The sequence below is a fragment of the Aotus nancymaae genome, unplaced genomic scaffold, assembly GCF_030222135.1.
Source record: "Aotus nancymaae isolate 86718 unplaced genomic scaffold, 86718_ANA_hifiasm-v0.15.2.pri h1tg000059l, whole genome shotgun sequence".
Lineage (NCBI taxonomy): Eukaryota > Metazoa > Chordata > Mammalia > Primates > Aotidae > Aotus > Aotus nancymaae.
This window is the reverse complement of record NW_026988473.1, coordinates 76,415,573-76,910,003: the sequence shown is the minus strand read 5'-3', so window position 1 is coordinate 76,910,003 and position 494,431 is coordinate 76,415,573. Positions and strand designations below refer to the sequence as shown.

At 40.1% G+C, this 494,431-nt stretch overlaps 3 protein-coding genes across 20 annotated transcripts; 2 read left to right on the top strand and 1 right to left on the bottom strand.

The window, feature by feature from the left end:
- The first annotated feature begins 123,218 nt into the window (after nucleotides 1-123,218).
- Nucleotides 123,219-259,976, top strand: SMCO4 (single-pass membrane protein with coiled-coil domains 4). 6 transcript variants are annotated; one of them, XM_064365400.1, is made up of 4 exons: nucleotides 124,278-124,702; nucleotides 166,027-166,100; nucleotides 257,214-257,351; nucleotides 258,990-259,976. In XM_064365400.1, the coding sequence occupies exons 1-4, from the start codon at nucleotides 124,615-124,617 to the stop codon at nucleotides 259,008-259,010; spliced, it is 321 nt and encodes a 106-aa protein (XP_064221470.1). In that variant the 5' UTR covers nucleotides 124,278-124,614; the 3' UTR covers nucleotides 259,011-259,976. The 6 variants fall into 6 exon arrangements, with proteins under 6 accessions (XP_064221471.1, XP_064221470.1, XP_064221474.1 ...); XM_064365401.1 differs by lacking the exons at nucleotides 124,278-124,702; nucleotides 257,214-257,351; nucleotides 258,990-259,976 and adding exons at nucleotides 123,219-123,327; nucleotides 188,746-189,559; XM_064365404.1 differs by lacking the exons at nucleotides 124,278-124,702; nucleotides 257,214-257,351; nucleotides 258,990-259,976 and adding exons at nucleotides 126,063-126,081; nucleotides 188,746-189,559.
- On the bottom strand, nucleotides 216,951-337,966 carry DEUP1 (deuterosome assembly protein 1). 8 transcript variants are annotated; one of them, XM_012444829.2, is made up of 13 exons: nucleotides 337,897-337,966; nucleotides 336,340-336,412; nucleotides 301,934-302,105; nucleotides 300,449-300,544; nucleotides 292,343-292,477; nucleotides 280,241-280,354; nucleotides 279,135-279,377; nucleotides 257,707-257,852; nucleotides 254,197-254,302; nucleotides 249,341-249,538; nucleotides 244,669-244,865; nucleotides 233,848-233,962; nucleotides 216,951-218,252 (listed from the first exon to the last, which is right to left on the bottom strand). In XM_012444829.2, the coding sequence occupies exons 2-13, from the start codon at nucleotides 336,366-336,368 to the stop codon at nucleotides 218,076-218,078; spliced, it is 1,728 nt and encodes a 575-aa protein (XP_012300252.1). In that variant the 5' UTR covers nucleotides 336,369-336,412; nucleotides 337,897-337,966; the 3' UTR covers nucleotides 216,951-218,075. The 8 variants fall into 8 exon arrangements, with proteins under 8 accessions (XP_012300252.1, XP_012300251.1, XP_021521307.1 ...); XM_012444828.3 differs by lacking the exon at nucleotides 337,897-337,966 and adding an exon at nucleotides 337,381-337,436; XM_064365393.1 differs by lacking the exons at nucleotides 216,951-218,252; nucleotides 337,897-337,966 and adding exons at nucleotides 233,072-233,461; nucleotides 337,381-337,436.
- A 720-nt stretch (nucleotides 337,967-338,686) lies between these two features.
- On the top strand, nucleotides 338,687-494,136 carry SLC36A4 (solute carrier family 36 member 4). 6 transcript variants are annotated; one of them, XM_064365395.1, is made up of 11 exons: nucleotides 338,687-338,768; nucleotides 455,826-455,949; nucleotides 457,441-457,531; nucleotides 458,678-458,766; nucleotides 459,801-459,896; nucleotides 460,695-460,779; nucleotides 469,097-469,324; nucleotides 470,535-470,633; nucleotides 473,807-473,976; nucleotides 482,584-482,753; nucleotides 489,531-491,018. In XM_064365395.1, exons 1-11 carry the CDS (start codon nucleotides 338,702-338,704, stop codon nucleotides 489,836-489,838), a joined length of 1,527 nt encoding a protein of 508 aa, XP_064221465.1. In that variant the 5' UTR covers nucleotides 338,687-338,701; the 3' UTR covers nucleotides 489,839-491,018. The 6 variants fall into 6 exon arrangements, with proteins under 6 accessions (XP_064221465.1, XP_064221466.1, XP_064221464.1 ...); XM_064365396.1 differs by lacking the exon at nucleotides 338,687-338,768 and adding an exon at nucleotides 442,851-442,864; XM_064365394.1 differs by lacking the exon at nucleotides 338,687-338,768 and adding an exon at nucleotides 443,625-443,834 and having other exon boundaries at nucleotides 489,531-494,136.
- Nucleotides 494,137-494,431: the final 295 nt, after the last annotated feature.

Below are 494,431 nucleotides of genomic sequence, written 5' to 3'. Positions count from 1 at the left end.
TTAAATTTATATTTTGGGATTATTTGAATGTTTTTCTCTATATATTTCTTGACCATTTGTATATATATATCATTTGTGTGAATTCCTAGATTATATTATTTGTCCACTTTCCTATTACAATTATTTCTTGTACTAACTTGTTCTTTCTGTATTAAATCTTTGCTGAAATTGTCGTTTTTTTCTTCAGTTTAACGTTTGTCTTTTTATCTTATTTTTGGTGTTTTTGCCAAAAAGAAGGTGAATTTTTAATGCAAAGATATTAATCATTTTTCCCCTGCAGTTTTTGATTTCTTCAAAAAGAACATAGTTATGGGAATGAATATTTAAATATGGAGCCTGCTCAGGCTGTCTTGGTAATGTTTATTAAGCATATTCTTTCCTTGGAGATAAATGTCTTGATAAAGTTTTATATCATGAGTCCAGGTAGAAGGCAGTAGTACAGCATTACCTGCTCCATCAAACATATAGTCCCATGAATCTGGGGAGTAAGAGTGCTATACCAAGGCAAAGTGACATGAAGCCAATTACTTGGGGTGTTCAGGGAAGGGTGAGCTGACACGGTTGTTAAACGTCTATGTGGAAAGCAGGTGCCAGAGGGAAAACGTTGTGTAGCTCCTGGAAACTGTGCATTCACAAGGTTCTGCTCCAAGGAGAGGCACATAAATGAACAGCACTACACAGCTCTGGAAAAACAGAAAAGTCTACACTGGCAGGCTTCTCAGGCTGCAGAACCATAGATCCAACAGCTATTTCCCTTCTTTCCTCAGCAGTATTGGCTGACATATGTCACCACTAAGGCAGCTGTCTCTCCCTCATCTCCGTATGTATCAGGCACTAAAGATGTCCTCAGGTGCAGAAACAACACTTTCTGGTCCCAGTATAAATGGGATGAGTTAGGGTGGTGCTTTCCATCCATTGTCCCACAGATGCGTTAAGATATACTGACATATTTATTCCTGGTAAATATGGCTGCTGGTATGGGCCCTGGGTGGCCTGAATCCCCAACTCTCAATCCTCAAAGTACTATTTGTGGACTAGCAGCATGGACATCTTCTGGGAGTTTGTTAGAAATGCAGAATCTCAGCCCTTATCTCAGAATCTGCATTGTCACCAACGCCCAGGTGATTTGCCAGGAAGTTCAGAAGCTGTGCCCAAAACAATTGACTCTGGTTTTGAACAATGACATCCTTTAATTCCACTTCAATGTATACGTATTATCATTCTTTATTTGTTTCTTAATTGTGAGAACATTTGGAGAGCACTGATGATTATAATCAGACCTAGGAAGATGATCAAATAATGTGGTTGCTGCTATTGTTAAATTGCTCTGCTTTCTGGAAACGTGTGGACACTGTTTAGCACTTGATTCTGTGGGCTCTGTAGCCCTCTCTAATTTTTCACATGCGATGTAAAGCTTGCTCCTTTTTAATGAGACTCTGAGACCTTAAAGAACAAGGACTAGTTTATCTTATAATCCTTCCTCATATTTTTTAATACCACAAAGCGGTGTTTTGCAAACTTTGCATAGGACTCACTGTGGGGAGAGTGTCTTATTAAAATGCAGATTCATATTCAGTGGATCTGACATTTGGCGCATCAAGCAAGCTCTCAGGCAATGTGGATGCTGATGGTCCACAGACCGCCCTTGGAGCAGCAAGGCTATATGATGTTCATTTTGCTCTCACAATGTGTTTATGAGGTAGGTGAGTTCGATATTGTTCCCATTTTATAGATGAGGTACCTGAGGAACAGGAAGTTAAATTCATGCCCAAGATCCCATAGCTAGTAAGTGATGGAGCTGGATCTCCCATGATGCTTATCTCTTATACTCTGTTCTTTCTTTGCACAGTAAAGGATAGGAGGACAATGGAGACGGGCCCCAGAATTGCCAGAGGCTCCAGAGCAGCCTGGGGTCTAAGGCCAAAATTTTTTATCTCCTCTTTGGATGGCCATGACTCAAATAGTGTGTTTTAAACTGGCATCATGGTGAATAAGAGTTTGTGCCAGGGGGACATTTGGACACTCTCTCAGTGGCTACAAAATAAGTTTTACCCAAGATACTTATTATTTAGATCTATTGGTTCACCATCCTGGATCACTTGTAGCACTTTAAAAACATAGGTTCCTGGGCTCCACTGTGAAGATACCAAATCAGCATCTTCAGAGACAGGCGTCCAGGCATCTGCATTTTTTAAATTTAATTTTTTTTAAGAGATGGGGTCTTGCTATGTTGCCCAGCCTGGTCTTGAGCTTCTGGGTTTAAGTGATCCTCTCACCTCAGATGTACCCTCACATCTGAGTTGGCATTTGCATTTTTCAAAGCACCACATGTAATTCTAATGGTGATGAAGGTTTTATAAAAATCACTGTACTCTCTTTCCATCCTCACCAAGCTGAATAGTGGAAGAGCTAGTAATTATGAAAAACTTACTGAAGGCCTGCTAATTACTCAAAGTGTGGACAGAGGACCAGCAGCATTGGCTTGACTAGGGAGCTGGCTACAAGAAGACTCTCAGGCCCCAACTCACACCCACTGCATCCGAATGTGCATTTTACCAAGACCCCCAGGTGATTTCCATGCACACAGAGTTGGAGAAGCACTGCTTTACATGCATAATCACATTTCACTTTTTCTTTCCAACACTTTACAAAGTAATTTTTCAGATGCCTGGGTGTTGAGGTCTAGGGAAGTTAAGTAATCTGCTAGTAAGAATTCAAACTTGGCTCCACCTGATTCTAGAACCCGTGTTCTTAACAAATATACTAGTGATTCTCAAAATCTACTATAAAGAAGATTTACCTAGGGAGCCTATTAACAATATTGATTCCTAAACTTTCCCCCTGAAATTCTGATCTAACCTATCTGAGGCAGAACCCAGAAATCAGCATTTTAACCCCTCCATCTCAGGGACTCTGAGTGAGGTAACCACAGAACACAATTTGCAAAGCACTGGCACTTTGTTATATTTACCAAAAGTGCTTTTGGGGAGAGAACTACCCTATATTTTAAGCACTTCAAAATGAGAGCTTGACTGATAGTAATAAGACTTTTTTTTGCCAAGTTATGGAATGAGATCCCCTAGGCACCTCTGGAGCCAATCTCAGGCTTTGGAAGAAAGTGTGGAGGAGACCAGGTAAGGTAAAGACCCAGGATCTGTCCAAGAATAAACCCAAAAGCTTGTTATTATTCACACTTTCCAAAACTCAACACAGGCAGGGATGTTGGTTACCTTTTAAAATTTTTATTAGATTTCATGTATAATTTAAATCACTGGGTGGCTATAACTCCTGCTAATAAATTGTGTACACGCTGAACACAATAAAAATCAGCCTGCACAGCAGAATGGGTCTGTTCAGGGCTGAACCCCTCAGGGCATGACAGAGTTAAAAAGGCATGAACGATAACTAGCCACGGAGGTGCAGGATCTCTCCTCTTCAATTTTATTTCAACAAAATACATTTTAAAAACATGTTTTGTTTGACATAATACTCTTCTTCTGAAGACCTCAAGGTGCTCTGTACACACACACACACACACACACGCACATGCACACACATGCATGCACACACATACACACATTCCCGTTCCCTTCATCTGATGCTTGCCACGAGGACGTACAAACAGGAGAAGAACTAAAGTGAACGAGGTAGAATGACGGCTAGGTGCGGTGGTTCACACCTGTAATCCCAGCACTTTGGTAGGCCAAGATGGGCAGATCACTTGACATCAGGAGTTCCAGACCAGCCTGGCCAACATGGTGAAACCCCATCTGTGCTGCAAATATAAAAACTAGCCGGGCATGGTGGCACGTGCCTGTAATCCCAGTTACTCAGGAGGCTGAAGCATGAGAATCACTTAAACTCAGGAGGTGAAGGTTGCAGTAAGCCGAGATTGCACCACTGCACTCCAGCCTGGGGGCAAAGACTGAGATTCTGTCTCAAAAAAAAAAAAAGTGGAAAGGATCGATAGTGGTAAATTACTTGCTAAGACTCACCATTTTGAGTCCACTCATTTGTGTATATATATATCCATATATATGTGTGTGTGTGTATATATAACATTTATTACACTCCAGGCCATTTGGTAGCTACCTAAGTGGCAAATGGGAGTATATCACAATCTCCACCCTCAAGATACCATGTTCATCCTGGAGCACTAGGGTAGGAGCAGGAGGAAAAACACACATGTACACAATTTTAACACATTAGCTTAATGAGGGCAGTGACGCCTGAAAATAGAATCTCCCTGGAATTTATCTGTTAGCGATAAGGAGGAAATCCGGGGCTTGAAATATGTGATATAGTGAGCAGCCAGCAGTTTTGGAATGCCTACTTACTCTCTGCCAGGCACTCCCCACAGCACCTGGCAGTCTCTGAGTAGCCATCCCAGACTTGCAGATGAGGAGAGGGAGCCTCAAGAGGGTTAAAAACATGCCCACGATTACAATGGGGAAATGTGGCATAATTAAACCTACCTTGTCAGACTCTAGAGCAGCATTCTTCCGACCTCACAACCGTATTTCCATGGTTGAGAAGGCAATAAAAAGAAGAAATGAAAGTCCATACATGAAAAAAACTTGACATAGAAAAGTAACACTGCTAATGATTACAGCTGGGTTTTTGGAAATTCAATTTTGTAGTATTGGATCGAGTATGGTAATTTACTATACGAGTCGATGGATGGCCTGGGTAAGGCCAAGTGGTTGATTTCCTTTTATAAGGTCTGAAAGAGATCCCTGTAGTGAGAGTCCACCCCAGCTTCACCTATGATAAGGCTTAGTTTACTCAAAGATGACCCCAGTATCACGTAGGATTACAGATTCTGAGATGGGATTTTGTTAAAGGTTTTAACTCAGAAAGATGAAATCAAAGGTCTTAGAACATGACATACCACTACCCAGGTGCTGAAATCATCAAAAATTACAAAGCTTTTCCCTGGCTGATGGGCCTGTCCTTCCTCTCTGAAGATTCAGGTGTGTTGGGGCTGGCGTCAAACCTGGCAGTCTGTGTGTCTGAAGCTGCTGTATGTGGTAGGAATTCGAGGATGTGTGAATCAGTTATGCTACAATAACTCCTAAATCTCAATGTTTATAACAACAAATGTTTATTTCTCACTCCTGTTTCCAGCATGGACCAGCTGCAACTGCGTTCCACATCTCTGTGCTGAGTCCACGCTGATGGGCCAGTCTCTTCCTGAAGAATTCCCTGTCATTGAGACCTGGGAAAAGAGATAGCAAACCGTGCTCTGGTTCCTAGTGGCACTTCTCACTTTTAATTGGCCATATGACCCTTAGCTGTTCTGGAGTTCAACAAGGAAGGCTTCTATAATCCTCACAGAAAAGAGAATCAGAATATTTGGTGGCAAGTAAACCCAACTTGCTGCAATCATTCAAGGGTTTTGAGGAACGCATTTGGGATCTAAATTTAGGGGTCAAGTACAATGCACGAGAGCAGGGCTGGAAATGAAAGGGAAGACGAGTAAGGCTAGAATCCTCTAGAACTGGGGAGAACAGGGATTCAGAGCAAGGGTGGGATCAAGTGGGACGGCATGGGCACCCTGGCATGCCAGTTTATGTCCCCTGATCAGTGCTAGCTGGGACATGGATGAGCTGGCTGGCTTAAAGGTTCACAAATGTGCAGACTTTGGGAACAGAACTTGTTAGGGTCCATCTGAGTAGTGAGCTGTCCATCTGGTGTTTGCTGAACCTCACTGCCTTGTTTCTGCTCTCCACCCTGATCACTGATCGCCCTGGGGAAGTTGAGGCAGCATGTTATGCCAGTGAGGGTTCTAGAACATTTCCCAGGTCTATAGCCTTAAGAAGATCATTTCTGGACCTCAAGTACTTCTTTCTTAAAATAGGTAATTTATATTGGACAAAAGCCTTCCAACTCACTTTGAAGGACTTTTGATTTAAAAAATAGTACAGTTAGGAGAGCCCTGCAGATGGCTACTCGTCTGGGATAAATGATGATAAATGAGGAGAACTAATCAAGAATGTTAAATTAGCTTTGTTTTTCTGTTACTTGGAGCAATATCAAGCAAACTCTGCTACCTAGAGGAAAAGACAAAGAATCAGGGCAAACAGGAACTTGGATTAGGCAAAGGTGCACAAGTTCTAATTCTTTCCCCTTTTAGACCTTGAGAAGACGTATGGGTGAGTTTGCTTCAGCAGTCTCTACCACTCCCTTATTTAGTGTTCATCTCACAAGTTTGGAAATTGTACCTCCTTTGCCCTCTTGCATTCCACTGCAACACGCTACCCAGATTTGCCTCTCAGGGCCTGTCTCAGTCTCCCAAATCTTCTTTTTCCATTATTGAAATTACCATTTAATTTCCTTGTTTAAGAGCACTATCTGAGGCATCTGTGAGTAGACTAACTCGAAATATAGTATAAATGACTGGTAACCAGTCAATATGTTACTTTTCCTAGGAAACTTTGCATTTAAAATCTTTCTAAGGACAATGCTTCAACTAAGCAAATCCCGCCATAATGGTGGGACATGAGGCAATGCATCTCGCCGGTAGGGAGCTGCTTTGTTAGGGGGCCTTCCCTGCTTTATTCCTTGTCTCTTCTAAATAACCTGTATTTGTGAGCACCCAGATTGACAAACAAATCATCAGCCCAGCTGCTGATGGCTTCTGCATAGGACTGTACCTCTTTCCCTTCCTTTTCTTTCTTACTGTTTCTTTTTTCCTTTTTGTTTTTTTGTTTTGTTTTTTTTTTTGAGACAGTGTCATGCAATATCCCCCAGGCTAGAGTGCAGCGGCACAATCTTGGCTCACTGCAACCTCGGCTTCCCAAGTTCAAGCTATTCTCATACGTCAGCCTCCTGAGTAGCTGGGATTACAGGCACCTGCCACCACGCCCGGCTAATTTTTTTTATTTTAGTAGAGACTAGATTTTGCCACGTTGACCAGGCTGGTCTCAAACTCCTGACCTCAAGTGATCTGCCCGCCTCGGCCTCCCAAAGTGCTGGGATTACAGGTGTGAGCCACCGTGCCCAGCCCCTTTACCACTTTTCAGCAAGATAGTTGTGAATCTAGGTCTCGGGTGTCTATGCTTGCACAGTCAGGAAAAAACTAGTCATTGTGACACTAGTTATAATTTATCATCAGCCTTCATGATTTCCCAAGCACTTTCGCATGGATTAACCTAGTTAATACTCAAAAAGTCTATGATGGAGACAGTGCAGGTTTATTATTTTCCATTTTATGGATGTGGAAACGGACAGATTAAGTGATTTACCTAAGGTCACACACAGCTAATTAGTTTCTCCACACCCAATCCAGTGATTTTTTTTATGTAGTGCTGATCCTTCAGCCTCGGGCACAGCCTGGACCACTGGTGCTTAGAATTTGGATCGGTCAGGCAAAAGTGCAAGATGGCGGGTCCACACCATCAGTCAGAGCCACTGATGTTGGGTAGACCTGGGACATGGACACAGTGTTCTGCCACAGGGCGTCACCTGGTGGGGGAAGGTTCCTATATTGATATTCTGCATCTGTGTGAGTATTGATTTACTTCTCAAAGGGTTCTGCCTGCCTTCTATCCAATTATGTTACTAATCTTCATCCCAGTGCTACAGAGGTGCCGGTTTCCAGGGTTACCAGAAATCCATAGATTACAGCTTTTCTCCAGCTTTCTTGTGAAGGTCCTTATCAGTAGAATTTTTTTCATCATCTTCATTTTCTGGATGATGTGTCTCTTACGACTTTTCCCTTTTACTTCTATTTGCAGTTAATCTGTCAAGAATAATCCCCGAGAAGCTGCTTTGTGCAGAAGATGTAAGATAAATTATAGATGCTGTGTCCTCAATGATCGTTTAAACAAAACCCAAACAAGCCTACATCAGGGCCAGTGTTGTGAGGTAGAAAGTGCTCTGCTCTCGGAACCAGCAGATCTGGGGCCTGTGGGACCCATCAGTGTGTCAGTAACTAACTGTGTGGTCCTGGCCTAGTTCTGTAATGGCTCCTGGCTGAGTCTCAGTTAAAGGAACTGCTATATTGGTTTGGGAGGCTTTGATGAGATGATTTTGTCAACAGGGCATCTCAAACTTTAATGGGCTTTGGAATTACCTCTGAGAAATCCAGGTTAAAATTCAGATTCTAGGCCACGCACTGTGGCTCACACCTGTAATCTCAGCACTTTCGGAGGCCGAGGCGGGTGGATCACTTGAGGTCAGGGTTTCCAGACCAGCCTGGCCAACATGGCAAAATGCTGTCTCTACTAAACATACAAAAATATTTAGCAGGGTGTGGTGGTGCATGCCTGTAATCCCAGCTACTTGGGAGGCTGAGGCATGAGAATTGCTAGAATCCAATAGGCGGAGGTTGCAGTGAGCCGAGATAGTGCCACTGTACTCCAGTCTGGGCAACAGAGTGAGACTCTGTCTCAAAAAAAAAGAAAAAAGAAAAAGAAAAATGAAGAACAAAATGCAGATTCTAAATCGGCAAATCTGAGGTGCGGCCTGAGATTCTGATTTCTCCTAGATTCCCAAATGATGCGACAAACGTTGAGAACCACTGTGTAAAGAAATCCTGGAATGACACCTGGCTACAGCCTGCAGTGAGGATCTGAACACTGAGGGAGAGGGAGAAATCATAGCAGCTTTTAGAAAACTTCCCCAATTCATCCTTCTTCATATTTAAGACCTGCCAAAAAGTAGGGTTTGAATACAACATTTATTTTTTTTTCTCCTTATTATAGAAATAAGGAGTGGTATTTGTAGACACAAGGCTAACTCACATCTCAATACTTTTCTTGGCTGACATTCACACTGATTTACAGTGCCAGAGGCTAAAGGTTTGAAAATATCCCAGCATCCTACTGCACAGGTAGCTAAATTAAACCTGATGCCCAGGACCTGTGTGATTAGAATAATGTACTATTCCAGTCTACCTCAAAAACCTGTCAGTGGGGGAGTATTGGAGGATCAGGAGGAAGCCAAATTTGGGAAATAGAAACTGTATTGCAAAAATAGAGTCTCAGCAACTATTTACCCATCAAATAAATTGTTTGGGATGGTAAGAAATTTTCTGTTTCAATTTGCCTTGAAGTTCAATGAATTCTTGACCCAGAGAAAAACCTTCTTTTTTGCCATTTGGAGAAAGTGGTCAAAGTCTTGTGACAGTTAACAAGTCCTTATGTATTCCCATATCCAAACCCTCCTTCCTAGCCCCAGGTACTGGACAATCTCGAAAGGGTTGTGGACTAATCAGGCAGCTAACCCGAGACATCATCATCTCCAGAATGATAAGAGCTAGAATTGTGCAGTGCTTTGTGGTTTAAAAAGCACTTTCGGAGATCGATCCAAGATGGCCACTTAGGAGGAACTCGGGAATGCAGCGCCGAGAGAAAGCACAGAGGGTGAGTGGACGCCGTATTTCCAGACTGATTTTTACTGCCCACAGACCAGGAGATTCACACGCAGAGAAGCCACACGGGTCGCCAGCGCCGCTGGTTTGAACGGCGCAGCCGCTGGGCCGGCACCCTGAGGCAACGGCTCACTGTACAGAGTGAGAGAGTCTGAGTCCCCTATAAGCCAGCAAGGGGAGCTGAAACGGGGAGCCAGGCCAGCGCCACGAATCTCAGAGCTGCGGCTTTAGCCAACGCAGCGGCTCCGGAGGCAGATCAGATGAGACGGTGTCCCCTCTTACCCAGGAAGAAGACCTGAAACAGGGAGTGAAGACAGGAGATTCCCGAGCAAAAAAAAAAAAAAAAAAGCACCACTGCAAACACAACTGAAACCGGGACGGTGCAGCTCTGTGGAGGAGGGGCGTTCTCCATAGGCACCCTGCTGTTCCCAGGGCAATCTACCAAGGCAACCCGCCACTACAGAGACTCCGTCACTACAGGGGCGGGCCAACATCGCGGAAGCAGTTCTAACTACACCCAGAAGTTGACACGGAAGCTGGGTGGAGCCCACAGCAGCTTAGCGAAGCCTCTGCAGCCTGAGTGTGACTAGGCTGCCACCTTGTGGGCAGGGAAAACAGCAACCGCACAGGGGAACATCATAAAACCGTAACTCCCTGGGACAGAACACCTGGGGGGAAGAGCAGGGGGTTTATGAATTCTGCCACAGCAGACTTAAAATTACCAAAATCAGAAAGACAACAACTACAAAGTCAACAGGTGGATAAATCCACAAAGATGGGAAGAAACCAGCGCAAAAAGGATGAAAACACCCAAAACCAGAACACTTCTCCTCCTACAAGGGATCACAACTCCTCACCAGCAAGGGAACAAGACTGGATGGAGAATGAGTGTGATGAAATGACAGAATCAGCTTTCAGAAAGTGGATAATAAGAAACTTCCGTGAGCTAAAAGAACATGTTCTAACCCAATGCAAAGAAACTAAGAACCTTGAAAAAAGACTTGACGAAATGCTGACAAGAATGGACAACTTAGAGAGGAATATGAACGAATTGATGGAGCTGAAAAACACAACACGAGAACTTCGTGAAGCATGCACAAGTTTCAACAGCCGAATTGACCAAGCAGAAGAAAGGATATCAGAGGTCGAAGATCAACTCAATGAAATAAAACGAGAAGGCAAGATTAGAGAAAGCAGGGTAAAAAGGAATGAACAAAGTCAACAAGAATTATGGGACTATGTGAAAAGACCTAATGTACGTTTGATAGGTGAACCTGAATGTGACGAAGAGAATGCATACAAGCTGGAAAATACTCTTCAGGATATTATCCAGGAAAACTTCCCCAACCTAACAAGGCAGGCCAAGATTCAAGTCCAGGAAATACAGAGAACACCACAAAGATATCCCTCTAGAAGAGCAACCCCAAGACACATAATCATCAGATTCACTAGGGTTGAAATGAAGGAGAAAATACTAAGGGCAGCCAGAGAGAAAGGTCGGGTTACCCACAAAGGGAAGCCCATCAGACTCACTGCAGATCTCTCAGCAGAAACCCTACAGGCCAGAAGAGAGTGGGAGCCGATATTCAACATCCTTAAGGAAAAGAACTTTCAACCCAGAATTTCGTATCCAGTCAAACTAAGCTTCATAAGTGAAGGAAAAATAAAATCCTTTGTGAACGAGCAAGAACTCAGAGAGTTCATCACCACCAGACCAGCTCTACAAGAGCTCCTGAAGGAGGCACTACACATAGAAAAGAACAACCAGTACCAGACACTCCAAAAACACACGAAAAGGTAAAGAGCATCAACACCATGAAGAATCTGCATCAACCAAAGGGCAAAACAGCCACCTAGCACCAAAATGACAGGCTCGAATTCACACATAACAATATTAACCCTAAACGTAAATAGACTAAATGCCCCTATCAAAAGACACAGACTGGCAAATTGGATAAAAAGCCAAAACCCATCAGTGTGCTGTATCCAGGAAACCCATCTCGCATGCAAGGATACACAAAGGCTCAAAATAAAGGGATGGAGGAAGATCTACCAAGCAAATGGAGAGCAAAAAAAAGCAGGAGTTGCAATCCTCATCTCTGATAAAATAGACTTTAAAGCAACAAAGATCAAAAGAGACACAGAAGGGCATTACATAATGGTAAAAGGATCAATGCAGCAAGAAGAGCTAACGATCCTAAATATATATGCACCTAATACAGGAGCACCTAGATACATAAGGCAAGTTCTTAAAGACTTACAAAGAGACCTAGACTCCCACACAATAATAGTGGGAGACTTCAACACCCCATTGTCAATATTAGACAGATCAACGAGATAGAAAATTAACAAGGATATCCAGGACTTGAACTCAGACCTGGAACAAGCAAACCTAATAGACATTTACAGAACTCTCCACCCCAAATCCACAGAATATACATTCTTCTCAGCACCGCATCGCACCTACTCTAAAATTGACCACATAATTGGAAGTAAATCACTCCTCAGCAAATGCAAAAGAACGGAAACCATAACAAACAGTCTCTCAGACCACAGTGCAATCAAGTTAGAACTCAGAATTCAGAAACCAACCCAGAACCGCACAGCCTCAGGGAAAATGAACAACTTTCTCCTGAATGTTGACTGGATAAACAATGAAATGAAGGCAGAAATAAAGACGTTCTTCGAAACCAACGAGAATGAAGACACCACATACCAGAATCTCTGGGACACATTTAAAGCAGTCTCTAGAGGAAAATATATAGGAATAAGTGCCCACATGAGAAGAAAGGAGAGATCTAAAATTGACACCCTATCATCAAAATTGAAAGAGCTAGAGGAGCAAGATCAAAAAAACTCAAAACCTAGCAGAAGACAAGAAATAACTAAGATCAAAGCAGAATTGAAGGAGATAGAGACACGAAAAAACCTTGAAATAATCAATAAATCCAGGAGCTGGTTTTTTGAAAAGATCAACAAAATAGACAGACCACTAGCCAGACTAATAAAAAAGAAAAGAGAGAATAACCAAATAGATGCAATAAAAAATGACAAAGGGGATATCACCACAGATGCCACAGAAATTCTAACCATCATCAGAGATTATTACAAACAACTCTATGCACATAAACTAGAAAACCTGGAGGAAATGGATAAATTCCTGGACAGCTGCCTCCTCCCAAGCCTAAACCAGGAAGAAGTCGAAACCCTGAATAGACCAATAACAAGGTCTGAAGTCGAGGCAGCAATTAAGAGCCTACCACCCAAAAAAAGCCCAGGTCCAGATGGGTTCACAGCAGAATTCTACCAGACGTACAAAGAGGAACTGATACCATTCCTACTGAAACTATTCCAAATAATCCAAAAAGAGGGAATCCTTCCCAAATCATTTTATGAGACCAACATCATCCTAATACCAAAACCTGGCAGAGACTCAACAAGAAAAGAAAACTACAGGCCAATATCCATGATGAACATAGATGCAAAAATCTTCAATAAAATACTGGCAAGTCGATTACAACAGCACATCAAAAAGCTTATCCACCATGATCAAGTAGGATTCATCCCGGGGATGCAAGGCTGGTTCAATATACGCAAGTCTATAAATGTAATTCACCACATAAACAGAACCAAAGACAAAAACCACATGATTATCTCAATCGATGCAGAGAAGGCCTTCGACAAAATTCAACAGCCCTTTATGCTAAAAACCCTCAATAAACTAGGTATCGACGGAACGTATCTCAAAATAATAAAAGCTATTTACGACAAACGGACAGCCAATATCATACTGAACGGGCAAAAACTGGAAGCATTCCCTTTGAAATCTGGCACTAGACAAGGATGCCCTCTCTCACCACTCCTATTCAATATAGTACTGGAAGTTCTAGCCAGAGCAATCAGGCAAGAAAAAGAAATAAAGGATATTCAATTAGGAAAGGAGGAAGTCAAATTGTCTCTATTTGCAGACGACATGATTGTATATCTAGAAGACCCCATCATCTCAGCCCAAAATCTCCTGAAACTGATAAGCAACTTCAGCAAAGTCTCAGGATACAAAATCAATGTGCAAAAATCACAAGCATTCCTATACACCAATAACAGACTTAAAGAGAGCCAAATCAAGAACGAACTGCCATTCACAATTGCTACAAAGAGAATAAAATACCTAGGAATACAACTAACAAGGAATATAAAGGACCTCTTCAAGGAGAATACAAACCACTGCTCAATGAAATAAGAGAGGACACAAACAGATGGAGAAACATTCCATGTTCATGGTTAGGAAGAATTAATATCGTGAAAATGGCCATACTGCCCAAAGTAATTTACAGATTCAATGCTATCCCCATCAAGCTACCAATGACCTTCTTCACAGAACTGGAAAAAACCACCTTAAACTTCATATGGAACCAAAAGAGAGCCCGCATAGCCAAGTCAATTCTAAGCAAAAAGAACAAAGCGGGAGGCATCACACTACCAGACATCAAACTCTACTACAAGGCTACAGTAATCAAAACAGCATGGTACTGGTACCAAAACAGAGATATAGACCAATGGAACAGAACAGAGGCCTCAGAGGCAACACAACATATCTACAACCATCCGATCTTTGACAAACCTGATAAAAACAAGCAATGGGGAAAGGATTCCCTGTTCAATAAGTGGTGTTGGGAAAACTGGCTAGCCATATGCAGAAAGCAGAAACTGGACCCCTTCCTGACACCTTACACTAAAATTGACTCCAGATGGATTAAAGACTTAAACATAAGACCTAAAACCATAAAATCACTAGAAGGAAACCTAGGCAAAACCATTCAGGACATACGCGTAGGCAAGGACTTCATGACCAAAACACCAAAAGCATTGGCAACAAAAGCCAAAATAGACAAATGGGACCTAATCAAACTCCACAGCTTCTGCACAGCAAAAGAAACAGTCACTAGAGTGAATCGGCAACCAACAGAATGGGAAAAAATTTTTGCAGCCTATCCATCTGACAAAGGGCTGATATCCAGAATTTACAACGAGCTAAAAAAGATTTACAAGAAAAAAACAAACAAGCCCATTCAAAAGTGGGCGAAGGATATGAACAGATACTTTACAAAAGAAGACATACATGAGGCCAACAAGCATATGAAAAAATGCTCATCATCACTGGCCATTAGAGAAATGCAAATCAAAACTACATTGAGATACCATCTCATACCAGTTAGAATGGCGATCATTAAAAAATCTGGAGACAACAGATGCTGGAGAGGATGTGGAGAAATAGGAACACTTTTACACTGTTGGTGGGAGTGTAAATTAGTTCAACCATTGTGGAAAATAGTGTGGCGATTCCTCAAGGACCTAGAAATAGAAATTCCATTTGACCCAGCAATCCCATTACTGGGCATATATCCAAAGGATTATAAATTGTTCTACTATAAGGACACATGCACATGAATGTTCATAGCAGCACAGTTTACAATAGCAAAGACCTGGAACCAACCCAAATGCCCATCGATGATAGACTGGACAGGAAAAATGTGGCACATATACACCATGGAATATTATGCAGCCATTAAAAACGAGGAGTTCGCGTCCTTTGTAGGGACATGGATGAACCTGGAAACCATCATTCTCAGCAAACTGACACAAGAACACAAAATCAAACACCACGTGTTCTCACTCATAGGCGGGTGTTGAACAAGGAGAACACATGGACACAGGGAGGGGAGCACTATACATGGGGGTCTGTTGTGAGGGAGTTGGGGGGACAGCGGAGGGGTGGGGAGTTAGGGAGGGATGGCATGGGGAGAAATGCCAGATATGGGTGAAGGGGAGGAAGGCAGCAAATCACACTGCCACGTATGCACCTATGCAACAACCTTGCATGTTTTTCACATGTACCCCAAAACCTAAAATGCAATAAAAATAAATAAATTAATTAAAAAAACAAAACAAAAAATAAACACTTTCACTTACGTTATCTCTTTTCAACCTTACGACTATTCTTTAAGCCAAACACTATTATCTCCATTTTCAATTCTGGAGAATTTATATGTCTAAGGTCATACTGTCAGTGGCGGAGCTGGAGGCAAACCCATCTTTTGACCACTTATTTGTTTTTTTTTTTCCACAGCAGTGTGTATATCCTTGATCTAGAATAGTATCTTTTCAATCCTGGACTCACATTAGAAGCTTTTTAAAATATTGATGCCCAGGTCCTATTTCAGGTCAATTAAAACAGAATGTTTGGGGTGGAGCCAATATCCATCTGGATTGTTTCTTTTTCTTTCTTTCTTTCTTTTTTTTTTTTTAACTAGGAGAGTGATTCTGATGCATATCCAGAGGTGAGAAACTACTCCGGAAGAAGTTTTAGGGAACATTTTTTGTTTGTTTAAAAGTAAGTATCGAGAGAGATCCAAGATGGCTGATTACTAGCAGCTCAGGCTCGTAGTTCCCAGTGAAAGCACAGAGAACGAGAGGACGCCACACTTTCAGACAAATATTTGTTGCTCACGGACCAAGAGATTCCCAGCGGAGGAGCCCCACGGGTCGCCAGGGCGACTCTTGTGGCCAGCGTGGCAGTTTTGCTGGTGCCTCAGCACAGCAGTTCTTGGTGCAGAGTCTGGAGATTCCTGGGCAGAAAAGCACCATCAATCTTAAAACTGCTGTTTTGGCCAGCGCAGTGAACTGCTCAGATTTTGGCGCTGGGAATCAACAAGTTGGACGTCCGCTGAGAGACCTAGTTAGAAAGTCGGTAATTACAAAGACGACAAAGGGATAAATATATAATGAAGGGAAGAAACCAGCCTAAAAAGGCAGAGAATACTCAAAATCAGAATGCCTCTCCCTCTACAGGGGATCACAATTCCTCATCAGTAACAGAACAAGGCTTAATAGAGAATGAGTGTGTTCCAATAACAGAAGCAGGTTTCAAAAGGTGGGTGATAAGAAACTTCTATGAATTAAAAGAACTTGTTCTAACCCAATGCAAAGAAACTAAGAAACTTGAAAAAAGTTTGACGAAATGTTAACGAGAATGGACAATTTAGAGAGGAATATAAGTGAATTGATGGAGCTGAAAAACACAACACGAGAACTTTGTGAAGTATGCACAAGTTTAAACAGTCGAATTGATCAAACAGAAGAAAGGATACCAGAAGTCGAGGACCAGCTCAGCGAAATGAAACGAGAAGACAAGATTGGAGAAAAAAGGATGAAAAGGAATGAGCAAAGTCTCCAGGAAATATGGGACTATGTGAAAAGACCTAATTTACGTTTGATAGGTGTACCTGAATGTGATGAAGAGAATGAAACCAAGTTGGAAAATACTCTTCAGGATATCATTCAGGAAAACTTTCCCAACCTGGCAAGGCAGGGTAATATTCAACTCCAGGTAATACAGAGAACACCACAAAGATATTCTTCAAGAAGACCAACCCCAAGGCACATAAATTTATTAGGGTTGAAATGAAGGAGAAAATACTAAGGGCAGCCAGAGAGAAAGGTCAGGTTACCCATAAAGGGAAACCTATCAGACTTACAGCAGCTCTCTCAGCAGAAACCGTACAAGCCAGAAAAGAGTGGGGACCAATATTTAACATCCTTAAAGAAAAGAACTTTCAACCCAGAATTTCCTATCCAGCCAAACTAAGCTTTATAATCGAAGGAAAAAGTAAATCTTTTGCGAACAAACAAGTACTTAGAGAGTTCACCACCACCAGGCCTGCTTTACAAGAGCTTCTGAAAGAAGCACTATACATATAAAGGAACAACCAATATCAGCCTTTCCAAAAATATATCAAAAAGCAAAGAGCATTAATACAATGAAAATTTTACACTAACTAATGGGCAAAACAGCCAGCTAGCATCAAATGGCAGTATTAAACTTATATATATTCTAATTGGATAAAAAGCCAAAACCCATTGGTATGCTGCATCCAGACCCATCTCACATGCAACGATACACAAAGACTCAAAACAAAGAGAAGGAGGAACATTTATCAACCAAACAGAGAGTAAAAATAAACAAATAAACAAAAAGCAGGAGATGCAATTCTCTCCTCTGATAAAGTACACTTTAAAGTAACAAAGAGCAAAAGAGGCAAAGAAGGACATTACATAATGGCAAAAGGATCAATGTAACAAGAAGAGCTAACAATTTTATAGATCAACAAGACAGAAAATTAACAAGGACATCCAGGACTTGAACTCAGACCCGGAACAAGTAAACTTAATAAACATTTATAGAACTCTCCACTTCAAATACACAAAACATACATTACCACCTCACACCTATTCCATAAGTGACTACATAATTGGAAGTAAATCACTCCTCAGTAATCGCATAGCATTTCATAGGTTTAAATGAAATATTGGTTGGCTGCTCGTTTGTTATTTTCTTCCCTTATTCCTTCCCGTCTACATCAAGTATAATTATTGGTATAAAAGAGGTTTTCAATACCCATTTCTAAACTGCATTCCAGCCTGGGCAAGAAAGCAATACTCCCATTCTCTCTCTCTCTTTCTCTTCCTTTTTCTTCCTCTTCTTCATTCTTCTTTTTCTTTCTTTCTTCCTTTCAAAAAAAAAAAAAAGTAAATATCTGTTTATAGGGCCAGATATTGACACGGTGCTTGGTTTTTTGTGTGAGTAATTTCTGGCACCCAGCGCAAATGTCTGACAGACTGGGGAAAAGGAACCAAAATTACTGAGCCTCTGCTATGAGAAATGTGCCCTGCTGATCATTTTACTGCTCTACGCTGCAGTGCAATTAGTGTCACCATCTCGTTTGTGCCATTTGTAAATATCAGGGCTAAGATTTGAACCCACATCTGCTAATGCCAACACTCAGGTATGTTCCATTGTGCTAGTGGTTCTAAACGTTGGCTAAGAGTCTGGTTACCTGGGCTGGAGTAAGGCCCAGGCATTGGTATGTTTCAAAAGCCTCCCCGGTGATCCTGATGCATAGTGAAGGTTGGAGGTCACTGCCCTATACCGTTTTATCTTTGCAAAGTGCCTAGAATATACTTGTTGAGCTTGAAGGGTACGAGACAAGGGCTTTCTTAGCCATGTAAACGTGCATATATACATGTACACACAACCTACACACATCTCTTTCCATCCCTGCACTCCAAGTTAGAGAGAACAAAGACTTTCATTCCACAGGAACACATTTTAGAACAGAAAATTCAATCATGTGAACTCACATGTCGAGCTTTTCCTGAAAGCAGAGAGAAGGGAAGAACTATCTTCTGTGGGCCTAGGGTTTCTGAAGAGTGACTCGGCCTCGGGACATGGCACAGAGTGGGTAGGGGAAGATGCAGAACATCGAACTGGCCACGAACACAAACACATCTTTCCAGTTCCACCCCGAGCCAGTCTGCGCTAGGAAGCAGCCACGTCTTAGCAAGACGATGTGATAATTTAGACCAAACAGTGTAGAGAGTAGCCTTGTGACTGGGAGATCATTAAGAGGTTTAGAAAACACCTTATTAACTCCCTGGGAGTTATGCGTTAGTATAACTCTGGGAGAATGCATTAGTATTTTGAGGAAAATAGAACAGATTTCCCATTGGATTGGGTCCTGGCTCCACTAATCTTCAGTAGATCCCCTGCGCATGTGCACAACTGTCTGAGGTTTGTGGATGCATTTCAGGGTCAGGTGAAGCAATTCCTAGGCACTGTCTCTGTTCCAAAAGCCATATCCAAGTCATCATTGTTATTCAAGATTCCAATTAAGTGCTTCAGAATTACTCCTGAGAGAGAGAGAGAGATGCTTGCATCTTCTTTTCCATTAGTATTCCTTCCATGTTTGAAGAAAACACCATATAATTTTTACATGAATGTTTGAAATTTGTCCAAATGAAAGATTATTAGTCAATTCCATTCACTGGATTGCTCTGAACCTTAGTTGAACCTGAGACTCCAACTTCAAAATGCCAGACTAATCTCTGAAGGTCGCAGTTCAATGACACCAACCTTAAGAAAGGAATCCTTACAATCTAAGTTAGGTTGGATCTGAATTAATTTTTTTCCCCCAAAGATTATGTGCTGCCTACAGAGAAGGAGTCTTGGTACTTTAATTAAAAATTTTGGGTCTCCTAAGCCAACATTTCAGAAAACACCCCCTAATCTCTATTAATAACTGAATTCAATTCAAGAAGTTTTAACTGAAAGAATATTTAATTGGTAGATTCAAAATGGAGTGAAACACAGACCTATTCATTTGTTCACTAAGCATTAATCATTGTCTGTAGGTGCCAGACGCTGACCTAAGCATAGGGGTATAGAGATAAGCAAGTTGCCACCTCCACCCTAGGGGCTTCTAGTGCAGTGGGGAGACCCACAGTATTTCCTCAACACCCGATTGCAAAGTAGAAGCAGTGTTTTCACATCTGGTGTACAGATTGGGAGAAAGACAGAGAAGGCCGTTGGTATGGCTCTCCTCCTGGTGAGCTCTCCCTTGCTCCTTCCTCATGTGGACTTGAGCCACACAAGGAACCAGACCTTAGTATACCCAGTCCATCACCATTTCCTGAACAGTTAAAAGGTTTAGCTGCCGTACTTTTTGGAGCTCTTGAAGGTAGTGATAATACTTGCTGACTTCCCCTGTGGAGTTAATTCATTTTATAACTAAGAGGAGGAAGAGGACCACTCTGATATGGTGGTGACCACTTGGTTGGTCTCTTAAGGCTATAGAGACCTCTTTCTAGATTCCAAACCTTACAAAGTGTATTCGTCCATTTTCATGCTGCTAATAAAGACATACCCAAGACTGGGTAATTTATAAAGGCAAAGAGGTTTAACGGACTCACAGTTCCATGTGGCTGGGGAGGCCTCACGATCATGGTGGAAGGCAAAAGGCATGTCTTACATGGCCGAAGACAAGAGAAAATGAAAGCCAGGAGAAAGGGAAAACCCCTTATAAAAGCATCAGATCTTGTGAGACTTATTCTCCACTGTGTGAGAACAGTATGGGGAAACTGCCCCATGATTCAGTTATCTCCCACTGGGTCCCTTCCACAGCACATGGGAATCATGGGAGCTACAATTCAAGATGAGATTTGGGTGGGCACACAGAGCCAAAGCACATCACAGGGACCGATTGGGTAATTTTACCTAGACAAGGATGACAAGTCATAGCAAGAGGAAATTCTTCCAGTTTCCATCCTTTTATTATTGTAATGTAACTCACTTAGCTGGGGCGAGAATACTGGGTCTTCACCTTCCACCTGACAAGATATAGATTAGGACTCTACCAGGCCAAGGAGAGGGATGGGAAAGTAGGAAGCATTGGGGTCCGGGCATGAGGCAGATTACCAGATGTGGGGACGCCAAAGACCTGTGAGAGTGAGATATCAGTGGACAGGAACAGACAGAAGTCAGGTGTCCAAAAGTCTAGGTAAGGGCTAAGGTGCGAACGGGCATTTCTGGTCTGAAATAGCTAGAAGTGAGGAGCACGGGGAACTACAAAGGGCTACTGGCTACCAGGGTCAGTGGCAGACTGGGCGTTCTCAGAGGTGAAGACTCTCTGTGACGAGGCTGTCTTGGCAGGAGTCATGTCAGCACTTGGGTGGGCCCAGGGCCACAGAAGGGAGCCGAGAGGTGAGAAGAGAATGCAGCTGGTTAGGGCAGAATAAAGTGTAGGAGGCTACAGGGTGCTAGCTCTCTAGGTTTCTGCTCATCAAAGAAGGGTATATTCTTTCATACATATTCTCAATTTTATTGTTGCATTTATCCCAGTGTATTGTTTTTTTTCTTTACTAAAAGTAAAGATAAAATCTCATCAGCTGACTTCAAAGCTTCCAGGGCAGAATCTGCAAGCTTGCTCAGCACAGGTGTGGCACACAGTAGGTGTGGTCTGTTAGGGTTCTTTACCATCCCCCTGGGGTTTCCATTTGGATGCTCAAACTCTTAGAAAGGACATCTCTAAAACTTATTCGAGTGCTTGTTACTCCGACAAAAGGGTTCACGGTGGCTTGGGAGCCAGTGACATCATGCTTTAGCTCCTGCTTTTATGTTCTGCCAAAATATGCTGATGAGATAATATTTACTGGGAACTGCTGTGCAGGCTTGGCCCCATGCTCATGGTGCAGATGTCAGTGAAAGTATTTGAATACCTGTTACTATCAACCCAGCTAATTAAGTAAAACCATCCCCCGAAGAGGCAGCTCTTCTCATCTCCCTGATAATGAGCTGAGAGATTCAGAACTCAGAACCATGAGAAATGAATGTTTATTGCTTAAGCCACCCCATCTCTGGCATCTCCCTATGAGCCGAGAGCTCCCTGAGAACTCCAGATCTTCTGCTCCCATGCCTCTCACTTGGATTTTCTTTCCTAGGCTAACCGTCTTCTAACGAGGTATGGCGTTTAGTTTTTCTAATTCCCCAAACACTGTGATACAGTCAGAACAACATTTTTCGGCTGTCCTGTCTAATCACATTTGTGAAGAAGGAAAAAAGGAGGAGTAGAAAAAGGAGATGATCAGAGTATTAAGAAGGGAGAAAAAAGAGAAATAGAAAGAAAGCTGAGAGAAAATAAGAAAAGTAAAACGAAGCTTCTTGACAGTTTGAGTTTTGCCTTGTTCAGAAAACTGTTTAAATCAGTCCCCTGTCAGAACTTGAAACATCTTTTCTGCTCAGGACACGTGCTGTAGGAAACTTAAGAGATACAAAGATGTCTACTTACCTAGATAATTTTCCCGCTTTTATGTGTGTGTGCGTGTCTGTGTGTGACTGTGTGAGCGCTCGCCCATGTCCCTTAGTAAGGGTATGGCAGGCACTTTCGAGCTAAAACTAAACACGAGCTCTCTACTTATTTGTTCCCAGTACACAAGCTCTGGCTGTAGTTTGGTGGTTTTTTCCCACTGTAGGATGGCTTATTGGGATGGCTGAGAGGAGGATAATAATTGTTATTAATTTTCAGGCCATAGATTAGCCAGAGAGTAGGGGAAGACTGATAATTAACTTTTTTATTTCTAGAATTGCTTTGTAAATTTTGCATTAAAAAGAAGTCTTACTGGGCATGGAGGCTCACGCCTGTAATCCCAGCACTTTGGGAGGCCTAGACAGGCAGATCACTTGAGGTCAGGAGTTTGAGGACAGCTTGGCCAACATGGTGAAACCCCATCTTTACTAAAGTACAAAAACTAGCCGGGTGTGGTGGCACATACCTGTAGTCCCAGATACTTGGGAAACTGAGGCAGGAGAATGGCTTGAATTCAGGAAGCAGACGTTGCAGTGAGCTGAGATCGCACCACTGCACTCCAGCCTGGGCAACAGAGCAGACTTTGTCTCCAGAAAAAAAAGTCCTGCTATGGACTGAATGTTTGTGTCTCCCCTCTCCCCTCCAAATGTATATCTTGAAATCCTAACTCCCAGTGTGATAGTATTGGAAGATAGGGCCTTTGGGGGTTAATTAGGGTTAGATAAAATCATGAAGGTAGAGCTCTCGTGAGTTAGGTTAATGCCCTTGGAACAAGAGACACCAGGAAACTTCCTTCCTCTCTCTGCTCTCTGCTATGTGAACACAGAGTGAGAAGGCCACCATCCACAAACCGAGAAGCAGGTTCTCAACAGATACCCAAAATGCTGGTGCCTTATCTTTGACATCCCAGCCTTCAGGACTGTGAGGAGTGTGTATTGCTTAAGCCACCCAGTCTATGGCAACTTTTTATGGCAGCCCAAGAGGACTAGACATGTCTCTTTCTCCCTCTGTCCTCCTGAGCTTCCCCGATCCCAGTGAAATCAACTTTGCAAAATTATGACAGACAGTGAAAGAGATTGACAGTGACTCAATCTTGCTTTTAACCTTTAAGCTGTCCTTGTTTATTCCTGGGCATAGGCTGAACTAACTGTAGGAGGAACTTTGCTTATACTTCATAGTTCAAACAAAGACAGTAACAGCTCTTTCCCAAAGCAGACTTCCTTCTTGCCTGGGGACTAGATTGCCTTTGTAGGACTAACATTAGCCACAAGATTAGAACTTATGGTTTAGGAAGCCAGCCAAATGGTGAAACCCCGTCTCTACTAAAAATACAAATATTAACCAGCATGGTGGCAGGTGCCTGTAATCCCAGCTACTAGGGAGGCTGAGGCAGGAGAATTGCTTGAACCTTAGAGGCAGAGGTTGCAGTGAGCTGAGACTGCGCCACTGCACTCTAGCCTGGACAAAGAAGTGAGACTCCATCTCAAAAAAAAAAAAAAAAAAAAGATGAAATGAAAAGCCAAAGTACAAGGTTCTAGGAAAAAGAGAAGAAGAGAAGCAGAATCCTCTACAATGGAATCAACAGTTGTCAGGGCTTTACTCTGTGTGAGTGTGTGTGTGAGAGAGAGAGAGAGCGTGTGTATGTGTGTGTGTGTGTGTGTGTGTGTGTGTTGGGGGAGGAGGTGATTATGGAGAGTAAGAAAGAGGTAATGTTTGGATGCTCCTGATGGTTATGTTTTTCCTGATAGCTTTAATTCTGCTTCCTCTACCTTTCCTACCTGCCCTTCTTTAGCATCCTTTCAGAGTTTCCGTGTGAATTCTCAAACTCATAGAAAGGACTCCTCTAAAAGTTATCCAGGTGCGGTTGCATTTTCTTATTTTCCCTCAGCCTTCTTTCTATTTCTCTTTTCTCCCTTGCTACACACTCCTATTGTCTCCTTTTTCCACTCTTCCTTTTTTCCTTCTTTTTTTCTTCACAAAAACGATTAGACAGGATAGCCTAATCATTTCCCTAACCCAAGGATGACGGTGAGGTAAGGAGAGGATACAAATTTCATGTCCAGAGGAAAGCTCTTCAGTGGGCATGGGGTGACAGGAGGTGATAGAAGGAAGCAACAGAGAGTGGAAGGAAAGGTAGTATTGTGTTGGCTTTAAGAATGCAGGTTTTGGACACACCTGGATTTGAATCTTAGGGTTAGGATACAGCAGCCATTGAATCACTTAACTTCTCTTAGTGTCAGCTTTCACATCTATGAATGGGAATAAATTAGACTATGTATTTAGAGCATTTAGCAATGCTATATATTTAGTTAAAACCCAATAAATGTAGATACTATTAAGTGTGGAATACTGGAGGGCAAAAGCATTGAAGGAGTGGTTTTTATATGAAGGTGCGTGAGAAATGAGTTGGACACAGCATGAAGGGTACGAGTCCCACCTGCCGCCCATCCCTGTGCCAATTCTCTGGGCAAACACGGGGACTGGGTGAATGGGTTGCCTGCATCTGAGAGGACTTCAGGGAGATCTGGCGAAAGGCAGAGGGAGCAGTTATCAGGGATTCTGTTTTTTAAAAAATCATGCCTTACATCTCAGTGTCAACTAGATGACCCCCAATGTCTATTGAAGCCTAATTAAAAAAACATACACATGATACAAAATCCAAAACCTGCAAAAGGATTAAGTACGATTAAAAAGAAGCCATCCTTCCACTCTGTCCTAATTTTCGGGTCCCTCTCCCAAGAAGCAACCACTATCTAGTTTCTTATATTTTTAACTGTATTTTAAATGTTCTAGTCTCTAAAACCTCTTTTCAGAATATCCCATTGTCCTTTATGCATGCATTAAAATCTAACTTTAAATGTTCCCTTTTATACTACTTGAGAACTTCTGTGACTGTGATAGCTGGTCTGATGATGATCCTGCCAGCCGTTCACAGGGGGGTATACTCAGCACTGGGAGCATCCAGAACGGGAACATGGATAGGCAGGAACACACAGCATGTGCAGGTGGGGGCTGGCAGCAGCCAAGCTCTCTTGGTTTCCGGTGGGAGAGCCCTGTCCACCTGCTCTCCCACCAGAGACATTGCCTGTCTCCTCTTGTGGCCCAGATCATAATGAAGCAAGAGAATGCTGAAATAGACAGATGCAGTGTGGTGAGGAGAAAGAAGGAGGAGAGAAGTGCATCCATCCCCAGAGGTTAGTGGGCAGAGGAATAGAAGGGATGTTTCATTCTGTTCAAAGAGCCTGGAGAACAGTCCTATAGGGCCAAGAGGAGGAAAAGTTAAACTAGAAAGAAAAAGGAATACAGAGGACACTGTTAGCAAATCTGTCCGCAGAGTGGGTGACTGCAAAACAGAAGATGTAAATGCTTTTTCCTTTCCTGTTGCTCCAAAACTACCTAATTTTATATTCTTGCCAATGGTGACTTCATTTCTTCTGCCATTCTACACGGCACTGTCCCTTTCTGATAACACAGTGTATGTTCACTGTTGATTTTGCTCAGAAGCCCACACGGGGCTGCTCGGCCCCTGCTTTTACAACACGGTCTGATTTCAGTAATTTTATAAGGCAAACTCATTAGAAACAAGTTAGGGGCCCGCAGAACAGATAAATGAATAGTCTGCTAAGCTATCCATTTAAAATGGCTATAATAAAAATGTTAATAAACATCAATATTTGTATCATGGTTTAGGATCACGTTTAACAAGCAATTCTGTGTGTTCGTTGAATGATTTTCTTTAATAGATGACTTCTCTGTTGCCAAATTTGATCTTGACTCAATGCGATTATGCCATCCCACTACATCTGTGCTTGAGTTAAAAAGCCTCTTGGCTGAATTCCACAGTTGAACTCACGAGTTGAAGAGTTGGACTCCTTAGTGACTTTTATAAGTGGTTGTCACCTTTATGCATGATTTGGGGTGGAGATTGTTGCTACTCTAAATTGTAGATTCCATAGAGACACCCCCAATTCTAAAACTTGCAGAATTAACACCTGCTTGGATGAATGACTAATTTGGACCCTCCAGAATCCATTTATGAGCCAGAACTATCTGAGTTGGGTGTCTGGACAACTAATGAATGTTAATTTACTTTCAACTTTATATTTGGGTCTTTAGACATTGACTTATTAGGCCACCAGAAATTTCTTAAAAACAGATAGGGTCATGTAAACCAAAGGCTTTATTCACTCATTGACTCGGTTTCCTCATCTATAAAGTGGGAGTGATGATAATCTCTACGTTTCAGAATTACAAGCAAGACACATACATACATATGTGTGTATATATATATGTATAGACATATATATGTATTTGTGTCTTATTTAAATAAATTACTATATATTAAGTGCCTAACAGGGGTGCCTGCTGTGTTAACTATCATTATAATTACTCTGCAGTGGCCCCTCTAGGATTTTCCTAAGGTTCCTCACTCAGATGTGTAAAAATAGTAGACTTAGTTTTGTGTTTCCCTTAGTTTTGTGTTTGACATGTCTTTTGCAAAGTTTTGCAGGTGCATGCAGATCATGTAAGCCAGAAATTATCAGATCGTCTACCACCAAATGATACTTCTCCAGGGTTGTTTGTTTTCTCTCTGATCTCTTTTTACTTATCAACTCTCACCAACACAAATTATTTACAGTAAGGGCTTTAATGGGGAATGGAGTGTTCTGTTTACCGAAAGATAAAGATTAACTTAAAATTAGCTATGAGGCCTCTTTTGTCCATATCTTGTTGAAAATATTCCCAAATAAGCAAGTCTATTTTCCTGTCCTCAGACAGTTCCAGAAACATGTAAGTTCATGTGTCAGTGGTGATGGAAGCTCTTGGAGTGTCTGGGTCGTTGCTCTTAACACTGGCTCTCGTCACACAGGCCTGAGAATCTAAAAGTTGAAGAGTAGGTGTTGTCAACTTGAGCCGAAGTTGACACTGAGGCTAAAGTTTCTTTGGGCTTACTGTATTATAATCGTGTCTTACATAGTTTTGTGTTGTAGGTACTCGAGAAATGTTTGTTTGGTAATTGGATCCTTGCTCCCTGAGATCCCTAGCCTCTCCTGCCACCTCCTCCCTCTCTCCCATCTTTTTCCAGAAACGTTTAAGACAGCTTACAAGGACTCCTAAAATATAGAGAATGTGGGAGACATTACTTAAGGATAAATCAGTATCAGCCACGTCTTCCCTTTCTCCCTGCTGTGTGGCCACATTTCCACTGTGGTGAGGCCATTTCTGCTGTCAACGTAGATTGCACCAGGAATCGGGGGCATGGGGTAGGCAAAGCAGTGGCTGAACATAGCAAATCAGATTCTCTCTCCTGAAAGAGAGACAGTTCTCAGTGTTGGGTGATGCTATTTCTTCCAGAAACTTCCTTTTTGGTGTAGTTAGAAGTAAATCTTGTTATGTCCATTTTAGGGTACTGGACTCAGAGAAGTGAGGTCATGCAGAGTTGGGATTTGAATTCAAGTTTGCCTGACTTGATCATCTAGAACCCTGTGCTAACCAATATGGCAGCCACTAACTACATGTGGTTATTTAAATTTAAATTTAAAGTAATAAACATTAAGTTGAAAAATTTGGTTTCTCAGTCATACTAGCCACATTTTAAGTGCTCCATATCCACATACGGCTAGTGGCTACTTCTGATAAGAAACATACTCAAACTCAAAGTGTTTTCCTCTGCTCTCACACTGCCATTAACAATCAATACAGAAGACCTCTGTGACCAAATGTATGGGGGTTTTTCCTCACATACTTAAACAAGAAATTAATTTTGCAATGGATACCAGCTGAGTATCCTCCAGCTCAATGCTGATGTAATCTACCTGGGAGACAGCCTTGAAAACCATATGTTAAGGGCTTAGTCCCATAGGACTGCCGCCCCACTTCCCACAAATCACAACTCCAGGCCTTGGGAACCTTCTGACCAAAGGTCTTCAAGTTGGGGTTCCCAGGACTCCCTCTTTAGGTTAGATTAATTTGCTAGAGTGGCCTTAGTCTGGCTTGGTGAAATAGGGCAAAGGTAGCAATCAGAGATAAATTTGTCTCACATGAGCACAAGGATGACTCTCAGTTCTGCCTGTCCTTTGTCCACAAGTCATTTCCTCGTAGGCAAATTGTGATGGAGGGGTGTAGCTTTTTAATCTTCGTAGCTATCTTATTTAAGAATAGAATGTGAGGTAGGTTTGCCCGCCGTTCCCAGCTTGACTTTTCCCTTTGGCTGAGTGATTTTGGGGTCCCAAGATTTATTTCTTTTCCCAGACTCAAACTCTACTTCAGTATCGTATGAATAGCACAGATTTCCAAAACCCAGGAGTCACTAATAGCATTGTTTCTTTTTCCTATGCCATCAACAAATTTTCAATGTAGACGAAACACCCTTCCATTGAAAGAAGATGCCATCTAGAACTTTCTTAGCTAGAGAGGATGTCAGTGCCTCTCAAAGGACAGGCTGACTCTCTTGCTAGGGGCTAATGTACCTGGTGACTCTAAGTCGAAGCCAGTGCTCATTTATTATTCTAGAAATCCTAGGGCCCTTAAGAATTATGCTAAATTGACTGCCTGTGCTCTATAAATGGAACAACAGAGCCTGATGTCAACATATTTGTGTACAGCATGGTTTACTGAATATTTTAAGTCCACTGTTGATGATACCTACTGCTCAGAGAGAAAGATTCTTTTCAAAATATTAGTGCTTATTGATAATGCACCCAGTCACCCAAGAGCTCTAATGAAGATGTACGAGAAGATTAATGTTGTTTTCATGCTTGCTAGCACAATATCCGTGGATCAAAGAGTAATCTGAACATTTAAGTTTATCATTTCAGAAACGCATTTGAAAGCCTCTATAGCTGCCATAGATAGTGACTCCTCTGATGGATTGGGGCAAAATAGATTGAAAACTTTCTGGAAAGGATTCGCCATTCAGAACATTCATGATTCATAGGAGGAGGTCGAAATGTTAACATTAATAGGAGTTAGGAAAAAGTTGATTCCAATCTTCATAGATGACTTTTTACAAATTATCTTACTGGTGGTGCATGGTGGCTCACTCCTGTAATCCCCACACTTTTGGAGGCTGAGACAGGAGGATTGCTTTAGCTCAGGAGCTCATGACCAGCCTGAGCAACACGGTGAGACCCTGTCTCTAGAAAAAAAAAATACAAAAATTAGCCAGGTGTGTGATGTTGCAACTGTAGTCCCAACTACTCAGGAGGCTGAGGTGAAAGGATCACTTGAGTTTGAAAGCTCAGCACTGCAGTGAGCCATTACTGCACCATGGCACTCCAGCCTGGGCAACAGAATGAGACCCTGTCCCTAAAAAGGAATACAATAAATAAATGAGTAAAATTAGTTTGCTGATAACCCAGATCCTCATGAATGACTTGGAGGGGCTCAAGACTTTACTGGAGGAAGTAACTGCAGATGTGATGGAAATAGCAAGAAAACCAGAGTTAAAAGTGGAGCCTGAAGATGTGACTGGTTTGCGGCACTCTCATGATGAAACTTGACCTGATGAAGAATTGCTTCTTTTTTTTTTTTTTTTTTTTTTTTTGAGATGGAGTCTCGCTCTGTCATCAGGCTAGAGTGCAGTGGCACAATCTGAGCTCACTGCCACCTCTGCCTCCCCAGTTCAAGCGATTCTCTTGCCTCAGCCTCCTGACAAGCTGGGACTACAGGCACGTACCACCACGCCCCGCTAATTTTTGTATTTTTAGTAGAGACGGAGTTTCACCACGTTGGCCAGAATGGTCTTGATCTCTTGATGTCATGATGTGCCTGCCTTGGTCTCCCAAAGTGCTGGGATTACAGATGTGAGCCACCTCACCTGGCCAAAAATTGTTTTTTATAGATAAAGAAAGTGGTTTATTGAGATAGAATCTATCCTCGGTGAAGATGCTGTGAACACTGTTGAAATGACAACAAAGGATTTAGAATATTACATAAACTTAGTTGCTAAAGCAGTGGTAGGATTTGAGAGAATTCACTGAATTTTGAAAGCACTGCCACTGTGGGTACAATGCTATCTAACAGCATCACATGTTACAGAGAAATCTTTCATGAAAGGAAGAGTCAATTGATGTGGCAAATATAATTGTATGTTAAGAAATTGCCACAACCTCCCCAACCTTCAGCAACTACCACCCTGATCAGTCAGCAACCAGCAACATCCAGGCAAGACCCTCCACCAGAAAGAAGATTACAACTCACTGAAGGCTCAGATGATCCTTAGCACTTTTTAGCAATAAAGTATTTTAAAATTAAGGTATGCACATTGTTTTTATAGACATAATGATATTACACAATTGCACAATTAATAAGAGTACGTATAAACAGCGTAGTATAAACACACCTTCTATATATACTGGGAAACAAAAAATCCATCTGACTCACTTTATCATGATGATTGCTTTTTTGCAATGGTCTGGACCTGAACATGCAATATTTATCAGGTATGCCTGTATACACTGCAGTCCAGATTTTAGCAGAATAGTGTAGGATGGGCTTTAACTATTTCCTTCATGATCTTTTAGCTGGGATGAAGTGCATATAGGCCTCCTCACTCTTCTTGGTGATCTTCTGTATAGCTATTAGTTCATTTGAACACCCTCACAATACACCACACACACACACACACACACACACACACACTATAGTCTAAATCCATATTGATGAAATGAAACATTTTTATGATTACAATATGGCCCACTAAAATGCTCTTGCCCATGATGGTAGTAGAATATTATATATTATTATTCAGAGTTTTGTCAATCTCTTTAAAATGTTTCTTTTCCAGTTCTGCCTTAGTGAAAAAAAAAAAAAGGTGTCAATTTTGGCCATCTATCAATTAAAGGCTACCAGTTGGATACTTGGAATACCTTGCCAAAGCCTGAAAATTAAAGTTATTTGTTTAGTTTTTACTTTGGGGGACAAAACTAAATTCTTCAGCTGGGTATTCTTCCAGATACTCTGAAGTCATACTCTGAGGAAAGGCAGTGGAAGATGCTATTATCCTCTGCTCCTAGTGACCCCGTGGGTCACAGAAGGATTGGAAAGGGGACAGAATTACTCTAGTATTTACAAACAACTAACATATTCTACATAGTGCTGAAGCACTAACCTTCCTGCTTATCAGCAACATATCAGTCAACGTCTTTTCTTGGAGAATGCCAGGAGATTCCCCTTGACCTCTAACATCAATTTAAACTTGGAAAATGAATTTTCTTCTCTCCCGCCTCCCTTTTTTTTCCTGAAACAATGTTCCTGAATACTATGTCTACTTAATAAAAAGTCTTGAATAAAAGCTTTGGTGATAAGGCTTTGTAGCCAAACAGACCTAATGGAAACGGGAGCTAACTGTATACCCGTGGGCAGTTTACTCAGTTCCTTCCACACACGTTAACTAAGCACAGAACGCACGCCAGGCACTGTGCTAAGTCTGAGAGACGTGAAAATGAGTAAGATGAAATTTCTCGCTCTTGGAGTCGGGGAGGCTGTCAGAAAAGTAAACAACTAATCACCGCACAGCTGTCATCGCAGGCGGCTGTGGGAGCCGGGGCCCAAGGGAGGGTAAGGGAGGAAACGGGTAATGACTGAATGAGTCCTAAAGGGGTGAACCCGAAATGTCTGCGACAGGTCTCAATTGATTCAGAAAGTTTATTTTGCCAAGGTCGAGGACACGCTCCCGTGACCCAGCCTCGGCAGGTCCTGATGACATGTGCCCAAGGTGGTCAGACCACAGTTTGGTTTTATACATTTTAGGGAGACTTGAGACATCAATCGACATATATGCAAGATGTACAATGGTTTGGTCTAACAGGTGGAACAACTCGAAGCGGGGGAGGGGGCTTCCAGGTCATAGGTAGATAAGAGACAAACGGTTACATTCTGTTGAGTTTCTGATTAGCCTCTCCAAAGGAGGCAATCAGATGTGCATTGATCTCAGCGAGCAGAGGGGTGACTCTGAATGGAAGGAGAGGCAGGTTTGCTCTAAGCAGTTTCCAGCTTGACTTTTCCCCTCAGCTTAGTGATTCTGGAGTCCCAAGATTTATTTTCCTTTCACGAGGGTTAGTGGGAGGTAACGAGAGGGCGAGAACCAGGGCTGGTTAGGAGGAGAGCGCTTGAGCCGGAGGAGAAGTAACCGTCAATAACAGGGGATAGGAATAACACAAGGAGCTGGTGGGAGAATTAATGGAGAAAACGTGAATGTCTAACGTTCTAGCCCAGTCCAACGACAGGTGCTGAACCAACGCAGGAGGCCCACGCTCTCCCTCTCAGCCATGGTATTCTCTCCCCTAGTTTCCTCTTCGTGGTAAAACTGAGCTCTGGCCTTCGCTGGCCTCCCCGTGGTCAGTGCGCGTTTAGGGTCTGCCAAAGATCATATACTCTCCACTATGTCAAAACTGCCTATATTTTGTGCAAGTTAATTGCAGAGGTTACAAGGGCATTTGGCCACCTTCTTTTTTTTTTTTGAGACGGAGTTTCGCTCTTGTTACCCAGGCTGGAGTGCAATGGCGCGATCTCGGCTCACCGCAACCTCCGCCTCCTGGGTTCAGGCAATTCTCCTGCCTCAGCCTCCTGAGTAGCTGGGATTACAGGCACGCGCCACCATGCCCAGCTAATTTTTTGTATTTTTAGTAGAGACGGGGTTTCACCGTGTTGACCAGGATGGTCTCGATCTCTTGACCTCGTGATCCGCCTGCCTCGGCCTCCCAAAGTGCTGGGATTACAGGCGTGAGCCACCGCGCCCGGCGCCACCTTCTTAACTTTTCCCCACAGCACGTGGCAAGCACAAGTGAATCCAGGAATGCAAATAAAAGCACAATGCAAAGGTTTGAGTGTGCTGGTACCTACACTAAATTATTCTCTGCGTGATCATTTCAATCACTGTTATTAGGCTCTGTAATTAAAAATCACTAATGTTTCAAGACAGCCCCTCAACTGGATTTGGGGCACAAGGGAAAAGATTGGGGTGAATTGGTGGGGGTGGGCACAGTGAACACAGAGATGTCTGCTTGCGAAATGGTGTCATCCTTCAGGGCCGTTCACTAATACAAAATCTTCTCATTTATATTCAGAAATAATGAGGCAAAGGAGCAGCTTAAGAAAAAAAGAGAGAAGATAAGCAAAAATACTACAGATCACTTAGAAAGCCACAGTCATTTACCTGTCTGCTTTTCTTTTCTGGGAAGATTTTTATCTGTCCACATTGTCGTAAATTACTTAGGAACAGCGGAGTTAAAATTGGTTTTCAGTTTGTTCCACCTCCATTTGACCCCAGTGTAAACAAGAAGCTACACTGAATTTCCTGATACTCTGAGCTGTATAACAGCCCCAAGAAACCAGGATTTCAGTTTCCAATTGACTACAATTCTGGGGCTAACAGATCAGCCATGGCAGGGAATCCCAAGCAAGTTCCTGGCCCTGATGCTGACGGATTCTCCACACTTTCTGCCTCTCCACCTGCTGAGTTAAGCAGCCTGTCCTTGGTGCTTCTGACACGTGCAAAGTAGCCAGAGGGAAGGAAACCTTGGAGGAAATGTAAGTTCCATTCTCACCCTTGTCAGAAAGGAATTTTTCCTCCGGCCTTTGAGAAGGTCTGTGAAAGTAAATTAGGTAGAAAATTACTTTTTGACAAACTTGACTGAAGCTGTGAAAGTCGTTCTGCTTAAGTTTGAAAAGTGATTGGAACTGAAGGGTTTTTTTTCTTTTTAAAAATGATACTTTCTTTTTAAAAAAACTAGATTGCCCCAGGGTAAAGAATAAGAATTCAGGTAGACTGTGAGCACTTTTCTAGTTTGTCAGATTCTGATGCTGAAGTCTTGTCTTCATTTGCATGTCATTACCCAGGCCCTCTTGGATTTTCTAAGCATTCTTCATCAGTATGTAGAATTTTCTATTATTTCTCATTGCAAATGTATCATGCTTATGGATTAAACAGGCATTCCTGCTAGTATTAGAACAATAAAATCATTTTGAGCTGTCGCATCTATGATCATTTCTGTTATTTGCTTCTGGGTAACACAGCACCCCAAAATTTAGCGTCTTGAAACAATAGCAATTCACTATCTTCCTAAATTCTGTAGGTTGGCCAGGGAGTTCCTCAGCCCGATATGGCGCTGTCTGGGCTCTCTCTTGCAGCTTCATTCAGCTGGCAGATGGACTGAGCTAGAGGGTCCCTGAAGGCCTCTCTCACATGTCTGGGACCTGGTGCTGACCGACCACAGGTGTCCCTGTTTTCCTCCATGTAGTCTGTCTTACCACAAGGTCTCATCCTCCAGGGCCTCCCATCTCCAGAGAATAGTCCAGACTTCCTTACGGCGTGGTTGCTCAGTTCTAAGAGGAAAAATAATTGCCAGGCTTCTTGAACTCTTAAGGGGCGGACCAGGAGTGGCATAGGATCACTTTACCCGTATTTTGTTGGCCAATGCAAGTGACAAATTCAGCCCAGATTCAAAGGAAAGAGAAGCCAACTTCACCTCTCGGTGGCAGGAGCGGCATGCACAATGAGGTGGGGGCGGAATTGATGGCAGCCTGATACGGTTCGGCTCTGTGTCCCCACCCAAACTGTTACAAGAAAGTGGTCCAGATCCAGACTCCAAGAGAGGGTTCTTGGATCTTGCACAAGAAAGAATTCAGGGTGAGTTCGTACAGTAAAGTGAAAGCAGGTTTACTAGGAAAGTAAAGGAATAAAAGTATGGCTACTCCATAGAGCAGCTCCGAGGGCTGCTGGTTGCCCATTTTAATGGCTATTTCTTGATGATATGCTAAACAAGGGATGGGTTATTGATGCCTCCCCTTTTTAGAGCACATAGGGTAAGTTCCCGACATTGCCATGGCGTCTGTAAACTGTTGTGGTGCTGGTGGGAGTGTACCAGGGAGGACGACCAGAGGTCACTGCCAACTTGGTTTTGGTGGGTTTAGACCTGCTTCTTTAATGTAACCTGTTTTATCAGTAAGGTCTTTATGATCTGTATCTTGTGCCAACCTCCTATCTCATCCTGTGACTTAGAATGCTTAACCATCTGGGAATGTAGCCCAGTAAATCTCAGCCCCATTTTACTCAGCTCCCATTCAAGATGGAATTGCTCTGGTTGACATGCCTCTGGCAAAATCTCATCTGGAATTGTAATCCCCATGTGTCAAGGGTGGAACTTGGTGAGAGGTGATTGGATCATGGGGGTGGATTTCCCCCTTGCTGTTCTCGGGATAGTGAGTGAGATCTTATTGTTTGATAAGTGTCTGGCACTTCCCCATTCTCTCCCTCTCTTTTCTGCTGCCATGTAAGACATGCCTCGTGTCACCTTCTGCCATGATTGTAAGTTTCCTGAGGCCTCCCCAGCTATGCAGAATTATGAGTCAATTAAATCTCTTTACTTTCTAAATTACCCAGTCTCAGGTATTTCTTTATAGCAGTGTGAAAATACACTAATACACAGTTCTTTTTGGAGACATCCACCACAATGGTAAAATGCATTTGAACCGATGTTTAAAAGTTTATTCCAGGAAACTGAGGATTGCTAGCATTATTGAACGAATCTGGATAAACTGATGATAATTGATAATGACCACAAGTAGAGCTACTCTTCATTAAGTGCTCCCTTAACGTGTGTTAGGCGTGATGTTAGGCACATCATTTCTATCTTCCAGAAACCAGTATGGGAAGGATGGTATGGTTATACCCATTTTACGTATTAGGAATCTGAGGCTTAGAGACCCAGTAGTGCAGGGATTCCCTGCAGCAAGCTGTGAACGATGCTGAATGGGGCTTGCTGCCTCCATTTCCCTCCAGTGTCCAGCCCTTCAGTGTCCCACCTGAGCTCTTCCCTGACCTGGGCCACACCAGTCAGACCCGCTGCTTCCTTTCCCTATCTGAAGATCTCCTATGTTCAGACTCTTTCTAAGTCTGCTCTCTGCTCACCAACAAAAGGTATTAACAGGTTTTTAGTTGAGCTTCTTCCATAAAATATGTTCCTCCTTTAAGTTGACAGCCTTGACTCACCCAATTAAAATTCTTCTTAAGAAGGCACTTAGCTGAGAATAGGCAGGAGAGAATTTGGAAAAATTTAGAAGAGTACAAAGAGCTCAGGATTAGCCTCTGCCATTAGGAAGAATGGCTATACCAGCAGGATGGGTTATGAATAAATGCAGAAGGGGAACAGACCGTTTGAAGAATAGTTCTGAACAACCAGCCATACTTATGAAAAAGCACAAAATTAGATTCCTACTTCATACCATACACAAAAATAACTTCCAGGTGAATTAAAGGCCTAAATGTAAACAAGTGAAGAGGATATGATATTATTTCTAGGACTTTAAGTGTAGACAAGTATTTCTTAAATTAGTCACCAAAGCTTAACCCATATTGAATAAACTGATTAATTCAAATGACATTAAAGCTTAAAACTTAAGTGAGGTTGAAGATGTGAGTACCCTACAGCCCAGTACTTGTATGGTTATTGGTTATGGATAGATCTAGAGAAACTCTCATACATAGGCATGAGGAGGAATGCAAAAGTTTGTTCACTGAAGCATTGGTTATAATATTAAAAAATTAGAAACAGTCTAATTGTTCCACAGTAGGGGAATGGAAAAATGAACTGTGGTTTATTCATATAATGTAATAACATTTAGCAGTTAAAATGAACAAACTAGATTTATATGTAGCAACAGGGAAAAACCTCAAAGTCATGCTGAGTAAAAAAAGCAAGCGCAGAGTGTACATACAGAATGATGCTTTTGTGAAAACTTTGAAATGCAGGCAATGACATTAAATATTTTTAATATGGCTATGTGCAAATGCAGAGACACATCAAAAGCACAGGGGGATACACACCAACTTCAAAACAATGGGAACGGGGCAGGGAACTGACATTATAAAGGGAGGACTTCATTGTATCTTATGCTTTGTTTCTTAAAAAGGATTTGGATTAAATGTGGCAAAATATTATCCTATGTTAAATCTGAGTAGGAATAACAAGTGCTTTTGTTACATTGCTTACAATTTTTTTTAATGTTTTAAACAGTTTGTGTTTTTAGAGCCCCTAAAGAATGATAGCAAGGCTGTGAGGTCCCAGTCAATATGAAAGACAAAATCTGGAGGATGTAGATTGTCTTTGAAGTTGCAGCTTGTGAAGTGCCTGGTGGTCCAGCAGCCTGCCAGTTCAGGACCATTTCCTTTGAGCCCAGCCTGATCCAGCTGATAATGCTCCAGCCTCTCTCCTGCTTCCCCCTGACCCGCCTTTGGGGTACCCTCTGCAAGCAGAAACAGGTTGAACCCTCACTTGTCTCTACTTACTGTTCCCAGCTACCCAAGCTCATTCCTATTTTCCTTTTCATGCTTAAAAATTCGAAAATCAGAGGTGAACAATGAGGATTCTGTTGAAGGAAAGGAAGTCCAAAAGGCCTCGCTTCTTAAAAAAGCTTTATGTTTTTCAAGGCTGTGTCATCTACATTATTTCAGTGGCATTGCACATCAACCTTGTAGACAGAGCAAGTATTTTTATTTCCATATAACTGATGAAGAAACTGAGTTATTGCAGACCTAAAAAAAAGCATTAAAATAATTAGTGAGATGGCCGAAACAAGAAGCTGGTATGAAGTCCCATTATGTAGGCTCTTCACGGTGTAATGAATTGAGTGTGGTGTGTGAGTAATATGGTGAGCACAGGTCTCCAAGGGGGCATTGGGTTGAATTGTGTCCCTACAAATGATATGTTTAAGTCCTAACCCCAGTACTGTCAATGTGACCTTATTTGGAAATAGGGTCTTTGCAGATGTAATCAAGTTAAGATGAGGTCAGAGTGAGTTAGAGAGGGCCCTAAATCAAATGACTGGCATCTTTTTAAGGTAAACACACACACACACACACACACACACACACACACACACACACAGAGGAAAGAAGGGCATATGAAGACTGAGGCAGAGATTGGAGTAATGTAGCTATAGCCAAGGAACACCAAGAATTGCTGGGATCTGCTAGAAGCCAGAGAGCAGCTTGGAGACGATTTATCTTTCAGAGCCTCCAGAAGGAGCTAACCCTATGGCCACCTTGATTTAGGACTTCTGGCCTCTTGGACTGTGAGAGAATAAATTCATGTTGTTTTAAGGCACTGAATTTGTGGCAATCTGTTACAGCAGCTTTAGGAAGCTAATAAAGTCACCCAGGCTTGGGGTGATCTCAGACAAGTAATGCCTCAGCTGAGAACTGAAGGGGTAGCAGTAGGGGTGGGTTTGGGAATGTGTTCAGCCACAGACTATGGAAAACCACCCAAAGCAGCTTAGACAAACAGGGATTGTTTCTTTCCCATAACAAGAAGTTCAGAGATAAGCAGTACAGGGGTCTGCTTAATGCCATAGGGACCGGGACCTTCCCACATTTCCACTTTACTATCTCTAGCTTGTTGGTGTCTTTTTTTTTTTTGGAACAGGGTCTCTGTTGCTCGGCTAGAGGGCAGTGGTGAGATCATGGGTCACTGCAGCCTTGAACTTACGGGTTCAAGCAATCTTCCTGCCTCTGCCTCCCAAGTAGCTGGCACTACAGGTGTGCACTACCATACCCCGGCTAATTTTTAAATTTTTTTTAGAGAGGGGGGGGTCTCACTATGTTGCTCAGGCTGGTCTCAAACTCCTGGGCTCAAGTGACTCTCCAGCCTCGGCCTCCCAAAGTGCTGGGATTACAGGCATGATCCTGGTGCTCGGCTGTTTGTTGGTGTCCTTGTCCTCAGGCCTGTTGTCTCATGATCGAAAGATGGCTGTGGAGCCACCCAGCCATGCACGTGTATTCCAGGCAGAGGCTGGGCGCAGTGGCTCACGTCTGTAATCCCCAGCACTTTGGGAGGCCAAGGCGGGTGGATCATGAGGTCAAGAGATCGAGACCATCCTGGCCAACATGGTGAAACCCCCATCTCTACTAAAATACAAAAAATTAGCTGGGCATGGTGGCGCGTGCCTGTAGTCCCAGCTACTCAGGAGGCTGAGGCAGGAGAATTGCCTGAACCCAGGAGGCGGAGGTTGCGGGTGAGCCGAGATCGCGCCATTGCACTCAAGCCTGGGTAAAAAGAGCGAAACTCCGTCTCAAAAAAAAAAAAAAAAATGAAGAAGAAAGAAAATGAAAGAGCCTTTTTCAGAAATCCCAAGCAAACTTCTGCTTGCATTCAATGGCCAAAACTGGCTTACATTTCATATGGCTGCCCCAGCTGCAAGGAAGGAAAACCAGGAATTTGTATTTTTAGCTTTTCCAGCCTCTATAATAGAGGAATACAGCCAGAAGCTGATGTTGAGTAAGCCATTTTGCAATAATTGTCATAGGTGCTGTGTCAATAAATTTTAGGTCTGGCAGCATATAACAAGAAACCCCCAAATGATAATAGTTCAAACCCATGAGTCTGGCTGTAGGCAATCTAGGGCTGGCATGGAGGCTCCACAATCATCAAGAAAGCATATTTTTTCTACCTGTCTTTTCCTTCATCCTCAGCGTTAGCATCCATCCTCATCATGGACTCATAATCCAAAATGGCTACTGGAATTCCAGTCATCACTGTTTCATCCCAGAAAGCAGAGTGGATGAAAAGGGCACATAAGGTTGCATGCAATTGTCGATTGTCCTTTTGAGGAGGTCTTCTAGTCAGCATCTTCCATTATATTTCATTGACCAGTATTAAAGAAAAGGTGAGAAATGCTGCTTTTACCTTCAATAAAAACAGGCTGTCTCAGTAAGGAAGAAGAAAATAGATATTAGGAAAGAAATATGGAGCTTCTGCTCATAGGGCACATACGTTTCATCTCAAGTGGGAAATCTGGCCTCATTTATAGTGATTCCTAGAGCACTGAATTGAAAGGATTCTGAGGCAGTAATACAGGCTCAGTGAGTACAGTTCAATGGTTGATTTGGATCTTGATCCTGGTCATGAGTGTTGGGGTCACTGTGTACATACATGTGCCTTAAATTTGCTATTCCTGGATATGGTTATGTTAGCCAGTTAATGTTGAGGTTAAAAAAAAAAGCAAAGAAACACATGGTCCTTGGTTGGGCATGGTGGCTCTCATCTGTAATCCCAGCACTTTGGGAAGTCAAGGTGGGCAGATTGCCTGAGAGCAGGAGTTCAAGACCAGCCTGGCCAACATGGTGAAACCCCCATCTCTACTAAAAATACAAAAAATTAGCCAGGCATGGTGGCACGCACCTGTAATCCCAGCTACTCAGGAGGCTGAGGCAGGAGAATCGCTTGAACCCAGGTGGTAGAGGTTGCAGTTAGCAGAGATTGCGCCATTGCACTCCAGCCTGGACGACAGAGCAAGACTCTGTATCGAGAAAAAAGAAAGAAAGAAAGAAAGAAAGAAAGAAAGAAAGAAAGAAAGAAAGAAAGAAAGAAAGAAAGAAAGAAAGAAGAAGAAAGAAAGAAAGAAAGAAAGAAAGAAAGAAAGAAAGAAAGAAAGAAAGAAAGAAAGAAAGAAAAGAAAGAAAAGAAAGAAAGAAAGAAAGAAAGAAAGAAAGAAAGAAAGAAAGAAAGAAAGAAAGAAAGAAAGAAAGAAAGAAAGAAAGAAAGAAAGAAAGAAAGAAAGAAAGAAAGAAAGAAAGGAATACATGCCCTGACATCCCTTCCTTACTCACCTTGTAGCTCTTGTGCATAAACACAATGCCTGACACCTTACTGGTCACTGTGAAACAAGTAGCTGTTGATGGATTTCCCCTTCCTTTGGAAAGTGTAGGGGAAGCTCATTTGCTGGTGATGAGGGTGACTGTGGGAACATGTATTGATTTGGTAGGACTACTGTAATAAAGTCCCACGGAGTCAGTGGATTAGTAGAAATTTCCTTTCTCATGGTTCTAGAGACTAGAAGTCTAAGATCAAGGTGTCAGCGGAGTTGGTTTCTTGTGAGGGTCAGGAGAGAAGAATTTGTTCTAGGCCTTTCTCCTTAGCTTATAGATGGCCATCTTATCCCTGTGCCTTCACATCATCTTCCTTCTGTCCAGGTCTGTTTCCAAATCTTCTCCTTCTTTTTTATTTTTTTGAGAAATGGTCTTACTCTATCTCAAAAAGGTTGGAGTGCAGTGGCACAATCATGGCTCACTGCAGCCTCAACCTCCCCAGGCCCAAGTAGTGTTCCCACCTCAGCCTCCTGAGTAGTTGGGACTGCAGGCATGCATCACCACACCCAGCTAATTTTTGTATTTTTTTTTTTGGTAGAGACAGGGTCTTGCTATGTTGCCCAGGGTGGCCTCAAACTCCTAGGCTCAAGGAATTCACCTGCTTCAGCTTCCCAAATTGTTGGGATTACAGGTGTGCATCACTGTGCTCGGTCTGCCAATCTTCTTCTTATAAGAACATCAGTCATATTGGATTAGGACCCACCACAATGACTTCATTTTAATTTACTTACTTCTGCAAAGACTTTATTTTTTTTATTTTTATTTTTTTTGAGATTGAGTCTCGCTTTGTCACCCAGGCTGAAGTGCAATGGCACGATCTCAGCTCACTGTAACCTCCGCCTCCAGGGCTTAAGCAATTCTCCTGCCTCAGCATCCCAAGTAGCTGGGATTACAGGCTCCGATCACCACACCTGGCTAATTGTTTTAGTAGAGATGGGCTTTCACCATGTTGGCCAGGCTGGTCTTGAACTCCTGACCTCAAGTGATCTGCCTGCCTCAGCCTCCCAAAGTTCTGGGCTTACAGGTGTGAACCACAGCACCTGGCTGCAAAGACCTTATCTCTAAATACAATCACATTCTGAGGCACCTTCAACATATGAATTCAGGGGAGGGACAGGCAAAAGACAGCCCATGAGAGAAGATGTTGTTTTCTTTTCTGTCCAAACAAAAATGCATTCCTCAGATGGAAGGAGAATTTTGAGCTTCTCAATGGCTATCCCAAAGAATTCTCCTTTATACTAAAAAACTGATTTGAAGACTGGAAAAAATTCAGTCTCATCTGTTGGGTGACGTTGGTTGGCAGGAAACACTTTCAGCTTCTTAAGTTCATGCAGCATTATGGGTAGTAGCAGAATTGTGCTGTGGGGACCAGGATTGGGAGGTTTTGTCAGTTAAGAAAGGGCTGGGAGGCCAGGCATGGTGGCTCACGCCTATAATGCCAGTACTTTGGGAGGCCGAGGCAGGTGGATCACGAGGCCAAGAGATCGAGACCATCTTGGTCAACAAGGTGAAACCCTGTCTCTACTAAAAATACAAAACTTAGCTGGGCATGGTGGCGCGTGCCTGTAGTACCACCTACTCAGGAGGCTGAGGCAGGAGAATTGCTTGAACCCAGGAGGCGGAGGTTGCAGTGAGCCGAGATCAAGCCATTGTACTCCAGCCTGGGTAACAAGAGCGAAACTCTCTGTCTCAAAAAAAAAAAAAAAAAAAAGAAAGAAAAAGAAAGGGCTGGAGTGGTAAGCCCGGGAGGCAGAAAGCAGGTCATGGGAAGTGAGCTATCTCCAAGAGGAGTGGCCAGACACCCCAAGCTAAAATAGGGAAAGTTTGGAGCCTGTGAGACCAGGCTGTGAGTGTTTGAGGGTGTGGGCTCTAGAATCAGACAGACTTGGGTTTGAACTCTGACTCCACTTCCTGCTGCTTTCAGTAACTGGCCAAATCATGTAATTTCTCTTAGCTTCCATTTTCTTATTTCTAAAATGGGGACAACCTTCTAGGGTTGTGTGGAGGAAGATAATGTATATAAAGTATTATCATAGTAACCTTTGTGTATAGTAACTGTTCACTAAGTGGTGAGAGGTCAGAGGTTTGGAGTGAGGAGCAGAGAGAACACCCTAGACCAAAGTCTGGGCAGCCAAGGCCAGGTTCCAGTCCAGGGGTGTGGCTAAGGTCCAAACAAGTCACATGTAATTTGAAATTACAAGAAGTTTTTGCAGGTTCACAGCTATCTAAGGTCTTGCTGTCCCGAACCAGAAGTGATTTAGATTAGGTTCCTTGAGGGCAGGAACAGTGTCTGGGTCTTTTGGGGGGTGTGTGTGTGTGTGTGTGTGTGTGTGTGTGTGTGAATGCCGTTAACTCCTAGTGCCTGGTCCTGGCCTGACACTCATTTAGTCAACAAATAGCTTTGTTTTACATATGTTATTTAATTTAATCACCACATGCTATACATCAGGTATTATAATCCCCCCCATATTTTTTTTTTTTGAGATGGAGTCTTGCTCTGTCACTCAGGCTGGAGGGCAGTGGCACCACCTCGGCTCACTGCAACCTCCGCCTGCTGGCTTCAAACAATTCTTCTGCTCAGCCTCCCGAGTAGCTAGGACTACAGGCACATGCCACCACCAAGCCCGGCTAATTTTTGTATTTCTAGTAGAAATGGAGTTTCATCATATTGGCCAGGCTGGTCACGAACTCCTGACCTCATGATACACCCATCTCGACCTCCCAAAGTGCTGGTACAGGCATGAGCCACAGCACCTGGCCAATTCCCGTTTTCAATATGAGAAAACTAAGGGTTACAATGGAAGGTAATGCAACAAATTAGGGTCAGTGGTATGATTCAAACTCTGTTCTATCTGACATCAAAGACCATGCCCTTTGTACTGCAAACTAGGAATGTCTTCCTGAAGGGGCCATTCTGTGTGTGCACAGAGAATGCAGTAGATACCAGCTGGGGGAGGGGGCAGGGAGGTGACAGAACACTTTCCTTAGTGGTGGAGGCTATGCCCTCACTTTTCTTAGTAACTGTGCTATCCCTCTGCTATGGTCTGAATGTTCATGTCCCTCCAAAATTCAGGTTGAAATCTAATCCCCATTGTGATGACATTAAGTGGTAGGGCCTTTAGGCTTTGCCCTCATCAATAAGATTAGTGATCTCATAAAAGAGACTTGAGAGAGCCATTGGCCCCTTTCACCATGTGCAGTCACAGTGAGAAAGTGCCATTTTTTAAGCAGAGTGTGATCCTTCACCAGGCACCAAATCTGCTGGTGTCTTGATCTTGGACTTCCCAGTCACCAGAGCTGTAAACAATGCATTTCTGTTGTTTATAAATTACCTGGTCTAAGGTATCTTGTTATAGCTTCTAATTATTCATTTATAAATTAACAAATTTATTAACTAATACAGCTTCTTCTTATTTATTTATAAATAGCCCCTTGCCCTACTAATCACAGGTGTCTTATAGGCACATTCCTCAGGCTAGGCCAGTTATATTATTAATAATATATCATTTCCATGTCCTCAGGGATTGATCTATGTATAATCATGTGATTCAAGTAAGACAAGAGCCAGGGGGAGAGAGATCCAAGATGGCTGATCACTAGCAGCTCGGGATTATAGCTCTCAGTGAAAGTGCAGAGAACGAGAGGACGCCACACATTCAGACGAATTTTTGTTGCTCACGGATCAGGAGATTCCCAGCAGAGGAGCCCCCACGGGTCACCAGCGCAACTCTTGTGGCTGGCACAGCGGTTTTGCCGGCGCCTTGGCGCGGCAGTTCTTGGTGCAGAGTGAGCGGGACTGGCTCCCCTTTTGGCCGATGTTGTTTGGAGCTCTGGGAAGACAGAGTCACCTATTCAACTGATTGAAGGACGGACTCAAGAAGGGAGCTAGACCAGAGATTCCCGGGCAGAAAAGCACCATCAATCTTAACACCACTGTTTTGGCTGGCGCAGTGGATTGCTCAGATTTCGGTGCTGGGAATCAACAAGTTGGATGTCTGCTCAGAGACCTAATTTGAAAGTCAGTAATCACAAAGACGACAGGTGGATAAATTTACAATGATGGGAAGAAACCAGTGTAAAAAGGCTGAGAATACCCAAAAACAGAATGCCTCTCCCTCTACAGGGGATCACAGTTCCTCATCAGCAACGGAACAAGGCCTGATGGAGAATGAGTGCGTTAACAGAAGTAGGCTTCAGAAGGTGGATGATAAGAAACTTCTGTGAATTAAAAGAATTTGTTCTAACCCAATGCAAAGAAACTAAGAACTTTGAAAAAAGGTTTGATGAAATCCTAATGAGAATAGACAATTTAGAGAGGAATGTAAGTGAATTAATGGAGCTGAAAAACACAACACAAGAACTTCGTGAAGTATGCACAAGTTTTAACAGTCAAATTGATCAAGCAGAAGAAAGGATATCAGAGGTCGAAGACCAGCTTAATGAAATAAAACAAGAAGTCAAGATTAGAGAAGAAAGGATAAAAAGGAATGAGCAAAGTCTCCAAGAAATATGGGACTATGTGAAAAGACCTAATCTACGTTTGATAGGTGTACCTGAATGTGATGAAGAGAATGAATCCAAGTTGGAAAATACTCTTCAGGAGATTATTCAGGAAAACTTTCCCAACCTAGTAAGGCAGGACAATATTCAACTCCAGGTAATACAGAGAACACTACAAAGATATTCCTCAAGAAGACCAACCCCAAGGCACATAATCGTCAGATTCACTAGGGTTGAAATGAAGGAGAAAATACTAAGGGCAGCCAGAGAGAAAGGTCGGGTTACCCACAAAGGGAAGCCTATCAGACTTACAGCAGATCTCTCAGCAGAAACCCTACAAGCCAGAAGAGAGTGGGGGCCAATATTCAACATCCTTAAAGAAAAGAATTTTCAACCCAGAATTTCATATCCAGCCAAACTAAGCTTCACAAGTGAAGGAAAAATAAAATCTTTTGCAAACAAACTAGTACTTAGAGAGTTCACCACCACCAGGCCTGCTTTATAAGAGCTTCTGAAAGAAGCACTACACATATAAAGGAACAACCAGTAACAGCCTTTCCAAAAATATATCAAAAAGTAAAGAACATTAACATAATGAAGAATTTACATCAACTAATGGGCAAAACAGCCAGCTAGCATCAAATGGCAGTATTAAACTCATCTATATTATTAACTGGATAAAAAGTCAAAACCCATTGGTATGCTGTATCCAGACCCATCTCACATGCAACGATACACAAAGACTCAAAACAAAGGGATGGAGGAAGATTTACCAACCAAACGGAGAGCAAAAATAAATAAATAAAAAGCAGGAGTTGCAATTCTCACCTCTGATAAAATAGACTTTAAAGCAACAAAGATCAAAAGAGGCAAAGAAGGACATTACATAATGGTAAAAGGATCAATGCAACAAGAAGAGCTAACGATCCTATATATACATGCACCCAATACAGGAGCACCCAGATACATAAGACAAGTTCTTAATGACTTATAAAGAGACTTAGCCTCCCACACAATAATAGTGGGAGAGTGTAACATCACGTTGTCAATATTAGACTGATCAACAAGATAGAAAATTAATAAGGATATCCAGGACTTGAACTCAGACCCAGAACAAGTAAACTTAATAAACATTTATAGAACTCTCCACTTCAAATACACAAAACACACATTCTTATCAGTACCATATCACACCTATTCCAAAAGTGACTACATAATTGGAAGTAAATCACTCCTCAATAATTGCATAGTATTTCATAGGTTTAAATGAAATATTGGTTGGTTGCTTGTTTGTTATTTTCTTCCCTTATTCCTTCCTGTCTCCATTGTTAAGCACAACTATTGGCATAAAAGAGGTTTTCAATTCCCATTTTTAGACTGCATTCTAGCCTGGGCAGTAAAGCAATACTTCCATTCTCTCTCCCTCTTTTTCTTTCTTTTTCTTCCTCTTCTTTTTTTTTTTCCTAAAAAAAAAAAAAAAAAAAAAAAAAAAAAGACAAGAGCCCTTCCCTGGAATTTTTCAACTACATCTGGGAGAGAGAAGTTCTCCTTCCTTTAGGATCACTAAGCTAGGAGGTTGCAAGCCCAGAAGAGTCTATGCCATGTACCTTGCTATGTGAAGAAATTCTACTTGTAATAAACTGAATGACAGAAAGCACCAGAGACAGGCTGGACAGACAAAGTCCCCAAAGCACTTGAATCCCTGGATATACATATCGCTAAGACCATCTCCATCCTTTCTTTTTCCATGGCTATATAAGCCAATATATTACCTACTTTAGGATGGCCAAGTCGGATATCTGTCACTCGCAAGCAAAGCATCTAGATAGTTTCCCAATAGATGAAATATAGGTAAAAACACTTTCAGGCCGGGCGCGGTGGCTCAAGCCTGTAATCCCAGCACTTTGGGAGGCCGAGGCGGGTGGATCACGAGGTCAAGAGATCGAGACCATCCTGGTCAACATTGTGAAACCCCGTCTCTACTAATACAAAAAAATTAGCTGGGCATGGTGGCGCGTGCCTGTAATCCCAGCTACTCAGGAAGCTGAGGCAGGAGAATTGCCTGAACCCAGGAGGCGGAGGTTGCGGTGAGCCGAGATAGCACCATTGCACTCCAGCCTGGGTAACGAGAGCGAAACTCCGTCTCAAAAAAAAAAAAAAAAAAAAAAAAAAAAAAAAAACACTTTCAGTAAAATTTTTATCTGATTAATGGGATAACTAATCACAGACCCAACACTTGATTTCTAGATTTATTTCTTAGGATGCTTTTCAATCTATGGGTTCCCCATTCTTAAAGAGGTTTTTCAGAATATTAGCTAATAGCTATAGGCCAATGATTCCCAAAGAAAGACATCAGACTTCTCACTGAGAAAATATTTTAGGACCAGAAAACAATATAGTGTCAGTATCAATTCATATAGGGAAGATTATTTTGTAAGTTCCATTTAAATATTTCTTTTTAAAGCAATCTTATAGCTTTGAACCTTTTTTTCTATGATGTGGAGTTCCTTTGATGGGTTTCTAACAATGTCAAATTCATGACTTCCCTTCTACTTTTAAGTCTGTGATATTTAAGATACTTAAAAAGCATTTACATTTGAATCCAGTTATTAGACATGATGGCCAAATTATATTTCAGATGAAACATTCCCTAAATTAGCTTCTCCCAACTACATTTATAGGAAAACTTTATATTGTGACAATATATGCAAATTCCATTCCTGGTGAGTAGATGACATTGCTAATGGCAGAAAACAGTGGCCTGACAAGTCTATTTTCTCACAGGAAATATCAAGAAACACTTGCAGTTGAGGTTTTGTTTGACCTTAAAGTTAATAAATTGCATGATCTAATAATAAATAATTGTACTTTCCCTCCATCATAAAGCTCTTAAAGCATTTCACAATCAATTACCAGCTCAGGGCCATTATTATTACTGGCCGTTTTGCAATATGAACGTGTTCCGAGTGACTCCAGAGCAGACTTTACTGCTGAGCAGCTCAGGGTGGGCCTAGGTCGCGAGCTGAGCAACCACGCTTTGAAGTTTATAAGGACAGCTTTCACTGTCTCACCAGCTTACTGGCAAGGTTTCTTGGTCCCCTGCGTTTATTTTTTGCATATTGCTCTTCTCATTACTTACGTGTTGCCCATTAAATCCAGTGCTGCAGCTGAGGTGTTGTTTTTCTACATTTCCGAGTTGCAGAATTTGCTGTCTTTGATAAGATAAGCTAAATGTATATGCCCAACCAATGCAAAGTCCAACACTGCATAATTATCCAGTATATTCGGTTGACACTGAAATACTGGATTTAGGTCAGAATGTATTGTAGATTAAGGTCATGCTGGAAACCTACCAAGACTTATGGGCCAGTTTGAAATACTCAAACGCCACAAATTTCTGATCTGGCCCACTGAGAGGTTGTTGAAGCCCTACACAATTAACTATTTGCTCATAGCAATGGGTGACCAAAAAAGTGGTGAAATGATGTGGTGTAGTTTCCCCAGCACTTTTTTTTTTTGAGACTGAGTTTCGCTCTTGTTACCCAGGCTGGAGTGCAATGGCGCGATCTCGGCTCACCGCAACCTCCGCCTCCTGGGTTCAGGCAATTCTCCTGCCTCAGCCTCCTGAGTAGCTGGGATTACAGGCACGCGCCACCATGCCCAGCTAATTTTTTGTATTTTTAGTAGAGACGGGGTTTCACCATGTTGACCAGGATGGTCTCGATCTCTTGACCTCGTGATCCACCCGCCTCGGCCTCCCAAAGTGCTGGGATTACTGGCGTGAGCCACTGCGCCAGGGCCCCCAGCACCTTTATGTGTAGACTCTGACAAAATAGCTCATGAGTTCTTTGGTTTATACGGTATTTAATTCACATGGTATGTTGAATCAAACACAAGTGTCTTTGTGGATCCTCCAAAAGGGAGTTTTAAGGTTGCTTGAAAGGCCTTCCATAACTTACTCGATTATCGAGGCTCGAAGATTACTCAAGGCTCTAGACCTGATTAGAATTCCGTTTTATATTTGGTAGTTTAAATAAAGGAAGGTCCCAGGATCCTGGGATGCCCTATGAGGCCAAACTGAGACATACTCCTCGGCTCTCTTCTCTTAGCTTCTACCTTCAGGTGACAGAAAGGCCATGTCTTAGCAATCAGGAACAGTATGATAGGCTGAGTAATGTGCACCCTCCCCAAAGATGTCCATGTTCTAATCCTTGGAGCCACTGCATGGTACCTTACACGGCACAGAAGTACTTTGCAGATGAAATGAAATTACAGATCTTGAGATGGGGAGATTATCCTGGGTTATCCAAGTGGGCACTAACTGCAGTCACCGTATCCTTTAAGAGGGAAGTGAGGGAGATTCGACACAGACAAAAAAGCAGGCAAGGTGGCGGCGGAGGCAGAGACTACAGAGTTCTGCAGCCACAAGTCGAGGAATGCCGGCAGCCACCACGGCTGGAGCAGCAAGAAACAGGTTCTCCCCGGAGCCTCTGCAGGGAGCCTGGCCCAGCCAACACCTTGATCTACAACTTCTTTCCAGCCTCCAGAACGATGAGAGTTCTATTGTTCTAAACCATCAACTTGCGGTGATTTGGTACAGCAGCCATAGGAAACCCAAGCAAACAGTGAAGTATAAGCGGGGAGAGAGGAAGATCCTCGGTCATGCCAGGACCTGCCTCAAGTTAGACAGTGTAGAGAATATACTGTGGTCCAGGACTGGGCTCCAAAAGAGCCCCAGACTGACTGTTTGGGTCCAACACAAATACAAAATTTTTTAGTGGATTAAAGAAAATACAGGCTGGGCACAGTGACTCACTCACTCCTGTAATCCCAGCACTTTGGGAAGCTAAGGTGAGTGAATCACCTGAGGTTGGGAGTTTGAGACCAGCCTGACCAACATGGAGAAACCCTGTCTCTACTAAGAATACAAAATCAGCCGGGCATGGTGGCATATGCCTGTAATCCCAGCTACTCGGGAGGCTGAGACAGGAGAACTGCTTGAACCCGGGAGGAGGAGGTTGCAGTGAGCAGAGATGGCACCATTATACTTCAGGCTGGGCAACAGGGGCAAAACTCTGTCTCACACACACACACACACACACACATGCGTGTGCGCGCACACACACACACACAATGTGAGTCTGAGACTGATGGTAGGAGTTTGAGGACTTCCCAAACCTTGGATTACACCCGAAACTACAGATTGTCCATTCACTCAAATCTGGAGGTGCAGGTGTATAAATTGCTAGATGCTAATGGTCTGTGGAGGGATGTATTTATCCGGGTTTCCTTTATCTCAGCTTTGCTTTTATCTGACAGAATTTCACTGTGAGAGTTATTTTACCTATTTCCCTTACTCTGTTTTTGGTAGGAGACTTTTTTACAGCATGGTTCTTGAAATTGCATAACTGAATACTGAAAATCTTCACAAAACCCAGCATCTTGCTAGGCCTTTTGGGCAAAAAGCAAAGCCTGGCCTTCTGGTTGCCTGCCTGGTTGGAGTGGGTCTCCTCCCTGAGCCGTGCTGGGAAGTGGTGTGCCCCTGGGGCAGCAGGGCAAGTGATCCTGGAGCATCGTGAAGAACTCCCTGGCTATCCCCGGGCTATGCGGAGTCTGGATATTAAATAACCCGTCCATTGTGCAGGGGCTCTAACTTCTGACAAGAAGCAGCTAGGGACGCATCCGTGTGCTGCTCACAGTTAGGGGCTGGTGGAAACCCAGCTGAAAGGAACAAAGTGATTCTGAGGACAAAATAGCTCAATCAAGTGAAAAGTGATTTCAAACCTGACATCAGCCTGACAGTAGCAACTGGGTTCTTATTATTATCTGCTTTTGAACCTCAGTAGGAGAACTTGCCTACCTTTGATACTGTAAGCAGCATCCTTCATGTTTAAAGATTAAAGCAGCTTTCTGGCTTGTTAGAAAGAAATCGCATGGGAATGGGTTTCACAGCCAGAACTGGGCTCTCTCAAAAGGATGCCACTCTGCAGCAAGATTATCTCCCCGTTCCATGAATATCAAAAAAGCCCCTGATTAATTCTTTCCATTAGAAGCCCCATGTCCCACTACCGTTAGATTTAGGGTTGAAACAATATAGTCTGATTACCACTGTGCCCTGTGCAGTTTAGATTGTAAGTGTGAGACGTGAAATACAAGAATTTTTTTTTTTTTTTTACATCTTGTCACTTCAGATTAGCATACACTTTGGAAGTGAAATTAGAAACAGTGAAATTGTGATTAAGGACTAGGACTCTCACACAGCCCACCGTAACAAGATTTTGATTGGCATTATGTAATTAAAGGGTACTTTAAACGGTTACCAAACATAACCAGCTACGAAAAGGTAAGAGAAGAATAATTTTAATATAGGAAGTTTTAAAAAGTTATGTTCATTCAGAATATGTATAAAACACCTGATCAAACATTTAAAATTAAATCTGTAGCTGAAAGGGTTATATACCACAGTTTCGGCTTTTTTGTTTATATAAAGCATTTTTTTTTTTTTTGAGACAGAGTTTCGCTCTTGTTGCCAAAGCTGGAGTGCAATGGTGCGACCTTAGCTCACTGCAACTTCCACCTCCTGGGTTCAAGCCATTTCTCTGACTCAGCCTTCCGAGTAGCTGGGATTACAGGTGTCTGCCACCACGCCCGGCTAATTTTTTGTGTTTTTAGTAGAGACAGGATTTCACCGTGTTGGTCAGGCTGTTCTCGAACTCCCGACATCAGGTGATGCACCTGCCTTGGCCTCCCAAAGTGCTGGGATAACAGATGTGAGCCATCATGCCCAGCCTTACATAAAGCAATAATCTAAGGCACACTGTATTTGCAAGAAATTACTAGTTAATGTATATAAATCATTAGGGAAAAGGGAAGTTTTGGGATATAAAACAATGGTATTTTAGAGGATAAATACCCATATGCCTCGATTTATCCCTCCTGCAATAGTATTTACTAAATATAATTTTTAATTGTTTTACTGTCCATAAATTATCCTCAATCAAAATTTTTAATTGTTGGCTAATTTGAACACACTCCTATGGTTAGGGGGAGGTTGGGTCTCGGGGGGGGGGGGACAGAAACAGCCCCAAATGCTTCCTCCTGCTCCCTAAGCAATACTTACAAATCCGAAGGCCCTTTTGCAAAAGCACCTTGTTTGCAGTGTCACTAGAGAGTTACCAAAATGCAGAGAAAAGTGTGTTCTAAAGATTGAAAAAAATTAAGTTGATTTAAAATTTTTTCTTTTGTTTTTCCTAATCCCCAATATGATAGCATGATTTAATATCTAGAGTTAACAATAGCTGACACACAATTCATTAGCGTGAGTTTTATGTGTTTTTGCTGGAAAGGCCTCCTCTGACGGTCACGCCCAAGGCTACTACTGGTCCATGCGCAGGCCCACAGGCTGGGAGAAAGCTGCTGGAATCAGTGAGCGTGCATCGTCCTAGGCGGCTCCTCCCAGGCATTCTTAGGTGACTGGTGGTTCCTTTGCAAATCCATTTACAGAGCAGCAGCTCATGTTAATTATTCATGTAACCAACCCAGAACTTTCTCCTTTGTCTCTTTTTGCTAAATGGGGTCACAGCAAGCACTTCACATTCCTACTTCCTCCTATAAATTGCTTTGCCACAACGGGAGAGGTGAAGAAGACCTTTATTCCCATCAGATCGCTGGGCTCTTTGTCAGGACTTAGTTCCATCCTGACTCTCTGATTAACTATGGTGACAATTCAGATTATTGTCCCCAAGGGGCTTACTGGCTTTTTCAGCATTAGTGGCAATCTCTGTTGTCTCATTCAGCAACCCAGTCACCCATGTAAAAGACTGCAGGTAGGTGTAGTGGGAGACAAAAGCAGTGTAAGCCTCAGGGAGTACTGAATCTGCTTGAGAAGATTAAATATACACACAGTGCTTATTTACCACTGGACAGGGGCAGGGAAGGAAAGAGGAAGGAGGGAGGGAGAGAGAGAAAGAAGAGAGGAAGGAGGAAGGGAGGGAAGTAAGGAAGGGAGGGAAGGAAGGAGGGAGGGAGGGAAGAAAGGGAGGAAGGGAGGGAGGGAGGGAAGGAAAGGAGGGAGGAAGGAAGAAGGGAGGGAAGGAAGGGAGGAAGAAAGGAGGGAGAGAGGGAAGGAGGGAGGGAGGGAAAGAAGGAAGGGAGGAAGGAAGGAGGGAGGGAGGGAAGGAGGGAGGGAGGGAAAGAAGGAAGGGAGGAAGGAAGGAGGGAGGGAAGGGAGGAAGGGAGGAAGGAGGGAAAAAGGGAAGGAAGGAGTGAAGGAAGGAGGGAGGGAGGGAAGGAGGGAGGGAGGGAAAGAAGGAAGGGAGGAAGGAAGGAGGGAGGGAAGAAGGGAGGAAGGAGGGAAGAAGAGAGGAAGGAAGGAGGGAGAGAGGGAAGGAAGGAAGAGAGGAAGGGAGGAAGGAAGGCGGGAGGGAAGGAAGGGAGGAAGGAAGGAGAGAGAGAGGGAACGAAGGAAGGGAGGAAGAGAGGAAGGAGGGAGAGAGGGAAGGAAGGGAGGGAGGGAGGGAAAAATTTTTGGAAAAAACCCTGCTCTCCTTTTAATCTCTGTTCATTAAATTGCATTAAGAATTTATTAGTTCAACTTTTATTTTTTTAAACTAGTGAATTATTAGCATTTTAAGAAATAACATCTACTAATGAGGGTTCAGAATGTTAAATATCTTCGTATCTATTAAGCCAAACCAGACCAAACCAAACCAAAACAGCAAAGTGTTTCTAACGAGGGGGACAGCAGCCCAGCAGAGATGGCATTTAGTTACACGCTCCTGCCAACGAGTACTTCTGAGAGTCACTGTCTCCTCCTTTGGCATTTCTCTAACTTTGTTGAATGAGAAAGGGGCTGAGCTTCCAGCAGAAAAGGAAGAGAGCCACAGACTGGCTTAGAAGCATTTGACTGAAATATAATTCCTTAATAATTTTTTTGAAATAATTTTAAATTTGTAGAAAAGATGCACTAATAGTAAAATGAACTCTCATATACCCTTTCTTTCTTTCCTAATCCCCAATTCCCTACGTGATATTAATATTTTACCACCTTTGCCTTTCATTCTTTCTCTAAATGTATTTACACATTTAGGGTTTGTTTTGTTTTGTTTTGTTTTTGCTTTAGGTTTAAGAGCCAGGGGCCTTGCTATGTTGCCCCTGCCTCTTAAAACAAAATCCCAGCACTTTGGGAGGCCGAGGCGGGTGGACCACGAGGTCAAGAGATCGAGACCATCCCGGTCAACATGGTGAAACCCCGTCTCTACTAAAAATACAAAAAATTAGCTGGGCACGGTGGCGCGTGCCTGTAATCCCAGCTACTCAGGAGGCTGAGGCAGGAGAATTGCCTGAACCCAGGAGGCGGAGGTTGCGGTGAGCCGAGATCGCGCCATTGCACTCCAGCCTGGGTAACAAGAGCGAAACTCCGTCTCAAAAAAAAAAAAAGAGCCACCTTACCATGTTGAGGCTGGACTCAAAACCCACGGACTATAGGGAACTTTCACCTCAGCCTCCCAAGTAGCTGGGACTACAGCTAAGCACCACTGCACCTGGATCGTTTTTTTTTTAAACCTTTGAGAATAAGTTGCAGGTATATCTCTTACTCCTTAACACATCAATGTGTATGTCCTAAAAACAAGGACAGCCTTCTATCTCACCAGAGCACAGCCATCAAAATCAGGAAAGGAACATTAGTACAATACTACCATGTAATTTATATTATTGTATTAATTGGTATACGTGTAATTACTACCTCAGAGCCCATTCACATGTCTCTGATAATCCCAATAATGTCCTTCATTAAGTGTTCCAGGATCCTGTGTTGCATTTAGCTGTCATGAGTCCTCAGCCTCTTCATCTGGGAACTCTTCCTGTGGTGCGCTGCTAAACTGCGTATGTGGCGGGGCAGGGGGCTCTGATTTGCAGTGGCTGCCAATTTTTATGGTGTGAATATTCCCGTCCCGGCTGATTTCTGATCACCAGCTTTGTGGCACTGAACTGCACAGGTGGGAAGAGATGCACAGCGTCAGTTTCCCAGCGTGGGGCTGAGCCAGTACCGGCTCCAACGCCCCGCTGACCATTCCTCATTCCTCAGGCTTGCTTTGTATTTCACGACCATTATCTGTTTTGTTTGTTTGTTTTACGAGTGCAGAACAGTTCCTTTGTAGCATGGCCTTCAGTGTGGGTTTCTCTGCTATTTCTTCACATTTATTTTCAGTGTATGCCCGCGGTGGCGAGGGTTTCATGGCAGTGGTACCGTGCTCTTTGAGGTGCTTTGTCTCAGGAGCACGTGATGAGGATGACTGGCTCCACTACTAGAGATGCTTTCTCTTTCTCTCTCTCTTTCTTTCTTACTTGAAATTCACTTAGGTGTTAACTTTTATCGCTTGATAAGATGGTGTCTAGCCAGGTTTCTCCGCTGTCAAGATACAGAATATTTTCTATCTTACTTAATAATTAATAAGCATATTATAGACAGACCACGCCGAGACTATCTAAATACCCAATCCTCCTTAAACTTTTACCTACTGGTGTTAGTATCCATTGGTGATTCTCGCCTGAGCCAATTATTTGTATTATGGTTGCCAAAGAGCGATTTTAAAATTTTCACTACCTCTTCTAATATTATTTGTTGCCATCTAATGTAAGGTAGATACTTCCCTTTCCCCCGATTTCTTTATTTATATTACTATGGACTCATGGATTTCTATTTTATTCAGTGGGTTATAATATACTATCATTATTTGTTTCGATGCCAAAATATTGTGGATTTGGCTAAGTTGAGCGTCTTCGGGATGCTGCCTCTGTCCTTTTGAGAGGTCCTCATCATTCTTGGATCAATTCCTTACTTTCTGGCACAAGATATTCCAGTCATTGACTACTTTCCCGGTGTCAGCCTTGGAATGAGCTATGTTCCAAGGAGCCTTGGTTTCTTTGAGTGGAGAATGATATTTAGCAAACCAGAGCTGGGCAGTAGATGTGCTCATTCTACTGTAGTTTCATTGCTTCTAGGCCTTCTCAGAGCTAGTACACACACACACACACACACACACTCATACACACACGCATTGTGGTGGACACAATCATGTACCTCTCAGAGACTCCTTTAACAGAAGACTTGTTGCAAAGAATTGCCTTGTCCAGTGTCACACCTTACCTGGGACAGTCCACATCTTATACTGATTAAGAAAAGGTTATAAAGTCTAGTCATTTCGGCCCAGTGAGGAACAACTCGGACAGGCCACACACGCGCAAGAAGGGGTTGGCCAAGGCTCTGTTGAGCCTGCATTGCAGTTCACATTCTTCTCTGCTCGATCCATTTCCTTCCACATGTTTCGATCCCTAATAATACATTACACATCAAACTTTAGCTCAGCGTTTGCTTCCAGAGAGCCCAATCTGCAATACATACACATGCACACAGACACACATCTATTTCTATATTTACAAACCTGTGAATTCACACCAACACCTCTAATTCTATTCACTATAGGTTTGTTCTCGTCTGCCTCTCTCCAATAATCATCAATAAATTTGCTTGTTTTTTCCACCCCTCTGTATGTCTGTGATCTCCTGACCACGCAGGATGTCTCTTCATTCCCATCTCCACCAGTCTGTCCACATACATCCTTGGCCCTGGGCCTGCTGACCTCACTGGCTATGTTAGCTGAATCTTCAGCACTGATCCTGGGGAAGGAGAGTTCAGTTCATTTTATAAGACAGGAGTTTATAACATTTCATATAAGTAATATAAGTTTGAAAATGTATTTCAGCATTAAATAGTGATTGTTTCCTTTTTAGTGGTGACTGAGGTCTACTAAAATTGAAATTCTGTATTATCGTTTCATCTTGTATCAAATGGAAAAAGTGTTTTTAGAATCAGCATTTTGGCACATAGAATAGAAAAGACATGTCAAAAGATTTAGGAAGTTGCTTCATAAACATGACAATCAGTTCTACCTGAGACAGAAAAGTCTTTGCAGAGGAGGTGGGGTTTGAACTGGCATCTCCAGGATGTATTGGCTTTGAATAAATGAATCGGAAGTATATCGGGAAAGGAGGAAGATGGTAAGTGAAGTCAAGGAATAGACAGAGAGGATAAGAACAAGGAGTATCAGGTGACAATCAGTAGTAGATCAATTTGGTAGAAAAGATTCATGTAAGAATGTGGGAGATAAACCTGGAAAGTTAAGATCCTGACCATGCTTCAGATTTTATTTTGCAGGCAATGGATAGATACCCTTCATCTTTTGAATATCATGATAAAGATGAGGCTGACAGCATTAGTCAAGATGGGAGAGGGAGTAGTTAGCTGTTACTGTAACGGTTTGAGTGCTGAAGATAAAGGCACTGGTGGGGCGGGTGTAGCAGACAGGGTCCAATCAGGGAAGCAGACCCACTGTGAATACTATGGAATAGGGATTTATTTTAGGCATAGACCGTATACTATTGTGAAAGAATAAATGAAAGACTTTCAAGCTGAGGCAGATAGGCTGAAGGGGAAGAGCCAGTAGAAAAAGGAGAGACTGATGATATGTTAAAAAAGAACTAACTCCAGAGCCTGGAAAAGGTGAAAACCAAGAGCTCAGGACGAATGGTTACTCTCAGAAAGGAAGCACGTATACTCCTTTCATGCAGACACTGTCCCCCTACCACTCCCAGCAGAGGAAATCCCAGCCCCCTCTATAGAACTCCTGCCCATTATCTTCAGTAAAAAATGCACCATGCATTTTTACTTCTAGCAATACTTCATAAGGCAATCATATATTCTCAGATTAAAAATATAAGTCACTTGGCTTTTTACACAGCTTTTGCTTATTAAACTTAACTGCACTGGAGCAATTAAATAAAGAGAAATATCTTACAATTCACTAGAAAAGGATCATCTGTAGATGTCAGGGTTCTGGTATTTTTATTCCCACATTAAATGTAAAGATATGGGAGCTTGTTAAACTTGTTAAACTGGCTTTTTTTTTTTTTATTTGGAGATTTGTGGAGTTAGCAAATTCTGAATGTCTTCAGTAAGATGATTTAGTAAGAAAGTTTCTGTATATCTTTCAGTGCAGGTGACAACATTCCAGTGAAGTATTTCCCAGAGTGCAGAACACAGTCATTAATAAAGCAACATCCTCAACAGTCATGCATACTTCTTTTTTATAACAAGCATCTTGTTTGGTAATGGCAGGACCGCAGAGTGAAGATCCTGCCACATTGAAATTCATGAAGTACAATCCATTTTATGAAATGCACTTTTTGCTATGCTTTTTCTAAATTGCTATCTCTATCCTTGTGACTTAGGGATTTGGGAAATACTCACCTGGTAATAACACTTTAAAATGCATCTCCCCTGCAGTATACCCATTATGCTGATTGAACTCAGAAATTCTTAAAATATAACCTGCCTTATCTATATAAGAATAATTGTCTGTGGAGGATGCCATGCTTCAAAGCTGTAGGGGGAAAGGAATAATGGATCCAGTGGAGAACTGCCCGGGGATTCTGCATCTGTATATGAGCCGCTAGGAGTACATGCTGCCAAAATACATCAGGCAAATCCAAAGATTAGCATCCCTCTCCTTTGTAGAATGAAAGAAAAAAATGAATAAAGTGCATACCTGGCTTTGCTTTGGTTCAATTCCTTTCTCTGAGATGCTCTGCTAAACCTTGCTTATTGAAACTATCCAGAGAGAAGAAATGTCTGAACTATGGAATGTTTTCAAAGAAATGGCATTTTTATACTCTTCAATATAAATAGCAACTCAAGCCAGGTGAAAATTTAGCCAGGTGGGTGTGTGTTCTGGGAGGGCCAGTTTGTGACTAGCAGTGACAAGGGCTTGTGATTAGCGTAACGACTATGTGTGCAGGAGGCTGATCCTTCTAAAGTGCTGTCTTTTAAGAGCATGTTTTAGTTTCCAGCATTCAATGTTCCTGTAACTTTCTTTACCTTAGTAACCTTTCAGAAATACACTTCAGGCCTGTTTCTGTTTCGTGAATTCAAAGTTAATGGACTTCAATTAAGGAGGGTGTGTGTGTGTGTGTGTGTGTGTGTGTGTGTGTGTGTGTGTGTGTGTGTGGAGCCATTTTATTTTTAACCAAAAGGAGAAAAGGAAGACACAAGTTATAGGCCAAGATGTCATATAAGTTCTGAAGATGGCGATAAGAGCATGGTCTTAGGGGACATAAATTGATATTTTTCTAGTGTATAGCATGTTTCAGATACTGAATTGGGGGATTTTGTATTAGAAGCCAGGAATTCTGAATCTAAAGATTCTTACAATTGAATCTTCTACTCAACTAATTCTTGAAATGCCAAATATTCTCCCTCAAAAGTGTGTAGGGGCCAAGAGTTCCCCTTGGCCCTCTGAAGTTTCGCTGAAAAATCAACCTGCAAAGGCAGATTAATTGGAGATGAGAAAAACAAATTTATTTAACATGTATACATGGGGGCCTTCAGAATGAAGACCCAAAGATACAGGGGAAATTGGAAATTGTCCATTTTTTATGCTTAGATTCAATGAAGTATGAATAGATGTGTATAACTATGATTAGACAGAAAGAGTGTGATCTAATGCTAACAGAGTAAGTGGGGACACCCAGCAAGTCCTATATATACAGATTCTTCTTGACCTCTCTAAGCATGCATTCCTTCCTTCTGGGTATGGGGCAGAACTCTCTCCGGAATGGAGGTCTTATTTCTACAGTCAAACAGAGTAGTCAGATAATTTCTTTGTGTCCACTTTTTACATAAAAAGGTGGAGAAAGGCTGGGTGCAGTGGCTCACACCTATAATCCCAGCACTTTGGGAGGCCAAGGTGGGAGGATCACTTGAGGCCAGGAGTTCGAGACTAGCCTGGGCAACATGGTGAAAATCTGTCTCTAATAAAAACATGAAAATCAGCTAGGCATGGAGGTACATGCCTATAGTCCCAGCTACTCGGGAGGCTGAGGCATGAAAATCTCTTGAACCCGGGAGATGGAGTTTGCAGTGAGTCAAGATGACACCACTGCACTATAGCCTGGGCAACAGAGTGAGACTCTTAAAAAAAAAAAAGAAAGAAAGAAAGGTGGAGAGAAAGTTAGTTTATGGCTGGCTTCAGGAAGAAGAAGTTCTGGTTTTGGTGACCTGGGGAAGAAGGGCTTTAGTTTCTATGGCTACCCCTGGGGGAGAATTGGAGACAGGAGGGCAAAAGGTCAAAGAAAGTCTTCTGTTTCCTAGACCTTCATTTTGGAGTATTGTTTTCTGAGCCCCAACAAAAGACACAAAGAGTCTTGGGACTAGCTCCTGAGATCAAAGAACAATCAGGAATCATTTAGGTAGCAATCTTAACTATTGGAAACAAGTAGATAACATAGAAGAAAGCCAAAAAATAAAATAAAATCTGCTCCACCCCATCAAACAAAAAAATCAGCAAAAAGCCTCCAAGGCAAAATCAAGTACTGAGCAAATAAAACAGATGGCCTCACATCATGTGCACTTTTCTTCTACTAGAGCTTCACGACTTTTCACTCAGAATGGATTTACTCTTATTTTAGACATAATTTTAACTGGACTGAATGGCTGGTTTCTTAGCCAGCTGGTGATTAGAAGCAACCTGTGCCGGCAGGGGCAGCTGTGGTTGCTGATAATTTAAGACGGAAGGAGGAGACATAATCTAATACATGTGACAGACATCCAAACTCAGTGCCTGTCAGTGCAGAGCCTTTGACGTAGGGAATCAACTGCTTCAGAAATCCCTAAACATAGTTCTACGTTATGGAACAGAAAAATATGACTGGGTAATTAAGCAAGGATTAAGTTATGTAAAATGGACTCACATTAAGGTGGGAAAATATTTACAATATTAAATTGTTTTAGGAGTAGAGTTTCCACTACATTTAAATTTCAGTGATAAGCAATATTTTATTTGTGGCAATGTGACCAAAACACTTTTCTTCTATTCACCATTTTCCTTAATTATTTACTTGCTGATTATTTTTACCCATCCTCCAACATTTGACGTGGCTGAGGTGTTACTGTATTAGGACACTGAGGAAATATTGCAGTTTTAGATGCCTAATTTCCAACTTGATCTTAAATCACTTATACAGGTCTAGCAATACAGGTCAGGATCAGAATGCAACCTGAAGAAATGCTTCTCTGATAAAAGAAAATTGAAGAAACTTGGAGTGTCCATGAGAAATGAACCATAACCAAAGGCAGTTCCTTTGAGAAAAGTTTCCTTGTAAGTGAATGCTTCTTGTCATTAAGACACATCTTGTGGGTATAAACAGGAAAATCATTGTGGCAATGTTATAGATTCAAAAGAATAAAAGGAAAAGGAAACACGAGAGAAACAAAGGAGAAAGAAAAGGAAGGAAACAGATTAAAACAAGGGACAGATCATGATCCAACATGGCTGAATAGGAACAACTCAGAGCGCAGTTCCCAGCGAGAACAGCGCAGAGGGTGAGTGCCCACTGCATTTCCAAACAAGTTTTCACTGCCCACAGACCAGGAGATTCCCCAGACGAAAAGCGCCACGAGTTTTCAGCACTGCAGTTTCAGCCGGTGCCGCGTCGGCGCACAGAAACTCACACAAGTCTGGGTGGCCATTTTGACTGGTGCCTGGAATGCCTGGGAGACAGAACTGCCCATTCAACTGAAAGGAAGAGGACTGAGACAGAGAGCCAGGAGATCTGTCTTGGTGGGTACCACCCCCACAAAACAAGCAATCTGAAATGCTCCAGATTGAGAGTTTCCCAGCAAGTGCAGCTGGACCCAGGAGGGTCCAGCTTAGTGGGGGGAAGGGTGTCCCCCACTACCGAGGCAGTCTGCACTACCAAGGCAGTTCACACAGCAGCTGGGCAGAGCCTGCGGCAGCTCAGCAATACCTCTGCTGGAAGACTGTGATTAGACTACTCCATGCAGGGCACGGCATCTATGAAAAAAGGCAGCAGCACGACAGGAACTTATAAATAAAGCTGACCTTCCTAGGACAGAGCACCTGGGAAAAGAGGCGGTTATGAGTTTAGCTGCAGCAGACTTAAAGGTACCTGCCCAGCAGCTCTGCACAGAACAACGGAGATCCCAGTACAGCACTTGCACTTCTATAAGGGACAGACTGTCTCCTCAAGCAACCCCCTGACCCCCGTATACCCAAAGAGACACTTCATAAAGGAGAGCTCAGGCCGACATCTGACAGGTACCCTTCTGAGACAAGGATAGCAGAGGAAGAAACTGGCGGCAACCCTTGCTGTTCTGCAACCCCCGTGAGCAATCCCTAGGCAAGTGGGGTCTGGAGTGCACCTCTAGCAGTCCTGCAGCAGAGGGGCCTGACTGTTAGAAGGAAAACTAAGAAGCAGAAAGAAATGGCTTCAACATCAACGAAAAGGACGTCCACTCAGAGACCCCATCCAAAAGTCACCAACTACAAAGACGACAGGTAGATAAAGACACTAAGATGGGATGTAACCAGCGCAAAAAGGATGAAAACACCAAAAACCAGAATGCCTCTCCTCCTCCAAAGGATCACAACTCCTCACCAGCTAGGGATCAAAGATGGATGAAGAATGAATCTAATAAATTGACAGAAACAGGCTTCAGAAGGTGGGTAATAACAAATTTCTCAGAGCTAAAAGAACATGTGCTAACCCAATACAAAGAAACTAAGAACTGAGAAAAAAGGATAGATGAGATGCTGACTAGAATAAACAGCTTAGAGAAGAATATAAACTACTTGATGGAGCTGAAAAACACAGCACGAGAACTTTGCGAAGTATACACAGGTTTCAATGGCAGAATTGACCAAGCAGAAGAAAGGATATTAGAGATTGAAGGTCAACTAAATGAAATAAAATGAGAAGGCAAGAATACAGAAAAATGAGTGAAAAGCAATGAACAGAGCCTCCAAGAAATATGGGATTATGTGAAGAGACCTAATCTATGTTTGATACGTGTACCTGAATATGACAGAGAGAATGAATCCAAGCTGGCAAACACTCTTCAGGATATTATCCAGGAGAACTTCCCCAACCTATCAAGGCAGGCCAACCTTCAAGTCCAGGAAATACAGAGAACACCACAAAGATATTCCTCAAGAAGAGCAACCCCAAGGCACATAATCGTCAGATTCACCAGGGTTGAAATGAAGGAAAAAATGCTAAGGGCAGCAAGAGAGAAAGGTCGGGTTACCCACAAAGGGAAGCCCATCAGACTCACAGTGGATCTCTCGGTAGAAACCCTACAAGCCAGAAGAGAGTGGGGGCCAATATTCAACATCCTTAAAGAAAAGAAGTTTCAATCTAGAATTTCATATCCAGCCAAACTAAGCTTCATAAGCGAAGGAAAAAGAAAATCCTTTATGGACAAGCAATTGCTGAGCAATTTCGTCACCACCAGGCCTGCCTTCCAAGAGTTCCTGAAAGAAGCACTAAACAAGGAAAGGAACAACCAGTACCAGCCACTCCAAAAACGTGCCAAATGGTAAAGACTGTCAACACAATGAAGACAATGTTCAACTAATGGGCTAAATAACCAGCTACCATCAAAATGGGAGGATCAAAATCACACATAACAATATTAACCTTAAATGTAAATGGACCAAATGCTCCAATCAAAAGACACAGACTGGAGAATTGGATATAAAGTCAAAACCCATGGGTGTGCTGTATTCAGGAAATCCATCTCACATGCAAGGACACACATAGGCTAAAAGTAAAGGGATGGAGAAAGATTTATCAAGCAAATGGAGAGAAAAAAAAAAAGCAGGAGTTGTAATCCTAGTCTCTGATAAAATGGACTTTAAACCAACAAAGATCAAAATAGACAAAGAAGGGCATTACATAATGGTAAAAGGATCAATGCATCAAGAAGAGCTAACAATCCTAAATATATATGCACCCAATCCAGGAGCACCCAGGTACATAAAACAAGTTCTTAATGACCTACAAAGAGACTTAGACTCCCACACAATAATAGTGGGAGACTTTAACACTCCACTGTCAATATTAGACAGATCAATGAGACAGAAACTTAACAAGGATATCCAGGACTTGAACTCAGATCTGGACCAAGCAGACCTAATAGACATCTACAGAAATCTCCACCCCAAATCCACACAATATACATTCTTCTCAGCACTGCATGGCACCTACTCTAAAATTGACCACATAATTGGAAGTAAATCACTCCTCAGCAAATGCAAAAGAATAGAAATCATAACAAACAGTCTCTCAGACCACAGTGCAATCAAATTAGAACTCCAAATTAAGAAACTAACTCAGAACTGCACAACTTCATGGAAACTGAACAACTGGCTCCTGAATGTCGACTGGATAAACAATAAATTGAAGGCAGAAATAAAGATGTTCTTTGACACCAACGAGAATGAAGACACAACGTACCAGAATCTCTGGGACACATTTAAAGCAATATCTAGAGGGAAATTTATAGCAACAAATGCCCACCAGAGAAGTGAGGAAAGATCTAAAATCGACACCCTGTCATCAAAATTGAAAGAGCTAGAGGAGCAAGATCAAAAACACTCAAAAGCTAGCAGAAGACAAGAAATAACTAAGATCAGAGCAGAACTGAAGGAGATAGAGACACAAAAAATCCTTCAGAAAATCAATAAATCCAGGAGCTGGTTTTTTGAAAAGATCAACAAAATAGTCAGACCACTAGCCAGATTAATAAAAAAGAAAAGAGAGAAGAATCAAATAGATGCAATAAAAAATGATAAAGGGGATATCACCACTGACTCCACAGAAATACAAATTACAATCAGAGATTACTACAAACAACTCTATGCACATAAACCAGTAAACCTGGAAGAAATGGATAAATTCCTGGACACTTGCACTCTCCCAAGCCTAAACGAGGAAGAAGTCGAAACCTTGAACAGACCAATAACAAGGGCTGAAGTTGAGGCAGCAATTAATAGCCTACCAACCAAAAAAAGTCCCAGGCCAGGCAGGTTCACAGCTGAATTCTACCAGACATACAAACAAGAGCTGGTACCATTCCTTCTGAAACTATTCCAAACAATCCAAAAAGAGGGAATCCTTCCCAAATCATTTTATGAGACCAAAATCATCCTGATATCAAAACCCGGCAGAGACTCAACAAAAAAAGAAAACTTCAGGCCAATATCCATGATAAACATAGAGGTAAAAATATTCAATAAAATACTGGCAAACTGATTGCAACAGCACATGAAAAAGCTTATCCATCACGATCGAATAGGCTTCATTCCAGGGATGCAACGCTGGTTCAACATACTCAAGTCTATAAATGTAATCCACCACATAAACAGAACCAAAGACAAAAGCCACATGATTCTCTCAATAGATGCAGAGAAGGCCTTCGACAAAATTCAAGAGCCCTTTATGCTAAAAACTCAATAAACTAGGTATTGAAGGAATATATCTCAAAATAATAAAAGCTATTTATGACAGACCTACAGCCAATATCATACTGAATGGGCAAAAACTGGAAGCATTCCCTTTGAAATCTGGCACTAGACAAGGATGCCCTCCCTCACCACTCCTATTTAGTATAGTATTGGAAGTTCTAGCCAGAGCAATTAGGCAAGAAAAGAAAAGCGTATTCAATTAGGAAAGGAGGAAGTCAGATTGTCTCTACTTGCAGACGACATTATTGTATATTTAGAAGACCCCATCATCTCAGCCCAAAATCTCCTTAAACTGATAAGCAACTTCAGCAAAGTCTGAGGATACAAAATCAGTCGGCAGAAATCACAAGCATTTCTATACACCAATAACAGACTAACAGAGAGCCAAATCATGAGCAAACTCTCATTCACAATTGCTACAAATGAAGAAAATATCTAGGAATACAACTAACAAAGGATGTAAAGGACCTCTTCAAGGAGAACTACAAACCACTGCTCAAGAAAATAAAAGAGGACACAAACAAATGGAGAAACATCCCATGCTCATGGTTAGGAGAATCAATATTGTGAAGATGGTCATACTGCCCAAAGTAATTTATAGATTAAATGCTATCCCCATCAAGCTACCAATGACCTTCTTCACTGAACTGGAAAAAACCCCGTTAATCTATGGAACCGAAAGAGAGCCCGCATAGCCAAGACAATCCTAAGCAAAAAGAACAAAGCAGGAGGCACCATGCTACCTGATTTCAAACTATACTACAAAGCTACAGTAATCAAAACAGCATGGCACTGGTACCAAAACAGAGATCTAGACCAATGGAACAGAACAGAGGCCTTGGAGGCAATGCCACACATCTACAACCATCTGATTTTTGACAAACCTGACAAAAACAAGCAATAGAGAAAGGATTCCCTGTTTAATAAATGGTGTTGGGAAAACTGGCTAGCCATGTGCAGAAAGCAGAAACTGAACCCCTTTCCTGACACCTTACACTAAAATTTACTCCAGATGGATTAAAGACTTAAACATAAGTCCTAACACCATAAAAACCCTAGAAGAAAATCTAGGCAAAACCATTCAGGACGTAGGCATAGGCAAGGACTTCATGACCAAAACACCAAAAGCATTGGCAACAAAAGCCAAAATAGACAAAGGAGACCTAATTAAACTCCAGAGCTTCTGTACAGCAAAAGAAACAATCATTAGACTGAACCAGCAACCAACAGAATGGGAAAAAACTTTTGCAATCTACCCATCTGACAAAGGGCTGATATCCAGAAACTACAAAGAACTAAAACAGATTTACAAGAAAAAAACAAACAAGCCCATTCAAAAGTGGGCGAAGGAAATGAACAGACATTTTACAAACGAAGACATATATGAGGCCAACAAACATATGAAAAAATGTTTATCATCCCTGATTTTAGAGAAATGCAGTCAAAACCACATCAAGATACCACCTCATGCCAGTAAGAATGGTGATCATTAAAAAATCTGGAGGCAACAGATGCTGGAGAGGATGTGGAGAAATAGGAACACTTTTACACTGTTGGTGGGAGTGTAAATTAGTTCAGTCATTGTGGAAGACAGTGTGGTGCTTCCTCAAGGACCTAGAAATAGAAATTCCATTTGACCCAGATATCCCATTACTGGGTATATATCCAAAGGATTATAAATCGTTCTACTATAAGGACACATGCACACGAATGTTCACTGCAGCACTGTTTACAATAGCAAAGACCTGGAACCAACCCAAATGCCCATCGATGATAGACTGGACAAGGAAAATGCGACACGTATGCACCACGGAATACCATGCAGCCATAAAGACGATGAGTTCGCGTCCTTTGTAGGGACATGAATGAGTCTGGAAACCATCATTCTCAGCAAACTGACACAAGAACAGAAAATCAAACACCGCATGTTCTCACTCATAGGCAGGTATTGAACAATAAGAACACATGGACACAGGGAGGGGAGCATCACACACTGGGGTGTGTTGGGAGGGGCAAGGGAGGGACAGCAGGGTGGTGGGGAGGTCAGGGAGGGATAACATGGGGAGAAATGCCAGATGTAGGTGATGCGGGGATGGAGACAGCAAAACACATTGCCATGTGTGTACCTATGCAACAATCCTGTATTATCTGCTCATGTAGCCCAGAACCTAAAGTACAATAAAAAAAAATTGAAAAAAAAAACAAGGGATCAGGGCCCCAAATAGAGCATTCCAAATACTTATCAATCTGCTTCTCAACTTGGACTAAAGTAAATTCTTCCACTGCACCAAAATAATGCACCAGTCTAAAGGTTGTTGACCAGCCTGAACGATGTCCTAAGGCAAAGTTTACCTTTGCTTGAAAATTCTCTTTTAAAGTTCAGTTCCTTATGTAGGTATAGATATATATTAAATACATATATGTAAATACACACATATATGTTTATTTAGAACTGTTCAGCTAATATGTCAGATATTTATTAAGCCCCACAATATGCCAGGCCTATTTGATCTACATAATCTGTTAAAACTGTTCTTTATTAATTAGTTCTGGAAATCTTTGCTGATACATGTACATATATGCACCCGCAAACACACATGCCATACCTATGTTTTCATTCCTTTTTTTTTTGAGTCGGAGTCTCACTCTGTTTGCTGCCAAGGCTGGAGTGGAGTGGTGCGATCACAGCTCATTGCAACCTCAACCTCTGGGGCTCAAGCGATCCTCCTGCCTCAGCCTCCCAAGTAGTAGCTGGGATTATGGTGTGCACCACATGCCCAGCTAGCGTTTTCATTCCTTTAAAATAATATTAATCAAGTATACCATTTCCTTCTGATCAATCTCTTTTCTTTTCCTACAAAATTGCAAACCTGAGATATCAAGTCTTACACAAACAGCAAAGAACAATTATAACAAAATTGGTTCAACAAAATTGCAAAATTGGCCGATTGATCTCCTTTGCCTTCATAAGGTGCTCTTTCTGTAATAATATCATTTAATTTCCACATTTATTGAGCACTTAGTGTCAGACACTAGAAAACCTGTTCTCAGGTTGGGTGAGATGACGCATGCCTATAATCCCAGCACTTTGGGAGGCTGAGGCAGGTGGATCACCTGAAGTCAGGAGTTCGAGACCAGTTTGGCCAAAATGGCTAACCCCTGTCTCTATTAAAAATGCAAAAATTAGATGGATGTGGTGGTGGGTGCCTATAATCCTAGCTACTCAGGAGGCTGAGCCAGGAAAATTGCTTGAACCTGGGAGGCGGAGGCTGCAGTGAGCCAAGATTGCACCACTGCACTCCAGTCTGGCCAACAGAGTGAGACTGCCTCAAAAAAAAAAAAAAAAGAAAGAAAAAGAAAAGAAAACCTGTTCTCAGACAATATTTTTGTATCCACCTTATTTATTTGTTTATTTACATCTACATATATACACACACACACAGTTGATTTTTAGTTTTTTTTTTTTTTTTTTTTTTGGAGACTAAGTCTCATTCTGTCTCCCAGGCTGGAGTGCAATGGCATGATCTCAGCTCACTGAAACCTCTGCCTCCCAGGTTCAGGTGCTCTTCCTGCCTCAGCCTCCTGAGTAGCTGGGATTACAGGCATGAGCCACCATGCCTGGCTAATTTTTATATTGTTAGTAGAGACTGGGTTTTGCTATGTTGGCCAGTCTTGTCTCGAACTCCTGACCTCAGGTGATCTGCCCGCCTTGGCCTCCTAAAGTGCTGGGATTACAGGCATGAGCCACCACATCCGGTCTACACACAGTCTTTTTTCAAGGGTGAAGCTAGGGGCTGGTGTTTCACCAGTAGATACTGATATACTAACAGTCTAATAGTATAGTCTTCAAACAACTTTCCACAGTGGCTGAACTAATTTATATTCTTACCAACAGCATATAAACGCTCCCTTTTCTCAGCAGTCTTGCCAGCTTCTGTTCTTTTTTGACTTTTTAATAATAGCCATTCTGACTAGTGTGAAATGCTCTCATAGTGGTTTTGTTTGCATTTCTCTGACGATTAGTGATGATGAGCATTTTTTCATGTTTCTTGACCACTTACTTGTATGTCTTTATTTGAAAAGTGTCGGCTCATGTCCTTTGCCCATTTTATGTATTTATTTTTTGATGCAGGGTCTTACTCCGTTGCTTAGGCTGGAGTGCAGTGATGCAGTCATGAGTCGCTGCAGCCTTGACCTCCTGGGCTGAACCGATCCTCCCACCTGAGCCTCTCGGGTAGCAGGGACCACAGGTGTGTGCCACCATGCCCTGGTGTTTTGTAGAGACAAGGTCTCCTTATGTTGCCCAGGGTGGCCTCAAACTTCTTGCCTCAAGTGATCCTCCTGCCTTGGCCTCCCAAAGTGTTCGGATTAAAGGCATGAGTCATTGCACTCAGCCCTTTGCCCATTTCCAAATGGAGTTGTTTTTTGCTTGTTTATTTGCTTAAGTTCCTTATAAATTCTGGACATTACACCTTCATCAGATGCATAGTTTGTGAATATTTTCTTCCATCTGCAGATTGTCTGTTTATTCAGTTGATAGTTTCCTTTTTCTATGCAGAAGCTTTTTAGTTTAATTAAATCCCACATACCAAGTTTTGCTGTTGTTTCAATTGCTTTTGGGGACTCTGCCAAGCATTCTTTGCCAAGGCTAATGTCAAGAAGGGTATTTCCCAGGCTTTCTTTTAGGATTTTTATAGTTTGAGATTTTTTTTTTTTTTTTTTGAGATGGAGTTTTGCTCTTGTTGCCCAGGCTGGAGTGCACTGGTGCAATCTTGGCTCACTGCAACCTCTGCCTCCCAGGTTCAAGCAATTCTCCTGCCTCAGCCTCCCCAGTAGCTGGGATTACAGGCACGTGCCACCATGTCCAGCTAATTTTGTATTTTTAAAGACGAGGTTTCTCCACATTGATCTGGCTGGTCTCAAACTCCTGACCTCAGGTGATCTGCTGGCCTTGGCCTCCCAAAGTGCTGGGATCACAGGTAGGGGCCACTGCACCCGGCAGTTTGAGGTATTACATTTAAATCTTTAATCCATTTTGAGATAATTTTGGTATATAGTGAAAGGCAGGAGTCTAGTTTCATTCTTCTGTATATGACTAGCACCACTTAGAGAACCTAAGACAGAGCTACCATTTCATCCAGCAATCCCATCGCTGGGTATATACCCAAAGGAAAATAAATGATCCTACCAAAAAGACACAGGGACTTACATGTTTATTGAAGCACTATTCACAATAGGAAACACATGAGCTCAACCTAGGTGCCCATCAACAGTGGATTGGATAAAGAAAATATGGTACATATATACCGTGGAATACTATGCAGCCATAAAAAAACAAATCACATCCTTTGCATTAACATGGATGGAGCTGGAGGCCATAATCCTAAGTGAATTAATGCAGAAAAGAAAACCAAATACAGCCTATTCTCACTTATAAGTGGGAGCTAAACATTGAACACATACAGACATAAAGATGGGAACAGTAGCCACTGGGGACTACTAGAGTGAGGAGGAAGGGAGGTGTGGGCGGAAAAAACTACCTGTTTGGTGCCGGGCGCGGTGGCTCACGCCTGTAATCCCAGCACTTTGGGAGGCCGAGGCGGGTGGATCACGAGGTCAAGAGATCGAGACCATCCTGGCCAACATGGTGAAACCCTGTCTCTACTAAAAATACAAAAAATTAGCTGGGCATGGTGGCGCGTGCCTGTAATCCCAGCTACTCAGGAGGCTGAGGCAGGAGAATTGCCTGAACCCAGGAGGCGGAGGTTGCGGTGAGCCGAGATCGCGCCATTGCACTCCAGCCTGGGTAACAAGAGCGAAACTCCGTCTCAAAAAAAAAAAAAAAAAAAAAAAACTACCTGTTTGTACTATCCTTACTACTTGAGTGACAGTTATTCATACCCTCGACACTGGCACCATGCAATGCATCTATTCAGACCTGCGCATGTACTCCTCGGATCTAAAATAAAAGTTGAAATTTAAAAAAAAGAGCATAGTCTTAAAGTCAATGTGCTGCTTTCCCCACAGTATCTGCTTTTTAAGCAGATCTGCTTTACGGTTTTCTCCGATTGCAGAATAAATGGTTCTTTACCTTATCAAAGGACTCTTGGACAGCAGGTACTATAAATGGGGGTGTGGGCATTTGGGGGATGGAGACTGAATTGACGTGGACTACTTCCCTGCCTGGATTAAGAAGTTAGGAAAGTGGAGGCTTTGGAGGGCTTTCTTCCTGGAACAAGCTACTGGCCATCTGCACAGCATACTCTGCAAGAAACCTTTTTTGATAGTTTCAACCAGGCCGATGAACTTCACGCCTTCCTCCCACCTCCCACTCCCTGGCTTGCACAGAGTTCTTTTAATCACGCTTTATTCTGGTCTTCTATTCTTTGCATGTCCTGGTTCCACCCTGGCGCTATGCTGTTTCCTATTTATCTCTCCTGTCTTTTCCACACACGCCCCTCTGTACCAGGTGGGGCTGATTTCCCTGGGCTGTGAGCTTTCTTGTTTGTTACTGGAGTAGGTGAAAAGAGGACCTCAGAGACATCAAATTTTCATTCCTCAGTCTATAACTTGGTGACCCTGGGCAAGTTAGTTAATTTTCTAAACCTCAGTTTCTTCATTTATGAAATGAGGTTACAGCTAGGTGCAGTGGCACACTCCTATACATCCAGCACTTTAGGAGGCCTAGACAGGAGGATTGCTTGAGGCCAGGAGTTTGAGATCAGCCTGGGCAACATAGTGAGACAGGTCTACACAAGAAATTATTTAAAAATTAGCTGGATATGGGGCACATGTCTGTGGTCCTAGCTACTTGGGAGGCTGAGGCAGGAGGACTGCTTGAGTTCAGGAGTTGGAGGCTACAGTGCGCTATGATTATACCACTGCACTTCAACCTGGGCAGCATAGTGAGACCTTTTCTCTTAAAAAAAAGAAAAAAGGGCTAATCCCAGCACTTTGGGAAGTCAAGGCAGGTGGATAGCTTGAGGCCAGGAGTTGCGACCAGCCTGGGCAACATGGTGAAACCTCATCTCTACAAAAAAATACAAAAAATTAGCCAGATGTGATGGCATGTGCCTGCAGTCACAGCTACTTGGGAGGCCAAGGTGGGAGGATCGCTTGAGCGTGGGAGGTTGAAGCTGCAATGAGCTGTGATCAAACCACTGCACTCCAGCCTGGGCAACAAAACAAGACCCTTTTTTTTTTAAAGTAGGGTTAGTGACATCTGCTCCAAATGTCTCTGTAAGGATTATATATGGGAAATTTTCAAATAGTAATAACTGATATTAAATCATTAAAAACAGCTCCACAGAATAGATATTATTATTATCATCCTCCTTATATAGAGGAAGAAAAGGTGTGGAGAAGGGAGGAAGAAGCGTTAAGTAACTTGTCCCAGGTCACCTGGTTATTCAAGTGCTAGAGCTGAGTTTGGGACCCCGTCTGTCAGTCTCCAGAGCGCGGGTTTGTAAATACTGTCTTATTGGCAGGGGGGCACAGGCTCATTTTCTCTTTTCTCTTTGCATGTTGGCTGATGCTTGCTTCTTGGCTGCTGCCTCACTCAGTCAGCAGTTCTCTCTGTTGACCCCATCGGACATCAACATCACAGCACCTGTAGTCCCTGGTGCAGCCTGAGGGCTCCCTTTAATTAAAGTTTGTGGCACTGGCAGAAGGAAATCTGGCAGAAACCACCTTCTCAAGGATTCTCCCCCAGCCCCACTTGCTCCATTGCACCACAGCAACAATTGCCCGTCCCTGCTCATAGGTCTGCCTGTCTGCAGAATGGTCTCCGAGCATCTGGAAAGCAAAAACCAAAGTGCACGGTGGTCTGGCAGCAGATTCTCTCTTCCAGTTTTGACCCAACCCACAGATTTGTCACTTAAAAGGAAGAAAATGGTTTGGTGAGTGATTTCCAGGCTTCGGGTTTGTTATCTCTCCTGACAGCTGTTCTCCAGTGTTTTATAGGCCTGTGGAGTGGAAAAGCATGAAACTTATTCTGTGTAGTCCAAGGAGAAATCATTGGAGGCAAATTTCAGCTCAGTGTAAAGAAGGCTTTTTGCCTTTTTCAAACAGTTGTGCTTGTTTCCATATGTAGGGAAAATGCTGGATGAGGGGGCATTTTCAGGGGCCCTGAGCTGTATGGGACTTTAGGGGTACACCCATCTAAACGCCTGGTCCTTAGGATCAGGACAGCTGTGCTAGAGAGAGGATTAAATGATATGACTGTGAGTACAGCACCTTGACTAGCGCCCACAGTTGGCAGGGGCTCAGCAAACAGTGTTTATTTAACTGAGCTCACAAGGGTCTTATTATGCATCAAACACTATTGCAAGTATTCAGCAAATATTAACCCATTTCATTCTCATGACAGCCTTATGAGGTGGTGCTGTTACTGTGTCTGCACTGGTTTCTGGATCTCTGTCCAACTTTGAAATTCTATGACCAGGCTCTTGTGATTGGCACTGCTGATAACAGACCCAGCCAGGCAGCTGGACTAAACTGATGTTTGATGGACGGTTGGATTATATTAGCCACTAGCTGTCCCAACCCTAAGGGCCAGGCATTTACATAGGTGCACCCCTGAAGTCCTGTACAGCTCCGACAGAGAAAGAGTCTGTCTCAAAAAAAAAAAAAAGAAAAGAAAAGAAAAGAAAGAAAATGCCCCGTCATCAAGCATTTTCCCCATACAGACGTGTCCATTAACAAATTCTTCCATTGTCCTTGAAAGCATGCTCTGGCTGCTTGGAAAATCATCTCTTCTGCCCCCGCTTCTCATAATTAATTGCTACCAATTGCTATGCCGAAATCCATGTTAAGATGTACATGTATATGTGTACCTGTACACACATATATGTACATACACACATATTTGAGCAGGAGTGTGACAGGATCTGTTTATGTCTTGGTAAGTTATTAAAACATAAGTCCAGCCTGATCTCATTCGGACCCTTCCTTTTTCACATAGCTACTTTAATGTGCCTGAGATTTATTCATGTTCCCAAAGATCCCTTACGCCTTCTCTGTGAGCCCCTGGTACAGCTAAGTAAATAGCTGAACTGAGGTTTTCCATGAAAACAACTCATTATTATTATTTTTTAATCGCTTTATAATAAAAGGTGATAAAAAGATTTAGCTAAAAGACAAGGTAATCAGAACACAGAAAATGAACACAATATCCAAAGAACCAGGTCAGTACAAGCTGGTAATTACATTAAAATTGACACAACGTATCTGTTTTCTCACAAGCTAACATTTTGTATGACTGATTTTCCGTAAGTAAAGGCAGGAGTTCTTTGTTTGTTCTTACATGCATATTTTTTAAAACCACAGAAACTCATAGCCTAGAAGGAACGAGAGAACAAAAGGAGAACCATTCCTTCTCTTATTCATTTAATTATTCAATAATAATGTATTAAATGTAAATTATGGCTAGTTTGGGGTTCCAAAATGTGGAAAGCATTTGAAAAACTTGAAAACAACAAAATTGATAAAAAGGTCAAGAAATGGGTGTTGCTAAAAGCCTGCAGGAAGTGGTTGTCTCTGCTCAAGGGGAAAACTGAATTTTCATCAGTCAATGCCTGTAATTATATGAAGAGTTATTGACCACATTAGTGGTCAATTATTTTTCTTTCCCACTCGGAGAAAATAAGAAGAAATAGGCTTCCCCTACTGCAAGAAGAGTTTAGACGCTGTAATGTGACCTCATTATGGAATCCTTGAGTCCGTGAGACTGGACTGTATTAGCAAAAGGCATAGGCTCGGCGTCGTCGAGTGATCGGGAGCTCCATGCCCCGCTTTCTGTAGATCTGCATCACCCACCCTGCCCACACACCCTCAATCTCAGTTCCAGCGAGACAGATTACTGGAGCTACTACAGCCAATTGCCTCATCAGCATTGCTGGGCAGTCTCTGCTCTGAGTCCAGCTCCGACTCAACAGCACACTTGCCAGGCCTATTGGGGCAGTGGGAAGAGCAGCAAGCTCTGTGTTAGGAAGCCTGGCTTGCAGGTCCTACTCCACGTGTTGTTTTTCTTCTTTGGGCCCCAGTTTTCTCACCCATACAATGAACAAGTAGATCATTTTTTTTCTTTATTTGTTCTTTCTTTTTGAGACAGGGTCTCGCTCTGTCGCCCAGGCTGGAGTGTAGTGACACAATCTTGGCTCACTGCAACCTCTGCCTCCCAGGGTCAGATGATCTTCCCACCAGCCTCCCGAATAGCTGGGGCTACAGCCGCACCACTATGCCCAGATAATTTCTGTATTTTTTTTTTTTTTTTGAGACAGAGTCTCTCTCTGTCGCCCAGGCTGGAGTGCAGTGGCACAATCTCAGCTCGCTGCAACCTCTGCCTCCTGGGTTCAAGCAATTCTGGTGCCTCAGTCTCCCAAGTAGCTGGAATTACAGGCAAGCTCCATCACACCTGGCTAATTTTTGTATTTTTAGTAGAGACGGGGTTTCACTATGTTGGCCTGACTGGTCTTAAACTCCTGACCTCAAGTGATCCAGCCACCGTGGCCTCCCAAAGTGCTGGGATTACAGGGATGAGTCACCTTGCCTGGCCTAATTTTTGTATTTTTAGAAGTGATGGGGTTTTGCCGTGTTACCCAGGCTGGTCCTGAACTCCTGGGCTCAAGCGATCCACCCACCTCGTCCTCCCAAAGTGCTGGGATTATAGGCGTGACCCACTATGCTTGACCCAAGTTGGTCTTAATGCCAGTAGTTCTCAAACTACTAAAATTGAAGTGTAGTGAGAATCTATACTTATTTTATTTGGAGGGGGGTACTTATTGAAAAAACAGATTTTTATCCCTTTTCCACATATATTTTTGTTTATTTAGTCACAATGGGGCACAGGACATGAGATTCTGCATATTAAAAAGTATCTGATGATGTAAGATGGATGAAGGTAAAACTTAAAATTAAAAAAAAGAATAAAGAAGTATCTGATACAAGTGATCCTGGGCTATTACGTTAGTTTGCTAGGGCTGCCATAACATAATACCATAATAGGCTGGGTGGTTTAAGCAACAGACGTTACTTTTCTGTAGTTCTGGAGACTGAAAACCCAAGATCAATGTGTTAGAGGATTTAGTTGCTTCTGAGGCCTCTCTCCTTGGCTTATAGATGGGCGTCTTCTCACTACGTCCTCACGTGGTCAGCTCTCTGTGCATGGGTACTCCTGGCGTCTCTTTGTGTGTCTTAATCTCTTCTTATAAGGACACAAGTCAGATTAGATTAAGGTCTATCTTAATGGCCTCGTTTTAACTTAACCAACTCTTTAAAGGCCCTATCTCAAATTCTGAGTTGCCAGGGGTTAGTAACATATGAATTTTGGGGAACAAAATTCAGCCTCTTATAGCCAAATGATCTCTACATTTCATGCCCAGTGAAAGCCAGATCAAACCTCTCTGGAGACTCAGCCTTGTTTTGGGTCTTGTTATAGAACGCTTGTGTTACAGCCAAACTCTTAGTTTTACATTTTTTCCATTTCTCTAGCTAAGGCTTCCAGCCCTAATTTGGTGACATCTGGCCTTAGTCTCCCGGTTCTAATTGGTATTACCACCCTATCTAAGGTGCCTCCCACCTCACTCATTCATGTGCACCGCATCCTCCCCCTCTACCTTCTCATTTCTGCATTGATTCTGATCTGTTATTGCCTCATTTATTGGTTTACTTGTTTCATGTCTTTCTCCCCTACTAGACTATAAATTCCATGGATCAGCCAAACTATATAATATGTTTTGTTCTTAGCGCCACGAACAGTGCCTGGCATACAGTAGGCACTCATTAAATATTGATGTATGAATAAATGAATGAATAAGTGATGAGCTGAGATGACCTTTGAGGTCTGTTCCAGCCCTAGAATTCAATTACCTTTTCCTTCTTTACTCTTACACAGGGATGGTATTTAAGAGACTTCCCTCCAGCCAGAAGGAATAAGATATGTGGAATATTAAAGCACAATGATACCTATCTAGAGGCCTGGGAGAGGTAAAAATTCTGCTCATTTATTGTCCTACCAATGTCTTAATCACCAATGTGTTAACGGTGCCCTGGACCTAAAGTGCCTGGACTATACTGTAGAGACAGGTTGATTACAGAGAGAGGCAGTAAATGAACCAAGACCAAATGCCACACACCACAGTGACATTGACGGTCCTGCAGATGATCTGCTCTGGCCCACAGCTGAAGTCTGGGTGTGACCATCAGTCTTCTTGCAGATGGTCAGAAACCCCTATTTATGAACTTTGGCCTGAGACACTTGCTAGCACAGCATAAGCAGTTAGGCTTTTTCAGCTATGTAATTCCTTTAGGTTGATGAAAAGATGCCAGCATGTATCAATAAAAGTGCAATAATATTGCAATAAAAGTAATAGTAACAAAGGAAAATATTAATAATAGTTTAAACAGGTAAAGTCTGAGGTGCACTAAAAATAGGTAAATTATAGTCTTTGATTGGGTTGGATCTACATACATAACTAATATATCTTGGAAGTCCTAACCAAGGAAATTAGATAAGAGAAATAAATAAAAGTCATTGAATAGGAAAAGAAGAAGTCAAAATATCTCTCTTCACTGATAATATGATTGTCTACCTAGAAAACTCTGAAGACTCTGACAGTGGCTTCTGGAACTGACTTCAGTAAAGTTTCAGGATACAAAATCAATGTACAAAACTCAGGAGCATTTCTATACAGCAATAATGTTCAAGCTCAGAGCCAAATCAAGAACATAACTCCATTTACAATAGCCATACACATTCACAAATACCTGGGAGTACATCTAACCAAGGAGGTGAAAGATCTCTACAAAGAGAATCACAAAACACTGCTGAAAGAACTTGTAGATAATATAAACAAATGAAAAAACATTTCATGCTAATGGATTGGAAGAATTGACATTATTAAAATGGCCATACTGTCCAAAGCAATCTGTAGATTCAATATCACTCCTATCAAACTGTCAATGTCATTTTTGACAGAACTAGAAAAAAGTATTCTAAAACTCCTATGGAACAACAACAACAAAAAGAGCCCAAATAGCCAAAGCAATCCTAAGCAAGAAGAACAAATCCAGAAACATCAAATTACCTAACTTCAAACTATACTATAAGGCTATAGCAACTAAAACAGCATGGTACTGTTAAAAAAACAGACGCATACAACACTGGAACAGGATAGAGAACCCAGAAATAAAGCCGTACATCTACTGTCACATGACCTTCATTAAAGTTGACAAAAATAGGCAATGAGGAAGGGAATCCCCATTCAATAAATAATGCTAGGATAGCTGGCTAGATGTATGTAGAAGGATGAAACTGAACCCCTAGCTTTTATCATATACAAAAGATTAATCAAAAGTTTAAATATAAGACCTCAAACTTTAAGGATCCTAGAAGAAAACCTAAGAAACACCCTGTGGAAATTGGCCTTGGGTAAGAACTTATGATGAAATCCTCAAAAGCAATTGCAATGAAAGCAAAAATTGACAAGTGGGATTTAATTAAACCAAAGGGTTTCTGCACAGCAAAATAAACTGTCAACAGAGGAAAAAAGCAACCTAAAGAATAGGAGAAAATATTTACACACTACACATCTGTCAAAGATCTAATATATAGAGAGATCCAAGATGACTGATCACTAGCAGCTCAGGCTCGTAGTTCCCAGTGAAAGTGCAGAGAACAAGAGGACGCCACACTTTCAGACAAATATTTGTTGCTCAGGGACCAGGAGATTCCCAGCAGAGGAGCCCCACGGGTGGCCAGGGCAACTCTTGTGGCTGGCACAGTGGTTTTGCTGGCGCCTCAGCGCAGCAGTTTTTGGTGCAGAGTCCGGAGATTCCCGGGCAGAAAAGCACCATCAATCTTAACACCGCTGTTTTGGCCGGCGCAGTGGATTGCTCAGATTTTGGCGCTGGGAATCAAGAAGTTGGACGTCAGAGACCTAGTTAGAGGGTCGGTAATTACAAAGACGACAGACGGATAAATATATAATGAAGGGAAGAAATCAGCATAAAAAGGCAGAGAATACTCAAAATCAGAATGCCTCTCCCTCTACAGGGGATTGCAATTCCTCATCAGTAACGGAACAAGACTTAATAGATTATGAGTGTGTTCCAATAACAGAAGCAGGTTTCAAAACGTGGGTGATAAGAAACTTCTGTGAATTAAAAGAACTTGTTCTAACCCAATGCAAAGAAACTAAGAACCTTGAAAAAAGGTTTGACAAAATGTTAACGAGAATGGACAATTTAGAGAGGAATATAAGTGAATTGATGGAGCTGAAAAACACAACACGAGAACTTCGCGAAGCATGCACAAGTTTAAACAGTCGAATTGATCAAGTAGAAGAAAGGATATCAGAAGTCGAGAACCAGCTCAGTGAAATGAAACGAGAAGACAAGTTTGGAGAAAAAAGGATGAAAAGGAATGAGCAAAATCTCCAGGAAATATGGGACTATGTGAAAAGACCTAATTTACGTTTGATAGGTGTACCTCAATGTGATGAAGAGAATCCAAGTTGGAAAATACTCTTCAGGATATCATTCAGGAAAACTTTCCCAACCTGGCAAGGCAGGGTAATATTCAACTCCAGGTAATACAGAGAACACCACAAAGATATTCTTCAAGAAGACCAACCCCAAGGCACATAATTGCCAGATTTATTAGGGTTGAAATGAAGGAGAAAATACTAAGGGCAGCCAGAGAGAAAGGTCAGGTTACCCAGAAAGAGAAACCTATCAGACTTACAGCAGATCTCTCAGCAGAAACCCTACAGGCCAGAAAAGAGTGGGGACCAATATTTAACATCCTTAAAGAAAAGAACTTTCAACCCAGAATTTCCTATCCAGCCAAACTAAGCTTTATAATCGAAGGAAAAAGTAAATCTTTTGCGAACAAACAAGTATTTAGAGACTTCACCACCACCAGGCCTGCTTTACAAGAGCTTCTGAAAGAAGCACTATACATATAAAGGAACAACCAATATCAGCCTTTCCAAAAATATATCAAAAAGAAAAGAACATTAACACAACGAAAAATTTACACTAACTAATGGGCAAAACAGCCAGCTAGCATCAAATGCCAGTATTAAAGTTATATATATTCTAATCGGATAAAAAGCCAAAACCCATTGGTATGCTGCATCCAGACCTATCTCACATGCAACGATACACAAAGACTCAAAACAAAGAGAAGGAGGAACATTTATCAACCAATCAGAGAGTAAAAATAAACAAATAAATAAAAAGCAGGAGATGCAATTCTCGCCTCTGATAAAGTAGACTTTAAAGCAACAAAGAGCAAAAGAGGCAAAGAAGGACATTACACAATGGCAAAAGGATCAATGTAACAAGAAGAGCTAACGATTTTATAGATCAACGAGACAGAAAATTAACAAGGACATCCAGGACTTGAACTCAGACCCGGAACAAGTAAACTTAATAAACATTTATAGAACTCTCCACTTCAAATACACAAAACATACATTACCACCTCACACCTATTCCATAAGTGACTACATAATTGGAAGTAAATCACTCCTCAGTAATCGCATAGCATTTCATAGGTTTAAATGAAATATTGGTTGGCTGCTTGTTTGTTATTTTCTTCCCTTATTCCTTCCTGTCTACAACAAGTATAATTATTGGTATAAAAGAGGTTTTCAATACCCATTACTAAACTGCATTCTAGCCTGGGCAAGAAAGCAATACTCCCATTCTCTCTCTCTCTTTCTCTTCCTTTTTCTTCCTCTTCTTTATTCTTTTTCTTTCTTTCTTTCAAAAAAAAACAAAAAACAAAAAACAAACAAAAAAAGATCTAATATTCAGAATTTATAAGGAACTTAAGCAATTCAACAAGCATAAAAAAATTACCCCTTTAAAAAGTGGGCATAAGACATGAACTTCTCAAAAGAAGACAAACAGGCAGATAACAAACATGAAAAAATGTTCAACATCACTGATCATCAGAGAAATGCAAATCAAAACCGCAATGAGATACGATCTCACACCAGTCAGAATGGCCATTATTAAAATTTCAAAAACGACAAGCTGGTGAAGCTGTAGATAAAAGAGAACACTTATACACTGTAGAGAAATGTAAATTAATCCAGCCAATGTGGAAAGCAGTTTGGCGATTTCTCAATGTACTTAAAGCAGAATTACCATTCAACACAGAAATCCCATTACTAGGTATATACCTAAGGAAAACAAATCATTCTACCAACAAGACACATGCACTTGTATGTTCATTGCAGTATTATTCACAATAGTAAACACATGGAATCAACCTAGGTGTCTATCAAAGGTGGATTGGATACAGAAAATGTGGTACAAATACACCATAGAATACTATACAGCCATAAAAAGAAAGAACAAACTGGATGCCATTATCCAAAGGAACAGAAAACCAAATACTGCATGTTCTCACTTATAAGTGGGTGCTAAACACTGGGTACTCACAGGCATAAAAAGGGCAACAATAGGCATTGAAGACTAAAAGAGGGGAGAGAGAGGAGCGTACGGGTTGAAAAACTACCTATTGGGTACTATGCTCACTACATGGGGGATGGGATCATTCATACCCCAAACTTCAGTATCACAAAATATATCTACATAACAAACCTGCACATGTAACCCCTGAATCTAAAACAAAAGTTGAAATTATATGAAATAAAAAATAAACAAATATACTTAAGTGGAAAAAATAAAATATTTTATAGCTACAGAAGAGGCAGTATTTTTAGAGAGCGCTCACATACAGCCTCATTGGAGGCCTTGATTCCAGGCTGAGTGCTTTTTCCTGATGTTTATTAAATTTGAGAGGAAAGATTTGTTTCTCCATCTGTTTCCTCTACTAGAGCAGTGGTTCCTTGAGAGCAATGATCTTGTTTTATTTATTTCTGTATCTTCTGGACCTGCTGCATGGCCTTCAAAATTTGTTTATTGGATGAATGACTAATAAGGAGAATTAAATGTTATTGACTAGTAAATATTGCCCAAATGTTTTAAGGCAAATTAGACTGAGATTCATTAATTACTGCTACCATCATTATAATATATCTTGCTTTCAATTATATTATTTATAGAATTTTTAAGAATTAGCTTTTAGGGCCGGGCGCGGTGGCTCATGCCTGTAATCCCAGCACTTTGGGAGGCCGAGGCGGGTGGATCACGAGGTCAAGAGATCGAGACCATCCCGATCAACATGGTGAAACCCCGTCTCTACTAAAAATACAACAAATTAGCTGGGCATGGTGGCGTGTGCCTGTAATCCCAGCTACTCAGGAGGCTGAGGCAGGAGAATTGCCTGAACCCAGGAGGCGGAGGTTGCGGTGAGCCGAGATTGCGCCATTGCACTCCAGCCTGGGTAACAAGAGCGAAACTCCGTCTCAAAAAAGAAAAAAAAAAAAAAAAAAAAAAAGAATTAGCTTTTAGTTTAAGGCCAGCATTTATTAGAATGGGGAGAGCTAGGCATGTTTGCAGGGAGGAAAGGAGCCAGGAGAATGACACTTGCGTGGCCCTCGTCTGGGAATGCAAAGTGACTTTCAAATGATCCCAAGTCAGACATAATCAAGAGAGTAAACATATTGAAGGAGAGTCAAATACCTGTGACACAATGCAAAGCATTTAAAAAATCATTCTGTGCTGCAGATGACACACACTGTTGCTCCACTCAGTAGTGTATGTAATAGTAAATTGGTTCTAATTATTAATACCACGAATACTATTCACTGAGAAATCAGTTTATAATAGAGAATTATCCAGCGACCAAGCTCCTGGGGCTATAACTAAGCACCTGCCAGAGAGGCAGTCATGAGGGGTTATTATTATTAATTATCTCTGCAGTTATTTCTCCCTTAGAAACAGCAACAGTATACATGCCACATCTAGTGAGAGGAGGAGGAGCCCACCTGTGCTCACCCCACTCCTTCAGGGTCTTTCTAACAAAGAGATTGTGCTGGGGTGGCTCCCAGAACCTTCCAGCACGTAGCACAGGTCCTTAAGAGGCCTTCAGAGCTGCATGGGAGTGCAGCAGGGGAGACTACTGTGTGGTGCTCCCCTCTTCCTCTGTCGCTTTCCCTTCTCCCGGATCCCTCCCTTCCAAACCTGCTCTCTTCTGCCCATTCTCAGGAAAACCTTCCCTCAGCTTTACCACTCTCTTGAGCTAATCTTTTCCATTGTGCTCCCAAGCAAACTTTTGTCTTTGAGATAGCTTGGGAAAATGATAAAAGGGCGTGGTGAAGCATCCTTAAGTTGAATGGGGCTTTTTTAAAAAGTTGTAAAATACACATACAATTTACCATTGAAGCCAGTTTAAAGTGTGCAATTTAGTGGCATTTAGTACATTCACAGTGTTGTAAAACCATCACCACTATGCAGCTTCAGAACGTTTCCATCGACCCAAAAAGAAACCTGTATCCATTAAGCAGTCGCTCCCCTTCCCTCCCCCAACTCGGTCCCTAGCAATGACTAAGCGCTTGTTGTCTCTATGGATTTGCCTATTCTGAATATTTTATATTCAGTATGTGACCTGTTGTGACTAGCTTCTTTCACTTAGATAGGTTTATCCACTTTGTAGCACACATCAGTTCTTCATTCTTCTTTATGGTTGAATAATATTCCATTATATGGATATACCATATTTTGTTGATCACTTAATGGACACTTAGGTTGTTTCCACCAAATTTAGATTGTTTTAAGGGTGGATTTGTGGATTCTATGCAATATCTCTATATTCTTAATTTATTGGGATCTGGCTTCTTCTCTAACAAGGATAACAACCAGTAATGATGATAGCCCATGGTTATAGGAGAGCGTGCCCTGTTCTAGACATCACAGAGAATATTTTGCGAGCATCATCCCATTTAATCCTGATGGGGGCAGAAACTTGAGCAGTTTGGTTTTACACCAGGCATCCCAGCAGAGGGGCCAGGGCTAAAATCGAATCCAGACTTCACTGGTTCAGCGGAGCCCCTTGTTCAGGTCGTGTCTGTCCTGAGAGGGAGGCACTGGGCTCCAATGTGCCCAGAAGCTGCTCCGTTAACAGCTCTTTGAGGTAAATATTGTCATTCTTCACAACTTGTATTTAAGGAAAGTGAAAATGAGAATCAGAGTTTCCGTAACTTATTCAAGATCACACATCTAACAAAGGGGCAGAAGCTTGGGCTTGAAGCCAGATCTGAGTCCAGACTCTTAGCCACTGTGCTATTCCAGGGTAATGTTGGCGTGGACATCTGTGGCCTCCTTTCTTCTTCTAAGATTTTCTTTTACCATAATCCAAAGTTAAAGATGTATCTTACTCTGTGACCCAGAACATAATGCACACATGTAACAGAGAAAAAATTTCACTGAACTACACTTAACCTTAGTACCTGCAATAGGCTTTTCTATTCTATTTAATTTTTTAAAAGAAATACCGGTCAGGCTCTACTAAATTGGTTTCTAAAAGGTTGTTGCCCAGTTTAAAAACCACTGCTGAAGTCTATTTTTTTTCAGTCTTTATTTTACTTGACCTTTTTGTGGCATTTGACACTTAGATAAGCTTCTGTATCTTGAAATGCAATCTATTTGCAGCAAATCACCCTTTCATGGGCTTCAGAACACATTTCCAGCTTTCTTCCTGCATGTTGACCAAAATGTCTTGTACGGCTTGGTGCGGTGGCTCATGCTTGTAATCCCAGCACTTTGGGAGGCCGAGGTGGGTGGATCACCTGAGGTCAGGAGTTCGAGACCAGCCTGGCCAACATGGCGAAACCCCATCTCTATTGAAAATACAAAAATTAGCCAGGTGTGGTGGTGGGCGCCTGTAATCCCAGCTAATCAGGAGCTGACGCAGGAGAATCGCATGAGCCCAGAGGCAGAAGTTGCAGTGAGTTGAGATTGGGACATTGTACTCCAGCCTGGGCAACACAAGCGAAACTCCATCTCAAAAAAAAAAAAAAGTCTTGTACTTCAGACATAAGGGGTTCAAAACTGAACTCATTGTTCCTGCCTCCTTCCCTATCCTTTTAAAACTGCTTTCTCCACACCTCCCCAGCTCACTTTAATGCCTTCTCTACCTTCCCAGTCTCCTGAAATATATAAAGAACTCTTCCAACCAAGAGTTGAATAGAGTTCAACCAAGATTAAATAGACATTTTTTTCTTTTTTAGAGACAGGGTCTCACTTTGTCACCCAGACTGGAGTGCAGACGCATGATCATAGCACATTGCAGCCTCAAACTCCTAGGCCCAAGTGATCTTCCCTTCTCAGCCTCCCATCCACGAAGCTGGGATTACAGGCATGTCCCACCACATTCAGATAATTTTTTTTTTTTTTTTTTTGGTAGAGACAGGGTGTTGTTATGTTGCCCAGGCTGATCTCGAACTCCTGGGTGCAAGCAGTCTGCCCACATTTGCCTCCCAAAACACAGGAATTACAGGCATGAGCCACTGTGCCCACGCTGAATAGACAATTTTTGAAAGAATATATACAAATGGACAAGCACATGAATAAATGCTCAGCACCATTAGTCATCAGACAAATAAAAATTTAATTCACAATGAGGGCCGGGTGCAGTGGCTCCCACCTGGTAATCCCAGCACTTGGGGAGGCCGAGGTGGGCAGATCACCTGAGATCAGGAGTTTGAGACCAGCCTGACAAACATGGAGCAACCCTGTCTCTACGAAAAACACAAAATTAGCTGGGCGTGGTGACGCATGCCTGTAATCTCAGCTACTCGGGAGGCTGAGGCGGGAGAATCACTTGAACCTGGGAGGCGGAGGTTGTGGTGAGCTGAGATCACACCATTGCACTCTAGCCTGGGCAACAAGAGGGAAACTCAATCTCAAAAATAAATAAATAAATAAATAAACATTAAAAATTCACAATGAGACACCATTATACACCCCAAGAACGTCTAAAATTTAAAAGACTGACAAAGTAAGTGTTGGCAAGGATATGGAGCAACTGAAACTTGGATGCATTGCTCATGAGAATATAGAACGGTACAGCCACTTTGCAGACTGACTGACGGTCTTGTACAGTTCACTTCTGACTTACCGTGTGCTTTAGCAATTTCACTCCTAGCTATTTTCCTTATGAGAAATAAAAACACATGTCCACACAAAGACTTGCTCATGAATGTTCATGGCAGCTTTATGTATTTATTTATTTTGAGACAGAGTCTTGCTCCGTCTCCCAGGCTGGAGTACAGTGGTGTGATCTCAGCTCACTTCAACCCCAGGTTCAAGCGACTCATGACTCAGCCTCCTGAGTAGCTGGGATTACAGGTGAGCAGCACCACTTCTGGCTAATTTTTCTATTTTTGATAGAGATGGGGTTTCACCATGTTGGCCAGGCTGGTCTCCAACTCCTGGCCTCAAGTGATCTGCCTGCCTCAGCCTCCCAAAGTGCTGGGATTACAGGCATGAGCCACCATACCTGGCTTAGTAGCAGCTTTATTTGTAATAGCCCAATATTGGAACCAACTGAAACATCCATCAGCAGGTGAGCGAGTAAGTTAAGCATGGTATATCCACAAAATGGAACATTACTTGGTAATACAAACAAACTGCTGATATAAACCAAAAAATGGATGAATTTCAAAAATATTATGCTGAGTGAAGGAAGGCAGATAAAAAGGGTTCATACTGTACAATTCTATTTATATGAAATTTCAGAAAAGAAAAAAACTAATTTATAATGACAGAAAGCACATTAGTGGTTATCTGGATTTGGCAAAGTCAGGAAGTGGTTTACTGACTATAGAAGTCCTAAGAGAACTTTTTGGATGATGGAAATATTCTATATCTTGGTTGTGCTTACATAAGTATATACATTCTCCCAAACTTATTGAACCGTATACTTAAAATAGGTGCATTTTTATTTTATGTGAAGTACATCTTTATAAAATTGACTTAGCTGGCCAACTGGGATTTTAAAATGTGTTCAACTTCCTTCTTTTTGTCACTCTCTACAACTAATCACTTATGAAATCTGCTTACTCAGCTTCGAAGACTTATCTCCAATGAGTCTCTCTTGTCACCCTCTCAACTGCCCAGTCTTAGTTTAGGTCCCCAGCCCCTCTCCACTGCACCAGTCTGAGAACCTCTGGTCTTGTTCCCCTCCCACACTCAACTCCAGCCAACATCTTCCTTCTCACCACTTCTATTCATATTCCCTTAATGAAATACTTCCATTGGTGCCTTTTGTCCATAGGTAGAGATAAGATTTCTTCCTTCAGTAAATACTTATTGGAAAGAGGCAGGCATTTAGCACATCTTAAAGAACGGTTTCATAAATCGGTCCCTTTCAAGGCTCATCGTTAGTTACTTTGAATTTTCACAACTCCTCATCTCTAATACACTGTCCCCGTCACCGGTTTTACCTTTCGGTCTCTCTCTCCCCATTTATTTCTTCCTTCTCTGTGAAGATTTTACCAAAGACCCAGGCAAACATGGGGATCTCAGAACCATTTATGGAACCCTAACATAGCATTGGTTGGTAATTGCTTCACTGTGTCTGTGAAGTCTGTTTCCTCTGTAGACTGGGTATGATTTGATGTTATGGACTCTGCCAGAGTCATACCTGTGCTTCTAACAACTAATATGTTGGGGCTTCAAAAATCTTTATTGAATTAAAAGAACAAGACACATACGTTGGCCATATGTCTATTGACAATGAAGTTAGCAATATAAATTCTCCTGTTAGAATTGTCTTCCTCTCCTATACTCCCATAATCTTTTATCAATGCCTCTCTTGTATCACTTATTATTCTTCCACTAGATTGTGAACTTAATTTTTTAAAAAATATTTTAAGCACCCAGAAAAGTCGTGTATAAGGAATAATAAAAAGAACTCCCAATTACTCTCATTCTCGTCAAATCTTAGCATTTTTGCTTTATTTGTTATAGATGTTTTAAAAAAGTAAATGTAGCATTTGTGCATATAGCGGAAGCCTCCTGACACCCTTTCCCAATGCCACTCCCTTCCTCCCTTTGAAGGCAATCACTCTCCTAAATTTGGTGTTTCTCATTTATTTGCATATTTTTATACCATGTATGTATGAATTCATAAACAATTTATAGTATAGCTTTACGTATTTTAAAACTTTATACACATAAAATAACGCTGCCGATATTCTGCAATTTGGTTTTTGTTTTGGCTCCACATTGTATTTTTAGATTTATCCACGTTGATACTTGTAACTATAATTTTCTTTAAATTTCAAGTTCCGGGGTATCTGCGCAGGATGTGCAGGATTGTTACGTGGGTAAACGTGTGCCATGGTGGTTTGCTGCACCTGTCAATCGATCACCTAGGTATTAAGCCCAGCATGAATTAGCTATCTTTCCTGATGCTCTTCCTACCTATATTCCCCTGCCAACAGGCCACAGTGTGTGTTGTTCCCGTTGTTCCCCTCCCTGTGTCTGTGTGTTCACATTGACTTGTAACTATAATTTAATGAGACAGTTACAGCATGTATGCATGCATGAATATTCAACTAGATGTAGTCTGACTCTGTAAGCAGAGAACATGTTATATAATGCAGTCAAGATGCTTATCATTTGCCTGTCGTAATACATGACATTCCTTTTTTTGGCTACTGTGCAGGAGACCATGCCACAATACAGTACAGATGTCCTTGAAGTGTCAATTCACTAAGATTCAGAGCTGGAGGGCCGGGAGCGGTGGCTCAAGCCTATAATCCCAGCACTTTGGGAGGCCAAGGCAGGCAGATCACAAGGTCAGGAGTTAGAGAACAGCCTGGCCAATATAGTGAAACCCCTGCTAAAAATACAAAAATTAGCCAGACATGGTGGTGGGCATCTGTAGTCCTAGCTACTCAGGAGGAGTAGGAGGCAGGATAATCACTTGAATCTGGGAGGTGGAGGTTGCAATAAGCTGAGATCACTCCACTGCACTCCAGCCTAGGCGACAGAGCAAGACTCCATCTCAAAAAAAAAAAGAAAAGAATCAGAGCTGGAAAACATCTTTAATAAGATAGAGAGATGGACTAAATCTACGAATTTGAAATTTAACACGAACAAACGTAAAACATGGCATTTGGGTACAAAAAAGTTCAATGGTATAAATATAGGATGGGGGAGATGTGGCTTGGGAGCAGAACGTGGGCTGGCCTCGGTGGCTCATTCCTAAATCTCAGCACTTTGGGAGACCGAGGCAGAAGGCTTGTGTGAGGCCAGGAATTTGAGCCTGCAGTGAGCCATGATTGCCCCACTGCTCTCCAGCCTGAGTGACGGAGTGACACTCTGTCTCTAAAATAAAATAAAGAAGAAGCAGAAGGTGAACAGAAAGTGGGGTGGTTCTGTTCACAAGTTGGCAAGGCTGGGAAAGGAAGCCCCCGTGGAGAGTTACTGGGATAGCGTCTCTAGGACCAAGATGTTGGGCTGCAGAGTGCGCTCCTCTGGGCTGTTTAAACTACATCTGGGAGAGAGCCTTCAGTTTCTGAGTGTGGAGCCTGTTCAGAGAAAAGAAAAGAGAGTGGTAGAAGGAAAAGGTCACTTCAAGAAGGGAGGTTGAGGCCTGTGGAATCATGATTGTTGATTTCTGTGACTGGAAGGGAATTCTCTGTTGCCCCAAGAGATTCTGGGCCAATCTTGATCCTCTTCCCAAATTCCTCCCTCAGCAGCACACCCACTCTGTCCCACAAGCTGGAAGCCTCGGAGGGTTCCTCAACACTCACTCACGTCCTTCCCTCCTACCTACCTGATGGTTTTTAAGTCCTATGAGATCCACATTCTAAACATCATCTTACTTCACTCAGCAGCCTTTCTGCAGTTCCTCCTACTATGAAAACTCTTCTGTTGATTTTGTGTGTTGCACGTTTCCTTAAATTTCCCCCAGCATCTAAGGATGCCAGGGCACAATCAGATTTTGGGGGCTTGAAGCATTTTTATTTTGGGGGCCTGTCTTTACAGGAATACAAAATTATAAATAAAAGGACTTGGATGGTGTTCACACAAGGTAGAGAATTATTTCGCAGCAAATCCACCTCGGGTATTTTTTTCTTCCTTTTTTTTTTTGATGACTATTTTCTTTTCCAATGCCGTAAGGTGGCATTCCTAAAGACACATCAAAGCCCTTTTCTCTTTTAATGCTATATACTCCCCTGTCTTTGAAGATTTCCTTCCCATCTTACACGACCGTGACTGACTGATGACTCCCACGTCTATATCTCTAGCACTGTCCTCTCTGTCTTGTGCTTAGACAGTCATCTCCACTTGGGTATCTCAAAGCACTGCAAACTTCCTGTGGCTTAGGCTGAATTACTATCTTTCCCCTTACCCTCAAGTTCCTTTTTAGGGCTCTCATCTCACTAAATGACACCAGCATCTACCCAGTTCCAAAAGCTGGGCACCTGGGCACCATCCTTAATACCTCCTCTCCCCCATGCTTATATCCAACTTATCTTGAGCCTTGTCACCTTTACTTTAAATATCCCTTCTCACCATCTTCATTGTTACCATTCCTGGCCAAGGTATTGTCACATCTTGGCTGGACCACCACAATCATCTTTTTCCTTTTTTCTTTCTTTTCCCCTTCAAGATATTGCTGTGAAGACGTAATCTTTTAGTGACACTTTGGGTTCACAACTAAATTGAGAGGACGGTACAGGGAATTCCCATACGCCCCTAGTCCTTACACATGCACGTCCTCCCCATTAACAGCATCCCTCACCAGCATGGTACATTTGTTATAACTGAAGAACCTACAACTGACTCATAATCGCCCAAAGCACATATTTACATTAGGATTCGTCCTTGCTGTGGTACATTATATGGTTTGAGCGATACGTATCTGCCCTTATAGTATTATACTGTGTATTTTTACTGCCCTAAAAGCCTTTTATGCTCTGCCTATTCATCCCTTCCCTCTCACCTCAACCCCTGATCTGTTTACTTTCTCCATAGTTTTGCCTTCTTCAGAATGTTATATAGCTGTAACCATTCAGTATGTAGCCCTTCTCGACTGGCTTCTTTTGCTTAGTAATTTGCATTTAAGGTCCCTCCATGTCTTTTTTTGGCTCATAGCTTATTTTCATTTAGTGCTGAATAATGTTCCCTCATCCAGCTGTACCATAATTTGTTTATCCATTCACCTACCATAAGACAACTTGGTTACTGCCAAGTTTTGGCAATTGTGAATAGAGTTGCTATAGATATCTGCAGACTGGTTTTTGTGTGGACATACAAATCCAACTCCTTTAGGTAGATATACTAGAGAGCACAATTGCTGCATTGTGTGATAAGAGGGTGTTTAGTTTTATGAACAACTACCAAACTGTCTTCCAAAGTGGCTGCACCATTTTGCATTCTCACCAGCAGTGAATGAGTTCTTGTTGCTCCACTTCCTTTCCAGCCTTTGGTGTGGTCAGTCCCAATAATCTCCTAATTGGTCTTCTTACCAATATTTTCTGACAGCCTCCCCTATCCATTCTGTTCTCTACATTGCTGTCAGACCATCTTTCCAAAAGGCGTATCTGATCACATCATGCCCTGCTTAGGACCCTCTAAAGGGCCCTATCATTCTTAAGACAAGGATCAGATCCTTAACTAGACCTTTAAGGTCCTGGCTGGTGTGGCCTGCCTGGCTCTCAACTGCCCTCTTACCATGCTGCCTCTGCTCCCCAGCCACACCAACTCTCTCTCCGTTCCCTTAGCCCACCCTTGGCCTAGAAATCTCTTCCTCACCTGCCTCACTCCTGAGTCCTCATTGTAGGTCAGGTTTCTTTATTATTCACTATTAAAGAACCTTATTTCCCTCCTAAATCTATTTATCCCTATTCAGTATGACACATTCACTAGTGTTATTGATTTGATGGATTAATGTCTGGCTCTCAACTTGACTCTGAGTTTCACACAGGTTTGAACCATGCATGTGTGTCTGTGCTTGCTTTTCCATGTATCTGGACCTTGCTCATAGCAAGTCCTCAATAAATATTTGTTAAAGAGTAAATGGACCCTTAGGAAATGGATTAATAAAAAAAAATCTATAGAACGATGCAAGCCTAGTCTGTAAGTCTTGGGTCAGAGAATCATTTACTTTGAATGAATGAGATTCAAGGACACTATAAATTGCAGAGGCATTTGCCCTGTTAGGCCAGGAAACATATCTCTCTCCAAAGCTTTTGACTTGCCAATACCCGATACCCTATGTTGAAAGCCAGCTGGCTGCCCACACTTTTGAAAACACAGTGAGACATTAACCCTCAAAGGCAAAGTCCAAGGGCACGATTTTGCTGCAAGGGCTGCCTGCCTGACTGCAGCTTTAATAGCTGATTCTCCAAATATGCACTGACGTCAGTGAGAGTTCCCTGTGCTCAGCGTGTCTCACTCAGCCTCCACAGTGCAATTTGAAGGGAAGACTTTGGCCTGAAGACATTTCACCTGCTACCCATTTTGGGGTTTAAAGTGAAATGCAGCCTTTATGCCACCCCTCCAGCCTGCCATGGTATGATTTAACTTTCATTTGCTAGTACGTTCATATTTTCTTGCATTTTATTAGTTAAGAACTATTAGCAAATCAAAACTACACTGAGATACCATCTCATGCCAGTTAGAATGGCAATCATTAAAAAATCTGGAGACAACAGATGCTGGAGAGGATGTGGAGAAATAGGAACACTTTTACACTGTTGGTGGGAGTGTAAATTAGTTCAACCATAGTGGAAGACAGTGTGGCACTTCCTCAGGGACCTAGAAATAGAAATTCCATTTGACCCAGCTATCCCATTACGGGGTATATATCCAAAGGATTATAAATCGTTCTATTATAAGGACACATGCACACGAATGTTCACTGCAGCACTATTTACAATAGCAAAGACTTGGAACCAACCCAAATGCCCATCGATGATAGACCAGACAGGGAGAATGTGGCACATATACACCATGGAATACTATGCAGCCATCAAAAACGATGAGTTTGTGTCCTTTGTAGGGACATAGATGAACCTGAAAACCATTGTTCTCAGCAAACTGACAAGAACAGAAAATCAAACACCACATGTTCTCACTCATAGGCAGGTGTTGAACAATGGGAACACATGGACACAGGGAGGGGAGCATTACACACTGGGGTCTGTGGGGGGAAATAGGGGAGGGACAGTAGGGGATGGGGAGTTGGGGAGGGATAACATGGGGAGAAATGCCAGATATAGGTGATGGGAAGGAAGGCAGAAAACCACATTGCCATGTGTGTACCTATGCAACAATCCTGCATGTTCTTCACATGTACCCTAAAACCTAAAATGCAATTATATATATATATAAAAGAACTGTTAGATAAAAATCAAAATGCAGAGCTGAGGCTAGATTAGTTGAAAGATTAAGCTGAATCAAGTTCTTTTTACTGTTTAACCAAAGCTAAAGACACAAGGAGAAATGTTTTGTTACTTTAGGATAAAACAGAAGCTGGAGTATTTAGTGTTTTACCTTTTTTTGTTATTAAAAATTATTTCAAACTTTAAAAATAAAATGTGAGGCTGAGCATGGTTGCTCATGCCTATAATGCCAGCACCTTGAGAGGCTGAGGTGGGAGGACCGCTTGAGACCAGAAGTTCGAGACCAGCCTGGGCAATGTAGCAAGACCCTGTCTCTACTAAAAAATAATGCATTAGTCTACAAGATGCCAGAAAATTCTCACCAAGTTAACTAATCGAGCATCATGTTTTTGCATGTCCCATGCAAAAACACGTTAATGGGAAAGATTTTCCTGCCAACTGTTCATAAAAAGCAGTCAAATGAAATCTAAAGTTTCACATGGGATTCTTCAAATACGATATAGCAAGATGTTATGATATTGTCAGAAATGTTTGCAAAAGCCTCAGAATTAATTTTTCCTTCCAGAGTGGTCTCAAAGTGCCTTAGACACACCTCACTATAGCACTTATTGGGGCCATGACAATACATTGTTGAGAGTCTCTGCTGAGACCGCGAACCTTTGAGGACACAGCACATTTTTAGCTATCTGTGATAGGTCTAGCTTTATCGTGTGTGGCACGTGGTAGGTACAAAAAGAAAGGGAGCTGGAATCAGAGCTCTGTGCTCCAATCCTGCACTCATATTTTCAAAACATGGAACTGTGGCAAATACTCAACCTCTGGAAGTTCCACTGTCCTGTAAAATGGGGAATCACACTTCCTCACAGGGCTGCTGAGGTAGTGAAATGAGGTATGTGTCCTGGATGTACTAGGTACTAATAAGTGTGATTGTCAAGGAATTAAGAGCTAGACCTTGAGATTGCACCCGGGTTCCTTTTGCTAGCTGTGTGATCTTGGGCAAGTCACCTAACCTCTCTGAGCCTTAGCTTCTTATCTGTATAATAGGGAGAATAACATCTACATCGCAGAGTTGTGAGAAACAGATGTTAAACTTTTCTATTTAATGCACCTAAACAAAAGTCTAACACCAACCTTTTATTTTTTCAAGTAAAAATGTTCCACAAAAGAAACTATCATCTACCATCACCATAAAAGAAAGAGTAACACCAAAAAGTGAGAAAGATAAATTTCCTTAAATAGAAATATCTTTAAAAAGAAAAATACTTTCCAATGTCCTTATTTTAGGCTGGTGAAAACTTGAGTCTTACACCAGCACCATCTGTGTGAAGCCTCTTAAATCCATTAATTATGAAGATTAAGTAAGATAATATGTATAAATAGCTGAGCGTAGAGCCTGGCACACAGAAAACACTAAATAAATATTAACTGCTATTATTTAATATTATTTTTGTCACGACTCTGTTGGTTAATTTTATGTGTCAGCTTGTCTGGGCTAAGAGATGCCCAGACAGCTGGTAAAACATTATTTCTGAGTGTGTCTGATATGGTGTTTCTGGAGGAGAATAATATTTGAATTGGTAGACTGAGTAAAGAAGATCGACCTTATCAATACAGAAGGGCATCCTCTGATCTGCTGAGGGCCTGAAGAGAACATAAAAGTGGAGGAAGGACAGATTTGTTTTCTCTGCTTAGGTTGGGACATCCACCTTCTCCTGCCCTGGACACTGGCATTTCTGGGTCTCTGGCCTTTGGACTGGAATTGACACCATTACCCCCTCCATCTCAGTCCAAGGGCTGAAGTGCTGATGTACACTGAATTACACCACTGGCTTTCTTGGTTCTCCAGCTTATAGATGGTGGACTGTGGGACTACTCAACCTCCATAGTCACATAAGTCAATTCCTATAATAAATTTCCTATATATATCCTATATATAGGATAGCTCTCTCTATATATCCTAGTCTCTGGAGAATCCTGAATAATACAATCATCATAAGTTAAAACACTTAACTTTTCTTTTCAAAAGTTTGATAAATGAATGAATGAAATGCCTGTTGTATTTGTATTCAGTAAAGTTAAGAATGAAAAGAGGTAATGATATGAATAACTGATCAGAGGTTTTGGGAATAAAAATGTTACTGGCAAATATTCAAAACCAAATACAAATATTCACTGAAAGTTTCCTGTGTTTCAGGTGCTCCTCTTAGTATTTTGCATGAATAATCTCATTTGTGCTTCATAAAAACTCCATTTATCCCATTTTTACAGATGAGGCAACTGAGGCACAGAGAGGTTACATAACTTGCTCCAGGTTACCCGTTAGTAAGTGTTGTGGCTGGGATTCCAACCCAGGCAATCAGACTCTGTCACTTGGGCTTTAATACCATGATATTCTGCCACCTTATAGTAAAGCTAAAATATATAATACATTCTAATTTAAGTGATATATTATATAAATAGAAAGAAGAATCAATAGGCAATTGAGAGGAAGAGTAACAGGTTGCATCATTGAACTAGATTTGGGGCAACCTTAGAAAGGAGTCCCATAATCATATTCATTCGTATGTAAAAATGGCATGCTTTAGAAATGTGTCAGATAGCATTTGAGTGCAGTTGAAGAATTTGGTGTGTCAAGGGCTGAGCACCTTGGCACATCACCTTTATTTTCTGCTGGGCTTCTCTGGCTCGGGTTTCTGAAGTGTGATATACTTTTGATAGTTTGGAAAGGGTGAGGGATGGGACTGAAGGGAAGAATGATGGTTTGGCTCTGAGCCTCGTTTTCAGCATTTTAAATTCACGCTATTGCAAAGACAGCAAGGGAAAAGTGCTGGGAGGGTACCATATTCCAGCTGGAGTAGGGGTGAGAGGCCAGGTGGGCAGCATTACCCTGCTTGACACTAACTCACTGGGGTGGAGCCTGGGCTAATGAATCACTCGCTCCGTAAAGCAGCCACTGCTTCCTTGCTCTGCACCAGCTCCATGGTGCAGGCCAAAACCCAGCTCTGGCAATGAGCCTGTGCAGAATATAGTGAAATAAGAGGTCACATTTTCCCAGAGCTTCACCGCCAAAACGTGGCAAGCGCCCAGCTGAATTTGGCAGTAGTGACCACCCAAAAAATCAGAGAAGCTGGCTTCTTGGAGATGGTTCAACCACAGCCATGCCTTGGATCCTTCCCAAGTCAACAATTCACAGCAGGGTCCCAGGAGTACTCGCCAAGGTCCTGGTGTTGTGGCAAGGGCTGCCAATGTGAGTTGCTCTTTTGAAGACCAGAGACCTCTCTGCTGGGTTGAGGTTAAGCCTCCAAGATTCACACAGAATGCCAAATCACACAGGTCCTCCATCATCTCATTATGAATCTTGTCTCTTATTAACCCAAACAAATATTTTGGCCTCGTCTCCAGTGTTATTCAGGACAAAAATGATATCCTTTTCTTTGTTTTAGATGCTGTCCACAAGCTCTCTTTTGTCAATTATCTGTCTCTCACAACCACCCTTTGCGAGAAAGAACATGAAAGTGAAGGGAGGTGAAGTAACTCGCTGAAGAGCACACAGTGAGCACACGCATTGAGAGCGCAGGTTAACTCTAAAGTCTAAGAGCTTTAACCACGTATGGGTACCATTCTCGTGAGAATTGTGAAAAGAATTATCAAGTGTTCATTTCTCTATTTTCTTCCCAAATGATTTCTATTAGGTTGGTGCAAAAAAAGTGTGGTTTTTGCCATTAAAAGTAATGGCAAAATCGTTACTTTTGCACCAACCCTATAGCTTCTTGAGGGAAAGAACCTAGCTCTAAAATAAATTAATGCCAGACTGGCTCTAAAATAAATAAATGAATAAATAGAGTCACCCAGGCTGGAGTGCAGTGTTGTGGGACCATTTCTACTGTGGTGTTTCCGTAGTATTCATTCATGCATTTGGGAAACATTTATTGAGCACTTATTACGTCCCAGGGACTATGCCAAGCATTTGTCAATAAAAAGGCAAAAAATCATTGAGCATGCTCTTTGGGAGCTAATAATCCTATGAGGGTAATACCCAGGGAAGTCAGTAAGTTATTACAGAATAACAAGGTCGACCCCGCATAGGGTATGCCATTCTAGCAGATCTTAGCAGTTATTTATAGACTACTCATGTATTTTATGTATTTATCTTGTATTTTATTCTAAATACAATTAATAAAAATGTTCTCATAAAATATAGTTAAATTAATCCAATGCTGGTGTAGCATAATAAGAAATATGTATTCGGTCTTTGGCTATGGTTTCTGACACACAGCTCCTATATCCTTTGGAATCTCTGGAGTAATAGGAAAATCTCCTGTTCTTTTTTTTTTTTTTTTTTTTTGAGACGGAGTTTCGCTCTTGTTACCCAGACTGGAGTGCAATGGTGCGATCTCGGCTCACCGCAACCTCCGCCTCCTGGGTTCAGGCAATTCTCCTGCCTCAGCCTCCTGAGTAGCTGGGACTACAGGCATGCGCCACCATGCCCAGATAATTTTTTGTATTTTTAGTAGAGACGGGGTTTCACCATGTTGACCAGGATGGTCTCGATCTCTTGACCTCGTGATCCACCCGCCTCGGCCTCCCAAAGTGCTGGGATTACAGGCGTGAGCCACCGCGCCCGGCCCAAAAATCTCCTGTTCTAACGAAGTAACTCTTGGTGGGCTCCTGGATGGGGGTAGTCACCAGAAATATCAAACCTTGATTAGCAGCCTGAAACTTTCAGCACCAAACCCTAACCTCCTGGAAGGGGAGAGAGGTTGAAGATTGAGTTAATCACCCCTATATGATGAAACCTCCATAAAAACTCCTAAACTTTTGGATTTGGAGAGCTTCCATGTTGGTGACCACGTTGAGGCGCTGGGAGGGTGGTGTTCCTGGAGAGGGTATAGAAACCCTACGTGCTACCCTCCTTTTTTGCTCCTCTGCATCTCCCGTTTGGCTGCTCCTCAGCTGTATCCTGTATAGTAAACTGATGAAAGTAAGATGCCTTCCTGAGTTCTGTGAGCCATCCTAGCAAATTATCAAACCTGAGGAGGAGTCACGGGGACTCCTGATCTATAGCCGGCCAGTCAGAAGTACAGGTGCCGTGGGACCTGTGACTGGCGTCTGCAGTGAGGGCAGTACTGTGAGACTGAGCCTCTACCCTGTGGGATCTGACACTAACTCTGAATACTACTGGAATTTAGTTGAATCATAGGACACTCCGTTGCTGCTCAGAAAATTAGATAATTGGTCACTGGAATTGGAAAACACCACAATGGACTTCTTGAGAGGGCACTATAAATGTGTTCATAACTAAACATGGGCATCAGAAAATACAAACATCTTATGTCAAAATTGTGAAAATTGTGTAGCTGACTCAAAAGCACATAGACTACATCTCTATGAACTATATCAAGGACAAAATAAGAGATGGATGCGTAAACACTTTATGTTGTTAAGTTCCCGTCCAGATTATTACAGAGGCCTCCTATCTCCCCTTTTCTTTCTGTACCCTGCTGTAATCCCCCTGCACAGAGCAGCCAGGGGATCATTTAAAACCATAGGTCAGACCATGTCCCTTACCAGCTAAAAGCCATTAATAATTCAGACTTGTTATACTAAAACCCAAACTCTGTGATCTATTTCCTATCTGTCCAAACTGATATGATGATGATGATGAAAAATAGACTACATTTATTAAGCATCCACTAACTACTTTACATGCTTTCTCTCATTTAATTTAAAAAAAAATACCAACAAGAATACGCTAGTCTCATTCAATCTTTACGACAACCTTGTCTCTCCTCCTCTCTAATTTATATGGCAGCCTTACTTTGCTCCTTTCTGTTCCAAATGCTCACAGAGCTCTTTCCCACGCCCTGGGCCTTTGTACTCACCGTCCCCTTGGGCTTGGACGTGCGAGCTCCAGCTCTTCTCCCAGTTGGCTCGTGTGCACCCACCAGGTGTCAGCTCAAACATCGCCTCTTTGGAGAGGTTGCCCTTGACTACCCGATCTAAGCAGCTTTCTCCAGTTATGGTGTTGTTTTCTGCTGATGGGTTCTTGCTGATAATTTACTGGAGCCTTTCATGGTCATGCTTATGTCTTTTATTGTGCTTGTCTATTTCTCCACCTGGAATGTTCTGTAAGCTCTGTCATGGAATCTTCCTCACCACTGTCTTGTTTACTACACCAGTGCCTGGTACGTGCAAGGAACAGAGGCTCAATATGTATTTGGCAAATGAATCCATAAATGTATCTTATGAATATTAAGTAATAAATGCTAAAAAAAATACATTTCTTCCAAGTCATGACCATCTACTCAGGTCAGTATTTAATAATTTAGCAGGCCTAGATTTCATATGGTCACTAGATGTGTATTTGTTGGCTGAGTGCTTATAAGCAAAAAAGGTCCAGGTGAACCTTAGGGAAACCTACTCAGGTGTTTTAGATATGGCTGGATAGAAGGTGAGTACTAGCACGTTGTTAAAACAGAGAGCTGTGGGAGGAGGGAGTGATGAGCTGTTTGGGGCTGTGAGTAAGGCCGACGATTCAGGCAGCAGGTGAATCCTTTTTGGGAGGGAAGTGGCTTGGTGTGAGCTGGAGCTTGGGATAGATGGGATAAGGATGGAGGGGTGAGGAGTGGCAGAAGATGAGGCTGAAGGTTAGACTGCAAACAATGGAGAAAGCAGGTGAGCGCTATGCTAAGGAGGACAGATTTTGTGCTGGAAGCAATGGCCTTGGAAATGGGGAAGGGCTTGGGAAATCATGATTAGGTTAATGTCATATAGAAGAGGGGACTTGGAGGGTTAAATCAAATACTGCAGGCAAGACATGAGGCACTCCCTCCACGAAGGGGGTCAGTCAGAATGAAGAGGATGCTGTGCACGGAGTTAACGCTCAGTGTGTTTGTTCAATAACATCAGGTATTTAAAATATGCACGTTTAAATATACAGCACATTATACAGACTGGTTAAATTGATGTCGGTAACAGGATAGAGAGGGTAATGCCTTCTTAAACCCCATCATGATTAATGCATAGACAAGCATTGCATGTCCTTAAACAAAGGATTGTAGATGCAATTTTTACGTATGTCACAGGATTGAGAGCTAAAAGGAGCTTCAGAGGAGACCTGTATCCTTATTCTTTCTTTTTACCTGCCTGGCCTTTCTCTTTCCATCAGGGGCTTCTTCAAGGTCCCTGACTCTGCCACATCTCCAGTCATTTGCTCTTGCGGGTCCCTCGGTTCTTCATTTTTCTCTCCCATCCCCGCTGCGTGAAAGCATTTTTCTTGGCTGAGATACAGAGTCTGTCTGGTGCCTTCCTCAACTTCGTTCAGGTAAAATTAATTGCTGTGCTGTATGCACCTGTGTTATTCACATCAAGGTCTATTGTGTGGAACACGTGAGGCTTACTCACGTGATGATTCATGGTGTGGACCTTACAGAGCCAGGCTGCCAAGGTTTATTTTTGACCAGGTTTGTTTTGGGTTAAGTCACTGAACTGCTCTGTGGTTTAATTTCCTCGTCTGTAAGATGAAGATAATAATGGTATCTATGCTAATGGTGTCTTAGTCCGATCTAGCTGCTACAGTGAAATATTTTAGACTGGTGGCTTATAAACAACAGAATTCTATTTCTTACGGTTCTAAAGGCTGGGAAATCCAAGATCAAAGTGCCGGCAGATTTGATGTTTGACGGGGAGTTGCTTCCTCACAGATAGTGAGAGATAACTTTTGCCTTCTCAAAAGCAGGAGGGGTGAGTGTCTCTCTTGGGCCTCTTTTATAAGGGCACTAATTCCACTCCTGAGCCTTCATGACCTGATCATCTTCCCAAAGCCCCTCTCCTAAAGCCATAAGCTTGCCGGGCAGAATTTCCACATATGACTGCGAGTGGGGGACACAAAGAGTCAAGTCATAGAAAATACTGTTCATTTCAGAGGGTGGTTGGAAGAACCTGATGAGCTAATATATGGAAAATTGAAGAACAATCCCTGGTACACAATAATCATTAAGTTTGTTCGCTGCTTTTTTGCTAGACTACGGGTTTCTGAGAATGGGGATGCAGGTCTTAGTGATCTCTGTAACTCTACAGCCTGACCTGGCCCAGTGCAGTCCTCAGGGATTACTGCTGAATGAGGGAATTGCACAGATGAGGAAACTGAGGACTATGTGTAGGGTCCCACTGGAGCATGCACCAAGCGACTCCCTGGCCTGTGTTCCTGGGTCAGCTATTGAATTGTTCACCCCTAAATGTGGAGTAAGAAATTCTGCTTATGTGCCTTTAGCAAGGAAGACTCAGTGCATTTAAACTCACTTGTTTATGTTGCCTTTTATGACACCTAGGAGAGGGACATTTATGGTTACAGAACATTAAAGGAAAAATGAATGCAAGTGTAAACTTCTGAAATTACTGTGATTTGGGGAATGATAGGTGTTATTTTTTCACAAGTTTTATATAATATGAGTGCATGCTATGGAATCATCTGAACAAAAGTCGTAAATAAACCTGAAGAGTGCTCATTTTTAAGATAGGATATGATAGAGGTATATGTCTGTCTTTCAAATATTTGTGAAATGTGTGGTATTTCTAACAGTTTAAACCTGAGATATTTCCATACAATATTTATTGCCTAAAACTTTGTGAAACAGAGGCATAGCCATGGTTTAGGGCCCTCATTTAGAACCCCTGAATCTCCAAGCATGCATGGTGGGAAGAGGCAGGAAGGCAAGGAAGGGTCCAGTTTCTTCCCTTAGAATTAAGATCTCTTTTTCCTCTACCCGCAGGTATCTACCCTGCCCTGGCTCTGGGTCCAGTTCTGATCTGGGGGAAAATAAAGATCCTTGATCTATTGCAAGTTATTGCTGCTGCTGGGCCCACTCATCTAAGTCCCAACTTAGTTGAGGGAACCAATTTTTGATTGCTTGCTAATTATCCTCTCTATGTCAGGCTTTTTTTTTTTTTTTTTTTTGAGATGGAGTTTTGCTGGTTACCCAGGCTGGAGTGCAATGGCACGATCTCGGCTCACTGCAACCTCCGCCTCCTGGGTTCAGGCAATTCTCCTGCCTCAGCCTCCTGAGTAGCTGGGACTACAGGCACGCGCCACCGTGCCCAGCTAATTTTTTGTATTAGTAGAGACGGGGTTTCACCATGTTGACCAAGATGGTCTCGATCTCTTGACCTCATGATCCACCCGCCTCGGCCTCCCAAAGTGCTGGGATTACAGGCGTGAGCCACCGCGCCCAGCCTATGTCAGGCTTTTACATGCTTCATTTCATTTAAGCCTCCTAATAATTTAACATGTGATAAACAGATGCCCAGAGAGGGTAAATGATTTGACCAAGCCAACCTGCAATGTAAATGGGGACCCAGGATTTTAAAACTTTGGTGCACAATGGAAACAACCCAAATGCTGATAAGCTGATGAATGGATAAACAAAACGTGGTATATCCAGACAATGAAATATTATGCAGCCATTAAAGAAATAAAGTACTAATACATGCTGTGTGTTAGGATTCTCAAAAAAAAAAAAAAAAAAATAGGATTTATGTATGTGTGTATGTATATATGCGTGTATATACACACACATATAGAGATTGATTATAAATATTGGAGGCTCATGCCTATAATCCCAGCACTTGAGACGCTGAGGTGGACGGATCACTTGAGGTCAGGAGTTTGACACCAGCCTGGCCAATATGGTGAAATCCCGTCTCTATAAAAAAAATTACAAAATCAGCCAGGTGTGGTGGTGGGTACCTGTAACCCCAGCTACTCAGGAGGCTGAGGCAGGAAAATTGCTTGAGCCTGGAAGACAGAGGTTGCAGTGAGCCAAGATTGTGCCACTTCACTCCAACCTGGGCAACAGAGCCAGACCCTGTCTCAAAAAAAAAAAAAAAAAAAAAATTGATTCATGCAATTATGGAGGCTGAGAAATACCACAATCTTCAGTTGACAAGCTGGAGACCCAGGAAAGTTGATGGTATAGTTTCAGTCCTCATCAAAAGACCTGAGAACCAGGACAGATGATGGTGTAAGTTCTATTCTGAGTCCATGGAGAGAGAGAACAATCCTTTGTTACACAGTCTTTTTGTTCTATTCAAGCCTTTACTTGATTGCCTGGGGCCCACCCACCCTGTGGAGGGCAATCTGCTTTCTCAGTCCACCAATTCAAATGTTAATTTCCTCCAGAGACACCCTCACAGGTACACCCAGAAAAACATTTAACCAAATACCAAATACCTGGCACTCTGTGACCCGGTCAAATTGGCACATAAAATTGACCGTCATATGAATAGACCTACCACATGGATAAACCTCAGAAATATGCCAAGAGAAAGATGCCAGATACAAAAGTCACATATTATATGATTCTCTATATATAGAATATTCAGGGTAGGCAAATCCATAGAAACAGGGAGCAGAGTGGTTGCCAGGGACTGGTGGAGAGCAGGGAATGGAAAGTGACTGCTTGATGGGTGTGGAGTTTGCCTTTGTGGTGGTGAAAATGTTCTGGACCTAGATAGTGGTAATAGTGGCACAGTACTATGAGTGTACTTAACTCCACTGAGTTATACACTTTATATTGGTTAACATGGCAATTTTTATTGGCTACAATAAGTTCTAAATTTCTCTTCAAAGAATCAGTATGTCATTATGTTCAGTTATTTGTCCTCCATTTTAAAGTTTAACTTTCTTGTACTTCCAGTAAACAACCTTCTCCATTGGTTCTAATCAGTAGTTCACATCCGTTCCCCCAGCCCCTGGCTCCATCCTGACTTATCCTGGTCACCTGCCCCAGTCACCTGCTCCAGTCGCCTGTTTTGCCCTAGGTCACCCCTGGCTACCTGCTCTGACCTGCCCATAACCGTCCTTCCTGCCAAACCACTCACCCTGCCACCCCAGCTCGGACCCCTGCTCTCTTTAAAATAGTTTAACCCTAGCCAATAGGGGAATGACATAGCAGTAGGGGTGACCCCTGTCAGGAATAAGTACCCCTTTTTCTCCCTTGTCCAAATGTGCAGTCACCATTGCTCCCTCTATAAGCCAAACCCTTCTACAGAAGTAAACTGCCTTGCTGAGAGGATTTATCTTTGAGTGCTATTTCTTTTGTGGCATTGAAATTTTACTTGTAACAGTTTTATGTTACACATGCTTTACCACAATAAAAACAGTCAAATGGAAACCTTTGAAGGCCTTGATTTTTCCTGTACAACAGGATCTGCTTCTGCCTTGTTTCTGATTCTCAGTTCCTACCTGGGAACTGGATCTCACAGTGAAAAACCGTCTCTTGGCTGCAGGGTTGCTGCTTTTTCAGAGCACTCGTCTGCTTTCCTTCCCTGCTGGCTTGGAGCTCTGTCCTGCAGGAAGAACCTGTGGTGAGCACCGCTCATCCCCACTTCCTGCCCACTGGCAGCTCCTGGCTGCTGCCCCTCCGTCTCTCGTGTGGCTCTGCTGATAGCAGTCTAAACTCTAAACTCTCACTTTCAGCATGGCATTGTAGTGGCTGGATCTCTATGGCCTGGTGCTGGGCCTCACCTGGGTTTGCCCCAACTCAGGGAGATGGTCAGGCTGACCTGTGTCAACACGTTCTCGTCTGCTTCCCCACTCATCTTCAGTCTTTTCTCCTGTAGACAATTTCCTACTATCCTACCCTACTCCTGCCTTGAAGCTGTCCTGCCATGCTGACTCCTTGGACCTGTCAAAGTGTCCCCAGAGTGACAGTGAGTTCTCTGCAGAAGTGGAAGGAAGGCTACTCATTGAGGCCTTTCTTGACTTCTCCAACTGGGTCAGTCTTCTCAGAAAACATGTGGGTATCACCCATCCAACTCCTAATTTATCTTCCCAATATGTGCTCAGACTATGTTTACTCTCCTTCTCAAAAACTTTACTGGCAACTGTAGTGACATTTTCTATGTTTCACTGCTACTTAGCATCTTCTGAAAGCCTTTGAACATTTAGGGAAATGTGCACATTAGGAGTCCTGCCTTCCCAAGGCAGACGCTGGAAACCCTTACACAGCCTCCCTTGCAGCTGGAGCACAGGCTCAGGACCTTTGCTCTGCTCATGGACTCCTCTTAGCAGATGTAGGTTCAGAGAAGAGCACCACCAATAAGCCACATAGAGTGGGATCCATTTTCTGGGGGCGGATATGAGGTCTAGTGTCCAGTGCCCGGTGGTAGGAAATGTAGGCTTCTGTGGAATTGGCACAGAGGGTAGATTAGATGCTCGGTTTTCAAGTTTTGTTTTTTGCCCTCCCAGAGGTCCTGTAAATTACCCAATATCTCAATAATTTTACTCAAATTACCCCATGTTTTTCAGCTTTATTGAGGTATAATTGACAGATAACAATAGTATATATTCCAGGTATACAACGTGATGTTTTGCTATATGTGCATATTGTGACATGGTTACTGCCATCAGGCTGGTTAACCCATCTGTCACATCACATAGTTCCTTTTGTTGGTCATGAGACTACTTAAGACCTACTCTCTTAGCAAATCGCAAATACATAGTACATTATTATCAACTGAAGTCACTATGCTGTACATTGGGTCTGTAGAATTTATTCTTCTTACAAGTCTGTAATGTCTTTTAATTAACTTATTTTATATTCAAACTCCCCAGAATTGTTGTTTGTAACTAAGAAGTCTCAAAGTACACAGTCCCTTTTGTCCTCTGATTATGACCAAATGTCATCCCTTGCAACTGAAGCTTTGCCTGTTGTGATGTCAGCTGTTTCTCCGGGCTTTGCTCTTTTCACGTCTCTACGATACTGCCAGAGGGCGTAGCTCCATCTCGCCTGACTGAAGGGGTGTCCCATGTCTATGCCGTGGTTCCTGCTGTCTACTCCACTTGGAGCACTCTCCCAGCTACACTTTTGTCACTAATATTCTATTCATCCAGTGTTTCTTTAGAGAAACACTCTAAATTTCTTTTACGACACATCATGCTTAAGCTCCTCCACCATAAAAATGTGCCAGCTGCTGGGTGCGGTGGCTCACGCCTGTAATCCCAGCACTTTGAGAGGCTGAGGCAGGCAGATCACCTGAGGTCAGGAGTTCGAGACCAGCCTGACCAACATGGTGAACCCCGTCTCTACTAAAAATACAAAAATTAGCTGGGCATGGTGGCATGTGCCTGTAATCTCAGCTACTTGAGAGGCTGAGTCAGGAGAATCGCTTGAACCCAGGAGGCAGAGGTTGCAGTGAGCCGAGGTCGTGCCATTGCACACCAGTCTGGGCAACAAGAGTGAAACTCTACCTCAAAAAAAAAAATGTGCCCACTTTCTCTGGAGGGCAGAGGCTCTGTCTTAGTCATCCCCCAGAATTCAGCCATGTCTGACCGAGGAACCTACCAGCTGGCTTAACAAGATAACACTCTGCGATCCCTCAAGGTGAGCAACTGTGGAAGGATCCCTGTAATGTCTTCACACTTGTTCCTCCAGTATCACGTTCTTCTTGGGAATGTCTTTAATTCCGGCTTCCACCACTGTCACGACCTTGGGTGGCATCAAAGTCCTTATCTTTCTAGCCTAAAGATGGGCCAATTCTCTTCTTTCAATATTGTTCAGAACAGCTGTGCTTAAGTCAAACCTTTGTGCTGATAGCACAGACTGATTCATAAAACTCTCAGGTGAATAAATAGTTGTTCTCATCACCTGCACCTGCGCATCCTTGGGGAGCCCCTCTGGATCTGCCTCCCCATCAGCTTCAAATGGCAAGAGTCATTTTTCATCCCCTACACCAGGTAGGACATTCAAATCTTGCTAAACTTGTAGGAGCTTGAGGTCAAGAAAGCCACATCAGAGAAAGGAAGTCATTCTTTCCTTACCCCGGTCTAAGTCCTGTCTTCTAATCCCTCACTTCTTTCAAGTTCCACTGTTTCTCAGGACCACCAACACCAGAAGTGTCCGTTACTCTATATGTGACCCCATCTTTTGAACACAAGGGTGTGGCTTTATTTTATTCCAAGACTCAAATGGGACTGATCCGTTACAGCACAACTCAATTCAGTATCTATGTAAGAGACACATATACACACAGCAGAGATATATAGGCAGTGAGTACTAGACGTACGGAGAATTGAATCAACCCAAACACGTCCTTCCATGTTTGTAGTTATAGGAATTTCAACTTTATACACAAATATTGTACCTTTAAAATACTTTTATAAATTACCCTAATTTCTCCCATCCCATTGGGCTGGTAGCTGGGGAAGGACTTAACCTAAGCCGTTCATGGACTTTCTCTGCCCTCTCCAAGCCCAGAAATGAGATCACAGTTACAGGATCATTCTCATTTTCCAGGCATCTGATGTGGGGAGATGTCTCCCTTGTTACCAGGTCATCAGTTCACACTTTTCTGCTGTCTACAGGGCTTGATTAGAACGAGTGTCTCTCTGTATCATTGTTTTTTTCTTTTTAGAGATAGGGTCTTTCCATGTTGTCCAGACTGGCAGTGGCTATTCACAGATGTGATCCCATTGCTGATCAGCGTGGAAGTTTTGTCCTGTTCTATTTCTGGCCCAGGCTGGATCACCCCTCCTTAGGCAACCTGCTGGTCCCCTGCTCCTGGGAGGTCACCATATTGATGTTGAATTTAGTGCAGACATCCTATTGGCATAGTGCATTACAGCCCAGATGCTCTGGGCTCAAGCAGTCCTCCTGCTCGGCCTCCTGAGTAGCCAAGTCTACAGGTGCACAGCACTATGACTGGCTCTATAGATTTTATTTGGTGCTTGAGGCACAAAAATCTTTTACAAGGCTATCACAACTAGCTGGATTCAGAGATTGCCAGTGGGTAGAATGAAGTGCTAGATGTGTTTTTTTTTCACCAGCATAGTGTACATTTTTTAAATAAAATTACTACACTTAGGAATAAAACCCCAGACATAGTCTTTACCACTCCCACTTGTCTCTCCACCAGCTTGATGCATTTATTTGTCGGTAATACCTTTCTGATCCTTTGAAGGCATTTGAACATCTGAGCTAGCAACTGTTCCGCGCTGGAGTCATCATACAGCCTCCTTCTTTTCTGCTTTGGCCTGGGGTTGCTGTGTGGTCTTGGGAGGATCCTCTATTCTTCCCAATGCCTTGATGCAAATGCTCGAGTTACTCTATGAATTGCCTCTTTCTTTCATCTCCTTCATGAATCCTCTGAGGTCTTCAAAAGATAGAGGACTTTGGAAAACAAAGTCCTAGAGATATTACGATTAATCCCTGTTTTCTTCCCTGCCACATCATTGAAAAAAATAAGGCGTTTTTGGAAGTCGTGGGAGAAGACGATGGGGTAGAAAAAAGAGAACACAAATGTTGTTGCAAAATCTTAGCTAACCACATCATCTAAAACAGGAAAACTAAAACGTGAGGAATTTTGAACACAGAAGGAAAGAAGAAAACATTAAAAGCTCAGAGGGACATGGTTGGGAACCTCTGGAGTCTTACAGCCTCTGTCAAATTACATGAGACGGGCAACAGTGCTTTTCATCCCAAAGCCCCTGTCCTTTTCTGTGAGTGCTTAATGCCACCAAACGCCCTTTTCCTGCCAAAACAATCCACGTACTACCCCCTCGGCAGCTGTCACACACCTGGAGACAGGACACGACATGCTCATTCTCTGAATAAGCTCCATCCTTCATTGCCATGACATTTCCCAAAGTCCCTCTCTGAAAAGAATGATGTCTTTAGACATGTAAAAGGAAAAAAAAAAAAAAAAGAGCCTTCTTCATCTTCTAGCTACAAAGGAAGCAGGCTGCATCTCAGGGAGATGGTGCAGCAGGGAAGGAGCCTTGTGCTAGGTGGGGCTCTGCTGTGCAGGGCAGCCTGGAGAGGACAGCTGGGAACCCTGTGAGACCTGTCCAGGGAATGTGGCAGGAGACGGGGAAGACAGAAACTGGGAAAAAGAATCAATGCTTTGGCCTGAAAAAAAAATCTCTTGCTGATTGAGAGAATCAAGCAGTTTTGATCTCTCAATCCAATGGGGTACTTGTAGCAAATACAAAAGGAATAAGACACAATTCTTGTCCTCAGGGAGTTTACTTTTTAATGGAGGAGGCCACACCAGGCAATACCTGGATATGTTCAAGGAGTAGTCGTGTAATAAGGGGAAACTCAGAGGACGGGGAGAGAACCGGGGTCTGGGAAAGCTTTTTGGAGAAAAAGAGACTTGAGCCAAACTTCGAGGAATGGGTGGGATTTGGAATGTGGAGAGTGGAGGTCCCTAGGTGGAGGGGCCCTGTGGACAAGGTGTGACAGTCAGGGGACAGTGAGTAGTAGGGTGGCCTGCCTGGCTGACGCAAAGGAGTGAGTGGCAGAGAAAAGGTTGGAAAGGAAGGAGGAAGGGAAACGTGGTGAAAGCTTGACCAGTCGTGTGACGTTACACGATCTTTTGCCTTAGTATCTTCATCCCTAAATGGTCATAATAAGCCTGGTTGTGCTTTTCACGAAGTTAAATGTGGTGCTTGAGACAAAAGCCTTCTATTGTGCGAGGCTTCAAAAAATGTCAGTTCTCCCTTTCCAGACTGAGGCACTTGGACACTGTCCTATAGGCTGTGTGGTGCCAACAGGGTTCGTGAGTAGGAAAAGGAACTTCAAAACCCTGGCAGAGAGGGAACGATGGGGGAGGCTGTGAGACAGGCCTGTGGACAGTCAATCCATGCCTGCTATGATGGAGGCTGGCAAGCTCTAATGGGATACCCTGAGGTCCTGGGTGGGGCCTATTACCAGAATGGGAAGCCCTTCAGTGATCTTTCAGATCCAAGTTGAGGCCATGCTTGAAATCTTTTCCTAAAAGCTCCACAGAGCCAGCAGGCAGTAGGGGGCTGCCCATTCCCAGACCTGCAGGTGGGAGCGGACTCGGGGATAGAAAGTGAGAGACTCTACCCTCCCTTACAAATCATCATTGCCAGCCAGTCTTCAGGCCGGCTGAAATTTAGTGGGTAGATTAAAAATGCATCCAGGCACAATAAAGCCTAGTTTGAGGTTTAAAATATAGCTTGTCAGATGAGTATTTAGTGATGTGTTTTAATATGCATAAGTGCAAACCAGAATTTAATGTGTAGGCTAAAGTACACATTAACAATTTCATAAGTGATCTCAAATTGCAGTATACACAAGCAACTTGAAGGGAGGGTGGGTTCAGGGGGAAAAACGGGAAATAAAATACCATTAAACTTTGGGTTTATTTTTTTCTTATTCCCCTAAGTAGGACTTTGTATAATTCCCAGGTGAAATTGTTATGGAGTTGCCTTTTATTTATTTATTTATTTATTATTTGATTTTCTGTTTTATTGAGCGAATGAATGCTAATTCCTAGAATATAAAATTAGCTTTTTTGCAGCATACAATTCATTGGCATTTAGTACCTTAACAGCGCTCTTCCTTCATCATGTTTATCCATTTCCAAAACACTTTCATCACCCCGAAAGGAAATCCTGTACCCATTAAGGGGTCAATCCCCCCGTTAAGCCATCACTCCCTGTTTCCCCCTTTCTGTGGACCGTGCAACCACTAATCTGCTTTCTGCCTCTCTGGATCTACCTATTCTAGATTTCTTTTTGTCTCTCTTTTTGCTGTTGTTTTTCTGGACTTAGGTAATGCCTGCTTCTTTGTAAGTATTCAGAGGTTACAATGCTGGGAACCAAGATGCCAGTTTATTGAAAGGAGAGGAACTACCATATGGAACTAGCTTTGTAGAGCAAATAAAAGTAAGCCTAGGAGGCTTGGTTCTACCAAGATTTTCCTAAGAGGGCCAGTGACTTTTTTGTATTATAGGCTCCTTGGCAATCTGATGAAGAATTTGGACTTCTCAGAATAATGTTTTGAAAAAACTAAAGCATACAGATTATCAAGGAAACCAATTATGTTGAGATGCAGCTTTAAAATATTAAAGTATCTGGTGATCAAGTAATATATATGCTTCTTTATTAACACATTGAATAACAAGATCTAGCTTGGGTCTACTTACACTGTAATTTTAAAGCAGTGAAAAGTGTAAATTATATTTTGAGATCTGCAACACTGTAATGTGATATGAAAATATCTGATTTCTACTGGTAGCAAAGTCATGGGAATTGCTAATAATACTGTGGTCTGTTACCAACATTCATAAATAAGAAAACATGAATGGAAGTTAGTGAAAACAAAGATGTAACTTTTCCCCATCTGAGTTTATCCACAGATTTCTTAAGAACTCCTGCTCTGGGATCAATGGTTTCTAACCCATTTTCAGCCATAGACCCCTTTGAGAATCTGATAAAAGCTGCCTGTAGACCATCTCACTGGGAAAATACACTCATCAGCAGATATAAAAATTATACCTTGAGTATTGAGCCCTGACACCAACCCAGGGACCATGTCCAAGACTCTGGACCTCAGATTAAGAACTTCAGTTTTCGATGTACCATCAGCCAAGGCACTGTCTCATCTAGAAATCTTTGCCTGTGAATAACAGCAATGGACTTTGAAACCACGTTGGTTTTAGAGGCTGTTTGTAGGAGAAGCTCTGGAAAGTCTTGTCTACATCTTATGTCTGGAATGAGTAAGCTCCATCTGTGGCCAGGCCTTTGATGTTCTGGTCACTGTTGATATGTCTGAATAGTCTAGCTTGGGTAGGGTGCCCCTCCATCCCTTCACTAGGGGAAAGCAGCACATATAGATGAAATAGCCCAGCAGGCTATGTCTACTAAGGGAGAATGATTTCTAAAATGAATTCGAGGTGCTGTTACCAAAAAGAATTAAATTGATGTGGACATGAGGTAGGCGAAAGAGAAAACAAAATTCTGTTGAAAGTAATAATGTGGACTGGGCACGGTGGCTCACTCCTGTAATTCCAGCACTTTGAGAGGCCAAGGTGGGTGGATCACCCGAGGTCAGGACTTCGAGACCAGCCTGAGCAACACTGTGAAACCTGTAAAAATATAAAAATTAGCCAGGCTTGGTGGCGGGTACCTGTAATCCCAGCTACTCTGGAGGCTGAGGCAGGAGAATCACTTGAACCCAAGAGGCAGAGGTTGCAGTGAGCCGAGATCGCACCACTGCACTGCAGCCTGGGGAACAGATCAAGACTCCATCTCAAAATAATAATAATAATAATATTAATAATAACGTGGCTGGGTGCAGTGGCCTACGCCTGTCATCCCAGCACTTTGGGAGGCTGAGGTGGGCGAATCACCTGAGGTTGGGAGTTTGAAACCAGCCTGGCCAACATGGTGAAGTCCCATCTCTACTAATAATACAAAAATTAGCCAGGTGTGGTGGTGTATACCTGTAATCCCAGATACTTGGAAGATTGAACCCCAGAAGGGGAGGTTGCAGGGAGCTAAGATCGTGCCATTGCACTTCAGCCTGAGCAACAGAGTGAAACTGTGTCTCAAAAAAAAAAAAAGTAGTGATGAGTATTGATTTTTTTAAATTATAAAGCATACTTTTTGGAAATAAAGTCAGGATATGCCTCTATGGCTCTCAATACAGGTATACATTGAAAGGAGCCATTTTTCACCCCTTGAAAAGTAAACCGTTGTCCAATCAATGACTGTTCCATCTTGGAGTTGAGGAGTCTCAGAACCTAGGAACTGTGTCCTTAACAAAGTCAATCAAAATGATCCCAGAGGGAGTACTTAGAGTTTCAGGAAGCACTTCTACACCAGCGCTCTTCACTGCCATTTTCTTCCCATCTCTGCACTTGTGACGCATGTTTACTTTGTCTAATCTGGCTCCTATTTCACATCAGATGTTTGGCACGCTACTAATGCTGAGATAAAATTCAATCCCGTTAAACAGGTGTTTGTTGAACTGTGGCCATAAATCAAGTTCTCTTATAGATACCATGAGCATTATAAAAGGAGGATGAGATAGAGCCATCCACTCTCCAGGCACTTACAGTTTAGGTGTAGAGACTGCACATGCACAGGAACTAGTAAAATACTCACCTGGAGTGCTCACCTAAGTGCTCAGCTGAGGGGAGTCAGGAATTCAGAGAGCAGAGTGTGGGTGGATGGATTAGGAAGCAGAAGCTGGGGACTCCCTGTCTTGCCTTTGTACCTGTGGGGAGACAGGGCCCCAGGACTCCTCTCTGAAATCAATGATGCATTGAGAAGTTGCACTTCTTGTCCTGGTCATTGTCCAGGACATAGAGAAGCCTTGGGTGAGGAGGTCTGTGTCCCTAGGAGGTTCCTCACTGGGCTAATACCTATCTATCTCTTGGTCAAACTTTCAGATCACTTCCAGAAAGGTCTTCCCTGACCTCTCAATATAAAACTCGTTCTCTTTATGAAACTTTCTCATAGAACCTTCCTCTTTTCCTTCAGCACACTTAACATAATTTGTAAAATATGTAATTATATATATTTTTTCTCTCCACTGGTCTGTGAGTTTCTCTAGGGAATGAAAGGACTATATGTCTTTTATGCCTTTATATGCACAAAACTCAATAAATTGCCTGCATGTACTGGGTGTCCCATAAATACATGTGAAGTGATTGAAGAGTTAAGTATAGACTAGAAACATGATCATTGCTTTCCAGTAAAGAGGAAGCTTTCTTGGGGAAAAAGACATAGTTGATAGGAAACACCTGTGATGTTAAAAAAATGTGCCAGACCAAAAGGGACAGCTGGTATATGAGTCACTGATGAAGATCTTGTGGTTACGGATCTGAAAGTTAAGGTAATTAAGCATTGTTTTTCAATTTGGAATTTAAAAATGATAATGGGCTATTTACAACCTATGGAATAAAAGTGGAGCTCCCTGCTCCCTTCTAAGTATAGCAACAGTTCCACTTTTGTTTTTTCTTCTCTGCCACATACTGTCCCTGAAAAATAAAATAAAAATAAAAATAAGTAAAAAAAAAAATGCAAGATCTCACTTTGTCACCAAGGCTGGAGTGCAATGGTGCGATCACGGCTCACTGTAGCCTCAAATTTCTGGGCTCAAGTGATCCTCCTGCCTCAGCCCCCTAAGTAGCTGAGACTATAGGGGTGCGCCACCATGTCTAGCTAATTTTTTTTTTTTGAGACAGTCTCGCTCTGTCGCCAGGCTGGAGTGCAGTGGCGAAATCTCGGCTCACTGCAACCTCTGCCTCCCAGGTTCAAGCTGTTCTCTTGCCTCAGCCTCCCAAGTAGCTGGTACTACAGGCACACGCCACCACACCCAGCTAATTTTTGTATTTTTAGTAGAGACGGGGTTTCACCATGTTGGCCAACATGGTCTCGATCTCTTGACCTCATGATCTGTCCGCCTCGGCCTCCCAAATAGTTGGGATTACAGGTGTGAGGCATCGTGCCCGGCTGAGTTCCACTTTTAATGGTACCCTGGGGAGTTGTGATTTTAGTGTGGTCTTACTTTCTCAAGCAAAACCCCCCAAAATTCTGAAAGGAGTTAGAAGAGCCTGAAGCCAGGCATGTTAATGACACTCTTATTTCTATTGAAACAGAAACTTGAGATTTGCCAGCAGGGAGAAAGTTGTGGAGAAATTTAAAGCGTTCACTGGTGTTCTTGGCTCGAGAGCGTGCTCTGGTTGCTGGCAGCAGGGGTGGAGTAGGGATTCCTTCCCATTGTTCAGCTACAGACTTCAATTTCAGAAAGCGAGGCAGTAAGCATGAAGATGTGGGTTGAGCTTTCCAGCAGCGCTTCGGTGCTTTTGTACCAACGAGAGCAGAGCTCTTAAAACTTTTCCTTATATGGGATTTCCAAGCTTTATGAAAATGGGCATGCTTACGTACTGTCCAAGAGTAGGTATGATTTTGTTTGAAGTCGTTAAAAAAATTACTACCAGTGAAAGAAAAGAAATTTTGATTATAACCCTTGATACTTATGTAAACCGACAGCACTTAAAGCTCTACTGCTTCTGACAGCCAAGAAGCTGGGTAGTTTTCCCTCTTAACTTAGGGGGGTAAGTTCTCCTCCTGTCTGAACACGATGGTCCATGTCTGTAATCCCAGCAGTTTGGGAGACTGAGGTGAGAGAATCAATTGAGCCCAGGAGTTCCAGACCAGCCTGGGCAATATAGGGAGACCTTGTTTCAACATTATAAAAATTAACAAATTAGTTGAGCATGGTGGTGTGTACCTGTGGTCTGAGCTACTCAGGAGGCTGAGGCAGGAGGATCATTTGAGCCCAGGAGGTTGAAGCTGTAGTGAGTTGTGATTGTGCCACTGCACTCCAGGCTGGGTGAGACCCTGACTCAAAAAAATTTTTTCAACCTCTTTTTTAGTTCTAGAAAAGTCTTTCCATAATGTTGGCTTCTGGGAATTCATATCAGATTTAACTTAAGGTAACACCAATTAATCACCTGAACTATGGACCAAATTGGTCAAGCTTAATGATTTGAACTTTGCATTTAACCAGGCTTAGGGTGAATTGCTTAAATGTTCTAAGTCTCAGTTTCCTTCTTTGTAAAACAGGGATTAATAATAATATATCCTCTTAGGGTTAAGTAGTTCCCCTATGGTGGAACAGTGTCGGACACCCACGAAGGACTCTCCCTGCCATAAGTTTACACACATGCATGTGAGTGTTCACACACACACACTCACTCATGGCCACTGACCATGAAGCAGGAGAATAGGGTCTCAGGGCAGGGAAACTAAGGACTTCCTAGAACTGAATCAAATGGAAAAACCCCAACTTTTTACAACAGGAAATATCCTCTTGATATGCAAAGCGTGTACACCAAGTAAATAACTTTGCAACTTCACTTCCGCCTCTTTATCTATATAGGGCATACACCAAGTAACCAGGGGGAAACCTCTAGAAGGTATTTAAGCCCCAGAAAATTCTGTAACCAGGGCCCTTGAGCTGCTTGCCTGGGCCTGTTCCCACCCAGTGGGGTCTGCTTTCATTTTCAATAAATTTCTCCTTTTGCTGCTTCATTCTTTCTTTGCTTTGCGCGTTTTGTCCAGTTCTTTGTTCAAAACACCAAGAACCTGGGCCCTCCACTGGTAACAATCAGACCTCAAGTCCAGATCTCTTTGTGGACAGGACAGAACCAAGGCCCACCTCCCTGCTGACCCGTGGCCACAGATGTGATTCTGGCAGTGAAGCCTCCTTAACCCCATGTTTTAACCACTGGAATTATATGACTGCTAAGTAGGGATGAGGCAGAAAAGGAAACAAGCTACACGATTAAAACACGAGAAACAACGAAACAGTAACAGTTGATTTTCTGATGGGTCTAAAGCCTTTGCATGGATCACTCAGGTCTCTGAGATTATTAAGTGGGGATTTCTATGGCTTTCAGATTTCATAGCCGAAAACCATTACAAAACCATTTTGGGAATGGGAATAGAAATTGAGGTTGTCTACTTTTTATTTTGCCAAAAAAATAACCAAAACAAAAACCTATATGCAAATGATTACAAAGGTAATAATCATTGATACAAGAATTGCATCCCTTTAGCTTTGCATTGCTCTGATTACTCTCATTTTGTCTGAGGTGTGAAAAACCTGTCCGTGGATCTGCAGCCGTCGGCAGATGACTCTGGGACCTCTGCTACAGAGAATGCACAACCGGCGTGAGCCAGGGCCAAGGGAGCAGTTGTATGAACATACATTGCTGAGCTCAGCTCCTGGCAGCTGCAGTCAGGCAGCAGTTTTGAGGGTTCCTACTTCTGCAAGCATTCTGAGACATGCAGACCGCCATTCTAGGCCTCCCCGTCTTACTTCATTACTTATATAATTTATCCCTCAAGAACAGTACAGCATAGCACAGCGTGTCTTATCTCTGATGCACAAGGTCGTGTTTCTTCATTTATCCTGTGCATGAGTCTTTGTCCTCTCCACAGCATCACAAAGGGACCCAGCAGAGAGAATCTTCCACAAACCTGCCCTCATTATATTCTCTTCGTCTTTTCTCATTCTTCCTGCAAAGTTGGTATCACATGGATTAAGTCAGAAGAATCACAAGGTTTATATTAGTCATTCATTTGTTTGCTCATTTATAGATTGATTTAATAAGTATTTATTGAGTGCCTATATGCACCAGGCTCCGTGCTAGGTGTTGAAGGTATAGTAGTGGGCTAACAGGAGCAGTCCCTTTTCTCATGGAGGGAGAGTTTGAGAGACACAGACAAACACATGACAATATGTAACTATAAAAATGTGATGAGAACAGTGAAAAAATACGGAGTGTCATGAAAGCATGCAACAGATGGAGTGGTTAAGAAAAGCTTCTTGGCCAGGCGCGGTGGCTCACGCCTGTAATCCCAGCACTTTGGGAGGCCGAGGCGGGTGGATCACGAGGTCAAGAGATCGAGACAATCCTGGTCAACATGGTGAAACCCCGTCTCTACTAAAAATACAAAAAATTAGCTGGGCATGGTGGCGCGTGCCTGTAATCCCAGCTACTCAGGAGGCTGAGGCAGGAGAATTGCCTGAACCCAGGAGGCGGAGGTTGCGGTGAGCTGAGATCGCGCCATTGCACTCCAGCCTGGGTAACAAGAGCGAAACTCCGTCTCAAAAAAAAAAAAAAAAGAAAAGTTTTTCTGAGAAGATGACATTTAAGGCAAGGCCCGAGAGATTATGTAGTGGACATTCACTGTTTTTGTCATCCTCGATCAACTTTCCCTTCTTTGGTAACAACAGCTCCTAAATGGGGGCTTTCATTCAAGGTGTCTTGTTCTTCTCTGGCTGAGGGTAGGCATGTGACTAGGTAAGCCTGACTTTCTTCTAGGGCTTGGAATCTTGAGCAGAGTGATGTAAAAACAGAAAAACCAGAGTGGTTTGTTCAGCTGGTTGAGCCTCAACAAGGTTTCTGTTAGTCAGGAATCAAATCTCCGTAAGATTCCTGAGCTGTCTTGTCCTTGAGCTTTCCAAAAGTTGGCTGAAAAGACGGAGCTACCTGTGAGGTCTTTTAGGCTGACACAGTGCCATGGCCCACGCATGCACCTCTGGAGGGCCTTCTGGAATTAGAAAACCTGAAGTAGCTGGAAGATAATGAAAAACGGAAAAACGATCAACCCCTGCGGCGCCTAACTAACTGGAGACATTCTTCTGTGATTTCTTATCCTGGCCTCAATTGACAAGGACGTGGGACTTTGTAACCGACCTTGGTCAGCCTTGTGACTCCAGATCCTATGACCCCCTCCCAGCTTGCAAAAAATCCCTAACCTGTAACTTCTGTAACTTTCCACTGCTTACCCCAAAGCTATAAAACCAAATCGTATCCCACCACCCTCCACTGACTCTCTTTTCAGACTCAGCCCACCTGCACCTGGATGAATAAACAGCCGTGTTGCTCACGCAAAGCCAGTTTGGGCGGTCTCTTCATTTGGAGTGGGTGTTTTAACACTACCTCTATGTGCACCAAGTTTTTTTGTTTACATTATTCCCCAAATTCCTTTCTGTTGCTTATAACCACAGAACTCTAATGGGTTCGGGAAAGCAGAACTTAGAGAAGTGAAGAGTTTGGGAAAGAGCATGTCAGTGGAAGGAACAGCATATGCAAAGGGCTTTGAAGTGGAGAAGAGCTTGCTTTTATCTACACCACCCCAACACTTAGTGATTTGAAACAACCACCATTTTATTTCTCACAATTCCCAGGTTGGCCGGATTATTTTTGGCTGGCTTTCCCTGGAGCTCACTCATGTGGCTGAAAGTTGGTGGGTTTGGGGAATTGAAAGAAAGCCAGTTGGGTAGAGTGTGCTCAGCAAGAGGCAGAGCAATACCAACATCTCTGGAGGGGCAAGCTGCACCAGACCTCGTGGGGCCATATATGAGAGTTCAGATTTTATCATAAGTGCAAAGGAAAGTTACAGACATAGTTCAAGCATGGGGAGAATATTTTAAATAGCAACAAATGTCACAAAGGAAAAACAGAAAAGTTCAACTAACAGTGTAAGGAACTGTGAATTCATTATCTCAGTTCTGCTCTGAGGCAGCCCCAGGACCTTGGGTGTTTGTAAGGCTCTGAGGATTTCTCTTGGCCCGTTTTCTCATCTATAAAATGAGTTGGTGGATTAGATGATCTCTAACGCCTTCTCTGACGTTTTGTGATCTATGATAAAACCATGCCAATAAACGTAGGCCAGGAGTGGTGGCTCACGCCTGAAATCCCAGCACTTTGGGAGGCCGAGACAGGTGGATCACGAGGTCAGGAGTTCAAGACCAGCCTGACCAATATGGTGAAACCAGTCTCTACTAAAAATACAAAAATTAGCTGAGCATGGTGGCACGTGCCTGTAGTCCCAGCTACTTGGGAGACTGAGGCAGGAGAATCGCTTGAGCCTGGGAGGCAGAGGTTGCAGTGAGCCGAGGTCGTGCCTCTGCACTCTAGCCTGGGCAACAGAGTGAGACTCTGTCTCAAAAAAAAAAAAAAAGAAAGAAAGAAAGAAAAGAAAGAAAGAAAATAAATGTAATGAGCTTATAATAAAGTGGGAGAGATAAACACACCCAACCTCTATGATACCTGCTCTTGATGTTCCAGGGAATTCTAATGTTTAAAGCTTTTGGTAGCTTACAAGCTGATTTTGCCTGCCCATTGTTATGTTGACTGCAGAAGGATTTTAAACAGTACTAGGCTCAGTAATCCATTCAATGAAGAACCTCTAAAGAGGGTATTTACATGAAATGTGATGCTCTGCTAAGCTTAGATTTAGTAACTTCAACTGAATGCTTCGTAATAGAAAACACTAGCGGGAGTACTGATTCTTGAGTGAATTTCCTCTAGAACTTCTAACTGTAGGAGTGCCTATGAGTGATCTGTGTGTCAGTTACCTATTACTGTATAGCAAAACACCCCAAGACTTAGTGATTTGAAACAACCACCATTTTATTTCTCACAATTCCTAGGTTGGCTGGATTATTTTTGGCTGGCTTTCCCTGGAGCTCACTCATGTGGCTGAGAGTTGGTGGGTTGCATAGCTGGATGGCAAGGCTTTCTCTTCTCGGGATCTTTCCTCTTCAAGGAGGTTGGACCAGGTTTCTTCATGGCAGTGTCAGGTAGCATTCCAAGAGAACAAGGAGCAAGGCACAAATGCACATCGAAAGCCCCTGCTTGTGTCATATTTGTGTCCCAATGGCTAAAGCAAGTCGCAAGGCCAACTCCAGAGTCAATGAGGGAGGGAGCTGCAGAAGGACACCTCAGGGGGGTGATTCATTAGAAGCCATTAGTGTAACAATGTGTAAACTTTTCCTCTGAGACTTGCATTGCGAGACATGCAACTCTAACATATAAAGGATGGCACTTTTTCTTGTTGCTGTTCGAGATGGAGTTTCACTCTTGTTCCACAGGCTGCAGTGCCGTGGTGCGATCTCAGCTCACTGCAACCTCCACCTCCAGGGTTCAAGTGATTCTCCTGCCTCAGGCCTCCTGAGTAGCTGGGATTATAGGGAGCTGTCACCACACCCAATGTTGTGTATTTTTAGTAGAGACCGGGTTTATCACGTTGGCCAAGTTGATCTCGAACTCCTGAGTTCAGGTGATCCACTGGCCTCGGCCTCCCAAAGTGCAGGGATTACAGGCATGAGCCACCGCGCCCAGCCAAGGATGGCACTTTCACAAAGACACAATATCTATGGTATTACTAGTATAAGGGAACATGTGGAGTCACCTTATTAAGGGACTGAGTCCTACATCAGTGGCTCTGCTTGCCTCATAAAATTATTCATTAATTTTTAGCAGTGGCCTTGGGAAGTTATGTACACACTATTTAGAGGAAAATGGCATTTACAATGATAATGAATTAAAGCAATTCACATGGCAATACCACTGCCCCAATTTAGACCTGAGCCTTGCTAATTTCATATTTAGCCACATCCCACATACTCCCAATCCCTCTCTCCTAGTGTGGAGCTACAGCTTAAAGTCCCCTGAAGACAGGAAACTTACCTCACACACGCGTGTTCCTCTCACTGTGTCAGCGCATAGAACACTAAATAGATGCTCCTTGGATACTTGCTAAATAAACTGATCAGTAGTTGCCTTTTATTAAATATACTTGGGAGAGAATTCTCTCCCAAGGTGACAAGGTCTAATTCTCCAAGGTTTACCATTGAGGGGACTGAGGTGCAGAAAGCCCAAAGCGTATGCAGAGCAGTCCCCTCTGATCTCACTCCACTGCACTGCTGTCTTTTGTATGCAGCAGGAAGGAAACTTCCTGTAAAAATGAAAAGAAAGCCTCAGGTTGTTTGAGAGAGGGTTAGGAAGAAAGCCGGAGGAGCCAGTAGACTGCAGGTGCTTTCAAGGAGCTCGCTGTTTTTGACATCCATAAAAGAAAAACTTGTTAATTAAGCGATCGGCCACAGAAATCGAGGTGGAAAACCTGCAGAAGAGTGGGTTCTAGAATTCTTCAAAACAGAACAAAAAACCCCAAGATGTGTTCATTTTCACCGGTGGAGGGAGTGGCCTTGCTCCCAGGGCTGGCCTTGCTGAGCAGGTGACAGTACCACACATACAAAGGTTTCAGGGTTTGTCCTCAGGTGAAAAGGTAGTCAATATTTTACATTTTGAAGATGGTTTTTAAAATCACCTACTGCGTCAGTAGTAATACAACAATACCATTTACACATCGCTGCACACATGGGGCTGTGAAAGGTGCTTTACAGAGCACCATCGCAATTAATCCTCACAACAACTCTATGAAGTAGGTTTTATTATTCTTAATTTATAGACGTGTTAACTGTGGCCCAGGGAGATGAGCTTTCCCGCGATTGCCCAGCTTTTAAGTGGTAGTTCTAAAACCTAAGTGTGTTTGACCAAAAGCCCTGAGTAACATTTAGCTGTGGGCCTCGTGAGGCTTCGGAGCTGGTCTGAGGTGGGGAGTTGTGAATCCCATTTATTTATGCTGAGCTGCGCACATGTATGCACGTGTAATTTACAAAAAACAAATCCAGGTCAAGATCTCTGTCTGCTTGAAGTTTAAAAGCCTACTTGGGTAGACAGCGGCAAAAATCAACTCATTCATTTCCTCGTTTGCTTTCGCCACAAGTATTTATTGCGCACTTCAGTATTCCAGACCGGGCGCTAACCTAGCCCTGCAGGAGAGAATGCTGAGCACGACAGATATGACGTTTGCTTTCAACGATCCCCTTCCCGATTCTGGTTTCTCACGAGCGAGGCATTCAAAGAAGCAGGAAATCTATCAACAAGGGGGCGGCTTAAGCACCAGCTGCGCGGGAGCCCGAGAAAGCGCGCAGAGCCTGCAGAGGTGGTCACGACGGACTTCCCGGAGGCGGCAGCAGCCGCAGGCGGGGCGGGAACCCAGGTCGCTGGGAAGCGAGAGTCGGGGCCGGGGGCGGGGAAGAGGGGGCGGGGGCCGAGGCCCGGGCGGGGGCGGCCGGCGATTAGGGTTAGGGCGGGAGGATTCGGCTTCCCGGCGGCAGAGGGCGCCTGGCGCTGCGGTCCGGCGCGCCGGAGCCACCCGCGCGGGCGCCGAGAGGAGAGGCGAGGCGGGGAGCGCGAGCGGCGGCGGCCACTGCCACGTCTTCCCGGCAGTGGTGGCGGCGGCGGCGCCCGCGGGCAGGTGGGCTGGGAGCGGCGCTGCGGCGGCGGCGGCGGCGGGGCGGGCGAGCCGGCGGGAGGGCGCGGGGCACCGGGCACCGGGCGGGGCTGCGGCGCCGGGACAGCGCGGTTCCCGCCACGCCGGCTCCGCCTCCGTGCAGTGCTGCCGACTCAGGCCTGGGCGCCCGGCAGGTCCCGAGCGCAACTCGCGCGGGCGGGGTGGGGGCCGAGGGACGCGAGCTCGCCTGCCCTTCGCGGCTCGGGACGCTGCCTCCCGGTTGCTGCGGGGCCGGGGCCGGGAAAAGTTGGGGCGGACCGCGAGCCCGCAGGGCCGGGCTGGAAGTGCGGGTGCGGGGCGGACTCAGGGGTCGGGGGACGCGGTGCAAAGGGCTCGGGCCGGGGCGGCCGGGAGGGCCGGGCGTGGGAAGGCGGGAGACGCGGGCCCTCGGAGGACGCCGAGAATGGGGTGCGCTCAGGATTTCTGGGAGTGGACAAGCGTCCGGCCGGGGGCCCTGCGGGTGAGAAGGGTGGGAGCCTGGGGGTCGGGGAGTAGAGGTGAGGCGGGGCGGGATAGTGCCTTTTTTCTCCTCCCGCGCTCTGTCGGGGCAGACCCTGAGACCCGGGACAGGCTCAGAGCTGGTTGCGACGCCTATGGCTTCTGAAGACCCAATGGGGAGTTCCTGTACGGGGTGGGTGGAGGAGGGAGCTGAGCATTGCTTCCTCTGTCGCCGGGGCGACTACCGTCCCTCCCCAGCGGCCAGATTCACCTCACACTGCAGTGCTTTTGCCCTGGGTGAGTTGAGGAACAGCTGAGCAGATGAGATGTTTGGGGTGTTCCAAGATGAGTGGGATTAGGCTATATTATATCGTAACTATCAACGGGAGCTGTCTGAAAACACTCTCATCTCCTCATACACCCAGCTATCCATTCATCCAGTCAGTACTGCTTACTGCTAAGCTCCAGCTCCCCTTACTCCTTAAGAGACACCTCTAGGTCACCAGAGCCCAACAGCGCATCTGCTTACAGCTTCGAGGGTGACAAGAGTGGCCTGCTCTGTGTCTGCGTAGGTTGGTGCTTTCAGAAACAAGTGGTTCTGGAGGTACTGGATGCTTTATTAGAACAACCTGTGTGGTGCCCCTTTGCCAGTGGAGATGACTCATGTTGGCTTTTTTTTCTCCCCAGATAAACTTTGTATTCAAGACACCAGTATGCCTGGTCATTTGCAGCAGTAATACAGCAAGAGACCCATGTGGGTTTCTTGAGCCTGTGTTGTCGTCCCAGACGTGTTAGCAAGAAGTTTGACCTTGGATGAGTCACTTGCCCTCTCTGAACTTGCGTTTTCTTATCTGTCACATGGGGTATAAAGAGAGAGCTGCACAGACTGATGAAGACAGGAGTAGGTTTCTGAGGGACACAGTGAAATCTTTTTCCTTGTAAGGCCAAATTTGCCACTGAAAATAAGCCTCTGCTTGTTCTTAGAAAGAAATTAGGATAGATTTAAAAGAAAACATGAGAAGCAAGAAAGGTTGCACAAAGCAAAACAACAGAAAACTAATAGTAGTTGGTATTAGACTTACAGCATGAATACTGTTTTATGCTTGCAGTTAGGGTACTTGGTTGTCCCGCTGTCTTTACTATAAAGTTGCTCATTGTGCTTAGCAAATACGTATTTCACCTGTGGACCCGAATTTTTTCTTATTTTTTAACCTTCAAGCTTGGAGTGGACGCTCAGTTGGATTGGTCTTGCTGGAGTTTGCCTGAAGAACATCCTCAGGGTCTCTCACTGCTGTAATCTTACAGGTTTCCTTCTGTCTGACTGAGGCTGGGGTCCTTGTACAACTATGCTTCTGCCATCTTTTCCATTCTGGCTTGAGAAATGGTGAGCCGGTTCCTCTCGCCTCTGACATGTCCAGACTTCCCAGGTGTCTTTTCAAATGAGTGTAGTCAACGGCAAGCAGAGCCTTAGATGCAGCACATTACAATTGCCCCAGACAGTCGTGTGCGTCCTCTCCACCCCACGCCTGTTCCTTAGATCCTCTGGGCAACTTCTCACTAGAACTTCCTGGCCTTAAGCTGGCCTTGACATTTAGGATGCTGAGGGCCATCACAGAGTTGAAATGACTTGGCCAGGGTCAAACCGCACATGGATGATCAAGCCATGGTTCTGGAAGAAGAGGATTTTATTTCTGTTTTTATTTTTTTAAGGATTTTTTTGTACTTTATCATAACCTAATGTTCCTATACTTGTCCATTAGTAGCTTTCAAAATCCATCATGGGTTTGATCACATCATTTTCAGTAATCCTTTTTTTGTCAGCTTTTTGGAAGTTGCAGTTAGTGGTTGTCTCTTGAGTTTGAGGTAGTGGTATTTTATTATTAAACATTTTTTTTCAAAATTTTTTAAAAACTACTTTCCTTTTCAGACCAGATGAGGTAGTGGTAAAAACGTTACCTTCTCCAACAAGTAAAGGCTTGACTAATTGGGTTAAGTCTTTAAAATATCTAGTGTGTATAAATTTTAAAATATCTGTGGGTACAAATTTTACTTTAATTGAGAAGTATGAATAAAAATCATAATCGTCCCCATTGGAGCCCCTGCCGTTGACCAGGGATTGTGAGGTGGGAGTGAGCTTTATTTTACAGGAGAGAAAACAAACCAGAGAGACGGCACAACTCTGGCACAGCTGTCATGGATAAGTTACTGATGATCTTTCAATGCATATACCATTTTAACAGTGGAAAAGGAATTCTCAGCTATCCTACAGGGTTGTACTAGGTAAATGAGATACTGTGTGTCTAGCAACAAGTAAACTGTAACGGGCTCCCTAGCCCAGCACATTTTAACATAAGCAGTTGTGGACTCTGGAAGCAGTGTGGTGAAGTGGTGAGTTCAAGCACCTTGGTAGTCTCTCAGGCCTGGTGTAAATACTGAACCTGCTGCCTGACCTCTGTGAGCCTGATTTCCACATGTGTGAAGTCAGGGTAATACTGTCTGCCTTATATTCAATGAAATGTACCCACTAATTGCAGTGGGTGCTGAGTAAAGGTTGGCGTCCACTCCTTTCTCTCCCTTGCACACACGTACTTGGGATAACGGGCTTGATAAAGTCTTTCAGCAATTATCCTCAAGGGGAAAAGGCTTAAAGTACTTTTTTGTACTTATCAATAATTCTTCTAGCCTTTTTGCCTTCCCAGCCCAATCCCCAGCATGCGCAATGAATATTCCAGGGCCTGTAATTGTCTGTCTTGTCTAAGAGGGAACTGAAAAAAATTGTAAGCCAGAAAGGACAGGTCTTTGATAGAACGTTGAAAATGGATGTAGGTTGGTCTCCCTTTGACCATTTTGTGGCTTTCTTCCCTTTTTTATTAATTTTGCTGGACAGGAAAAAGATACAGAATTCAGGGGGTTCTAGCTGGAGGGGGGCCTGGAAGAAGGGGTGCCCTGTGGTGAAGGGCAGCTAGAGGGAAGAGTTCGATCTGGCTGACGGTCAAAGCTAGAATTTGGTGTGGGGGAAATTTCTGTTAGATGCAGGATTTGGCTGAATATGGGGCCAGTTTCCATCTAGTCCTTTAAGGCCCTCTTTTGGGACTTTGAAGTTTTTGTGCTCCAGGCAGATTTGGACTGGTTGTGGTGGCATCATAAATGAGTTTCCATAGTAAATTGTATGCTGAAAGGAAATTAAATTCCAAAAGGGTGTTTGTTGTGACTGATGCCAGAATTTCTCTGAGAATTTTATTAAGATTCAGTCTATAAAAGTACTTCTTAATACTCTGAAGATATTAATTAGAAAATAGTTTTTAAAAAGTAGAAGTGTTATCTTTGTGAGCTTTTGAAATGTCATCTTCCTAAATCTTTGGAGCAAATGAGGCTCAAAACATCATAGAGGCTTATATTTTAAAAGCATTTCTTCCTAAATATAATGTTTTCCTTCTCTTCCTGTTCCTTGCCTCCTCTCACATTATTTTGATAATGAGTTAATTTTGCTTTCTTTCACATTGTGGTGGCCTAATTTCTAAATTTATGACCCTTCCTTTCTAGATCTTACATGTATGTTTTTTTCCCTTAAGTCAATTCTCATTCATTATGAAGAGCTGGTATAGCAAGGTGGGAAAGAGAGAGGACTGTGGAGCTAGGTTGGCAAGAGCTAGGCTCTTTAGAACTTGGATTCAGTCCTCACAGTAGCTCTGGGAGGCTGATCATGCTATTCCCTACACACAGTTGTGGGAATGGGTGCAGAAACACATGTGTGTTCACACAGCCAGCAAGAGGTTAATCTGAGTGTCAGCTGCAATGATCTGTAGGACTCCAAAGCCCATGCTTCCAACTAGAAAGGCAGGCAGGGGCCTTGCATGCTGTGCCAGGGTTGGGACTTAGTCCTATAGGCAGAGAGGGTCAGGTCTGTATTCTAGAAAGGTAGCTCGGTGACTGTCTGGAGTTTTGAAGTGAAGCAAGTAGAAATTAGGAGTAGAGGAATGAGTCCATTAAAGTAATTGTCTTGAGAGATGACAAGGGCCTGAACGGAAGACATTAAGAGTGGCAGTGGTGGCGGAGAAGAGGGGACTTGTTGGAATCCATAGAGCTCAGTGCCTTTGGATACTAGAATTGAGGGAGGAATCAAATCTGAGCCTTGCCTTTCCTTGCCTCATCCCTTCCCATTTCAGGTCTGATGCCCCAGGGATGGGTGTTGAAGATGCTATGTGCGGGCTAAAAATCTCCGCAGAAACCAAAAGTACGTCCTTTGGTCTCTGCCGACAGCTAGAGAAAGGTGGCTGAGCACAGTCGGAAAGGGCCTTCCCTTCCCTGTGCCACCCCAGCCTTATCATTCCTAACTTTCCAGGAGCATCGCAGAGGGTGGAAGTTGGATTCTTGACTGCCTTTTGGGAAATGCTAGTTTGAGCCATCACACTTAAAGTGAGAAGTGTGGAAGGGAAGATGGCTTCCTGGGGTGTTGTCTGCACACCTCTCTTCCCTGGTGACACAGGGGACCCACCAGGGTTTGGCCTTCAGTTCTGTAAGAGTTGATCTGTTCTAGATGGGGTTGACTTGTGGTCACCAAATTTGCAGGGGTTGACTGGGAAGCAGGAGTGACTATGAACATAATGGCCAGCCCCTAGAGGAGTCGAAGCCAGCCTCCTCTGATGGGTGAAGTCTCTGCGGGGCGCCAAGCCATGCTCAGGGGAGCGGGCATCAGAGCACAGAGAGATGGTTGACTGGGGTCTCTGTGTCCTGTCATTGGTAGGACGCACTGTTGCCACATCAGGAATATGCTGGTCTTGTGCCCTATCCCCTAGTCAGTGCCAGATGTGATAATAAACTTGCTTTTGGGCTTCTGTTTTTCCAAGTTGTGCAACATCCCTGCCCTTCTGAGAGTTTGTGCTGGCTCTGGTCAGGCCGGAGGTCAGGTGGTCAGATTCTGGCTTTATTTGGGCTGTGTTCTCGCTGTGAGGAGGCAGCCAGGTTACCTCTGTTGGACCTGCCTGCTCCCAGCATCTTCAGCCACAAGCTGTTTCTGCGGTGAGTCACTCCATGCAAGAGTCTGCTCACCCACTTTCTGCTTGATGTTTACACCTTTCCCTCAAAGAGGGAACCTCTTCTCCTCGTTCCGAGGGCACTTCTTGGCAGTCCCCTAAAGTGTCCAGTGAGTTTCTTTTGTGGGGTTAGAGTCCGTGCCAGACAGGTGTATGCCTTAATGGGAGAAGAGCATTTCTTCCTGTGGATATAACTATCGTGCCTACCTCTTGAACATTATGTCCTGAGCAAAGTCCTTTTCTTGTTCTTTTTGGTGCGTGTTTGGGTGTGTTTGCTTTAATTATTGCTGGGAAGCAAAAAAGATATTTATCAAATGTTTAAATCTACAGCAGCGTCTCTGCTTAGGCAGCAGAAGGAATAACTGTTTAGCCAGGATATCATTGATTTATCGCTCTTTTCTCCGTGGTGTTGCTGTTTTGTTCGCAGAACCCTCTGATTTGTATACTGGTTCAGCTTGGAGTTCAGTAGTAAGTGTGAAAAGATTCCTGGGCTGTTTGCCCAAGTGGAGGGCCTCGAGTAAGTGGGCTTCAGGGCTGCCAGTCTTGGCTGTCCCTGCAATCCCAGGAGCCGGCATATGGTGCCTTTGTCAGGAAGGTGGAGTTTGGCCGGGTTGTTTCTCTTTGGCTTTGCCTGGGAGCAGCTCTATTGGTGATAGTGGAGAATCCCTCTTCTATGGGGAAGGGCGTTCTCTCCTAATTCTGATTTCGGCTTATTTCTCATCGTGTGGGGATGAGCTTTGTTTGCAGCTTCCACAGACCTTTTACAGATGTCTTCCTTGCATCCCACATTGCCCTTCTTCCCTGTTGGTTCCAATTCACTCTGTCATCAGTACCGCAGAAACTGGTTTGAACTTTGTCAGTCTTGGGAAGACCTGGGATTGCAGCATAGAAACCCGTTCAAATTGGTGCAGCAATTTCACATCAGCATAAGAAGCCTGATTTGGTGGTGGTGTTCTTTTAAAAATCAGTTTACTTGCTTTTCACATATCATATAAGTAATATGCAAATGTATTCTACTCCTGCAGTCTGCCCTCCCATTTAAACAGCGCAGAAGGACACAGCAGATATGTCACATTCCCCTTCTCCCAGCACCCTTCCCCAGGTGCCACCTCCTCCAGGTCCTCAGAAATAAGCAGTGTTAGCAGTTGGATCCATGTCCTGAAACTGTCAGTCTGTATACACAAATACACTGTGTGTTTCCTTCTTTTCAAAGCATGAATCTGATTGCATCATATTGCTTTTTTCACATGGTATATCTTTGAGACCTTTTCATGCATGTAGCTCTTCTCTCTTCTTTTAATTTGTCTTTTATTTGCCTATAAAATATTTTCTAGTATGTCATAATTTATGAATTGGTCCCCTATTGATGGACATATTAACTAACTCGTTAGTTTTGCTATTGTACCTTCATACATACATATTAGTATGTACATGTTCCTCTAGGAGTGGAATTGGCATGTCAAATGTTAAATTTATTTAAAATGTTACAGCAGTACCCATACTAGGCTCTCAAGAGATGTACTAGTTCCTATTACCAGTAGCGTATGGGCTGCCATTCTCCTGGGTGAAATAAATGGATCGTTGTTTAGTAGGTATTTCATTTATTATTGATGAGGTTGTGAAACTCTTCATTTGGCTTCCTGATTCTTAGTGCTGAGATTGTAGACATTCAGAGTGGTGGGTCCGTAGAAGTGGTAGTAACCTTAGAAGAGGGGGAACCAAACTCTCAGGGATCATGGCTGAGCTCAGGGTGGTGTGAGCATCATGCTACCAGTGGTGGCATTGTGGCACCTGGACACAAGAGCTCCTGGTTTCACACTGTCTTTCTCCCAGATGCTAGGGATGGTAATAGGACACTTTAATTTTGGTGTAACTTGCCACAGTATTTCTCCAAACCTTTCGTCTGAGGAACCAAGGGTATGTAGATACTGATTAAGATCAGTCTGTCCTGCACTGCCGAGGCATGGATTGGAGACTGGGGAGCGGCACTGGGAGGACACTTAAAGATTGTGTGCTGGAAAATCAGGTGCTGTTGCTTCTGGAAAAGCCTCGGGGAACGTGGTAAAGCAGATCTTTTCTTCTAGTTGCCTGTGATTGTTCTCCCTCTCCTGGCTTGCTGTGGGAATATTGTGGTGCTTTAACCCTTAGCAGGGTGCTTTCTGGAGAAGCAGTGATTTCTTAGAAGGTGTTTGAGGGGGCGTGGCACAATGGGCTGGTGGAGGAGGCATCTTGTGGCCTCCATGAACAGGCTGATCCCAGGGCCCTCCCTGAAGGCTGGGCTACACAGTGGGCTTCAGGAAGCCCTGGCCTACTGGACCAGAGTCCTTTACCTATCACTCAGAGGGGCAGAGGGCAGGAGTGGGGGAGGGGGAACCCTTGGGGGACAAAGGGACTGCAGAGTCGAGCCACGCTGGACCCAGCTCCCATTTGGCCCGTTATGGCCGTGTGACTTGAGCAGCTATTTTATCTCCCTGGGCCTCAGCTTTTTCCTGTAAATTGGGAGTTATAATTAATACCTGCCTCACAGGGTTGTTATGAAGATTAAAAAAATAATGTTCATAAATCTCAGCATATTACCTAATTAGTACTTGGTAATTTTAAGTAACTCTACCTATTTGTGTTCCCCATATATGTGTGTGTGTGTGTGTGTGTGTGTGTGTGTGTGTGTGTATATATGTATATATATAAATTTTTTTTTTTTTTTTTGGTTACAGAGTCTCATCCTGTCACCCAGACTGGAGTGTAGTGGTGTGATCTTAGCTCACTGCAACCTCAGCCTCCCAAGTTCAAGCAATTCTCCTGCCTCAGCCTTCCTAGTAGCTGGGATTTACAGGCGTGTGCCACCATGCCAGGCTAATTTTTATATTTTTAGTAGAAATGGGGTTTCACTCTGTTGGCCAAGCTGGTCTTGAATTCCTGATCCCAGGTGATCTGCCTGCCTTGGCCTCCCAAAGTGCTGGGATTAGAGGCGTGAGCTACCGCACAAGGCCAATAATTGTTTTAAAATGGGTGACTACATATTACGTTTGCCAAACATGAAAGTAGACATAATCTGGTAACCTTAAAGAGAGGTCAGGAGATTAGCAGCTGCCTAGGGCAGATGAGGGTGGGGGCTATGGGAACTAAAAGGGATGAAGGTGAGAGGCTTGGACGGAGGCCTTAGGTGGGCAGGGGAGCTGAGTTGAGATGTTATCTTCCAACACCATTTCTCCTGCAGAAATCCCTGCTTTGTGCACACCAGAGCCCCACACGCAGAGGCCTTTTCCTCTTTTTTCAGATAGACTGAGGGCTAGGGACTTGCTAGTGCAACCTCTGCTATTTATTTCAAGGAGGCTGAGTGAGGCCCTGAAAGTCAGAGTGTCTGCCTCAAGCCACACAGCTGGCCAGGAGAGAGCGCGAATAGGCCCAGCTCTCTGCTCCCTTCTCCACACCGCCATGTGCTGCTCATAGCCAGATGCAGGAAAGAGACATGGTGTTAAGCACTTTGCAAAGATCTGCCATTTACTGCTCCCAAGGTTCTTGTGAGATGAGGTTGAGATACGCATGTTCTTCTGTTCCTACAGTACCAGCCACAGGTTGATGTCTACATTCCCCTGGTCATCTGGAATTGAGGGGAGGACCAAGACTGGATCCTGCTCCCTCTTTCCCATCATACCACCTATGTCGTTAGCTTTTACTGCGTGGAGCAGCTCTCCTGGGTACTGGTGTGGCACTCAGTCAGATACGTGAGTAAGATCCAATTCCCAATTCAGTCTTTCCCTGGCTCTTGTGTCTCTGAAGTGAGGGTATTTGCCTCCCTGTTTTGCCCTCTGGGATTAATACAGCACCCCTACCTGCCTTCTAGGCTTATCCTCCACTCAGAATTCATTCAGGAAATACACTGTTCTAGGTGTTGGGGATTTTGCACCAAACAGAACCAAAATCCTGTTCTCATGGGACTTATTTTCTAGTGAGGATGACAGACAATAGTGATTAAAATACACGGCATGTTAATTAGGTTCCCAGGGCTGCTATAACGAAGTGCCAGAAACTGAACGGCTTCAACAACAGGAGGATATTTTCCCGTGGTTCTGGGGGCTCTGAGAGTCGTCTGTTCCATGCCTCCCTTCCAGCCTCTGGTGGTTGCTGGCTGGCCTTGGTGTTCTTGGCTTGTGGCAGCGTAGCTTCAGTCTCTGCCTCTGCTGTCCCATGGCGTTCCCTTGTGTATGTGTGTGTGTGTGTGTGTGTGTGTGTGTGTGTGAGAGTCAGAGTGCTCCAGAGAGACAGAACCAATAGGACATAGATAGATGAGAGGGGATTTTTTTTTTTTTTGAGACAGATTTTTGCTCTTGTTGCCCAGTCTGGAGTGCAGTGGTGTGATCTCGGCTCACCGCAACCTCCGCTCCTGAGTTCAAGCGATTCTCCTATCTCAGCATCCCGAGTAGCTGAGATTACAGGCATGCACCACCACGCCTGGCTAGTTTTGTATTTTTAGTAAGACGGGGTTTCTCCATGTTGGTCAAGCTGGTCTCGAACTCCCGACCTCAGGTGATCCACCTGCCTCGGCCTCCCAAAGTGCTGGGGTTACAAGCATGAGCCCTCATGCCTGGCTGAGAGGGGGTTTTTTAGGGGAATTGGCTCACATGATTATGGAGGCTGAGAAGTCCCATGACAGGCGGTCTGCAGGCTGGAGAACAAGGAAGCCTGGTAGTGGGACTCCATCCAAGTCCAAAAGCCTCAGAACTAGGAAAGCTGATGGTGTAAGTCTCAGTTTGAAGCTGAAAACCTGAGAACCTAGGGGTTTGGGGGCAGGATGTGCTGGTGCAAGTCTTTCTTACTCAGTCCATTGATTCAAATGACAGTCTTTTCTGGAAACACCCAGATGATGTAGTACTTTACTAGTTATCTGGATATCTTTTAGTCCAGTCAAGTTGACGTCTAAAATTAACCATTACAATCTGTGTTTCTGTTTTCTTATAAGGACACTAGTCATTGGATTAGGGTCCACCCTATTCTAGTATGACTGTGTGAGACAGGTCTCAATCAGTTTAGGAAGGTTTTTTTGCCAAAGTTAAGGACACATGCCCGTGACACAGCCTCAGGAGGTCCTGACGACATGTGCCCAAGGGGGTCTGAGCACAGCTTGGTTTTATACATTTTAGGGAGACATGAGACATTAATCAATATATGTAAGAGGAACATTGGTTTGGTCCAGAAAAGTGGGACAACTCAAATGTGGAGAGGGCTTCCAGGTCATAGGTAGATAAGAGACAGATGGTTTGAGTTTCTGATTAGCCTTTGCAAAGGAAGAAAGCAGATAGGCATTTATCTCAGTGAGCAGAGGGATGACTTTGAATAGAAAGGGAGACAGGCTTACCCTAAGCAGTTCCCAGCCTGAGTTTTCCCTTTAGCTTAGTGATTTTGGGGCCCCAAGATTTATTTTCCTTTCACAACTGCCTTTTTTCTTAACTGTGGCAAAAAACCCTTAAAAGTTACCATCTTAACCATTTTTAAACGTACAATATATTAGTGTTACCTGTCTGCACATTACTGTGCATCAGTATGACCTCATTGTGTTAGCGTTCTCCAGAGAAACAGACCCAATACGGTCATGTGTATGTGTATAAAGAGATTTGTTATTATAAGTGTTGGCTTACGTGGTTATGAAGGTTAAGAAGTTGTAAGAGCTGTGGTCAGCAAGCTTGAGACCCGGGTGAGCCAGTGGTGTAAGTTCAAATCCAAGTACTGAGGCCTTCAGACCCAGCAGAGCCAAGGGTGTAAGTTCTAGTCCAAAAGACAGCAGGCTCGACACCCAAGAAGAGCTGATGTCTCAGTTCAGTTCTGTCCAAAGGCAGAAAAGACCAGTCCCAGTTCAAGCAGTCAACCAAAAGGAGTTCCCTCTTACTCAGGCTTTTCTGTTCAGGTCTACATTTGATTGAATGAAGTCCACTCAGATGAGGGAAGGCAATCTGCTTTACTCAGTCTACCCATTCAAATGTTAATCGTATCCAAAAAACACCCTCACAGACATACCAAGAATAATCTTTGGCCTGCAGTCTGGGCACCCATGGCCTTGTCAAGGTGACACATGAAATTAGCTATCACACTCATCTTAAAAGATTCTATCTGCAAAGTCCCTATTTCCAAATAAGCTCATATTCTGAGGTTCCAGGTGGACATGAGTTTTTTGGGACTCTGTTCTGCCCAGGTAGTATGTGAGATGTTGGTGACTGCTGAAAAGCAGAAGAGTCCCGCAGCAGAGGAGAAGGTGAGGTGATCAGGGAGGACCCTGCTGAGAAGGAATGCATGCACTTGGGACTGGAGGAGGGGGAGAGAGGGAGGAGCTGCTGTGTGGAAGAAGAGCATCCTGGGTAAAGGGGACAGCACACGCAGAAGCCCTGAAGTGTAGGGATACTGCAATTTTAGTCCATTGTATCAGGGGAGGAAAGGGAGAAGTTGAGAGTATGGAAGAGGGTGAGGATCAAGAGGTCCTTCATTGCATGGACTGTGACCTTTGCTCTAGTAAGATGGAAGCCACTGTTGTCCCTGTGAGCATGAATAAAAGCAGGTAGTGTGGGCCAGCTCATTGAGGACTTTTCCAAGTTCAGATGGATGTAGCTGAGCTCTGTGTGTGCCTAGATATTTTGCAGCAACTGTTTCTAGGCAGATTTTTAAAAAATGTTAGTGCTATACTGACCCTTGATCCACCACCCTTTCCTTTCAGTATGCCTTTTACCTACCTACCCACCCACACATAAACCATAGACATGAAGAAGAGAGAGCAAACAGACGAGGCTAGGGTGGCAGGAATCGCTGGGAAACTCCATGTGCATAGCTGCCTTGCTGTGAACTGCAGGGCCTCATACATGTGAACTGATGGGCTTTTCCCCTCATGAACCCTCAAGCCCTGGGCCTGCCTGGTGAACGCCGTGTCTGCCATTAGGTGGCCTTTTACTTGGTAGATTTAGAAAATGCTGAGGTCAGTGTGCAAGCTGTGTAAACTCTTCTGTGCTTCCAGGATTTTTCTGTGTATAAAATCACTACGCTGTGAAAAGAGTTGAGTCAGCTTGCCTGGTCAGCGGGCCACATTTGGCCTTGGAAATATAGGACAGGGAGGAACATCCAAGAGGCCCTTTGGAGAGAGCGAGTAGATGACTGTGTGGTCTTGGTATGCGGGCCCAGGGGCCTCTGCTGCCAGCCTTGTAACTGGCCTGCAAAGTGTTCACACGTTGTTCTTATTTGTCATAAAAACACTTCAGCCTGCAATCTGAGTATTGGTTATTAAAAACAGGAAGGAACTCCAGGCAGAGGCTGGCCCTCAGTGGGCCTGGCCTTCTGGTCTGAGAGGCCTGTGCTAGTTCAGTTAGCCTGGTTACTGGGGAATCACAACTTCAGATTTCTTGGTGTTGGAGTTGAAGGGAAATATTCTTATCTGGTTGACATTTAATTTCCTCTTTGGCCTCCAAAGGAAGGGGCCTGGCCCTTATGTAATGAGGGCTCTGGGGAAGTGGGCTGTGGGTGGGACCTGATTTCAGGCTCCCTCTCCTGCCTCCACTTACTGAGATAGTGCCAGAAGCAGCCTGCTTGGGGAGGTTATCTGGGAGGCTGATGTGGCTGTGACCCCTCTGGGGAGCATCGCTTTAGAAGATAATTATGTGTAAGTGGAGATGGAAATAGAATTCTCCAGTGCCAGGAGCAGCTGCTCTTCTGTAGTATTTCAGGAGTTGCCTTTGGGGCCCCTCCTTCCTCCCAAACAAAATACACCCATCCAAAATGGAAGTTGTGAAGACAATTCCTAGCTAGAAAAGTGAGTGTTACAAATGTGTTCTGTGAGTGTGTAGTTCCTTTTCCAGAGTTATTTTTAGGGTCCTTCCCTTAGCACATCAAAAGAGCTTCCTTAGAGGAGCTGCCTTTTAAATTGCACAGCCTTTCTCTGCCAGAGTGCTACAGGAAATTTTGACTCAGGTAGTGTTCGCTCAGAACCTGCAGAGGCTGGCTTTGCTTCCATGTTATCGTTAGAATAGAGAGGCCTTGCCCAGGAGTGGGAGCCAGACAGGGCTCCAAGTGTTCCCGTAAGACAGCCTCCTTGTCCTATGCCCAAGGGTGGCTTTTGTCTCCGCCGACATGCCCCCAGCACCTAGTAAATACATACTTGTTGATGGACCGGATGTATTGGATGTAGGCCCTGACATCTTTGCTGGTCCCTGAGCAGGCAGCAGGCTGCAATTTCGCTTAGAACCCTGAGAAGTTGGTCTTCTGGTATCCAGATTGGGACTGGAACATTAAGTTCTGACTTCATCACTGCTGCTTTCCATAAGTTACTTGCCTCCCCAGGCCTCATTTGTCTCATATTTAATCTGCAGAGTTGGATGAAATGATTGGCATGAGGGTCTCCCTTCCCCCCTGTACCCACTCTGGGCAGCCCCTTGCACCAGTCTCCCTGGTCACAGTGGGAGCTCCTGGAGGGCAGAACCAGTCTAGGCACAGGGCATATGAACTTTTTGTCCCAGCCAGCCTGATAAATACAGAGCTTCCCCCAAACTCAACGCGCTTCAGCCCTGGTGCTCCCTGATGGCCTGTCTGGCCAGACCCCCAGAGTTCTTGCTTTCTGGGTCAACTTGGAGGCAGTGAGGAGGAGCAGGTGGTGGAGGATTTGGCTAAATCTCCTCTGGCTCTGGAGGCGGGTGTCTCCAGTTGCTCAACCTGATCTCCTTGTTCTTTTCTCAAGTTTCACACAACTTTTATCCTTTCCTTGAACAAAGCCTTTTTATTTCTGGATGATGTTGTGAGAAGTTTTTGCATTAACAAGTAAGGCAGAAAAGTGGATCATAGCTACAGAATTTTATATCGATTACGTTCCAAATTTGTTAAGAAATATCTATGTGTAGGAAAAATACTATAAAAAATTTTATTTTAGTGGTCATCTCTAGATTTTGATATTATAGGAGACTTATTTTTAAGCATTTTTTTACATTGAGCATGTACTGTCTTTATAATTATTAAAATTATGATTAATAATAAACAGCTATTTATTAGGATTTAGTATGTGCCAGACAATGTAAGAACTTGCCATTACAATATCTTATTTAATTCTCACTGTGAACCTATGACATTCCTATTTAAAAAAAGCCAGATATGCTGGGCGTGGTGACCTGTGTCTATAGGCCCAGCTACTTAGGAGGCTGAGTTGGGAATATCACCTGAACCGAGGAGTTTGAGACCAGCCTGGGGTACATTAGCAAAACACACCCTGTTTCTTAAAAGCAAACAAATATTAACCTAATTTTTGTTGTTGTGGAAAAATATACATAAAAATTTCTTTTTTAGGCTGGGTGTAGTGACTCATGCGTGTAATTCCAGCACTTCGGGAGACTGAGGCAGTACTTGAGCCTAGGAGTTGGAGACTAGCCTGGACAGTATAGTGAGACCGCATCGCTCCAAAAACACTTTTTTTAATGTAGCTAGGCGTGGTGCTGTGTGCCTATAGTCCCAGCTACTTAAGAGGCTGAGTTGGGAAGATCTCTTGAGCCCGAGAGGCTGAGGTTGCAGTGAGCTGTGGTCATGTCACTGCACTCCAGCCTGGGCAACAGTAAGACCACGTCTCAAGAAAAAAAAAATTGCCTTTCCAACCGTTTTTAAGTGTACAGTTTTGTGACCTTAACTACATCCCCTGAGAGATCTTTTTTTTTGAACCCCTTATGTTATAAATGAGGACGCTGAAACTTAGAGAAACAAAGCTACTTTCCCAAGGTCACAGAGCTAGTCAGCTTTAGAGGTGGGATTTGCACCCAGAACTGACATGCCCAGAAAGGTCACAGGTTCCTGGGATCTGTGGCGTGTGGCAGTTGGAGTCCATGATTGCTTTCCTGCCCCTGCCCACCATTTGACTGTAGAAAGCCATTTGCTAAATATATGTCTCTTTTTTAAAACTCTAAGGGTTGGATTGTGTGTGTTTGCCAGTGAGGTGGTGGTCAGCCTGACTTGGGATGCGTGGCTGACGCAGGTGCTGCCTGCGGCGGATGCCAAGGTTGGTTTGTGCGCTCTGTCGTCTCTGGAGGAGGTTGAAGAGTGGGCTGTGGTGCTGAGAGGGTTGTGTGTTGGAATTTGTCTCTACAAAGGTCCTCAGGAGTGCAGTGGAAAGGGCAGTGGCCTAGAGCTCAGATACGTGGCTTTGTCAGGTCTGGGTTATTTTGGAGGACGCACATTGAACTTGGGGGTTAGTCTATACTTTAGTCCTGATTTTGCCATGTGGTAGACATACTTCGGCCTCAATTTCCTCATTTCTTAGTGGGTGATAAAAATGCCTGTTCCACCTGCATCCCAGGATGGTGATGATGACTGAATGTCATAATGTGGGGGAAGAGTGCTAAGGAAACTACAGGGCTCTCAAGGAGGTTTCTGTGATGGGCGCTGTGAGTGTGCAGTGGTGTGGGAGAGGAGTGCCAGGAGGTTTCTGTGATGGGCACTGTGAGTGTGCAGTGGTGTGGGAGAGGAGTGCAAGGAGGTTTCTGTGATGGGCGCTGTGAGTGTGCAGTGGTGTGGGAGAGGAGTGCCAGGAGGTTTCTGTGATGGGCACTGTGAGTGTGCAGTGGTGTGGGAGAGGAGTGCCAGGAGGTTTCTGTGATGGGCACTGTGAGTGTGCAGTGGTGTGGGAGAGGAGTGCCAGGAGGTTTCTGTGATGGGCGCTGTGAGTGTGCAGTGCTGTGGGAGAGGAGTGTAAGGAGGTTTCTGTGATGGGCGCTGTGAGTGTGCAGTGGTGTGGGAGAGGAGTGCAAGGAGGTTTCTGTGATGGGCGCTGTGAGTGTGCAGTGGTGTGGGAGAGGAGTGCCAGGAGGTTTCTGTGATGGGCGCTGTGAGTGTGCAGTGGTGTGGGAGAGGAGTGTAAGGAGGTTTCTGTGATGGGCGCTGTGAGTGTGCAGTGGTGTGGGAGAGGAGTGCAAGGAGATTTCTGTGATGGGCGCTGTGAATGTGCAGTGGTGTGGGAGAGGAGTGCCAGGAGGTTTCTGTGATGGGCACTGTGAGTGTGCAGTGGTGTGGGAGAGGAGTGGGGCTGACCTCACAGATGTGAGGAGGAAGGGTGTGGATGTGAAGAGCAGCACGTCTGCTTTATTTTGTTTTCTTTTTGGCACCAGCTTGTTTCCTCCACCATCGCCTCACTGGTGAAGTATAACGTTCCGCTGTCTACCTAGTATTGTACTGCCTAATGCTGAGTGCTCTAGGATTTCCCTGGAATTTGTCCCTGCCAAGTTGCTTCGATTCACTCTCCTCCTGAAAACTCACATCTCACTGGTGAAATGAGTTGTGATTTAGGAGATCATTCTGTAACTCTGGTGGTTGAAAGCACTCAGCAACTTTGCCTGGTCTTGTCTGTCTTCCTCATTTTATCAGCAAATGTTTGTCTGTTTCTGTTCTCTTACCTTGAGCAGCCAGCCATGTGAATGGTCTGGAGCCTGGAGATATGCCCCTGTGGAGGGGAAGGGTCCCTTTGTGTGGTGCTTGCTCCTCATTGGACCCTTTCTATGCATGATGCTTTGTAGAACATCAAGGTACAGTAGACAGAACCCCTTGTTTTATGGGGAAGATATGTATACTCAAACCATGATGAGTGTTAGGGATAGACAGCTTGAGAAGTCCCTGTCATGAGAGGTATAACCCTCAGTCCAAGTGGATGAAGATACATTACTGGGGATAGTCAGAGGGGATAAACTATCGAGGGGACTTCTGTGACTTTTTGCTTGTTTACAACGATTTGAATCAGCTCTTTCCAAGCTGGGGTTTCTGTCCAGCTACACTGAGATGGTATCTTGAGCCATCACTGCTGCAGTGCACGTTTCATCTGACGGGAAAGCCAGGGTCTGTGCAGGGCTCTGCTGAAGTCAGCGGCCCTGTCTTGTTTTTTGGCTTTGAGAATGGTATTTGAAGACTAAGTAGGTCACAGATACCTATTTTGAACTGAGTGTGGCTGGGCTGCATGGACATTTAATTTCCGGATCCAATCCTGTTGGACTTGTTTGCCCAGGAGGTTGGCAGCATGCACTCTCCGGCTGGTTGTGGGGTGTATTTATAAAGTGTGAAGAGTCTGGAGGTGATGAGACACTGCAGTTCTCTATTCCTGCAGGAGGGCCAGGAGTGGGTGGGCTTTAAAACCCTTTAGGAATGGGGGGAGTGTACTTTTTTTTTTTTTTAACCTCACTTGCTTAAATTTTCTGAAAATTGTTGATCCTCTCTAACTTTATGGAACTTTTTTCTCTCAAGGAATCAAATTTAATTTTTGCCCATTATTAGCGGGCCTCTGCTTCAAGTTGAATAATAGCTTCAGTTGCTGTGTGCCTTGCCTTTTATGCAGATTATCTCGTTTAATCTTCACAACAAGCTCAGAAAGTAGTTACTATTTTCCCTATTTTACAGAGGAAAAAACCTGAGAATCAAAGTGGTGCAGTAATTTGCTGACAGACCCAGTCAGTGTGTAAGTTAGCAAGGCTTGAGATTCAAACCTAAGATCTTCTGATCAGAGTGTGGCCTTTTGCTCCACAGCACAGTGGTCTTAGGAGCCCTGGGAGAAGGTGTTCTGGCCAGCTGTGAGTGACAGTGCAATAGTGGCTTCTTGGCCATTCTGAGTTGAGTGCAACCTTCCTCTGAGTAGAGGCTGTGGGTGTCGGGAATATGGGCCTCCTGGCCCAGGGAAGCATCTGTCTTTGTGGAACTGGAGTTATGTTTTACGATGTCACCCTGATGTGACTGGATCGCAGAATTCTGAGTTTTTACCCTTTGTTGGACTTCTTCCTGATTCGCTGTTTTTCTGTGGGTCCTTGCTCAAGACCTTGGATGAGTGCAGTGAGAGGGCAAGATCTGTGAGTTAACGTAGGTGGTGACTACATTGGATGCACCACCCCTCTGTGTGCACCAGCTGATGACCCGCCATTCCTCATCTTCAGTATTCATGCCTTCCCTGCATTTTGGAGGACTAAACACAAGTTTGTAGTGGGGAGTGTGTGTTTTGCCTTTCTCCTCAGTTTGTCCCCATAAGCTCCTTCCAGGGGATGGCATTAATGCTGCTGCTTCAGGTCATTTGTATTTGTTGAGTGTCAGAGTTTTCAGGACTTTACTCAGAAAGTCTTGTCCGGTGCTCCTAGGGAGTCATCGTCATCTCCATTTTACAGATGGGGATTCTTAAGGGAAGTCACAGATGTGACACTCTTAAGTAGCATACTTCTATACCATGGCTCCCCTTGTAAATTTCATAAAACACAGCCGAGGAGGTGTCTGTTTAAAATCAGCTTGTATTCTGAAGGTGAAAGAATGCCCTTTTCAAATGCCCTGGGGCTCGTGTGCACAGTGGGGTTCTCTTCTCGGTCAGGAATGCGTGGGCCCATCCTCGGTTCCCTCCTAGCCGTTTCCTGGCTTTGTGAGATTCAGCTGGTTACTGAACCTTTCTGAGTCTGTGTCCTGTAAATTGGTGATAATAGTACTATCTAAAAGAGGCTGTGGTAAGATACAAATGAGATAGTGTATGTGAGATCACCCAGGGCTCAATGTGTTGTTATTGTTTGTCTTTATTGTTCGACCAGGATGGGTTGAAGAAAGCACAGATCTCGGCTACAGAGGCTGAGGCCTGAGAAACTCCCCTCCCCTGAAGGGCATCACTAACTGATCTCCCCTGCACCCTTCCTCCCTCAAAACGAGAGGGACGGGATGAAGCTTTAAAACCCTATTTCAGCTAGACTCTTTCCAAGATTTTCCCTTCCTTTTGGTTTTGGAATGGGGTGCTGATATTTGCTTCATTTACTGGAAACGAAAGCTAAGGAAGTCTATGTTAACCACTCAGCTTCTCAGTAATGCCCAGTATCTTAAAATGAGGAAATGCCAAAACACGATCTTAGAAAGCAGGGTGTTTTAAATGTACATATTGGACATATCAGCACTTTTAGTACACACACTTTCACTGATTGTATAATTATCTTGAAAAGACTTAAAAAATTTGAATTTGAGGTTTTCTGATCTCCTTTCCTGCGGGGTCTTGCTCCATCACCCAGGCTGGAGTGAAGTGGCATGATCTCAGTTCACTGCAACCTTGGCCTCCCAGGCTCAAGCGATTCTCCCAGCTCTGCCTCTCAAATAGCTGGGACTACAGTCATGTTGCCACCATGTCCAGCTAATTTTTTATATTCTTGGTAGAGATGGGATTTCGCCATGTTGCCCACCCTGGTCTTGAACTCCTGAGCTCAGGTGATCCATCTGCCTTGGCCTCCCAGAGTGCTGGGATTACAGGCATGAGCCACTATGCCCGACGTGTTCACCTCTTAAACGATCTACTCAAGGTCTAGTGGTTGAGTCTTACTTTTTTTTTGAGACAAGGTCTCACTTTGTAACCCAGGCTGGAGTGCAGTGGCATGATCACAGCTCATCTCTTGGGTTCAGGAGATTCTCCTGAGTAGCTGGGACTGCATACAGGCACAGGCAGTTCTCCTACCTCGGCCTCCCAAAGTGCTGGGATTACAGGCCTGAGCTACCATGCTTGCCCAGCTCTTACGTTTTTGGTCACTTAATGACAGACCTTTTTTCCCTTCCCCTCTCTCTCCTTTCCACATTAGTTTTTATGTTTGAGCCTAGATAAGTATAGGGGAAGTTCCAGAGGAAACAGCAAAGTGACCTGCAATTTTTGATCTTTGGGGTTTCCAATTTTGTGTATTTGCTGTGTGATCTTGAACAATTCTCTTACTTCAGGTCTCAAAGAACTTAGCGTCTCATAGGGGAGATAGACCTAGAATTGATAGCCCTCTTATTGCTGTGGCTACAGACAAGGATTCATTTCCTTAGTGTGGTGGTGGTGGTGGTTTTTAAGTCTTAATATTATAAACTAGAAATTTGCAAGGTGTGGATTTTCATGCTAAAGGAATTGCAAGTGGGATCAAGGACTAGACTTCCCTGCATGAGACACTCTCTCATCAGGCTCTCAGACTTCTGTTACCCCACCTGGTACAGTCAGTTACAGATACCTGTTTACCTGGCCACCTGCCCAGCGTGACAGCAAGCTCTGCAATGGCAGAGACTTGGCCTATGCCCTGTTGTATCTTAGGCATCTTATGTATTATACTTTCATGTGGAACACAACAGACACCTACATAAAAGATGAAGGATTTCTAATCACTTAGCATGGTAGCAGGCCGAGGGGCAGAATTGGCTGCCTCAGGTCCTCTGTTGCATAAACTGGTCGTGTTACACGACCAGACTTGTCTCCCTTCCCCCAATGCCCCTGGCGTCTCTGCTGAGAAAGACAGAACCAGTACCAGGTAGGTCCCTTGAAATAAGCCAGAGGGGTGAGTGGTATTATCTTCTGTTTTATAGACCAAGATCTGAAGAAGTCACATGGCTAATATGCCTGAGAGTCAGCATTTGAACGTGGGCCTGCAGGAGTCTGCTTTTTACATCCTTCACAGATCGGATATGCTGGTGCATCTGCCCCTGAGGACATACCCAGCGATACAAATCTAATTAACCCGATAGTCCAAGAAACTTAAACTAGGTCTGACGAAGAACCTCCTGACATTTTGTTTTTGTTTTAAGAGTTGGGGCTTTTCAAACTGTTAATCAGTCACACAATTGATTTAGTGGGTTGATACATTTTTAAATGAAATAGAGCCGTAAAAAATAACAGTGTGTCACACACAGTGAGGCTGTGTGTAGACGCATCCCTCCCAGGTCATAATAGAAATACACTTCTGACTGTGGATCAGTGGTCAGAATATCTTTATAGTTTCGATCAGTATTGGCTAGATTGCAAAGTCCTTGGCGGCAGGGATGTTTTCTCTTTTATGTTCCCTTCACCCTTAGTCCAGTGCTGAGTACTTAACTGATTGGTTGGTCTGTCTGGGAGAACTTGTAACAGTTCACTCTTCAGACTGGAAGAATAGTCAGAATGGTGTTAAGGACAATTTGCACAATACTCTCTCTACAAGGATATGACAGGTACTCTTGCCTTTGCTTTATGAATGAGGAAAGCAGAAAGACACACAGTGTGATAGTTAAGAGCTTGGGCTCTGAAGTCTGAGAAACCTGCATTTGAATTCTGTGTGTGCAGTGTTGTGGTTGTGTGACTTTGGGTAACTTCCTTAAGCCTCACTTTGTCCATCTTTAGGCAGGGTATAATAAGGGCACCTACCTGAGAGGTATTGTGACAACCAGATGAGATAGCTCAAGTTAAGTGGCTTCAGCACAGTGCCTGGCATCTGACAGACAGTTAGTAAGCATTATCTGCTGCCCTTCCTTTCATGATTAAGAGAGATTAAGTGACTCATGCTGGGTCCCAGGGCACCGCCTGGAGCCAGGCCTGCTGCAGGAGGCCCCTTCTAGAGTTGCAGTTCTGTGCTGGTTGTTGATCTTGAGCTAAACTTGTAGCTCTAATCTGTGGTTTGGTTGTGAAAGGAAGTGAATGTTGCAACAGAATAGGTGTGTGCATACAAAAATATGCCCTGGTTTTGCTAGTTAGAGAAAACAGCATCTTCCAGAGATGTGGCTGCGTGGTGGAATCTGAGACTATAAATGACATTTCTTAGGAAAGGCAGGTGCTTTGTGTTTTCATCAAAAACAACAGTTTCCTAAAACTGAATATAGCAATATGTATGCTTAAACTAGTGGTTTTGTGTCTGGCATCGTGAGAATTTTAGTGGAAACTCCAAGGTTTGATAAATCCTGATTTCTGAAATGATTCATCGAGCCTAGCAGCACCAAGTGCACTTAGAATGAACTCCATGAACATGTGTGACATGCTGAAGCGGCAAGGCACTCCCAGGGTGGGATGGAAATCCTACGGAGCCTTGGTTTTGGCTTTAGCCCCTAATTTGCAAGTCTGGATCTCTGTTCAGTTCTCTTTTCCAGGCTGGACAGTCTTGAGCCTTCTTTCTCCTCAAAGTCAAAATAATTTTGTTCTTTTTATCCCGAAGTGCTGATTGTCTTTGTATCTTGGTAGGGAAAGGTAGTAGACAAGAAAAATTATCTAATGGTAGATACTGGTTTATACTTTGGTTGAAAATAGGCTTTCTCTCTTGTTTGGAAGCAGTGTAGTTTAGGGACAGTTAAATATAATGGTTAAGAGCACAAACTTTTGGCTGGATTTAGGTTCCTGTCCTACCTGTGCTTCCAACAAGGTGTTTGACTTTGGTACCTTAACCTGTCTGCAAACTGTCTATGAAATGGGTTAGTAAGAGAACTGCTACCTTCTAAGTTGTTGAGAGGATTAAACAGCGTAACACGTAAAACCCTCAATGCAGTGTCTGCTCCTAAACTTTAGTAAATGAGAGCTGTTACCATCATCATCATTATTATTAGTGAAAGATCTTTCCGGGAGCCCAGAATTATAGACCTGGCTTTGCTGTTGCTAATAGTTGCTCTGATATGTTGCTGAACCCCTCTGAACTTCAGGATTCTTTTCTCTCAAACAAGGGAGTTTCCCAGATGCTTTAGTGCAAACGTTTTGCTCTGCCTGAAGCATGTTTTGTTTCTCATCAGTCCTGCATGATGCCATGTGAGCTGCCAGGGTTGTTTTCCAGTAAGATCCTGCAGTGGGTCTGCCAGATGTTGGCCCTGCTAACCTTTGCTTTCCTTACCTTGACTTTATTTTCCTAATGTAGCTTTCTTTTTCTGGCTCTGCCAAATGATTTCTCATGGTTTTATATTTTTTTTCTAGTGTGCTCAGACTGTAGGTCTGGCATTAGAGTTAAGCCTCAGCTTGGGAGAGCCTCACACATAGGGGATATTACAAGTAAGTGTGAGCCCATCACTTTGCTGTTGATTTTTTTTTTTCTTTGAGCCAGAGTTTTGCGCTGTTGCCCAGGCTGGAGTGCAATGGCACAGTCTTGGCTCACTGCAACCTCCGCCTCCCGACTTAAGCAATTCTCTTGCCTTAGCCTCCCGAGTAGCTGGGACTACAGGCATCCACCACCATGCCTGGCTAATTTTTTTTTTTTTTTTGTAATTTTAGTAGAGAGAGGGTTTTACCATGTTGGCCAGGCTGGTCTCGAACTCCTGATCTTGTGATTCACCCATCTTGGCTTCCCAAAGTGCTGGGATTACAGGTTTGAGCCACTGTGGCTGGCCACTGTTGATTTTTAAAATATGTTTGTATTTTACCTGTCACGCTCTCCAACTCAAGCACTGAGGTTTCGTGTGTCTGAGGCTGGCCATTGCGAGCCACTCATGAGAAAGGAATGGCTTTTCTGAATCCATAATAAGCTACCTTCTTGCTTTGTTTCCTTACTTGCCTTGTTTTTAGTTAGAACTTTTAAAGAGCTTACCAGAGCTCATCTTGGTGTAATTTTATATTTTCCACACGCATCTTTGTTAGCCCCTACTTTTGCAAAAGGTGGAGCCGTGGAGTTAATCTCTGGTTGGCCATTGATGTTTCAGGTTTATCTTGTTCTCATGGACAGGCATGCACAATGAATTAATTGAGTTGTTTTCAGCCCCCTTCCTGCCTAATTGAACACCTGCCCAGTGAATGCTGCCAACTCACCTGCCTGTTACCTGATTTGCCAGCCATCCCTGTCATGTCACTGTCTTGCTTGTATCTGAAGACTCAGTCTTGTCATTTGTAGTTAGCTTTCTGTGTTCTTGAGATAACTTTTTGTTTCATGTAATTTAAAAGCACTCATGCATCGTCTTTTGTTACAGTCCCTCCGCATTCCCATCTTGCCACTGTCCTCTCAGTTAAGATCATTGCTCACTAGGTCTCATAAAAACTGCTGGAAGACCAGATGCAGGACGAGGGCATATGTGCACCCTGGGTTGCTTCTGTTGCTTGTGTATCTTTCCCTTGGTCCCAGACTAAGTTTCCAGCAAGCCATTCTTAAAGTAGCACTGACGGTTTAGAACTTATTAGAAATAGTCTTTTAAGGGATGGGACACAAGATGGTTTTTAAAAGAGTGCTGGCATTTTTTGACATTAGGGACTTGTATCTTTCCAAAGAGAAGAATGGTCTTACTAAAAATGAGAGCCAGGGTAGGGAATTCGGTCTTCTCTGATCACAGAAAGCTGCCCCTGTTTATGGCCCATGCTTGTCCTCTTGACTGTTTTCTTTGGTTGCAAAGTCTTGTAACCAGCCACAGGGCTCCTAGTGGAACCCTGACTTAGGTGTGATTTTGTTTTTAAAAATATCCTGGAGATACAGCAACCCCTTCTTAGTTATTTGGTAGGATTACATATCTTAATTTTCTCTTTGTGGTGTTCTTAGCCTTTCAAAAACAGATGTGTACTGTTTGGGTTTCTTTGGCCTAGATTTGAACTTATTCAAATGACATGAGACTGGAAAAATAATATGCTTTATCTCCTTTGATTTCATTGTGGTTTGCATTTTGTTATCAGTTTCCTTTTGACTTTTCTTTGCAGAATTTCAAATTTTAAAAATATTTTAAAGGGAATGGCTCCTCAAAAAGTTAAACATAGAATTATCATAAGACCCAGCAATTCCGTCCTAGGTATATACTCAAAAGAATTGAGTCGGGGACATAAATCCTTGAACTCAAATATTCATGGCAGCACTGTTAGCAACAGCCAAAGGTAGAAGTAATTCATCCAGGTGTCCATCAGTGGATACATGGATAGACGAAATGTGGTATCTCCGTATCTGTACAATGGAATGTTGTTTGGCAATAAAAGGGAATGATGTACAGATGTGTGCCACAGCCTGCATAAACCTTCAGAACATGTTATTGGTAAGAGAAGACAACACCAAAGGCCACATATTATATAATTCCATTTCCATGAATTATCCAGAATAGGTAAATCCACAGACAACAGAAAGCAAAGCAAAGTAGTGGTTGCAGGGGCTGGAGGGAAGAGGGTGTGCAGACTGACTGCCAGGTGGATACTGATTTTCTTTTGGGGTGATGGAAAGGTTTTGGAACTAGTTAGAGGTGGTAGTTGCACAACATTGTGAATGTCTGCATGCCGTGAGTTATGTACTTTACGGTGTCTGATGTATGCTATATGCATTTCACTTCAATTAAAAGCAGTTTGGAGAGGCAGCATATGTGTTCTTGTGAAAGATGGCTTTTCCAGAGACACCATACAAGAGTTGCTCTCTAACAAAGTACTTGAGTGCGGGTAGGAGAAGGGATGTGGAGTCAGCCTGCTGGGGCTGGGTTGTCCCTCGGCCTGGAGGCAAGTTAGCCTGGTGAGTTGCCTTCCCTTTCAGCCTGTTTTCTCTTCTGTAAAGAGCTTAAAAGCATTATTTTCTAGGGTTGCTATGAGAATCAGCGGAGATAATGGATATAAAGTGCTTGGTACACTGTAAGTGCTTAATAAATATTAACCTTTACCTCTGTTCTGTGGAAGGAGAAGAATAAAGTGGACTCAAGGAGAGAAGCGAAGTGCTAGAACAAGAGAAATTGGGGTTGGTTTCAGCCATCTAGGTTTAGGTTAGGCTTTTGAGAAGAATTTTAAAAATCTTGTTCTCTAGATTTCTTTTCAGTAGTTGCTTTTCAGTAGTTGGGAGCTGATTTCTACCAACTAAAACAAAGAATATTTATAAAGCACTTAGAATAGTGCCTGCCAGACAGCAAGGGGTCAATTAAGAGCTTGATTAAATTAAAGAAGAAAAAAACCAATTGGATTATGGCAGTCTTAAGGCAGCAGTAGGGTAAGGACCCCTGCCCACTTCCCTTCCTGAGCTCTCTGCTTCGTGCTTGGGTGGTCTCATTCTGGAGCTGGTTTTGTGAGAGAGTATTGAGCACACATCGATGGAGACGTGCCAGCATCTTTTGTTAGCCCTCCGGTATTTGTAGGGAAACTGAGTGAGCTACTGGCGTCACCTTTGTAAATGTATTTTGTTTCTGATTCCTGCTTTCTTCTTTGGAAGAAAGGTCTTTATCATCACCTGGGCCCAGATGAACCTTCTAGCTGAGTAGAGGACAAAGAAACCCTGGACCTAAGGAGAAGCTCCCATCTTCCAGCTTTAAGGGAAGATGGAAGGCAGAGGGCTGTGAGGCAGGGAAGGCTAGTTTGACTTTCACTGGTAAAGAAGTAGTTTTTGTTTCTTCTTAACACACAATTGTAGAGATTTCTAGTATCAGGATACTACTCGAATGTAAATGGGTATGTAGATATCTCTCTTTTCTTTTCTTTTTTTTTCGAGACAGAGTCTTGCTCTGTTGTCCAGGCTGGAGTGCGATCTCAGCTCACTGCAACTTCCACCTCCCAGGTCCAAGTGATTCTCCTGTCTCAGCCTACCGAGTAGCTGGGACTACAGGCACCCACCACCATGCCCGGCTAATTTTTGCATTTTTAGTAGAGATGGGGTTTTACCATGTTGGCCAGGCCGATCTTGAACTCCTGACCTCAAGTGATCCACTCGCCCCCAGCCTCCTAAAGTGCCGGGATTACAGTAGTGAGCCACTGCACCTGGCTGATCTCTCTCTTTTCTAATTCTGTTTGCAGTAAATGTTGTTATGCACAATTAGCATCTTTTATCTATTGGCAGTTCTTTACTGTTGGTACTTCACAATTTAGTGACCAAATAATGTAAACTGCGGTCTAGAAAGAAGCAAGTTTATTGGACTTGGGATCGGAAGAGCAGAGCTTTGTATATACAGGATTTCTACTTATTTTATCTGCTTCATTCCCCTTCCTTCTTTTGGGACCGGTATCCTCCCTTCTTCAGGGGTGTTACTTCTCCCTTATCCATTCTTGGGACCTGCCAAGCTTGGTTCTGGGTCTCCTGTGCTCTTGGTTTTGGTATAATTTTAATTATAATTTTTTTTTTTTTTTGTAAAAAGAAGAATGTATTATGAGAACCTGAATGCCTCAGGAAAATCCAAGACAGTAATTGCAGCCAGGTAATAGGATGTTAAGCCTGTCCAAAATGAATGTGAAGCAGCCTCCTGTGTAGAAATTACAAAGGAAAAACAGGGCCAGTTTTACCACATTTGGACCCCTTGCCAGGTCAAAGCTACTAAAAGGGGGTCAGACTGGAGAGGGGAGAGGATTTGATGGGTAGGTGTCTTTGGAGAGAGCTGCTGTGTGTTGCTGCCATTCTGCCCATAGGGTTGGGGAGAGGTACAGCAGCGTGGTGCACAATTGTTCAAAGTCATCTCCCTGGAATTTTGAACTTGAGGCCCAAGAGCCTTTTTTTCTGGGGTGGTGGAGCCAGAGAAGTGGGAGTTTGAAGCTCCAGTGACCCTGGTTTCCTGTCTGGAAGAGAAAGCTGCTTGCTCCAGCTGGCTTGGAGTAGGAGGAAGTTGTAGGAAGAGAGAAGCAGAGAAGGGAAGTGTTCGCCTGGGAACCCCCACCTGTCTGCTCCTCCTTATTGCAAAGTTTTCTTTTGCCAAAGTGTTTTGTTATTTACAACCAAGGGTCCTGAGTAACAGACATGACCTTCTTTAACTCATTGAACTTTTACTGAAAAAAATTACGGTAATTTTTTTCCTCATGTATACCATGGTATACAAATAATTACCTCACATTCACAGAGATGATCCAATAAAATAATGAACATCGAAGCTTGGGGGACTATAACGTAGGAGATATGGAGGCTTTAGCATTTTATGGTTATTTTACTAACTACCTGTCACTAATGATCTGATTGTTACGAACATCACTGGTTTTCTTACCATATCTTTCAGAAACAAATGATGCCATTAACATGCTCCACTTTTTGAAATCACAGAGTTGCTTGACCTGACCTGTGTATTTGTAGGAAATGAATGAATGGCTCTTGATAAGTTGTGGCCTTTTCAAGCCTAAAAAAAGCTTTCTCTGAGTTGAGTTTTAATTATATTTGGGGAGCAGAGAGTACTGCCTCCAGGTCAGATGCAGCTTTTCTTCATGTTTCTGTGCCAGGGATAATAGTGCTAAAATTTTAGAGTAATGATACATTTATTTGGCTTTGGAGTTAAGTAGCCATGGGTTTGAATGTCAGCATTGCTACTTAGTTAACTGTGTTGTCTTTTTGAGCCTCAATCTTGAAGTCTGTAAAATGGCAATAATTACCCCAATCCTGCAGATGGAAGATTATAGGAGAGGATGTGTTTAAAGTCCTTAACTATGTCTGGTACGTGGTAGGTGCTGAACAAATGCAGCTGTTACTGGAAGAAATGATACCTTCAGTAAGCCACTTGCAACTAAAGGGAATGAGGCTCGATGTGCATGCCAAAATCAGTTAATCAGCTGTTAATTGAATATACTATTGAGTGCCTTGTCTGTGCAAGGGGTGGCAGTGGAGTGGATAAGAAGTTTGGTAGCACGATTCCTGTTTGTTAGGGAAATAAATCATGTACATATAGAAAAAAGCAGTATGTGAAGCAGCCGGGCTTTGGAGGGTGGCAGAGGATTGGAAATGAGGAGGCTCCTTAGAGTCGTAGAGCTGATGGACAAATGTAGCAAGGGAATTGATATCAGGAATTAAACACTTAGGGTGATCTTTGGTAGAAACCAAATTTTATTTATTTATGTTTATATATAACCTCATTTTTCCTGTTTTATTTTTCTTTTGTCTTCCTGATTCCTTCCCAGACCTGCTTAATATTTCTGATCATTATATTGATGACTCATGCCCATTGCCCATTCCAGAGTTTAGCATTTTCTTTGCAGACTCATTTTTACCATGAACTGTTAGAGCCCTCAATGACAAGAATTCTCCTAACAGATTCTGCATCCCTTCTCCCATTTGTTCCACCCTAATTTTCTGCACTGGAAATGGCCTTCTCATGAGTTCCGTCATGTGGAGTCATGGCCTTTCATTCAGCAGATGCTTGTTGAGCACCTACTACAGGCAGTATGTGGGGCAGTATTCAAAGGAGGTCTGGGGAATAGAGAGATTGATGAAACCAGGCGGTCTCTGCCCTGAAGCAGCTTGGTTAGAAGAGGAAACAGATGGGCAATTGGACTCTAATTAAATGTGATTAGTGCTTTTATTGGTCAGATAAGGAAAGACATTTGGCGGGAGCCCCAAATCCCAGAGTCCTCCCTCAGTCACTTACCGCTGTGCTTGATTCAGAAAGGCTGTCCACCTCATGGAGCAGTCTGGGAAAATGCCTTCTTTATTAATAACTACGATTCTCATGTGAAGCCTCTCTGTATAGTGCCTTGCTTGGGAAAGTGTGTAAGTGAAGGTTCCTTTTGTCACCTCCACCCAAATCCTCTTCCACTGAAGAGTGCAGTCTTCCTTCCTCTCACGGATAAACCTGCTCTTCCTCCTGGGCTCCCCAGCTCAAAATTGTCACTGTCATCAACCTAGAGGCTTGAGAGCATCTTTGATACCTCCCTTTCCCTCATCACCTGTATCAGATTAGCCACCAAGTCCTGGCAACTCTATTGCCCTCTCTTCCATTTCTGTCACCCAAGTCTAACCCGTCTCCGACTGCAGGTCATGACTCATTGCATTCTGATATTAATTTAGAAGTTTCTTCCACCCATCATTTAAGAAAATAAAAAATAGTAGAATGGAAGACATTAAATTGCATATAGCAAGTTTGAGTTTTATTTTGTGAAACTTTTTTTGTATGTAATAGACACACACGCACACACATGCACACACACACACCTGCAAAAGGTTAACATTGCTAAGATCTTCACATATATTGACTTACTTATTTCCCACAACAACCTATATAGTAGGTACCATTATTATTATTCTTATTTTACAAATGAGGGAACTGAAGCTCAGAGAATTTGAGAAGCCGGCCCAGGGTCACAGAGAATGCTAGTGTACTAGCCCAAGCTGGTGGCCTCCTTCATAGACTGTGTGTGTGTGTGTGTGTGTGTGTGTGTCTCTACAGGGTTGCATAGTAAAGTGTCTTTTTTTACCCCTGCATTATGGTTAAAAAAAAGTTCAAGTTTCTGTTTCACAGACCTCTATACATCTACTCTTATCTTCCCCAGACTTCTATACTGCAGCCACAATAGGCTTATAAAATGCAAATTGGATGATTCTTCACTATTGATGGGTCACATGCTCTTAGGAGAGTGTATAGTCTGATCATAAGTCTCTGTGTAATCCGGCTTCCCCACTCCTCTCAGGGGCCTGCTTACCATCCTCCTGCCCCACTACCTTTCAGCTTCTAGATGTGCCAGGCTTTGAAAGACCTTGGGGACTTTGCCTTTGGCCTTTCAGACTTAGTTAGGCCCCTTCATGACCTGCCCCCATTGTACCCTGTATTGCAAGTTCATAGCACTTAACCGCAGCCACCAAGATATATGGTCACTGCCTCACTTAACGACAGGGATACATCCTGAGAAAATGCGTCATTAGGCGATTTTGTTGTGTGAATCTTGTAGAGTGTGCTTACATAGACCTAGATGGTATGGCCTGCTCACACCTGGACAATGTGGTATGGCCTGTTACTCATAGGCTACAAACTATATAGCATGGTGCTATACTGGACACTGTAGGCGCTTATAACACAATGGTAAGCATTTGTGTATCTAAACATATAAAAGGTACAATGAAAATACAGTATAAAAGATTTGAAAAATGTGTCCCTGCATAGGGCACTTGGCATGAATGGAGCTTGCAGGACTGGAGACTGCTTTGGGTGAGTCAGTGGCTGAGTGGTGAGTGAAGGTGAAGGCCTGGGACATCATTGCACGCTCTCGTGTGGCAGTGCAGTAGGTATGCTTATGCCAGCATCACTGCAAACATGGAGTAATGCTTTGTGGTATGGTTTTGTGATGGCTGTGACGTCATTAGACAATAGGAAATTTTCAGCTCCATTGTAATCTTAGAGGACCACTGTCGTGATACAGTCTTTTGTTGACCAAAACGTCATTGCATGGAACATAACTGTACAGTAAGTCCTCATTTAACCTCATACGTGGGTTCTCAGAAACCGTGTCTTGAAGTGAAACCGTGTATAATGAAAACAGTTTTACTGTAGGCTAATTGATATAAATAAGAGTTAAAAACCCACACAGACATGGAGAAAATGGGCAAACTCCACACAGACGGTGGCTTCAGCTGGGAACTGATTTTTTTTTTTCTTTTTATCAACATTATAACGCAATGATGCTATTTGAGAACCTGCTGTAGTTCCTTGCTGACTTTAGGGGCACAAAGGCTGGCTCGCATCCTCAGTCTCTAGGGCAGCGTCTGGCGTTCCAATCAGGGAGACAGTAACTGGGCGTTTGATTAGCTGTGGGAGGTGAAGGAAGAAAGGGGTCTCATTTTTTGGCTGAATTGTCTATCTCTGTCAAAATAGTCCTTTCTTCTTCCTGTCTTACCTTTCCAGGAAGCATTTTTTTTTTAATTGGACATGTCTATTTCTGTGGGTGGGTCCAAATCTTTTGAGTGGGTTTTTTGTTTTTGTCTTTTTTTTGCGACAGAGTCTTGCTCTGTTGCCCAGGCTGGAGTGCGGTGGCGCAGTCTTGGCTCACTGCATTCTTTGTCTCCTGGGTTCAAGTGGTTCTCCTGCCTCAGTCTCACCAGCAGCTGAGATTACAGGTGGCCATCAACACACCCGGCTAATTTTTTTTATTTTTAGTACAGATACGGTTTCACCATCTTGGCCAGGCTAGTCTCAAACTCCTGACCTCAGGTGATCTGTCCACTTCAGCCTCCCAGTGTTGGGATTACAGGTGTGAGCCACTGCACTGGCCTGTTTTTGTCTTTTAATCTGTGGATCTCCAGTGTACTGCTCTAACTAGATGAAGAGATGCTGGCTTACATCTGTTGGGCAGGCCCTCAGTCCCTGTGGGGTGGGCATTCTGGTCTAATGAAGGAGTCTTGGGCCCCAGATCAAGAGGTGGAGGTCCTGACTACACCAATTCATGCAATTCAGCTATGAGACAGCTTCCTGGCCCATAAAAAGAAGGTGGGGTGCAGTGGGGTCAGGGGGTGGTAACAGCATGCAAGCCTACATCTGGGCTGATTTTGACAATTGGGAGGTAATAGTATGTGAAAGGTCCCTGGCATGGCAGTGTTGGCTGTTAAGGAAAAGGGGCTGTTTGTGTTTTTAAATCTCTTCATACTTGGGTCTCCTTGTGCTTGGCAGTGTGCCTTTCCACTTAGATGCAGACCTTGGTTGGTCAAGGGCAGTTTATTCATCAGCAGAGCAACTGTAGCCCTAGGCCAGAGCCATTTTTTTTTTTCTTTTTTTTGAGACGCAGTTTCACTCTTGTTACCCAGGCTGGAGTGCAATGGCGCGATCTCGGCTCACCGCAACCTCCGCCTCCTGGGTTCAGGCAATTCTCCTGCCTCAGCCTCCTGAGTAGCTGGGATTACAGGCACGTGCCACCACGCCCGGCTAATTTTTTGTATTTTTAGTAGAGACGGGGTTTCACCATGTTGACCAGGATGGTCTCCATCTCTTGACCTCATGATCCACCCGCCTCGGCCTCCCAAAGTGCTGGGATTACAGGCGTGAGCCACCGCGGCCGGCCTTTTGGCCAGAGCCATTTAAAGTACTTCTTATGTTCACACATTGGTGATTGTTAAAACCTTGATATTTGACCTTGGAGAGGTTTCTGGCCTAGGCTAGTGCAGTGACAACTATTAGTCCCACTTTGGCCCTGAGGTCGTAACTAGAGTGATAATAATTGCAGCTTTCACTTGTTGAGCGTCTGCTCTTTGCCAGACCTGTGCTCACAGAGTCCATGTTGCTCACACCAACCTTGTCAAGTAGGTGGTGGACTCCCCATTTTATGGAAGACGACACTGTGGTCCAGAGAGTTTGAGAAACTTGCCAAGGTCTCTTGTTTGGCGTTCTCTATAGGACCTCCTTCTCATTTAGTTATTACTACTCTTTTAATTGTTTTTTTGGTTTCATTTCAGTAGGTTTTTGGGGAAGAGGTAGTGTTTGGTTACGTGAATAAGTTCTTTAGTGGTGATGACTGAGATTTTGGTGCACTGATCATCTGAGCAGTGTACACTGTACCCAGTGTGTAATCTTTTATCCTTCCCTCTGCTCCTGTCCTTTCCCCACCAAGTCCCCAAAGTCCTCTTATGCCTTTGCATCCTCATAGCTTAGCATTCACTTATGAGTGAGAACATAGGACGTTTGGTTTTCCATTCCTGAGTTACTTCACTTGGAATAATGATCTCCGGTTCCATCCAGGTTGCTATAAATGCCATTATTTCATTCTTTTTTATGACTGAGTAGTATTTCATGGTATATGTGTAGCCCAGGTTCTTTCTCCACTCATTGATTGATGGGTATTTGGGCTGGTTCCATATTTTTACAGTTGCAAATTGTGCTGCTCTAAGCATGCATGTGCAAGTATCTTTTTCATGTAATGACTTCTTTTCCTCTGGGTAGATACCGGGGTTGTAGGGTTGCTGGATAAAATGGTAGTCCTACTTTTAGTTCTTTAAGGAATTTCCACACTGTTTTCTATAGTGGTTGTACTAGTTTACATTCCCATAATTGCTTTAATTGCTTTTTTTGACTTAGAACATGATGGCTGTTTGTAAGCTCCTTGTGAGCAATTTTTGTTTTTCATTTTTGAGTCAGCATCTCACTCTGTTAACTAGGCTGAAGTACAGCAATACAGTCATACTCACTGCAGTCTTGATCTTCTGGGCTCAAGCGATCCTTCTGCCTTGGCCTCCTGAGTAGCTGGGACTATATGCACATGCCACCATGCCCAGCTAACTTTTTTTATTTTGGTAGAGACAGAGTTTCACTATGTTGCCCAGACTGGTCTCAGACTCCTGGGCTGAAGTGAATCACCTGCCTTGACCTCTCAAAGTGTTGGATTTACAGGCATGAGCCACCACACCCAGCCTTGAGCAATTTTTAATAGTTGTCTTTTGTCTCTTCTGTGTGGCCTCTGTTCTTGATTGGCATAACCCAGTTTTACCTAGGTGAGGTCATTGCTCAGTGGGTCTGCTCGTCCAGGCTCTGCAGAGGTCTGCTTTGCTTTGGAGGTGTTTCCTGCTCCATCTCTTCCCACCTACGGCAGTGGAGTGAGTGATGATTGGATAGAGTCCATGCTCTGGAAATAGGAACTGGTTTCCTCCTCTCGCTGCTTCTTTTTATTTCTAAATACTTCTGTTCGTCTTTCCTGGGCTGCATTCGTTTTCCCCCTTTACTGCTGTAGTTTATTGCTCTTGGCTGAGTCCTTTATTTTTATTTTCCGGACTTGCCTGAAATGCATCTTGATTCTGGCATCTTTAGAAGTTTAAAGCCCTGCAGTTTGTTACTGATGATTTTCCTCATTTTGCAGAATTCCATTTGGTTGCAATTCTATTTGACAAGACCCTGCTTTTCTTCCTTCTTAAATCATTAAATTTTAATATTCTTCTGTTCCTGCTCTTTTATAGAAATTTTATTTCATTTTTTTAGTTTGTAATAAAGGACCTTCAATGCCCTACAGTTTGACTTCTCATACTTACTTGTTTTCGGAATTATACGTTCATGGAGCAGAGACACTTTTATGCTGTTCTTGCTTTTTCTAAAAGGCAAATCTGTCCATACCATTTTGGTACTCAGCACCCTTGATAGGCTCTTGAACATCAGCTCTGAATGCCCCATCCCAGTGCTGGAGACCAATGGTGTCCCCCTTTCTTTGCCTGCCTCCCTGTGACCTAGATCAGCAGTTCTCAAACTTTAATTCAGGACCCCTTTACATAACTCTTCAAAATTAGTAAGATTCCTCAAAGAACTTTTGTTTATGTAGATTGTATCTAGCAATATTTACTGTATTAGAAATTGAAATTAAAGAAATTTAAAAATATTTATTAAATTTGCTTAAATATAACAATAAACCCATTATATATGATAAAATAAAGTAACATTTTTACTGAAAAATATTTCCAAAGCACAAACATTTAGTGAGAAGAGTAACATTGTTTTACTTTTTCCCAAATCTCTTTAATAAGTCTGTCTTAATGGAAGACAGCTGGAGTCTCCTAAATGCTTTTGCATTCGTTTTGTTGCAATATGTTGTGTTGGTTGAACTATATGGAGAAAATCCAGCCTTACACAGACATGTGGTTAGAAAAGGGAGGAGTGTTTTGATAGCCCTTTCGGTTAATTGTGGATAGTCTTTGAACTATATCAGAACTTGACTGGCTGTAAAGGTTTGTTGCAACATAGAATCTGATGCCAATCAATGAACTTTTCATAATGCTGTTACATTGAAGTCCATTGTCCTATCACATACATTAAAAGGATTTTTTCACCCATCATTTTGTAACATCATGCATCATTTGTCATTTGGAAAATATCAAAATATCACATTTAATATCACCATTTGGAAAAATATCAACATGTCACATTTGTTAATGTCACTGCCATTCTCATCTGAAAAGTCTTTAAGTATTGGGATACTCTAAAGCTCAAAATACTGGATACAAGTCTCCCAAAGTTTGGTTTGTTTGTTTGTTTTGAAACAAGAGTCTCACTCTGTCCCCCAGGCTGGAGTGCAGTGGCACAATCTCGGCTCACTGCAACCTCTGCCTCCTGGGTTCAAGCAGTTGGCTCAGCCTTCTGAATAGTTGGGATTACAGGCACCCGCCACCATACTCAGCTAATTTTTGTGTTTTTTTTTTTTTGAGACGGAGTTTCGCTCTTGTTACCCGGGCTGGAGTGCAATGGCGCGATCTCGGCTCACCGCAACCTCCGCCTCCTGGGTTCAGGCAATTCTCCTGCCTCAGCCTCCTGTGTATCTGGGATTACAGGCACGCGCCACCATGCCCAGCTAATTTTTTGTATTTTTAGTAGAGACGGGGTTTCACCATGTTGACCAGGATGGTCTCGATCTCTTGACCTCATGATCCACCTGCCTCGGCCTCCCAAAGTGCTGGGATTACAGGCGTGAGCCACCGCGCCCGGCCAATTTTTGTGTTTTTAGTAGAGACAGGGTTTCGCCATGTTGACCAGGCTGGTCTCGAACTCCTAACCTCAGGTGATCTGTCCTCCTTAGCCTCCCAATGTGCTGGGATTACAGGTGTGAGCCACTGCACCCAGCCCCAAAGTTTTAATTTTTGCTTGGAAGCCCAAACCTTGTCTTTAGTAACAAATACCATCAGTTTTCCTTGAAATAACAGACTCACTGTATTTATTTTTAACCAAGTGTCTATAAATACCCAAATCTGAATAATCATAGTTTTTCTCATTCTTTCAAGTAAAGATGATGTTCTGTGAAAAACAGTGACTAAGCTTGCAGCTTAGTCACGCAAGTCCTTTTTCTTCCCAAAGACAACCGCGGTACTCTGGCCTGCAGTGGAAGTGCTGAATGAGAGTGCTTCACATTTTGTTACGTGGGATGTTAACAAGATGTGTACTCAAGAATCAATATTTAATAAAATTAGTAATTTTACTGCTTCATCAAGGACGCACTTAGGTAAAATCGACTTAAAAAAAATAGCTGGGGTGGGGGCGGATCATAGCTGTGTGTACGGCAGTGGAGAATATAATGACTACTGATACACTAAGATGCCACTGCCTTGATTTATGCTAAGCCACCAGTAGTTTTACCTGCCTTTGCTTTTGCACCAGCAATGTAAGTGTCAACACAGTTGAAGATAGTTTTGACCTTGCAGGACTCCCAGAAGGGGTCTTGGGCCACACTTCAAAAACCAGTGGGTAAGACTAAACTGCTCACCATTTAGCTGTGTGCTCTAGATTCTCTTGCTTTCCGTATCTTGGCTCCATGCCTCCTCTGCCCAGAACATTCGTCTTCACTACCACCTCTCCCTCCCCTTGCATGTGCATATTCACACATATGTGTACATCTGCACATGTATAGGTGTGTATGTGTGTATTAACGCACATGTGTGTATATTCAGCTAGGACTGGTTATAATAATCGTGTGCAGTGATCTCATCCTGTGGACGTGGGCCAGGTTTCATATTTATCTTGGTGGGCAGGAGCACCAAGTACCATGTTTGGCACAGCTAATCACTCGTTAAATGTTAGCCATCATCATCATTGCAAGGGCTTAATACATTTTTTTTTTTTTGACAAGTGAAGGGTTTGGGTTAGTATTTCCCATGGTTTCCTTAGAACATAGGTTCTCTGTGATACCTACCAGTAAGTGTTGATGAAAGAGCGTCTGTGGTCAGCTAGATTTGAGAATGCTCAAATACATTTTTCATTGAAGGATTTTCAGGATCCTTTACTGTATAAAGTGTATATTGTGAATCTTTAAGGGGAATGGGAAGCTGTAGAATCTAGCATTTCCCAAGCTGAATAACCTGTGAACCTTCTTTTCTTGGCATAACTTGTAGGACTAGGTTTCTTGGACTTTTCTTTGGGAAATAATCACATAGTCTGGCCTTTTCATTTTTACAGATGAGGAAATTGATGACCTATATTCATTCTTCTGCATTAATTTATACCTCAGCTATTTAACGAATACTTCTTAAAGTCAGACACTGCGAGGTTGGGTAATAGAATAATAGCAAGTAAAAAAAAGAGACTTGGGGAAAGTGTTACTATACTCTTTATATTGAGTAGATGATAAGTGGGAGGTACAAACATTAATGAAATAGTTACTGAAATTATGACTGTTACGTAAATGGTATGTAGGAAGGTACATGGTGCTAAATCATTTGTTTTTTTGTTGTCGTTTTGCTGATTTTCAAAGCTCTGCCAGGCCTATTTAGGTCTTCCTCTCAGCATTTTGCCACTGCTGGCAGCTCTGGGATCCAGACTGCTGAAGATCAGTAAAGATGTTGTCCGTTTGCCCAGCTGCATCATCTGAGAGTGTAGCATGTTGAAGACATGATCTGTTACAGCGTGAAACAACTTTCTCTTAGTGCCTGATGTTTAGAAGGTACTTGTATATATCGACAGACTGCATGAAGAATGCATAAATATGCTTAGAAAAGCCTGGACTGAAGGACAAATCCTACACTGTGGTTTCCTCACCCACTGCCCTAATTCACTGTGCTGTACAGGAGAACTCAATAAAATGATTTAACATGCATTTCCTGCACCCCGGCTCTGACCTGGCCCCATTTTGGAGGGATACAATGACTCTTCCCTTCCCCACCATGCAAAACAGAAAAACACATCTTTCTGTTTTGATCCAGTACTGCCCACACATTGGGGAAAATGTTAATATACTATTTGTGTGAATATATTTAATCAAAGGACATGATGTTGATACAGTACAATTGGCCTGTGGTCTGGTGACTGCCTGGGCAGATGATAGCAGGAGGGTTTTGCAACAGAACAGCCTTGGAGTCAGGACTTTTGTAAGAAGATTAGGTCAGTGTTTGATTTGATGTTTCATTCTGTGAAGTCACCTACAGAGAAATCAAACATTTACATGTTTAGTAACTGGTGTTTTTGGTTTTGGCATGTGGCCACAGGCTTTGGGCTTGATGAGCTCTGGGAATGCATAAAAATCTCTCATTCCCCCTCTTGTATGGGTAGATAAGCAGGAAAACATTTACCTTCTCAGGTTATCTTACTTCAAAGAAGCCATCATGTTCCTGCCAGAGTCTGAAAACCAACAGGCTTTCAAGAGGCCAAGAGTTGTGTACAGTCATTTAGGGAATGGCGTGTATCCAGGTTGCTAAATGTTTTATTGTTGCTCTGAGATTGAATTAGGAAAATTCCCGTTGAGTTTTGGACCTCTTGATTTCTAATCTTCTTTGATTAAGTTAGAGTTGCAGAAATATCATGGATTCCTCCTTTAAAAATAACTTTCTTTTCTTTGTAAAAAATAATTCAGACTAATTGTAGAAATTTGGATAAATAGCAGAAGGCATAATGCTGAAAATTACCCATAATCCTTCTTCAGAGATAATCACTATAAACATTTTGTTGTATTTGCATGTATTTTTATATACATAATTAAGATCATTATGTATAAATTTTGATTTCTTCCTATTCCATTTAACATATGAATACTTTTTCTTGTGTTGAGAGCAACATGGACTTGTGTTAGTTTCCTGTTGCTGCTGTAATACTTCTCCACAAATGAAGTGGCTTAAAATAACAAATTTATTCTCATAGTTTTGGAGGCCAGACGTCTGAAATCAAGGTATAAGCAGGACCATGCTCCATGTGCGCAGACTCTAGGGGAGAATCTGTTCCGCTCTTTGCTCTTCCAGCCTCTGGTGCTGCCAGCATTCCTTGGCATGTGGTCTTGTCATTCGTTTATCTGTCTCAGTTTTTACTGTGTGTGTGCGTGCGTGTGTGTGTGTGTGTGTGTGTGTATGTGTGTGTATGTGAAATCTACCTTTCCTATAAGGACATATCAATCCAGATAATCAAGAATATGGCTTTATCTCATAATTCTTGACTTAATCACATCTACAAAGACCATTTTTCCTTATAACATTTCCAGGTTTCAGGGTTGGGACCTGATAAGGTTTGGCTGCGTCCCTACCCACTCACCTTGAACTGTAGCTCTCACAATTCCCATGGGTTCTGGGAGGGCTCTGGTGGGAGATAATTGAATGATGGGGGCAATTTTCCCCACACTGTTCTCGTGGTGGTGAATAAGTCTCACAAGAGCTGACGGTTTTATAAGGGGAAACCCCTGTCACTGGGCTCTCATTCTTTGTTGTCTGCCACCATGTGAGGTGTGACTTTTGCCTTCCACCATGGTTGGGGAGGCCTCACAATGGAACTGTGAGTCCATTAAACCTCTCTTTGTTTATAAATTACCCAATCTCAGGTATTCTTTATCAGCAGCATGAAAATGGACTAATATAGGACCTGACATCTCTGGGGCCATTATTTAGCCTTCCAGAGGGTTTAAGACAATGGGCTCTGCAGCCAGACTGTATGGGATCTAATCCTACTGCCATCTCTTACTAGCAGGATGACCTTGAGCAAGTTCTTTAACTCTTGGTACCTCTGTTTTCTGATCTGTAAAACGGGAATAATAGTACTTACCTCCTTGAGTTGGTATACAAATTACAAAGACTATACAAAACACTTAAAAAAATATATACAAAATATATACAAAATACTTAAAAAGCTCAGATTAGTGGCTGGCCTGTGTAAGGCGTAGCTGTTATTATTATAGTTATTATTTTTCTTAACAGTTCTTTGTCATGTCATTTTAATGGCCGCATAACAGTTTTTAAATGAATCTGCCATAATTTGTCTAATCTATCCTTTTGTTGGATAAGTTTCTTTTTCATTTTTTATCTCAGGTATGATGCTGCCCTGTAGCATTAAGTTTTCTTCCACTTTATTCCTTAGTGTAGAGTTCTGGAAATGGAATTCCAATGTCAAAGGGTGTGTACAGTTTTAAGCCACTTAATAAGAATTTGTTAACTTGCGTTCCAGAAAGTTGAATGGTGAGCATACCTGCTTTACTACGGCCATACCTGTTATCACATGTTATCGTTTCAGTACCGTCAGGTGCTTTGACATAGTCTGCCCTTTAAGGCTGAAATGTAACAGTGTAGGGACTCTGCATGTTGTGGTTCATTCGGTAAGGAGTATTCTGACCGTGCAAGAAAACTTCTAACGCAAAATGAAATGCTTGCTTTGTGAAGTCACCAAGTGCCTTCTCCATTCTGTTATGAAGCCTGGAAACTTGCTGGGTGTTTTTGGGGTTAGGGGGAGGAGTGTTGGGGGAAAAGATATTAGTACCAGGGTAATGCTAGGTTTATAGGGCCTTCAATACCATAGTTTTGCTTCTGTTCTCAAATGTGGACATTTAAAACTGAGCATTTGATGGGGTGAGGGAGGTACACGTGAACAGAATACAGATTAATGACTTTGCAACTAAGGCCATATGAGGGACAGGAGTATGGGGTGGGAAGGGGTAGCTCCTGCACCGTTCGCCAGATTATCTGGGAGATCAACCCTGGGAAAAGCTGGGGGAACAGTCTGCATCTGCACTTTGTCCCCCAGGTCACCTGCTGCCTGCTCTCCTTTCCTAGCGGGTGCCCATTGCAGTCTGGGCTATAGAGGCATAGCAGGGGTTCCAAGTGTGTGTGCTCAGGAGAATCTGCTGCATTAGAGGTCATCTGGTCCCTGCTGTTCAGGCTATTCAGAAACATAAGCTGGCTATGTTTCCCTAGTGGAAATGTACAGTACACACCATGTGCAGCCAGTCACGCACAAGTTCAACAGTACCCAAACCTGTTCTAGTTGGCTAAATGGTGGCCTCAAAGATGTGCTTAGATTAGAACGTCCCTGGAACTTATGAATGTTACCTTAATTGGAAAAAGGAGTTTTGCAGATGTGACTGAGTAAGGATCTTGAGATGAGATCATCCTGGATTATTTGATAGGCCCTAAGTGCCATCACAAATATTCTTATAAGAGAGAAACAGAGGGAGATTTGACAGAGAGGAGAAGGCAGTGTGCCAAGAGGAGAAGGCGTCTGCCAAGATGGAGGCAGAGGTCAGAACGATGTGGCCACAAGCCAGGGAATGCCAAGCCACTAGAACCTGGAAGTGGCAACAAACTAGTTCTCCCCTACAGCACTGATTGCTGTATCTGCCACAACCACACCTTGAGTAGATGAAATGTTTGTCTGAAACAAAACAAAACAAAAACCACAGTAAACCAAGATTTATCTTTGAGTGACTGTACATATTTTAATAATGATAGGCATTGTACCATTACTCAGTTATGTCTGGCTTATTATAGACAACTTTTCAGAGTCTCCCACCTTTTTATTTTCAGTGAAACTCTTATTATTTTGCTTTATGGGTAATACCCATATTAAAAGCCCCCTTCCGCCAGTATCTGGGCTTCCATCTTAACATTTAATGAGTTAATTTGTTGGCTGTCCTTTGTGGCTCTTACACATCTCTCTTCCTTTCCTCTCTGATAGTATGGGACAGTAGTTCAGATGCCTGGGTCACTTTCTCATCATCTTTTATTTTTCTCAAGGCTTTGGTTCAAAAGCCTTTGTTCCTTCACCTTCTACTTTCATTTCTTTTTCTAGTTCCAAACCTGTATCCCTCATTAAAATCAGTCATTTTTGATTGCAGGGAACAGACATGCTCTCATGGCAGCTTCAGTTAGCAGAGAGTTTGCTGTAGGAATCCCAGGAATACAGGGAGCAAAGCTTGACTGCCTGTTTGGGACAGGACTGGGAAGGCCCCTCTAACTCAGGGGCTATGTGGTCCTGCCCATCCGACACATGCATGTGTGTGCCAGGGTATCTGTGTATCTGTCTGCCCCTCTGGAGCAGGGTGGTGACAAGCGTCCATCCCTAAGCCAGTTGTGAGAGGGGAACCATGTGACTCTCTCTCAGCATGGGCTGAGGGGCCGGGGGGTTGGGGGGCTCAAAAAAGAAGTCTGTGGAGGGGTTCCCCCCATCACCTATTATACCCTTTCTTCTAATTTCTCAACAGGAATAACTCAAGTCACCTGTACTGGAAATCAGTTTGCTGAAATTCAAGCAACGATTCTTGAAGTTGAAGAAAAGGTAAAAATGCTCTTACAAGGGAAACTCATGTCTGAGGAGAGGTCACCATCCCTGTCATTCCTCCTATATGCCCAGTTTTGTGTGTAATATTTTACCCCTTCTCTCTGCCTGGCCAAGTTCCTCCTCATCCCTCAAGTTCTTTATCAAATGCCACCTGTCTCCTTTGCGGAGCATCTCCTCCGGGCTGGTGGTGATTTCTCCTGCTGTTGAACACCCTTGCACTTTCTCCTTCCTGTGACGTTTATGTTCTCGTTTGCCCTTCCTCTGATGGCCTCACCCTTCCTCTCTCCTGGCCGGTTGGGTAGAGGTTCATGATACCACCCCCCATCATGGTACTTACTTCCACACTTTATTCTCGTGGCCTGTTGTGTTTTCCCCAGTAAGCTCCTCAAGGGCACATCTGAATTGTGCCTGGGTCATGGTCGGTTCTCCATAAACATTTGTCTAATGACTCATGAAGGAGACTCACCACGAGAGCCCTGCTCCTGTGTGGACCCACATCTTATCCCCAGCATGACTCCCTTACTGGGTCTGTACTAGAAAGCATTTTAAATACATTCTCATCTTTGAGCATTGATCCGAGATTCCTGATCTTCGCTACTTGTCTTTTGGCTATTGGTGAAAAGCTAATAGCAAAACTTTTGTATCTCTTTTTTTTTGCCCATGTTAAGAGCTGGAATCCAGAAGTGGGGAGGGAGGTGACAGGCTGAGCTGGACGCCAGTGGTCACCAGAGCAGGGCTCCCCACCCGCTTCCGCCCCCTTGTGGAGGGTGTGAGTGGGGGTTGTGGCCCCTCCTATCTGCTGCTGGTGGATTACCTTCTCCATCTGTGTCAAGCTCTCAACTGCTTCACTCAGTGACCTTATGTCCTAACCCACCTCCCTGCCCCCAACCTTTGTCCTTTAAATGAACAATCAGCAGGTTCCTTTTCTCAAACGGTTTACTGTACCTGCTGAAGTTCCCAGAGGAGTTTCTTATTAATTTTATCAGTTTATACATCACAGCCAGAGGGACAAAGCATAGACTGTGGGTGATCCTGGAGACGCACATTTTCAGAGATTGTTTTGCATATTCATTTGCACATTGTTGTCTTGGTTGGATGTGTGATTTGGGCTTCAGTGTGAGGCTTTTAATATGTATATCTTGTTATCAATAAAAAAATTATCCAAGTGGTTGAATCCTGTGAGACTTGGCAAGTGTGTGCAAATCAAGTACACCTGACAAAATAAAGAATCAATTGACAGCTCTCAAAAAAAAATCAGTTTAGTTGGTCGCCGCCATCTTGGAAGACTTGACTCACCCTTTCTGCCTAACAGTAACCAGCAGTCGTCTCACACTGGTAGAGTGATTTCTCTTTTGCAAGCTGCTTTGATACACATCAGCAGATTTTCTTCTCCTGCTAGTCCTGGGAAGCAGGCAGAGGCAAGTGGTAACTTCGCATTTCAAAGTCGGGAAATAAGCTCAGAAGTTGAATGTCTTGCGTAAGGTCAGGAGCTGATGTGAATGGGGTTCAGTTTTTCCCACCCCATCCCAGCTTGGTCCTTCCCTTTGGAAGCCATGGCAAACTACCAGACTCACAAAACAGCCTCTTCCCTCTCCTCCCCACCCTCGGTGTTCCTTTGAAGGAGGGGAGTCTTGATCTGTCGAGAGTCTGACCCTGGTGCTGTCTCGACCCCCAGCCAGGCAACTTTCTGGAAAAAGCAGATACATTCCTCTTGAGACCTTCCAGTCAGTCTTGAAAGTTTTGTTTTTGTTAAGGCTAATTTATATACAAGAAATTTAATTAGTTTATATGAATGCTGCATTGTCTTACTCTGAGTAAACTGGAAGACACTAATGGGTTTGATCAGCTTAATTCAGCTGTATTTGATGATGTTCTTTCCCTTCCTTCTCTTTTAAATAATTGCAAATGGTTTCTATCAATCAAGGAAGTGGAGCACAGTGCTTTATTGCCATGTGGAATTGTTTAGTTAAATGTGTTTTTTGTTTTTTGTTTTTTGAGACGGAGTTTCGCTCTTGTTACCCAGGCTGGAGTGCAATGGCACGATCTCGGCTCACCGCAACCTCCGCCTCCTGGGTTCAAGCAATTCTCCTGCCTCAGCCTCCCGAGTAGCTGGGACTACAGGCATGCACCACCATGCCCAGCTAATTTTTTGTATTTTTAGTAGAGACGGGGTTTCACCATGTTGACCAGGATGGTCTCGATCTCTTGAACTCGTGATCCACCCGCCTCGGCCTCCCAAAGTGCTGGGATTACAGGCGTGAGCCACCGCGCCCGGCTAAATGTGGTTTTTAAAAAATGGCTCAACTTTTAATGAAAGAGCGGATTGTCAAGTGACATTTTGATTTGTCCTTTGATGGGGAAATAGGAAAATAGAACCATCATAGTAAAAAACCATCTTCTATTCTAGAAGGGGGGCTGTTAACTTAAGAGCAGGATATGATTTCAGTGAATTGTTGTTTTCCTGAAACAGGCCATCCTGTGTGGTCTTTTTCCATTGAGAAACCTTCCTCTGATACTCCCTTGATTAACATTTTCCTATGGGAAACTCTAACCTGGAATCCCCCAAACAGGTTGATCCTCCCCATAGTGTAAGCACTGGGGCTTAAGACCAGATGCCAACAACCTTTTGCTGGGAATCTGAAACATCAGTATCGAGAAGTCTGCAAGCCTATTGTGATGCTTTTAATTGAAGGAAACATCAGGCTGCACATTTTACTTCCAGCTGTGGCATGACGCAAGCACTATTTTACTGTTAAGCTTATTGTTTTCTTAACCCCAAAGCTGGATCTACATTAGTGAGGATCCTTATAGAGGCTACCCACAGGTGTCCTGGCCCAGTGTGGTCCCAGGTGCTCCTCAGTGGTTGTGCCCACCTTGAACTGGCACAGTGGCAGGACCTCTGAGCACCATGAGAGGATGGGCAGGGGTCACCTCTGAGGCTGGCCCCAGTACTCCTCTGTGTTCTATAGCATTCTTACACCCTTTGTAGCAGTTAGCAAACTTGGTATCTCGTGGGTACCTCAAGCTTACTGTGTCCAGATTTTAACTCTTGGTCTGCTTCTACCATAGTCCCTCTCTAGGTCTCCTCCCTTCCCCCATCTTATTAAGGTGTGTAGTTGTTAACTCACTTTGTCAAGCCAGAAACTGGGAAGTCATCTGTTAATATTCACCTTTCTCTTCCTCCAAAGCACCAAGTCTTAATGATACCTCTCCTTAAGTAGATCTTGAGTTCATCCATGGCCCTCCCACGTCCACCCTCAAGTCCAAGCCAACGTTATCTTTTGCCAAGGTGACTGACTGCCAAAGCCTTTAACGGGCTACCCTGACTGCTTCCCCTTTTCTTCTGTTCCTCGCATCACTTTGGACCCACAGCAATCTTTAGACATTCTTGTCAAACATTTGTCTCCCTTGCTTGAAACCTGTTGGTGACCTCATCCTGCACTCGATGAAATACATAAGCCCAGTGCAGCCCATGGAGAGGACTGCACTGACTGGGCCCTAGGCCTGGCTACAGAGGCACAGCATTGCTGGCACCATGACCATGTTGTAGTTTGTGAGACACTCTCCCCTTCACTCTTGACTTCCCTGGAAGATTACAGTGACTTCAATTTTCCAAACGCAATAAAATAACTCAGGCTCTCAAAGGTGTACTTAGAATGAATACTGTGTTATGGGAAATGGAACAAGGAGTGATTTGTTCCTCCAAACACCAGAATAACACCTCCTAGAACACAGACGTGGACTACTATTTCATTTGGAAGCTTAATATGTTAATAGCCAATATGTAATCAACTGAAATTGCAATGCCCCTTGGTACTCCCCAAGCAACCTCCCCACCCCCCACACACATTTTAGACATAAAAATGTGCAACAGCATTTTAGCTCAGGAAACCTGGTTCTAGGTTGGTACAAGGAAAGACTGACATTCTATTATACAAGGGAGAAAAAACAAAGCTAAATATTAGCATGCAGATTTCCGTTTTAAATATGTTTCTCCTATCTTGAAGCCTATTTCTTTTCCTTAGCCTTGAGCTTGACTCCTCTCTGTGTGTGTTTGCGCGTGTGTGCGTACATGTCGCCATGCACACACCTGAAAAGCACATACCTGAATTTCATCTTAGGCATGATACTCTCCATTCTGAGGCCTTCCCCAAGGTACTTATTGGAAATACTGAAATTCCAGCCGGATGTTTGGTGCACTGTGGCCTAAAATTAAGACAGCTTTTCTATGATATTGAAGTTGAAGTGTTTTAAATACTTGGTTGGTGGGTCCTCGATGAGTTACAGCAAAGATTGTGATGGGAATGCCAGCAAAGGTGATTTTATAGTGTGATGAGTATTGTGATAGGGTTTATTACCTAGTGTCATGGGAGTATAGAGAGATGGCCCCTCACTCACCTTCGGGAATGGAAAGTCATGTGACCCTTGAGATGGGTCTTAAAAGAGACCCCAAGTACCAAATGCTTGTTACTTTTTTTTGCTAAGCAGAAGGAATGCTTGGGAGAAAAGGGGTGCAAAGGGCATTTCAGACAGCTGCATGGATAAAAGCCTGGGAGGTCAGCAAGGGTGTGGCATGCCAGAGAACCCTGAGGAGGGTCGCTGCTGCAGTGGAGGGCATGGTGGGTGGGAGTTGAGAGCTAAAAGGTGGGCAGGAGCCACATTGCGCAGGTCCTTCCTTGGGGACCAGGTTAAGCAAGGGATTTGGATCTTACTCTAAAGGCAGTAGAATCCCACTGTGGAATTTTATACTGGGAAGTTACTGGATTGGGTTTGTCTTTTAGAATAGGGATTCTGTAGGCATGGACTGTACTCCTAAGACTTCTACTGAAAGTCAGTGATCTGATTCAGATATGAAAGTCCTTTTGTTATTTCTTTTTTATTTATATATTTTTTTATCGCATTTTAGGTTTTGGGGTACATGTGAAGAACATGCAAGATTGTTGCATAGGTACACACATGGCCGTGTGATTTGCTGCCTTCCTCCCCTTCACCTATATCTGGCATTTCTCCCCATGCTATCTCTCCCCAACTCCCCACCCCCTGCTGTCCCTCCCCTATTTCCCCCCAACAGACCCTGGTGTGTGATGCTCCCCTCCCTGTGTCCATGTGTTCTCATTGTTCAACACCCACCTATGAGTGAGAACATGCGGTGTTTGATTTTCTGTTCTTGTGTCAGTTTGCTGAGAATGATGGTTTCCAGGTTCATCCATGTCCCTACAAAGGACACGAGCTCATCGTTTTTGATGGCTGCATAATATTCCATGGTATATATGTGCCACATTTTCCCTGTCCAGTCTATCATCGATGGGCATTTGGGTTGGTTCCAGGTCTTTGCTATTGTAAACAGTGCTGCAGTGAACATTCGCGTGCATGTGTCCTTATAGTAGAACGATTTATAATCCTTTGGATATATACCCAGTAATGGGATATCTGGGTCAAATGGAATTTCTATTTCTAGGTCCTTGAGAAATCACCACACTGTCTTCCACAATGGTTGAACTAATTTACACTTCCAACAGTGTAAAAGTGTTCCTACTTCTCCACATCCTCTCCAGCATCTGTTGTCTACAGATTTTTTAATGATCGCCATTCTAACTGGCATGAGATCGTATCTTAATGTACTTTTGATTTGCATTTCTCTAATGACCAGTGATGATGAGCATTTTTTCATATGTTTGTTGGCCTCATATATATTTTCTTTTGTAAAGTATCTTTTCATATCCTATGTCCACTTTTGAATGGGCTTGTTTGTTTTTTTCTTGTAAATCTGTTTTCGTTCTTTGTAGATTCTGGATATCAGCCCTTTGTCAGATGGATAGATTGCAAAAATTTTTTCCCATTCTGTTGGTTGCTGATTCACTCTAATGACTGTTTCTTTTGCTGTGCAGGAGCTGTGGAGTTTGATTAGGTCTCATTTGTCTATTTTGGCTTTTGTTGCCAATGCTTTTGGTGTTTTGGTCATAAAGTCCTTGCCTACGCCTATGTCCTTAATGGTTTTGCCTAGGTTTTCTTCTAGGGTTTTTATGGTGTTAGGTCTTATGTTTAAGTCTTTAATCCATCTGGAGTTAATTTTAGTGTAAGGTGTCAGGAAGGGGTCCAGTTTCTGCTTTCTGCACATGGCTAGCCAGTTTTCCCAGCACCATTTATTAAACAGGGAATCCTTTCCTCATTGCTTGTTTTTGTCAGGTTTGTCAAAGATCGGATGGTTGTAGATGTGTGGTGTTGCCTCCGAGGCCTCTGTTCTGTTCCATTGGTCTATATCTCTGTTTTGGTACCAGTACCATGCTGTTTTGATTACTGTAGCCTTGTAGTATAGTTTGGAGTCCAGTAGTTTGATGCCTCCAGCTTTGTTCTTTTTGCCTAGAATTGACTTGGCTATGCAGGCTCTCTTTTGGTTCCATATGAAGTTTAAGGTGGTTTTTTCCAGTTCTGTGAAGAAGGTCATTGGTAGCTTGATGGAGATAGCGTTGAATCTGTAGATTACTTTGGGCAGTATGATCATTTTCACGATATTGATTCTTCCTAACCATGAACATGGAATGTATCTCCATCTGTTTGTGTCCTCTCTTATTTCGTTGAGCAGTGGTTTGTAGCTCTCCTTGAAGAGGTCCTTTATATCCTTTGTTAATTGTATTCCCAGGTATTTTATTCTCTTTGTAGCAATTGTGAATGGCAGTTTCTTCTTGATTTGGCTCTCTTTAAGTCTGTTATTGGTGTATAGGAATGCTTGTGATTTTTGCACATTGATTTTGTATCCTGAGACTTTGCTGAAGTTGCTTATCAGGTTCAGGAGATTTTGGGCTGAGATGATGGGGTCCTCTAGATATACAATCATGTCATCTGCAAATAGAGACAATTTGACTTCCTCCTTTCCTATTTGAATACCCTTTATTTCTTTTTCTTGCCTGCCTGATTGCTCTGGCAGTCCTTTTGTTATTTCTAATGGGTGTGAGACTTAAAATTCCACAGACTTGCACATTTTAGATATAACTATAGGCTGGATGTTGTCAAGTGATTGACATGTGATTGGTGTTAAGTTAGTGCCCTGCTGGAGTTTCTGGACAGTTGTACTCCCCTGTGTAGCCATGCTCAGCAGTGGTGCGTTCCAAGTGCCTCCTGAGCGTGGACGTAGGCAGTTGGATTCCTGCTAGTTTTGGAAATGGCACTCTGACAGTGCAGCATCAGTGAGGTCCTGAATTTGTGACAGCAACTAAAGTTCTGGGAATCTAGAAGTATAATTACACTGTTAACTTGGCTTTCTCAGTATTTGGTTAACATGATTTGGTTGGTTGTTAACCCTGAACTATGAAGTGATGCCTATTTATGCCAGGAATGTGTTTGGCTTCAAAGTTTACGATAACTAGACTTTAAAACAGGTATGAGGTTTAGATGTGTCATCTGTATCCCTTTGCAAAAGATGTCTCTGTCTCCCACGTTTGCTTCTCTGGTGATTCTTCAGTGTTATTACCACGTTATTTTTTGCTGCTAAGGGGGAAATGTGTGGGATGAGCAAGGGTAGCATGCTTTGCCCTGCCTCCATGGGCAGTGAGTGTTTGCATTACTTAAGGCTCGAGAAGGCAGCAAGATGAAGGCAGAGAAACGCTGGAGGAGGCTATCACAGAATTCCACATCAACAAAGATGAGGGCTGTGGGGAAAGGAGAGAGGGGTATGTTTGAGGGATGTTTAGGATAATTGAGAACAGTGTGATGTAGGGAATTACAGGGTGGTGTCTAGCAGATCCCCAACTTCTGGCTTGGGCATCCTTGGCGAGAGGAACAGTCTTGTATCATCCAGCAAGCACGTAAAGCAGGCCACGATGAGGAGGCCTGGAAGTGGACATGAGTGCCGCTTGTTCTCCCACTGTGTGCGGACAGAGCATCTGCGCATGATGCCACGGCAGAGGTCAGGGTTGGATTCAGCACAGAGGCTTTGAAAGCCAGCTCCTGTCTGTACCCTGTTTTGTTGACAGCGGGGAACCCACGAAAACATTCTAGTTAGAGAACTAAGATCAGACATGTGTTTCTGTGAAATCATTCCCTGGAGACTGAGGAATCAGGAGGCTGGAGGCAGGGAGGCATCTGGGTGGAGTTGCTGAGGACTCAGCGGTGGCAGGGAGAACACACAGGCGTGGGTGTGCGTGCGGTGTCTGTGCAGCCTCTGTTTTATTCGGTGATGGGATACAGATTCTAGAGTCAGCACAGAGGAGAATGAGCAGCCCTTAGGAAGCTTTTAACTAGGAGCCGGCGGGGGCAGCAAGAGGAAGGTGGAGTGGAAGGTGACTGGGAGAGCTTTCCTCTGTTCCCGCGCCCAGGCGTGTCTTAGTTAACAGTGGCCCCATGGTGGTCTGAGTGACCTAAGGCTGGAGCTGGTCTGACCCTTGTTGACCTGGAGGCTTCTGTGCAGTCTGCAGTTGGGCCATTGGCAAGATCAATAAACCTTGTCTTCAGTGCCCAAAAGCCTTCTCGTTCTGTGTCATTTACCCAAACCAATCTCATTGGCTGGTAAATCAACTTAAAGTTCAGCAAAAAGGAGGACATTTAAATTAAAGATCAAATATTTATCACTTTGTTAGTGACAGTGCAACTTCAACAGCTCAAGTTCATTTTCTGATGGGGTCATTCCCTTTCTCCTACACTAAAATAGACTCTTAAGAGATCTGGAGAACATTGACACACTGCTGTGTAAATATTTGATAGCGGCTTAGCTTACTGCCTGTCTTTTGCAAAATATTTGAATTTTTTTCAGGCATCAGAGGTCTGCAGGGAAGCACATACGGTAAGCATTGAGACTAGCATGGTGCGTTCGCAGAGTCCCTTTTGAACTGGCTGTCTCAGCTCCTCGGCTCTTCCCCTTGCTTGCTACATACATCAGCCCCCTCTGCTCTGGTCGCCCTGGCCCCTTGCTACTCCTTAAAACTTTCAGGATGCTCCCGCCTTGTGGACCTTGCCCTCCATGCCCTTCCCTGGCACCCTCTTCTTCGAGGTCTCCTTGGGGCTTCCTCCAGCCTTTCCTGTGGGCCTCTGCTCTCTAATCAGTGGGGCAGTCCCTTGTAACACTCTCCGTATTGCAGCACGTCCCCTACCTGGTCACCATATACTGCTTTTGTCTTTCTTCATAGTAGTTTGTTCCTTGACATATTACACATTTATTTGTTTATTGTTGATCTCTCTCAATTGGAATGTGAGTTCCGTGAGACCAGGAACTTTGTTTTCATTATTCTATCCTGCCACCAGGTACTTAGCACATTGAGGCTGCCTTGTATCTGGTGAATCAGTAAATGATCATAGGGACCAGTGAGTCAACCCGTTTGTACATTTACAACAGTTATTCAGCCTGTGGCATGGGGTAGGTGCTCAGGAAGTGTTTGAATGAGTGAAGTGGTGAGTGAGTGAATGTATCTGTGCGTGGTAAGCCAGTTGCCAACACTGGTGCTCAGCAACTGTTAGCTGGATAGATGAATTGATGCTGGAGCTTACTTGCCTGTCTTTGGGGCGAGGCCCTAGCTTCTTTATTGGGGGAAGGTTGGATGCACAACCTTTGGCGTGGGCTCTCGTTGTTCCTGTTTGATAAATTCAGTTAGTCCCTTGGTCTTTCCGTTTGTCTGCCATCAGCCAGGCTCTGTAATTAACTTACTGTAATTTAGCTCAGAGATGAATTTTTCATTTTAAAGATATTATAAACAGCTGGCGCTTGTGGCATCTTGGTTGTTGATGAAGTGAGTGCCTAAAAGAACTTGAGGGCTGTGTTAGGTGTCTAGGAGAGAGGGGGCTGTTAGCCCATGCCTGGTCACAAAAACATGGGGACAGGCTGGCAAGTTGTGGCAAAGTTGTGTTTCTCTAGTTCCAGTGCACCAGTGTGCCAGCATGGTGGCCGAGCTACAGGGTCAGTGTGGTCATCTTCCTCGAGGGTCACATTTAACCCAAATATTTGGGAGAAATAACATTTAAAATTTTTACAGTAAAAACTGATATTTGTTAGAGGAGAATTCGGTATCGCTTTGTAGTTAAGAGCAGGCTGTGGAACCAGACTGCCTAGGTTTGACTCTGTCTCACCACTTACTTGCCTGGTGGTCTTGAGCAAGTTACTTAATCTCAAAACTCATTTCTCACTTCTAAGGTGGGAGCCTGTGATGCAGCAGAGCCGACAGCATGGGGATGTCAGGGATCAGTGAGAGCCACAGAAGGCTTTATCACTGTGTGTGCACATCGTAAGTAAACAACCAGGCGGATGTTACATGTGATCAGTGGACGTTTTAAGGTAACAGAGGAGCCAAATGAAATTTTATTCTTTCCCTGGCCGTGCCCTAGACATGGCCTCCAGAGGTGGGCATTCATTTCCTTCCGCATATTTCAGATGGACAAGTTAGGAGAAGCACTGCCTTAACAAAACCCAGTGCACACTGCTGGCTGGCTTGCGTGCTTTCTCAGGAATTCTTCCCCAGCCTTGCCTTAGAGTTGAGCCGCCATAAAGGAAGTGATGAATTAGCCATGCTTACTTTTAGTACCTGCTGTTTTAGAGTACCTAACTGAATAGCAAATGAAGTTGAGGGAACCTACAGGTTTGAATAAAGAATTGCCATTTAAGGATGATGGTATTAGAGGAGCTTGTAACTTCTCTGAGCATTTTCACACACGTTGCTTCCATTTCATTCTTACAGCCACCTATTCATCAAGGTGGAGAAGACTGTCAGAATGGAAAGAGACTTCGGTAGCTCTTGGGTCCATCTCTTTGATCTGATTTCTGAAGTCCCTTCTTCAGCATCCCATTCATCTTTCAGACTCTGCTTGGTTTCTCTAGGAGATAGAGAGCTCCCCACCCCAAAGGCAATTCAGTCTCGCTCCCTGTAACTTCTACGCATAAGTTCAGGCTCTGTCTTTTAGAGCCACAGCTAAATCTAGCACTTCTTCAATCTGCAATTTATGCCCTTTGAATATATAGACCCCTGGAGCTAGTGTTTCCACAGCCTCACCTGGGCCATTTAACCATTGGGACTTAACCGTCAAATACATGAAGTCTATGAGAGACTTCACTGGTAGGTCAGCCTAGTCCAGTGTATTTCAACTGCCGGTCTCAACTCCTTGCCTGATTGTGAAATCTGTTTTGTGAATCGCGACCAGCATTTTTTAAATGAGATGAAATATCAGAGTGTATAAACATACATTTTTCTAAAACTCTGATTTCAGTTGTGTCGCGTGTGCTGCTGTTATATTCTTTCTGCACAGCATAAGCATTTCAAAAGCCATTGTTTTGGATCCTCTTCGAGGAATTTCAAGTAATTTCTTTTTTATTTAGTTGTCATTTTTGTCCTTTCAATGGTTGAATTTACTTCAGGTCAACCAGTTAAAGACAAAGTTGCTGTGTTTTGGGTTGCTGATGGCTATTAATTCAACTCTGATCCCAGGGTTCAGGGTTAAATAACAAGTTCTGTTCAAAAACTCTGCTTCCTCCTTGTTCCTGACCACCTTCCGTGAGAGGAGCTGGCTCTGAGGACCTGGAGGATTTCCGGCAGTCTTAGGGCCTGTCCTTAAAAGGCAGCCTTTCCTCAAGGCAGGAGGAGCCTCCTTTGCTGCTGGCTCTTGGAAGGAGCTTATGAGGACCAGCCTGCATTTACATGGGCTGCTTTGGTCTCTAGATGGCCCCGAGCCTGAAAGTACTCTCAGAGACAGGAGAGGCACCTTGTCACAACTTGGCCTGAGGGGTGTGACAACACCTCCCACTGGAAAGGGAGGGATGTGGTTTTGTTGAAAGAGCAGAGTTGAGAGTCCAGCATTGCTGTCTGGTCCTGAACTCTGCACTGGGGATGGAAGGGGAGAAGGGTGTCGGGGGACAGGCGAGGGACAGGTGTGGAGAGAGGGGGCTCCTTGGACACAGGACTTAAGCTCTTTGAACAGGGGTCGGATTTCAGGTGCAGTGCCTATGCCAGACACTTTTCTTTTGTAATCTCATGTCATCCTTACGTCGTCCTTCTCTTACTTTGTTGTACCGGCCTGATAAAACCCCACCCCTGGTTAAATTGAACCCTCTACTTTTTCTGTGCCTACACCTGGGTGGTTGGTGCCATCCTGACTTGCCTGCTTCAAGCTGTGTGGCCCCCACTGCAGTGGGCCCCGAGCCACTGGCGTGCGCGTGCCACTCCTCCCATTCATTCATTGCCTCCTGGACAGCTGTTTGTGGCTTCTCTCTCTCGAGACTTCCAACATCTCCCTCCTCTCCGTGCCTCCTTAGTGGTTGCTCTTCTTCCAGGAATTATTTTTCATACATAATTACTTTGTCGTTATTCCTTATGATGATGATGATGATGACAGCCAATACTTATGCCTAACATGTACCAGTGACTGTTCTTGTGTATCAGTTTGCTAGGTCCACTTGTTAGCCCCAGTGAGAAATCTGAGGCACAGAAAGATTAAGTGACCTGCCTGAGGTCGCAGGTCCTATAAGTGGCAGAACTAGGATTTCAGCCCAGCACTGCCCCGGAGCCCTCCCTGTGCTCTTGTTTACTGCAGTCTGGAGAAGAGTTGTCCTCACCACCTCCCATCTGCCTGCTCCCACCCTCCCTCAGACTTACTCCAATCTTGCCTCTGACCCCTCTCCACCAAAACTGCTCTGCAAGTCATGGAGGACCCGCGTGTGGCCAAACCAAATGGCCAGCTCCCCGTTCCTCAGGACGCCTTCTTCATTTGCCTTCCAAGCCACCGTCTCCTTCTGGTTTTCTTCTTGACTCCCTTTTCAGTCTTTTGCTGCTTCCTCTTCAACTCCCCGAAGTTGGATTGCTCCAGGGCTCAGTCCTCTGCTCTGCGCACACTCAGCCTCCTGGCTTTAAGCGTCCACAGCTCCCAAGGTCCTGTCTCCAGCTCATTCTCCCTGCACTGCAGGCCCTCGCCTCCAGCTGCCTTTTGGTGTCTCCACTCGGGATGGCTCATAGGTTGTCAGACTCCAGCTCTCCCCACCCACCATACATCCCCCTTACAACTTCCCACCTCCCTCAATGGCAACGCCATTCTTCCAGTCGCTCAGGCCAGAGAGCCTTCGGTCCTTTTTCTTTTTTTCACACTCCATTTCCAATCTCGGTAAATTGTGTGGCTGTGCCTTCAAAGTGTACTTGGTATGAGACCACTTTGCACCGCATTTGCCCCTATCCTGGGCCATCAGGTTTCACCTGAATAATTCATTACCATCTTCACTGATTTCCCTGTGCGGCCCTTTCATAGCTTCAGTCAGTTGTCCACACAGAGTTCTTTTAAAATGTAAGCAGCACCCTCCCGTGGCCCATCTCACCCTCTGCTCTCCTCCTCTGACCCCTCAGCACTCCCTTTGCTTTCTCCGGACTTGCCGGTCCCTGTGTGCTTCTCAGGCGTGCAAGGATGTCCTGCCTGAGGGCCTGAGCCCGGGTCCTGCCCTGCCTGGAAGATCTTCCCAGGAATCTGCACAGGTCCCTTCATCTGGTCCACTGTGACTTTCTCATGAAGCCTTCCCTGATCAGTTACTCTAAATTTGCAGCCTCTGTGCCTCCAGCAGCACATAGCATCCTCTGACACATGCTCTATCCATCTGTTAGTTGTCTGTCTCTCCACATTCCCCGTGAATGAAGACCGCTTCATTACCTGAAGGCAACATTTTTGCCTGTTTTGTTCATAGCTGCATCCTTAACATTGTCCCCTGACATAGAGGGGATGCTTAAAAAATATTTGAATGATAGATACTTTTATCTTTGTTTGACAATAGAGTAATTGAGGGTCTTAAGAGGTTAAGTTACTTGCCCAGGATCACAGACCCTAGAATTGCCAAGATGGGACTGGTACCCTGACATGCACTTAGCTTACCTAATGTGCTGCTTTTCCTTGTTAAGTAAGGAGAGTAATACATAATACAGTTACTTTGAGGACGAAATGAATAATGCACAGAAAAGCACTTTGTAAATCCAAGTGTGCCCCCAAAAATGTGTCTTACCTAATTTATTGAGAACCCTAGCTTTTCATGTCTCTGTCATTCGGCAGCCCGCTCCAAAGTTCTTTTGTGTTCCTGGATTTTTATTTGGGAGTAGCTGATACTGCTGCCACTGCCACCAAATAACATTTTCTTCTTTTTTCTGCCCTCGGTGAGGAGTGTGTGTGTGTGTGTGTGTGTATCTTTTATCTGTCTGTAGCTGTGATCCCTTCTCCCCCCCCACACACACTGGCCTTCAGGTTGAGAGCTTTCCTGACCCCTGTGGCCTGTCGGTAGCAGGGAGCAGTGGAGCTGGCACCTGTGTGGCTGTCACTGTTGATGTATATGTTCCAGGGGAAGACACTTACGCTATCAGCAGGTGCTTCTCGGGTGTCAGGAGTCCTATCTTGCACAATCCTCCTGGCAGCCTGCCTGCCCCCTGCCCCCACTCTGCAGCAGACCGGAGTGAAGTGATCACAGACCCATTATGACTAAATACTAGGGACATAAAATGAAGCAAGCACACTTGATGAACCGCAGAGCTGCTGCTCTCAAGTGCAGAATTTATGTCTCCCTGAATCCAGGGCAGCGTCCCTGGGCTTATGGCATAAAGCATAGAGCAGTTTGGCCCTTCTAATGCTTCGTGTTGTAACAACGACACAGCTACAGGAAGGGATGGTGGAGCTTTCCCCATATATACCCTTCTTGTTTGTCAATTTGTCTTCCTGATTTTGAAGTGGGAGAAGCATGCAGCCACTTAGAGAGCACCTGAAGCTGTTTTTTTTTTTTTTTTTCTGAAGACAGGAGAGCTTTGACACTTCAGAAAAGGAGAACAGCACTGAGAATAGGCTAGTGGTTGGCTGTCTGGGCCTAGTTACTGTTCTCGCATGGGTTGTACTGTGGGATGTAATTGACACGTGCAGGGACTTAGCATGGACTCCAGGTCTGGTCATGCTGTTCTCAGCAGGCACCCCTTCAACAGCCTGTGACACCCTTGGCTGTCTCCGTGCTGTTGGCCCTGGGCAGCGTAGGGGTGGGTGGAGAGAGTTGCACTTTTCCTGGGGGCCTTCAGAGCAGCCTGGCCCACACTGAGAACTCAAGCAGGATGTGATGCATCTTTTAACCTAGAACGACTGCCCAGCCAACCTGCAGCAGCACCTTCCAAGCATCAGGGCTAGCCTGATTGTAAGCAGCAGACTTTACTTGCTGCCAAATGAGACACACCCAGAGGGCCTGTGTTCCTCTCACACCCCTCCCTGTGTCCTCAGCTTCCAGAGCTGACAGCCAGGAACCAGGCATGGACTCTTGATCTGCATCCCATTGGTCCACATGCCTTGTAGGAAATAGCCTGGGCTCCCAGAAGCAACTGCCTGGAGTGGGAGGAACACAGTTTCTGAGCCAGACAGAGCTTGATTGGAATCCCAGCTGCACTATTGGCTTTCTGACCACCTGAGGCCTGCTCTAAGCCTCTGTTCCCTTTTCTGCAAAATGGGGATGAAGGCTGCTGTGAGGCTTGCATGTTGTGGAGGGCTTCAGTGCAGTCGCCTGACAGGTACTGAGCTTTCAGGAAGTGCTAGCCGCTGTTCTTATTTGTGGGTGGTTGGGAGGCACTGTGGGGTCACACAGAGAGGATAGGTGGGCTTTGAAATGAGGTCTAAGTTAAAATCCTCATTCAGTTGGTCATTAATTAAACATTTAATGAGTGCTCATTGCAGGTTTTATAGTGGAGTTGAGATTGTGCTTGTTCCCAGCAGTCCTTGATCTTGGGCAACAGTGTACTTTACTGAATCCCAGTTTCATCATTTAAATGGGGGTAAAAATACCAATCTTGTATGATTGTCGTGGGAATGAAATAAGTGTTTATAAATGGCAGCTAGCTAGTTTATTATTACGTAATTTTCTATTCTAACCCAATGGTTAGTTGCCTAAGATGAACTGTTTGTCTTAAAATATTCCATCTTTGATATTCAGTCCAGCAGATGTTTGTTGAGCACCTGTTACATAAAAGGCATCATGCCAGCCCAGGAGAATATTATTACCAGCAAGGCACATTTGCAGTCCCTGAGAAGTGGAGACGTCAGAGACCCCAGCCAGCTAGGCAGTAGCTGCCAGTCAGTGCTGCTGTCAAGGTATAAACTAAGTGCTGAGATGGCACCAACGAGGTGGCTGTTGCTTCTGCCTGGAGGAGGTGGCGAAGGCCACGTGTGCTGGTTATCCAGGGATGAGAGACTGCGCCTGTGGATGACGACGTAAGGAAAAGGGCACTCCAGCAGAGATGCTCCATCAGCAAAGGCAGGGAGGTGCGAGCCCACGGGGATGCTCGGATGTGGTGGCAGTAGTGGGTCATTTGGGTGTAGTGATGCTGGAAAGAGTGAATGGGGCTGGGCTGTGAAGGTTTAGGGAGTTCTCAGCATTGTGGGCTGAGCTTATGATGTGGAAAGCTAACAGGAGGGCAGGGTGAGCCCCTGACTGTATGGCGCAGGCTGTCCAGTAAAAGTATAATGCCAGCTATTCATGTAATTTAGAACTTTTCTAGTAGCCACATTAAAACAGAAAAAAGAAATTGATTTTAATAATAGATTTTATTTAACCCAGTATGTTCAGGATATTATTTCTACGTCATCAGCATGAATAACTTTGAATGAGATATTTGTCATTCTTTCTTGTATTTTATACCATAGCACAGCTGATTTTGGACCACAGCCACATTACAAGTGCTCAGTACGTGGCTGGTGGCGCTGCCTTGGGCCGCACAGGGGTAGCGGGTCTGGGGTGATGGGAGTTGAAGTGATCTTCGTTGTCCTGAACCTTCCCCTGAGAGCCTGAACCAGGCTCCTCCCATCAAACCTTTGAACAGACACACCCAACAGCTGATTGGTAACTCAGGGAAAAGAGAAAAAATGGGGATTTTGTCATCCATGGGTCATATGATGAAAACAGTAGAATTCCCTGGTGCTTCCCAGATTCACGTACATCTCCATGGGACAGACCTCCCTGAACAGCAGGTCACTGTGTACCATTGCTTGAGCCTCTGCTATGGCCTGTCATCCACTACATCTTCAGATAATACATTGTTTCTAATTTTTCGATAGCTCTACAAAACAGTTTCTTACCCATTTTACAGAGGAGGAGAGTTGGGACATGAGAGATTTAGTACCTTGTCCAAGGTGGTTTAACCAGATGGGGCAGAGCTGAGGCACAAACCCGATTTCAAACCTGTGTTCCTACCTTTCCCTACTAGGATCTAACACTGTGTACATTATAATCTCCAAATCAGAAAAAAGTACCTATAAGAAGTTAGCATGTTTGCATACATGCATATCTTTATACACAGAAGTAGGAAAAGATGGGAAAGTTATAATCACAGAAACAAATCACAAACACTTCTGTGCTGAAGAATGTGTCCCGCTTTCCTCCTCTCTGCTTCTGGTCTCCTGCCCACACATGCTGGAGACCATTTGGAATGTTCCCATGCTGACCGGTTGCCGTGGGTGTGTGCTGGTGGGGGGTAGGGGCGTAGGAGTTTCATTAGAATCATTAGAACTCAGGCATTTGTGAAGTTTCCGTTTCCCTGGCTAGGGAAGCTAGAGGCCGTGGGGCAGTGGCATTTGAGAAGCTGGAGGCTGCAGCTTCCATCCTGCCTGAGTTCCTTGCAAGGTAGAAGCCAGGCTGAGCGTGTGAGCTTCATTTATTTCTCTCTGCAAGGGGCTGCTGAACCGTGATGGGGGCACAAAGTGGATGAGGGATGGGAAGATAAGTGGGGTGTACCCAGGAAGGTGGAGACTGTCCAGGCTTCAGAGTCACAGATGTGGGTTTGACCTATGACTCTGCCAGTCCTTTCTTTTGTGTCAGTGGCAGGATTCCTCATTGTCAAACTGGAGCAGTCATTTTAGGCAGAGCTCTTTCCAGTAGAAGAGACAGAGACACCCTGGAGCCAGCTGAAGTTGAAAGAGGTGTTCATCTTAGACAGAGACACGTCAGCGTACCCTGAGGACAGGAGCCTGTGTAGAGCTGGGCCTCACAGGGGACTGGACTAGAAGGAGGAGAGTGTGGAGGAGGCTTCTTTCGCAGCCTCGCAGGGGTGCTGCTTCTGCCCCCAGGGCTCTCTCCCACCTGGCTTTCCTGGTGACTACATCTGTGTGATTGTCCAACTTCAGTGTCCTTTCATGTCTCTTGGATTCTTGAAGTAGAGGCCAATTGGCCCAGCTTCTCCTCTAGGCAACCCCACATTTCAGGGGTCCTAGCAGATGTGCTTGAGCCAGCCCTGGCCAGGAGGCGGCCCTGTGTAGTCCCTGGGCCCAGAGCCATGGAGAGGCAGTCCCTGGCCCAGAGGGAGGCGGACACGGACAGTGCGCTGTGAAGGCTGCCTTTCCACCCTCCAAAGGTGACTGCATCTTGGTTTCTCTTTCCCCAGCCTGCCTCCGAACCTCCCAGACTTTAAGCTGAAGCCCTCTCCTATTTCACTGAAAAAAACAGAAGCCTCTAGTCCCCCAACCCACACAGTACAGAGCCACCCTGCCGCCCCAGTGCCAACTTCCTGCCCTCCTCCTGTTGAGTTTGAAGGGTACTTTGCCTCTGAAAGGCAGGTCTGTCCCCTGGGCTTCTTGTCTTGCTCCTACAGAGACCTCTTCTTTTTTCAGCATCAGGGTTTTCTCCCATTCTCTTAGCCCCCTCAAACATCATTCTCTGGCTTCTCTTATTATTTAAAGAAAAAGAAAGTAAAACCCTTTTGGCCACACACACTCTTCACACAGAACTTCGAAACAGTTGTCTGCCCTGGTGATGTTTGGCACGTTGGCATGCAGACACCCGTCATCACAAGCTACCGGAAGATGGAGGGGTTACAGCAGAGTGTCAGCCAGCTCTGCACTGAGCACGTGCCACGGACAGGTTTTCCCTGGCCAGATGTTCTCGAGGAAGGAAGCAGTGTGTTCGCTTATGTTCTGGCACGAGTGCCTCTCTCTTCTGACAGTTGAGCTTCTTCACTGTCTTCGTCCCCACTACGGCACATTCTCTTTTTCCTCACTCCTCTCCTCTGAGTACGCCCTGCTTGCTCCTCCCCTTCCTGCCCTATAGCTGTCAGAGTGCCTCGGGGCTCAGTCCAGGGCCCTTTCTCTGCCTGCCTTGGCCATGATCTCTCTTAATCCAATAGTTGGTGACTTCTAAATATAGATCTTCAGCCCACGCCCAGCTCCTGACTCATTTATCCAATCGCCTTCTTGATATTTCCATGACATCGTCTAAGGCATTCTCACATGCAGAGAGGTATACCCAGAGCACTCAGTGCACTTCTTCATTCCCTTCCCCAGTGCCCACTCCTCCCCATGCCCCTTCTTGCCCCTCAGGAGATGGAATCACCACCCACGTGGTGGCTCAAGCTCCAGACCTTGGATTTGTTCTTGCGTCCCCCTTTCCCTCACTTGCCATGTCCAGTCAGTCACTGGGGCCTGTCCCTTATACCTTCAGAACATAACTCCATCCTCCTCTTCATCACCACTGACCCTCCCCATGTCCAAGCTACCACCAGCACCCCCGCTCCCAGACTGCTCCAGAGCCTCCCTTTGCGTTCCCTCTCCATCCACTCCCCACTGACCAGCCAGAGGGAGTTTTTGGCACCTGCACCTCCCTTCAGAAAGCCCTTCGGTGCCTACTACTGTTGTTGAAAGAATCTTGCCATGGCTTGCAGTGCCTCTGCTCCCCGCTCTCCTCCCCTCCCCAGAATCCGCCTCCTTCCTCTCACTCCTTGGTAAGCCCTTCCCTGCCTGGTTCAGGCCACTCTGCCCAGCTCAGGCCACTGTGCCCTCTGCCTGGTGCTCTTCCCAGCTTTTTTCCTGGCTCTTCCCTTTTCACCATAGGGTCCCCTCTCCAGTTGTTATCTTAGAGATGCTTTCCCTTGCTGCCCCAGGTCACAGGTGAGTGAGAGCAGAGAGGCTGCCTCCTGAAGTCTGATGAAGCACCCAGGATTCACATGGGCATGTTTGCCCTTTAAATCCTGACCAGACTGCCCCAGCTCCAGCAGCTTGAGGCTTTTTCCCATGTCTCCGGGAACTTCTGAATGCATCTTACAAACGTTGAGAACTGGTCATCACAGAGGCTGGTGCCTTTGAATGTCAACTGCACGTATGTGGGCGGATGCAGACAGCAGCTTGAAGTGCAGGAGGGAAGTCAGGCCCAGCACTGCTAGCCAGACAGCCGGGGCATGGCTAGCCCCAGGCCCGGGATATCACCTGCCAGTCCTGTGAGGGATTTGGGAGAGACAGCAGTGGGCTCTGACTGGCCATTAGCTCCACAAGGAAATGGCCATGAATCAGAGTGCTGCTAATGGCTTCTTTTTAAACGATTTTTTGTGTCTGTGTCAGAGAGAATGGGCTGCTGTTTGCAGCCTTGAACAGGAATGCTGTCCATTGCTCTGTTAGGAGTGTTTACAAACTGGGTGACTGTTGGCAAGACATTTTTCCTCTTTGCGCCTTGGTTTCCTCCCTTCTGTGATGGACATAATAAATCCTGTCTGTTCAACTCACAGGGCCGTTGGGGTGCGTTCTGGGTGTTGGGATGTCAGCTAGCATGAAGTCAGCATCCGCTCTGTGCCCAGCCTTGAGTTATACAGCTTCCTGTTCCATCCTCACCATGGTCCCGCGAAGGTGGGCAGTCAGGCTTAGAGGAGCTCAGTGCTCCTGTCCCCGGCTGCCCGGAGATGTCTCAGCCTGTCTGTACCGCATCCCTGCAGGTGGGCAGAGCTATGCGTACAGATGCATTTGCTTTCCAGATTCTACAGTCATCCTTTAAGACAAGCTGTTCTCATTGTTCAGATGATGGCGTGGTGGAGTTAAGTGACTTGCCCACAGCCATTTAGCTTGTAAGTGATGTCCTGAATTTGAAGGCAAGTCTGTCCGGAAGTCCTTTGGAAGACTTGAAAAGGAGAATTGGTAAAGCCTGGGGTTCTTACACCTTTCAGGACTTAAGAAAGTAATAATAGGGTTTTTTTTTTTCCTCTTTGTTCCTGATTCATGAAGGAAATTATACTTTTGCCCAATGGTGCTTCCCTTAATATTTGCTCTTGATTGGCGTTAATGCCATCCTGGCCCTATCATGTTTGTCATCTCATAGCTTAGGAAACTCTGCCTGATTGTGAATGATCCAAAAAGGTTTTGGGGTCAAAATGGAATGAGAGGAATGGTAAGAGATCCCTCATAAAAAACAGGATGGTATCAATAAGACCTTTCTCAACTCAGAATCCACATTCTGCCACCTACCACGGTCACTTAGGTGTAAATGTCACCTTCTTCCTCAAGAAGATGACAGGCAGACAGTATACGACATTGGTATATAGTGCTCTTCTGCTTCCAAGAACCGCTAACTCTGCGCTGGTCTCCCAGGATATTACAATGGACATCTGCCTTTGATATATCCCTGCCTGATACCCAACCCCACTCCTTCACTGTGTTTGGAAAGTACTCGTCCTGAGGTACAAATTGGAAGGGGAGGCTGTGGGCATATGGGCCTGGGCTTGGCCAGTCGCACATGCATGAGAGCCGGTGATGCAGAAAGCCGGGTGGTGATGAGTTCACGTGGAGAGTGTGCCAGCAGCCACATCTAGTTTTTAGGGGCAGTCACGGTGGCTTGGCACCTCCCGCTCCAGGTCACCGTGGCTTGGCACCTCCCGCTCCAGTGCCCATGTCCAGTGCTGACCGGTGGTGACACAGGCTCTGGCATCCTCACACGGGGAGTGTGAGAGTTGGGTTCCAGTTATGGCAGCACAGCATTGTGTCCTGCCCGTTTTCTGAGCTTCCTTCTTTGGCTTTTCTGGGAATCAGTGAGAGGCCAAAGGCCTTTAAGTAAACTCAATTTAAATCAGCTGAAGTCGGTTTCATTTGCTTAAAGCTAACAAGCCAACTTTAATAGAGATGTTTCTCTGTAGTTTTCCAAAGGTTTTTATTCATTCCTCAGGCCCCTGAAAGTTCTAATTCACCTCTTGGGCACCTCGGCGAGCCACAGAATTCACAAGAGAATCCCAGGTTGAGCAGGTAGCAGGACTGTGGGCTTAGCCGTCTCCCTTCAGTGTTATTGTGACTCAGGACTCCATCATTCCCCCTAGACTGTGACCTCTGTGGGGACACAACTGAGTTCTTCATCTCTATCCTCGGCTCCTTGAGCAATGCCTGGCACATGGTGGGTGCTTGGGAAGGTGAGGATGAATGGGCCAAGGAGAACCAACAAAGAGATTAGAGAGGTTAATGCCCTGGGCTCTCTGCAGCCTTAATGAGGCTGGCCTGGCTTGGGCAGGAGGGGCGCCGTGTGCCTGTAGACTGCAGGCTGCCTTCAGTTCCATGCTGGAGATTGGCTGGGGAGATCATGGAACTTAGATCAAGCGGCTTGAGCCGTGAAAGGGAGAGCCACTCCTCTGAGTGGAGGCGGCGTAGTTGGTGCTTCCCAATCCTTCCGCCTCGTGGCATGCACAGAACACAGTATTGTTTGTCTGGTATCTAGGACCTTGTCCAGCTGCCCCTGGAGCAGAGGCCCCTCTCACAGCATACCGGCGACCCAGTGCCCACTACTTAGGGGGCTAATCCCAAGGGAACTTAGAGCCTGGTGTGGCCTCTGTTCTTAGCCCCTTGTCATGTAAGTTGCAGATATTTCCTAGTTTTTGCCTTTAACTTTATGATTTCTTTTTTCTTCCACTTGGTTTATTCTTGACCTTCATGGTTGTTCCCCCTACAGGAGGTTCCAGCCTTGACAAGAGGAGTGTGGCCCTTCCGGGAATCCCTCTGGACACACCCTCCTAGCATCCTCTAGGAAAGATGCGGCAGCTCAAAGGGAAGCCCAAGAAGGAGACCTCCAAGGACAAGAAAGAGCGGAAGCAAGCCATGCAGGAGGCCCGGCAGCAGATCACCACGGTGGTGCTGCCCACGCTGGCCGTGGTCGTGCTCTTGATCGTGGTGTTTGTGTACGTGGCCACACGCCCCACCGTCACCGAGTGAGCCCTGCAGCTGGCCCACAGACCCCGTCGGCAGGGAGAGGAGGCGCGGGAGGGGGAAGCAAATTAAAAATGGCTTTCGTATTCAGAGATGTTCACGCTGCTGAGCTATGAGCAGGAGCACCCTGTCTTCTCTGATCTTTGACTTGATTAAAGTATCTCTGCTTTTCTTGGGAGGGAATAGGGGATGTTTTATCAGTGAATGTGCCATACACCTTATGGTCCACTTCATGTGCCTTTCAGACTTCAAAGTGTGTGTGTGTGTGTGTGTGTGTGTGTGTGTGTGTGTGTGTGTGTGTGTGTATGTTTGTGTGTTTCTTTTTCTCTCCTAAAAATAGTTAAGTAATTCCACCTGAACAGAGGGGAGGAACCTCTGGGTCAGGAAGCAGCTGGAATCCGCACTCACCTCATTCCCCTTGTTTGGATCATGCCTCTTTCCAGCACGTGTTCACAATCTCCAAAGGGACTGTATTTCTTCTCTGTGCTTAATGTGATTTGAAATATGTTGACTCAAAGTGAAATATTTATTTTTTGAATAAAGGAGATAATAGCCTTAAACTGGATGCTTATCATGTTTTGCAGGCGGTGCTGTCTGTGGGACTCCCCCTGCCCCTGGGTCTGCCCCTCTTCCCTCTCCTTCCCTTTCTCCTGTGGCTCTCTCCACCTTCCCCAGCGCTCCCTCTGCTCATCATTTTCGAGTAAAATTATGCTTTTTGACTGATAATTTTAAGATGGAGAGGGACAGAAAGGATGGATTAATTGGCCTGCTTTATGAAGTGAGAGTTCTAGTTGGAATATGACCACGGGTGATTGTTACCCCAGTTAGTTTTTCCTGCTTTAATTCCATATGTTTGTGCAAACAGCAATACAGAATGGTCCTGGAAGTAAAGGTCAGGCTTGATTTTGTTCTTAGCTGAAAGAATGCAAATTGTTGGCATTCCAGCTGAGTTTTCAATGCAAATTGGCTGGAATGGTTGCCTCATTTTATTCTAACAGCACTGCTCATGCGGTCCTGCTTCCTGATGGAGCAGCCCCTTTTTGGAAGTCAGATTCATGGTTACTGTTCTCAGGATGTCTGTTCTCCTGTCGTTGCTGATTATGGAGATTTGTGGGGAGAGAAGCGCTCTTCTAATCCTGGTGGCTGCGCAGCTCGCTCACCGATGGCAGAGGCTGTTAGTGGAGATTTGGGGCTTCTTGGAGTGAGTCTCTCAGAAAGGACAAAGCAGCTATTGAAAGGAAGGACTTCTCTGGCTGATGCCTGGAGAGCCTGGACTCGGCAGGCTGACAGAGGTCTGCAGCCCGCTCCGTGAGCTGGTCTCAGAGAGACCTGGTACCTCATGCTCGCTCAAGGGCCCTTGGCCCTGGAAAGAGATTCGCTAAAATACCAAATTCAGAGGCTGCTAGCATCAAGTTCCTCTAAGGTTTCTATTTTCCTCCCTTTTATTTGATTCTGTTATGAGCTTCAGTGCTTGCTGGTCTGAGAAAGACTGCAGGCCACTACCCCAAGGACTTGCTCATTCAGGGGCTGGAGGGAGGAGGAAGGCATCTGTGGCCATCCCTGCTCTTTGCAGTGGCTGCTGTGCGGCTGGCGAGTCCCCTTCCCAGGGCAGATGCTGTGAGAATGGAGCAAGGACAGCCCGTCCGCTCCAGCAGAAAGAGCCCAGTCTGCGTGTCTTGGAATGAGCCGATCTGCATTTAGTTCCCAGGCTACCACTCAGCGTTGTGGATTACTTAACCCCATGGAATCTGTTTCCCTGTCTGTAAAGAACTGGTAAAGTCACTTTTAGGAAGGTGAGCCCTCTAGTAGAAAATAAGGCTTTTAGAACAAACGTGGGTTCTGATGCAGATTTTGCTGCTGGAACCCCTTTGAGTCCACTTAGAGATTATCTTGCCTCATAGGATTGTAGGGAGGGCTAAGTTGGAACAGTGTATTTGTGAAGCCAAATCGAGTTACTCATAGTTACTATATAAACAACAGTAGCTTGATATTTCACATGTATTTACGTCTCACACAGCATCATGAGATATGTACGATTAGCACTCAGTCTTACAAGTGAGGAAGCTGAGGCAGACCAGGAAACCTGCCCATGTCACACGGCTAGTGAGTGGAGGAGCCCTGGTTGGTTTATTCTTCAGCTTTTGTTATGGCGCGTTTTAAACAAACACAAAAACAGACGCAGCATGCCTCAGCAAACCCCGCTACCTGGCCGCTCCTGCCCGTCCATCTGCACTGCCCCCACATCCAGACACCCTCATGTGCACACACGCCTTGGACTGTTTTGGAGCAAAGCAGGAGATGAGATTTCAAGCCCAGGCAGCCTGGCTCCAGAGTCCATGCTCTTCTTCATTAAAATCTTGTTGACTTTCAGTAAGTAAGTTTCTGCGCTCTCCTGGTCTAAGGAAGCCTTGCCTGCCCAGGGTATTTGAACAGTCCTCACCCGGCCATGGTGAACAGCCTTTGATGCCGTCTTCAGACAAATGGGCTGTGAGTTTGGCCTGCCCTGTGGGCGCTAACTCCACTCAGCCTCTGGTCTGTTGCTTAGTTAAAGAGGAGCCTCACCTGGTAGTCATAAGAGAAATACCTCTTCCGTCGGCTCTTTACTTAAAACATGTCAGTGTTCTTGCTTAGGCGATTTGGCATATGACGTGAAAAGAATTTGATCTTTGGGAAACCGATATATTTGAATTCTGCTTACGCTGCTTTCTAGCTGAATGACCTTACTCAGGCCCCATGACCGGAGCCTCACTCGCCTCACATCTGTGAAGTAAGATTTATTATCTAGGGGATGTTGGGAGGATATATTGAAATATGAAAACGGCATACATTGTGCCTAGTACATTATGGAGGCCCCGTAAATGGCCATTCCCTTTTCGTCAGTGTGTTCAAAAACTCAGAATATAAATGAAAACCTGTTCCCCAATGCTTTACTGGCCAAACGGCCACGCCACACCCTGTAAAAGATCCTTCAGGTGCTTGTGACTATTTTCACCAGTTTTCCTCTTTGTTGTCCATCAGGGGGCCTACTGGGTTTGAACTGGACCTTCAGAAGGCAACTACTAGACGGGCTTGGAGAAGGCAGGCTGAAAACGGACTTTTAAAAGATAACAATTTTGATGTGAGTTACCTGGCAGGGACCAGATGCCAATTTACTGTGGACTTGCTGGGTGGAACTTTAACAATTCTCGTGGGAAATAGTACTCTCATGTGGGTGTACTTGGTAATGATTTGAGACACCAGCTTCCAAATTATTTCCAGTTACTCAGTGGCTTCAAGGCAATACTGAATTATTTATTAGGAGTTTCACAGAAAGTCATGCTGGTGTTTCTGCAGTAGAATGTGGGACTCTTGGCTTTCAGAGTCCTCATTACCAAGCCTAATGTTTCTTGAGGAGCATGTTATGAAAGAGGAATCGAGTTGGAAACAGGAATAGAAACCATTGTCATTGGTTTAAAAGGTGTCATTTGATGTATTTGTTTTGAGTCCTGATACCAAGATGTGTTTGTGTATTCATTTTCTGACCAATGAAAATCTTGGTGATGATCATTGTCATTGTGGAGTGTATGAGACTGAGAGAAGGATCCAGACCCAGTCTGCCACTCGAGTGTGACATTGGCCAGGTGCCTCATATAGATATGTTGGACCATAGAATCTCCTGAGAGCTCTTGTATCCCAGAGATTCTGTGAACGTAGAGTTAGCAAAATACCTATGTGAATGAACAGATTTACTTGGAGCTCAGAGAACAAGTAAATCTATTCATTCACATAGGTATTTTGAAACAATAGATTTACTTGGAGCACCAGCGGCACCTGGTATGAGAGGTCTGAGGATAGAAGCTGCAAGGGAGCCTGTGTCTCTCCTTGCGATCCTCCCAGTGCTCTATAAATGCAGCGGTTGCTACCAACTGGTCGTGAGTCTAAACCTGTAAAGGTTAAGTTCAGTTTGATTGGTTCTGAGGCCGCCAGCTGTATTTTTCCGGTCAGCTCAAAGACATAGCAGGTATGCACCCTTTTGTCCTTCATGTGTCCTTCATGACGTAAGATGGGGAAACCTGCAGCCAGGTCATCTGTGGACTGGAGATGGTTAAGACATTGCCACTGGTTGCTAGGAAAATTCAAGAGATGATTGTCCTTCCCTCTTCCCCAAAAGGGTCTCACACCATTATTTACTTGTCAGAGGTAGAAAAATCAGGAAATCTTTGGAAATGAGGGCTCTTATTCTAGAAGTCTACCATCACATTTCCTACAGCTCTGCCTTGAAAATATCCCATATAGGATGTTTTTCGAAGACGTCTGCTTTATTTTGAATGTATTTGAAACTGCCTAATTCTGTGTTCTGCACCATATTTGCCACAGACTTTTGCTTAAACGTTAGAAATGAGATACAGCATTTTGGGATCAATAAAATATATGAATAGCTTCATCTGAATCTTTTGAGAGCATCTGTACTAGAATTGTGAAGGGTTTGTACATCCTCTGGACCCGTTTCCCCTTTCTCCATGCTCCAAATATCAGGCAGGGCAACTGTGCACGTACGGTTTGCCTCTACCCGGCAAACCTAGTATGGTTCGCTTCTACCGGCAAAATTAGTCTTTCAGGCCTAATTTTTCTTATGAATCTTCATGTACTTCAGCAGGCAGTCATCTTCTGAGTACTTTCTCATTACAAGGCAAATGTCCCTGACTTCAGTGTATTTCAGTCAGGTCATGTGTATTATCTCCCTGCCTGCCAGTTCTTTGGAAAGGAGCCAGTCTTTTCAAAAAGCTGTTAGTCCCTTGAACTGTTGAGTAATAACATAACGAATGCAGAGCTAAGAGAGCATTTGGCTGCTCAGTAATGTCCTGGGTAAGGGTCTGTCTTTCCTTCCCTTGTTGTTTACTTCCCCATTGTTTCATAAAGCTCGTCTCTTTCGAATTTCTCACGAGGAAACTTTCATCCAACCTTTGAATATTCCTTTTCCAATGGAAACAGGCACAGCTGGACACATGCGGATCACCCCAGCTTTTTCAGGAAGCATATTAAGCCATTTGTGATCAGACTTAACTTCAAAGGCACCAACAAGTTTGGGCTGGAATAAATTAAAGCCCATTATGAACTCCTTTTGCAGACTCCTCCACCTTGAAATTCCTCTGTCTCCACCTGGTTCTGTCGAAGGTCTGCCCATCTATTTCATCCCCCGTATTTCTCCAGAGACACTGAAATTGCCCTGTCTCACAGAGTCCTCCCACATTGGATTTTAAAAGCTGTAACAATATCTGCAAAGACATATTTAAAGCAAAAATGCCTAAAACATTGAAAAAAAGGAAACAATATAAGGAAGACAAATACGAACAAAAGTTGTGGCAACAGTTTTCACATCAGTGAAAGAAATATCAAGCGGACATGCCGTAAGGGGCAAAGGACGAGTACCAGTCCTTCAGTACTCTAATAAAAAAGATACTATGATCATGAATGTGTATGTTAATATAGCTTCAAAATATATAAAGCAAGTGACGTGGCCATGAGGAGAAATACATCACAATTTTAGTTGTTTTTAAGGAAGCACTTTTAGAAGTTTGTACATCAAGCAGCTGAAAGGAGCAAAAATGTAGAAGATATGAATAATAACAATAAGCTTGATATATATAAAAATAGATCCTTTCACTCAGAGGAGAATATAGATTTTTTTAAAGAGTGCACATGAAAAATGTTAATAAAAATTGGCATAATTTTGAACTTTGATGGAAAATAACCCCCAGATTCAAGAAATTCAATAAGCTCTAAGTAGAATAAACAAAGAAAACCACACCTAGGCATGTCAGAGTGAAATTGCTAAAAACCAAAAATAAATTGTGGCGGGCATGGGAATCTAGCCCAAAACTTCTCTACCATTTAGCACGTGATGAGCAGTGCCTACAAAGTTCTCGGGGGGAAAAGACCAACCCAAGAGCTCTTTTGTATTTTTCCTTCGTATAATATATTGCTCATTTAACAGCTATTTACAGTGTAACAACTATGGACCAGGCACTGTTCTTGGTACTGGGGGATACATCATTCGAGCAAAATACAAAATATTCCTCTATTAAATAGAGTACATTCTATTAAGGGAACACATCAAACTAACATGTATAACTGCAATACATAAGCATTTCTAAACACTGAAAAATTAGAAACTATTTCTCATGAGTATTTTATGAAGAAACTGTAAGAGGTTAATGTCCAAACAAGAGAAATGGAGAAGCTACAGCAAAGTAATTTGCTATAGGATTAAGATACAATCAACTGTGCAAACCATGGTTTCAGAAATATTATAACAAGTTGGAAGTGAGAAGATAGAAGGTGGCACATGTATTCTTTCTTGCTCTTTTAATGTTAGGACTTTATTTAAAACTGATAATATACTTTGAGGTGTAAGGTAAGTACTGAAAGAATAAATAGAAATAATAACCAGCTTATTTGGTGTAAGAGCAGTTTGAAGTGAAACACCCTATTTTATTGTTGCTTATGTATGGTGTCAGTAGATAGAAGTTAAGGAAATAAGAGTATTAATGAATAAAGGTGCTAGAAGAAAACATGGGGGAGAACTCTATCACTGGTCTGGGCAGTGATTTTTTGGATATGAACCCAAAAGCACAGACAACAAAGGCAAAAATAGATAAATGGGATTACATCAAATGAAAAAGCTTCTGACCCAAGGAAACAATCAACAGAGTGAAGAGACATCCTACAGAATGGTTAAAAAAAAAGTACAGCTGAAAGGAGCAAAGATGTAGGAAATTTGAATAATATTAATAAGCTTGATGTGATACATAAAACTAGATCCTTTCACTCAATGGAGAATGTGTGTGTGTGTATATATGTATTTTTTTGTTTTTGTTTTTGTCTTACATGTCACCCAGGCTGGAGTGCAACGGCATGGTGGCTCACTGCAACCTCCGCCTCCTGAGTTCAAGTGATTCTCCTGCCTCAGCCTTATGAGTAGCTGGGATCACAGATGCCCGCCACCACACCTGGCTAATTTTTTGAATTTTTAGTAGAGATGGGGTTTCACTATGTTGGCCAGCCTGGTCTTGAATTCCTGACCTCGTGATTCGCCCGCCTTGGCCTCCCAAAGTTTTGGGATTACAGGTGTGAGCCACCACACCCAGCCGAGAATATACATTTTTTAAGAGTGCACATGAAAAACATTAATTGTCTTAATTTTCAACTTAATAAGGGGTTAATATTGAAATATATATGGGGTGATGGTTAATGGATACCAAAAATACATAGAATGAATAAGATCTGCTATTTGATAGCACAATAGGGTGACTATAGTCAATAATGTATATTAAAATAATGAATGTAGTTGGATTGTTTGTAATTCAAAGGATAAATGCTTGAGGGGGAATGGATACCCCATTCTGCATGATGTTCTTATTTCACATTGCATGCCTTTATCAAAACATCTCATGTACCCCATAAATATATACACATACTATATACTCACATAAACTTTTAAATAATTTTAAACCCCAAACCCCAAATATATATAAATATATATGGAACTCAATAGTAATAAAACAACTGAAATTAGAAAATGGGCAAAAGATCTTAATAGACAATTCTCAAAAGACATACAAATGAGCAACAGGTATAAGAAAAAATGTTCAACCTCACTAATCAGGGAAATGCAAATTAAAACCACAATATCACCTTGTACCTGTCAGAATGGCTATTATTAAAATGATGAAAATGTGTTGGAGAGGATGTGGAGAAGGGAACACTTGCATACTGCTTGTGGGAATGTAAATTAGTACAGTCATTATGGAAAACATGGAGGTTCCCCAAGATGTTAAAAGTGGAACTACCACGTGACCTGCCAATCCCACTGCTGGGTACCTAGTCAAAGGAAATGAAATCAGCGTGTCAAAGACGTATCTGCACTTCTATATACATTGCAGCACTATTCATGATAGCCAAGATATGGAACCAACCTAAGTGTCCATCAGTGGACAGATGGATAAAGAAAAAGGTATACACGCAATGGAATACAGTTCAGCCTTTAAAAAGATGAAGTTCTGTTATCGGTGACAATATGAATCAACCTGGAAGGCTTTATGTTAAGTGAAATAAGCCAGGCACAGAAAGATAAATACTGCATGATCTCACTTATATGTGCAATCCGAAAAGGTTGAACTCAAAGAAGAGTTACAGGGGCTGGACGGAAAGGGCTTTGAGAGGTATTGGTCAACAATACAAAATTTCAGTTAGGAGGATTAAGTTCAAGAGATCATCATTTAATACAGCATGATGACTACAGTTAATGTATTCTTGAAAATTACTAGGACTTTAAGTATTCTCACCACAAAATGACAACTGTGTGAGGTAATCCTTACGTTAGTAAGCTCCATTACCCATTCCACAATGTATACATATTTCAAAACAACATATACATGATAATATATGATTTTTATCAATTAAGTCAAAAACCAACAGATTCTGGAGAGGCCATGGAGAAATGGGAACGCTTTACATTATTGGTGGGAATGTAAGTTAGTTCAGCCACTGTGGAAAGCAGTTAGGAGATTTCTCAAAGAATTTAAAACAGAGTTAGCATTTGACCCAGCATTCTATTACTGGGTATATACCCAAAGGAAAATAGACCATTATACCAAAAAGACACATGCACGCACGTTCATTGCCGTGCCATTCACAATAGCAAAGATGGGAAATCAACGTAGATGTCCATCAGTGTGAACTGGATAAAGAGGATGTGATAGATGGAATACTTCAGCCTAAAGAATGAAATCATGTCTTTTGCAGCAACATTGATGGAGTTGGAGGCCATAATCCTAACTGATGCAGGAACAGAAGACCAAGTACCGCATGTTGTCACTTAGAAGTGAGAGCTAAACATTGAACACCCATGGATGTATACATGGGAACGACGGATACCGTGGGCTACTAGAGAGGGGAAGGAGGGAGAGGAGTGTAGGTTGAAAAACTTACTTGGTACTCTGCTCACTACCTGGGTGCAATATCCCCGGGTAACAAACCTGCATAGGTACTCACTCTATCTAAAATAAAAGCTGAAATTAAAAAGAAAAATCAGTAAATTGTATGAAATATACAACAATCATTTGAAAAACAAATGAAAAACCTTTCCTGACAAAAGACAGAAAAAAATAATGAAGTAGCCATTGGGAACAACTAAGACAAAATAAAAACTTATAAAATCATGACAGCGCCCATGAGTGAAGGGAACACAAGCTGTACGGCTTCTGTATACTTTGGAAGTTATAAATATTGGAGGTTATATATACATTGGAAGTTATTTTGAACCATTGATGGAAATAGTGTCATGTCACATATGATGACAGAAGCAAGACCAAACATAGCTAGCTAGCTGTGAAAATGGCCTGAATATACTTACTTAAAGAAAAAAGACTTAAATTGGAATATAAAGGAAAACCCAGTGTACATCTTATAAAAAAGATACACCTTAAAGTGATTCAAAGCAGTTGAAAGTAAAAAGATGGAGAAAAGTATATCAGTGATGCAGCTAGAAAAAAGCAATACCATTAGAGGAGAGCTCAAAGGAAAATTCATAGCTTTAAACATGTATCTACAAACAGGAAATTGTCAGGGAAACAGAGGAATCAGTGGTTACAACCTTACTATTAGATAGAGTTGAATGGGAGCAAAAAGCATTAGAAAAAGCTTGCTATCGGAGCAAGTAAATAAAAGATAAGGATTTAGAAGGCCAAAAAAATATATCTGACTCATACATATTAAACTCTGTTCCTAAAAACAGAGGCTATGTATTTTTATTTTCAAGTCTCAGAAACATTTACAAAAATTATTTACTTAATGTGTGTTTGCTTCCTCTAAATCCTGAGCTCCTTGAGATACAAAAAGAACTTGTCTGTCTGGTTAACCCCATTTTCCTAGGAGCTAAAAGAGGATATCAATAAATATTTTTGAAAAAGTGAAAGAACAGATAATTCACAAAAGAAAAATGCAAATGACCAGCAAACTCATGGGAAAAAAAAAACCAGCACAACTCTGTAAACAAAAATTTTTGTTCAAGTAACAATAGAATATCGTTTTACCTATCAAATTGGCAAAGCTTTTAAAAAGCAGCATGCTCTAAATCCTTTGCTTTATACATAAATGCATATGAAGATAATTTGTCAACTTTCAAAATGTTGAGCTAAATAAATGTGAAGAGTTCTTCCCAATTCCCATTACCCTCATGCAAACTTCAAGTAAGCCATGGTCTGTGAGGAAATGTATTACGTTGTGTTATGTCCCATCCTAACTTCACCTGGATTTGTGAGTGGCCTGTACCTAGGCAGGGTGACATGTCCTCCAGATAGACCCACCACAAGGGCCTACCCCTGCTGAACTGCGTCCCAGGAGCTCTGCTTAGCTGCTCTTGCCCATCACTGCCCATCGGCTCCACTGCACGGCTGTACCTTGAGGGAGTATCTCCCTGAGGCTGGTATTTAGTCTACTGCTGATACGTAAATTTGCTGCATGGAGCCCAGACCATATTTACATAGCAATTAAGGTCTATATTTCATGGTTAGATTTTCAGACTGTCTTTATATATATATGGTTTCACGCTAGTTGCCCAGGCTGGAGTGAAATGGCACAATCTCGGCTCACTGCAACCTTCACCTCCCGGGTTCAAGCGATTCTCCTGCCTCAGCCCTGAGTAACTGGGATTACAGGCATGTGCCATCACACCTGGCTAATTTTGTATTTTTAGTAGAGATGGGATTTCCCCACGTGGGTCAGGTTGGTGTCGAACTCCCGACCTCAGGTGATCCACCTGTCTTGGCCTCCAAAGTGCTGCTGGAATTATAGGTGTGAGCCACGGCACCCGGCCATAATTTTCAGACTCCCTTAAAAAACTTATTTGAATTTTAGAACATTAGAGATGAAAAGGTCCTTAGGGTTTACTGGATCAATCTCCTGCCTCTTCCTGGAGCATCCTGATAGATTCTGATTAAATATCTAGCATTAGGAGAGCCTAGAACTGGAGAAGATGGGCCCCAAATACTAGTGTTAAAAAATAAAATAACAAAATAACAGGAGAAAATGAATTTTGAAGAAGATTTCATATCCATTAAGGATATCTTATCACTGTACTTTCTCCTTCAAGTTAGGTTTGGGATTTGACCCCTGCCTTAGTCATTACCTATAGTAATGATAAATAATCCTAGCTACAATCAGAATAACTCGAGTCCATGTGCATGAAGTAGGCATGGGAGAGGAGCCTATGTCCCAGCTCTTAACTGGAAAAGAATGATGACAAACCCAGGGAGGCTGAGGCAGGATTGCGTGAACTCAGGAGGTGGAGGTTACAGTGGGCCAAGATTGCACCACTGTACTCCAGTCTGGGCAACAGGGTGAGACTCTGTCTCAAAAAAAAAAAAATGCTAACAAACTTAGATGTCATGTTAAACCCTTACAACCACAATTCCTATGTGTTGGCCCAGGCTGTGATTATTTGAGATAAAGGCTGAATGAAGACTTCTGGTTAATGATGGTGAGTTGAATACATGCTCCCTCCTAAAGGTAAAACCATAGTAAAGTAAAAAGAAAAAGAGACATATATTCCTAGTGAAGCAGGATATTTCCCTGACCCCTTTGCAAGATTTGTGACGGGGGTACCTCGTTTACCCAGCCTGCCACTGCCAACTCCTTGCAGGAGGGAGTACGTGAGCAAACGAGGTGGGAACTGGAGTGTGTGAGTGCAGGAACTGGTTGGCTGCTTTGGTGCTGGCTGGAGCAAACTCCATGCAGGCCCTGTGGCAGTGTCCAGATTGAGGTGCCTGTGACCCCCAGAGCCCCACAGGGAATGTTACAGTGTTCTTTTAGCTCTGCCATCTGCAGATGGTTTAAGTGTTAACAGCTCAGTGGGTCCTTTGCCTCATCACATGAGGCAGCAAGGGCAAAGGGCCAGCGTGACAGCCTTTTGTATCTGCACTTGTGGCTCCTGAGCTCTTGTGTGGTGTCCAGGAAAAATGAGGTTGCATGAGCGAATTGAAGGATGGCAAATGTGGGGAATTTTATTGCTGATGAAAGTGGCTCTCAGTGGGAAGGGAAGCCGAAATGGGGTGGGAAGGTAATCTTCCTCTGAAGTCTGGCCATCTCCGGCTGGATTCTTCTCTGAAGTTGTGCCATTAAGCTGTCGGTCTAAAGTCAATCTGCTTCCCTCCAACATCCAGCTGTAGTCCTGACATCCAGCTGCTTCTCCTTCCTGTTGGCTGAGTCTGGGGTCTTTGCAGGCACAGCATGGGGAGGGGCGGGGCCAGGGATAGAAGTTCTCACTTTGGGCCACAGTTTCAGGCTTTTCAGCTTGAGGGTGAGGCTTTTGCCAGGGACCCACCCTCTCTTGCCTACAATTTCTCTGCTTCCTGTCTCTATGACTAGCGTGAAGAGAAAGGGGGCAGAGGTAAGAACAGCTCCACTTGGAAAGATGAAAAACAAATGCATGAATGGTAGCTGCCTTTGTAGGCCTGAGAACAGTGAGTTACAGTTGGCAGTGAGAGCAAACTGTCACTGCACATCCTCTTAAAGCTCAGGAATGGCTATAACCAGGTTCTTACGGAAGTGACTGCGAAGGTAAAGCTAGAAGATAGATTGGTAGAAAGCCAGTCTAAGAACTCATTAAACTACCAGATTCTTTCCCCAGCCATGGCAGAAGGCAGGTGATTCATTCTCAAGAGAGAGTAGAGCACAGAATCTCTTGGCTTAAGGCACCAGGTACAGTTGAAGGAAGAGGTCTTGTACTACAAATATGGGCTCAAGTAATATACATATGGAATGCTAAAGTCCTCAACCTTTTTTTCCACCTGGCCGCCCCAGAATGTGGCAAGGAAGAGTATACCCTTCAGACGGAAAAGTAGAGGCAGCTTCTCTGAGAAATGTAACAGATCCAAGAGAAAAGACCTAAGGACACTAACATTGAGGGCTACTCAAAGAAATCTATTTGGATTCTCCTGCAGTAAAGTTCTGAGTTAGTAAATTCCACTGAGCCCACCTATGGACACAGAGCTTTTTAGTGTCCCCCCTTAAATACAAGCAGATGGCTAAGGATCATGATACATTTTTAGAAAGACAGAAGCCAACGTAAGGGAACGTTAAATAGTGATGCAAAGGAAACAGAGGCCATACTGAATGACTGAATAATGATTGCTGTTTGGATCAAAATAAATTTCCTAATGTGAGTGTGAATGTAGATGTTTTAAATATGGTTTAAAATTTGTTTTTCTGCTGCACAGTGGCCAAAACAGATTGTGAATGGAAGGGCTGAGAAAGTTAAAACCAATATATACAATTCAAACAGATCTGTTCAAAGAACAATCGTTATTTACCTGGCCTGCAACACGTTTGAATAAAACACACACCAGCTTCCATGATATAGTGAGGATCCAGGATGTAGTATATGGAAGAATATAACCAGAGATGAACTCACGGTGGTGATATTAAGACAAAGAGGATTTTGAAGCTTCCAAATCTAGAGGTTACATACTCACTGTTCCTATCCCTTTCCAATTAGGATTGGGATGGACGTCGTCCCTGTAGCAAAACCACTATGGCAATTATAAGAACCAAATGACTGAAAACAGATTTTAGGACCTCTCAGTTTGGATCTCTGTAGTGTTAGCATTTAAAATACCACTGAATGAACATACAGTGTTTCTTGGTGTTTGCATTAAACTCTATAAACTACTACAGCCTGTGGGCCAAATCCAGCCTGCCACCTGCTTTAGAACAGATGGAAAACTAAGAATAGTTATTTTAAAAAATTAAACTTTTTGAAATAACTGTAGATTCACATGCAGTTGTAGGAAATAATACAGAGAGATCCTGTATACCCTTTACCTAGTCCCCTCAATGTTAACTTCAAACCTACAGTACAGTATCTTAGTACGATCAGCACGTTGACGTTGATGCAGTCAGGATACAGAACAGATTGTCGCAGGGACCTCTTAGCTTCTCTTTTTATAGCCACATCCCCTGCCCTCATGCTCCCACCCGCTCCGTAGCCCCTGGTAACCACTAATCTGGTCTCTGTTTCCATAATTTTGTCATTTCAAGAATGTCATATAAATGGTAGAGTACAGAATGGACCCTTTTGGGATTGACCTCTTTTTGCTCAGCCTAATGCTCTGCGGAGTCTTCTAGGTTTTGCATGAAGCAGTCGGTCTTTGTTTTTTTCTATTGCTGAGTAGTATTCCTTGGGATGGAGGTATCACTTTTTAAAAAATCATTCACCAGTTGAAGGATATCTATGCTGTTTCCAGTTTTTGGCTATTATGAATAAAGCTGTTCTGAACATTCACATATATATTTTTTGGTGAACGTAAGTCTTTACTTCTCTGGGGTAAATTTTGAAGAGTACAGATGCTGGGTTGTATGGTAGTTGCATGTGTAGTTTTTAAAGAAACTCTCCCACTGTTTTCCAGAGGAGTGGTACCACTCTGCATTTTACCAGCAATGTGATCAGTTTCTCTGTGTTCTTGTCAGTATTTAGGGTTGTCATTATTTTTTATTTTTAGCTACTCTGATAAGTGTATAGTGATACCTTACTGTGGCTTAATTTGCATTTCCCTAATGGCTACTACTGTTGCACACTTTTCTGTGAGCTTATTGGCCACCTGTCTATTCTCTTCAGGAAAACGCATCTTCACGTCTTTTACCCATATTCTAATTGGAGGCTTCATTTTTTTCTGTTCAGTTTTAAGATATTTTTATACATTCTAGGTGTTAGTCCTTTGTTAGATATGTGGTTTGCAAATATTTTTTCCTATTAGCTTTTCTTTTCATCCTCTTAACAGTCTTTTTTTTTTTTTTTTTTTTTTTGAGATGGAGTCTTGCACTGTCGCCCAGGCTGGAGTGCACTGGCACAATCTCAGCTCACTGCAACCTCTGCCTCCTGGGTTAATGTGATTCTCCTGCCTCAGCCTCCCGAGTCGCTGGGACACCACCACACCTGGCTAACTTTTTGCATTTTTAGTAGAGACAGGGGTTTCACTATGTTGGCCAGACTGGTCTCGAACTCCTAACCTCGTGATCCACCCTCCTCAGCCTCCCAAAGTGTTGAGATTATAGGCGTGAGCGGTGGTGCCCAGACTTAACAGGCTTATCAGAGCAAAAGTGGTTTTTATGACTTTCAATAATTTTTCCTTTCACGAGTTGTGCTTTTCCTGTCACATCTAAGGACTCTTTGCCTAGCTCTAGGTCCCACAGCTTTTATCCTATCTCTTCGCCCTAAAAATTTCATAGTTTTACATTTAAGTTCATGATCCATTTTTGTATAATTAATAATTTGTTAATTACCAAAAATGATAATTTTTATGGAAAGTGTGAGATGTAAGTTTCATATTTTTGCTTTTGGATGTCCAATTGCTTCAGCACGGTTTATTGAATGGCTATCATTCCTCCATTGAATTCTTTTTTTTTGAGACGGAGTATCGCTCTTGTTACCCAGGCTGGAGTGCAATGGCACGATCTCGGCTCACCGCAACCCCGCCTCCTGGGTTCAGGCAACTCTCCTGCCTCAGCCTCCTGAGTAGCTGGGATTACAGGCACACGCCACTGTGCCCAGCTAATTTTTTGTATTAGTAGAGACGGGGTTTCACCATGTTGACCAGGATGGTCTCGATCTCTTGACCTCGTGATCCACCTGCCTCGGCCTCCCATCCTCCATTGAATTCTTTTTGTACTTTTGTTAGAAATCAGGCATACTTGTGTGGGTCTCCTTCTGAGCTCTTCATTGATACCACATAGTCTTCATTACTTTCCCTTTATATTGTCTCAAAATTGAGGAGACTGAATCCTCTTTATTCTTTTTCAAAATCGTTTTAGCTATTCTAGTTTGTTTACCATATAAAATTTAGAATAATCTTGTCTGTGTCTAACAAAAAGTCTTGGGATTTAATAGGCATTGCATTAAATCTGTATATCATTTTCTGAACCTGTATATCTGAGACCTTTACTATGTTGAGTGTTCTAATTGATGTGTGTCTTTCATTTGTCTTTGATTTCTTCCCTCAGCATTTAGCAGTTTTCAGCATACAAATTCTGCATGTGTTTGTTAGATTTACAACTGCGTGTTTATTTAGTGATTGTAAATGTTACCAGATTTTAAATTTCAGTGTCCATGTGTTCATTGCTGGTATGTATACAATTGGTTTTTGTGTGTTTATCTTGTGTCCTGTGAGCTTGCTGGACTCACTTATTAGTTTTAGGAGTTTTTTTGTAGATTCCTCAGGACCTTCTACTAGATAATCATTTTACTAGAAAATAGGGACGTTTTATGTCTTCCTTTCTAATCTATGTACCTTTTATTTTTTGTCACTTATCATATTAGCTAGAACTTCTAGCACTGTGTTAAATAAAAAGGGGGAGAATGGACCTCTGTGCCTTGTTCCTGATCTTAAGGGGAAAGCATTATTTTACCATTAAGTAAAATATTATCTATAGGTTTTTGTAAATATTCTTTATCAAGTTACCTTTTGTTCTTATTTTTCTGAAAGTTTTTTTTAATCATGAAAGAGTTTAATTTTGTCAAATGTTTTTTTCTGCATTAATTCATATGATCATGTGAATTTTCTTTTTTAGTCTTCTCATGACTTTAGGTGGATGACATTGTTTGATTTCTGAACCAGCCTTGTATCTCTGGAATAAATCTTGCTTATTCCTGGTATATGTATTTTGTTAAGGATTTTTGCATATCTATTCCTGAGAAGTTTTTGTTTGTAGTTTGCTCTGTTTTTACACTGTCCTTGTCTCATTTTGCTGTTATTACTTGCAAATGAATTGGGAAATGTTTTCTTTCCTATTTTCTAGAACAGATTTGTGAAATTTGTGTGTTTTTTTTTTTTAACTTTTGCTAGAATTTTCTGATGACACCATTTGGGCATGGAGATTTCTTTTTTGGTAATTTAAAAATTATGAATTCAACTTCCTCAGTAGTTTAGGGCTATTTAAATTTACTAGTTTCAAATTGAATGAGTTGTAATAATTTGTGTTTTTTGAGAACTAGGCCCATTTCCACTAAGTTGTCAAATAAATATTTGTGTTCATAGCAGTCTTTTGTTTTCTGCAGGGTCTGCAGTGAGATCCTCTATTTCATTCCTGATGTTGGTGATTTATATTTTCTTCCTTTTTTTGTCAGTCTTGCTAGAGATTTTTCTGTTTTATTTTTTTCAAAGAGCCAGCTCTTCATTGATTTTCTCAATTTTTCTGATTTCCATTTCATTGATTTTTGCTCTTTATTATCTCTTCCTTTTGCTTGCTTTGGTTTATTTTGGTCTTTTTTATCCCCTAGGTTTTTGAGATGGGAACTTAGATGATTTGAGACTTTTCCCCTTTTCTAGTGTATGCATTTAGTGCTGTTAATTTCCCTTCTAGCACTGCTTTAGCTGGGAACCAGAAGGGTCCTTTTTTTTTTTTGGTGATTTAATAATTTTATTTATTTTATTGATTCTCTTCCAGGATCTTCATTTTATTTTATTCAATTTTCTGGATTTTGATAATACAATGAGGTATAAATTATTGTTCCCCCAAACACAAAAGATAACAAAAAATGCTAATGAGTATTCTACTCCTTTAGTTCTTTCTTTTTTTCTTTTTTTTAAATTATACTTTAAGTTCTGGGATACATGTGCAGAATGTGCAGGTTTGTTACATAGGTATACACATGACATCGTGGTTGGCTGCACCCATCAACCCATCATATATATTAGGTATTTCTCCTAGTGCTATCCACCCCCATGCCCCCACCCTCCGACGGGCCCCAGTATGTGATGTTCCCATCCCTGTGTCCATTCTCATTGTTCAATTCCCACTTACGAGTGAGAACATGCAGTGTTTGGTTTTCTGTTCCTGTGTTAGCTTGCTGAGAATGAGGGTTTCCAGCTTCATCCATGTCCCTTCAAAGGACATGAACTCATCCTTTTTTATGGCTGCATAGTATTCCAGGGTGTATATGTGCCACATTTTCTTTATCCAGTCTATCATTAATGGGCATTTGGGTTGATTCCAAGTCTTTGCTATTGTGAACAGTGCTGCAGTAAACATATGTGTGCATGTGTCTTTATAGCAGAATGATTTATAATCCTTTGGGTGTATATCCAATAATGGGATTGCTGGGTCAAATGGTATTTCTGGTTCTAGATCCTTGAGGAATGGCCACACTGTCTTCCACAATGATTGACCTAATTTACACTCCCACCAACAGTGTAAAAGCATTCCTAGTTCTCCACATCCTCTCCAGCATCTGTTGTTTCCTGACTTTTTAATGATCACCATTCTAACTGGTGTGAGATGGTATCTCGCTGTGGTTTTGATTTGCATTTTTCTAATGACCAGTGATGATGAGCTTTTTGTCATATGTTTGTTGGCCGCATAAATGTCTTCTTTTGAGAAGTGTCTGTTCATGTCCTTCACCCACTTTTTGATGGGGTTGTTTTTTTCTTGTAAATTTGTTTAAGTTCTTTGTAGATTCTGGATATTAGCCCTTTGTCACATGGGTAGATTGCAAAAATTTTCTCCCATTCTATTGCCTGTTCACTCTGATGATAGTTTCTTTTGCTGTGCAGAAACTCTTTAGTTTAATTAGATCCCATGTGTCAATTTTGGCTTTTGTTGCCATTGCTTTTGGTGTTTTAGTCATGAAGTCCTTGTCCATGCCTATGTCCTGCATGGCATTGCCTAGGGTTTCTTCTAGGGTTTTTCTGGTTTTAGGTCTTACGTTTAAGTCTTTAATCCATCTGGAGTTGATTTTTGTATAACGTGTAAGGAAGGGGTCCAATTTCAGTTTCTGCAGAAGGGTCCTTTTTACCACTAAGCTCAGGTGAATATCCTGAGTCTCCACCAGGCCTCCTCTGCCCCACCCTAGTGGCAAGGTATAGGGTTGCCTGTCCCTGCCTTCTGGGAGATTCCCACATGATCTGCACTGATGCTGTCACCTGCTGGCATGGATGAAAGTTCTGTTACCGTACTCAGCCCTTTCCGATGCCACTTTGCTGTGTCCTTGAAGAGAGGGCAGAAGTCTAGGCTCTCCCTCTGCCTTTGCTGGTGTGGGTGTCAATACGGCCAATAGCTTTTTTTGTGGTGTTTGGCTAGATTTTAGTGGTTCTTATCTGAAGGTTTTCTGTCTGCCCCTTTCCCGGTCCTTGCCAAGAGAGAGCAGGCTTTTGATGGGGCCTTTTCTGTCTGTGCCTGTTGCCAGCTTTTTCAGCTCCAAGTCTGGGATATATGAGTGTAGTAGCTTCCTAGGACACTGTAACAAAGTGCTACACATTGGATGGCTCAAACAACAGAAATGCATTGCCTTGCAGTTCTGGAGGCTGGAAGTCCAAAGTCAAGGTGTCAGTAGATTAGTTCCTCTTGAGTGCTGTGAGGGAGAATCTGTTCCAGACCTCTCTCCCAGCTGCTCGTGGTTGGCTGGTGATCTTTGGTGCTTCTTGGCCTTTGGAAGCGTCACGGTGATTTTTGCCTTTACATTCACATGGTGTTCTCCCTGGGTGCATCTGTGTCTAAATTTTCCCCTTTTATAAGGACACCAATCAGACTGGACTAAAGGTCCACCGTACTCCAAAATGACCTCATCTTAGTAACTAATACATCTGCAGTGACCCTATTTCCACATAAGGTCACATTCTAAGGCACTAGGGTTTAAGATGGCAACGTATGAATTTTGGGAGAATACAATTCAACCCATAATTATGAGGCGAAAAAGAAAATCCAGGAAACTCACCAGCTTGTTTTTGGGCTCCTGAGGGCTCTAGCCAGTCTGCCTTCTCTACCTTTCAGTCATCTAGGTTCTATTGTATATGTAAGTCCAGAGATTTTAGTTGTACTTAGCAGGAAGAATAAGAGTGTATGTGGTGGGGGTGGGGGGACAAATACAACTTGAGAAAATGTGGCCTAAGGTGGAAGAGAAAACGTAAAACAAAGACACTGGTATCATGAATTCCGTGCCACAGTTTTGATTATGTTTGTCCCATAGCCTGTACATGGCTTTATGAAGCCGTGGGACAAATATAATCAAAAGCACTGCCTGCTTTCCATCCTCATCCTGTCTTCAGGAGCAGGTACACTATTTTCAGGATACATGAAATAGGATGTATCCTGAAGATACATCTTATCTTCAGGAACAGGGCCCAGGGCAAAGTAAAAATGCAGGGCCCTGATTTTGAAATTAAGTTAAAGATGTCAAGAGCAGAGCATTAAACCAAGCCCTTCTGAGCACAAGACCGTGTGTCACATGCCTGCGAAGTCAGCCCCTCACGCCTGTCCCTTGATGCTAACTGCTGTTGAGCTTCTAAAACTCAGCCAGACACCACTTCCTTGGGGAGCCTTTTTAGGGTGACGCCTATTTTCCACCCTCTCCTAATATACACGCTGCCTCCTGTCCCCCCAAGTTGCGCTAGGTATCTTCCTTTGAGCTTCCATAATGCTGTGCACGTGTCTTTAATATTGCATGTTGCTTTTTAATGATCTGTATAGGTGTCTGATACTCATTTGAGAGCTTTTTGAGAGCAGGAATTGTGTCTTACTCAACTTCATACCTCTAAAACCTAGCACAGACTGGCTTGCAATTAGACAGTCAACAAATGCTTTTTTGACCTGACTGCTGAACTGAGTGAAAGCAATGGCAAACTAATGAGGTGAACCTGTTCCCGCTTCCTTCATCTCCTCCACCTCCATCCAGCATGAGAAGTGTTGCTACAAACTCTGTAAAGCTGACAACTTAAGACCGCCTTTAAAATTATTTCAAATGTATTTGTGAATATCTAAGTAGAAAACAGCTATGTTGACTGGTAAACTAACCAATGAACATAACATTGAAAAATACTATCCAAGTATATTCAGGATTGTGGGCTATCATCTAGCATCTGGGCCAATGCCTGACCCTGGGTGGGTTCTCAATGAAGTCTGTGGAATGAATGATGAGCCAGGTAGCAAGCACATGAGAGCATCTGTTTACTTACCTTCTCCTTCCTTCACTTCTTTTTCAACTCATCCTTTATGGTCCAACTCAAAAACCAGATTCTGGGTTAATCTCACCGTCATCTGAGAATTTTTAAATCTTTATATATCTAAAGTTTTATTCTCCCCCAAACTTTGGGTGCCTTATGCATTTAGCATACTATCTTTAATAAAATAAATGCATTTTATCCAAAATAAAGCTATTATGTTTGGCCATTAAATACTATCTATTCTTAAGTACTCATATTTTCAATATTAGAAATGACTGAATGATATATGTTTGTTTTCCGAGCTCTGGGACTGTTCTTGATTCATGTTTTATTGATTATTTTCAGGGTTTTGTGTATATATACATTTATTTATTTACATATGTGTATATATGTACATATGTGAATACACACACATACGGATATATATTCCCTTGGGTGCAACTATTGTTAATATAAATACTTTGGTTACAAAGTAAACTTCGTATATAGCAAACATTTTTCTCTGAAGCCAAAGAACTGTTTTAGTTTGATTACTCATGATTTTATCTATCAAAATTGCTTGGTAATGATTCATAAAATAATTTATCATGACCAAGATATATGTTTAGGATTGGAAAATGTTTCAGCTCAATCAGCACTGACTTTTGGAAGATTTTCCTCCAGATGATGAAAAGGAAGTATTTCCAAGCTGCAATGTTGTTTTTATAAACAAACAAACAAACAAAAACCAAAAGAAATCATACCAAATGAGAAGAATGATAGCTCAGTTCTTTTCTATTTTATCAATTTAGCGTATACAATTTTTTAATGAAGAGAGATCTGTTGTGCATACCTCAAGTACAAAAAAGCCTGTTGGTCCTACGTTATATAACAGTTTTTTTAGGCCAGCACTGTGGTCTGAGTATTTGTGTTGCCCCAAAGTTCATATGTTGCAATGTAATCTCCAGTGCAGCAGTATTAAGAGGTGAAGGCTTTAGGAGGTGTCTAGATGATGAGGACAGATTAGCGCCCCTATAAAAAGAGGCCTGAGGGAGCTTGTTTGTCCCTTCTGTCATGAGGACATAGCTAGAAGATGTCATCTATGAAGAAGGGGGCCTTAATCAGACTCCAGATCTGCTGGTGCCTTGACCTTGGACTTCCCAGTGTCAATTTTCTGTTCGTAAATTACCCACTCTAATGTATTTTGTTAAAGCAGCCTTAACAGACTGAGGCAGCAGATCCCCACACCTGATAAAAGACACATTGACCAGATATGTGAAAAAGCTTAATTCTTCATTTTATTTATTTATTTTTGAGATGGAGTCTCGCTCTGACACCAGGCTGGAGTGCAGTAGCAGGATCTCAGCTCACTGCAACCTCTGCCCTCTGGGTTCAAGTGATTCTCCTGCCTCAGCCTCCCGAGTAGCTGGGACTACAGGCACATGCCACCACACACAGCTAATTTTTGTATTTTTAGTAGAGATGGGGTTTCACCATGTTGGCCAGGATGGTCTCGATCTCTTGACCTCGTGATCCACCCACCTTGGCCCTCCAAAGTGCTGGGAGCCACTGCGCCCGGCCTAATTCTTCATCTTATGCAAAACCCACAGAGCCCGTAAGTTTGATCTCGGATGGGTTCCTCTTGTTAGGAGAGCAGCCGTTTCATTTCTGTGTGAGTAAACAACATTCGGGAAACCATGTATCTGAGCTTCTCGTATGTAGCAGAGATCTTCATTATCAGTTGTCAACTGTCAATATTGAAACAAGTGTAGTTCATTGCAAACCACACCTTGGTCCTTTGATGTTTTGTTTTTCTTTTTTTGGCAGGCAAGGGAGAAAAGCATGACCATTTGAATTAAGTACAGCCCTTATCATTGGGTGCTTTCCCAGGAGATGGGGGCTCCCAAGGCAACAATTCTCAAGGGGGCTTTCAAGTGACGAGAACCCTGGTCTTTAGGCAGAAGCAGGCTTGGGCTTTGTTACCTTCCCTGGTGCCAGCATTTTGAACTCCCAGGAGGCACAAGTCATTGATGAAAAAAAAAAGCTTGAACTAGGACACCCACAAAAGAAGATTGTTTTTGGTGTTAGCCTTGGTGGTGCAGGAAGGAGTCACCTTTTCCTTCAAGAAGCCCTATGTCTGCTAGAGGCAGTGTGGCCTGGTGGAAGTGGTATGGATGTTAGTGCTTTACAGACTGGCCATTTTCCAGATAGTCGACCTTGAAATACTATCAGTTAGTCTTTTAAGTCTCAAAATAAAATAGGCCTAAATTCTTACTTTCAAGGTTATATAAAGATTAAATCAAGTTTAAAAGACACAGATCACCAAAATGGACTCAAGAAGAAACAGAAAATCTGAGCAGACCTATAACAAGGAACGATGTTAAGTAATTAAAATTTTCCCACAAAGAAAAGCGTGGACTAGATAGCTTCACTGGTGAATTTCATTGGCATTTAAAGAAATAATACAAACTCTTCTAGAAAACAGAGGAGTAGAAAACAACTTCCCTATTCACTCTATCAGGCAAGAATTACCCTGATACCAAAGCCAGACAAAGACATGACAAAAAAACTGGAGACCAATATCCCTCATGACAAAATTCTCAACAAAATATTAGCAGACCAAATCCAGCAATATATAAAAAAAATCATACATCATGATCAAGTACGATTTATCCCAGAAATACAAGCTTGGTTTATCCTTTTTAAAAGTTAATATTGTATACTATATTAATAAAAGACAAAAACCTCATGATCATCTCAGCAGACACAGAAAACACATTTACTAAAATCTAACGGCCAATCATAAAAACTTATCAATTAACTAGGACTATGTGAGAACTTCTGCAACCTGATAAAAAGCATCTACAAAAAACCTATAGCTAACATCATACTTAATTATGAAAGACTAAGAGGTTTCTCTTAAGATCAGGAACAAGGCAAACGTGTCTGCTCTTACCACTTTCATTTCACATTGTATTGGAGTTTCTAGCTAGTGCAGTCAGGTAAGAAACAGAAAGAAAATGCACCCAGAATGGAAAGGAAGAAGTGAAAAAGCTGTCTTTATGTAAAGACAACACGATCCTGTAGGCATAAAATTCTGAGGCACACACACACACACACACACCCCTACTAGAATAACTGAGCTCAGCAGGGTCCCAGAATACAAGACTAGTATACAAAAATCTATTGTATTTCTATATACTAACCATGAACAATCCAATAATGAAATTAAGAAAACAATTCACTTGTAATAGCATCAAATTAAATAAAATAGTTAGGAATAAATTTAACAAAAACATAATATTAATATTGAAAACGATAAAACATTTCCAAGAGAAATTAAAGAATATCTAAATAGATGAAATAAATGTGAAATTTCATGTTTACAAATTGGAGGACTAAATAATATTAAGATGGCAATACTGCCTAAACTGATATTCAGTATAGGTCAATTTGGAGAGAACTGCTGTCTTAATCTCCATAGACATCTCAGAAGGCCTACTTCTCTTTTTTTTTTTTTTTACAAAAATTGACAAGCTGACCCTAAAACTTACATGGAAATTCAAAGGACCCCAAATAGCCAAAGTCATTCTGAAAGTTAGAGGATTTACACTTCCCGCTATCAAAACTTCCGGCAAAGCTACAATACTTGAGATTGTGTGGCACTGGCGTAAGGAGTAACATATAGGTCAATGGAACAGAATTAGGAGTCCAGAAATAAACCCTTATGTTTACAGCCAATTGATTTTTCAACAAAAATGCCAAGACAATTCAGAGAAGAAAAAGAATAGCTTTTTTAAACATATGGTGCTGGGACAATTAGATATCCGCATTTAAAAAGATGAATCTAGACCCTACCACCATACAAAAATGTTAACTCAGAATGGATTGTAGATCTAATGTAAAACTTAAAACCGTAACACTTTTAGAATAAAATATAAAGGAAAACTTTGTGACTTGGATTGGGCAAGTATTTCTTAGATATGATGCAAAAAGCATGATTCATAAAACTAATGAACAGTACTTTATCAAGATTTATAACTTACTTGCTTCAAAAGACACTATTAAGAAAATGAAAAGACAAGTCACAGACTGGGAGAAAATATATGCAAATCTTATATCTGATAAAGGACTTATATCTAATATAGAATTTTTATAACCCAACAAGAGAAATAACCTAATTATAAAATTGGCAAAAGATTTAAATAGACATTTTACTGAAGAATAGATGTGGATGGTCAGTAAGCACACAAAACGATGATCAGCATCATTAGCCACTAGAGAAATGACAATTAAAACCAGGATGAAATAACTCTTTTATACACACTGATATGCACTGAATATTTCTTTTCAAAGTTAAACATAAATATACCATGTAACTTAGAAATTCTACTCCTAAAAATGATTCAATAGATATGAAAACATATGTCCCCACGGAGACTTGTGTATTCTTTATTCATAATAGCCCCAAACTGGAAGCAACTCAGATGTCCATCAACTGGTGAAATGGATAAATGAAACGTGGTTTATTCATACAACAGAATACTACTGAGCAATAAAAGAAAAGCAGAATACCAATATATGCTACGATACAAATCTTGAAAACATTATGCTAAGATAAAAAACCCACATATGAATTTATTTATGTAAAATGTTCAGGTAAATCTGTAAAGACAGAAAGTAGTTTAGCAGCTGCCTGGGGTTGGGCTTAGGAATGGAATGACTAAAAACAGGCATTAGGGATTTTTTTGGAGTGCAGGAAATGTTCTAAAGTTGGGTTGTGGCAACGGCTACACAACTCTGTAAACTTAGTAAAAATTATTGAAATATACCTTTTAAATGGGTGAATTTTATGATGTGTAATTATTTTTAAGAAACTGTTAATGATTTAACTTATGTATGGTGGCTGTTACATGGTCCTCAAAAAATGATAGTATTATTCTGTGAGGATGTGCTCTGTCTTCTGAGTTCAGACCCAATGCCTCAGAGGGCAAGGATGGCAAATGCCAACAGCTAGCATGTACTGAGTACTTACTGTGCCAAGCTGTGTGCTGTCCACGTGATGTATATTACATCCTGTAACCTCACGAGAGTCCTCTGACACAGGTAGTGTGGCTAAGCGTGTTCTACACATAAGGAAATGGAAGCTATGTTAAGGTCACAGGGCCAAGGCATGAAGAACCTTGTCTCCAACAGGTCTAACTTGTCCTGTTGTATGGAGCACCTTTAAGACCTAAAAGTTTCTAGTCTGTTGGAGTGAGCGAGGTAGCTCTGAGGATCTCCTTAGTTCTATGCTTGGCCCTGCTGAAGGCTTCCCTGTTTGAAACCCTGCTTTTGATGTGGAGGTTATAACCAGTATCCATGAAATGGTTTCTGCAGGAAAATGTATTCTGTGCCGAGGTAGTAACCGAGCAAATCTGCCTCTCCTTCAGGCCCCCTCCACAACATCTAGGGCAGCTGTTCCATGGCCATCTTTTTGGCCTATGGAGAACAGAAGGGTAAGAGAAGGGAGTGGAGAGGGCAGGCTGGCCCCACTACCTCCTTCCAGCATTCAACCAGTACTGCTTGCCTTTTATCTTGATTACAGTATATCGATGTTGGACTTCAGCACGTGATTCCTTTTGAACACTGAATCCTGTTGTTAAGCAAAACATTGAAAACCACCATTCTAAGAAAGTTAATATCAAGTGGAATACTGAGCTCATAATTTAAAAGAAGTCTGTGTGTGGACTTGAAGTATTAGTAGTACATAGGGGCAAATTCACCATTAGTTCTGGACATAGTCCAAATTCATGCTGTCTTGACTCTGCTAAGTTCTGAGACCTATTGTAGCCTAGATCTTTATTTCAACAAAGAACTTTCAATTGTATCTTTACCCTGAGAGAACGAAATGTTATTTTGACATAGGGGATTATAAAGGTATGTATATTTAATCTTTTTCATAGTTTGTATTAGGGATATGAAGGTTTTCAAATTTATGGAACGCCCTTTTCCTAAACATACTTCTTCTTCCTATCTTCTAAAAATAACACTGAAAAATATTTTCCTCATGTCTAGGCTAGCAATTACTAAATAATTTGAACGTATCATAACTTTTTCCACATGGAGTTTTTGTGAGTGCACTGATGGCTGTGGATCTTCTGATGTTTTGTCATCAAACCTGGCTTCTGTGGATGCAGCTTTGTTCACCATCTGCTCGCTCACAAGAAGTGATACTGGGAAGTAATAGGAGCTAGAGCCAGGAATCAGAAGGCCGGGGGTTTCCTTTCTGACTCTCTCGCTTACCGTGATTCTGAGTAAGTTTCTTAACAACTCTGATTCCCAGGGACAAGGATATTAGGCTTGCTGACCTCACAGGCTCATTTTGAGTTTAAATGAATAATACTATGGGAAGGTGCTGTGGACAGAATGTGCCTACCCAAAATTTATAGAGCCATGCACGGTATAATAATATTTCAGTGGACCTAATATATGACGGTGTTCCCATAACATTAAAATTCCATATTTCACTCAACGTTTTCTATATTTAGATACACAAATACTTATGAGTGTATTACAACTACCTACAGCATTCAGTACAGTAACATGCCATACGGGTTTGTAGCCTAGGAGCGACAGGCCATGCCGTGTAGCCTAGGTGTGTAGCAGTTGTGCCGTCTAGGTTTGTATAAGTGCGCTCTATGATATTTGCACAACGTGATTGCCTAGCAATACATTTCTCAGAATATATCCCTGTCGTTAAGTGATGCATGACTGTATTGAAATATTAACCTTCAATGTGATGCTATTAGGAAATTGGGGCCTTAGGAGATAATTATGTCATGAAGGTAGAACCTTCATGAATGGGATTACTGCCTTATAAAGAAGAAACGAGAGATAGTTCCTCTCTGCCATGTGAAGATACAGCAAGGCGGTGGCTGTCCACAAGCCTGGAATCTTGGACTTCTCACCCTTCTGAACTGTGAGAGATAAATGTTTGTTGTTTAAGTCACCCAGTCTACGGTATTTTTGTTGTAACAGACTGAACTAAGACAAACATCAAGAGCTGTACAAATACATGTGGTCATGTTACCTGAAGTCTACAATGCTCTGCATTTTTCACATGAAAATGACACCTGTTATCTAATGACATTTTGGTTTATCTTTCAGTATGTTGACATTGTATCTTTAAAGGGAAACAGGAAACCATAAAAGTATAGTAGGACTTACCGTTTTTCATAATTTCTCTTCATATATATATATATGGAGAGAGACACACACACATACATATATATACACAGACACACACACACATAAAACTTTTAAAGAAAGTATATTATATTCTTGTATATTTGTAAATTCTATTTTTATTGTTCATAGCCATGCTACTACTGTTCTATACAGATTTGGCATTTATGCTTCAAGTCCATTGAATTTTATATTCCTTTTTTGTATTTTAAACAAAGGTGATTACAAAGGAAAATGTAGCAACAGTAATGCTTTATATTTCCTTTTTCTTGTTCATGTCCATGAAGTAATTAGTACTAACAAAAAAGCATATATTTTAAATTTGTAAATTGCACATCCCATCAACCTTCAATGTATTGAAACAGAAAGACATTATAAAGGTGAATGTAAAAATAGTAAAGCTATATCTTTTTTTCCAAAAATAAATTTTAGAGTGTTTACATAACTGGAAATAAGTATTTTTATTTAGAAAATCCTTGAGTTTTCAAACCGAGTACAGCTGAGCTGCCTTTGAGTCGTTTGTATCTGGAATACAGCACGCACTTCCCTTTCCCTTATTTTCTATAGTTGCCGGGGAGATGGGTTTTCAGTATACATGATTCAAGTGGGGAAAAAACTGCATATTTAATTCCAAAATAGTCCTTAGACTGGAAAAAATATCTCTTTTGGGATAGTCATGTTTATTTTATAGTAACTCTACAGCAGAACAATTTAGCATGTTAATGCAGAAATGCAAACAGCTTTATCGAGCAAAATACTTACTATTTTCTAGCTGCCTTACAGAAATTATTTACTCAAGGAAACAGAATAGAATTTCTCAGTTTCATTAATCAGCTTTGTAAATATTTTGCCAGAGCTTTTTTTCTTGGGGTGGGGGAAGCAAATAAAAAAGTTTAAAAGCTCATATGTGTCTATTTTGTTTTAGCTTGGAGTATTTATTAAGAGTAAATTCTGTGTATCTTTGCAGTTCGTCAATATGTGTATTTAGAAGATTTTCAAGTTCTTTTGCTCGTTTCTCTTCTTCTAGAAGGAAATGCTGTGCAGCTAAAGATGCTGGGAAGGACATATCTGGGGGAGACTAAAGAGAGAAAGAAAGAAAAGTGAATGAGGAATACAGAACTTTAAAAAGTCTTCATTGTTCCAGGCTTGCTTCATCCCTGATGTACTGTCAAACACTGCAGCTCTTAATGAAAGAATGCATCTTGGGCCGAATTCCCATAACTAGTGTAATGCAGTCACCACTAATGAAATCCTCAAGGAACTAAGGAAATCATCACAGCACCATTACATTCAAAAGCTCTAGAAATGAGTGTCATATTGTTCAACCGCAAATGCAGGGACAATGCGCTCACCATGGAACCTGCCTAAAACATGCTGCAATCATTTGCAAAGCCAGTGATTTTCATTGGAAATGAAAATCCGAAAATGCAACTCCGAAAAGCTAAAGTAAAGATTATAGTGGAATTGCCCAAAGAAGGTTCATATAGAGAAACATAAAATAAGGATTGGTTTTGACAGGGCAAATCAATGCTTGGCGTTAGCCAGGTGAGAGGGCTGGCTGCATAATGTGTCTCGGGGTGGAGACGGCTCCCTAGTAGGGAGGGCTGTGATGCTGTCATGTATCTTGTTTGTCTTATCATAGTGGAGAAAGTGTCAGTGATGAGTGCCCCAATTCCACCCTTCATGGTGACATGAAAATGCTGTTTAACTGTGACCTGTTTAGTGCTTATTTACAACAAATAAAAATCTGTGGCTAAGGAATAAAGGACATCAGATGATTTTACGATTCTTCATTTTAAAAAGCCACATACAAAAATTAAGTACTTTTTTTTCATTGGGGAGATTTGTACTTTAATTTTCCAGTTCTTTGGTTACTGTATTCTTCTTTGATTTTCATTTTGGTAGGAAGAATGGACCTTCAGGGAGTCAACAATCTGTATAAATGCAAACCTTGTTATAGGTGGATTTTGTTCACCAATCTGGCCTGGGCCAAAACTAGGGATCATGCAAATGATGGAGTACTGAAGACTTTCCAACTGGTAGCCCCAACTGTAGCTGTTGTGTCAGGGACAGTATTTCGACTAGAGAAGACTGTCACAGCCTGGGGTAGACGTATGCTACAATTGATCTGGCAAATGCATTCTTTTTACTATCTAATAAAAGGGATTATAGGAAGCAGTTAGCATTCACATAGGGTAGCCAACGATATACATCCATGGTTTTGCCCCAATGTTATGTTCATGAAGCTGTCACAATAAATTCTGAAGGGGCATTGCCCATCTGGACATTCCAAAGACTATCACATGGAACATCATATATTAACACATCATGTTAATGAAACCTGATGAGCAGGAAGTAGCAAGTATGTTAAAGGCATGGAAAGAGCATGTACTCCAGAGAGTTGTTTTTAGGTGTCCATTGCTGTGGGGCATTCAGAACATCTCAGTAAAGCAAAAATTTATGCACTTTGAAAATGTTCCACCCCTGAATCAAATAATTGAATAATCTGATTCATTTATTTGGTGACACAGAAAAAAACTCTTTTCAGCAAGCCCAGAACTCTGGAAAGAAAGAGCTGTATAGTAGGTTCAGGATAGGGTACAAGCAGTCCTGCTACTTTGGTCAAATGACTTGGCAGATCCCATACTAGAAGAATCTCTGGTAGAGAGAAATGCCTTGTGGAGCCTCTGGCAAGTTTCAGTGGGAAAGTTGTGTTGCAGACCCTTAAGATTCTGGCACAAGGCTATGCCATCTGTAGCAAAAAACCTGTATACTATTTGCAAGACAATTCCTATCATGCTGTTGAGTCTTGGTTGAGACAGAGCATCTAGCAAGTGGACAGGATGATTTGATCCAGCCTCTGTCTTTGGCTACCCCAGTAGGAATTATGCATTGACTCAATACCATGGTTTCCCCTTTAACCAAGGGTAATCCAGCTACTGTTGCTGTTAAATATCTGACCTGCTTACAATAGAAACCAAAGCTGAGCTCCTGATATGCCATCATCCCTCAAGGAGACCAACCGGCCTCTTGGTGGCAGTTTGACTGCATTAGGTCCCTTGTACCTTGGAAAGGGCAATGCTGTATCCTTACCAGAATGGATATGCATTCTACGTGTTTGCCTTTCCTGCCTGCACCACTATCTTAGGGCTCACAGAATCACTGATCTGCAGACATGAGATCCCGCTTAATAGTAAAGGTACCTACTTTATAGCAGAAGAGTATGGCAGTGGGGCCATGACCATGGTATCCACTGGTCCTAACCACACACAGCACTATCCAGAGGATGCTAGCATGATAGAGCTCTTGATGGCACAGCTGAGGCACCAGCTTGGAGATTATATCCTGTGAGGTTGGGGTGCCTTTCCTCAGGATGTGGTATAGACTTTAAACCAATGGCTGTTTTATGGTGCTGTGTTTCCAATGGGTAGAATACACTGGTCTGGGAACAAAAGGGAGGAAGTAGCAATGGCTCCACTCTCTATCACTTCTGTTAACCCACTTGGAGAATTTGTGCTTTCTGTTTATGTGCCTTTAGGTTCTGTTGGACTATAGGTCCTGGTTCTTAAGAGGTGGAATTCTACCAAGAGACCTGTAAGAGTTCCACTAAACTTAGAGCTTTGGCTCCATGTGGTCACTTTGGGCACCTCATGCCAACAGATCAGACACACAGAATGGAGTTCCTATACTGGCAGAGGTAGCTGACCCTAAGTCACCCTGAAGAGGTAAGAACGCTACTGCATAACAGGGGCAGTGAGGAATGTGTTTGGTACTCAGATGATCCTCTGAGGCATCTTTTGGTACTCTCATGCCCAGTTTTAATTTTAATTGGCAAATACAGAAACCATATCCTAATAAGGGCATGGAAATTAGGGGCTCACCCCAAAAGAAAAGCCACCTGGATCAACAGAAGTGTTGGCTGATGGGGAGAGGAATCTAGAATGGGTGAGGCCATGATAGGTGTCAGGGACCAATTGCAGTATTAGGGGCTGTGGCTTATCTCACCAACTTTCCTCTAATCAGTTTTCCCAGAAATTATTGCCCACAATAATTGTGAAAAGCTATACCTGGATGGAAGCTATGGAAGAAGGTAGTTCTGAGTGGTGCAAGAGGTGGACCATGGTCATTGGTCCACTACCGGGATCCCCTTCCCCAGGCTGATGCATCTCTCCTCCAGCTGGGTGGGTGTTGGCTACTAACAGCTCACAGCTGACTCCTTTGGAGAACTGCCCTCCACTGAACTGGAGGCTCCTGCCTCACCTGGGAAGCTGCAGTCCTTCCTCTGCCCATTTGCTAACCTCTCTGAGGCAATGACTGATTGATGGACAGAAGGGCATAAAATACCAGACTTCTTGTTTGGTGGGAACCAATGCTGTGGTGTAATTCATGTGGCAAGCTCCCTGGGACACCAGGCTATACTAGTTTGTAGCTGAGACAACATCTTTGCTTAGTTTTCCTCCCCTCCCCTCCCCTGCCTCCTTCTCTCTCCTCCTGAACATACTAAAATACTCCCTCAGTAACTTGCTTCCACAAGAATCTCATCTTAGGCTCTAGGAAACCTGATCTCAGACAGATGACTTCCTAGATTCTGGCCTGAGTGATTAGTGACACTCATGCCATTTACTGAGAAGGAGAAAAAGGTAAAATAAGTCATTAAGAGTTCTTTTTTCCTTAAAAAAAATTTTTTTTGAGACAGTGTCTTGCTCTGTTGCCCAGGCTGGTGTGCGGTGGTGCAACCACAGCTAACCTCTAACTCCTAGGCTCGAGTGATCCTCCTATGTCAGCCTCCTGAGTAGGTGGGACTGTAGGCACACACCACCACACCTGGCTATTTTTTTAAAAAGCTTTTTTAGAAACAGAGCCTCGATAGTTGCCCAGGCTGGCCTCGAACTCTTGAGCTCAAGGGATCCTCCTGCCTTGGCCTCTCAAAGTGCTGAGATTATAGATGTGAGTCACAGCCGCTGGTCTCTTATTTATTTCTGATTCATCAGATTCTAGCACAGATTCTGGGCCATTGTGTTTTCAGTAAAAATTTTTAGTTAGCTTATGAATGAAGAAAATGCATTTCATTTTGAATAATACTGAGTTTGAGGTGACCTGAGACTTAAACAGACTCCAGTAAACTGTGAGATGTATCAATCTAGGACTCAGAAGACAGGTCTGAATCAGAGATAGATTTGGAAGTTATAGATGACAAGGCCATGAGCTTAACTGAAATTATCCAAGAAAGGCATGTAAAAGAAAAAGAAGTTAAAAGATGGAGCCCTGGGGAATCCTTCATCTCAGGCATCCACCCACTAGCATGTCCTTGACACTATCATCAATGAGAACTGGATTATTTACTAATTGAGAAGCAACCTATCCAGCCTCCTTCCAGCCTGCTTAATCTAGTACTCCCACACCAGCATTTCTTTGACCCCATTCAGACTCTTTCCTTTTCACTGTCCATCATCTTCCTCATACTCTCTCTTCCCTTCTAACTCTTTTTATTCCACATCCATCTTTATAACCATTCAACAACTTGTTGCTCCCTGTATCTTGTCTCTATCCTCATCACCTGCTAAAACCCTCCCCTAATTAAGCTGACCCATTTGCCTGGGTCATGTCTACACCGGAGTAGCTGAATGCTGGAGCCGACAGGTTGGGGGTAAATTACTGCATGGACTAGTTTCACTGACCATAAATATCAAGTGGTCAGTGAATACTGCTAGGCGATTCTATTCTACTTTCCTAGTATGTTCACTTTCTTACTCATTACCTTGTGACCTGGCCTCCTAGGGGCCAGAGGGGAACTCCCTCATTATTCCACATCCGTTTTTATCTAAAACTGAATTTTAGGCCATCTTCCTGTTCCAGAAACTCATCCTTCCTCCTATACTGTGGATCCTATTTCTTCTTACCTCTCATTATCAGACTTTCCTCCTTTCTTTGAGGATTCCCATTAGGGCACTAAATATTATGACCCAAGGCTTTGTAATGGGAAAATTTCTTTTTTTACTTAAGTATTTTCATCCAGTTCTATAGACTTAAATACCAACCATATGCAGATGATTCCCATATTTATATTTCCAGCTTACTGCAAGGAATTTATTTCTAGTGAGTCTCAATAGAGTGTTAACTGGTTGGAATGAGAATGCTTACTGTGACTTATTTTTTTTTTAATTGCATTTTAGGTTGTGGGGTACATGTGAACAACATGCAAGGTTGTTGCATAGGTGCATACGTGGCAGTGTGATTTGCTGCCTTCTTCCCCTTCACCTATATGTGGCATTTCTCCCCATGCTATCTCTCCCCAATTCCCCACCCCCCGCTGTCCCTCCCCTATTTCCCCCCAACAGACCCCAGTGTGTAGTGCTCCCCTCCCTGTGTCCATGTGTTCCCATTGTTCAACACCTGTCTATGAGTGAGAACATGCGGTGTTTGATTTTGTGTTCTTGTGTCAGTTTGCTGAGAATGATGGTTTCCAGGTTCATCCATGTCCCTACAAAGGACGCAAACTCATCGTTTTTGATGGCTGCATAATATTCCATGGTGTATATGTGCCACATTTTCCCTGTCCAGTCTATCATCGATGGGCATTTGGGTTGGTTCCAGGTCTTTGCTATTGTAAACGGTGCTGCAATGAACATTCGTGTGCATGTGTCCTTATAGTAGAACGATTTATAATCCTTTGGCTATATACCCAGTAATGGGATTGCTGGGTCAAATGGAATTTCTATTTCTAGGTCCTTGAGGAATCGCCACACTGTCTTCCACAATGGTTGAACTAATTTACACTCCCACCAACAGTGTAAAAGTGTTCCTATTTCTCCACATCCTCTCCAGCATCTGTTGTCTCCAGATTTTTTAATGATTGCCATTCTAACTGGCGTGAGATGGTATCTCAATGTAGTTTTGATTTGCATTTCTCTAATGACCAGTGATGATGAGCATTTTTTCATATGTTTGTTGGCCTCATGTATGTCTTCTTTTGTAAAGTATCTGCTCATATCCTTTGCCCACTTTTGAATGGGCTTGTTTGTTTTTTTCTTGTAAATCTGTTTTAGTTCATTGTAAATTCTGGATATCAGCCCTTTGTCAGATGGGTAAGCTGCAAAATTTTTTTCCCTTTCTGTTGGTTGCCGATTCAGTCTAATGACTGTTTCGTTTCCCATGCAGAAGCTGTGAAGTTTGATTAGGTCCCATTTGTCTATTTTGGCTTTTGTTGCCAATGCTTTTGGTGTTTTCGTCATGAAGTCCTTGCCTACGCCTATGTCCTGAATGGTTTTCCCTAGGTTTTCTTCTAGGGTTTTTATGGTGTTAGGTCTTATGTTCAAGTCTTTAATCCATCTGGAGTCAATTTTAGTGTAAGGTGTCAGGAAGGGGTCCAGTTTCTGCTTTCTGCATATGGCTAGCCAGTTTTCCCAACACCACTTATTAAACAGGGAATCCTTTCCCCATTGCTTGTTTTTGTCAGGTTTGTCAAAGATCGAATGGTTGTAGATATGTTGTGTTGCCTCCGAGGCCTCTGTTCTGTTCCGTTGGTCTATATCTCTGTTTTGGTACCAGTACCATGCTGTTTTGATTACTGTAGCCTTGTAGTATAGTTTGATGTCCAGTAGTGTGATGCCTCTCGCTTTGTTCTTTTTGCTTAGGATTGACTTGGCTATGCGGGCTCTCTTTTGGTTCCATATGAAGTTTAAGGTGGTTTTTTCCAGTTCTATGAAGAAAGTCATTGGTAGCCTGATGGGGATAGTGTTGAATCTGTAAATTACTTTGGGCAGTATGGCCATTTTCACGATATTGATTCTTCCTAACCATGAACATGGAATGTTTCTCCATCTGTTTGTGTCCTCTCTTATTTCATTGAGCAGTGGTTTGTATTCTCCTTGAAGAGGTCCTTTATATTCCTTGTTAGTTGTATTCCTAGGTATTTTATTCTCTTTGTAGCAATTGTGAATGGCAGTTCGTTCTTGATTTGGCTCTCTTTAAGTCTGTTATTGGTGTATAGGAATGCTTGTGATTTTTGCACATTGATTTTGTATTCTGAGACTTTGCTGATGTTGCTTATCAGTTTCAGGAGATTTTGGGCTGAGACGATGGAGTCTTCTAGATATACAATCATGTCATCTGCAAATAAGAGACAATTTGACTTCCTCTTTTCCTAATTGAATACCCTTTATTTCTTTTTCTTGCCTGATTGCTCTGGCTAGAACTTCCAGTTCTATATTGAATAGGAGTGGTGAGAGAGGGCATCCTTGTCTAGTGCCAGATTTCAAAGGGAATGCTTCCAGTTTTTGCTCATTCAGTATGATATTGGCTGTTGGTTTGTCGTAAATAGCTTTTATTATTTTGAGATATGTTCCGTCAATACCTAGTTTATTGAAGGTTTTTAGCATAAAGGGCTGTTGAATTTTGTCGAAGGCCTTCTCTGCATCAATTGAGACAATCATGTGGTTTTTGTCTTTGATTCTGTTTATGTGGTGAATTGCATTTATAGACTTGCATATGTTGAACCAGCCTTGCATCCCCGGGATGAATCCTACTTGATCATGGTGGATAAGTTTTTTTGATGTGCTCTTGCAATCGGCTTGCCAGTATTTTATTGAAGATTTTTGCATCTATGTTCATCATGGATATTGGCCTGTAGTTTTCTTTTCTTGTTGAGTCTCTGCCGGGTTTTGATATCAGGATGATGTTGGTCTCATAAAATGATTTGGGAAGGATTCCCTCTTTTTGGATTATTTGGAATTGTTTCAGAAGGAATGGTACCAGCTCCTCTTTGTGTCTGGTAGAATTCGGCTGTGAACCCATCTGGACCTGGGCTTTTTTTGGGTGGTAGGCTCTTAATTGCTGCCTCGACTTCAGGCCTTGTTATTGGTCTATTCAGGGTTTCGACTTCTTTCTGGTTTAGGCTTGGGAGGAGGCAACTGTCCAGGAATTTATCCATCTCTTCCAGATTTTCTAGTTTATGTGCATAGAGTTGTTGGTAATAATCTCTGATGATGGTGTGAATTTCTGTGGAATCTGTGGTGATATCCCCTTTCTCATTTTTTATTGCATCTATTTGGTTATTCTCTCTCTTTTTTTTTTTTATTAATCTGGCTAGTGGTCTGTCTATTTTGTTGATCTTTTCAAAAAACCAGATCCTGGATTTATTGATTTTTTGAAGGGTTTTTCATGTCCCTATCTCCTTCAGTTGTGCTCTGATCTTAGTTATTTCTCATCTTCTGCTAGGTTTTGAGTTTTTTTGATCTTGATCCTCTAGCTCTTTCAATTTTGATGATAGGGTGTCAATTTTAGATCTCTCCTTTCTTCTCATGTGGGCACTTATTGCCGTATATTTTCCTCTAGACACTGCTTTAAATATGTCCCAGAGATTTTGGTATGTGGTGTCTTCGTTCTCGTTGGTTTCAAAGAACATCTTTATTTCTGCCTTCATTTCATTGTTTATCCAGTCAACATTCAAGAGAAAGTTATTCAGTTTCCATGAAGCTGTGCGGTTCTGGGTTGGTTTCTGAATTCTGAGTTCTAACTTGATTGCACTGCGGTCTGAGAGACTGTTACGGTTTCCGTTCTTTTGCATTTGCTTAGGAGTGATTTACTTCCAATTATGTGGTCAATTTTAGCGTAGGTGTGATGCATTGCTGAGAACAATGTATATTCTGTGGATTTGGTGTGGAGAGTTCTGTAAATGTCTATTAGGTTTGCTTGTTCCAGGTCTGAGTTCATGTCCTGGATATCCTTATTAATTTTCTGTCTCGTTGATCTGTCTAATATTGACAATGGTGTGTTGAAGTCTCCCACTATTATTGTGTGGGAGTCTAAGTCTCTTTGCAAGTCTTTAAGAACTTGCCTTATGTATCTGGGTGCTCCTGTATTAGGTGCATATATATTTAGGTTCGTTAGCTCTTCTTGTTGCATTGATCCTTTTACCATTATGTAATGTCCTTCTTTGTCTCTTTTGATCTTTGTTGCTTTAAAGTCTATTTTATCAGAGATGAGAATTGCAACTCTTCCTTTTTTTTGCTCTCCATTTTCTTGGTAAATCTTCCTCCATTCCTTTATTTTGAGCCTTTATGTATCCTTGCATGTGAGATGGGTTTCCTGGATACAGCACACTGATAGGTTTTGGCTTTTTATCCAATTTGCCAGTCTGTGTCTTTTGATTGGGGCATTTAGTCTATTTACGTTTAGGGTTAATATTGTTATGTGTGAATTTGATACTGCCATTTTGATGCTAGCCAGCTGTTTTGCCCATTGGTTGATGCAGATTTTTCATTGTGTTGATGCTCTTTACCATTTGCTATGTTTTTGGAGTGGCTGGTACTGGTTGTTCTTTTCTATGTGTAGTGTCTCTTTCAGGAGCTCTTGTAAAGCAGGCCTGGTGGTGATGAAATCTCTGAGTACTTACTTGTTCACAAAGGATTTTATTTTTCCTTCACTTATGAAGCTTAGTTTGGCTGGATATGAAATTCTGGGTTGAAAGTTCTTTTCTTTAAGGATGTTGAATATCGGCCCCCACTCTCTTCTGGCTTGTAGAGTTTCTGCTGAGAGATCTGCTGTGAGTCTGATGGGCTTCCCTTTGTGGGTAACCAGACCTTTCTCTCTGGCTCCCTCCTACAAGGGATCACAACTCCTCACCAGCAAGGGAACAAGACTGGATGGAGAATGAGTGTGATGAAATGACAGAATCAACCTTCAGAAAGTGGGTAATAAGAAACTTCCGTGAGCTAAAAGAACATGTTCTAACCCAATGCAAAGAAACTAAGAACCTTGAAAAGAGATTTGACAAAATGCTAACGAGAATGAACAACTTAGAGAGGAATATGAGTGAATTGATGGAGCTGAAAAATACAACACGAGAACTTCGTGAAGCATGCACAAGTTTCAACAGCCGAATTGACCAAGCAGAAGAAAGGATATCAGAGGTCGAAGATCAACTCAATGAAATAAAACGAGAAGGGAAGATTAGAGAAAACAGGGTAAAAAGAAATGAACAAAGTCAAGAAGAAATATGGGACTATGTGAAAAGACCTAATCTACGTTTGATAGGTGTACCTGAATGTGACGAAGAGAATGAATCCAAGGTGGAACATACTCTTCAGGATATTATCCAGGAAAACTTCCCCAACCTAGCAAGGCAGGCCAGTATTCAACTCCAGGAAATACAGAGAACACCACAAAGATATTCCTCAAGAAGAGCAACCCCAAGGCGCATAATCCTCAGATTCACCAGGGTTGAAATGAAGGAGAAAATGCTAAGGGCAGCCAGAGAGAAAGGTCGGGTTACCCACAAAGGGAAACCCATCAGACTCACAGCAGATCTCTCAGCAGATCTGTTCCTTTAATATCAGATTCACATATCCTATTGCCTATTTAATGTCTACATTTGGGTGTCCAGTAAACATTTTAAACTTATATGTCCAACCTAGAAATCATGATTTCTCCTCTAACCCTATTTTTTCCTTAGTCTTCCCATGTCAGAAAGTGGTATTAGCATCTACTCAGTGCTCAGGTTGAAATCCTAGGAGTCATCTTTGATCACTCTTTCTCCCACTTCCCATATACAATTCATTGTCAAGTCTGGTCTACCCACCAGAATATTTCCTGGATCTAATATGTTGCTCTACCTCCATTGCTACCAAGCCAGCATCATCTCTTGTCTAGACTACTGAAATAGCCTTAGAATAGTTGTCTCCACTTCAACCCTTGCCCCTCTATAATTTATTCTTTATTTAGTAGTTAAAGTGATCATTTGGAAAATTTAAACATATTTGTTTATTATTAAACAGAGTAATTTTAAATGGAGTAAACAGATCAGTATTTTCCTAATTAAAACTTAACAATGGCTTCCCATTGTTTTAAAATAAATTCCAAACTCCTTCCTGTGACCTACTGTCCTCATATACTGGACTTCCCCTGATGACTTCTCTGTCTCCTTTTGTTCCAGTCTCCATCTTCCCTTCTAAGCTCCAGAAGGCCCCCTAAACCTTGCTGGTTCTCATACCTGCCAAACTCATTCCTGCCTTATAGTTCCCTTACTTGAAACTCTCTTCCACCAGATCTTTGCAAGGCTGGATTCGTTGTCGTTTAGGTTTCACCTTAAATTTCCCTTTCTCAATGATAATTTTCTTGGCTACTCAACCTAAAATAATCTCCATACATACATCAATTCCTATCACATTACCTGCTTTTCTTTTCTTCGCAGTATTTATCACTATTTTCGGTTTTTTTTTTTTTTTTTTTTTTTTTGAGACAGTGTTTTCCTCTGTTGCCCAGGCTGGAGTGTTTTGATGCTATCTTGGCTCACTGCAACCTGTGCTTCCTGGGTTGAAGAGATTCTCTTGCCTAAGCTTCCTGAGTAGGTGGGATTACAGGCATGCACCACCATGCCCAGCCAATTTTTATATTTTTAGTAGAGATGGGGCTTCACCATGTTGGCCAGGGTGGTCTCGAACTTCTGACCTCAGGTGATCTGCCCACCTCGGCTTCCGAAAGTGCTGGGATTATAGGTGTGAACCACCATGCCTGGCCTTAATATTTTCTTATTTGTTCATTTATTTCCAATCATTAATGTTTCTCCTTGTTTGTTTTTGAGATAAAATTGACATAAACAAACATATGAAAAAATGCTCATCATCACTGGTCATTAGAGAAATGCAAATCAAAACTACATTAAGATACCATCTCACGCCAGTTAGAATGGCGATCATTAAAAAATCTGGAGACAACAGATGCTGGAGAGGATGTGGAGAAATAGAAACACTTTTACACTGTTGGTGGGAGTGTAAATTAGTTCAACCACTGTGGAAAACAGTGTGGCGATTCCTCAAGGACCTAGAAATAGAAATTCCATTTGACCCAGCAATCCCATTACTGGGCATATATCCAAAGGATTATAAATCGTCCTACTATAAGGACACATGCACACAAATGTTCATTGCAGCACCGTTTACAATAGCAAAGACCTGGAACCAGCCCAAATGCCCATCGATGATAGACTGGACAGGGAAAATGTGGCACATATACACCATGGAATATTATGCAGCCGTTAAAAACGAGGAGTTCACATCCTTCGTAGGGACATGGATGAACCTGGAAAACATCATTCTCAGCAAACTGACACAAGAACACAAAATCAAACACCACATGTTCTCACTCATAGGTGGGTGTTGAACAAGGAGAACACATGGACACAGGGAGGGGAGCACTATACATGGGGGGTCTGTTGAGGGGGAGGGGGGACAGCGCAGGGGTGGGGAGTTGGGGAGGGATAGCATGGGGAGAAATGCCAGATATAAGTGAAGGGGAGGGAGGCAGCAAATCATACTGCCACGTATGCACCTATGCAACAACCTTGCATGTTTTTCACATGTACCCCAAAACCTAAAATGCAATAAAAAAAAAAAATTGACATAAAAGAAAATTAACCATTTTAAAATGAACAGTTCAATGGCGTTTAGTGCATTCACAATGTTTTGCAACCACCATCTCTATCTAGTTCCAAAATAGTTTCATTATCCATAATGAAACTCTGTACCCCTTAATCCACTTTTCCTTGTTTCTTCCTCCCCACTACCCCTGGTAACCACCAATTTTCATTGTTTCTATGGATTTCATTTGCCTATTCTGGCTATTTCATATAAATAGAATCATATAATATATGGCCTTTTGTGTCTGGCTTCTTTTGCTTAGCATGTTTTTGAGGTTCATCTACACTGTTGTATTTTTTTGGCCCCTTTGGGGCACAGTTGCTTTTTATGGCTGAAAAATATTCCATTGTATGTATCTATCACAATCTGATTATCCATTCATCCATTGAAAAAGTTCCTCTTTTTTTCACCATACTACATACATGTCTCTCTTCTTCAAAGACATGTTTAGAACAGGAGTTGCCATACAGTTGGTGTTCAATACATGTTTATTTTATGAATGAAGAACACTAATATTTAAGGGACAGAAATAGGAGGGAGAACCCTGGAAACAGACTGGGAAATAGTAGCCAGAGGGTGGCAGAAGAATCAGTGGATTATAGTGTCATAGAAGCCAGAGAACATAAGGATTTCAAGACAAAAAGATTCAGAACAATGAATACTTCAAAATGGGCATTTAATTAGGAACTAGAAGATCGGTAGTGGTTTTGACAGGAACGGTACTGATGTGGATGTCAAAATGTAGTCGTGGATGGAAATCACTAGACCTAGAACAGTGGATTACCATAGAATTTTTAAGGTCTCCATCACAGATTAAGTTCCCCATGCCCAGTTCCTAGAAGAGTTGAGAATTTTCTTTCCTGGTTACTCTGGAGATTAGGAATTCTTCAAAAGAGTAACGTAGAATTTTAGAGGTAGAAGGAAGCCCCATGTTATTAAATTAAATCAACAGATACTTCTCCGTGTCTTTTTATGTGCCTACTAGTGCTGACACTATTTTACGTGTTGGGTTAGCATGAAAACAACCCCTGCTTTCATGGAGCATACATTCTAAAGGAGGGAGGCCAAACAACAAAACATCTCATAGTGAAGTGCCATGAAAAAAGGCAAGATGAGGGGCAGGGAGTGAAGAGGAGGGTGCAATTGCAGACTGGTTTCTTAGGTATCTCTGATAAGGTGATATTTGAGCTGACACTAATTGTGATCCTAAAAATCCTAAAACCATGTGATATTAGCACAATTGAGTTTTTTGCAACTTTTTCTATTGCTTGAATGAAATGTGTGCTTACTTTAACTCTTTAATGATCAAAGTTTTATTGATGCAGAATTTGCAAAGTCCCCTTATAATTTCTCATAACTTAAATGAGGAATTTTATTTAGTTTACATTATTGGTATGGATTTTAGTCTGTTCAAATAACGTTGGCATTTTATGTTGAGATGATCACAAAAGAGCATTTCAGGGCTTTAGAGATCTCTAAAACGTTAGAAGTTAATATTTTTAAGCATTCTTCCACCACAATAGCTTAACTTTTACTTCCAGTTTCTATTATTACAAGGCTAAACCAACATATAAGCAAAAAAGGGCTTATATCAGGAATAGAAAGAATACCCACAAATCAGTAACAATAAAGATAATCAACAGAAAATTAAGTGAGAAAATTGAACAGATATTTTACAAAGGATATCACAATGGCCAATAAACATATGAATGGTGTTTAAGCTCATTATTCACCAGAGAAACATGAATTAAAACCACGTACTAGGACCTTAGTACATACTGACCATAATGGGTAAATTTAAAAAGACTTATAATACCATGTGTTAGACTGTAGAGCAAGGACAACTCGTATACACTACTTGTTGGAGTATTCATTGGCCTATCCAGGAAAACAGTTTGGCAGTACCTACTAAAGCTGACCATATTCATATCCCATGACCTAAGTATTCCATTTTAGGTATATATGTATATATACCTAATATATATATGTATATATACACCTAAAATGTAATAACTAATATATATGTATATATACCTAATATATATATGTATATATACACCTAAAATGTAATACCTAATATATATGTATATATACCTAATATATATATGTATATATACACCTAAAATGTAATACCTAATATATATGTATATATACCTAATATATATATGTATATATATACCTAAAATGTAATACCTAATATATATGTATATATACCTAATATATATATGTATATATACACCTAAAATGTAATACCTAATATATATGTATATATACCTAATATATATATGTATATATACACCTAAAATGTAATACCTAATATATATGTATATATACCTAATATATATATGTATATATATATACCTAAAATGGAATACCTAGGTCATAGGATGTGTATTCACATGCACCAAAACACTCATACAAGAATAGTTTTGGCAGCATTCTTTGTAATAGCCCCAAACTGGAAATGACTCAAATGTCCATCAGTAGTAGAATGAATGAATGAATTTTATTGTCATTGAATGTAGTATTTATATCCAATAGATTACTATAGAGAAACAAACAAACAAACAAAAACTATAGCTATATAGAACAATATGGATGATGATGAATCTAAAAAAACAATGTTGAGAAAAAGAAGCCAGAAACAAAATAACATATATCATTTATATAAAATTTGCAAGTTGGCAAAATGAATTGATAATACTGAAAATCAGGATAGCGGTTATGTTGGGAGCAAGCAGAAGTAGAGACTGGAAGGGAACACGAGTGGGGCTTCTGGAGTGCTGAGGATGTTCTGTTCATTACTTGGGTGGTAGTTACATTCCCTTTGTGATAACTCATCAAGCTGTCCATTTATGATTTGTATATGTGTCTGCACATATGGCAAAGTGAATAGAAAAGAGGTTTTAAACCAGTCCAAAAGATCACTGTAGCTCTTTACAATATACAGATCCTTGAGGACTCATGGAATATCCAAGGGTGAGTCCCAAGCATATGCATTAAAAAAAAAATCCCTACTAATTCTGGCCTGTATTAGAGACTAATAACCATTGACTGAAATACTTTATGAAACATAATCGATATATTTTCTTTCTATAGATAGGTATGGCCAAATGACTCATAGACCCATCTTGGAGTCCTATTCAAGGAGTGAGATTAAAAACAAACGAACTGCTATGTACATCAGTGTACTGACATCAGTTTAAGAGTAAAGCAATAACCCATTAAAGAAAAAAAAGGCTACAACCAGTAACTCACCAGTGGGAATACTTCATCATCACTAATCAGAGGACTTGTCATTTCTTTGATTTGAAATGTCAAAGGTGGCAAGGGAGGCGTCGTACTTGTATTTGGCTCACAATCTTGAGTAAGTCTAAAAGAGAAGAAATGGTTGTTGCTGTTGCTACCAAGGACACATGTTTATTTATGTAGCTAAGGAGTTTAATTTCTCAGATGTCTGACTAGGGGAAAACACAACAAAATGTTTGGGCTTGTTACCTGGGCATTTCTTTGAATATGACTTTCCTGATGAATAATTTCTATTTCATTTAAAGGACTTAGAATGATTAAAAATGAAGAAGAAAACTTAATAACTGTTAAAAATATTTTGCTATCCTTATTGCCTATATGGCTTCCCTTTCTGTATTATACTTTTGTATGTCTTTGTCATTTATTTAAATAATATAAAGCAGTTTGAGAAAAATCTCCAAACCGCTAACACTGCTGCCCTAGACAGTTCTAAATAGATACTCTTTTTCTATTCTCTTTTACACTTAACCTCACTGGCTTTCTTAACCGAATTATACTATTTTTTTTATGCAAAACAAGTCTTTGAATAACTCTCATTTCTATAGATTTTGATAATTTTTAACGTGCTTTCAATTTACATCATCTAAACTCCTTCCATTACTAGTTGTGTGACTTTGAGCAGGTAAATTTATTTCTCTGTGACTTTAATTTTCTTATTTAAAAAAGTGATGTTATGAGAGTTGAATGATTAATACATGTAAAACACTTAGAAAACGATGCCTGGCACATAGTAAATGTTTAGTAAAAATTAGGTATTTTTTTAAAACTAATTTGATCTTCAAAATAACCCTAATATGGTAGATACTATCCACAGATGAGGAGCCTAAGGTTTAAAAATTCAATTATTCATTGAATTGTTTACTTTTTAAATCAGAATAAATTTGTAGGAAGTGATGTCTTTAGATTTTGGACACAAAGCCAGATTTTCTTGACTTAAAACCCCTACTTTTTCAATGAAAGTCATATAAGCATGGAATGTTTGTGCTAAAATGAGACTGAAAAAACTAACATTGAGATTTTGAATTTTGGTTTGTTGACTAAACAAATGGATAATAAAACAAATAACAAACCAATTTATCTTACAGTTTTACAAAAAGGGTCCTAACGATATGGGCTGTTTGGGATTAAATAAATATCTTTCATGAAACTGGGGTTTAGCTGTAATAAAATTATCAAAGACCATCAAAACTAAAATCCCATTAAAACAAAAAATAATAAATGAAATGATTTATTTTTACTAATGGTTCAAATTCTCCACAGGTATTATTTTTACTAATGGTTCAAATTCTCCACAGGTATTGATTAACCATTTTGAAAGACTTCATAGTTTAATTTAACAGAGTTAAAAAAATTTCACATTATTTTTCTCTGGTCTTATCCAAAGACTATCTAATTTATAGAGACTTGTCTCATATTATGTAAACATTTTCAAAGCTATGCATACAAATAACAATGAAAGTTAAGTGAGGCATCTGTAAATTAGTACACAAAAACAAACACAATATGTTTTCCATTTTTGCTTATCTTGAAATATATCTTTTTTTTTACCCATTTTCCCAAACTATAATTACCATGGAAACAGAACAGCAAATTAAACTGAAATAACATGGTTTATGATGTGCACAATAAGATGAAACATGTCACAATTCAAGTAGAATTATAACATTTGCATAGTACATCTGCACATAATCTTTAGCTGAACCTTTTGAGTGAGGTTACTGTCTATACTTCAAAGCGCAGTGAAAAAAAATCAGATAGTAGTGATTCAAGAAATATATATCTGTTATCTCTTTCACAGAGATTTCAGGCAAAGTATTTTTTGTGCTAAATTAATCTAAATAATATCTTAATTATCCATTTTGCTTTGGATGTACAGATACAGTGTTATGGTGTTAATTACTAACATATAGGAACATTCTTTTTATTGAAAGATCAATAAAATGTACAGATTCAAAGGGAAGATGACATTATGAAGTACTTTTATTTTAAATCATTTTTATATCTGACAAGTTCTCCTTCAAGAATACAGCTAGTCAAATACTTCATAAAACCACCTTGCATAAAGTGCTATGCATATCAATTTAAAAGCTATCTTAAAAATGATTTCAAAAGGCTTTTAATATCCTCTCACAAGCTGATCTGTTCAATTATCTTTTCTACAGGCCTATTCCAAGGCTGCTGTGTGGTTTTGCCAGGACAGCAGGCCTCAGTTTTTTTGCTGGGAAGCAGAACTCGGTCCTCTTAAGACCTGAGTCAACTCTTCAAAATTTTCAGGATTGTTGGACATGTACATCCAGTCCTGTCCCTCCATTAATATTCCCCTTGGCTGAAGAATAATGTCCTTAACATGGAGCAAGATTCCTTCACAAACTATGCTAATTTACCTTTTTCTAGCCTTACCTTCCAGCACTCCACTAAACTCCCTATTCCATGAACTACCCAGTTTCCTGGTCTAGAACTGTCAACCTATGTTTTGCTCCTTTATTGAGCAAAACCACAGTACAAACATTCTCAACTTACTTTAGGCTTCCAGATGGCTATTCATTCCTTGCCAAGAGATCTTGTGAGTGGTTATTGCAAACCTGCTGACTATGGTTTTTTAGTATTAGAAACTCTTAATTTATTATCTAGACTTGAAGCTGTTTTAATGATTGTTTCTGACTGCTAAAATCTGTCTAGGACATGATACAACTCTTAAAACCATAAATTCATTTTTAAGTATGTGTCTTATATAGAGATAAAACTCCATTTATTACAAAATTGATTTGTCATTAAAATTAGGTACATATTAATAGCTCTGGATACCACTACTTCAAATTAGCTTGTAAGTTATCCTGAAAATTCAAAACTTGAACTTTTAAAAACAATATTTAAAATATCCACACCAAATTCAATCACCTCTCACTCTCTCTCTCTCTCTCTCTCTCTATATATATATATATATATATCTATATATATCTATACACACTTTTTTTTTTAATTGAGTTTTAGGTTTTAGGGTACATGTGAAGAGCATTCAAGATTGTTGCATAGGTACATACATGGCAATGTGGCTTGCTGCCTTCCTCCCCATCACCTGTATCTGGCATTTCTCCCCATGTTATCCCTGCCCAACTCCCCACCCCCGACAGTCCCTCCCCTAGTTCCCCCACACAGACCTCAGTGTGTGATGCCGCCTTCCCTGTGTCCATGTGTTCTCATTGTTGAACACCTGCCTATGAGAACATGTGGTGTTCGATTTTCTGTTCTTGTGTCACTTTGCTGAGAATGATGGTTTCCAGGTTCATCCATGTCCCTACAAAGGACACGAACTCATCCTTTTTTATGGCTACATAGTATTCCATGGTGTATATGTGCCACATTTTCCCTGTCCAGTCTATCATCGATGGACATTAGGGTTGGTTCCAAGTCTTTGCTATTGTAAACAGTGCTGCAGTGAACATTCGTGTGCATGTGTCCTTATAATAGAATGATTTATAATCCTTTGGATATATACCCCGTAATGGGATAGCTGGGTCAAATGGAATTTCTATTTCTAGGTCCCTGAGGAAGTGCCACACTGTCTTCCACAATGGTTGAACTAATTTACACTCCCACCAACAGTGTAAAAGTGTTCCTATTTCTCCACATCCTCTCCAGCATCTGTTGTCTCTAGATTTTTTAATGATCACCATTCTAACTGGCATGAGATCATATCTCAGTGTAATTTTGATTTGCATTTCGCTAATGACCAGTGATCATGAGCATTTTTTCATATGTTTGTTGGCTTCATGTATGTCTTCTTTTGTGAAGTATCTGTTCATATCCTTCGCCCACTTTTGAATGGGCTTGTTTGTTTTTTTTCTTGTAAATCTGTTTTAGTTCTTTGTAGATTCTGGATATCAGCCCTTTGTGAGATGGGTAGAAAATTTTTTTTTTTTCCCCATTCTGTTGGTTGCTGATTCACTCTAATGATTGTTTCTTTTGCTGTGCAGAAGCTCTGGAGTTTAATTAGGTCCGATTTGTCTATTTTGGCTTTTGTTGCCAATGCTTTTGGTGTTTTAGTCATGAAGTCCTTGCCTATGCCTATGTCCTGAATGGATTTTCCTAGGTTTTCTTCTAGGGTTTTGATGGTGTTAGGTCTTATGTTTAAGTCTTTAATCCATCTGGAGTTAATTTTAGTGTAAGGTGTCAGGAAGGGGTCCAGTTTCTGCTTTCTGCACATGGCTAGCCAGTTTTCCCAACACCATTTATTAAACAGGGAATCCTTTCCCCATTGCTTGTTTTTGTGACGTTTGTCAAAGACCAAATGCTTGTAGATATGTGGTGTTGCCTCCGAGGCCTCTGTTCTGTTCCATTGGTCTATATCTCAGTTTTGGTACCAGTACCATGCTGTTTTGATTACTGTAGCCTTGTAGTATAGTTCGAAGTCAGGTAGCATGATGCCTCCAGCTTTGTTCTTTTTGCTTAGAATTGATTTGGCTATGCAGGCTCTCTTTTGGTTCCATATGAAGTTTAAGGTGGTTTTTTCCAGTTCTGTTAAGAAGGTCATTGGTAGCTTGATGGAGATAGCATTGAATCTATAAATTACTTTGGGCAGTATGGCCATTTTCCCAATATTGCTTCTTCCTAACCATGAGCATGGAATGTTTCTCCATCTGTTTGTGTCCTCTCTCATTTGGTTGAGCAGTGGTTTGTAGTTCTCCTTGAAGAGGTCCTTCATGTCCTTTATTAGTTGTATTCCTAGATATTTTATTCTCTTTGTAGCAATTGTGAATGGCAGTTCGCTGATGACTTGGCTCTCTGTTTATCTGTTATTGGTGTATAGGAATGCCTGTGATTTCTGCACATTGATTTCTTATCCTGAGACTTTGCTCAAGTTACTTATCATCTTAAGGAGATTTTGGGCTGAGACGATGGAGTCTTCTAAATATACAATCATGTCATCTGCAAATAAGAGACAATTTGACTTCCTCTTTTCCTAATTGAATACTCTTTCTTTTTCTTTCCTGAATGCCCTGGATAGAACTTCCAATACTATGCTGAATAGGAGTGGTGAGAGAGGGCATCTTTGTCTAGTGCCAGTTTTCAAAAGGAATGCTTCCAGCTTTTGCCCATTCAGTATGATATTGACTGTAGATTTGTCATAAATAGCTTTTATTATTTTGAGATACATTCCATCAATACCTAGTTTATTGAGGGTTTTTAGCATAAAGGGCTGTTGAATTTTGTCAAAGGCCTTCTCTGCATCTGTTGAGATAATCATGTGGTTTTTGTCTTTGGTTCTGTTTATGTGATGAATTACCTTTATAGACTTGTGTATGTTGAACCAGCCTTGCATCCCCGGGATGAAGCCTAGTTGATCGTGATGGATAAGCTTTTTGATGTGCTGTTGCAATCAGTTTGCCAGTATTTTATTGAAGATTTTTGCATCTATGTTCATCATGGATATTGGCCTGAAGTTTTCTTTTCTTGTTGAGTCTCTGCCAGATTTTGGTATCAGGATGATGTTGATCCCATAAAATGATTTGGGAAGGATTCCCTCTTTTTGGATTATTTGGAATAGTTTCAGAAGGAGTGGTACCAGCTCCTCTTTGTATGTCTGGTAGAATTCGGCTGTGAACCCATCTGGACCTGGGCTTTTTTTGGGTGGTAGGCTCTTAATTGCTGCCTCGACTTGAGCCCTTGTTATTGGTCTATTCAGGGTTTCGACTTCTTCCTGGTTTAGGCTTGGGAGGGTGCAAGTGTCCAGGAATTTATCCATTTCTTCCAGGTTTACTGGTTTATGTGCATAGAGTTGTTTGTAGTAATCTCTGATGGTGGTTTGTATTTCTGTGTAATGTGTGGTGATATCCCCTTTCTCGTTTTTTATTGCATCTATTTGATTCTTCTCTCTTTTCTTTTTTATTAATCTGGCTAGTGATCTATTTTGTTGATCTTTTTCGAAAAACCAGCTCCTGGATTTATTGATTTTTTGAAGGGTTTTTTTGTGTCTCTATCTCCTTCAGTTCTGCTCTGATCTTAGTTATTTCTTGTCTTCTGCTAGCTTTTGAGTTTTTTTGCTCTTGCTCCTCTAGCTCTTTCAATTTTGATGATAGGGTGTCGATTTTAGATATTTCCTTGCTTCTCATGTAGGCATTTATTGCTATTTAGTTTCCTCTAGACACTGCTTTAAATGTGTCCCAGAGATTCTGGTATGTTGTATCTTCATTCTTGTTGGTTTTGAATAACATCCTTATTTCTGCCTTCATTTCATTGTTTATCCAGTCAACATTCAAGAACCAGTTGTTCAGTTTCCATGAAACTGTGCGGTTCTGATTTAGTTTCTGAATTCTGATCTAACTTAATTGCACTGTGGTCTGAGAGACTGTTTGCTATGATTTCCATTGTTTTGCATTTGCTGAGGAGTGATTTACTTCCAATTATGTGGTCAGTTTTAGAGTAGGTGTGATGTAGTACTGAGAAGAATGTATATTCTGTGGATTTGGTGTGGAGAGTTCTGTAAATGTCTATTAGGTTCACTTGGTCCAGATCTGAGTTCAAGTCCTGGATAGCCTTGTTAATTTTCTGTCTTATTGATCTGTCTAATATTGACAGTGGAGTGTTAATGTCTCCCACTATTATTGTGTGGGAGTCTAAGTCTCTTTGTAAGTCATTAAGAACTTGCTTTATGTATCTGGGTGCTGCTGTATTGGATGCATATATATTTAGGATCGTCACCTCTTCTTGTTGCATTGATCCTTTTACCATTATGTAATGTCCTTCTTTGTCTCTTTTGATCTTTGTTGGTTTAAAGTCTATTTTATCTGGGACTAGGATTGCAACTCCTCTTTTTTTTTTTTTTTTTTTGTTCTCGATTTGCTTAGTATATCTTCCTCTATCCCTTTATTTTGAGCCTATGTATATCCTTGCATGTGAGATGGGTTTCCTGGATACAGCACACTGATGAGTTTTGACTTTTTATCCAATTTGCCAGTCTGTGTCTTTTGGTTGGGGCATTTAGCCCATTTACATTTAGGGTTAATATTGTTATGTGTGAATTTGATCCTGCCTTTTTTATGCTAGCTGGTTGTTTTTGCCTGTTAGTTGATGCAGTTTCTTCATTGTGTTGATGTTCTTTACCATTTGGTATGTTTTTGGAGTGGCTGGTACTGGTTGTTCCTTTCTATGTTTAGTGCTTCTTTCAGGAGCTCTTCTAAAGCAAGCCTAGTGGTGATGAAATTCTGAGTAATCCTTTATGAACAAGCAATTACTCTCACTCATATTTTTTAAAGAAAGTGCTAAGTAACTGTCTTATTGGAAAGCAAATGCTTTGGAATATCCTAAAATGCTTCACATTTTGAGTGAGCATTAAAAACGTATGACTTTGAACAGGAGTGAAAAACAACAACAAAACTGAGTTGCTTCTGTGAATAAAAGGTTATATTAAGAATGTATTATACAGGCCGGGCGCGGTGGCTCAAGCCTGTAATCCCAGCACTTTGGGAGGCCGAGGCGGGTGGATCATGAGGTCAAGAGATCGAGACCATCCTGGTCAACATGGTGAAACCCCGTCTCTACTAATACAAAAAAAAAATTAGCTGGGCATGGTGGCGCGTGCCTGTAATCCCAGCTACTCAGGAGGCTGAGGCAGGAGAATTGCCTGAACCCAGGAGGCGGAGGTTGCGGTGAGCCGAGATCGCGCCATTGCACTCCAGCCTGGGTATCAAGAGCGAAACTCCGTCTCAAAAAAAAAAAAAAAAAAAAAAAAAAGAATGTATTATACAAATGTTCCTTAGTTAAAAGCAAGAATTGCCTTGAAATTATACTATGGATCTTCAAATTCTGTGGAACATTTTGTTCATATACTTTTACCTAAAAGCTTTTTCCTTCCTAAAACACTTTAATAAGACCTTAATGCATTAGCCACTGAGATGTAAAGATAATTTGTATTTTTTGAGTAACTTTTGCCTAACAAATATTTACATTTTTATACATATACAATTATATATATATATTATATATATATTTTTACTATTTTACTTCACTGAGCTGTGCTGTGAGGTAAAGAAAGATGATTTAATTTTTCACTTGCTAACATTAACAGAGAGATATCTGCTTTGCAGTTCTTCACTGGTGAGTTCACAGTGTCCTTGCATCTCAACAACTCTTCCCCATAGTAGGTTTTACATGGTAATAATTTATTCAGAACATTTGAAATGCTGTTTCTTTTTAAAACCAGGTCACTGGAGAACGCTGAAATCAGACAAGGCATTAAAACAAATTTAATGAAATTTTCAACAAATGAAACTGGCAGGACACAAGGCTTTGCAGCAGGAATAGTAGCCTAAACTGCTTATTAAGATAATCTCCTGCTGAGCATTTTACCTCTTATGCTGCTTTTTGTGTCCCCTACTGTCTTGTTTCTGTTAGATACTTTTAACACTTTCTGTACTGCCTCACAAAGAGAAAAAAGGGGGCAATCCAAACAGTAAAAATACTTTCTAAAAATAATAAAAGGCAGAGTAACTGTCTTTTTGTTTAAATAACAACATTTGGTACTTCCATCTAAAGCTTTCAACGTTATTCCCAACTAGCATGAAAAGGAAATAGTGTTCTGTTCCCAATAGGTGCTCAATATAGATCAGGGACTAACATATGCAGATGACCCTTTATAGTGTCTTCATGGGCTTGCTTTTCTCTTGCAATGAGGCAACTATATACAGTACATGGGAGTCATAATTTGACCTATGGAGAATGAATCCATATAGTAGGGGAGTACTCTGTATAGCTTATTTATTCCATATTACAACATATATTCTTACACCAAAATCAAGATTACACTCCTTTGGACATGGACACATTTAACTTGTCCATGGCCGTGCCCAGTGAACTCTTTCATCCTTCCTATACTGCGTTTATCCTGCTGCTTCCACTACCAACATCCCACCACAGTACCCCACCATGATGCTTTTTTAGGGGTGACAGCCAGTCCTCCTTCATTCGGTTCTTTAACTACCTGAAAAGAGGTTATTAATATGGTATTTTTGAATGGTTACTGTTTCTTGCATGGGGTTATAATATAGCTTTCCAATATATACATGGATGAACTGCTGAAAGTAGGAGGGAGATGTACTATACCCATAAGAATGCCGAACATCTGTTTTATGTTGAACATATATTTTTTAATATTAAAAAATTGCTGTAGAGCTGAGTATGCTTAAAAAGATGAGCCTGGCATTACGTCTCCCCCACAGAAATATCTTTGAGGCTATGTCAGATTCAGCCATTTGTCTATTTGCCAAAATATACTTTTAGGTATCATAAGCTGTGGGAGAAATATTAATATTATTATAAATACTAACAATTTTCTTAGTAATAATGGCTAACATTCATGGAATTATAAGTTTTATGTGTTTTTTTCTCCTATGATCCTCACTAAAATCCTACAATTATTAACCTTCTTTGTCAGATAGAATATCAAGTGTGACAAAGGTTAAACAAATTTTCTGGGGCTGTAAATATTAATTCTGTTATATGAAAACAATATATAAGATTTTTCATGCTAAGTATTATGAGCTTCTGAGCAAATGTTGTAATGAAGTTGGGTCGGAATCTACTAATCCACCCTTTCTTGGCACTATGAAATAAAAAATTCACCTCATATATGTTTGCGGAGTGCTACATAGCACATCCCTAGTTGGACACTCACAATGTAAGTTAACATATGAATGGTTATGATAAATACTGTATAAAAGAAACTTGCTTATTTTCTTCAGCATTTTCCAAGTTTGGGAAAACAGTGAAAGGCCTTCAGAGACAGTTATGACTCCATAAATATTTTTTTAAAGTTGAACAAATTAGCCTGTTTTCATGGTTGATATATTTTGATTTGAATAAGACCTTTTAAAGAGCATGGGAATAATGTGGACAGCAGATATTGTTTTCCATACTCTTCTCTTCATTTGGAGAAAACCTCTTAGACATCCATAGATTCCTTCCTTATAAAATGACCAATAATTTGTTGCCACTGCTAAAATGTCAGTAGAAAGTGTATCTGTTGGCCGGGTGCAGTGGTTCACACCAGTAATCTCAGTATTTTGGGAGGTCGAGGCAGGTGGATCACTTGAGATCAGGAGTTTGAGACCAGCCTGGCCAACATAGTGAAACCTTGCCTCTACTAAAAATACAAAAATTAGCCAGCCATGGTGGTGGGCGCCTGTAGTCCCAGCTACTCTGGAGGTTGAGGGATGAGAATCACTCAAACCTGTGAGGTAGAAGTTGGAATGAGCCAGGATCGTGCCATTGCACTCCAGTCTGGGCAACAGAGCAAGACCCTGTCTCAAAAACAACAACAAAAAAAAACAAGAAAAAACCCAAAAAACAAAAACAAACAAAAAAGAAAGTGTTTCTATTATTGAAAGTAGGTGAGAAGTGACATGTTCCTATATTTTCTATTTTGTTTGAACAATATACTTAACATATTAAAATCTACTTTTCTCTGTTCCCATGACATCAAAAGTAAAATTACTTATCTGTATGTTTTGTATACCACCTCAGCTTTCAAAAATGATCTGAAGTGACTAACAAGCTAAAATCCACTGTAGCACTCCACCCATTTCACTAGTATATTTTGAAAGCTATTAAGACAACAATTTCTTATAAAGCAATTTAGCCTACTGCATTATCATTATAAAATAAATTCTAAATCACAGAGGAGAAAGTATAAAAAGTTATAATTTGAATTCTTTAAAAATCAATTTTAATTACATGTTTTTAAACTTACGCCCTCATATAATGGAGCTAGCATACCTCTCTTCATTTTTTTCCACTTTTATTTGGCTTTGATAGGCATATCTTCCTGTTTCTTCATAGGTGTTTTGATTTGTCCGTGTTGATTTTCCATTGACATGAAGTTTTGCAAGATCATTTTGGAGCCTTTCATTCTCATATTCCAGTTCATTAATGGATGTATGCCTTGAATGTTCCCTGATAGTGAAGTTCATACTCTGGAGAATGAAATAAACTATCATTGAATAAACTATCCCTTATAAGTAATGCATATTTTCTGTTTGGAGACTTGTGCTGGAAAGTCCCTTTCATTTGGGCTGAGTGATGTGGCTCGACTCTTGCTCACTTTCTGAATGCTCCTTTCCAACCCCTTTACCTCCTCACAACAAGCAGATACCCAGGGATAGCTGCCGTGGAACACATTGCAATGATGTATGTATTGCATCATCCCCACTGTTGGATGTTGCCATGTATACAATACTGCCCATGCTCCAAAACAGAAAAGGTTTACTCTATGCATTATTGCTTTCTGTATCTATTTGGGTTGGCACAAAAGTAATTGCAATTTCATCATTATGTTCAATGGCAAAACTGCAATTATTTTTGTGCCAACCTAATAGAACAAATTAGCTAGACTACAAGTTTTTTTTTGTGTTCATAGGATGTACCTTCTAGTGTTGATTAATAAGGAAACTAGAAATGACATGCATTTCAATTTTAGAAGAATTTTTCCTCTGATAAAAATAAGACATGGGTGTGTATTAACATATGGGCACATAAAATCATATATATGTCCTTATAGAAAATATAGGTATTAAGCACAAAATAAATATTCCATATTACCAACACTCAGTGATAAGTGCTGTTAACATTTATATCTTTCTAGTCTTTTTTCTACCAATAGAAAATACAATATCATCAACGTAAAATATCAATATAATGTATGGCTACTTAGAAAATTATAATCAATATACAGTCATGTGTTATTTAATGATGAGGATGCATTCTGACAAAGGCGATGTTAGCTGATTTCATCATATGATCATACAGCGTGCCTACACAAACCTGGAAACAGCGTTGAATAAATTGTGTCTGAAATAGCTATAAAAATAGTTTAATAAATTTTGATACACAGCATGGATTATTATCAAGCTATTATAAAAATAAAATAGACTTAAATCAGTTGACTTGGAAAGATTCCAAGGGACATAGTTGAGTGAACAAAACAAGAAGTATATATTATGATTCAACTTTAAAAAGATGATAAAATCCCCAAATAGGTACTATATGACTATATGTATATATATGAAAAAGTAAAAAATAATGCATACCAAGTAGTTAACATGTATCATCTGGAGGAACAGTATAATGTGGGTATATGATTGGAGAAAAGAGGGAGCGGTGAAACAAACAGCAACAACAAAATGACTGCACTAAAATTGGCCTATGTAAGTTATTATTACATTGATAAAAAATGATATATGAACATACTTTTTTCTAAAAAATTAGGAAAAATAAAAGGATGTTTATCTACTGACTTGTAGAGATGTCCATGGACTGTCAAGAGGCAGTTTGGGAATAACGTATATATTATACATTTGTTTCTGTAAAAGAACATTCAACCCATCTCCTCCTTATTGTGTGCATATGCAAGGAAAAAGTTACAGAATGCTGCAACAAACACTAATTTGTTAGCACTGGGTATCTTTGGAGTCCAAACTGGGATTGGGATAAGGTTGTGGATCATTAGCTGCTTCTTTATACATCTCTGTGTCTGCTATTTCTTAAAAACACAAAAAAGGTGAACAAAGAAAGTCAAAGGCCTAAAGGAGCCAGAATGAAGTAGGCTCAGTGGGGGCTGTGATGATCCAAATATACACCTTAAAAACATTCAGATTGAAATGTAAAAAAAATACAAATACCATTTTGTGAGTGAAAAAGGCACTCATGGAGGCAGGATCTGATTTAACTTATTGTGTGTTCAGCATTTAGAAATAAAAATATCATAGATGACACACAGTTTTTTTTTTTTAATGTAACAAATAGGAAAATCACATAGACTTTACTTTTTATCCATCTGTACTCCAATCACAGGATCCATTTACCACACCCAAAGAAGAAGACAGAATGCTTCCAGAATGTTTCTACTCTTCTGATGCTATAATATGGACCATTATGAGAACAAGTACATAATACCACAGAAATATAGTATTATAGCTTAAGGAGGGCCAGTGGAGAATGCCTAATTCAATTCCCTCATTTTATAGCTAAGGAAACAGGCCTGATTAAGTAATTACCATATTCATCTTTTATCCTTTCTATTCCTCATATGGTAGAAAATTATTTTAGAATTTTCTCAGAGCAAATAAATGATAAACAAGTAACAATGCTATTTCAGTCATTCAATAAATGAAAATTCTCATACAAGATTAAGTTTCTACTGTTACACTAAACAATTAAAATGAGATGCACAGAGCCTGTTTAAGTTCCTTGGTGTAAACCTATAGAGCCATTGGTTAAAACCAGAAGTCCTTGTCCTCAATATTCATTTATTTTTCCCTCTTTTTAATCAACCAACACTCATTGAACACTTCCTTTATGCCTGAGGATGTGAGGTACTGGTGAAACAAACACCAATAAGACATGGTTCCCTGCTTGTCATCCACTGGGAAAGTGACAAGCAACAAAACAAGTCAGAAAAAATACAAACCAAATGTGGCATTCATTCGGACTGGGGTTTCAGGGGTGGCTTCGTTGAGGGGAATATTGGCAGCTGAATCAGGTCATGTAGAATATAGGATTTCAAAGGCAACAGCAAGAACAAAAGCAAGGAAATAGCATGCTTGACATATTTGAGGGAAATGATCAGAATTGAGCCTAAGCCAACCAAAGAGCAAGGGAGAAAACTAGGCATTCCAATGTTCTAGCCTGAGGATAAAAGTAATCTCAACTGAAGTGCAAGATAATTTACTGCCCAACTCCTTCATGTCTAACACACAGCAAGTACTCAGTAAATGATGTCTGGGTTAATCATGACCAATTCAGTAATCTCTTTGTTCAATTTATTGAATGATGTCGGCATATTACCATGTATTGTTCAGGGCCTAAATCTCCCATCATTCATTTTAGATGTGTGTTTTCAGTTCTGACAGCTTTATATCTAATATCTGAGACCTGAAATTAGCAGATAAAAGGCAAATGTAAAATTCATAATAAAAACTCATAATTCTATTAAAATTTTGTTTTGTGAATACAAATATTTTCTAAGTGTAATGAAGGGAAACACTTCTTGGGTATGAGCAATAACAATCAGGTATTCTTATTTAGTTCTCTTATCTTTGACAGGCATCAGTTTATGTCTTTTTCTGATCAATGCTAAACTAAAAACACATACTTTCAATAATGATTCATTTACTTTTGTCCTCCAATTCCAAAATTCTATTTCTCATTTCTATTTCCTGTTGTATGCAAATTGTCACCAGAAAAAACAAATGTTAAAAAATGTTTGCATAACTGTCCATTAAATTTATTCAACACCTGATTTTTACAATAGGCAATACATAACTTTCATGTTTAATTTTGTTATTTCTGATATTTCTGCCAAAATTCCATCTTTTTTAGTGACTACTTCATTTTGTCTATTTTATCTTTCCCTGATTTATTCTACTTGGCAGGACTTGGATATCGTATCTGTCCTTTTATTTAGGACTCATTTCTGTATAAAACACCTGCCTTAAATTTACTTTTGTAAATTACTAATTATATGTTCATTGACAAAACCTAGAAAATGTACAAAAATATAAAGGTGAAAATAAAAATTATTCATAATCCAACTACCCAGATCACTGTTAACACCTGTAAAAAATCCTACCTATACAGGTACAACCGTGATTATCCCATCTGTGCTGTTTTCCTGTGTTTTGCACCAATTAATCATGGTTTAAGGCTTATAAAAATTTAGCCTTCTGTTTTCATAATTCACACGATTTAAATAGTCATGCTATTTGTGAAGTGACCTTCATATGCCTAGAAAATTATTAAATGATGCTCTCAATACCTTTAGATTTGGGGTAAAAAAGCAAATAAACCCTTGTGCTCTCAATAGTAGGCCATCAATTTGATCACGAGTAAGGGATGGAGGGAATGTAAAAAATAAGTAGGCAGGCAGGAAGGAAAGGTAGAATGTAGAAGTTACTTGTAGTATTTTAACAGGAGAATGTTACAATTGCTATTATTTTTCCCCATGCACCATGCTGTGCACTGAGTACATGTTCAGTAAATATAAACATGTTTCAACATCCATTTGTAAAAACCATGAAAGAAATACATGCAATAGGGGGAGGGGTGGGAAGTGTTGAAGTAGAGCAGGAAGAGAAATACAGAAAAAATAGAAAGAAATATTTGATTAGAATGTACTTTGGGTGGTGATCAGAATATATGTAATAAGAAAATGGAAAGATGAGATTTAATGAAATTGTCTAGCACTGTCATTTCCCTAGTCCTTTTTTTTTTTTTTTGGTGGCCCTTTGTGTTATCTCAAAGCTTTTATGTAACACCACAAAGCATTTCTGTAAAGCTAGTCTCAGAAATAATACCAAGAAATGCAATGTTTTCATTAGTTGATAATGAAGGCTACTCTTGTCAATGAGCAAGAGTGTGCCCTGGACAGGTGCTATTCTGCCTGCTTGCGTACCTGTTGTTTTGCTAACATTTTTTCTTTTATTTCTAATTCCGTTTTTAACTGTTTTTCCAGAAGGGCAGCTTTCTTCATGACAGTTGCTATAGTGATCTCCTTCTGATGAAGCTCTTCTGTTAGGTCAGAGATTTCATTCCTCATTCTTTCCTGCTCAGAGCTATGGTACTCTTCCTCCTCTTGGAGTTGGCTTCTTACCTGCAGCAGATAGAGACTGGAAATATTAATGAATCCTTTTATTTATAGAATAGCTTAAAACTTTTACTGGCCATATTTTCAGTCCTCCTATTCTGAAACTTTGGCAGGGCCCACTTTACCCTCCTTTTCTGATCAATGCTAAATTAAAAACAAATACTTATAATAATGATTCATTACCTTTTTTCCTTCTGATTCCAACACTTTATTTCTCACTTCTATTTTCTGTTGTATGCAAACCATCACCTGTAAGGCCGGTCACCTCGCTGGGAGCTCGAACACCCCCCTCCCTCTCCGGGAGCTCAGACACACCCACCCCCCTCACACAGCCTCGCCCTCCCTTAAAGAACCCTGCCAAAATGCAAACGAAGTCTTGTAAATCTACCCAATAGCAGTCGAGTCTTGTATCCACCCAATAGCAGTCGAGTCCTGTAAATCTACCCAATAGCAGTCGAGTCTTGTAAAACTACTGAAAAGCATTCAAACCATGCCTACCTGCCAATAGCAAGCTTGCCTTGTCCACACCCTGCTCTCCCACAACGAATCAAACGCCTCCACTCCCTATAAAACCCCACGTCTGAGAGGAGTCTGTGCAACTTCTCCAGCCCCTCCTGTCGGACCGCAGAACCTCGCCCGGAAGCCAAATAAATTCGCATTGGATCTTCCTGTACTGGCCTCAGTTTCTTCATTTTAAACTCAGCGAACCCAAGGACCCTTACATCACCTATGACTGATACTACTTTGATAACCACTTTGAAAGGAAGGTGAAGAAAGTATTACAAAGCATTTTCAAGAAGAAAAATTGGCTTAAAATGATTATGTGACTTGCTCAAAGTCATAAAGCTAATAATTGGCAGAGCTGGGACTGGAATCTAGGACTCTTGGTTTTAAATTCAGTGCTTTTTAAAATACTAAATTAGGCTATACTGTTTGTAGCTTAACGTTTTGTTTTTCAGAATCACATTCCAGTAAACTTCAATGTCTTCATGAAAACTCTTCACTTCGCTGCGTAAGCCTCCTATATTCTGAATCTTGGCTAAGCTTCCATGTTAGAAACCTCTGGATTGTCTCTGACTCCTCTCCACCCTTGTCCACCCAAACCTGGTCAGGCAATGAATTCTGTACATTCTATTTCAACCTCCTTTAAGTCTTGCCTCTGCTCTCCATCCTTAAAATGCTTTCTTGGTCCAGCCTCTTAGCATATTTCTAAAAACCATTTACTGTTTCTAATTCTTGAGACTTAAAGTACATAATCATCTATCTAAAAAAAAAAGTCATAGTCCATTGGGGGAAACAGAAAAATAGCCAATTACAGCAATCAATGTCAGCAGTATGTAGTGGCAGGGTGTTTAACCCAGCCTAGGGATGTCAGGATAGGATTCCCAGATGAAGGATCGTCAGACCCAAAACTGAAGGACGAATGAATGCCAGTTAGAAGACTATGCTATAGCTGGGCATGGTGGTTGTGCTGGAAGTTGAGGTGGGAAGGATGGCTGTAACCTGGGAGGTGGAGGTTGCAGTGCAGTGAGCTGAGATCGTGCCACTGCACTCCAGCCGGGGTGACAGAGCAAGACCCTGTCTCAAAAAAAAGGGGGGGCATAAAACAAAATAGAATATAGAGATGCTATACAAAATGTAAAAACATTAGCTGGGTGTGGTGGCATGTGCATGCAGTCTCAGTTACTCAAGTGGAAGGGGCACTGGGGTGGGAGGATCCCTTGAGCCTAGGAGGTCTAGGTTGCAGAGGACCCTGATTGCACCACTGTATTCCATCCTGAATGACACAGTGGGATCCTTTCTTGAAGAATAAAAAGAAGGAGGAGGGAGGAGGAGGAGGAGGGGGAGGTGAGGAGGAGGGGAGGGGGGAGGAGGGAGAGGAGCTGCTCCTAGGCAAAGAGCTCAGTGAATGAAAGCATGGGAGTGACACAGAGCAATGGCACACTCAGTGAGCTAAAAGGAGTTTGGGGTGGCTACGACTTAGTGTGCTCTGAGAAATAAGGCTGGAGAGTTAAGAAGAGGTTATCCACAAAAGAAACATGAATTTTTTCCAGGGTACTTTTTTAAAGAATAAGGGCTCTCTCTTTTTAAATGTAGCCAGAATATTACAATGTCTTTAAAAGTTAACAATTCCTCAACATCATCAAATATCTAGACAGTATTCAAATGTAAAGTTGTCTCGAAAATATAATAAATGTTGTTTAAGTTTAATTGAATTAGGATCTAAATATGATCCATTCATTGGGACTGGTTCATATATATCTTTTTAAAGCCTCTTTTTTTGTGTGTTCTAAGTACTTTAAATGCATCATCTCATTTAATCCCCACAATGTCTCTCTCTTTTGCAGATTACTCTATTTAGCAGATTAGAAAATTAAGGTGCATAACTTTTCACATCACATTTCTTGTGAAAGGCAGTCTAATTCCAGAACTTGTGAACTATTGTGCTCTGCAACCTCTGTGGGAAGAGCCCCGAAAGGTGTGGAGGGTAATTCAGGTTTGGAAAAACCAGGGTTTTAGGGGTTGATACCTACAGAGAGATTGGAAAAATCTGGGTTTTAGGGATGCCACCTTGACTGAGATTGGAAAAAGCTGTATAGGGGATGGCACCTAGAATGCAGTGACCTAACATGGGAAGTACACATGTCCAGAGGCAAATGTGATCCACCATCAGGCTTTATGCCACCAACCCTTCATCTGAGTCTATTCATATTACCAACATTTTTAGAGTTTCAGAGTTGGATATGATCTTAGAAATCACAAGATCGAACTTCATCATTTAATAGATGAAAAAAAAAAAAGACTCACAGGAGCGAGAATGAGGTGGAGACTACGAAACATGAGTACAAGTATCTTAACCTGGAGGACATTATTACAAGTCTCCATTAATCTCTTCTGTCTCCAAGTTTTTTCCTCCCAATTTATTTGATGAAATAACAGGGTCAGTGTATAGTTTGTCCCAGTACGGATTTTGCTGATTTCATTCCCATGGTATAGTTTAACATGTTCCACTTAAACTGAAACTTTTAAAATGTAGAAAAATGAATATACTACTGTGAAAAAGGAGTAAACTATTTTTATTATTTTCATAATGTTTAGATATTAACACAACATACTATACTGCAAAGCTTCTTTCTTAGTGAAAGAAGAGACTAATTTACCTGAGCTCCAAATGACTTTTGGTTTATTGAAAATGTGAATTTCGTCACAAAATAAATGATTAAAGCAGTTTCATGTTAGAAAAAAGGAAAAGAAATAATATACTTGCAAGATTCATAATACATAGCTCTTGTTAGTTTTATTACAAGAGAATGAAAATGCTCTCCAGAAACAATTCTTGGAAGCTAATTATATAAAATTCATTTGTTACCGTTTTTTGCCTATAAAGAAATTTGTGCCTCATATTCTGTACCACTGTGTCAAAACTGTGCAAAATCAGTAGATTATTTATATTACTCAAAGTTTTATTACTTTATCTAAATCTTTGAGGTTAAGAATCATGTAACTATACTTTAGGTGGCTTTAACCAATCTTTTACCATTCACCAGGGACACCAGTAAAAGAGTTTTTTTAAAGTTCTATTTTTAAATCAGTAAAATAAGTTTTGTGAGATTATATGGCATTAAAGAATTCAAAATATATTTTAAAAAATCATTGATTCATAACAACTTTTCTATGCTTAACCTCTATTAGTTCTCTGACAGTCAACTCTTTGGCAGAGAGTACATGTCTTTCATATGACTGTATTTCCTATAGAAATTAACAGAATAGCTATAGTTCTCCTAGATACTCAATAAATGTTTGTTAAATCTGTACAAACAACAACTGAATTTACAACTCTGTATATTAATGGGCAAGTTTAGCCTTAACATTAACTCATTCTCTAAGTATTTATTTTCATTTACTGTGTGTCAAGCACTATGCAGTGCACTCATTGATAATTCAAAGCCACGCCCAGGTTTATTTAACTTTTAATTGTTTAGATTTTATAGAATTAAATATTCTGCCTGATCCTCAAACCTAAAGACCAGAGAGGTAGATAGTAGTTATGATAAATTCATAGAAAGAAGGCCATTACTGGAATGTATTAGAGGGAGGAGAGAATAATACTCTTTGTAGGAGAGTAAGGACAGCACCCAGAACTTACTCATCCTTGTATTTCTAGCTCCAGCAGAATTCTTGGTACATGTTAGGTGCTCAATGAAAAAATGTGGGTGCACATTTCCTGGCACACGGTAACTGCTATTTAAGAAACAGCTATTATTAACTTATTTAATCCTCATCAAAAACTTATGAGGTAGGTACCAATTATCCCCATCTTAGAAATGCGGCTTGGGGAACTTGCACCAGAAACGTCTCCAAGCTTATGTGTATGGTTGAGCACCAGAGTCTGTGCTCTCAACTTTCTTGCAATAAGCCACCTATCATGGATCCTCTGGCCCTCCACCCTCCACGTTTCATGGGCAGTCTCCCTGTAGCAAAGCAATAACTTAAGGTTTGTGTTTTTTGTAGTCTTGCACAGAAAAATGTTGGAATTAGCAGCTTGGTAGATTATCACCTTATGAAAAAATACAGAAGGAAAACAAAGAGAGTGAGAACAAAGATTTTTTTTGTATATAGAGTTCACATCTACCTGAAAGAATGGAGCTCATTATTTTCCATACCTTGTTCAATTCTTTTTCATGATTTGCTTGATCCTGCATCACTGAAAACAGCTCTTTTCTTTTCCTTTCTGGTTCTTTAATAGAAGGCGAATAAGATGATTCAAGTCTACAAATTAAATATAAAATAATAATTAAAATTAAGCTTGACTTGATAAATTTTTATGATTATATTGTTAATTTAGACCATTAAGGGCTGCAGAGATAGATCATTACTTTGTTGGAAACATTTTTACTTACAGAAATTGCAAGTTCTAATACATTGAGATCCCGTAAGTATTGACATCTTTAAGTGCAAATGGATTTAATGGAAAAAAAGAAGCAACTAATATGGAATTTCAATTATACATTAAAAATTGGCAGAATACTGGGAATGCATATATAGATAAGATTTTGGGATAAAAAGAAAAGACTGTTTCCTGTAATAAAATAGCTTGGTAACCCATTTTAAGAAAGGAAACACACTCAACCTGCTAATGTATTGTAGAAAGGAACTATGTCATGAGAAGTCTAAGGGGAGCAACTGTTTTATGAAAGAGATAAAATATGATTAACTCTGACAGTCTAACCAGAAAGTACTCAAATACCTCTATTCTTTGGCTGCTCAATTTATAAAGTGGAATTGCAACCACAGATTAATACTAGAGGGGAAAAACAGAAACTCGTATAAAGAGTATAATAGCCACGGGGGTATGAAGATGTCTAAGCAGGTAATGTTCACTTTCATATGAGACAAACTGGTGAAATAAAAATCACAGAAACACAAAAATAAAGCTAACCAGGTGGGGAAGCAGCATGCTTTCTACTGGAAGTCAGGCTTGACTATTCTGGAGGAGTCTGTTGTTTTGGGGAACATACCCACTTGTGAGTACAATTTTAGATTTCCAGAGAACTTTTGAGAAGATTCCACACCTTCAGAAATTTCAACCACACAAATAAAAAACCCAAATCTGAATAATGATAAAGAAATTACTAATTGAGAGATTGAAAATAGAGGAGCTGTTATAAAAGGTATAAGTTGGTAGTGATATCCTTGACCTACATGTATCTAGACTAGATTGATTCTTTTGTGATTATCAAACATATATCTTAACTGCGGAAAACAAAGCATATCAGAGTGTAATATACTGCTGTAATGTTAACATTCAGGGAAAATCATGTTTAGCATTTTTATGTTCAGTAAATATATTTTTCCTATGCATATACATGTGTAAAGAAATATACACTTCCCATAGAATCGGAATATACTATATACATATTTCAGTCTTCCACTTACTAATATATCGTGAGCATTTTCCATTTTATCTAATATTCTCCTAAAATATTATTTCAGGATGAGTCTTAAGTTTTCATTATTTCCTATGATTTGAAATGAGTGGAAAAAAATGCCTATTTTTTAATCCTTCCTAAGCAGTTTCAGGAAGTAAAATGCAGAACTGAATGCTAAAAACTTCACGGTGATCTTGCGAAGTTCAATGAGGGTATGAAACAAATGTCAAACTCCAATGTGGATAAGTGCATAGAATAAATCATGAAAATAAAAAATGCTAATGTACATATATGAGGAAACTATTATTTGTCATGTAGCAAAAGGTTATGAAATTAGTTTTAATAACTCTCAGAACATATCAACCCAGGGCATTTCTACAACAAAAACAAATAGAAAAAAACTAACAAAATCTTAGTATTATTGAGAAAGTTTCTGAAAATGAATAAGAACATTACCATGCTACTTCTATAAAACTACTATGCATCCATTATCAGTAGTCTGGGGTGCTTCACTTTGATACAACTACAAAGAAGCAACAGTCTAAATAAAATAAACCAGAACAATAAAGCTGATAGAACAGCATTCATATGAGAACAAACTAAAAAAAAAAAAGACGCTTTCAGTGGAAAAGATGAAGGCTGAGAAGTCTAAAATACAATGGAAGCTGTGAAAAGTTAAACTTACACCTTTTCATCAAATCTCAGAATTCTAGAACTAAGGAATCCCTTCAAATAAGAAAGATGTAGTTTGGAAACCAAAATAAATGCCAAGTTAAACAGAGGATGGTAAACAGGCAAAACAAAAGAGTGTGTATTAGCCAAATATATAAAGAGGTGTAATATTTTAGATTAAATAGTGTACTGAAGGGCAGTTAGCACTGTTTGGAATTTAGCATGGGCTTTAAGAGAACCATAAAAAGTACCTACAATGCTCTTCACAAAGCCAGAACTAGACATGGGTTGATTGGTGTGCTCTTCTGTGAAATGTCTTATGTTTTTAGGGATATATTCTTTTCTTTGTGTGAAGACATTACTTACCAGACTGGAACAGCATCACATGTAATAAATATCTAACAGGTTTATTAATAATCAGTGATGATGATATACACCTTGTATACAGAGCATTCGCTAATGCAGACTGGCTAATAGCATTCTGTCACCATCCTTGATGAGATTACAAAAACAGGCCATTTTAGGGATCTTAACTTGCCATTTGTTATTAAGCATAGACCTCAAAGCAATGCTAGCAGGTCTCACAACTTTGAAGAAATAATTATTGCCTTTAATACAGTATAACGATTTTTCAATAAAGCATACCTCACCATTTGGCTATTCAATTTTTAAAATCCTGTCATTGATCTGGCATTAGCTTTCTGATTTTGAGAAAGATTCAAGTTTTATGAGAATAAGAGCATCAATGAACTATTAAAGCAGTCAAACTGTCTATTCACAAGCATAAACATTTAACAATCCTCAGCACTACGGTCTCCTTTGTTTATGGAATATACAGTATCTGTCTGATTTTAAAAGAGGAAAAAAAATCTGTTTTAAGAAGAACTCTCAATGGAACTGACAAGATGGTGAGTGTGGTGGCCAAAATAAATACAATACATACCAGTGAAAAAGTTGACATCGGGTATAGGCAATCAAAAGAAAAGCATTTAAAAATATGGAATAAATCTTATTTCTCTGAGTTTACATAATTGAATACCAGCTCTATACTATTTTTGTACTTTTTTTTTTTGAGACAGGATCCGACTCTGTTGTCCAGGTTAGAGTACAGTGGCATGATCACAGCTCACTGCAGCCTTGACTTCCCAGGGTCAAGTGACCTTCCTAGCTCAGCCTCTCAAGTAGATGGGACTACAGGTGTGCGCCCCCATGCCAAGGTAATTAAATTTTTTTTTTTTGAAGAGTCATGGTCTTAATATGTTGCCTAGGCTTGTCTCAATCCTGGGCTCAAGTAATCCTCCCACCTCAGCCTTCCAAAGTGCTGGGAGCCACCATGTCCGACTCAATGTGTCAGAAGTATCCAAAAATCAGAATATGATATAATTTTCTAGGTAAGTGAAGATGTTAATTTTGAAGATAAAATAACCATGAATTTTAATATTTAATATTACCCATTAATTAATACGTTAATACAAAATAGGCTTATTCCCATTTCAAACATAAAACTCTTAAAAACACTCAAAGATCATGTTTTGAACAGTTCTCTCAGATTGTCAAATATTAAGATTATACCTCGTTTTATTTCCTTGAGCATTTTGGCACTCTCCTATTTTTAATAATTCTCTGTGTAATTGCAATTGTTCCATTTCTGTAATTCTCAAGAGATCATCACGTGACTGTAACTCACTTTTCACCTCTGAGAAACCTGCTTCCATGGCCTGAATAAAAACATCAAAAAATTTCAATGCTCATTTTTGGATATCATAATGTATAATGCATTTAAAAATATTTAACATCTATAAAGCAGTCTAAGTTTAAACAAACTAATATTAGTCCTTTGCTTGTTCTGACTCATAGAATTCCATTCCTTCTTTCATTTTTTCTAACAAATATTTACTGAGTTTTTATTATGTGCTCTGGGGATACAGACACAGAACCTGTTCTCAGTGAGCTTACAATCTAGTAACAAAGAAAGAATAATCAAATCATCATACAAATATCACACTGAATGTGAATTTGAAAGAATGAAACATAAAAGTATGAATAAAATGCAATGCATAAAATTTTTATTAATACAAATTCTTTCAAATTGTAAAAAGATAATAATCAAGAATAACCTAATAGCAAAGCTGGCCAACAAAATGAATTATAAACTGTGATTCAACCCTTGCTCAATGGCAGCTATACTTTAGTCAGTAAACGGAAATACTAGCAAACTTCTGGGTTCAATGTTTTATTTTGTTAATAAGAAAAGCTTTAGCTAGGTTAGCAGTTGTTGGGAAGGACCCATTAGAAGAGAGAAGAGGTAAAAGGAGTGGTGTCAGGTTCCTAAGAAGGTGGATAGGATGAGCCTCAAAGCACACTGGGAGAATTGCCTAAATTAAAAGTAAGGCCCTCATCTCTGTAACAGGAAGGAAGGAAGACAGAATGCAGACACGTTTATGCATTTAGATAAGGGGATATTAAAAGACTGGATATCTCTTAGTTTCTATTTTCTCTGTGAAGTAAAAAACAACATCACATACTAATAGTAGAAGGATAGGTACAGGGTATAGGAATGATTTTTGAGAGTGGTGAAGAGTTTAAATGGCTTACAATGGGAATGAAAGAGTTAGCTACTTGGAGAAAAAAGCTGGATTGCTGGGCAGTGTTGAGTGCCCATTTGAGGTTGGGGACGATGGCCTGTTGAGTGATTTTCTGCAGCCAAGTTCCTAGAGAACTTGGCTGTTCTCTAGGAGAGAGGAATGGAAGAGTCCTTCAATATCATCGGGTTCCTTCCATTTAATTATACAAGGAAATTAATGTTTTTAAAAAGTGCCTGACTTACATCATCAAATCCATTGCCATTTTTACAGATGAGGAAATTGAGCACCTGACTTGATCCAAAGTTACACAACTCATAAGTACCAGATTTTGGAACAGAAAAATCCACCTTTTGACTTCTAGTTATAACATTCAGGATGCAAAAATAATTCCTTCCACTCAAAGTAAGTTAAATAGACCACTAGTGTATTGATAAAGACAGGGTGAGAGGTTCTGAGGGCAAGAATATTCTCTGATAGTAAAGGCTATAGAAAATACTATATTAAAAAAATCATTTGATCAATAATTCTTAATATATAGATATACTTAATATTCATCGAAATAATATTCATTGAAATATAATCAATGATATTGAATTATTAATAATATTCATTGAAATATAATCCACATACCATAAATTCACCTATTTAACATGTACAATCCGGCAGCTTTTAATTTAGTCACAAAGTTGAACATCACCACTACTTGATTCCACAGCATTTTCATCATCCCCAAAGGAAACCTCATACTTATTAATAGTCACTCCCCATTTTCCCCTTCCTCCAGCTCCTGGCAACCATGAATCTATGTTCTATCTCTGTGGAATTTTTTATTCTAGATGTTTTATACAAATGGTATCATATACTATGTGTATATGACTGGCTTCTTTCATGTAGCATAATGCTTTCAAGGCTCATTCATGTTGTAATGTGTATCAGTGGTTCATTCCTGTTTATGGCTCAATAATGTTCCACTATGTGGATGTACCACATTTTGTTTATTCATCAGTTGATGGACATTTGGGTTGTTTCTACTTTTTTGACTATTATGAATAATGCTGCTATGAAAATTAATGTATAAGCTCTTATGTCAACCTGTGTTTTCTCATTTATTCTTATCCAAAAGTTCACAAAGCCTGGAAGAATAATTGTATAGAAGGCATAGAATATAATGAGTTCCCAGATAATTTATTTTTACCAAGACTTAAATATATGCTGTTTTCCAGAAGTCCTATGTTTAGCGAGGGGCCTAGTAGCATTAATTTAGCTCCAGAACTTCCTGGCCACCTTGGCAAGAAATGTAAAAACAGATTCAAATTGGTGATTTAATAGACTTGTTTGGATAAAGCCTCTGTTTTGAACAGCGGAGATTTCTCAAGTAAGATTAAACATTTCAAAAATAAAAGAAATGCAAAACAATAGGTTACCAATCAGAAAGACAAATTGACTTAATGTGAATGTCGCCCATAACTTTGTCCAATTGAAGAAGGCACTATGTAGGCTCCCTGGTTTGCAAATGTGCCACCAGGAGCAATCAAATATGAAGTTGCATGTAGAAAAGTGTGGCTGCTCTCAGTTGGGGAAGGGGAGTGCACAAAAAGCTCTAACCTTAGGCTTATAAAATGTAGTGTTGCCACAGGCTAGGGTTAGCTGAAACTCTGTAAAATCTGGTAATAATACAATATATTTGTTTACTGCTATTAGAAATTAATATCTGTAAGAGTGAAATTTGGAGACATTGTGAAAAGAAAGCTTATTTATGACCTAACTACACAGGTACAAGCATATATGTTAAAATTCAAACTTTTCATAATACAAATCAGCAATAATGATTTGACATGTGAATGAATATGCAAAGTATTTTACTTATAAATGACAGCATGTAAATTGGCTGCAAAAATACCAGAAAAATTTGAAGGCTTTGTTGATATTGATAAATCTAAAATTGTTTTTTGACCTTGAATTCAAGGTTAATACTGAATTAACACAACAATTAGTGAATTGATTTAACTGAGATGCAGTTTTAAAATTAGTATGCTTCTGCATGAAAGTGAAATCAATTATTTGTGAATGTGGGTGCAAATATTGAGGAAAATGATTCTTTGGCACTTGATTCAGTTACTGGAACATTTTCAAGTTCCTTTGGAACAACTTATGTATGTAAATCAACTTTAACTGTAAAATTTTATGGGATCTAAATACAGATCAGATACTTCAGATGAATACTTAGCATGCAAATTGAGATATGTTGTAAGTATAAAATACAAACCACATTTTGAAGACTTACTATGAAAAAAAGTAAAAATCTCAATAATTTTTTATAAGTTGGAATGATATTTTGGATACATAATGGGTTGAATAAAATATATTGCTATGATATGTTAGTTTCACTCATTTTTATTTATTTCATATGGCTAGTAGGGAAATTTAAATTATATTTGTGGCTTGTATTATATTACTATTGAACACTGTTGCTCTAGCTTCTTAATGACAAATTAAAAAGCAAACAAAAAAGGTTAACTTTTTGGTCATGGATATTAGAAAATTGCTGAGAAATCTATTTTTGTCATTAACTTCCAATGGGAAATACTGCACATTTAAAAAATGTGTAGAGTGTAGCATAATGAATAAATATCTGCAATGAAATTAATATGTAAACTGACACATTTCAAGGTTGTGAAAAGGCAAATGAGTTGTGATTCATGTGATGCATCTGGCATTAAAGTGTGCTATAAACAAAGAGAATTTTACATACAAGAAATGACAATAATTCAGATGGAAATGGTTTCTTTTTGCATTTATGTGTATGATGTGGAACTCTCTGTCATGACAGTTGTAAGGCTGGTTGCCTCACCGGGAGCACGGATGCAGACCCCCCCCCCCCTTCTTTTCAAAAGCTCGGACAAGCCCGGACGAGCTCAGGCAAGCTCAGACATGCTCAGGCTTTTTCCCTTCTCCCATGCTCACACAGCCTGACCTTCCCTTAAAAGAGCTCAGTATGCAAACAAGGTGTGGTAACCCTAGCATCTTAACAACCAATAGCAGCCGAGTCTTAACAACCAATAACAGCTAAGTCTTAACAACCAACAGCAGCCAAGTCTTAACAACCAATAGCAGCTGAGTAATTCCAACCAACAACAAGCCAAGTCCTAGGTAAAGGCCTGTAACTTACCCAATAGCAGTCCTGCTCTCCCACAACCAATTGAGCTGTTTCACTCCCTATAAAACCCCCTGTCTGAGAGGAGTCCATGTGACTTCTCCGGCCCCTCCTGTCGGACTGCAGAACCTCACCCAGGAGCCTGAATAAATTCCCTTGCATTGGATTATTTTCCTGCTGGCCTCAGTTTCTTCATTTTACCCTCGAAGAGAACAGACCTTACAGATGGTGCCAAAACCCGGGAGGAGTTGTAAGACCCCTCCTGGGGGAAACTGACTCCTCCACATAGTGCCGGACTGGGAAGCTGCCGTTTCACCACAAGGTAAGACTTCTGTTACCCACTACCCCACCTGCTGCTTTCAGGGAGTCCCTGTCCAAAAACCGCTGCGCAGCATCAGGGATTCCCACTGCCGCGGGGTCCATGACCCCCAGCTTCCTTCCCCATGGGTCCGTGACCCTGGCAGGCCTCCCGCCACGAGTCTGTGACTCGGGCTTCCCTCCCTTCCTTCTCCATGGGTCCATGACCCTGGGAGGCCTCCTGCCTTGAGTCCGTGACTCCGGCTTCCTTCCCCATGAGTCCGTGACTCCAGTTTAGGACCTGAGTGTAAGAGGAGACATCCCTACACTCTTGTTCTCTCCCCGTGAGGGGATTTTTAGGGTAGGAATTTGAGGGAGACATCCCCACTTTCCTGAACCCTCACCAGCAACTGAGGTGTGAGTACTCAGAAGCCCTGTTAAAGCAGCCCTGCCTCGCGGCAGATCCAAACCCCCGGCTTATACCAAATTCTTTAATTCAAACTGGCCTATTTGGCATAAAGGCTCCCGTTAGAAAGAAACTGAAAATACAGTTTCCTTCTCATCTGTTTTTCTTTTTTGGTTTCTTTTTCTGTTTCTCTTTTTTTTTTTTCTTTTCTCTTTTCTTCTCTCTCTCCCTCTCAAAATGGTGGCCATACCTTGCCCTTAAGATGGTGGCCGCTTCCTGCTCTTAGCTCTCTCTTTCTCTCCCATCTAAGATGGCGGCTGTGCCTCACCCTTAAGATGGTGGTCGCTTTACACTTTTAATCCTATCCTGTGCCTCGCCCTTAAGATGGTAGCTGCTTTACACTTTTAATCCTATCCTTCTTTCTTTCTGCCTAATTCCAATGCAAGTGAGTGAGTGAGTGAGTTTATGTGTAGTCCTACAGCGTAACAGCTGCGGGGCTTGTGTGGGCCTCAACCTGCGGTTCCACGGGGACATGGCCGGGAAGGCATCAGACTGGTCTCCCATCTGGGGGGCACCCACCCTTTGTTCGTCAGTCTTGTATGCGGTACTGTCTTTATTGTAGCCATGTGACAAATAGCCCTGGCCATGTCTTTTCTTGTTTTCTTCCTAATTATGATCATTATAAACATGCAGGCTTTCTGGTATCTTCATTCCCGACCCACCCTCTGTTCCTCTTGCACCACCACCCAAGTGTTTCTAGCCAAAGAAACCTCCTCTTCACCCTTAGCCCCTCCACCTTCCTTCTCTTCCTTTTCTGACCCTGATGCGTCTGAAGAACTCTCCTTTCTGCTGGCCCGACCCAATAATCCTCTGCTATGATAAACCTCAACCCCCTTCAGCTCCTCCACCTCCTAATTACAACCTGACCTCTCCTGTTAGGGCTCACACCCACTCACACGGTGCTCCCAATGACGAGGCCTCCCTCCTTTGCCCCCTCCACAAGGTGGCCGGAGCAGAGGGCATTGTCCGAGTGCACGTTCCCTTCTCCCCCTTCGACCTATCGGCCATTGAGAAATGCCTAGGTTCTTTTTCCATCAACCCTACTGCTTACACCAAGGAATTCCGTTACCTTACTCAGGCATATGATTTAACCTGGCATGACACTTTTGTAATCCTATCCTCCACCCTCACCCCAGACGAGTGCGACCGGATTTTTACAGCAGCCCAGGAACATGCTAATCAGGTACATCTGATTGATAACCAGATGCCAGTAGGTGCGGCAGTGGTCCCAGAGGCCGACCCTAATTGGGACTATCAGGACGATCGAGATGGCCGCCACTGCTGAGGCCAGATGCTACGGTGCCTCCTGGCTGGCATGCAAAGCGCAGCCCAAAAGGTAGTCAATTATGATAAGTTAAGGGAAATAACTCAGGGACCTGATGAAAACCCAGCCGTCTTCCTTGACCACTTAACTAATGCTATGATCCTCCATACACAGCTGGATCCGGCCTCCTCAGTAGGAGCTACGGTCCTAGCCACCCACTTTATCTCCCAGTCAGCGGCTGATATAAGGAGGAAACTTAAAAAAGCTGAGGAGGGCCCCCAGACTCCCATGCGAGACCTGTTAAACATGGCATTTAAAGTTTTTAATGGCCGAGAGGATAAGGCTGAGGCCACCCGACAGGCCCACTTAAGGCAGAAGGTTGGCCTCCAAACCCGAGCTCTTGTAGCAGCCCTGAGGCTGGCAGCCCACTGAACATCTGGTGAGGGAGGTCCATTGAAACCCTTCCGAAATGTTTTAAAGGCCCTGCCTGGGTTCTGTTATAGATGTGGTCAAGAAGGACATTGGGACTGGGAGTGCCCCTGTCCTCAACCACCCCCTGGACCTTGCCCAAATTGCAAACAAACTGGACACTGGATGGTTGATTGCCCATCCCGGACCAAATGCCCACTCCCCGCACCTCTATGTGGGGAGCAGGCCGGTCTGCAGGAGGCAGTCCCTTCACTTGAATTTCTTGGCCTTCTGGATGACTGATGCAGCCCGGACTCGAGGACACCCATCACCCTTGCCAAGCCCAGGGTAACGCTGTAGGTAGCGGATAAGTCCATTTCCTTCTTAGTGGACACGGGGGCTACCTACCCTATATTACCTTCCTACTCAGGGCCTAGCATACCTTCCCAGGTCTCAGTCATGGGAGTTGATGGAAGGCTTTCCTATCCCAACCAAACCCCTCTCCTAACCTGTCTCCTCGAGGGACACCCCTTCTCTCCTTTTTAATCATACCCTCATGCCCAGTTCCCTTGCTAGGACGAGATATTCTCCAGACTGTAGAGGCCACCCTCCAACTCACTAATCTCACATACACGAAGTCAAACCCCTCACATACACACCTCCTACTGTCTCTCCTAACTGAGACTATGCCCTGTCTTAACCCTTTGCCTCAACCCCCTATCCCTTCCAATATAGTCAATCCCTTCGTGTGGGATACTTCCAAGCCTGTAGTGGCAAGACATCACACACTAGTTAAAATATTTCTCAAGAATCCTACTCACTTTCCCTCATGTCCGCAGTTTCCCATTTCAAAGACCCACCGTCAGGGCCTGAAGCCCATCATCACTCGACTCCTAGCCCAGGGACTCCTTATTCCCACCAGTTCTCCTTGTAACACTCTTATATTACCAGTCCAAAAGCCGTCCGGCGACTATCGCTTGGTTCAGGACCTATGCCTTATTAACGAGGCAGTAGTACCCCTCCACCCGGTAGTCCCCAACCCATACATCTTGTTATCCAACATTGTCTCCAACACTTCCCATTTTACAGTTCTTGGCCTCAAGGATGCCTTCTTTACCATTCCTCTACACCTTGAATCTTATTTTCTCTTTGCTTTCTCCTGGACTGATCCAGACACTAATCTGTCACAACAGCTTACCTGGACAGTTGTGCCCCAGGGATTCAGACAGTCCCCATATTTTTGGGGAGGCCTTAGCGGCTGATCTCCTGCCCTCTCCAACCCAGACTCCTCCTCCAATATGTGGATGACCTTTTACTCTGTAGTCCCTCCCTCTCCCTGTCTCAACAGCATACTGCCACTCTTCTTAACTTTTTGGGATCCAAAGGATACCGAGTATCCCCATCCAAGGCACAGTTGTCAGTCACCGCAATAGTTTACTTAGGCATTTGCCTCACCCCTACAACTAAGAGCCTGATGACAGACTGTAAAAAGGCACTCCTTTCACTACAGCCTCCAGAGACAGCAGACCAAATTCTCTCCTTTTTAGGGTTTGTAAGATTTTTCTGCCATTGGATACCTAATTTTGCCTCCCTGGCTAAACCTCTGTATGTGGCGGCTAAAGACACACCCACGGGACCCCTCTCCCACCCTGAGGTATTAAAACAGGCTTTTAAAACTCTACAAACTGCCTTGTCCACGGCACCTCCACTCCAATTACCCAATCTCAACTGCCCCTTCCATTTTTTCACTGACGAAAAACAGGGAATTGCAGTTGGAGTCTTAACCCAGCCCATAGGCCCTGTGTATCATCCGGTAGCCTACTTATCAAAGCAACTTGACCCCATGGTCAGGGGATGACAGCCTTGCCTGCGGGCCTTGGGGGTGGCAACAGAACTCACTAAGGAATCCCTAAAACTTGCCTTAGACCAACCCATCTTGGTATTTTCTCCCCATCGGCTCACTGACCTTCTCTCTCATAAGTCTCTCACACACCTAGGACCTTCCCAGTTACAATAGTTTCATCTACTCTTCATTGAAAATCCTTCAGTCAGTCTTCATCCCTCTTCTCCACTCAACCCAGCTACTTTATCTCCCCTTCCATCCCACTCCCCTTCCCCAATTCATTTCTGTCCTGAACTAATAGAGGCATTTGCCAAACCATGAGAGGGTCTATCTAGCCTTCCACTCTCCAGCCCAGACCTTACCTTGTATGTAAATGGGAGTTCAGTAATAACAGAGGGATGGCGAAAAGCGGCTTATGCTGTAGTCACAGATTCAGCCACCCTCGAGGCACACCAACTCCCTGATGGGATGACATCCCAAAAGGCAGAGCTCATCACCTTAACCCGAGCTCTTGCACTAGCAAAGGGAAAATGGGCAAATATCTTTACAGACTCCAAGTATGCTTTCCTTATTACCCACTGTCACTCTGCCCTTTGGAAAGAGCGAGGATTCCTTACCATAAAAGGGACCCCCATAGTCAATGCCACCCATATCTCAAACCTCTTGCAGGCTCTGTTACTCCCCAAAGAGGTCGCTGTCATCCACTCTCGGGGGCACCGGGCCCAGCAGGATGCCATTTCTTGGGGCAATGCAAGGGCAGATGCAGTAGCAAAGGCTCTAACCAGTACTAGGCTGGCTCCCACTCCAGTCCTGTTCCTTACCACAGCCACGTCACCAGTGTACACACTATCAGAAAGACAGGACCTTATGTTAAGGGGTGGAACTGAGTCTGACCAGGGCTGAATCTACCTAAATAATAAGATCACCCTCCCATGGGAACAGGCTCCTAAAATTATTGCCGAAATCCACCAATCCTTACATATAGGGCCCAAAGCGTTACACCACTTTGTGCAACCCCTCTTTTATTCACCAGATTTGCAATAGACAATTGAGCAGGTACACATAACATGCATTACTTGCTCTAAGGTCTCGTCTCAGGGAAGCTTAAGGCTACAGTTTCCCACCCACCAAATGCATGGCAACCTGCCAGCTCAGGATTGGCAAATTAATTTCACCCATATGCCCACTCACAAAAAACTTTGCTACCTCCTGACCTTTGTAGATACCTTTTCAGGTTGAATTGAAGCCTTCTCCACGTCGCAGGAAACAACAGACACGGTAGCCTCCATTCTTATTCAAGAGATCATCCCCCGCTTTGGCCTACTTGCCACCATCCAGTCAGACAATGGTCCGGCATTCATAGCCCAGGTAGTCCAGCTGGTCGTCAAGTCTCTCAACATCTCCTGGAAACTACACATCCCCTACCACCCTAAGTCATTGGGTAAGGTTGAACGGGCCCACGGCATTCTCAAAGACCATTTAGCCAAACTGACCATTGAGGTAAAACTTTCTTGGCCTACTCTCCTACCTCTTGCTCTAGCCCAGATCTGAGCCACCCCACGGGAACCAATGGGCCTTAGTCCCTTTGAGTTACTGTACGGCTGACCCTTCCTGGTCTCTCATAATTTCCCAGTGCAACCACCTCCCCTAGTCACCTACCTTCCCTATCTATCTCTCCTCCGCCACTTACTCAGGGAGCATGCAGATCATGCTCTCCCCATTGTTCCAGGACCTGGAGACTCGCACCCAGCAGCACCCCTTCAGCCAGGTGACAGTGTTCTCCTCCGGGAGCTCCAGCCAGGATCTCTGCAGCCCATGTGGTCAGGACCCCACGTCATTATCCTGACCACCCCCACAGCTGCCAAGCTCCTGGGTCACAACCTGTGGTATCATGTGTCCCGCCTTAAACTGGCACCGCAAAATGACCAGTGGAAATCCAAATCCCTGGGCCTCACTTGCCTTCACCTCACCCGCGGCCCCTGCCTGTCAATTCCTAATCCTTCAAATCCTCCTCCTAACAATCCTTCTAATATCTCCCCTTAAGGCCAGTCCCTACTATGCCTGGCGGTTCTATTTGCAGGAATCCTGGAAACAAGGCACTAGTACAGCAAGGCATTAATATGTTAAGTTTAACTGAAGTCATAAACTTTACTAATTGTTTTTTGTGTGCCTCCCTCAACGAATCCCCCTTAGCCGCAGTTCCCCTCCAGACTGAGTTCAACCTGTCATGATCACCTACGGGACCTGACACCACCCTAACAGGGATCTTGCTGTTCAAAGCACACTCTCAGAATCTCTTTCTCTGCTATGGAACAACTGACAGCCCCAGCTGCAACACAACTGTAAAAGTTCCTACAAGCTCATATGCAAGAAATTGGACAAGTAGCTGTTAATCAAATGCTGCTTCATCCCTTCATCTACGTCTCAGTCGAGGCACCAGCCAACTGACCTGTCCCCCTTACTTCGCCCCTATTCCGCAGGAAGTAGTCAGAAAGAGCGGTGCCCTTTATCTATCATCAAAAGGTCGGAATGTAAGGCCAGTTGCCTCGCCAGGAGCAGGAACGCAGACCCCCCCACTTCTTTCAAAAGCTTGGACAAGCCCGGACGAGCTCAGGCAAGCTCAGACATGCGCAGGCTTTTCCTCTTCTCCCATGCTCACACAACCTGACCTTCCCTTAAAAGAGCTCAGTATGCAAACAAGGGAAACAATGTTAACCCTAGCGTTTTAACAACCAATAGCAGCCAAGTCTTAACAACCAATAGCAGCCGAGTAATTCCAACCAACAACAAGCCACGTCCTAGGTAAAGGCTTGTGACTTACCCAATAGCAGTCCTGCTCTCCCACAACCAATCGAGCTGTTTTACTCCGTATAAAACCCCCTGTCTGAGAGGAGTCCATGCGGCTTCTTCGGCCCCTCCTGTCAGACTGCAGAACCTCACCCAGGAGCCTGAATAAATTCCCTTGCATTGGATTATTTTCGTGCTGGCCTCAGTTTCTTCATTTTACCCTTGGCGAGAACAGACCTTACAACAGTATTATGAAAAGAGAAGAGAAAATTCTTTCCAAATACATATATTGGTTATAGTATTAGTTACACTCTAATTATTACTACTTGGTAAAATATAAATTTTGTAAAACATGTTTAAAGCCCATCTGTTTAGTTAGAAGTTTGCCTAATGGTTTGAAAGGAGCAGTGATTCTAAACCTTCAAATCAACTACCAAATATAAATAATTGATATATTTTCATTTAGATTTATCCTAAAGAAAAGAATAAAACATGAGTAAAATGTGGAATGAAACAGAAGAAAAGTTAAATTAATGCAATATATTCAGAAATTTTTTCCTAAATGAATGAAAAATACTTAGTGTTTTCCTGAGAGTAGAAATCTGTAGACATCTTAAACTTTTTGAACCAAATTACATTTCAAAGTCTTTTCATTAGTTCATAACAGATTTTGTTTTTCATAAAACATGGTCCAGAATAATTTAGTTTGATTTTTAATACATATGATTCTTTCATAAAATATAAAATGGAGATTCTTAGTTTAAATGTAATAATGTTCCTAGATCCAAGGATAGCTAAATCATTTTTTAAATGAACAAAAATTTGTAAAAAAATAATTTTGGTAAACTTCCTCATAGAAATCAGTATAATATCAGTCACATTAAAAGTTGATATTGGCTATGGAAAACATCACAAAATGAAGTTAGAGAATTACTAGTGAGAAATATAAGAAAAATAACATTTCAAAATTTAAAAAAGGTTTATCAATCTTAGCACTATTGGCATTTGGGAATGGGCAATTCTTTGTTGTAGGGTTGTCGTGTGCACTGTAGGGTGTTTAACAGTATCTCTGGCCTCTACCCAGTATATGCTTGTCACACTCCTTTCCTTATTGTGGTAACCAAAAATGTATCCAGGCATTGCCAAATGTCATGTGGGAGGATAAATCACCCCAGTAGAGAGGCACTAATTTAAATGAAAGTCATAAAAATTAGGCAGTGAGTACTGCTGTTTTGCAACCTTTAGTACAAATATCAGCAAAATGACTTCACAATTATATTGACTACTAGGAATAGCTGGATTTTAATTTTGTTCATTGTATATAGGAACATTATAAATTATTAAGTACATTAATACATAAATACCATAATGAAAAATAAAAATAGGTAACATGGACTTTCCTTAGCCCAGGCAACCTACAGAGCCTTCTCAGGTGTGCATGTAAGCCCACAGAAGTTTGTAGAAATCTTTGATGAGTAGGGAAGAAGTGTGGTAAGTTACATCCTGTTGAACTTAGGTCAGAAAAATAAGTTAATTAAATGATATCAGTAAAGGATAGGGTGACCTTGGCCAGCAACTGCTTTGATTCTTCTTACTTCCTGATACACATTGACTCTCAAGTTGCATGCACTCTCCCTCTCCTTGCCACCAGGAGTGTGTCATTGTGATAAGTGTGAGAAGCATAGGCTTAAGGCATTTATTTGGAGGGAGATTAGAGATGGTGATTCTAGCTAGGAATATTATAATAATGTTCCTCAATGTACATTCTTTCCCTGTTTAAAACATTTTTTCTTTTACAAGATTGTCCATTCTATTTCCTGGAAAAATATAAACAATAAAGTTCTGAGGCAGAGAAAGGTGGAGTTCATCAAGGGAAGCATTATAAAAAGAGTCAGTCATACTGCCTAGAAAGGGTAACAGAGTATCTTATTTTCCCCAAAGAATACAGGTATAAAGTAGCCACTTCTATCCCACAAGTAAGTCAAAGACAAAAGCTCATGCTCAGCCTGAAAAAGAAGATGCTCTTGGATCCTGTAAATAGGCCCAAATAGAATTATTTTGGGGATATTAAAAGGAACTGATGTTAGTGAAGAAGGTGAACCTCACTGAAGTGTGGAACCAGACTTGATAACTGGGCCTACTAGTGAAATATGTTTCAGGAAAACTAAACAGGAGAATAAGCCTGAGGAGAGAATTGATTTCTAGGGACCAAAGCCAAAAAGGCATAAAGAAGGGACGAGACAGTGTAAGATGGCAGATAGGAGGCAGGACTAACTTGTAGCTCCCACTCAGACAGACACAGGAGTGTCTGGAGACACAGATCACGAACTTTCGTTCCAGGAACTAATGTAGGAACGTACCAGGAAAACCAAGAGAATCCATCCCTAGGGAAAGGGGGAGAACACCACATCAAGGGAGTACCCATGGGACAAAAGAATCTGAACAACAGCCCTTGAGTCCTAGATCTTCCATATGACATAGTCTACTCACATGAGAAAGAACCAGAAAAACAATTCTGGTAATATGACAAAACAAGGTTAACACCCCCAAAAGATCACACTAGCTCACCAGCAATAAATCCAAACCAAGAAGAAATCTCTGAATTGCCAGAAAAAGAATTCTGAAGGTCAGTTATTAACCTACTAAAGGAGGCACCAGAGAAAGGTAAATACCAACTTTAAGAAATCAAAAAAATTAATACAGGACATGGATAGAAAAATCTCCAGAGAAATATCATAAATAGAAAACAATTACAACTTCTAGAAATAAAGGACACACTTAGAGAAATGCAAAATACACTGGAAAGTCTCAGTAATAGAATAGGGGAAGCAGAAGAAAGAACTTTAGAGCTTGAAAACAAGGCTTTCAAATTAACCCAATCTGACCAAGACAAATAAAAAAGAATTTAAAAAAATGAACAAAGCCTCCAAGAAGTTTGGGTTTATGTTAAACAACCAAAACTAAGAATAATTAGTGTTCCCGAGGAAGAAGAGAAATCTAAATGTTGGAAACATATTTGAGGGAATAATTGTGGAAAACTTCCCTGGCCTTCATAAAGATCTAGACATCCAAATACAAGAAGCTCAAAGAACACCTCGGAAATTCATCACAAAGAGATCATTGCCTATGCACACAGTAATTAGGTTATCTACAGTCAAGATATAGGAAATAATCTTAAGAGATGTGAGGCAAAAGCATCAGGTAACCTATAAAGGAAAACCTATCAGATTAACAGCAGACTTCTCAGCAGAAATCCTACAAGCTAAAAGGGATTTGAATCCTATCTTTAGCCTCCTTAAACAAAACAATTATCAGCCAAGAATGTCGTATCCAGTGAAACTAAGCTTCATAAATGAAGGAAAGATACAGTCTTTTTTAGACAAACAAACGCTGAGAGAATTCACCACTACCAAGCCAGCATTACAAGAATGCTAAAGGAGCTCCAAATCTTGAAGGAAATCCTCAAGATACACCAAAATACAACGTCCTTGAAGCATAAATCTCACAGGACCTATAAAACAATAACACAATGAAAAAAAAAAACCAACCAAATATTCAGGCAACAACTAGCATGATGAATATAATAGTACCTCACTTCTCATACTAACGTTGAATGTAAATGGCCTAAATGCTCCACTTAAAAGATAGAGAATGGCAAAATGGATAAGAATTTATCAAGCAAGTACCTGCTGTCTTCAAGAGACTCACCTGACACATAAGGACTCACACTAACTTAAGGTAAAGGGGCAGAAAAAGATGTTACATGCAAATGGACACCAAAAGCAAGTAGGAGCAGCTATTCTTTTATCAGATAAAACAGACTTTAAAGCAACAAGAGTTAAGAAAGGCAAAGAGTGACATTATATAATTATAAAAGAACTAGTCCAACAGGAAAATATCACAATCCTAAATATATATGCACCTAACACTGGAGCTCCCAAATTTATAAAACAATTACCACTAGACCTAAGAAGTGAGATACACAGCAATGCAATAATAGTAGGGGACTTCAATACTCCATTGACAGCACTAGAGAGGTCATCAAGACAGAAAGTCAACAAAGAAACAATGAACTTAAATGATACCCGAAAACAAATGGATCTAACAGATATTTACAGAACAGTCTACCCAACAACTGCAGAATATGTATTCTATTCATCAGTACATGGAACATTCTACAAGAAAGATCATATGATAGGCCACAAAACAAGTGTCCACAAATTTAAGAAAACTGAAATTATAGCAAGCATTTTCTTAGACCACAGTGGGATAAAATTGGAAATCAGCTCCAAAAGGAGCTCTCAAAACCATGTAGATACATGGAAATTAAATAACCTGTTCCTGAATGATCTTTGGGTCAACAATGACATCAAGATGGAAATTTAAAAATTCTGTGAACTGAATGATAATAGTGACACAACCTATCAAAACCTCTGGGATACAGCAAAAGTGGTGATAAGAGGAAAATTCACTGCATTGAATGCCTACATCAAAAAGTCTCAAGGAGTACAAATAGCCAATCTAAGGTCATGCTTCAAGGAACCGGAGAAACAAGAACAAACCAAACCCAAACCCAACAAAAGAACAATCTTGCATGTTCTTCATGTGTACCCCAAAACCTAAAACACAATTATATATATATATATACACATATATGAAAGGAAATAACAAAGATCAGAGCAGAATGAAATGAAATTGAAACAAACAACAAAAAAAAACTCAAAAGATAATGAAACAGAAAGCAGGTTCTTTGAAAAGGTAAACAAGGAACAAGGGCAGGATGTGGTGGCTCACCTAGCACTTTGGGAGGTCGAGGCGGGTGGATCACCTGAGGTCAGGAGTTCGAGACCAACCTGATCAGCATGGAGAGACCCTGTCTCTACTAAAAATACAAAATCAGCCAGGCATGGTGGCACATGCCCATAATACCAGCTACTCAGAAGGCTGAGACAGGAGAATCACTTGAACCCAGGAGGTGGAGGTTGCAGTGAGGCGAGATCATGCCATTGCCCTCCAGCCTGGGCAATAAGAGGGAAATTCCATCTCAAAAAAAAAAGAAAGAAAAGAAAAGGTAAACAAAATTGATAGACCATTAGCAAGATTCACCAAGAAGAGAGAAGATCCAAATAAGCTCAATAAGAAATGAAACAGGAGATATTCCAACTGACTACTAAAATACAAAAGAACATTCAAGTCTACTATGAACACCTTCACATACACAAATTAGAAAACCTAGAGAAGGTGGATAAATTCCTGGAAATATACAACCCTCCTAGATTAAACCAGGAAGAAACAGAAACTCCAAACAGATCAATAGCAAGCAAGGAGATTGAAATGGTAATATAGGCTGGGTGCAGTGGCTCATGCCTGAATCCCAGTGCTTTTGGAGGCCAAGGCGGGAAGATCATTTGAGCTCAGGAGTTTGAGACAAGCCTGGCCAACATGGGGAAACCCTGTCTCTACTAAAAAATACAAAAATTAGCTAGGTGTGGTAGTGGGTGCCTGTAATCCCAGCTACTCAGGAGGATGAGGCAGGAGAATCACTCGAACCTGTTGGTGGAGGTTGCAGTGAGCTGAAATTGTGACACTGCACTCCAGCCTGGACAACAGAGCGAGACACTGTCCAAAAAAAAAGAAAAAAGAAAAGAAAAAAAACGTTAATATGAAAATTGCCAACAAAAAAAAGTCTAGGACCAGACAGATTCACAGCTAAATTCTATCAAACATTCAAAGAAGAATTGGTATCAATCTTATTGACACTATTCTAAAAGATAGAGAAAGAGGGAATCCACCCCTCAATCATGCTATAAAGCCAGTATCACCCTAATATCAAAACCAGGAAGGGATGTAAGAGAAAAAGAAAACTAGACCAATATTCCTGATGAACATAGATGTAAAAACTCTAAACAAAATACTAGCTAACTGAATCATAAAGATAATCCACCATGATCAAGTGGGTTTCATATGAGGGATGTAGAGATGGTTTAACATGTAAGTCAATAAATGCAATACACCACATAAACAGAATTAAAAACAAAAATCACATGATCATCTCAATAGACACAGAAAAAGCATTTGATAACATGTAGCAATCTTTTAGGATTAAAACCCTCAGCAAAACTGGCATAGAAGAAATGTATCTTAAGGTAATAAAAGCCATCTATGACAGACCCACAGCCAACATTATACTGAATGGGGAAAAGTTGAACGCATTCTCCCTGAGAACTGGAAGAAGACAAGGATGCCCACTCTCAGCACTTCTATTCAACCCAGTACTGAAAGTCCTAGCCAGAGCTATCAGACAAGAGAAAGAAATAAAGGGCATCCAAATTGGTAAAAAGGAAGTCAAACTGTCTCTGTCAACCAATGACATGATTATATACCTAAAAAACCCTAAAGATTCATCCAAAAAGCTCCTAGAACTGATAAATAAATTCAGTCAAGTTTCAGGATACAAAATCAGTGCACACGAATCAGTAGTATTGCTATATATCAACAGTGACTGAGTTGAGAATCAACTAAAGACTCAAAAAAAAAAAAAAAAAACCCCAAAAGAAATACTTAAGAATATACCTACCCAAAGAGGTGAAAGACCTCTACAAGGAAAACTACAAAACCCTACTAAAAGAAATCACAGATCACACAAACGGAAACACATCCCATGCTCATGGATGGGTAGAATCAATATTGTAAAAATGACCATACTGCCAAAATCAATCTTCAAATTCAATGCAATTCCCATAAAAATACTACCATAATTCTTCACTGAATTAGAAAAAAAATCCTAAAATTCATAGGGAACCAAAAAAGAGCCTGCATAGCTAAAGCAACACTAAGCAAAAAGAACAAATCTGGAGGCATCAAATTACCAAAAGTCCTATACTATAAGACCATGGTCACCAAAACAGCATGGTACTGGTATAAAAATAGGCACATGGACCAATGGAACACAATAGAGAACCCAGAAATAAAGCCAAATACAGCCAATCTTTGACAAAGCAAACAAAAACATAATGTCTGGAAAGAACATCCTGTTCAACAAATGGTGCTGGAATAATTGGTAAGCCACATGGAGAAGAATGAAACTAGATCCTCGTCTCTCACCTTATACAAAAATCAACTCAGGATGGGTCAAGACTTAAATCTAAGACCTGAAACCATAAAGATTCTAGAAAATAACACTTGAAAAACCCTTCTAGACATTGGCATAGGCAAAGACTTCATGACCAAGAACCCAAAAGCAAATGCAACAAAACAAAGATAAACAGATGGGACCTAATTAAACTAAAAAGCTTCTACACAGCAAAATAAATAATCAGTAGAGTAAACAGATAACCCACAGAGTGGGAGAAAATCTTCACAAATTATACATCTGACAAAGGACTAATATCCAGGATCTATAAGGAACTCAAACAAATCAGGAAGAAAAAACAATCCCATTAAAAAGTGGGCTAAGGACATGAATAGACAATTCCCAAAAGAAGATATACAAATGGCCAAAAAACATGAAAAAATGCTCAACATCATTAATTATCAGGGAAATGCAAATCAAAACCACAATGCAATATCACCTTAGTCTTGCAAGAATGGCCATAATCAAAAAATCAAAAAAAAAAAAAAATCATAGATGTGAGTGTGGATGTGGTGAAAAGGGAACACTTTTAACCTGCTGGTAGAAATGTAAACTAGTACAACCACTATGTAAAACAGTGTGGACATTCCTTAAAGAACTAAAAGTAGGCCGGGTGCGGTGGCTCAAGCATGTAATCCCAGCACTTTGGGAGGCCGAGGTGGGTGGATCACGAGGTCAAGAGATCGAGACCATCCTGGTCAACATGGTGAAACCTCGTCTCTACTAAAAATACAAAAAATTAGCTGGGCATAGCGGTGTGTGCCTGTAATCCCAGCTACTCAGGAGGCTGAGGCAGGACAATTGTCTGAACCCAGGAGGCGGAGGTTGCGGTGAGCCGAGATCACGCCATTGCACTCCAGCCTGGGTAACAAGAGCAAAACTCCTTCTCAGAAAAAAAAAAAGAACTAAAAGTAGATCTACCATTTGATCTAACAATCTAACTACTAGGTATCTACCCATTGGAAAAGAAGTCATTATATGAAAAAGATACTTGCACACACATATTTATAGCAGCACAATTTGCAATTGGAAAAATATGGAACCAGCCCAAATGTCTATCATCAATGTGTGGATAAAGAAAATGTGGCATATACTTATCATGGAACACTACACAGCCATAGAAAGAAACAAAATAATGGCATTCACAGCAACCTGGATGGAATTAAAGATCATTATTCTAAGTGAAGTAACTCAGGAATGGAAAACCAAACATCATTTGGTTATGGCTCCTACTTATGTTTTCACTCATAAGTGGGAGCTAAGCCATTAGGATGCAAAGGCATAAGAATGATGTTGGAGGACTCAGGGGAAAGGGTAGGGGGGTGATGGATAAAATACTACAAACTGGGTACAGTGTACACTGTTCAGGTGATGGGTGCACCAAAAGATCAGAAATCACCAGTAAAGAACTTATTCATGTAACCAACCACCATCTTTTCCCCTGTCAAAAGAAGGGACAAAGCAGAGAATGCTTTAGTTTGCACTGGATGACCTAAAGCCTAGAGGAGAATACTTGGGAAGTACCAAGAAAAACAATTTTCTTATTTACTGAATGTGATTCTGCTGCAGATTCCAGCAGTACAAAGACAGCTGCAAAATTTAAGTTTCGGTTGGCTTTAAATTGAAGGCATGATCAGTTGTCATATAGCCAGGGAAGCAAAAGGCAGCAGCCTCTGAGAAGGAAAGACCCCATCACTGCACAATTGGCAGTCATGCAAACACAGCTCAGACAGTCAGAGGAAGGATGATGCTAAGCACTTAGAAGCCTCTAGGCAACCCCTAGAGCAGAAGAATGAGTGCTAACCTCATTTATATTAGAATGAAGGCAGAGAAAACACCATCAACACCTTTTCTATTTTGAGACAATGTCTGGCTTTCTCTGCATTTAGTGTTTGCAGTTTAGCTTCCTTTGTTGGTTTACATTTGTATTCTAACTTGTATTAGAATAAGACCTCCCTCCTTAAAGCTGGAGTTTGAGGTGGGATATATGTATGTCTTAGAATCACCTCTAAATAGGAGAGACTGGAGCCTTGTGTTCTGTGCCTTCCCAAACATGGAGAAAGAGGAACATAGAACAGTAGATTCTGGCAGAAAAAGAAGTTAAAGGACTAACTCTCTATAAAGTCCCAAATATAATGTGGCAGGGTGGGGGAATGAGGAGTTGGTCCAGAATTAAGAAATGACCCTGGGAATTTAAGTGGCCAAAGATCCTGGGGTGGTGTATCTCAGCAAAATGAAATGGAAGTTCTCAGGCAGTGATCTCACCTCAATCATGTATGTTAGGAAGAGGAGGTAGTTGAGTGGGGAAAAGAGATGGGCCAACTGTCATGAAGGAAGTGGTAAAAAGAGGCTGAATATTTGGAGGTGGGAGAAAAAACCTAAAATGGGAGATTAAAGAATGTCTCAAGTACTAATGAATAAGAAATATATATTTTGCAAAGAAATTGGTAATGACCAATTTTGATGAATGCTGTATAACCTTCCTAATGATGGCAAGAAATAGAAAAAAAAAAAAAGCATTATTGGGTTAAGAAACAAATTAATGCTTGTTAAACCATCAATCATATTTGCCAATGTGAAAGTTACCTAAAAATAAATTCTAGGTTACTGTTCAATAAATGATTATGATAAGGTTACCAGTGATAAATCACCAGAGTCACCTCCATAGCTCTCACTGAGGTTACTAGATTGTTGAACCCTTCATTATTTCCTGTATCTTTAACCCAGGATTCTTCTGAGTCAAAGAGACACAGGGTCAGAGAAAATAGTGGGGGAAGAGGGTGGTACGTGGCTAAAGGCATAGAGGTCTGTAAGTGACCAGTTATACTGCACTGATAATACATTATTATTATGCCACTGTGAAACCAAAGTGCACTCTAAGTGTGTAAAATACTTATGGAATTATTGAATCTACTCATTAAGTGCGAATTACTGGGAAGAAATATGAACAGAATCTTCACATGTATTAATGATAGAAAACTGCCATTTTAATACCTACATCTGTTGAGTTACCATTTATAAGTCATGGACAATATAATTTGAAAAACAAAAAATTAGTCTTTACCTGGCACTGTCTTTGGTACATTTTCAGTTCTTGCAAGAGCTTCTGATTTTCATCTTGTAATTTATTCCTGCTTAGTGCTATTTCACTCAGAGCTGATTTTAGTTTTTCAATAATGAACTTATCTCTTTCACTGATTTCACAATTAGGATCTGGGTCACATATCAAATGAGGAATTTCAGAGCTGCTGTCTTCTAAGCATTGTTTTTTACCATTTAGTTGAGTTTGGTAACTTTGTGCCTGTTTCTGAGAAATATAAAAACTGTGTAACTAAAATGAAGAATGTCATATTTACGCTTACATGAAGTTCAAGAATGATAGAAAAGAATTAGTAGGCATATCTTTAAATATGTTACTAGATAATGAAAGTTGGTCCTTTGTAATTTCAGTCTTGTATTTGTTTTAAAATTTCAATTTCAGATGGCATAAAGAGAAAATATATTTGTATAACCTCAGAGTAAAGATGTAGAGTAGGGAAGTGGGTTAGTGATAAAAAGCCATATTAAGCAAGAAAAAAATCTAGAAGGTGTAAAAAGAAAAATAAGAATTCATTATACAATGGTTGAAAAAAGTCTCTATAACCAAAAATAAATAAAATAAAAAATTCAATTGTAGGGGAAAAGTTGTCAGTACATGTAACAGAATTAATAAGTCCTAATGTATGAACACTTCTACACATCAATAAGAAAAGGGCAAACAGCACAAAAGAAAAATGGGCAAAGTTTATGAATAGGCAATTCACAGAAATACCTGAGAAAGGCTAAAAATCATATGTGGAGATGCTCAGTCTTAAAAGTAGCCAGGGAAATACAAAGTAAAGCAAGCAATCTTAGACTGAATGCCTTGCCTGTAGGCATACAAAAACATATGCTATTTAATAACACAATAACAATGTAATTTTAAATAGCTCCATCCTTTGAGACATGTAGACTAAATTCAACATTAACAGATATTCTATGCACTTATGACTCTACCCTCCTTTGGATCTTCTCTGGTTACTTTTTTTTAGTTGGCATTTCTATTTGTAAATAGATTACATGCTGAATGGTAAAGATACAAATATCTAACCTCCACTTTCTTCTGATTTAAACTAGTATTAAATAACTTACCTGAAACTGATTACACTTCTCAGATAATAATTTTTGTTGAGCATCTAACGAAATCAGATGAGGCTGATATAGTATCTCTTGCTTGTCCCATTCTCTTGACTTTGCTCTAAATTCCTTTTAAAAAGTAGGGAGACAAACATATTAAAAAATATTATTCATTTTAAAATAAAACAAAGAAGACTTTTTTCACTTGTATATTTTCATTCTGAAAAAAAAAAAAGTAAGTCCCTTCCTTACTGATTAGGGAAAACAACAACAACAAAAAAGGTGTGAAATCACTTATGTTGGATTTTTTTACCATCTCTGATTTTTGCTAGGAAAATACAGAATTTGTCACTTACTGTTAAAAATGTAAGAAATCTCTCTTATTATAACAAATACTTATTACTAATAAGGGAATTTCAAACAACTTTTTTTGCATTAGCCAGTAGTTCCTTTCTATTTCTTGACACAAAGAAATAGAAATATTATTTCCTTCATTCACTCAGTTGCCAAATTTGTTCTGTTTTTTTTAGAGAATGGGGCTTGAACTTATTTAGTGACTGTTAAGGACTGAATGCTTGTGTCCCTCCCAACAAATGCATATGTCAAGCCTAAACCCCAGTGTGACAGCATTATGAAGTGGGGCCTTTGGGAGGTAATTAAGTCATGAGAGTGAAGCTCTCATGAATGGGATGAGTGCCCTTATAAGAAGAGCTTTGAGAGACTTTGTTTTCTCTCTCTTTCTTTTTCCTTGCCATCTAAGGACACAAAGAGCAGACAGCTGTCTGTGAACCAAGAGAGGGCCCTCACCAGAATCTGACCATGCTGACTGATACGGTTTGGCTCTGTGTCCCCACCCAAATCTTACGTTGACTTGAGGTGGGGGTGGGTCTGGTGGGAGGTGAGTAGATCATGTGAGTGGTTTCTTTTTTTTTTCATAATGACATTAAAAAAATTTTTACTTTAAGTTCTGGGGTACATGTGCAGATCTTGCAGGACCGTTACATAGGTATACACATGCCATGGTGGTTTGCTGCCTCCATCCCCATGTCACCTACATTAGGTATTTCTCCTAATGTTATCCCTCCCCAATTTCCCCACCCCATGCTATCCCTCCCCTAGCCTCCCACACCCAACAGACCCCAGTGTGTGATGTTCCCCTCCCTACATCCATGTGTTCTCATTGTTCAACACCACTTATGAGTGAGAACATGTGGTGTTTGGTTTTGTGTTCTTGTGTCAGTTTGCTGAGAATGATGGCTTCCAGATTCATCCATGTCCCTGCAAAGGACATGAACTCATCCCGTTTTATAGATGCATAGTGTTCCATGGTGTATATGTTCCACATTTTCTTTATCCAGTCTATCATTGATGGGCATTTGGGTTGGTTCCAAGTCTTTGCTATTGTAAACAGTGCCACAGTGAACATACATGTGCATGTGTCTTTATAATAGAACTATTTATAATCCTTTGGGTATATACCCAGTAATGAGATTGCTGGATCAAATAGTATTTCTAGTTCTAGATCCTTGAGGAATTGCCACACTAATTTACACTCCCACCAACAATGTAAAAGCACTCTTATTTCTCCACATCTTCTCCAGCATCTGTTGGAGATGTCTTGGCTATGTGGGCTCTTTTTGGTTCCAAATGTAAGTTTAAGGTGATCTCCAGATTTTTTAATGATCACCATTCTAACTGGCGTGAGATGGTATCTCAATGTGGTTTTGATTTGCATTTCTCTAATGACCAGTAATGATGAACATTTTTTCATACGTTTGTTGGCTGCGTAAATGTCTTCTTTTGAAAAGTGTCTGTTCGAATCCTTTGCCAACTTTTGGATGGGGTTGTTGGTTTTTTTCTTGCATATTTGTTTTAGTTCTTTATAGATTCTGGATATTAGCCCTTTGTCAGATGGGTAGCTTGCAAACATTTTTCCCATTCTGTTGGTTGCTGGTTCACTCTAATGATTATTTCTTTTGCTGTGCAGAAGCTCTTTAGTTTAGTTAGATCCCATTTGTCTATTTTGGCTTTTGTTGTCATTGCTTTTGGTGTTTTCATCATGAAGTCCTTGCCTATGCCTGTGTCCTGAATGGTATTGCCTAGGTTTTCTTCCAGGGTTTTTATGCTGTTAGGTCTTAAGTTTAAATCTTTAATCTATCTGGAGTTAATTTTTGTATAAGGTGTAAAGAAGGGGTCCAGTTTCAGCTTTCTACACATGGCTAGTCAGTTTTCCCAACACCATTTATTAAACAGGGAATCCTTTCCCCATTGCTTGTTTTTGTCAGGTTTGTCAAAGATCAGATGGTTGTAGATGTGTGGCATTCCTTCTGAGGTCTCTGTTCTGTTCCATTGGTCTATATCTCTGTTTTGGTACTGGTATCATGCTGTTTTGATTACTGTAGCCTTGTAGTATAGTTTGAAGTCAGGTAGCATGATGCCTCCAGCTTTGTTTTCTGTGCTTAGGATTGTTTTGGCTTTGCTCTTTTTTGGTCCCACATAAAGTTTAAGGTGTTTTTTTTTCCAGTTCTGTGAAGAAGGTCAATGGTAGCTTGATGGGATAGCATTGAATCTATAAATTACTTTGGGCAGTATGGCCATTTTCATGATACTGATTCTTCTTAGCCATGAGCATGGAATGATTTTTTAATCTGTTTGTGTCCTCTTATTTCCTTGAGCAGTGGTTGTAGTTCTCCTTGAAGAGGTCCTTCACGTCCTTTGTTAGTTGTATTTCTAGGTATTTTATTCTCTTTGTAGCAATTGTGAATGGGAGTTTGCTCATGATTTGGCTCTGTTTGTCTGTTATTGGTGTATAGGAATGCTTGTGATTTCTGCACATTGATTTTGTATCCTGAGGCTTTGTTCAAGTTGCTTATCATCTTAAGGAGATTTTGGGCTGAGATGATGGAGTCTTCTAAATATACAATCATGTCATCTGCAAATAAGAGACAATTTGACTTCCTCTTTTCCTAATTGAATACTCTCTATTTCTTTTTCTTGCCTGAGTGCCCGGCTAGAACTTCCAATACTATGTTGAATAGGAGTGGTGACAGAGGGCAATTTTGTCTAGTGCCAATTTTCAAAAGGAATGCTTCCAGTTTTTGTCCATTCAGTATGATATTGGCTGTAGGTTTTTCATAAATAGCTTTTATTATTTTGAGATATGCTCCATCAATACCTAGTTTATTGAGAGTTTTTAGCATAAAGGGCTGTTGAATTTTGTCAAAGGCCTTCTCTGCATCTATTGAAATAATCATGTGATTTTTGTCTTTGGTTTTATGTGATGGATTATGTTTATAGATTTGCGTCTGTTCAACCAGCCTTCCATCCCCAGGATGAAGTCTACTTGATCATGATGAGGAAGCTTTTTGATGTGCTATTGCATTTGATTTGCCAGTATGTTATTGAAGATTTTTGCATCGATGTTCCTCATGTATATTGGCCTGAAGTTTTCTTTTTTAGTTCTGTCTCTGCCAGGTTTTGGTATCAAGATGATGTTGGTCTCATAAAATGAGTTAGGGAGGCTTCCTCCTTTTTGTATTCTTTGGAATAGTTTCAGAAGGAATGGTACCAGCTCCTCTTTGTACATCTGGTAGAATTCGGCAGTGAATTTGTCTGGACCTGGGTTTTTTTTTGGTTGGTAGGCTATTAATTGCTGCCTCAACTTCAGACCTTGTTATTGGTCTATTCAGGGATTCAATTTCTTCTTGGTTTAGACTTGGGAGGGTGTAAGTGTCCAGGAATTTATCCATTTCTTCTAGATTTACTGGTTTATGTACATAGAGGTGTTTGTAGTAATCTCTGATGGTAGTCTGTATTTCTGTGGAATCGATGGTGATATCCCCTTTATCCTTTTTTATTGCATCTATTCGATTCTTCTCTCTTTTCTTTTTTATTAGTCTGGCTAGCTGTCTATCTATTTTGTTGATATTTTTTAAAAAACAGCTCCTGAATTTTTTGAATTTTTGAAGGGGTTTTTTGTGTCTTTATCTCCTTCAGTTCTGTTCTGATCTTAGTTATTTCTTGCCTTCTGCTAGCTTTTGAATTTGTTTGATCTTGTTCCTTTAGCTATTTTAATTGTGATGACAGGGTGTCAATTTTAGATCTTTCCTCACTTCTCCTGTGGGCATGTAGTGCTATAAATTTCCCTCTAGACCCTGTTTTAAATGTGTCCCAGAGATTCTGGTATGTTGTGTTTTTGTTCTCATTAGTTTTGAAGAACATGTTTATTTCTATCTTCATTTCATTATTTATCCAGTAGTCTTTCAGGAGCAGGTTGTTCTGTTTCCATGTAGTTGTGCAGTTTTGAGTGAGTTTCTTAATCCTGAGTTCTAATTTGATTGCACTGTGGTCTGAGAGACTGGCTGTTATTATTTCTGTTCTTTTGCATTTGTTGAGAAGTGATTTAGTTCCAATTATGTGGTCAATTTTACAGTAAGTGTGATGTGGTACTGAGAAGAATGTATATTCTGTGGATTTGGTGTGGAGAGTTCTGTAGATGTCTACTAGTTCCACTTGGTCCAGATCCGAGTTCGAGTCCTGGATATCCATGTTAATCTTCTGTCTTGTTGATCTAGTATTGACAGAGTAGTGTTAATGTCTTCCATTATTATTGTGTGGGAGTCTAAGTCCCTTTAAGTCATTAAGAACTTGCTTTATGTATCTGGGTGCTCCTGTATTGGGTTCATATATATTTAGAATAGTTAGCTCTTCTTGTTGCATTGATTCTTTTACCATTATGTAATGCCCTTCATTGTCTCTTTTGATCTTTGTTGGTTTAAAGTGCATTTTATCAGAGACTAGCATTGCAAACCCTCCTTTCTCTCTCTTTCTCTCTCTCTCTCTCTCTCCATTTGCTTGGTAAATCTTCCTCCATCCCTTTATTTTGAGTCTGTGTGTGTCTTTGCATGTGAGATAGGTCTCCTGAATACAGCACACCTGTGAGTCTTGGCTTTCTATCCAATTGGGGCATTTAGCCTGTTTACATCTAAGGTTAGCATTGTTAAGTGTGACTTTGATCCTGCCATTTTGATACTAGATGGTTGTTTTGCCCATTAGTGGACACAGTTTCTTCATTGTGTTGATGGTCTTTACCATTTGGTACGTTTTTGGAGTGGCCGGTACTGGTCGTTCCTTGCCATATTTAGTGCCTCCTTCAGGAACTCTTGTAAGGCAAGCCTCGTAATGACAAACTCTCTCAGCATTTGCTTGTCTGTAAAGGATTTTATTTCTATTTCACTTCTGAAGCTTAGTTTGGCTGGATATGAAATTCTGGGTTGAAAGTTCTTTACTTTAAGGATGTTGAATATTGGCCCCCACTCTCTTCTGGCTTTTAGGGTTTCTGTGAAGACATCCACTGTGAGTCTGATGGGCTTCCCTTTGTGGGTAACCCATCCTTTCTCTGTGGCTGCCCTTAACATTTTTTTCCTTCATTTCAACCCTGGTGAATCTGATGATTATGTCCCTTGGGGTTGCTCTTCTTGAGGAACATCCTCGTGGTGTTCTCTGTATTTCCTGGACTTGAATGTTGGCCTGCCTTGCTAGGTTGGGGAAGTTCTCCTGGATAATATTCTGAGGAGAGTTTTCCAGCTTGGATTCATTGTCCGTGTCACATTCAGGTATACCTATCAAACGTAGATTAGGTCTTTTCACATAATCCTATATTTCTTGGAGGCTTTGCTCATTTCTTTTCACTCTTTTTTTCTCTAATCTTGCCTTCTCATTTTATTTCACTGAGTTGATCTTCAATCTCTGCTTGATCTTCAATCTCTTCAATTTCTTCTGCTTGGTTGATTTGGCTATTGAAACTTGTGCATGCTTTGCAAAGTTCTTGTGCTGTTTTTTCAGCTCCATCAAGTCATTTATGTTCTTTTCTAAGCTGGTTATTCTAGTTAGCATTTCATCTAACCTTTTTTTCAAGGTCCTTAGTTTCTTTGCATTGGGTTATAACATGTTCCTTTAGCTCAGAGATGCTACCTTTTGAAGCCTGGTTCTGTGAATTCGTCTAACTCATTCTCCAACTTGTTTTGTTCCCTTGCTGGTGAGGCGTTGTGATCCCTTGGAGGAGGAGAGGTGTTCTGGTTTTTGGTGATTTCATCCTTTTTGCACTGGTTTCTTCCCATCTTCGTGGATTTGTCTACCTTTGATCTTTGAAGTAGGTGACTTTTGGATGGGGTCTCTTAGTGGACATCTTTTCTGTTGGTGTTGAAGCCATTTGTTTCTGCTTTTTAGTTTTCCTTCTAACAGTCAGGCCCTTCTGCTGCAGGACTGCTAGAGATCCACTCCAGACCCTGCTTGCCTGGGAATCACCCGCAGGGGCTGCAGAATAGCAAGGATTGCTGCCTGTTCCTTCCTCTGGTAGCTTTGTCCCAGAATGGTACCTGCCAGATGTCAGCCAGAGATCTCCTGTATGAGGTGTCTCTTTGGATATACAGGGGTCAGGGAGCCACTTGAGGAGGCAGTCTGTCCCTTATCAGAGCTCAAGTGCTGTGTTGGGAGTTCTGTTGCTCCCTTCAGAGCTGCTGGGCAGGGACTCTTAAGTGTCTGCTGCATTGGAACTCATAACCACCCCTTTCTACAGGTAATCTGTCCCAGGAAGGTGGGGCTTTACTTATAAGTCCCTAATGGGTTGCTGCCTTTTTTCAGAGATACCTGGCCCTGCAAGGAGGGAGTCTAGTCACATTCTGCCTGCAGAGGAGTTGCTGAGCTGCCATGGGCTCTGCCAACTGCTGTGTAAACTTCCTGTGATTTTGTTGACATAGGTAAGGTTAGAACTGTCTCAGTAATGGTGGACTGCCTTAGTAATGGCAGACTGTCTTGGTAATCATGAACTGCCTTGGTAATAGCAGATGCCCTTCCCCCCACTGAGCTCAACCATCCCAGGTCACCCTCAAACTGCTGTGCTGGCTGTGAAATTCTCAAGCCAGTGGGTTTCAATTTGCTGGTCTTTGTGGGGATAGGATCTGCTTAGCCAGATCACTTGGCTCCCTGCCTTCAGCCCCATTTTTTTCAGGGGAATGGGCAGCTCTGTCTCACAGGTGTTTCAGGTGCCAGTTAAAATGGCTGCCCAGATGTGTGCTGGAAACCTGCGGTGCTGGCTGAAATGACTGCCCAGAGTTGTGCTGGAAACACGCAGCACTTGTTGCCCAGCAGGAATCTCCTGGTCTGTGGGCTGTTAAAACTGTGGGAGAAGTGCAGTATCTGGATTGGAGTGCTGGACTGGCCGGAAAAGTCCCTGATGGCCTCTGTTGGGTAGGAGGGGGTTCCTCTGGCCGGTCCACTTCCCAGGTGAGGCAGCACCCCACCCTGCATCAGTTTGCCCTCCTTGGGCTACACCCACTCTCCAACCAGTCCCATTGAGATGAACCTGGTACCTCGGTTGGAAATGCGAAGATCACTCGCCTTCTGCGTTGCTCAAGCTGGGAACTGCACTCTGGAACTGTTCCTATTTGGCCATCTTGACGGAAGTCCTCCTTTTATTTTTTTCTGAGACCGAGTCTTGCTCTGTTGCCCAGACTGGAGTGCAGTGGCACGATCTCGGCTCATTGTTAACTTATGCCTCCCAAGTTCAAGTGATTCTCCTGCCTCAGCCTCCTGAGTAGCTGGGATTACAGGCATGCACCACCATGCCCAGCTAACTCCTGTATTTTTGGTAAAGACAGGGTTTCACCATGTTGGTCAGGCTAGTCTCAAACTTTTGACCTCATGATCCTCCTGCCTCAGCCTCGCAAAGTGCTGGGATTACAGGCATGAGCCACTGTGCATGGCCTAGTGGTTTCTAATAGCTTAGCACCATTCCCCTAGTGCTGTCTCTTGATAGAGTTCTCATGACATCTGGTTGTTTGAAAGTATGTAGCATTTCTCCTTTTTCTCTCTCTCTTCCCCGCCCCCACCACTCTCTCTCTTCTGTTGGCCACATGAATACATGCCTTTCTTCCCCTTTGCCTTCTACCATGATTGTAAGTTTCCCAAGGCCTCCCCAGCCATGCCTTCTGTATAGCCTGAGGAACTGTGAGACAATTAAATCACTTTTCTTCATAAATTACCCAGTCTCAGGTAGTTTATTATAGCAGTGTGAGAATGGATTAATATACTGGCACTATGATTTTGGACTACCAGCCTCCAGAACTGTGAGAAATAAATGTCTGTTGCTTAAGCCACCCAGTCTATGGTATTCAGCAGCCTGAACTAACAAAAACAGTGACATTGCCCCTTGTGGCCATGGCCAGGCCTCATCTAGGAAGTACCCATTGGTCTACCTTGGAAATAAATGGTAGAAGTAGGTTGATAAAGCAGGATCCGTTTTTCAAGTTTTTGCTCAAGTAGTGTAGTTTTGCTCAGATAATACAGCATGATTATCTGTTCACATCTTAATAACATGAGCAAAGGATATAGCCCTGAGGATACCAAAGAAGACATCACTGCTTCTCCATTTTGCCTAGGGCTGACCATTTATATCCTATCTTTTTGTCCAGGCTTTAAACAGCTTGAGGATAATTGTTGTTTTTTAGTTTTGAGCCAGTCTCAGTGCCTGACAAAATGCCTGGTACCACTTATATTACATGAATGTACAAACAAAAGCATGGTACAGTCCTAGAATTTAAATAGTCTCAAAAATTTTGCAAAGAAAACAACATAATTGGAAACAAACTAAAGCTACTAAGTCCATGACTATATATTATTGCATATAGAAATGTGGCATGAATGTAGTGATGTTTTCAATTCTCAATTCAGTAATATTTATTGAGAGTTAATGCCCACCAAGTTCTGTGGAAAGAAGAAAATCTGGAACTATTTCATAATTAAAAAAAGGTTTTTGAAAGAAAAAAATCAAAGAATATATAGTAAAGTAGGGAAATGTACACACAAACAAGTAATTTTACAGTATGTCAGTATGTTAAGTATAATAATACTGACACATAAAAGCCATACAGAGGATATTATGATTATCTTAGCTATTTCCCATAATATATCAAGTTGGAACAGTTCATTATAGCAAGAGTGGTTACTATTATTTTGAAGATGGTGAAGTGACGGGATTGGCAATGCTGGAAAACAAACGTTTATTTAAAGAATGAAAGTTATATTTTGTTAAAATGAGAAGAACATGTCATGTCATATTTTCTATAGAAAAATAATTTTTAGTTTTTAAAATCTGTAAGTCCCTAAACAATTAGTGAAGGAAGGCTATAAATCAGGAATTTTTTACAGTAATGAAAGGTAGGTGACCTGATATTGAGTGATGGTATTAAGGTTGAATAAATATGGAAAGACCTTCCGTATAAAATAGTAGCTCATGATAAATAGACTGTATTTACTATGATAAACAGAGATAGTCCATTTAAAGTTATTGACTTCAATTCTGACATACAATAATACAAAAATTAGGTACATGAAAACAGGGTCTTTAGCAATAATGGCAAATTTATAAAACCAGGTTCTAGTAGAAAATAGCTAACATTTCAAATCAATGCAATCTAGATTTTTTAAATTTCTGTTTACTTTTAGTTTAAAAATGAATCTTTGGAGTTAGAAGTCAAATTTTGGGCAAGGTTGACTTAAGCTGTTCACATGTTTTAGACAATACAAATATTTACCATTTCTTACCCATTAACCCCAATAATCTTGAAAATAAGTATTTCCCAGGATGCTTTAGAAGCAGCAGCATTAACCTTGACTTCTTATAAATACTACAACAGGGAGAAGTGAGGCCAAGAGTAGCTAGAAATGTGTGTTACAAACCTATCAACAGGTGCTTATGACAATCCTGGCTTCCTTAATCTTATCAGATGTACTGATTTCACGACTAGTGAGTCAGCACAATATATGCAATAGTATGGAACCATGCAGGAACCCAGAGAGCTTCATAAGGGTTTTTATAGAGACTGGAGTTGTCACTTTAGGCTTCAGAAGGTCTGTAGACTTGCCTGGACCTCCACAGTAAGTTCTTCATGGCTGGAAAAGTTTTTCTGGGTCTTTAAGGTTGAGAGTGGATCAGGGTAATTAAAATTAGTTTCTCTTGATAGCTGTATTATTAGATGTTTTAAAAAGCCCTCTAATAAATATTGGAGGTGATCTTTAGTGATTACTATATGTTGGGGACCTTCACCTATAAAACAGTTTTAACTTTTTATTATGAAGATGTTCATACATGAAGTAGAGAGTAAAACAAACCTCCATGTACCCTTCACCCAGTTTAACTACCATCAACTTTGTCCATCTTTACGTCTCCTATCTCTCCACACTTTTTTGTTGGTATATTTTAAGGTGATTTCCAGACCTCATATGTTTACATCCCTAAATGCTTCAGTGTGCATCTAAATTTTTTTCACTATAACCACAATGTCACATATAAGATATTTTTAACCTCATTTACTGACGAAAACATGGAATCTTGGTGAGGCTAACAACCTGCCTAAAGATCACAAGGCAAACACATGAATCAGGCAAGGCCTGTTTTCAGTTATCAATGATCATGTTCTTCTACTACTATATGTGGTACACTGCTATTACTATACCAGTGTATAAATGCCCCAAAGAAAAACAGGTTTACATGCACACTAAAGATGGGAGAGTCTATCTCTTAAACATTAATTTTTCATATAGCTATAAGTAAAAACAGGTACATGAAGTATTTTTATAATTATTTCAAGTTAAACTGTGTATCTGCATAGAATGCTTAAAATCTTTTAAATAAGTACAAACATATAAAAACATTTTGCTACTAATTTCTACTATGATTTCATTATATATATATAGTAAATATTTAGTTCCCTAAATGTAAAACATGCATACACAAAGTACTTGATACTAACTTAAGGCTTTTTTGTTGGTCTGAACAATTTTTATTAATGTAGTTCTCCCAAAAAAGCCTATGAAAAGTCAGTCAAATGGATAATTAGTGAGTCAATCTCTTCATCTCAGTGAAAGCACATGTATATTACAGTGCACATCTATGGGCATCTTCTATGAGACCAGGACATTTCTGAAACCCTTCTGGTTATATCACTGCAAGAGCCTGGGAGAACAACACAATGCATTTTCCTAGAGAATCACCTTACTTAGTGATGATGTTTGTATTTTAAAAACTAAAGACTTCCTTGTTCAGAAGCAGGTAAAATGTGCTAGAGTTTTAAAGATTAAAATCTAGGACTTCCTACAACATTCTTATAATAAGATGATTTTAGGGCTGTGATTTTGGACTTAATTTTTTCATGTTCTTTAAGATATTTTAAAGTAGAAGGACTTGTTAATTAAAGAATAAGATGAAGAAGGGCTGGGAGGGGAGGGATGCTGGGGTTTAGGGCTTGAGAAAAATGAAAGAAATTAAGTAGGACAACTTAAGGGTCAACTTGGAGTCAATTCAAAAATAATAATTGAGTAGTTCTGGGGATCCAGGTAAAAGTAGATGATAGAAAAATTTATAGTGGAATCTTTCTGCTGTCCCATGACTTATAGAAGGAATGCTCAAGAGCACAGGGAAGAAAAATAGCTGGTTTGTTTTTTCCAAGGTTGAAAAATGAAGAAGATAAGAATAAGTGCATGTATGACATAGTGAATTTTTAAAGGTTTTTGTTTTTAATTTTCGTGGGTACATAGTAGATGTATATAGTTATGAGGACATAGTGAATTTTTTTAGAGACCAAAACTTCAGAAATTCTAAGTGCTATGGAGCAAATGAATTGATTCTTTAACCAAATTTAAAGAAAAAAACCGTGAAACTTTAAGCCCTGTTTTAAAAGCTGTGATGAGGCTCCATTGGGATTTAAGTACCTAATAGCTAAATGGCCATTAAAAGATTTATTAGATATTCACTTTGACTCCAGGGGTGTCCTTCAATTTTACTCAATAGCTGCAGTTTCTTTTCATTTTTTTTGTCTTTTTTTTTGTGCCCTTCAAACTGCGGATATATAGAAAAGATGTGTACATCAAAGTGATGTTTTAATTCACTAAGTGCCTGAAGGGAAGGTGCACTAAGAAAATACATTCAACGAGAAGTTAGTCTGTAATAGTGTTTATTGCCACAACTGTAGACACCACTGTGGACACTAGAGACAAACAGCCCACGACAACAGGAATCAATATTTATACACATGAAGAAACTAAAATAATATATCTCACCTCTAATTTCAGGTTCAAATTGCTCAGTTCAAAGGGTATTTCTTCTTTAAGTTGTGGTAATTCTTTTCGTCGAACTTTGTTTTGTTTCATCTGATGTAATCTCAGTTTTTCAAAGCTATTTGTTAGTTTGGAAAACTGTAAATAACAGAAAATGCTAACATTTTACTATACCAATTATTTCTAACCTGATTTCATTATATTTCTTTTCTTGTGTACCTCTTTGAAAATTTAAATCACGATTAGAAAGTGCAGTAAAGTTTAAATGTTTCAATTAATGAAGACAGAACCAGTTATTAAAACTAAATTATTGAAACTGAACACACTTCAGCTTTCATGTAAAGTCGAGACTTCATTAACTGCACAGTTAAACAATGATTCACTCAATAAATGGCTCGTTCAGTTTTGTTTTAATCATATGCAGCAAAGCTCACAATTTTTTTTAAAAACAAGTTTTTTTCTTACTTTTAGTTAGTGCCATCTTGTGTTGACAATTTTAATTCCAGAAACTCAATCTACAAAATAACTAGCTTATACTTTATTTAAGAAAACAGAATATATATTAATTTTAAAGACACAAGTAACATAAACCACTTATTCATGTGCATATGTTTAAATAAATTTTAATATAAAAATTGATTTAATATTTTTCTTACTGATAATTCTTTTTATAACTGCATTTTTTTTCCATTTCCTGTTCTACCTTCAAATAATAGATTCAAAGTAGCATAGTTTATGAACATTTGTGAGGAAATTTCTATACTCACATATCTGTTTTCAAATGTTTCTTATTTATATATTTTATTTTAAAATAATTATAGGTTCACAGGAAATCGCAAAATTATTACAGAGGTCCCAGGTTCTCTTCACCCAACTTCCCCCAATATTTACATCTTATTGAACTACAATACATCAAACCCATGAAACTGAAATTGGATCAATATATGTGTATAGTTCTATGCCATTTTATCACATATAGATTTATATGACCACAACCACAATCAGGATATAGAACTATTCTGTTACCACAAAGATCTCCCTCATGCTATCCCTTTAGAATCACACTTAGTCCCCTCATCCCCCCACCCCTAATCCCTGAAAACCACTAATTTGTTTTCTATCTCTATAATTTTGAGACTGTTATAAAAAGAAATCATATAGCCCATGACCTTTTGAGATTGTACTTTTTTCACTGAGTTTAATGTCCTTGAAATCTATGCATGTATCAATAGTGGATTCCTTTTTAGTGCTGAATAGTATTCCATGGTATAATTGTATCACAGTTTGTTTAACCATTCATATATTGAGATATTTTGATTTTTTCCTGTTTTTGGCTACTACAAATAAAGCTATGAACAATGGTGTCTACTTTATCTGATATTAAAGTAGCCACATCTACTTTTTCCTCAAAATTTTAAAATGAGACATAATTCACCTACTATAAAATTCACCTGAATAATATTCCATTGCATAAATATACTACATTTTGTTTATCCATTCATCAGCTGATAGAAATTTGGGTTGTTTCCCACTTCGAGATATTATAAATAATGCTGCTGTGAACACTTATATAAAAGATTTCGTGTGAATATGTTTTACTTTCTCTTGGGGATTATATTTAGGAGTGGAACTGTTGGATCTTATGGTAACTTTAACTTTTTAATGAACAGCCAAACTGTCTTCTAAAATGGTGCACCATTTTCCATTCCCATTCACAATGCATAGAGTTCCAATGTCTCCATATCCTCACCAACACTTGTAATTTTCTATCTTTTTTATTACAACCTCCTAGTGGGTGTGAATGGATATTGTGGTTTTGGTTAGGCAGTTTTTATGTGCTTATTGGTCATTTGTATATCTGCTTCGGAGAAATAGCTAGTCAAGTATTTGTCCATTTTTAAATTTGGTCATCTTTTTATTACCAATTAGTTATTAATATATTTACAAACTAGTTCCTTATCGAATATATGGTTTGCAAATATTTTCTCTCCATTGATGGGTTGTCTTTTCACTTCCTTGATGGTGTCCTTGGAAGCAAAAAAGTTTTAAAATGTTAATGACATCAGATTTTATCTATTTTTTGTTGCTTGTGCTTTTGGTGCCATATGTAAGAAACAATTCCCTAATCCAAGGTCATGAAGATTTACTCCTATGTTTTCTTCTAAGAGCTTTCTAGATTTAGGTTTTACATTTGAATCTTTGATCCATTTTGTATTAATTTTTGTCTATGGTTTAAGGTAGGGTTCTAACTTAGTTCCTTTGCATGTAGATATCCTCTTGGCCTTGCACCATTTGTAGAAGAGACTAATCTTTCTCTATTAAATTATCTTGGCACCATTTCTGCTTTATTTCTATTAATATTTGCATGATATATTTCTCCATCTTTTTAGTTTGAACTTGCCTATACAGTTACATTTGAAGTGTCCATCATTTTTAAATTTATTGTCAATCTCTTTCAATTGGTTTATTTAGAGAATTTCTCTTGTCTAATGTAATTATTGATATGTAAAGGCTTCTATTGTCTAATGTAATTATTGCTATGTCAAGGTTTAAGCCTTTTTTTAAATTTTCTGTTTGTTCTCTAGTTTTTGGTTTCTCTATTTTCACATTCTTGTCTTCTTGTGAATTATATGAACATTATCTCATAATCCATTTTATCTATAGTGATTTTCAGTATATCTCTTTGTAGAGCTTTTTTAGTGGTCGCTCTAGATATTACACCATATTTACATAATTTATCACAGTCTATTGGTGTTTGACATCTTGTCAGTTAAAGTATAGAAATCTTACTTTCCTTTATGTTCTTTTACTCTGTTCCATTTATAATAAAATTATCTTAGTGTTTCCTGTACATATATTGAAAACCATATTAGACCTGGTTATAATTTTTTTGCTATCAAAAAATTCAGAAAATGAAAGAGGATAAAGAAAGTCTATTGCATTTACCCCCCATGTTTTTACTCTTTTTGGTGTTTTTACTTCTTCACTGATGTCTTAAGATTCCTTTTGCCGGACGCGGTGGCTCAAGCCTGTAATCCCAGCACTTTGGGAGGCCGAGGCGGGTGGATCACGAGGTCAAGAGATCAAGACCATCCTGGTCAACATGGTGAAACCCCGTCTCTACTAATACAAAAAATTAGCTGGGCATGGTGGCGCGTGCCTGTAATCCCAGCTACTCAGGAGGCTGAGGCAGGAGAATTGCCTGAACCAAGGAGGCGGAGGTTGCGGTGAGCCGAGATAGCGCCATTGCACTCCAGCCTGGGTAACAAGAGTGAAACTCCATCTCAAGAAAAAAAAAAAAAAAGATTCCTTCTTTACCATTTCTTTTCTGTTAAGAGAACTTCCTTTAGCTATTCTTTTAGGGTAGGTCTGCCAGCAACAAATGCTTTCAGTTTCCTTCATTTGAGAATTTTTTAATTTCTCCTTCATTCCTGAAGGGTATTTTTGCCAGACATAGAATTCTGGGTTGAAAGCTCTGTTCTTTCAGCACTTGAAAGCCTCCATGGTTTCTAAAGAAAAAGCCACCACTGTCAGAATTGGTTTTCCCCGGTAGGTAAGATGTCATTTCTCTCTTGCTGCTTCCAAAATTTTTTTCTTTGTCTTTTGGTTTTCAGAACTTTGACTATGATGTACCTTAACGTAGCTCTCCTTTGATTTATCCTGTTTGAAGTTCAGTCAGCTTTTCAATCTGTAGGTTTACATTTTTTTGATAAGTTTTGAAACTTTTTGGCCATTCTTTCTTTGAATGCTTTTTCATCCTCCCCATCTTTCTCCTCTTCTTCTGGGTTCTCTGATGATATATTTTTTAAATTGTTTGTTATCATACTACATATCCCCAAGGTTCATTTTCTATTCGTCTTTCTCTCTGTTGTTCAGAATGGGTAATTTCTATTGTACTATCTTCAGGCTGATTCTATTCCTTCTGTCCTCTTCTTTCTGCTTTCAAGCCCATCCATTAAGTTTTAAAATTTGGTTATTATACTTTTCAGTTTTAAAATTTCTAATTTGTTCTTTATTTATTTATTTATTTATTTATTTATTTTGAGACGGAGTTTCACTCTTGTTACCCAGGCTGGAGTGCAATGGCGCGATCTCGGCTCACCGCAACCTCCGCCTCCTGGGTTCAGGCAATTCTCCTGCCTCAGCCTCCTGAGTAGCTGGGATTACAGGCACGCGCCACCATGCCCAGCTAATTTTTTGTATTTTTAGTAGAGACGGGTTTCACCATGTTGACTAGGATGGTCTCGATCTCTTGACCTCGTGATCCACCCGCCTCGGCCTCCCAAAGTGCTGGGATTACAGGCGTGAGCCACCATGCCCGGCCCTGTTCTTTATGTTTTTACTTATTTGCTAAAGCTTTCTAATTTTTCATTCATTTCAAGCCATGTTTGTAATAGTTCATTGAAGCATTTTTATAACAGCTGCTTCAAAATCAGATAATTCTAATGTATGTGATCTTGGCTTCAGCATCTGTTGAGTGTGTTTTCTTCCAGTTGAGATATTCCTGGTTCTTTCTATAATGAGTGATTTTTATTAATACTTGGACATTTTTGTGTATTTTGTTTTGAGACTCTGAATTTTATTCAAATATTGTGTTTTAGCAGCTCTCCTCTGACAATTTCTGAAAGGGAAAATGCAGTGCCACTTCATCACTTCCAGGGGGAAGTGGATGTCCAGGTCTTCACTTGGCTTCAGTTGGTATCCAACAGGAGGTGCTCCTTTTTATTGCTGATTGGAAGTGGGAGTTCAGACTCCTCAGTAGTGTTTCACTGATACACTTTAATTGAAGGGGCATGAGTGCCTTGTAACTCTTCTGACATGGCCTTCAGTGATACTATAGTGGGGGTGGGTGAACTTGTCACCACCCTCACCAGCCTTCCTATGATACCACCCCAGAGTGGAGAGGGATGGGTGCCTCCTTACCACCAGGTAGGTATAGAAGTCCAAGCTCTCCACTGTCACCATGGGTTGATGAGGGCCTTGCTAACGTCTAGTGATGATGAAAGTCTTGGCTCTCCACCCAGTCTTCTCAGACACTAACCAGGAAAGAGGGCCAGGATTACCTTATTATAGCTTAGTGAAGGCAGAAATCTAGGTTTTTCCACTAAGCCTTTGTAAGTGGTAGTGGGGCTGTAGTTTTTGTTCTTCTTGTTGTTGTTTTCGTTTTTTTTCTGTTGTACTAGGCTGGAGTAGAGAGGTTATTATCTAAAAGTGTATTAGCTTGCTAGGCTCTCTCTCTCTTCTGGTCTTCTGGCTGGAGAGAGCAGGCCTTCCTTAGTGCTCTTTTTGTTTGTTTGCACCCATTGGCATGACTGGGTTGCCCGCTTCTCTGTTACTCAGTCTGGGATATATGAGGCCAAAACAAATCCCAGGGAACTCACCATTGTCTTATTATTTGAGGCCCAAGGTCCTTAGCCAATCTGTCTCTTCTCTCACTTGTCAGAGTCTTATGTTGTTTTATAAATGATGTCCAATTTAGTGGGAGGATAGGGAAGAGTATATATATTCCAGAAGCATAAGCCTCAAATATATGTATTTAAAATTATAGTTTTATAATGGTTAGAAGGGAAAAAAAAAACTCATTTTTAAAAGGAAAGCAGTTTCTAAAAAGAAGCTTTGACAGAGTTGAGTTATTCAAGGCAGAGTGTGGCAAAGTGTATCCTTAAGATGTTTCAGGAAAATGAAATTGTAAATAAACCAGAAATTTCAAAAGAGGAAGCTATAGAGTGAGCTGGCAGCAACAAAAGCGTGTTTGCCACAAATACCATTTTCTACTTAGAAAAACAGCATATTACTAGCTTTATGCAAACCAGATCAAGTACATAGTACTTTTTTTCCTCTATTTTTCCCTACTTTCCTCCTTCCTTCTCTTTTGCTCTTCTTCCCTTTCTTCCTCCCTTTCTTTTAACTAGAGAAAAAGAGAAGCCGAAAACTGCAGTGAAAATAGGTGTTTCTCAACAATAATGTAGCATTCCCAGTGTATTCCATGAAACCCCTGTTTGCAGAGGCACATTGTCTGAGGTCAGGAGTTTGAGACCAGACTGGCCGACATGGTGAAACCTCGTCTTTACTAAAAATACAAAAATTTGCCGGATGTGGTTGTGCGCACCTGTAATCCCAGCTACTCTGAAGGTTGGGGCACAAGACTTGATTAAACCTGGCCTGCAGAGGTCGAAATGAGCCAAGATTGTGCCACTGCACTCCAGCCTTGGGCAACAGAGCAAGACTTCATCTCGATCAAAAAAATAAAAATAATTAATTAATAAGAAGAGTTCCATTGTTCAATATCTTTGGAACATGATGAATTTGAAAGGTTAAATGAGTTTGTTTAAGGCAGGATTTCTCATGGCCTGTAATGTGCTAATGTGTACCTTTAATCTCCAGGAGGGGAGGAAGAGTCTTAACCTGGCCAGCATTAGCTTAAACAGCATTTTCTTTTCTTTCTTTCTTTTTTTTTTTTTTTGAGAAGACATCTGACTCTGTCACCAGGCTGGAGTGCAGTGGTACAATATCAGCTCACTGCAACCTCTACCTCCTGGGTTCAAGCAGTTCTATTGCCTCAGCCTCCCAAGTAGCTGGGATTACAGGCATGCACCACCACACCCAGCTACTTTTTTGTATTTTTAGTAGAGACGGGGGTTTCACCATGTTGGCTAGGATGTTTTTGATCTCCTGACCTCATGATCTGCCCACCTTGGCCTCCCAAAGTGCTTACAGGGATTACAGGCTTGAGCCACCGCACCTAGCCTTAAGCACCATTTTCTAAACTCAGAACAAATTTTTGTGAAATTACGACAAATATATTTTTTGGTTAGCACTGAAAACCAGCCAGCAGCCAAATAATAAAACAGAACTGCAAAGTATCAAACAGCAAGGATTCATATATTAAATGACTGCTTGGCCCCTGTAAACAAGACCAAGAACTTTTTAACAGGAGACAAGAAATACCCAAACAGAAACAAAAGATTTAGAAAGCAGTGACTGAACTGGTTAAATACAACTTAGAGATGGCACCTAACTTATTTCTAGATTTCTGTACTTTTTTCAAACTAACTACAGATTGTGATCTCTTGATAAATATTGACCAGTATGTAATAATTTAATATTTACGTTGTTGCTTTAGAGCCTTATCTTTATAGAAAAATAAAGGTTGAGTTGACTTACATGCTAAATGCTCAGAGTCTAAGCTAGTAAAAACCATATGTAATTTCATACTCAAGCTGCCATATAGTGGCAGTTACTTGAACTGTACGCAAAATGTCTAGGTGGACTAAGAACTAGTCTTGTAAAATCATCTGTTAAGTGGCAACAAATGTTTCACATTCCCATATTAATGGCTGAATTCCATCCCTAAAAGGTACTTAAGAAGGATCATTAACTACTTTAGCTTCCTTTAGCTAAATTATCATACCTGAAATATTTGTCCTCCAAAAAAATTTGTTTGTAAAGTTAAATTTCATAATCAAACCATATTTCCCATTGATTCATTTACTAAGTTAAGCAAAGATATAGCATCTACTACATTTGACATACTCAAATGATTGCTACTCTACGTGCTATCTGTGGTAAAGGAGGCATTTTGCTTGTCAGCTCAGTGTGAGGATACAGGGATAAGTGAAAAAGAAATCTGTATCCTTCTCATTACACATGCAGAGCACATCATGTAAGAAACAGCCCTACCAGTAACAAGGTAATAAAGACCAGTTTTATTCTTTCAATTATCTATTTCATAATAGCAAACTTCCCTATTGTAAATTGTCATAGAATTAAGAACATCTCTATTAGATAGTAATAACCACAAAAGATAATTTTGGTTTTTGTTGTTGCTCACATAGCTAATTATCATTTAATTTATCAACAAGTCTCTTGAGAAATAGCCATTTGTCTAGTACTGTGCTAACAGGTACAGAAGGTATAGCAATCCAACAATCTAGTAAAAGTAACAAAATCAATGCATATAAAACAGTGAAAGACATGACTAAGCTTACAATTAAAATACAAGAATTTTTGCTTATACTAAAAACAATTAGTTTAAATAAAATTAACACAACTCTATAGGTCAAAAACATATCAAAATGTGTGATATTAAATTATAGTAAGTTTCCTTACTTGAGCCTTTAGGCTTTGTAGTTGTCCTTCATAATTCTGAGTCATTGCTAAATTACGTTTTTCCAGACTGCCCAATTTCTGTCGAAGTAACCCTACCTGCATGAAGAATAAAATTTAATTTTGCTTTTTCTAAATTCTGCCTGACAAAATCAGAAAATGTGCAAAAGAGAAGCACAATTCAAATAAAACAGCTGTACCAAACCAAGAGTAAATATTTGTACTGCACTTCTTAAAATAGCTATCAATAATTAAATTCACAAAAACCAAACATTCTAGCACTATTCCACAAGGTACATATTAGGACGGTATGGATGTTTAACAAAAGATCCTTATCATCATCACATTTAAAATTCAGGGTTAGAATTTACTTTGCATTATCGTTTTGGGAGGCTATGTCATTGTTAGCCTCGCAAAACCTCTACCAATATAATTCAGCTTTTTTTCCTCCATTACCTCCAAGAGGATCTTTGTTTTAGTGGTATTATGAAATAATTGTTATATTTTCATAATAACTAATGCATTAAAAAGAAAAATTGTCTAAGAGCAGTTCCTACGGATTTGGCTTATGTAATTTGTCTGCTTAAAAGGCAGATGAGGTACTTGTTTACATATTCCGTCTAAAAGCTAGAATAATAGTCTATTGCATACGCCATGTCTGATGACCTACCTCTACTGCAGGAAAACTACATGCTAATAACTAAGTTACCTATGCCAAATGTTAATATAGTTAACTATGCCAAAGAAACTAAGTTCCACTGAGAAGTCAATAAAGGCAGAAAAATGGCTGATGAACAAGTTAACTAATGATATTTTATTATAGTACATTATTAACAAACATTTCTCTTAAACATTTCTTTTTCCAAAAGAAAAATTCACAGACACAAAGTCCACGTTAGATAAAGCATATGGTTTTCCTGAACTCCTTTGCAGGCCTGGGAGAACACATACACTCTTCTGTGACCACCAGCTTGGTAGTGAGCAGCCTAGAGAGACTGAGGGAACTCCTCTTAAGTGGATATCCCAGGTATATACACACACCACTTTACCAAACTCTTTCCCCTTTGTCCTATAATCAATTATTGATGTATTAATTCTATTTTTTTCTAGCATATTAGAAGAAGCAAATGTTTCTGAACTCTGCCTTGTCCAGTTTTGATGATTACTTCTTTGTTTCTACAGCAGCAAAAGTACTTACATCTTTCCTTACAAACAATATTTTATACATATATTAAATGTTTGTTTACTTTTATAGATGGCATTGACACTATATATCTGTCTTCATCAGCAAATATCTATGGATTTAGGCTCTGACTGTCACTTATTTGATATAATACATTTAGCATAAAATTTGCTGACAGAATTTCAAGCAATAAATGTTGTTGCTGATGCCTGATAAAAAGCATGTATAATAAAAACATATTCTGATAGAATACTATACATAACAGTCTGATGAATTATCAATTTGTTAACATATATATTCAGTACCTCTTGACCCTTCTGATCCAAACAAGTTTGTGCATTTGCCAATTCTTGATCCCGAAGATCTAATCGTGTCTCCAAAGCCCGCATCTTTCTTTCCCAATCCAATTTTTTGTTGCTTACCATGATGTCAATTTGTTCCATTAATTCCTGAAGCTCAGCCTCACAAGGAGAAGTTCTGGCAATTGTAGGAAAGTAAAATACATTTTAAAGTGGTGAAAGGTGAGGGCAAAAAAAAATTATTACAGCTCTGCATGGCTTGATCATTATTTCCTGAAATTGTTCAATTATTTAAATGGGAATAAGTTTAAAAGCTGAAGGTTAATTTTTAAAATTAATACTCAAAGCCAATTTCAGAGCTAACAGTGTATATATACTTTTTTAAAAATAACGTTTTTTAGAGTAGGCTAATTCTAAAGAATATGCTAATTATGAAAAATTATAAGATAGCTTCAGGATCAATGCTCTTTCATATAGATATAGGTGTACCTATGTCTATCATAACTTCAAAAGTTTTGACAGAAGCAAACTAGGATATCAGTTGTGTCTGATAAGGATAGAAGAGCAAGCCTGGACTAGGTAGGACCAGATTCAAGGGTAACAGCTGGGCTATAGTTCTGCTCCTCAAGGAGAGGAATTTGGCAAGATATGGCCAGTGTCTGTTTCTAAGGAATTTAATTATGGTTTGGCTGTGTCCCCACCAAAATCTCAACTTAAATTGTATCTACCAGAATTCCCATGTTATGGGAGGAACCCAGGGGGAGGTAATTGAATCTTGGAAGCTAGTCTTTCCTGTGCTAATCTCATGATAGTGAATAAGTCTCACAGGATCTGATGAGTTTATCAGGGGTTTCCACTTTTGCTTCTTCCTCATTTTCTCTTGCATCTGTCAAGTAAGAAGTGCCTTTTGGCTCCCATCATGATTCTGAGGCCTCCCCAGCCATGTGGAACTTTGAGTCCAATTAAACTTTTTCTTCCTATTCTCAGGTATGTCTTTATCAGCAGCATGAAAACAGACTAATACAGTAAATTGGTACCAGTAGAGTGGGGTGTTGCTGAAAAGATACCTGAAAATATGGAAGCAACTTTGGAACTAGGTAACAAGCAAGAATTTAGAGGGCTCAGAAGAAGATAGAAAAATGTGGAAAAGTTTGGAACCTCCTAGAGACTTGCTGAATGGCTTTGAAAAAAATGCTGATAGTGATATGAACAATAAGGTCCAGGCTGAGGTAGTCTCAGATGGAGATGAGGAACTTGTTGGGAACTGTAGCAAAGGTGACTCTTGTTATGTTTTATAAAAGAGACTGGTGGCATTTTGCCACTCCCCTAGAGATTTGTGGAACTTTGAACTTGAGAGAGATGAATTAGGGTATCTAGCAGAAGAAATTTAGGGTATCTGGCAAAGCATTCAAACGGTGACTTGTGTGCTGTTAAAGATATTCAGTTATAAAAGGGAAACAGCATAAAAGTTCAGAAAATTTGCAGCCTGATGATGCATAGAAAAGAAAACTCCAGGGGGAAGATTCAAGATGGCCAGTTAGGAGCAGCTCAGGATTGCAGCTCCCAGTGAAAGTGCAGAGGGTGAGTGGACGCCACATTTCCAGACGGATTTTTATTGCCCACAGACCAGGAGATTCCCACGTGGAGGAGCCCTACGGGTCGCCAGCGTGGCTGCTTTGGCCAGCGTGGCTGTTTTGCCTGCGCCCCGGCACAGCACTTCCCAGTGCAAAGTCAACAGGACTGTGTCCCCACTTAGCCAGCAAGGGGAGCTGAAACAGGGAGCCAGGCCAGGAGATTCCTGGGCAAAAAAGCACCACACATCTCAGAGCTGCTGTTTCAGCCAGCACAGTGGGTCACCACACGGGAAATCACACAGATCCCGGCGCCTATTCAACAGGTGACCAGGACACCTGGGAGAGAGCCGACCCTTCAACTAGAAACAAAAGGCTTTGAGGCAGGGAGGAAGGTGATCAGGCCCGGCTGCTCCCAGCCCCCAAAAAACAAGAAGAAAAACAAAAAAAAAACAGCAATTGGAAACGCTCTGGGTTGAGAGTTTCACAGCAAGCACAGCTGAACCGAGGATGGTCCAGCTCTGTGGGGGAGGGGCGTCTGCCATTACCGAGGCACTCCACCACTATGGAGGCAGTCCGTCATAGCTGAGGCAGCCTGACGTTGCTGAGGCAACCCGCCATTACAGAAACAGTCCGTCATTACAGAGGCAGGCCACCATTGCTGAGGCAGTTCTAACTACACCCATATAAACAGGACTGCAGGGAAGTTCACATGGCAGCTGGGCAGAGCCTACAGCAGCTCAGTGAAGCTTCTGCAGGCTGAGAGTGCCTAGGGTGCCTCCTTATGGGCAGGGCAGCCCTGAAGAAAAAAAAAAAAAGGCAGCAGCACAGCGGAAACTCATAAAGCCCTAGCTCCATGGGACAGAACACCTGGGGAAAAAAGGGGGGTTGGAAAAAAGGGGGGTTTATGAGTTCTGCTGCTGCAGACTTAAACTTACCTGCCCAGCAGCTCTGAATGAACAACAGAGCTCACAGCTCAGCACTTGAGCTACTATAAAGGACAGATTGTCTCCCCAAGCAGCTCCCTGACCCCCGTATAAACAAAGAGTCACCTCATAAAGGAGAGCTCAGACTGACATTTTGCAGGTATCCTTCTGGGACAAAGCAGAAGAAGAAACTGGTAGCAACCTTTACTGTTCGGCAGCTGCTGCAAGCCAAGCAGGGCCGGGAGTGGACCTCAGCAGTCCTACAGCAGAGAGGCCAGATAGTTAAAAGGAAAACTAAGAAACAGAAATAACTTCATCATCAACAAACAGGACATCCACTCAGAGACCCAATCAGAAAGTCAGCAACTACAAAGTCGACAGGTGAATAAATCCACAAAGATGGGAAGAAACCAGTGCAAAAGGACGAAAACAGTCAAAACCAGAACACCTCTCCTCTTACAAGGGATCACAACTCCTCACCAGCAAGGGAACAAGACTGGATGGAGAATGAGTGTGATGAAATGACAGAATCAGGCTTCAGAAGGTGGGTAATAAGAAAGTTCCATGAGCTAAAATAACATGTTCTAACCCAATGCAAAGAAACTAAGAACCTTGAAAAAAGATTTGACGAAATGCTAACGAGAATGGACAACTTAGAGAGGAATATAAGTGAATTGATGGAGCTGAAAAACACAACACGAGAACTTCATGAAGCATGCACAAGTTTCAACAGCCGAATGGACCAAGCAGAAGAAAGGATATGAGAGGTCGAAGATCAACTCAATGCAATAAAACGAGAAGGCAAGATTAGAGAAAAAAGGGTAAAAAGGAATGAACAAAGTCAACAAGAAATATGGGACTATGTGAAAAGACCTAATCTACGTTTGATAGGTGTACCTAAATGTGATGAAGAGAATGGATCCCAGCTGGAAAATACTCTTCAGGGGCAGAAACTCAACCCCTTCCTGACACCTTACACTAAAATTGACTACAGATGGATTAAAGACTTAAACATAAGACCTAACACCATAAAAACCCTAGAAGGAAACCTAGGCAAAACCATTCAGGACATAGGCGTAGGCAAGGACTTCATGACGAAAACACCAAAAGCATTGGCAACAAAAGCCAAAATAGACAAATGGGACCTAAACAAATTCCACAGTTTCTACACGGTGAAAGAAACAGTCATTAGACTGAATTGGCAACCAACAGAATGGGAAAAAATTTTTGCAGCCTACCCGTCTGACAAAGGGCTAATATCCAGAATTTACAATGAACTAAAACAGATTTACAAGAAAAAAACAAACAAGCCCATTCAAAAATGGGCGAAAGATATGAACAGATACTTTACAAAAGAAGACATACATCAGGCCAACAAGCATATGAAAAAATGCTCATCATCACTGGTCATTAGAGAAATGCAAATCAAAACTACACTGAGATACCATCTCACGCCAGTTAGAATGGCGATCATTAAAAAATCTGGAGACAACAGATGCTGGAGAGGATGTGGAGAAATAGGAACACTTTTACACTGTTGGTGGGAGTGTAAATTAGTTCAACCATTGTGGAAGACAGTATGGCGATTCCTCAAGGACCTAGAAATAGAAATTCCATTTGATCCATCAATCCCATCACTGGGTATATATCCAAAGGATTATAAATCATTTTACTATAAAGACACATGCACACGAATGTTCATTGCAGCACCGTTTACAATAGCAAAGACCTGGAACCAACCCAAATGCCCATCGATGATAGACTGGACAGGGAAAATGTGGCACATATACACCATGGAATATTATGCAGCCATCAAGAACGATGAGTTCATGTCCTTAGTAGGGACATGGATGAACCTGGAAACCATCATTCTCAGCAAACTGACACAAGAACACAAAATCAAACACCGCATGTTCTCACTCATAGGCAGATGTTGAACAATGAGAACACATGGACACAGGGAGGGGAGCACTATACACTGGGGTCTGTTGGGGGGAAATAGGGGAGGGACAGCGGGGGGTGGGGAGTTGGGGAGAGATAGCATGGGGAGAAATACCACATATAGGTGAAGGGGAGGAAGGCAGCAAATCACACTGCCATGTATGCACCTATGCAACAATCTTGCATGTTCTTCACATGTAACCCCAAACATAAAATGCAATAATAATAATAGTAATAATAAATAAAAAATGAAAAAAAATAAAAATAAAAGAAAATTCCATTTTTTGAGGGGAAATTCAAGCTGGCTCCAGAAATTTGCATAAGTAGCAAGGAGCCTAATGTTAATCCCCGTGACCATGGGGAAAATGTCCCCAGGACTTGTTAGAGACCTTCACAGCAGCCCCTCCCATCACAGGCCCAGAGGCCCAGGAGGAAAAGTGGTTTCATGGACCAGGCCCAGGGTCCCAGTTCTGCGTGCAGCCTAGAGACTTGGTGCCCTGTTTCCCAGCTGCTCCAGCCATGGCTGTAAGGAGCCAATGTAGAGCCTGGGCTGTGACTTCAGAGGGTGGAAGCCACAAGCCTTGGCATCTTTCACGTGCTGTTGAGCCTGCAGGTGCACAGAAGTCAAGAATTGAAGTTTGGGAAGTTCTGCATAGATTTCAGAAGACATATGGAAATGGATGCCCAGGCAGAAGTTTGCTGCAGGGTTGGGGCCCTCATGGAGAACCTCTGCTAGTGAAGTGCTGAAGGGAAATTTGGGGTGGTAGTCCCCACACAGAGTCCCTACTGAGACACTGTCTATTGGAGCTGTGAGAAGAGGGCCATTGTTCTCCAGACCCCAGAATGGTAGATCCACCACCAACTTGCACTTGGTAATTGAATCATGCGGGGGCTGGTCTTTCCCATGCTATTCTCGTCATAGTGAACAAGTTTCATTAGATCTGATGGGTTTATCAGGGGTTTCTCCTTTTTCTTCTTCCTCATTTTCTCTTGTCTGCCCTGTAAGAAGTATCTTTCACCTCCCACTGTGATTCAGAGGCCTTCCCAGCCATATGGAACTGTTAAGTTCAACTAAACCTCTTTTTCTTCCCAGTCTCAGGTACATCTTTATCAGCAGCATGAAAACAAACTAATACAGGTAGGTATGGGGAGACACTGAAGTATTTAGACAGTGAGGTTACTATTAGTCATATACATAGTAATATCTTGGGTCTAGCAGGGCCGATTGAGTTTCAAACAAAATGCTTAGTATAACAGCTAGGATTATAGCAACTGTTGTTAAGAAGACAGATTGAAAACGGCTCTCACTATAGAGTTCTTTTTCAAAGAAGCTGAAGCATTCTCCAGGGAGCTGGCATAAGTCCAGTCACTCAGACTGGATAAGCAGGTAGATATTGAGGCCTTAGACTTCAGCCTAAGGAACATACAGATGTCCACATTAGAAAAGCAAGTTATTTCAGCATTCATTTCAATGGTGGTAATGAGGCTTCTAATGTATTTGTGTAGCTGGGAGGGTATGAGAAAGAGGCAGGTGCAGCATGACAGCATTTCCTCCAATTAGTTTTACCAAATTAGAATTTTAGAGCTAATTAAGAATAATTTAGCATTTTGATAAAACTCAAGCTCAGAGAGGACCAAGGTCACACAGCTAATTAGTGGAAGAGCCAGAACTAGATATGAGGCAGCTGCTTCCCATTTAACGTGTCTTCCTGTATACCACACAGCAAAATACATGGTGTTTTGAATAAGAATATGCTTGAAAAATACAGTACAAATTCACTCCATTGCAGTCAAGTTAGAAACAGGTATTAAAATCCAAAGAATTTAGAATTTCCAGACTCATTTTCTGAGATATCCAGAGTCAACACAAACAGAAGATGTTCCTTTGGTTTATTCAATTCAATATTCACCAGTTTTGACATCAGAGAGGTTTTAAGTACAAAGTGCCATTCTGAAATCTTCTCTTAGCATTTCTGGAGGAATGTTAGGCTCAAAGGCTTTCAATTTTTACTTAAAACCTAAAACAAATCTGACAAAAGGATGTATACTAATTCCTCTATAAATAACTTGATTGAATTTTACTTGGAATTATAATGTAGGGGGGAAAGAACAGAACTATGGGCTGGTGTTTTCTCATCATTTTTCTTCTTCATGACAACATATATCACCCTGTATTGTAAGTATATTTTGTGTATTCTTTCCACTCTGAAGAAAAAAGGACTATGTCAATGTAAGCTCTAGGAAAAAAGAACTATATTAGTCTGGTTCATCACCATCTCACCAGAGCAGATGTTCAAAAAATCTCTGAAGAATGAATGAGTTCCTTTAATTGCTAAGAAAGTTAAAATACAGGCCTAAAGTAGAGTGTAGACATAATGTAATCTACTCAATCAATATTGCTCAATGAATGAATGGTTTATTTCTTGTTATGACTATGCTACGCAAAAGTCAGAATGTTAGACTCTCTTAATATATATATTTATATATAATTTATGTATTTAAATATATGAATTAAATATATATTTAACTATAGTTTTAAAATAATAAATTAAATAATATATTTTTATATAATTTATATAAAACATATTTATATATAATTAATAAATATATATAATTTATATATAATTTATACATTTAAATATATAAATTATATATACATATTATTTACATAAAATATATATTTATATATAGGATATAAATATATATTTTTATATATCATATGTAAATATAAAATGAAAAAATATATACATATATATATTTTTTGAGATAGAGTCTCACTCTGTTGCCAGGCTGGAGTGCAATAGCATGATCTTGGCTCACTGCAACCTCTGCCTCCCAGGTTCAAATGATTTTCCTGCTTCAGCCTCCTGAGTAGCTGGGACTATAGGAACGTGACACCATATCTGGCTAATTTTTTTTTTTTATTTTTAGTAGAGACAGGGTTTCATCACATGTTGGCCAGGCTGGTCTCAAACTCCTGACCTCAGGTGATCCACCCGCCTTGGCCTCCCAAAGTGTTAGAGTTACAGGCGTGAGCCACTGCACCTGGTCCGTCTACAAATATTTCTTAAAAGAATCATCTATCATACGCTACTGATCAGATTCAGCAGGTCTAGGACACAGCCTAAGGTTCTGGATCAGTAACAAAAGTATCAAGTGATTCTGATGCATGCCAAAGTTTGTGACCTGTTTTTCAATATCACTAAAAAGAAGTTATCCAGGCTAGGTCTAAATTCTCCCCTTAACAGGTAACTGCTATCTGAGATTGTATCTAGACAGTAATGTGTTTTAGAAAGATCTTTTTTGTATCGAAGAACTTTTCCACCCATTGATCCTAATTTGATCTCAATGATTCCACTGAGACCATTCAGGACAAATACCGTTTCAACACAATAGTTATTAAAGTGCTTGAATATAGTCATTAGTGCGTCAAATACAGTTTTGAGTGTACTTCCAGTCTTCTTTTGTTAGTGTTTAATATTAGAGTCTGAGTATACAAATGGGAAACAATCATACCACATGACAGTAGACTCTGACCCATAATTTCTGCAACAACATCACCAGTCCAGAAAGCTAAGCCACAAAATCTGCAGTTGTCCCATAATGGTCAGGGCTTGATCACTGACTGCCAGCTTCCCTAATTTCTGTCGCCACCAACTCAGGACAAACTAGAGAAAGCCAAATATACTCCTCAAAACAATCCCCTAATGTACCCCATTTTTAGGTATTATGCCTCCAGCCTCTACATGCCAACATCCTCCAATGAGGGCACATCCAAAGCGTTCTTTCTTTTTTTACCCTAAAGCTTTTCCACTCCTCTGCCTCCCTTTGAGTCTCTGCCAAATGCAAGTGATAGTGGGTGAATTCCTTGGTATAGCAAGCTCTGAATAAATAAATACCTTTAGTTGTTTTCATTTGGGTGGTCTTTATTTCCACAAATATTTTTATTTCCTTCTTTCTCCTAGAGATTTTTTCTTCACCACTCTATGCTCAGTATCTTGTATTAACAAGAGGCTTAATACACACTTGCTGAATGAAAAAAAAAATGAATGACTATGGTAAGATTTTCAGACCCTTCATAATTCTAACTCTTCTTTGATCAAGTTTTTTTTGTTAGTTTCATCCTTGAAATGTACCATTTGGAACTTAAACATAATAACACAGATTTGGTCTAATCAGCTCAGAGGGGGTCTCGCAGATCCTTTGGTTTAGGTGCCATATACTTTTATTTAACCAGGTGGATATCACATTAGTTAAATTTGGGAGCGGAAAGAGTAAAGCAGTGATATCACGTTGTTTCAAGGTGGGTTTATTCTTGTCTAAAAATCTTATTTCTTTTGAAAGAAAGACTGGAGAAAATGAAAATGCAAGCTTGGTTTGAGATGCCTGTTATATGTCCAAGTGAAGACGTTTTGTTATATTTCCAAGTGAAGCTGCCAAATTTACAAGAAAAAGACAACCCCATCAAAAAGTGGGCAAAGGATATGAACAGACGCTTCTCAAAAGAAGACATACATGCAGCTAACAAACATAAGAAAAAAGGCTCAACATTACTTATTGTTAGAGAAATGTAAATTAAAACCATAATGAGATGCCATCTCATGCCAGTTGGAATGGGTATTATTAAAAAGTAAAAAAATCACAGAAGCTGGCAAGGTTGCAGAGAAAAAGAAACATTTTATACACTGTTTATGGGAGCATAAATTAGTTCAATCATTGTGCAAGACAGCGTGGTGATTCTTCAAAGACCTAAAAACAGAAATTCCATTCAACCCACAAATCCCATTGCAGGTTATATACCAAAGGAATACAAACTGTTCTGTCTTAAAGACACATGCAAATGTTATGTTCATTGTAGCACTATTCACAATAGCAAAGACGTGGAATCAACCTAAATGCCCATCAGTGGTAGATGGAATAAAGAAAATGTGGTTCATATATACCATGAGATAGTATGCAGCCATAAAAAGAACAAGATCATGTCCTTTGCAGCTACATGGATGGAGTGGGAGGCCATTATCCTTAGCAGACCAACAGCGGAACAGAAAACCAAATATTCCATGTTCTCACTTGTAAGTAGGAGCTGAATGATGAGAAGACATGGATACACAGAGGGGAACAACAGACATTCAAGCCTATCAGAAGATGGAGGATGGGAGAAGAGAAAGCATCAGGAAAAATAACTAATGGGTCCCATGCTTAGTATGTAGGTGACAAAATAATCTGTACAACAAACCCCCATGACACAAGTTTACCTACATAACAAACCTCAACATGTACCTTTGAACTTAAAAAAAAAGTAAAAAAAAAAAAAAAGAAGAAGAAAACTATAGCATTTAGGGATATTTTTATATCCATTTTCACATTGGCAAGACATGCCATCTTGACTTTTGGAGGTGTTTTATCAACTTCCAAATCAATGTGCATATTTTCTAAAATATTTAAGCCATCATAAAATATTTGGATAATTTAAAGAACAAACACAGCATGAGAATTTTTATTTTTTTATTTATTTATTTTTTTTTAATGAAAGAAAGAAAGAGAAAGAGGGAGAGAGAACAGGAGTCTTGCTCTATTGCCCAGGCTGGAATGCAATCTAAAAATAGGTATTAAAAACCTCTTTTATGCCAATAATTGTGTTTAACAGCAGAGACAGGAAGGAATAAGGGAAGAAAATAACAAACAAACAGCCAACCAATATTTCATTTAAGTCTGTAAAATGCTATGCAAATGCTGAAGAGTGATTTACTTCCAATTATGTGGTCATTTTAAAAATAGGTGTAATGTGATACTGAGAAAAATCTATGTTCTGTGGACCTAGGGTGAAGAATTCTATAAATATTCACTGAGTTTACTTGTTCCAGGTCTGTGTTCTAATCATAGATGTCTCTGTTAATTTTCTATCTCATTGATCCATCGAATATTAACAATGTGGTGTCAAAGTCTCCTGCTATTATTGTGCGGGAGTCCAAGTCTCCTTAGAAGTCATTAAGAACTTGTCTTATGTATCTGGGTGCTCCTAAATTGAGTGCATATATATTTATGATCATTGACTCCTGCTGTTGCATTGATCCTTTTACCATTATGCAATGTCCTTCTTTGTTTCTTTTAGTCTTTGTTACTATTAAAGTCTATTTTGTCAGAGACAAAAGATTACAACTCCTGTTCTTTGTTTTTTTATTTTTTTTCTCCATTTGATTGGTGAGTATTCCTCCAATCCTTTATTTTGAGTCTTTGTGTGTCCTTGCTTATGAGATGAATCTGGATACAGCGTACTGATGGGTTTTGACTTTTTATTCAATTTGCCTGTGTCTTTGATTGGGGCATTTAATCCATTTAAATTTAGGATTAATATCGCTATTTGTGTGTTTAATATTGTCATTTAATGCTATCTGGCTATTTTGCCCATTAGTTGATATAGATTCTTCATTATGGAGATACTCTTTACCTTTTGGTAAGTTTTTGGGATGACTGATACTGGTTGTTCCTTTCTGTGTGTAATGTTTCTTTCAGAAGCTCTTGTAAAGCAGGGCTAGTGGTGATGAAATCTCTGAGTGCTTGCTTGTTCGTGAAAAATTTTACTTTTCCTTCATTTATGAAGCTCAGTTTGGCTGGATATGAGATTCTGGGTTGAAAATTCTTTTCTTTGAGGATATTGAATATTGACCCCCACTCTCTTCTAGGTAAACTTGTCTTCAGACTCACAGCTGAGAGTTCTGCTGTGAGTCTGACATGCTTCCCTTTATGGGTAACCTGACCTTTCTCTCTAGATTTTTCTCCTTTATGTCAACCTTGGTTAATCTAACGATTATGTGTCTTGGGGTTGCTCTACTTGAAGAATATCTTTGTGGTGTTCTCTGTATTACCTGGAGTTGAGTATTGTCCTGCCATACTAGGTTAGGAAAGTTTTCCTGAATAATGTCCTGAAGAATATTTTCCAGCTTGGATTCATTCTCTTCATGACATTCAGATACACCTATCAAACATAAATTAGGTCTTTTCACATAGTCCCATATTTCTTGGAGACTTTGCTCATTCCTTTTTACTCTTTCTTCTCTAATCTTGTCTTCTCGTTTCATTTCATTAAGTTGGTCTTCGACCTCTAATATCCTTTCTTCTGCTTCATCAATTCAACTGTTAAAACCTGTGCATACTTCGTGGAGTTCTCGTATTGTATTCTTCAGTTCCATTAATTCACTTATATTCCTCTCTAAATTGTCTATCTTGTTAGGATTTCGTCAAACCTTTTTTCAAGGTTCTTAGTTTCTTTACGTTGGGCTAGAACATACTCTTTTAACTCACAGAAGTTTCTTATTATCCACCTTCTGAAGCCTAATTCTGTTGGTGGAACACACTCGTTCTCTATCAGGCCTTGTTCCCCTGTTGATAAGGAACTGTGATCCCCTGTAGAGGGAGAGGCATTCTGATTTGGGGTATTCTGAGCCTTTTTACACTGGTCTCTTCCCATGATTGTAAATTTATCCACCTGTCGCCTTTGTAATTACCGACTTTCAAATTAGGTCTCTGAGTGGACGTCAAACTTGTTGATTCCCAGCGAAGGAATCTGAGCGACCCACTGCGCCGGCTAAAACAGCAGCATTAAGATTCATGGTGCTTTTCTGCCCGGGAATCTCCAGTCTGGCTTCCCTCTTGAGTCCCTTTTTCAATCAGCTGAATGGGTGACTCTGACTTCCTGGAACTCCAAACGTCGACCAAAACGGGACCCAGTCCCATTTACTCTGCACCGAGAACCACCACGCCGGCCACATGAGTCATGCTGGTGACCCGTGGGGCTCCTCTGCTGGGAATCTCCTGGTCTGTGAGCAACAAAAATTCGTCTGAAAGTGTGGCGTCCTCTTGTTCTCTGCACTTTCACTGGGAGCTACAATCCTGAGCTGCTAGTAATTGGCCATCTTGGATCTCTCTCAGCATGAGAAAAATTTTACTAAGAAAAATAAGTAATTAAATGCTACATTTAAACAAAGGAGTGAATTCAGTGTGTGGATATCTAAATAGAAATGAGTCTGGAGCCTGGAAGAGGGTATTTAAAAGCAAATATGGAAGTCATCATGGAAAGAAAGAACGAAAGGAGGGAGGAATTAGGGAGAAAGAGAAGTATAGAGAGAACAGAGAGGAGACTATGTCATGAAACATGGAATAATCTAAGAAAATGAGTTTCCAAAGGCTGATGAGTGATAGTTAGGTCTTAACTTTTTCAAAATCTTTTACTGAAACTCATTCAAAAATATATTACATACTTATTTGCCTTAGTTAATAGGCTATAATAAATATAATTTAACTTTTCATGGTGGCTCACAGACCCTATTCTGCACACTGAATATTATATCACACCTAAGACATAGACAAGACCAAATGAGGAGATCCCCCGGGAGAAGTCCTAGAACCCACTTTCAGATACATCTGTGGTGTCAGTCTGCTCTTTAGTCAACTGTCTGTCCTAAACACCGAAATGAAAGATTTATTATTTTATGGCTTTTAGGTCATAGTTTCATGAAAACTCTTGTTCAAAATTAATTATTGAATCATGGATAAAAATAGCTTTTCCTCAAGCACTTTTCTTGCCATCCAAAAATCATCATTAGTGTTTACTAATTTAGCAGTATTAAAATTCCTATTTTTATTACATAATTGAGATGGTGGCTCACATCCATTCTTTTCTCTCATTTGCAATAAGTTTAATATTGAGACATGGATAAGACATAAACCTCATTATTCTAAAAAATAGTGCTTAAATGTACTTATAAAGGCCTTGTTCTAAAGGCTTCATTATAGTCATAAAAAGAAGACATTTATAGAAATAAAGTACAGTGCCATAGCCTCCACGTCCCTACCAATTGTTTTATCAGAATTATAGGCTCATATAAATTTAAAGTCTCATTTTTTATGTTCTAAAAAGAGCAGAAGATCGATTAAAATATTTCTATTACAGATAAACTTTTTCTACTGTAACTTCTCACATTCTGAGTAACCTCTTTGTCTACAGATTGAAGGAGGAGAGAAGACAGCAACAGTAAAATATTAGCAGGCACTAACCTCTTTCTTCGAGGTGAACTTTACATTTATCTAAAAATGCAAATAGTTTCATTCTCCTCACAAACTTGTGTATCTTAATTCTTATGGCATACTGACACACTTAAATGTATGATGCAATTAATAGTAAACAAATGTTTACCTACACATGTATTACCGGGTTCTGTAAGCCAGTCTCTAGGTTCAATTAAAATTCCTTCTTGGTAGAAGGTCTATTTGAAGAGTGATTGCAGTTTTAGTATGTTTGAGGATAGTTATTTTACCCTTTTTCTATTAAACCTGGAGCTGGCTGTTTCACTGGATCCCACAGGGAATCATTAGGCGCACATTGATAAAATCTGTTTTCTATTACTACACAACATTTTAATTAATATACTGCTTCCAGAATGTCAGAAATTTCAATGAACCTCATTCTTATGTAGGCTGGCTCTGATAACTTCTAAATGTGTATGTGCAGCTTAAGCATCTGAACCGAAGACGTCTATATCCAACCACGTATTCAACACTGACATTTCCAGAGGATGGCTAGAGGCATCTTAAACTTCCCACGTTCAAAGGGAGATCCAAGATGGCCAGTTAGGAGCAGCTCAGGATTACAGCTCCCAGTGAAAGCGCAGAGGGTGAGTGGATGCCACACTTCCAGATGGATTTTTATTGCCCACAGACCAGGAGATTCCCAGGCGGAGGAGCCCCACAGGTCGCCAGCGTGGCTGTTTTGGCTGGCGTGGCTGTTTTGTCGGCGCCCCAGCGCAGTGGTTCCCAGTACAGAGTAAACGGAACTGGGTGCCCTCTTAGCCAGCAAGGGGAGCTTCCCGAGCTCCGGGAACCTCCGGGAAGGCAGAGTTGCTCATTCCTCTGATTAAAAACAAAAGAGGGGACTGAAACGGGGAGCCAGTCCAGGAGATTCCCGGGAAAAAAAGTGCCACAAATCTCAGAGCCGCTGTTTCAGCTGGCGCAGTGGGTCGCTGCACAGGAAATCACACAGATCCCGGAGCCTTTCCAACAGGCGACCAGAACACCTGGGAGAGAGCCTACCATTCAACTAAAAAACAAAAGGCTCTGAGACAGGGAGCCAGGTCATCAGGCCTGGCTGGTCCCACACCCACAAAAACAAAAACAAAAACAAAAACAAAAAAACAGCAATTGGAAATGCTCTGGGTTGAGAGTTTCACAGCAAGCACGGCTGAACCTGGGACGGTCCAGCTCTGTGGGGGAGTGGTGTCTGTTATTATGGAGGCACTCCACCACTATGGAGGCAGTCTGCTGTTGCCAAGGCAACCCACCATTACACAAACAGTCTGTCATTACAGAGGTGGGCCACCATTGCCGAGGCAGTCCTAACTACACCCATATAAACAGGACTGCAGGGAAGTTCACACAGTAGCTGGGCGGAGCTCACAGAAGCTCAGCGAAGCCTCTGCAGGCAGACAGTGACTAGGCTGCCTCCTTGCCGGGCAGGGCAGCCCTGAAAAAAAAAAAAAGGCAGCAGCACAGCAGAAACTCATAAATAAAGCCCTCACTCCCTGGGACAGAACACCTGGGGAAAAAAAGGTGTTTATGACTTCTGCTGCAGCAGACTTAAACATACTTGCCCAGCAGCTCTGAATGAACAACAGAGCTCACAGCTCAGCACTTGAGCTCCTATAATGGACAGACTGTCTCCTCAAGCAGCTCCCTGGCTCCCGTATATCCAGAGAGTCACCTCCTAAAGGAGAGCTCAGACTGACATTTCGCAGGTATCTTTCTGGGACAAAGCAGAAGAAGAAACTGGTGGTAACCTTTACTGTTTCGCAGCTGCTGCAGGTGATCCCCAGGCAAGCAGGGCCTGGAGTGGACCTCAGCAGTCTTACAGCAGAGGGGCCAGACTGTTAGAAGGAAAAATAAGAAACAGAAATAACTACATCAACAAACAGGACATCCACTCAGAGACCCAATCAGAAAGTCAGCAATTACAAAGACAATAGGTGGATAAATCCACAAAGATGGGAAGAAACCAGCACAAAAAGGATGAAAACAGTCAAAACCAGAACACCTCTCCTCCTATAAGGGATCACAACTGCTCACTAGCAAGGGAACAAGACTGGATGGAGAATGAGTGTGATGAAATGACAGAATCAGGCTTCAGAAGGTGGGTAATAAGAAAGTTCCATGAGCTAAAATAACATGTTCTAACCCAATGCAAAGAAACTAAGAACCTTGAAAAAAATGTGACGAAATGCTAATGAGAATGGACAACTTAGAGAGGAATATAAGTGAATTGATGGAGCTGAAAAACACAACACGAGAACTTCGTGAAGCATGTACAAGTTTCTACAGCCGAATGGACCAAGCAGAAGAAAGGATATGAGAGGTCGAAGATCAACTCAATGCAATAAAATGAGAAGGCAAGATTAGAGAAAAAAGGATAAAAAGGAATGAACAAAGTCAACAAGAAATATGGGACTATGGGAAAAGACCTAATCTACGTTTGATAGGTGTTCCTGAATGTGATGAAGAGAATGGATCCAAGCTGGAAAATACTCTTCAGGATATTATCCAGAAAAAGTTCCCCAACCTAGCAAGGCAGGCCAAGATTCAAGTCCAGGAAATACAGAGAACACCACAAAGATATTCCTCAAGAAGAGCAACCCCAAGACACATAATCGTCAGATTCACCAGGGTTGAAATGAAGGAGAAAATGCTAAGGGCAGCCAGAGAGAAAGGTCGGGTTACCCACAAAGGGAAGCCCATCAGACTCACAGCAGATCTCTCAGCAGAAACCCTACAAGCCAGAAGAGAGTGGGGGCCAATACTCAACATCCTTAAAGAAAAGAACTTTCAACCCAGAATTTCATATCCAGCCAAACTAAGCTTCATAAGTGAAGGAAAAATAAAATCCTTTGTGAACAAGCAAGTACTCAGGGATTTCATCACCACCAGGCCTGCTTTACAAGAGCTCCTGAAAGAGACACTACACATAGAAAAGAACAACCAGTACCAGCCACTCCAAAAACATAGCAAATGGTAAAGAGCATCAACACAATGAAGAATCTGCATCAACTAATGGGCAAAACAGCCAGCTAGCATCAAAATGGCAGTATCAAATTCACACATAACAATATTAACCCTAAACGTAAATGGACTAAATGCCCCAATCAAAAGAAACAGACTGGCAAATTGGATAAATAGCCAAAACCCATTGGTGTGCTGTATCCAGGAAACCCATCTCACATGCAAGGATACACAAAGGCTCAAAATAAAGGGATGGAGGAAGATTTACCAAGCAAATGGAGAGCAAAAAAAAAAAAAAAAAAAAAAAAGCAGGAGTGGCAATTCTCATCTCTGATAAAATAGACTTTAAAACAACAAAGATCAAAAGAGACAAAGAAGGACATTACATAATCGTGAAAGAATCAATGCAACAAGAAGAGCTAACGATCCTAAATATATATGCACCTAATACAGGAGCACCCAGATACATAAGGCAAGTTCTTAATGACTTACAAAGAGACTTAGACTCCCAAACAATAATAGTAGGAGACTTTAACACCCCATTGTCAATATTAGACAGATCAACGAGACAGAAAATTAACGAGTATATCCAGGACTTGAACTCAGACCTGGAACAAGCAAACCTAATAGACATTTACAGAACTCTCCACCCCAAATCCACAGAATATACATTCTTCTCAGCACCACATCACACCTACACTAAAACTGACCACATAATTGGAAGTAAATCACTCCTGAGCAAATGCAAAAGAATGGAAACCATAACCAACAGTCTCTCAGACCACAGTGCAATCAAGTTAGAACTCAGAATTCAGAAACCAACCCAGCACCACACAGCTTCATGGAAACTGAACAACTTTCTCTTGAATGTTGACTGGATAAACAATGAAATGAAGGCAGAAATAAAGATGTTCTTCAAAACCTATGAGAATGAAGACACCACATACCAGAATCTCTGGGACACATTTAAAGCAGTCTCTAGATGAAAATATATAGCAATAAGTGCCCACATGAGAAGCAAGGAGAGATCTAAAATTGACACCCTATCATCAAAATTGAAAGAGCTAGAGGAGTAAGATCAAAAAAACTCAAAACCTAGCAGAATACAAGAAATAACTAAGATCAGAGCAGAACTGAAGGAGATAGAGACACAAAAAAACCCTTCAAAAAATCAATAAATCCAGGAGCTGTTTTTTGAAAACATCAACAAAATAGACAGACCACTAGCCAGATTAATAAAAGAAAAGAGAGAATAACCAAATAGATGCAATAAAAAACGAGAAAGGGGATATCACCACAGAATCCACAGAAATGCAAACCATCATCAGAGATTATTACAAACAACTCTATGCACATAAACTAGAAAACCTGGAAGAAATGGATAAATTCCTGGACAGTTGCGTCCTCCCAAGCCTACATCAGGAAGAAGTTGAAACCCTGAATAGACCAATAACAAGGTCTGAAGTCGAGGCAGCAATTAAGAGCCTACCACCCAAAAAAAGCCCAGGTCCAGATGGGTTCACAGCTGAATTTTACCAGACATACAAAAAGGAACTGGTACCATTCCTTTTGAAACTATTCCAAATAATCCAAAAAGAGGGAATTGTTCCCAAATCATTTTATGAGGCCAACATCATCCTGATACCAAAACCCGGCAGAGACTCAACAAGAAAAGAAAACTACAGGCCAATATCCATGATGAACACAGATGTAAAAATCTTCAATAGAATACTGGCAAGCCGATTGCAACAGCACATCAGAAAGCTTATCTACCATGATCAAGTAGGATTCATCCCGGGGATGCAAGGCTGGTTCAACATATGCAAGTCTATAAACGTAATTCTCCACATAAACAGAACCAAAGACAAAAACCACATGATTATCTCAATTGATGCAGAGAAGGCCTTCAACAAAATTCAACAGCCCTTTATGCTAAAAACCCTCAATAAACTAAGTATTGACGGAACATATCTCAAAACAATAAAAGCTATTTACGACAAACCAACAGCCAATATCATACTGAATGGGCAAAAACTGAAAGCAATCCCTTTGAAATCTGGCACTAGACAAGGATGCCCTCTCTCATCACTCCTATTCAATATAGTACTGGAAGTTCTAGCCAGAGCAATCAGGCAAGACAAAGAAATAAAGGATATTCATTTAGGAAAGGAGGAAGTCAAATTGTCTCTATTTGCAGATGACATGATTGTATATCTAGAAGACTCCATCGTCTCAGCCCAAAATCTCCTGAAACTGATAAGCAACTTCAGCAAAGTCTCAGGATACAAAATCAATGTGCAAAAATCACAAGCATTCCTATACACCAATAACAGACTTAAAGAGAGCCAAATCAAGAAGGAACTGCCATTCACAATTGCTACAAAGAGAATAAAATACCTAGGAATACAACTAACAAGGAATGTAAAGGACCTCTTCAAGGAGAACTACAAACCACTGCTCAACGAAGTAAGAGAGGACACAAACAGACGGAGAAACATTCCATGTTCATAGTTAGGAAGAATCAATATTGTGAAAATGGCCATACTGCCCAAAGTAATTTGCAGATTCAACGCTATCCCCGTGAAGCTACCAATGACCTTCTTCAAAGAACTGGAAAAAACCACCTTAAACTTCATATGGAACCAAAAGAGAGCCTGCATAGCCAAGTCAATTCTAAGCAAAAAGAACAAAGCGGGAGGCATCACACTACCAGACTTCAAACTATACTACAAGGCTACAGTAATCAAAACAGCATGATACTGGTTCTAAAACAGAGATATAGACCAATGGAACAGAACGGAAGCCTCGGAGGCAACACAACATATCTACAACCATCCGATCTTTGACAAATCTGACAAAAACAAGCAATGGGGAAAGGATTCCCTGTTTAATAAGTGGTGTTGGGAAAACTGGCTAGCCATATGCAGAAAGCAGAAACTGGACCCCTTCCTGACACCTTACACTAAAATTAACTCCAGATGGATTAAAGACTTAAACATACGCCCTAACTGCATAAAAACCATAGAAGAAAATCTAGGCAAAACCATTCACGACATAGGCATAGGCAAGGACTTCATGACCAAAACACCAAAAGCATTGGCAACAAAAGCCAAAATAGATAAATGGGACCTAATCAAACTCCACAGCTTCTGCATAGTAAAAGAAACAGTCAATAGAGTGAATCGGCAACCAACAGAATGGGAAAAAATTTTTGCAGCCTACCCATCTGACAAAGGGCTGATATCCAGAATTTACAAAGAACTAAAACAGATTTACAAGAAAAAAACAAACAAGCCCATTCAAAAGTGGGCGAAGGATATGAACAGATACTTTACAAAAGAAGACATACATGAGGACAACAAACATATGAAAAAATGCACATCATCACTAGTCATTAGAGAAATGCAAATCAAAACTACATTGAGGGCCTGATGCGGCGGCTCATGCCTGTAATCCCAGCACTTTGGGAGGCTGAGGCAGGTGGATCACGAGGTGAAGAGATCTAGACCATCCTGGTCAACATGGTGACACCGCATCTCTACTAAAAATACAAAAAATTAGCTGGGCATGGTGGCGCATGCCTGTAATCCTAGCTACTCAGGAGGCTGAGGCAGGAGAATTGCCTGAACCTAGGAGGCAGAGGTTGCGGTGAGCCGAGATCGTGCCATTGCACTCCAGCCTGGGTAACAAGAGCAAAACCCCGTCTCCAAAAAAAAAAAAACTACATTGAGATTCCATCTCACACCAGTTAGAATGGCGATCATTAAAAAAGCTGGAGACAACAGATGCTGGAGAGGATGTGGAGAAATAGGAACACTTTTACACTGTTGGTGGGAGTGTAAATTAGTTCAACCATTGTGGAAGACAGTGTGGCGATTCCTCAAGCACCTAGAAATAGAAATTCCATTTGACCCAGCAATCCCATTACTGGGTATATAGCCAAAGGATTATAAATCGTTCTAGTATAAAGACACATGCACACGAATGTTCATAGCAGCACCGTTTACAATAGCAAAGACCTGGAACCAATCCAAATGCACATTGATGATAGACTGGACAGGGAAAATGTGGCACATATACACCATGGAATATTATGCAGCCATCAAGAGCGATGAGTTCGCGTCCTTTGTAGGGACATGGATGAACCTGGAAGCCATCAATCTCAGCAAACTGACATAGGAACACAAAATCAAACACTGCATGTTCTCACTCACAGGTGGGTGTTGAACAGTGGGAACACATGGACACAGGGAGGGGAGCACTACATACTGGGGTCTGTTGGGGGGAAATAGGGGAGGGACAGTGGGGGGTGGGAGGTTGGGGAGGGATAGCATGGGGAGAAATGCCACATATAGGTGAAGGGGAGGAAGGCAGCAAATCACTCTGCCATGTGTGCACCTATGCAACAATCTTGCATGTTCTTCACATGTACTCCAAAACCTAAAATGCAATTAAAAAATAAATAAATAAATAAGTAAACTTCCCACGTTCAAAACAGAGTACTAGACTTCCTGTACCACAACCCTGACCCCACTCCAGTCCATTCCATCTCTTTAACTGCCAGCACTGCTACCAGTTGCTCAAGATAAAAACCCTTCATGATCCTAGATTTGTGCTCCCCTGAAACCCCACGGCAACAGTAAGTCCTTCTGGCACTATTCCAATATACAACCTAAATTCTGACTACTTCTCACCATAAACAGTAATAAACCTTGGTCCGAGTCATCCTTATTGATTCGCTCCTACTTGCCTACCCAGTATCTATCCTTCCTTTGTTCCATACTAACAGAACTTGAATATTCTTCAGAGAGGAAATGCAACCAGCTAAAGAATCAACCACATTTCCCAGTCTGCCTTGAAGCTAGGCATGAACATGTAACAAAATCTGTCCAGTGAAATATAAGTGGGAGGTGCCAAAAGGCTATTTAAAAGTGGGCTACAACAGATACTGTGGGTACCCTACACATCCCTGATGGTGACCACTTAAAGACTCATGCCTGGTTTTTTGTGTACAAAACTTTCATTCCTTTGCCTCAGTGCATTCTCTTCCTGCTAGAGTCCTCTTTGCTGCCTCTGTGACAGGTCAGAAGTGACAGAGAATTAAAGCCCTCCCCAGAGCAGCTTTGACAATGACTGTCAGTTATTGGTGTATAAATGCTCATGTTTTCCTTGGCTGGGAGAACTCTTGGAGGGTGTGACTTGTGGTGGGTTCCAGAGATTCCCCATCAGGATTTGACTCAGTCACCCACAGTGGTAGCTGGTAACCTGCCTTTCCTGTTTCACTTCCTATTCCCATATGATGTAGGCTGAAAAATTGTCACCAAAGATAATCAGGCCTTAATCCTGTAAACTATAAATGTTACTTAATTTGGAAAAAAAGGTCTTCACGTAAGTTAAGAATCTTGAGATGGAGAGATTATCCTAAATTATTTACATGGGCCCTAAGAGAGAAGCAGTGGGAGATTTGACACACACAGAAAAAGAGGAGATGAGGACGAAGTAAAGAAAGATCTGAAGATGCTGGCCTTGAAGGTTGGAGTCCACATGTCAAGGAACGCAGGCAGTCACCATAAGTTTGAAGAGACAAGGAAAAGATTCTCCCCTAGATCCTCTAGAGGGGGGCAATCCTGCCAACACTTTGATTTTAGCCCAGCAATACTGATTTTGGGCTTCTTGAACTGCGAGTGAATAAATTTTGGTTGCTTTAGGACACCAAATTTATGGCTATTTGTTACAGTAACCATAGGAAACTAATAAACCACATCTTTAAGAGACAGGTCTCATTCTGTCACCCAGGCTAGCTCAAAGTGGAGCAGTCATAGGTCGCTGCAGCCTAGAACTCCTGCACTTTTAACAACAGTTGCTATAATCCTGTTATACTAAGCATTTTGTTTGAAACTCAGCAGACCCTCCTAGACCCAAGATATTACTATATATATGACTAATAGTAACCTCACTGTCTAATACTTACAGTATCTCCCCATACCTACCTGTATTATTTTCTTTTCATGCAGCTGATAAAGACATACCTGAGACTGGGAAGAAAAAGAGGTTTAATTGAACTTACAATACCACATGGCTGGGGAGGCCTCAGAATCACGGTGGGAGGTGAAAGGCACTTCTTACATGATGGAGGCAAGAGAAAATGAGGAAGAAGCTCAAGTGATCCTTCTGCCTCAGCCTTCTGAGTAGCTGGGACTACAGGTGTGTGCCATCACACTCAGATAATTTTTTTTTTTTTTTTTTTTTTTTTTTTTTTGTAGAGACAGGGTCTTGTTATAATGCTGAGTCTGGTCTCCAACTCCTGGTGCCAAGTGATCCTCTTGCTTTGGCCTTCCAAAGCACTGGGATTACAGGCGTGAGCCACCACACCCAGACTACACTGTATCTTCATATCCCAAATAAACAATGTGTATCCAAATCCTTATCTCAGAACTGGCTTCTCTAGGAACCCAAAATAAGAATGCTCATACACTCTTGTTTTTACCCACTGCCTTTTCTCCGCTTCCTTCTTGGAAGGCAGATGTGATGTTGGAGATAGTTCAGCTATCTTGAAACCATAAGGTGACCACAAACAGCTATATGCAGCTGTATATACAGGCAGATTCACTTGGACATATAACAAATGTCTTCACTTGGACATAAAACAGGCATCTCAAAACAAGCTTGCATTTTCTCCAGTCTTTCTTATTTAATTAATGACAATTCTGTTCCTTCCAGATGTTAGGCCAATAGTCTTTGGACCATCCTTTCTTCATCATCTTCTCACACACTCCATATCCAATCCAGGCTCTATAACACTGTCAGCTCTTTCATGAAAACAAACCCATGTGTCACCATGTCTATGTCTACCCACCTGATCCACTGTCATCTCCCACAGTTTAGCTTGTCTGGCTTTTCCACCTTTACCCTCCTATGGTCTATTCTTCCCATAGCAACTAGAGCAAGGCTTTTAAAATATTAAGTCAGAAAATGTCACTCCTTTGCTCACAGTCCTCCAGTGACTTCTCATTCTACACAGTGAAATCTGAAGGCTTGACTAAAGTCTGCAAGGCCCTTCAGGACTTGGCCCTATTTGCCTTTCTGAGGTCATCTCCTACAACTTTCCCTCTTGCTTCCTCCTCTCTAACTGGCCTCTTTCTTGTTCCTTGAAGACATCAATCATGTTCCTGTTACAGGTGCTTTGCTTTGCTGATTCCTCTGCCTGGAATGCTGTTCCCCCAGATACCCAGATGTCTACATCTCTCACTTTTTTTAGGTCTTTCTTCAAATGTCACCTAACCAGATTTACTCTGTAACTCTCCATTCTCACAACCTGCTTACCTTTCTTCATTGTGATTATTACCACCCCCCAACATAATATAGACTTATGTATTTGCTATAATCTGTTTCCCTCCAGTAGATTGTAAGCTCCAATGAGGTCTCTAATACCATTGTAGAGCCACAGTATCAGCTCTAAACTTCCCACCTCCAGAAAAACAGGAACCTTAATCTCCTTGGATATTATATTATGAGCTTCTGTTTTTTATTTAAATTTCGTGCTTTAACAGATTTCTTCTGACAATGCTCCAGCAGGGGAATGGAATGCCACCTCATTACTGCCGGACAGTGGTGGAAGTTCAGGTTCTTGCTTTGGCCTCAGCTGCCATTTGGAGGGAGGAACTCCTCATTACTGTTGGGTGGGGGTGACAGTTCAGGCGCCCAGTAGCTCTGTGCTGATACCACCTTGGCTGGGAGGGGTAGGGATGCCTCATTACTCTTTCCCACATGGCCTCCTCTGACACTGTGTGAGGTGGGTTCCCTCATTATCATTAACACTCAAAGTGTCTTGCTTTCCTTTGCTATGATAAGTCTCCCATGGGGTTGTTGGTAATTTGAGGCAAGATTTGGATATTCCTGAGTCCCTGGGCCATTGCACCAATTATGCCTGATACGCCACCTATTTCTAATATTGGCATTTGGATAGCCTCTATGGGTAATTTGACTAGCTGTCCTTTATGAATCAGCTGTTTTGTTGATCCATCTTCTTTTTTTCCTATTCTTGAACCATTTTAAGCAGTCTATAACTTGAGGATTTATAAGATTAGCATAAAAGTATTTGCATTTTTCCCTTTCTCCTTTTTAGAGAAAATTTGGAAACAATTTCATTGCATGGATTCTATAGTGCACCTAGCTCTGTGCTGCCCATGTTGTACTCTAGCATTTGTACAAATTATAGGTATAGTTACTCCACTGCACTATGGGTTGGCCAGTGGATGTCCCCAAAATGGCTATGCCATATATGTTTGTGCTTTAATATGACAATGTGTGAAACATATTTCTGTCATTCTATAACACTTCCTATTATAAGAATCAACAACAACTTAATAATTGCTTTTAGAGGTAAAAGGGAATAATAGCCAAATGTATCCTCTGATTTCAAGACACAACCAAATAACATTAAAGGGTGAAAACAGTGAGTCTTAGTATGTTATCCTGGGAGAGTCCATAAAAGCGCATGAGTCTGCTTTGTCTCTGGCTGAAGCCATTCCTACATAACCATACATTCTCCAATTAAAAAGACAAGTCCCCAATACCCCAACTGCATCTATGAAAATTATCCTGAATTCTCTTCATTTTTCACACCCTGCTTTCATACAACCTCATTTCTACCTAATTCTCAACTCTTGATTCACCCCTTCTCTAGTCTTTTGAAATTGATATTTATATTTTATTTCCCTATTGTTTGACAGTCTATTGCCTTTAATAGGCTGTCATTTCAGTTCACTCATTCATTGAACAAATGTTGACTGAGCCTGGAGCACTGGTTCATGCCTGTAATTCTAGCACTTTAAGAGGCCAAAGCAAGAGGATTGCTTGAGTCCAGGAGTTTGAAACCAGCCTGGGCAACATAGTGAGACCCTACCACTACAAAAAACAAAACAAAAAAATAGCCAGTCATGGTGGTGTGTACCTCCCAGCTACTCAGGAGGTTGAGGTGGAGAATTGCTTGAGCCCCGGAGGTTGACACTGCAGGGAGCCAAGATCACACCACTGCACTCCAGCCTGAGTGACAGAGCAAAACCTGTCTCAAAAAAAAAAAAAGTTGACTGCATATTTACCCTATGGCAGGCACTGTGCTTGTCCCTGTGGTGTGACAGAAGAGAAGACAAAACATTGCTGAACATAGCTGGGGCCCCTGGAATATGCTGGCCTGCAGTGTTAAAGGACTAACTTTTTTTTTTTTTTTTGAGACAGAGTTTCGCTCTTGTTACCCAGGCTGGAGTGCAATGGCGCGATCTCGGCTCACCGCAACCTCCGCCTCCTGGGTTCAAGCAATTCTCCTGCCTCAACCTCCTGAGTAGCTGGGATTACAGGCACACGCCACCGTGCCCAGCTAATTTTTTTGTGTATTTTTAGTAGAGACGGGGTTTCACCATGTTGACCAGGATGGTCTCGATCTCTTGACCTCGTGATCCACCCGCCTCGGCCTCCCAAAGTGCTGGGATTACAGGCGTGAGCCACCGCGCCCAGCAAAGGACTAACTTTTTAACGTTCTTATCACCACTGATACTTGTGTTGCTACTTCCCTTGCCAGCTTTTCTGTTTTTGTCTGTATTTTTCCTTTTCTTTCTGCTTCTTGAGATCAAGGAGGGTACAACTTTTACACTAACTGCTGTCCAATGAGACTGCTTCTTTCTTTTGGGGAAAGAACTAACACACTCATCACATATCTGTAATATTCATGATTTTATCACTTCTCTGTTTACCAGTGCTCTGATTAGAGGCTCACAAAGTTCCAGGTAGTTCCAAGGTGCCATACAACTAAGCACCACAGACAACCAGGTCAGGTTAGGTGGGTATGCACCTGCTGTACTTATCTACATTCACACATATCAGATTTTTAAGAAAACATAACTAATCTTTTATAAACATTTTCATGTAAAAAGTAACTGCAAATTTATCCAACACAGTGGTGCTTTTTCATCTTTCCTTAAACTTACTAGCAACTTGATTAGATCTTTTATAGAAATCTTCCCTTCCTTTCCTTATTTCCTTCCTCCCTCTCTCACCTTCCTAATAATTTTCCTTCCTTTCGAAATCACGCATTCAATTCCTACAATCACTCAACATTGCTAACATTTCAGAATCTACCTTCAAGTTTGACATATCAGGATTCTAACCCAGATGTACTTTACTTTGTTTCTTCTTCAGAGATACAAGAAACTGGAAGAACTTGTCCAGTTTGATTACTCTGGGGAAGAATATATGTGTGTATGGGAGGGGGTAAATAAAGTGTGAAGAGAGGGAGAGTAAAGGGGTATAGTCTGAACTAACCAGAAAGCAAGGGAATTAACCAAATTCAAAAAGGATTTTCAATGTGTAAAAATAATACATTTCTATAATTTATTAAGGTACCAATATATTGACTTACATCAGAAAAATCAGATTTTATTTTACAAACTGTAATTAAAACTGTATTTAACTCATCAGGAACCTGGTAAGTAAAGTTATGATTCTGAATTAATATATCTCAGAGGGAAAGAACACCTGAAAGGTTAAGAAAGATGCAAACATAGAAGAGTATAGTTTTAAAGGACCTTTTGAATCAGATGTAAGAAGTTATTATTTAATAGTCATCTACCCTGGTTCTTTGAAAATATGACTTTCATAGCAGATAAGAAGAATCTGGGGGATCACATAGCAGTACCTAGATGTTTAGGAAGCATCTGGCAAGATTCTATGAACGAGATCAATGGCTAAGATATAAGTCACAGAATAAAAGGTAGAGTAAAAGGTTCAGTAGAGAAAAATGGGACTTTTGGTTGAAGATGTATGAACACACATTTTGTTCCCTCCCCAAATTCTACTAACACAAAATAAAGGGATATTTTTAACCTAAAAGGTTAAACCTACAAGGATAAAAATAACAGGAACTAGCAGTGGACAAAGCCAAGTAGCTAACCAACTAGGTACATCTGGAAGTAGCACGTGACGGTGATCCTGAATAAAGGAATGGCTAAGAAGGGGTTGATTCCTAGGTCTCCTCACTGGCATTAGACTCCAGGCACATGCTCTGGAGAAGCTAAAACAGACAGGCTCTGGACTGGGGTTTGCGAACACCAGGTACAGTAGATGGCAGGGCCACTGTACTGGAAACCAAGGTCGGGGGGATTAAGGTCAACAATCTAAGTCAGAATCCAGCCCCCTCCTTTGCAGCCCCTAGAATCCTGGTATACTCTCCAGGCAGGAAATTCAAATTCTCTGAAATCTAATTAGCCTGAAACAAAAGACTGAAAGAGAGTGAGGTGGGGTCCTGCAAGGACACTGCCTAGCCTGATGACCGTGGAGTAAAGACCCCTGTCAACAAGCCCACTGATAGGGTTTGGCTCTGTGTCCCTAACCAAATCTTATGTTGAATTGTAAACCCCAGTGTTGGAGGAGGGGCCTGGTGAGAGATGACTGGAATGTGGGGGTGAACTTCCCTCTTGTTATTCTTGTGGTAGTGAGTTCTCAGGAGATGCAATTGTTTAAAAGTGTGTGGCACCTCCCCTCTTCTCTCTCTTCCTCCTGCTCTGGCCACATAGAAAGTGCCTCCTTCCTCTTTGCCTTCTGCTATGATTGTAAGTTTTCTGAGGTCTCCCTAGCCATGCTTCCTGTACAGCCTGTGGAACTGTGAATCAATTAAACCTCTTTTCTTATAAATTACTTAGTCTCAGGTGATTCTTTACAGCAATGTGGGAACAGACTAATATATCTGCCCAGGTACACATGAACATCCTACCAGCTTTCTATTACCACTTAATAGGAGCATACCCTTAAACAGGAGCAAGCAGTCAGGAATCCCAGACATTTGAGGAAAACAGCTCACATGACACAAAAGGCGAGTCAAATACAAACAGAAAGACATTTTTTGAGGAAAAATATACAGAAAGAAGGAAACTTTAAAACGTTTATAATTCAGATACCAGAAAACTCCAGGGAAAACAAAATGTTGTGTGAGAAAGGAAAAGGAGTTACCGTATACTATATGGTTCAGAGGCAAGAGTACTTACAAAGGCTGTTTGCCCTTTAATTACTAAGTCTTTGATCCAACCAAAATTATGGTGTATTGGGAGTATAGAAGAATGCGAAATGTGACTCTGTATGCGTGTGTGTGTGTGTGTGTGTGTGTGTGTGTGTGTGTGTCTCGGAAACAAGGTGGTGGTAAGAATAAAAAATATCCATTGTGGAAGTTAGTAATGCATAAAACTGAAAAATCAAGAAGTAGCAATATAAGTGTATTATTTAGAGACATGGAAGTACATTGTCCCCAAAATCAGCTACAAGGATTGAAAGTGGTTGCCTCTGGGACTGGAGAACTGGGAAGGGAATAGGAAATTGCTACTTTTTGGTAACAGGGATGAAGAAGCAAATGACTTTTTAAATTACATACACATGTAACTAAGAAAGATCTCAGTAAATGTTCTTTTCAGTTAGAAAAGATATTTTAAAGAAGTAATCCATATATGTGCATCCACTTATGCAGGGAAAATGACATTCTTCGAAACACTTCAGAATCCATATATTTTGGGACTCCATGAATGTGTTTCATTGACGTTAGCATTGCTTAATGAATTTATAAAACTCCTATTTAGAAAGGATCTTCAGAGATAAATTTATTAAATGTAAGCTTTAATAATCTTAAATATATTAGACCGCATAACACATTGGCTTGTGGCCATGCTTAGCCCTTAGGGAGTTGAAGCTGCACCATAGTTGGTAGACAGATTTCTCTGAAAAAGCTAATTGATTTCACTTTTAGAGTAACAGAGGCTAGAAGAAAGGCTGGGCTGAGAAGCAGTTGTAAGAGTTTGAGGAGAGGCACAGATTAAAGGATGTGGAGAATTACACCAGAGCCAAACCCATAGAATGACCGATTGGAGTAGTTACAAGAAACAAATTGATAGTTGCTTAGAAAACAAGTTGGAGTTGATAACTGAAATAAGCCAACTAATATAAAAAGCAAAAGATAATTTCAAGCATTTCTAATTTGTATTTTAAATAACAGTAAAATACTGCATTGATAAGACAAAAGTGATTTACTACATAAAAGCAACAATTAAAAAACACAAAAAAAGCAGTTCTTAAAAATAAAAACATGGTTGTCAAACCAAGAGGCAGTAAAGAACAATGTAATCATTGCTGAACTAAAAATGAGAAAACTAAAAAAATTCCTCCAGAATATAGAGCAAAAAACATAAGGATGGAAATTATGAGAGAGAAAAAAAAGATAGTAATTCTAGGAGATGAGAATGAAACAAGACTGGAGAATTATTAGTCAAAGGAATAGAATTTTTCACTGGGCTAAAGAGATCTTTAGCATAAATGTGCTTACCAAATGCTATACAGAATTCTTAAAAAAAAGATTAATACCTAGAAAGCTACCTTGGTGCATTTATAAACTTCAAGAATAGAATAGAGAGACAATACTATAAGCCTCCAGATATTAAAAAAATAAAAGAATCTGAATGAGAGAGAGAATAAGAGGAGCACTGAACTTTCCATCTGCAACACTCAGTGCTTCAAGATAAGATTAATGTTATGGAGTTCTTGTGTGAGAGTAAACGTAAGCCATTTTGGACACGTAAAAAATAAGGAAGTATACCACCCATGTTCATTTTTATAAAACGATGAACTAAGAACTTCAGCCAAATTTAAAACGTATCCAATTTAAAAATCAAGAACAGGGAAGGGTTTCTATACAAGTGACAGTCATAAGCAATGAAATCAAACTTATGGTTGTTTAAAAAGAATTTTTAAAGTAAAAGAGAAATAAAAGAAAATTAATAGCAATCAGGATCTAGAAATCCAGATTATTTCAACAGAAGCTTGGAAATAGGATAAGGAAATGGGGAAGCAAAGGCATTACTAAAGATCAAGTCTTACTGCGGTTAAGGGTAGTCAAAGTTAGTTAATACTTGGGTTGCCAAAATAGAAATACAAATTTAAAATGTTTATAAAAATATAAATCAATAATTTATAAAATTGGATGTCGAACCTCCAAGGGAAAGAGAAGATAAAGATAACTAGATCCTCCTAGCAAACACTGGGAAAGCAGAAGGGTCAAAAATGATATACTAATTATCATAAAATACTTTTTGTAATGGAAAAGAGTCTCCAATTGAGGAATCTTTTTTGTTTCTTTGTTTTTGAGATGGAGTTTCATTCTTGTTGCCCAGGCTGGAGCACAATGGTGCCATGGCTCACCACAACCTCTGCCCCCCGGGTTCAAGGGATTCTCCTGTTTCAGCCTCCTGAGTAGCTGGGATTACAGGCTTGTGCCACCACACCTAGCTAATTTGTATTTTTAGTACGGACGGCGTTTCTCCATGTTCGTCAGGCTGGACTTGAACTCCCAACCTCAGGTGATCTACCCGCCTCAGGTGATCCACCCACCTTGGCCTCCCAAAGTGCTGGGACTACTGGTGTGAGCCACTGTACCCAGCCTCTATTTGTTAATCTAACCATATGCTATGTATATGTGAAGACAAACTTGATATGACATAAAAAAGGCTGAAAACAAGGTGATGAACAAAGATATTAATGAAAGAAAGCAGGGATGGTAATATTAATATCAGGCAAAGTAGAATTAAAATGGAAAACATTACACTTGTGCTATATTTTATAATGCTAAATCATGCAATATACTAAGAAGATATATCATAAACCTTGATACATTGAGCAACAGCAAACTGAAATATGTAAACCAAAACTTGTTAGTAATACAAGAAGGACTGAACAAACTACAATCATAGTGAAGATCTTCCTTAGAATTTGGCAGATCAAATAAACATAAATTAATGTAACTGTACTTGGAAAACACAATTTAAACATAATAACAACAATTAAAATGTTTGATTATATAACTTTTTTAGCCTTTTTACTCAACCAAAAGAGAATATACATGTGTTTTCAAATACCCAAAGGACATTAATAAAAGTTGATCCTTCAATAGACGACAAGAATAATCTTAGTGAAATCGACAGAGTCAAAATCATATAGTCCACATCCTACGATTACGGTAGTGGAAGGATTAGAAAGTAATAACAAAAAGATAACTTAATGCCCCTTGAAATTACATTTTCTGAATATCTCTTGAGTCAAAGAAGATATCAAATTTGAAATGACAGACTATTTAGAAAATGATGGTGAGAACACTAACCCTATGGCAGGCAGCAAGCTGTACTCAGGAGGAACTTCAGCCTTACATGATTTTATTATTTAAAGAAATCATGACAATAACTGAAGCAAATTTTTCAACTCATGAGAACAAGATAAAATAAACCACAAAAGGGCAGACTATTAAGTAGAAATTCATGAATAAGAAAACAAAAAGCAAAATCTAGAGGTTTTCTTAAAAAGGCCAATAAAACGGATCCCTTATTCATTCTATATTTATGTTCTGGAACACACTCTAACAACAATAGGACAAACATATAAATTGATTTTCAATTACAAGGAATTTAGATTATTATGGCACAAATACAAACACCTATAACTGGGAAAAATCATGGATAAATTGAAATCAAACCCTGTTATAAGCATGACAGCCGAGAATATTGATTCACTCACACTAAAAATGTTCTGTGGGAAAGCTCCCACCATAGGTCTTGGCACTTTCTGCTCCTGCTCTGTGTAATATTTCCCCCCAGATACAATCTCTGCTCGAATGCTGCCTTACCAAAGCATCTTTGTTTGACCACTCCATTCACACTCTATTTTCCTTATCCTTAGCCTGTTTTATTTTTCTTCATACCACTGTATGATACAAACTTCTATGTTTATTATCTATCTCCTCCACTAAGGTAGAAGCCCCTTGAGAGACAGCTGCCTATTTTGTTCACTGCTACCCTCCTGGTGCCTAGACCAGTAAGTGGCTCATGGTAGACTCTAAATAGGTATCTGTTGAATGTAGGCTGCTCCACAAAAAACCATGTAGGTGGCATGGTTTGATAAGCTACATAACAAGTTCCTGATGATGAAGTTTTATTGTGTTCATGATTTAGATTTATACATACTTCTCGATAGCATGTGGGACTGAGGCAACGCCAACATGGGGTCTCCCTGCTTTGGAGACCATGTGTCTGGCCCCATGTCTACTATGATGAGTGGAATAGTACCTGAGGAAAACTTCTAGTAACTCTCATTAACTTGGGGTTTGTAATTACTTTGTACCCAAGCAAGTTCTACTGTTCCTTACAAAATTCTAAGTTCTTTAAGAACAAGGTCTGTTTCTTAAATGACTCCATGGCCTTGGATTTGCAGGCATGAAGTGGTATCTGGTACCCAATCTTAGGCTCAAGACCATCAATCTGCATCTTAGCTCTTAGAACCATCATCACACCAGGGACCCAACATATACTTAACCCAGAATCCTAACCTGGCTGTGCTATGGATACCAGGCAGACCGCTCCCTGCATCTCATTGCCATCCATTTCCAACGTACGAAGGAACACAGACTGGAGCCAGGCATATCTGAATCCAAATCCTACCTTCCCTACTAACCTGGTGTATATTCTAGGATGAGCTCCTGCTTTGTCTTTCTACCTTTCTGAGCATCAGTGTGGTAGAAGTTGTTAGTTTCTCACCAATATCCATTCTTCCTCCTCTGTTCTAGAACTTCTAAGTTATGGCTGCCTGGTAACAGACCATATTTCCCAGCCTTTCTTGCTGCTACTTGTTACTCCGGGATTAAGTTCTGGCCAATGGAAAAAGAACAGAAGTGAGACCTGCTATTTCCATATTATACTCCTAAAAGGAAAGGTCTTACTCTCTCCTTGCCCTTCTCCTTCCCTCTGGTAGGAGCACAGTCATAACTGTGCAGAGCACACTTATGATGGTGGGAATTGAAACAACCACTTTGGTCCTAGAGATGGAAATTATTAGTGAAAGTGCCAGAGTTGCCAAACCAATCCTGGTCTGCATATCTCGGGCGAGCGCGGCACCCGAGACAACAATATGAAACAGAAATAATCTTCAATCTTATTTAAGCCACTGTTTTTGGAGTCTGTTTGTTATAAGAGCTTAGACTGTAATATACTGACTTTTCTTAATTGTAAAATAATAATAATAATACCTGGCTGGGCTGTTGTAAGAAGGAGTATGCAGTAGGAGCTAAAAAGTGATAGGAATGATTATTGTCCAAACTTGAGCAGCTTTCCTTCAGCCTGACATCAAAGTCATGGTCTGGGCAGAATCTCTGAAAGTGAGACACCTGAAGTGGTTGTGACTAGTGCCAAAGTCAGTCACAGTCAAGATGAGGCACTATACAACCACCTCTTCATCCCCTCATCTCCCAAACTCTTACGTTCAGCCAGTGGTCAGCGGGCTAGTGAAACAACAGGAAGAGAAAACTCTGTGATGCTGGTAGCAGGTAAACAGTTAGGACAGATATTTGTAAACAGGAATTTGATTTTCTACAATGACAAATGCTATTCAAGTTTTATTCCTCATCTCTTCGTGAAACTTTTGGTAAAATATCTACTTCTTGTTGATGTTTTTATGGAGTTGGATCTATTCTGAGGCTATGTTTAAGTGTTGAGTTCAGCCTTAACGGACAAGAGTAGAGGGAAACTTGAGATACTCAATGCAGCAAAAAAGGAACAAGCTGGCGAAGAGAGGCTGCATTGTGGTAATATAAGGCCTGCCGTGGCATCCATCGCCCTTAGACATCAGACGGTCACTAAAAGTTGCAAAACTGATTTTTGAGTGCAGATCTGTAGTGTCAAAATCAGAAAGACTTACATTATAATCCTTAATTACAGTCGCTTGGTATTTCCTGTCATCCGCCTCACGGAAAATAATTGGCATATCCTTCCATTAATAATAAATTTCAAAGTTCATGTGTTCTCAGGAAGTTTTTGGCATAGTTTAGTACACACTTGTTAAACAGAAATTTCCCAGCACTTACCCCATTGTATTATGGGCTTGGTTTTCCATGTCAAGAAACTGCTACATCTGGTTTATATTTCTCGATTTTTAACCTGTTGGAGGAAAATGATCCAAATTCCTAAAATGTTTATATTTATTAACCTATAAAACATAAGAATTGTGCTACTGCAAAAACCATTTAGTATGAGTTTATCTGTGTAGTAGCTCTTGGTCCTAGAAAATATAGAAACTTGAATTTGTTTTGTGTTTTTTGTTTTGTTTTGTTTTTTGAGAACGAGTCTCGCTCTGTCGCCCAGGCTGGAGTGCAGTGGCGCGATCTTGGCTCACTGCAACGTCTGCCTCATGGGTTCAAGCGATTCTCCTGCCTCAGCCTCCTGAGTAGCTGGAATTAAAGGCACACGCCACCACACCCGGCTAATATTAGGGACGTTAGTACTTGCCTAAAGTTAAAATTAAAAAAAAAAAAAAGAAAGTTTTTCATGGTAACAAAATTTTAGCTAAAAATAATCTATGACGATAATTGGAAAAAGTATTGAAAAGGACTTCAGCTCCTCTGAATCACTGAATAAAAGTCAATTAAAGAGCATTCAAGGGAGTAGAAAGAGCAGGAAGATTCAGACTCACGTCACTTCCAAATCGAAGAGGTTAAGAGAGACCCAGGAATTGTGTGAGGGGCAGGGATAGTGAAAAAAAAAACTTGACCAGAACGAGCAGACGAAACAATGGTTTTGTAGGTTCTCAAACCCCTCACTTAAACGTCAGGGAAACTGAGGCACGGACAAGTGAAGTGACTTGCCCAAGGCCACACGACTAGAGCCCAGGCCTTCTAACCTAGGGCGCAGCTGTGCTCTGCGTTTCCAAGGGCGGGCCTCCCGTCCCAGCCTCTCTTTCCCCGCCACGCGCCCCGCCGGGACCCGCGCTCAGTTCAAGCCCAGTCTCCCGCAAAGCGGCCGCCCTTTTCGGGCCCCCCCGTCCCGCTGGCTATCCCGCGCCAGCCCGGCTGAAGGGAGAGGGTGAGGGTCAAGGGCGAGGCAGGGCCGGGGAAGCTCAGAGCCATTACCTGCGCCGCGCCGCGCCGCGCTTGCCGAGAGGTCTGAGGCCCGGGGCGCAGGACCGCGCAGGTCACCTCCCGCCCGGCCAGGCCCGCCCCGCGAGGCCCCGCCACCCGCCGCCGCGCTCCCGCCGCCCGGGCCCGCCGGCCGCGCGGCCCTCCAGGCTGTTGGGCCCCTCCCTCCCAGCGCGCCGCGCCGCCGCTGGTTGCCATGGGGACGTCGCGGGCAAACTCGCGGCTGTCGGGGTGGGGGAAGGGCGCGGCGGCGGCGGGCGTGGCCCTCGCGGGGGCTCCTCGGCTGCCTCCACCCTCGCCCCGCGCCCGCGCGACCTCGCTAGCCAGTGTCCCCTCTATTCTGGGTCCTTCCTCTTTGTAGTCCCACTGCCTACCCCAGGGCCCGGCACCCAGCTGCAGCCCGAAATACTTGTTGAATTAATGAAACAACGAGATCACAAAGGTACTGTAAACCGCCGGGGAGGTCGTCAGCCCGGTTCCTTAAATCCCCTTGGCCCTCTTTCCTCTTACTCAGATTCGAAGTGGTGTGAAGCAGAAACTTGGGGTAAAGAGAACTGCTTTCCTTTGCGTTCACCCGACTGTCTTCCAGCTGGGAGGAGCTGGATTTCACTGCTCAGTCCCCGGTTCCCGTGGTGACTCCGCATCAGCTTGCACCTGGCTTTCCCGCCACGCGCGATGGCTTCTCAGAAAACTGCCAGTCAGGCGAGCGGGACAGTGTTGCCTCCCTTCAGAGAAGCTGGAACGAAACTCAGTGGCACTTATTCCAAATTCCTTCCTTTTCCCACCAAATTCCAAGAGTCATTGATGACAAATTTCTCTCTTCATTTCATAGAGGAAATGATAGGAAAGAATATATGTTTTCCAACTGACACCTTGAGCGATTTGTTTTAAGCACACTTGAATTTTGTGTTTAATTGATTTTAGCCACAGAATTCCTTCCTAATACATGGAGTTGACTACTTTTTATTCTTAAAGTCTTTTATTTGCACTCTATTTTCATCACTTTAACGCTCATTTGCTACTTTAATATTCTATCAATTTAAGCTCACCCACATCCCTCCATCCAGGTTCCCTCTGAGTTTTGTAAAACCATTATGCTGTTTCTTGACAAATTGAGCTTCATAGATGAATTGCATAGAGTAACCTGGGATATTAGTTCTAATAAGTGTTTCATAGCTCTCATGTTTGCGTGAAGACAGTGATCATGCCATTTTAACCTGAAACTTTTCATTATTCTGAAAACTCTTACTTATATTTTTTATTCTTGTCTGAATTGAATGGGTCAATGTACTTTTTCTAACCCGAGGAAGGGAAAATGGAACAAGGAATGAAATTTAATGAAATCTCAGGATGCCCAAGATCACTAAGGCTATGTAACATTGGTAAGTACCTCCATGTTCTTATTACTTTAGAGGTTCAGAAATACCCTATACACTCAGCAACTGTGTCAGGTGTTATTAATAGCTCCTTTCAGAAGATTAGGAAACCCAGGCTTAGAGAGAATGAAGGCTATGTCCATGGATTTGTCCATCTACTTGCACTTGAAATGGATGATACATCAAGATATGAACCTAGATCATCTTACTCCAAATCCCGTGTTCTCCAAACATTAACATTGAGTTGGTTTCTTTAGCAGCCAGGATCTTCCTTAGCAAACTGTAGGTTTCATGTTTTCACACAGAAGAGAGGTGCAGGGGAAGGCTTGTGAAAACGTGTGATAAGACACATGCTATAATGGATTTTAGGAAAATTTAAATATAGAATAGGAACACCCCATTCAATTGAATACAAATAAAGGTTTTCATTTCAGGATGAGAGTTAAGATTTTAAATGCAAATACCTGTCCCCTACCCCACTAGTAAGAAGTAACTGTAAAGACTTGAATTAACCCTGAAATGTCCTTATTATTAGATATTTTCAGGTAAGTTTGTTTTGAAAGGAATGAGACCCGGAAGGCCCCAGTCTAAAGGGCAGGATGAGTGTGGCCAGGTGCAAAGCTTTCTTAACAGGGCTAGTGAGAGGTGACAAGAGAACTTAGTCATGAAAGAAAATTGGAGGACATGGCAAAGTGACGATAAGATAAAATGTAACCAGAAACGGTCAAAGGAGAATATAGTGGGCATAAATGGATGAAGAATAAGGATGGCCTATGCAAGAAAAGCTGAGGAACCAGTTATAGGAAATAAATAATAATCACAGCAATAGTCTAAGTCTTTAAAATTTAAAAACTTTAATAACAAAGTCATTTCATGGGAAAATTTATAATAGCAATATAGTAAATGAATGTGCAACTTTAACTTATGCGTGATTATATAAAATAACTTGATGTTTCTATCAACAAGGAAATATTTATTTTTATATTTTTTAAAAAGCAAGTTCACAAATTATATATATATACAGAATATAATTTTAAAAACTAAGTATATCCTTATACATAGAACGTATTTTAAAAATGTTTTAAAAAACAATTATAATCAAATAATCATAGAGTTGTAAGAAACTGTAGAGGAGATACAGTGTAAACCCAGGGGTATTCAACCCCCGGGCTGTAAACTGATACTGGTCAGTGAGTGGCCTGTGAGGAACCTGGCCGCACAGCAGGAGGTGAGCAGCAGGCAAACATTATAGCCTGAGCTTCACCTCCTGTTAGATCAATGGTGACATTAGAGTCTTACAGAAGCCTGAATCCTATTGTGAACTGTGCATGCCAGGGATCAACGTTGCACACTCCTTATGAGAATCTAATGCCTGATGATCTGTCCCCTGGTGCCAAAAAGGTTGGGGAATGTTGGCCTAACCTCTTCATTTTATGTGAAGAAACTCAGGTCCAAAGAGTTATAATTATAATTAGTTTCATTGTTTGTTAATGGCAAAAATTTTCAAAGGAATTTTCTGGGGATGCTTAATACACGTTCTAGTTGAGAAAATAACCATTTGGTAGGAAGATACTCAGTATTTAGAACCAAGATCACCTAGAGCAGCATTATCCAATGGAAATATAATGCAAGCCACTTGTATAATTTTAAATATTCTAGTAGTCAAATTTTAAAAAGTAAAAAAGCAGATGAAGTTAATTTTAATAATATATTTATTTCATCTAATATATCTAAAATATTTTAATACCTAGTCAATATAAAAATTATTGAGATATTTTACATTTTTTTTCATATTAAGTCTTTAAAATGTGATGCATAATTTTTACTTAAAGCTTAATCAGTTCATTCTGGCTATATGTAGGTGCGTCATAGTCACACATGACCGGGGGCTGTCATATTGGACAGGGAAGCTGGAGAATATGGGTGCCTGGTCAGTGTACTAAAGCCCTTCATTAAAATGTGAAGAGCCATGCAAAGAGAGAGATTCTTAATTGTTTGGCTGTGATTTGAGAGAGATTTTGAAAGTGTCCTACCTCAGCATCCTTACCAATCTGCTCTGGGCTGGAAGAGGCATTAGACATCTGAAGAGAAATGCATAAATGTGAGCCCTTAGCCAGACAGCATGAGGTCTTTCATTGCGTCATGCCTGCTAGGCCTGTCAATCATCACTATCAGGGCTGCTTCTCCTCCTGATGGGAATTTAGAAGCACCAGGTCTCACTTGAGGTTCAGAAAACAAAGCCAAATTCTTTGAAAAATGGCTATCATGATTTTTAAAATTCTCTACCTTTACTTTTTATGGACCCTTAGTGTTTTGACACTGTGGTTTTGAAAACGTCATCCTCTTTTGGATATTAAGGGGAACTAAAAGAGAAAGATTTTTGTATAGTCATGAGCTAAAGTTTTAAAGATGTAATACTTATTTCCTGGAGCCAGTCATGGCTAGGACAGTGTTGAAGTGAAAGGTCCCTAGTAGGAAAAACAAACTTGTAACCAGAGAAGAAAGTTGGGCCTGTCTGCTTAATGATCTCTTTTCACTTGAGTCAACTTCTTCTGTGAGCTCAACTCTGCAGAAACCTTTTAGGTCCCTAGCTAATATGATAGTGAGAAATTATTGGATCAAAATCTAAGAAAAGACATGAACCTAGAGAAGTGAGCCCAGCACTAAGGCTGCTTTTGAAGGCATTTGATGCTCTGGAAGAAACAGCTGCAAAACTGAGCAGCCATTTGATAGTCTTGCAAAGCCAAGGGGGCAGAACACAAAGCCTGGGCTCAATAAATAAATAAATAAATACCCCCTGTGTTTAAGCTGGGGCTCCAAAGGACTTTGCCCTCAGGAAACTGGCGAAGTGGAAATAAATCAGTACTCTTACTGACTCTCAGCCAGCTTGGCATCTTCTGTAATCGGGGATAACCTCCATCTTTGAACTTAGAATAGTGTCATGCTAGACTGGTAGATTAAGAGACCTGGAAGAAGCAAGCAGAAAATTTCCTAAAAATAACTTCTCAAATACAAAGACCAGAATAAAAAGAAAATAGAAATTCTGAAACTAGGAAAAAAAATACTAATAACAAAAAATAAGAACAAATTTGAATAATGGTAGATTTGGTACAGATGAAGGGATAACTTGTGAATTGGAAAAACAGAACAGAAGAAAATATCCAGATTGTAGAGAAAAGAAAAATGATAAAATATTTTAGTATGAAGGTTTTTACAACTTTATTAATGGAAGCATTCATTGTTATGAAAGTAAAAATGGATAATATATGTGCAAGTATTTAATACATGCCCTAGCACATAGGGAGGACTCAAAAAGTATTTGTTGAATTTGAAATTAAAAAAAAAAATTTGTTATACAAGTTATCTTAAAAAAAAAAGAAAAAGAAAAAAATTTGTTATTTTGCAAGTAATCTTTGTCATCTTATATATTTTCCATTTCTTTGCCAAAATGTTCAAACTTCTCTTTTATTTTTTTGTTTCAACTTTTAAAGCATGTTAATAATAATTTTCAATTTTATTTTGCATGTTATGATTCCAGTCTCTAAAATATTTTTGATCTATTACTGGTGGCTCTTACTCATGTTGTCTTGTTTTCTTGAGTGGGTTTGTAATTTTTGACTATAAGATACTTTTGAGGGGGAGCTTTATTTCTGGGACATCTTTGAGGCCAGGATGGAGGCTGAATCTTTTGATTTTCCATTTGCTTTTGAGAATTGTCTAGGGGCATGACCAACTCCAAACCACCTTACATTAAATTTTTTACAGGAGGTTTTCCAGACAACACAGTTAATATGATGAATGAAAAATAAGTGTTAGAGTAAGCGTATGAAACAAATTTCCAAAACGTTTTTACTTTCCTTTTCTTAGTTTTTCTTCACCCAGTGCCAAAGTCAAAATAGGCATGTTTTCTACTGTTCGATTTTTCTGCCTTTTAAAAAAAATCAGCTTTTCCTTTTAAAACAGTTTTAGATTTACAGAAAAATTATGAGCATAATACAGAGGGCTCCCATCTACCCCACATCCAGTAGCCTCTATTATTAACATCTTACGTTAGTATGGTCTATTTGTTACAATTAATAAACTGATACTGATAATATTAACTAGAGTTCATACTTTATTCAGATTTTCTTGGTTTTTGTCTAACGTCCTTTCAGTTGCAGGATCCCATCCAGGACACCACACTAAAAAGTGGTCATGTTTCCTTAGGCACCTCTTGGCTGTGACAGTTTCCAAGAGTTTTTTAATGATCTTGGCAGTTTTAAAGAGTGCTGTTTAGGTATTTTATGGAATGTCCCTTACTTGAAATTTGTCTGCAGTGTTTCTCATGATTAGATTGGAAGGAAACTTACAGAAATAAACTGCCGTTTTCATCACATTGTATCAAGGGTACATACTATCAACTTGATTTACGACTGTTGATGTTGGCCTTCAGCATCAGGTTGAGATGGTGTTTGTCAGCTCTCTCCACTGTAAAGTTACTCTTTTCCCCCTTCCATACTGTACTTTTTTAATGGAAGTCATCGTGTGCAGCACGCACTTAATGAGTAGGGAGTTACGCTCCGCCTTCTGAAGGGTAAAGTGTATATATCAATTATTTGGAATTCTGCATGGAAGATTTGTTCAGCTCCCACATTTATTTATATCGGTATGTACTCATGGGTATTTATTGTATACTCTGAATCATAATCCAAGGCTACTTTGTTTGGGAAACTAAAAAAATTTAGTTTCTCAAATTATTTCAGCTGTGATCATTGGGAGCTCTTTTAGTTGGCTCCCATATTCCTTTGACATACTCTCATCTTTGTGGGATTATAGTTTTTGAGAACTTAATTACTTTCTAGCATTATAAGATGTTCTAGTCTCATCTTGAATATACATATATATTTCCTGCTCCTACAACCAGCTCTTTCTTCAGGGAGCACTTATTAACAATGAATTAGAAACCGGTATCTGGGCAGTAGGAATGCTCCTTGCTACTTGGTTATTCTTGTTCCTAAACCTGCTCAGCTGACAGAATAAGGAAATACATTTGTGTAATACTGATCCTTGTATATGCAAATAACTATAAATATTTCTATATGCAATCATTTGTATCTAAACAAACATGAGTTTATGTAAGCGAAACATGAGCTCACACTGATACCTCCAACTCTGTTACACAGGTTGTGCCAGCTTCTTCCCCTTACTTACCTGTAAATTCCTACTCCAGTGGTAAAAGCGGGCTCCCATCACCCACCATTCATTTACTTACCTGCACAACGGCAGTTTAGGTGTATGACAGTATCAGAATTGTTAATCTGTACCATATGGAAAAGGACATTATCAATTAGAGTACAGTGTGTATGTAGTAAAATTTGCCTTTAGCCTCAACAGATTTCACCCATTTCCAAAGCTACTTAAATCCTGTTCCGTCTTCCTCTTTTAGTGAGGTTGTTTTACAAATCTATAATACAGTTAGGATGTTTTGTTACATTCTCCATTCTTTTTTGGGATTTTCCAGCCTCCTAAATGTATTTTAAAATTTGCATACACTCAGATTCACTATTTATGCCTCATTTACTTTTTTTTTTTTCTTTTTTTCTTTTGGGACAGGATCTTGCTCTGTTGCCCAGGCTGGAGTGCAGTGGTGTGATCTCAGCTCACTGCAATCTTCATCTCCTGGGCTCAGGCAATCCTCCCACCTCAGCCTCCTAAGTAGCTTGGACCACAGGCAGATGCCACCACACTCAGCTGATTTTGTTTATTTTCTGTAGAGACAGGTCTCTCTGTGATGCCCAGGCTTGTCTTGAACTCCTGAGGTCAAGTGATTCTCCTGCCTCAGCCTCCCAAAGTTTTGGGATTACAGGTGTGAGCAACTGTGTCTGGTCTCATTTACGTTTATAGTGAAGGCAGCCTTTTGGAATTCCGATTGCATGCAGAAGTCTGGGCTGGTCTTGGGCTTGATATCCTATTCTCCTTCTGCATGTAGCCTCCACAGTGTAAGCAGAAACACTCAGAGCAAAAGCTTCTTTTAGCATTTACTCCCTTGTTGGGATTCCTCTTCTCACTTTGATTATGAAATCTATTGATTCTATTATTTCATTCCAACTCAGTAAGATACTTACATTTTTTATAATATTTTACTTGTTTCAATTAGATTGTTCAGGGTATCTAATCAAACATGCTGCCAGAAATGGAAGTTCTTTTTACATTATTTAATTTTTAAAAAATATTGTGTTATCTATAAATGTCTTTTAAGTTTCCTCAGCTCTTTAGTTTTGGAAACAAAAGGAAAATTATGAATTAGTTAAATAAATAATGATTCAAGATTAGATTCCATCTGTTATACGTAGTGATGTTACAGAAAAATTAAAGAATACAGTATAGCCACTTATAAAATAGGAGAACATGTCTTTAAAATACATTTAGAATAAGAATTTTGTATTAGGAAATTTAACTGTTATTTTTGTTGTTATTATTTAATTTTACTCAAATGACTTCCATGACTTGAGAATTACTTTCTGTATATCTCTGAGTGTCACGTTTTCTGGTTACCCTATAAACAATGTTAATATGAAGTTGGCAGAATAAAACTGACCTAGAAATACATGAACAAATACTTGAAACAAATATTAATAAACATTCTGTGATTACCATGAGACTGCAGCACCTGTTTTAGAGAGATACCAATGTTGTATCCATTTTAGTGTCAGCCTTCAATGATCATGTGGAACAACATGCGGGTTGAAGAAAAATGACTCCCAGTGTCCTCATTACATAGGTTTGTGCTGTAAGACCACTCATTATGTTGCCACTATTATGCCTTCTTTTTGTTTTTGGTATAAAGCATTTTAGCATTGTTGCTGCTGCTCTTAAACATGTGTTGTAGTATCTGTCATAAAACATTATTCTAGGACACATCTGAGGAACATGAGATTGCCACATACAGTAGAAAATAACAACAACAATTTTCTCTTTTTCTTTTCCCAGACTAAGATTATAAAACTCTTAGACATGTCTCAGATGCTTACACAGGAAACCTAGTTCATAGTGTCCTCACATACTGTACCATTTATTCCCCATAGGGTTGCATTTTAAAGTGCAATGATGCTATATAAGCCTTGTTAGAAAACAACATTTGATAATTTAGGGTAGTTATTTTCTCTAAAGAGTAGATTTACATCATTTTGTTGGAACATTTCAAAATGTCACCTGAAAAGCATACCTATCTTCAGTCTGCAGCGACCTCAACATCCAGAAACGCAACTCTGAAAGTTTGTAAATTGCTTTGTAAAGAGGGCATCAGTCTCATTATCACAGTCTTGTGTTAAAATTCAGTATGCAGTCCTATTTCTGAACTGACTGGGAGAACTTCCTCAGCTTGACATAAATCCTCAGATGGTAGAGACCAATCATTGTGAAAAGAAACCACATTTCCTTTATTTGTCTTTTCATGATTAAATGTTTCAATTGCTTTTTCTCATTTTAAGTAAGTATAAGTCACTTGCCCATTGATAGCTGAATTAAGTTTGTAAACCATGAAAGAAAGGAAAATGTTCATTCATCTTACTTAATCTTTTTCATTCTAGTAGTGATTAAAAAGAATCAATAGCAGTAAGCTCTCCCAGCCAGAAAAAGTATTTAATTTCATTGTACATCTTTTAAAATTGTGATTTTTTTCTTTTATTGAATCTTCCTTTTTCTTTGAGCATACAATGTGACAAAACAACTATACAAATGATTTATTTCTAAGAAATGCAGCTGAGCATTGTAGAAAGAATATGGACTCTGCATTCAGATAACAAGAGTTTGAATCCCATCCCTGCCTTTTAATAGCTAAATGACTATGGCTAATTTATTTGCCATCATCAAAAATTAGTTCCCTCATTTCTATAGCAGGGAATAGCAATACTTATAGGACTATGGTAAATATTAAATGAGGTCCGTTAAGTATATAACACACCTACCATGTAGCATCATTGTTGTTATTGCTACTGTTACTATTATTTATCATATAACTATTCTGTTGTTTTAAAAAATATCCAGGGAGAAAAAGTATATGGCCACTTTTAGAAACAAATTAGCCAGAACAAACTGTAAGGATAAAGCGCTTACTCAGAAGACACTTGAATGGTATATATTGAATAGTGATAAAGGGGAAGTGAAAAGATAATTAAATTAATTGATTGATAAAGTATTTTTTTCCCAGTTAAAAGACAAAACTATGGGGTTAAGTGAAGACTTTCTGCATGTCTGAATTGTATTTATTCATTCATTCATTTATTCAAAACTGCATATTTATGTAACATGAACTATATGCTGGACATTATGGAATAAGAAAGGTAAAGAGGAGCATGCAAAGAGAATTGCATCTAAATAATTATAGTACTTTTTTCAATTGACAAAAATACAAAAAGATGTTCACTGTCATCAGTAATTAAATAATATAAATTAACAAAATTATAAGATACTTTCATAGGATTTAGAAAAATTAGAAAGACTAGTAACATTTAAAATTGGAAAAGATGTAAGCATATTCTCATCCATTGTTTGGATGTATATAAATTATTACAATTATTTTTGGCAATATTTGAGTGATTTGAAAATATTTATCTAAATTTAAAATGTGCATACCCAGCAATTCTCTCTCTAGAGAGATAGAGAAAGGGAGAGAGGGAGAGAGGGAAAGAGAGAGACAGAGACAGAGAGGTTTGCTGCAGTGTTGTTTATAATCACATAAAAGGGAAGGAGGGGTGCAACATGATAGTGTATTTCTATGTTTACACTTACATGTCTGTTGGTAAAGGACCTCAGTCCCTTATCACATGAACCTCTCCATAAGGCTAATTGAGCACACTTAGGCCATGGCAACTGATTTCTTGCAGAGAAGGTCATATAAGAGAGAGAAAGATAGATGCTGACACCACACACAAAAAATGATAAGTATGTGAGGCAATGCATATGTTAATTAGCTTAACTCAGTCATTCTACAATATATACACATTTAAAAAACATGTTGTACATGGTAAATATATACAATTTTTATTTGTAGTTAAAAACTGATTAAAAAAATAAAACTGCCGTATCTTTTTATGACCCATCAGAAATCACACAGTATGATTTCTACAATCTTGTGTTAATTAGCACAGAATCCCCAAATCCAGCCTAAGCTCAAGAGGTGGGAAATTAGGCTTCAGTTTTTGGAGTGAGGAGTGTTGAATAATCTGTGGACATATTTTAAAACTATTCCGCTTTGTTGTCTGGCTACAAATTATATACATTCTTTATACATGGAAAATATATTCACCCTCTTCCATACCAACTCCTAGTGCCACATCTTAATCATTTACAACATCAGCTAAAAGTCTAGAAATTTGTCATCTGAATCAGACCTAAATGTGAATTCAGCTTCTCTAGTATTGTTTCTTAAGTGCAGCTCCTTGAGTACAGTTCCTTTTATCTCAAGCCTTGTGGGTTAAAGAGGTGAGTTACCCACGTACTCATCCAACATACATAAGATAACTAGACAATCCTGTTCAAATAGTGGGAAAATGGGAAGCCTAAAGCAATCACTGGTCCATAGCAATTCTGAAATCCAGCCAGGCACATGTTCAGTGTTTTTTGATTCTAACTCCAGGAAATTCGTAGGAATGGTTCTCCATGTTTCTTGGCTGTACCCTGTGGGTTATTGGTTTCCTCCTCTGATTGATCTTTCCTTTCCCTTGAAAGGTAGCCTGTTTCGGAGCTGTGCAGTTTTCTCAGGAAAACTTTGGAATTTCAAATGCCTCTTTTCACTGTGTACTATCTCTCTTCCCTTCAGTCTAAGCTGATGGTATTTCTGTCAATATCATTTTTTAAAGAAACTTTCTGAATCTCCTGTGAACCTTATTCAAGCTCACTTCATTAGACAAAAGTCATACCCCAAGATATTTTCAAGGAAAGTTCTTCTCTACTTTGGGCTTCTGCTGAACTGTGGAAGGACAATACCCTTAAGCTTATTTAAAGCCCTGTTGTTTCACTGAATGGTTCTCAGAGGCACCATCTTACATCTTTCTGATGTTGTAAACAAAGTATTTTACAGTCACACCCTCATCTTCATCTCTGGACCATATTTCCCATCAGTGCCCTGAATTTGAATTTTGCTGGGAAGCCATGACTTTATTTTAGGCGTGTTTGCCATCTAGAGAGGCTGGAGATTTTCAAAACCGTTATGGCTTCTCACATTTAGCAATGCTTCTTTTAGTTTATCTTCTTTCTCTCACATTAAGTATCAAGAAGAAACCAGGTAAAATCTTCAGCACTTTGCCTGGCTGTCTCCTTAGGTAGATCACTCAGTACATTAGGTACCTTGTCGACTTTCCACATCACCACAGGTGATAGTATTGTGAAAACACATCCCACATATCCCTTTTCTTCAGGTTCCAATAAGCTTTTTCTTACTTTTCTTTAAGCTTCTACCCTTAGCTTTCCTATAGCCATCAGGCTTCTAGTAACAGTTTCGTTAGCCTTTTTCTAATGTTCTCCCTTAAAGCCTTTACAGCTTTTGCCTACATCTAGTTCCAAAGCCATTTCCCAGTTTTATGTATTTATTATGACAGCACCTATTTTGGAGTATCAAATCTGTATCAGTTATTTACTGCTTTGTAACAAATTACTCCAAAACGTAGCAGCTTATGATACCATTTATTATGTCACAGTTTCTGTGGGTTAGGCATCAGGAAGCAGCTTACGTGGGTGGTTTTGGCTCAGGGTCTCTCATGAGATTACAGTCAACATGTCAGTAAGGGCTACAGTCATCTGAAGGCTTGAATGAGGCCAGAGGATCCACTGCCAAGATGGCTCATTCACATATACATTGGGAAAGGGCCACAGGTGTTCACTGGCTATTAACAGGAAGCCTCCATTCCTTGCTATGTTGGCCTTTCCTTAAGTCTGCTTGAATGTTCTCATGACATGGAAGGAGGTTGGCTCCCCCAGGAGTGAGTGATGTGGGAGAGAAAGCAAGGATTTAGCCACAATGTCTTTTATGATCTAGTCTCAGAAGTCATACACTATAGCTTCTGCCACATTCTATCCATTAGAAGTGAGTCATTATGTTCAGCTCACACTCAGGAGAGGGGAGTTAGATTCTACCTTTTGGAGGATGGACTATCAAGAAATTAGTGGACTTATTTTCGGAATGTGTGTGTGTGTGTGTGTGTGTGTGTGTTTTATTTTACTTTTTAAGTTCTGGGATACATGTGCAGAACGTGCAGATTTGTTACATAGGTATACATGTGCCATGGTGGTTTGCTGCACTTATCATCCCATCATCTAGGTTTTAAGCCTCACATTCATTAGGTGTTTGTCCTAATGCTCTCCCTCCTTTGCCCTCCACCCCTCGGCAGGCCCCACTGAGTGATGTTCCCCTCCTTGTGTCCATGTGTTCCCACTTATGAGTGAGAACATGTGGTGTTTGGTTTTCTGTTCCTGTGTTAGTTTGCTGAGAATGATGGCTTCCAGCTTCATCCATGTCCCTGCAAAGGACATGAACTCACTGAATATGTTTTAAAACCACTGCAACACCCATTAGAAAGAATGAGTATATACAAATATTCACTTAGAAAATGTTGGTATATTATTCTGTCAAAACACAAAGCAAGTTTTATAACTATATGTATAGCATGACTATATGTTTGGTGAGAAAGTAATGTAACCTTGAATATGTGGGTCAAAGCATAAAAAGTTTTTGAAACCTACAGACGTAAATGTTGGTAATTCTTACAGAGTTATGGTAAGCAGTTGGAATAAGCCTAGTGAGACAGAAGAAGAATGAGTTTTACATATTACTTTTAAAAAGAGGTAGAATTTATGCATTTTGACTTTCTACTTGTGTTTTTCCATATTTTCAAACTTTCTAAAATAAGCATGTGTAGCTCACCCAATTAACAATTGTGCTTACCAAGGAGAGAATGTTTATTTAGCTGTAAATGTTGAATTGAGATTGGAGGAGAATGGATATGAGGGCATGACCCATCTGAAGTCTCAAGATAATAATCAGGTGTCCAAGAGAAAAATCATTTTGTTACTGCTGAACATCTGATTTGTTCAAAGTGGATAAAATCAGCCATGTAAATTATGCAAAAAACATAACTTCAGTTCTATTTACTTTACTACGGAGTAAATGTTGACAAGATTTTAAGATAGAATATAAAACAAAGGACTTCTGGTCAAAATGGAAGTATGGCAGACTGAAGCATTCTTTACCTACTCTTCCCTCCTGAAACTCCACTACAATGTTAGTAAAGGCTATGTACACACACACATGCACACACACATTTAAGAGAGTGGAAGAGAGACAGAGAGAGAGAAAGAGAACAGAAAAGAGGACAACAACAATATAATTTTGACTGCTGGAAAGCTGATGCATGAGTGGTAAATTGACTTTGCAGATCAGAAGAATCTGAAATAGAAGCCCACGAGGGTGAAAGCCAGGGATTTCCAGAAACAGTCTTGGGAATTGAAAGCACCAGGTACTTCAGAATGTAAGGGGCACAAGTAGAGAAGAGCACAAGAGGATTGATTTAAAGTCTACTTAGGACACAGTTTATTTCCCAGATTCTCTCTGTAGCACCACTCCCCAGTCAGGCAACTTTCTCTTTCTCGCCTTGGCAGAAAATTAGAGGTTTACTCTCTGGAAATGTCAAACCAGAGAACTCTGGACTTAGACGTTAGGTAGAGTGGAGAATAAGAATACTATACCAAAAACAGGGAAAGTAACTGAAAGTCTCTATTCTAAACAATCTCTTTGATGGCTCAGCTTTGGAATTCTGGTATCCATATTGAAAGGCAGGGGATTGGTGGATTCCTCTAGGAAGGAAATGATCAGCCCAAGAGGAAAGCAAAGCAAAGCGAAGCGAAGTGCAGCAAACAAAACAAAACAAAAGAAAACGTGACAGCTGGGGAGTCCTTCAGTGAAACAGGACTGAATTATTCTTCAGTGAAGCCCTGTCTTCAATAAGCCCTATTCTCTCTCACACATACAAATGTAAGCCTTCTCTCTCCTTGTTGTTATTGTTGTTTTTTTGTTTTGTTTTGTTTTTTTCCCATTTCAGAAATGAGGATCTCCCTAGTACTATCTCTGTTTCCTTCAGTCTCAAGTGATCCTGGGCTCGAGTGATCCTCCCACCTCAGCCTCGCAAGTGGCTAGGATTACAGGTGCATGCCACGGCACCTGGCTGGGCTTCTCTTTTAATATGAGCCAAAATAAGAATGACAAGAGATTTCAGAAAAATTTTTAACATCAGAAAGGCCAAAACAAAGAAAAAGGTAACACAAACAAAACAAACCATGTAGGAAGTAGAATAAAAAAACCTGTGTTTATCATCAGTGAAATAAGAAAAGATATAACATCCAGGAAACACACAAAAAAAGTTATAAAAGGCAATATTTGAAAAAGAAAATTAAGGGTTTAGACATTTTAAAATGTGATGCAAGAAAAAAATTTAAATGTTCTATGAAAAGGGTTAAGAAAATGTCTTAAAAATGTAGAAGAAGAAGAAGAAGATGTAAAATAAGAGAGAAAACATAAAGTCTACATGTCTATCATTTGAATAATATCAATACCTGAAAAAACAGAGCAAATGGAGGGGAAAATTACCAAATAAATAATGTAATATTTTTCAGAATGAAAGGACATATTTCCAGATTGAATGAACCCCACCAACTACTCAGCATCCCACATTAAAGTAGACTCATGCAGGAGTACCTCATCACGAAATTTTGGAACACTGGGAACATGTAGACCTTAGACACATCCTGATTATTTTAAAAAGCTTACAAAGGATTGAAAATCAGAATGTCATCAGACTTCTTACAAGTTAAACTGCAGAAAAATGGAGCAATGTCTTCAAAGTTCTTAGAGAAAATTGTTTCCAAACTCTAATCTGTACCCTAACAACTAATATAGTTTGAAGTTAGAATAAGGACAGTTTCAGACAAGCAAGATCCCAGCAAATTTACCTTCTGTGCATCATTTCTCAGAAGGCTAAAGGAGGATGTACTCATTAAGTAAAGAGTAAACTAAGGGCAAGATATGGAATCCAAGGAACAAGGACCTCACTCAAGAGAGTCAAAGGGAATTCCCTGGATGATAGCAAAAGAAAATTCCCAAGGCAACAGCTCTGTTGCATCCTTGAATATATTTTGTACCCATTAACCATCCCTACTTTCTCTCCCTTCCCCACTATCCTTCCTAGCCTCTGGCAACCATTTTTCTATTCTTTATCTCAATGAGTGCAATTGTTTTAATTGTTAGTTTCCACAAATGAGTGAAAACGTGAAGTTTGTCTTTCTGTGACTGGCTTATTTTACTTAACATAATGACCTCAGTTCCATCCATGTTGCTGCAAATGACAGGATCTCATTCATTTTTTTGGCTGAATAGTACTCTGCTGTGTATATGTGCTGCATTTTCTTTATCCATTTGTCTGCTGATGGACACTTAGGTTGCTTCCAAATCTTGGTTATTGGGAATACTGCTGCAGTAATCATGGGAGTACAGATATCTCTTTGATATCCTGATTTCCTTTATTTGGGATATGTAGCTGGCAGTGGGATTGCTGGATCACATAGTAGCTCCATTTTTAGTTTTTGTGAGGAACCTCCAAACTGTTCTACATAGTGGTCGTACTAATTGACATTACCACCAACAGTTTACAGGGGTTCACTTTTCTCCACATTCTCACCAGCATTTGTTATTCTCTATCCTTCGGATAAAAGCCATTTTAACTGAAGCGAGATGCTATCTCATTGTAGTTTTGATGTGCATTTCTCTGATGATTAGTGATGCTGAACACTTTTTCATACACTTGTTTGCCATTAGTATGCCTTCTTTTGAGAAATATCTATTCAGATCTTTTGCCCATTCTTAACTGGATCATTACATTTTTCTCTGTTAAGCTGTTCTAAACTGGAGGAATCACATTAATTGACTTCAAATTATGCTACGGAGCTATAGTAATGTATATTCTGGTTATTAGTTTCTTGTCATATGGGTAGTTTGCGAATATTCTCTCATTCTGTGGGTTGTCTCTTCTTTGTTAATTGTTTCCTTGCTGTGCAGAAGATTTTTAACTTTATGTGATCCTATTTGTCCATTTTTACTTTAGTTGCCAGTGCCTATGGGGTATTACTCAAGAAAGCTTTGCCCAGTTATGTCCTGAAGAGTTTCCCCAATGTTTTCTTTTAGTAGTTTCATAGATTGAGGTCTTAGATTTAAGTCTTTAATCCAGTTTGATTTGATTTTTGTATATGGTGAGAAATAGGGGCTTAGTTTTATTCTTCTACATATGGATATCTGGTTTTCTTAGCACCATTTATTGAAGAGACTGTCCTTTTCTTAACACATTTCTTGGCACCTTTGTCAAAAATGAGTTCACTGTGGACATGTGGGTTTATTTCTGGATTCTCTATTCTGTTCCATTGGCCTGTGTGCCTGTTTTTATGCCGCTACATGCTGTTTTGGTTGCTATAGCTCTGTAACATAATTTGAAATCAGGCAGTAAGATTTCTCCAGTTTTGTTCATTTTGCTCAGGACAGCTTTGGCTATTCTGGGTCTTTTGTTCCATCTAAATTTTAAGATCTTTTTAAAATTTCTGCTGAGGTTTGCTGGGGGTCTTCTCCAGACCCTAGTCCTGTTGGATTTTCCAGTGCCTAGAGGTATCACTAGTGAAGACTGCAAAACAGCAAAGATGGCAGCCTACCCCTTGCTCTGGGAGCTCCCTCCCAGGGGAGTACAGACCTGTTGCTGGCCCAAATGCATTAGTAGAAGGTGACTGGAGACCGTACTTGGGAGGTCTCACCCAGTCAGGAGGAATGGGATCAGGGACTCACTTAAAGAAGCAGTCTGGCCGGGCATGGTGGCTCACGCCTGTAATTACAGCACTTTGAAAGACCAAGGTGGGCAGATCACCTGAGCTCAGGAGTTTGAAACAGCCTGGGCGACATGGTGAAGCCTTGTCTCTACTAAAAATACAACAACAACAAAAAAAATAGCTGGGCATGGTCGCGTGTGTTTGTATTCCTGGCTACATGGAAGGCTGAGGCAGGAGAATCCCTTAAGCTGGGGAGGTGGAGGCTGCAATGAGTTAAGATCATGCCACTGCACTCCAGCCTGGGTGGCAGAGGGAAACCTGAAAAAGAAGAAAGTAAAGAGAGAAAGAGGGGGAGAGAGAGAGAGAGGGAGAGAGAGAGGGAGGGAGGGAGGGAAAGAAAGAAGCAGTCTGGTTGCTTTTTGGTAGAGCAGCTGTGCTGTGTTGTGGGATCCCTTCAAGCCTCGCACTATGTCCCAGGGAGAAATTAGAACTCTGGCAGCTATAGGGGCAGGGGTGGCTGGAGACCCCAGGTAGGATGTCCTGCTAAGTGAGGAGGAATAGATTGGGGTCCTATTTAAAGAAGCAGTTCGGCCATACCTCGGCAAAGCAGCCATGCTCTGCTGGGTTACTGCCCCTGCCCCAGTTGTTTTGGACTCTGAAGCCTGCAGGCTGGAATGGCTGAGTAGCCAAAACAGCAAAGGTGGTGGCCCACCCCTCCCACGGGGCACTTCATTCCACGGAGAAATCTGAACTCTGTCAGCCATAGCATACCGACAGAGGTGGCTGGAAGCCCCGTTGGGAGGTCCCACTCAGTGGGGAGGAATGGATTGGGATCCCACTTAAAGAAGCAGACTGGCCATGTTTTGGTAAATCAGCTGTGCTGTGCTGGGGGGTACCTTTCTTGTCCAGTCCATTTGGACTCTCCAAAGCCTGCAGGCTAGAACAGCAAAGATGCTGGCCTGCCCCTCCCTCTGGGAGCTCTATCCTGTCTCAGGTTGGCAGTACCCTGTTGCCAGTGGCTGGCTAGAATTCCAAGTCAGTTTGTCTCATCTTATGAGGTGCCGTAGAAATGGGGCCTGTAAACCGATGCTGGTTGGCCCCCTGGATTTAACCCCCTTCCTAGGTGTATGTAGGGACCTCCCACCTTGGCTGAGTTCATCACCTTTGCAGGGGATCCCGGGGCTGGAGTACGTAAAGCTCCTGAGTCCTGTGTGTGCCTGAGCAGCAGCTCTGCTGAGACTCCACACAGCTCTGTGTATCAAACCTAAAGCCCTGGTGGAGTGGGTTCACAAAGGGATGTCCTGATCCAAGGGTTGCAAAGATCCATGGCAGAAGTGGGGTTTCCGATGTTGCACAGTCACTCATCACTCCTTTTGGCTGGAGGGAGGGAGGTTCCCTTAGCTCTGTGTCGCTCCCGAGTGGGCTGCTGCCCTGTCCTGCTTTTCTCCTTTCTCCATGGGTTACGCTGGTTCCCTGATCAGTCCCAATGTGAGTACCTACCTGGATGTTTCAGTTGAAGGTGCTGTATTTACCCACTCCTTTCATTCTTCTCCGTTGAATGCCACACACCTCATTTGCTTCTAATCGGCCATCTTGGCCCCAACCTTTAGTTGTCATGGTAGAGAGATTTTACTTTGGTTAAGTTTATTCCTAAGTATTTTATTTGTAGCTATTGTAAATGGGATTACTTTTTTGATTTCTTTTTCAGGTTCTTCACCGTTGGCATATAGAAATGCTACTGATTTTTGCGTCTTGATTTAGTATCCTACATTACTGAATTTATCAGTTCTAATAGTTTTTTTGTGAGTGTGCATGTGGAGTCTTTAGGTTTTTCCAATACAAGATCATATCATCTACAAACAAGGATAATATGACTTCTTCTTTTGAATGCCCTTTATTTTTTTCTCTTGTTTGATTGCTCTAGCCAAGGCTTCCAGTACTGTGTTGAATAACAGTGGTAAAAGTGGACATCCTTGTCATGTTCCAGATATTAGTGGAAAGGCTTTTCAGTTTTTCCCCACTCAGTATGATACTAGCTATGGGTCTGTCATATGTGACTTTTATTATGTTGAGGTACGTTCCTTCCGTACCCAGTTTCTTGAGGGGCTTTTTAAAATCGTGAATGAAGGCTAAATTTTATCAAATGCTTTTCCATCATCATTTGAAATGATCGTATGGTTTTTGTTCTTCATTCTGTTTATGGAATGTATCACATTAATTGATTTGCAAATGTTAAACCATTCTTGCATCTCTGGGATTAATTCCATTTGGCCATTTATGATGAATGATCTTTTTAATCTGTTGTTGAATTAAGTTTGCTAGTATTTAGTTGAGGATTTTTGCAACAATGCTCATCAGAGATATTGGCCTGTAGTTTTCCTTTTTTGATGTGTCTCTGTCTGGTTTTGGTGTCAGGGTAACACTGGCCTTGTACAGTGAGTTTGGAAGTATTCCCTCCTGCTCTGTTTTTTGGAATAGTTTGAGTAGGATTGGTATTAGTTCTTTAAATGTTTGGTAGAATTCAGCAGTGAAGCCATTGGGTTTGCTTTTCTTGGCTGGGAGACTTTTTATTATGGCCTCAATCTCGTTACTTCTCATTGGTTTATTCAGGTTTGGTATTTTATATTTCTTCATGGTTCAATCTTGGTAGGTTGTATATGTCTGGGAGTTTATCAATTTCTTCTAGGTTTTCCAGTTTATTGGCATATATTGCTTATAGTAGCCTCTAATTATCCTTTGAATAATCCAGTAATCCTTTGAATTTCTGCAGTATCAGCTGTAATGTCTTCTTTTTCCTATCTGATTTTATTTAGTTGGGTCTCTTTTTCTTAGTCTGGCCAAAAGGTTTGTTGATTTTATCTTTTCAAAAATCCAACTTTTGATTGCATTGATCTTTTATATTTTTATATCAATTTTATTTACTTCTGCTCTGATATTTATTATTTCTTTTCTGTTACTGATGTTGGGTTTGTTTCACTCTTGCTTTTCTAATTCTTTAAGATGCATTTTTAGATTGTTTATTTAAAGTTTTTCTACTTTTGTGGGGTAGGCACTTACTGCTATAAATTTCCCTCTTAGTATTGCTTAGTACTATGAAGTTTGCAAATAACATCTTATAACCCATTATTTTAAACTGATGACATCTTAACTACAAACAAGCAAAGGAAAAACTAATAAAAACTCTACTTTAACTTTATCCCCCTACTTTTTAACTTTTTGTTGTTTCTATCTTATTATACTATGTCTTAAGTTGCTGGTAGTTATTATTTTTGATAGGTTCATCTTTTAGTCTTTCTACTCAAGATATGAGTAGTTTACACATCATAATTACAATGTTACAATAGTCTGGCTTTTTATGTATGCATACTATTTACCAGTGAGGTTTTTTTTTTTTTTTGTCAGGTGATTTCTTATCAACTTTTTAATGTCTTTTGCTTTCAGATTGAAGAACTCTCTTCAGCTGATGAAATCCCTCCAATTTTGTATGTCCAGAAAAGTGTTTATTTCTCCTTCATGTTTAAAAGATATTTTCACTAGATATAATATTCTGGGATAAAATAATTTTTCACTCAGCATTTTAAATAGGTCATGACACTCTCTCTTGGCCTATAAGGTTTCCACTGAGAAGTCTGCTGCCAAACAGTTTGGAGGTCCTTTATATGTTATTTATTTGTTTCCTCTTGCTGCTTTTAAGATCCTTTCTTTATTTTTTATCTTTGAGAGTTTGATTATTAAATTTCTGAGGTAGTCTTCTTTCGGGTTAAGTCTGCTTGGTGTTCTATAACCTTTTGGAATATTGATATCTTTTTCTAGGTTTGGAAAGTTTTCTGTTATTATCTCTTTGTATATTTTTACCATAATCTCTCTCTCTCTCTCTCTCTCTCTCTCTCTCTCTCTCTCTCTCTCTCTCTTTCCTTCCTGGATGGACAGTTCCCCTCTGGTGAGGGCTGGTCTAACTGCTCTCACCCTGTGCATCAGCCAAATTCTTCCCTGTGTTGCTTTCCATTATGACTGAACAACACTGAATTCCAGTACAAAGTTCCATGATCATTTTGCCCTTTCTCCCCCAAGCACACACATTCTCTGCCTCTTTCCTTGACATGATGTTAAAACCAGGTACTGTGATCACTCACCTGATTTTTGATTCTTAGGAAAGTGCTTTCTTCTATGAATAGTTGTTCCTGCAGGGGTGGGGAAGGGATAATTGCTAAAGTGTTCTATTTGGCCATCTTGCTCTGCCCCTGTCTAAATAACATCTTATTGTATTTGAGGATCTTTCTGATGTTTGAGTTTTGTCTCCCCAAAATTAACCCAGAAAATTCTGTTCTTCAGTGTCCTTTGCAAGTAGCACAGATACCTGCGAGCTGGGCCTTACTTCCAGACCCACCGACATGGGATTTTTACACAGAAGTAAACAATGTGAGAAAGGTGGCCCCGCAGGGAAAACATTTTGCTGGTTTGGGCTGGACAGAATCATTCAGCTTTGGAGGGAAACCATGGGCTAGTGCAAAAAAAATTGAGGTTTTTTTACTTTTAATGGAAAAGACTGTGATTACTTTTGCACCAATCGAACAGCATTAGTAGGGAAAGTAGTGGTAGAATTTGTTTCTTTTTTAGGGTAGCTCTGCCCTATACTTTTAACTATTGTTCTTGGAAGTTTAGCATCAACATGAACTACCTAATATCCATTGTCAGTTTTGTTGTTTGCGACTAACAACCCTGAGTACTACAGAGACAAATACCAAAAGCATAGCTAAAGAACCTCAAGAATCCTGTGATGTGGCACATGCCTGTAATCCCAGCACTTTGGGAGGCTGAGGTGGGCGGATCGCTCTAGCTCAGGAGTTTGAGACCCAGCTGGGCAACATGGCGAAATCCCATCTCTACAAAAAATACAAAAATTAGCTGGGTGTGGTGGCACATGCCTGTGGTCCCATCTACTCTGGAGGCTGAGGTGGGAGGATCTCTTGAGCCTAGGAGGTGGAGGTTGCAGTGAGGCAAGATTGCACCAGTGCACTCCAGCCTGGGTGACAGAGTGAGACTCTGTCTTAAAAAAATAACACACACACACAAAACTTGGAAATGGCAGTGAAAATGGGGGGCAGGGAAGTAGATTAAGTAACTACTGGTTTTCTTTATAAGCCTTTGGAAATGATTTAGCTAACCATATATGTATACACACACGGACACACACACATACAGACACACAAACACACACACATGTTCAGAAATGCAAGACCAGGTCTATGAGAGATTGAGTATTTTTGCCTGAACACTCATACACACACATATCTAAATATACGTGTGTGTGTGTGTGTGTATGTGTAGTCAATTATATATATATGTATGATTAGTCAAAAAGATATATATGTCTTATAAAATTTAAAATTTAAGCAAAAATAAAGAAAACAAAGGGACAATGAGGAAAATCTTTTGGAAAGAGTAAATGTACCACATGGGTGCTACCTCTCTGTTTTTTTCTCTGTGGGAGACGTTACTAATTGATCAGAACTCTCTCTCCCTCTCTCTGGAGCCTGGAGACAGACTCACAATCTTTCCCAGAATCCAGATTTAGTCATATCAGATTTGGGTCTTCAGAAGAAACTATTAGCCATTCTTGGCCTAAAAAGAAATAATTCCTTACAGGCCTGCCCTTGCAGTTCTGAACTTAAGTGAAAACAAGTCCAAAATATGTTTTATGGTATAGTAGAACTAGAACATATATCCCTGTATATCTGATTCTGAAAACTAACTTAATTAAAGGATGATAGTCAGTACTGTAGAACTCTGGTATGCCAGTAAAATTGCCACAGTTGAAAAAAGCCATTTAGGATTAAAAAAAATTCTCAACATTAACAAAGATATACTTTGAGGCTTTCCAGCACCCTGATTAACAGAATTTTATTACTGAGAGTTTTCAAAATAGTGTATATCTCTTCACTAGCAGTATTGGCATAAGACTTCATAAGAAAATCATTTTCCTTCAGGTCAGTGTATAGTTAATTCACATTAGGCGATGAGGCTACCATGACAACATGACAACTTAATGAGGTTTGAACAGCTTCAGAAAAGGAATTATTAAAAGGAGGAGAAAAGAAAAGCCTTGTAATAGAAAAATAGAACACCAGAATGATCCAGACGATGTTTAACAGTCATCTGCAAGGACTTATTGTCACTCTTTTATCATGGCTTCCTCTCTCTTTTCTCATTTCGACTACTGCAGTGGTAGGATTCTTTGTTCTGTGATGAAAATGAGTTTTTGTACAAGATTTGAGAAGAACACTTGTATCCATCAAGCACAGGATCTGTTAAAATCTCCTGACATTTTTCAATGGCACTTTCATATTTCCTAGGATTTGATTATATCTGCCTCATGTTTATATGGATCACATGGCTAATGTGCAAGGGCAAAAGGTTGTAGCTTGAATTTTCTGAACCCTCAAAGTCTCAAAAGAGATGATAGCTCAGACCATGGAGAGGAAGACCTAAGCAGTACCTGGTAAATGAAATATGGAGTAATGGTATAATGTTAAAAAAAAAAAGCACCAGAAGACCAAGGATCCCAAATTCTGCCAAACAAATGGTGTGACACTGGATAAATCACTTATCCTCTGAGTCCCATTTCTTTCATCTGTGAAATGATATGGGCGGGTTCAGTGATCTGTAAGATATTTCATTGCACCAAATTTCCTCAATACTGATGTTTGGCATGTTTTACAACTTTTAGGATTCCTATAAATGAGTGTTTAAATGTAGAAAGTATATGGGTAGAATATCCTGTATTCTCGTAGAAAAATCAAAAAGCATGACCCATGTTCAGAGCAGTGCCAAGGTAGGTATGAAATATTTAGGAATCCATTTGGGTAGTTTGAGGCTGGAACAATTATATCTAGTCAGGGAAAGGCATTAAGAAGCTAAGCATCATTTAGAAAATATCGCTTTAAAGACTTTGTGTACAGAACAAAGCTTCAAGAAAAATGAAACAACAAAAGATAGGCAGACTTGTGAGGTCCCCTAGTTGTCAGAAAACAAGACCCCTTGTCGTTTACTATGTGGACCTCACTCAACATTTGCACAAGATGGCTGCTGGAGCCCAAGGCACTGAGCTGGTGTGTTCCAGACAGCAGGTTAGGAAAAAGGTCCATGAGGGACAGTGCATGCACTCCATGCAATTCCATTTATGTCTTATTCTCTACATGAGGTCATTTGGCCACATCTTGCTGCAAGGAAGACTGGAAAATGGAATTTTTACGTGAACAACAGTGTATCTAGCTAAAAGCTACTGTTTTATTAGCATAGATGGAGAAGGAGAAATTAGCACTTCCTGACACGGTACTGGAGGGATGAAGGAGCGTTGCAGGATGAGGCCCAGAGCAAAGCTGTCTGTCAGTGCTCAAAGGAGGAAGCATAACCAAATTGAATTGCACAGACAGTAATGACCACAAAGAGAAGGCCATGCTTGGGCATTTGCTAATGTATTTGCTTTGCCCCATAAAGATCTGTACACATGTGCACACCCACACGGACATATACTTAAGTGTACACACTACACAATGGGTCAAAAATGTAGTACTGCTCTAGATAGTCCAGTCACAGAGATTAATAATAAACATGAAGCAACTCCATCAATTCTAAAATTCAGACAATTCAGCTTTCTCTTTATTAGTAAAAGCAGAAACATCCTTATAAATATTTTTAAACATAAACTGTGCTGTGCTCCCTACAAAAGTGTTTAAGCTCAGGGGAACTCAATGCTCTATGATGTCCAAGGATGTCTGAAGATTTGGGAATTTTTTAATAACTAAAACTTAAATATTTGAAGGGATAGTCAAACTAAGTTTAGCCTTTAAATTACTACATTTCAGACATTGTGTGTGTCTGTCAGTCAGAGACTACTTTTCAGATTCCCGGAAGAATAGGTCATTAAAATAAATATTCCAGAGGGTTTTAACATCAGCAAAAAACAAACTTATGAAATCTGTGACACTGTTAGATTTCCATCTGTTCCAGGAGCTGTTAATGATGCATGTGGGGTTATCCAGGCACTATTTCAAAATAATGTGAGTTTTAAGGACCGTTAATCATCTGCAGACTCACTATGGGAGGAGGACATGGTGCCAGGTGCAGTACAGCAGATGTTGTCCCCAATTTACCAGGATCATGTCACAATTCATTCACATTATGGCAGTCTGGTGTTCAAAATGTGCTAGAAACTAGACAAACATATGCCGGATGGCTGCTAGGTAAGCATGTTTCGCAAGGTAATGAATTATACCTAGCAGGTTGCTGGATAAATTAACTTATTCCTGATCTGAAAGAATCATTTGGAATTGTCTCTGGACATTTATGTCAAAATCTTGAAGTTCTAGAAAAAAGACTAAGATGAAACTCACAGGCTTGCTAGGACCATGACAGAGTATTTCACCTTTGATGCTAATATATTGTTAAGTACATGCTAATGAATTACAAATGGTGTCACACAGTCTTTGCACATTGTCATATTAATTCAAGATTTCAGAATTTTAAAAGCATTTTCAATATGATTCAAGTGTGTAAATATTAAGGAGACATTAACCTTTATCAAAATGATTCTTGTGTTAAAAAGATCAAAATTTAACATAACAGGGCACACAATTTGACTTTGCCGTAAGGTGGCTGATGAAAGGAACAGTATCTGCTTCCACATCATTCAGTAAAAACTGTGAACCCTTTCATTTACACTTCTTTAGCACTGGTGGGAGTGGGGATGGGAGTTGAGGGAGAAAGAGTAATGTTGCAAACAGTGAGAAAAGAGTAAATTGAAGGATGTCGTTTCTTTAATTAACATGCTACTTGTCATCCTTTAGTAGAGAATAACAAAACCCTACAGGCACTAAATAAAATGAGCCTCAGGGAGTTTTCTCATCCCAGACAACCTACAGAGTTTGTGTCAATTTGAAGTTACTGATGCAAACATTTTCTTCAAATATTTCATTTGTGTTCTACCCACATGGCATCAACAAGCATGTTTTCAAGGTCAAATGAATATCTTGAGAAGTCAGAATGTGGAATTTCATGAACTGGTTTCCTGCAACTGATCAGGGACCTTGGTGAAACAAATTGACCCTGCAACTGATCAGGGACCTTGGTGAAACAAATTGAGGCTTAAGCTCAAGTCCTCAGATCAGTGATTCACTTACACAGCTATCAATTCTCTTAAAAGAAAAAAAAAAGTGCTTCCTCTCTCCAGTCAGATTTGCAACAAATTTATAGCCTGAGGGCAGCTCAGACCATAAAACAAAACAAAACAAAACAAAAACAAAAACAGGCCTCAAGCCTGTAATCCCAGCACTTTGGCAGGGCGAGGCAGGTGGGTCACCTGAGGTCAGGAGTTTGAGACCAACCCTGCCAACATGGTGAAACCCCATTTCTATGAAAAATACAAAAATTATCCTGGCATGGTGGTGGGTGTCTGTAGTCCCAGCGCCTCAGGAGGCTGAGGCAGGATAATCACTTGAACCTGGGAAGCAGAGGTTGCAGTGAGCCGAGATCGTGCCACTGCACTCCAGCCTGGGTGACAGGATGAGACTCTATCTCAAAACAAATAAACAAACAAAAACCCCAATGACTCCTTTTTGTCTAACTTTGTCAGAATCTTCCATTTTGGGGGCAACCATTGTGGGTGGCATTATAACCACCACACCAGCCCCCAAACCAGTAAGGCAGCATCACCTCGGATTTGCTCACTGCAATGTCCTCATCTTCTGGTCCAGTGCCTGGCTCATAGCAAGTGCTCAATAAATATTTATTGAACAAAAAGATAGATATCAAGAGTCAAGATGATGGAAAGCACCTATTTGAATTAACTTAGGAAACATCTCAAAGAGTAGTGAGTCATAATTAAAACCTCATAATCCATGTCCTAGAACTTAAGCGACTTATGAACTTCTAATATGCTAAGCTCTCATTTTGTTAAGAATTTGTGTACTTATGCACTTATGTGTAATAAATAATTGTGGTATTTATGGATTTTGTACGTAGAAAATGAGCCTGAATTATAGAAACTTCCTATATTGAAGCAAAAAAGATACACTCTGTGGGACAATAGTATAAATTGTGGAAAATTTTAAATAGTTACATAAACAATTTTAATGGTACACTGCCTCATGGCAGAATGGCGCATTTCCCCAACTACTTTCAACTTTTCCATTTTGTGAAGAAGTCCTACACAACAGTCATTGGGTGACACCATTAGAGTGGTCACAGCATTGAGGCCCTCTATTTCCTATCATACTGGTTAACATCTCAGTTTGGGAATCTTGAGTTGAACTCTGATTAGAGTGACATGCTGGATTGGTACTGTTCCCATGGATTTATTTAGGAGAGAAGGGGGAGAAAGAATGATGATTACAAAAACGTTCATCATCACTGGTAATTGGAGAAATGCAAACCAAAACCAAAATGAGATAGCATCTCACGCCAGTTAAAATGATGATCATTAAAAAGTCTGGAAACAACAGATGTTGGAGAGGATGTGGAGAAATAGGAATGCTTTTACGCTGTTGAAGGGAGTGTAAATTAATTCAACCATTGTGAAAGACTGTGGTGATTCCTCAAGGATCTAGAACCAGAAATACCATTTGATCCAGCAATCCCATTACTGGGTATATACCCAAAGGATTATAAATCATTATACTATAAAGATACATGCATACTTATGTTTATTGCAGCACTATTTAGAATGGCAAAAACTTGGAACCAACCCAAATGCTCATCAATGATAGATTGGATAAAGAAAATGTGGCACATATACACCATGGAATACTATGCAGCCATAAAAGGGATAATTTCATCTCCTTTGCAGGGACACAGCTAAAGCTGGAAATCATCATCTCAGCAAACTAACACAGAAACAGAAAACCGAACACCACATGTTCTCACCCATAAGTGGGAGTTGAACAATGAGAACACATGGACACAGGAAGGGGAACATCATACACCAGGGCCTGTCGGGGGATGGAGGGAAAGGGGAGGGATAGCATTAGGACAAACACCTAATGCATGCAGGGCTTAAACCTAGATGATGGGTTGATAGGTGCAGCAAACCACCATGGCACATGTATATCTATGTAATAAATCTGCATGTTCAGCACATGTATCCCAGAACTTAAAAAAAAAAAAAAGTACAGTAGGACATCTATGCTGACTTTATATGTCATATATATTTGAGCCAACAATTGCCTCCTTTCCCCCGTTAAATATAAAATGGCCTTGGGTATGCAAGCCATGCACAGAAAAAGAACTTAGAAAGACTCTGTTTCCTTGAGGACTTTTCTGAGCGGATTTGCCATACCTGAACTGGACTGCTTAGAAGATATAAACTTATGTTTTGCTTAAGTCACTGTTATTTTTTATCTCTAATACTTCTAACTAAGATGAAAACAAATGGACATTATTGGATTATGGAAAAATCGAGAGGGAAAGTGAAGAGGTCTTGTATGAGTGAGGCAAAGATGAATAAAAATACAGTAGGATATCTATGCTCACTTTATATATCGCGTTTATTTAAGTCAACAGTTGCCTCCTCTCCCACCATTTCCAAGTACCACCATCACCAATCAGATTGGTTTCATCCTTTCCTAGTTTATATTTCTAAAGGATAAGTCTTGTTTGCTGGAGTACCTCCAACTCAAATTTTTACACATTCACTTATTTTTTAAAAATAGCCCAAACAATCAAATTCATGCCCATTTAGAGTTTTCCTACTTTGCATATCCCAGGAAACTTCACCCCACATCTGCTGGCCATTAAGAAGCTATGATTATAAGACCCCAACTGCTATGGCCCCCTCAGAGTAAAACTCCTATTGCGATAGGCCCTCCTGAATAAAGTCTTTCTTACCATCTTTAACAAGTGATATGGGATTTTTTCTTTAATATTCAATCACTAGGTGTAATAGTGAATGCTGCCACTCCCATTTGGTGATTCTTGTGATTAGTTAAGTTCAGGAAACTGCCCTATTAGGTGATGTGCTGTTTGAAGGCAGAGCCAGCCCTTTCTGATCTTTTTATCTCCTATACCTAGCCTACAGTGAGTGCTTGATAAATGTGTATGAAAGGAATGATTTACCTTGAGATGGGCTCTGAAGAATGAGTACAAAGGCAGGAGGCACAGACCAGAAGACAATCGTCAGAGGAGAAAGATTACAGCCAAAGCTCAGAGGAGTGGGAGTATGAGTGGTATTTGCGGAATAGTAAACAACCAAGTTGGTTGAATCATGGGGTACATGCAGGGAAAGAGTAGGGGAAGAGTTTGAAAATGTATTTGGGTTACATGGCAAGTCCCTTTGTCACTAGGGCCCCAAATGTCATTGATTTTGGCCAGCAGTGGAACATCCCTGAAGGCTCTTGAGTGAGACAGTAATGCAATGGGAGCTGTGCATTTCTAAGATTTATCTGGAAAGAGTGTGCTGCCTGGATTGAAGAGAGGAAAGACAGGAGATTTAAAAGATACCTTTTCAGCAGCTTTGCAGTAATTCAGCAAGATAATGAAAGTCTGAACTAAAGTGGTAGTAGGTGTTGGGGGAAAATTCAAGATTCAAAAGTTATTGATGATTTTTCTAACGAGACAGAGGATGGCATCATCTGTGAAACATCATCTGTGCTATTCACACACAGATGATGCCATCCTCTGTCTCGTTCCTGTCTATTTTTATCATTGACACTAGAAGCACAGGTAGCTAGAAGCAAAGTGTCATTGCTTATAGTGTGATCATATTTTTTCACATTGAACACATCAAAATAGCCACAAAAAGATCCTGAGCTTCCCAGAAACACACAGAGTGCATAGGTAATTTACCAAATGGATAGAATCAAATACTCTAATAGAATAAAAACAAAATGGTTAACTAAAGAGCCTTGTTGGCTACAAAACAGCCACTTCCATAAAGACATTTATTCAATTAAAAATGAAGCTCAGAAGGTCATGTGTTGATTTCATATCTTCCTATAAAATACATCTGTAGGATTGTAAAAAAATCCACTAGCCTCATAAATTAATACAATTTAGGTTAAACATTTTTCTGAGAAGGAAATAAGCATACTGAACCTCTGCAATTTAAATGAAGGAATTATTTCAAATAACTTTAATTGTCCAGGTGCTGTTAATCAGGTCTCAGGCAACTGGAACATTAAAACTGCAGCCTAACTCCTTTCCACAAAAGAGAATGGTTTCAGAAGTCATTTTAAAAGCTTTTGCCTATAGTCTCAGTGGGGGTGTTTGCCTCACTGGCATTCCTTAACTTCTTTTCTTTCCCCAAAATGCGAGGAGTACTATGGTTCCTGGAAAGTCACTTCTACCTCCAGTTCCAGGGAAGAAACGACTGACCTATGCTATGACAGTTTTCCATCACCATGTGTTTTCCATTACCAAATGTTTCCATTTCCGCAGTGATGGTTCAGGGCTCGTGACCTGACAAGAAAATATATGGATCACTAGCATTTGGTTGCTGATCACAGAAACTTTCAAATTGGCTAAAATAATGACATTTGTTTTCTCTTACAATATGAAGTCTGAAGGTAGAGCACCCCAGCCATACCATGGTAAGGGCTCCAGGACTCAGCTTTGCCTACTCCATAGGTTGATATTGTCCTCAGGATGATTTTCCTCATGATCACAAGAAGGCTGCTGGCAGCAGCTAGGGTGACATACTTCCTTTCTCATCCCAAGCACGTAAAAGAGAGAAGGAGTCTCTTGCCCTTTAACTGTGCTAATTTAGGACATATGCTCAACCTGAGCCAATCACAAGATCAGGGGAAAATCTTTCCTGAGTAGCTTAAGCCTTGATTCCTGATTTAATCATCATAGTAAAAGGAACAAAACAGTAAGATTGGAGTACACCAGTCAGGATCCTGATGATGAAACGAATATCCAAAATGGGCAGTATTCTCTCAGGAAGGCAGAAGTTAAGAGGTAGATAAGTGGATGTTAATGCAAAAGGATGTTAAAATCCATGTGTTAACTTAGACTGCAAAACTGTCATGAGTTGTAAGAAATTACTTGGCAGAAATTCCAAGTAGGTGGCAGAGATGGCAGAGAACTGATTAGATGAATCAATTATATTTAGTACATAAAATGGTACACAGTAGAAATTGAGAGAGAATTTGGTGTGAAAGGGTTTTAAAGAAAGAGATGCTGGTGTGCTGTGAGTCTCAAGCCCCTACCCTGTGTACGTGGAGTGTCAAATCTTAGCACAAGCTGAGTAAGTGAGGCTGCATTGGAATCGCTTGGATAGTTGGCTGTTTCCTTTGCAGTTAGAGAATCAGTGTCGATGTGACTTGACTCTCACTCACCCTGGAAGATCTAGAGGCTGGAGGTGGGCTGGCATGCTGTTTTGGAGGTAGAATGAAGGAGAATTGCTGCTATACTGGGTTGGATCTGCACTCACACAGTTTTGGGAAAAAGGAACGTGTGAATGTTTCCTGTGGCCTGGATGTGCGTGGTAGATACGCAAGAGAGGCACTATAGAAATCGTCTTAGATCCTTTCCATTAGGAACACTGACCCTCAACAAAAATGAAGCTGAAGTGGGTCCCCCATTCCCTAGAGCTTGAGGAGGAATGAAGTGCAAGAATGATGTGCATTTGCCCAGATCAAAGAAACTGTAGGTGAAAAACCACTGTGATATTCAGTTCTCTGAAGAAACCCCCAAAGTGAGTGAACTTTAATCATGTGCCAGACCCAGCAAGTATGAAGCCATCTTACAATATTACCAGTCAAGTGAGGACTCTACTAACCTCTTTCCTGTCTAACCTCCCTGATCACCAGTCCCAGAGGGGTCAATAGCTGGAAAGCAAGCTAGAGTAGGAAGAACAGAGAAAGAAAGAAGAACCAGCCTCTCTAATCCCTGCAAGTGGCCAGCCTATAGCAGGCTCTAATTTAGTTGCAGAAGGGAAGAAGATTTTAAGTTTAATCAAATTTAGAATTTTAATTATTATCTGGGACTGAAGATTTAAAATGATTGAACTGACACTGTGTTTACATCCCAAAGTGACTTTTAAGTGTTTTTTATTAGTTACAAGAGACCCAAAATCATGAGCAATCCAGGAGTTTTCATCCCGGAATCATTTCACCTTGGCCATAACCTGTATAAGAAAAAGGAATACTTTGCACCATGCCTCTCAATAACCAGGTAACTAATGACTAGACCCTGAGACCTCTGCTATAACTGCTCAGAAAAACAAGTGTCTTGGCTCCTGTGCTTGCACAAAGCAGCAGCAGCAGTGTGACCTCTTATGCATGATATTCACTTCCTCCCAAATCTGGCATGGGGCTATCTGTCTGACAGAATTAAAATCAGGTGTAGAACCAGAGCTGAAGGGAGATTGGAGTTGTAGTCTTGCCTTTCTAGGCTCAAGTATGCAGCATGCACACCCATGTAAGGAGTTGGCATGGAATCAAGGCAACCAGCCTGCAGTGTCTGCCACACTGCTCACACTGCACACCTGGCAATCTATATCCTGGGTAGTTTACTCAAGAGAGAATTAATAAGAAATTGTCCACTTCATGGCCTCACTAGACCTGGAAACTGACTACTCACTGCCATCCAGGTATGACCCCCTCACTGTCTCCTGCTAAGTGCTACCTTTTGCCCAGACCCACCCTTTCCTTGAGCAATGAAGCTTCTTTTCACGCAGGTCTCATCAAAGCCCATTCATATCTTACTCATTGATATGGTTTGGCTGTGTCCCCACCCAAATCTCACATTTTGAATTGTAATCCTCTTATGTTGAGGGAAGTACCTGTAATCCCCACATGTCAAGGGAGGGAGGTGATTGGATGATGGGGTCGGTTCCCCCATGCTGTTCTTGTGATAGTGAGTGAGTTCTTATGAGTTCTGATGGTTTTATAAGTGTCTGGCATTCCCCCTGCTCACACTTCTCTCTCCTGCCACCTTGTGAAGAAGGTACCTACTTCCCCTTTACCTTCTGCCATGATTATAAGTTTCCTGAGGCCTCCCCAGCCATGTGGAACTGTGAGTCAATTAAACCTCTTTCCTTTATGAATCATCCAGTCTCAGGTAGTATCGTTATAGCAGTGGGAGAATGGACTAATACACCCATCCTCTGGGGCCCAGCTGAAGAACTGCACTGTCCAGGAACCTTTCCATAGGCTTTCCACCTGGCTCCTTTTAGTGCCTGCTTTTCTGTTATTTCATAGCATGTCCTGCCCAGAACATCATTCTTTTTTTTTTTAAGCAGAATTGTATAAACCTTTCTTTGTTTGCGACCCATTCAACGTGCTTTGCTTGGTGTTAGGTGGTGAATAAAATAGGCATAGTCTCTGTCCTATTAAAGTTTACAGTCGTGTATGGAGGGGACAGACATTGAACAAGTAAGCAAATATGTAAATATGTAATCCAGATTGCAATAGAGTTATGAAAGAAAATCACCAAGTGCTTTGAGAGAGTAAATCAGGGGTCTATCTTAATTTGGGTAGTCGGAGGAGTTGGCCCCTAGCAGGTAATATTTAAAACAGGAAGTATAAGCAGGGGTTAGACAGGTGAGCAGTAAGAGAAAAAACAATCCAAGCAGAAGGAATTGTATGTTTAATGACCTTGAGTCAGGGGAGAGATCAAAGCACTCTGGGAATTAAAAGAAGGATAGTATGTTTGGGCATGGTGGCACAGGGTCAGTAGCAAGAGTAAAATGAGCTTAGAAATATAAGCAGATCTCATGGAGACTTCTAGGCTGTGTTAAGAACTTTAGTTTTAAATCCATGAATATTGGAGAAATTTTGAAGGGTTTATAGCAGAGCAGTAATATCACCCAATTATTGATTTAAAAGAACACCCTAGTTCCTCAGTGGAAAATGGATTGCAGAAGAGCAGGAGCAAAAGAAGAGAAACTAGCTGGGGAGTAACCACAGTGTTCAGACAAGAAGCCTGGACAGTGGCCGGCCACGAGGGTGGCTGCAGGGGAGCTGGAAAGAATGGCTTATAATTGTTGTTGTCTCCCAAATAGACCATGAGCTTTGTGTCTTTTGTATATGCTGGGCATCTTCCTTGGTGAAAACCTATAGCTATACTCCAGAAGTAAATATAATGAATCAATACATTAATTAGTTAATTAAATACATGCTGTTTTAATCTCTTAAAAAGAGGAGCTGATCTATATTAACTGGATCAAGCATTTCACAACTGCTGAGAAAGCAATTATATAGACATATAGTCAATCCATTTACTTTGCTAAGAAGACAGACTAGTTGCAAGAGTCAGTTTGGTTACTTTGGTCATATTAACAACTAAATAATGCAGACTATATGGTTATTCAGAATTATGTTTAGTCACTATGCCAGTTCAAGAGAAAATCAATTCTATTTAGGTCAGTTTAACTCTATTCATTACATAGAGCTTTGAATGCACAACTTAGCATTATACTATATAACAGCAGTTCCTAAAACATTTTTAATCTCATAAACCAATATTTTTTTTCTAAAAATTGAGGGACTGCTTAAGGTTAATACTTTTCAGATTGTCAAGTAAGGGTATTAAATCAAACAATCAAACAGCTTCAGATCTTAGCCACAAGCAACAAAAACTAATTCTGGCTAACAAGTAGAAAAAAATTGATGATGAGAGTTTTGTGGTCTGGAGGCTAGCCAAGCTACCAAGAACACTGCCCCAAATCTTTGATATGATGAAGACACCACTGCCACTGTGGGTGCCACTAAGCAGTAGACGCCACAGGTTACACGGCTAATGTCACTAACGCTGCCTGCTGATGGCACCACTGACTGACTTGTGGTCCTTGGAACCTGGATATACTCATTACTGCTGCCACCATTTGGCCTCAGAATGGACTCTGTACAGGCCTTGCTTCCCACACAAGGACTGGATAATGCCTACCTACAGTAGTGAAGAGGGATCTTCTTCACTCAACCTACTGATTTCAATACTAATCTCTTCCAGAAATACTCTCACAGATATACCACAAAGTCATGTTTCACCAAATACCTGGGTATCTGTTTGCCCAGTCAAGCTGACATATAAAATGAACTATCATATGACCTAATCAAAGCGCATAGAACACTGAAGAATACCAAAGATTTAAAATGTTAATATAGGTTTTTTTAATGAAGAACTTCATACCAATAAATTGAAATTTTTAGAAAAGGTAGACTAATTCCTAGTAAAAATTTTACCAAATTTATAATGAGATGTTAAAAACCTAAATTCAGATATGTGATTAAAAATTTTCCACAAAGGAAATTACTGGCCCAGATAACTGCACTGGTGAGTTCTATCAAACGCTTAAGGAAAAAATAAGCTCAACCTTTTACAAGCTTTAAATATTAAAAGAAAGTAAACTCCTCTAACTTTTATGAGACTAACAAAATATTGAAATTAAAACCTGACAAGGAGAATATGAGAAAAGAAAATTGCCTGTCACTTTTACTTATGAAGTTGGATATAAACAAAATAAATATTAGATAAGATATTATAACAAGTCAGGTTACACCAGGAATGGGAGATTGACTTAAAAATAGAATATCAATTAAGGCAGTTGGCCTCAACATCTTAAAGGAGAAATTGATCTGATCATCTCAGTATATGCAGAAAAAGCAAAAGATAAAATTCATTTTCCAATCTTGTTAGCAAACTTATACATAATTTTTTTCCTAAAATTTCCTACGTGAAAAGAGAATTCTTGTAAAGCGTAAAGAATAACCATTAGAAACCTTCAGTAAACACCACACCTAATAACGAGCTATTAGAAAACTTTTCTTTTGAGGTCAGGTGCAATACAAGGATGCCACTATCAATGCTTCTATCTAACTTTATACTGGAGGGCCTCGTGAGAACAGTTACACAAACAAGAAAAAGAAATAAAAGACAGGGATTGTAACGATTGAAAACTGTTGCTATTCATAGATAATATGAATATATGCACTGAAAATCCAACAGCATCTATGGATGAGTTGTTAAGAATAAAAATTAGTAAGCTAGCTGGATATAAAATCAATGTACAGAATCAATACATGACAATTGTGGAACTATAGAACAACTCAAGTGTCTATTAATAACAAATGGATAAATTATATTATAGTTAAGTAATGGTTTTTATATAGTAATAAAAGTGAATGAATTATAGGTACATGCAAATATATGGATGACTTTTACAAATGTAATGTTGAACAAAAAAAGCAAGGCACAAAAGAGTTATAACATACATTACAATTCTGTTTACATACATTTCAAAATCACACATAAATTACGCTAAGTGAAGGAGCCAGACAAGAAGTATATGTATGAATATGATTCCACTTATATGAAAGTCTATAGTAGGCCACACTAACCTATAGTGATAGAAAGCAGATAAGTGGTACCTGGGGCTGGAACTTGGGGCATTTACTGCAATGAGACATAAGAAAATTTTTGGAGTGATGGAAACTCTGTATCTTGGTTGCGCGTGTACATTTGCAAAACTCAGCAAACTAACTTTAAATGGATATGTTCTTAGTGTACATAAAGTATGCCATACTAAATATGATATAACACGTTTTAAAATAGGCACAATGGTAAAATTATGAGGAAAACTAAAAAATTGATTATCCCCCGAGCCTGACCAGTGGTTACCCCCAGGGAAAGAAATACATGGGGATAAGCAGGGTTCTAGAGTCTTAGCCATGTTCTATTTCTTGACCTGAGTATGACTGTATCAGTTTCACTTTACAATTATTTTGTTAAATTATAAATGTACGTTTTATGCATATATATGTGTGTTTCTGTGTGTGTGTATATATTTCAAAATAAAACAAAAAAGTGAAAACATAGCTAAATCTAGAAAAGAATTTTCTAGATGGCCCTAGATGGAGTGGACTATCATGAGGCTCTTCTTGTTCCTGCTTTCAGCTGGGGAAGGTGATGCAAGGAACAGAGCATTTTAGCAGTGATCATGTTGGTGGGAGACCCTAAGCACATTTCTTTAAATAAGTTATGCCAAATGCCTTGTTTCAAAAAATATCTCCTTTCCATGTAAGTAGGGGATTTGACCCTTACTTCAGCATTGGCTACAAGAGAGATTTCTTTGGATTTTGGGAAGAAGACTCAAGTTAAGAGAGGCTTAACACCACTATAAAGTGAACTAGATTCTTTATATTGTGGGTTAACTCTCACATGTACACTTCTAGATCAAGTTTTTTTTTTTCATATGTTTGTCTTTGATCATTACTATGTTCATATTCCCAGAAAAGTGCCATATAATTTTCTGGAAGTGGGTTGGTGACCTTATCAGTCAGGATAAATTAGATTATGCTGTGGCAATAAAAAATGGCAAAATCTCAGAGAACTGATAGAATGTACGTTTATTTCTTAGTCATGCCAAGTCCCTATGGGTCTAGGTGCCTCTGAAGACAGTTGCTGTCTGTGTGATACAAGGCTGCCATTGTGGGCTGCTTCAGTCTCATGGCCACTCTGCATCAGCATGCACGCCCACAATCGCCAAGGTGGCCAAGACAGAGATGGGAGAGTCAAGCACTGACAATGAAATGCTTTCACATGGAAGTTACATATGCCACATATCTCATTGGCTAAGGCAAGTCCTACATGTTTACTCATGTCTTCAAGGGGGCAGGGAAGTGCCAATCTCCTGTATGTCAGAAGATGAGGAGAACTGATACACCAGTGAGCAACATAATGTCCAGCACAGTTACCTATCAGAATTTGGCCAAAATAAATTTTATATTTTGTAAAGATGAATTGAATCCTGCTTGAATGGGAAGAGCAATGGACTGAAGTTTCTGTCCCCCTGCCCAACTCATATGCTGAAACTTTAATTCCAATGTAATGGTGTTTGAAGGTGCGGCCATTGGTTAATAATTAGGTCATGAGGGTGGAACCCTTATGAATGGAATTAATTCCCACAAAATGAAAGGTGAGATAGAATTAAAAAGTTCTAGTGTGTGTGTGTGTGTGTGTATGTGTGTGTGTTTTGAGATGTGGCTTTGATCTGTCACCCAGGCTGGAATGCAGTAGCGTGATCTCAGCTCACTATAGTCTCTTCCTCTCAGGCCCCAAAAAAATCTTCCTGCCTCAGCCTCCGAAGTAGCTGGGACTACAGGCATGTGCCACCATGCCTGACTAATTTTTGTATTTTTTGTAGAGACAGAGTTTCACCGTGTTGGTCACGCTGGTCTCAAACTCCTGGGCTCAAGCGATCCGCCCACCTCAGCCTCCCAAAGTGCTGGGATTACAGGTGTGAGCCACCTCGTCTGCCCAAAAAGTTCTAATGTTTAATAGCAGACTATGGTGACTATACTTAGCTACAATATTTCGTTATTTTAAAGTATCTAAAAGAGAGGACTTGAAATGATACCAACACATAGAAATGATAAATACTCAAGGAGATGGACGCCCCAAACACCCTGACTTTGTAACTATACATTCTATACATATAAAAAACACTCACATGTATGCATAAATATATGAAATAGTTGTATCTATAAGACAGAAGAGACCAGAAAGCAAGCTCACTGTTTTTCAGCCACATGAGGATACAATGGAAGTTGGCAGTCTGCAACCAGGAAGAGAAACTTCACCAAAACTCAACCATGCTGGTACCAGGATACTGGACTTCCAGCTTCAAGAACTGTGAGAAATCCAGCTCTGTTATTGATAAGCCGCCTAGTTTATGTTATTTGGTTATAGCAGCCTCAGTTAAGATGCATAATGATGTTAGTGATGCGTTGCTTTTGTTTAATACTTTGGAGTTTATGAAGCATTTTCTCAACATATTTTCATTCATTCAACAAAAATTTTTAAGCATGATTATGGGATAGGCACTGTGCTAGGGACCAAATATGTAAGACATAGGCTGTACCCTTCCCCATGATGATATCATGCGGTAATCACAATATAAAAGCCTGTAAGGGCACAATGATGGCCCAGAGGAGAGAGTGTTCCTCACCATCAGGGATAGAGAGAGAAGACTTCTTGGATGATGTGATCTTTATTTAAGCTGGTGTGTCAAAGATAAGTAGGAGTTTATCAGGCAGAAGGGATAGGGAGATGGCAAAGGCAATTCGGAGGGCAGAAAAAGGATGCACAAAGGCATGGGGAGTTGTCTCATGTGCTTCCCACAAAACCCCAGGAAGCAGCATTGGAGTCAAGTCACTCCCAATTTTTTTTTTGTAGCGCATCAATAGTAGCTTTATCGATTATTATTTCTTATGGAGCTAATAAAATAGATGTGCTTGGAGGAAACAGAGACACAAAAAGTAAGTGATTTTCTCAGGTTACATACCTAATACAAGGCAGAGTAGAACTCAAGTCTTTTAACTTCAAATCCTGTGTCCTAAACACTTAGTATTGTTTAAATAAAATGTACATCTTAAAGTAATGAACATATCTATTTCACTCAACTTATCTTGACTATATTAATGCCTGGCATAAAATGAGTATTCAATAAATAATGGTAAAATTTAAAGCTCTAAATGACTCTGCCTTCAATGTGCAAAATGTGCTCCATGCAGGCAGAAAGCATGTCTCTTTGTTTATTATTATATCTCTGGCTTCTAGTACAGTATATGACGCATTACGGGGTTCTCTAAAACATTTATTGAATAAATAAATGAATGAATGAATCTCTAAGTCTTTACCTTAAACCAATGGAAAAAGTTTCCCTGATCTATTTGAACCTTCAAATAATCCTTTAACTTGCATTCATAACACTTCCGTTCTATATGTTGTCCACTTTACATTACAGTGCACAGTTGCTGGGACACGGAAGTGTGGGTCTCATGGAAAGAACCTTGTTCAGTGTTTCAAACAGGTAGGCATTCCCTCAGTATGGGTTGGATGACTGAACAGCAAACGCATGGCTGTCATTATTCATCTGAAGCAACACATCTGTGTGGCTTAAACCTTCAGAGACTGGAGATTTATTACACATTAGTGATTACTTCAAACATTGGAGATTAATGAGGCATGAGAGATTATTTCAGACTTTAGTGATCTCAGGAGTTTAGTAAACACTGCAAGCTCTTCAGTCAGCATCGAAAGGTCTGATGGGGCCTCAGCAAGACTTATTTATAGAAACTCTGGTTCTGCACCAGTGGTGGGTCTGCCCTTTTTCAGAGAGGATTGAAAAGATAGTTTAGGGTGGTTGCACACCAGTCCTTATCCCAGTGGCATATCAGAATGCTTCGATTAGTCACCTTTAGGACTAACTATATTTTTGTGTGGCTATTTAGACAGTCTTGTATCTGAAAACATAGAGGCTAAAATCACCTGTCTATCAGTGTACACCAAAGTGTACACTAATTAGTCATCTAAGTAGACAGTAAAGAAAAAAACATAAGGCACAGTCTTTGCTCTTAAGAAGGATGCAAACCAAATGGGGAAATAGAATCATAAAAGAAGTCTTGACTCCAATGCCAAATCATTGAGCAACAGTACAATAAGGCAGTGGCCCCAGGGTACCGAGAGTATCCAGGAAGGCTTACTGGCAGAGGGAGGACTTGAGATGTCTGGGTTTGGACTGTCATGCCTGCCTGTGAACTCCTGTGATGCAGGCACAGAGTATTATACTCCATGCCATTTCCAGAATAGGCCTCCCTTATACAATTATTCACGGCCTGCTCACTCTGCCTGAAATATTTTTCTTCCACTTTTCAGCCTGGCCAAATCCCCTTTAAGGTCCAGTTCAAATATGATTTCTTCATCTAGATCCTTCCCTTACCTCCTTTGGCATGTGGGCAACGTCAATCACTCCCTTCTTTGGTCTCCCACAGCCTTTTGTATGTGTCTCTAATGCACTTAACCACATTGTAGTAACAAATTGTTCGTGTCTCTGTTTCCTCACTCAAATATGCCTGGAAAGTCATGACATCTCAATAAATATTGTTTATATATTTGGATAGATAAATTAACTGGAGAAGAAATTTCTAATTTGAGACCAGTAGGAGATCTAATAAAATGGGTTGAGACTCTTAAAGACCTTTTAAAAGACAAGCCAAAGGGAGAGAGGAAGGAAGAAAGGAAGGGAGGGAGGGAGGGAGGGAATGAAGGAAGAAAGGAAATGAGGGAGGGAGAGAGGGAAGAAGGAGAGGAAAAAGGGAGAAAAAAATGGTATGTTTAAGTATGTTAAGGGCAAACATCAAAGCTTTTTTTTTAATGACCCAGAAAATAAAATCCTCTATAATCCCACTTCTCAGAGATATTTACTGTTAACATATTTGTGTTTCTCCAGCAGTTTTTCTATGCATATAAATATGTCAGTCAATTTTTCTACAATTTATATTCCCACTGTTCATACAGAAAAGTGCTCCAAAATTCAGTCAACCAACAAACATTTATTGTATACTTAAGAACTGCCATATAATGGTAAACAAAACACATTATCCATGCCTACCATGAATTTTACAGTATAGTGGATAAAACAACATCTAAAAATTGTAAATTAAGTAAATGATTAAAATGTGCAATGATTCATTTGCACCATTGCTGTGAATGTTTTCAACAGAAGCATGATATGATGAATGCCGTGTGTAGGATGATCAAGCTGGCACAGAATAGATTGAACAGGACAGGTATGAGCTGAAGAAAGATGTTATGAGAGACATGGGCATGGGTGTTGGCAATGGGAATAGGGAAAGAAGGTGAAACCAGGAAAGATTTTAAGTAAAATTTTAAAATCTGTGGTCCATGAATCCCTTTAGGGGGTACAAGGGAAAACTAGGATTTTAAGACCCTGAGTTTAGACTTTATGTATAGTTTATCTGTGTGATTTTCTATGACCAGTAAGTTTTATAGGTTTTATCAACCTCTCTGTAGGGGCACCATAGCATACTGTTTTAAAATAATTGAGATGGTTATGTGTCAATTTGACAAGGCTAATGGATGCCTAGATAGCTGGTAAAACATTATTTCTGGGTGTGTCTGTGAGAATATTTCTGGAGTAGTACAGCATTTGAATCGGTAGACTGAGTAAAGAAGACCCACCCTCTACAATGTACATTATTTGGGTGTTGTAGATTTCACCACTATGTAATATATCCATGTTACAAAACTGCACTTGTATCTGCTAAATCTATTTTTTTTTAATATAAGAGAAGATCTACCCTAACCAATGTGAGTGGGCATTATCCAATCCACCAATGGATTCATATAGATCGAAAAGGCAGAGGAATGGTGAATTCACTCTCTGCTGGAGCTGGGACAACCACTGTCTCCTGCTGCTCGACATTGGTGCTCCTGGTTCAGCCTTTGGACTCAACCAGAACTTATGCTGTTTTTAGCCCACCAGCTCTTGGGCCTTCAGACTGGGACTGGGACTGGAATTTACACCACTGGCTCCTCTGGTTCTCAGATATTCAGATTTCAACTTGAACTACACCACTGACTTTCCAGGGCCTCCAGCTTGTAGATGGCAGATTGTGGGACTTCCCAGCCTCTGTAATCATGTGAGCCAGTCTCTTATAATAAATCTCTTTCCATATATCTCTTTCTTTCCTATTGGTTCTGCTTCTCTGAAGAGCCCTGACTACCATAATCACTAATTTTGGAGTTGAAAAGAAAAGCTAGGCTCACACACCTTTACTTACTAGCTTTGAGATCTTAGAAAGTTACTTAACCTGGAGATAACAAAAAAACAACAATAATGTAAAGTGTCTATCACCTATCAATTTTTACTCTATAGAGATCTATTACCCAAAAGATAACAATAAATATTTAAAAGAAAGAAGAGGCAGGGTTTGATGTCTGATTGATGTGTGGGAAGAGTAAAGAAAAATGGAAGAAAAAGGCCTCCAAGGTTTCTGGCACAGAAGATAAAATGGATGAAGCTTTATGACAGGAGCATTAAAGACAAACTGTAATCTCTCTGCATTGTGCCATTTTCAGAATGCTAGGAGGGGTCCAATTATAGACTCATGTTAGTAAGTTTAGGAAGTTTAGATCACCTTTCTGATTATCAAAAGTGTGACTCTTATTTTTATTGAAGACTAAACGCAGATGTTGGCAGGGTATAGAATAGCAGAGGAAGAAGAAGAAAGTTGAGTAGGAGAATGGTGCTGGGCAACAAAAAAAATCTAAAGGATCTTCAAATTCAGATAATTTATAAGTAGACATTATTCATAAAGCAGCTAATAAAATTATTATACTTGGCTGGTGGGGGAGGGGCTGGATGAGGGTCATTTGGACTTGACCACAAGATATTATTTACAAATTATCACATACATACAGTTTTAGAGACTTCCTGACAAGGTTCAAAGAAGTTGTCAATGATCATACAACTTAAATATGCACATTTCATTGCCAGACCATCTGTACTACACTATAAATTAGTATGTTTATCTTATATTTTTACTTTTTCCTTTTAGAATTTTGAGAAAATGTTAAACTACAGAAATGCTATAAATTGATGATTATTTTTGTTATGGTTCCTTCATTAATATTTATATAAATCATTTAATTATCTTATAAATAGCAATATTATATTACATTGTTGTGCTTTTTAATTTTCTTTTGACTTTTAGAAAATGTTTAAATGCAGAAGCCACAAAAAAATGGAGGTGACCTGTCCCTCTCTTGTACTCTAAGAGGGCCACTGTGGTAAGTGTGGTGGAGAGGGGCACATGGAGCTATGAAAGCACAGCTTTTTCTTTCTTCCTTTTTTTTTTTTATTGTACTTTAGGTTCTGGGGTACATGTGCAGATCATGCAGGATTGTTGCATTAGGTACACACTTGGCAATGTGGTTTGCTGCCTCCATCTCCCCGTCACCCACATCTGGCATTTCTTCCCATGTTATCCCTCCCCGACCTCCCCACCCATCCCCGCTGTCCCTCCCTTGCCCCCTACGAACAGCCCCAGTGTGTGATGCCCCTGTCCCTTTGTCCATGTTTTCTCATTGTTCAATACCCGCCTATGAGTGAGAACATGTGGTGTTTGATTTTCTGTTCTTGTGTCAGTTTGCTGAGAATGATGGTTTCCAGGTTCATCCATGTCCCTACAAAGGACACAAACTCATCGTTTCTTATGGTTGCATAGTATTCCATGGTGTATATGTGCCACGTTTTTCTTGTCCAGTCTATCGTCGATGGGTGTTTGGGTTGGTTCCAGGTCTTTGCTATTGTAAACAGTGCCGCTATGAACATACGTCTGCATGTGTCCTTATAATAGAATGATTTATAATCCTTTGGGTATATACCCAGTAATGGGATTGCTGGGTCAAATGGAATTTCTATTTGTAGATCTGTGAGGAATCGCCACGCTGTCTTCCACAATAGTTGAACTAGTTTACACTCCCACCAACAGTGTAAAAGTGTTCCTATTTCTCCACATCCTCTCCAGCATCTGTTGTCTCCAGAGTTTTTAATGATCACTATTCTAACTGGCATGGGGTGGTATCTCAATGTGGTTTTGATTTGCATTTCTCTAATAATCAGTGATGATGAGCATTTTTTCATATGTTTGTTGGCCGCATATATGTCATCTTTTGAAAAGTGTCTGTTCATATCCTTCTCCCACTTTTGGATGGGTTTGTTTTTTTTTTTACTTGTAAATCTGTTTTAGTTCTTTGTAGATTCTGGATATTAGCCCTTTGTCAGATGGGTAGATAGCAACATTTTTTTTCCCATTCTGTTGGTTGTCGGTTCGCTCTAATGATTGTTTCTTTTGCTGTGCAGAATCTCTGGAGTTTAATTAGGTCCCATTTGTCTATTTTGGCTTTTGTTGCCAATGCTTTTGGTGTTTTAGTCATGAAGTCCTTGCTTATGCCTATGTCCTGAATGGTTTTGCCTAGGTTTTTCTCTAGGGTTTTGATGGTGTTAGGTCTTATGTTTAAGCCTTTAAACCATCTGGAGTTAATTTTAGTGTAAGGTGTTGGGAAGGGGTCCAGTTTCTTCTTTCTGCACATGGCTAGCCAGTTTTCCCAACACCATTTATTAAACAGGGACTCCTTTCCCCATTGCTTGCTTTTTGTCAGGTTTATCAATGATTAGATGGTTGTAGATGTATGGTGTTGCCTCCAAGGCCTCTGTTCTGTTCCATTGGTCTATATTTCTGTTTTGGAATCAGTACCATGCTGTTTTGATTACTGTAGCTTTTCAAAGGGCTTCATGAGAATTTCTGTTCCAGTCACATCTTGAAAATTGCAAAAAATAAAACAAAATGTAAGTATTTTTATTTACCAATGAGCAGATATGTATCTGTCTTTAACAAGACAGGTTACAACTGCTTTTTGAGAATCTGTCATTTGTCTAAGAATCTGGGGAAATAAAAAGAAATAAAAATACATGGTTTTCTATTCTTAAGTTCTTGCAGGCATGGTATCAAGATTTTTGTCTAAGAAATGATTAGGAAGCAATGGTAGATAAATCCTGGACAGTTCCTCAGGTTGCTATTTTACTGGTTCTTTACTTTTACTGTCAAAGAAGACAGTTTATAATAATAATGTATTTAATGATTTAAAGCCCAAACCTATCTCCCAGGCCTTATGATGCTGTATGCTTCTCTCTTGTTGAATGCTTGTTCTAGTACCTATGCAGACTTATACCTCCCTTTGCAGAATTGTTGCTCTCTGCAAGCCTGTCTACAGTCCATCTTCATACAAAAATGGGATCTTCCTGAACAGGTAAGACGCCAAGCACATGTCATGCTCATCATCTTTTAGGAGAAAAGATGATTCTTTGCACCCAAAGTTACTAGGATTTGTGTCATGTGATCCTATTACCTGGCTGAAGTAGATTGAACCAGAAATTGAGGCCTAAGGTAACTATCAATAGCTGAACATAGTAATCGTGGCTAAATATTTAATGAGCACTTACTGTGAGTCAGATACTGCTGATATCTTCACTTGATGATTGTTTTTGTTTAATCTTCACAACAGTCCTAGGAGGTTGGTTTCAATATTATTAAATCCATCTTAGTAATAACACACATGTAGCCCGAGATACCCTGACAGGATTCAAAACATGGGCAATAATCATTCAGTTTTAAATACATGTGTCTCGTCCAGACCATAGCATCACAGAGGCTTAGTCATGGGTCCAGTTCACAGACTAGTAAGTGGAGTTGCTGGGGCTTGAACCCTGAGTCTTTCTGTCTGCCTGACTCTCCCACCCTCCTTCTTCACCCATAGCCCATGTGGTGGCCTCCTCCTACTCTATAGCTGACTCTGCTCCACATTAAGTGATTACTCAATCAAATTCTCTCCTCCTAGAGGATATCTCAAATGTGCCTCTCATGGAGGAAGGAAGAGGCAGAAATAGAAAAGAAGTAAAGAGAGAAAAATGCTTAGGAAAATGAGGTTTCCCAGGAACCAGGAAGGGTGAGAGGACAACTATGTGACTAGGACTAAGATGAGGTCACAGAGATGCTGGGGCACGCTACATGTCCCTGATAGTCAACATTCCAGCTCTCATTAGCTTGATAGTGTGATGTTTCCCCAAAGAAGTCACCTGAGCACATCTCTGGCCCTCACTCTTTGAGCAAACTTGATACAGAAGGGATCTTTTGCTAGGGCAAGGTCATGTTCCTAAATTAATTGCCATAGCAGAAAGTTAACTCTGACAACATTTCTAGCACCAACAACACATGGAGTGCTCTTAAATTAATGACAAATATTATCAGCACTTCAAGGGAATTTAGGAGATAATCTGACTGTGAATGAATACCTGCTAAAAGCTTACTTGAAGCAGCATCTGAGAGTGACTCTGAGAGACTTGTTAATTTTCCAAACCTTCAGCTTCTTGAAATCGTCTCCCAGCATTAAATGAGGTCATCTCTGAGTAAAGATTTAGTGTTACAATTTTTGCTCTAATGGAGAGTCATTTAAGGAACATCATTTAAAATAATAAATCCCTTTCATTCCACAGGGAGGAAAAAATCTATTTTTCCAGGTAAACAACATACGCTTCCTTTTGATATAAAGAGGATTTTAATAACAGAATAGCTTTTCTGTATTTTCCTAGCTGCCAGGAAACTCATAGCTAGAGTATAAAGAGTAAAAGGCAGCAACTAATGGATCTCAGATGCCTGGGACCATTTGTATGATTGCTGTTGTCAAGTATGTTTGTTTTCATTTTTTTATTTTTTTCTTAAAAAATATTTTTTTATTTATTTGTTTATTTTGTTCTTAAAAACATTAAACCTTTAATCATGAAAAACTATATTAGTGTTCTGTCATCTTCCATGATACAGGTGAAAATGGAGTGTCAAGTTCCTGAATCTTTTTTTTTTTTAATTGCATTTTAGGTTTTGGGGTACATGTGAAGAACATGCAAGATTGTTGCATAGGTGCATACGTGGCAGTGTGATTTGCTGCCTTCCTCCCCTTCACCTATATCTGGCATTTCTTCCCATGCTCTCTCTCCCCAACTCCCCACCCCCCACTGTCCCTCCCCTACTTCCCCCCCATTTTTTCAAAAAATGATCTGTTTTATATATTTTACTAATATAAGTTTTCGCCAGACATTTTCAGAAGTGTTAGGTTGAACCATCTGAAGTTGTTATTAATCATGTTTAACCTACAAAATGAGCAATTCCAGTTGGTTCAATTGATAAACCAGAAATAAATTGATAAATTGAAACAAATACAAGATACAGGTATGTACATGGGAAAAAGTCTCAAAGGGCATATGGCAAAATTTTAACTGGGAAAGTCTATGATGGGACTATATATGCTTTTTATTTTCTTCTCTCCGCTTTGTGTATTTTCTGAATTTTCAATTTATTCTCATCAGCATGGTTGCTTCTTTCTCTTTGTCATAGATTTTGTCTCATTATCCTGTATTGTGCCATTAAAAAAGCATAAATGTGTGTGTGTGTGTGTGTGTGTGTGTGTGTTTCTTCTGTGAATTTCTTAAGAACAAATATTGTGTCTTGTTTATTTTTATATCCACCATACCTGGCACACAGGAGGATTCAATAAATGTTTGCCTGATTGAATAATAAATGTATCTAAGTCAGGCTTAACCAAATCAGAACACAATTCATATACAACTTTTTCTATCTTGGCTATAGTAACCATTTTCTCTAAAAATAATTGAATAAAGTACCATAATGACTTCTTGTATTTTACATCTTCACTTTCATTAATATACCAACCTTTATATTCTATTCAGGTAACATTTACATTTATTTTCAGTTTATTCTGACCCAGCAGTGGCTTTAGCATTTCATGACTATAGCCCTAAGATCGTACTTGGATGTTTTCCAGGTTTCTTAAATTGAATGGAAGTTATGTTCAAAGGATGGCCTTGACTCTTGTTCTCTCTGGCTTGGAATTGTTTCTTTTCATGAACTAAGTATCTACCCCAATTCTGTATAGCAAATAACCTTGAGGTCATCTTGTCTCAGAGCTTGGCTCTACACTTTACCTCAGTCAGACTGTTCAGAGTTTACAGGATCCCTTTATGAATGGTGCCCTGGGCCTGAGATGTATAAACAGCTCCACAGTCCCATGTACATGGAGGCAGTAGGCTGTGATAAGGCCGACACATTGCAAGATTTAACGTGCATGCAAATTACCTGGGGATCTTGTTAAAATGGGGATTCTGATTCAGTTGGTCTGGGGCGGGGCCTGAGGTCCTACATTCTAACAAATTGCTGCTGGTGCTGCTGCTCTGGGCCCACAGTTTGAGTAGCAAGACTATAAGCCTTCTTTTGTAGCCCTGTGTATCCCTAAATGCTCCAACTGGGAGTCTGAAGAGAGCTCATCTCTAGTAAGTGCAAAAGTTCTATAGATTGGCAGCATTGCATCTGAGTCCTGCCTCAGATTAGCCAAAGATTTCAGTAGTTCTCCATTCTCGTTATCCTTCCAGATGTGCTCTGTAAGGTGCCTTGTGAAAGCCCAGGGTTCTCACTGTAGCATTCCACCTGGGCGTAGGCTTTCTCTCTGCTCTGAATTATCCTGTCATGCATCCAATCAATTCAAGTTCCTGATTGAATTGTCTGACAGAAGGCAATTTGAGAAACCAGTCACTGTTCAATAATGTCAATGAACAATAGGATTTAAGGTGTTAATTTCATTTGGAAAACAAAAGTTCTCAGTTCGTATTCTTGCTCTGCCATTCACCAGCTATGGATCTCATCGAGTCACTTAGTGCCTATGGTAGGCTGAATAGATGCTTTCCAAAGATGCTCACATTCTTCTCCCCAGAACCTGTAAATGTTACCTTATATGGCAAAAGGGACTTCACAGATGTGATAACATCAGGCTCTTGAGATGCAGGAATCATCATGGATTATGTATGTATGCTCATTGCACTCCCAGGAATGCTTATAAAGGGAGGCCATGTGAATAAGAAGGCAGATTGGAGTGATGTAGCCACAAGCCAAGGCAGTCTCTAGAAGTTGAAAGAAGCAAAGAGTAGATTCTCCACTGAGGTCTCCAGAAGGAACCAGCCCTATCAATACCTTGATTTTAGCCCTGAATGACTGATTTTAGATGTCTGACCTCCAGACTTGTAAGAGAAGACATCGTATTGTTTTAACCCACTGTTTGTGATAATTAGGAAATTAACACAATGTTTCTATTTTCTTAATTTGTAAAATAAAGCTAATAATAGCAAGGCTAATATGAGCATTGATGTGAGGATTAAAAGGGATAATATATATGAAGGCATTTTAAAAATTCTAAAGCTCTGGATCTCAGATCTTAGAAGATATAGGAATCACTTGGGAGCTTATAAAATGAGGGTTTCTTCCCTCAGAAATTCTGATATGACATTTTTGGGTTTGAGCCTATAAATCTGTATTTTAATAATCTCTCACATTTTCAGAATTAGGTGGTTCATGGATTACACCTCCAGTCATTAATGTGTGATTGTTGATTAGAATCCAAGCCCTATTGTGGGTCATGGAGGAGGCTTTTAGAGAGAGGGAAGCAAAGGTCCGAATAGCATCTCCCGTGAATGAAGATTTCTTTGCGGGTACTCAAGAGGGTTGGGGTGTATCATCGTTTCAGAAGTCACATTTATGAAATACAGACAATGATTTTTCATTCCAGTGGCAGGATCTGGCAGCCACTTGAGCAGACTGAGTTTTCCAGACCATGATTCTCCTCTGCCACTCAGAGATCTGGCATGTCTTTGGGGCACTCTGTCTGTCCTTCATGTTCAGGAGAACACATTTGTAAATTCTGAGGATAGCTGAACCAAATGCATCCTATCTATAAAAGCAATGCTCAGAAAAGAGGACAAACACAATTTTTTAAAAAAGTAATTCTTAATTGAGGCTTTATTTCATGCTAGACACTAAGTTTCTGTTCTGAAGGTGCTTACAATAAGGTGTGGCATAGACTTGTAGTCATCATAGGAGCATGCAGAAGGGTCGAAAACACTGGAAGAGCCTTAAAGTAGAAGAATAAGAATAGCCACACCTAAATTGCTGCTAACAACCTTAAAGTGCTTAGACCAGTGCCTCATATCTATCCTTAAGTACATGAGCCCATAGGGAATGACTAATTCTGTTTGAGGATGGTGTGATGGTTAATTTCATGTATCAACCTGACTGGGCCATAGGGTGCCCAGATATTTGGTAAAACATTATTTTGTGTGTGTCCAGCAGCGTGTTTTCTAATGAGAATAACATTTGACTGAGTAAAGCAGATTGACTTCCCTATTTTGGGTGGGCTCCACCCAATCAGTTGAAGTCTTAACAGAAAAAAAAGGCTGACCCTCCACAGAACAAGAGGGGATTTCTCCTGTTGGACTTCCTTTTGAGCTGGTACATTGTTTTTCTTTCTTTTTCCTGTCTTCAGACTCAAAATAAAGTATTGGCTGTTTCTGGGTCTCAAGCCTGCTGACCTTTTGGCTGGAACTACACCATTGGCTCTTCTGGATCTTGGGCCTTCAGACTTTGAATGAAACTATACTGAGTCTCCACCTTGCTTACTGCATATATTGGAACTTGTCAATCTCCAAAATCATGTCAGCCAATTTCTTTTTCTTCTTTTTTTGAGTCGGGGTGTCACTCTGTTGCTCAGGCTTGAAGTGGTGCCATCAGGGCTCCCTGCAGCCTCAACCTCCCAGGCTCAAGCAATCCTTCCACCTCAGCCTCCCAAGTAGTTGGGACCACAGACACACATCACCATGCCCAGCTAAATTTTTATTTTTTTATAGACAACATCTCATTATGTTTCTCAGGCTGGTCTCAAACTACTGGGCTTAAGCCATCCTCCTACCTCAGCCTCCAAAAGTGCTGGGATTACAGACATGAGCCACTGAGCCTGGCCATGTCACCCAATTTCTTATAATAGATTACCATCCCCCCGCCACCAGCCGTGTGTGTGTGTACATATATCTCTCCATCCTATTGGTCTGTTTCTCTAATAATTGGTCTATTTCTCTAAGAACCCTAATACAGATATGGAAATATTTCCTAGAGGACATCACCTTTCAGAAAGATGTTAAAATAATACATTATCTATTTATGAATAATCTACTCTATAATTGTATATTTTATAGTCCTCTGTCATTCATTCATTTCAACATATATTTAGAGTTGAAATGACTTTAGCGATGCATATTGTGTGTCAGGCCCTTTGCTAGGCACAGAGGTGAAGTCAAGGAGTAAGACATCATCCCTGCCCTTTGAGGGAGGAAGTTAGACTTGAAAGCTAAATATTGTAGGGCAGTATCATCCATACAAATGACCTGAAAGTGGCAATCTCATTTTTACAAAATAAAAACAGTGTCCAGTTAGGATTGCTAGATAAAATGTTGCATGGGATGTACTTATACTAAAAAATTATTCATTTAGCTGGGCCTCTTGTGTTTTTAATTGCTAGATCTGGCAACCCTTTGCCAGGTTCTCCCCACACATTCAGAATGACATAGAGACTGGAAAAACATGGCTCTCCTTAAGGCTCAGAAGGTTAGATGCCTCTTCTCTTCTCTTTTCTCTTCTTCTCTTCATTTCTGTTCTCCTCTTGATTATTTGATTCAGCCCTGTTCTTGTGATCCACCAATCTCCACCCCTTGGGATTTTCACTGCAGACATTACCCTTCTCTATACCTGCTGACACAAAAATTCCTGTACATAGTTGTAGAAAGGTGTAGGAAAGCCTTGCTGGGACCCTGGGGAATGCCCATGGCTCTGCCTCTGGAGACTGGAAGTGATCTACAAGGCCTGATTGTAATTCGGTTTTGCCCAAAGGCCTACCTGTCTAAATTTTCTGCTTAAGGTATTTTTAGTGAGTTAATGCTAGGCCAAGATTGGGAAAGATGTGAACACTCTTCAGTGCTCTTACAGACAAGACAAGTGAAGGGTGAAAGCAGAGTATTTAGAATTAGCCTGAATTCAGTTCTTGCTCTGTCACTTACTTGCTCTATGAAACTCAGCAGGTGACTTAACCTTCCTAAGCCTTCATTTCTGTATGGACAATGTGTGGAAGATCGATCTGCTGTGAGAATGAGGTAAACAGGTATACATAAGGAACAGTGCCCAGTATGTAAGGTTATGTGCTCAATGAGTAGGGGTGGTTATTATTAATACTTCTTGGTTCCTTTTGCATTTAGTTTGTAACTAGTTTTTTGCTTGTTTGTTTCAGATATGCTGGTGCAAACTATGTGTCTTATTTGTTTTAGGTTTGGATTTGTTTCTTGAAATAAATCCCTAGAGGTAGCATTATTAGGTCAAAGACCATGAGAGACACAGAGTATAGATGCTGAGCACGGGCTCTGGAAACAGACCACTGGAATCAATCCCAGCTGGCTGTGTGGTTTGGGGCAGCTTTCTTGACTTCTCTGTGCTGTGATGGTATAGAATTTAAATCAATTGTTATTATTATGAATGCATAATATTTAATAAATAGATTAAATCTATTGATTAAATATTTAATCATAGAATTTAAATCAATTATTATGAATGCAACAATTATCAATTGTTATTATTATGATGGATCTTAGTACATATGGGCAGGTTACCTTCTAAAACTATAGTAATTTGATTAATATATTAACTATCCCACCAGCCTAAGAGCAGACCTTAATTCTTTGTGTCTGTTAAATTTATTAACTGTTTTTTTTTACATTCTTTCTGTTTTATTCTCATTTTGTTGTTCCTGTCACGCAGTTATTTATTTCTACATTTCATTATATCTATATCCTCCATAATACAATTTTCTGATGTTTTGAGAGTCAAAAATTAGATTCAAATGGCCTCATCTAAATGACTGTAGCTGTGGCATTTTAGGAGGAGAATGGAGGAGACATTTTGGAACAGAGAGCCTTTCTAGTATTCTTTATGTAGCACCAGTGATGAGAAATTTGAGAGGGACAGCAGGAACCAGGGTCTCAGAGAACAGTAAGATCAGCATTGAATCTGGGCTGAAATTATTCAAGTAGTGGAATAAGTGAAGAGTGAAAGGAATGTCAGCATCAGAATCAGAACACCTTTTTGTTAAGAGTCTGATCATTGTCAAGTGGATAGAATATCTTCTGGCCTAATGCAAATCATTTTCAGATAGATTTTTAAGTTTTTGTCTAGCGCACCTCTATGCTGTCATGACAGTAAGCCCTCTGTAGAGAAGACACTAAAAAAGGAAAGAAGGTATGTTTTCTTATTTGGGTGATAAAAAGGAATAAACAGATAGGGAACTAATTGCCAAGTGGCACATATTTCCACCACTGTCTCTAGGGTACACTTCTATTTTTGAGATGGATGGAAATGTATGTAAAAATTCCTCCGGAACTAGGTTGGAATCCACCTTTCCCATCCCACAAGAGCTGCAGAAATAGGCCAGCCTGTGTCTCAGGGTATCCTGAGAGCAAGATGGATGTGAAACAACTGTTCAGCTTCTGTGGAGCTCTCCTCCCACCACGCCTGCCAGGTATTAGCCACCAGATTCCGGGTAACCTCTCACTGGTCCCCTTCTTACACAACTGAAATATCATAAGTAGAGGCACAGTTATCACTGGTGTGTTTCTCCTTATTCCCAACCAAAAAAGCAAAGATCTGATTTTTACAGGCTCGCAATTTTTACCTTTTCAGGAAATCAAAGCTAATAAAGCATATCATTCCCCTGGTGGACTTGAGGTACCTGGTTCTTAACAGGTTTTAAACTCAAACATACTGCTTGAATTCTAAATGTGATAGCATGCTTTTTTTTTTTTTTTTTTTTTTTTTTTTTGGAGACGGAGTTTCGCTCTTGTTACCCAGGCTGGAGTGCAATGGCGCGATCTCGGCTCACCGCAACCTCCGCCTCCTGGGTTCAGGCAATTCTCCTGCCTCAGCCTCCTGAGTAGCTGGGATTACAGGCACGCGCCACCACGCCCAGCTAATTTTTTGTATTTTTAGTAGAGACGGGGTTTCACCATGTTGACCAGGATGGTCTCGATCTCTTGACCTCGTGATCCACCCGCCTCGGCCTCCCAAAGTGCTGGGATTACAGGCGTGAGCCACCGCGCCCGGCCGATGGCATGCCTTTTATTTTCCTTTCCAGGGGTAATGTATAAAATAATGTTAGGTATAGTGAAATTCCCAAACATAGACTCACACCTGTTTTACCTTTCCTCATTTTCTAAGGTTGAATAATCACAAATGAAATGTAAAGAAATATTCTATACAGCAAGTCGTCAGCTTTTCTCAATCTTGATTTTCTCACCTTTACAGTGAAAATAACTAATAATGCCAACATCTACCCCCAGAGTTGTTATAAATGTTCAAGGAGAAAATGTATTCAAAACTGCTTTGTAACTCAGGTTTGATGGTGTGTAACTGTAGTCCCGGCTACTTGAGATGCTGAGGCAGGAGGATCGTCTCAGCGTAGGAATTTGAGGCTGCAATGAACTATGATCACACCACTATGCTCCAGCCAGGGTGACACAACAAGACTCCATCTCTTAAAAAAAAAAAAAAAAAAAGTGCTTTGTGAATTACTGAAGTGCTTAAAAATACTACATAATATTTTTATTGGCTTCAAAATGTAAACCATAATTTCATTCAGTACTAACAGAAACAAGAAAAAGATAAATATTCAGAAACATAGTAAAGATGATAGCAGTCAAAGCAATTCCCTAATGTTCACGGAATATACATGATTATGTAAATTAAATATTAATTCTGCTAAGTTTTTATTTTATAATCATTAATTTCTTTTAAAATCTTTATTAATTCCATTCTTATATTTCCCTTAAGTTCATTTTTCTCTTTTTATAATTTCTTAGGTTGCGTGTTTAATTCATCGATTTCCATTCATTATTATTTAACAATGAAAGAACTTAAAAATACACATTTGGCTTTGAGTATGATTTTGGCCACATCTCAAATGTTTGATGTGTAGTGTTATTATCACTATTTTCTAAATAGTCTGTAATTACTGTTTGATTTTCCCTTTGATCTAAGTTGCTTAGGAGAAAGTTTTGACATTGTCAGGAAGTCAGATTCTTTTCTTTATACTTCTGTTAATAATTTCTACCTCTATATTATGGTGATCAGAAAATATTGATGGCAAGTTTTCTATTTATTTTTCTTTTTGGAATCTATCAAGATTTTCTTTGTGACTTACTATATGACCAATTTCTTTAAATATTTCTGTGAGTACACGAAAAGGAAAAATGCAATATTTACATTTCGATAGTGCAGAATTCTACATACTGTATATACTTATTATATTACAACATCAATTAAATTATTTATCTTCTTTGTCTTAAGAGTCTTCAACTGGATAATCCATGGGTAAACTTCAGATCTGTGTGCGCCTTTTAATAGGAGGAGAGTTCATGGTTACTTCAGATTCTCAAAGGGATCTGTGATTCTCAAAATATTAAGAAACTCTACTTGACAGATCATCTGTCAAGGACCAAGAAAGGAAAGTTAAACTACTGAATATAACTTAAAATTAATGTTAAAAAGTATTAGGGAACAAATAAAAATTGTAATTATTTTATTAATATATCGGATTCCAAGATGTTACATTGACATTTACTATTTATCCATTCTGTAAATAGTGCTAAGTGGCCTTTGGTTATTTGATTTCAGGCCTTAGAATGGGACTCACAAAGAAGTTGGCTTTCTGAACGATAGCAGAAAAAGGGGCCAAGTCACTTCATCCAAATCTATCAGCTCTGGAATAAATTGGTGGTATATATTCCATTTTCTCTGTGAGTTTTGCACTGAGTCCTTTGCAATCTCTCTTGCATTCTCCACGTTTTCTCTGAATACTTCTCAATTATTGCTCTGAGAAGGCATCCCATTTTGGAAAGCTAATCATGTCCCTAAGGTGAATCAGTTCAAAGTCATGTACTTCCTTAAGAAGGACAGGAAAGTAAAATGCATCAGTTTCTAGGATGGGAAAGATGACCGCTTTAAGTCGACAGCCAAATTACAGATGTACTTGGAATGGGAAATCCCAGCTGACAACGAAGTCAAGCATTTTAAAAACAGTGTACATGAAGAATGTAAAGCCCACGTTAAGAAAGTTGAAAAGCTCTTAAAAGAAACGGTGAGAGTTAAAAGGCGAACCCTCAACATTTGCTTGACAAAAGTCCCTTATGCCTAATCCTCTGAGGTAATAGAAACTCGCAGAACTGACTTATCCATTTAGGTATGTAACACAGTGCTCCTGTATCCGTATGGCTTACAAGACGTTCTGGGCCCATGAAGATGCCTTAATTTTAATTTCTTTTAAAAGCAGAAGAAAAATGAATAATAGTGAATACATAATAATGAATCCAGCCTGGACTATACTTGCTTTATGTCATTGCAGTTGTAAAATATAATGCATAATTTTTTTTTATGAAAGAAAGGACCCATGAAGGCAAAGTGCCATGAAACAATAATGGGGCCCTGGAAATAGTTATCGATTAAACATGGTGATTTGTCAGTATTTAAGCAGGTGCCTTGTGAAGGTTGTTTGATGTGTATTTATGCATGTTTTTGAGGCATTGTTTAGAACAGGTTATATTCTTTGAGCAGAATGGAAATCGAGACTGACATTCTCTTCCTGTGTATGCTACTTTCTTTCTGTTTGCTTTACTCTGGCTCTTTCTCTGTAACTTCTTTTACTTGCTTGTCTCTTGCACATGGCCCAATAGTCCCCAGCCTTCACTCAGCATCAGATCTACCACTGATGTTCAGTCTTTGTGGCTTTGAGTTCAAATTCTCATGAAAGCATCTGCTATGGCATCCTCTAGTTCAACATACATTCTATTAGCTGTAGCAAAGTCTTTCCCTGTCTCCCTAATACCTTTGCGGGCTCAGATCCTTCTGCAAGATGTGGTGGGCAGCTGATTAAACGTCTTCTACTATGTAGTTTGAATAAGAGTCTATTACACACACAGCAGAATACAATAATAGGAAGAATAAACTTAGCAGCAAATAGTGGCGTTATTATATAATTACGTCATTGTAATTTTTCATGCTCTTGATTGTCATCTTGCCACATACACAACATGCGGGAAATGGAAGCCTCTTCCCTGGGAAATGGCATTTGCAGAAATAATATGCAATTTAGGCATCTCTCAGTTAAGAGCCACATTGCATAATCAGGCAGGACTCCTGCCTGGAGACTAAGCTATTCTCTGAAGATGAACAGATACCCTGCTGAGTCTTTTTTGCAAGATGAGTGACCTATCTGCATAAGTATCCACATCACATACATTTTCTGTCACTTCAGTATTGTAATAAGCCTTCTTCATTAATGGTTATGCAAAAGGAACATTTGGGTAGATGTGACTTTAATAGTAAGTTGAACTTTATTTTATTATCACACTGTCACAAACCTTTCTACATTTGTAGAATTTTAATGCTCAATAAGCACAATATTGTTTCACTGTAAAGAAACATGATGAGTGCATAGCAATTTGGTGTTACTAAAACATATATTCTCTATCTCAAATAAGATGAACTCTGAGAAATAAAAACCTTTATTTGTCATACTTTCAAGTTACATGTTTAACTTCTATTTAAATAGAAGAACAGCAAAGCTTCAGGTCTTCCTTGATCAGAGAAAGCTTTTGAGCAAAAAATAAAAATTAATCAATGACAGTTGTTTCTTAAGATTTCTTACTAATTGAGAAATAGGAAATATTCTATTATGGATATTGTATCAGCTAGTCTTAAGTTGTGATGAACAGTATCTATTCAGCAAGTTCAAGAGAAAGGAATTTATTTAAAGGTATTATATGGTTTATTGTACCATTGAAAGGCAAAGAATTGCCCTCTAGGCTGACCTTCTAAGAACAACTTCTAAAACCAATGTGTGGAACTGGGTCAAAGGAATGGCTCCTTCTGCAATGGTCAAGAGACTGAAGATTCAGGAAGCTGAAATGCCAACTGTCTGCTCCTGAACCACACTGCTTCTTTGCCAGTGCTACTATCCACACCAGCAAAAGGGTATGACATCCTGTCCGTCTTCCCGTGCATCTTAGCTCTAAAACAAAATGTCATTTGATTATACCTGAGGCAACACTAGCTGCAAGGAATCTGAGAAGTATAATTTTTAGCTTACTGGCCTCTGAATGCTAAAAGGGAGTCAAGATGGGGCCGAATGAGTTAATTTAGAGTATTTACCATGGATATGTAATTGGGTAATACTGAAAGCTTGAGTAACATTAAAGTTACAAATCAGATATGGTTATTTTTCGGGATTTAATTTTTTCCCCTTTCAGGACAGGAATTATACTACATATAGTCTTTGGTTCATAAATTTCTTGTACCATTGATTGATATATGGCCACCAAATTAATTAATTAGTAATATAATAAACATCATGGATCACCCATCACCAAAATAAAAGCTAGGCCCTTGACAATAACCTATAGCTGATAAAACATCCCCATATATCTACTACCCTAGGAAACATCACCCTGAATTTTTTTTTTTTTTTTTTTTTTTTTTTTTTTGGAAAGAAGAGATAAGAAAAATTACGATTCTTTTTCCAGAGAAAATGGATTTATTTTTTATTTCAATAGGTTTTTGGGGAACAGGTGAATATGTCCTTTAGTTGTGATTTCTGAGATTTTGGTGCACCCATCATCCGAGCAGTGTACACTGTACCCAGTGTATAGTCTTTTATCCGTCACTCCCCTCCCATCCTTTCCCCACAGTTCCCAAAGTTCACTGTATCATTCTTATGTCTTTGCATCCTCATGGCTTAGCTCCCACTTATGAGTGAGAACATACAATTCCATCCAGGTTGCTGTGAATGCCATTATTTCATTCCTTTATGTGGCTGTGTGGTATTCCATGGTACACACACACACACACACACACACACACACACACACATATCACAATTTCTTTATCCACTCATCAAATGATGATCGGCATTTGGGCTGGTTCCACATTTTTGCAATTGTGAATTGTGCTGCTATCAACGTGTGTGTGCAAGTCTATTTTTCGTATAATGACTTCTTTTCCTCGGTAGATACCTAGTAGTGGGATTGCTGGATCAAATGGTAGATTTACTTTTAATTCTTTAAAGAATCTCCATACTGTTTTCCATAGTGGTTGTACTAGTTTACATTCCCACCAGCAGGGTAAAAGTGTCCCCTTTTCACCATATCCACACCAACATGTATAATTTTTTATTTTTTTTTATTATGGCCATTCTTGCAGGAGTAAGGTGGTATGACATTGTAGTTTTGATTTGCATTTCCCTGATCATTAGTGGTGTGGAGCATTTTTTCATATGTTTGTTGGCCATTTGTATATCTTCTTTTGAGAATTGTCTATTCATGTCCTTAGCCCACTTTTTGATAGGATTGTTTGTTTTTTTCTTGCTGATTTGTTTGAGTTCCTTATAGATTCTGGATATTAGTCTTTTTTCAGATCTGTAGATTGGAAAAATTTTCTCCCACTCTGTGGGTTGTCTGTTTATTCCGCTGATTGTTTGTTTTGCTGTGTGCAAGACTTTTGGTTTAATCAAGTCCCATCTATTTATCTTTGTTTTTGTTGCATTTGCTTTTGGGTTCTTGGTCATGAAGTCTTTGCCTATGCCACTGTCTAGAAGGGTTTTTCCAATGTTATCTTCTAGAATGTTTATGGTTTCAGGTCTTAGATTTAAGTCCTTGATCCATCTTGAGTTAATTTTTGTATAAAGTGAGAGATGAGGATCCAGTTTCATTCCTTCCATGTGGCTTACCAATTATTCCAGCACCATTTGTTGAACAGCGTGTCCTTTCCCCACTTTATGTTTTCATTTGCTTTGTTGAAGATCAGTTGACTCTAAGTATTTGGCTTTATTTCTGAGTTCTGTGTTGTGTTCACTGGTCTATGTGCCTGTTTTTATACCAGTACCATGCTGTTGTGGTGACTGTAGTCTTACAGTGTAGTTTGAAGTTGAGTAATGTGATGCCTCCAGATTTATTCTTTTTTCTTAGTCTTTCTTTGGCTATGTAGGCACTTTTTTGGTTCCATATAAATTTTAGGTTTGTTTTTTCTAGTTCTGTGAAGAATGATGGCATCACCCTGAATTTCATGTTTTATTGCATCTCTAAGTATTCTTACAGACTATTTATTTTAGTTATATCTCTACCATCATAAAGATGAAATAATACAGTGTATAATCTTTTGGTTCTTACATTTTCACTGAATATTATAATGCTAGATTCATCCATGTTTTTTGCATTTAATCGTAGTTTCATTCAGTCCAATTGCTATATTCTGTTGCTGAATATGACAATGTTCTATTATATGAATATTCATCTATTTTTCTCTTAATGCCTGTACTGCTTCAAAGTTTCAATATGTGAACAGCGCCACTATATGAATATTCTTTCATATTGTCAACCTAAATAACAAACAGGAAGAGGCTCTATAAAAGGAAATATATTTGTTTGGGAGTACAGTATTCCAATAAGAATATGTATGCCATAGTAAACAATGTATATATTCAGCGAGGTAAAGGAATACAAAGTTTTTTAAAGGAAAAGAATGAGGAAGATTATATAATTGTTTTGAAATAATTATCCTTAATTGTAAAGATTAATAACAAGGGTGACATCAGTCCAAGGCTGAATAAACTGTTGCTGGGCAGATGTCCTTGCAGAAGTATTTTTGGTCTAAGATTGCAGTGGCCTTTGTGCAATGTTGTAGTTTTTGTGGCGTCTTTTTCATTATGAGGTATACAATCATGAGAATCTTCTCTTCATGGCCTTCTTTGGCTGTATGTGTCAGAGTCTTTTTTAACATTAGTGACTACATTTTGATTCTGATAACTCTCACCATATATGCTAGAGTTTGTAAAAGAGTGTTTACTGAAGATAAAATTGCTGCGTAATGGGAATTTTGTAGTTAGGATCAGAGTTCTACACATTTAAGATACTCAGAAATACATAATTTTTAGCCAAGTCAGGTTTAAAAGTAGTAAACTAACATAATAATTAAAAAATAGAAGGTAGAACAGCCATATAATTTACATTCCCAGCAACAGTGTATGAGCATTCTCCTTTCTCCACATCCTTGCCAGCATTTTCTGTCTTTTTGGTAATAGCTTTTTAAACTGTACCTCACTATGGTTTTGATTTGCATTTCCCTGATGATTAGGCTGAATGGATAAAAAAGTGCTATATATACACAATAAAATATTATTAAGCCATAAAAATGAATGAAATCCTGTCATTTGAAGCAACATGGATGAAACCAGAAGAGATTATATTAAGTTAAATAAGCCAAGCACAGAAAGACAAATATTCCATGTTCTCACTCATAATGTGGGAGCTAAAAATATTGGTTTTGGGGAGATGGAGAGTGGAGTGGTGGTTACCAGAGGCTGGGAAGGTTAGGAAAAAGAGGTAATTAAGAGATGTTGGTTAATGGATACAAAAATACAGTTAGATCGGAGGAAGAAGTACCCATGTTCAATGGGACACACAGTAGGGAGATTATAGTTAAAAATCATTAATTGTATAATTCAAAATAGCTAGAAGAGAAGCTTTAAAACATTCCAAATACAAAGAAATGATCATTATTTGAGGTGATAAACATCCCAATTACTCTTATTTGGTCATTACACATTATTTGCATGTATCAAAATATTACACGTAACCCATAAATATGTGCAAATATTATATATCAACAAAAAATGAAGTATAAGACAGAGTTTTTTTCTCCAAGAAACTATAATTCCTTTTAGAGAAGGAAGTGAAAGTTTATCTTTGAAATGTTATCGCTCCCTTAACCAGTGAAACACAAAGGTCCTCTGACATGCTGTGATGATCATTTGCTGTGGAAGAGTAGTCCTGCTGCCTCCTGATCCTGAGGGTGAATTACCTCCAGGTTGGCAACTCCTTACCTTGCCTACTGGCCTTGGCGAAGGAGCTTGAAGAGACTAGGTGACATCCATAGCTTGAAGTTCAATGGCACTGTAGCTTGCCCCATGGTGGAAGCATTTTACATCTGGGAATCAGAACTTGTAGCCATGCAGAGCCTAGAGTTGTGGAAATGGAAGAATAAATTACCCAAGTGGGTCGTGAGGAGTGATGATAAGTGTTCTGTTGCCCTTCCTTGGTTTTTGGACACATGTAGTCTGCATATTGGAGACATAGCACTGTATAATAGTCATTGGTTTAGGGTATATACTGGGCCCTAAGGATGGAACCCTATGTGCATATAGCATCATCTCTAATCTAGTGCCTAATTGTGCCTTCGAAGAGCTATTCCATTGCTGTATCAGACCAGCATCTTCTGGATGTGGCAATATGAAATAGAACCAATAGGTCCCATGGTATCTATCCTTGTTATACATGGGTCCCTTGGTCCATTGCAACATTATTTAGGATTCCATGTCAACAGATCGGTTCACTCCACGCCCTCAGATGGTGGTGCTTGCTGAAGCCAAGCAGGCAGGAAGGGTAACCCCATTCCAAGAACATATGTCAACCAGTGCTACTTGGTTGAGTTTGTAGTAGTCTGCTTTCATTCTCCAGGATCTCTTTGTTTTTTATAGGGACCAGACTAGTGAGTTAAACGAATGAGGATATGATGGAGAGCCCTGTGTCCGGTAGGTCTTTAAGTGTAGCACTAATCTCTGCCATTCCCCTCATCGAGTGATACTGTTTTGATTTTGCAGTCTTAGCTGGGGAGAAAGGAAGTTTCAAAACTCCTGTTTGGCTTTGCTCACCGCCATAGCTGCTACCTCACAGAGAAAAGAACAAATGTGAAGGTTCAGGCAATTACCAAGGATACCAATTTCAATTTTATATTCCAGGAACGGGGAAGTGACTGCTAGGTGGGTTCATGGAGCCAGTGAACACACAGTGAACCAGGACCTGGACCATGACTCCATTTATACTTGACCCCCATATGACCCCATCTCATGAAGGAGCCATGGGGTTATAGTTGCAACAGAGGCTTCAGTTGATCTTATGGGTATCAATGTCAACGTAGACTCAGTGTCCAAAATCTTTGAAACATCTGGACATTGTCCTTTCAGTATATGACTAAGTGGCTATAGGTCTCTTTGAGGAAGGGCTGGGAAACTGATGACCTTCATATACTTGCCATAGTGTTGCAAGTTCTTCCTTATGGAAACTTGATCTCTCCTTTATCCATTGGGTTCCTTGACTGAAAATTGGCTGTGAACTAGAATGGCCTTTCAGAGATGAACTGAATAAAAGCAAGATACCAGGCCTTTGTACCCCGATAGTGACTAGATACAGGCTGCTTCTGAGTTGGGTGGGGGACATACATTTGAGCAAGGCAGCTACCTTCAACTGAGTGCAATTTCTAGCGAAGGCTGGCAAGCTGTCAGCTGGTGACTCTACTCAAAACTGGGGAGTTCCTTGATCTTGAAGGGGCATCTGGGTGTCGTCTCATGGCCTCTACTATAGTATAAATGCCGGTTCTCTGAAGGCACTTAAGCACTGTCTGAACATTCTCTTCTCAGAATCCAGGCTAGCACCTCATCAGCAAGTGCTCAGTATCTTGACTGTTTTCCTTTTTCTCAAAATGCATTTCACTCCATTTAGTATTAGAACAGTAATGCTAAGAGATGTTCCCCCTAAAAGAATTCCATAGTCAAACAAACTTGGGAAATGTGGCATAATTCATCCCACTCTTGCAGGCTCACAAAACACAGGAACATATTGAAATCTCAGAAAAGACTCACAGTACAACAATCTGTTTCCTAAATTCAGTATTTCCAAAACGTTTCTTATTTTAAGAAACTATAATTCTAGAGAACAAACTTTGGCTGAGGCTCTTTCAATGCTTGAAGGAATTCCTCTTGGCTTTCAGCTTTCAAACATTTTTCTAATTGATTGCCCTTCAATTACATAATAGATGTTTGCCTTTCTTTTCACTCCCACTGCTCTAAGCCTGGCCTGTCTTTATGACTCTGCGAACCTTGACTATTACAATAGTCTCCTGCCAGTGACCCTCCCTCAGGTTTCTCTCACTTCAGTCTTTCATGGAGTCCTGAGAAAAATCAATGGTCTGGAACTGTGCTCTCTGCTAAGCAGCCACTAGTCACATGAGAAAGATAAACATGCAATGATGAAGCAACTTGAATGCAAAAGAAAAAATAGATCAACCATATTATGTACTTAGACTATGATAATATGACTCAAATTGAATATATAATGCACAGGAAGAAGAGCTGTTTATTTTCTGGCTTCCTATGCACAATTTCAAAGCCTGAGGCCAGGGGACTGTTTTACGGTGATTGTGTTGCCTTGCCCAACGATATACCCAGATGGAAGCTTAAGAAATATTTTCCCAGTTCTAAAATAGTAACATATACAAAGCTGAATTCCACTCTTGTGATTCATCAGCGATCAAGGAACAAGCAGGGGGTCAGAGTCAGATTTTTTTTAACAGAATTACCTGGAGTGTATAGTGATCTAAATAAAGATCACATGAAGTAAACATCAAAGTTTAAAAAAAATTTACTCTCTTAGTTTTCTTTATTTGGGGAAGATGCTTACTAGACCCATGCAACTCTCTTGGCACGTGCAAGGGATAATACACATTCCTGAGAAGTGATTTAAAAAAATGACAGGGCTGTCTCTTGAGGTTGCAGGCCTCAGGGTAAACCACAGTATGTGGGCTTCTCAACAGCCCATATTTTCATGCCATTGAAATCTAGATGAAAGGAACTCTGAATTTTAGCTTTCAAAGGGGAAAAAAGGAAGAAGCAACCCTCAAAGAGAAAGATGAAACCTGAGGAATGAGGGATTAGGGGTATCAAACAGCTGGCTGTGGTTCTATTTACTAATTAAACATTTAGACCAAGAGATGCCAGGTAAGATGAATATAGTATCTAATAGGCAAAAATAGGTGAGGGAAGCAGTTGAATGAAATATCATGCACAGCCTCAGAGACTGAGCTGCCAAGCAAGGAAGACAATAGAGAGTAGATGGGGCTCATGCTAACTGTAGAGTGCATGCAGAGACTCAGGCTGATGTGCCAAAACATCAACGTGGTTACTTCTGGGCAGTAGGGCTTTACATATGCTTAACATTTTCTTTTGATGTATTCAGTTTTTCTGTGGTAGTCATGTGGTACGTATTGAACACTTAAAAAAATTACGAGCAGGAACTTCCCTTTCAGACACTTAGGGTATATCAGTTAGCTTTCACTCTAAAATAACCCATCTTAAAACTAAGCAACTTACATTATTTATTTGCTCCCAATTCTATGGGTCAGCAGTCTGGATTCAGGTGGGATGTCTTGTCTGTCCTCCACATGGTGTTGGCTAGGCTCCCTCAGGCAGGTGGGATCACTCAAATATCTGATGATGGCTGTCTGTTGGCAGGGGTGATGGAAGTAATTCAATATCCAGCAGGTTAGCTTAGGCTTATTTAAATGGTAGTGATCATAGAGTTCCCAAGAGAACCAAGAGAGGGTAAGTCCCAATGTGCAAGTCCTTCTTGAGTCTCTGCTTCCATTTCTTTTGCTTATATTCCATTGGCCAAAGCAAGCCACATAGCCAAGCCTAGATTCAAGGTGTAGAAAAATAGACTTCAGTTTCTGATGGGAAAATTGACAAATACACATTAAAAAGGGGCTTACACAGGTTGCAAAAATTTGTGGTGATGTTTGAAACCTCTTACAGTGAATAAATTACTCATACTAATCTTACTACTGAAAATAAAAATGCTGGATATGGCTTGCTAAATCTTATTTAAGTTAATTAAAGAGTTGATGAGATTATAGACAAAAATCTATGAGAAAACAGGAACCCACAAAGATTGGCAGAACATGGAAGCCACTTCTATCTTAAGGATATTTGGCAATCCAGAAAATCTTGACCTTTGCTTTTAATGTATCACGGAGTGAGAGAAACAGAAATAAAAGCACAGAGCCTACTCAAAATGTGGGATTTAAAGGGAGCCTGCCCCACATTAAGTTGGAGTGCCAAAGGTTTATACTTTCAAAATAACGGTAAACCACAGCAAATCCATCCTTATCACCTTCCCTGTGGACTGCAGAGAAGACTGCCTTTGTGCTGATGAGTATGTGACTGCATATGTGGTGGAAGGGAGGATAAATTAGTCCCAGAGTAATTGGCCTTCAAACAGTTTTGCAGCCAAAATTTATTTCAACTAGGAGGTACAAAATACCCCCAAGACATGAATTTAGTTTAAAGTAGTCCCAGACTCCTAAAAGCACAGGCAACAAAACAAAAATAGACAAATGGGACAGTATGAAACTAAAAAGCTTCTGCATAGCAAAGGAAAGAATTAACAGACAACCCACAGAATGGGAGGAAATATTTGCAAACCAGACATTTGATAAGGCTTAATATCCAAAATATGTAAGGAACTCAAATGACTCAATAGCAAGAAGAAAACAACCTGATTAAAACAAACAAACAAACAAAAAAACAGGCAAAAACTAAATAGACATTTATCAAAAGAGGACATGTAAATTAATATAGCCATTGTGGAAAGTGGTATAGAGGTTTTTTTAAAAAGCTAAAAATACAACTACAATATGACCCAGTAATCTACTTCTGACTATAGATCCAAAGGAACAGAAATCAACATATCGAAGAGAAATCTCCATTCCCACGTTCATTGTAGCATTATTCACAATAGCCAAGATATGGAAACAATATGTGTCCATCAATGAATAAATGGATAAAGAAAATGTGATATATATATATGTGTGTGTGTGTGTGTGTGTGTGTGCGCGCGCACAGTGGAATAGTATTCCACCTTAAAAGGGAGGAAATCCTGTCATTTGCAACAACATGAATTAATCTGAAGGCCATTATGCCAAGTGAAATAAGGTGGGCACGGAAAGACAAATACCACATGATCTCACCGATAGGAGTGAGATCTACTAAAGCTGAACGCATAGAAGTAGAGAGTAGAATGATGGTTACCAGAGGCTGAGAGTGGGTGGAGAGGAGGCTGAGGAGGGAGGGAATCAGGAGTTGCTGATTAATGGGAACAAAGTTTCAGACAGACAGAGGAATGAGGAGTTGTTAATCAAATGGTACAAAGTTTCAGATATGAGAGATATAGATTTTGTTATTGATTTCATTCCAGGGTGACTATAAACAATAGTAATGAATATATTTCAAAATATCAAAGAGAGTAAATTTGAAATGTCTCACTATAAAAAAGAGATAGATAAGCAAGATGATAGATATGTTAGCTTGATTTAATAATCCAACATGGTGTACATATATCAAAATATCACATTATGCACTGTAAATATATATAACTATGATTTAGCAATAAAAAATAAAAGTAGTGCTGTGCCAGAAATGCCTAGCCACTAGGAAAGAGCAATTTCACATATTCTCTAGAGGAAGACATCTTTACCCTGATTTCAAAGAATCCCCACAAATACATTTTCAAGAACAATGAATAGCATCGGGTAAAAACAAAAATCTAATATCTAAAGAAGCAAGGCGCTACCAATTAGACCCAGCAAAGGAAAACAGACCCACATGGATTTCAGATATTGAGCTTAGCAAACAGAGATAATAAAACGATGCTAACCATTTTTTGAAGAAATACAAGGACAAGTTTGAAAACAGCTTCAGGGAGCAGAAAATATGAAGAATGATGTAACTTATTTTAACAAGAACTAAATAGAGCTTCTAGAAAAAATAGTTTAATCACTGATATTAGAAACTCAATGTGTAGATTCAATAACAGATTGAAAACACTTGAAGATGACATTTATAAACTGGAAGATACATTTGAAGAAATTGAGAATGAAGCACACAGAGACAGAAAGATCAAAAACATGAAAAAGAGGTTGAGAGACATGAAGAGCAGAGTAAGAAAGTTTACTATATGTTTAACGAAAGTCCTGGAAAAAGGAGCCAGAAAGCAGGGCCATGAGCAATATTGAAAGAGTTAATACCTAGAATTTTTTTTAAAAAACTAAAGAAATTAATACACAGTTTCAAGAAGCATAAATAGTTTCAGGAAAGATAAAAAACAATAAATTAATTATAGGCAAATCACAATGAAATTGTTGAGTACCCAAGATGGGAAAAAAATGTTAAAAGTAGACAAAGATAAATTATTACCTTTAAAAGAGCAACAATTGGACCAAAAGCTGACTTCTAGCCACAAAACTGGAAGACAGAATATCTTCAATGTGTTGAAAATAACTGCCAATCTCAATATTATGCCGTTAATATTTGGCTTTTTAAATGAGGAGAAAGAAAATATTTTTAACTTAGAAAACCTGTCAGGTTTTAACACAACCAGACTCTCACTGAAGGAAATTCTAAACACTATACTTCAGGCAAAAGAGAAGTAATATCAAATGGAGGGTCTGAGAAACAAGAGGAATTTAAGAAATGAGTATATTCAAACAATAATAATACATTAAAATACATGACAATAATAACATGTAAGTTGGTTGGGTGAGAAAATTGCGTTAAAATGTTCTAAGATTCTAATATTGTCTCTGGTACAGCAAAGTATTGATTAATTTGGGGATTTGATAACGTAAGCATAATGTTACAGTTTAAGGAACCACTAAAGGAAAGGAATAGCAGGTATATATTCTAAGCTAGTATAAGAAAAAATAGAAGGATTAAAAAAGTCCGAAAAAAAAAAAAAAGACAAGAAGGAATAATAAAGAGGATAGGGAGGACACATAGAAGCACAAAATAAGCTGCTAAATTTAAGACGAAACATAGTGGTAGTTACATGAAATGTAAGTTAACTAAATGCTTCTGTTAAAACCATTAGTCCAAACTGAAAACCACTTAAATGTCCATTGACAGTAGAATGGATAAATTGTAGCATAGGAATGTAATGGAATATTTACTGCAAATAAAATAAAACACAACAAACTGTAGCCATATGCAACACCATGAATGAATCAAACAAAAAATATTAAACCAAAAAACAAGACACAAAATAATGTATATAAGACATTCCATTTAGATAGAGTTCAAAAGTGGGAAAAATTAAACCAACTCATTTAGGGATGCATATATAAATGGTCAAATTTTTTTAAAGGAATGACACCATAATCATTAAAGATAGGATTACAGTTACTTTCGGAAAAAAGGAGTATTTGTGATCAGGGCAAGGCACATTTGGTCAGAGGCTTTGGAACTGGCAATGTTCTATTTGTTATCCTGCAAGTGACTTTATGATGTTCACTTTATAAATATATGTAAAAATGTACATGAGTATAGATTATATTTAATAATGAAATGACGTTTTCAATCATAACTTAAAAATGGTAGGGGAAGTGAGTGTTCTCATGTAATATGATTTACTGTCAGGCTTGTATTCTGTGCATTATATAATTTTGAGAACATGCAAAATACTACATTAGGAGTGCTGGGGATGTATTTCTGACTCAAGAAACTTACAATCTGTATGGTGGTTTCCAAGCTTTTCAAGTTTGATGTTGCATTTTTAACATGAAAAATGTCAAACACCAGCAATTATTTTAGTAGCTATTACTTGAGTGTCTATTAATTGAGATGGGGGAAGCTTTTATTAAATTACTAAGGTGTTTTAGTGAATTTTTATTATATTATTTTATCAATCACAACACATCTATCTACTTGTAAAATAACAGGATGTAATTGTATGTGTCAAGTATTTCATCTGTAATGTCATTGGTAGTGCCTTATGTGTACATTCATTCATTGAATCACAAAGCTTTATTGAGATCTACTTCCAGCCTGACACAATGCCTATTGGTTCATAGACTCCAGGGAATAGTGTAAAGCCCTCTCTGCATAGTATACAGTACACCCCCTGGTCATAGTAATGTCTCTATTCTGAGAACTTTACACAAATACATTAGAGAGACACAGATTTTGCCACATCAGATAAAAAAGGCTCTGATGCAAAGTGATGTCTGTGTACACACAGAAGGAATCAAATGATATTTTTCTTTTAGAATATCGTCCTTTTCATTTGTCTAGCAGCCATTATTTATCTAGGATTCATTACAAGCATTGGACGTTGCTCTGGTTCTCAAGTCTATTTTATTTTTGTATATTAATTTTAATTTTGTATGTTTTATCAAATTCATTTCCAGCTCTGCCCCTTCCTGCACGTAGCGTAGGAGGCAAGAGAATGGGCTGTACAGCAAATCTTCACTCTTCACGTCAACAAGTAACATATCTCTCTAGATCAGTGAAGAATCTTTTGAAGACAAGCATCAGAAAACCTAGTTCAAACTGTTTTGCACATGAAACTGGTACATTGAGGAGGAAGAGGCACAGCTGAATCCAGGGGTAGCTTCTTCCAGGATGTCATATACTACCTCTTTTTAATTTTTAAAATTTTTGTGGGTACATGATGTATATATATATGGGGTACATGAGACATTCTGATACAGGCATGCAATGTGAAATAAGCACATCATGGAGAATGGGGTATCCATCCCCTCAACCATTTATCCTTTGAGTTACAAATAATTCAATTACATTCTTTAAGTTATTTTAAAATGCACAAGTTATTATTGACTAGTCATCCATCTGTGCTATCAAATAGTAGGTCATCTTCATTCTTTCTGTTTTTTGTCTCCATTAACTAGCCCACCTCCCTGCCAGCCAGCTACTATCCTCCCCAGCCTCCGGAACCATCCTTCTACTCTCTATGTCCATGAGTTCAATTGTTTTGATTTTTAGATCCCACAAATAAGTGAGAACATGAGACGTTTGTCTTTCTGTGTCTGGCTTATTTTACTAAACACAATGATCTCCAGTTCCATCTATATTGTTTCAAATGACTGGATCTCATCCCTTTATTATGGCTGAATGGTACCACATACACAATACCTCTTGTGTGCTTGCTCTCCTGTCTCTTATCTTTGCTTTCTTCTATGTTGATTTCATTCTCAGTGAGATCACACCCACGTGGTGGCAGCAATACCCTTGACCAGTACAGATTTTCATTCCATCAGTGTGATAATCCCAGCAGAAAGACAGTAGCCTCTCATTGGAGAATGAAGTATCTATGTTATGAGAACACATTCCTCTGACCTATAACAACTAGAGCACCGAGATAATTTAAAAAAATATATAGAGTCTGGCAGAGGTCATCTTGCCAGAGGAATACTAAAAAATATTAGGGGCTACAAAATTATACTATTCCCAATGTCTTCTTAATAGCCATATAGTCTCCCTAATATATACCCCTTCACCAAAAGAAAGGAAGTTAAAAAGCAAAAAGAAGAAAAATAACATTTTAAAAATTATATTATCCAGGGCCTTGTATTTTCTTTAATCACTCAAGATTCTATGACTAAAAATTAGGTTTGCAGAAGAAAGTTCTTCTGGTTTTTCACTTATCAGTGGAAGTGGTTCCAATCAGGAAATGTTGAAGCTATCAGTGCTATTCAGGAGCAATCGGTTATGTATAAACTACAAAAGGAAAAGAGGAGAAGCCAGCTATTCAGAGTCATCATCTGCCTTTAGAAGGTTACACAGAGACTGATAGAAAGAAGGAGATTCAGAAGTTTTCTGCTAGTTGAGCTAGTAACCTACCTAATATAACAAGTATCAGTCATTGGCATAGTTGTTCATTTTATCCTTCAAAATGAATTATAGAGTACTTACTAATACTTAAGCGTAAAGACATGCACTACAAGTGATTAGCTATGGTTTTGGCATAAGCATCCCTTCTAAACCAACGTACTATTCATGTTTCACTGAATAAATATTGAGTTCCTATTACACTAAGCCCTGACTGAATTCTGGGGATACAGTGTTGATTGGAGAGATAAAGTGCCTGCCTTCACGGAGCTTGCATCCTGCTGAGGGAAACCTGGTAAATGCCTTAGCTAGAATGTCCAGTGTTCTGCCTGTGCTGGTGCTTGTCTAGAATTTTTCATTGTTGCTATCCTGCTGTTAGATTTTATACTTCATTCCACTCAAACCACTGCTCTAGCTCAGTCCTCAGCATTCCACTGCAGATGAATTGCTTCCCTGTAATTAGGCTAGTTTGCAGAATTCTCAGACTTAAGATGGCTGAAATTTCAAACTTTGACGTGATAACTGCACACGTTCCATCACATGCACTTCTCTTCCTTTATTTTGGTTCCTATTCACTATGAGAGAAACCCACATAATGGCAGGCATAGTGTCCCTCAAGTATGAGCATACTCTGAAAAAAAATGCTCTCTGCTCATGAACACCTTCTGTAAAAGATCTTTTTTTTTTTTCCCGAGAGGGCTTTTATAAGCTTCCCTGCAGAAAAAAAAATCTCTCTTTGAAGCCATAGCCTGAAGAAATTCTCCTTGGTCAGAAGTTGTTTTCACTATCATCTCACCATCGAATATATTCCACATTCCATCCATGCACAAATTCCTGTTCTGTGGGTTAAAAGTTCTCCTTTTATGCTCCCGACAAAAATGATATGCTCAACACAAATTATGCGCTTGTTCACCAAAAGACATGGACGATAGCATTCATAGTAGCGCCATTCATAATAGCTTCAAATTGGAAACGACCTGAATGTCCATCGACAGGAGAATGGATCAATATCTTGTGGTATATTCCTACAACAGGATGCTATACATCATGAAAGCTGACAAAACACAGCTACACCAAACCACTCAGATGAACCTCACAAAGTAACAATGAGCCCAAGAAGCCGGATAAGTAAGAATGCATAAGGTGTTATTTTGTTTACATAAAGTTCAAAACTAGACAAAGTTGATGTAGAGATTTGAAGTAGTTCACTTTGGGATGAGAGACAGGGGAGTGTTTGGCAGAGGGCATCAGGAAATCTGGGGTGCTGGTAACATTCTATATCTTGACTTGGTTTCATAGCTATGTTCATTTTGTAATATCCATTGAACTATACACTTAGGATTTGTGCACCATGTTCACTAAAAAGAGTTTTTCTTAATAAAAGCTACCCATTTGCTACATTTATCAAGGTTTTATTTAGGTCCCACTTCCACAGAGGAGCTGCTCCTCACCATTCCTGGGGGGCACATGGGGCCAGGAAGGTTTTTCTCCCCAGGTAAGTGAAAATTGTGTTAATTGTGTATATGTGGGGACAAAATCACACTCCAAATGGGAAAAGCCAAGGTTTGAAGAAGACAGTTTCGAATAAACTGAGGCCATAATCAGATGATGAAAAAGAGGCCAGAGACTGGTGGGATCAAGCCCCAGAAAGCTGGTATCTGGGCATGAGAGGTTATGGGGCACGGTATGTCCATGCACAGACACTGGAGCCAGAATCCCTGGGTTGATTTCCCAAAACCGTTAGCTCCTGTTTTACCGTGGGCAGCTTCCTGAACCTCTCTGTGCCTCAGGCCCTCCTCCATGAAATGCACCTGAGAAGTCAAAATGTGATACTTGTCAAGCACTCCCAGCTGTGTTTGTCTCATGCTGGGGCTCAACGTGTGTCAGTGACTACTACATCTGCGTCATTTTCTGTTCTCACAGTCCCCATGCCAGGGCATGGCTGCCCACTGCTCACATGTTTTATAGGGAAGCAGAGGAAATCTTTCTCTTCCTTCCTAGTCCTAGTTCCAAAGTTCCCAGGCCAGATACCTTCTCTATCCATAAAAGCTATGAGTAGAGAACAGGATCAAATTCTATAAAATGACCACTCCCACCAAACCATGTGAATTGGGAGTCAGACATTCAGCAAGAGGGGCAGGTCAGTTTCCAGACTAACAAGCAAGGAATGATTCGAAAGATATCAAGAGGAGTACAGTATAAATAGTATATGGGTGGGTCCGCCTTTCTTCAAAATGAATAAAATTGTGCCTTTATACACACAATGTAAAAGTGTACATTAAGCCTGAGTGTTTGCCCCAGATTTAACTCTCTGCTTAGCTAAGTCATGACTGGTATTTGTTTGGCTAGAAATAAAACAAAGCAGGTCCCACTTTCGAGATAAACATTTTAATTTTATTTTGTATCTCACTGGGTTTTTATCCCATCACTTATCTCAGTGCTCTGTTTCACTATTTCATCTCAGGGTTTCTGAATGTTCTCCTTGAACAAACAATATAAACACAATAAACAGTGTAACAGGCAAGAACCTTGACACAGAAGTGGAGGCACGTTAGCTGCAAGACATCCAAGGACATCAAGATAAAGCAGAGAAAAGCATGAAGTAGCTGGTGCGTGGGGCTTGGAGGGAAGAATAGACAGTGGTGGTTGTGGGAGAGCACTGCAAGCTCAAACAGTGCTAAATTTCAGATGTTAGTGGAAATGTCGAATAGGTGTGTGTGTAGGCAGTTATAAACATGAGAAATGCATAGAATGGTGCCTTACACAGAGGAGGTGCTAAATGAATATTATCCAAATGAGTGAGTGAATGAAAAGAGGAGAGAGAAGGGATTTGCTGTCGTTCATATGTAGGAGCTTTGATAAGTCAAGGAATTTTAGGATTAAAAGGGGCCAGTAAAGTCTATTCCCCTTACAAGTGGTTTGGGCTTGAATACCTCAGTCTCAGGTTTGAATTAGGAATCAGTAAGAGAGAGAGAAAAAGAAAGCAACACCGACACATGGATTTTTTAGGGAGTTAAAAGCATTCTAGAATAATGGATGGTCGAAGGACCATTTGTAGGAAAAAAAAACTAAAGAATTGGAACGGACCCCAAGGAGGTCGTTTACCATGTCATCTCTCTGCTGGCTGTAAAATACAGAAATCAAGCTTGGTGACAACAATACTCTGCATTTGTGTGGTACTTCCAGTTCTGAAAGTGCAGTCAAAGACGTGATCTCCATTAATTCTCACAAGCATGTAGGCATGTAGGTATTCTTTTCTGGGACTCAAAGGAAATTACTAGCTCAGAAATAATGGATGCTTCTTGATGTATAGAGGTTCAATTACCTCAGACGTAAAGATGGAACATCCTTTAAAAAATTCCCCCTCAAAATAACATATTCATTTATTTAGTAACAAGGAGAATTGCTGAGAATTAAATGATGTCTTCTCTTTTCAAAGCTGTGAATTTATCAGTATTAACTCGAAAAGTATCTTTACCTTTTTCCCCATGATAACAGCAGTGAGAGCCACCAAGTTGCTTTGGACAGTTTTCCAAGGAGAAAGAGGATGATGCTTGGTGGAAAGTGGAGAGTGGCCCCACCCTGGAGGTGACTTCCCAGGGACTGGGAAGGGTGGGATGTTCAGTTGTTCTGGGTCTCACTTTGCACTTGTGTACCACTTGCAAGCATCGCAAGAGAAGGACATGATTTAGATGCGGGTGGTGGTGCTGGCAGGGGTAGAGTGATTGCTGTGAGAGGTATAACTATAACCTGCCTGGTGCAAGAAGCCTGACTGGTAGCGAAAGACTAGAGCTCAGCCCGTGCTGCACAAGAGGCAGATGTAAGGGACAGAGACCTTTCACTTCCATTTTCATCAACTGCATACCTATTGGGATTTTGGTATGATCCATAGGAGATGGAAGAAAATTTAAAAACTAATATTGAAATTGTTACTAATCTTGGCAAATTAAGATTTGGTTTGATATAGAAAAACAAAGACATACAATGTTCCTTATACTTGAGATGTCATGGACTGATTGTACATATGTTAATCTTCATTCAGCAGGTATTTATTGAGCACTTACTGGGAGCCAGACTTTCTAATAGGTGTTGGGGACATAGGGGAGAATAATACAGAACTGGATCTTGTTTTTTTAAGTAGCTTGTTACATCTATAATGGACAGACAATTAAACAAGGAATAACCAGACAGAGTGCTGAGTGTTAGAACAGGAGAAAGACAAGGATTTAAGACACCAGATAAAAGGGGTTACATAACCTGGTCTAGGGGACAAATACAGCATCCCGGCAGAAGTCACAGTTAAGCTAAGACCTGAAGGATTCTGTCTTGCATCACACAACACTTCCTTCCCACCAGTGCTATGCTAAACACCTACCGCAGTTACATAGTATTTGCTATATTCAAATCTTTCTCTTACTAAGCATTGAACTCCCAGAGGTCTTAGAGCATCATGTAAATTATTTTTAATAAATCTTTGCATCCTCAGCACCTCTGGTAGAGCTCCTACACTTAGCAGGCTGTAATACATAGCTGCTAAGTGACACAAAAATTGAATGAATAGAATGAATGAGTGATGAATGATGGGAGACATAATTGCACTATATGGGAGAAATGCTAGTGTTTATCTGCAAAGGGTGCAGGCTGGATGCTGCATTCTAGTTAAGCAGTGTCACTCCTACGTCCTCCAGGCAGCCAGTGGCTGAGCATCTGCTAATTAAGGCTATAGTGCCGCTCTGAGGGCAGTCTGGGTAATGCCAGGATTGGACAGGACACCGCCGCCTGCTCTGGTTCTCTGCTTCAGGTTGGTGAGAGCACTAGCCATACAACCTCCTCTTTGAAGGAAAGGTCTCCCAACCCCATCACGGTCCTCCTTACTCAGGCAGCCCTCAGTCTTACTGCAAAGTAAGGGCATGAAGTCGTCTCTTAAAAGTGCAGGCTGGCTAAGGAAACTGAACCTCACTTTCGTAGCACAATTCTGGGGAATTGAGTTACATTCTTTTCTTTGTGTGTACGTTGGAGAGGAAGAATCCAGCCCCTACCCCATCCTTCTCACTACCCTGGAAGAGCCACCCCTAGGTGACCACCTGGGGTAATGATGAAGCCGGCATACTCACATCAGCACAGGAGGTAAGAGCTTTAGCTGAAATATTCTCGTCTTTAGCCACTCCACTTCTCTCCCCTCCAGGGAGCTTTAAATGCTGGTCAATTCTGATCAGCATCCTAGAAGAGAATAATGAACTAGCACCCAGAGCATCTTCCTCACTGGTCTCTTGGCCAGCCCCCCAAACTTCTGTCCAACCATTGAGGGCAAGAAAATCTAGATTCTAACCCTGGCTTTGATGATTCTTATGCATTACACCTTGGGTTAGTCAATTAATCTCTTTGAACCTCAGTTAGTCGATCTATAAAATAAATATTAATATATCTGACCTATCTATCTATTTGAAGAACCAAATCGTACAATATGAGGAATGCCCTTTGTGAACCCTAAAGCACTATACACATGCAAAGCATTATTCTTATGTCCAATATGTCTGAAAATGTTGTATAAAATAATGATTCCATAGAAATGGACTTTTGTGTTGTGAAATCCTCATTGTCTCTGCTTGTTAATCTGGGGAAACCACTGACTAGTGTTCCTTTCACTTGATTGTCTCATTTCTTTCACTGACCAATTCATTCGAAAAGCAGTTATGAGCACAATTCAACTTCTGAGATGTGCCAGGAACTATTCTCTGTGCTGGAGATACCACAGCTATTAAGGCAGATAAGTCCCTGCTGTCCTGCACTGGGGCTAGAGCAGGGAGTAAAATGACAGTCCCTCCCCTCAGGAGTTTACATTCTAGTGAGGGAGGTAGGAATTTAAAAACTAATCATATGAATAACTATGTGTGTGTGATACGGTTTGGCTCTGTCCCCACCCAAATCTCATGTGGAATTGTAATTCCCAGTGTTGGGGGAGGGACCTGGTGGGAGGAGATTGAATCGTGGCGGCAGATGTCCCCTTGCTGTTCTCATGATAGTGAGTGAATTCTCAAGATATCTGGTTGTTTGAAAGTGTGTAGCAGTTCCCCTTCACTCTTTCTCTCCTGCCACCATGTGAAGAAGGTGCTTTCTGCCATAATTGTAAGTATCTTGAGGCCTCCCCAGCCATGCCTCCTGTATAGCCTATGGAACTGTGAGTCAAGTAAGCCTCTTTTCTTCAAAATTTCCCCAGTCTCAGGTAGTTCTTTATAGCAGTGCAAGAGTGGAATAATACAGTATGTATGTGGCAATATTAAACTCTATTAAGGACACAGGAAAAAGGAAAATGTTTAATACTGTTATCCTCTTGTCCTCACAAACCCTCAACTGCTAGTGGGAAAATTAACTAATGTCCAATGTCATTAAACTCCATTTGATCCAATATTTTATACAATTCTCAATCAGGCAATGCTCAGAATCCCCAGCAAAATGTTCAGCTTTTCAGATTGTCCTCCCTTCCCTCTGTTTTGATTCCAAAACTAGCATCTCAGTTTATGAGGGAAAGAAGGACGTTGCAGGGAGGAGGTGTCATTTCTAGGACATGAGGCACAGAGGACGAGTTGCGGTCCTCTAACGTGTTCTCTCTGTCTTCTGGTCTCCAGAGAAGTGCCTCTCGTCGTCCTATGTGCTGGTAAAGTCTGTGCTAGTGTCACTCAGACCCTCTCTTGGCTCTGTCAGATCCTGGGATTAACCCTTGTCTGGCTGGGGGCCCTGCCTGTATCTTCTGGCTGCAAAACCTAGGTCTCTGCCACATTTGCTCTCCAGTCTGTTGGCTTGACAATCTACTCCTAACCTCTACTGTGAGTCAGCTCACCCTGATGGCTGAGCCGGCAGCAGAGGTACTGACTTTCTACTCTGCATCTATTCAACTTGTGAACTGAAGTGACTCAGAAAAACTAAACCTCAGGGCCTCTCTCTGCTGGACCAAACCACACCATTAGATCTGTAAGAGCTGCCCCAGAGGCCTAAATGAGCAAGGGACATAAATCTTTACTGGCCTAGTGAGTTGTACCCAGTACAGCCCAGATAAGAAATATGAGGACCCTCACACCCTGTTTTCCTCTCGCTTTCTGCCTTTGCTTCTGTCTGCCAGTGCTCAGGCCTATGAAGTGATACCTGCATGATATCTGTCTCATCGTACCATTGGTGACTCTCGTGGCTTCACTAAATACCCTCCAGGAAGACTTGGATCTAAGTTCCTTTTCCCAGTGAATTCTTTATCCCCGCTCACTACCTGGCTTCTCCACACTGCTGTCTATACACTAGGACCCCATCCATCTACCTGCAAGTCCCAAAGCACCATAACACATTGCTCTTGTGTGTAACAAACTCTACCTGAAGGTTAGGGTGTGATGATGAGGGGCTGTGGCAAAAAAAAAATAAGAAGAAGGAAAAGATGGGAAACAATGAAATCAAATGGCGGAAGGCACTGGCCAAAGGCCCTCAGCTGTCTCCACCACAGCGACTGTCTTGCTTGTGACATTCCCAACTTTCTCACAAAGCCAAATTTCCTGGAACTTGTTTTATTTCTTTCTAGCCAAACACTTCTCTCAGCTCTCCCAGTCCAGAGACACTCATTTACTGTGTCCCCCAGTAGCTAACCTATAATTCTAATGAAGAGAAACTAAGCTCCTTTTTATCAGATGCTAAGGTAGAATTAGCATACAGCAATGGTTAAGCTCATGGATTTTAAAAGCAGTTTGCCTTGGTTCGAATCTGGTCTTCATTGCTTACTAGCTGTATGGTTTTAAGAAGCTGCTCATCCTCTCAGTACCAGTTTCCCCATAACCCTACTGGCTGGGGCCCTTGTGAGGATTATATGATAAATACATATAAATAAGATGCTTATATCTGTTCTATACAAAGTAAGCACTCAATAAAAGGTTGGTGCTATTCTCTACTTCCTCCTTCCTAAACTAGCCTAGACCAGTGATTTTCAAACTTCAGCATATATCAGAATTATTTAAAAGTCTTATTAAATGACAGGTTGCTGGGACCCAGAGTTTCTGATTCAGTAGGGCTGGGATGGGGACAGAAAAATTGCATTTCTAACAAGTTCCCAGGTACTGTGATAAAGTTGTTTTGATGATCACACTTCAAGAACTACTATGAGAACCACTGTGAGAATCACACTTTGAGAACCATGGCCTAGACCATGTTTTCCAGTCTCAATAAGTACCTTGAAGTTTTTGTTGTTGTTGTTGTGTGTGTGTGTTTTTTTTTTTTTTGGTAGAGATGGGATCTCACTATATTGCCCATGCTAGTCTTGAACTCCTAGCCTCAAATAATCCTTCAGCCTTGGCCTCCTGAAGGGCTGAGATTACAGGTGTCAGCCACTCTGCCCAGCCCTCAAATTATACTTGTTAGAGAGCCTTCCTAGATCAAATTTCATAGGCAAAAAAGAATGTATTTATTATGCTGACTATTCGGTAAGAAAGAAAAGGAAATAAGGAATATATACATGTATATCCATTTTTTTGTTGTTGTTGCAAAAAAAGACACTTAGGAAAGATAAACCAGAAATTGATAGAATTGCTCTCCTAGGATGGGGTAGAAAGAACAGGAAAAAGGGTGACACTTCTCTGAGTCTACTATTCTTTTGTATATAGTTTTGACTGTTCGAAGCATGCTAGTGTTTTCATATTTAAAACATTAAATCAACAAGTCTGAGGAGAGAAGGCTAGAATTGAATAAAAAAATAAAAAATTAACAATATATCAAATAGATAACAGAACTACATTAAAGGGAAAAAAACTAGAATGAATCCAAGTCACTTTGAACACAATACTTAGATATATACCCTCAGTCTAAAAACAAAAATTAAGTTCAAACAAATATTGTTTTGTTAGTGATATGGCTGTAGTAATTCTGAAACTAATTGGTGTTCATTTTAGGATTGAGCAATTAGTAAATATATTAATGTTTCGGGTAGCCAGATTTCTCACTATGAAGGAGGGAGGTGATATAATTTATGGAATGGGGGAAAATTAGAGGTGTCAGCATAAAATCATGATTTTCTAAAAAATTAAAAATAATAAAAATGTAAATATCTTCCCTAGCTCTCTGTGTTGAAAGGGCCTAGAAGTAATGCTACCCTAGTTACAATGAGCATGCCTAGCACCTAAATCTTGGTGTGTAAATATAATTTCCCTTTAAAAATAGCAGATTCTAAAATACAACATAAGTACAAGATAAGACTAGAATATTTTGTCGTAGTAGTAAATAAATTATTTGAAAAATAAAAAGGTTCCAGGATGTTACAAAGAGGAAGAATCTCAAAGGGACATCTAGCCAAATAGTGATCAAAAACCAAAACAAATAAACAAACGAAAAGAACAAAGAAGGCTGGGCACCGTGACTCATGCCTGTAATCCCAGCACTTTGGGAGGGCGAGGCAGGCAGATTACCTGAGGTCAGGAGTTGGAGACCAGCCTGGCCAACATGGTGAAACTTGGTCTCTACTAAAAATACAAACATTAACCGGGTGTGGTGGTGCATGCCTGCAGTCCCTAATGATGCTAAAAAAAGAAAAACACGAATAATAAGAATGACAGGAGAGCTTTTCTTTATAATAGAACATCAACTAGTAAATGTAGAAGCAATAACATAGTTAGAAAATCACAATTTTGTACTCTTCATAGTAATATTTTGTTTAGATAAGAATCCTCCAGGAATGTTAAAACCATTGGGTGAAAGTTTGTTGGGAATGAGTATATTTACACAGCCTGAAAATGTCTCCTCACAGATTATTTATTAACTACAAGAGGGAAAAAGTACTTTTACAGTGGACAACACTGTAGCTAAGTGACCACCAACAATGGGACAAACTGATATCTTATGATTCCTGATACGAGAGGCTAAGAAGAATACAACATCACTTATGTAATATTCCTGCCAAAAATGTATAACCTGAACTTAATTATGAGGAAACCACCAGTTGATCTCAAATTGAAGGATAAGCCACAAGGCAACTGGTCTGAATTTTTCAAAAGTATCAGTGTCAGAAGAGACAAAGAAAGGCAGCTGGGCATGGTGGCTCATGCCTGTAATTCCAGAACTTTGGGAGGCCGAGGTGGGTGAATCACAAGGTCAGGAGTTCGAGACCAGCCTTGTCAATATGGTAAAACCTCTTATCTTCTAAAAAAAACCACAAAAATTAGCCGGGCGTGATGGCAGGCACCTGGAGTCCCAGCTACTCAGGAGGCTGAGGCAGGAGAACCTCTTGAACCCGGAAGTAGGAGATTGCAATGAGCCGAGATCGCACCACTGCTCTCCAACCTGGGTGACAGAGGGAGACTCCATCTCAAAAAAAAAAAAAAAAAGGAAAAAAGGAAGACTATGGAGCCTTTAATGATTAGAGGTCATTAAAGAGTGGTGACAACTAAATGAGAAGCATGGTTCTTTATTGAATGTCTGATAAGAAAAAACAACACATTGCTATTAAGGATGTTGCTAGGGTAACTGATAAAATTTAGGTATAGATTGCATATTCCATCATTGTATTGTATCATTATCAAATTTTGTGAATGATCATTGCTCCTTGTAAAACAATGTCCCTGTTTTTAAAAGACAAATACTAAAGTATTTAGGAGTGAATGTGCTTCTGTTGCATTTTGGAGTCAACTATTTTTAAAGGAGAATTATATATAGACATCAAGATCTAGGTGCTAGGTGTGTTCATTGTAACTAGGGTGGCATTACTTCTAGGCCCTTTCACTAGGCCCTAAATACTCTGGTATTTACCTTTTAAGAGCAACAACAATAATATGGCAACAACCACAATAACATAGTTATAGGTGGAAAGAGAGAAAGCCAGTGTGGCAAAGTATTAACAATTGGCAAATCTCGGCGAAGGGTATAAGACAGTTCATTGTCCTAATTTAGTAACTTTTCTATAAATGTGAAACTTTTACAAAACAAAAACATAAGACAAATTTGAAAATCTTTAGGTGAATCTCTCTCCCCAACTAAATGGCATAAAAAAATTATTTTCCCTTTAAGCCCAGGGATTTTCCACTAATTTTTTTACTGTTACATTTTTCTGTTGATAACTTTTAGATACCTGGCTTGGGCAGCAGGTGGAGAAGCAAGTTTGGGTGAAGGTGATGGGCACAATTTGATGCAGTGTCTTTGAGATTCCATATGTCTCAGGAGATCCAGTTTGATGGGAGCTCAGGGAAGAGGTCTAAGCCAAAGACATGGAGTTGGGTATCGGGTGATATTACTCCCTTGAGAGTTCTCCTGGAGGGAGCTTGGAGAAAAAGAGTGGCAACTATAAAGGAGCCTACGAGTGAATGGGGGGAGAACCAAGGGGAGCCATGGCTCAGGAGCTGTGGAAGGATAAATTTCGTATGGAGACCATGGTCAATAGCCTGAAGTGTCCCAAGGAGTAAAGCAGGCAACTGTAAAGTCCCCTGGATTTGACAAGTGAATGGTCCTTGGTAACCTGAGCGGCTTCCAGGGGGAGGGAAATGGAATTCAGGAGTGGAATTGGTGGTGAAACCACACTAGGGTGCGTTAAAGAGTAATTACGTGGGCAACTGTGGTGGCTCACACCTATAATCCTAGCACTTTGGGAGGCTGAGGCAGGCAGATCACTTGAGGTCAAGAGTTTGAAACCAGCCTGGCCAACATGGTGAAACCCCATCTCTACTAAAAATACAAAAATTAGCTGGGTGGTGGTGGGCACCTGTAGTCCTAGCTACTAAGGAGGCTGAGGCAGGAGAATCCTTTGAATCCAGGAGGTGGAGGTTTCAGTGAGCTGAGATCGTGCTGCTGTACTCCAGCCTGGGAGATAGAACAGAGGCAGGCAGATAGCTTTGAGCTCAGGAGTTCGAGACCAGCATGGGCAACATGGCAAAACCCCATCTCTACTAAAAATACAAAATTTAGCCAGGCGTGATGCTGCATGTCTGTAGTACCAGCTACTCGAAAGGCTGAGGTGGGAAAATTTCTTGAGCTCGGGAGGTGGAGGTTGTAGTGAGCTGTGATGATGCCACTGCATTCCAGCCTGGGTAACAGAGCTAGACACTGTCTCAAAAAAAAAAAAAAAAAGTAATTGTGGGGGGTGAAATGTGATACGAATATGCCTTCTGATAAGCCTATTTGGAAGGACGGGAGAGAAATACAGATAAAGGCAGAGTTTTGGTTTTGGTCTTTAGAGCTGGAAGGGATTTGCCCATGGACAGGGGGAGGTTAGAGAATTGGAAAACGTGGATAGTTAACACTAGTAAGAGCCCAGAGGAACCAGAGGGCAGGAGATCAGGGGTAGATGGTGGGACTAACCCTAAGAAGGGAAATAATGTGTCTTCCCACCCAGTGGCCTGTGAACCCCAGGGCCTTGTCTTCCGTCTTGACCACTCTCAAAAGAAACCAAACGGTTAGCTTCTTTCCTAACATTTCTGATGAGCCAACCGCAGAGTCCTGGTAGGCAGGGTATTGACTTAGGTAGAGCTCTGAATTTGAAGTCAAAAGACAGCTTTGATTTCTTGTTTTCTGCTTGACTTCCTGACTATGTTATCCTTTCTGCGCAGCAATTTTCTCATCTTTAAAATGAAAAGATGCTCTCCATGTCACAGGTTTTTCTGAGAATAAAGTAGGACAATATATGAAAACACTTTAAAAGGGGACTTGCAATTAGGTAGTTTTTTTAGGTTGTTTTTTGTTGATGTTGTTTGTTTGTTTTTCCCTTTGCTCTTAGAATCTGGCAATGTTCCAGTGACCAGGAGAGCTGGCAGTCTCCAAGAATGTTCTCTGCAACTGCTGACTTCTGATGAGGCAGCTCACACAGGATTTGCTGTCGTAGATTTAAAAATAACAAAAACAGAAACAAGTGCATCCACAGAGAGTTGGACTGTCACCAGAGGTTTGGCATAGAATGCAAGCCAATGGAAGTTAGCTCACAATCACTGAACCATGACCATTTGGTTCGATAGCTCACAATGAGTTTATTATTGAGAATTGTTTATAATAATCGAATTTTCCACTAGGTGACAGCAAAGCCTATAATATTATCTAAATCATCGTTCCTCTTGAATAGTGTTTGAGAATCTTCCAAAAGCAGCGGATCCTGCCATTCTGAAGAGAGTAATTATTGCTAAAACTGACATATGGCCTTGAGATATTGTCGTTACTCTCCTGAGATAACTAAACTCCAGGTTTTAAAAACCAATTTTAGTTTTTGACATTCTAAGTCACTTTTTATAGAAATTTATAGAAACAACTACAAGAATAATTTAAAAAGCTAACATTTGTTAAGCATTTGCTGTGTGTCAGGCACTCTTATAAATGTGCATGGCTCTTGATACTACCCAACTTCGCAGAGGTTTCATGGGGACCACAAGTCCCTCTTTTAATAAAGAACTAAGTCTTCCCTGGGCCACTTCTGTAAGCATAACACTGACTATATAAATACATGCTCTTGGCTAAACTGCCCTGCCCAGAAGAAGAGCAGTTTGGTTACGCATATTAATAGTTTAGTCAAGAGCCCTTTACAGGGTTTTATGAATAATTGTTAGTTATAATTGGTGTTTTTCAGAGCATTTATCTTTTTTTTAAATAACTTTTCACCTCTTAGACCTATGTTAACCCTTCGTTGGGTTCCCTGTTGGTGGTTCATTCATCTTGGTACTGTGTTGAGTTTCTGGAGTAACCTATTGGAGTCTTTTTTTTAGGGGCTAAGGCTGAGACTCCAGGCAGAGTGAGTTTGACTCATCATGGTACAAAGTCTTTAACCATCAGAAGGAAGTGGGAATTACAGGGGCGTGGCTGGTATTTGACTCTGAAGCCCTGGCCCCTGAATGCTTGCCTTGGTTCTAAGCAGAGAAAGGACTGAGAAGTAAAATGGCAGGGCTGTTTCTGGAACACACTAATCCACAGGCAGGCCTGCTTAGTTTGTTTTCTTCAATCAGAATATAACATAAAAACCAGGGAGCTACATAGCTGGCTCCTATACAACTACCCATACTGCTTTTCTTTTCTTTTTAATTATTACTATCCCTGAAAGAATGCTACAAATGCACGATATGAAACTTCCAAAGGTATAACAGAGCCTACAGTTAAAAAGTAAGTTTTCTTTCCCACACCTGTTCCCCATAAGAAACCTCTGTTTCTCACAGTTACAAGTTTCCAGTAATGTTCAGCCTCAGCAGTCTGGGGATCCTGTGCTTGGCAGGACAACAGTACAGATGCTGGCTGCTGATGAGGGGAGCAGTTAGGAGTAGCTCAGATTGTGGAGTGAGTCAAGCACATGTGACACCTCCTGATGAGGCTCAGGGACTAGGGGCTCATGGCATGTGGGAAAATGAGCCAGGAAGCTTTGGGAATTCACAACAAGATGGCCTTGTGTGTACCCACAGGCTGGTGTGTCCTGGGGGAAGTTGTATACTATTATTATAGAAATAACATATGTTCTTAAGATGAAAGTTAAAAAATATAGATAAGTATATCTCATTATTTAACTATATATATGTGGTACAGGTTTTCCCTGCAATATGGAGCCCAAGTCTCAGTCTCTAAGTCTTGTAGCAACCCAAGAATCAGCAAACAATGCCTCCAGAAGATAGAAATGGACACTCCTAAGGTCACCAGCAATCCTATCCCGCAATGTTAGCTGGAGCCATGAGAGGAAGCAACCATTGCAGAGCAGCAGCCAGCCTAGGCAAGCCATGCCCCAGCTCCTGACACTGGCCGCAGGTGCATTCACAAGGGTAAGCATGTGTGCTGGTTGACCCAGGATAGCTTCAGTTTATACCTGGCATAATTGTTCAGAGGATCCTGTTCCAGTCTCAAGAACTGTCCCAAATTTGTCGATAAAGGATATGATCTCTCTAAATTCCTCTGTGTATCATCTCACCCCATGCAACTCCTTCAGGGTGTTGGACCAATTATGGACCTCTGAATTAGGGTGGGTCCGGCATCTACCATCTTTCATACCCAAAGCTGCAACCATTTTCTTTCCCTAGGGCCTCTTCTGGATCTAGCAATATCCTGTTTCTGGGGCCCTTGAGCACAAAAGGGCCATTCTACCTCCAGTTCAGACAATGGAACTCCCCAGCCACCCTTCTAGGATTGGGTGCCCTAAATACTTATGCCTCTTTTCCAGTGAGCCCAGTGCTCAGTAGCTCAGATGTAATTAACCACTGAGATATGTAATAAATATCTCAGGATGTTTATTTTGGCCCCTCTCTAATCCCTAGCATGTCATTTGCATGAGAAAAAAAAGAAAACAAAATTCTCCTATAATACCCAACCAGAAATTTCCAGAGGCTAATAATTTTGGAAGCATATTATTCTGGATATTATGTAAAAGCTTATTAGTTCTAGCTGTTTTTCATCTTATTTTTGTAGTTTTTCTGGATAGACCATCATGATTTGCAAGTAATAATTATACTAACACCTAATATCTATTTAACCTTTTGGAAATTTTTATTTTAGAGCCTAAAATTTCTAGGATGTTATTGAATAACGATGATACCAGGCATGTCTTCTTAATAGACACTTCTAGTATTCTACCCTTAAAATGATGTGATTTAGGGTTGGACTTTGTGTGAAGGGAGTATCCTCCTAAGTTTACCAAAATTATTACCTTGGTTGTAATTATAGAATAAATTGTCAGTGGCTTGATGTTTGTTTTTGTCCAGATAAATGGCAATGGAACTAGACCTTTGCTTTACTCAGACTGTTGCAGCTCTTTCTCTTTTTACCTATAATAAAATATTAAATCCATAAATAATTAAATGCATGAGTTTGAGAAGCAAACATACCAGAGTTTAAGTCTAGCTGTGGGACCTTGCTAACTATTCTGAATTTTATTTTCTTTTTCTGAAAATTAGAATTAAAAACACTGACTTTGTACAGAGTTGCTGCATTCACTTATTGCCTAGAATGTAGCAAGCATTCAATAAATGTGTTATTATAGTTGTTATATAATACATATTTCACTTTCTGATCATATTGGAGATATAGATATTAAATATAATATATATTACAGATAACATATATAATAATAAGACAGTGAAAAAATCTCCTTTAGAAAAGACTTTTAAGTTAATAAAAGTGGTAATTCTAGTATTGTCTTAAGTTCATTGTGGTCTTTTCTTTAGAGGTGGTAGGATGCCCAGCTGTTCCAGTTTGTTCTGGATAGAGGAGTGTCACAGGATGAAGGACTTTCAGTGCTAAAACCAGAGAAGTCCTGGGTAAATTGGGACAAGTTGGTCACCTAGATCATGGTGACATTTGACTCCTTTCCTGTTTTCATTTGATCAGGGAGACTCCTCCAGAAGACAAAAAATAGCATTCACAGAAAATTACTAAAGGCCTGCTGATGAGCAGACATCACCATCATTGTTTCATTATTAATAATAATGCTGTAATAATAAGCCATGTTTAAAAGGAAACTAAATACATCTCTTTCTAAGGAAATTTCTAGAAAATCAAGACAAACACTACTGGGATGATTTTCACAGAAGATGTACTCTTTGGGTGGTAAGAGAGCACTAAGAAAGTAGCTATTCTGATGGGCAGGAGGTAGAAAAGAAAAGCTGAGGTACTTGACATAGTTCAGATACTACAAATCTAGTGCTCCTGATCCACAGAAGGAAGTGTGGACGTAGACCTACTCTGGGCATGAGAGTAACAGGAAGAGGTACAAGAGTGAGATGAATGATTCTCTGCTAGAAAGTTTGAGGCAAGCCTGGAGGGGGTACTGGCTTTGTGGGCTGTTGTCAGGACAGTTGCTACCCACCTGTGCTCTGGCCCGAACCTGGCTGAGTCAGAATGCTCTGACTGGTAGGAGTAATTACAGCCCAGGAGGACACGGAAGGATTAAGTAATTATAGCCAAGAAGGTTACGCCCCAGGTTATGGCACTGCTGTGCACAGAGCATGAGGCAAGATACAGGCAGGTGTGGGCAAAAGGTACACATGCTTCAAAGTATTATTAAAAATGTGTGGATCTCCACGAAGCTCTACTATACTCAAGTTTACCAGGATATTTGGGTAGAAATGGGGCTGATGACGCTCATTGTTTATATAATTCAGAGTGCTGATAAAAGAAGTAAAACTGAAAGATCCAGTGCCCGCTCATGGTCATCCCTAACCAACTTTACCTGGAGTACACGTGAAATGAAACGTCAGTCAGCCTGTAAATTTCAGCAGGCTGTGTTAGACGGGGAACATCACTGTATACTTGCATAAGTATAGCTTAGTTCGTAACATGAATAAATGGATCTGTGAGCTGCACTGAACAACAACAAAGATCAGGAGTACAGTGGGAAACAGAGGTCGTTGCTGAGTAAACTGAAAAGATTTAGTACACAGGCCAGAGACACGGCTGAGGCACTGGGAGCTTATTCTTAGTAGAAGCTGGACAGTTATTGTGGCTTCAATGAGATAACGCACAGAAATGCAGAGTTCTTACACAGCACATAGTTAACACTTACTATCACTTATTTTTAGTTTTTGCAGCTCTGAAAGCTAATCAGTGAATTTCCCCCGGTATAGAAGCTGGTGAACAAGCCGAAAAATGAATTTCTTTACTGGGAATGAAAGTTGTGCAAGTTGTGTTTGTTTCACCAACATTTTTCTTTGATCCAAATGGGCAGTATATAAAGATCAGCTTTTTTCTACAGTGGCTAGAGAACAAACAATGATGTCAGGGGCACATATGCCAGGAAGAGACCACTAATGACCTCTCACAGGCCTCCCAAGGTAGCATCGTGACCTGAATACAGCCATGCAGGCCAGGAACTGTAATTTTATCCAGCCATAGAAGGAAACACTTATCTCAGATGTTAGTTCTGCGCATTAATCAAACTTACAAGAGTCAATACAAACCAGTGTATCTTTTATTTGTAGTTTTAAATTTTATTATTTTTATTTTTCAATAATGTAATACAATCAATCAATAAAAGAGGGTCATTTATGGGCCAGTGTTGACAGTATGTTACTAAACACAGATAAGGGATAGGCGATCAGCAGTGTCTGCTCTAACCACGGCAGCAGTTTATCAATTTTCAATAATAAATTACTATCATAATTCTGGAGTCCTTATGATCAGTGCCAAGTTCCATGGAAAGTCCAATCAAAATCAGAAACCATTTAATTTATTTCTTCAGAAGAAATTACTGCATAGAGACCAGAATGTAAAGGTCTATTTGACAAGCACAGTCTTCCTTAAGAGTTTAGCTTAACCATAATCAGGAAGAAGGTTGTCCTGAATGCAAAGCACAAGCTAAGAAAGTTGACTGTTTAACTACTTCAGGGTAAGAAAGTTTCTGGCCCACAGAACTGGAAATACTGGCCAAGTCACTGCCTCTCTTGGACGGTGCTGTGATAGAAATTACTAACATTTGCTTCAGTGACTTTTCCTGCTTTTTCTATGCCCAACTTACAAAATCACTTTTTAGTGTATGTATTCTTTGCCTAGTCAAGTTAATGTGTTTACTTCTGTTATAGACAACTTTTGCAAGCCCACAGGACAGTTTTTCCTCTCTAAAGAGTTTTTGTGTATCTCTGCTTTGATTTCACTGTCTCTCCCTGTGCAAGCATCTCAGGCTCTTCTGACCACTTCAATGACACCCCTATATACAGAGAGAAACTATCCAATCTCCCTGATTTTTGACATTCTTCTTATCTTGTATAGAACATACAGGTAATTCTACAAAGTTCCTCAGGATCCCTTCTATTCACTGTGTTGTTGACTGAAATATTTGGTCATCACCGAGGTCTCTCTGCCATTAATTACCTCCTTTATTTCTTGTATGTAATTTTTTTATTCCACTGGATCCAGCCTCAGTCTCCAAGTGTAGTTAAGTCTCCACTGCCCCCAAAACCCTGCCCTCAAGTCTGCCACTCTCAGGCCACCACCCTCTTCTTCTTTCCTTTCACAGACGCGGGACTGGAAACAGCATTGTCATGCATCATTGCCCTCTTGCATGTGTCAGTACCTTGCAAACTGTCTCCTACAAGTTTTATACACTCTAGCAGAGCTTGCTTCTTGGAGTAGGGCTAACCTTCAGTGACCTCCTCTCCCTGGGGTCTAGTGCTAGCCCCTGAATGGAGTGAATGCCTGGCTTTGCTGACATTGCTCCCTGGCCATAGTTAGAAGAGAGACACACACTCAAGCTTGGTCACTTCCCTCTCCTGGGATTTGGAGCATGGACTGGAGAGGTGGAGAATTTTCTGGAGCAGAGTTGTATTAATGGCTGCATCATCCTGGGAGAGGGGTCATAGATTTCTAGGAGGCCCCCAGACCTGCGCTGGTTCCTACCCTTCCCAAACCTTGGTTGTTCATCTTCTCTGCTGACTCTCTGTGAGCTCTTCCAGAGTCCTTCTTTAGGCACTGGCCTTAAATTCCTTTTTTTCTTTCTGTCTAAGCTAGTGAGAGTCAGCTTCTATCCTTTACAACCTAAAGACTTAACCAGTTAATTCTCTTACACTTTTTAACAATTCAGAAGCGTTGGACACTGAAGAATACCCTTTCTTGCTGACACTGTTTTTCTGTGTCTTTGCAGCCTTAGCATTCTTGTGGCTCCTTGTCCTGCAGCGTTTGCTCAGACTCCGCTGTCACTCCTCTTCTTTCTCTTACCCTTGAATAAAAGGCTTCCTAAAATTTTGTTTTAATTTTTTGTTTGTTTGGTGACAGAGTCTTGCTCTATCACCCAGGCTGGAGTGCAGTAGCATGATCTTGGCTCATTGTAGGCTCCACCTCCTGTGTTCAAGTGGTTCTCCTGCCTCAGCCTCCTGAGTAGCTGGGATTACAGGTGCGTGCCATCACGCCCAGCTAAGTTTTATATTTTTGGTAGAGATGAGGTTTCACCACGTTGGCCAGGCTGGCCTTAAACTCTTGATTTCAGGTGATCCGCCCGCCTTGGCCTCCCAAGTGCTGGGATTACAGGCATGAGCCATCGCCTGGCCCTTCCTAAAGTATTATTTATGAGAATCTTTTTTACATTATCATTTATTCAAATTAACAAAACAAGATTTGAATGAGCCAAATACTCTACCTCAATTCAGAATATTTTGAAGACATAGTCTAGAGAACATGACTATATGTATGGTCATAGTCTATTGGCACAATTAAGCATCAAGACATCCAAATTCTAGATGTACATTTCTGATTATCTAAATGTATATTTCTGATTCAACTCTACCTAAGCTCACCTATTACCATCTCAAATTTAGTATGCTTAAAACTAGACTCATTATTTTTGCCCTGAAATATGACCCTTTTTCTCTCTTTCCAATCTCAATCAGGAACAGTAGCATCCTCCCAGCATGGGCTTAAATATCAGAGTCATCTCTTATTCCCTCTTTCCGTCTGGCCAATGCACAGACCCTGCTGATTCTGACCCTGACACTCATTTGCCTCTGCAGAACATGCCCACAGGCACCCCCCATCAATCTCCTTACATTTCATTTCCTGTTGCAGGTGTTTACTAACTCAGGCCCTGCTATCTGTCTGTGCTCTACCCAGTCATCCTCCACATGGCTGCTTAAGTCTTCTTAAAACTCAGATTTAATCATGACAGTTCCCAGAAGAGAAGCCTTTCAGTGGTTTTCCAAGGGATGTTCATCGGAATTGCCAAGGAGTTCTGAAAAAGTGAAGATTCTTGGGCTGGAAATAAGGCTTCCTAAATCAGTTTCCAGAAATAAGGCATAGGTATTTTGAGAACCTCAGCCCCCCACCCCCACCCAAGAATTTTGATACAGACCTGTGGTTAAGTGTCATTGCTTTGATGAAACTTCAGTGCCTACTGAAAAAAATCTCAAATTTCTCACTGTGATATTTAAGGCACCAACTTCTGCTTCAAGCCTTGTCTCCTTTAATTCCTTACATAGTCCAAAGTCTGACAAATAGTGATGACAGCAGTTGCTATTTTCTGAATGCCGCCTAACATCGTGCGTTTCATTGGTCTTCTCTTGCCACTTGGAATACCCGTTCTTCTCCATTTCTGTTTCTCTCAATTACACCCTTCTTCAAGGTCAAGCTTAATAAGACTAATTTAGAGTAAAATACATTTAAAGTATTTAGAATAGTTACTGAATCATAAGCCCTCTATAATAGCAGTTAATGTTGTTATAATGATAATTATGATAAATAATACCTTATACTTCCATGAAGCCCTTACTACGCCCTAAGTCAGAACTAATCTTTCCTTCGTTTGTGTTCCCATTGTAGTTTGATTCTATTCCTTTTAGGGTACCTGCTAGATTCTGTTTTGCTTTATGCACCTGTCTTATTTGTCCTGGTGAAGTGCAACCTTGTTGGTGAACTCTATCTTGGTCAGGTACTATATCATATCCAAAACACAACAGTTGCACAATACATTTTTACTCTTTTAAATTGAGTTCTAAATGATCTATGTGAACTGTCACCCCAGCCAGAAACAGATGTTCAGGGGGATTTCCTGCCTGTTTGTCCAGGATGTTTTGTCTCTGAGCTGAGCAGGGGAGAAACCTGACTTGGAGCCCTTTAAATTAAACATGTATTTAAGTGGCAAAAGAATTTTCAATTAGAGCCTGGGCAAAAGAGACGTTAACATTTGTTGAGTGCATACTCTGCCAGGACACTGTGGTGTGTTTGCTTTTGGAACAGCTGTCTAGCAGGAGGCTGCTTCTGACCTATCCTATATTCTTTGCTCCCATTGTTTGCTTAAGGTAACATTTATGTCTGATATTTGCTTAATGTGCCTCTCAAGTTGTTTCTGAGCATTGTAAAGAAGAAACGGTTGACTGGGTGGCAATGCCAGGCACTCAACACTGATTAACTGAGATGTTAGTGGTGCTTTTTGAAAAGTATGATGCACTGCTAAGAGCCAAAGTATCTGGATAATTTGTTGTTACCATCAGTCAGGTGGCTGTTTAAATGATTTTAGAAAGAGGATGAGTTTCCAATAATTTTAGGCCTTCCCCAAATCCATACTCCTAGGAGAAGTGGGGATTTTTGGCTTATAGCATTGTGCCCCTGTGAACAGTAGCAGAAATGTAGGTCTGTTTTGTGGGATACGGGACTAAAGTGGTTCTCTGAGCCCATGCTTCCATGTTGGATGGTAGTTAGGACTATGACATGGGTGGCTATATAACTTATTGTTCAAATGGTGGACACTCAGCACAACAGAACCCATTGGGACTATCCCAGGCAAACTGGGACCTCCGCTATCAGAGCACAGATCACCTCCATGCTGGACATGGAGTCAGTGACGGTTGCTTCTTTCAGCTTCAGATAAAGTGCTAAAAGAGAGGGCTTGAATCCTGAGAGCAATTGTAAAAATCCTCTGAATGTGCAGGATTCATCCTGAATTGACTGAACAAAGCTAAGGGGTAAATTTGATAAATCTCTGCACTGAAGCCTAATGTAAGAGTGGGCTTCTCAGTTGAAACAGCGAATCACGTGCTGGGGTCTTCTGAGGGAAGTTAGGCCTCTCCTCTAAATACCGCTGTGTAATGAGGGGAGGGAAGGACTCTGCCTGAACACTGAAGCTGATGTCTGAACTTAAGAATCTCACTGATTGCATCCAGCGTTTTCTGGACTGTCCAGCAAAGCCCTCTCCAAGTCCTACCTTACCTTCAAGGCTCACTGAACAATGAATGCCTCTATTCGTATTCTCATTGTCCTCCAGTCTCACTGCTTTCTCCGTCCTTGGAACTGCTATACCTTCTCTACTACTCAAGTTGTGACTTACATTTATACAGCCCTGTTGAAAATCATTACCAACCTAGCTCAAAGAGATCTTTACTTATTCTGAATCCCTCTAGCATTGTTTAGTCCGCTTTGCCCTTGGGATACATAGCCTTCCACTGTTACTTGTTCTTTTTACCTGGACTATTTTGTCTTCTCAAATTGATTGAGAACATAAGTCATATATTATTGTTCTTTCATTCACATTACTCAATTATCAATGAATATTTACTGATTGGTTTTGAAAATCATATTTTGTATATTGAACCATCCTGGTTTTGTTCTGAATAGTAGAGCTGTTTATATTAGCAAAATGTACCTGCACTTTCCCTTTATTTCTGGCCATATTACCAAAAAATATAAACAATCCTCCTAATCTGGAATTCACATCACGCTTCCTGGAGGAATGGGGAGATGAGTTAATATTTTAACTCACAAGGGTGATGCTAGAAGCCTAAAGTATACAGCAGAAGTGGTAGGATGAACAGAAGTGTTAAAATCCATCAGATTGGAATTGGGATTCTTGGTTTGGTTCCTATGACTACTGAACTTTACAATTTACTTCCTCTCTGAACCTCAGTTTGTTCACTTGTAAAATGTTGATCATGGTATCTATTTCTGTAGGCTATTGTGAAGATTAAATAAAATAATGCATAAGAAAACACTAAGCATGATGCCTAGAACATTAAATGTTAAATAATTCTCAATCTGAATGAGTCACTGTAATTCTAGGTATTTTGGTTTCCTTAAAGAGCCACATTTGAAAGATCACCAATGGAGATAAGGTCAAACTTGTTTGACGGTAAATAGTCTCTTGACATAAGTAATGTAACCCAAAGACCTAAATAGAGGATGGATTAAGACCCATTTATAATACGTAAAGTGAATTGTTCCTTGGTCAATTTCTCACTTCTCTGACTTAATACAATGGCCTGTTATTAAGTAATCAATCATTGATCTAATTTATTATACAATGAATGCCGTCTATTGAGAAAGTCAGATCAAAATGCTTACCTGTCTTATGAGGGAAAAATCAGATGATGAAAACTGTGTGTTGTTATCACTAAAAAACTAAATTATCAGGAACAGTATCCTATAGATGAAGCATAATGTGAATGGCTACTGGCCTGACCTTAAAGAAAATGGGTTGGTGACAGTTTTTTAAATGATGCCTTTTTCTAAGGACCTCTTCTTCTAAAATCTTCTGAGGGTATGGGCTAGAATGCAATCCTCCAACTGGAACTTCTCCTTTTTCCTGAACGGAAGCTTTCTAACTTCCATGCCACTTCTTTTTCTTACCAAAAAGCACATATATGTTGGTGTTTATTTTCTCTGATCAAGTCTATGGGGAATCTATATCTCTTAAGCAGATTTCCCAAATGAGTACGGTACTATTCTTTTCCAATGTGATTGGTGTTGTCAACAAGGTTATTAAATTGTGAGCAAGCTCTTTGAATTATCATGAAAAGTGTCCCAGGTAGCTGGAATTCCAGGATTCCTCATGCATAACATGAGTCTCAGGTGACCTACTTACTATAAGTAAGTCTTTCACACACTCCTTTTGAACTGTGATGAAAGTAAGCTATACAAAAGGTGACAGGTACAGCCTGTCAAATTAAATCGCAAACTAGACCTTGATGTTAAAATCCTGAAACAGAGAGGACTTATCAAGTTAAATTTACATGTGAGGATCATGAGTTCTTAGCATTGAGAGAAAACCCAGATTTTTATACTTGGCATAATGGTTTTATTTGAAGACAACACAAGTAAAATAATTTCCTTGCAAGTTAATGTCTAACCAATACATAATGCTTAGAATGGAAAGAAGCAAATTTTGTAAAGCACTCTTTTTCTTTTGAGCCTTTGGGAGTACACTTGAGATTTATTATAATATAAGCTTTAAAGCCTTTTACCAGTCTCATTAAATATCTTAAGGAATAAGTAACGTGAGAAAATAAAAGTGTGCTTTCCAGCACTTGCCGTAAGTCACTTTTTTATTGTCCTTCAAAGAATAGTATTTTCAGAAGACAATGCTTAGTATGTTGGTTGTGACATTTACGTTGGAATTAACCCCCATCAGTGAAGCTCAGTCACCTGATTTCAGGCTGATCTTCTGAATCTTTCATTAGCTATATGAGAATGGATAGACAGAAATGTACAATGTTATAATGACTAAATCACACCACTAACCAATGGTGAGAACTGTGAATGGCTTACACAACCTGTCAGCTTAGGTGCTTAGGATCTCAAGAAGTCATGAGACAGAGTGGGTAATAGCATATGTCCTAAAGTTGCAATTGGATTTGGTTTTCATCTGTGGAATTTTAGGCAAGTCTCTGAGCCTGTCTAAGCCTGTTTTTCCTTTCTTTCCACTTCTAACTTTATTGAGGCATAATTGATTAAAGTTGTACATATTCATAGTGTACAATATGATGTTCTGTTACATGCATACGTTGTAAAGTGATGACCGACATTAAGCCAATGAACATACCCCTCACCTCGCACTGTTGTCTTTATTGCTGAGTGTGTGGAGAGAACATTTAAGATCTACTCTCAGCAAATTTCTAGTATAAACTCCAGAATGATTCACTGCAGTCATCATGCTGCATAACTGAGAGTTTGTACTCTTTCACCAATATCTCCCGATTTCTTCCACCCCCTAGGTCTTAGCAACCACCATTCTACTCTCTGCATCTATGAGTTAAACTTCTTAAGATCCCAATGTAAGTAAGAGCATGCAGTATTTGTCTTCTGTGCCTGGCTTATTTCACTTAGCAAAGTGTCCTCTAGGTTCATTCGTATTGTTAGAAATGATGGCATTTCATACTTTTTTAAGGCTGAATTAAATTCCGTTGTGTGCACGTATACATATTATATGCCACATTTTCTTTATCCATTTATCAATGGCCACATCTTATTATTGTGAATAATGCTGCAAGAAACATGACAGTGCAGCTATTTCTGCATACACTGATTTCATGTCTTCTGGATATATGCCCAACAGTGGGACTGCAGCATCGTGTGGTAGCTCTATTTTACATTTTAATTTTTAATTTCTTAGTTCCATTGATCTTTTCTGTTGTTTTCTTCAGTCCCTATTTCATTTATTTTTGCTCTTATCTTTGCTGTTTCCTTTCTTCTACTGAATTTGGGCTGGCTTCGTTCTTTTTCTGTTTCCTTGAGGTTCAAAGTTAGGTTGTTTATTTGCGATCTTTCTTTTTCTTAATCTATGCATTTATTGTTATAAACCTCATTATTAGAACTGCCTCTGGTGTGTCCAATAAATCTTGGTAAGCTGTGTTTCCATTTTTGTTTGTCTCCAGATACTTTAAATTTTTTATTTTGATTTTTTTGACCCTTTGGTTGTTCAGGAGCATGTTGTTTAATTTTTACATATTTATGAATTTTCCAATTTTCCTTTGGTTATTGATTTCTAGTTTCATACCAATGTGGTCAGAAAATATACTTGATATGATTTCAAATTCTTGAATGTGTTAAGACTTGGTTTGTGGCTGACACTATCCTGGAGAGTATCTCATTTGCACTTGAGAAAAATGTGTATTCTGCTGCCGTTGGGAGGAATGTTTTATATATGTGTGTTAGGTGCGTTTGGTCTAAGTTATAGTTCAAGTACAATATTTCCTTATATTTCTGTCTGGTTACTTATCCACTGTGAAATGTAGGGTATTGATGTCCTACACTATTATTATATTGCTCTCTCTCCCTTTGGATCTATTAATATGCACTTTACATATTTAGGTGCTCTGATATCAGGTGCATATGTGTTTAAAATTATTATATTCTTTTGATCAACTGACCCCTTTATCATTATGTAATGACCATATTTGTCTCTGTTTTACAGTTTTTGACTTAAAGTCTATTTTGTCTGCTGTAAGTATAGTTATTCCATTTTTTTTTTTTTTTTGGTTTCCATTTGCATGAAATATCTTTTTCCATCACTTCACTTTCAGTAAATGTGTGTCCTTAAAGGCAAAGTGAGTCTCTTATGGGCAGCATAAATAGAGACGGGGTTTCACCATGTTGGTCAGGATGGTCTCGATCTCTTGGCCTCATGATATGCCTGCCTTGGCCTCCCAAAATGCTGGAATTACAGGTATGAGCAACTGCGCCTGGCCATACTTTTTCTTTCTATGTTGGTCTTGAGGTCTTTTGTGAGGGTGGCTATCAACTCTATCCCTGCCCTGAGGATCTAGGGAATTTGGTTATGGATGCTTATAGTCTATCTTTCATGTGATATTTCTTTATTCTGGTGGATGATCTTATGCTTAAGTGTCCTACCTGTCATCATATGTCTCTCTCTCAGGAAACTTTATACTGGCACACACCCCTATGGCTCTTGTGACTTGTGTCCAGTTTATATCTACCAAAATAGCCACTCTCTAGGAAAGTCCTGAACAGAAAAGAAGTTATGCTTCAGGTGCATCAATCAGGTAAGACACAGAGGAGGCAATTCAACAAACCCTGTGAAATGACAGAAGCAGTGTATTACTTACAGATCCAGGTCAATGGGAAGGAGAGGGCTGTTGAGGAAATTCTCACTCAAGCAGTGAGTGGGGAGCAAAAGAGAAAGAGGGACCTGTGGGCCAAAGCCTTTAACAGAGTGCAAGACACTGCCCAACCAGGTTTTCCATGAGGAGTTCTAATTACTGAGTTTGGAGCAAGTAGGTAAGCGTTCCATGGAGTCATGCTGTGACTTAGAGGTGGTCACTGCAGCATAGGTGAACAGTTCCTTTGGTGTGGGAGGGTCAGGAGGGTAAGTCAGATAAATTGTATCTATTAATAGCTGTTCCATATGAAAGTGGTCACTATGAGGCAATTGCATATGACAGACAGCTGGATCAACCATATTGAGGAACTATGAGAAGGCAGAGAACTGGAAACTATGTGTTAAGGGTGACTAAGCCCTCCTTCTGGTGTAATAAACTTCAACTTATATTTAAAATGGATGCAGGCTGGGCACGGTGGCTCACACCTGTAATCACAGCACTTTGGGAGGCCGAGGTGGGTGGATTACCTGAGGTCAGGAGTTTGAGACCAGGTAGACCAATATGGTGAAATCCCATCTTAAAAAAATAAAAAGGATGCTGAGGAAATGTAAAATTGTATACAATTATAATGAACTATTATTACTATATGTATTATAACTAATTTTATGAAATTATGATTTAATACTGCATCTTCATGTATATTTACATTTCTCTTGACTGTGAAAGGTGCCTGAAACAGGAACAGTTTTTGTGCATGTAAATTTTGGTTAACTTTTTATAAATCTGTGTATATTTTTATGGGAGTAAATAATGAAATAGGCTAGTATCTACATATATTTTATGCATTAATGATACAACTTTTTCTTAATTTTTCAATATTTCTAGGTTACACAGTTCATCTCTGAGTTTTCTCAAATTATCATAAAGCTCCAAAAAATTTTTCAATATATCTATTCAGAAAGTTTTGCATGTAAGTGGACCCATGCAGATCAACCCACATTGTTCAGGGGTCAACTGGAGTCATAATAATTACAATAACGAAAAGTATACATAGACAAGGTTTCAAATTATAGCTTCACCTCTGGGTAGTGGATAGTGGATAATTCAAAAGCTTTTCAGAAATGTCCAAAGTTTTATAAATGTAAATTTTATGAATGGTTCAGAAATATGTTTCAGATTATTTATTGTCAAGAGGATTTTTCCAATAACATGTCTTATATGCATAGTTTTCCATATCACGATTATAAACTTAAGGATATTGTCACAAAATTCTGTGAAAACATAATGTAAATTCTGTTAACTAGTTTTTCAATTTGGATTTTCTTTTTCCCTAGAGTGTCACACTTTTCTAGGGAAATTTTCTTAGGTCAGTTAGTGAAACAACTAGTGTTTCATTCAATATCTTAAAAAACTTTTCCTGTAATCCCAGCACTTTGGGAGGCCGAGGCGGGTGGATCACGAGGTCAAAGATCGAGACCATCCTGGTCAACATGGTGAAATCCCGTCTCTACTAAAAATACAAAAAATTAGCTGGGCACTGTGGTGCGTGCCTGTAATCCCAGCTACTTAGGAGGCTGAGGCAGGAGAATTGCCCGAACCCAGGAGGCAGAGGTTGCGGTGAGCCGAGATCGCGCCATTGCACTCCAGCCTGGGTAACAAGAGTGAAACTCCATCTCAAAAAAAAAAAAAAAAAAAAAAAAACTTCCACATCATGTAAAAAAATTTACCCTATCCCAACCCAAATGAAAAAGAAAACACATAATTTATAGTTGGTGATAAATTTTTACATATAAAAACTTTAAAAGAGAAATGTATTAGTAGTTGGGTAAATTAGTATTATTTTAAACCCATTTCTTGTGGGTCAGTAATCTTTAACCAAAAGGTTTCTCTCATTATGACCATGAAATTTCAAAAGACTTTTAGGGAATTCACTTTCTTCATAGTCTTGCCCAGTCATTAAAAATTTAGAATCTAAAATTGCTATGTCCTCTGTGTTAGGAATGATTGGCATTAAATACAAAGAGCTTGAAAACAACTACATAGCAGGAAAAAGTATGACTTTAAAAAACAATAAATATTATAGATGACTTTGTTAGATATTTGTCTTAATAAAAACTAGTAATTGGCAGAGACTATGATTTTTTCTTTTTGTAAATTTAGCACTTGTTTTTATTATGCATTAGCTTAAATAATCAACTGAAATATAATATGAAATAAATTCTTGCCTTAAATCTCCCTACAATTTCCTTTTTCAAGAGGCAACCATTTTGACTCTTTTGGTAATTCCATTTGGTATTTGCCTTAATATTTCTAAATGAGATGTTTATAGCACTATTAAGTTTTTCAATTTTAGACACTATTTTCTCACTATTGAGAATTTAGCTGTTTTATATCATCCTTTATACAGATAATTTCTCCTCACTCCACTCACATCTTCAAAGAGTTATAGTACATTCTCCACCATGCTCACATTTTTGCTCTTATACCTTTACCTATATTATTCACTACCAAGGCAAAATGGTATACTATACTTATGTTTTTTTAATCTGCTTGGCTTTTCACATCTGTGGCTAAGTTTCCTCACCCTCCCTACATCTCTAAATAACGTCTCTTTGTCCAATTCTGCATACTTTTCAGATTGTCAATCAGTTTCACGGTTTCTTTTGTCCTTAGGGACGGCTTTTCCTGGTGCCGTCTATCTTCCTGCCCCAGTTTGGACTGGTTGCTCTCTAGGCCCGCTGCAAAACTACAATACTGGAACTCCCTCTTGGCAACCTCTCGGGAGTTCCTCGCTCCTTTGTTGGATTCCTGGTTTCCTGAATCCCACATCTCCTTCTTTCCAAGTTTACTCTTTAATTTTGGTGGAGCATTTCTCCAGAGCTTTCTAAGACAGGGCACATGGGAAGTACACATTGAACTTTTATGCATATTAAAATGTATTTATTTTACTCTTTCATTTGATTGATAGGTTGGTTAGGTGTAGAATACTAAGTTGGGTGTGTTTTCCTTCAGAAGTTGGAATGCAATGCCTCACTTTCCTCTAGCTTATGATGTTCCTACTTGAGTAGTCAGATGTGATTCCAATTGAATGTGATTGCCTTCACCCCCATTTTTTTAATCTGGGGAAGTTTTAGAGTCTTCCTATTATTCTCAAATGTTCTAAAATTTTTTCAATGATATATCTTGACTTATGTCTGTTTGCATTTGCTGTATTGAGCATTCAGTGAATTCTTCAAATCTGGAAACAAACGTTCTTCAATTCTGAGAAATTCTGTCATATTATTACTTTGATTTTTTCTTCTCTCTTTAATCTTTTATCTTTCTGAATTAAGATATTGGAACTGCTGGATGGATCTTTTAATTTTATTTTTTTCAATTTGCTCTTTTTTTGGTCCTTTTGCTCTACTTTCTGTTTACTGATTATTCCTTGTTTTTTTTTTTTAAATGGCAGTCTATTTCTGTCTTATAGATGCAATATCTTTTTAAAAAACTCTAATTGAGAATATTATAGAGGTTTTTTAAGAAGTTAAACTTCTGCTATCTGCATCATTTCTCTTTCCCAGGCATTTGGTTTTCAGTTTTTTTCAATCTGCTAAGTCTGTCATAAAGAGTTAAATAAAACCAAGTTACTCTTAATAAGGTTGTCAGGAACAATTACTCCAACAGAGAACCTCTTAAGACAACCAGTGCTGATCAGCATGTTTCCAAGGTTCATTAACAGAATTAAGATTCATTAAGGCAGATATTAATTAAAAGATGGTGAGAAGCTTGTCTCTATTTCCACTGAAAACAGAGGAGGATAAAACAGCCTTAGGATGCAAAATGAGTAATATTTTACATAGAGGGGAATCAAATAGAGTGGATACGTATGCTTTGGTCTGCTCAGCTGTTCCTTTGGAAAACCTTTTCCTTCTTCACGCTTTCACCTACACGGTTGTATCAGTAACTACCACAATATATGCCTTTGTCCAACACTTGCTTGACTAGTCCAGGGGTGGAAATCTGATCCAAGGTGACTCAATCACAGCTCTTCCCTACGGAATTTTTAAAACTGAAACTGAAAAAAGAGAACAGTATATTTCTGATCACTCAAACTCTAAGATAAAGAAATTGAGAGCTTTTAGGAAGCATGAGCCTGAGAAGCAGAGATCTGTACTGGAAACCTGCAGAGACACACAAGTAGATTCACAGAGAAGAACGATCACTAAAGAAGAGTCTCAGAGGCATAAGAATCAGTTGTCCTGAGCTCAGTCTCATCTCTGTTCCAGCAATCTCAGTATCCTCATTAAATTCCTCTTTTGGCTTAAGCTAGTTTTAATTGGCCTCTGTACTGCAATAAAAAAAAATCTCTAGCTAATATGCTCACTTTATTTGATGCATTCTGTGGATCAGGCAATGTGCTAATACTTTATTTATTTGTTATACTTTAAGTTCTGGAGTCCGTGTACAGATCGTGCAGGTTTGTTATATACTTTATCTTATTAAACCTTCACAACTTGTAAGGTTGGTGAAATTATTTTTCACATAAGAAAACGTTAGAGATCTAACTATTATATAATAGACAACTCTACCTAGATGTTCCACACGTGTCTAAAACAGAACCATTTCTCTATCTGTAGAAGAGGAAAGGCTATACTCACTGCTGGAGACGCTCTTCTCTCTACACATGCACAGCCAACTCCTTCTTACCTTGATGTGTCAGCTTAAATGTCATCGGATAAGACTATCCTGCCTTCTCAATCTAAAGTAGGTTCCCTGGTGGTACCTTGTTATTGTCATCACCAGCAATTGTAATGACATATTTAGTGTTGTGTTTTGTTCTGTTCTCTCACATGCTATATACTATGAATTCCATGATATGGTCTTGCATATCAACATTATTTGCCATTATAGGCTCTGCATCTAGCATAGATCCTGACATATGGAAGGTGCTCCATAAAATGTGCTTGAATAAATTAAAGACTTCTAAATGTTCTTTCATATATTGATGAGGCTATACTCACTAAGTTTCAACAACTGTTCATTGAGTGACTGGTATGTGCAAGTCACTGTGCTAGGCCTGTTGAGACAAAGCCAAACACAATTAATTCCTCAACAGGCCTAGCACAGCGCCTTGCACATAGTAGTATACAGTACAGTATAAAGCCCAGAAAGAGGGGTAATTATAATACAAGTGGAGAAGTGTTATAACAGAGATATGAATAAAGTGCTGCAGTTGCAAAGAAGGAATTAGTTAAGATATGATCCAAGAAGTTAAAGTCAGGAAAAGAAAGGAATTTCCAGGGTTCAAATTCTCACATTCTTTATAATGTCTCTATTTTGATACAGCTGTACTTTATATCTGCTTCTAATTTGTAAGACCTGGAGTAGAAGTCCTAGTAAATGTGTTCTCAAGTAGAGATGGATGAAAAACATATTTCTCTTGAATCTTAGGATCATCATTACACTTGCTCTATCTCCACATCACTGTAAAGTCACTGGGCCTGGCCTCCTGCCTCAGCCCAAGCCTCTCCAAAACATTCCAGGACTGTACTACAAGTCAAGTTTTTCTTCCTTCCGCATCGCCAGATCTGCTTTCCCTGAAGCTGAGATTAGAGGACGATGACTTTTGAGCCCTTTCAACACTCAGAGGTGTCTCACGTATTCTCATTACAATGAGTGGCTTATGGACAATTACCTTAGTCCTATAACTTCTGTCTGATGACTGTCTTCTCTCCTGCTGATCTTTAGCCAGGTGATTCACCCCAACACAGGTTAGGGAACGTTGCTCTAGTTATGTTCCAGAATAAATTTCTTCTTCTTTTTTTTTTAAAAAAAATCTCCCTTACATCTTTGTCAGAAACGCTTCAATAAAACCTTCTTTTGGGATTTGCATATGTATGTATGTGAATGAATTGCATTCAACAGTTGGGTTGGCAAACTGTCATTATCACTAGTTATCTAGTGAAAGCCTACAAAGGATGCCACAGGGGGAAAGATGTAGATAGTATGTAACTGCATACCTTTTTAATCTTAGTATTTTAAATATTTAACACTATTGCCATGTAGTTACATCATGTTCATCAGACCCCCTTCCCCCCAAAAAAACTCTTTCCTAAATCAACCCCTCTAAAATGAAACAGGCACAAATAAAAAGGGTTGTCTGGTGTACTGACTTCCAAGAACTATGAAATGAAAAAACAAAATTAAAGCAACTTCAAAATTAAGGTAAGTATTTTCCTTTTAAACCAAAAGCTTGCTTCATCCATTGATCCATCGAATATCATTGGTACCCATCTGAGAGGCCAGTTTTGCATATTGGTCAAGAGTGCCAGCGCTGAAGGCTGAAGGATTCTACTTCTGCCATGTACAAGCTTCCTCTTCTCAGACGCGTTACTTACCTCCGTGTGTCTTAGTCCCTTCGTCTTTAACATTAATGTAAATATTAGAATTATCTCACACGTTGTCGTCAGAATTAAAGATAATGTATGTATGGTGCTTAGGAGTATTTGAAACTACACCAGTACACGTAGTCTTTACCTTAATTTTCTTTCAGCACCACGGTCAACGTCAAATATTTGGAAGGACATTGAAATTTCCTGAAAGTGAAATTGTATATGACGTAATTAAATTCTATTTCAGTGTATCCTGTACCTCTAACTATAGAAATAGGGAGACGAATAACCAGAGTAGTCAGAACCTCAACATTGGTAGGGGACAAGTCCCATCCTTCGTATTCTCCAAGGTGACTTACAGAACGCTAACGCCTCGGGTGTGGACAGCGTCCCAAATTTTAGTTCGCGGTCATCTTTAAAAACCCCCAGGGAGCTATAAGCCCGGGTGTTGGCCAGCTCTAAGCTCCCACCCTCGCTGATCTCCCAAATGTCCCTTTTCTCGGGTTACCCAGCCCGGCCTCCTGCAGTCCTCAGGTCTTCGGCCTCTCCCGCCCCTCGCCGGCAGTGCCCGCCGAGCAGGGTCGCCCCACTGCGCATGCTCGTCGCCGCGCGGGTGGGGAGCGCCGGGGCCGGGAGGCGGATACCGGGCGCAGGTCCCTCCGGGCAGGGGAGGCCTGGGCCTGACGCCGGCCACGCAGCGGCGGGAGAGCGAGCACCCAGGCGGCGGCGTCCTGGAGACCCGCGAGAGATGGAAGCGGCGGCGACGCCGGCGGCGACCGGGGCGGCGGGGCGCGAGGAGTTAGGTCGGTGTTGCGCGTGGGCGGGGACCCGCGGCCGACGTGGGCGGGGGTCTGTGCGGCGTCCGGGTGCGTCCAGGCCTCCCGGGGCCCCGCGCTCGGCCAGGGCCAGGAGAAGGCGGACCCTGCCCCGCGCCGGCTGTCCGTCCGCATCCGGGTTCCACGGGGAGAGATGTGGGGGCGGTGTCCGTGTGTCCGTGTGTGTGTGTGTGTGTGTGTGTGTGTGTGTGTGAAGGCTCTTGAGATTGTGGGACTGGCACGGGTTCGAATTTAAGCCCAGCAAACAAACCTCTGCGGGGCGTTTGGGATGAGCTGAGGCCTGATTGCTGACTGACCCTGGGGTCAGCATCCGCAGAGGAGCCAGTTATCTGACCCGAGAGCTTGGTCAGAGGAAGCCCGGGCCTGCATAGGACGTTAAAGTGTGTGTGTGTGTGTGTGTGTGTGTGTCAGTGTGTGTCATTGTGTGTGTGTCATTGTTTGTGTGTGTCAGTGTGTGAGTGTCATTGTGTGTGTATGTCAGTGTGTGTCATTTGTGTGTGGGGGGGGGGGGGGCGGAGCCCTGTACGCGTCAAAGACGTGAGAGCCTGCGCCGCGACACGGTTTTTTTCCCAGTGATGCTTTAAGGAAGTTATCAGTGTTCTGCTTTTCAAATGCCGCAGCCCCATTCAGATCTCCAGATGAATCCTTATTTTACCGCTTGTTATCCTGGGAGTGTCGAACAGGTCGTGCTGACCACAATGAGCAGGAGATACCTGTAGCTAGCTCACTTGGCAAAGTTTGTTGGTTTTCCTGGTTTCCTCGGATCTTGTTTCTTGGTGACAGGGCGTGTTTGTTTATGGTTTACCGCTGTCCAAAATAAAACAAAAGTAAGGATCAGGGTGGTAAAATGATCCCTCTCTCAGTTATATGTACTATACTTGGGAGTATTTTTCATTCAGTGCTGATTAAATGTAATTAAAAGACTAAATCTAAATGTAATTTTCAAGAAAAGGGTTGAACTTTATAAAATGCTGTATTATAAGTAACTGATAGGTTGTTGTTCCTCTTAGAGCCTGCAGGGAGGGCACTTTGCAATGGAATTTTTTCAGGTAGTACGTAATAATGATAGAAACGATAAACATTTTATTGCATGCTTACTGTGTGAAAACACCGTGTTAAGTGCTTTACCTATGCATTCTCTTTAATCCTCACAGCAATTGGGATAGGTGCTATTATGATCTCCATTTTATAGTAATTTTAAGTTTATTAATGGCAGAACCCAAATGTGAACTCAGGTTTATCTGACTGTTTTAAATTCATTAATAACCTGTGTTTGTGAGGATATGGAGAAATGGGTGTTCTCATGCACTGCTGGTAGGAAAGGGAAAACATTTTTATCCTTAAAAATGTACATATCTTTTGACCCAGCAATTCTCCTTCTAGAATATTTCCCGAGGAAATAATAAGTAATGTAACAAATATTTATATCAAGAGGTTTTCATTATAGTATATAGAGAAAAGCTATTAACTATCTAGAGTACAATGAAAGGAAATTGGTTAAATTGTGGTGTAGGTGTATACTGCCTACCATTAAAAGTGATATGGAAAGATGTTCACCATGTACGTTCTTTAACTGAAAAAAGTTTCAAATTATTTCAGGTTTTTTTAAGTTTTATGTATTCATTAATTCAACACATACTCGTTGAGCTTCTCCTAGGCACTTGAGATACATCGTGAGCAAAACAGATAAAAATTGTCTTCTTATGGAGCTTGTAGTTAGTAAGTGAAAGCAGAGAATAAGCAGTAAAGACAATAACCTGTTGATTATATATAGTATGTTAGGTGAAAAGTTGTATGAAAAACAAGAGCCCAGTAAGGGAAATCAGGAATGAGGGTGGGGGCTGGGCAATTTACAATATTTTATAAAGTGGTTTGGATGGGCCTTACTGAAAAGGTACAATGTGAGTAAAGACTTGGAAGAGGTAAGGAAGGAAATTAGCTAAATGGATAACTGGGGAAAGACTACTCCAGCTAGAAAGAATGACTGAAGGAATAGCAAGGAGACCAGAGTGGCTGAAGCAGAGTGATGGAAGTGGCTATGGGGCCAGATTATTTAGGGTCTTATAGGTAATGTAGACTGTGACTTTTAGTCTGAGGGAAGAGTGGACCAAAGCAGGGTTTGAACAGAGGCGTGGCATGACCTGGCTTGTTTTAAAAGGATTGTATTGGCGGCTATGTGAAGAATAAACTGTAAGGGCACCAAAGTAAAAGCAGGAGAATATTTCAGGAAAGATATGTGGGTGTCCTTCAAAGCAGTATGGTAGTAGTCGCAGTGGAAGTGAATAGACATAGTTAGCCTTTAGGTATATTTTGAAAGAACCAATGTGATTTCCTGACAGAATGGATGAGGGTTAGAGAGTAAAACAGAGGATACATGGAAGACTCCAGGAGCCTGCATATTAGAAGAATGAAATTGTTATTAACTGGTATATTATGGTGGTTTTGTAATATACCTACAGATTCTTTGATGTTTCTCTCTAAAGGAGGAGAAACTTAGTTTCCTTCCTTTCAAGCGAGCAGTGGAGTTAGTAACTTGTATCTAATGAATAGATTACGGTAGAAGTGATGATGTATGACTTAAATACTAGTTAATAAAGTACATTGTGCCTTCCTCCTTACTTTCTCTTTTTGAATCACTCATTGAAGGAAAGCCAGCTGCCATGTTGCAAGGAGACCCAAGTGGCCCTAAGGAAAGCTCCATGTTGCACAGAACCGAGGGCTCCTGACAATCGCCATAAATTGTTATACAGCAATAGATAACTAGTACAGATGGTTAAAGTTGCAGGAATAGTAGACTTGCTGGTGAAGACCAGTTCAGTTTGGGACATGTTAAGTTTGAGATGTCCATTAGATATCAAAGTGCATCAGGTAGGCAATTAGATTTATGTCTGGATTAGTGAGAGGTCTGGTCTAGAAATATAAATTTGGATGTTATCAGCATATAGATAGTATTTGAAGCTAGGAGACAGAATGAGAACATATGAAAGTTGTTTGTGTTTATATGTGTGTGCATGAATGCACACATGTGTGCCTGTGAACATGTACTCTAAAATGTTAACAGTAGTAATTTCTGGGTAATGAAGTAACTTTTAATTTCAAAAATGTTGTTTATATATTTTCTGATTTTCTACAATGACAAAATGTTATTTAACTTAAAAAAAGAATTTCCAAAAATGGATATTTATGTGAAAATCACTGGTGGAGATGTTAAGATACAGGTTCTCGTAAGGTATATTAAAGGTCTGAACTTTATTTCATAGCCCATGGGAACCTTTGGAAGGTTTCTTGCTGTGTATATTTCCTCCATCTCAGAAATGAACAAAATAGTTATGGCTCTTATTTTATATCTAGATAGTAGTTTACAGACTTCGGTGACAATATTATGTTATTTTTTAAAAATGAAACTATTTCTACTTTCTTTTAGTTTTTCTATTGACAAAATACAAGTGATTTTTAAATATTATTATAAGAGTAATGCAAGTTTGCTGCTACTACTTTTTTTTTAAACATTTTTCAGAGGAAAAAAAGTGCACTAATGATCCCATTGTCCATCTACATCCTCGTAAACTTATTCACATTTTGATATATTTACTTTCCCTTATTTCTACTTAATTTTTAAAAACATGATTATAATTATATTGCAAATATTCAACTTTTTCTTATTTAGCATATGATACACTTTTCCCTGTTTTACTGAAGACTTCACAACCATAATTTAATGTCGGTGCAATACTTCATAAAGTGAATATGCCAGAGTAAATTTACTAATTTCCTGATTGTGCCACATTTAGGTTGTTTCTCAATTTTCAACATCAGTAATGTTTTAATTAACATTCTTGTGCAAAATCCTCTTCTGCATATACTGGCTTGCCAGAAGTAGAAGTACTAGGCGAAAGAAATAAACATTTTTAAGACTTTCATACATATGATATTGGTAAATTAAAGTGATTTTAGAAAATTCTGTCTACAACTTGAAATTTATGTTGGTTTTAGGCTTGAAAATTGAGGTTCCAACAATTTTCTAGGCAAATAAGAGAGCATACAAGCACTGCCTAATTTAAGAATGTTCCATTAATGTATCCTTATGGTGTACTATGTAATATACCTAATATCAGATATATGGTGTATAATAAATGTGTATAACATTGAATCAAGCTAGTGTTTCTTATTTATCTATAATTTCTCTACTCATAGATAGCTAGCATATCTATTCCCTAGTAGTGCTTTAGTTTATAAGGCATCACTAATTTTTACCAGTGATAACCACAGCGTTTTCCAGAGTTGTCCAATTTAGTACTTAGCCAAAAATTACAGCAAAACATTGGGAAAATAATAGACATTGTGTGTAACGTAAATTAGGTTGTATAATTTTTAATTCCTTTGGGGTGTCAGTTTATATTTCATATATTCTTAACCCTGTTTACCATGTTGAGTTGTTGAGTGTTTATCTCCCTCACTAGTGTCTCTCTCCTTCTGACACGTATATCATGTTTTGCCCATCTTTGCATACTTGATCTTACAGCACAGTTCATGGGTCATAAATGCTCAGAATTATTAATTATTATTAAATTAGTTCTACTTTTTGTTAAAGATTGGCATTTTAACATCCTATACAGCTTAATATACTTCTAATATATGGAGGAGGAAGAAAAAGTATTGATTGATTACTTATTTTTATGTGCCAAGGTGTAGGCTCTATGCTTCATATACATTATTTCATTCTTCATATTCTATCTATATGACATATATAATGTGTATAATAACTTCATATACATTATCACTTGTGATGATGACATCACAAAACCCCTGTATAATAGAAGTTATTATTTTCTTTGCACATGTGAGAAAATAAATATAAGAACTGCTAGACAATGTGAGTTTGTTACATTTTAACCAGAGGAATCTGGTTAAAATGTAAATCAGATGAGGATCACTCCAAGGCCCAAAACTCTAGTGCTGTGCTGTCCAGTACAGTAGCCATTAGTTATATGGTTACTGAGCATGTGAAATGTGGTGTGTTCAAATTGAAATATGCTGTAAGTGTGAAATACATGTTGGATTTCAAAAACATAGTATGAAAAATAGAATCTAAAATATCTTAATTGTTTACTGTTGATTACATGCTGAAATGATATTTTAGATAATCAAGTTAAATAAAATAGTAAACTTAATTTTACCTGTTCCTTTTTTCTTTGTAAAAAAATTACTAGAAAAATTTGTATTTATGTAATATAAATTTATATTTATATTACATTACATTCCTATTGGAAGGCACTGCTCTAGTGGCTTTTCCTGTCACGTGGAATGGTCTGCAAGGCTGTGTAGAGTCTGTGTTCTGTCACCTCTGATCTGATCTCATCTCCTCCTCCTCCCCCATACTCATTCCTCTCTAGCTACTCAGCCTCCTTGTTCCTTAAGCACATGAGACTTCCATCCTGAGCGACTTTGCCTTTGTTGTTCCTGCTGCCTGTGTTACTCTCCCTCCCGCAGGATATCCACGCTGCTCACTCCTGTTCCTTCTTCAGGACTTCTTTAAAATGCCACTTTCTCAGTGAGGCCCACTTTGGCTGTCTATCCCAAATTACAGGCTCTCTGTCTCAATCCTTGTGTTTCTCCATAGTACCTAACACTGTCTAGCTTATCTCTGTTTTACTTATTTTTTGTCTCTTTCCTTCACTAGAATTTGAGCTCCATGAAGGCCGGATTTTTTTTTTTTTTTTTTGAGTGTTAGTACTTACTCTATTCCTAGCATCTAATGGTGTTTAACATATATTAGGGCCTCATTAATATTTGTGAAATTGAATAGGAAACTGTTGCAAACTCTTTGAATACATTCAGTTATGAAGCACAGAGCTTTTGTGTTGGGGCACTATTATTAGTGGATATTAGTGAGGATCACAGTCTATTAATAGGAGTTTTTGAGAATGACCAGAAACCAGTAAAATTAGTGAGAGGGCTTATTCCTCTGCATCATCTTCTGTGATGTGTTTGCCTTTAATGCTGATGTGCATAAAAGCCATCATAGTCGTTGACATCCTTTTCACTAGCAAAGTAAAAGGTAACCCATGGGAGTCTATTGTGCCAGGAAAAACAACTCTTGGTAACCACTTTTGTATACGTATCTTTCTGGGAATTCCACAGGAGGTTCCCAGAGAGAACTCACTGCTTTTCATCTGATATCACAATGTGAAATAACCAAGGGAGGGATATGGTAGTGGTGATGGGTGCTGTCTTTCTTGAATCTGAGCCAGAAACCTTTATAGGAAAGGAATGGGATTCTTGATAACACTGATTTGAAAGCTTATTAAGCTTTCCAGCTTAATCTTCTGCCATATACTTCTACCTTCAGTTTCAGTGACATTAAACCAACCTAAAGTTTCTCAGGCACGCAGTTGTATTCAAGCCTGGAATCCCCCACTCCACCTTGTGACCAATGCCTCTCCTAAGTGCCAAAACCTCTCCTAAGAAATTAGAGCTAAGTGTAAAGAAATAATATTACTGCATTTTTCTATAGTGTATACCTAAATTGGAAACAAAAATACAATTTAGCATTTTATATTTAGTATTACCTGGAGCTTCTGAAAGTTATAAATGACTAGTTGACTCTATTTATTAATAAATCTAGTGTTCAGAGATCTAGGTATATATAGGCTATTACCATTTAAATATGCAACTTCTTGGGCATTAAGTATTTCCCAGATATTTCTAGCTAGGTATCTTTTAATTTACTCTTTAGATTCAAGAGCTATTTTGTATCATTCAATTTGATATGCTCAGTCTTAAAACCTGATGGCTTTACTTTTCCTAGTTTACTTAGTTTAACAGATACCTGTTTTTTAGTATGTAATTTACCTCTATACGTAGACTAAAACTGAAGGGAACATCTTAGAGATTTTTCAAATGCAGTCAGAAAAATGTATTTACCGGGAGGCAGAGGTTGCTATGAGCCAAGACCATGCCATTGCACTCTAGTTGACAGAGTAAGACTCGGTCTCAAAAAAAAAAAAGAAAAGGAAAAAGAAAAATGTATTTAAACACAGAGAACTTAGGTAATAATGTCACATTGCATGGTTCTTCAGTGATAGAATCAAAATGGAAATAAATACGTACTTCTTAAATTCCTAACACTGTTAAGAAGTATTTTTATCTCAAATTATTTAAGCTTTGAAAAATCAACCTACTTTAATCTCATTGTAAGAGAGTTAATAAGAGGAGTTCCCTGGAATAATTCAACTGAAAAAATTTTTTGTGGGCACGTACTAATTGTACGTTATTTGTGGAGTACATGAGATATTTTGATATAAGCATATGACATGTAATGATCAAATCAGCATAGTTGGGATATCCATCATCTCAAATACTTATCCTTTTTTGTTTGTGTGTTGGGAACATTTCAAATCCTTTTCTCTACTTTGAAACATATAATAAATTATTGTTAACTATAGTTGCCCTATTGTGCTACAGAATATTAAATCTTGTTCCTACTACCTGTCTATATTTTTATAACCAGGAATAATTAAATTTTTGTTAATGTTTTAAATGTGAAGGATGAGATAAATGAATTTAAAGCAAATAAATATGTATATGAAAAGCTGTTTTTCACATTAAGTCATGTTTAGTATTTTCTAGACAATATAACATTGAAAATTAATGACTTTAAGAAGTAACGAAAAGTATAACCATAGGGATTGCACCGTTGAACAAAGTTAAATAAATGTAACAACCGCTAAACAACGTGAGTTTGTTCAGAGTGACTGAGATCCCAGCTAATCTTTACTTGGGAATCTGAACATTAATACTAATTTAAAAACTTGATTCTGTGAATTACAAAACTAGTATTTATAGGTCATTTTAACAATTCTAGATTTCCAGGTTTTTCTAAAAGAATATTTAAAAATAAGCTCTTCATAATGCCAATACAAATATCTTACCATTTAGAATTCATATTGTTGTTAAAGTTATGAAAAGCTTACCGTTTTCCGCACTCTCCTTACTGCTGCGATCTCTTGGGCAGTGTGCTTTAAATAACAGATTGTTCAGTTTTTGAAATATTGGTAGAGATAACCATCTTTATTGAGGACAGATAGTGTACTCAGTACAGCACAGAACATACTGCACACTCCCTGACAAAAAGAAATCAGAAAGTTCAAATAACTGATAATTTGGATAAGCTAAATGAATTAAAGCAAATCAACTCTAGTCAGCAAGGGCAGTGGAGTATATTTAGGAACAAAAATATTAACATATTGGTGGTTGAAACTGAAGTTCATACAACTAATGATGATGATTGTTATGGATTAAATAGTCCTCCCCCACCCCCCAATTTATATGTTGTCATACCCCTGCAAACCTCAGGATGTGACCTTATTTGGAAATAGGGTCATGGTAGCTGTAATTAGTTAACATGAGGCCATGGCCAGGCGCAGTGGGTGGCTCACACCTTTAATCACAGTACTTTGGGAGGCTGAGGCAGATGGACCACCTGAGATCAGGAGTTCAAGAACAGCCTGACCAACATGGTGAATCCCTGTCTCTACTAAAAATACAAGAAGTAGCCAAGCATGGTAGTGCTGGCTCCAGCTACTCTGGAGGCTGAGGCAGGAGAATCACTTGAACTTGGGCCGGGGAGCAGAGGTTGCAGTGAGCCAAGATTGCGCCATTGCACTCCAGCCTGGGCAACAAGAGTGAAATACCATCTAAAAAAAAGAAAAAGAGAAGATGAGACCATGGTGGAGTAGGGTGGGTCCCTAATCCAGTATGACTGATGTCCATATAAAAAGGGGAAATTTAAACACAGACATGATTACAGAGAGGATGTCATGTGAAGTTGAAGATGACTGTCCATAAACTAAGGAGAGAGGCCTGGCTGAAACAGAGCTTTGCCTCCCAGCCCTCAGAAGAAACCAACCCTCCCAACACTTTTTCAGACTAATAGCCTCTAGAACTTTGAGGCAATACATTTTCCTTGTTTCAGCCACTCATTTTGTAGTAGTTGGTTATGAGAGCTGTAGGAAACGAATGTGATGGTTTTACAAGAGTACCAGTTTACTTTGTATAGAGTATAACAGGAAAAGATACAGGGTTTATCCTGACAAAAGGTGAACATTATTAATAGATTTCTGGAGTAAATGTGAGATAGTACATATCCCAGTACACCTAATGCTGGGGAAACCATTTTTACCGTGTATAGGTCTAGACTGTGCCACCTTTGAAACTGGAAAACAAGAAACAGGAAATCCTACAAAACCATCTATGGAGAATGTCCTAAAGATTAAATGGTTAGAAAAACCAGCCAAAAGAAAAGTTGGGGACTTTGAATTATAGAAAATCCTCATTAATTTTAACTTGAGGAATTTGGAACTGATAAGTGAATTTTACTGTACACATATTAGTTATGTTATTAGAAGAATATGTAAATAGTTTTATAGACTGTTTTGAAGCATCTTCCGGTATCTTAAGGCATCACTTTACTCTTATGAAGAATGAATATGCTGAATTCCAGTTGGCACTGGGCTAATGGGGGCTGCTAAAATCCTAGTTTCTCAACACATCCTCCCCTAAAACCTTTGAATTTAACTTGAAGCACAAATAAACCATTCATGAAATTAGTCTTTTAGCATTCCTAGGAGATCAAGGATACCATAAACCTCAAACTGTTTGTGAGGAGAAAAGCAGAAAATTTCTGTTGCAGCTATGGGCATGGATAATGGGGAAGGGGTGTCTTTAGTTTCTCACTGGAAAAGAGGAGAAGGGAGCAGGAAACTAGATGAAGCACTACAAAAACCTCTTTCAGAAGGAGAAAGTCTAAAGCGTTAAACGTCTGAAGAGGTCAGGTATGGAAGTCAGTAACTCACAGCACTTACGGAGATGCGAGCTTGAGCAGGACCGAGGCGGGCAGCCTGGACAAAACGCTGCTTCTGCGGGTGAGAGAGAAATGCAGCAGCGGAAATGCCCCTCAGCTGGCAAGGAAGGGAAAGAAAAAGGTATTGGGAAAGTTGATGGTCGTGCAGAAATGAAAGAGAACTAGAAGACATGCTAGTTACTCTTGCTCACCCCTGGCAGCACAGCATCGTCTATGAAATAAACTGAGGTTCACTTTAGTGACAGAGGGAGCACTCTTGAACTAGGATTCCCGTGCATGAAATGCTTAGAAACAGGAAAAATCACAAATAATAAATTACAAGATGGAAGGGAGAATGTATTGAAATGAAAATTCAATGTGTCACTTAAGACAGATATGAATGAAAATGAGGTAAAGACGGATATCAGAAGGGTCAGAGATATGAAGTGGTTGAATGGAAGACAGGCAAGGAAGATCCAACATGAATGTGACTGAAATATCTAAAGAAGAAGTATTTGAACCACATACATATTTAAAGCTGTTATCCAAGAAAACTTTATAGTAGAAATAAGAACAAAAACCTAAATCAGCATATCAAAAGGGGCCCACTGTGTCCCTGGGAAAACTGACTTAGGGTCAACCCCAAGACACGTAGTGAAGTTGTTAGACTATAAAGACAAAGAAAATATCTTCAGGATCTCTAGGCAAAAGAACAAGTTATTTAATGGCTGAGAAAATTAGTCTGCCCTCAGACTTCTCAAAGTAGCATATAAAAGCAAGGCCAAAGTGGAGCAGCATTTTCAAGAAACTCAAGGACAGGTATGAGCCAAGGATTTTATATCTAGTTGTTCTTCAAGTGTCGAGGCTATAAAGAAAAACAATTTGAAACGTGAAAACTCAGGGAATACTGTGCCCATGAGACCTTCCTGAGGAATCAGTTAGAGCTGTGGTCCTCTAAGTGTGGTCCCCCAACTAGCAACTTCAGCAGCACTGGGGTACTTGTTAGAAATGCATATTTTCAGGCCACCCCAGACCTACTGAGTGAGAAACGTTGGGACGGTGTCCATCATTGTGTGTTTTAGCAAGCCCTACAGGTCATTCTGATGCATACCCTATAAGAAGATGAACTTCTTCCAGCCAAGGGATGATTGAGGAAACTTTGGTGGAGAATTGATAGTGAATATTGATATTGATTATAGATATAGGTCTAAGAAATGAGTAGAGACATAATTGGAAGAACAGTATGAAAACCATCATATGTATTGTCAAAGTAGAAAGAATACAACTAAAAATGAGAAAATAAGGGACAGAAACAGGAAAAAGTAGAATTAAATTATTAATTATTATACAGGTAATAGGTAGAAGTCAGAGAGTACCACTTAAAACAGTCAAATAAGATAGTAAAAAATTAAGCAAGAAAAAGAGATGATTAAAGGCATCATAAAAATATAATGGCAAAGGAACTGGCAGAACAGTTTATTTAAATGCAATATATAATCCCGGACTGAGAAAAAAATGGCTGGAAGGAATTTATTGGTATAACTGATGAAAGTGGAATATGGAATGTAGATTAAAGTATTGCATCAATGTTAACCTGAATTTAGTAACTTGATGTGAATATTTAAGAGAATATTCTTGTTCTCAGGAAATACATGCTGATAAAGTGGTAAAGGGCAGATTTTGATATTGAAATTTTAAACATTGGAATGACTTTATAATTTTCTTCAAGTATTTTAAAATGTGATTACTATTTACCTATACAGTATGATTTGAAGCTAAGCAGAGATGAAAATACATTTGATCATTTCTTCACATTCCTCGTGCTGTAATCCTGTGGTCATTTACTGTAAACCTCATGTGGATAAAGCAAAAAAAGTTTTGCATTGAATACTTAAGCTTTCACTTTGCACTGCATATTCCAAACAGAATATCCAGCAAATAAATTTAGTTGTTTCTTTTTAAATATACTAAAACTCAGGGTATTAGTATGAACTAACTTAAGATGAAAATAATAAAGATGAGTACAGATGATATTTCCTAATATTTTAAAATTAATTTATACAGGTTTATCCAAATTTTTAAGCAATAGTGAAGTACTTCGTTTTTCTTTTTTAAAGATATGGATGTAATGATGCCCTTGATAAATGAGCAGAATTTTGATGGGACATCAGATGAAGAACATGAGCAAGAGCTTCTGCCTGTTCAGAAGCATTACCAACTTGATGATCAAGACGGCATTTCGTAAGTGTTATGGTTTATAAGTCTCCTTTTCTTTTCATTCAGTATGTATTTTGTAATCTTCTTCTATAGGCAGAACATTCTATTAGATTACAAGACACAAATATAAGACATCGTCTCCACCTTCAACGAGTTTATAGTCTATTTGGAAAAGAAATGCATTTAAATCACAGAGCAGTGTATAGGAATTAATGCAATAAACTGAACTTCACTACAGTGACAAATGCTAGGGATCTTGAAAGAAGGGAGATCTGATTAAGTGGAAAAGGGATGTTAAGAGAGGTGGCTTCTGAAATAATCAGGAGGTAGTAAATGTTTCTTTATTCTGAAACAAAGTCATGGAGGTAGGAAAGCATTGTAACTTTTTAAAACCTTTTTTGACATTTTGTCATTATTAATAGATTTGAGTAATTTCTCATTCTAATAATAGTTTAATGGTTAAAGTGATATGCAATTGATCAGAAAAGAAGAATATAAACAAAAAATATTTAGGCAAACATTTTTCTTTCATGAGTTTAAACTTTTTGCTCTTCTTTCTTATTTCAACTTATTTTTTCCTGGTGAAGAAACTTCCTTCGGATGCCTATGGAAACTACTCTTAGGTCAAATCCCTTAGGGAATTCCTGGTATCTAAAAATCAATTAGTATTTATCTTACCGGTTGACACATATAGTTTTACAACTTGTATAACTTGTATTTTTTTTAATTAACTTCTTAGGTTGACAATCATAAATCAAATGTGTTTAGTATCATGGTTACCTAGGTAGTGTCAGTACATTGCTAGTACCAGCCAAATACTCAACATTGTTTTTAAAATCATAGCAGCAAAGTGTCTTATGAGAAAATTACCTTTTTAAAAAAAATTTATTTCTTTACTGTGTACAAAACCGCACTGTAAAGAGGATGCCTTTAAGCCTTTTTTTTCTCTTTTTTTTTTTAGATGGAGTTTCACTCTCGTTGCCTAGGCTGGAGTACAATGGTACTATCTAGGCTCACTGCAACCTCCGCCTCCCCAGTTCAAGTGATTCTCCTGCCTCAGCCTCCCAAGTAGCTGGGATTATAGGCTCCTGCCTGATGTCTGGCTCATTTTTTATATTTTTAGTAGAGACAAGGCTTCACCATGTTGGCCAGGCTGGTCGCGAACTCCTGACCTCAGGTGATCCCCTGGCCTCAGCCTTCCAAAGTGCTGGGATTACAGGTGTGAGCCACCGTGCCCGGCCAAGCCTTTTTTAATTTAATTTTTTGCTATCTTGTTTGACAGATAGTTCACCTAAATATCTCATTTAATATCCACAATAACTCTTGTTATTCCACTTTTAAGTAGCAAACATAGGGCTTGAACCAAGTATGACTTCTGGCCCAGTGATGGGATGGAAATGTTATTTGGTTCCTTGCCTAGAGTAATTTTCAGTTCCCTTCTAGTACTGAAACCATGATCATGTTATAATAGCTTTTGTTCTAAAACATTTAAGTCTTACATCTTTTACTTTTCAGATTTGTACAAACTCTTGTGCACCTTCTTAAAGGAAATATTGGAACTGGCCTTTTAGGACTTCCATTGGCAATAAAAAATGCAGGCATAGTGGTAAGACTTACCTTTGTAATCACCAGTTAAGATGCAGTTATCAGTCTCATTTATAGCAAGTCAGATATAACCTGGTAAGGTGACGTTTATGTGGTCATTTAGATGCTGTCTTGATAAAATTGTGTGAACTGTGAAAATGATATCTAACAAAAAAATGCTAATTATTCTATTCATTTCTACTTCATTACTTATTTGTAATATTTAACCAAAAAAACCCCACAAACCTAAAGCAGTCTTTGATTTTTCCAGGCATAGTTATATCTTATTAATATTTTGGATTTTCAGGAATTGAATTAAGCAGTGTAATCATAGCAACAAATATATTTATAGACTAGATTATTGGTAATGTGAAATTGTGCAGTTTTTTAGAGTCAAATAGACAGTTTTCAGATTTAAATAATAGTTAAGAAAAGTAATAATAATAGCTTTTAAAAACCAATATATAAAAGACACTTATTGTAATTATTATAATTACAGACAACCTTGATAGGGGAGAAGCCTATTTATGAGGTAATAAAATTACGTTTAAACTTTTTTGAATGGACCGGTTTCTAAAAACAGTTTTAACTATCATCTTTCTCTGCATTTGACTATTTTGTTCCCCCTAATTTAGATGATAAAAACTTTTGTTTATAAAAATAAACTTTGGCAATAATTTGATTGTATCTTGAAAATTACAGGTGTCACTTTAATTTTAGTAAATAAATATTTAAAATATTTTATTTACTACTTTTTGAAATAATTATTTTCTAAGCATGGTTTCTGACACATAGTGAGTACTCAACAAGTCGTCTGTAGAAGAAATAAATTGCTCACAGTCTCCATTTGATACTGTGCTTTTCCGTGATTTAGATAACGGTGCATGGATGCATATAGTTATAATGGTGGGTCACTGACAGTTGTAGACTTGCCATCTGATATTAAATATGATCTTGTGTTCTACCCTACTTTGTTATCTATACTCTGTATTCATGGATTTGAGTAGCTAAGTTGATAAGATGGATGTGGTTGTCTTAAATATTACTCCTCTTTCTCTATCGACTTTATTAGTTTGCCTTTATGTAGTGACTAATCATTTTGCCCAACAAATATTTACCCACATGATTTCTATTAAATATTTAAATCTTATAAATTTTTCCCCCACAGCTTGGACCAATCAGCCTTGTGTTTATAGGAATTATTTCTGTTCACTGTATGCACATATTGGTACGTTGCAGTCACTTTCTATGTCTGAGGTAAATGTGGATTTGTTAAGCCATTTATTTTGAAGCTATCTTTTAATTTAGATCATCAGATAGTCTTATATTTCTACTGTGCGTTGTATTTCCTTTAAACTCTTATATAGCTGCATCTAAGGTAATGAATGTGGAAGAGGGTAGCTTTTCATGATTTAAATCTGATCAGAATCTGTTTTGAAAAGGTAGCCTTATGAGTGAAATAGAATGGTTTCTCTTAGTATAAATGGAAAAAATCAGAAAAGATCTATGGAGGCAATGGAGGCAGTGGTGTGACTTTTGGTTACAGCATAATGGTCTTCAGCGTATAGGTAATTCTGTTTTTATTGTCATTTGTGCTCTCTGCTGATGTATGGGTTAGTAGATAGTCAACAAAATAATATTCTTTATCTTTGTATCATGAAATACATCTACTGGACAATAGACTAACTTTTTTTAGAAAAGTAGATATTATCTAGTCTAGTAGCCTAATATCAAGTCTTGACTCTTTTGTTGTTACATACTCTTAAAACTTTGGGCAAATCATTTATGAGCTTTATATGGTAACATATAGTTGGAAAGTTAAGAGCGAGAGAATGGAGAAATAATACCTACCTCATGGGAAGATTAAATGAGATAGTTTATGTGCAAATGTATTGTAGAGCCTTGCACAGATGTATTAAATAATGCTGTTCTAAGAATAGAATAATTTAGACATGAATAATGTAGTTGATGTTTTAGGTATTTGAAATATTTCAATTAATAAAGCACAAATACTAAGTTATATGAATTCTGCACTTACATAAACTTTAGCAGTAGATAAAATTAATATACTGGTAAAAAGGACAGATTTAAAACTGTGAGGCATGCTTTAGAAGTATGCAGATCTTGACATTTTGATAACTCATCTGTCAGTGCATAGCCTTGCATGTATTAATTCCCATTTATTTGCATGTATTAATTCCCATTTATTTTATGTTTATTTCAAGAAGTGGTTTTATGTGCCAACTTAAACTTTTTCTTTTTTCCTTTTTATGTATGTCATTAAATTACAGGTTTAAAAAGTCAACATTAGGTTATAGTGACACCGTAAGCTTTGCTATGGAAGTGAGTCCTTGGAGTTGTCTTCAGAAGCAAGCAGCATGGGGACGGTAAATACTCTGTTATTAATATCTGATTGTTAAAATTATATTAAGTATTTTAACCTAACAAGATATATAAATAAAAATATGATAAAGTTGGGGAATAAACATATGTAACCTTTAGAATTAGACAGACTTGGGTTCAAATCTCAACTTGACCATTTTTCAGTTTTCTGACCTTGATCAAATTATTTATCATTTTGTTTTGGTTTACTCACTATGAAATGAGCTTATAGTAATACCTATCTCACAGGATCATTTTGGTAGATGAAATAAAATGATATTTATAAAGCATGACCTGGTCAAATAATGACATAATCATGTTCCTTAATTTTTTTAAAATAAAAAAGCCAGAAAAATGTTTCAGTCCCATTATTTCAAATAAAGTTGTAGTATTTAGTTATATGCTCATCTGAGGTCTGGATATATTTTAGCATAAACTTATTTTATTGTCTTGTTATTTAAATGTAACTTTATTACTGGTGGCTTTGGCTAATCAAAGTCAGATGAATACAGGACTAGAGAAATAAGGAAGCATAAACATCAGCAAAGTGCTGCCTGTTGTACGAATGACATGTGAGGTGGGAATTAAATGAAGAACAGTGTTAGAGTAGTTTATGGTTAAGTTTGGCCTTTCTGGATATTTTCAGGAACTTAGATTTGGTATGAGGTGCTGAGAGTTCCTGATATGATGAGTAGGAGCATATATGCCATAATAAAATGTTTAAAACTCTCGAAAAGAGAAATAAAATATATTGACATTTCAGTAGCTCTTATGGATACTTATTTGTGGATGTCTTTTTTCAGGAGTGTGGTTGACTTTTTTCTGGTGATAACACAGCTGGGATTCTGTAGTGTTTATATTGTCTTCTTAGCTGAAAATGTGAAACAAGTGAGTATTTTTCTCCAGTTGGTGAAATCATTTTTTTCTAAAGCCCTAGATGTGGCTTCCTGTTTCTTCTGTGGAAGCCATGGTTGGATTTGAAAATGTGTCTCTTTCATAAGTGATCTTCCTTTGTAGATTTTCCTTTATACTTTTTCCTTTTGCAAGTTGGATTCTGCTGTAATTGTTAGTTATTGTTTTGCCATAATACTGATAATGCTTGTTTTTTTAGATCAGAATGTGACATTATTTACTGATTCTTAGCTACTTGACACTTAGATTTCCAAAGCATATTCATAGATGCCGTGGAAGCATATTCTTTACATTGAAGTTCTATAAAGAACTATATGAGGCTTTAGCCAGTAGCCTAAAAAAATCAAGTAAAAATAATGAGCATTCATTATTAAAATCCAGTAATTATCGCCATTGTGTAAAAAGATACTGTGTCCATAAATGAACAGTTTTCTGTAGTTCTTTCAGAAATTTTCTCGTATTATGAAGGTTTGCTTTAGGAGGAAGTGGTTTGCAGTCTTGGAAGAGACTGACAGTATATTTGGACAAATATGGAAAGTACTGAAATAAAAACTCCATCAAAACAATACTATAAAATACTTTTCTTTATGACTGGTATCATTATTCCTAAATTATCCCTTGCTCTTCTTTAATCATTATTTTAATAATGATTATTAAAATAATTAAATATTATTAAAATAATTTAAAAAATAAATATTAAATATTTATTAATTATCCACATGCACATGGTACAGTAAACATTTTACATAGTAATATATAGGATTGTCTTGTAGGTATTTTTATCCAAAATGATGAAGTGAGTATGTGTTCTAAAAAACCTATATTTGTGTAGATTCCTGTGTATTTGTGTGTATTTGACTCTCTTTTCTAAGTGTAGAGTATGTTTCATTTCACTGAGAATTGGTAAACTGTTTCTATAGAGGGCCAGATAATAAGTATTTTCTGCTTTGCAGGCCATATGGTCTCTGTTGTAACCACTCAATTCAGCCATAGGCAACAATATGTAAACAAATAGATATGACTGTGTTTCGGTCAAATTTTATTTGCAAAAATAGGTGTTCTGCAAACCATAGTTTTCTAACCCCTGATTTAGATTATCCCTGTGTGCTGTATTGGAGCCATTCACTTAAATTTTTAATGTCGGAAGAAGTCATTGAGTCAAACCCTCTTTTATAAAAGTTCATAATTAATAATTTGAGCTTGGATTTTTGGTCAGTGTTCTTTCCAGTGTACCATGTCTCAGCATCTAGAAAAGTTTTTTTTTATATCTGGGACTTTAAATGTCTGGAAGCTTAAATGTCACCTGTTCTGTGAAACCTTTCTCAACTGTTTCTTCCATGCCTTTCTTTTCTTTATCTTTTGACAGGATTTATTGGTTTTTCTCCTGGCTTCTGCATCACTTTTTAAAATAGCCTTGATTATGCTGTAGTAAAGTTAATTTACAAGTTATTTTTTACTGCTAGACGGCAAGCCCCATGAAGGGAGGGACTCTCATATCCCTTGTGTTCACACTGTAAACTAGCATCTAAGAGTGCCTGGCTTATTGGTACCCAGTGTGGTTATTGGCTCTGAAGGAAAATGAACTCACTGGACGGGGAAGGATTATATCTTGTTCATGTCTTTATTTCTCAGACCTAGTACTGTACCTGGTTGATTGTGCAAGTGTCATTAAAACTTTGTGAACTGAAAGGGTTTAATTCTTTTGTTTGATTTCTGCATTGATGGTCTCTGTCACTTTCCTTGTTCCCATCCTGTGCAAACATCCTTTTCTCCCATTTTTTCTGTCAACTCTTCTCTTTCAGCTCCTACATGACTCTTTAAGCTTGGTTTCTCACTCTCACAGGTACTTCCCTATGTCTATAAAATGAATGCTGTCCTTAGGGTTTTCAGGGTAAACAATTATATTATCATCAAACAGAGACAGTTTGACTTCCTCTTTACCAATTTTGATGCCCTTTATTTCTTTCTCTTGTCTGATTGCTCTGGCTAGGACTTCCAGTACTGTATTGAAGAGGAGGGGTGAGAATGGGCATCCTTGTCTTGTTCCAGTTCTCAGAGAGAATCTTTAAGCTTTTCCCCATTCAGTATTATGTTGGCTGTGGGTTTGTCATAGATGGCTTTTATTATGTTAAGGTATGGAGTTCCTTGACTAATAAAAGAATTCAGCAACCTTTCTGGATACAAGATTAATGTACATAAATCAGTAGCTCTTCTATACAACAGTGACCAAGTAGAAAATCAAATCAAGTACTCAACCCCTTTTACAAAACCAGCAAAAAAATTAAAATACTTAGTAATATTCCTAACTAAAGAGTCGAAAGACCTCTACAAGGACAACTACAAAACACTGCTGAAAGAAATCACAGACGACAAAAACAAATGAAAACACATCCCATACACATGGATGCGTAGAATCAATATTGTGAACATGACCATACTGCCAAAAGCAGTCTACAAATTCAACGTAATCCCCATCAAAATACCACCATCATTCTTCACAGAGTTAGAAAAAACAATTTTGAAGTTCTTATGGAACTAAAAAAGAGCCTGCATAGCCAAAGCAAGACTAAGGAAAAAGAACAAATCTGGAGGCTTCACACTACCTGATTTCAAACTACACTATAAGGCCATAGTCACCAAAACAGTGTGGTACTGGTATAAAAATAGGCACATAGACTAATGGAACAGAATAGAGAACCCAGAAGTGAACCCAAATACTTACAGCCAACTGATCTTCTACAGAGCAAACAAAAACACAAAGTGGGGAAAGGACACGCTTTTCAACAACTGGTGCTGGGATAATTGGCTAGCCACATGCAGGAGAATGAAACTGGATCCTCATCTTTCACCTTATACAAAAATCAGCTCAAGATGGATTAAGGGACTTAAACCTAAGATCTGAAACTATAAAATTTCTGGAAGATAACATTGGAAAATCCCTTCTAGACGTTGGCTGAGGCAAGGATTTCATGACGATAACCCCCAAAGCAAATGCAATAAAAACAAAGATAAATAGATGGGACCTAATTAAACTAGAGAACTTTTGCATGGCAAAAAGAAGTCAGCAGAGTAAACAGACAACCCACAGACTGGGAGAAAATCTTCACAATCTATACCTCTGACAAAGGGCTAATATCCAAAATCTACAATGAACTCAAATCAGGAAGGAAAAAACAAACAGCCCCATCAAAAACTGGGCTAAGGACGTGAATAGACAGTTCTTAAAAGAAGACATACAAATGGCCAGCAAATGTGAAAAAATGTTCAACATCATTAATGATCAGGGAAATGCAAATGAAAACCACAATGTGATACCACCTTACTCCTCCAAGAATGGCCATAATCAAAAAACAGTGGGCGTGGATGCAGCGATCAGGAAACACTTCTACACTGCTGGTGGGAACGTAAACTAGTACAGCCACTGTGGAAGACAGTGTAGAGAGTCCTTAAATTACTCAAAGTAATGCCACCATCGTTCTTCACAGAGTTAGAAAAAACAATTTTAAAATTCTTATGGAACTAAAAAAGAAGAACTACCATTTGATCCAGCAGTCCCACTACTGGGTATCTATCCAGACGTAAAGAAGTCATTATTCGAAGAAGATATTTGTAGACACCTGTTTATAGCAGCACAATTCACAATTGCAGAATTGTGGAACCAACCCAAATGCCCATCAGTCAATGAGTAAAGAAACTGTGGGGTGTGTGTGTGTGTGTGTGTGTGTGTGTGTGTATCTAAAGTTTATATATATATATATATAAAAGTATATACATATATATATAAGTATATACATATATATATAAGTATATACATATATATACACACACACACATATATATATATATATATATGGAGTACTACTCAGCCATAAAAGTGAATGAATTAACAGCATTTGCAATGACCTGGATGCGATTAGAGACTATTATTCTAAGTGAAGTAACTGAGGAATGGAAAACCAAACATTGTATGTTCTCACTGATATGTGGGACCTATGAGGACACAAAGGCAAAAGAATGATACGATGGACTTTGGGGACTTATGGGCAAGAGTGGGAGGGGTGAGGGATATGGTGCAGTGTATACGGCTCAGGTGATGGGTGCACTAGGATCTCACAAATCGCCACTAATGAACTTCTTGTATAACTAAATGCCACCTGTACCCCAATAACTTAGGGAAAAATAAAATAAGATAATAAAAAAAAATTTTAAAAGGGAATGGTGTGCAGAGATTAGTGTTGTAACTGCTGACAGTTTTAGCCAGGAGGGTACTCCTAGATGCTGTCTGTGTCTGAGAGTCCCAATGAATTCTGTAGTTTTTCTTTCTACCCTCATTTTATTATTTTTTCAAAATATCCTATTTTTAAACTATTTCTTCTTTTACTAGATATTTGCAAATAAGTTCTTATACACCTATTTCTGGCAGAAAAATCTGTAATCTAAACCATCAGACACACGTGTTCCCTCATCCATATTGTGACTATACAATAGAGTGAAAGGTCTTAATGAGAGCAAGCCGCATGAGAGACGTAGAGGACACAGAAAACAGTAACAGTAATTAGAGCTAATTAGAGTTCTGTTTATAGTCTTTTGTTTATCAAAATAAAGCAACGGTTCTTCCATTAGCGTTACTTTGTTACAGATGATGTTGTTTTGATTTTACAAATATTTAGTTCTCCAAATTGCATATTCGTAGGACTCCTAAATCCCTTAAGAGGCTTTTTATTAATAAGAGTGACAAGACATATCTTACCAGTCATTTATATATAATATGAAGGAAATTATGCCTTTCTGGGGTTGTGCAACATCGTAGTACTGTATCTTTTCTAATACCTGTCTTCTAAGGGAGTTACCAACAAGCTCTATTTGAATTTAAGAATAATGTCAATTTCATTTTAATAAACTATGATATACATTATTTAATCTTTATAACTACTCTGTAAGTACTTTGCTTATTTTATGAATGAGAAAGCAGTCTCACAAAACTTGAGTAATGTGCCCCAAGTCATATGGAATTAGGTTGAAACCTAGGTCTCTGTCACATCCAGTATGTTAATTGTTCATCACCCCACGGGATGTTGTCTTGTCTGATTTTAGTTGTGAGTGTGTTTATATGACATAAAGTGTAGATGAAGTGGATAAAATAAATGTTTATAAGCTTAGAATTTGTGACTTTCTCCTATGAAAAATTATCAGTTGCTTCTCAAGTTGAATGGAAAAGTTAAGCTTTGCACGTGTCCTAAGAAGATCAGGTAGAAAAAGTGACTCTCTGGAGGTAAGGAGAGTGCCTGCTACAGATAGAAAAGTAAAAGTCCTTTTGAGTTATAAAGAGTAATATGGGAAAAAAAGGCAGTCAGGTTTGAGAAAGTAGTTGAGATGGTCACTGAAGCAGCATGAGATCAGAGATTTTCATTCTCTACAGAGGTGTTCTTTTACATTTGATAGGCATTATACAATAGTAGACACACTAGTCGATTAAACCTTACCAATTGCTACTTACTGTTATAGTTAAAAACCATAGGATTGTTACCCTCCCCTTAATCTACATGGAATTGAAATGTATTTTGTTAACCAAAAGAATTAAGGGTTTAGTTGCCACACAAATGTAGAACCTGCTATGTAACTGCCACATGACTATTCTTGGTCCCATTAAGACTTTATGCACAATCAGAAGGGGAAAAAGAACCCTAGTGCTTCTGACAAATCTAAGTCCATGGTGGTTATAGTTGCTTCTCTCTGTTCTTACTCTAAGATACTCTAGAAAATCTCAGATGGATAAAATAGTGGTACGTGGGCATGGAGAATGGGTAATGAATACAGTATTACATTTTAAAAATGTAGCAATCCCAAAGACCATTGATTGTAGAGTCAGAAGATAGGAGTTCAAATCTCTGCTTTCTCAGTTTTAACTCACACATTGGGCAAAACCCCCTTATTCCTGGTCTAGCATCAGTTCCCTTATTTGTAAAATGGGAATAGTAGCAAAATATCTCCTTGTTTCTCATAAACTTATTGTGAGGCTCAGCTGACAAAAGGTTTGTGAAAGCCTTTGTAAAATGTAAAACATTATACCAATGTAGGGTGCCGTAACTTCAGTTCTGCATTTGGCTTTACTGAAGAGCATAATCTGCGATTGGAATTTTAACTATTAAATTATGAAATCATTGAAAATTTAATAAGTGGTGTATTTTAGTAAATTTGAGCTCAAATGGAAACAACTGAATTTAGTAATTATATTTTATAATGTTTACTTCAGTGTTTTACATTGTGGTAAACATGTGAGATCATAGAAGTCCTATTAGATAGCCAATCTCTGTCTCTAGAGGGCACCAAAGGACTCAAATGTTTACCTGAATCTTGCTCTAGGTATGTATCTACATTTTTATTTTATTTTTTTTTAATCCTGAGAATTTTTATAACCATTTTTCTGCCAAAAGTGCTAAAATACTATAAGATATCTATGATAGAATTAATTTTAAATCCCCAAGCACCTAATAATAATTAAAACAGCCCTTTAAAATATTTGTTATATAACTGGTTTTCTCTTGCCAGCTATCTTTGTTAGAGCTTTACTTTGATCATTATCTAATCTAATTATTGGAGGTACTGCTTTCATAAGAAGATTTGGCTCTAAATAATTCCGTTGCTAGAACATTAAGTCAACAATCAAATATGTTTGTGAAAACCAAGGAATGTAAATCACCAATTTTGCTTTTATCTCAAATGATAGAAAATAAAATACAAAGTTTTGATGGTCACTTACAAGGTAGTCATGAGCTGTGCATTTCTTAAATGGTGCGTGGTATAACTTGAGAGTCTGTTAGTCCAGTGTCAGTTATAAATTGCCTATATAGGGCAAAAATCTAATAGATACATTATCTACAATCTAAGATGATATGTACATTTATAATGACATTAAACATAGCTTATGGTAGATTATACATGTAAAATTAAAGTAGAAGGAACACTTAAATTATTAATCATATCAAATTTATTTTAATCTTCTGATTTGTTGGCCTCTTAATTACTACATTTAGAGAGAGATATGTAAGAGTGGAAACCAGGTGGCTGCTTGGGCAGAGCCCTGCTTTCTGGGTTGCAGTATTTTGGTCAGGCTAATTCTAGAGTAACAAACCTGGGTTTGAATCCTAGAACCACCATTTACTGGCTTGATATTATGCAAGGTTTAAAAAAAAATCTCTTGAAGCCTCAGGTTCCTCAACTATAAATTGGAATTAATATTACCACCTACTTTAGAGAGTCATTTTGAATATTAAGTGAGATGTTGTATACAAAGTATATAGTTCAGTACCAGATACAAAGAAAGTACTCATCAAAAAACACTAGCTATTACTACAAGGTCTTAAGAATTTTTAGAATGTGTTGTCCAGAGACTCAACAATATTGGTGTGTTCAAAGGAGGGTACACTATGTTTGGGGGTAAATAAGTTTTCACTGGTATTTAAATTATAGTATGATCTGCCTCTGCTATAAAATTTTAAGACTGTTTCTAAAGTCCTCTATAATTTCATTTCTATTTTAGTAAGTAGCATTATGTGATTAAATTGGATCAGAGGTAGTTTTTAATATATGGAGCCTGTAAATCATATTTTTAAATTATATTTGTTTTGAAATCTGAAAATTGGGTTATAGGAGTAGCTGACTAAGTTTTAATATAAAGCTGATTTATTTTGTAGAAGTGTTTTGCTCCAGCAAAAATTTATGTACTATCTACCATATGGCCACACATGATTGTAGTGGAAATATTTATTGATAGTGATGATAATTTATAAATAATTGCTTTATAAAATTTTAAAGTTAGGCGATAATTTTAAAATTTTACTTATAGACTACATTTCTAAAAGATAATTAGAGCTTGTTTCCTAGCTGAAAAAAAATGAGCTAGAGAATACTCAGTGGCCATCCTAGACATGTATTGTCCCAAATCTGATGATCTCAAAAATAGATACTTGAGTCTTTGGAGGTATCATGAGCATGATAGTCACAAAGCTTCAGTATACATTAGTAAATTTATCATTACAATTTTCTAATGAACTTTATTTTCATAATCTGATAAAATTATCTTTCAAGATTATCTTCAGTTATCTTTATATTTGATACATATGTTTCTAGGAAACCAGAGTATCTTCAAAAATGTAAATTTAAATATTTTAAAGTCTATCATAGGATTGTATTTTAAAGTGTACAGGTTGTAATTTTCTTTGTACATGTGTTTTATGATTATAAGTTGATGGAAGATTTCCCCCTTCTTTATTCTCCTGGTAATCCTGTATAGGTTCATGAAGGATTCCTGGAGAGTAAAGTGTTTATTTCGAATAATACCAATTCATCAAATCCATGTGAGAGAAGAAGTGTTGACCTAAGGATATATATGCTTTGCTTTCTTCCATTTATAATTCTTTTGGTCTTCATTCGTGAACTAAAGAATCTGTTTGTACTTTCATTCCTTGCCAACGTTTCCATGGCTGTCAGTCTTGTGATAATTTACCAATATGTTGTCAGGGTAAGTATAAAATGTTTTTAACCAAGCTCTTACCTTTTTTATATAAGTAAAATTTTTGTTTACTTTGGAAGTAAAAGTAATGAGGTGTAAAGACCCCGACTTTATATGTGACACACAGTGTACAATCACTAAATGCTGGTTTCTTTTAGGGGGATACTGTTGAGTTAGAAAAGTATATGACACAGAGATTAAACCAACAGGCTTTGTGGTTAGATCTTGAATCTTGGTAAATATGCTTCTGGGCTTTGGACAGTGCTTCAGAAGATAATAATACCTACCCTGTTAGAGTTACTATGAGATTTAGGATTGTGTTCTTAGTACAGTGCCAAATGTGAAACCAGGTATTCATTAAATGTGTTTTTTCCTTTAAAATTCGAACCAATCACAAGGGATGCATGTATATATATCTGTAAATCTGCAATTTCCTTTCACTTCTGAACTTTTATTTGCTGCTGCTGCTTTGATCCACTGCCATTACACTAGTCTGTAATCCCTTTATCTGAAGTATATGCAATAACCTCAACTGATTTCATTGTCTATAGTCTGGGGATTCTTAATCCAGTTTCCTTAAAATAATCTATTGATAGGATTCAGGGATTCTTCAAATCCCTTAAAATGGTTTGCAAGATTTAGTATGTCTGTATGTATATATGTGTTTTGCTGTTGAGCAGTTATATGGCTTTCATCTTGCAAAGGTGCCAAAGATCCAAGAAAGGTTGAGAATCCCTGTTCCAGTCACCTCTGATCTAATTCATTTTTTATATTATTTCCAAGGTAATTGTTGTAAAATCTTCATTAGTGAAAACAGAGTGGAGAATGAATTTTTACTGGGCACCAGCAGCAGTGGTTGTTAACTTGACTATATGGCTCTCAGCTTAGGCCTTGAGCGTATTTACGTATTTCCTGTTGTGGCAGGAGCTAGACCTAGTGTGCAGAGCCTGGGACTTGCAGGTGGAAGCAGGTAATCAGGAGCATTTTGCTCAGATGGAATGTGTGGGCATGAGGGAAACAATTGCTTTTGGCAGTGAAGTCTTAACAGCTTGGCTATATTTAACATGGGATCCTTAAAGTGTTTATTGAAAGAATTATTCAATTTTATAACTGCCATTTGCTGTTGTGAAGCTCAAAATTATATGATTTTTCTTTCATTTTAAATTATTTAGAATAAGTAAAGATGTAACCTGTCTTCCTTTTTTCTTCCTTTCTTTAGAACATGCCGGATCCCCACAACCTTCCAATAGTGGCTGGTTGGAAGAAATACCCACTCTTTTTTGGTACTGCTGTATTTGCTTTTGAAGGCATAGGAGTGGTAAGAATTTAGTCTTTATTATTATTTTTTAAAATCTTAATTCAACACAATGATTTATATAGTCTAGCTATATTTAAAAATGCATATTTTTCTTTTTTTATTTCAATTTTCTTTATTCCTAGAAGATGATGTACAGTTTGGTGTGTTAGATTAGAATTATAGTTTAGCCCTTTCACTAACGAAGAGCTTAATGTTACACATACCACTCAGGCTCTCTAATTCTCTTTTACTTTATCTATAAAATGAAGAAATTAGCCAGATTATTTTTAACATTTTATTGTGGAAAATTTCAAACCTATACAAAATTTAGAGAGTAGTATAATGAACTCCTAAGTAAATGTCACCTGGCTTCAAAAATTATTAACTCAAGGCCAGTTTAAAAAAATTTGTATCCCACATACTCAGGCACATCTGAAGCGTATTTTATAGATTAGATTATTTGAAGGGAATTGAAATAGTTGCAAAATCACTGTTATATAAGAAGAGTTGGATATAAATTCTCCTTATGGTTTTATGAATATAATGTTTGTTTTGAGAAACAATGTTATCATAAAGCTAATAGCAAGATAAACGCCAAAGATCCTGAGGATTCTCAGATGTTAAATATTTTCATTCAGGTAGCTCCTGGTTTATTTAAAGCCTAACATTTGAATACTTGGAGAAAACAGAGTCTTGCTGTCTGCTTTGCTCTGTAGTTTATGTTTCTTCATAGTCTGATGGTCTGATACAGGAGCAAAACCATTGTAAACATCTATTTATATTAACCCCAGACAAAATAGACCTAAAATAAGGTTTTATACCATTTTATTTGGGTTTCTGCTGTCTCTGAATTTTTCTTTAGATAACTCTCATAAATTCTTACAAATTTTCACAGTTGCTTTTACTGCTGTTACACACATAACTGCAGATTTTCGTGTTTGTCTTAAACTGGTGAGTGCTAGTTAACTATTGGATGTTTCCTCTGAATCTCAAATTCAACAATTCCAAAGCCTGACACATATTTTCTCATCCAAAACCAGCTTTACTTTCTCATTTTCCTTTTTAGTTTTATCTTCAGTTGCTTAAGCTTGAAACACTGGAACGATTTCTTTTACTTTGTCCTTGGTTCCCTATTTGAATTGATAATTAATGTTGATTCTTCTTTTATATTTCTCAAATCCATTCCATAAAGGAGACTATACATAAAATACCTATAATGCTGCGTGACACAGAGAAGGCCTCAGGAAATGTTCATTTCTTTCTCCTTCTCCCATTCTAGCTGCACTGACACCATTCTTGGCCCCTGCCCGTATTTCCTGCCTGGGTTATCTCCAGAGCATCCAAACTGTTCTCTGTCCTCTTGCTGCTATTAACAGTTAATGTTTCCATAATGGAACTGACTGATTTATGTAAAAAGTGGAGAAATATTAGATTTATCATCTCATAGAGTTATTATGAGGATTGCATAAGATGCTGCATGCAAAGCTTTTAGAATCATACCTGAAATATCGTAAACACTCCAGTAAATACTTGCTATTATTATTATTACTGTGGTCTTTCACTATATGGCCACATTTTATAGCTAAAATCTCAGAAGATTTGCCTTAAAAACTTGATTTTTCAATCATCCTTTTCTTATTTTCTTTAAAGGTTCTTTTTTCAATAAAATAAAAATTATTTGTTAGTTTTACTGAAATTGACAGACAGTAGATACAGGTGGGTAGATATAAAACCGGTTACAGATACATGTGTATACATGGGTTGGTATACATGCATATACTTCCTAGTTCTGTCTCCTGAGAGGAGGTACAAGCAGTGATACCCTGGTAGCAATAAACACACACTCAAATCTTTATTTGTAAACACCAGATCTTCATGTCTAAATACCATTCTACAAGAGAACCAAAGTTCTTTGGAGAAATAGCTGATTTTAGGGCTGAAGCAAGGAAATTCAAGATGAGGCTAAAACTTATCTTGTAATGTCAGAAGGCAAGAATGTGTTCAAGAGATAAAAGAATAGAGGCATGTCAAAGGGACAAAGAAGCCACCTGATGGAATTTACAATGGCAAAGCTGGAATGATGTAACTAACAAAACAAATAACAGAATATTGGATTATAACTCAATATATAAAACAAATACACCTAAGGTCATGCTAATGTACATACATGCATACATACATACATACATACATATGCAAGAATCCTAGATAATCCTCCTCCCTCCAGGTGTTACAACTAATCCCCTCCTACACCCCAGAGATGGGGCTGGATTTAGGGACTTGCTTTCAATAAACAGAGTATGATGAGAGGGAAGAAAAGTAATTGTATAGCAGAGAAACCTGGCAAACACTACCTTAGCCAACTGATGAAAATTAACTTCATCAGTGATAAATCATGTTAATAGCGTGTGATGAGACAGGCACTTCACCTCTATGTTATCCTTCTCTAAAACTATAATACCAGTCCAGTCTTGAGAGAAACCTCAGACAAACCTAAATAGAGAGGTATTATGTAAAATACCAAACCAGTACTCCTTAAAACTGGCAGGATAATGAACAACAAGCAAAGATTGAGAAACTGTCACAGACAGGAGGCGTGGTGACAAAATGCACTGTGGGTATCCTGGATGGAGCTCTGGGACAGAAAAAGGATGTTAACGGAAAAAACTAATAAAATCCTAAGGAAATTTGCAGTTTAGTTAACAGTGATGTACCAATGTTGGTTTTTAGTTGTCACAAATGTACTATGGTAAGCTAAAAAGTTAACAGTAGGAGAAGCTGGGTCAGGGGTATATAGGAGATCTCTGTGTTATCTTTGTAACTTTTCTGTAAATCTGAAATTATTCCAAAATAAAAAGGTTATTAAAAAAACTGACAGATTTGCCTGCCAAGAGCTGAGTTTAAATGTTTTTTAGAATTTAAAAATAGGTAGTTATATATATATGTATATATACATACATATATATGTGTATATATATGCATATATATAAAAACACATAATTGTTGAAGTATATTTTCATTGCTATATATATGTATGTATATATATAGCAATGAAAATATACTTCAACAATTATATGTGTTTTAAAGGAAAAAAATTGCATATAGGCTATAAACAACCAATTTGTATATATAAGAGACACTGTTATTTTTAAATACTTGTATTCCCTTTAAAAAAAATTATATTCTTTTCTTAGGTCCTTCCACTGGAAAACCAAATGAAAGAATCAAAACGTTTCCCTCAAGCATTGAATATTGGCATGGGGATTGTTACAACTTTGTATGTAACATTAGCTACTTTAGGTTATATGTGTTTCCGTGATGAAATCAAGGGCAGCATAACTTTAAATCTTCCCCAAGATGTATGGTAGGTGTATCTGAATTTCTCAGTACTAATTTATATATTCTATAATGTACCATTCTTTGATGTTAAAGGCGTGTTCTTAGATTTATAGTTTAGACGTTTACAATTTTTACTGTGATTTGCTGTAATCCTAGCACTTTGGGAGGCAGAGGCAGGTGGATCACCTGATGTCAGGAGTTCAAGACCAGCCTCTACTAAAAATATTAGTCAGGTGTGGTGGCAGGTGCCTGTAATCCCAGCTACTCTGGAGGCTGAGGCAGGAGAATCGCTTGAACCCGAGAGGTGGAGGTTGCAGTGAGCCGAGATCATGCCATTGCACCCCAGCCTGAGTGACAAGAGCAAAACTCCATCTCAAGAAAAAAAAAAAAATTTACTGTGACTTATTTGTGCCATCTGGAATTTTTTCATAATCTTTGGAGGAGATCAAATATGAATTTAGGATTGTTTTGGGATTTTTTAAAAAAGGATTTAAAGTTGAAGGTTGTTCCAAATCCATATCAAGTATAAGAATAGAACAGGGATTATTTTAATATAGATACATTTTAACAGGACACATTTTAATAAAAAAATTAATACCTGTTCTTATTGGCAAAAACCCAAACACCTAGGGTTCCTAATAAAATAATAGATTACGTTATTTATGGTCCTTGCTCTTTTGGTCATCTTCATAGTATATATTTTCCAAGTCCTTTCAGAACACAATTGGGACACATTATAAATAATAAAACAAAATGATGCATCATCTTAATGTTCTCTTTAATATTGGAACCATATCCTGCTAAATTAAACAATATATATATTTGATTTTTCCTTTTTTCCAGAGGTTTGTCTTTGGAAAATTTTCAAAGATAGTGGCAGTGATTACCATGCAGACTTATTTTCTTGTTTACAAAATGGAAGGAAACTCCTTAGTTTTCATATATGCAAAGAATAAATGTGGAATTGTTGATTGAATTATTGTCATACTACTACTTTAGCTACTTGGATATAAAAGTCTGTGAAACCTTAAATGGCGTACTATATTAGTGAAAAGCAACAATAGCAGAAATTATCTCTTCTTACTGGCTTCCTGGTGAGAATTTGTCAGTCATTTAATAGTTATTTGAATCCTGGGCATTTATTGGAGTCAAAAATGTTGCTAGGTCGAATGTTTGTAGGAAGTCACTTATGGTAGAGCGAATGTACCTAGGATAGTTTTCAGATTGCACAAGGGGCACACATGTGGTATGTCTATATTTTTTATTACAATTTTACTTTAGCTAACAAAAATGTATTTCAAAATGGAAACGTTTCAGATGTTATAAATATGTTTCAAGGTAGAGTCATAATTATAAACAAGATATATGGTTACTTAGCATTTATTTTATTAACTCTTTATAGTTAATTATATAATTTTGTTCCCTTCAAATGTGCTTTTTGGTTTCTTTTTGATAATATGAAACTAGCAGCTTAATGAACTAGAGGTTTAAACAGCTTAGAATAAGAGAATAAAGGCTAAAAATATGGTAGTATAGTTCATCTTTTCAAATACTGTACAATGTTTAGAAAATAGAATGATATTTTTTCCTCATTTAGAATAATGTTTAGAGCCTGGCATAGTGGCTTATGTCTGGAATCCCAATGCTTTGGGAGGAAAAGGTTGGGAGGATTGCTTGAGGCCAGAAGTTTGAGAGTAGCCTGGACACATAGCAAAACTCCAAATCTACACAAAATTTAAAAATTAGCCAAGTGTGGTCGCCCAAGCCTGTAGTTGCAGATATTTGGGAGGCTGAGGTGGGAGGATCACTTGAGCCCTGGAGGTTGAAGATACAGTGAGCTGTTATGGTACCACTAAACTCCAGCCTGGGAAACAGAGATTTTGTCTCAATAATATTAATAACAATAATAATACTTTGACTAAGTCTTAAAAATGATCATTTTAGAAATAAATTTGACAATTAACGTCAAATGTAAATGTACTTGGAAATAATGTCAGAATTCTTTCTTGGTCTTATTTACAAAAGCATGTAAGGAATATTTTATGGGGGAAGGATCTGAAGTGGGAGTGTGCACATATTCACGTTGAAAGGTTCATATTCCCTGGCACATCAGAATGTGATGCAGAAATAATGGGAAAGGGTGAGAGAGAATGCTTTTGGTATTCACAGCTTAATCTTGGAGGGTGACACTGTCCCTGCAGTAGTTTCAATTAATCCTTCCCTTTTCCCATAGCCCTTTTCTACATCTCACATTATTCCCAATTGCTGGACTTTCCAATTAGGGTGGAATTAGTAGAGACTCTCGATTTAAAAGGGACTGCTAGATTATAGTTTCTATTTAAGGAAGTCTAGCTAGACACCACTTTTCATTAGAGGAAAGCCTAGGAAAAGTATCCTAATTAACAACAAAAATCTGGAAAAAACAGGAAAGCAAGTCAAGATAAATATTTCCCTTTAGAGAACTTGTGTTGGTTAGTGCCTTTGCACTGTGGAGATATGCCTCATGCAGCCTATGGTCTATTTCTGTGTGGACTCTGCAGTTGTGGGACAGTTAAAATAATATTCACAGCTGAGGGATACAAGAGAAGAGTTACTTGTCCCTTTTTATAGTCATGGCATTCTGTAGCGTGAGAAGTTTGGAGTAGAATAATTATAGGATTATATCTAATATTTCTTTCTTAATATACTATGTATGAGTCTCTCACTTCTTTCCTGTGCTTCACATGAGAGGCTGTGGAAGTTAGAGATTGTGCAACGTACTCTGTTGCTGGACTATGAAAGCCAATGATGTTATAAGAATGTCCTAGACATTTTGGGAGGCTGAGGTGGGCGGATCACGAGGTCAAGAGATTGACACCATCCTGGCCAACATGGTGAAACCCCATCTCTACTAAAAAATACAAAAAAAAAAAAAAAAAAGCCGGGCATGGTGGTGCGTGCTTGTAGTCCCAGCTACTTGGAAGGCTGCACTTGAACCCAGGTGGCGGAGGTTGCAGTGAGCTGAGATCACGCCACTGCACTCCAGCCTGGTGACGGAGTGAGACTGAAAAAAAGAAAAAAGAGTGTCCAAGAGAACTAATGGCTACTAGCTATGAAAAGTGATAAAGGGCTTTTGGTACAAATTGACAAAGTCTCAGAGTTTATTAGGGTTATTTCTGCAAGGAAAGATTGAATTAAAAAGAGGCCATAGGATAAAGCAAGTATGGATTAGAGAAGCTCCAAGTTGTTATTATTACCCTTAATCTTTCTGAACTGTTGTCCTCAAGATTCTCAACCTAAGCATCACGAAAAGTCCAGGAGGGAAAGTGACTTACCAGGTTATTTCCAAGGGTAGCTTCTGTATTCATCCTTGAGAACCAGAAACAGTCCCAAGTTGGGTTTTAAAAAATTTTAAGATACTCATACCTGATGGTTGATTTATTAGCCAATGTGGGGAAAAGAATAAAAGCATTATAAATTTTGATATTCTGTGTTTTCAAAGCTAATATTTTCACTGGAGCATTAAGTTGTGTTCTCCCTATAATCTGATTTAATATATTGGCTGAAAAATAATGATTAAAAACACATTTCTGTTTTTTACTAAGGTATTAAATTCTTTACTATCATTATAATAGATTTTGTTTCCAAGCATGTATCCTTTTATTCTTTGAGGTGCTATTAATATTTGTCATGTTGAATGGTTATAGTTTCTAAGAATTACCTATCCATATCTATTTTGATAAATAATAAGTATCAATAACCTATTAATACTAAGTGCATTGAAGGGATATACAGAGAAGAATAAAACATAGTCTCTAACTCTCAGGAGCATTGTGAGCAAGGAGTTTTAAAAAACCTTTTAATATACACTAAATGTTGTTTATAGTTATTTGATCTTTTTGTATACCCTCTAAACATATTCCTGTGACTTTAAGAAAGTTTATGATTCTTTAGAAAGAAGATTTACTGGGTAGATTTTTCCTTTCAACTTTCTTCATTTCTAAAATGTAGTGCAAAAGATGCTGCTTAAAACCAAAATGAAGAAAAAGTTGTGATAATATCCATACAAAAGTTAAGTAGAAAAAAATAGTTTAGAGTGATTGAAAATCTAGATGCCAAACATAGAAATAAGTGGGTTCTTGAAACAGAAAAGGAGTAGGAGTGAATTCATACTACACTGTGGCACTTTTTTAAAAGATGCTCTTTTATTTCTCTATAACTCTTCTTTGGTTGATTAGTAGATATACCAACTTCTAAAACATGCATACCATTTTATTTATCATTTTAACTCTGTGTCATGCCAAATAGTAATGTTTGCATTTAATTAATGCTATGATTCTTAGCCGATGTAACTTTATGTCAGTAAAAAAGTACTTACATACAAAATGATGCATTTTTATTTTAAAAAATATTAAATCTATTATTACCCACATGTTAAAACATGTAAGTGAAAAGATAATTAAGAAAAAGCAATGTCCTTCTGTTAAACTAATAACAAACTAACAAGATGTTTGTTTAATTATCCACAGTTGCATATCAGAGTATAGGAAACACGTGTCTTTCAGTGATGTTGTATACACTCAGTAACTTGACCATTTATGTGTAGCCTTTAAGCCTCAAGCTGAGAAACATACCTTAGCTAATTGTTAAAATTAAGTTTTAAATGTTGTTAGTTCTAAGGAGTTCCTTCTTTTCTAATTGTGCTATGTATTTTCAAATCTATTTTTACTCAGCTTTCAAATTTCATCTTACTCTTGTATGATAAATATGTTATAGTGGGATACTGATTGAATCTCTTCTTGCCATAGTTTAGAGAACTGTTTATTATCCTTACTACTCTCACCACTCCTATCCAATATAGCATTGGAAGTCCTGGCCAGAGCAATCTGGCAAAAAAAGAAACAAAGGGCATCCAAATAGGAAGAGAGGAAGTCAAACTATCCCTGTTTGCAGATGACATGATCCTCTATCTAGAAAACCCCATAGTAAGCCCAAAAGCTTCTTAAGCTGATACGCAACTTCAGCAAAGTCTCAAGCTGCAAAATCAATGTGCAAAAAACATCAACATTTCTATACGCCAATAACAGTCAAGCTGAGAGCCAAATCTTTTATGTGCCAATTGTGAATGGTATTGTGTTGCCACAATTCACAATTGCCATATAAAGAATAAAGTACCTAGGGATACAGCTAACCAGGAAGGTGAAGGATCTCTAAAACAAGAAGTATAAAACACTGCTCAAAAAAATCAGAGATGACACAAACAAATGGAAAAACATTCCATGCTCATGGATAGGAGGAATCAATATCATAAAAATGGCCACAGTGCCCAAAGCAATTTATAGATTCAGTGCTATTTTTTTTTTTTTTTTTTTTTTTTTTTGAGATGGAGTCTTGCTCTGTCACCCAGGCTGGAGTACAGTGATGCAATCATGGCTCACTGCAACCTCCGCCTACCGGGTTCAAGCACTTCTCCTGCCTCAGCCTCCCAAGCAGCTGGGACTACAGGTGCATGCTACCATGCCCAGCTAATGTTTTGTATTTTTAGTAGAGATGGGGTTTTACCATATTATTGGCCAGGCTGGTCTTGAACTCCTGACCTTATGATCCACCCATTTCCACCTCCCAAAGTGCTGGGATTACAGGCATGAGCCACTGTGCCCAGCCATGCTATTCCTATTAAACTGCCATTGACATTCTTCACAGAATTAGAAAAAAACTATTTTAAAATTCATGTGGAACCAAAAATTAGCCTGAATGGCCAAAGCAATCCTCAGCAAAAAGAATGAAGCTGGGGGCATCACACTACCCAACTTAAAACTATACTACAGGGCTGCAGTAACCAAAACAATATGGTATTGGCACAAAAGCATACACATAGACCAATGGGAACAGAATAGCCCAGAAGTAAGACTACCTGCAACTATGTGATCTTCAAAAAACCTGACAAAAGCAATGGGGAAAGGATTCCCTATTCCATAAATGGTGCTAGGATAACTGGCTAGCCGTATGCAGAAGACTGAGACTGGACCCCTTCCTTACACTATATACAAAAAATTAACTCAAGATGAAATAAAGGCTTAAAAGTAAAATGCCAGACCATAAAAACCCTGGAAGACAACCTAGCCAATACCATTCTGGACATAGAAATGGGCAAAGATTTTATGATGAAGATGCCAAAAGCAATGACAACAAAAGCAGAAATTGACAAATGGGATCTAATTAAACTAAAGAGCTTCTGCACAGTAAAGAAAACTTATCAACAGAGTGAACAGACAACCTATAGAATGTAAGAAAGTTTTTGCAAATTATACGTCCACCGAAGATCTCATATCCAGCATCTAAAGGAACTTCAAGAAATTTGTAAGAATAAAATCTCATTAAAAAGTGGGCAAAGGCTTTGGGAGGCTAAGGCGGGCGGATCACAAGGTCAGGAGTTCGAGACCAGCCTGGCCAATATGGTGAAACCCTGTCTCTACTAAAAATACAAAAATTAGCCTGGCATGGTGGTGGGTGCCTGTAGTCCCAGCTACTTGAGAGGCTGAGGCAGGAGAATCACTTGAACCCAGGAAGTGGAGGTTGCGGTGAGCCAAGATTGTGCTTTTGCACTCCAGCCTGGTCAACGAAGTGAGACTCTGTCTCCAATAAATAAATAAATAATAAAGTGGGCAAAGGGTATGAACAGACACTTCTTAAAAGAAAACATACATGCTGCCAACAGTCATATGAAAGAAAAAGCTCAACATCATTGATCATTAGAGAAATGCAAATCAAAACCACAACGAGATACCTTCTCACACCAGTCAGAATGGCTATCACTAAAAAGTCAAAAACACACTAGTAAGGTTATGGAGAAAAAGGAACAACACTTATAAACTGCTGGTGGGATTCCTCAAAGACCTTAAAACAGAAATACCATTTGATCCAGCAGTCCCATTACTGGGTTTATACCCAAAGAAATATAAATCATTCTATTATAAATACACATACATGCCTGTGTTCACTGCAGCACTATTCACAATGGCAAAGACATGTAATCAACCTAAATGCCTATCAATGATAGACTGGATAAAGAATATGTGGTATGTATACATTATAGAAGACTATGCAGCCATAAAAAAGAATGAGATTATGTTCTTTGTAGGAACATGGATGGAGCTGAAGGTCATTATCCTTAGCGAGCTAACACAGGAACAGAAAACCAAATACCACATACGCTTACTTGTAAGTGGGAGCTAAATGATGAGAAGACATGAACGCATGGAGAGTAACAATATACTGGGGCCTATTGAGGGTGAAGGGTGTAAGGAGGGAGCAGATCAGGAAAAATAACCAATGGGTACTAGGCTTAATACCTGGGTGATGGACTAATCTGTACAACAAGCCCCATGATACAAATTTACCTATATAACCTGCACATATATCCCTGAATTTAAATTTAAAAATCCTTACTACTTTAAGTATTAAGACATCAAAAATAAACTGAAAGACCCATTAATGTCGAGGTTTTTATTTACCAAAAGAAGAATATAATCCTTTTAAAATGATTGCATTTTTTATAAGAAAGAAAACACTCTTCCCTTTGCATAGGAATTTTAGGTGGGTAAGTGGAACTCTGAGAAGACTGTGGGAAGATGTTTCTGCTGATAGAGGACATATGTGTTAATCACTGCCCTGATGCTGCAGCACTCTGAATCCACAGTGTTCTCTCTGCTTTGTTACTTAAAAAATGCAAGATGATTTGGGCTTTTCTTTTGAATGTTATAAAATATTAAAAAATGTTTAAAGTACAGCACATTAATTTTATTATTCTGCTACCCAAAAGAGTGGATTCTGTAATGTTCCTTCCTCTAGGTCCTACAATTTTATGTTTTCTTTTCATGTCATTATCAACATTTAAAAAGTCTTCTTTTGCCAGACATAAGAAAGTTACTGAAGTCTTTATGAAGACATGCATGCAAAGTTTTGACCGGAAGTTATACATAATGTAGAAATCTAAAGATATTTATAAAACTGAAAATTGGTGTGCTGTTTTGAAGCGCTATATCAAAGAGATAAGTTAATTTGTACAAAAAAATAACAACCTTACCCAGCAACTCTATTTCCCTTATTTTAATGTAATTTTAACATATTGTATGTATAATTTAGAGAACTTTGCAAGTTGAAACCATTTAGATGCCTGCTTTTAGACTTAAGATAGATGACATTTCTGCAACTAATGACATACCTCTGGAGATTTTCAACCAAGAACTGTGCTTTAGAGTTTAAAATGAGTTTTTCTTCTATGTAAAGATCAATGAGGGTATGACTCAGGATTAAAGACATATAGTAGTCTCAATTTTTAAAAAGAAAGTTGAGAAAACATTAGCTCTTAAGGGGGCTGAGTCTAGTCTTTAAAATATTAGCTTAATGAAATCTTTTTACCAATATACCCCAAACCCTGGCATGCATGTTCAAGCTTTCCAGTCTTGTCAAAATGAATTATCCTTGTATCATCTAGAAATTTAGAGATCAGTTTGCCTTTTTATACACAAGCATTTGTAGTAAGATTCTCATTTGGTATTCTGGATTTCTTACTTACCTTAATATTAAAAATAAAGGAGGAAAGCTAAATTCACATTAAAAATGACTAAATTTTGAAAATTTTTTTCAACAGGTTGTATCAATCAGTGAAAATTCTGTATTCCTTTGGCATTTTTGTGACATATTCAATTCAGTTCTATGTTCCAGCAGAGATCATTATCCCTGGTATCACATCCAAATTTCATACTAAATGGAAACAAATCTGTGAATTTGGGATAAGATCCTTCTTGGTTAGTATTACTTGTAAGTATCATTATGTATTTATATCATCATAATTATTTTATTGTTGAATTTCTTAAAATGAAAGCTATGTAAGATGTATTTTTCAATATTTTTGGAAGAATTTTATGCATCCAGCTATGTCACTTTTCAGGTTAAAATTCTATTTTTCTACTACATAAGAAAAACACAAATCTGATCCAATCACACTTAAAATAACTAATGAAGTTGTTTGGAAAATTACATTACTGATGATTAAAATAACATGTACATGGGACCCCTTCCATTGTTGATACACATTTTATTTTGGTTCTAGTTTTCCTTAGGTTTTTAATTCCTGTTTTTGTATATTTTAACAGTTTACTTCTCCATAACTACCTACAAGAAAGTGTTTAATTTTACTTGTATTGGTTTTTTTATACTTTTAGTGGCTTATTTTCTTACTATTTGGAATTCATAATGGAGACTCATGGAAAGGGAGGTTGAGTTTGGTATAGTGGAAAGAGCGTAAGTTTTGGAGTCACACACATCTGGGGATTCAAACTCAAGCCTATCACTTGCTTGCTGTTGTCTTTGGGCAAGTTGCATGACGTTGTTGAGCCCCTCTTTCCTCAACTGTGAAATGAACATAAAACTTCCTTATGGCATTTTGGTGGGGTTAGAAATAATATTAACAAAGTATTAATAGCTGGAAGTTATTATGATTATTATTGTCACTATTACTACAGCTACAAATATACAGATGGTTGCACCAGCAAACTAAACTGAGATTACCTAAAATGATACTAGGGAGCAGATTACTAGTGTTCTGGGGAAGAAGCAGCTTTGGAAATTCCTTGTGTAAGATATTAATAACCATCTTGCAGGATTTAGAATGATAGAGCTGGAAATTCAGGGCAAGTCAGTAAATTGCATGGAGCAGCCTGGCATGGAGCTTGTGCCTAGATTTAAAGAATTGGGTTTATGCATTTTGTTTGAAAAGAGAAATGCAAAGCTGGAAAAGTAAATAAACTGTATTTTTCAAAGTAATTACTTAAATTAGTGAATTATATCACTAATAAGAGAAATCATATTAAGGAATGAAGTCAATAAGCCCATATTCTGATAACTAACAAAAAAAAATCAGTAGGAAAAAATATTTTAAAACATTTTGAACTTTTTTGAATATATCTTTTATTGATATTTTGGTAATGGCTAAATAAAAAGATTAATTTCAGTAAAAGTTTTTATCAATAGGTGTAAGACAATTCTATTCTGAAAGTATGTCCTCTTTTAAAGTTGGTAACGGAAATTCACGTAAAGGAGCTTGAGGGCAATGTTAAAAGGGGTTCAGATTTTTTAAATAACTTCACCCACTTCTGCACGTTGGCTGGCATTGTTATATTGAAGTTGTGAATCTGCTGAGGCATAGACCATACCACATCTGCTACCACGGGTTTGTTCCCAGAAGTCAGGGGCTTAGTTCATAGCACAGAGAACTGCAGCTTTTTCTGGGCTGCTGCTTTCTTTTAGTTAAAAGTCATTGGCCTAGCGTGGTGGCTCATGCCTGTAATCCCAGCACTTTGGGAGGCCGAGGCAGGTGGATCACGAGGTCAAGAGATCGATACCATCCTGGCCAACATGATGAAATCCCGTCTCTACTAAAAATACAAAAAAATTAGTTGGGCGTGGTGGCGCACACCTGTAGTCCCAGCTACTCGGGAGCCTGAGGCAGGAGAATTGCTTGAACCTGGGAGACAGAGGTTGCAGTGAGCCGAGGTTGCGCCACTGCACTGCAGCCTGGTGCCTGGTGACAGAGTGAGACTCTGTCTCAAAAAAAAAAAAAAAAAAAAAAAAGTCATTAAAGCTACTCAACCATATATGCCTTGGACAAAGAGAACAAAAACTATGTAATATTTCCCTCTGCTATATTGGGACGCATCACTGGACACTGAACTTCATTTGTGTCTTTGGCACATAACCTTCCAAATTAAAGTAAAAGTCAGCTGATATTCATAGCAAAACTGCTTTTTAGTCTGTTTTCCAAAGCACTTGAAAAGATCTGGGGCATGCTCTTTGCTGATAAATGTGTGTAGACAGTTGATGAGACCTTGTCAAGTTTGCAGAGTAGGCTTTGTGGTACTAGCGATGAGAATGGAGGCTCAGCCTGATTTGCATTGAAAATTGAATGTCTTTCAGTGTTACATAATCCTTTCCGAGTACTGAATCCATGTTTGTTGTATTGGTCTATAAAGAAGTGGACTTATCAGCTTGGATTATGTTGGTTGTATCCAAGTATCCATTTAGCATTTGAATCATGTTCTCAAAATATCTTCTTAGTGAACATCAAAAACTTTAGAAATGATTCAGACTCCTCCTGCAGGTTCCCTTTAGGTACTTACCTGGTATATAGGCACAGGCACCTCACAAGTGAGGGAGGAGGGAGGGTGGAAACCAGCTAAAGGTCACCATGGACATAAACACCTTTTATTTTAAAGGCAAACCTATACTATGAGCCATTAAATTTTTAAATGTGTTATAGTAAACACTGAGACCGTGTTTCAATTCTGTGTGTGAATTGAATCAACAAAATATACTAAGTACTATTTACTTCTGTTATTCTCTAACTTGATCATTCTACTGTTTGTAATTTTTATACAGTCCTTATTTTTGTAATTTATAGGACTATGACTATATAAATATCAAAATCCATAAATCTTTAGTAGTTTGTAGAGAAAACCCACTAAAATCCTTCATTTAAGTTAGTTGCATCTGCAGATTTAAAAAGTACCTTTGTGTATCCTGATATCATGTCTTAGAGTCAGTAGGTGTGTGGATAGCACCAGTAACTATTTGTATAATTAAAATTGATGTGCTAAGTTATTTTCTGCATTTTTTGGTTTTGACTGTAATATCAAGTGCTTTGTTTTGTGCTCTGATGTATCTACATTTACCCTTCAGATGCAAATAATGGACTTAAATAGGCTTTTATTTTAATATCAGAGGGAACTTTATGCACTAAGGATACATTCTTTTTCTCGCTATTTATAGTTTTGGTAAATACTGAATAAGTCTGATTACTACTTAATAGATCTATTCATAATAGCTGTCTGTAAATGACATAGTATTTGTAATGAATAAAACTATCCTTATCTTAAACTCTCCTTTGAGTTTTTAGTAATATGTGTTGGTTTTGGCTAAAAGTATATATACTTGTCTTCTTTGTTTACTAATAACATTGCCAATGGCGTATTTCAAGAGATTTTTACTTGCAAATATCTTTTGGTTATATGATGTTTAAAATCTGACAGATTTTAGGTGAGAATTATACTTCATGATTTCAAAGTATTTTCTAGATAGAAATTTTGTCTATAAATTCTAAAATGCCATAGTATTCCCCACATAGTTTTCAAACAATATTTTACTTGATTTACTAGTGACAGCTTGGATTATAGATAAACAAGGAAAAATGGATTCCAAATTGAAAGCCCCTTCAGAAGGTGGCAAGATTCTAGTCATATTTTTTTGGCCTTACCTTTTTGTTTTTTATATATACCTTAAGTTCTGGGGTACAGGTGCAGAACATGCAGGTTTGTTACATAAGTATACACGTGATATGGTGATTTGCTGCACCTATCAACCCATCATCTACATTAGGTATTTCTCCTAATGCTGCCCTTCCCCTAGCACCGCACCCCGACAGGCCCCGGTGTGTGATGTTCACCTCCCTGTGTCCATGTGTTCTCATTGTTCAACTTCCACTTATGAGTGAGAACATGCTGTGTTTGGTTTTCTGTTCTAGTGTTAGTTTGCTGAGAATGATGGTTTCCAGCTTCATCCATGTCCCTGCAAAGGACATGAAGTCATCCTTTTTATGGCTGCATAGTATTCCATGGTGTATATGTGCCACATTTGCTTTATCCAGTCTATCACTGATAGGCATTTGGGTTGATTACAAGTTTTTGCTGTTGTGAACAGGGCTACAATAAACATACTTGTGCATGTGTCTTTATAATAGAATGATTTATAATCCTTTGGGTATATACCCGGTAATGGGATTGCTGGGTCGAATGATTTTTCTAGTTCTAGATCCTTGAGAATTGCCACACTATCTTCCACAATGGTTGAATTAATTTACACTCTCACCAACAGGGTAAAAGTGTTCCTGTTTCTCCACATCCTCTCCAGCATCTGTTGTCTCTTGACTTCTTAATAATTACCATTCTAACTGGCATGAGATGGTATCTCATTGTGGTTTTGATTTGAATTTCTCTAATGACCAGTGATGATGAGCTTTTTTTTTCATATGTTTGTTGGATGCATAAATGTCTCTTTTTGAGAAATGTCTGTTCATATCCTTCATTCACTTTTTGATGGGGTTGTTTTTTTCTTGTACATTTGTTTAAGTTCTTTGTATATTCTGGATATTAGTTAGCCCTTTGTCGGTGGATAGATTGCAAAAATTTTTTCCTATTCTATAGTTTGTCTGTTCACTCTGATGATAGTTTCTTTTGCTGTGCAGAAGCTCTTTAGTTTAATTAGATTCCATTTGTCTATTTTGGCTTTTGTTGCCATTGCTGTTGGTGTTTTAGTCATGAAGTCTTTGCCCATGTATCTGGCCTTACTTTGATGCTACTAAGTATAACTAGGTGAAGCATGTCTCCACAAATGAGTATCTTCCATGAATTTTGAGGTTTTAATTATGTTTCAGAGTTATGCTTATAGTTCCCTAGAGAGCAAAGTTAAAAGCCTATAGCAAGCATCCATTAGATGAAGAATCTACTTTATAAAGTATTTCTACTTTAGAGTTCTTTAGAGCTAGTTATTTCTACTTCTTTAGAGTCAGTTCTTTCATTTATAAAGGGTTATGCCACTTTAGCCCTATAGGTGTAAAGTTCAGTTTATAATTTCAAAGTAGTTTTTAAAGCTTTAGCTTTCATAATAATTTGAATACAGAATGATAAATAATAACTTCTGGTTATATGAGGAACATGATGGGAATTTAGTTCCAAATTGATCCCACAACCTCCTGGAAAATATTGAGAGCCACAGAAAGAATAGAAAAAAAGAAAACATCATAAAATAAACATTAAGAAGTAGATAAACCAGTATATTGAAAATTGAAAGCTAAGTTACTAACGGGACTATATATATTCAATACATGGTATAATTGGGTCCCCAAAGAGGAACTGTGGTGATATAACCGCCATTGGTAGCAGTGGTGATATAGTTGTCACAGCCCACATAAGAGCAAACACAGCTGTTATTTCTGGTGGCAACTGCAAACCCTCAACAAATCATTTAACAAAACATTTAAGGACAAATAAAGAAGGAAAATGTCTTAGTTTTTGCAAACCTTCTGTTGATGCATTTTTATAAGATCAAGAAAGCCCCAGACCAGAACTTGCAGAAAACTTGTCAACAGTTTGGAAATCTGCTGACAATAGCGGAGGACTATTTTTTTTTTTTTCATTTTGAAGTAATTTAGACAGAAAGGTTGTAAACAAAAGTAGTTACCATAAACCTCTACTCAGCTTCCTCTGATGTTCACAGCTTCTATAAACACAGTACAGTTATTAAAACCAAGAAATTAGCATGGATACAATGCTATTAACTAGTTAATAGACCTTATTATAATCTTGCCGGTTTTCCCACTAAAATCCTTTTCTGGTCCAGGACGTAAGACATCGTTCCACTTGAATTTAGCTATCGTAGTCATTTGTCTCTTCCAATATTGACTGTCCTTGACATTCTTAGTCTTTCTTGACCTTGACACTTTCAAAATGTCAGTAATTTTGTAGAATTTCTTGCAATTTGAGTTTTTCTGATGCTTTCTCATGATTAGGTTGAAGTATTTTACTTGATTAGGTTGAAGGATTTTTAACAAGAATCCCACGGAAGTGATGCTGTGCACTTCTCAGTGTATCACATCATAATATCAGTGTCTTATTGGTGATGTTAATTGCGCTACACACTGGGGTCTGTTGGGGGGAAATAGGGGAGGGGACAACGGGGGGTGGAGAGTAGGGGAGAGATAACATGGGGAGAAATGCCAGATATAGGTGACGGGGAGGAAGGCAGCAAATCACACTGACACGTGTGTACCTATGCAACAATCTTGCATGTTCTTCACATGTACCCCAAAACCTAAAATACAATAAAAAAATAAAAAATAAATAAAATGTTAAGGTGGTCTCTTGACATATTTCTCCACTGTAAAGGTACTAGTTTTCCCTTTATAATTAATAGGTATCTTGGAGGAAGGTGTTTTGAAACGCTGTAACTGTCCAGATCTCACCCAGTTTTTGCTCGCTAGTTTCAGCGTTCTTCAATGATGCTTCCTGGCCAGGGACTATTGTGGTGTCTACTTAATGTTTTTCTGTTTCCATTGTTCCTTCTATTTTGATTAATTGGAATTCTACTTTAAGGAATAGCTATCTCTTCCCTCCCATTTATTTTTATCCCACCACTCCACGTTCTGTGCAGTATTGAGCTGTATTGGCAGGCAAAGTAATGCAAATGTTTTGGAAATAAACTATCAAAACTTCTTTGCCCAGAATTTTAAAGCAAAAAAGTAAAAGTTGTTTTCATAAGAAACTGTTGACAAGTGAAAGTCTACAAAACGTCACTCTATTTTGGTCTTTCTGTCTCTTTCTAGCTTAGAACAAAATACGGCAGATTTTTTCCACAGGCAGTAGTTTAGTAGTCCAACTTTCATTAATTATTTTTAGTAATTACTTTCAGTATTGAAAATACTGACTTCTAGTATTCATGTAAGTAACAAACATTTAAATAAGAAAAATACGTATTTTCATTTTCTAGGTGCCGGAGCAATTCTTATTCCTCGTTTAGACATTGTGATTTCCTTCGTTGGAGCTGTGAGCAGCAGCACATTGGCCCTGATCCTACCACCTTTGGTTGAAATTCTTACATTTTCTAAGGAACATTATAACATATGGATGATCCTGAAAAATATTTCTGTAGCATTCACTGGAGTTGTTGGTTTCTTATTAGGTACATACGTAACTGTTGAAGAAATTATTTATCCCACCCCCACAGCTGTAGCCGGCACGGCACAAAGTCCTTTTCTAAATTTGAATTCAACTTGCTTAACTTCTGGTTTGAAATAGTCAAAGCAGAATCATGAGTCTCCTATTTTTGTCTCATTTCTGAAAATTATCAAAATAACTAGCAAAATGCATTGCCATATTCTTAAAAATGGTAACAAACTCCATTTTCTTTTGGCACAATATTAATATTTTGGAAGTAATTGTAACTCTTTACGAATAGTGGTAAACCTATGACAAATCCTTGGTTTTAAGTGTTAGCAATAGTTTCAAAAAATTAAGTTCTGAAAATTGAAAAAAAATTAAAGAATAAAAATGCTTCTATTAGTCTTTCATCTCAGTAAGAAATAACCAAGATATCTCTCTTTTATGCTATTCTTTTGCCACTAACTTGAGAAGGGAATAGGACTTCAACAATAAGATAATAAAATAAGAACATATATAACAACAAGGTCTCTCCACATCATCCCCGTGAATGCCAGAGTAAACTTCATGGATAATGTACAAAAAATAATCTCAGTTACGGTTTTATTAGTGAGCCAGATAATAATGATTAGCTCCCGGAAATATAGAAAACTCTCATTAACATAATGTAAGCATCAGAAAATTGTAAACAATAAATTAATATTATATTCTATCAGTGGTAGTTGATCTTCATAATCAAGAGGCACTGTTCAAGAACCTGACTTAGTGTTTCAATGAAATTTGAAAAGGGACTTTGAAAGTTATCCAGTGAAACTCCCTTATTTTTCATCAGAGGAAGTGGAGGCCCAAAAAAGTTAAGTAACTTGGTCAAGACCACTCAGCTGTGAGATCAAAAAAACCTAATCTCTGACTCCCAGACCAGGATGTTTTATTTTTCACATCATATCCAAGAAAAAGAATAAATTATGTTCAGCTTAATTTTAGTCTTGAATCTATTTAATTATATTTTAATACTTTGAAGGTGAATGTGCATTTTTTAACAGTATATGTGACCTGAGCAGAAAATCAGGGAATTCTAAGAAGTCTCACCCTGGCCATGTAAACCTCAGCAAGAGAAAGAAGCTATGTTATTTTAAAACAGAATACAGACCACTTGCTGTTGAAAATGCTGGCTAGTTAAATGTGTGCCCAGCTATGATAGTTGTGGCTGGAGCTTTTTTTTTATTGTTTCATTCCTTTCCCGGGTTTTGTAGGCACCATCTTCCCAAATGGCAGAAAATAGATACCTCAAATAAATAGAGGATTTGTGGACTCTTTCCAGCGCGGTGGCTTTTCTTATCACAGCCTTTTATTTATTATGAGCAAAATAAAAAAAAAAATCAGCTGGGTGTGGTGGTCCATGCTTATAATCCCAGCTACTCTGGAGGGTAAGTTGGGAGGACCACTTGAGAGGCTAGGATCTTGAGACCAGCCTGGGCAACATAGTGAGACCACATCTATATAAAACATAAACATTTTTCAAAAGTTAGCCTGACGTGATGGTGTGTACCTGTAGTCCTGGCTACTCAGGAGGCTGAAGCAGGAGAATCCCTTGAGCCCAAGAGACTGAGGTTGTGGTAAGCTGTGATCTTGCCACTGCACTCCAACCTGAGTAACTGAGGGACATCTCAACTCTTAAAACTAAAACAAACACACAAAAAATGCAATAATCATAAATCATAAAGGGATTCATGCTTAGAAAAAAATCAAGATAATAACAAACTGCCTACTAAATATTGAGACACTGTAGGCTTCTTTCAGAGGAATAAATTTCATTATTCCAGATTTTTCAAGCCCAATTACTAACCAAGATAAAGAATCTCTCAGTTGTTGGGGAAGGTGAAAACTATTGAGAATAGAATGGTCTCCCGACTTAAAAAAAATTCATACTTTAAAACATGAACTGTTTGCCCAGGCCGGTGATAGTCTAGTTTGTTAGCATACTATACTTGAAGGTACATCAAGATCACTATAGTTTATATATACTCTATTTTTATATGTAAATGTTAACTTCATTCAAATATTTCTTGCTTATATCATTAACTGGTCATCAAATACAATCCTAAAGATATATCAGAAGCTTTATTTTGGTACAAAGTCATAAGAATCAAAACTGTTAACCATTCACGTTAGGTATCACCAGTAATTGTTTGAGATACTTTTATATCAAATCTGTTACATTGAGCCGTTAGTCGTACTAAGAGAATGCAGAAGTTATAGGAAAGTGAATCTTCATTGAAACTAATATTGCATAATCTTGAATTAGATGTTTAAAAAACTTTGTAGCTTGATATAAAATGAGTTGAAAATTACTATTTAATAGAAAGCAGCATTAGGTTTTTTCCACCTGTTTTCAGATAACATTTCTAGTCTATATGTGTTATTTTATTTTTACATTTTGGCTCGTTTATTTTCTTCATGGAATTCATCAAATGCAATGAAATTTGCATAATTGATCATAGCAATAAATAATTTTTAAATTCAACACAAATATATCTTGAGTATATTGTCAACTAGGCTTCCTTCCCATAAGAATTGCTAAAGGAAGCCTGGTTGATAATATCATTCACTAAATAATGAATATTTTAAATACAAGAAAAAGTTGAAATGCAGAAAAGAAGAGGGGCTAAAAAGGAAGAAAGTTTTAATTCTCAACAAGAAACACTATTTAGATGGAATGTGTAAATGTATCCTTATTAAGGGTATTTAATGATTTTTTTTGTGTGAAAATAACCAGTGGGTAATTTTTTCTCTGAAAATTTAGTTTTAATGAGTTGTAAAATTTCCTAAAGATTTTGGAGATGATATTTTGATTATACCAGCTCTTGCTTTTATTTTGGGAGCCTGGAGAAATGAGTGATTGCACCTGTCAAATTTTGTATCCCATCGCCTTTGGATCATCACATTGTGACTAAAATGACTTCAGCATTTTGTCGGCCATGACAGTGAAGAACTCTTCACTGAAAGTTAATCAGTTGCCTGAGAGCCTTTTCTGCCACTGAGGGGGAAGAAAGGAAAGTTTTATTTACCTCTAATGAGCTCTGTTCCGACTCAGTTATCCCTGTTCCTTTATACCCAAGAGTTTAATCAGTATCAGGGTCAACTTGTCAAAACGCTAGTTCTCAGACATTTTTTTCGGAGGATCTTCTTTTCCCCACATAGCCAGATTTTTTCACAATTAAGAAAATAAGAGCTACAGCATATTCTTGGTTAAAAACCAGTTTAGATGGTGTTACCAAATGAAAACAAGTTGTATTAGCAAATGCCACATTATATTTAGTCGTATTCTTAAAGCGATTTCTGCCTCTTGCCTAGACAATGCACTTACGTATTTACAAGCATTGTATGTCAGTGTACATGTTTTGAATTTCCTAACAGTGTCTCATCTTAGCAGTTTCATAGTAGTTACATAAAGTCTCTTTAACTGCAAAGTACTATAAAACATAAAGTATTATATTAGTGCCATTTCTGCTGTGGCAAAGCACAAGTCTTACTGTAGCTTATGTCTTCTCACAGAGTTGAGTACAGCATCTGAGTACTAGATTTGTTTACTGACAGTATACACAAATTAGGTCTTGACCTCACTTCTTTTTTCATCTGAAAGGGAGAAGATTTGAAATAGAGCTAATGTAAATAATAAATAAATTTATTTAAATGACATCAGTGGTTCAATACCATCTGTTAAGGAATAAAATAATTTGGTAAAAATACAGAACATTGATAATATAAAATAATGACTTTTTAAAAAATGAATCTGATCTTTTTGGCTCACTTAGCTTTCCTCAATAAGAAAATTTGAGAAACTTGGATCGTAAAAGTATAGTAATATATTTCCTAACATTAAATTCCTGGCTGTAATAGTTAATACTTTGCCAGCATTATGGTTTGTCATGTTTATGCCACTGGCACTTACTAGGCTAAACTTTGATTAATTTGGACCTAAGAGATAAGGAAACACGCTTAACAAATGGCTAGAAATGCTATTTATTGCCCTATGATAAGTGAAATGGCAGATCCCTCTGATTCTTAGAATTTCATGTTAAAATTAGCTAGTTCCTACATGCATGAGTGCACACACACAAATCAGTAATCTGTGTGAATTAGATACTAATACTAATTTACTATTTAAATTGGGTCCAGAAGTTGTTTTGAAAAGAACACACTAAAAATACTTCATTAGAGTTTTCTTTATAACAAATAGAAAAATACATGTTTACATTCTGGATAAATTAGGCTGTGGGTTGACTTTTGTTTTTCAAAATGATTTTGTTAGTTTGAAGATGAAATATCATTGCATTCAAGTCAATTCTTTTAACATTTTTCTTTATAACAGAATATGAAAAAAAATCTGTCTTAAAATAACTTTTCTGAATTTTCAATAAAATATTTTGCTTGCAGTTGCCTTTTAGATAAATTTTTCTTTTATAAGGTTAAATGACATTGATAAGTGTCATAAGCTAAAAATGGCACTAGTATAATATTCTCATAATAACATTTTAATCAGTCTTTATGGTTAATTCTCTGTTATACTGGAAGTTGATATTGTGTACTTCTAAGATTTAAGAGCAGATGTTGATTAAAAATAAAAGGAAAAACTCAAAACTGTGACCTGAACTTCCTGCAGCATGAGTTCAGGATAAGCCGTCTGCAGATGCTGCATTCATGATTTAATTTACTGCTTTCGTAAGGTCA

Bases quoted from the DNA above. Each gene is read 5' to 3' on its own strand.
- SMCO4 (XM_064365400.1), top strand. From the start codon at position 124,615: ATGAGTCACTTGCCCTCTCTGAACTTGCGTTTTCTTATCTGTCACATG. The intron at 124,703-166,026 runs GTAGGTTTCTGA...ATTTCTCAACAG, and splicing joins ACAGACTGATGAAGACAGGA to GAATAACTCAAGTCACCTGT. The intron at 257,352-258,989 runs GTAATTAAATTT...CCATTTTTACAG, and splicing joins GTGTGCGCCCCCATGCCAAG to ATGAGGAAATTGAGCACCTG.
- SLC36A4 (XM_064365394.1), top strand. From the start codon at position 443,627: ATGCTCGTCGCCGCGCGGGTGGGGAGCGCCGGGGCCGGGAGGCGGATA. The intron at 459,897-460,694 runs GTAAATACTCTG...GTCTTTTTTCAG, and splicing joins AAGCAAGCAGCATGGGGACG to GAGTGTGGTTGACTTTTTTC. The intron at 469,325-470,534 runs GTAAGTATAAAA...TCCTTTCTTTAG, and splicing joins TTTACCAATATGTTGTCAGG to AACATGCCGGATCCCCACAA.
- DEUP1 (XM_012444829.2), bottom strand. From the start codon at position 336,368: ATGGAAAACCAAGCCCATAATACAATGGG. The intron at 302,106-336,339 runs GTAAGTGCTGGG...TACAATTGCCAG, and splicing joins CAAGCCCATAATACAATGGG to AACTTCTCCTTGTGAGGCTG. The intron at 279,378-280,240 runs GTAAGTTATTTA...TATATTTCTCAG, and splicing joins AGAAGTGTAATCAGTTTCAG to AAACAGGCACAAAGTTACCA.